This window comes from Colletotrichum spaethianum (assembly GCF_022836535.1).
Source record: "Colletotrichum spaethianum MAFF 239500 DNA, contig12, whole genome shotgun sequence".
NCBI classification, from domain to species: domain Eukaryota; kingdom Fungi; phylum Ascomycota; class Sordariomycetes; order Glomerellales; family Glomerellaceae; genus Colletotrichum; species Colletotrichum spaethianum.
Window position 1 is genome coordinate 570,339 of NW_026054782.1, and position 538,360 is coordinate 1,108,698.

Genomic DNA, 538,360 nt, shown 5'->3' on the forward strand with positions numbered 1-538,360 from the left:
ATGAGACGCTCCCAGTGACAAGATCCTGCAACCGGTCTCATTCTCCCTAAGATAAATCACTTCTGGATGCCTACAAGTCATAAGAGGATGCGAAGAGCCATTTGATGCGTACAACAGCATGATGAACTACCGGCTCTAGGCACGATTCGCCGAAGGAGGTTCGTCGCTCAATGCCTTTGGAGTAAGAAGCAGAAGACCTAGAAACCCCTCTCATTTCCCCCTAGGTGACCAAATATAGCTCAGTTCCATCTTGAGGCGAGAAGCAGACGTATATTCACACGTGGGAGGCGGTGGAAAGGGGCGGCGAGTGTGCTGCCCCTCTTCGTCTCTGCGGGGAACGTCGATGGTCGGCCTCGTCGTGGCAGGCTGAACAAGCACACGTGCGAGGCTTGAGGCCTCGAGACTAGCGTTTCCTCGAAACAAGCGACGTCATGAGAACAAGGTGCTCCAAAGATCGGCCATGAGCCAAGACATGTCCATGTTCAGCATCATCTATCGGGGGCGGGCGGGCGGGGGTTCGTTTCTTTACAGCCTTGGAGCGCCAACAAGCTGGCAGGAGGTGATGATGAGCAGGCAGGACACACGAAGTATACTCGCGGAGCATATCAAACGCTTTCTACTGGCATGTGTCACGGGTTTTGATACGGGGTGGCTTGGTCACCAGACCTGACCGTACCCGTTCTCGGCCGCTTCCACTAAGCTTGAGATACTGCAGCTGGCAACCCCCATTGAGCACGATACATTCTCTGCTGCCGACGACTTGCGCGTCCGTCAACATGAAAAGACCGCGAGGAACGCTGATCCTGGCTCTGTGGGCTGCATCATTTGGATAACGACGTACTCACGAACGCACGAATACGTCCTCAAGGATGGGATGGGACCCGGTTTGCAAGACGACAGTCTGTTTGAGAGCCAAGAGCACACGATGTCCAGCCACCACGGAAGCTCATGTCGAAAGTCTCGGGCTGGCCTTCTGATTGTATGTGGGATTTTTGACAGTGGGGGTCAAGGTAAACCACCTCGATCGAGATTGGTCTCTCTGCCCAGCTGACAATGAGATAAACAGCCAACGTGGGGATGTCACGTTGTTCGTTGCAACTTACAAGGAGCATCTACGACTTGGCCAGTTGTCCTGCATCTCTGCTCGACGGGAAGCATCAGGTTAGCTCGAATCACCGCAAGCCAAACACATCAACATCGATTCAAGTTATCAGCATCTCATTGTCTACCTAGCTTGCTCGACACAAGCATCTCTGTCGTCCTTCTTTCGCGGGAGGACACCATCTCCTCCATCTATGCATCTCTCATTCGCCTACCGCATCGTGTCACCTAGCATCTCGCACTATCCTGTCCCCTTCATGCCTAGCCATTCAAGGCATCAAAAAGGGACCCAACGCAGCCTGCATCGTCGTCCCACCCTACTTTGGTCGCCCCGGCTTTTCGCGGGAACGGCCAAGCCCAGCTAGCCACCAGAGCTGCAAGAAGAAACCATGAAACGAGAAGAAGGCGACTTAAAAAAAAGCAAACAACAAGAATGAGGAATATACATTAAGCACTAGGCGTGTTCCCTGTCCCGGTACTCAATCGAGGCAACTGCAGAGAAAAGGAGGCTGCTGGTTGGATGGATTGAGTCGAAACAGGTATATCGAATCGAAATCGAGAAAAAGAGGGGGTTGAGTGAGCGTCGAGAAAGATGGAAGAAATTCAGTTTTGCAGGCCTTGACGGGTATCAGGATGCAAAACAGGTGTATCAAAAGGTTCGTCATGAATGAGTGACTGGAATGGTATAATACGCGTCGTTGGATTCGCTCTTGATCGGATTCATCATCAGAGTCCAGTTGGGGAAACCCCCAGTCTTTTTGGTAGTTTGCAGAAAACGCCTTGCCCGTGCTGTCCAGAATGTATAGTAGACCCTAGTCTGTCGCCAGACGAAAGATGAATCCCCAGTCTTTGTGCCAAAAGACGTTATGTACGGAGGGAACCATTATACGTCGACGCTGTTTTTGTACAGTTTAAACGGCCTGTCCCGGGACGGGCTTGCGGCCGACGGGTCCCATGGGCGGGCCTGGACGACCCTGAGATGGGGACCCCTGAGGCCCGTTCTGAGGGCCATTAGGAGGGCCGTTGGGGTTCATTCTGCTGGGCTGAGGGATTCGGCTAGGTCCTGGGGGACTCGGCTTACGGCCTCCCATTCCGCTGGGGCTCTGAGGTCGTTGTCCCGGAGGTCCTTGGTAGCGAGGACCAGGGGACTGAGGGCGGCCGCCAGGCCCCATGGGGCCGTGTCCAGCGGGGGAAGCGGGTCGGCCACCCTGATTCATGGGGCGCTGACCAGGAGGGAAGTTGGGGCCGGGGCCGCGAGGAGCGCCGGGACCCATCGGTTGGCCACGAGGTCCTTGAGCCTGGGGAGGCCTGGGCTTGACGGGACGAGCGGACAAGCAGGTGCGCGGCACAACACCCTGCTGGGATCTATCCAAGCGGATGCAAAGGGCCTAGTGATATGTCAGCGTAAGAGCCATGGCTGTTGGTGTTCCCGTCACTTACCCAGCCGTCGTCGTACTCGTGCAGAAGGCGCACAAGCTGACCGGCTCTCAGTTCCATCTCATCCTCGAGAGTGGGCATGAATTCGAGCTGCACTCGGTGAACAGTCGTGTTGGCGGGCCCGCCCGCAGCGGCGATAGCAGCAGAGCCCGTGGAGGCCGAAGACTGGTGACCAGGGCCGGCAGAGTCCGTGCTGTAGGCGGTTCCGGCGGGTGAAGCGGGAACCGTAGACATGGGCGCAAGAGGAGGAGGTAGAGTAAGGTCCAGGGCTTTGGGGCCGTCCTTCCGAGTCGACGCCTTGCGAGTCAAGGCTCCAGCCGCAAGAGCACCGGCACCAGCAGCAGCGGCGGCGCCGGCAGCAACATCAGCACCGTTAACCGCGCCGGAAGCCGGGGCACCTGAATCAACGGCAGGGGGAGCTTCAGTAACGCTAACGATGGGCAGAGGCTTCTCATTGAGGTTCAAAGAGCGGACAGACTCCTCGGCAATGGGCCCATTGATTCGCTCGGCTTGAGCGCCGAACGGGTTGGCGGGGTTCGCGCTTTGGCTCGTTGTCGGTCTGTCCCAGGCGCTTTGGCCAGGGTTGCGGATACCGAGAGCAGCAGCAGCAGGAGCCAAGTTGGCGTTCATATTAACAGCCGGGTTCCGGCTGGCGCGTTTGTCGATGTTCAGGTTGGGCAAGAACTGAGTGACAGGACGGAGGCTGATACGGGGAGCGCGGGGGTCCTGACTGGTCACGGCGGCGGCGGTTCCGAAGCCGTTGCTCTTCTCATCCTCATCAGACAAGCGCTGCTGCTCCAGCTGCCTCTTGCGGCGGTTGAAAAGGTAGAAGACGAGCAGGAAGACAATAAGGACACCAGCCAGAACACCAATGGCAATACCAGCCTTTGCGGCACCGCTGGTCTCAGAGCTGGTCGACTTCTCCGTGGTCGAGGTGGCGCTCGGCGATGCGGAAGAAATGGCGCTGGCACCATCCGCGGTCGCGGCGGATTTTGTGGTTCGGATGAGAGTCGGAACGTCAGTTGCAATAGCGAGGGTGGTGGGGATGCTCTCAGTGAGGGGTTCCTCAATGACGGAAGGCAGCGAGGTAGATGAGTCGTCGTCGACGGAGGTGGACGAACTGGCGGGCGTCATGGCCACAGGCGCGCCAGCCTTCGCGATGGTGGTTTCGGTAGAGTCAGACGACGTCGCCCTCGTCCGGGTGGGAAGGGGGGATTCAGCGACCAGCAGTCTCGTGGAGGAGCTGGGGTGGCGCGAACGTCGCCGTCGGTGACGGTCTGGTAGATGGTTTTGATAACAGTCGACCGACCTTGTCTCGTATTAGCGCGCCGTGTGGTCGGGACTTCATCATCGTCGTCTTGTCGGATCTCAAGTTTACCTCCGTTAGTTGGGCTGTCATCCTCGTCATTGGACGCAAAGGGATTCAGATCCTTGAATGTCTTTCCAACATCGTCCCAGAAGTCGGGGTTGCGAGGCAGATGCCTGTGACCGTGGTGATGGTGAGCCATGTCTGAGGTTGGCGGTCTGGTCCAATCCAATCGAAATGGGTGTGAGTGCGACTAATCCAGCCAGCAATCGTCGTGATCTGTGAGGTTGGTAGTGAGGCGTTAGGGAGTTTGTATCGTCAATATCGTGGGTCTCGGCGGGGTATCTGCAAAAGGAGGGAGTATCTCGCGCGTGCGGGAGAGGCTGGCGATGAGAAAGTTGAAGGGATCGGACTCCAGAGGCGAGGTAGTATTCGTAAGGTGGTCGTCAAAAGAATGAACAGGCTGTATAGATGGGTCCAGCCAGGGGAGTCGAGTGGTGTTGCTCAGGAATCGTCGACGAGAGAGAACTGTCTTTGGTACTCGAGTATGAGTGTTGTTTATTTGAGAATGTCGAGTGATGTGTGTGCGTTGTATGTGTGCGGGTTTGGAACGAATGCAAAGCGGCGCTGGGCCCAGAAAAAGAGAGTAAAGTGAGAAGGTGGGTGAGGGTGAGAACGTCAAGACGATCGCTCTCACTACCAGCTCACAGTCGTTTGACAGTCGCAAAAAGTCTTAACGGATTGTCATGAAGACGAAGCAACGTCGTGTGTTGCAAGTGTATGTGGGTGGAAAGAACGGATGAATCTGCACACGGTGGGCTCTTGGGGGGGCTGCGGGAGAAGACGACCCGTTTCTCTGAGCAGCAGCGACAGCAAGACGCAGTGCAGTCAGTCCCAGTGAGTGAGCGAGTGCAGTTCGGACGGGATGGAGAGGAAGGGAAGGGATGGAAGAAGAGAGGGACGAAAGTGGGAGGAGACAGTGAGAAGAAGGGTAACGGGCATGTCGAGGTTGCATGCAGTCAACGGCAGATGCTGGATGATTGGGAAAGGGCCCCGAGCAAGGTCGGACGGATGACAAGGGTCTGGGCGACTGGAGGATGATTGCTGGGATGGAGATCCTTGCTGCACGGCACACTCGAAAGGGTTCCAAGCGGCACTCAGAGTACATAGAGACTAGGGACGACTCCCACTCTCACTCACTCGCCCACACTCGTAAGACTGGGAATAGCAGACAGCGACAGCGAGCGAGGTCCGTGAAGAAGGGCCAGGATAAAAGGGGAATGGCGCGCTTGTGTATGTTGGTGAGCCATGGAAGAAGAAGGAGGTCATGGCTCCTGCCCTTGCAGTCCTTGCCGTGGTGTTAGTCGCATCCGGGGATGGCCCTTGTGGTGTCTAGGCTTGCTGCAAGTGCAAGTGCAAGTGCAGGTGCGAGTGCTCGGATCCCACCTTGCACAAAAATCTAACAATGAGGGGACAAGCACGAGGCACAAGGAATGCGCAGTAGCGGCCCCCCAGACTTCGACGGTCATTCGACAATGCACTGGTCCAAAGCCGCCACCTCGCCGAGTCAGTGTTTCATCGTCCGTTCTGTTTCTGCCCGCCTGTCTGTCTCCCTGCCTGCGCCGTCAGGTAACACCGCCATTGTGAGCTGGTCGGCCAGTCTGAATGCGAACCGCCGTACACTACAAACATTCCACGATAGTGGCACGAATCCGCAAACCGGGGGGGGGGGGGGGGTTTTGTGTGGTTTTTTGGTTTTTTCTTTGTCTGCGATACCCTCACGGCCACAGCGCTGTACCACGGTAGGCACCCAGGTCATGATGGCTTGCGAGGTATCATGGCTTGTCTTTGCATAAAACAATGCGCTGTCATGTCCCCCGTTACAAATGCCTCACTCGATTCAATCGCGCGGAGGCCCGGCGCTTTTCCCATCCACACCGGCGCCCATCTTCATCAGTGCCATGCACGGGCTACGCTAAGGCAGGGGGGGGCGCCTCTCAGCACCCTGTCTGTCAGGTACCTGTCTCTTCTGGTTGGCTGAAAAGTATGCCTCTGCAGGCCCCACCGCGCATCTCACGAAATAAACGAGATTGTTTGCTCAGGGTTCCTCCCATGTTCGTCCAATCACTTCGTCCCAAGTGGGCACAGCAACGACGGCGTTTACCCTGGCCCGAGCTCCCAACCAGCGGCCCCCAACATCCAACGTCCCCTGCTCCTTCCGTCACTCGTCACCGTCACCCAGCACCCCGACCAACAGGGGCCGCCATCAAGTCCAAAGTGCGGGACAAGGGCGTTGATGGCCAGTCACTCCAGCATCACACACACACATACAAACACACACACCAAGGCCACAAGCGCCGTTTCCCCTTTCCCTTGCACAACCGCGAAGCACCATCTCGCCCCAGTAAGCCGCCTCTTTGTGCCTACTTTGGGCGCGACGCGTTTCTTCTCTTCGCGAAGCCCGCATCGATCCCTTCGAGAAGCGCGGGGCGGCTGCTCTCCTCATGCAGGTCACCACATTTAGACCGGCCCACCGACTCGAGAGGAAAGGCACGATTGCACCGAAATAGCTTTCGTCCTCGCTCCGTCTTGTTGGAACTTGCCAAAAGCCGTTGTGGCTGGCGCGTTCGGTGGTGAGGCTGGGCTGCCTATCGTCATCTCAATATTCGGACCGGAAACTCTAAAAAGCCTGATACAGACAGCGCTTTCTTTGCACAATGTCGCAGCTGGCACCGACAGCCAAAGTCTCATTCATCCGAAAGCTCCCCGGAATAAGCGATCATGTCCCTTGCTGCCTTCCTGGCACAACATCCTCGCTGCTCCTGTAAAGAAAGGTTTTCACTCGTAAAGGCCCAGGTCCCTTGGTCGACTCTCAAGAGCCTCAAGGCCCCTCTTGAGCTTCAGGTCAGTCGGGTGCCCTGCGTCTGCTGGCCTCCGATACGAGACATATCGTTTGATGCCCTATCGTATTCTCCCTCGAAAGGTCGGTGTGCTGCTCAACTGCTTGTCAGGCCAAGCACAACGTTTGATCTCGTTGCTTTTTCCGTTATGTTTAGACTTCCCGCTGTGCGGAAATTTTCAAAGGTCCTCAAGGAGAAACAAATCTTGAAGGACCCAATTCCAAGACATGCCTTGGACGACGCTGTCGGCCGGCAATAACCCAACGGCGCAGCCCAGTGAAATTGATAGTCTTTCTGAAACAGACCGGTTGGTCCGCCCCCGCCGCCATTCGCCCATTGTCTCTCCCCCCCATGATCTACCACCCTAGTCAAGTACATAGTATGTACCCAGCGGGTGCCGCTGCCAAGGGTTCTTGTGCCTGGCACTTCCACTCACTTCTGACGGCCATCTCCACACTCAAAATGACCGACGCTTCCTCGCCCACCAGCCTTATCCCGTCACCCATGCAAGAACACGCGGAGAGTTGATGGCAAATCTATGGCCTACGGGTAATTCCCAGGGGAAACCCCCGGATGCGACTTTGGAGGAAGACGCCGCAGGCAGCCAACGACGTCCGATGATTGCGAATGGAGCCCTTTCGGATCCTTGTGAGATTCTCTCCAACAACAAAGAAAACCGCGCAATCACTTCAGATTGTCGTTCCCAGGGTGTCGGGAGCGTCGCATCCATGACATAATCGAGCGGGTTTGGCTTTGTGCGGAACCTGGGCAACCGAGGCTTCAGCGTCGTAGATCTACGCATTCATCTCACTGTCTCCTATGCAAGGTCTTTTGCCAGCCAGCCAGTAGCCGGCATTGTTTCAAACGACGAGCCCAATCTGAGGGAGCCTTCGTTTCGCTCCGGTTATTTGGGAGAAACAGAGACAGGACCGGCGATCCGTACAGTACATACTTCGGCCCTACGTCATGCAGCTCTGCGACAAGAATGTCTCGTCTCCTTATTGAACTAGACAGGATCTGCCATACAGCCGAGTGACGGCATGCGACAAGTTTGGCTTTGGGAAGCCAAGGACACTGAAGAGCTGTCAAAAATAAACATGGCGGCTCAATCTGTTCAGGCGTAAGCCTCGGAGCCAGCATGTGCGCTGGTCCAAACAGAACACGCACAACCTTGAAACAAATCGTCTTATCTCTATTCCACAGACTAGGCCGTCCCTTCCCTTTGCATAGTCGCTTTTCATGGTCTAATGATTACAGCATACGGTAGAGGCTGCTGTTACTTCTTAAGGTGTCATCTGGGTAATTCGCTGCTCAACCTTCGGGTCTGGATTCCGGGCCGGTGTAGGAACTATGGCAGCTAGGGCAAGCCACCCAACACAGCTCGCGCCCCTGGTTCCGAGGCCTCATTTGCACAGGACGTCCGCGCGCGTTGCGGGCATGCGCGACTGTTTCTGATCCTTCAGGATACTGCTGTCCATGATCCAACCTGCGCCGTCGACCGCATCCGGGAACTGAAGAGCTCCCCTCAGCGCGTTGTGCCACGGTATCCTGGTCCCCGATGGAGCCTATTTCGCGTCCGCGCACTCCGTCCAAGCCTTCCCTTCCGCAAATTTACCGTGGAGGCGGCTGAGCGCCCCATTGATGCGGTGGCTGAGGAGGCTGCTGAGGCGGCTGTTGCCCTTGCTGCTGCTGCTGCTGCTGCTGCTGCTGTCCGCCTTGTTGTCCCTGATTCTGCTGCATCTGACCCAGCAAAGCCGCAAAGAAGGCCGGGTTGATGTAGGCCCCCTGCGGGTTCTGCGCCGTCTGTCCACCCTGCGCCGGCCAGCCAGGCGGCGGCGGCGGCACTGCGGGAAAGCCCTGCTGTCCCGGCTGCGCGGGCAGGCCAGGGAAAGGGAAGTTGAACGCCGGTGCCGTCGGCGCCGGTGCCGTCTGCTGGGGTTGTAGCTCTGCGGGGGGGAGGAGCCTGGTAGCCGCTGTTGCCGCCCCATTGTCCTTGAGGCTGCTGTTGGCTGCCCTCTTGTTGTGAAGAGTGATGCCTCTGGTGCGGCGGCGCCGAGTATCCGTCTCTGTGGTCCCCTCTGCCTCCGTGGCCGGCACGTCCGCGGCCGCGACCTCCTCTGCCTCTGTCGCCCCGTCCCCTGAAGTCGCCTCGTCCGCCTCTGCGGCCGCCGAACCGACCGGGCTCGGGCTCCGTGGTGAAGTTCTGCTGCGTCGGCGGGACCTGGCCGAAACCAGGGGGCCTCGCAAGCGGCTTGTACGGGCCATCGTCCTCGTCGTCGTAGTTGAGGCCGCCTTCCACCGGCGGCGCGCTGACCTCATTGCGCAGCGGGTGCGGCTCGCGACCGCCCCGTCCCCGGCCCTCGCCGCCGCCCTTGCCGAACCTCGCCTCCTTCTTCTTCTGCTTGATCTGTCTCTTGTGCTCCGCCTCCTTCTCGTCGTCCGAGAACTCCATCTCGTCCTCCGCAACCTCCTCGTCGTGGATGTTACTCGCATCGGAGCCCTTGAGGCTCTTGAGCGGCTGCGTGAATACAAAGTTTGCGTGCGCGGGCGGGTAGTACACCTTGGTCCCGACAGCCAGGCCGGCCTCCTTGATCTCCTCGGCGGTCGAGAGCATGACGGTGTACATGGGCTGCAGCACCTTGCCGATCGTCTCCCACACGACACCAAACACCTTGCGGTCCTCGGTGCAGAGCACGGACCCCGTGTCGAGGACCTGGTACTCGCCGGACGTGAAGGCCTTGACGACCATGATGTTCTCGACGATCTGGTCGACGAGGCCGAGCTCCTCAATCTTGTCGTCCGCGGTGAGCGTGACGTCGGGCTTGGGGATGGTCTCGACGGCCATCTCGTTCTTCGTCCGCAGGTGTCCCGAGGCCCCGGCCTTGCCCGCATCGTTGCCGCCCTCGTCGTCTGAGCCGCCCTCCATCTCCATCAGCATGCGCGCCGTCTCCTCCACGCCGAGCAGCTGGTAGCCGCCGGCCTCGGACTCCTCGTCTGACGAGGAGTCATCGCTGCTCGACTCGGACGAGGACTCGTAGGGCGAGGAGTCGATCTCCCACTCGGGGTGTTCGCCTTCGGCGGGGGTTGTTCTGCGGCGGCGGTGCCTTCGACTGCCTGGGGTGCTGAGGTGTCTTGGGCCGCAGCGGTGGCCTCCTGAGCCGCAGCGGGAATCTGAACTGGTGGTGTAGGGTCGAGTCCGCTGATCATGGCCTCGAGGGCATCGGTCAGGGAGGGGTGCTCGGTGACATCGTCGACGTTCATGGCCTCGGGCTCGTTGGACTTGGCCTGCTCCGGCGCAGCGGCCGACTGTGCTTCAGGCGCAGGGGCGGGCTGGGTTTCGGCGGCGGCATTCTCTCCCATTGTCGTGTCCTCATTCTGTTCCTGCTTTTGCTCCTGCTTCTGGTGCGGGGCGCCGTTGCTGGTGTCGATGCCCTCGAAGCTGGCCGCTGCCGCGAGCACGTCGGGGGCAGAGGCGGCAGGGTCTCGTTGGGTTTCGCGAACCCCAGGCCGGGGATCTGGAAGCCCGACATGTTCTGGGCTTTTAGGAGGGGTTTTGTGATCGCCTCTACTGCGCGTGTAGTTCTCTGTGTATTCTGAACCGAAATGTGAAAATCTTCTCGAGCTGCGGTCACAATTGGAAACAAGCAGACCTTGGACGAGGACCCGGGCGCAAAAGAAATCGAGAGAGTTGGGGGTCCGATAAGAAAATTTTAGTGGAGTCCTTCCAGCGATAAAAAATAAGGTGGAGACTTCTTGCATAGCGCTATTCGGTGAAGGTTTGTGCCCCCACCTTCACCGACTTCACCCGTTCCCAAAACGGGTCACCTTCCACTTGCAGCCAATGTTACAACTCTCGAAATACAACTTCTGTTGTGCCTTTGTGATTAGCAACACTTCCTGATTCTCCAGTCGTGTAAACTGACTATAAGTAAATTTGCTTCTGCATATATTTTCTGCTGAAGCTCTGCAGTCTTTTTTATCAGGCTCTGTTATCGGGATGTCTAGGCCTGGGCAGCGCGCCTGCAGTAGTGCTTCAACTCGCTAACGGCTCATTCTTGGACACTCAATGTCTGATTGTTTGCACAAGCGAACTCCAAAGCTACTTGTTCAGTATCCCCCAGCTCTTCAAACTTTTTCAGAGGTGGCACGTCAATATGGTTGCCTCTGACTCCAAGATTCACCCGCATCAAAACCAAACCTGCCGCGATAACTGGGCTCTGAATGAGTCACATGACAACAGTATGGGAAACCTTTATTCGATTTAAATCACCATATTCACTGGAATCTTTATTCGAAACTATTCGGACGTACTTATCGTTCAGGACTAGGTACATCCTATGATACCTGAACGCGTGTTCTCTACTTCCCTGTGTATATCTTTAGCCGGTATTATGGATGTTGCGCTCATACTTTTTACACCATGAACGCGATGAAATTTACTTTTAGAATGAATCAGAGCTCGGTCATTCTACACGAATGGCCCTATGAGGCGTCTTGGTTTCCATCGGTGATTGGTGCAGTCGAAGTTGAGGCCAATGACTGCCGCCCCTCAGCTCATCACTGTCGCTATGTAGCGCCTCCAATGTAGGTTGAAATATCGTCTCTTTGTGAAGTGTCTTTTCCCTTATATACATAGCTCTGTGGAAGGTGACGTTCTTGGGTTCTATCCCCTGGTTAGCATTCTTACTCTGCTCAACTAATATCAACCAGGCTCCGTCTAGGAAATGGCCTATCATAAAAAGACACTAGCACATTCCAATGGAATGTATAGTAGGTTTATAATCAAGATCGACTCTGGCCCCAGGGTAAAGTCAGGGATGACATCGCTCCAACGCAGGAGAAGGTGGCCGCGCCCCCATGGTCATTAGTCCACGTCTCATACCAAATGATCTAAATCTTGAGACGTTCTTAAGATTTCCGTCAGGGTTCTAAGAAAAATAAGGAACACGAAACTGCCTCTTCTAGCGCAATTACGCGTCAGACAGGGAACAGACACACATGTAAACAAGCTTGTTGTGATTCACATTACGCTGATAAAGGGCATCAAGCCAATGAGGACTGCGAATTGACTGAAAATAGCAAGTTCTCGACGACGTCAAGATATCTCGTATTTGAATCCATGAAGCCCGATCGTGGCTATGGCAAAGAGCTCGCCAGAGAACATCTGTAGTCTTGATTGGTTCGGGGTAGACATGGTATCTGCACAGAGACTTTGGCTGCTGCCTATTGCCCACGCTATCCACAACGGGAAGATCAAGACAAAACGGACGTCATCCGTCATGGTCTACAACACCGCATTCCAACCAGAGCTGAAGACTATAAATAGACATCCTTAAGCGACACGGATATCCATGCAGCACAGCCTCCTTCTAATCTCCTTTTCTAGCTATCGTCAGATTCCCCTTGTAAACTACCTAACGTTAGGCAAAGAATTGCAGTGTTGATACAATGGGGGGGTTTTTTTTTTTTGCTAAACTGTTGAAGCCAGACCAAGATGGTGGGATCAGAAGAAGGGACGGCGGAGAAGTCTGGATAGATGTGAATTTGTCTCGAAAGGGATGACCCTCACATTATTGGCTACGCATAATTGACCCTGCAGATTCGTCTCAATACGGAATACAGTCAAATCCAAGACTATTAAATATCACAGGATTTCCCGTGTAGAGAATTGGCAACAATTTCATAAGACAGAATCATCGAGCTGATTGCTCAACTCACTCAAATATCTGCTTGGGTCTGAATCTGCCTCACAACCGCTGCCTCAACCACACCGACGACAATGTTGTCATGGAAGCTTTTCGTGACGCTTACGCTTCTCAGCGCGGGAACATCAAGAGCGCAGAACTGTAGTTTCGACTCAATCACACCCTCTCGAGACCTCGTCTGGTGTGCGTGTGGAGGCAGTTTCCTCTGTGCTAAGCTCGATGTAGGACTACCCATCACATGCCCCTCATTTGTCACTAAAACCACAAAATTAGGTTCCCCTTGACTACCAGAGACCAAACCTGGGTAGAGCCGCCGTTCCTCTGATCAAGTTCCCAGCCGCCTCCAACTCCCCGGATGGTCCCTATCGCGGCATGATCCTCATAAACCCGGGAGGGCCAGGAGGCTCTGGCATCGAACTCGCCCGGAACAATGGCTCCACAATCCAAGCCGTGGCCGGCTCGAATTACGATATCGTAGGCTTCGACCCCAGAGGCGTTGGACTCAGTGAGCCGCGACCGAACTGCTCTGCAGGCATAGTACTGCCCCGCAGTCAGGTTCTTTCTCGGCGAGATGTCCCTAGGTTCGTCGATAGATATTACCAACAATTCATCGACTTTGGTAAGGAGCTCGGCGAGCGGTGCCAAGCGCAGGCTGGCGCCGATACCGAGGCCGGCCCGCACATGACCAGCGCAGTCACCGCTCGCGATATGTTGAGCATTGTAGACGCCTTTGCTGTTACCCCTGATGGCGAACGTACAGCACTAAACTCCACTCTGTTGAACTACTACGGCATCAGTTACGGTACATTCCTTGGCCAGACCTTTGCTTCCATGTTTCCAGGCAGGGTCGGTCACTTTGCGCTTGATGGAAATGTTAGTCCCGAGGGATTCCAGTCAAACTTCACTTCGAACAGTGTCAACCATCTCGACGGCGTACTGGGGGCCTTCTTCGTCTACTGCCACGCCGCAGGGCCAGCCTGCTCTTACTACACAGGGAACACAGCAATGGATATATTCAAGCGGTGGAATGCTTCGTTCGCTCAGCTTGATGCACGGCTGGCAGAGGCCGAGAACTGGTCAAACGCCACGGAGATTGCCTTGGCTTTGGAAACATTCAAATACACCTTACTCGACGCAGCAGTTGCGCCATTGAGCGTGTTCGGCAAGATCGCGGGTTCCTTTGTTGGCTTGGAAGAGGCTCTTTCATCGAATACCCTTGCTGCTTGGACAGAGCAGACCAACGTGGCTTTTGGCTTTGATGGCTTGGAGGGGTATGCAGGCTCGCATCCTGAACAGTCTCTCGGCGTTCTGTGCTCAGACCAGAGCAATGCTTTGTATGGGAAATCGTTAGAGGAAATCCAACCTCTCATCAGCGCTCTCCAAGATCAGAGCGTGGCTGGAGAAATCTGGACCTCGGCAATGCTAGGATGCCTCGGATGGCCCATCAGATCCAACGACGTATTCCGAGGGCCGTACGGTGGTAACACCTCTTACCCGGTGCTATTCATCGGCAACACCTTCGATCCCACCACACCTATTGAGAAGTAAGTTGCTAATTCATGTGTTTCGACGACCACTGACATGAAGAAATAGCGCTATCGCGAGTATTCCGAAGTATACCAACGCTCGGAGTCTCACCGTCGACAACATGGGTGTAAGTTGAAGGTCTGACTAAGCAGGTGCTTTCATGCTGACTTCTCCAAGCATAGCGTTGCAGCAGCTGGACCCAACTTTTGTGCATACGGTGTTATTCGGTCGTATTTCCAGGATACGATGTGTGGAAAGAAACATTACTGTCCGCTTGAGGCGGGACCATTCGGCATTCGGTTGAACGGCACCATTCAACAGAATTTAGAAGCGGCAGGCCTCTCGAATCTACGTCGTTTATACTAAATGAAACGACAGTATCTTGAGAGCATAGTTCTGCATCTAATAGTCTGTTGGATCTGAGGAACGAGAATACATCTGCAACACCAAAACAGTATTTGACACTGTTTCCGGGGTTTTCTATCGATGAGGTAATGAGCCCTTCTGATCGCCATAGTCTTCAATTTATTTAGAGTAACGAGACGGGACAACAATTCATGAGACTTTCTCATTAGACAAAATTTGACATGTATCACAAGACGCGAAGTTAAACTGACTCTCGTGCTTGTCTCCAGTGAGATTACTGAGCGTCTTGTTTGGTGTTGAATAATTCCAATGGATAATTCTAAAGGAAAGAAAAGATATGTACGTGTACTAATAGAGTTACCAAGGGTATCATTTGCCTTCAACCAGGTATCGGCGCCGGCCAGAGCCAGGGCTGGGGCTGCCTTGGGGCACTGGATCGTGCTTTCAGCGACAATAACCCCTTACTGTCTTCCTAAAAGTAGTCAATACAAACGAACAAACCAAGGCAACAGTGACGATGATCGCAGATACATGGAACTACAGAATTTGTTTGCTAGCATTTGGCCCATTGAGTCGGTGGGCTTTGGACAGTCGTTGCTGCGGTTCATTTGTGAAGTAGCTTCCTCAAGATTCAAACGAGCGCCGATCGATTGACCAGTCGAGGTTTGTGCCGATAGGGGCTTTATAACACTGAGGTATAACAATATGTGTCAGGGTATCGGCATCTTGTGACGAAGACGCGGTACATTATTAAATATACGCTACAGTAACGACGGTCATTGTATTATATCTCAACCCGCTTGTTGTCCATTGTACTCTGCCACAATAATCGGAACCAAGCACGGACTGAGGCTTCTGGATGCTAGAAAATCTGAAAATACTCTAGCAACCAGAGACATAGTTGATGGTGGTCAGACACCCGTCGCCCCAATGCTTGGAGCCACAGACCCTGCAGCCGTTGCTCCGGATGTCTTGGTAGTCATACCACATCTGGTTACCGGTGCGAGCACAGCCGGATTTGCCCTGGATGAAGACGCCGCAGCCATAGCCCCCAAAGACGCTGGAGCATGCTCCCGTGTTTGGTCTCCCGCTTCTACTCGAGATCAACGGCGGAAATCATTAGTGTTCGAAGGTTCTATCAAGGCCCTTCATGCCAGAAGGAAACGTACCCGGGAGCGCCGTAGTTGACGTCGTTGTTGCGGATGAGCTTGTTGTTCACCGCGTCGTCACATGCGGCAACTTTCAAAGAAGAGCAGAGGGAGCTTCCCTTGCAGTCGAATGAGTCACGCTTGTCCAGCACACTTCGGGGAACGGGAGACATGTCCATGGCGAGGTCATGGTCGTGGGAGTGCTCTCCGGGGATCGCCACGGCGGAGCAGCTGGCCAAAAGAGCTGAGAGGAAGAAGAGGCTGACACGCATTTTTGGGGCTTTGAAGGTTTTGTTTACACTTTGTATTGGAGAAGTACGATGATGAGCAAGATTACACAGCGTCTTTGCAAGATTCATGAGGCTTTTATAGATTTCTTTTCCACCATCAACGTTCTAACCCACGGAATGTTGGTCAACTCAAGACTGTGATTACCCCGCTTCGAAGACAGAGCGACTTGCCCAGCTACCGAGCGAAAAGCATCGCCCGAAACATCTGACGAGGGGAAGCACATCCACCAGAATGACGGACTTCTGATCCAACGCCGGCAAGACTTCAGAGACTCAGTCCATCAGCGCTTGAGTCCTTTTTGGCCACCAATGACACCTCGGTTAGCTCGGCTGCAGGCTGCAGGCGATCTGTTGCCCATGTTCGGCATGTTCTTTTTGTCGCAGACACGGCAAAAACAATAGTACCTCGAGATCCTGCTGCCAATTCCTTTTGCCGTTAGGTAAAGAGGAGTGAGCGATAAGCATTATGTAGTATGTATGCAACCTGCAGGGCAAAAGAACGTAAGAAGCTTGCATCTAGTCGATCGGGCGGTTATGCAGACAGAATGGACAGTCATCATGCAGCCCTGCTGCAACGGATTGGATCGGCTCAGCTTGTGAATACTTTACTAAAACCGGACTCGGCCCGTCCCCGCGGTGGATGAGGATAGGCTTGTCGTCTGCACTCCAAGTAGGTACGAGTTCTACCTCAAGCTGCTTAGTTCAAAGCCTCACCAGCAGCCTGCGGGACCGGCCCGCTGCTGCCTAAGCCCCTCAGTTAGTAACCATGTCAATATAATGTGGAGAGCGTACATGTACATACAACAGAGAATTTTTAGAGGACTTCAGTCCTAGAAAGTGAAAACTCCATGGCCCCAAGTCTCACTTACCAATCTAGTCTTTGCTAAGAACCAATTCAGTGGTCAGAGGTCCGGAATCTCCGAGAGATGTATATTGTTCTATACCGAGAAACAGCAATGGTTCAGTTATCATCAATAAACAAACCTTGACAAATCTATCAAGGGCGACAACCTTTGACACCTCCATAGTCAGAATTACAATGCTTGCATGAGAAGATGCTGTACCGTTATGGGGGAAGACTCTCTAAACAGGAAATGTTGCTCGACGTTGTTGATCGAATTGTTGGAATCATTGGGAGACTGACAACCCACTAAAAAGTTTAGGTAGCCTGCTGTTTGCGGTATTTGCTACCACCAACCCCTCTTTCGTCAGACTAATTGCCGACTAAGCGGCTGACGACAGGTTATGCTTACTAGTTTAGGCCCACTAACTCCTACAATGAGCGGCCTCATGTACTGAGGCGTGGCGTGGTTGAACCGACTTACAGAAGCGGGCGATGAGAGCCGCCTTGCCTGAGGGAGCAATACGAGGTCATAGTAATGCTACCTTCCTAACATTTCCTAGTACACGAGAGGCGAATTATGTAGGCCGCATATTCCATTCGCCCACCAAGTTGAATCATGTTGAATGCATAGTAGGTATGTTGTCATCCTTGCCCATCGATGGTTACATGGCTAAGGCCAGCCAATGACCAAAACACATGTTTGTCTATAACCCTTTGAACGTAGTTCTACGCGAGGAACTTATGCAGCACAGCAAACTCTTTCGACCGTGCTGGTACCCGCAGGCGTGCCATCACTGTTGCCTTGAGGATTTTTGGACAGAACGGTGACGTCTCGAGCGTTGATGTAAGCTGGTGGGTCGAAATACTCGTTGCAATATAAAAGAAATGTCATACTCACATAGTAGGTGTGAGTGCCATTTACTTCGCAGTCTCCATCACCCGTAGTTCTACCGTCGTAGTTTAAGATAAATGTGTTCGCAGTCGCGAGAAAAAGAAACCAATGAGTCTCATTATCGATTAATCATGGGAAGAGCTAAGATTTGCCTGATAATGAGGCTTCGTCGTTCAGTAAAACCAGTTTGAAGTCGAATCAGTAATCCACTCAACACGAGAGCGACACTGTATTCAGCACCTTGCAGGGCTGTATTTGTAGAGATGTGTTTCGCATTATCAAAGTACACAGGTCAGGATCTTTATTATCTATTCATGTTTTTAAGACAGACCAGAAACCATGCTAAGCGAAAGGTGCTATACGGAAGAATCATTTCTTAGGTTAAGGATATGACCTCCTAGTTAGCTACTTAGCTATTGCCACGAGAGCTTTGCCTCTTCTGAGCTCCTGGGATCAGCCTCGTCATGTGCCTTTCTACGTGGTCAGCATCCGAGGTACCTACCTATAAGCGCCTATATTCCCCACTTGCTTCCTGACTCATATAAGCCACTTTATCTCATGATCTCTTATGCCTGCTGTGCGCCCTAACTCTTGACAGCTGTTATGAAAGGCAGAAGGAAGTCGACTGATTGATTCGAGGACCTCACATGTATACTTCCAGTTATCCTGAGTGAATTCCGTGTCTATCTTAAGAGCATGCGGTCTTTTGGAGGATGTTGTACCTGAATTGTGCTTAGGGAAAGCACCCATCCCATGTCAGGGTAGCAAAGACTTAGCGTGAGGGAACATAGGCCTTTTGTAATTCTTTTCATATTATCCACTGATTGGGCTCCATAGGAGCCGACAACGAGGTTAACTTGGCGTCAATAAGCGCGGATTCGCAACCGCTTCTACGATCATAGACGCCCGTATCGTCGAGACTTCAAGCGGCGTCGAATTGTGTCCTTCGATAATCAGGAATGGGGACGTTGTACAGCCGCATATGCGCTAGACTTGAGAATTGTGCCATTCACATAACAGTGATCTGCACTCTTAATGCTGTGTGTCTCTGGAGTCGAAATTAACCTCTGTACGTGGTTGAGTACCGCAACGATAGGATTCCGTAGCTAGTGGGTAACAAAAAATAAGTTGATTTCATACATTATAACGCCCATCTACTTCAATGCCTAACCATAAACTTCGTATTTCTAAGTAACCTCTATACATCTTAATCAAAGAAATCCATTAAATTAAGTATTGACTTAGGTATTGATATCTGATTGTCCTTCGTGAGCCACTTCTTTAAGTGTTAAATCGCCGGTGAGTGGTGATACACTTTGACTTAGTGCGTATCACTTCTTTTGTCACCCGCTGACGCAGTTGTACCTGGAATCCTAGAACTGTTGTCAATTAGGGCCTCCATCAGCACTCACTGGCCCATTTCGATACAAACAGGTTTATGGATTGATGGATTCTGTTTAACTATCCTACTATTGAACGTTGCTATCCCATCGAGTGCGGCAAGACGTCAAAAACTCGCTGGTGCGGGGTACAGCCAATTACATGTTTTGTTTATCTTTGCAGAGAACTACTTGCCCAATAAAATGTATAGAAATAAGCATGTTTGGAGAAAAGTTGGATACTGAAATCGACATGAATTTTTGACGTCTTGCCGCACTCGATGGTATAGAGGCATCCTTCTCACCATGCCCAGTCACACCAGCCACCCAGAGCAGGCGGATTATTCTGTTGTTGACGCTTACGATTGAGTGGGACAAACACTCGTCGATTTCGAATGAATGGCCTGTTTGCAAAAGGGCGATCTGCATAGAAGGATGCACTAATCACTTGGTTGGCGAGGCTGAGCCGTCCGCCTTTAGTTGTCGGTCTCCCAACACAGCCGAAAATCGCTGTCTTCTGACTATTGCTTATAGTCATTAGCTATTATTTGAATCCCGATTAGGCAGTACCGAGTAGACCTAATTCTGCCTTGAGAATCGCCACATTCTGACTCTCGGGCAGTACGGCTGACTGGGGCGATATTATTAGAGGCTGACTCCCTCCCATGTAGAGTGCATTATTGAATCTTTGCTTTAAATTCGACTTTTCTATCTTTTACAAACGGAACATGAAGCTGCATATTCTAGTAAACCTTTAATTCGATTCAAAATGCTTGACGGCACGAAAGGGTGTTCTTCCATCGATTATGTGGGCTCGCTCGCGACGCTCTGCAACACTGACAGCTATCAATCCATCTGCATTAACGACAACAATGGAAAAGTCAGCTGCAACGTAACCACGGGTAGCACGTTTTCCATCGATGGAGACCTTCCTCACTTCTACTTGTCCTATGGTACCATTGCATGGCTCAGTAACCTTATCAGTTTTTACACCTGGTTCTGCATCATGTCAGGCAATGCCCCCCTCAATCCGAACCGAAAACTCAAACACAGGACGCTCGTCTGTCTTGGAGGCTTCTTATATGCCATCTTTCTGGTTGTAGTTGCGACCGTAAAAGTCCCCAAAATGAAGAACGGAAACCTCAGAACCATCGCCATCGGACACGTCGTTGCTACAGTCATTGTACAGGGAGCCATTTTCTATCTGATGAAAAGTAACGCTGTGGATGACACGGACAAGAAGGAGGACCAGAACAAAAGTCAAATCGAAAAAGACAAGCTCAGCACAACTGTAGCAACAGATATCCAGGAAAATGCTCCCCCTTGTCCCTCGATAGAGTCCGCAAGGTCAACTAGCTCAACAAGCACCAAACTTTCAATAACTGAAAGTGCCGACACAGAAACTCCAAAGAAGGAGGAGACCGCAGAGGAGGGACTTGCGAGCAAGGTGACAGGCCTGCTAGTCTTGTCCCCCGGCCAACAGATTATGTTGGTCGGTGCCGCATCCCTTGCAAAGTACATCATCGTGGACCGAGCAAACAACGGCACCGGATGGCAGCGCGAAACCAGGGATAGTTTCGGTCTTTTCGGTTTTTTATACGGCTTGCTCCTGATCATCAACGTTGTCGTAATCCTTATGTATCTGTCTCAAGGTGCCACACGAGTTCAAGACAAAGAGAGCGTCAACATCAAAGAAAGAGAGAAGAGGCGCGCCGCAGAAGCAACGAAAGCCAGGACAGCATTTCTTTTTGCTGTGGGAGTGTTGGCTGGGCTTGTCAGCGATTGGTGTCGATATTTTGTGCTTGCTGCAGCGGCCAAGGACACTCACGGCCTCGCGCATCTTGGGCAAATCTCGAATCTCAGTCTCATAGTCTTGACTCTGTCGAAGTTGTTCGTGTTTGCCTGCTAGTATTAGCACGGGAATTAGCTTTGGAATAGAAATACTAGAAGAACAAGAAGTAACAAGGGCTTACAAATAAATGGGCCGATAATACTATGGAGGCTAGATTACGTATACCTGGGGATGATATTTATGAGTCTCGAACGGCGTTTTATTCGGAGGTCAGCGGTTGTACTATGGTGAGGACAACAACTTACAGATTTTAGATACTTTCAATTAATAATGGTACTAAACAACTAGGAAAGTTTGAAACAGTCTATTTCATAATTGCTCAAATAAACTATTCAGGTGGCCGATCTTGCTTTGTTGATTCGAACTGAATGTTTTAATTTTGTGGCAGACACCGGATAACTCATTTGGAGACAGCATATCATATCTAGATCATACATTCTCATAGGAAAGCAAGAAACTGTCTAAGACAGAGTACGAACGTATAGCCACAAGTTCAACATGTCACTGCGATGACAACACGTAACCTGATTAATTACGCTTCGCTCATACTCGGTAAGCGTTCTTTCAAACAGAATGCACTAGGCCCATGCAACTCCGACCAGCTGAGATGTAGAGAAAATAGTTTAGGTGTTTTAAGCAATGAACCGAGAGTAATGTACACGACCGTATGATATATACACTGCAAAGAACACAATTTCAAAACTCTGAGAAAGATGAATGAGTTGTTACCATAGCGGTACAGTTTCCAGTAGCTCGTGTAACCCCAGAAGGTTCGGAGGATATTTATCGTTCATGCGTAGCCCTGGCCTGACGATCCTTCCTGATGTATCGACCATTCAGTAGAATCAGAAAACAACGGACATCTCTGATCTACATAACCTGTCATGTAATATCGTGGTTATTCTCTGTACATAAGAATACTAATGAGCACGAGGTTGGTATCGGTGGTGATAGACGGCAGAATTTGGTGACTTACAACAGAGCAATATAAAGCGGCTGGGCTTGTCTCATATCCCCAACAAAAACCTCAATCATGTTGGTTTAAAATCTTGAAGGCCAGCCTCACTAAGAACGTTCAACGGGTGCTAATTTCTGATATGTCTTTGTAAGTTATCCACGCGTCCACCTCGAATGCGAGCCGAGCAGATGTGGCATGTCATCTTGGCTTTCTGATGAGCCGATCTGCGGTGACGCTCAAGGTCTCGCATTGTACTGAAGCGTCGGATACATCCTGTTGCATTACAACGGTGCGGACGCTCGTGGCATCGCATGTGTTCCCTATAAACCGTTAGCAGACGTCAAACATTGCCGTGCGATATATAGCGTACCTCACAGTTTTCACATCACCGCGGAAGCGTTGGCAAACTGGACAACTGAACAGCTCAGGACTGGATGCTATGCCAAGACTGGAAGTGGTGTCGCACAGATGAGATGTCGTGGCTGAAACCTTTTCGGAAGACAATACTTCTTCAACGAGAGCATACTCATCTGCAAAGTTTACGTTTTCAGTGGAAGGAAACACGTCCTGGCTTTCGGCAGCAATACGAAATTTGAGAGTATGCGGATCGGTAAATCGGCGAGTAATGCCGAACCCTTCATCTAGATTTTGCGACGTCGAGAAGTTGGTTTCAGACTCGAAGAATTCCGAATCCTGGATGTTGCCCTCTAGTAACCAGGAGTTCGTACATGGAGGTCTTTGCACAACCTCGGAAGCATTGACAGAGTCCAACTCGGAAAATAGTTGGTTATGGCATAGTGAATCTTGCCATGTATGGCGGAAAGGTCCAAGGAAGCTGTTGAAATCTCGCTGGACGTAAAGCGAGTTTCCTGCACCAATGTTGCGGTTGTTAAAATAAGCCAGCTGACCTGTTCTATCTCTCGGCAGATCGCGACCAAGGCTTGAAACAGGGAACTCAGTGTTTGGATTCAAAACACCCATACAAAGAATATCATGAGCATTGTTGCATGTGAGAGGGTGGATACCATTACAATAATGATCATAATTTGTTATGACTTGACCCAGCCCTTGAATATTATTTGGAGGTGGTGTTCTGATATGAGAGCTTGAGGAAAATGCAGGCTGTCCCGTTGTCTTGAGGGAAGTCTCATCAAAGGGACCAACATCTTGGCTACGCTCAGTTCGATAGCTGTCCCGAAGCGTTAGGTCTCGGGTACTGTTGGTGATACTGTGAGTCTCTGGTCTTTGTGGTTGTGAGGTGACTAAGTCTAGAAAACTATGAAAGAATGCAGACCAAAATCAGATGATAATTAAAGAAACATTGATGAGATCACATGTAGGAAAAAGAGACAAGCTTACCAAGGTACTGTTTTGGAAATCGAAGAAGGGTAAAGAGCCGGTTCAAAGTAGCCAACCTGAATTGGAAGGGTTGAACTGTCAGTCATGGTTGTTGCCATGTAAAGGGAACATATAAGCATGGAGAGACAAGATGAGAGAGATCATACCGGTATGGGGAGCAACCCTTTTATATACTGAAAGACAAACTTCAGACATTCTTGGCACCACACATACAAACAAAAGAATTTAAGAGACAGAAATGGGATTGTGGTTATGACTCTGAGTACGAGTATATACGTGAGGAGAAACCATAAGTTAAGGAGTTTTACCAAAGCACCGCAGCATGGGCCTCTATATATAATATGTTGTTCGGGATGAGTTGAAGCTCGTGCCCAAGGCTAGATCACAAGTTATAGGCTTGTATATATAATGTGAAAGTAAAGACAAGAATGAGTTTTTGCTGTGTTGCTTTGTGAACGGGAAGCATGACGGTTTATATACCGCTTGGTGCAAGCCGAATCCACTCTGATAAAAGCACAGTCTACTTTCAGTATGCCATAAAACCAACCTCATGCGGCTTACGCAATTAGGTGCAAGGAGTGGGCAGGATCCTTGATTGGCAGCCAATGATAGCCCATACTCCTTACTGAGGCCACACCGAGTTCGCCTACAGCTGCAGGCGTGGCCCCAAATCATTAGTTGTCTTCAGATCGTTCAGCCGTCCATGCAGCATTGAGGCCCCGTAGCCAAGTTTCGTTGTGGCCTTGCGAAATGCCTTATCGGAGTCGTCATTGCCAATACGTTGCATGTCAGGACGGATCAAGATTTCATGGCGACCTAGAAGATAAGGGGTCAGATTTGTGCTACCCTATCATTTCCCGTTCGATCTGCGTGCCGCTCCGAATGATGACACGCATACTGTGACACGTGTCTACTGTTTTTTCGGCCTGTCATGGCCTCAATACAGTTCACTCCGACTGATGTAGCTTTAAAAGTAAAAGCCTCACGTTCTCAGACGATCCAAGACCACCTATTGAGGCCATGTGTAAAAACAATGGCAGAAGCAAGGCGGACTCATGCAGGCTATACTCGGCGGACTACAATTGGCGAATCTAGCCAAGAATGCCTCGTTGCCTAGCAGCGGGGCAGGGCATACATTGCTGTATATGGATTGAGGCTCTGTTGGCGGCAGCCGCGATGAACCTAACGGGCGAAATGTACCTTGTTTTCCACGTCATCAGGCCAGCTTTGGCCAAAATGGTGCGAAGATTTGTAACGAAGATGGCCTCAAACCAAAAGCAGACGAGAACGAGGCGGAGCTTGCCCAGCTCGTACAATTCGACAAGACACTTGCGTCGTGTGTGTCAACCTTATTGAAGGGGCTTTGAAAGTCGTTGAGACTCAACTCATAGCAGACCGAGTCACAGTCCGGTAGCCTGATCCTGAAAACCGTAGTCTGCTTGTTGTTTCTATCCACTCACACAAACATTGTGGCATTGCTTTTTGTAATCCAGACAAGTGTACATGATGCGTGTGGGTGAGTTACCGCCAGACCACGCGAAGCAAAGAAAGGTTCTTCATCCCGAAAAAACATTCCAGTTTTCCCATGGGGTATCTACCGTCAACGCCAGACCAACTCAGACAAAATCCCTTCTTTCCAGATCCTTGGTTAACGTATCGTAAAGGGTACCAACAAAGCGATAGACCAGCAAGGGGTACAAACAGAGAGCGATAGTAGCTCAGTGCATGCGAATCAGTAGTAGCCGCGGCCCTTGCCACGGTTGCGTCGGTGGTGGTTTGAGCCGCCCCAGCCGCCGCCGCCGCCGTCATGCCGCTTGTCACGGTGGTTGTTGTGGTTGTTGTGGTTCTGGCGCTCTGGCTCCATGGGAACCTCGACTTCGACTTCGTACTCCTCGTACTCGTCACGGTAGTACGCCTCGACCTCCTTGCGCTCCTGACGGGCCTGCTCCGGGTCGAAGACGAAGCGCATCGTACCATCCTGGTTGCGTCCATTGCGTTTAGCGCTGTTGCTACCAAAGAACGAGATGTTCTTGAGGACCGAGACACCGTTGGAAAGGTTTTCGTCCTCGCCTCCGTCGCAATTGTTGCACCAGTGGGCGTACCGCACGAGAGTCGGAGAGTTGTCGACCTCATTGTTAATAATAATCTTGACCTCGATAAACTTGTTCAGATCGAATCGGTTGCCGAGCTTGGTGGACTTGCCATGCTGTGTGTAGAGGTCGAGTAGGTCGAGTACGGTTTCGACTACGTTCTGACGAGTCGTGTGGAAGTCGGCGTAGTTGATCTTTTCAATCTTGTCCACGCCTTCACCGAGGATTCGGGCGGTCAGCTCGAGCAAGCCCAAAGCCATGGCGTAGCTCGTTTGCTTGATCGGGGCGAAGGTCTTGTATAAATCCACACTCATGTCCATCGCGGTGGAGAATATCTTTTTTGAGTGGGCGCCCATGATCTTTTTCGTGGCCTTGAGGAGGGCGGATTGGGGGTAACGACAACGGAAGTCGAAGCCAACAGTCTCGAGGACTAGGCGCTCCAAGCCTATGATAATCTTGGAGGGCTGCTCGAACATCTGTTGTCGGGTCAGTCATGCTCTTAACAAGCAAAAACAGTCGGTCCACGTACCTTGTCGTCCTGGGTTGTGGTGTGGTCGGGATTCTTAATGTTGTACGCAGCGCACAAAATTTCCTTGGACTTCTTGATTGTGTCTTCAACCTTGCAAGCAAGAAAGAGCGCGGCCACGGCAGCATCCTGGTAGTTGTACTCGGCATCGCGGAATGAGAGTCTGAACCAGTGGTAGTAGACACAAGCGGTGTCGAAAGTCTTGATAGGGCTGAACAGGAGAGAGTCAGTATTACTGCCAGAGAAACATCTAGGAGCAAAGGCTCGACATACACATGCAGCATGGTCCGGACATTATCGATGAGCTGCACTCCTTGGAGACGGTAGTTATCCTCCCTAGCTGGATCACTCTTGTTGTCCCGCAGCATGCGTCTCAATCTTTGCTCGCTGGTGTACTGGCACGCCACCTGGATGTGGCCGGGATGCGGACCTTTCAAGGCGGCAGGCTCGGCGGCAGGCGTCGGGGTCGAGTTGTTCGTAGCGGCAGCATTCTGCTGCGCCTTGGGGCCGGAAGGAGCCATCGTGATGTCGCCTTCGCAATCGAAGGTCTGCTCAGAATTGCTATACAGGGTCTTGTCGTCGTCGTTTTTGTCGTCGTCGTTTTTGTCGTCGTCCCAAAACAAACCGGTAGGGTAGCTGTATGCCTCGTCGTCCTGGGCGTCGTTGCCGTCGTCGATGTTGGTATCGTCTTCGTCGCCCTCGTCCTTGATCACGTACCGAGCTAGACGCACGGGAATTTTGAACCAGCTGTAATCCTCGAAGAAAACGTCGTCACCGTCGAGGGGCAAGTCGAGGATGTGGTTGGGCGCAAGGAGTTCAATCTGCCTGCGCGTCGCCTCTGAGACTTCGCGTCCCCAGTGCTCTAAAACGCCCAAGTAGATTTCCGTCAAAGTCGCGGTGGGGTGAGTGAAAGGTGCAGTAGCTACATCAGAGGTGTACCACTCAACCTGTCCGGTAATGTGCACGGACCAAGTTAACCATCCAGGGTGGGCCACCACAAGAAGCCGGAGCCGGGGCGGAACGGCGGAACGGTCTTGCTGGTACAAGACCTGGACCAGCTTGGGATGACCATCAGCGCAGAGGTCTAGCGCTTTGGTTCCCGAACTCCCAGTGGCCGAGGTTTCAATGGGCACTGAATAGCCATTGAGGGTTGTCATTCCTTGCGGGACAGGTCCTGTCGCCAGCTATACTGGTCCATGGTGTATCAGTAAACGAACCAGACGGAGACCAGTAGGGGCGGCAAGAAAGTGAGTTTGGTGAAACGTAGGTTCTTATTTTCATTTTTCTGCTGAAAATAATGAAGACGAACTAGGAGTGTTAAAACCTGGAAACATCCATCCTATGGGGAGCGCTGTACCACGAAGATAACAGCCGGAGTTGGTAATGCGAAGGGGAGTAGTGCAGCAGTAATACAGTCGTTGTTTATGGACAAGTCTTGTTTCGTTTTGAAGAGTACATGGTGATGCAGAGAAACATTGCTACCAGTAATAATATGCAGAGGGGCAGAATCGACACAGTGATGGCCAGCGGAAAGCATCATGGCCAACCCCAGTTGGGCCATCGACCAGTTGTCGGGCACCAAACACCAATTGAGGGAGGAGAAACAGAAACTGCGATCTGGGAAAGGACAAGAATGGATGCCACAAGAATTAGCTCGAAAAATGAGAAAAAAATAACTCCGTCATTTGCAAGCGCCGCCTCGACAAAAAGGTAGGAAGCAGAAGGGGAAGACGAGTTTCGCAAGAACGAAATATTATCGAGAAACAACTCACCGTGCTGAAGTCAAGGGGGAAGATATCTCAAAGCTGGCCAACAGAGAGACAAAATGAGATCGTCTTCGGCACTAGAGCTTCCTACGCCGGGCCAAGGATATTGCGATGTTGTAGTCGAGGAGCCAACGTCCTTGAGATCGGTCATGAAGGGCGTCAAGACCCTATCCGCAGAACTTCGGGGAGAAACTGAGCGAGATCGGGATGCTGAAGTCGTAGAGATGGAGGTAAGCCCAACAATTGAACTTCAGAAGGAAATGAACGGTGCAAAACCGCCGCAGCCGCGAAGACGAGTCGCTCAAGGAGAACTCAAGAGGCCGAAGACATATCAAGGGTGGGAGGAAGAGAGGGCAAGGTAGAAGTGATTTTGCGTCTATTTCCCAGGCAGGTTTGGCTGGCTACCTTCAAAGGTAGGTACAATAAGATCGATCTTTCCCAAATGTTGTTCCATTTCCCGTTCCTTCCGCTAACGATGACCACGGACCCGAGTCTTCGTCCTCTTCAACGCGACGAGCAAAGCGTGTGCGGTAGTGAATCCAGAGCCCGAGCTGCATCTTCCGTGGACACCGGGGACCCACACCCGAAGGTCATCCGTCTAAAACGGGCGTGCAAACCTGTGAAATGGGACATCTGTCAGAGTGGTTAGCAGTGTGTCAGACGTCATGTCCTAAAGACAACAAAGTGTTGAAAGAAGAACATCAGAGTGTTGCGTGGTTTCATTGTAATTACTCAATCCCGTCTTGAAACATTGCTGAGTGGATGCAAGTCATCAGGCAAGAGGTGAGGTGGATGGAAGAGAGAGTAGCGGTTGAGATCAAACCAACGTACCTTTTTTCCACGTCACAGGCCAGAATAGCAACACTGAGTAGCAATCCGCAGCTGATCAACATTTATTGCCCCTCTCACTGGCGGTACGTTGGGCAGATGTTATTGGACCGCCCCGCTCACTCAGTGCCGCTCCATCATAACCTCTTTACTCGTCGCAAGTGTCCTGCGTCTGAGGAACTCGTCGATTGATGGCCGGGACCTCTGGCGCTACGGTGTTGGGGTCCATAGTCGGGATCTTGAAGGTCTGGAACGGCGCAGCCAGGACGGCAACCGGAAAGAGGACGGAGAGAATCTTGGAAAACTGCATTTTGATCTGTTGGGTTTTGTAGGAGACTAGTGTGTAGCAATCGGGGGCGAAGATGAAAATAGAAACGAATGCAAAGAACAAACGTCTAGAAGGTCGAAGAGAGATGGATGCTCGGATTAGATAACTTGACAGCTCAGCAGTGATATCCTTACGACTGGTAACTTGACGTGTTTCATATGTCATACGGGAAGTGGTGGCCGTCCATACTTATGGGCGAACCAGCCCACTCTCATCATCCCTTACCTATCCAGCAACAACGGTCGATTAAACACGGCGTCAGAGCCTGAGCCCCCAAAAGATCGGCCGATCAACGTCGTCCAGCCACAAGGCTATTCATGCACCCTTCGGTCCTCAGCGTCGTCAGCCGTGGGATACGAGGTAATGCTTGATACGTCTTGAGTGCAAGGCTTGGGAGGCTAGCGAGGGATGCTTGAAACAGGGGATCGTCTGGTTGTATATCGGTCCGCCAACTTGCGTTTCAGACGGCAGCGAATGCCGCCAACCTGGCATTTACCCGCCACCACACGCCTGCGCGTGTATGGCCGGACGGGCCGCTGTTGTGGTGTGGGTTCCTCGAGTCATCTACGTCGTTCCAGTGGTCTACCCAACTGTCTGAGAGCCCACTAGGTCTGCAGAGGTTGACCAACACTTGAAGGTCTGCCGGGCATCGCCACCGCTCTAGGCGCCGGCCTAAGAGGAGGAGTCGGACTTCCAAGACTTTGGCGGACGTTGACAAGAAAGCTAAGGCATCTGATCAGAGAGAACACCTCCAAGCTAGAAAGATATCGAGGTTGGAGCTCTATGACGCTAACGTTTCTTAGCCACAGAATCTCGTGACTTTGATGGCACGGACCAAGACTGTTGTTCCTGCTGAAGATGCCGGCCTCCCCTCGGAACATCCCCCCCAAGCCCACGTCGTTGTCCGTGGCCAATGGGAAGCTCGAGTGATCAGAAGATAGAGAGCCAAAGAGCTCACCCAACCGCGCACCTCTAGCGCTCGTGCCTTGTGTCGTCAGCTCCCCTCGCCACAACCGCTTCCCTTTGACAACCAAGATCAAAGAGCCCCGGACCTGGTTCGCTTTTCCACCTCTCCATTAGTTCCAGCATCGATATAGTCTAGGCAAGAAGAAATCAAATACGAACGCAATGAAGTCCCTCTCCGTTTCCAAGCTGCTCACAGTCGGCTCCCTGGCCGCCGTCGCATACTCCGCCGCAACCCCCCAGAGATCCCTCTCCGACGATGCCTCCGACGACCACCCCATCCCTCTGGTCATCTGGCACGGCCTCGGCGACTCGTACGATGGCGATGGCATCAAGCAGATTGGCGAGCTGGCCGAGGAGATCAACCCGGGCACCTTTGTCTACACCGTCAAGATCGGCACCGACCCCAACAGCGACCGGACCGCTACCTTCTTCGGCAACGTGACGACGCAGCTTGACCAGGTCTGCGAGGCCCTCGCCGCGCACCCGATCCTCTCCACGGCACCCGCCATCGACGCCATCGGCTTCTCCCAGGGAGGACAGTTCCTCCGCGGCTACGTCGAGCGCTGCAACAACCCGCCCGTGCGGTCCCTTGTCACCTACGGCAGCCAGCACAACGGCATCGTCGAGTTCAAGGCCTGTGGCGACGGCGACCTGCTGTGCAAGGGAGCCATGGCCCTGCTCCGTTTCAACACCTGGTCTGGCTTTGTCCAGAACCGTCTCGTGCCCGCGCAGTACTACCGTGACCCCAAGCCCGACCAGTACGAGAAGTACCTGGAGTCGTCCAACTTCCTGGCCGACATCAACAACGAGCGCGAGCTCAAGAACGTCCAGTACAAGAAGAACCTCGCCAGCCTGACCAACTTTGTCATGGTCATGTTCGAGGACGACACCACCGTCATTCCCAAGGAGACGGCCTGGTTCGAGGAGGTCAACGGCACCGAGAGCCTGCCGCTGCGCGCCAGATCCATCTACAAGGAGGACTGGATCGGCCTGAGGGAGCTGGACCGCAAGGGCGGCCTCCGATTCCGCCAGATCCCCGGCGACCACATGGAGCTGTCCCAGAAGAACCTGAACAAGACCATCCAGGAGTTCTTTGGCCCCTACAAGAAGCACTTCGAGGCCGAGGCGAAGCCCAAATTCCTCAGCGAGGAGTTGTAAACCGGGATCACGAGGTAAGATAAGTTGAGGGACAAACAGGACACGCGGAGTAAATGGGCAAAAATTGTACACTACTAGTTTCTATTGATCAAATCCTAGCCACTTGAGTTGCCATGGTTAATTTTTGTTTGAACCAACGCCGTACGCCGCAAACCATGCATGGTATAATCCCGCACGTAAAACCGTCCATCTTTTCTGTCAGTGAGTCTTTGGAAGCATGGCGCACAGAGTCTAGTTGTCCAGAGCAGCCTTGGCCTTGGCCTTCTGCTTCTTCAGCTTGTCCTTGCGCTCGGCAATCTGCTTGTTGAGAGCGTCGTCGTTGCTCTCGGGCAGCGCCTTCTGCGCCTCCTTGGCGGCCTTCTTGGCCTTCTTGGGCGTGGGCTTGCTGGTCTCCTCCTCGTCTCCCTCGGCGGCGCCGATCGACTTGCGCTTCTTGCCGACGTTGGCCTTCTCCTTGATGGCCTTGGCCTGCTCGCTGTCGTCGGCGACAATGTCCTTCTGCTCCAGCCAGAGCTCGTCCGTCAGCCACACGGGCAGGGCGGCCGTCTCCTGGCCCTTGATGTAGATGCTCTTGACGTTCTGCCACTTCTGCGGCACCCACTTCTCAATGAGCGTCTTGACGACGGCCGTGACGTTGTCGGCGATTTGGTCGGCCGAGAAGCCGGCGTAGCCTATCCGGATGGCGGTGTTGGTGGAGGGCGTCAGGCTGACGAGGGCGGCGCCGATGGCCTTCTCGATCTCGGCGGCGATCTCCTGCGGCGTGCCGGCGTTAACGGTGCCGGGGTCTTCTCCTGGGGCTTCGCGCGCTTGCCGTCGGCACCGCGGGGGGCCTTGGCGGAGAGGATGACGGGGATGGGCCTCTTGGCGGTGGTCTTGTAAAAGGTCTTGCCGAGGGCCTTGGGCAGGCGGCTGACGATGCGGTCGTCGGCGAGGAAGATGTCGTGCTCGGCGAAGAGCTTGCGCTGGGCCTCGTACTGCTTGAACTTGGACTTGAGCTTGCCGAGGTCGACGACGCGGGTGATGCGCTTGCGCAGGGCCTCGGGGAACTCGTCCGAGGCGACAATGTTCTTGTAGGCGCGCTGGGGGTCGGCGGTGATGAGGCATATCGTCGACTCCTCGTCCGTGTTGAGCGGGTGAGGAAGGGTGATCTTGCCGGGCTTGAGGCGGGCGCTGTCGGCGATGTGGCGCTTCGTCGTGAGGGTCAGCCAGATGGGCTGCTGGGCGACGTTGCCCTCCTCATCGTCGGGGTCGGCGAGCAGGTTCTTCTTGCCGGATTCTTCGGACTTTTCCTTGGCGGCCTTCTTGATGTGAGCCAGGAGGGCCTTGGAGGCCTTCAGGGTCTGCGGATTTCGCATGTTAGCGGGCGGTCTTGGACGGTTTGCGCGAAGCGGCAAACTGCGACAGAAGCGGGTTGGGAATTTACCTGTTCGGGATCAATTGAGGGGCCGACATCCTTGGATGCGACGGCGACGGTCTTTGAGGGGCCATGACTACGGTTGACGGGTGGAAGGCTCGTCTGGTGTTCTGGCTGTAAATTTCGGAATATACAATCTCTGCCGGTACAGAGATATGGTGGGGGGGACCAGAATCTTTAGACCGTCGTCCAGAAATTTTTTGGTGCAGGGATCACGTCCTGTCGGCGGATCCAGAGCGCCGGTGCCGATGGGCCCGTGCATCCCGCTCACCGAGGTGAAGGCTTCGGTGAGGGCCGGTCTTTAACCGCAGCCCTCGCGCCGGTGGGCTTCGCGTAGATTTCGGTAAACCGTCACAGCTGCCCACTACAGTGGTTGGCGAGCGTCTTCGGGCCAGGGGACTTTTCAGAGTACTGAGAACTCTGCCGACATCAAATCCATTCCGAGCTGCACGCGTGAAATTTGCTCGTCTTGACGCGTTTAGTGGTTTTGATACCGCGTCTTGAAGCGCAGAAGCCAGTACGCCAATCAGCCAGCTCCAACGTTCCAAAACCAAGAGGCGCATTCAGACTGCATCTTTGTGACTCTTCCCATTGCAAACGCAACTTGTCTGAAAAAGCCTTTGCATATCAAGCAAGGCTGGTCACAGACGGATGTTGAATCAATTGGTCTTGACACACGGGTAGTTGTGTAGTAGCAGTGTCTCAGTCTGAAAACGGGGCCTCAGCACATCTGCGAGACTCTGAAAGTGTGGGCAACATGGGCTGTGGGCCAGACTGCCTCTGCGCCTAATGCACATGCCAGCGAGATTTTTCAGTCCAATTGGGAACGCCGGGACCATCGTCTGCCAAAAGCCTCAGCGGGTCTCGTGTATGTGAGAGAGACTGGAGAGCGCGACCTGCGTTAGTGATGCGGGGTGGACGCGGTGATGGACGGTTCGGAGGACGGGGCTCAGCACGGATCGGGTGTGTCTGGACGACTCATTTCCCCCATGGCTAGTCAGCTTCGCACAGGACGCGTTGGAACCTGCTTGTACAATAAGGCAAGGAAGTGCGTGAGCAAGAAATGAGGGACCACTGTAACGAAGTCTTGATGGGGGAAGAGTAGGGCGCTGTATGCAGGTGGTTATATCATCAGTCAAGGGATCCCAGGTATTGGCACTTTACGCGAGCAAACACGGTTCGAGGTGGCTCGTTTCAACCCCCTTCAGTCTGCATTACATGTCAGCCTGGAACGAGGGGCGCCTGTTTTTTTCCCGTTTTGAACATTGGGTCGGCTTTTGCGTGGGGCGGGCTCGGTCTCACAAGACAGTAGAATAGGTGGAAGCAGACATGCTCGTGGCAGGAAAGGGAAGGCAGATAGGCCAGTGGAAGGGCAAGGCCGCGCTCGGAACCAATGAGTTCGGGGTCGGGTTGGACGAGAACCGGTCCAATATCGCGATCTGGGGTGTCAGTCACAGGGATGGGCAAAAATATCAGGGAACAGGCAGTTATGGAATGCACGGGTCGAATGCGCAGTACTCAGCTACCTAGGTAGGTATGCAACGTGCCAGTAACTTAAATTGCAAAGTTCTGTTCTCTTGACAGTTGACACGCTCTTGCAGCAAGTGACTTTCACCTTCCGGCCAGGCTTTGGCTTGCCGGGGGTTGAATGGGTGGATGGTTGGGCGGGTGGGCTCTCTTAGTGCGTGTCTGGTTGTCCGTCCGCGGCGGCGGTTAATTGCGTTCTTCAGCGCTCTTCGCCGTTGGACGGATGGGTCCCCCCCTTACGTATCGGTAAAAGTACCCAAGGAAGAAGGATTGAATGCTGACCATCGGCTCATTGGGCAAAGAGCGTGTAGTGTACGTGCGTGCGTGCGTGCGTGCGTGTGGTGTATGTAAGAGAGACGCGCACCGGAAGTGGGACTGGCGAGTCTTGGTTTTTCTCTCTCTCTCTCTCTCTCTCTCTCTCGCTCGTGTGTATTCGTAGTTGGTGGAGACCGAGACGTGATTTCGGGGAGGCTGGATCGGGGAGACTCGACGTCGATGAGGGGCACAATGACCATTGTGCGGCCAGAAGACTGCAGGTTTTGCACGAGATGGCTGGAGGTGTCAAAAGGCGGTCTACGGAGGACGGCCAGAAGCAACAGATTTGGTTGCATCACTTGGAGAAAACGACAAGAAGACGGGAAATGCAGAGATAGAGGGTTGCAAGTGAAGGGAGAGCTATCCACGTCATGATGGCTCTTTTCTTTTTAGGGAGACAACGGGCAATTTAAACTCAACGATTAGCGGTTGACGTGCCCGTGGTAGCCCAGACAATGGCCCGCGTCCAGCGGCCAAGGCCTGGAAACACGGTCGGCTCTAGCGCGGCTACCCGCTGTGGTCGGCCACAAGCCCGCTGTAGGCCGTCTAGCGTCAGCGGGCACGCGACCGCCAACCCCACCCAAGCACAAGGTCCCAGGTGCCGGGTCGATGCACAGCACAATTCCTCGACACCAATCACCAGACTGGGCGCGCGCCAACTACGCGGAGGGACGTGGACGCGCGAGAGACACGCTTCGCTTTTTTGGCAGGGCCCCTCAAAAAGGTCCAGGGCCGCACCTCCGGGCCTCCTCCCATCAGACCTGCAACCACTTTGGCTCTTTTTTCCTCTCGCCCTTCCCTTTGGTAGCCTTGGATCTTGCAGACCCTTCTTCAACAGATTGATCCTTTGTTGAAAGCCTCTCTCTCCTTCTTATATCCTCTCCTCCTCTACCATTGTATATCCCATCACCATTCGTGGCCCCCCTTGCCAGAAAGAGCCACTTACACGCTTACCCGCACGACGCCAACGTCCCACGTCCGACAGTACAAGCAACACCCGCGCCGAGAAAAGAAAAAAAACGCGCCAAGTTCGCAACGCGGTGGAAAGGAACCAAGAAAAAAAGAATAAGAAAAAGATTAAAGAAGGACATCACCAGGAGCAACTCTTTGTTCAACGGCTGGTATCACTTTGGGGGTTTCCTTCAACATCCTGCTGTCTGGGCATGCCGCCGTCGCTGCAATGATGGACTCGTCTCCCCAATCCAAGATGCAAGAACCCACGCTTCCTCTGGCTGGCACCAAACGTTCGGCCCCGAGTCTCCTGCCGCCATTCGAACCGCTCTCTTCCTCGCCGGGCTTCCCTCGACCCTCCAAACGACAAGCCCGACCCGGTTCCGTGGGAGGAAGCAATGCGTACCTGAAGTATCCCACGCCAATCCCGACCTCGAGCACCGGCATCCTCTCGTCTTCTCCACCCCGCGTCCACACAAGACCCGGCGGTCCCTCACGAGCCGTCTCCTCCGCCTCCGAACGCACTCCCCTCAGCGCCGTCGCCTCCATCGAATTGAACAACAATGGCGAGACTCTACTCATGGGCCGTTCCAGCAACTCATCCCACTACCAGCTGTCCGCCAACCGTCTTGTGTCCCGTGTCCACGTCAAGGCGCGATACGTGCCCGCGCCCTCGGCATTGGAGCCGAACAAGATTGAGATCATCTGCAATGGCTGGAACGGACTGAAGCTTCACTGCCAGGGTCGGACGTGGGAGCTCCTCAAGGGTGATTCGTTCACGTCGGAGACGGAAGGGACCGAAATCATGCTTGACGTCCAGGATGCACGTGTCATGATCCAATGGCCCAAGAGGGACCGCCGTGATCGTCTCGCAAGCCCCGATGACTCGGCCTGGGGTGACTCGCCGCCCCGGTCCGCCGCCCGTGCTGCTGCCGACCTCCTCCAGTCAAGCCCCCTGCGCCGCCCCTCGCGTATCGAGTCCCCGGAATCACCGACGCTGGCGCACTTGTCCAGCTCGCAAAGGCTCCAGGCCCTTCTTCCCACTGACGATGGAGAGGTCCACATCTATGAGGACTCCAACGCAGATGAACCCGAGCTGCCCAAGCTGGCCGACTCTGGCACCATTGTCGGCCAGAGCTTCGCCACAGATGCCACCAACTCGTTCTCGTCCGAGCTCAGTGAGCCCGAGGACGAGAACAATCCGGACGAGGAGAACGACCCCATCGTCCACTCTTTTGGGCCCTTCGGCGCAGACATCTCCAACCGCCTGGCCTCAATCACCACCGCCTCTCCCAAGTTCCCGTCGTTCAAGCGCTCAGGTCTGTCCACGATCCACGACGAGGCCAATGCCTCCAACCCTTCCAGTCCCATCTCTGCCCCGCCCAAGTCGCCCAAGCGTGAAGACGAGGATGAGGAGGAGGAACTGAAGAAGGCGGCGCCCCCTTACGAGAACCCCGCCGTGCGCAACCACGTTGTCAACCAGCTCGCCTTCTCCCGCCTGTCGTCCAACCCGCTGTCGACCATCATGAACAACTTGCCGTACGAGGAAAAGAAAGGCTTGACCAAGGACCAGCTCCGAAGCTTGATTGAGGCCACGGCGTGCATTGGCATCATCCACCGCCAAGGCAAGGACGCCGCCGGCAAAGCCCTCGAGAGCGAGTACTACTACGTCCCCGAGGCCGATGATGACGACCAACGCCGTCTCGCCGTGACCGACGGACTGCGCAAGCCCAGTTTGAGGGCGTGTCGAAAGCAGCACAAGGTGAGCTACGCTGGGCTGAGGGGTTGTTTTGAGGAAGTTGGAACTAACATTTGCTGCTTAGCAATACTACTGGAAACGCCCGCGCACGCCTTGAACCAAATTGCTCTGGCTCTCATGCCATGTTTCTGCTTCTACGCCCTTGCCTTGCTCGCGCTGAGCTGAGCTGATGCCATGCACATGCAAAATGCAGAGCGTGGCCTCCAAGCTTATCTCACAACCCAACCCCTCCTACTGTCTATACCTTGGCTCCTAAAACAACCATTGGGCAAAAAGCACTTGTGTCTTACCGGCTGCATAGCGCAAGGCGTTTTTCCCCCCTGTTTTTGATTTTTCTTTTCTTTTTTACTCTCGTATCACTATTGTACGATTACACCTTTTTATACCTCTGGGGGGCCCTCTTAGTTTTTATCCCAACGATTCCCACAACGCACCTACGCCTACAACCCCACTGCTGGATGAGATACATGTCATTCCCCGAACAATCCAGGTAACGATTTGGAGCGAGGAGTGTGCTTGCTTTTGTTGATTTTCTCGTCTTGTTCGTCTTTGATTTGATGCGTTGGAAGGGAAATGAAAGATGGAACATGAAACGAATGAGGCGGGGCGGTGGTCGATCGGTTGGTCAACACAGGAATGCAATGATGACGTTGGATGGTATGGAGGGGTGAGGGTTTAGAAAAGTCGACGGCCGCGCTAGCATCAGAGGGACTGGTGAATAAGATGAATGTTCTTTCATGTGACACGGACAGATTCCGGTGTTCGTGCTGTGTTATGCGAGATTGCATGTGTGTCAACTACCGATCTCCTAAAAGTTTGCAGTGCTGTCGGTCTGGAGATCCTTCGGGATGAGGTTCACGTAACGGCCCTGCAGCTGTCGCGCTCATCCCTGCGCGTCTAAGTCGTGCCGACCAAGCGACGAACCTGGCTCCAGTTCCGCCTCGGGTGTTTTATTCTTTTCTTTTCGCATATTGGTTACTCTACCCGGTTCAAAACATCGAGTTCCTTGTCTTTACTGTATAATTAAGCAGACTCAAACGTTGTAGAACAAACGACAAAGGCAGATGTCACGATCACGAGGGTGCCAACCTCGCAAGCCAGAGGTCATCGCGCCCCGGAGCTCCTGTGGGTCCATACCCACCATCCGCACGGACCACGCCATGCCGATAACGTCCGATAAGCTAAAAACCTCCCCGGTGGTCGGACGGCCGGGGGGGGACCTCGACCTTCTATCTCACGTGTCAGCAGTTGTGGCCTATGGAGCTCACAATGGCGGGTGACAGAAAGTGCGAAGGAGAGATGGTTGCGGTCGGGTGGGCCACTTGCTTGTTTGGACCGCTCATTTATCAACCACGTTGTATATAAAAACTTGAGCTTTTTGTATAACTAGCTGCCTTTATACATTCAGACATTGTCTAAAATAACCAGTCCCAGCCACGCGCTACACAGGGTACCTCTACCTGCTCGTAGTGTCTTTTATTTATTCCGGTAGCTAGGAAAGTCTTGTATTTGCTTTTGCTTCCAAGTCGCTTGTAGATACATCAGCAGTAACCTATCTCCATTATCATGACGAAACAAAATTCTAACTGAAAGTCGGCTAATACTACCTAGCAGTATTACATAGAGAGTCTAAGGTTGATATTGACCCGTGACGTAGGCATTACAATCATCTAACAGCCCACTACGGAAGTTAAATGTCTGGCATCTCCCATCATTAAAGAAATTCCAGACACCACAGTAATTATTTGCATCACAAATGGCAACACAAGCATCCAAAGACGCGACAACATCATTGAAGTAGAACGGAACATCCGGACCCGGAATGCTACTTTTACCGCAGTCGATGTCGTAATTGTACTCTTGCGTATATGGATCAGACAGCGTTGCACAGGCCGCGAATGATATGAGAGGGGGCGTGCAGCTGGGCGCTGCAGAGGTACTGGTGGTTGTTGTTGTTGTGGTTGTTGTGGTTGTAGACTCAGTCGAAGTCGTGGACTCGGTTGAGGTCGTGGGCTCACTCGTAGTCGTATACTCGGTCGAAGTCGTAGACTCACTCGTAGTCGTATACTCGGTCGAAGTCGTAGACTCACTCGTAGTCGTAGACTGAGTCGAAGCTGTGGACTCAGTCGAAGTCGTGGACTCAGCCGAAGTCGTAGACTCAGTGGAAGTTGCAGACTGAGTCGAAGTCGTAGACCGAGTCGAAGATGTGGACTCGGTTGAAGTCGTAGACTTAGTCGAGGTCGTAGACTCGGCCGAAGTTGAAGACTCAGCCGAAGTCGTGGACTCGGCCAAAGTCATAGACTGAGTCGAAGCTGTGGACTCAGTCGAAGCTGTGGACTTGGTTGAAGTCGTGGACTGAGTTGAAGCTGTGGACTCAGTCGAAGTCGTGGACTCGCTCAAAGCCGTAGACTCAATCGTGGGTTCGGTTGTGATCTCGGTTGTGGACTTAATCGCAGTTTCCAGTGTGGTTGTACTCGTGTTTGTGACCTCAGTTGTGGCCTTAGTCGTGGACCCAGTCGTGGACGTCGTTGTAGACATCCTTGTAAACGTAGTTGTAGACTCAGTCGTGGTTTTAGTTGTGGTTGTAGTCGGAGTTGAGGCAGAGCTTGTGGAGGTTGAGTTGGTAAAATAGGTCAAAGGTGTTGAGCCAGCTGGAAGTTGTATGTTGGGTGCTTCAGGTGACTGTGCTGTCTGTACGCTGACAGGATTACTGGTCTGACTGGACCGAGACCCGAGGCTGAACGAGGGTTGGCTTGTTTGCGCGACTGGCAATGTAGGCACAGTAGCACCAACGATTTTTCCGTTCACGCATTGCTCGGCTGACCAAAAGTATTACACGTCAACACATGGCAAGCAGACGATTATAAGGACAGGTGTATCTTACCTCCATAGGCTAGAATTTGGACAAGTTCACAATCCACTGGCGTAGATGTGAAAGTAATGTAGACTTGCCCTCGAGGGTCTTGGCAGAAGTTGGCTCGTCCACCTGGCAGGGACGAGTTTAAAAACTGAAGTGTGCCTCCTACAATTTCAAACGTAGTAGTGACAGCGTCGACTGAAGGTAAAGTTGTCGTGCGAAGGGCTTTGTAGTTGTCGCCAGGTGTGTAGTGGACAGGATTCCCTGCGTCAAGAAGCCGATTTGAGGACAGGCTAAAGACAGTAGCAGCATCGCAGCTTTGGCGGTCTGCAGCTACGTCCTGGTTGAGAAATCCTCCAATATCCCTCTTCTCTAAATCCCGCTTGGTGACTCTACCAGGGAATATAAAGAATATGATCTGCCGATCCACTGGGACGCTGGGAGTGGGCGTTGAGGCCGATTCTGTCGTGAGTGATGATCTCAGAATGGGAGGCAAAGCTAACGACGAAGAGGTGCTGGGTCCCAAAGGTGTAGCAGACCCCGAAGATGCAGTAGAACCCAAAGTGGAAGTGGACCCCAAGATTGTAGTTGACTCAGAAGCCGTCGTGGACCCAAAAGCTGTTGTTGACCCCGAAGGTGTTGCTCTTGAGCCACCTATTGAAGAAAGTGATGTAACAAGGGTGCGAAGGGTTGAAGGTGCCAAAGTAGATCCGTTGGCGGAAGAAATTGAGTTGACAGACAAGTCGGTTGGAGATGGACTGGCAGGGCCAATTGTCATGGGCTCCAGATAGGTCGAAAGATATGTGTAGCACCAAGTTGATGCCAGCCCATTGATATCGTCAGGCGGCTGAACAACAACAGTTCCGCCGAATCCTACCAGGAGCGTCAAAAAAGAGATTCTCCTTTTCATGTTCGCAGTTGGAAAGATTGGGAATTAACCTGCTCCAGCTCAATCGGCGAGAAACTGGCGGCTAGGCAGAATAGATATATAAGTACAAGAAAGCCCCTAGACAGAATTTGCAATTAATCTACAATGGTTATGTGTGGGCCGTTGTTACCATATGAGGCCTGCCAGCAGAGGTAACACGATACCATACCCTCCACACCATGTAAAATTACTTACCCCATGCCAAATGCTTCACATCATGTAGAATTCTTCACATCGTAACAAGGGCTGCTCTAATGCTATTGCAAGGGATATAAGGAGCTCAAGCACATCTTCACCAATCAAAATCAGGATATCTAACGTGGTAGATATGTGCACACAGCCCAAAGGTTCTTGGTTCAACCCGCCCCTATCCCATCAAGTGCCATAAGCCCCCTGGGGCAGCCTCTGTTACGATGTGAAACATTTCACATAGTGTAAGCGACCTCACATGATCCCCTATGTTTCCCTACTTATGTTGTTAGAGGCCGATGTAAAAAAACTACCATGATAACTACAGTACTTCTAATAGCGGCAATGTAGATAAGAGCCATTGTTATCTAGGGGGAGTACGGAAGCTATAGGGGTATTAAGATTAACAAGAATTCCTGTGAAAACCTGCTGTCATTCCTGTAGAACTTGCTGTAAAGTTGTTCAGGTTCTGATTCAAGCTTATAGCCACGTTAAAAGCCACGTCTCAGGAGATCTAAAACCATGCATATTGAGGCAACGCGATGAAACTAAAGATTTAGGTGGAATGGGATGGATCAGGGAATCGGGTCGGAACGGCACGGACGGTTACATACCCCCTTCAGTCAGTGCCAGTGATATAAGACACAACCGATGGCACTCTAATCTCCACCGATTCCCCTCGTAGCTACCCTTACATACTGTTGGAGAAGGGGAATCGAAGGCATCATATATATAGGAGCACAGCCCGGTTAGCCACACCCTGCAAGGAGGGGCCAACCCCTCTTGGCCACAACAAGGGGCATATCCCACTTCACCTTGCTGCTGACCGCGCAGTTAGATCTCCCATCTTCATACCTAATGCAATAACCAGCAACATCACCACTTTGACGTGATCGTTCCTATGACTCGTACGAGTATCACCGACCCTTGAGACAATGTGTTATTAATCCACATCCCTTCTCCCTTGCGACGTTACCCACCCAATCATCTATCCCATCAGCTGCGGACTCGCACCGAGGGCATAATGGAGTTAATCATGTCCATTGCTGGAAAATGCCTCAAGATATTCTACCCAGAGCCAATGAGAACGTGGTTGCATCCTCCAAATACATACGCTTGCATTTATGGTGTCCACGGTTCGACTATTCATATTCAACTCGACCCCTGGGCGGGCAAAGGTCCCAATATCCTTTAAGTGATAACAGAGCCTTGTTCTCGGTGTTCGGCTCCATGCATCCAATATGCTCGAGTTTGGCCTAGTCGTACACAACAGCTCCGTGGCAAAACCATGAGACCTAGCGCCTCTATCGAAAGCGATGACTAGACAACTGACGAGTTCTGTTATATTTCCTTTTCAGTAAACACTGAGCTCGTCTATGACACAATAGGACATAAACCTATGCGCCTTAGTGTGAGCACTTAGCTGATGGCGAAAAAGGGGGCGGATAGGGGTAGTAGTCGTGGAAAGGGAATTGAGGGCTGTATAAGGGTGAGTGAGGATAGAAAGAGGTACCACGTACTAAACAGTATCTTCTGGATATCCTTGTGCATGTCATCCTAACTCGACTTTCAAGCTGCGGCTACGAGGGTCTAAAAGGAGACCTGGTGTGCAGGTAGCGACCTTATGCCCAGGGCGTCCAGCTATCCCATCGGGTGCTGACTGATCCCATTTTTGCCAAGTCTTAGAATACTCACTACTTAAACCCACTTTTACTCCGCATTCAAAGGGGTACTTGACGACACGACATTTATCCCTATCATCTTTCAACTGTTACCGCCACTATCACTGCGATTTTGATTGATGCTGCGATGTTTTCTAGCGATTCTGATGCTTCTGATGCCTCTGTACGCAGCTTTATAGTAGTTGGGATCCTTCCAGAAGACCTTACTGCTGCCTGCAATGCAGACTGTACGCTAGAGCACTGTGACGCGGCAACAGTATGGCCCCACGAACCTCTGGCTACCGAGCGTGGACCTCCAGGCACCTTCCAAGCCTTTGACGAGCCGGCCCGGGCCCAAGAGATACGGGGGATGCCGGCAAGCCCGCTTGATCTACTGTATTGGTCTAATACGTTCCGCAGGGCCTCGTGGAGCAGTGGACCCAGTGGACGAATGCGGCGCCGTTATTCAGGGAGGGCCCCAGGCTAGAACGTCTACAGTATATAAGTGGAGGAAGACTTCAACAGCCGAAGTCTTCCTCTTCTTAGGGATCCTATCATATATAGGGATCCATAGGGAATCTAGACCATCAACCTACTGGTCAACCCAGCAGCCAAAGGAGGATCCTACCCACCTATTGCGTGGTTTATATCCCGGGGCCGTTTCCAACTACTACTCCAGCGACTGCGATTATTCAACACTGCCGAATTCCAGCCCAGACAGCCTAAGCGGGGCCGGGGCCAAGATCAAATGTCGGATGTATACCGAAAGGCTAACCAGTGGTCAGCCCACATCCAGGTCTACACAAGTGGTTCTGATCTTACAGTTGATGAGGCTATGGTACGATTTACAGGTCGATCTCTAAAGACAACAACGATTCCAACGACACCTATCCCAACTAGCTATAAGATCTGGATTCTTGCCCGGTCTGACTACTGTATACGGTGGCTCTGGCACGTACATGAAAAGGGTCCACACGCGTTAGTCCCCAGGCCCAGCCAGCCCGTTCAATACGTTTAAACCCAGATAGACTCAAGTGAATTCTCTTGTAGTGTTGTGTTCACCACAGGCTTCTTAGCTAAGCGACGAACCTAGCTTCAGTTCTGCCTCGGGTGTTATATTCTTTTGTTTTCGCGACCTGATAATCTTGCGGTTTAAGAAACCCCCGATGGAAGATGAAGGTCTTGACAGTATCATCAAGCCGACTCAAAGTCGTGGACCAAACAACAAAGGCAGCTGTCACGATCACGAGGGTGCCAGCCTCGCATGGAAGGCAGAGGTCGTCGCGCCTCCTGAGCTCCTGTGGGTCCATGCACCTACCCACCACCAGCACGGACCACGCCATGCCGATAACGTCCGATAAGCTAAAAACCTCCCTCCCCGGTGGTCGGCGGGCCTCGACCATTTACCCCGCAATGACGGTGGTGGCCTGCAGTATCGGCATGCGGGAGGCTTTACTCAATGTTTTTGTTTCGCCTCCCCGTTCGTTCCTCTCACCTTTCCCAGAACAAACGGACAAGGTGATACGCGCCGCATAGTGTAACACTGCATGACGGCGCCCCTCCTCTTCCTACCTAGATGACGGAGCTGTCAAGGCCGGCCTCTGGAACGAGCGGCCGGAGCCTGTATCTCTGCTCGCTCATCTTTCGACGAGACCTGCGAAATGATATCGGGGAGAGCATATGCTTGAAACTTTCTCCCCTTCATGACCGGGGGTGGTGGTGGTAGTGGTGTGTAAGTTGGCGCGCAGGCGTAGCACCGAACCCGATGCCTTGATGGAGGTGGCGACACCCGCCCCCTCCATCCATCGCGCAGCGGAGGCAAACGAGCTATGATGCTATACCGCTGAGGTGATCGTCGTCCGATGCGTTTGTACGGTACCACGCTGCTGCGTCAATCGCGTCCAAGAGAAAGGGCCTCGTCGAATCTTTGCCCAGCGCAGGTGGCTCGGGGTGTGCCCTCTTGCAGGAGTTTAGGGTAAGAAAAGGCTACCAAGAACGGGACGATACGGGTAGGGATGGCGTGGCTGGCTTGCTTTCACTTTTCTAGCATCTCGTTAGTGTGCTGGTGCCGGGTGTTGCTGCACCAAAAAAGACGAGACCGATCGTCGTGGGGGAGTGGTGTCGGGTCCGGAAGGAGTAGGTGGTGGTGTGAACGAATTTGCTTGGTAGGCCTCGCAGGTGCATTGGACCCTGAAAATACACAAGACCTCAGAGGAATGGACGCCTTCATATCGGGTGTGCTGCGGAAAGTTTAAAAAGGTTGGAAGATCCCCCCTCATCCTGCATTCCCTCGTCTGGTCACTCTACACCAAATCACCTGTCCATCGTGTGGTAATAAAACCTACATTCCAATCTCTTGGGTATAAACACATCAACTCCTCCCACCATCCTCGACGTCCTTGCCCAAAACAAACAGCAAACAAACGCATCCAAACCAGGGAAGCCATTGACAGAAGCCAAACCCAACCAGCCACAAGCACCATATCATCACCAACAGACCAACATGGCATCCGAACAGACTCCCCGCACCGCGCAGCCCCAGGCCACCCCCGACACATCAAACTATACCACGAGCCCGCACGCCACCTCGGCACCGCCCCAGATCGTTGAGCGCACAAACAGCTGGAAGCCTTCGTTCGAGCGCCGCCAGAGCTGGAACAAGGAGGACCAGAAGCGCGAGCTGCAGATGAGCCACATTGACGACGTCAAGACCGGGCCTGGCTTCACCGAGCGTGCCTAGAGGACGACCCCTTGAGGGAGCCGCAATTTGTCGTGTGCTCGGCTACAGTCATCGCGAGTAGTGAATTATACGGGTAATTTTTAAGTTCTGGAACCAAAGGAAGGATGGGCCAGTGCGGACGGAACTGCTTGACGCGGCCTGTGCCTTGGCTGGACGAGTGGATGGCGGATTCGCAAGTTTGATGGAGGAAAGGCATGGCGTTCAAAATTTGCTTTCTAACGACAAGCACACTTGTACTCTCGTAGTCAACAGCATCAATTCATATCAAACTCGTTCCTACGTTGCTGGTTTCTAATCATCATACGGGTCTTCACCTTATAGTGTACAAACGCACCGCGCTTGAAATGTTGACTGGAGAAGAGAACCAATGCATCATTGAGACTACTATTGGTACAGGTAAAAAGAAGTCTGGCATGCTCGTGACATTGCCGAATCTTACAACCGATAAGGTATATATCCCATCCTGACCCGACGAACCCCCATAAACAAACCCGAAAAAAACAATCATGGCATCTCCTCACAAGCCTTTAGGGCCTTTGCCGTCGCTGCCCCCGGTCGTGAAGTACTCTCCAACTACACCAATCGCATAAGAAATCCCGCCCACCCAGGCAGCACCAAGAACAATTTTCTTGGCCCTGCTGCGTTTCGGCGGTCGACGAGGCTCGAAATCCTGACTATCGCAGGAAATCGTGTTCCGTCTCCTTAACGGGCTGAATGGGGGCGGGGGCTTTTCTGTTGTCTCCGCTCCGGGGTAATCATAGTTGAGGTAGCCTGTAGGACTGGAAGAGTAAGCGCTTGGTACTACGGGGTCGCTCCCCATCATGTCGATGGGGTTCACCTTTGGCGCCTGGTAGGTCGTGGGCTTTTCGATTGCAGGGGCGAAGGGAGCAGTCGTCTTCCCTTTGGTTGCCGTCTCTGCCTCGCGGACCTTGCGGAAAACCAGGACATCTCCACTTCCGGATACGATCTCGTATCCTTCTCTCTGTAGGGTGCTAAAGTAAGGGAAGAACTTGGTCGGGTTTGACAAGCGGAGAAGAACCTCGGCCGGAGTCAGTGGCGTGGCGCTGTCGGGAACAACAGACGTTGTCTCTGCCGTGTTGATGGCTTGCATGGTAGGGTCGTACGCGAGGATTTTGTAGATGGTTGGCTCGCGAACCACTTCGGCCGTGGTCGAAGACACCACGCCCTCGTTCTTGGCGGCGGAAATGGCATCATGCGCCGAGGATCCGGCATTGGCCGAAGCATCGGTCACTGTACCGTATGATCGCACGTAAGCGGGCCAGGTTTGCTTGCCGCCGCACTCCTCAGAGTAGCTTAGTTCGAGGCCTTGCGGTTCTTTCGAGTAAGAGTCGGATTGGCCCTTCTTTCCCAGAAGCTGGGTGGATCTAAAAGCAGACGACCGGTCCAGAGCTGGCTCCAACCTCGGAAAACTTTCATCGAAAGAGGCGACTTCAACCTCGTCCTGGTTGACAGTTTGGCTTTTGCTGTTCTCTTCCTGGCTCTCCGCAGCTGCCACAATGTTGTTCCAGGACCGGGAAAAGTCCTCGGGAAAGTCTCTGACATAATTGCCAGTGAACCCCGCCTTCTCTGCCTCGGCTGGAACGTGATCCCAGACCTTGCTTCTCGACTTCTGTAAAGTAACGCGAGCAGCTTTGCTTGAGATATCCCAATTCGCTTCATATCGGGGAAGGTCGGCCTCGAGCATCTGTCTGTTCGTTGTGCTATACTCCCTTCGAGACTGGCCAGAAGACGTCGGGATCTTAGCTCGAACGTCGGTAGCGCGAAGTAAATCCAAATCGTCAGCCCTCTCCTGCTCTGTTGCCCGAGTGTACGCAACACGTCTGTTCGCCTTGGCGGCGATTTCCTCATCAAAGTCACTCAGACCTCTGGACACAGGGTCGACGACCTCGGTAGGCTGGCCATCAGGCTCGTTGTAGCGGTAAGATTGGTACTTCTTGGCCTCGTCGAAGGTTGTTTGGTCCCAGTCCGGCTTCGGTCGTTGGTTCTCGGGCTCGTCGTACTGGACAGGCTGATGCTTTGCCGCATCTGCAGGCTCAACCGCGGCAACCACTCCCTCTGGGGGCGGCGCACCAGCTCTGTTGAATTCCTTGGAGTATGTTCCAAGGTCCTTGTACTGCTTTGAGGCCTCCTCTGGGTGCATCGGCGGCTTCCCATGCGGCTCATTCCAACCAATGGGATTGTATTCATCAAGGTCTGTGTATGCCTTGGATGCCAGTTCAGGGTGAATGGGACCCTGGCCATGAGGCTCATTCCATGCCATAGGGCCATATTTGTCCAGGTCCGTGTATATCTTAGAGGCCTCTTCAGGATGTGTCGGGCGCAATCCAAAAGGCTCGTTGTAAGACTGCGGGCCGTATTTGTGGAGGTCGTCGTAATCCTTTGACTTCTCCTCAGCAGTACGAGGGGGCAGGCCTTCAGGTTCGTTGAAGCCGCTCGGTCCGTACCTATGGAGGTCATCATAGGACTGCGTCTCTTCTAGGACGTCCTTCTCATTGTGCATGATTGGACCATATTTGTCCAGGTCTGAGTACTGTTCGTGCGCCTCCGGGATTTCTGCATTTTCATTGTGCATAACCGGGCGGTACTGGTCGAGGTCCCCATACGCTGGATGAGAGAGCTCTGCCGGCGCGCGCCCGCTGAGCAGCGGGTTGGCATACTTGCCGAGATCCTCATATCTGGGTACGGGGCCCGACTCTGCCAGAATGTCGTTGAGACCCACCGGCTTGTACTTCCCCAGGTCGTCGTATTTCGGTTCCTCGGAAAGCTGGTGAGCATCGAGCTTGTCGTCCATGACTGGCTTGTATTTGTCGAGATCCGCATATTGCGGGGTCTCCGCAACTCCACTGGTGGCCCCGGCGTCGGCCCATGGGGCTTTGTCAATCGTGACATTGCCATATTCCTTGAGCTCGTCGGCGGGTGGAACCCCGTCTGGGAAGAAGGGCTCTTGACTGTCCTTCTCTGATGAATTGTCAAAAACGGACTGGGGTGCATGCGATGAATGAATCCTTCGGTTTGTTATGGGGTCGATCTCAGAGGGGACATCCCGGCCGATGGAGGCCGTCGACTTGCTTCTGGTCTGGCTACCGAGATAGTTGCGGATATTTTGCAGAGGAGACTGCCACAAATCATACTCGTATGGCCCAGCACGCTTGCCTGTGAAGAGAGAATTGATGGCGCTGCGCTCAACGTCCTCAATGTTCTGGCCAGGCCGGGATCCCGGGGTATCGTTCGATCCACTCTTCTTCACATCGTCCTCTCGCACGTATCTTCCATTCGAGCGGGTATGGCCGTGTCTGGCCCAGCACTGTGCCATCATCTTTTTCATCACGATTTTTGAATCTTCGGCACGCGAGTTTGGATCCCAGGACAGCTTGCGATTGATCGACTCCATGTACTTGTATTTGATAATGCGCTGACGGCTTCGCAGCTGACGTTGGAACTCGGGGTCCAAGTATGACGACCACGCGCCGAAGCGGAAGCTTCGAGTCTGGCCATAGTGACTCGCTTTCGTGGGTGCTGGGATCGATGGGACCAGAGCTTTGATTGCAGAGGCCCTACCGGCATGCAGACCGCCCGCGCGAGGCGAGGCGCGAGAAAGGGTCGTGAGCATGATGATGGCGTCGGGCTTATGTCTTTACCATGCTCCTGTGTCTGTGTTTCTGGAGGTTAGCAAGATGAAGATCGAAGTACTCGAGAAGCAGCCACGGGTGTAGCACAGGTCCTTGAAAGCAAAAGGCAGCCGACCGACTGCGGCAGCCAGCATTGGCCACCAAGCGCACGTGAACGAGTCGGAAGACTTACACAAGGAAGAAGTAACGGGGGAGACTGCGCGATGTACTGCCCGCATGTAAGCTGTAGGTTGACGAGCTGTTGCGAGCGAAAAGTTGAAAAGTGAAATTGGAACGAATCTGCAACCTCGGCGATGCAGAGAGGAAGTGAGGAAGTTTGGCAAGGAGGAGCGGCGAGAGTTCGTAGAATGGCTCGATGTGACAAGACGGGCCAGAGGGAGCAGCAAGCGGCAATCAGCTGCTACTGGCGGGGTTTGGTCGATCCAGGTAGCAATGGGTGCAATGGGGGAAGGTGGGCCCACAGTTACCGCTCCCTAGCGCCGTTCTCACTCAGTGAGCACCCGGACAATGTGGGCGCCATGGGTTGATGGTGTGTTGAACGTCTCTGTCTACTGGCTCGCTGCCTGACTTTAGTGGACACTCATGGGGGGCCTTCAGAGGTTCAGTTTGCGGGGTAACCTTTGCGGACAGTGGCCCTCTTGCCCGAGAACACGCGCTTGAAACCGCCGAACGACCCCGAATTGGTGAAATGGTGGTGACGCAGGGAGCCCTTGCAGTGTGCCCAAAGTTGCTGCTCTCAGTCCTGCCCAGGGGCTGGGAAGTGGAGCCGTGTGGAGATGTGATAAAGGCGGCCCAATCGAGGACGATTGATAGGACAGGGGCGAGAAGGCGCGAGTACCCGAGTGCACGGGTCGTTTAGCGGCCAGAAGACGTGAAGTCACGTGCGAGGGGCTTACCTATGACAGCATCATCAGCAAGGGGGGTTCTTGAGAGCGGGAGCTTTGGCGGGGCAGCTTGGCTGTTTTCATTCGCCGGCGGTCTTCCCGGCGTCTTTGCACATCGGCCAAAATTATCGGCCTGAGTCAACATTACACCTTGGAATTATTTGACGGCGCAACAAGAACTTGTCGAGGCTGCGATGCGACTTGAGTCCTATTCATAGATCCGACTTGCCCATTGCTCTTTTCTTTGCATACTTGAAACGACAGCCGTGTCTACAGACGGCCTTGTTCATTTCCACTCATCTCGCGCATTCCGTCTGCTGTTTCTCCTTTTCCCTAGTGTTCTCCCAGGGTGGAAAAAAAAGGTGCCCGCCGCATTTGTACACTGTACCCCGCCAACGTCATCTTCGACTTTTGGTTCCTTGCGACGCGCCAGGTCCTGCACCGAGCTACATCGACATCTAGGCCATCGAACACCTTACACAAGACATAGCCTACATTAACCACCAGATCATGTCGCGTGCCTTTGGAAAAGGCGGCCGATCGTCCGGCGCAAGAAGCTTCGCCAGCCCTGCCAGCGGGTTCGGCGGCTTCTCCTCCTCAGCCGGCAGCGGCCTCTCCTACCTCGCCGAGCCCCCCGACTTGTCATCCATCTCCGATGCGAACGTTGTCGTTTCCTTCAAGAACACACTCAAGAAAGATGCCACGACAAAGGCAAAGGCGCTGGAAGACCTCCTGGCTTACGTACAGGCCCACCCATTCGAGAAGGACGGAGGTGCAGAAGAGGCAGTCTTGGAAGCATGGGTGCGTTGTTCCCGGGAGATGCGTTTTGATGATCATGTGGTAATGTATGTAACAGGTACAAATATATCCTCGTATTTCCGTAGACAATTCTCGCCGAGTGCGCGAACTCTCCCATACACTGCAATTCGAGCTGATGAAGTCGGCCCGGAAGCGCATGGAGAAGCATGTTCCCAAGATCGTGGGTACCTGGCTCGCCGGTCTGTACGACAAGGACAGAGTTGTGTCGAGGGCTGCAAATGACGGCCTCTCGTCATTTCTCAACAGCCCGGAGAAGGTTGTCCTGTTCTGGAAGAAGTGCCAGTCGCAGATCCTGACCTATGCGACGGACGCCATCCAAGAAACGAAGGACACCCTGAGCGACGAGAGATCGACGACAGCCGACGATGCCGAGGCCAAATATCTCCGTGTCGTGGGAGCTAGTATTTCCCTTGTTCTCGGGCTCCTGCAGAAACTCGATCCGGCCGACATTCAAAAGGAAGAAGAGGCATATGACAATTTCTTCACGGAAGAGAAGGTCTGGAAGAGCGTGGTCATGGGCGACGCCTCAGTCAGACGATCAGCCTGCCAGTTGCTGTGGGCATGCCTTGACAAAAGGCAAGAGTCGGTCACTTCCCAGATCTCTCGCATTAAAAAGGCCTTTCTCGCAGAGGGACTCAAGAGCAGCCAAACTGGGTCGGCTGTCGAATACGTCAGAGTTCTTACAAAACTGACAAGCAAGTTCCCCGAGATCTGGGCGAGCTCCAGTGAGAAGAAGACCCCTATAACCAGGTTGAATGGCTTCTTGGAGAAGGGATCCCACAGCAGCTCCGCCAAGTACTGGGAACATCTGGAAGAGCTCATCAAGGCTATTCCGGGTGAGCACTTCACTGTCGAAGCCTCGGCGGATGCTCTGAAGTCAATGAGGGTCGGCATTGCGAGCAGGGAAGAACCAAGAATGAACGCCACGCTTGCTTGGACATGCTATGTTCACACAACCAAACACTTCTTGCAAAACTTCCCTTCGGACGGCCCGCGAGCTACGTTGGTCCAGGAGTATCTCTTTCCTCTAATTGAGCACTTCCTCTTCCCAACCCCCGAGAACTCCTCATGGGAAATTGGCGGAAATGGACGACTTGCTGTGCTTGGCGAAGTCTACGAAGTTGCTGCCGACCCGTCATCTCCCGACTTGGTTCAGGCAACAACTGAGAAGCTGGACGCCCTTTCGTCTGCCTTTTGTACAAGGATATCCAACTCACTACCCGAAGTTTCCAAGGACTATGAAAAATCCCAAGAGGCTGTTTCTGCCGAAGGCAACCGCTGGTTCACTCTAGTTGGCCAAGTCCACAAGACAGGCCAATCGTCCATCGGCCTCCTCATGGGCCCTTCAAAGGCCATCATCACAAGCAGCTTGAACTTGCTTGCAAACAGGAACCTCAAACCGTACGGAGCTGCCGGTGTTGTCTATAGCGTTGGAAAGAATGCTCCGCAAGTGTGGGAAGATGCAGACGCTGCCCAGGCTCTGGAACAATTCCTTGCACCACAGGGCCGAGACCGCATGGAAATTTTGATGGCTTCCCGGTCCGCTGCTGACCTGCTGAACTGCGTAAACGTCCTGGGAACTCTCAAGGGACAGGAGACGGCTTACGTGACTATCTGGAAGACCTGGGTCGATGCTTTACTGAAACTTTCTGATGAGAAGTTGGCAACCAGAGGTATTGAACGTCTGATCGCTAGCCAGGAAGCATCAAGACTTGCCAAGTCACATGAAGAACTCCAAGATTTCCTTGAGGCAAAATGCTCCAGCACAGCCCGCGGAGAGGCTGACTCTTGGAGCCTCTTTGAAGCGGCTCTTGGAAACGACGCCGTCACCGAATCTACGGCCAAAGAGTTGGTGAACAACAGCATATCCGCCCTGTCGCAAGACAAACAACACTCGATCCAAGCGCTTCGGGCGTTGGAGACACTGGCGAACAACAAGCCTGGGCTCTTGTCACAGGATGAATCGACGCACATGGCAGTTGTTACTGAGTTGTTGGGACTCGCCGAGCTCAACGATAGAGCAATTTCGTCTCGTGCCATCTCGTTGAGAGCACTCTTGGAACAGCCCACCGATGGCACCTCGCCGGTAGTCACCATCATCCAGAGGAATCTGGAGGAAGCTGGGCCGCAATCACTTGGGTGAGTAGCTTGGTCTTATTACACGTTTCATTGCTAACTTTGCCAGGATCGAAACTTTGGTCCAGCAGGCCCTCCAAGCTGCCAAGGCAGGCTCTATCAGCACAGAAGATCTCTTCCCGAGCACGAACGTCTGGATGCAACAGCTATCAAACTTCCTCCAAGGCTCGCTCAACCCATCACTCTCCATTACCAGCGGATTGGGAGGCGCGCACTTCTTGATCCAGCCTACCGAGCAAGAACAACGCATTCGCGTGCGCAGAGATCGTGACGGTTACTCCATTCCTGCGAGAATGGCCTCATACACCTCCAAGCTCTTGTCCTCTGACATCTCCGTCTCAACCTTGCCGGAGAGCTTCCAGGTTGAACTTCTCTACCTCCTTTGCGTCTCAATTCAGATGGTGTCGGATCAGATCACCCTGACGGATGAAAATAAGCTATATATTAACCTTGACGTGGGCGACGCCCTTGCGTCGGCCGAGTCGTTTGTTTCGTCCACCAGAGCAACTATCAACGCCATAGCTGATGACGCCAAGGGATGGAGGGACAGCTCGGAAGTCGGCTCGACGAAGCTGGTCAACGGCCTCATCACTATCATGACACAGGAGGCGAAGGAACTCACGCCGCTTGGGGTCTACAGCTCTAGGGCCCTGAGTGAGCTCATTCAGACTCTGACCGAGAAGCACGGCTTCCCGGCTACTGGCGACGAGAGAATTAACCAGCTGGCAACTTTCAAGGCCACTCCACCCACGGTCCTGGCAGCAACTGCGGTGCTCGCCGGCTTTGGCGAGAGCCTGGAGTCGTCCAAGACCATCAACACGCTCTGCAACCGTCTGATTAGTGACATTGCAGGAGCATCTGTGGAACCTGGAAAGGCCGACAAGACGCTTCAGGTTCTGGTGCTTCTCAACGCTTGCCTGCAGGTCTACGAGGTTGGCGAGATCCCTGTGGCCAACAACCGCATTGTCTTTGCCGTTCGCCAGATCACGTCGTGGATGGACGATACACTCAACCTCACGCCCGCCCTGTCGGCAGAGATTTGCAGGGCGTTGCAGAGGCTGCTTCCGAGCATGAAGGACGTATACGGCTCATACTGGGAGAAGACGATCGAGTTCTCAACTGCCCTGTGGGCCAAGGCGTCAGATGACCGCCTTGACGACTCGCTTCCCTACATTCACGCATCGTTGAAGCTCATGACCGCCTTGGAGACCCTGTCGGAACCGAATGATGACCTGGTGGAGGCCCTCAAGGAGTTCGCCGAGACCAAGTCCCTGTCACTAATCGAGCTCCTCAAACTAGACCGAGAGAAGAGCACCCAGCCCCTGGAGATCGTCGACGCCATCATCTGCAGGCAGGTCAATAAGATCCCCCTGAAGCACATCAACGACCTCTCGGACCTATACGGCCTCATCGCCGCCGACTCCCGCTCTATCCAGACCGCCGCCTTCAACCTCCTCCACTACGCCCTGCCGGCTCGGCAAGAGGAGCTCTCGGTCAACGTCCTCCTCGACAAGACCGACGCCCGACTCCCCGACGAGCTTCTCTCTCTCCTCCTCGACGCGCCCACCCTCGAACGCTACCCGGACGAGGTCCTCGCCCAGTTCCCTCTCGCTATCCGCTCCTACCTCCTCTCCTGGCACCTCGTCTTCGACGCCTTCAGCACCGCCTCGCTCAAGGTCCGCAACGACTATACCGAGCACCTCAAGACGGAGAACTACATCGCGCCGCTCCTAGACTTTACCTTTGACGTGCTGGGCCACTCGGCCGCGCACCCGCTCAACCTCGAACGCGAGGGCCTGACGACGCAGCACATTACCTCCTACAACGTCTCCCTCGCCGACGCCGAGTCCGACGAGCGCAACCTGCATTGGCTGCTCGTGCACCTGTACTACCTGACGCTCAAGTACACGCCCGGCCTCTTCAAGACGTGGTACCTCGACTGCCGCTCCAAGCAGACGCGGATCGCCGTGGAGGGGTGGATGACGCGCTACTTCTCGCCCATCATCGTCTCGGACGCGCTCGACGAGGTGTCGGCGTGGGCCGCGAGCCAGGAGCCGCCCGCCGACGACGACGAGAAGGAGCTCGTCGTCAAGGTCAGCAAGGCGGGCAAGGAGATCACGGCGGGCTACGAGGTGGACGAGAGCATGGCGTCCATCGCCGTCAAGGTCCCTGCGAGCTACCCGATCGAGGGCGTCAGCGTCGTGGGCATTAACCGTGTCGCGGTGAGCGAGCGCAAATGGCAGAGCTGGCTGCTCACGACGCAGGGCGTCATCACATTCTCGGTAAGATCTTTTTCTCTGACCCCCTAACCCGGCCAAACGTCGGAGCGAATGGGGAAAGCTTGCTGACACAGACCACAGAACGGAAGCATCATCGACGGCCTCTCGGCCTTCCGGCGCAACATTGTCGGCGCCCTCAAGGGCCAGACTGAATGCGCCATCTGCTACTCCATCATCTCGACCGACAAGAAGATGCCCGACAAGCGGTGCCAGACGTGCAAGAACCTCTTCCACCGCACCTGCCTGTACAAGTGGTTCCAGAGCAGCAACCAGAACACGTGCCCGCTGTGCCGTAACCCCATCGACTATTTGGGCTCGGACACCAAGGTGCGCAGGGGTGCTTAAGGGGTTGTTTGACTAGGACTACGGAGCCTGGTTGAGAATCGGAAGGGAATCCCGCGGGCTTGCCCCCGATTCTCTGGGACACGACAATTCACGAAGAAAGCGAATGAGAGATGAGACACTACGCGGTTTATTCATGGTGATCGGACTAGAAGGCACGGAGAAAGGGGGGGAAAGCAACGGGTGTAGGTAGTGGATAGATGCACTCAATACCAGACATTGGAAACAGCGCAAACAGGAGATGTACACCAGCGTAACCGGAGCCCCTACGACAGAAGCTTCAGGAGACACTCACGAATCTTGTCCTGCAAGGCTGCATCCTCTTCCATGCGTCGCTGATACTGAGCCTCGTCTGCTGTCACGTAGTCCTGGTGATCGACGTCCTCCGTAATACCCTCCCATTCGTCCTCATCCGTGGCCGTCTCGTCATGACCAGCAGACTCCTCGTCAGAAAGCTGAGACGGGCTCGGAGATCGACGACCAGAGTCCAGCGAACCTCGGGAGAAGCGGCCGGGCGCACGCTCGCCGACGCGGCCGACTCGCTTGCGGATGCCGCAAGGTTGGGGGGCAAGGAGCATCTTGGCCATGACGCCACTCTTGGAAGCTGTCGGTTTTCCCTTCTTAGCGAGCTTTGCATCGGCCTTCTCCTGTTCAATCCTGTCGTCCTTCTCGTCCCTCATCCTCCTCGTCTCTCGCGCCCTGCAGGGAATGCACCTTGATCCATTAAGACTCGATGTCCAGGTCCCGCAGTCGGGGCATTTTTTCATGCAGCCCTTTTTCACGCAGCGAAAATCGCTCGTGTGCCCCTTCCTGGAACAGTGATGGCGGTCCTTGCCGCCAGGGGTCTTTCCCGGCATGTCGCGCGGGAGGCCGTGTCTGTTCTCGGGTCGTCGCTCTATTTCCGGCGATTTCTTCCCGCCGTAAAGGATGGACGTGTCGATGCCGGGCTGATCCGGTATCTGGGGGCCGTTGCGTTTGACGGACCTGTCTTTTGCCATGTTGTCAAGGTTTCGCAGCAGCGACTTCAACTTTGGTAGATGGGTTTTGATTCGTTGTTGAGTAAAGGCAGAGTGTGTAAGTTGTTGATGTCAATAGCGCTCATGGTCGAAGATGGAGTTACCAGGCATTAATACCAAATGCGAGGAGACTTTATCCCTTTGTCTTTGAACGTTGAAACGGCTTGCGATGGTACAATAACCCTAGAGCCAACCCAAAGATGGCCGTGGACACAAAGCAACGGCTTTCATCACCTGCATCAGAATGCGGGCGCTGGCTGTGGGCCATCGCTCCAGACATTGTCCATCCTTTGCTGTTTTGTCTCCTCGCATTTCCAGAGGTTTTAGGCCTGGGCTTCCTCATTCTGCTGTAGGAATGTGTGCTGCAAGGCCTATCGAGAAGTTAGAGAAATGAGGCTGCATCATAAAATTTGCAATTTCATCACCTGTTCGGCACTCGCCCTCTTTGAGTCGAAACGAACCAAGATTGATATTAGGTCTCGAACTTGAGCATCGACATCGGGCAGAATTTCTTCCCATGGATGGCCTTCAAACATGCGATACATCTCAAAGGGTGGAGTTTTGAAGCTCGCGGCTTCGGGCCAGGTCTCCCGCGTTGGAGTGCCTAAAGTTTTGAAGATGCTCAAAATGAGGCCTAGCTGGTTGCCGTCCTCGTGTGTCGGCCTTGATTCAAACAGCGACTTCGGGGGGCTGCGGCAACACTCGGCTAACATAGAACCGACAGCCCACATATCAACAGCAGGGCCGTAGGCTTTGTCACCGAAAAGGGCCTCAGGAGCGCGATAGGGGCCGGTCCCAATGTCAAGAATCTTGCTGTTGGCCGGCTCGGAAACAACCGACATGGTCGGGTGCCAGGCGGTTCCGAAGTCGGACAGATAGGCTGGTCCATCTGGGCCGTCGAGGAGGATGGCCTCTGGTTTGACGTCCCTATGAATAATGCCCTCACTGTGAATATCCCTAAGAGCGGTGAAGACGTCTTTGAAGATACGCCTTACTCTGGGTAGTGGGAGTGTCCCTTTGTCAATGATGTCGGCCAGGGTAAGAGGCTTGTAAGGGAACACCAGGACGAGTCTTTGCTCCTGGTCCCTAAATGTTTCCAACAGGGAGATGCATGGCCGCTTCAGGGTTGCTAGGATCTTGGCCTCGCGGTGAGGGTTATGAGGCGCAATGTTGTGCGTTTCCACAATAACTTTGAGGGCCCGGTCTTTGCACCTGTAAACCTCCGATGTGAGACCGCTTGCGAACGGGAGGCAGTTCTTGTAAGAGCCAATGGTGACTCCAATGTCGTCGGATTCGTCTGCATCACGGGCTGTCGCTTCTTGAGGAGCCAAATTTGCGGAGCCAACTAGCTGACATATCTCGTCATATTGAGCCTAAGATTAAGATTAGCCTTAGAGGCTTAGACCCTTAGAGAAAGGATAGATGGGGGATGGGGGATAGACGATGGGTAAAGGGGGGACTCACCCTAGACGTTGAATCTTTGTAAGCCTGGTTCTCGACCGAAAATGCATCGGACTGTGAAGTGGCTTTGGCTTCTGAGCCTGCGGCTTCTAGCACAGCCTTTCTGAGGAATTTATGTAAGTAGATGGTCGCGATCAATGCCTGTGGTAAATCGGTAACTTACATTTTCTGTATGTTCTCATACCGGTCTGATGCTGACAACTGCGTCCTCCAGTCATTGTCGGCCATGGTAGAGGATAGGATTGGGATGGTCAAGGGGGATGGGCAGGGATGGCTGGGGTCTGAGGATGCGCTCTTGTGGCTTCACAATGGACTGTTGTTAGTGAGCACCCAGCAGAAACAAGGGACACGAGGCGAGTATGAATGTAGTAAGCACCTGGCGTCGTTGCACCTTCCATTGGTGATCCCTGATGCAGCCACGGAAGGAGAGCTGAGTATTTACCGTGTGAGAATGTCCGCTTCCCAACTGTCCGGGCCGGGCCCGCCGCCGTAGAATCCCGCAGAAGGATCCGAATCATCACAGTGCAGAGCGCGACTGCTTTTCTCCACATAAGCTTACATAATCCAGGACTGCTCGCTGCAATTTCGGGTACCTGACGGGGCGTTCCTATCGCGTCGATTTGTAGCCCCCAAACCATTTCTTCAATCTAATCTTAGTTTTCTATAGCCTTGGGAGGTTTGAGATATTCACGACCGAGTCGCGCTAACGCGCACACCAATTTCGGGTCTGGCATCGCGCACTTATGGGAGAGGGAAGTTGGGCAAGCCACGACGGCAGTAGGTATCTCCCGGCGGTGATCATCGGCGATGGTCTGGCTTCAGTATCCTTGCGATGGAAATAAGGGACAAAGTAAAAGTTCATGCGCCCGGGGCAGAAAGCAAGGATGGTGCGGCTCAGTCACTCCAAGTTTTTCTTTTTACCGACCCGAATGCCATGTGCAAATTGAATTTCGGCCAGAGATTTTACGCCGACGCGACAGGTCAGGGCACTTCCCGTCGTCTCATACAGGTACAGTTCCTCTGAACCTTAGCAAAGGGGCGTGGGATGTTATGTATAAACAGGTGGAGTGGCCAAGGCAGAGGATCCAGGCGTCTCGAAGTCGGGGGAACGCAGCCTGTCTCCGGTACGAGGCCAGCGAGCGGCGCGTTCTGCATGCCCTCTGTACGGTGTCTGTACGGTGTCGTGCTTCAGGAAGCCTGAGAAACGCATGGCCGATTGTGAAGCAACAGAGCCGAGTCGAGTCCACTCGGATTCTTTCTCGGCGCTCTGAGGTGATGAGACAAGAGACGTGCTAACCTGGTCCGTAAGGTGCTGCGTGACGTATTCGTAGAATCCCCCCCGGGCTAGGCCGTTTCGAGTACATCAGCCCCCTGCCAGAGCAGCAGCTGAAAGCACGAGTGATGGCAGAAAGTGGTTGGTCGGTGTGGAACTCGAGTTGGAGTCACTGATGCGAGCGAGTGTGACTGCGCTCGCCGGGAAGGGGAGTGAGACTGAGTGAGGGTGATTGATGCATCGATGGTGAGTCCTTGTCCGCTGCTCCCGGGCCAGTGTTCCCATCCGAAGCCAATGAATTCAGATCAATCCACCATTGGATATCCGCCGAACCTTTTGGCACGGGGAGACTGCACTCGGACCAATTGACAACACACAACACCAGGAGGGCAAAAAAAAAAAAAAGGTACATGAGACATTCATGGATGGGGGCATATGCAGCAGACTCGAGAGTCGCCGCCGCGGCCCCCAGCTGCTATGGACACTTGCCGGAAGTGAACCCAAAAAGCAAAGTCAACACCAGCGAACGCAGACGCAGACGAGCACGCAGTACCGGCACGGCCTTGCGTCGGCCATGGTCCCCAAACCTTGCTTACACGTACACGTAAATGAGCCTATGTAAGTTGTATGTAGTGCGTGTGTATATGCTGCTCGATCGATCATCGATGGAGGTGAAGGTGCACCGCACCGCACCGCAAGTCCACGCCCAAGGCTGCAGAGAGTACTTACGTCTTCTTCCAGCCCAGCCAGGCCACCCCCCCTGTCGGGTCTACTCCACACTCCATCATCAGCCCAAGACCAACCCTGGAAAGTCACTGTCCAGCATCCAATGTCCAGCACCCAGACTTTTTTCCCGCTCCAGCAGCAGACATGCACGCACTCCACTTGCCTTTTGGCTGGTGACTGACTGCCTGACCTGGCTTCGTCCGTCCTCATCCTCGTTCGGCAGCAACTGCGCCATTCCCGTCCAGTAGTGTACAGCGTACTCGTAGGCTCCTTCCTTGCCTGCCTCACCACAGGCCAGGCAATTTACCTACCGAGGACCTTGGTGTGTGTTCCAAGTCCAACCATCCATCCATCCATCCACTCAGCTCAATTCCCTCCGTCTCGCAGCCAACCCGCTAACCAACCCACCTTCTTACCCTCACGACTTTCCCACGATGCGAATGCTCCTCACCTTGGCGACACCTCCTCCAGCATTATAGACAGCATCGCTATGCGCGCCGTTTCTCTCGTTGCTTGCATTCATCGTATATGATTTTGCGCGCCCGCTAATTAGACACAATGGACGATCTCGCAAGGGCCGAATACCCTGCCATGCTGGTACTGTTGCCGTCCTTTCCCCGTTTCCCCCGTTTCCTCCATCGTCACTGTTTCCTTTACCCCCCGAGAGGGAAAAAAAGGCCCAGCCACCGAGTGGAAGCCGAGGTCGGGAGCTGGCCTTCCACAACCCCTCCGACTCCTGTGCCTCCGTCCGCCATGCCAGGAGCGCATTGTTTGCGACTCGATTGCTGACTGTCCATGTTTCCTTTGTCCAGGCACACCTCCAGCCGATGCAGGCCGTGAACGTCCTCACCGACCGTGTGAAGAGAATAAACAAGATCAACACTGAGATCGCAGACTGGCTGCAGGTAAAGCGACACCCGAAACCACTAGAACACCGCCCACGCGACAGCAGGACAACCCCAAGCTGAACAATCCCATCCAGGAACGCCGCCGAGTCGAGGACCAATACGTCCAGAGCCTGAAGAAGCTGCTCACCTTCAAAGTCCCCAACAGCCAATCTGAGCTTGGGTAGGTCGCCCGCGACGTCCCTGACGAGCACCCGACGGCCATACCGTGTACTGATCGACTACGCAGCGTCTTTTCCGGCCCCTGGGACAAGATTCTCCAATCCGTCGATTCGACCGCCCACTCCCACCACGTTTTCTCAAGCCAACTCGAAAAAGATGTCGAGGGTCCCCTGCGTAACTTCCAGTCTCGCAAGGAGATGCAGAACATGCAGACCATCTCCGCTAATCTGACCGCCATGGCCCGAGATCTCGAAGATGCCCAGAAGAAGGCGGATGCCCTGAGCCGCAAGGGCCCCAAGACGAACGCCCAGAAGATGGCGGATGCTACGGCAAGACTCGAGTCTGCCACCCAACAGTGGGACTCCCAGGCCCCCTTCATCTTCGAGACCCTGCAAGCCATCGACGAGCAGCGTGTCAACCAGCTGCGCGACCTGCTGACCCAATACGAAACCCACGAGAGCGACCAGGCGCAACGAAACCAAGCCCGCGCTGCCGACACGTTGGCCTCCATGTTGGAGATCAGCACCGAGCAGGAGATTGGGAGCTTCAAGGAGAGGGTTCTTTCGGGAAAGCCGCGCCTGGAGAAGAGGGCCACGGCATCTAGGCAATCTTCCAATGTCCCGACCAGTCAGACACTGGTCCCGCCTCCGCCTGCGCCCAGCAGCATCGGACCCCGCGACGACGACGCAAGTGACCACTCCGGTCTTGCCGACGGAAAGGGCGGTATGATGACCTACTAAAAGTTCAACAAGTCTCTTTGCAGTGACTAACGACTGATGCAGAATCGAAGCTGCGAAGCCGAATTGGCACGATGCTCGGCCGGCGCCGGCAGAGCATCCACGGCGGATTCGGCCAGATATCCCCCGGAAAGGGCGGCGCTCCATCTTTCGGCCGAGGCCTCAGCAGCAGTCATAGTAGCACTCACGTTCGCCCCGGCCTGTCTCCTAGAGCTTCGTCGAACAACCTGGCCGAGGCCCACAACCGATTGTCTGCTCTTGCAGAGACGCCCGATTCACCGAGACCGCCCCAGTCCTCTGGCAACGACAGACCTTTCCACGAAGGTACCAACGGCTTTGGTGAAAGCCTTTCGGATGCGAATCGCTTGGGTTCGCCAAATGGACCTGTAAATGGAACCCACGACACCGATGCGCTGGATGTTGCCCCTCCTCCAGGCCCGCCCCCTTCCCAGGGCAAGGATGCCGAAAGCAAGGACGCCGAGGGCTTCACAATCCGCCCACCCGATAACGACCCGATCTCTCAGGCCCAGCGTGAGGCCGCGGAAGAAAACGAGCAGATGTTCAAACTCAACATTGCGAGCTCGCCCATCGCAGAGGAAGATGCCGACGCGAAGAAGGCTGCCATGTCGAATGTCGCCAATACACTGACGCAGATGGCCGCTCCCTCACGAAAGCTCGGAACTGTGCGAGGTCGTAGAGACGTCAGAAACACCATCTATGTGCCACCCCCCAGTATGCCTGAGTCTGAGCTCACCACTGAAAACCCCTTCCCGACTTCGCCATCACTCCCCAGCCAATCGTCTAAGCCCACCACCGTGGCTGCCCTTACTTCTGAAGCAAGCATCGCTGCCACGTCAGATACTCAGTCCATCCGCTCAGCCAACTCACTTGTGAGCCTGGCCCACCTAAAGCATCCTGAGATGCACGAGCCTGGTCTCAATGCGTCCGTCATCGAGACCGTATCGGCAACTTTTGAGGATGGAACGGTCACAAATGCCAAGGTGCATGGTGAAATTGCCTTTGCCTACCAGGCAACTGGTGATTCTCGGCCGGGTGAGTTCCGTTATTACCTACCCATCACAGGAGTCGGGACAGTGAAAAAGAAGAAGAAGAAGAAGAGTTGCTAACAGAAAGCAGATTATGAGACCATCAGAATTAACAACTTCCCGAGCCTGGAAGTCATTGGGCCGAACCGTATCTTTGTCCAGAACTCTGGTAAATCCGACGAGTTCAACTTGGACCTATCGCATCTTAACAAGACGGCTACGGCCTTCACATATAGAGTACATGCCGGCGACGCTGATGGCGCTGGTTTGGCGGCACACGTTCCGCTCTTGCTCCGCCCGGCTTGGAAACCTCAGGGTGACAAGCTCGGACTTCTCCTGCAGTACTCTCTCAACCCCGCAAGCAACCTGACGGCACCCGTGACGCTGCACAATGTTGTTTTCGTTGCCACATACGAGGGCGCCAAGGCCTCCGGTGCGCAGACGAAGCCCACAGGAACACATCTCAAAGACAAGCACTTGGTGTACTGGCGCCTGGGCGACCTGACCCTCACTGCTGAGACGCAGAAGATTGTCTGTCGCATCATCGGCGCTGAAAACGCGGAGCCCAAGCCAGGACACATCGAGGCTCGATGGGAGATGACGCCAGAGGATCTCAGCAGTGGCATCTCCATTTCTAGGTTGGAAGAGACCAAAGGTAAGGGCAAGGACGAGGATGCCGACCCCTTTGCGGATGACAACCCAACCTCGCCGGCACTGCCGGCTGACCAGCAATGGGTGGACGTGCAATTGGTGAAAAAGGTTACTAGTGGCAAGTATGAGGCCAAATAATCGACATCCAGCCGCGATGAATCTTTGTTGGGGAAAGACGTGTAGCGAGATTTGTACATACCCCATCGAAGTGGTAGATTTTGTCATTGATGGAGAGGGAAACCATTTTACATAGCAAGCGCATGACACGAGAGGTTGATAGACACCCGCCCCAGACAGTTCATGTCTGGCGAAACGAGGGCGTCGTTTAGTTTCTTCTCAGAGGTTGGATTTTCGAGGAGTATGGTCACGCGGTGGATCATCAACTCGGACGACGGAGACGGACTTTTGGCAGGTTGTAGGTAGCTTTTGTACCGATATGATGGAAGAGGAAAAAAGAGAGAGATTCCCATGTACGTTTGCGCGTTTGCAACAAAGACACAAGCCTGGCATGAGCATGAGCATAAGTGGCGACTATCGCGAAGACAAGCAAAGCGGCTCAACAGTTGTGACAAGAGAAAGAAACCCATGAGTCATCAGGAGAGGAAGCTATTCGTCCGTCCAGCATCTGAACCTCATACCATTTCTTTCAGGCTGTGAGGCGAGGTATCATCGTGATCTACAAGAGAGAAAAAGGAAAAGAAAACCCCCATTTGTACAATTCCGCCTCCCCATCCGGGCCGTTCGTCATCTCCCCTGACAGCCGAGTTTCTGTTTTCCCCTTTCCGCCTGACAAATGGACCATGTGGACGACTTCTCCGCCATCCTTGTATGTGTACATATAGAGACCCAAACCCGCCTGCCATGATCGTCGACGTTTTACTCGGTCTGCATCTGGTTCCGCGAGTACTCTTCATAAAACTCGAGCGTCAGCGCAGCGAGGAAGCCGGGAATGCACCCCTTCTCGCGCACCCAGAAGCCGATCTGGTCGGATATGCGGCGCGCAAACGCGCTCTTGGGCCCGCCGCCGACCTTCATCGTGCCCTTTTCGCCGTCAAACACAATCGAGTTCTCGTACTCGTCCGTCTGGGACGGGTAAAACGTCGACTCGACGCGCATCTTGCCGTTGGGCATGAACATGACGGTCCACCCGAGGGTGCTAAAGATGGCCTCCTTGAACTCGAGCGACTTCTTGGACCACACCTCCTTGAGTCGCTTGGCTGATTTCTGGGCGGACGCGGTCTCGGCGCGAGCTTCCTCCACCAGGCGGTTTGCGGCGTCGAGCTGCGTGCGCGGGACAAGGTCCACAGTGGGGTTGCCCTCGATCTGGGCGAGGAGGTCGGCGTTCTCCTGCTCCAGGGCCTTGAGCTTGGACATCTTGATAGCCTCGAAGTCGGACGTCGGGTTGGAGCGCAGGGAGAGGATGCGCGTCTTGGATTGCGTCTTCAGCGCCTTGAGCTGCTCCTGCACGACGGAGAGTTCCTTCTGGGTGATGGCGTGCTGTGTCTGGACCGCCGAGAGCTGGTCCTGGAGTTTGCGGTTCTTGCGGTTGAGGAGGCCGAGCTGCTCCTGCAGGGCATCGTCGTTCTCGTCGCGCGGGCGTTTGGTGCCAGCGACGGCCGGTGCGGGTTGGGCGGGCTTGCCGGCCTCGATGGAGGACATCTCGGCGTGCAGGGCCTGTACCTCTGATCTGTACTTGTCCACCAGGTCCTCGAGCTCCTGGATGCGGCGCGCTCGGGTTTCGTCGACGGCTTCAGGCTGGAAGGCTTCGTCTTCTGCATCGAACGTCTTGAGCTGGGCACGGAGATATTCGACCTCCTTCACCGCGAGCACGCGCTGACGCTCAGTCCTGAGTCGCGTCTTGTCGACATTCTGGGTCGTCGCAACGGATCGCGCCTCGTTGAGCTGTGACTTTAGTGTGGCGTTTTCCTCCTGAAGTGACTTCACAGCAGACTCTTGCGCAGCCAGCTCAGCCTGCAGCGAGCCAACTTTGTCGAGTTGAGAAGCGGTCTCGTAGCGTTGCTCGACGAGAGCGCGGGCGACAGCTTCGGGTGAGTCGAACTCAAGATCGGTGCCGGTACTGGCAAGGTAGCCCGTCCATGCGAGACGCTCGTCCTCAAGACGCTGGCGTTGGATGTGCGCCTCTGCCAATTCGGTCTCGAGGAACTGGGCGGCTTCGAGCTTACGCTGAAGGGATCGCTTCTCCTCTTCAACGACCTCGACGGCCCGATGAATTTGGCGCAGGTGCTTCAGCTCTGAGAGCTGCTCGCGGTTGGTCGCTTCCAGGTTGCGGATATGCGCCACCTGCTCTGACAGCTCACGCTTGATGATGGCCATGGTATCGGCATCTCCTGTTTGGGCTTTGAGGCGCAACACTTCCGCCTCAAGGTTGCCCACCTGGTTGTCTTTCTCGGCTAGTTGAGCCTGGACCTGTTGAAGGGCAGCCTCGCGGGCCTGTGACTCTTGTTCTAGTTCTTGTGTCGACTTTTGCGCGGCCTGCAACTGCATCTCGAGGTCGATCGTCTTTTTCTCATTGATACGGGCCGCCTCGTCCTTGGCGCTCGACAAATCTTCCAATTGTTCCTGTAGCAAACGGGCCTCCTCTTCGGCGTCGCGCGCGCGCTTCTCGAGACTTGTCTTTTCTTGCGCGATGTTGTCTCGCAGGTCGCTCAGTTCCTTTTGTGTGTTCTCCAGTTGTCGCATGGCTTGCGATTTCTCGCTCTCGACGGCCTGTTTCGCCGTGAAGTCGGCCTGGGCACGTCGGCGTTGATCCTCAAGCTCGGCATTGTGTCGGGCTTCAGCCATCTGCTTTTCCTGCTCAAACGTGCTGATTGTGTAGCGAAGGGTGCCCAGCTCCGCTTTCAGCTCCTCGATCACCTGTCGCTGTGATTCATACTCGGCCGCGTCTGGGGGCGCCATGTTTTCTTTAGAGCTCTCGTGAGAGGATGCGCGAACGGATTCGGGGACCAGGCTTGCACGGGACCCGGGTCTGCTATTGGCATCGCCACCGGTGAAGAGGTTGTAGGTCGGTTGTGTTGCGCGGAAGGTCTATGGTGGTATTTGGGTCAGCGGCAGTTGCGATTTACCTAGCGCCGTTGCTTTGTTTACAACATACTCTGGACTCTCTGAGGGAGGTGTGAGGTCTAGGGAGTGCGCTCCCGCCGACGCTGGAGCGAAAACGGTTGGTTACTGAGCCGCGCCTGCCTGGAGGATCGCCAGATGGGGTGTGCGACCTCATGGCGCCGGATCTGTGACGATAATGCTTCTGGACGCGTTCTCCAGATGATCGGCCGATGTTGTTTTGGCGGTTGTTGGACGCTGGAGTTGCCGGGGACGAGGTCACGTGATGTTCCCGGGGAGACCCTGCGACGCTGAATTCTGGCATCTGCTGAGGGTTCAGCTCTCTCAGCTGTCGCCCAGCCCTGTCACTTCCCCGCGGTGTGGCTTTCTTGGGGGCAGCAGCTGGAGCTCGAGCTGGAGGTTGCTGCATCGCCATCAGCAGACATCCGATTTCCGCAGTCTGTCTCGAATCCTCATCTTCATCCATTGGCGGTTGCGCGGTTGACGGTAGTGCCAAGTTGTTGCTGGCCATGGCAGATTTGTTCGTTTGAATGGCAGAGATTGATCTTGCTCTTGCGGTTGCTAGAAGAGGAAAGGCAACCGTCATCTGCTTCGATTTCTGCCTCTTTGAAGAAGGAAGATTGCAGGCAGAATCCGGTTGCTCCTTCCTCTGTTGCGTTTCAACTGCAGCTTCCCGAAGGCAGGAGTTCCTTCGTCCTTCCTTCTTGCCTATTCAAGTCATCTTTGGTACTTCATCAACCACCCCACCCACACATTTTCTCAATGATCATAAACATATCACAATCTTGCAACTTTGCCTTGTTTTTGCTTCTCAGAGGCGGCGCCTGAAAAGATTTCAGATATCCCCCACCTGTTCATCACATCATGAAAGTACCATTAGGCTCCTCTCAACAGTTACAATGTCAGTTGCTGCGGGAGGGCATCCCGACATTTCTATCCCATGTTCAGACCAAAGCAAAATCTGGGAATCCACAAAAAGGCATCAACTCCCCTTTGAAGAACGGCCACTGCACCCACATCATCATCACTGACACCAATGCCAAAGGTGTGAGACAAATGACAACGGCCCTACACCCCTGTGACCCTGTGGCTTAAGAGAAAAGGGCGGAGAGCCGAGCAGGGACTAGCTGCACCATGACGTGATCCCCACATCCCACATGTGTGGAAGCTTGTTCCTGACTTGGGCTGTTGCACAGATCAAAGTCCGCTCCGTGCACTAATTGCTCTAGCGTTTCCGTGCTCACCCAACTTGGGAGCTCTTGTCTCCGGGGGCAGCAGATTTCAACGATAGCTTCAATCCTCCGGATTACCCCCTCGACAACCCCTCGACAACCGCACCGAGCCCTCTCTTCCTGAGCCGTACATTTAGCGACACAATACCTCGATCGAATTCGCTTACAAAGGAGAAGCTCGCTTGACTGAGGCATACGAATGGGGCGCCCTATTCACAAAATCAGCAGCACGTCAACATAGTCCGGAACCACCGAGCCGCAGTCCTACGGGCAACCCCTTTGGCGCGATCGAATCTGTACCGAGCCTCCTTCTCTCGAGACGAGTCTATATCTGCGCTGTACAAACATTGGATACCATAGCTTCATCGCCAGGCCGGCTTAGATATTGAGAACAAGGCTGAGCCCAGCTGCAACAACCAAGCTTGCGCTGACCTGGGTCGGGACCAGTGGCTCTCGCCTTGAGGACAGTATTGTGCCCGCCTCTTTTTTTTTGTGAACACTCTGCCGACAATTCTTGTACTGGCCCAATAATCATCTCACATCCTTCTTTCCTCTCTTTTGAAATCTTTGTTCCTTCGACTTTACTTCAACGATCCACACCAAAACCCGCTAGCAAAATACCTTCGTCAACTTGCCATCATGACAATCTCTCGCCTCATGGTAAGATTCCTCTAGTCTCATGCGTTGTACCTTCGAAACTACTGTGGGAGATGGTGGCTGATACTAGAAAAAGCTCCGAGTCACCCCCAGCCAGGCACTTCGCCCTGCGTCTGCCACCACCCTGGGCTTCTCACGTGCGTCCCGGTACTACTCAGCGGATGCCGGCAAGAAAGATGAGAGTAAAGCTGAGGAGGGCAGTCCTCCTGCGTACACTCACCGGGGCTCTGCCATCAACTTCAACTGGGCCCGCGAGGCCGAGAAGAAGGAGAGAACCGGTCCGACCTTGTCGGCTGATAATTGGGAAGAGCACCCCGATGCCAAGATTGAGGACTTCGAGGAGCTCCCGTACAAGGAGTTTGGCATTAACCAGCATATGGAGGTCAACGCTGAGTTCAAGAAGGTGCTCACTGAAGTCGTCCGGGAGTTCCGCGCCCCCATCATGTACGCCATGGCCTACGGTTCCGGTGTTTTCCCCCAGTCCAAGGCCAGCAGATCCGTCTCAGATGAAGAATTCCGTGCTGTTCACCCCAAACCCTCGCCCGCGTTGATGGAGGTTCAGAAGGGCGGTCCTAAAATGATCGACTTCATTTTTGGAGTCACTCACACCCAGCACTGGCACTCGCTGAACATGCGCCAGCATCGCGACCACTATTCTGGTCTGGCAAGCTTTGGCTCCGGCCTCGTCTCGACCTTTCAGGACCGCTGGGGCGCCGGCGTCTACTTTAACCCATACGTCACTAAGAAGGGCATGCTGATCAAGTACGGCGTTACATCGATCGACAACCTCTGCACTGACCTCTCCACCTGGAACAACCTGTACCTCGCTGGAAGACTTCACAAGCCGGTTAAGATCCTGCGTGATCATCCTAGAGTCCGCCTTGCGAATCAGGTCAACCTTATCTCGGCCGTTCGCACTGCTCTCCTGCTTCTGCCCCCCAAGTTCACTGAGAAAGAGCTTTTCTCGACCATTGCCGGCATCTCATACCTCGGCGATCCGCGCATGTCCCTGCCGACCGAGAACAAGAGCAAGATCAACAATATTGTGGACAACAACATGGTCTCTTTCCGCAAGCTCTACGGTCCGCTTCTGAACACAATGCCCAACGTCGATTTCGCCGACGGAGCCGACCAACAGAGCAAGCACGCCTCCGATGCCGAGTATGATGGCGCCATGTACCAGGACATGGACCCGGTCAAGCGTGGCAACATGGTTCGTCGCCTGCCCAAGGCCTTCCGCTCGCGTCTTTACTTCCAGTACCAGAAGAAGTTGATGGTCCCATCTTCCGAATTCAAGGCCATGATGGACGCCTCCAAGGAGGAGGACGCCGTGAGCTTTAAGCGCCGCGAAGGTGGAGGCTTTGAGCAGCGCATCGTCCAGGATGACCCCGAGGAGTTGCAGAAGTCGATTCGCAAGGTCATTAGCCAAACGGTCAACTGGCCCGCAACCGCGCAGTCGATCAAGAGCTTCTTCACTGCTGGCGTCGGCCGCTCCATCCGCTACCTGTCTGAGAAGATGACCAAATACAATGAAGGCAAAGCCAAGGCCAAAGCCAAGGCTGAAGAGCTCAAGAAGCAGGCGGGCGAGGCTGCGGACAAGACCAAGAAGGAGGAGTAAACGCCCTCTACGATTGTTGAACAGTTTTGAACACCGGGCAATTGATTGTTCGGACCCCTGGACATGAGCGTCACTTAACGCCTTACGACAGCCCTGATTTTCGACGCTTCGACATTTGGTACATACGGACCTTTCTGCTCTCGACGCCTTCATGGCGTCGATCTGTACATTTTCGGCCAGGGAGAATCAGCGCGGCCCTTGTGCCTTTTCTTTTCGGTTGCTACACGTCGGCAGACATTACGCGGTGGAAACGATACGATTGAGAATACCCGACAAGAATCCACTTTCGGATGAGAACATCTCACTCTGGCTGTCTACGCGAGCATGATTGCGTCTTTTTCTTTGATAAGTCGTTCAGTCAGTCCTTCTTACCCTTCCGAACCGACGTTCATTTTTCTTTTGTTCACCTCGTCTCTGCAGAATCTTGCATTAGCATTGGGGGGCGGTCCCTGCTAGAACTGGAAAAAAGGGATTTGATTTTGATTTTGATGGGTTGACCATTGGGTTTCGCTGTCTCGCTTCCGCGTTCCTCTACACGCGAGGGAAGAGGGGCCGAAAATGTCTCTGGTCACTATGGGGTTTCGGCAGCATCTTGAGGATACTGGCAGAACTTAAGGATCGGGTTCCGGGGGAAGGACATTTCTGGGAAGAACGCGAGAGGTGAGAGAGAGTAAAAGACCAGGCGTTTTACGGCATGTAACAAGAGTAGTACCGGGAAATCAAAGTTCCTGAAGGCCAGATTCGGCAGATTTCAATGGTTTGGGGATGAGGTTGCTAATTTGCACATGAACCTTCAAGGCCTACCCATGTTTCGACCTTTCAGCCCCATTGCGATACTTTTGATATGATTGTCGGACCGCGACCGTGAGTTCGGACGACCCAAGACTCGACTGGCTAGTTCTGGGCAAACTTGCCATACCTTCTGATTACTCTTGATAGCACAGGTCACGCGATGACAGGAACGAGGCCAAAGAGAGTATTTTGAAATCGCGGAATTATTTATGTGGCGTCATGATATCGCCCAGCTAAAAGTACAGGGTATTCGTTACGTCGTCAATAGCCGGCTCCCTCGCTTCTAGAACTTCTTCTTGGCCATCGAAGCGGCACCGTCGATGAGCTTGTCGGTGAAGCCTCCGCCGCCGTGCTTCTCCTCCTTCTTGTCCTTGCCTCCGCCCATAATGCCGCTGAGGAGACCGCCGCCGCCGCTGCTGCTGGTGTTGTTGTTGTGGTTGCCGCCGGAATGGCCGCCGTGGCCGTAGTCGTCGCGGCCTCCGCCGTAGCCGCCGTTCATGCCGCCGCCGCTGGAGTAGTTGTCGCGGCCTCCGCCGTATCCACCTCCCATGCCGCTGCCGGAGTAGTTGTCACGGCCACCTCCGTAGCCGCCTCCCATGCCACCACCGCTCATGCCGCCGCCGCCGTGGTGACCGCCCATACCGCCGCCCATACCACCACCTCCGTGGTGACCACCCATGCCGCCGCTACCTCCGTAGCCGCCGCCCATACCACCACCGTTCATGCCTCCACCCATGCCGCCGCCGTTCATACCGCCGCCATTCATACCACCACCGTTCATACCACCACCGTTCATACCACCACCGTTCATTCCACCATCGTTCATGCCGCCGCCCATGCCGCCTGAGGGGCCGTAGTTCTCATGTCTTCCGCCGTGCATGGTGAAGGATATGCTTTGGGTTGTTTTGGAGAGGTGGTGTTATTTGTAGTTGGCAGAGGTTGTGGCTCGAGTTGTGTGTTTGTGTGACAGGTTGTAGATGAGGGTATTACTCTTTGATAATGGTTATGATTGATGATGAGAAAATCGACCCATCAAGGCCTTAGCATTCCACACCCTTTATACTCGAACAATCACCACACGCCAGGCCGTCATCGTGGCCAAGGACGCGACGACTCCCCGTCATCAAGCCTGTTTGGCGCATCACTCGCATCAATCCCATCTTTGCGTTGCACCTACCGACGTCAAATCCCACCACGGTTCCCCATCAGAAGACATCACCCAACATCCTCTCGAACCCCAGAAAACGAAGCAAACACCGGGGAAGACGACGTCAGAGGGGTCGTGAACAGGCCAGGTTCCAGCCATGGCATGGCGGGACCCAAGCATTCGGAGCGTGTCAGAGCCGTCCTGGCCGTGGGGATCAACTGAGCCAAGTGCGGCGCGGGTGCCGTGCAAGCCGACTTGGTATTTGCTTGATATCCCGGCATCGGGGGCGTTGGGTGGGCTCGCGAGGAGTCTTACGAAGTGGACAGAGGGGGACGTGCCGTGAGCCGCATCGTGGGCTTCCCTCCTCATCTGATCTCATAACGCGGTGGCCATTTCCTGAAAGGAGAAAAAGGGGAGCGGGCCCGCTTCGCTCCCGGGAGAGGCGTAACCTACTGGAGCTGTCGTAACACTGCGAAGTTTGGTCGTGGTGGCGATGTGGGGACAGAGCCACGGTGGAAACTGGAAACTTGGACGGCATGAGGGGGGCCAATGGTTCTATACTGGTTTATTTATGGAAGGACCCTGCTTCTCATGCTGAGTAGCACTAAAAACTTCCGCGTTTTGCCCCCGCCGATGTGATGTGCGTTGGCTTGTTTGCTTAACAGAGGGCAATAAGACGTGTCGTCAATTCAAGGTGAGGACAGGAAAAGAAAAAGCCGTCTGGAGTTGGCATGTTTCTGGAGGCGGTCCGGTACGACACTGGCCAGTGATGGCGGATGGCTGAAGGATGGGATGACGCAATGGCTTTGGGAGGCCGTTCACCGTTGCCAAGAGAGTTTGTCTCCTCCATTGAAGAGAAGTTGTCTAAGCTGCCTGGGTCTCTCTCTCGTGGCCCTTTGCAAACAACTGACTGTCGACGAGCATGAGCACCGGCCCAAGGTGTAATTTCCAGTCAGCAATGCCTCGGGGGCGTGCAAGTGCCGTTAACAAAGTCGACAGCGAACTGAAGCTTCCGAGGCTCGAGCGGGAGGAGGAGCGCCGGGATCTCCCCGCGACCTCGGCCAGGGAACACCGACGGTCCCCGTTGCTGGGAGTGGAGAGATTGGAGAAGGATGGCGTTCCAGACGGTTTTGAACCACTGTCTTCTTTGGCAACGAACGAGGTACATGGACTGGACATGTCGACATGAGGCAGACGCGCAAACATGGGAGAGGCTAGATTATCAACCGGATTGGGCTTGGGAAACAGGTCCCCCCCCCCCCCCCCCAAACCGATTTTCTTTCTGATGAGAGGCAATATTCCAAACGTCGCCGAAGCCCTTCTGATTCAAGCCCCAAACCTCAATGAGCGTTGGAACCGATCACCGACCACTGCCCTCCTCGTCCAGTCAGTCAGTCGTCCCATCTCGTCCAAGGTCCGCCCCGACCACGCCGTCGCATGCATATTGGCCGCCGTCGCCGCCCACCCATCCGGCGTTTGCCTTTTTTTTCGCCTCATGCAGCGCCGCGCCGCACAGCCTATCTGACGACCAGGACGCAGGACGCAGAATGCAGGATGCAGGACAAGGAGAGAGGGACTCTGGACGAAAGAGCATGCAGTGGCGGCCTACGGACTTTGGGAAACGGGACATGCATGGTTTTTGCCGGCACGCATGAGCGGCGGTGGTTCTGTAATAGTAGTACTGTAGTCCAAGAGGCAGAGAGAGACAAGAGAGGGCAACATCCATTGACAATAATTATCAACTAGGTAAGGTGCATAGTGGTTCGCCCGTCATCTCTGAGCTCAGTTCTCCTCCCGATACCTCCCTCCCTCCCTCCCGTGCCCCTCCGTCACCAATGGCCGGGTCCTCCTCCATCTCCATCGCCATCTGACCTCCCTCGTCGCAACTCCCCTCTGGCGCCGTCTGGCACACCCTCTTTCTACATCGTAGATACACCGCACCGCACCCACCCTTGCCCGGGCACGCTTGGCAAATCCGGACATGCATTTCCATCTCTTGACCAAATAACTGAGGCACCCCGGTCTGCCCTGAGATTCCATGCCGCCCAGTGTCTCTTTTTTTTTTCTCTTTTCTGTTCCTCTCCCCCCCCCCCGGGAACATTTCATACCTTGCCCAGCTGGTTGCCGCGTGGGCTTCCCATTCCTTGGACTCGTACCTCGTCTCCCACCCACCACCCGTCAACCCGTCAACCCGTCCGTCGTTGGGTCCATTGGTCCCATTCTCCCATTCTCCATTGTTCTGCAGAGGCACAGTAACGGCTCGCCCACTCACACCCGTGCTGCAGACTGCTGGCAGCCAGTCCCGTCAGTCTCACTGCACTCTTTCGGTGTCTCCCCGCCGCTTTCTGGCAGGGATTCTATCCTGTAAAGTGGTTGGTTGGTTCGAGTCGGGAAGACAACGAGAGATCCCCGGGGCACCTCGACAACCTACACCGTTCCCCAACCTCCCCATCCTTCTCCTCCTGCGCCCAACATCGCCCAGCGTTCGTTTCCCATCTTTGGCACTTTCACAACTCTCCATTGCCATTTCCCGCCGAGCCCGGCCGTCTTAATTGACCGCAGCCGAAAGTTCACGCACCGCCAGAAGGCGAAGCTACACGCCGCGCAATACACGACTTGAACACGGGCTGGAAAGCAAACACTGGCTGACCATCGTCACCCCCACTACCGACGCCCGACGTTGCAATTAATCACCTACCAGCCACCGACCGCACTGATCGACCGGCTGTTCCCACCACTAGACCACCCCGACATAAAAGACACAAAAACGACCACCGCGAATTCTTTCCGCTGGCGGATGATTCCACGATAGCATCCGCAACCCACCGAGCGACCGAGGCGACTCCCGCCGTGCCAGCATGGCGCGCCCGCGCATCCCCGCCCTCTATGGCATCCTCCAGTTCTGCCTCCGCCTCACCCTCGTCGTCTTTGAGGTGTGCGCCCTCGCCTCCCTCATCATGCTGTCGAAATACGGCTTCCACTTCCCCCTAGGCTATGTCACCGTAGGTCTCCTCCACGTCTGGCTTCACACTCTGCCACCGTATGCTAATTTCCCCCACCAGTCCGCCTCGGGCATCATCTTCTCCATGACGGAAATGGTGACTCTCGCCAACTCGACGGGCCAGATCCCGCGCATGCGCACCGGCGCCATCGTCGTCGCCGATTTTGTCCTCTTCGTCCTCGGCCTCGTTGCCTTCTTCTACTTCATTATCCTCAACGGCTGGAGCACCGGCAGCCCCAACCGCGAGTACCGCGCCTGGCGCGACGACCCCCTGCGCGCCGAGAAGGCCACCTGGGCCCCTTGGTACATGTGGCTCCAGCTCATCGCTGCCATTCTTCATTTCTTATACATGATCATGCACTGCGTCGACGCATGCAAGGAGGCCGGGCCCGAACAGCAGCGCCGGCGGCGGCAGAGGAGGATGATCAGGGAGGCCGAGAGGCGGGAACGAAGAGCCGCGAGGAACCGCGCGACCACGGTGCAAGAGGACCCCGAGACGATGCAGGTGTCAACGGTCTGAACGAAGATGAGGGGGTCTCTACGAGAAGAACCGAATATTTGGTAATGCGGGGCGATTCATTCGGTTTGGGAATATCTTGGCCTTGGTGTTCTTGGCGTTTGGAGAGAGGGGAATCGGCGGGGTTCACTTGTTCTTGCATGACTGGAGACGACGCGGCCTTGAGCAAGTGCTGGTCTTGGCTGGGACATGAGTTATTTCGCGCCCATGGCAGCGACTATTTTGGGGGATGAAGTCGTCCCTCTTGCTTTGGAAAAGTTCTTTTGGATTGGGATTGGGGTCGGAACATAGAGACGTCACCGCCAAGCGGCTGTGTCTTATTGTCTAGATGAGGATCTAGCCGCTTTCACAGAAAGCGTTGCACATGGCATACAGTCTACGAGCATATCTACACTGTCATCTGTCAACGAGAAACGATACCCAGATAATCGAGATTGGAATCTGTTTTGCAGTCTTCATCATGCTTACGTCTTTGACTTCCACCTTTTTGCCGCCGACGAACTCTGACCGGGTTCAGTCTCCTAGGCTCGAGTCAGCCGTTGGAGGCCACCACCGCCCGACGGCGACTTTTGAGAGTTCGGGGCTGCTGCGAGGCTCAGACCATCCGAGACATAGGCCACATTCTGGTGGCGGCGTCGCTTTGGCGCATGTCAAAGGCGAACTAAGCAAGTAGAGGTCGGCCCCCGTTTGTTTCCAGAACAAACTCAGTTCAAAAGGTTTAGACGTTGAGCCGGTAGTTTGAGTTGCGAAGAACATGCTTACTTTGCTGCCGCGGACTTTGTCAATCATTGAGCTAGCGTTCCAGCCATATATGAATGACTACAGCGACTCTTGTCCCCAATCCGAGCATCTCGGGCCTCATCGACAGACCCTCAACGACTCGTCATCTCCAGCAGGTCCATCGGGGTCTGGTCCAGCCCGCTTAGGCAGCCAGCCCCGTTGGCGGACGTCCAAATCGACCGGACTCTTGACGTGCTACACAGACGCGGCCCAGGGACTGGCGACGGCTTGTCTCCCTGGCTAGCAAGGCAAGTTTCGGCGTACGGATGGGAGACGACGCGCCCCGGAGTCCCGGAGCGAATCAACGTCGGGGATCCGTAAACGGCAATGCGCAAACCCCGAGGGCTTTGCCGCCAGATATCGACCCCCGCGAGTCCCCCCCAGAGTAGATCCTCAACACGCCTTATCAGCTGTACTGACGCGGCCGGATCGCTCGGGACCTCGTGCTCGGGGTGCCTCGTATCCAGCCCCTGGTGGTAGCCGGGGTTAAGCGCTTCACCATGAATCAGAGAAACGGTTCTTCCTTCTACTCAGCTATCATCACATCGCCTGAATAAAGTCTCCCGCGTCTTGGGCCGTGAATTACACGTCCCCTTCACCTTGACGCTCGCCGTCCCCTTCCCGCCGTCAACCCACCTCCCCTCCTCGCCGCCAAGCTCTACCCACCCCCTCGTGCCCTCAGGCACGTCCCACTCCACCGCCGCCACGCCCCCTTCGACCGTCCACTTGGCGCTGAACCGCCCCAGCACCGTCGTGAAGCCGGCCTGCGCCTCCGGCACCTCCCCGAACACGGGCTTCAGGCTCCACCCCGCCCCCGCCGGCCGCGTCACGCGCAGGCCGACGAGGTACTCGGTCAGCGTGCTCGTCGGCCCGCTGCTCCACCCGTGCGCGTGGCTCACGTAGCTCGGGTCGTTGGTGTACCCGCGCGTGCTGCGGTACCCGAACGTGCCGTCCACGAGGTACCCCTCGATGACGGTCGACCCCGTGCCGTTGGGGTGGTGGAGGTACCACCCCCAGCTGTCGCGGATCAGCCGCAGGGCCCTGTCGGCGCGGCCGGCGACGAAGTGCGCCTCGAGCTCGATGCTGGAGATGAAGGGGGAGACGTTGCCCGGCAGCTCGGGGGACGCCGGGCCGATGGGCGTCCAGTTCTCGGTCAGCACGCGGGAGATGGAGGCCGCCTCGGGGCCGGCGGGGTCGACGACGCCAAAGGCGACGGCGTAGCTGTTGCTGTCTTGGGGGTAGAGCGTGCGGTTCCTGTAGCCGTCGATGAAGGCGCCCTTGGCGGCGTCCCAGAGGTGGGTTTTGATGGCGGCCTTTAGGGTTTCCGCGCGCGCGAGCCAGGTCTCTGTGAGGTTCGCCTCCGCCGTCGAGTTTGCAGCGCCGACCGGGGCGAGGTCGGCGAGGAAGGCGCCCGTGGTGAGGGTGCGGTAGAGGAGCATGTTGGGCGCGCTGCCGTTCATCGAGTTGATGTACCGTGCCCAGTCGCCCGTGGCCGTGGCGTTGAGGATGCCCGTGTCGGGGAGGACCTTGGCGTAGATGTAGTCCATTGCGCGGAGGTACGTCGCCCAGTTGCGCGCGAGCCAGGCGAGGTCCCCGGAGAAGAGCACGTAGTTGTACGCGCCGATCATGGTCCACATGTGGTAGGTGTCGCTGGTCGCGTCGAGGTACGGCGGCCCCGCGCGGGGGAATATTCCCGAGGGCCGCTGGAAGTCCAACATTGTCTGGATGGCGTTCCTGGCGGACTCGAGGTCGCCAGTGCTGACAAAGGCCGAGGGCACGGCGACGCCCATGTCGCCTGGCCAGATCCAGCGGTCGCGCTTCGCGCCGTCCAGGAGGAGGGAGGCGCCGACGCCGAGCCAGGCGTTGTTGAACCAGCCGCCGTCCCGGACGTCCTCGGTCAGCACACGTCCCGTCTCCGGCGGCGCGGCGTTGGTCTGGAGGGTGTAGGCGCCGCTGTACCAGATTTTGTTGAGGAGGTCGTCGGAGGAGTGGAAGTAGCCCTGGTAAGCGCGGAGGTTGGACCAGGTCGGCTGGAAGCCGATTTCCAGGGAGACATCATCGATCGCGAGGGTTGTGTTGGCCGTGGTGGAGTTGGTCATGAGATACAACGTGAGGTATCGGAAGCCGCCGCGGAGCTGGGCGGAGGGGACGGTGTACGACCCCTCGGCCGGGGCGGTGATATCGTGGAAGAGCGCGCCGTCGTCCGAAATGAGGGTCTGGCCCGGACCGCGGTAGTTGCCGTTGGAGTTGTCCGAGTACTCCCCGATCCAGTTCTTTGCTTCCGTCCACGCAAGACCGAGGGTTGCGGGCCCGCCGGCGAGGGTGTAGTTGACCGTCGTGATGCCGCCGACGAGGACGCCAAAGTCAAAGACCAGCGCCGAGCCATTGCCCTTTAAGATTTGGGTTGTGGAAGAGGGGGAGGATGAAAACTGAGCGAGGGGTTCGCCGGTGGTTAGGGAGAGGACGGACTTGGGACGCGCGGTGCGCGAGTCGGGCGCGTAGATGTTGTCGTCCCAGGGGCCGGGGAACGAGGCTTCTGTTGGGTGGGTGCAGGTTGCGTTGCGCCAGCAAGATTGCGCTAGGGTGCTGGCGGCGAAACCGAAGGTCACGAAAAGTGACTTGGAGGAGACCATGTTGGGCGTTGGGTCTGGTCCAGAAGCGAGACCTGAGTGAGAGACATTTCACGACCCCAACGGGTTGAGGCGCAGAAGTCTTTTTAAACAGTGAAGCGCCGCGATGTGTTGAGCCGAACAGCTTCGCCAGGACCCAGGAGACTAGAATTCGATTGACGGAACTCAAAGGATTAGCCTAAGCAGAGATCCCCGCAGGCTCCTTGGTCTCGGTGTCATCGTCATTTCTGGCGCAGTAGGGTCTTTTGTGGGAATACTGCCACGCGGTGAAGTGGTATCTCTCGGCAGATGGGGACCTCCCCTCGGTCAATTCGGGTCAAAGATGAGTGGTGAGTTTTGGTCTACTTCTGCAGCTCTGCAGCTCATCATGTCTGGCCGTCATCTGGGAGTCTCAACGTGATTCGGGCGGGCTCCTCGAGGCCCTGGCACTGCACCAATTCTTTGACGATCAGTCAGACCCGTTTCCTCTGGGCTGGAGGGCCGCCAACGAAGCCAATTGCATGGGAAAGCCCTGGTAGAAGTAGGTCGAAGAGGCGCATCGTCATGTTAGAGACGTCGGCAAAGATGGGGCACATGAGGCGAAGAATAAGAAGAGTGCGGGGTAAGGAGATGGTCTGGAGGTTGGCGTGTGGGGTAACCTGGAGAAGTGGGACACAATGCCTTGGCCCCTGCTCGTGTTCATCTGAGCTCGTTCATTATTCATCATCCCGTGGTGGAACATTCTCGTTATATACCATGTGAGTACGACTTGGTTCAGAGTTCGCCCTTCGCCTTGGCCTTCTCCTCCTCCGTCGGAAACTTGGCAAATATGTCCCTCAGCTTATCCAACGGCGCCGCCATCAACCCGACCACCGTCTCAAACGGCGGCTTGTCCGGGGCGGACGGGTGGCTCCGCGTCGGCGTGAACCGCTTGGTAAGCTCGAAGCTCGACGCCATGGCCTTCGACCTGTCGCTGCCCAGGGCCTCCTCGAGCCGCACCAGGTCATCCTCCTCTTCCTCCTTGATGTGACGTCGGAGATCCTTCATGAGAGACTCGAGCGTGGGCTCGAAGGCTGCGTCTTGGGAATCGAGGTTTTGGAACTCATATAGCTTCTCCTTGACCTTTTGATGAGAGTTAGCAACAATCCTACGATTCTTCTAAACCTAACCCAAAATACGTACAGCCTGGTGTTCTGTGCGGTCTCTGTCGGCGAGGGCCTTGCCGTCAAACACCTCCTTCTCTAGGGCTGGATAGATGACGAGCTCCTCGCTGATGGCGTGACGGGCGAGCTCCCAAACGAAGAGGTTCTGAAAGCGTGCTTGCTCGTCTATATCGGTGGACGTGACGATGTGTTTGTGGTAGGCCTCGAGCTCACGATGGTCTTCCTTGATGGCGTCCGACAGGAGACCCATGGTGGTCGGCGTGGAATGAAACTGTTGGCGGAAGAATGAACTGCAAGCCGCTGGTTTGCCGGGGGGACGTAGGACCCTCTTGCTAGCGATTGGGAACACTGAAGACAGGCGGAACATGGTAGACATCTCGACGCTCCGGATAATGCTCTTCACTGAGATTGCTTTGTTCACAAAACTTTAGGACCCGAGAACACTCTTGTTTTCACAGTGGATAAGACGCATTTTGTACTGAATCGGACGGAGTAAAAGACCCCCATATTAACTTCTCCAAATCGAAGTTGAGGTCATCGCATCGTAATGCCAGTGATGTGCTATCACTCGAATTCTAAACCGTAGCTTACTCCAACTTACCGTCCCAAGAGTGGGAAGCCATAGCGTTCTATTGCCTTCTAAGACAAGCAGCTGAGTTGGACTTCCAATTACATGGGCCGGGGAAACGTCACAAACCAATCACTGTGTTGTCACCAGCAAACGGCTCATTTGAAGAACAGAAGCATAACCATGGAAAGAGAAAGTGAGATGCACGTAAAGTGATATTGTCTGTAGGGTTATCAGAAACACTATGGATCTTGCCCATTTGCCTATAGATGGGTCCGTGATAATCCCTTCAAACACCCATAAAAAGCTATCCAAAACTCTTTTTGCTGTCTCCATATATTCAATCCCTTTCATTGTTCTCTCGTAGACTCAATGTCTCCCTAATATCTGTTGTGCTATTTAATGTTTCCGCAGTTCACGGAGACTGTGAAAATATTTACAAGCCAGTTGGTCTCTTGAAGACCCTGGGAGCTTTAGAGGTAAGGTCGTGGTCACAAGGGGGCGTGGTTCAGAATGATTCCTTCGAGTGCGCTTTGCGCCTAATTCTGACTTTAGACATAGTATCCTTTGAGATAACCATTCATAGGTGTTAAGTACCCATAGCCTGCAGTGGGTTTGGGAAGGGTCGACTAGTGTCACTCGGCATCGGCAAGACATCTTGCACGTCAATGATAGACGCTAGGAGCAGCACCTCATCGTCTTTTATGACTAAAACCGTCAGGAGATACACATCGAACTCCCAACAAAAATCTTTCGGTAGTCCTGACCAAGTGGTAAACATTATTCCTGTAGGCGAGACCCAAATTACTAAAATACCGAGTCGACGACCATCATGACGGCATACGGCGTGTTTCGCTTTAGTCTAGTCTCAATGCGATGAAGACTACTTAGTGGATATAGCAGGTAGAGACATGAAGACAGGGAGTTGTCAGTCGTTATACCACACTCGCTGCACGATCTGTTATTGCTTAATGGGAGTGAAGTTTAAGATGTTAACCGCCGACTTCCTTGAGGTTTCGATTCTTTAACACAATATCAGGGCGAAGCAAGAGAACTCGTAAGGGCTCATCTAAGTTCAAGAGATTTGCTAAAAAGTCGTGATTGGAAAACAACTTATTGAGCCGTATTAATTTGCGCAATTTGAGAAGCGATGCTTAGTCCAACTCAGCGCCTCGAGCTACTGCGACTTGGAGATCAAAACGTGTGCTTGTCCAGCGGATAGGTCCACCATATATCCGCCTCTGGACACGGCTGCCTCTTGCACAGCGAATTTTGCGTCTGTCAAAGTTGTATATGTAAGCCAGATAACAGTCGAGTTAGCCTGCAGTGCAGCCTCTGACGCAGCAGGGCTCACGGCGAGCTTCAACGTCTGTTCCTCACGGTCATATGTGACAGTCTGGATAGCTCCAGCACTGAGCGAGACTTTGAGACCCAAGTCTGCAATAAAAACCCGGCGCCGAACAGCATCTCGTGGCTCTGCGACAACAGCAGTACTGTTTGAAGCGACAACGTTACCGCCAAAGACCACCTCGCCATAAGTCTCGTGGTTGACGACATACAACGTCTGACCAAGGCCAAGAGCCAAGAACCCAAGACCATAGTCGCCAGTGTACGGGTCCCAAAAGAGATTCTCTGGGAACGAGTGAAACGCCGCTGAGGGGAAGCCCTCGGCGTCGATATTGGTCAGAGGCGCGGTGTTGCCCGCGAACGCGACACGGATGGCATTAAAGTCTGTCGGGTTCCGCTCGAAGTAGTGTAGCATGGGAAGCGAGTTAAGACCGGAGCCATAGTGGTGGATCTGGCGCTCGGTGTCGGCGTACTTGGCGCCGTAGTTGAAGTCCCAGTACCTTCGGGCGTTTCCGTTCCAGCCCCAGTGTGCAACGGTTGGCATGTATGCTGTAACACTATCAATAGCCTTGGTTGCTGTGTTGTTGAGACCGAAGTAGCTGTTCAAAATTAGCCAACAGGATCACAAGGCAAGTGCTGACTGCTGAGAGGGGCTTACTTGGTCCAATAGTAGACACCTTCCTGTCCCGTGCTGTCCCAGGCCATCTCACTTCCAAAGGGTACTGCAAGAGTGTCCCAGAATTCTGCGCGGAAACGCATTGAGTCTTCAAAGGCGGCAGCCTCTTGCGTCATGTTCTCTCTCTTGAGATCCTCAAGAAGCTCGGCAAATACAGTCTCGCCCATTAAGCCGGTCAAACCATAGTCGCAATCAGGGGCGCCGTCAGCAAGACAGTACTGGACAGTATTATAGGCCTGGTTCAAGTACCAGCTCCATTGGGCCCGAGTCTTGACTTGAGGGTAATCTCTTGCTACACGGTACATGGACCAATACGCAACCACGGGATGGACGTAATTGTAGGCACGGACGGTGGTGTAGGCTCTCTCCTTGTTCCAGGAGGCCCAAGTCGTCCAGTCGAACTCGGGGTTGTAGGTATAATTGACTGCACCGGGTTCATAGTAAAAACCACTTGCTCGTACAGCAAACGAGTCAGGCGGCTGGATGGTTCCGAGAATGGTCTCGTGGATGAATTCGTCCAGAACTGCAACTTCTCTTTCAACGGGTTGAACAAAAAGCTTTGTGGCTGCAGCGACGTATGCTCCAGTACCGCCTTCATCGCTGAGACCTGCAATCCAAACTCGCTCATCCTGTTCGACAATGGCGTTGACTTCTCGGTCATAGCCCATGATAGAAGGGGCTCTTCCGAAAGCGTCAGCTTCATTCGTGTAGTGGGCAGCAGTAGTGAGGAAGTGTCCCAAATCAGAAAGTGTCTCTGGCGCTGGCTTGGTAATGAAGTAGTGGACAGTTTGAGTCTTGCCATCCTCGTAGACGACGGTAATCTTAGTTCTTCCCCAGGTGCCCGTGGTAGGGGTAAGGAGGTATGGCGCCCCCTTCGCGTCGGCATCTTGGTCAATGGTGAAAGAACCATGGCTCTCGATATACCTGACCGAAGAAGAATGTGTCAGGTATAGACGTGCGGTGAGATCAGTAGGTACGACATATCCAGGAATACCGACAGCGAGAGGAAGGCCGGAGTTGACCACAGCATCCTCGATAGTCTGAATGCTATCGGCGACGCCGAACTTGAGTCCGACGGAGTAAGTCTCACCCGGCTTTAGTGTCTTTGCCGTGGGAATATTCCAAGGTTCGGTACCCTTCCAATCGTTCTCAGCCCATGCTTGCGAGTGTATCATCCACTCGTAGTTTCCTTCGTACGTTTGCGTCTGGTACCAGTAGTCTCCCTGAGGTTCGCTGAGGAGTCTCCAAGCTTCGAATGGGCTTTTTCCGAGAGGCGCTACCACAAGTGCGTTGCCTAGTCCCTTAACGGGGGACAAGCGGACATATCCAGCATCAAGTCCGATGTATGGGTCTGCCAGTGAGCACTTCGCCTGTATATCCTCGGCTGAGCGTGTCTCGAAGATGTTGTTGATGACAACTGGAAGGCCCAGTGATCCGAGTTCGACGGTCGTGTTAGCCTTGTTTGTCAAATTCACACGGAGAGCAAGACCTCCGCCCTCGGTCAGCCACTCGCGGGTGACCATCAACGGTATACCGCGTGGCAATGTTGAGGCCAGATCCGCGCCAGCAATGACACCTGGTGCAAGATTGTCCAGACCCTGGACGGCACTCCTGTTTGCAGCGGAGTCGACTTCGGTCCAATTACTGGCGCCAGCGACCTTGAAGCGGAATGTTACATCGCCTAGATGATGGGCGCCGTTGATCGTCAAGTTTGAGAGAAAGTCGTAGGGAAGGAAATCAAAGCCTGAACTGGTTTTGAGGGAAGCTAGCGTCTGGGAGTCGTGGACGATTTGGCCGCTGATTTGGCCAGCTTCGTAGTCGATAAAGCCATTGCCAACGCTCAGGCTGTCCTTACTCTGGCCATTGGCTAATGAACCCAAGGCCAGCGTGAGAGCAGGCACAAGGACCGCTGGCGAGAACATCGTGGGTACTATGCAAGTCAACCCTTTTTTGGGATACACGACGCGCGAGATTGACCTCGTTGGAACACTGGACAGAAGCGCATCATTCATTAAATACCAAGCGTTTTTACGTTTTCATTAGCTGACAATGTATCTGATCTGCGTCATCGACCGCTCATTTCCCTACCGTTTCACGCGCACTGGGGCCATCACCTATTCTAGAAGCTCGAAAACTTCTGATACGAGACTGGCACCCTAGCATTTGGGGGCCGCACGTCTTGTCGGCTATTACACAAAGATTGAGGGGTACATTCCCCTCACCCTCTGTTAAAGCGGATTGCTGGAGATAAATGTCCCATGTACGCGAGCGGGACGCTAGTCTCACCACGCAGGTTACCCCCCAAATCGCAAGAAGCAAGTTGAGATCGGAACCGAGCCCGAGTGGCACCCTTGTTGGTTTTCTCTACCTCGACTGCACTGATTGTAACGTTACCAACTCACTACAAGTCCAGAACAGGAAGTTGATATTCTGTATCCCGGCATTGAGAAACACCAGACATCGAAGCTTTAAAACGAGCGTATTGAACACTTCGTGTTGTATGGATAACTAAGAATCACGCGACATAGTAACCGAATATGCCGGGCGTATAGCACTACAATGAATTTAACTTTCCTTGGCAAATTGAGAATACATTAATTGTACCAAATTTTCCATTTGGACCCGCACCATTAGGTTTCGTCGTGAACCATAGTGAAAGACATCCACTCATTGTCTTCCCACTCCATGGAATTGACGACATCGATAATCTGCTGGGTAGTCAAATCCTCCGCCTGACTGCTGCTCTCTTTGGTAAATTCCCTGTAGACTGGTAAAGCATCCTGGCTGATAGACTCCAGCGCATCCGCCCGTACTGATGCCTGAAGACTTGTATCTGTATGTTGCCAAGACGCCCCTGTAGGAGCAGTGACTGGACCGCTCAATGCACGAGGCTGAGTGGCTTGGAACTCGACTAGCATCTCCTCCAGCTTTTGCATCTCGTTTTTCCGGAATTCGGCGATGAGATTGCCGCTAGCAATCATTTCCTCGAGAATGGCGGTTGACTTTTCAAGCCATGGTGACTGGCTCTCTGTTAACCGCGAGTCGACCCCGCGAGCAACGAGGAGGGCAACCGTCGATACAAAGAGAGAATCAAGATCCAGTGGGAGGAATGTTTCTTTAGATCGAAGTCAGTTTCTGGGACCTCAACATGCCAGTCGGAACAAGCATACCAAGTAAACCTTGAGCTCTCAGTCTGTCGAGAATATTGAGAATTTGGATGGCAGATTCCGCACACATTTGCAACGGATTTCGGACTTTTGGGGACGCCATTAGTGAATCCGCCTCGAGTGGCGAGTCGAATCTTTTGATCAAGCAACAGAGAAGTAGAGGTCTTGTTGCAAGGATGATGCACTTGTGTTAAACATGAGTAAAGTATCGAGACGACAAGGGTTGAGAATTACGGCTCACCTGGTAGTACAAAAGATGTAGATGGGCAGAAAGCCGTGAGATACCGTCAAACCGCTCATCCGCATACAGTGGAAATGAGGTTCGTAGCTCATCGGCCACGGAAACGATGCTCTGCAGGACTGCCTTGGTGCTGAGAACGAACCTCTTGCTCAGTCGGCCGTGTGCACCGTAGACAGCTAAGTAAAAGGGTATGAGTCTTTGGTAGTACGGATTTTCCATTGTAACAAGACGGAAACTTACTGCTGCTAATCTCAGCGATGATTCGAGCGAATTTAATCTGCATACTCAACGCAGTGGTGCGGTGAACCGAGCCCGGGTACGAAGGCAGCTGGCAATTAACGCCTTCATCTAATGTGGACTGAGGAAGACCCATCAGCGAAGTCATTTGTCGATCTAAAACGTAGACGGTCCACCAGATTTTGCGACATCTCTGGACAAGACCCGGTCCTAGGTCTATCACAGGCATGTCCGTATGCATGCCATGGTTCATTGCTACGCTTTTGGCCTGTCCGATCTACCCAAGTTGTTAGCAAAACCCACTCTGTAACATAGGTTCAAAGAAGTCATGGTTACAAAGTTGTGAGCTGCGTGTCGGAAATCCAAGGCTTGGTAATACCAAGCCATGGAGCAAAGTATTTCTGTTGACAGAATCGGTTCTTTGCAAAGGGCGGTAACATCGGGAAGAAGTTGGAGTGCCCTCACGAAGAATTCAGCTCCAGCAGGTCTCTTCCCTTGGTTCTTTCGTTGGATGAGACTCTTCCCAAAAGCCAAGACCACAAGAAAGTGTATGTACCAAAGGCTATCCTCTTCTGCTCTGTCGGTAGACGATTTTAAGTAAAAGGTCTGCATGTGGCGCATGAACTCGTCCTCTTCGAAGAGATGAAACATTTGACCACAATGGAATTTGACCGCGTTGATGAGAAAAATGGCGTAATCGTAGCTTGGTATTAGTCGGTTGTCCAAGGTTTGTGTGGTCCTAGAACCGTTCCATCCGAGGTCATATGCACAGCCATCGAACAAGAGACTGTTCGTTGGGAGTGGAGATTGGCAAACATGCTCATGTGTAACGCTCAGAACTTGCCGAGAGAACGACCAGTTTGAAGAAGAGCCAAGGAAATCTGAAGAGAGTTAAGTTTTCGTTCTGCATCAGTTATTCTCAGCGCTCAAAAGTAGCACTTACAAGGTTGGCCGTTTGAAGCGGACGTGCAAAAGCGAGACGGTGTTGTCGTGAGAGGGTTAGTCAAATCTGGCCCTTCTGTATCCCTAAGTGGTGAGTCTCGGGATGTTTCTTTTGGGATATGAGAGCTGGGCCTCCGGTTCTCGTCGTAGCGGGAACCATCTTCGTCTCCTTCTGGCTTAGGGATTAGTCCAGAGTCAAAAAGGTCGAATGATGGGGTGGAAACCTTCACGACGAGTGACCTTATCAGCATCACTGACATCGTCATGTTTCAAGCTCTGTTCGGCAAAAGCTCTTGCTTGGGCGCGTTCCAACCGCGCTATTTTTTGCTGTAGCTCGGACAAGTATCTAGACAAATTGATTAGATCGGTAATCTCATGAACCACGCTTTCTGTGGTCAGGGCAAATTTGCGCACCCTTGTGTCACCATCACCTTGTTATCTCGTTCATCGAATATGCATGTGAGCCGCCGTTGAGTGCAGTTGTTGCATGGGTGAAGCCCCGAGCACTTGATTTTCTGTCTTCGACATCGCGAGCAGCTTTCGAAGACTGTCAGTTAGTCTCATGTAGTTGGGAAAATGATGTGTTCACACACGCATAAGATGATCGTTTTGTTATCCGTCGTTGGGTGTTGGAGGACTCCATTGGAAGACTGGTCTCGGATCAAACAGAACTTTAGCGAGACAACAACCATCGAACGTTGCATGAGGTGCCCGAAGAGCGGCCGCCCCAGCTTCTCGAGATATCGGAACACCTGGCAATCGTGCGGGGTCAGTGCCTTCTCCTCTCCGGCATTTCTGCACCGAAGCCAGCAGATAAGAGATAAGTCATGATAGGACCGCTTAGCAAGGGAATCCTGGAGACGCATATCTCTAAATGCCTATTTCGGCATGTTGTCAATTTATCTCGATGCTGGTTCCGTGCGGGGTGCATATCAGCTGGTACAAACCGTAGATAGGAGTTACAATTACTGCGCCTTTTGTCTATTTAGCTTTCTGCTACGACTTATGGGTTTCTAAACTATTGTATGTTTAGGTCCCCTCAGACGTTGTTGCTAGATGTCTTTGCAACTTGTCTCTGTGTTTCACGTTTGGCGACTGAGTAGCTTCAGCTTTTATGACTTCGAGGACTCGTAAGCTGACATTCCCAATCATGCATTACTTATGAGACATTGAGAAGTGCACGTGGCGGACAGGAAACTTTATGTGCGCTAAGCAAGGTCTTCGTTAGTGAGTACCCGCTTTGTTGACTAAGTCTGATTTGACACATTGGGAAGGGAAATGAAATCCCAATGTGTAAAATGTTCAAGCCCACCGCCTGCGGAATCTCGTCGCTTGAACAGCATGGATCGTTATATGTGAAGTTACTTCCTACCCCTTGAACTAAGTGAGAGAACCGAATTTCGTTGCTTTATTCCTACTTTCACAGCTTAGCGTCTACATCTAAAACGTGGCTACGCGCACAGCAGCATTTGCCCTACGACTTCGCAAGATAGTCTTGACTAACACAAAGTGATATAAGAATATCTTGAGTCATCTGACTTGACGTGACTAACCCTTGGCTGCTTGATACTCTGTCCCATTTTCCCATCTTCGGCTTTTGATCAGCTTAGACGGGAAAATATCTGTAGATCGTCGGATTCTAGTTGAATGACCTCCTTTGAAGTTTTCATTTGATCCTTCTTCCTTTTCCTTGTTAGGCTGGACGACAGAGAGTATCCAAATTTTCTTCACATGTTCTAGTAGTCACCACTCTAGGTCTTGCTTAACCATTTCTTTATGTTTGTTATCAAGATAATAGAAACGATCACACCCGTGTCTGACAGTCTTAGTTCATCAATTCACCACTAAAGCTTCCATTCGCGCTCCCATTATAACTACTGTGACCAAAACAGTGAGATTACTGGCGTCGTCTGACCTAAATCACTAAAGGTGAATTCCATTTAATGTTTACTCTACCAAAGATAGGACGAAATCAGACGGCAAGAGCACCTTGCTCCATCTGGACTCACATATCAATCATCCCTTAAGATTCTGTCCGTATCTCCCGTTCTAGTACTAGTGAGCAGAGAAGACGGAAGCCCACAACTTGCCTGTAAGCCGCACCCCGACTAAGCAGTGTCTCCGCCTACATGTCTTTCTAGAATTCGCCGTGAGCGCTTTCCATTTTAGTTTGTCTATGACAGAGAACAGAGAAATATTTTGTTCCACCTGAAAACCTTGACTTCTCCTCGCCATCTGCAACTCTCAGTTCGCTGTCCTCTACTACAACCCAAGGTGTATTTCGACAATCTCCAACCGGAGCACTAAGCTGAGTCTTCAGCCTAGGACCCCATACGAGTTCTGAGGCAGGTCAGATTATTCTTTACCATTTTGAAAAACCTAGCTAAATGCCTCGCAGCTTTCTTTGCCAACTGGTCCGCCGACTTCAGTCATCATCGTCCATTGGCAACACACAGAGTAGGCCATACATATAGGTAAGTGTAAATACGGGGCACTGATGAGCGACGAGTGTGTTCACTGGTACATAGAAATCATCGTGTTCATAACTAGTTTTCTTACTTTAATCAGTAGGCAAGACGCGATTCATTACTACAGCAAAGCATATAAGATGTCTGAGGAAATTGATTGCTTCACGGAGAAACATCCGAAGAGATGCGCCGAAGATGAGATCGATCTTCCTGCCAAGCGACCGTATCAGAGTCATCCTATCGAAGCCGCCACCGAACCCAATACCCAGGACAATGTCCAGACTCACGACAAGGTTGTGGCAGAACCTTGCGTTTTGACCGCTCAGTTATCTGATTCTAGTGGCCAGAAGACCAAGGATGGATTCGCTAACTACAACCCCAAAACCATCAAGGTCCCTGTGGTTACCGATGTTCGCGCGTATGTGGAGCACGTTCGTCACAAGGTCGCTGGCACCATCGGAATCCTCGCCAAACGGAACAGGCCAGGATCGGTTTCGCCGACTGAGCTTCTAGATCGCCTCGACCAGTTTTTGAACTGGCTCGAAACCCGATCTTGGGGCCCAGAGACTCTCCCATCCACAACTCGAAAGCCTCTGGAGAGCTGTCTCCGATTTATTTGGGAACCGACTCAAGCTGGCTTGCAGATTTACTTTAGTGAAAGCCAGAAGACTCGAGCCAAGGCCCTCAGCAGTACGTGGGCTGATAGCGAGGCATCCCTTTTCGTTAATGATGATGAGGACGACGGCATGTTACTTGCCGACGCAACCGAAGACGCTGAGTCGACCAAGAAACCCAAGTCGATCAAGAAGTCGGCCAAAGACCCTGGCGCCAAGACCGAAGAATTCCGCCTCCCTCCGTTAGACCATCCCATCTTTGGAGTCGAAGGACCGATGCGCGGCATTGCTTATATACAAGGGAAGGTCAAGAGCTACGCATACAACCCAGAGATGGCGAACCTGAAGAAGAGCTCCCGTGCTTTCGGACATAACGGAATTGAAGCTGGTACATGGTGGCCTATGCAGGTTGCCGCCGTTTTCAACGGTGCTCATGGATCCTGGCAGGGTGGAATATCCGGCCACGCAAGCCAAGGTGCCTACTCAGTCGTGATCTCCGGCGCATACGAGAGTTGTGACGCCGATTATGGAACCACTCTTCACTACTCTGGCTCTGGAGCGCATGCCCACACTGGCCAGGCACCTCAGAACAAGGATGGCACCAAGCTTCTTCACCTGTCTCTGACGAATGGTAACCCTGTCCGCGTGCTGCGATCCGCTTCCGGAAAAGGAGGTGCCTACCGTCCTTCGCACGGCATCCGGTATGATGGACTCTATCGAGTTACGAAGGTCCACATCCTCACGAACAAGAAGGGAGGAGCATACTTCCAGTTCGAGTTACAGCGTCTTCCTGATCAGCGAGACCTGAATGAATTGCTCGGAATCCCCATCGCCATCCAACAAGCTCAGTGGTGGGCTGCAAAGGAGGGATACTAGTTCTCTTACTTTTCGACACGGATGTGGAAACTCACGATGTGCCAGCCTACCAAGGAAAAAAGCACTTTTGAGTTGGCCGATGAGAAATGAAGCCCAATGGTATTGGAGGCTTGGACGAGTTCGTTTTGCAATGGGTAATTGGCTTCTACGAGGACGTAAATAGAAACGCGGAGACACGGTTGCTCAACGATACGGATAGGCTAGTACTATGTACCATGGCCAAAAGTTTGTATTGTCGATGACACCGCCGCAGATAAAAGACAAAAGGCATTCTCACACATTTTCCACACGTCATGATAAAAACAATACGGTGTCTCGAAGAATGTGAAGAAATACCAGCGCTGGAGGTCAACTGGATGGCGCACGCTGCCCGCTGTGTATGTCAAAGTCCTACCGGGTTGACTTATGCGTTGACTAGGATTTTCCCCGCTACATACGCAACATGGACTACTCTTACAGTTCGAAAAGCTGGCTCAGAAGTGGAGTGAATGGTTGATCGGAGGTAGCTGAATGCATCTGCCATCTCTACGTTCTGGAACTTATCCGAGGCGGACGATCATGCTGTGCCGTGAGGCATAGTGAGATGTAGGAACCCACATTTTGATGGGCTTATCGGGTACCAGTGGGTTGGATGCAATCCCGGGAGAGTCCCCGAGCGCTACGGATTACCAAGCCGGGCCAGCATACCATACCCCGCACTCCTCCAGAAGCCGGAACAAGGGCTTCCCAAGCAATTCGTGGACTTGATAGAAACAATCCATTGTTTTATTAGAAACACGAAATCTAGCGATGTTATCTTGTGAGAGATAAGCATTGCTTGTTGAGTAAACACCATCTTGAATTTACTTGAAGAAAGTCATTGTAACCTTTCCCGATAATTTCTTCACCCACTCTCTGACTCAGTAGCTGCACTGCTTTTATTTCATTGCTTGATGTTTCCATCGTTGCACGAGCAATCCAAAGTTTGTATTTCTATAACAGCTCGATAGGCCGCTAAAAAAGTAGTGGGATGTTCTGATTGCCGAGAGCGTGATTGGTGACAATGAAACCCAGGCTGGACGGCGGACCGTATCAGAGGGTTGTACTCGATGAAATTCCTGATGCCTTTGAGACCGTCATCTACAACATGGGACCTAAGTAGTTACTTGCCAGGATATTTTAAATATGTAATTCATTGAATCAAAGTTTTTTGACGCAGCGCCGACTTTCGATAAAGCAAGGTTCAGGGAGCTATCGGAGGTCTTGTGCACGCGAACCCTTAGTCATAGATAAAAGATGAATGGCAACCAATTTTCAAAACGAACGATATGCAGTGATTTGCAGCACATTAGACTTTTGGACGTATTATATCAATAATGTTTTTGTGCTATGGGCCGTACTTCCCTTCTGCCTAGTTCCAATGCGCACCACTATCGAACCCTCAGACTAAACCGAGAACACCGATCTCATCCGCCTCCAACACTCGCTCTTCACGGCATGATGTTCATCCGTCGTCCTCAACACTGCATCCCGGTTCTCTACCGCCCTCCTCAGCAAGTACGCCAAGCACTCGCCCATCGTGCCCCACGTCGAACACTTGAACACGTTCGGCCCCTCCAGGCCTTCACTCTTGGCCTGCAGGAGGGAGAAGCTGACCTGGTCCGACATGCCGTGCAGTTGGCCAAAAGAGATCGGCACCGTGGGGAGGTTGCCCTTCATACGCTCCTGATGAAGCTTCAGTGCGGCGAAGAGACTCTCCTTGTTGTGGCTCGCTAGAAGGAGATCTACTGACGGAAAGGGCTTGGATTCAGACCCTTCACCGCCGAATTCGCCAATGCACCTCTTCACGGCGCCTTGTGAGATGTAGTTGTACGCATTGTCGGTATCCTCCTTCGTGTCGTGGATCAGAGACCTGTTGTCGGAGAGGATATACGCACCCCTGACGAGCTTGAGGCCAAGGGTAAACCCATCCTTGGCAGCCTCGGACAGGTGGTTGGTGATGTTGTCAGGCGTATGCTTCAGATAGGCTTGATAGGTGTTGTAGATGGCAGCGGTTCCATCCCTGTTGAAACGACGCATGAGCTCCAGCGTCACGTGGTCGATGGTTTTTTGAAAGTGCGTTGACTCGGCGTCGACGATGATTTTGATGCCGCGCTGTTTGCAAACCGTGGCGATCTCATCCAAGGCGTCTTGCATCTGCTGCGGCGGTAGCTCGTTAGCCGCAAACGCGGTCGTAACAGCACGGCCAGCCCCAGTCAACCTGTTGTTTTATGTTAGTTATAAACAGCCGACTTTGTAAATGAAGGATGGTCATACTTGATGGCAAGGTAATCGCCTTCCTCAATCTGCGCAGCAGTCTCCAGTGTCCCTCTCTTCCAATCCTCAATATCAGCATCAAACCCACCAACCGACTCTCCGGAAACCTTGCCGTGCTCAACCGCCGACTGCGTCAAATGATCAAACACAGTCTCCTTTGCATATGTCAGAATCACACCCCTGAATCCCAGCCCCTTGAGACGTTGCACGCATGCCCGCGTCTCCGCGGCCGTCTCCCCCGTGCAAAACTGATCGTAAAACGTCTTGCGCAGGATCGCGTGCAGCACTGGGTTGCGATCGACGTCGAAGAGCACCGTCCGTCCTGGCTTGGCCAAAAAAGACAAGGTTTTGAGCGCGGGAATGAGAAGGGCGCGGTGGGAGGAGATTGTGGTGATGAGGAGCGATCTGAGCAGTGTGCCTGTCGATAAACCCGATAAGGGGTACCCTTCGACCGGTTTCCGTGCCGGAGTTGGGTTGTGAACTAAAGGAGCGGTGTCGCTCACGCCTGATATCGCCGCTTGTGGTGAGTTAGCAGCCCCGAGACCTAGTCTTGGCTTCGTCGGCTTCCCGTAGGTGCGCTTCTCCGATCTGATGACCGGCGCGGCACCCAACGGGCGTTTGGCGGCAAAAAGTCCCAGGGGGCCTTCATCTTGCGCGGTGGCGCTTGTGACTTTGTGTCGTGATGGGGAGTGTGTGTTGGAGGTAAAGCTGAGGAGAGGTACTTTGGTTCCAGTATGGGATGTGCTCACACATGTGATAACGAGGGGCATGGCTGGTGGCTGCTCTAAATGTCCAGCCGTCAACCATCTCGGCTCTCGCCGCTTCGGAGCCGCACCCTCCTCCATCTCCAACCGCTCACGCAGGACACGTCCGATGGGCGGAAGCCAATGCATGGTGATCCTGGTGTACAACTGGTCACGCTTCTGTCTTGGAGGTCCATGGCGGCAGAGTTGATTCGTGGGCAATGGACAAACTCTATGCTGCTGTATCTTGGGACGGCTCTGCGGAATCACTGCCAACTGGCTGCTGAGAGATGATAGGAAGGGACTATCAAGCTGTCGTAGATAAGATACCCGCGTCGTTCGTGAGGGGAAATGCACGTGGCTCAGTCTCCCGCTTCCCCATTCAGGAAGTCAATAAGAGGACCGGACAGGACTCCGTCTCGGACCCACTTACCGGGCACGCCTCCGATACAACCCTGCCAATCGCCCGTGATCCAGTCGATAACGGTACGATCCTGACATGGAGCATAACGATCCCAGAGACTGCTCTCGAAGGACTTGTCAACATCACGGCATACGTAGGTATCGTGTGACTCATTTGAGACAAGTAACAGCTCACACAGGATTTGATTGTATGATGATTCTTTTCGAAATGCGGTATTGGACTAAGCTGTCTGCTGCTGAAACCAAACGCCCCAATCCGGCTCGGCTTAGCTTTAGGGTACATGTGCACCATAGAGCCAGTGGAGGGCTTAATGAGGCCTTTATCTCAAGCTGTCTTCATCTTGACGCCCTGCTTATTTTGCGTCATTGGGGGTGTCGACAACATTAGGTCGTCCGATTCAGCCTTTTGCTTCAGGCTCAGCTGCTCGTAGTGAACAATGCGTTTCCTTTAAGGGAGAGGATGCTTCCAAAACGCGCTTTTGAGTCGATACAGGTGAAGTATTGAGGATTCTTAACGCTTGCCCCAATTCCAATGTATTGTTAGGATGCCATGCAACTGCAACTGCTGAACGGGGTCACCTCAGTTGCTCTGCTGGCTTTATTTCTTGCGTTGCAAGAGACAGTGACGTCCCCACTTCCTTTGGAACTTCTCGGGGATGAAGGGCAGGTCAGGCACCCACAAAGCCCGGGCCAGAAAATGCGTCTTTTCTCCATCCAAGAAGGGAACGCACTTGACAATCTTCCAGTGCTCCTCGTCTGCGATGTAGTCCGGCTCATTCGGAGGGAGCGGGTCAGTTCGCTCCGGGTACTGTGTATCCACCAGGAACCCGCAAGTTCGCTGGTCAGCGTACTTGCCCATATCCTCCTCGTTCCTGTCGTTCATACCAGTGGTAGGAAGCCATGTGCCGCTCCAGAAACCAAAACCGGTCCGGGCTTCAGAGAATTCTCCTGGCAGCAACCCGCGGAACTCTGAGCGGACAAACTTTGCGTGCATGTCCCGAGGCAGGAAGTAGGATGACGGAAAGCGGTACCATTCCTTTCCGAAGCACACGTTGTCGCCACGAACACCAAGCCCTTGTTGACCGCTGACCCCAGCTCCCAGCGGTTTGTAAAGTGTCATTGGGGCATGATAGGCAGACCAAATGCCGTAAACTCGCGATAAGCTGATATCGAACGACAGAAGAAGGACAATAGTGACCAGAGACAGCTTGAGTTTAGCAGGTATCTTTCCAACCAGAGTCCTGGGGTCAGAATTGCCAAATGCTGTGAGGACAATGTGTAGAGACATGGCCGCGTTCAGTGCCAGGAAAGGATACGCGGGGTACATGAAGCGCTCTTCCTTGTGCGGCTGCAGAGTAAAGATGCCGAGCCAGAGATAGAAGGGCGAGATGAAGACCAGTGCGCGAAGGCCAGTCTGGAAACCCTGACCAGAGGGAGATACGATTTTCTGCAGTAGGAATAGGGGCAGACACAGGAGGGCCAGCACGAACCAGATGTTGAAGTTCAGAGCTAGGTTTCGGAAGTAGAAGGACCAAGGCTCGGTGCCGTAGAGTTCGGGGCCGCCAGTCTCCGAAAAGATGTTGTATTTGACGATGTTCCAGGCTGCAACCTCGATCTTCTTGTAGAAGAAGGTGTTTATGCATCCATCGAAGAACTGGTCAAGGTCAGATGCGAAGTTGAGGAGAAAGGGTTTGCGAATTTACTCACGAGAACTATCAGCCCGGCAGTCACACCCCTGGAGACACGCAGAATTGCTTCGATGAAGCGGTCCTTGTCACTCAAGACAGCAAAGAGGGCCTCTTCGACGAGGAATGGCGCGGAAAGAGCTACTGCAAAGGGCCATCCCACAACGCCTCCCATGGCGAACCAGAAGATGCCTTGGGCGGTCTTGAGACCACCGCGCCAGTTCATGAAAGATGCAGCACCAAGCATGGCCATGTACATGGCAAAGCTAGAGGGCAGGAAGGCAGTGCTCGCATGGAAGTTACCGGGGCTGAAGACGGTGGCTATTATGAAGAAGAGACCGATGCGCGCATTGAGGGTGAGGCTGATGACACGGAAAAGAAGGGTCTGGCACAAGGCGCAACCGAGGGCAAGGACATAGCGGATGAAGTAGAACTCGCCGACCTAGTCATCGTCAGTAGTGGTTCCAGTAGAGAGTACTTGGGTAGTCCGGAGCACTTGCCTTGGTAGATTGTGGCATCAAGCGACGGATATTTCCAACAATGGCATGTAGACTAACGTAGAGCCAGCTACGGATGGCATAGGTGGGGGAATATTCCCAGGTCTGCAGGCCGTAGCCATGGGACAAGTAGTGCGTCGGCTCATAGTAGTTGAATGTTTCATCGCAGTCTTGGATCGGGGCGAATAGGGCAGAGACGATGTTGGCAGCCAGAAAGCAGTAGAAGGCCGTAATGGGCTGTATCGCGAAAGCGCTGGGGACCCTGGTGAGTGTCGCTGTTAGTGGAAGGGTTCTGAGCAGACGGTTCGATGGGTCGAGGGATCGTGGAGCTCACTTCTTTCGCGCATGGCCAGCTTCGGGATGGATGAATTCCCTCTGAGGAGGGGCTGCTTTTGGAGGCATCGTGGCTGTTTGTCGTGGTCGGCGGTGCGCAATACAACACGGACCGTCAAGACAATTGACTGTGGTGGTGAAGCCACGGAGACGGAGCTGCAATCCTCAACATTTCAAAAAGCTCGGGAGCTTGTGACGCCACAGCTTCCCCAATTGAGCAGGGGTAGGAGACAGTTGAGGTTGAGGTGCACACACTGTAAGAAACATGCAGCCTGTCGAAGAAAACACAGTGTCGCTGAAGGAGTGACAGCGGAGAATTTCCATTGGTCAAAGCTTAGTAGACTTGATAGAGCTACGCCAACCCGCAGCCAGCTGGAGCACAGACCAGACGAAATGATGACGAAAAGAAACGGGCAAAAGATTAAGGCTTGACACCAACAGGCAAGTCCGGAGCTAGCGCCAGTGGTGATGAAAGTGTGAGCCCTTAATGTGTGTCTCCAGGCCAAGGCAGAGGCAGCGCTGCATCACCATCACTTAGTGTACGACACGTATGTAGCGAAGTGTCCCGCGCGAGCATTGCACTCCTTTGGCCAACAATTACATAACCTCGAGGGACATTGACGAGCTTTGCATCGCTGGATTGGTGTATGGGGAAACATTGCGTCGAGACTGCGGCAAGAAGCGCCATCTTCTCGTTTCTCCCCCACGCATATGCTTTTCCCTCACTAGTGCGGTCTGGTGTTAGCTAATGGCTGTGCTTGAGCACGGATTTCGCCCCGTCGTCTCATCTTTGCGAATGACCTGAAGGCTGGGTCGGGCACAGATATTTGTCCATAAAGAGGGGACGCTGCTGGTAATAGGAAAAGGAGCGAAGCATGATGATTTAATTAGAACAAACCGTTGAGGCTCTTGGGGAAAATGACATGTGAATCGCATTGATCATCAGGATGTGACGTTTGGATGAGCCCTGTCTCTGTCAGTGATGAAATACTGGAGAAAATCCCACTCGCACTCCCTCGTCCGTAGCAGAATTGCAGATCTGCCGCGGCTCGCCCTGCCTGGACCCTGGACTGAATTCCTATTGTGGCTGGCACCACTCATCTCTCGACGTAAACTAGGTAGAGGACCAGTCAGTGGGAATTCAAATAAAAAAAGATACCCGACGACGGGAAACCAGGAAAAGAACCGACCAAAGGGAAGCGCGCAGAAAGAAGCAGTGACGCACTGACGCACCGACCACCGCTTGCCCGGTCCAGGCTCCATTTTCCTTCCACCACCCCCTCCGCCTCTGGACACTGGTCCAGCCACTCCGCTACATCACCTTAACTTCTTGCGCATTCTGGCCAGCTTTCCCCAAAGTCAACCCGGCATCTCCAAGAAATCCTCACACGACACAAGTTCTCCCAGCTTTGCATCGCAGCCTTTCCTCGCCTACGCTTGTTGATCGCCAAACCCGACTGCTGCATCCAATACTCGGCATCTATCGCGCCCTTAAGAGCCTCAGCATCTTTCGTCATGGCTCCCCCTCCGCCCGCCAATATCCCTCTGACCCAGAGGCTCCTGCTTCTCGCCCAGACCCTGCAATGTACGTCGAGTCCCGATTCCCACCTGCATGTCTGCTTCTCTGCGACAATTGCTAATCGCTTCCTCCATCAACAGTTGCTTGGTTTGCCGGGTATGTACAGACAGCCTGCTCCTGAAATCCGGTCGACTCTATGCCGTCTCCCTGTTACCCGACGGGTCGAGGTGCACAGGAGTGGAGAAGCCCGACGGCCTTACCTCTGGCGACATAAACACACTCCTGACTGGACGGCGGCTAACGTTTGGCTCTGTAGACATTTGTCCCTGATCTTTGCCGTCATCCGATATGGCCTTTCCTACGTTTCCTTCAACTACTACAGCCGAGTTGCCCGCTTCAGCTACCGGCTCACCTTCCTCTCTGCTGCCCTGACTTACGGCATCGTCGTCTACAAGACTCTCAGGGCCCGCAGCAAGGCCGGAGCCAAGGCTCCCACGAGCCCCCTGGCTCTGGTTGCCGATGAGAACGTTCAGTACCTCGGTGAGTTGCTCCTCCCTAATTTGCGTTCGGGGAGAGAGTCGCATCTAACCCGATTGATCCAGGAATGTCCCTCGTCTGGCTTCTGTCTCCTCAGTACCCCCTGGCGATGCTCCCTTACGCCATCTACTCAATTTTCCACGTTGCGACCTACACGCGCGCCAACGTGATTCCCACAATCACTCCTCCCAAGCCTATCACGCCTGCGTCTGGTGCTTCTCCTAGCGCCAAGCCCCAGTATGCACACAACCCGATCGCCGACAAGATTGGCGCTTTCGTCAAGGAGTACTACGATGCCTCCATGTCTGTGGTGTCTTCGCTTGAGATCCTGCTTTGGGTCCGCCTCCTTCTTTCTGCCATTACCTTCCAGCGCCGCTCCTGGATCCTGATTGCCATTTACACCGCTTTCCTTCGTGCGCGCTTCGCGCAGAGCACCCACGTCCAGAACTCGCTTGCTCTCTTTGAGTCTCGCGTTGACTCCGCTGTCGGCAACCAGGGAACCCCGCCCGCTGCTCGCCAGGCTTGGGAGACTGTCAAGGGAGGCGCGCGCCAGTTTTACGCCTACACTGACCCCAACCGGTACCTCAGCGGTGCTTCTGTCCCCAAGAAGACCTCTTAATGGTTTTCTGGGACAGGCAACATGCTTCAGAACCACTCGGATCTCTGGACGCGCGTTGACAAAGGTTTTATGGTACGACAGTGCGTGCAACATGGCTCCGCCGATGCGACGGGTCAGTCTGCAACCCCGGCTACGATAAGATGTCTTTCGGCGGGAGGTGGCTATACGGAACTGTTTATGACGAGAATACACGGTCGTAACGGAAAAGAAATGAGGGGAGCGGTTCACGGCCGGACACGGTGTACACGGCTTTTTTGCAATCCATTCAGGTTATTGGAGTGTAGGCGAGTTTGGGACCTGGGCATTTCCAGGTTGCTCTCTGCATCACACGATGATTTCAGGTTTCCCGTTTTACTTTGGCTCCGGCCTCTGTCTGTTAGTTTTGTTTGAGCAGTAAATCCAAATTCGCATGACCACACAACCATGAGCTGCAGTTTTCCGTGACTTGGGCGCGCGTTGGTTCCTCATGACGGTAACGAAGCAGCACGAGGGCCGAGGACATATTGCCAAGCAGCCGGAGGAGAGACGGGCACTAGCCACACCCGAAAGTGGCGTAGCTCGGCCGCTATGCCCTCGGTGCACCCCACCATAAATGACGTCGCCCTCCCTGTCTGTCGGCCGGCATCAAGGCTGGCTGCTGCACGCGATCAAGGCGCAGCTACGACACGATGGACCGTCATGAGGGAGGCAACCTTGACTAGAATTTCCTGACACCCATTTATACCACCGCACTGCAACGATCCCTTATTTTCTTGGCGCGCGTCCCTGCTCTGAATCTTGCTCCGCTTTCACGTCGCATTTTCGGATTATTCGCAGTATGGCTTCTTTGTTGCGACACATTGTCGCCGGGCCACGAGCACGACACGCCGAGTCAGACCTAGATCTTTGCTATGTCACATCCAACATCATCGCGACGTATGTTTCTTTCCGAGATATTTGATACCCATGCTTGAAACTAATCCATCCAGCTCCGGTCCGTCTGGCACATACCCCCAAAGAGCCTACCGAAACCCCCTCGACCGGTTAGTGACCTTCCTCGACTCGAAGCACCAAGACAACTGGGCGATATGGGAGTTTCGCGCCGAAGGAACAGGGTACCCAGATGAGGAGGTGTACGGCCGCGTACGGCATTACCCATGGCCCGACCACCACCCACCGCCATTTCGCCTGATACCCATGATCATGGCCAGCATGCGGAACTGGTTGCACGGAGGGGATCTTGAACGGGGAGATGTCGCTGTCGGCGCTGTAGATAAGACTGCCAAGACAAACAAGGAGAGAGTTGTGGTTGTCCACTGCAAGGCTGGCAAGGGCAGAAGCGGCACTGTGTCGTGCAGCTACCTCATCTCCGAGTGCGGGTGGAAGCCCGACGAGGCTCTTACAAGGTTCACGGAAAGAAGAATGCGCCCCAAGTTCGGTGCCGGCGTTTCCATCCCCAGTCAGTTACGGACGATCACCTACGTGGACCGGTGGACGAAGGGCGGAAAGAAGTACATCGACAGGGCCATCGAGATTGTTGAGATACACGTCTGGGGTCTCCGCAGTGGCGTCAAGTTTGATGTCGAGGGTTTCGCCGAGGAAGGAAAAAAGATCAAGGTCTTTCATACTTTCAAGAAGAGCGAGAGGATCGTTGTCCAGGGCGATGCTCCGAGTGGAGGCGGCGTCGGCCGCATGATGACTGACATGGCGAGCGTCGGTATCAAGCCTACTGAGAAGGCCCCCGAGGCGGCGCCACTTTCAGAACCCACCAACACGAACAACGGCCGCAAAAGCAGCTCCGAGAAGAAGGCAGCCGGAGACAAGACGACTGAGAACGATGATTCCGTACACTCACAGAGCGAGGCAAAGAAGCTGCGCACTGCAAAGACGGCTTCTCTTATCCGGGACCCTGGTTTGGAACATGGTGCGAACCAGAAGAGAAGCGAGACTGAAGCCCCGATGGCGGCTCACTCAAACACGCAGCCCGCCGGAAAGTCTAGTGAAGGCGAAGACAACGAACCTGGCGGCATGGCTGTCATCCTCAAGCCGAAGGAGGCGATCAGAATCCCCAACAGCGACGTCAACATTTCCGTGGAGCGCCGGAACCGCACTTCCTCGTCCATGGGATTAACGATGGTAACCGCTGTCGCCCACGTCTGGTTCAACGTCTTCTTCGAGGGCAACGGCCCAGAGCAAGACGGCAAAGCCGACGCCAGCGGTGTATTCGAGATCGACTGGGAAGCCATGGACGGCATCAAGGGCTCCAGCAGAAAAGGATCTCGCGCGTTCGACAAGATCGCCGTGGTCTGGCGCGTCGCCGACTCCCAACGAGCCGAGGACGGCGGCGACGAGGTCGTACCGACGGACGGTGAGATTATCAACGAACCCTCGACCAACTCGCCTGTACCGCAGATGAGGCCTGCCGACTGGAAGGGAGACAACAAGGAGGACCCGATTGCTGAGAAACATTTAGGTCTGAGAACTGAGAACCCCGAGAGTGCGGACGTGAGCCGGGCGAGCAGCGTCAAGGACGCGGACATCAAGGACGAGAATGATACGGACTCCCTGGAAGGTGTGAAGACTAGCGGGCCTTTTGGCGAGGAGAGGTTGGATGCTGACGAAATTAATGCGAAGAAGGTCGAGAAAGAGGCAGGCGAGGGGAGTCTGAATAGACAGGATCCCGGGCCGGAGCTACTGAGTACCCCTGATACGGCAAGTGGGACGACGGCGCAGGGGAGCACGGAGGTGAAGAAGTAATGACAGTTGCATGGTGTGGCTGTAGAGGTTATATGTTTGCATGCAGATATACTTGGTTGCTGTGATACCACAAGGATGCAATAGCTGCTGCATGCATTTACTTCCATTTATATATTGATTCAAAAACCACCAGTGGCAACCATCGTTGCTGTAACTCGAGCTTCCCACGCATGAAACCCGCGGGACCAAACCATGCCAGCAACCTTGTCTATACTCCTGAATTCACCTCAGACAATGTCTTCATAGTGCCACAGCTGCTTGCATCCTGAACAGACCATCGAGTGTTAGACATTCTACTCCTATTAAATCGCCGGAATTTTATACTACCACCACAGAACAGAACTCATAGCTCGTAAGTTTGAAGCTGACAACAAGCTCCAGCCTTCGGGTTCGTGAAAGACACCGCTGGGATGGTAGTTCTTGCCCCCGGAGTAGGCGTCGCACCAACTCTGCGGCACGTTGGCACAGTTGACCGAGAGCTCGCCGTCGATTTCGGAGGAGCTGGAGATCTGTCTCTGGATGTCGGATTGGCATATCGTCTCGGCCCATGTCCTGAACTGGTCGCACGACGATGACCCGCTGCCCGAGATTGTGACCCAATCCGCGGCCATCGCCGGGGTGATTAGGGCTAGGAGGGTGACGCTCTTGGCCATTTTCTGGAGGATGGTTAGGGTTGACTTCTTGGATGACTGGTGGAGCATGAGAAGACTGCGTGCGGAAATGGTTGCAACTGAAGGACTTACTTGTTACTTACTTGCTTGCTTGTTAGTGGGCGGAGAGGTGAGTTCTTGATGATAGTGACACGGGACAGGTCGACGGTAAAAGAGCAGGCCTCTTTATAATATTTGAGTATATGTTCCATTCTCTACTAACATCAACATTTTTTTTCATATCTTGGGAATCAACTGTAAGGAATAAATAATGTGATAAATTGGTTTACCGTTTCGTTGACTTGATGATCTGATCGACAAAAGTGTGCCAACCGAATTCCTTGTCAACCTCATGTGCATACTACAAATGATTGACTAGTGCCGATACACTGGGAATGACATATATCATGAGTCGTCGTCTTGAAAAATACCCTGTTGGTACTGTTTGTTCGACGCCTGCACCGCCGTTGTGTTCTGAACCATTCGTGATCAGACTAGTGCATCATGACTCGAACGCTGTGGTATATTTCAGGGTACTATAATAGGCCACTTGAAAGTCAAATATAAAAGAACTCCAGAAAATACGATAATTCAACAATATGCGTTTAGGGAACTCATCCCTAGACTCCCTTCGTCAGACCCAAGTCTGCTTCGCAAAGTAGTCATCAATGACATCCTGGAAATCGGCATAATCTTCATATCCCAGGGCACGCAGAGCGTCTGTTTCTCGTCGTGTCCTCGCGTCCCTCGCAGCAGCAGCCAAGTGCTCAAACTCTTCCCTAGTGAATTCGTTCCTAACCTGGTAAGCATGGGAAAATCTTCGGTCTTCTAAATGATGAATACAAGCTTCGTCGGTAGAAGAGGGGGCAGAATCTTGTCCACGACTTCCCACCAAACGGCTTGGAAAGCCACGGGCGTGCTCCCCACCTTCATTCTGGCGAGATCATATTGAGACATTAGGTTATCCAACTGGCTGACCAGAATATTATCTTCCTCGTGTATCTGGGCAATTTCAACACCAGACTGGGGACGGGCCTTGGAAAATGGATCATAGCGCATATACTCCTCTTCCGTTCGAGGAAATACCATGCTGTACACACCGTGCTTACAGCAGGTGTGAGCCATACCCAGGCGGCTGAAGATCTCCGATCGACAGTTCTCTCTGCAGACGAGTTCCTGGTCTTTTTCGGAAGGCCCTCATGAATAGAGCCACGAGTTAAGGCGATCGATATGACTTTCTTTCCAGACGCAATCGGTTTTTGCCCTTCCCTGGAAGCACCGGGAAAGTAGATGTGTCGGAAGACAGCCAACGGACGAACAAAAGCAGTCGCAATTATCAGTGGCTGTATGAAGATGAGTGAAGTTGGGTTCCAAGTCAGAATTTTCTGCGGATTCCAATATGTCGACTGGGGTGAAAGATGCAATAATCGAAAGATAGAACACAATATTTGGGAAACCTTTGGGTTTCTTGTTGATAGGACTGGCACCGCGATGAATAAACCAGTTAACGAAGGTAAGGCTCTTCGCATAGTAGAAGGCGAACTTGTGGTCGGTAATATGTTGAAACAATGGTGTATAGCCCATTGTGCCTTCATCATCGACAGCTACAAAGCCAGCATTGTAAACGACATTAAGAAGTCGGATGGATGATGCATTGAGAGGCGTACCCCAACGATCATATAGCGAGGCACGACAACAGTCCAGTTCGAGTGGGATTGCAGTCCTTTTCTCAAGCATAAGGTATATCGTGCGTGCATTGCCATCCAGTAGATGGGAGATGTGCAGCCCGTTTGCCTTGAGCTCATCCTCTTTGAGTACGGAGAGAGCCAAGAGACGAAGCTTTTATCTCCGTTTCTTCAGTTCTGAGATGACTAGTGTAGCCATTTCCAAAATAAGATGCCCTTGTCTCCATATCAGCTCTCTGAAAATCCAAAAGTGGTTTCCTGGGTATCGACGATTCTTAGTACATGGATCGAGCTCGTCGGTAAATATCGGCTGTTGTGCATTTATAAGCAGACGGAACGAAGTGATGTCAGATGATCTGATAGCTATCAGGATGGCGGGCGCTACGTTATGCTCGAGGCGCATGAAATGTTGAATGCCTTGTGGCCACCCTACGGCCAGTTCCAGTGGGCTAAGATGATATGGATGTCTACCACTTCGTCCTGATACCATGGGTAGGCGTTGAGTTGATTTCGACAAGCGTACGATCTCTTTGAACGAACGTCTAATGGTAGCCAAGGCCAAGTCATCGTACTGTAACGCTACATTTATTAGCTGAATTGACCTTGGCAGCCATCTCCAGGCCATTCTCCAGCATACCTTCGGCTATTTGAGGTTGACGAACTAAAATTTACACTGTGTTTCCATGAGTTTCTAGGATGTGAACAGTGGATTCGCCGAATTGTGGATTGATCGAAGTGTTCACAATCACTGTGTCTTCCACGGACTTGTAAAGAGGGATGTCGGGTCTTCCGTGTTCAAAGCTTGCAAGTCCCATATCCAAGAAATACTCGGTTGCGGTCACATATGACGACTGCCGTCTTGATCTAAAGGCTGTTAGTATATTCTAGAATGATGTTGTTGGATATGCCTTTCCTTCGTCCGTCCACTTTGTATTCTCGTGAGAGTTGTGTGTTGTTCGCTTTTGCTTCTATGTCGACACCGGCGCGAATAATAGTATCTAGCAGTCTTCCCAGCCCAGTCTTAAACCTAGTTCAGAAAGGCCCAAGCATCAAAAGAAGATGATTCAGCTCCTGGATAAAATATCAGCTTCTTGCAAACAATGTCTGACAAAAAAAAACGGTGCTGTGAACTTACAAATAGCAAGGTAAATCTATTTTCATCAGAATAAAGACCCGAAAATGCACCAGTGGAGACGTTTTCACGAATCAGGCGGCTCAAGGCCTCCAGCTGTTCAGCTGTCGAAGGGGCCCATTCCAAAGGAAACAACCCTTTGAACACAGAGCCAGTCATTTTATACACGGGATCAACTGCAGCGTCAGTGAAACGACCAGGAAATTTGTTCAATGCTACTTCGGAAGCGCAAAGTATTGGGGGCGTGTCGGGAGCTTGGAATATCAGAGAATCGGCACGTTTAACGGTATTCCGGAAACGCAGCGGTGACGCCAAACACCACCCACCTGGGCTAGTTGTGGCACCAATAGCCAGATCCATTTTTCTTCGTAAAAAGGGATATAAGCTTGCGCAGATTGAGTATGACCAGCTCTCTGAGCCCGTATGGCGGTATTGACACTCTTGGTGGTGATCCGACTTTCGGACAACCTCGAACCGTATGGTTCCCCGACCCTTGGTTTCGACTTTAGTCTTAGACCGGCAGCGAAAAAACCGCATACACCGCCTGCTGCGATTTGATATCTCAAAAACGGGTTTCAAATCGTGTGGGTGCTGTAATAGTGCAATCCAGGTGCCATTCTCCAGCAAAAGTTGGTCTTTGGCACCAAGCCTGTCGAAATTTGAAGAACCCGGCCCCAGATTGCAGGATTTAGGGTTTGTCAGGTTACTCAACAACTCATCGCGTAGAGATTTTCTCTCTAAGTTCATTCTCATGTTATGCTGGCGAATCATTTGTTGTATGGTATCATGGGTAAGTCGAAAGTCGCTTTTGAGACGAGAAGGATGGTGATCGACCGAAATGGCGACGGGTTCGTTCTGGGCCATGATGAATGAAAGAAACGCAAATCGGAGCCGATTTTGTCAAAAGCGGAGCCCATTGCTCAGTGTAGACTTGTTGTAGAAGTTTGTACTTGATTAAATCGGCTCAAGGTCTCCCCGTGATGGACTCGTGCCATCTTCGAAGTCTCAGGCAGTTCGGAGCTAAAATCGTAATCGTGAGTTTGAGAGTCTATAAAACATACTAGTAAGAAATACTAACAGTGTTTCTGCTCCAATTTCGGTGTTTGCGATTTGGAGCTCTCGCAGGAAATCGTTGTTGACCCTTTTTATCCGCTCCAAGGTTTCCGTGACGTCCCCTTCTCGCATGATCATGACGGCTTCTCTCCAAAGTTTCTTGGCTAGATTGCCGTTGGCTCTTGCGTGCTTCTGAAGAAGCGGCCCTAGCATATCGTATGCGTTGTCCAAAGCTTCGACCAGAGAACCAGCACAAATTGACAGGCTTGATAGGCAACCAGCATTCACCTGCTGAAACATGACCGACCCAGGAACCGGAGCGTTGTTACACACATCCAACACTCTTCCTGTGGACCCTTCGACATCTTCGAGTTGTGCAGCTGTCTTGCGTGGGATGTCGCGGAGCTGCCTAATGAGTTTGATGTTACCGATCAAGGCTCCCTCCCGCGACTTTCGCCAGCTGCAGCGAAGCGGCAACGCTGCCGAGGACTGTAAGAGGGTCTGCCATGCTAAGACTGAGATTTGGCTGTTGTTTCTCAATTACTGGGCTTCGAAGGACTCTAATAAATCAGATTTGAAGAGCATCGTAGGCACTTTCAGGAGAGGGTTTGAGATTGAGGGGATATTTGTGCTGTCGTAGGCAGACCAGGGATCTGCCAGTAAGCAGGCTGAGTATGCCTGCATATCTTCCAGCCACACATGTGCAGTCTCGGCCTGCATAATAAGCATTTGTTATTGGCGTATTGAAATCAGTTCTTACTTCTAACCGCTAAACACGTAACAACAGCAAGTACATACTTTTATGACCAGGTTTGATTTATTGCTCAAGTGGGTGATGCTCACCTAGGGCTACTAAGCGATCCAAATTGAGCTCTTGCAGCGTTCAATGTTTCGATTTCCTTCTCTTTGACATTGGATGAGGATATTTCAGATATTTCAGGACTTTTCGTTCTCTCGCGTTTGATCACACAGCCTGATTCGACAAAACATTCAATTCACAACATGCAATTGGGCAGCTGGTTAATTAATAGGCCCCTCGCCTACGTAAGTGCCCTGGCGTAGTTAACGTTCCCCTAAACCCAGGGCGTTCGTAAGAGGCTTGTCTATCATTATAAAACTGATGTATTCGAACAAATTGTGTGTAGAAAAAGGATGTGAGTACGAAAAAGCACAAAGCCATACAAGAAAGACGACATTGGAAAAAAAAAAGCAGGATGCAGGAACTTAGCGTGACATCTCATAGAGTTTTTCGACATTTTCTTCCTCTTGACCACAACCTTTCTAAAATATATTTTCATCCCTGTAGCTTTCTAACGCTTGAAAGGGCGGCTGCACACTCTGATACCATGGTTCGCCCCTCACGGGTATCAATATAAGCTTTGGCCAATTTTCTAATCTTCTCTTTCATCATGGGGTCGTCCATGGCGATATACTCCTTCTCCTTCACCTCCGGACTTGTAATCCGCCATTTTTGTATCCCATCTACCGTAACCCAGTCGCTTAGGCCATCACCTACGCTGAAGCGCCAGTATTTCTTGATACCTCTGTTTGGCGCGAAGGCAGTTATGAGTGATCGGAATAGTATATTTACAACGTCAGTGTTGCATGCAATTCCGGCCAATCCACTGACCATGCGGAATTGTTTCAGTGGTTGAAGAGCATCAGCTTGGAGAGACGGGAGTTCTTCGCTTGGAGGAACACCAGTACCAAGACTTAGAAAGCAAGCCGTCGTACGCTCAGCTCCATAGGTGGTGAGAACTTCGTTCCAAAGCCTGGGTAATTGGTCAATCGCAATTCCAGTCAGATGGTCATTCATGATACAGTCGCAGAATGATTGAAAAATGAACACTCACCATCCCAGAGGATTGTTGGCTTGTAAACCACCATCGACAAACTCGTACTTTCCAACTTTCAAAGATTTGAAGTACACTGGAGCCGCGGATGTAGCGCGAGCTGCCTCCCAAATCTTTATATTCGGGAGCTCGGACATTTCATGGGTGTTGGTATATGAGCGAAGGAGGACTGGCGGTTGGTTGTTGCCCTCCCCCTTGTTGACTGCAGTGACGAACCTATAGACATTGTCAAACATGGTAACCTTGAAGTTCCGAATGCAACTAACACCTTGCAGCTAGAAAGCTGTTTCTTTGGGTCTTCAAGAAGGATATTGTCGGCACCACCTGGTCGTCCTGGTAGCCTTCTATCAATGAGGTCTTTAATGACTCTCTCCAACTCGCTCGCCTTCCACTTGCCTCCGGTTCTCAGAACATGGAGCCCCGTTACAAATCCAGCCGCTGCTTTATTAAATGGCGAGATAATCGTTCTAATTCCCGACTTCACAAAGTTGGGTGCCGGAAGACTACCAACAAGGCTGTCCACGTGATTCGCGACTGAATCGACTAAGCGTTGGGGAAATATTTTACCCATCAAACTTTCGTACTCATCGATACAATCTTGCACGCGCATTTCAAGGCGTCCAAGCATGATTGCAATCAGTCTTTCGCGAGAAAACGTAAGCTTTGCACTTCGAATCGCAAAGTAGTGGGTCTCACATACCCTCCTGTGCTGGTACCTCCAATCATATCGAACACTTCGCAAGGCCTGATGTCCTGATCAGGAAAGGCACTCTTCATGATCTCGTCCAGGATGATGAGTGTCTCTAGGCCACGGACTCCGCCGCCGTCTTGTGTAATTGTCATCAGCAATCACTGAACCCATTTTCTGTGCACATGCAAACTCAACGAAAACAGTTGTACAGATAACTTACCGAGAGCCAGTACACGAAGCGGATGCTCTTTTCCATCGCCTTCTCTTACCACGCCGGCATGGAACACAGTGTCTGGAAGAGAGGGAAGATACTTGTCGCTAGCTTTGGGGAAAAGGGACTTGTTGATATCATGAATGGCCTCTTGTGCGATCTTGACCCCAGAAATGGCTTGGCCCAGATGAATTGGCGGTTGTTGCTCTGCAGGACTGCAATTAGCCATTGTCAACCCATTCTCTACCTGCAATGTTACCTTCACTACCCAACTCTACCACGAGAAATCCTCTCTGTGCGTATAGAGTCCACCCGTCGAAACGTGCACATAAGCGAACCGCGATAACGTTACCATCCTGTTTGAGAATGAGTTTGTATAACGGTGCCATTTAAATACTGCTTAATTACCTTGAGGAGTCTAAATATGTCATGCTTGTTTTCAAACTTCCTACCAGTTTCCTACTCGAGATGTAAGCGACTTCCTGGTCCTAGACGGATGAATTAAGTGAACTGGAGCCTTTGCGTACCCATTTCGCATCCTTCTCATAACTGCTTTCGTGGCTCTTCCATGTGAGCTCAATGTCGTTCTCAACTCGAGGCGTATTCGACTGTTCGTCCGCCATGATTGCTATCTCAAACCAGGTCCACAAACCGGCTGATGGGTTGTCACACCAGCCTTGACCATGGGCTTCTGTAGAAAGTTGAATGCTCTTCATCCTGTTGATGGTTTGCCGATCAAGTGTCTGTCAAGGTAGCTATTTTAGTCTAGGAAGGTAGCAACCAGCACGGGGGGCTTACCTCTGTTCGGAACCAGACATTGTAATCAATGTTCGACGAAGAACCTTCCAAATACGTCGTTTGAAGCGAGGAAGCCACGTATTCCCCATTTGACGCGCCGGCAGCATCTTTAGGCCAAGAAGGCAACAGTTCAAGACTGCGAGGGCTTGACATGCTGTAAAGTGATATAGGACGTAGCTTATCGTGGTCATAGGGTTGCAGGAATGAGAGAAGCCCATGGAGGTAAGCTTTATGAGTATAGGTGTATACGTGAGTTTAATAAGAGCTTCGGGGAAAGACATCTGCCCGCGCTCGTAAATGGCAAGACATAAACCTTTCGACTCATTTCCGGAAATGACACCAATTCCGAGATCAAGACCAAGAAATGTGCGTAGATAGGTTCTAGATTCATCCAACCCAAGCCATAGTCCCCGTGGCTGGCTGGGCGAGCAGTTTCGAAAGACAAGTTTTACTCTTGGAACGTAAGCTTTATCGTGGATAAGTAGGTTAAGCTGCAAAAGTCAACCATACAGATGAGTCCCGAGGTTCACGGCTGAATTATTGTACTGATTCAGAAATTTTACATTCTCACGAAAGTGAAAGCTGAGTCAAATCATGTGAATGCGGGAGGGCGGCAAACTGTCTCATATAATAGCTCGGGAGACAAGGAGACTACTTCCAGCCCCTGTAATAGCTTTTGTGCTCGTAATGGATCTCTCTCAAACGCCTAAAGTCCCGATGTTGTCGTCAGGACTTAGTAGCTTGAGGAATTCCAGTTTAAAATGACGAAAATTTCTCGATTTCAGCCGCTCAACTTTGGGTTTAACAACAGGAATGATGTGGATGCCCCCCAAACATGCTAATTTACTGATTAACGTCGCAGTGAGTTTGAATTCTTGGGCTCTATTACAGCTGAGCGACATCTCATCGAGACACTATCCCATTAGATGAAGGCTTTGTCATACCAAATCAACTGGCACAAGCCTACTGGAACCGCAATGTTCCATCTAGTTGATTATATATGCCGCAATCACAACTGAATCTTTAAGAAACAGCGAGAACTTGGAAGAGCGAAGGTAATTACTCGGGTGAATGGATGGTCTGGGGTAAATTCCTTGGGCGGCTGCAGTTTTCAGCAGTGCTATGTTATTGAAACTGAAAGACTTTTTATGTTGATAGCCAAACGGATCTAGATTGACTGAAAACAAAGCTGTTGTTTCTAGAAGATTTCATTGGAAGTTTATGACATACTACATGCCTCTAGTTCTGTCCAGCTAACGTATAAGAAGAGGTTATCACCATACGTAAGACTTCGTGTTGCGCACATTACCCAAGTTGAGATGTGAACATACCCGAAACCATGTGCGCCTAGTTATCCAAAAAGAAACGAGCTTCAAGTTGAGGTAGATCACGAGCATGCCGTGGCAAACAGATCATATATCCAAGGCTGGCCTATCCCTGGCTTGAGCACATTATCTTACCAACGTGGCATGCTTCTCGCGGCAAGCGCTGGTATGATCATCCCTGTTCTGTTCAATCCGCACCATCTAAAAATGAACATGCGCATGATCCATCTCACAATATGCAGCCCTGCTTACGGCTGTGGAACCTAATTTAACACCAGCAAGACATGTGTTGTCTCTTCGAGTCTAGATGTTCAGCTGTGGCAAGGTACTTGATATCACAGGACTGCCAGGCGCTAGATCAACATCTAAAACCATCTTTTCTTGCAGGCGGAAGCCAGCTATCGACACCGTGATTTTTTACCGACTGTAATATTTCCAATTGACGATGGACTTGGACAGATCCTTCTGCGGCCGCTATGGAATTTCAAGGTGTCTGATGAAGGCGTTGAGGCTGCGCTCTAGATATTCATTCCCACATTATTCCGACAAAGCCGTTCGATGCTCAGAATCTAGAGGGGTGTATCTAGACTCTATTTGACAACCCAATAATGCATCAAAGTCGACCAAGGATCAAATCCTGTGAATCTAGTAACTCGGAGTGCAAAACACCTTGGGTGCTAATCGCCCCCGCGCCGTGACTGCGACTTGAAGACTATTTTCAGCCTAGTGGCTGAGGTGCTCATAATGAACAGCATATTAGTTGTTGTTACACGCAGCTAAGGCTTACAGCGACGTCTTATCGGCTCTTCTACGTTCACGGAGGCAGGCTGTGCCATTTATCTCTGTGGTGGTGTCACCAATCTTGCGTCTACTCCAAAGCTGCAACTACAGAGGTACAGATAACTTCGGAAAAGAATACCATTCTTGTTAAGGCAATACAAGTGCTGGTACCATCTAGCTACTGGTATGCATTCGTATTTGGCATAAAACTGTTTGTCCTGCATGTTGCTTGCTCCGCAACAACGCGACTCGGTCACCCTTTTTTCTGAAATGTGATAGCCTGGCTCATCCTAATACACCAAGCTGGTATTTAAGCTTCCCCTCCTTGATTCTTTACAACATGTCTCTGTTCTCTCTTTACTTTCCTAGCAGTTTCTCAGTGTTCGCACGCCTAGGTCCATTCCACTGGATACGGTTATCGGGAAGTCAGTCTGCGTTAGCAGAAGTCGAAGAGATGTCCAATTACCCAACCTTTCTATCAGGCCCCCAGCCTAATGCCATTCCCGATGGCATAGAGGTGAACAGCGTACCGGATTACAACATGTGACTACAGCAGGTTTACCCTACGCAAGCGAAACCGAATCATTACCAACATCAAACAACGCAAGAAGAACCCAGCAAAAGATATGGTATGATTTGTGGTTTACGCAAAGCAACGTATTGGCTAGTGGTCCTTTCTGGCCTCCTGCTCTGTGCTCTTATCGGTGTCAGTGGGGGGTTGGGAGCATTAGTTGCAAGCAAGAACTCGCAAATTGCTAGGTAAGCATCCTGAAGATGATCTCCATGTTTCCTAAATCAACTAATTAACTAAGAATAGCCTCTCGTCAAACACCTCATCCAGTGCGACGGCCGCTGTTGCAATCGACATCACTAAACCCGCTCCAACGAACACGCCCATTTCACCAGACAAATGCCCAGACACACCTTCCCAGACGCTATCTTACGAGATGCCTGGTACAAATCTTACTACCAAGAAAAATTGTGGGACAAATTATGCCTTCAACGACCTTTACGCGCTCAAAGCAGAAAATTTTGATGAGTGCTTGCGTCTTTGTTTGTTTGCTTACTTTAAGCCACAAGCTACCGCTAATCCATGCACGAGGATTGTTTACAATTATCAACACGAGCAAGGAACTAACAACAGCCAGTCTCTAGCTTGACCTTTGACTAGAGAGAGGTCAGCCATGAATACCTACTAACAGCTTGACCTACGTTTCCTTGTATCAATGATTGTTGCTTGTCTTGCTAGATTCCATACTGTTCCTATTGTCTTGTTTCATTATCCCTCAGCGTCACTTCGCGATGCTGCCGTGCCATCCGTCCGGCACACCAACGCAGTCCACCCTACCTGTATTACCCGGAACGGCTGACAGGAGGACTGTGGGAAAAAATAAACTTGCTTTGGAATGTTACATCAACTGCGCCACAAAGAAAATGCTTCAGTAATGAGAACCTTGTCTCGTTATATCCTTTTGCACTATGTAATTTAGCCAGGCAGCACCCCAACAGGCTAGGCCTTGACATCATTCTTGCTGAAAGCCAGTTGTTTTAGTAAATTGTATATTGCCAATACGTAGTAGAACACCCATCTGACGCAAGGCTCAACAGATGGTGAACAGTGACTCACGCCAATGCAAAAGTCTGGCTGCTCTCTCCATAACCCGCAGATTGGAAGTCCGCAATGCGAGGAGATTTGACAGAAATATCGAGACTTGATGCGGTAGCCAAAGATATAAAGCATTGTTTTCAAGACGTCAACCGATTGCTGTTCATTGACAGTGAGTCGTCTTATTGATGATTGAAGTCAATTATAGGACACGACAACTGTCAGAGTGTGCCCTGTCTGACGGCTTTCCGTTTCATGTCCAAACACTCCATCCCGATTTGACGTGTTTATTTCCGTAACTAGTCCTAAGGGGAAATCTCGCTTTGAAATGGATTTTTAAAGTTTACTGGCAGCGTCTGATCCCGAGTTGTTGCCGGCACTACGAGGCACAGGGCAATTCAGATAAATGTAGATGAACGATGAAGGTTGGCAGCAACTTTTGTCGCGATGGTTGATGACAGTCAGTCTCTGGGTACATTTGTTGATTTAATCTTCAATACGTGTTCTCTCTTCTCGTCTATATCCGTGAGAAGGGGGGCTTAATGTGAGATGCAAAGAGTATGCGTAAATAATCCAAGTCAGCTCGACAGAACAAGACTTGGTCATAGTCTGTAAGAAGACTAAAGAACCCATTTTTGCATTGAGAACGCTGGTTCAACACCAACGAACCCTATCTTTGCACAGCTTTGGTGTGCTGAGCCAGGTAACTTATGGATTTTGAATATGGTGCATCTCGCCTAGCCCACTTCGTGGGCCGTGTCTCTGCCGTCAAACTCTCATCCATAGTTCGTAGGCATAAATGGATACAATCACTGGATTGGCTGAGAGAATCAAGCTTCGTGTAACACCTACCATCCCTCATATCAGCGAGGAACTGGCTGGTCTGGAAATGGCTCAGAAACTTTATTCAGGCCACATTCTTACCGTTTCACCATATTTGCAGAAACTGTAAAGGCTGATTATTGGACGAGAAAAACGGACGAAACACTCTCGCACCCGAGGAGAAAAGCCAAAATCAGATGCCTTCGAGTCGGATAAGAAATGCCTCAACAATCGGTCTGACTCAAGCATGTTGGCCAGGGATACTGGATGGTAGAATTGCCCAATGAACCCAATCGACTGGGTCAGATGCGCTTGTTATTTATGGGACTCAAAAGGCGATCGAAGCCTGCCGCCCACCTGTCATGTTGTCTTGGTCTCCTCAATCCCTTCCGACGGCGCGGTGGCAGTTTTGACACTCTAGCATGTTATTCTTCGTCTGTTGACCGAATCAATATGAGAGAATCATCAGCCCTCCGCCTGATCGCAGGTATCGCCGCTCTCATCATCACCACGACAGCCGTCAAGATCCCTCAACCTGTCGGGCCGGGTCACGAGAACATTCAAGAACCGATCATATGGGCTGCTTGCCCTGGGGATATTCGACCCTTCAAAGGCAACAACAACTCCTTGGCCCTTCAGTGCACCAATTTCTCGGTTCCATTAGACCATAATGATCCCGGGGGCTCCCAGGTTCAACTGGGAATCGTCAAGTTACCTGCGCAAGGTAAGCGCATCGGCAACCTTTTTGTAAACCCTGGTGGACCAGGAGGGGCAGCATCGAGCATGGTTATTAGAATGGTTTCTAAGCAAATTTACATTGGTGACTCGGTGCGTCAGAGTTTTGATATAATCGGAATGGATCCTAGGGGTGTTGGTCTGAGTACACCGCAGAAATGTGACGCCAATCTGGTCAACCAAAACCAGCCGAATGAGTTCAATGCGACTACACCGGAAGGATTCCAGAGGCTTGTCGATTATAACAAAGCTTTCGGGGAGTCTTGTAGAGCCATGACCGGTCCAGTATTTGGCAACATGGACACTGTCTCGGTAGCTAAAGATATGGAAGCTGTGCGCGTCGGTAAGTGTGATCTCGTCCAAGGGTTGCGGTCGTTTTTTTTCTATCCTTTCCAAGACAGCTAATGCTTCTTCAGCAATTGGTAACGAGCCAATGAACTACTTCGGGGTATCTTATGGAACCCAACTAGGTGCTCAGTACGCTGCACTTTTCCCTGGTACAGTGCGTGCCATGGCGCTTGACGGGATTTTGCAACACACCGGCTCATATGCGTCAAACATCATAACGCAGGCAACGTCGTTGGACGCAACCATCCAGGAATTTTTTAGATTTTGCGAAGCCAACGCCGATAATTGTGGAGATGGTGGCCAAAACATCAGGCAGACATGGAATAAGGCTCTCGAAGTTGCCGCCGCGGGGAACCTCAAGGCTGCTGAGTGTGACGGAACGACCAAGACCCGATGTCATCCTGTAGCCACACCAAACAACATTGTTGGTGCCGCTCGATCTACACTGGAGTTTTCAGCAGACCAACAGACCTTCGCTGAAGCCCTTAAACTTGCAACTTCTGGCAACGGGTCTTTCTTCACGCAGGGTCTCCTTTCTGGGGATGTCTACAGAGACTCTCAGTTGACGTCCATAACGACCGTGCAGTGCCAAGATGGACATTTCTTCGCGGCGAAAGATCACATTGAGGTACAGCAAGTAGCAGATATGACTCGGACATTCACAACTACGCCAGGGATGGGAGAGTTTTGGCGTAGAGTCATCGACTGCACCGGGTATCCCGTTAATATTACGAATCCGCGGACAGCTTTGAAGATCAATGACACACAGAACCCGGTGCTGCTGGTTCATTCCAGATTTGACCCTGCAACTAGCCTCGTATACGCGGTTGGTATGACAGAGGAGTTTAAAAACGCAACTTTGGTTCTCAGAGAGGGGTCGGGTCATACAAGTTACTTAATGAAAGGCGATGCATCGCGAGTGGTAGACGACTACTTGGTCGACTTGAAGATCCCACCGCGAGGAACTGTAGTACAGAGCTAATATTTGAGCATATAATTGTAAACAGCTCTTATCCAACGTTCAATTAGTTCAAGTTGCAACAGCATAAGGGTATGAGTCAGCGAAAAAGAAGAAAAAAAAACCCGCCCTAGACTCTAGATACAATGGAGTGTTTCCCACAAGCAACCGGTATAAATACTCATCAAAGTCAGGAGCTAATTGGTCTTCGCTTTTTGTTGGATACGATCAAAACTCAAGAACATGCCAATTAATCAAACCCTTTGGAACTGGGTTGGCATTAATGACCTTGCACATTTGATAGTCAGAAAGCTCTTTAGATGGCTGGTTTTGCTGAGTCAGCAGCCGCTGATTTAAACAACCAGCAGCAGTAGTCGGTTATCGAAGTAGACGAGCTCTTTGCCTGCTCAAGTATGTTGCTCCTCATTATTGAGTGACCGTCTCCAATGGCATGCATTAAAGAACGCATAGATGGGCTGGATGTTCGTCAACGTTCACGTTTCTGAGAAGTATGTATGCCATTTTGCAAAGGGTCATTACTGTGGAAGAGTCGTTATTCAAGAGAACACTACATGACCATCATGTCGAGTGATTTTAAGATTCCCAGGGTATAATCCCAAACTTTCTGGTTGCCGTGCTGGCACCCTCATATGCGCTTGTAAGAATGCTTCGGATTCACTATTATCCTTCAATAACATGGTAGTTGGAGCAAATCCTGAATACAGCGTTCTTAATTTTCTTACCAAAGAAACACAAAACATTTATTGGTCAAGGATGGTATACAATCGGAATTGGATCTTCGTCTCCCTATAAGTGTTTTCTTGAAAGCTTAGGGTGCAATGGCCACACTGCCATCTCGTGAGTCCTACTCAATCCATCACACATACAAACTCTGACTAAGCTGCGCTGGTTGGGGGCGCCTGCAGCACCCATTCGCCAATTATCTTGATAGTCTTTTGCGTCTTGATCTGGGCATCTTCAATAAGCACAGGGTCGCGAACAAGTCCTTCGAGGTGTTGGTCGAATCCGTGGACGGTATCAGGTACCAAAAGCCACCTGTAAACGCTTCCGTCGGCATTCGAAACCTCGAAGTGGAACCTCTCGTCGTCTAAAATGAGCTCCCCCTTCCCCACAGTCTCCTGTTTTCCGACGGTTGCTGGCGGTGGAGGACGGTCTGCGAGTCGATGAATGAGTCTCTGGCCCTCATGAGCGAGCATGTCAAGCTCGCAGGCAATGATGAATACGCGCTTTGGCAATGCGTCTTTTGGAGCAAAGCAAGGGCTCAGGAGAGGATTGCGACTGCTCTCTCCCGGAATCTTGTAGGCCCAATCAAACGTCGGAGCCATGCCAAGCAGGAAGTCTCTGTCTTTTGCACGGAAGCCACCCAGGTCAGGCTTATACCGCCGCGATTCAGCCTTGTCCTCTCCCTTAATCGAGAGATCGGCCGCAGGATACAACGGGACGATGCAAGTTAGGTGTTTTCTGACGCTCTCCAGCTGTGCGACTGCAATGGTCAAATTGCCGCCTGCGGACCAACCGAGGAGAGAAACCCTGGTCCGGTCCAGGGGAAGCGATTCATCGTTCAACGCGGCGAGAAAAAGAGCTTCGCAGTCATAGATTGGCTTGGGAAAGGGGTTGGCCGGAGCTTTGCCGTAGTTGAGGGCAACGACAATAGAGTGGTGCAGCGAGGCATACGTCTGATTCCAATCATCATTGTCGTTGGGCGTCCCGAGCACAAACCCACCTCCATGGATCGTGAAAAGAGCTGGCAGCTGGTCTTTGGACGTTTTGTCAAAGCATTTGGGGAAGAAGATTCTTGCCATTTGTTAGTATCAGCGCCAAAACATGCAAATAATCCGATGAGACTTACCTGACTGGCAGATGCGGTCTGCACTCGTACGTCTTCACGAGCTCGGGTCGATTCTCAGGCGGGATGATGTGTGCTTTGACATCGCGGACGAAGAGCGCTGGCTTGACAAAAATATTTTGGATCGCAAAAGCTGTAGCCCCGTGCCTGACCTTTGACAAGAGCGGCAGCTCTTGAATGCGGTAGGCATCGTCTGTGTTGTTCTGATTTTCGGCCATTGTTGAGCGCGACACTGAGTTGAGCTGAGTTGCTTGGATGCAGGATGCAGGGCTCGTGTGTTGCAGCAGTAGAAGTCGCAGTGTAAAAGCGGGCGGGGTTGAGACGGGGCGCGGGAGTCGCTCGGTAGTTGTACAAATATGCACCTCGGTTTCGCGGTCGGCAGGCTATGGCAGGTTTTGAAGCCGAGTACGAAATAAATACGAAACGGCCCTCCGCGGGTTCGATTGCGTGGTACATGCTCAAGACGTCATGCTCGGTTCTCCTGGAATAAACCGATTTCGCACGTTAGGAATCGAAAACATCGAATTCGAATTCCGAGACTGCTGTTGCAGCCGAATTGTTAGCCGGAACTGCCGGCCACCTAGGACAGACCTCGGCTTTTTTTTTATGAGGCACTGAATCATTAGAACCCCGTTACCATTTCCCTGGCTACGTCACATTGTGACAGTCTATGGGAAGTGCAGGCGAAATTGCACAGCCGGAGCGAAGCTCATACGCACGCATTGGCTTATGCGCTAACATTGGATGGAAGATGAATCGTCGTCAATGAGAAGTTGCAAGTCAATTACAGCGATCGAGTCACTTCAGGGAGTTCGATCTAGATTCAATCCTGGTTCAGAGATTTATCCTTATCCAGTAAGCGATCTACTAACCGGAATGCGCCGTCCTTTTCACTCCTGATACTGAGAATGTGGCAGCACTAAACGGGCTGTCTGCTGTTAAAGAAGTTTTTGACTGTTTTAAGTACATCCCCTCCAGAGATTACAGAATCTGTTCGCAACATAGAGAGCGTAAGCCATGCTATTCTGGACCAAAGCTCCTAGTAAATGGTTGAAAAAGGAAAAATGAAGAAGGAAAAAGAAAGAAAAAAGATTTACGCCGGCCAGCTAGCATGGTCCAAGATTTTGAGGGACTTATCTACAGATAGCTTCGACCGATGAAGCCGAACCTGGTCTCATTTCCTCTGACATAGGCCAACTTAACATGTGCAATTTATCAAACTGGCACATCAGCTATCACCGCTGAAAGGCTTTCTCGGACCGTCATAACGCCAACATCTATCTGAACGGCAGCTGAGCATCGGTAATAGAGGAAAGCACCGGGAAGGACGGTTGGCGGAGAAAGAAACATATTGAAGCAGCTTTGGGAGTCGGAGAATTACGAGAGGACCTGCTGTTCGTGTAAGAATCATCAGAATATTATCCAGGAGATCAGATGAACAACAGATAAAAAACTTGCAATAGGCCCATACTCTCATTAGCAGATCTCTCAATTCACACAGGTCGAGGCGGCGAATCTTCGGCGGACCGAGTATGTCAAGCACCCCGTCACGCTAAGTTACGTGAAACCATTGCCTGGGCAGCTTAAGACTGAATGGGACGAATAAAGTCTCGAAGTCCAGCAAGCCCGGAAGGCGCCACAGGCTTGGGACTAAGGGCAAGACAAATAATCCGGTTCTCTATCGTCCAACATGTATAAGAATAAGGGTTCAAAGCATGTCGGGTTCAGAACAATGTTTCCGAAGGATTTGCTAGTGACTAGACTTCGCCGACACCGGCATTTTAAGCCATATCTTCCACGGGCCCTCCCCGGAGTCCAGTCTCGCCTCAAGCTGATATCGGGCAGTCACCGCAAGGCTAGAGAAGATAAGCAAGGGCGCTAACGCGTTGCAGGCTCCGCCATAGTGGGCCTTTGCGGGGATGCTCATGGTGATGGCTTCAATCTTCGGCGCGATGTAGTCCAACGTCCCGAGTGATCGGAACCAGGAACTCGTGGCTCCCCGCTTTTCCCCCGACCACCCTTATCTTTTGAGGCATTTCGTCGATCTCAACACGGGTTGGTACCATGCGACAAGTATATAAATGAGTCTTCAGCGAAATGGTTTTTCTCCCATTGTTAGTTCTGGGTGATGAGCTTCTATCATACACAGTCAAGTTTTAAAAACAGAAGTATGCTTCGATCAACCATTTTGTTGACGCTGGGTGCGCTCAGCACTTGCTGGGCACACTTTGTGGTCCCCAACGATGACCAAGACATGTCAGGCCTCACGGTTAACTCGATTCCCGCTACGAAGAGAATAGAATATATGCGAAAGGTCAGTAGAGTTGTTCCAAATTTACCATCCTCAGTTCACTAACAATTCCCCAGGCAAACGAGGCGCTATACCGACAAAGCGGACCGTACGTCCCTTCGCGAATTTCGTTTGCACTCGCCTACGTGTGCTAACATCTCTTATCAGCTGCCCTTTCGCCGCGTTTGGCACTATTATCGTGAACCATACTAGTGATGAAGTCGTCTGCGAGGGGGCAAACTTCAGGACCGGAGATCCGACAAGTATGTTTAGCGGAACGATCTGACAGCCCAGTCTAACAAACGCCAGTTCATGGAGAGATATCAGCTATCAACGCATGCGCGGCCAAGTTCGCTGCCCAAGGAATGACGCCTACGTAAGACGTACCGAGCATCCTTCCATCGTTTGTTTTAGGCCTGACTTGTTGGTAGTGAGATCTACGCCGCCTGGGGAGACCTTTCTATCTACACGAACGCGGAGTCATGTCCGATGGTACTATAACCGCTTCAGAAAACATATGAGACTTGATAGCTGACATTTCCCAGTGCGCGAGTGCCATTCGTTGGGCAGGTTTCAAGGGTGAGTTGAGATGGTATAAGGCTATTCGACGAAACTAACTTCGTTCCTTTAGAATACGTCTACGGAACCACGATCCAGCATAACTACAACGTCGGCTGGGGCGTGATGACTCTCAGCAGCGTAGGAACACCTGTCGCCGGCCTGCATTCCCAGACACTTGCTGACTTTAGCCTCGCAGTACGACGTCTTCCAGCAGTCTCGCCAGCTCCCCGGCTATCAGACCGTCATGCTTGGACAGATCCTGACCAACGAGACGGACCCTCTGTTTTCATGGCAGTACAACGGAAGCGCACCTTGCCCTAACGGATGCTTCCGAGTTCCCAGCGCCGCGAGGGGTGGAACCACGTGCTCAAACGTGACTGTATCTCTGAGGGATTACGAGGCCTTGTGAACTTTCGTGGGCTGATAGTGGAATGACGATTGCTGCAGCTTGATGAGGCTACGTGGTCATTCACTTTATTCCAAGGTAGAACCGCAGTTCAATGATTAACTCAAATTTAGATCTAGTTCCTTGTATGCTCTCTTATATATCCGTGTCTTTCTGTCTCCTCATTAGATAGAACGCCCTTGCAACTCTCTATCAACTTGCATCGCAACGCTCCCTCCCAATTATGGTATCCTCAATTGGTAACAATGCATGCGCTATATCTGAAGGTCACACTCGCAGTCACTCAGCTGCGAACTTTGAAGCGACATCAATGAGGGCGTTTCTGTGGGTGTCCCAGTACTTAGGAAGCTCCATCATGATCTCGTACACCACCTCCGGCGCTTGGCAGCACAGATCCTTGTATCCAGGCATAACGCGGACCAGGCTAAAGTCTGCGACGCACGTCTGGACGAACAGCTTCCGGATCTTGTCGCCGGGGAGTGTGTTTTCGAATGCAAATGCAGCCGCATCGAAGAGGAGCTGGTACCCAGCGTCGCTCAACTTCGCACGCACTAGGGAGCAGTGTAGTCGGTGGAGGCAGAGCTGCTTGAGCTCACGGACATCGTACTTGTCGGCGAAGATGTACACCTTGACGTGATGGGCGCAAATCTCCCCAAACTGTCGATTGGCTACCATCAGGTCGAAATTTGCTTCCAAGTCTGGCTTCTCGTTGGCCGGAAGCGCAGATGGCTTGCCATACAGCTTGCCTGTGCATCCCTGATGCACGAGTGACTCCATGTACTGGACGTAAGGGGCCGACTTGCGATTGCTGATTAACAAGGTAACCTGCTTAGAGACGTGATCTGAGATGGAATCGTAGTCGCCCTCGGGAACAACCGCAATTTCTTTATCTTTTGCACCCGCCGCGGACTCATGGCTTTTTCGTGCCATGGGTACTTCGTAGTTTCCATATATGGTATACTTGATGAAGCTTGTAAAGACCCGCGGCTCGAGTTCGTCTAACTCGACGACCGCTTCTTGTGACTCGCGCATGCCATTCGTGAGCATCTTCTTGAATACTCCTGAGCATGAAACCACAAGCTTCTCGTTAACGTGAAACGCCTTTCTTTCGGGTCCAACAAGAAACCTAATGACGCGGGAGGTCAGGACGCTTGAGTGAAAAGAGTGATTAGCTGATAATCGAGTCAAGTTTGGAACGCTGTCTTACCTCTCGATGTCATCGATGCTTCTAGTCGCCATTTCCATTACAAAGGTTTCTGGGTATATTGCCACTTTGAAGTGGTTGATTCACTGGGGTATGTTTTCTGGGAGGGGGGCAAATTAGACAGGGTGAAGAAATAGTGAAGAACTCCCGCGTGAAGGGTACTTTAGAGGGGTTATGATGTAGAGGAGGAAGTTGCAAACGAGTTCGTGTGCGCTTATTGTAGGGCACTAAGGTCTGCAGTGACTTGGAGAGTCGAATAGTAGGCACGATGTGGTGTGTGGTTTGCTGGCGGGTCTATGGCTCTTGCTGTTCTTATGAGGCAGTCGAAGATGTTGGAAGGGAAAGGTTGAATGTTTCTTGTTTTGTCAACTCAGTCAGCAAACAAGAGAGCCAGGGCAGCCTGAAGTGGATGGTGGGTGACTATTGTCGGTTGGTGAGCTTGATTGGTGATATGTGAAGGTTCTTCTGTCTTGACCGAGGCTCACTTGCAAACGAGTTGAAGGAAGCCAAGTGACGAGGCAAGAGGAAAACGGTATCGTAGCTTCCTGTGTATAGCCGCTATGCATTGAACCTTGACAAACTGCAATAAGGAGTTGAGTTTACTGAGAAGAATGCGTCGAGCTGGCTTCAATTGATGCTAGAGTTAATGAAGGAGCGTGTTATATGGATTGATATTGACGAAAGCTGGCTTGTCTTTAAGGATCATGAATTCACTCAAGGAAGGCGGAGTCTAGTTACCTGCCCCAATAAATGAGGTCTTGGGAGTAGGCGTGGGGCAGGCAGTTAGTAGAAGTACCAAAGTTTTAAATCCTCTCAAACGATTTTAGCCTCCATAGATTCCTTCTTGATACTTGTAAGCAGAGCATCGGATGGCTATCAAAGCCAGAAGATAGATGTCTCATGCACCTTGGACTCGGCTTTGCAGGACTCGACGATGAATCTTTGGATGCAGGACTGTGGAATCCTGCGTTAGGTCAGTATACTACATCTGTTTAGACCGTCTCCGTAAGAGGTGACATACTTCTCAACTTACTGTGTTGCCGTTGAGAGGCGTGGTGGCATATAGACGCTGAGTTTTAGCCCGACTGAACATTGTTCCGCTTATGATGCAGAATTTGGAATGTTGTAATATGATTTGTAGGGAAAAAGTTTGTTGCCCAGATTGAAGATATACAGGTTTAGATAATAGTTGGTCCTCAGTCGCTTCCCACGAGCACCCGCAATGTCCTTCACAGATTTCTACACATCCCTTACCCATTTATTTCCAGCGACACATGTGTCAATCGTCCAAGTCTACAGTCTCAAGCTCAAGCGCACCAATACAGCTACTTTGTACTTTGTAACTCCTACCTACGCTGTTGCATCTTGCACAAGGGATTGAAACGTCAACATCTTCATCCTTGGTACGCGTCTTGTGCGTTTGGTCTCTGCCCAGCCTCCTCCTGGACTCCGCTAGAGCGCAGCCTCCCACATCATCTGAGGAACTTCGAGTAGCAGCTCGGTCGCGAAATCCGGCAGCTCCTTGACAAACCGATCGAGGTATCCATGCCGCTTCAAGTGGTTCATCTGGAAAATGCAGTATCGAATGAGCATCATTCGGAGTTCGTCGTTCGGTGCCGTGTTTGCGTACGCAAAGCGAAGCATCTCGCTCAATGCCTCGCAGAACTCCGCCCTAAGTACCACGTTGATCAAGCTCTCGCGAAGCCTTTGTAGACAGAGATTCCTGAGGGACTTGAACTGGTACCGATCTGCGAGGGCGTAGAGTTTGACGTGCAGCATGAAGACGGTGGAAATGCCGGTGCAATCGTTCCTCTGAAGTTCATCGTGCCAGTACGGTTGGGGTCCAGGAAACATCTCCGTCTCAAAGTATAATCTGCCGTAGCACCACTTGCCGAACCTGGTGCAATCGCCGTATCGGTCGTCGTTATCCATCATCCAGGTCATGATGGAACAAATGGACCACCAGTCGTCCTCGTCACTGAGATCGGCCGGGTCAGGCTGGTCTGGCGGTACTTCAATCACAGGCTTTTTCCTGGGAAGGCGAGGGATCGAATAGTCTCCGTTGTACGCAAACTCCAGCAGGCTAGTGAAGATTGCGGGCTCGATGTCATCCCAGATCACCTTCGCCTCCAGAGACTCCTTCATACCTCCAGTAAGCATGGCACGAAGGGGCTCCGACAGACGTGTGAAGGCATGCTGATGGACGCTGAACTCGACCTGGTTTGGCCCGACGAGAAAAGTAACTTGTCTCGATTTGAAGATGCTGGTCATGGTTAGATCGAGTGCAAAAAGCGCAGGGTTTAAACCGTCTTACTCCTGGATGGTTCTCTTCCTCTTGCGAGGATTATCATCTAGCGTGGACACCATCTCGGCTCGCCGGCAATGGCGGCTTGAACGGGATGTGGGAGAATGAGCAGAAGCAGAGGCTTCGATAGTCGAGAATTCAAAGTAGAGCCTGAGGTAAGTGGCAGCCCGGATGAGGAAGAATAATAAAGGTTGAAATAGAAAAGTAGATTCGTAGCGGGGTGCAAGTCTAGGTCAGCGCACTGCCGGTGTGTCAGAGGAGGGGCCGACGGAATGCTGGGTGTCTCCAGAGAGCAAGAACGCAGAATAGCGCCGATCTGGTGCATCTCTACGTGTATTGTGCCTTCGTTGCCTGAACACGAACATTCCACAAAGCAACCACGGTGACGGTGTAATACTGGATGGTCCAAGTGGGGCTTTCGCATCATACTTGTTGAAAAGAGTTGACGGACTTTTTGTCCAGTCATACAGGTCATTTCTTCGCGTTTCTAGCTGTTCGGGCGCGCAGTGGAGGGTCATTTGACATCTGAGAGAGTTTTATGAGCAGCATGGCTTCGTCCGCTCAACCCGTTCAAACTCCAAGTAAAGGATTTTGACTCGTTGGCCTAGGACGTGGCGACACCAATCGAGAAAAGGCTGTTTTCTTTGGAAACGTTTGTGCTATGACGACGTATATGGTTCTCTGTCTCATTTTCTAGAAGACGAGTAGGTGTCTTCGCCGGGAAGCATCACAGTCCGGATTCTGAGGCTGGTCTCCGTAGCCATAGTTGTTCCCGCATCAAGCTTCAAACGGAAGTTCCTTCCGTTGAGTGTGTATAGCTAAGCGTCGTTTGTTTATAAAATCCAAGTAAACTTCTTGGTGGACGTTCCCTCCTCCAAAGCATGCCCATCTTTGAACATTCTCCAATATTCTATTTGTGCTCTCCAGAAATTGAGACCCCTAGCGCTTTCTATTTGATCCTAGCACTCTCATCATGTGAAATCGGCGCTGCAATGTCTGGTACCTATTCGCCAATGATTCCCGTCCAGTACTTCGGTGGGACCATAAGCATAAGGGCAGCGGATATCTGAGGGGTACTTTTGAAGACCTCGAATACTTGCGGTGAATCCATTGAGCCAGAAGAAAGGGAACGAGGAGGCCGCGCAGCATCGCGCTCAGATTGGGAAACGATCTTCGCGTCCGATGCCTATTTTCTGGCCTCACCAAATGCCGCCGAACCTGCCCGGTTTAAGCAAGTGGACTAGATAGGACACGATATGAGCAATAGTTGGTTTCTATGTGCGCCAAGACTTTACACAAAGTTCAATAGCTTATGTCCAAGGACAACAAAATAAAGGCCTGGGTCGACATGAATCCAGATCTAGGTGTTGATGAGGCTTCTCGCGGAATATGCAATCCACAGAATACGCAGCCTCCGTCTCTCACATACTCTCAAATCACTAATGTTGCGCATGGGAAGTTTAACAGCGTCTGTTTGAGGGCAAACCCCTTTGGGTTGATCACAGTCGTGATCTGGTACTATTAGATACAATTCAGACACCGTCCTGCTTCCATGCTGCCGATCGGTCGGGGCCCTTACTGAGGGATGCCCAACTCCTTGTAAAAGGATTCGGTGCTGGGCTTGCGGCCGAGGAACTGCTCCAGGGTCAACATCTCTTCCTGGCTGCCGCCCTTCTCCAGGACGGTGTGTCTGTAGCGGCGGCCCTCCTTGCCGTTCATGGGGTCGGCCTTGAAGACGGAGTAGAACATGTCGGTCGAGTAGACCTCGGACGAGAGGTAACCGTAGTAGCCGGCATCGTAGCCTCCGATCAAGTGACCGAAGCAGGCTTGTCCGTTACCCCAGGTGCTGCAGCTGTTAGCGCATTGGTCATCAGATGAATCAGGTTGAGCATCAGCATACCTCTTTTCGCCCTGAGCCTCGGGACCCTTGATGCCGGCAATCTGGCCGCGAAGCTCGTTGTAGACGGCCGACAAGTCCATGTTCTTGATCTCATCATGGCTCTTGGGAGTGTGGACGGTCATGTCAAAGGTGCCAAAGTGGAGCTGGCGCAGGTTAAAGAGCGCAGCGTTGACGTGCTTGGTGGAGATTTGCTTCTCGATGAGGTCGTCGGGGATCTTCTCACCGGTCTCATAGTGCTGAGAAAGCGCCTTGATGACGCTGGGGGTCCAGCACCAGTTTTCCAACATCTGCGAGGGCGCCTCGACGAAGTCCCTGACGGTGCTGGTACCATGGAAGCGGCTGTAGGTGCAACGGCCAGCAAGGTCGTGGATTCCGTGACCCAGCTCGTGGAAGAGCGTGACAACCTCGTCGTGCTTGAGGAGTGAGGGCTTCTTGGGCGTGGGCTTGCTGAAGTTGCAAACCAGAGCCGTGGCGGGGTATCTCCGCGAGCCGTTCGCTTGCAGGTAGCCAGGCTGCAGGTTGAAGTTGGCGGCGTGGCCGTACTTGCCCTGGCGGGGGTGCAGGTCGAGATACAGGTAGCCGACGAAGCCTTCTCCCTCGGAGGCATCGTCCCAGACGCTAAAGATGATGACGTCCTCGTGCCAGGCGATGTCCTCGCCCTTGCCCGTGGGGCTCAGGGCCTTGCGGTCCTCAGGCTTGAGCTCAACAAAGACGAAGCCCAGCAGCTCCTCAAAGATCTTGAGCATGCCGGCAATCGTCGATGTGATGGGGAAGTACTCGGCAATCTTGTTCTCGTCGATGCTGTATTCCTTCTCAATCATCAAGCGGTCGTAGAACTTGTGGTCCCAGAGGTAGTAGTTGCCGTCGTTGGCAACCCCCCGGGCCTCGGTATCGGCCTTCTTGAGCTCCAGGAGGTGCTCGACCTCCTTGGCGCCACCGGCCGTCAAGCGGGAGCGGAGGTCGCCCAAGAAGTCGGTGACGGTTTTGGTGGTCTTGGCCATCTTGTCCTCGATTCGGAGGGAGGCGTGGTCAGGGTACCCGAGCATGCGGGCAGCCTCATCACGGAGGATGATGGCCTCCTTGAACAGAGGGACGTTCTGGTTGCACTTGTTCTCGTTCTGGATGAAGACCTTGCGCCTCGTATCGGGGTTCTTTGCGAACTTGAGGGTGGGGAAGAGGTCGGGGTACTTGAAAGAAAGCTTGAGCTTGCCCTCGTTCTCGCCGGTGCCCTTCTCCAACCCATCAAGGACATCCTGGTGCACACCGTCCAGCTCCTCGGGCGTGAACCAGATGCCGCCATTCTCCTCGTTGAGGTTCTTCTGGAACTCGATCTGGATCTGACTAAGGCGCTTCTTGATCTCCTTGAAGCGATCGCGCTGGGGTCCGGCAGGCAGACCCAGGCCCATCTTGACATAGTTCTTGTAGTCCTTCTCGAGCAAACGCAGGCTCTCCGGGTCCAGGCCCTCCGAGTCCTTCTTCTTGTAGATGGCCTCAATCAGCTTGTACACATCCTCCCTCATGTTCACTTCGATGGAGAACTCGTCCATGATGGTGTCGGCCTGGGTCGAAGCCTCGCGCAGGGCGGCGTCGCTCGAGACGTACTGGTAGAAGCCCAGGATGCGTGTCGACAGTCCGCTCTCGTTCTCGTCCTTGGCAATGGGTCGCATGACATTGTCGAAGCTGGCCTTGTCGACGGGGACCTCGGCGACGAGCTTGTCGAGCAGGGCCCGGGTCTGGTCGCAGATCTTCTTGGAGTCGCCGACGATGGACTCCTTGGTGCCCGTGAAGACGGGGGGCGCCTGGGGCGGGGACTTGTACTTGTCGGGGACCATGGTGCTAGTCATCAAGGGGCGGTATGTCGAGGTGGCAGGTGTGGCGAAGAGGGGGACCTGCACTGGTTTGAAGCGCAGCTGGGCGAAGAGAGAAGTGATTCTCGGGACTGCTCTGGGGGCCGCCAGGATGAGGGCTGTGACGAGGAATATGAGGAGAAAGGCGAAGGAGAGGAGGGGTAGGCGCTTGGAGGATGCGGTCGACGCCACGGCGACTGGACGAAACGCGGTTCGATCAGTCGGTCGGTTGGGTGTCGGGGCGGGGGAGGGGGAGGAGGGGGAGCGAGCTGCAGGGCCAAGGTCGATGCAGATGGATGCGGTGGAGGTTGGATGCCGTAGTAGCGTGCGTGGTCAGTGTAATTGCACAAGTACAATGAAACAACAGCAAGGGAAAGGTAGGAAGATAAGGTAGTTAGGCAATGAGTGGACTGAGGGCGGTGACTTGCAGGAGCTTTGGACGGGGGGGCGATGTTAAACGGTGGACAGTTTGGGTGTGTAAGTGGACGAAGACGAAGGTTCACGGGTTGGAGGATCCATTCCAGGTCAGCAGCTGCGAGCTTCGAGCTCCCGCGCTACGACGTCCCAGGCTGCGACGCCCCACGCTGGAGCAGGCGTGGGTCTCACCGTCTTAGAGTGAGCGGTGATGAAGTACTCTGTACCCCAGGGCGATTGGGCACGCTATGCACCCCACCAATGGGCCTGCACTACCGTTTATTATTATTTTCATTGCAATCTACCAAGTTGGAAGAAAACCAACACGCCATGGCGACAAGAATTGTCGGGGTTTGAGCATGTTCGACGGGGCTGAATTCTGGCGCCAGTATTTCGTCTTCGTTGCATTGAAAGGACCCTCTGGCGGCCTGCAGGTCCGGACGCAGGCCACATCGCCTGACGGGAGCGAGCTTACATAAGACATGCGCACCAGCCCATTTCGTGCGGGGTCCTTTGTTGCCGGGCAGACGAGCCAGGGCCTGGTGCAACATCATGGCTAATCAACATGGGCGGGTCGCGATGACTGCGTGGGATGGTGGGAAATGGATTCACGACGGTTGGCATCCAGAGGATCCGTCCGGCTCTGCAGATGACGCTGGGAAAGGCATATTCGCGGACATCCGGAGAGACCTCTAGATTCATCCCAAGATGCGCAGGTGGACAAGCACAATCCCGGTCAACCCAGGCACTTCATGCACGCCTCCGCGGAAACAGTCAGTTTTGGTATCATGGTATTTGTATCTTTTGGTGTCGGCTCCTTTTCAGGCCCGACACGTGTCTGTGTGTGTATGTGTGATCCAGAGAAAAGCCTCTGCTGAAGAGCTCAACTCCAGGATACCCAGATTCCCTACAATAGCGGAATAACGCAATCGCAAACGCAAAGCAAACGCCATTCCCGTCGTGCCAGCCATGCAAAATGTCCTCTTCTTCTTTTGTCCGTCAGCTGCCGGCCCGTCCCGTCACTGGTCTCGTCGTCTTGTGTGGTCGTACATCGCTCGCTCAAATCCCCCGAATCGTGTCTCGTCTCAAGGTTGTCGGACGCGGGCGATCTAGTTGGCGAGGATGGTGCGGACAAGCTCTGCGGTGGCGCCCAGTCAGTGGTCGGTCTCTTTGGCCGCGTGCGACAGACGGGAGATGCTTACCGGTGTAGTTGACCTGGCCGGAGCTCGTGTCGACGGCCTTGAGCAGCTCGTCGACCTCGTCGTCGGTCATCTTCTCACCGAGGTTGGTGAGGATGTACTTGAGCTGGCCGACGCCGATGAAGCCCGTCATGTCCTTGTCGAAGACCTGGAAGCCGCGGCAGTACTCCTCGGGCTCGCCGGGGTCGCGGAAGCCGCCGGGGCGGTTGAGGATGCGCTGGAAGGTCTCAAAGTCGACTGGCGATGGCCCGTTAGTGGTGCGTCCCGCGTGTCTGCCCAGCTCTGTCGGATATCCGAGAGAAAAGCTGGTTCTGGCGGATGGGAAACTCACAGTCGCCTCCAATGTTCTTCTCGAGGTCGCGGATCTCGGTGAGAGTGGGGTTCTGGCCGCAGGCGCGGAGCAGGTCGCCCAAGCTGTCGATGGCGACACGGCCGTTGCCGCGCTTGTCGAACAGGGAGAAGGCCTCCTTGTAGTTGGTCGAAGCCTGAGCGTCGTACTGGTTAGAAGCCATTGTGAAATTATGTGTCTATGTGTTTTTGTGCTGTTCTGCGCAAGAGTTTCGCAAAGTCCCGGTCCTCTGATGCGATCAGTTTCGGTTGACGAAAGGGGAGTGGAAATTCTCGGATGCGACAGTTTGTAAGAGTGGGAAAATGTTGCAGGTTAAGGAATGTCGTGATGGTGAGGTCCGAGTCGGAAAAAGGATGCGAATAGATTGGCGCTGGCTGCTGACCGGAAAGCGTCGTCCCCCCCCCCCCCCCCCCCCCCCCCACGTTTGGCTTTGCTGTTTCCGTTGTTTGGGTTGATCCTGTTGGCTGGTGAATGGGGGCCACTGGCGCCGACACTTGGGCTGACGGTGCTGTATCTGTTGCTTCCGCAGGTGTCGTAGCCGGGCTCTCTGCAAGGTTCGCCGCTGAACCAACCAGGCGCTAAGGCAGGTTTTTTCCCGTCGTCGACAAAAGGGGGCAGCCGCTGAATGGCTGGAATCGTTGGCCCCCTTTGTTTACATTCCGGAGGTGGGAAGGGAAGGGAAAAGGGGGGTCGGATCGGGTTCTCTCCTCGCACGCGGGGAAAACAAAACAAAAAAGCAACGCAATTTGGGGGTGGGAGGAAGCTCCTAGGAGGACGGGACGGGATGGAACTCACCATTGTGTGTCGGTCTGTGTGATGTGGTACGGGAAGCCGAGGAGAAAAGGTAAACAAAGGGCAATGGATGCTCTGTTTCTCACAGGAAAACTAATTGGACAGGAGAACGGCGGCGGTTCGTGATGTTGTTTCTTGGAGGTTGCTCTCTGGCGGTCGAAACACTTTATGCCCGCCGTCTCCCTCTCCTCCCTCGCTCCCGTTATCCGTATTCTGTATTTTATTTTTATTTTTTTATCCAATGCATCCAGCGTACTTATTCAAGTCAAGGGGCCATGGGCATTCCCAGTCACCGTTATTCATGCGGCGGTGTGCGCACACACACACACACTCTCTCCCAGGCGGTTATCGAAAGGCCCCTGGGCACTACACTGAGACTGGGGGAGGAAAGGGAAGGGAACGGGGCAGAGGCGGTCAGGCTTGCAAACACAGTGCATCCTTTTTCCAACACGCAGCCCAAACTCCTGAAACCTGACGGGGCAACCACACAATGGAAACCTACCATAAGCTGGCGGCGATGGGGGCCGAGTGGGGTCTCTGTTGCTGGCGCGGTGGACCCCGTGGAACAAGCCGACAATCTCTGGCTCATGGTTCCCGTGGCCAATCACGGCTCTTGAATGAGTTGCTAACCCTTGGCTTGGCCGTCATCAATGTCCACCAAACCAGTGCCAATATAATGTTCTGTCATGGCTCGCTCGACTTGCACAGCACTATCGGACATTGGTTGTCATGATATGCTGGACAATCAATGCACCCACAATGTGCAAACGTACGTATGGCATTTCATAAACGAGACCGTCCAAAGTCAGCGCCTGGCTACAAACTAGCACGTTGCGGTTCGTCCCGACTCTCCCAGAGCCCCCATTCTGGGCCTCGCCTGCGAGTCATCCCTCGCCACGTCGCCTGTCGAGAGAGCTTTTGCTACTCCACGCGTTACATACAGTGGTGTACAATACAATCCATTCACTTCCTCTTGGCCAGGATGATCGTGGTGCCCCAAACCGCCTCGACCTCGACATCCCGCCACTTGTCCCCCTTGGCCTTCCACTCCTGCACCGTCTCGAGCAACCGATCAAAGAGCAGATCCGCAATGTCCCCCGTCCCTCCCTCCGCTCGGCTCTTGACCTCGGGGTGTGCGTCCCTCCACCCGCGGTACGCGCTAAAGGTGCGCACGTAGCCCTCAAACTCCCCCAGCTTGAGCGTCTTGCGCTGCCACGCCGCCTCCGGGTCCACCTCGGCCCCGATCTGCGACGTCCGCCGGTCCGGGTCGTACACGATGCGCTTGACCCCCTCCCACTCCGACTCGGGCGGCACCACCGCCTCCAAGTTGTCCCTCAGGATCAGCCGCCCAGGCTTCTCCCAGTACGGCCCCATCGTCTCCCACCCGCTGCCCGGCGACGCCTCGCCCTCGCCGTAGCAAAAGTGGTCAAAGATGTCGTTGACCTCGGGGAACCCGACGAGGATGTTATCCTTGTACCCCCAGAACGCCAGCGTGCCGCCGCTGCGCACCACGCGCGCGAGCTCCGGCCACACCTTGGCGTAGTTGAACCAGTGCGCCGCCTGTCCCGCGACGACGAGGTCCACCGACTTGTCCTCGACGAACGACAGGTCCTCGGAGCTCGCCTGCCGGAACGTGATTTTGGGATCCTGCGTCGAGTCGGCCGCCTGCTTGACCATGCCCGCACTCGGGTCGATGGCGATCACTCGACCAAAGTGCGGCGCAAGCTCGCGCGCGATGAGGCCGTGGCCGCAGCCCAGGTCCAGCGCCGTGCCGTTCTTGGACGACGGGTTATGGTAGGCCAGCACCATCCGGAAGAGCGAGGCCGGGTAGGACGGGCGGAAGGCCGCGTACCCGGCTGCTGAAAACGTCGATCGCCTATTGTACGCAGGTCAACATGCAAGCTCTGTGTGACGGGCATTTTATCATTGTGAACCTACGCAAACACAGACATCGTCCTCGTTGTGTGAGTGTAAGCTGCAGGGTTGGTCCGATGCCGAGCCTGATAGCAACTGTCCAATAATGTATCGATGATGTGTAATGTGTCACGTCACGTTTCTCCCAGGAAACGCAGGCGATTGCTCCCGTTTTATCCCCAACTCTCGGGCCCTTCCGATGTCCACGGATCACGGCAACTCAGCCCAGACCAGGACCTTATTGCCATCCACGGTTCAGACGATGCCTCACGAATCCCTTCAACCGCTACCGGACCCGGAATCTGACTAAGACGACAGCATAGTAACCGCGGGCCACGGGTACAAGTACCAGATCGCGCCATCGGCGACCGACGCCATTTCCGCGCCCTGTGCCGTAACCCCACCGAGGCTCTCGGCGACCTCGGCCCATTCACCCGGCTGACGTGCTCGGAGCTCCTCCAAGACCATTTGAAGCTCCGAGTCGCTGCGCCCCCCCCCCTCCTCATCGCCGTCTCCCTCGCTCTTCATCCCCTTCCGTGCCCGCCGCCCAGAAAATATCCTGAAGCCTCGCCCCGTGCCGAAACTAGTGCCCGACATGACGACCGAAGCCACGGCCCGTGTCTTCTTCTCCTCAAAGTTCTTTGCCGTAGTGGGCGCCAGCTCCAACCCCTCCAAGTTCGGCCATAAGAGTGCGTTCCCCTGCTATCGCCGTCTCTCATACATCTACCACACACATCACTCGCTCACTTCATTTGCCTTTCACCTATGCTCACCAACCCACCAAACCCCCTCGCATCTCCTCCCCACTAACCCACCCGCAGTCTTTGCCTGGTACCTCGCCCATTCCATCCCCGCAACCCCCGTCAACCCGACCGCCAGCACCGTCCACGCCCTCGGCAAGGACCACCCGACCATCCCCAACCTCTCTGCCCTCCCCCACCCAAAGGAGACGGCCGTCTCCATCATCACCCCGCCGCCCGCGACCCTCCAGGTCCTGCGCGAGGCCAAAAGCCTGGGCGTCCCCGCCGTCTGGCTGCAGCCCGGCACGTTCGACGACGACGTGCTCGAGTTCGCGCGCGGCGAGGGCGGCTTCGAGGCCGTCGTCGCGGGCTTCGGCGGCGGGACGCGTGGCGGCGAGGGCTGGTGCGTGCTCGTGGACGGTGAGCGGGCGCTCAAGGCCGCGGGGAAGCTGTGATGCCAATGTGATGCGCAGGATGGAGATGAGGGAGCTTCACGAGCGAGCGTTGTCCATAGAATGAGGCCCCGAGAATGCTGGAGACGCTGTTACGAGATGAATGGCTACTAGTTTCCCCCCGCGCAGGTCACCGGTGATCGACCCCGTGCAGGCTAAGGCCCCCCTCTCCCCCTCGTGGTCTTGCTTTCGCCTCCATGGGTTCCCCATCGTGAGAGACGCCGCGTTGGCGACCCTGCACCGAGATAGCTCCGTTTGGGCTTGCCGTTAAGGTTGTGACGGGCGCCCACTCGTTTCGCTGGGCAAATCAGGTCACACCACCACTCGACCCCTCCCCCGGGTCGTTTGATGCATTAAAAGGCCGATCTCTTTGGGGATCTTGCCATTGTTGCCATTGTTCCCCGGCGTGGTCGAGTCAAGATGGCCTGCCAAGTCCGGGGTAAAAGTCCTAGTGTGCCTAATCCGCCCTCGCGTCTCCCCGGCGGCTCACGATTGAGCCTCAAGCGATCCCGTCATGACCAACTCATCACATCTCTCGCTCGGGACATAGCTGCTTCCAACGCAACACGAACCTGGGTACCGTGCAAAATACCCACTTATCCCTTCTAACCAGCTCAACCGATCTTCCGACATCTCGTCTCGCGATCCCAACCCCTTGTTCATCCTCACTGGTTCCCAAACCTGTCCAGAAACTCAGAGCATGGACTAGATGCATACGCCTCATCCGCTACCCCGATCCCCCCCATCCCCTTCTCCCGTCACCCACCTTAGCTTTCCCCGCATTACACTGCGCTTGTGTCCCCACACAAGCTGAAGCTTCATGCCCCAAACATGCAGCAACCTAACCAACCAACTCCTAGCCGAGCCCCAGCTTCCCCCTTTCCGAACTACCAGACGCGCATCCCACGACTAACACCCACCACGCGCACGAAGAGACCGCCGCATGGAGTCTTGCACTACTGCGAAGCCAGTCGAGCGTCTTGTCGCTCTCGTCGAGTCCAGGCTTTCCCCTCTGCTTATTCCCTTGCTACCTCCATGTGCCGTCGAATGCCGGCAGTCCATTTGCCAGCGGCAACGTCGAGGTCTGTGTCAGAAAACCTCTAGTGCTCCATGTCTTGTCCCCCCTTGCCTCCATGCGAGATTTGTCGAGTAAGCCTAAACTGGAACAACCCGTCCTGTTGACTCGCCCAAGTTCCACCACACCCGCAAACCATTGGAACACTGGCCGTGCCTGGATGGATGAATGAATGGATGGCAGCTCTCCTCCCCCGGGACAACTGAACTGTGTACGTGCCGGGAAACTTCCCCAGACGCATCCCTCACACCATCAGCCAGAGACGTTCGCTTCTCCTACGCAGTCCTCCGCCTCTATCTCCGCTTGTATCATCCTTCCACCCATCCATCCATCTCCAACCTTGCCAGGACCCCCAGCGTGCTTGCCTGCCTCCTCCATCCACAATACACTTTTCCTAGTCATCGACGAATCACTACTGTAAATCCTGCATCATGCCACTCCCACATTGCAGGAGCATCCCTTGTACCGAGCCCTGCACATCGTGTGCCGGTTGTCCTATTGTGGTAAGTGAGGGGACTGGGCCAGGTAGCTTCTCCGCCTCAAGCGTGCTTGTCGTTGGCTGAGCATTTCTTGGGATTGCGGTCTCGTCTCAACGCCACGGGGCCCTGGAAGCATTCGACTGAACCGGCCCGCCAGCAGGACCTTGCCAAGAGGGCCCGGTCGTTTACCCCAGTCTGCCCGTTTACGTCCTGGAGCCACCTCGAGGGGTGTGTAAGATGTTGTGGATGCCGTGTGCAGGAGGGCTAGGCTCGTTACAGCCCACCTGGGCCTTCATATCAACGGGCTCCCGTCACGAACCCAACTCATCTTATATGACCGGTCGTGCCATCTACTGCCCTCCTTCATCAAACGCAATCGTATCATGATCATATCGCCTATATCACTGTACGTATATTGTATATCGCCAAACTAGCATATAATCCGGGCCACATAACACCTCGACAATGGATCGCAAGGAACAGATCCACGAGATGCGCTCCCACTCGTATCACAGTGAACACCGCCGCCCCGAATACCGCCCCGAATACCGCCCCGAGCAGCGGCCCCGTATGCCCAGCGGCTACGAATACCCCGATGAAGAGGCCCTCGCCCCGCACGTGAGCCGTGAGGATGCACTCAAGAGGATGAAGACGGCGGGATCCATCTCCATGTCACCGGAGCTGTTCGAGAAGCTGTACCTGTCGCCCCAGAACAAAGTCAAGGGGGATCTACGAAAGACCTTTGGTAACCCGACGCCAATGTGAGATCCAAACCCAACTCTTCATCGTGAACCCCGTTGGCTGATGTAGAAAAGTGCCATCGTCGGCTTCCTCCTTTCGCTGACGCCTCTATCTTGTGACTTGATGGGATGGCGTGGAGCAGGCGGTAGCGGTGCGGCCGGCATGTAAGTCTGAAGCTCAGCCTATCCATATTTTCCCCTCGTGAGACTGACTATGCCCTTCTCCAGCGGCGCGTATTTCTTCTTCGGTGGTCTTCTCATGTTCGTCGGTGGCCTCCTCGAATGGGTCCTCGGCAACACCTTCCCCTCCGTCGTCTTCCTCACCTTCTCCGCCTTTTGGTTCACCTTTGGCGCGACGCTCAATCCCTCCTTTGCAGCCTTCTCCTCGTATGCACCTGCGGGTTCGACGTCCGGGGCTGCAGGCCTGACGACTCAGGGGTTCAATGCGAGTTTCGGTAAGTCACGATGCAGACAGGCTGCCGTGAAACCAAGCTGATATATACATCACGACAGGCTTCATTACCCTCGCCATGGCCATGATCTGCGTCGTCTTTCTTGTCTGTTCACTGCGCACCAATATTGTTTTTTTTATTATCTTCCTGACACTTGTCGCTGCCTTTGTCCTCATCACGGCCGCGTATTGGTTCTTGGCCATGGACTATACCAGTAACGCTGCTTCTGCCGCGAAGCTTCTCCAGGTGAGTGTCCTCTTGGTGCATGATGCTTGGCATCGAACCAGAGCTGACATTTGACTCGCAGGCCGCTGGTGCGTCTGCGTTTGTAACTTGTATGGCTGGCTGGTGGCTTATCTTCGCCATTCTTTTGGCGTCTTTGGATTTCCCGTTGGAGCTTCCTGTAGGAGACTTGAGCAGAGTGATCCGGGGTAAGAGCGAGAACAGCCACGTTTAGGGCAGGAAAGATCCGATAATTACCCCTTGTATCTGTGACGCGGTTCATGGATGGAAACATACGAGTTGAGTGTTCCAAAGGATCAACTTAGTTTGAACATACCGTGTAATTATACCAAGTTTGAATTCGTGTAATCTCAAATTTGGTGTGGCATTCAATTACAGCTCTGTGAGTATGGGTGTTGCATCGGACTCCTCGGATGATTCAAATTCGTTTACGTCAACAACCATTCTCATAGGCTTCAATGGCTGCTGTTCACTGTTTATTACCTTCGCATCAACGTTAGAAACATGGGAGACATATCATCGTCATCGCGTTCTATCCATCCATAGTCAAGACTTGGCCCCATGTGCTCACGCCTCCTATCGGATTTGACACTACTTCATTCAGACGGGCACCGGACCTCAGCGACAATGAAACGGGAAAAGCATACTATACTGCTTTGAGACGAGACATTGATAGTCAGTACTTTTCGTAACGTACTCTTGCGGATCCCAAAACCAACATACAATCCTGAAACCATTCCTTGGGATGTTGAGAACGAACCTGACCTTCCTAACGAGGGATCTATGTTTATTTTCAACATACTGTATTAAACATATTTTCCATCTAAGGCCGCTAATTTGGCACGCGCGGTGCGTATGATAGCTTCGCGAGCTGCTACAGCAGTCTGTAGGAATTCTTCCTTGCGCAAACTGTCCGGCCAGTCGTATTTACGTTACCAGCCTTTGACAACCTGCAGTAAATTAGCAAGAGAAGTACAATTGCACGATTGTGCCATGACGTAAGAACCTAGGGAACAAGCTTACCTTGTATTCTCGGTCTCCGCTCCCTTGAATGTCTCGGCAGCGACGTGCAGCTAGGGTTACTGGGACGAGCCTTAGAGACGAAATTTCCTCGTGTATCATATCAACAAACTCTCCTAACGCCATGGCCATTACCTTGAGCCACCGCATGCCTTCATCCTCGGCTTCGGAGGCTCGTCGTCGAATAAGTAACATATATCCCCGTGTGGGTAAATTTTTCCTAATAGCAGCAGCACTTCAGCACTTGGGAGCAATTCAGATATAAATGATGCCCTCACCTCGGTCTGTATCGATGACCATGTCAAGTCTACTTCCGACCCTCATGTGTTAACGTAATGAGATGCGGCGGTATAGCCCCATCAAATGGCGCCAGGCCAAGTGCGCAGAATGCCTTCTGGTACCACTTGGAATCAGAGGCCTTCTCGGGTTGCCAATGCTCGCGCAGGTAGGATATTGCCATAGTCGAGAGGTAGACCTCAGTGGTGGAGTCTCCTGTATACGGGATATGTCGTAGCAGGTCGATGATGGTCTCGTTGCGATCTAACTTCCGTAGTGCATCCACGTTGAGCTCCGAATCGGATCATCCTGCTGGGTCTAGCGGCCGGCGGACAGATTCTGAGTTCAAATATGCCATATTTATTGAGAGCTGATCGTGTTTTTTAATGCATGAGATAAGGGTATTGTGATTGTAGCTGAAATCTGGCTCTTTGGGAGCCTTTTTGCGACGGGGCATGGCTTGGAGCTGCGTGTGTATGAGGGGACGGAAGAGGTGATGATAATGAAGTTGAGACAGAAGGCTGGTCATGTAGACAGGGGAAAAGAGGAGAGGGTTCTTAAGTAGTATCCGTGCCGGTTGGAGGAAGAAAGTCCCGGCATGGCTCGTATGTTATATGCAGAGGTGCTATACGCTGGTGAGTGAGACCATGGCAATGGCAGGGGTACTCCCGTGTCGCAATAAAGTGGTACTGCTAATGTAGCTTAGTTGGGGCTTAGCCATACGTTAGGATGGAATTTATTAGGTAGAATCTGTCAGATGGAAATAGGGACCCAAATTCTGTGGGCAATATATTGATTTTGTAAGCGTGGATTGTTGTTGAATGGTAGGACCCCTGAGTCGGTCAAGCACTCGGCCTATATTTAGTATCCGGTAGTAGTAGTGAATATGGCCTCATGCCGTCTCTTACTAGTAACGTCCTACTTCTCAACAAAAGCTGCTTTGATACAGTCGTGACAGAAGCGCACTCATTTGATCCCGTGTTTTCGAACGCAATGGCTTTAATTTACATCTTGATCGGGCAGTTTGTAGTACCACGCGACTCTCTGGAGCCCAGCCCCAACTTCCTGATGAAGGTTCCAAGCTGAGCAGTCGTTGTAAAACTTGAAGGTGAACCCATAAGGACCAAGACGAGCCGGGAGCGTAGATGTCAGGAACTCTCCGGTTTGCACGCCTTCTGGGCCCTCTGGTCCCTTCTCGCCCGTCACATTGGAAAGGTGAAACGGTCCGGCGCCGGCGACGCTGTACTTGCCGATCTTGGCCCACTCTGAATCAGGCGATGAGCTTGGGTTGCTTTGGTCCAGCCCCTGAGGTCGCAGGTCAGGTCGAGTTGTGTCGTTTGCGGTGACTAGCAAGGCAGTGTAGCCGTTGGGCGTGAATAGAGACATGCCGGACGGGACAGGGTAGGCCCAGTCCTGTGTTATGATATCGCCGGAAGTGGTGTTACTGTAAGATACGTGAGCAATTCCGTCGACAATCGGAATTTGGGGTCAACGAATGAGACTTACACCAACGTTGAGTTGATAAAACCCCATGTACCGACAAAACATTTCATCGCCGTCCTGATCGGCGACTTTTTGCAATCTTTACCCATGATGGCAGATGGAGTGCACAAATGAAGGTGAAGTAAGGCCAAGATACAATAGGTTGGCCGATACGATGTGGACAACGAAGTTCAACGAAGGGGACTTTTGGCTTTTATATGCCTCCTCATCCTCTCATGAGGTATGGAAGATATAGCAAGTGGAATCCTGTGGCAACTGGCATGATCACACCAGATTCCTAGCTCATCAGTTCTCGATTGGTTCAACGTCCATGCCCTCTTAGTGCAATGGGCTGAGCATCGATGCAGCCGCCCTGGACACACTAGAGCCACGCAACTTTCAGAACCACGCCCACTCAACCAAGCCACCGTTGCCATGGGCTGTAAAAATAAAAGCGTCGATTAGGTGTTTAAAGAGACGAAATCTGAGATGGATTTCAGGCTATCATCTGATTGGGAGAATTCCGAAAACAGAGCGCGGCGTGCATGGATCCAAGACCCTTTGACAGGTACCAGTTGGTTAGCCAGCAACTATTTAAGTTCACCTAGCCCAGAGCTTGAACCTCATTGATCAGCTTAATTTAATGGCCGAGTGGCTTGTTCCCAACCCCTTTAATTAATATGGACGCAACTGGGCGACATTCGGGATACCGATGGTGAAGTTTGAATACTTCTCACACTTCACTCCAGCCGTGAGGCCGACCACCCGCCGAAACTCGTTCCCAAGCCCCAGCTATGAAACGACACAACGGCGACCAGCCACTGGCAGACAGAAGAATCCTTCGACACTCTGAGATCATCCGAGCATCACTCTTAGCACTCTTCAGAACCCCCACGCCCGTAATGTGAACACTTGAGCTCCCACTCTCCAGCCACGCCTCAATGTCCTTCTTATCTTGCAGGAGATCAACTCTGGTTGGTCTATCTGTCCCAACACAAGCGCTCGCATCATCAGGCGACATGCCCTCTTTGAGTTGCGCAAACTGGTCAAAGACCCAGATGTAGAGAGTGACCACCAAAAGGCAAAAAGGGCTGTCGCATGCAAAGTGTGTCTTGTTTCTAAGGATCCTGAAGACCACTGCCGCATGCCAGAAACATCTTCGAGCATCCGAGGGTTTGCTCCGCATCCATTCCCGTAGATACTCTCGCGCCCCTTCGATTTGGGGCTCTGTGACCTGCCATCCGGAGAATTCAAGGAGCTTTCGAAGCGGCACGTACCGCAGGATAGACAGGACGTGGTAGTACGTGAGCAATTCACAGCTCTCTGGTAATTCCGGTTCTGAGCTAGCTTTCTCCCACAATGCTTGAAACGCATCATTCACAGATGTCGCGGCGTGTGAGAGCAGGGTGTTGATGTTTGGCTGGGTATGCACCGGATTGGACATCCCCGCCATCAGTGTCTTCCATATGGGAGATGACAGCTGGTATTGTAGAAACCTTTCCTCCAAGTAGAGGCTGAGCATATGCATTTGTCGGGCGAATGATCCCATTTTCGCGATCGCGTCATGCTTGTTTGAGAGGTCTAGTCCGATGTTGCATGCTGCTCTCACTGTGGCGTGGGCTTCTTAGCAAGGTTTGAGACGAGACTGGGGGGCGATAGCGCTACCTTCTGGAGATTGACTCCTTTCTTGCCAGGTTTTGGAGTCTCGGCATCTCCAAGCAGCTTCATGTGCAGGGAACCTATCAGTGAGTTCATGAAGCTTGTGGTTCGGTGGCAGGCTTAGGAAAGCAAGCTGAACGCATTGTAGTTCTGTCAAAGTTGTCAGACTTGGATTTTTGAATCCAGGCCGAGTACCGTCAACTCACTGTAAATACAATGAGCCAGCCGAACCCGCGACTCAACGGCGAGCCAGCCGCTCCAGTCTTGTTCCTGGTCTGGGTCGGGGTTCAGCTCGCTGGTTCCGCTGCGCTGAGAACTGACCACGAAGCGACATAAGGACATCATTTCGTTCATGTTCGATTGCGCTCTCATGCCCCCCCGTCGAGATCCCGAGAACTGCAGACACATTAAGCTGAGAAGCGTGCTCTGGACTAAGTGTAAAGTTGGGGTTCGGCGTGGCTCTGGTTTCTATGCCAGGTCAGCACAGTCGCCAGCAGTCCGTGATAAATCAACTTACGTAGGCCGCCACCGCTCGATGAAGAAGCTCTTGTAATCCTTTAGAGTACTGCTCAGAGTTCGAGATGGAGGAGTACTGTGAGCCGATCGTTGCAACGGCGAGCAGAGAGATCCATGAATCGTCCCCATTCGCGAGCATCGTTGGATGAATACATGGGAAATGGAGGTCAAAGTACTCGTAGTAGAGCTGAACGAATGTATGAATCACTCTTGCCTCGGGAAACACTTGGTCGCCTGGTGGCTTCTGTTTCCGAAAGAAATGTGCCAGCTTTTCGTTACCATCGATCTTACCAACATGGCAAAAATCCTCTGCGAGTAAAACATTCTCATCATTCGCTCCCAGTGACGGGAACGAAGGACTGTCCTCGCAAAAAGCACAAGACTGTGCGCCGTGGGTGGAAACGAAGCCTGCATCAATATGTCTGGCGACTGCGGATTGTTCTTCCTGCACGAATGCTCCGTTGTTATCTACTACAGACGATGGCACGGACCCCGTGGGCTCGCAACCCAAGAGGTCTTGACTGTAAGTCCATGGGAAAGGCTGGTTGAAGGAGACGAACGCTGAGTTCCAGGCATGCGTGTCATCGGCGGCGATGGGATTCATAGGGGCGGAGAAAGGTTCGAACTCGGACACCACGTTGATTGGCTGTCCAATTCGAGGCGCTCCCTTGCTATACCTTGGCATCGGAATGACGTCGGCGTCGAGGCTGGCCCCTGTCTCACTCGGCGTTACAAGGCTCTCTGCAGCATGTACAATGCGTCCGTATTCGGCGTCTGTCGGCATTGCAGCCGTTGCAGAGGACGACGAATTGGGCAAAGTGCGTTGTTCCCCGGTGTCAACTGCCGGTCTTTCGGAGCCATCAGACTGGCCGCCCGGGGTCGCTACCCCATCGGAGGTTCCCCCATCGGTCGGGTAACGGCAGCTGACGCCCTTTCTTGCGCATGAGCGACACGGATTGCCTTTGGAGCAACGCTGCTTTGCCCTTGAACACGAAAGGCATGCTTGCGGTTTCTTGCCGGGTCGCCTTGGCGTTGAAGGGTTGGAGGAATTCAACTCATGAGTTGTAAGATGTCGATTGAGGACGTCTCTGAGAGCCTAAGTCAGCTGTGAATCTAAAGAAACCGTGGCGAGACTTACTTCCGAGAGAAGGCTTTCAGGCAGACCGCGCACTGGAAAGGTTTCGAACCCAGATGACGTCGAAGATGGCGGTCAAGATGCTCTTTTCTCTTGAACGCCTCATCGCAGTATTTACAATGTAAGCTGTGAGATTCGCCGTTCATCTCGTCAATGGTTTCGGGAGATCATGTGGAGGTGTAAAAAGGACAAACAGTCTCCGACGCCAGACGTTGGAACTGGGCAAAGCACTAGTGTGTCAGATGACCCACTTAGTTCCCGTCATGCCGGGCGATCATTATATTTCGTTCTGGTGTAGTGGAGCTTAGCTTCCGCGATACTCGATTGTTATTGACGGCCGGCCAAGAACGGACGGACTCCGAGTTCAGCCATGCCGTTGCGTAGCAAGGTGGGAGCCGCTGCAACTTGTTTCATGCATCCTGATCGTCATCTGCCAGGATATCATCCGATCAAGCCAATCAAGACCAAGATGATTCTCAACCTGTTTGTCAATGAATCATGCTGATGCGGCTTTCGGGACATGCTGTGGGGGTGGAGAATCCGTATTGTGCGCTCACTGTTCCCCATCGGGATGTCGGCCAAAGGAAAAGCGCAAGTGCCGACGCCGAGATCTGCCCCACGATCTGTCCCCAGATTACGGGATAAAGCTTCCTGGGGACCATGGTCTCAAGTTTTGGATGGCAGATATAACAAGTTCTGTCAGCCGTTATCGTTGGGGTGGCAGTTCATGCAATCCCGTATTTGACTACTTCCAGACCATAACTTACGCCATGATTCTACCAATCCATGCCTTGGAGGGGAAAACATTGCCGCCACTCTGGTGGGCGATCCCTTTCGCGTTATGTGCAGTCATTCTTTATCGAATCATCTCTGCCGTTCTAGATCCTCTGAGACATATCCCGGGGCCCTTCCTCGCTAGATTTACTCGGCTTTGGATGTTTCGCCAATACTGCCGCGCCGACTTCGAGAAGACTAACAGCGAGCTACACAAGAAATACGGTATCTAGGCAGCTATTAATTTATTGTCCACACTAATTAAACAAACGCATAGCTGACGGCTACATATACACAACAGGTCCTGTTATCCGGATAGCCCCTGGTCAATACAGCATCGACAGTCTCGACGCAGCCAAAATTATCTACGGTCATGGCAGCCATTTCCAAAAGGTGACTTCAAGTAGCCTTCAAGATCAAACTCCAAATAGGCTGATTGACTTCTTCTTTAGAATGGTTGGTACATCCCATGGGGCAACCCCGCCCAGAACAACCTCTTCAACGAGTTGAATCCGAAAGTCCATGCCAGCATGCGCCGACAAGTCGCCAGCGTTTACTCCATGTCCAACATGGTCTCGTACGAACCATATGTCGACGAATGCACCGACATCTTTGCTCAACGATTTTCCGAATTTTCTGCCGAAGGTCGCGTGATTGATCTTGGGTATTGGTTCCAATGCTATGCACTCGACGTCATTGGCAAAATTACAGTGAGGCGAACTTGTTATGGTACAACAGAGCTTTGATTCCTGACCAAGCGCAGTTTTCCAAGCGATTCGGATGTCTTGACGCCGGCGACGATCCTCGAGGAGTCATAAAGGCGCTTGACGAAACCCTGTCGTTCAACACTATAGTGGGTGTTTACCCGCGACTGTTCCCCTACCTATTCAATATCCTGAAGCACATCGGCCCAGGCAATGAGCCAAAGGGAGGTGCATTCGTAGTCAAGTTCGCAAACGAGCAGGTGGCGGCCAGCCGGATGGAAGAGAAACCCAAGGAAGGACCTCAAGATTTCATTTCCAAGCTCGTCCAGGCCCAAAGAGAGCGCCCCGAAAGCATCGATGACGTGTCCATCGGAACTGCTGGCAGCACCAACGTTGCGGCTGGATCGGATACCACTGCCATCTCGCTCAGCGCCATCATTTACTACCTCTGCAAGAACCCGAGCGCATTGCAGAAATTGCGGAAGGAGTTAGACGATGCCGAGGCGGAGGGGTCAATCTCAAACCCAATCACTTTCAGGGAATCTCAAGCGTTGCCGTACCTTCAGGCTGTGATCAAGGAGAGTCTCAGATTACACCCTGCCACGGGGCTCACAATGCCACGTGTGGTCCCCGAGGGCGGTAGACAATTGGCAGGAAGCTTCTTTCCTGCAGGGGTGAGTGGTTGAATTTTCTTTTTTGGCAGTTAATGATACTGACGCGACTGCAGAATGTTGTTGGCATCAACGCCTGGATAGCGCATCACAACAAAGAGGTCTTCGGGCATGATGCGGATGAGTTCCGACCGGAGCGATGGATCGATTCAAGCAAGGAGCAAAAGAGCGCCATGGAATCATACTTCTTCGCCGTAAGTATATTCGCAAAGGACCATGGTTGAGCATGCAGCTGACAAAAGTCTCAAGTTTGGCCAGGGCTCGCGCACTTGCATCGGCAAGAACATCAGCTTACTGGAGGTGTCCAAAGCCATTCCCAGAGTCGTGCAGAACTTTGACGTCATACTAGAGAAGGAGGATGACTGGAGCTGCACCAATTACTGGTTTGTGAAGCCTCGTGACTTCTTCGTTAGAGTGAAGAAGAGGGGATCATGCTAAGCTCTGTGATCGGCTTATGCTAGACTCGATTGATAGCTCGTGGGGAGAGAGGACTAGTGGTTGGGGGTTGAGGGCGCTACGACTGGCATACTTGGCCATTGAGTTGAAGACTTTGTGCAGATAGGCATCTTTGCGGTAAGAATTAAATCGTCAGTAGTGGTAGTGGAATGCTGTATCATCAAGGTTTTCTGGACATTTCGAGAACACAATTCTTGGGTTGTGTGAGATGGACTATCAGACGATGCCCCTCCCAGCAATTGTGCCGTAGCGCAGGCTTCGACGGCCAAAAATGATGCCTCTGGATCAGCGCCCGCTCAAGAAGCGAGACAGGACCAACGAAAGTTTTGACAAGGTAACAAAGAAGTTATTATCGCGATGTGACCAAATTAGGCAGCGATATGGTGCAGACGTATACATTCAAGTCCGTCGGATGCAGAAACACTACGAGTACACTTCCTCGAATGAGCCATCGTGGCCCAAGACCAAGACGGAGATGGTGAGTACAACTGTGGAGCAACCACTCAAGGCAAATCATAATACCTCGAAGGAAAGATTGTACCCTGTTCCTGTGACGAGAACTCCCTCGGACTTTGTCACCGAAACCGTGCTCCGACCAGCCGCCCCTCTTGTACAACTCGCAGACGAAGAGGGATCGCCGCCAAGGAAAATGACGCCCAACACCGCGGTGACGATGGATTCTCAAAAGTAGACAGCCGCAAGGTCCCGGTCCAAACCCATCCTGTTGATGCATACTATTCCGGCCACCCAATGGAGTCAGAGGAGAGATCTCATGGAGGATACAGCAACCTGCAGGGAACTGGTTAAGAGTGGCACCTCGTGAAGGACATGTGTAGTAAATCGTGGATCTAATTCACCCCGGCATCCAAGCTAACATGACTGTTGTCCCATTGGTTCAGAACAAAAGGACTTCGCAGGCTTCAGGCTTCGCGAACTAATTATCGTAGCCAAGGGTACTGTGCGCTCAAAGTGCTATCGATATTTCTTTGTAGGTAGTACTGTAGTGGCGGTCAACGACAGAGGTTTGCAATTGCGAGGGCGCTGATCTGTAAACCTGATCTCTTGCTCTTTGACGAGGCCACCAGCGCGCTAGATACTGCCAATGAGGCGCTTGTACAAGCAGCCAGTGAGGCTGTTGCACGAGAGAAGCCAGGTCGTACTACGATTGCTGTTGCCCATCGCTTGTCGACTATCCAGCGATGTGACCGCATCTTCTTCCTTCATAAGGGACGGGTGGTGGAAGAGGGGACTCACGAAGAGCTGTCTCAAGAGAGAGGGGGGGGGGGGCAGTATCACGAAATGGTCTTGGCACAATCACTTGACCGTAAAATCGAGGGTGCCTAGGATGATTCGACGTAATTAGAGTTGAGCGGTACAGGGTAAAACTCAGCGAGTCTGGATAAATGATGTCTGTATTAAGAAAAAAACAATGAAAGTAGATACAAAACCGGCTTGGTTTATCTTCATGTGTAGGATCTTACTTCGAACTAATTTGCTCATGCGACTCTGTGCAGAAGCTGACGGTTGGTTCATCTCAACTTGGCTTCGATAGCTCGGCGTCCAAGTCTCTGAGACTCGGGAGCTATCTCATCAAACTCAAAAAAAAAATGCCCTGCTCCCAATGTGAAGGTCAGCCTAGACGCCAGCGGCCCACCCCGAAATTAGTAAATGCGACCACGGTTTTACGGTAAATCTCAACAACTCAGCTCTGCGGCCAGAATACAGCTCGACCCGGTGCTACACCATCACATAAAATTGGACACGTAGCCATGGTGCTTGCCCTCCTTCTAGCTTCCCAGCATATTCCAAAGACGGTATCTGGACAGAACTGTGCCTAGAGAGTTATCCCGTGCCGGTAGAAAGAGGCTTTTAACAGTAGAGGGAGTTCTCGTTTTCCTGAATACTAAAGACTCTAACATCTAAGTGTTGTATCAGACAAAGTGCCTTAAATTCTCCGGGCTAGGATATTTTATAAAACTTTGTCTTTGCGGTGGAGTGTGGGTAGATGGATTCATGAGGCTTCACTACCTCACCCCCAGCTAGGGCCAGCCGAGTGAGCAAACGGTTGCAAAGGAAAGAGAAGACGGGCTTATTCCACGGCTGACCTTCCAGTCTTTTTTTGCAACCTCTTCCTTGTTGCTCTTTTGCAATTAACCACAGCAACAAACTCCGCAGAGTCGGGACCCTTTTATTTCCTGCTTTTGATTGCTGCGCTTCCATCTTCAGTAATCATCAGGCATTAGGCTCAACTTCGCCCCCGAGCAAAGTGAAACTGCTTACACTTGAACCTTCCCTACTCGCGCTCCACCGCAGACTGTCGCCATGTCTCTCAAGCGCAAGAGAGATATGAGTGATTAAGTTGAAACCCAGTTCGCTATCGGAAGGGAAAGTATACTAATTGCGAATAGAATCCTCAAGTCGAGACACATCAAATTCGTCATTGGTCGCGACGAAGAAGAGTACACTGTACACCTTTCCAGTCTCGCTGTGCTCTCTCCACAGCTGAAGTCACTTCTCAATCGTTTGGAATGCAGCGAAGAGAAGATCGTCTGGAAGTTTGTCCAGCCGGCTACTTTTGTCAACATGATGGAGTACGCATACTCTCGCGACTACGTCGTTCCCACGGCCTCTAGAGCTACCAGCGAGGAATAACCCAGAAACAAGCGCACTAAAGCTGCCGACTCAGACCACGATAGCGCCGACGCATCTTCATCTTCAGAAAGTGATGGTGTGTGCGCACCCTCCAAAACAAGAAGCTCCTTTGTATCATCTGTGGATCGCACTCTCCAGCGAACAAAGATTGGTACCTCGAATCTCAACCAGGGCGGCGTTAAACCCGAAGAACACGAGTCCCTCGCCTCATGGATGGAGACGGTCTCGCAGAACCATGGATCGCAACAACACAACAGCGCTCAGTACAAATTCTGCTTGAAGCACTTTCCACTTGACACAGCGGATGGAAATGTCAGCGCCTCTGCAGCCTCGACTGAAGATTGGCTGGCAGACATAATGCAGCATAATCACATAGACATAAAAGCAGTCTTCTTAGCCCACGCCAACCTATGGCTTCTCGCAGACCAGTACGGCGTCGCCGAGCTCAAAGACCTCTGTCTTCACGGGCTCCAAAAATCTCTGCTTCATAGCCCTAGTAGCGAAGAGATGCTACGCGCCGTAGTTGAGACGATCCGTGTCGTGTACTCGGATGTGTGGGGACGGCCGGACAATGCTCTTCGAACACTGTTGCTTCACTTCTGCGTCACCGACATGGAGTGGATGATGAGGAACGATAACTTGGGAACTCTTCTCAGGACGGTCCCTAGACTGTCAACTGACATGTTCCTCCAAATAACCCATGACTATTGGAGGGAAATCAGACATGGAGTATCCGCCTGAAGGAAGCCGAAAACCCATCTCGAGACCGTACCACCTCGTGCTAGGTTTTGAGATCCAAGTTGAGTTCTTCGACAAAAGAAAAGGAAGAAAATGCATAACATTATTGAACTTTTGCTGTTCTCGACATCATTACTTGTTGTTGTCGTCTGGTGGAGAGATAGGCAGTGTATCTTGAAACCGAAATGGACTGGGGAGTACGGGAGAGTTTGGCAGCAGGCGAACGGCCTTGACACTTCAGCTGTTATCAGTAGGAGATGCTTAGCAATGTGACAACAATCAAGTTGGTTCCTGCAACCAAATAGATAAAAATGGACAGGGATCCTTCTTTGGAAATCAGGACGAAAGGTTGAGATGTGGTTGATTGCTGCTGCTCTGTCAGATCGCAGCCCAACTTGATGCTCTATCACAGAACACCCGTCAGCCATCGCGGCGGTAGCCGCCCTCCCAAAGTGCCATCCCCAATTCCCTCATCGAAGATATCCGCGCCTACAGCGTGCGAGTGCAAAGTCGACGCGGAAACGCCCAGGGGCTTGATATTACAGTGCTGGGTGATGGGTGGCTGAGCCAGGATCACGTGACTAATCGAGCTACCACAGCCACTGGAGAACAACCAACGAATGTGCTGGCATGGCAGCCAGGCCAGCTCTGCTACAGAATCTTTTCCTTCTTCACCTACAAGTCTTCGCAATAGGTCAGCACACCCACGATCTCATCACGCTGACTCCCTACCTTTCCATGGGCCCGTTGGATAAACTGTCTCACCAAAGTAAAATATTACATAAGCATCCCAGTGCAGGGTTTGATGTTATCCGCCACAATTACCGGCCAGTTCAGCCACAAACGAGATGCTAGCTAGAGACAGGGCCAGCTGCCACACCCCGCTGGACCCACAAGCTAGCAACGGGAACAGAAGTTTGATTGTAAACAAACGCGATCGGAATAGCCAATGCAATTGGGGCTCTGCCGACAACACATCCGCTCTCGCCTTTATCAACACCGACTGTCGCAGCACTCCCGCGTTCGACCATTCCGCACCATATCTCCCCTTCGACTCGACATTTTCTTCCGACAATTTTACCCTTCGAATCGAACGCGACTTTTGCTCGACCTCTTACGATCCGATGCATCTTACCCGCGACTAATATTTGCTCCCTGCGATCGACGCGTTCGTCCTGTACACATCTATTTGCGCCACCGCTTCGCGCTACGGATCGCGAACAGCTTTGTCTCGATTGATACTGAGTTTTATACCCATTGCAACGGCAGGATCGCCCAACATGACCGACAACCTGGCCTTCGAGGGCCTGGTCCCCAACGAATACTTCACCTACGAGGGCCGCCTGGGCTCTTTCCACCAAGTCTATCCAGCGCCGAAACGACGCCAGTCTGGCGCTACTAAGGGTGCTAAGAACCTGACTTGGCCTCACATGAAATACCTCGCCCCGGAGGAGGTGCGTCTTGCAACCAGAGCACCAATTCGAGGAGACCGCGTGTACTGACCATTGTCGCAGCTCGCGAAAGCAGGATTCGTTTGGCGCCCTTTCCCCGATAACCCCGACAACGTCGCATGCTTCCTCTGCAACAAATCCCTCGATGGCTGGGAAGAAGGCGACAAGCCCCTTGAAGAGCATCTCAAGCATTCCCCTGACTGCGGCTGGGCCATTGTTGCAGGCATCGAAGCCAACCTGAACGGTTTGGCGTCCGAGGACCCAGCCAGCACCCGGATGATTGCGGCCAGAAAAGCAACTTTTGATGGGCGGTGGCCCCACGAGGGAAAGAGAGGCTGGAAGAACAAGATTAAGCAGGTCAGTTGCCTCATGGCGACCTCGCTTTCCTCTGCTGACTCCGTCTTTAGCTCGCCGAGGCAGGCTGGAAGTACACACCTTCCCTCGAATTCAACGACATGGCGACATGCACCTACTGCGAGCTTGCCTTGGACGGCTGGGAACAAAATGACAAGCCCATGTGTGTGCCCAAGCTACACCCGTGTTGGGAAATATGACTGACTCGTGACAGGGATGAGCACTTCAACCGATCACCCGGCTGCCCGTACTTTGCCTTAGTCAACCAATACGCCGCCACGAAGAAGACCAAGGGCAAGGGAGCTAGAGGCTCCAAGGCAGCAGCGAGGCTCTCCGTGCAGTCCGTCGCGACAGCAAATTCTGACATCACGTCGATGACAGACTTTCCCGCCGAACAAGACGACAGCGTCCTGACAACATCGTCTACTATGGCCGGCAAGAAAGGTGCTCGAGCCAAGAAGGCCACATCAATTACCAAGGGCCGGAAGACCAAGGCCAAAAAGGATGAGCCCGTCGAAGTGGTTGAAGATGAAGCGATGCCGGAAGAGGTGCCACCTCCACATGCATCTAAGCCAACACGAGGACGCAAGCGGACAAGTGACGAGGTAGACGACTCTGCTCTTACCATCTCTGAGGCACCCGCTCCAAAGAAGCGCACAGCCCGCGGTCGTGGCAAGGCTACTGCCGACAGCTCGATGGCCGAGCATTCACAAGATATCAGCATTGCCGATGCACCACCGCCAGCGAAGGCGCCCAAAGGCCGGAAAACCGCCAGCGCTTCCGGCACCAAGGGAACACGTAAAGCCTCGACAACGTCGCAGAGATCAACAGCCTCGTTGGCGTCTTCGCGGGCCGCCCCAGGCGCCTTTCCCGACGACGATGATGACGAGATCACCCGACAGCTTGAGGCTGACCTCGAACGGCCATTGACTGACGACGAGGACATTATGCAAGACTCCGACTCTGAACGGCAAAGGGTCCCGCACCGAAGCCAAAGACAAAGAAAAGCCGCGCTGGCAAGGATACTGCCGCCAGCCCCGAGCCCTCGGGCAACCACGAAATGTTTGACGCCGAACCGTATGTCGCGAATGAGGATGACGTCGATGAAGAGTTGAAGCAACTAGAGGCCGAGATGACCATTGATGAGCCCGAAGTGCTTGAAGTGCCAAAGAAGGGGCGCAAGGCCGCGGGAGCCCGTAAGGTGTCTAAACAAACCAAGAACCAGAAGGCCAAGGTTGTGAAGGCTCCCGCTGAGGAGGACGAACTCGCGATGCCCACTGAGCCAGTCAAGGCGGAAGAGCCTACTGCCATGGAGGAGGACGAGATCAGCACTGCCACCGTTATAACAAAACCTGCTCGTGCAAGCACCGGTAAAAAGCGTGGTCGCCCCTCCAAGGCATCCCTGGCTTCGCGTGCTTCCATGGAAGATGTGAGCAGGGTCGATGAGGTAGAAGTAGTTGAACCTGATGCTACGGCTCAAGCTGAGCTGAATGCTGCGGTTGAGATGGAGTCTGCGGAAACCTCGGCGCGTGAATCATTTGCTTCTGCACGGCAAACCCCGGCACCTGCCGATCATCGAGACGAATTGGAAGATGAGCCAGAGGAGCATGAGGAGCCAGAGGAATCTGAGGAACCTGAGGAAGAGCCAGAAGAAGAACCTGAATCGGAACTGGAGCCAGAGATTGAATCTGAAGCTGAGGCAGAGGTTGTATCCGAAGCTGAGGGAGAGGTTGAATCCGAAGCTGAGGCAGAGCCGGAGGCACACGAGCCCACGCCGAGAAGCGCCGCAAAGGAGAGCTCACCGGCGTCTCCATCTTCACCAGTGATCACTTCATCGGCCCGTCGCAGTCTTCGGCACCAGTCGGGGACACCTCGCATTTCCCCTGCACAGTCTGCTCGGCAAGCAGCAGTATCACCATCACCATCTCCACAGTCATCGGATGCCGAGAACCAGCCTCCGTCGTCAAGGCCGTCCACCTCGCAGAAACGCGTGACGCACGTGCTCGCCTCATCCACACCAGCGCGGCCAAACTCGCCGTCTAAGCGAAAGGCTTTGGCTAGTCTCCAGAGCGCAACACCCTGGAACCCTGTCGACATTGACCTCATTTTTGGCTCCCCTGAAAAGTCCGACAAGAGAAATCCCGTCGACAGACTGCTGCACAAAGGCTCTGAGCTGACGAGCCCCGAGAAACGCATGACGGTTGAGGAGTGGATTCACCACAACGCGAACCAGGCAGAGGCGAAGCTGCGACAGGAGTGCGAGGCCATGGTCAGCAAGTTTGAGAGCGAGGGGAGTAAAGCCATGAATGTTTTGGAGGGTCTGATTGTTGAATGAAAATTTGCATAGCGTAGTGTTTGGGGAGCTTACTTCTAGGTCTTTTAATGATTGGTTTGATGATCATGACATAACACAACAGATGCATCAGTGTATGCGCTTTCTGCGCGGGGTTCGGCCGCAAGGAGTTTGGTCTAACAGGAGGTTGAACAACAAGAAGTCAACCAGGCCAGGGGCAGACGGAGCAGGATCACCGAGCTATTCCAAAGCATGCTTCAAAACAAAAAGATAGGAAACAGAGAGGAGGATATTGTTCTGACATGCAATGTCATTATTATTATTGACTTTTAAATAATGAGGGTGTTTGTTCTAAGTCTATGTTCATTAAGAAATCCCCTCCTGAAAAAAGCCGTGGAATGTTTGCTCATTCGTCTAGTCGTTGAATCCAGTGGTATCGTTCCGGCATGCAAAAATGCGTAAGTTTTTCTCATTCCTTCCTCACTTCTCCCACTACTTCACTTCTTCTTCCATGTTTTTCTGTCGTGTTTCATGCTGCTCGTGAAGAGACAAGGGACGATGCCACTTAGACGCAGTGCAGAGCACCGTCGGCGTGGGTGTGGCACTCCTGGGGCGCGCTGGAGGTTGCGGCGGCCGTGGTAGCGGCGGACCCGGTAGCGGTGGTCGTAGGGGTGGGCTCCTCCTCCTTCTCCTCACTCTCACCAGAGCATCCGACGCCGGGAGCGGCAATGTCGTAGGCCCAGACGTCGATGGCGAAGTACTGCAGGGCGTCGCTGTCGACGACGGAGAAGGTGGCGTTGTTCTTGGCGAGCTCGAGGGCCTCGGTGTAGTCCTCGGCGTAGTGCTCGACCACACCCTCGGAGATGAGAGGGACGTGGAAGGCGCGGTGGAGGAGGTCGGTGGCCCAGAAGGTGTTGAGCTTGGAGTTGGCAACGTTGTAGCCGAGGCCGCAGACGGAGGAGAGCGGGCGGCGGATCTCAAAGGACAGGGGGCAGATGACGGTCTCCTGGGTGGCGTTGGATCCGCGCCAGTGGCCGGCCCAGCCCTCCTGGGTGGCACAGTTCTTGTCGGGTCGTCGCAGCGGAAGGTCATGCCAGTCTTGTCGGCGTTGACGACGCGGTCGTACCAGCCGACGGGAGTGGCGGTGGACGCGTTGCCAAAGTACTTGCGGACGTGCTCGGAAGAGTTGCCGAAGCGGAGGATGTGGTCGCGGGCGTGGGCCGCGAGCTGCTGGGTCTCGGCGAGGGCGACCTCGAGCTGGGCGCGGAGGGTGACGTTGCATGACTGGTGGATGGGGAAGGTCTTTTGCCAGCCGGAGGCCCAGTCGTACGGGGCCTGGGGCGTGGAGGTGGCCACGGGGACGGAGACGGTCTCGGAGGCCTGGCGGCGGGCGAGGGGAGTAGCGTCCGTGAGGACGGAGAGCAGCAGAGCTGCGGTGGCGAAGCTGTACATCATCTTGACTAAGGTATCAGGGTATAGTAGAAGAAGTCTAGGGATGTGGACTGCTGCTGCTGCTGGGGAGGGCGGGTTGAGCTTGAGCTGGAGGACTTGGAGCTTGGAGCTTGAGCTTAAGGATCATTCAGCTGTGCGAGGCATGTAAAGGTCTTTTATAGCTGCGAGATGCTGCGTGGATGAGGTTTTTTCTTCTTGGTCCCATTTCCTTGGGTCTCCAATGAGACCCTTCACAACCTCGTCGAGTTGTCGAGCCAAGACTTTGCTAGCCATGCCTTGCAAAGCCTGCGTGGGTTCGTTCCTCGTTCGTCATGTCCGCAGGCAGGCGAATCCTGTCATCCCGGAGGCTGGTCGTGTGTGTTGATCGGTCATGGTCCATCCCGCGCTTCTGCTGATGTCTGAATTTTCCTCGTGTTTCTACGCTCGTCAGCCAGCCCTCTCAGCCGCTTCTCGCAGTCGTATAACGCCTCCATCCCTCCAAGTCCCCTCTTTGCGTGGGCGTACAAGCAGGCTTCTTGGATGAAAAGGTTCCAATATTGCCCCAGTGGAGTCCGCCGTGTCGGTCACGATTTCCTTCCTCGAACACTCTGAACCATGCGAGATGTGTGTGTCGGGTGACGCCAAGGCGCGGGCAGCTCAGTGCCAAGCTCACGATCACCTTGATGTTCGTCGAGTCAATTGGCCAATTGACAGTCCAACGAATGGCGAGGCTCGGCCGCAAAGACGCGACTCCACGGCCAAGAGGTGCTAAGTCTTGTTGGCTCTCGAGTTTGGTGATGTTGGAGGACTTTTAGAAGCTGGAGGCTGAGCCGGCGAGCCATCCGGGTACTCGGCCCCCGCTCGACACGGCGTGGAGCACCTTGATGGCCGGACCGGGGTCCGGCGTCGGCCCGCTTTTTGTTTTGTTCTTTTCGCTCCGTCTTCACTCGTTGGGTTCTGTTTCTTTAGCTCGTGGGGGTGGCTGGCAGACAACTCTGACTGGCAACTGACAAGCCCAATACCCCAGACTCTCCTTGTTCTGTTTCTCTTCCATATGCACACTACAGTGAAGCAACCATACCCGTACTCATGGGTCAGACACTCCATACACCGCGGAGACCCCGGGATGGTCCATTATGAGCTTCCCAACCGCTTGGTAATACTAATGTCTAAGTGGCTCCGTTCAGATATGCGCCGATAGGCTCCTTGGATGCAACTTTATTGCGTAAAATAAGCGTCGAATGCCTGCAGGGCCTTGCTTCCGCCGCGGGGGTCCCGTTATGCTGCAGGCGGTCGTAGTCCAGAAGTACAGATTTAACCATTCAGACTGCATGGCTCCGGCCTGTCCATGCTATGAGGGATTTATGAATCCCTTACGCAGGGTAGGAAAGAAGCCCGAAGAGAGCTAGGTGAACCACCGGAGCAACTTTGCCCGATATATTCACCGAAGAGATTTCTTTGCTTAAGCACCAAGTCAAGCGTTTGCTTTCCCGGTCCTGGCTTAAGAACAAAACCGACAGATCCCATGCCCATACCTTTGGAACTGGATTTTACGCTAGGTCAACAGAAACTTTCACTGTTCCCTACAAAAGAGCGAGGGAAGGAGGGGCTCTTGATTTGGTCAAAGGTCTAAGATCAGGTCAGGCAGGCTTATGGATGATCTCACCTGACAGCCAAACCGACCTTGGTAGCTATGATCCCGCCACTCTTCCGAACTCCCAGTTTGCCATGTGCCCTAGGTTTGTCACCGTACAACTGAGGTACGTTGTGCAAGCCGTCAGCTAAAGCCAAGGGCAGGTTGACAAAGCCACCTTTGGCGATCGCTCCGGTCATAGAAGCGAATCTCCTCTTAACGGCCATGGCGGCTGCGCCACTCCCGCGTCCAGCTTCCTGGCTAGAGGTCCTGGGATGCTTGTACTTTTTCCAAGGATCAACAAGCGTCCCTCCTGATGCAAACGTGATATTGATGACTGTAACCAAAAACGAGAAGGTAGTGCCCGTGATGGGGTCCCATCGCTTGATGTCGATATCATGCTCTTTTGTTCGTATCGGTTTCAGTTCGTTGATCTACAGCTTTTGCGACAACTCGGCCCCAAACTGGGTGGTCGCCGAAGAATGGTACAATCATAGTTGAACGGGCGTTGATGATACCATAGGCTATTGTTCCAGCTCCTTCATGGTGCACCACTGCTGACGCTCGCTTGAACAGCCACTCGTGGGGACACTCGCCCAGCTAAAACACATCATCTGTGTTTGGTCTTCTGTCGCCAAGCTTTCTCCATACATGAGAGATGAGAGACGAACACCGCAGATGCTGGCAGCTTAGATGATGCCAATCAAGCGCAGCAGGTAGCTGATCACGATGCTGCCGAAAACAACATACACCGAGAGAGGTCCCGCTGGAAGGAAAGCATCTAGATCGGCGTGTGGATCGTACGCTGGCTCATCTCGCCTGAAAACCCCGCACACGTCTGCTTCTGGCTTTCAGTCAGCAGGTTTGGGAACATACTGGCCTACGTCGCCTGCCTTCAAAGGCTATCGAAGAGATCAAAGCAGGATTGCGGACTATATATTACACGTCTGTTAGAGTATGCCTCCAGGTACTAGAGGCAACGGCGCAAGACAAACCAACATCAGATCTGCAGGGCCACCGTCAATGGAAGAGAAATACAAATTAGAGCCGATCACGAACTTGACGAAAGTGCCATGAGTGGCAAGCCTGACCCGATGGCCGTACCGACGTAGGGCTGTTCTGGGTGCGATGAAGGGTTGAACGTCTCCTATAAAACGCATGTAAGTAAAAATGCACACATTGGATGGGCAGCATCAACAGGCTGCGAACTACTTACCGCGGCTGCCCACCACTTCAGTGACATCATTCGGAGACGGGACCGTTTTCATATTAATGTTCGCCAACGTGTCGTTCTCGGCTGTCAGGAACCAGGGAAGCTGCTCGGTCAGTTGTTGTGGATGCCCTGACTGTAGGTTGATGGTGAGATGACCGTCCGCTGTTCGAGAATTGGTTCAAATCGCCCAATAACACCGTGAAACAGAATCCAAACTGATATCACCGCCTACGGAAAAGAAGTGCCCCTGAAAATTGCAACCTGATCAGAGTTGTCTTGCACAAAGACTTGAAATCTTCCACGTCACCCCGCGGGTTCGGCTTGGACTCGATCACAGGACTTCACGCAATTGACTCGTCTCGCCATCTCTCCAACTGTCTTGCTCGGCTGGCAAACAAAGGACTCCGCAAGATTTATCTATGTGCTACCGGCAAGCCTCCAAAGCTTAACTATTACCAACAAAATGGACTTTTGGTGGCGCTACTAGTGGGACGGCCTACACTGGGACCGTGACGACCGGTTGTTCCGCGGTGGCAGTCACTTGAAGCCAAAATCGTTGAGTACCTCGAGAGCCAACCACGTAGCTTGAAGGAATTGAAGCTACAGATATCAATTGATGACCAGGAGGAGAGGACTGAAGAACTGAAAGCTAGCTTGATGTCTAAGGGGAAAGCTGTTGGGGTAGAAGTAGATGTAAGGCTGATGCCGTAGAAAGAGCCGGTGGCATTTTCTAATAAATCATCTTGGGATGAGATCAAAGTTTATGCCGATCGGTCTTGTATGATGTGAAAAGAATCAAGTCACAGATTCTGAAACTTTGGTTATGATGACAATAAGTTTGGCACCGACATAACCGGCCAAAAATGGTCTATGAGATATGAACCTAAAGGTTAACAGATCAACCATTCTGTCGTCCAGGCACGTCGTTCACAAAGTTCCCCTGCCCAGTCTTGTTCGCCTTCATCTCCAATCTCGTCTGCAGCCTCCTCACAGCCTTCTCCGCCTTGTCCAACTGCTTCTTCTGCGTCAACAGCACGTTCCGCTGCTCCGCGGACGGGAGGTGAGCCAAAGCCGCGCGATCATTCAGACTCAAGCGTGAGAGCTGGGTTTCGAAAACGGCGTCGCGCTTCTCTGAGCGGGTAAGGGCCTTGGTGTCCACTTGCTGTTTCCCTGAGGCGGACGGCGCTGTCAGTCGGAAACTTGCGTCGGACTCGTCGAAGTTCGGGCCCGCTGTGAGAAGATTGTCCGAACCAGAGTCGGCGGCAGTTTTGGCTTTCGCCCGCTGTCGGGATGGAGCTGGCGTTGAGCGGTGGGAGAGTGTTTTGCCAGACGGGAGGCGGATGGAGCCGCCTTCTTCGACGGCATCGGATATGGCTTTCTTCATATCGTCCTCTTGTACTTGCGTTTCGCCGTCCCCATCCTCTGTCAAGTCCTCATAAAAGTCCTTGAATTCAGAGTCTTCGGCCGTGATGTCAAACTTGCAGTGGCCCTTCCCCAGCATGTGCTGCTGCACGGCAGAAGCGGTTCGTCGCTGCGTACCGCACTGAAGGCACTCTTGGTACCCAAAGACGACGAGGTGGAGATACCGAACCAGGGTCTCGAGGTCGACGATTAGCTTCTCCTGGCCGGGAATGAACATGCCGTGCGCCTTGCCCATGTGCGCAACGTTACCGTCAAACGACCCCGAAGTGGCATTGCAAAACAGACATTTTTCGGGAACGAAGTCGTCATCGGGGTCAGCATCGCTGATTTCGGCGTCAGAAACAGAGGATGAGGAATTCTCCGATTCGGACTCGGCTGTGGATCCATCGACCGGCGCGGTGGGGGGTTTGGAGAGAGCTGCGTGCTGGTCCGCGGTCAGAGGGTCCAGCTCAGCGATGCGGCGCTTGAGGTTCGTGACGTGCCATTGGCTTTTGGAGTGGGCGCGGCGAGTTTCGGCGTTGTCGAAGTGGACGGCGCAGGCGCCGCAGGATGTTGCTGAAAGCTTGAAGTGGGAGCTGTTTGAAAGCTCCATGATGGCGGTGGTGTTGGTGGGTGCGGTCGTGGAAATGCTCAGCATCAGAATGCGCGATGGCAATAGCAAACGAAAGGTGGTGATTAAGCCCAATTTCTCCCGAAAACGGAAACACGAGAGCTTTATACTTGTGTCATGGGACGGAAGTTGGCATGGTTACGACGTAGATTACAAGGAAGAAGACTAGAAGCCCATCGTGGCGATGGCCGAGGCCCCCTCGATCCACAGAGATATCTTGCACTCGGTTGGCGAATTAGCGACGCATTACCAAAGCAGAGCTGGAAGGATGTCGTTTCGACATCATCCATCAGCAGGCGCCGTTATAGGACGACAAATGCAGTGAGTCAGAATGTGGACCCCATTTGACAGCAGCAATCTCGGCTCCGGCACATAGGTGGAATGGCACTGGAGGGAGGATCAGAGGCCTGTAGTATTGCGAGATCTTCTCGGAGATCTTGTGATGCGGCATGACCGCCAGCCACTTGGGGGACGAGAATTTTGGAGAAACAAAAAACCGAGACGGGGGTGAGTCAGACCGGTAACTGGTACCCGTGAACGTGTGGCTCGGGGGGGCCAAGACCTTCCTCTTCGGGATATGTGGGCGTTGACAATTGAATGAGCCATCATCCCCACAGCGGTCCGAGTGGCAGGGGTCTGGACGCTGCCGATGCCGAACTCAATTGCGGCCACGACCTCCGGCTGAGCTGATGCGATGCTTGGGATGAAATGCAAGTGCAGGAAGAAAACCATTTCTCGGTGGTTGTCTGTTGACTCTTAAAGTTTATTAGATTCTGTAATTTTTGCCGGGATGATAGTTTATGGGCGAATGCCTCGCTCAGCTCGTTGAAATTTGCCTCTGACCTCTCGCCACCCTCTCATATGGTGCCATCTCTAATCTAGTTCATAACATTGGCTGTTTTCCATCACCATAGATCGCTTATAGTCAATGCACTCGGCGGTTCAACATTGATGACAAGCAAAGTATCATACGGCAGATTTAAATCCCAGCAATGTTTCCAGCACTGATGACGCAATGCTCACCATGTTATACCAGACGCGCGCTAACACCAGCCAAAGCTGATAAGCGACCAGATATCAGGGGAACCACAAAAACACGACATTCTGGACTTGGATAAATGGGTGGGTTTGAATCATAAGTTGGTATCGAGTCACTTTTAAGCCGTAGCTATCTACCACCTCCCCTCCTCGCCTAGAAAAATCCCAAATGGCTTTCTCCTCTACTCCCCTCTAACAACACACGACCTGAATCAAATCCGCCCTGGGCCTCATTATCCGACACCGTCCCAAAATGCTGAATCCGCAACTCCTCTCAATATCATCGCCCGTTCTCTAGTAGCTACGGCCGAACATGACCCACTTCTGGGCCTTGGCCTCGCACTCGGGGTTAAGGCACTTGGTCTCGCCAGGGACGATGCCCTCGGGCTGCTCGAAGGGGATGCAGAGAGACTTCATGCCCATGCTGGGCTGCTTCTTGCCCTCGGGGAGGCTGGCATTTTCGGGGGGCTCGCTGGTGGTGAGCTCCTTGATGCGGTCCTCGCACTTGCCGCCCAAGCAGAAGGGGATGAGAACAACGTTCTTGGTGTCGAGGGCGGGGATGACCTTCTCCCACTCGGTAAGGACGAGGCGGTGCTCGCGGAAGGACTGCTCGGCCTTGTTGTACATGTCGGACTGGATGGTCTCGAGCAGCTCGGGGACCTTGGTGGAGAGCTCGGCAAGGGGATCGAGCCCTTCTCGGCAGTGTCACGGCGGGCGAAGGCGACGACCTCCTTGGCCGCGTCCTTGGGGCCGAACTCGAGTCTGAGGGGAACACCGCGAAGCTCCCACTCGTTGAACTTCCAGGCGGGAGTGTAGCCGTCTCTCAAGTCGGACTCGGCACGGACGCCGGCCTTGCGAAGCTCGTTGCGGAGGTCGTCAACCTTGTCCTCCAGCTTCTTCCTGTCCTCAGGGGTGGTCTTGGCGGTGATACCGACAGCGATGAGGACAACCTGGATCTTGGCGATGCGAGGGGGAGAACCAGACCCTTGTCGTCACCGTGGATCATGACCATGACGCCAATGACACGGGTGGACAGACCCCAAGAGTTCTGCCAGACGTGGATCTTCTCACCCTTCTTGTCGGGGTCCTCAACGGTGATGTCGAACATCTTGGAGAAGTTCTGACCCAAGCAGTGAGAGGTGGCACCCTGGATACCACGACCATTGGAAGGAATGTAGCCCTCGACAGTGGTAGTGTAGTAACCACCAGCAAACTTCTCGTTCTCGGTCTTGGTGCCGCGGACGACGGGGACGGCGAGCAGCTGCTCGTAGACACCGGCATAGAGCTCGAGGATCTCGAGCACCTCCTTGCCGGCAAGCTCCTCGGTGAGATGAGCGGTGTGGCCCTCCTGCCACAGGAACTCTCTTGTACGGAGGAAAGGGGTGGTCTGCTTGGCCTCCCATCGGACGACCGAGTTCCACTGGTTCAGGCGGAAGGGCAGATCGCGATGGCTGCGAATCCACTTGGAGTAGTAGGGGTACATGACCGCCTCGGAGGTGGGACGAACCGCGACGGGGACCTCGAGGTCCTTGTCACCGCTGTAGAGGGGCTGTCAGTCCGCGTTCGGCGCGATTGTCAAGGGAGAGATGGACTTACGCCTTGGTGACCCAGGCAAGCTCAGGGGCGAAACCCTCGACGTGATCCTTCTCCTTCTCGAGCGACTTGGAAGACAGGAACATGGGGAAGCTCGTCTCGTCGACACCCATGGCCTCGATTCTCTCGGAAAACCACTTGCGGATCACGGTCCAGATGTACATGGAAGCCGGGCGAAGAATGAAGAAGCCGGAAATCTCGTTGTAGTACTCGACCATCTCGGCCTTGAGAACAATCTCCTGGTACCAGGCGGAAAAGTCCTCGCTCTTCTTGACGGTGATACCCATGATGTCCTCGGTCTTCTTGCCGCCGACAACGGGGAGAGAAGCTTGCTTGGCGGCCTTCGCAGCCTTTTCGGCAGCCATCTTGGCCTGCTTCTCGGCCTTCTTCAAGGCGCTCTTGGACTGCTCGGGGACGGGGGCGGGGGCGTCGGCCATGTTTGCGGTGTTGACTGCGCTTCGCAGGATCGTCTCGGAAAGAGTCTCGACTTATAGAGCTGGCGGCGTGGTGACCAGATCGGCCTGAGTCACTTTGGGAATTTGGGCAGAGAAGGCGGTGCGATCCAGCGGAAAAAGTGCCCCGCACTAAAATGTGAGTCGTGTGTCGAGCTGTTGGGTGGGAAGGAGTGAGGGGTCAATTGGGCTCCAGCCACGGGGTCCCGAGTGTGGGGTGGCACACAGACTGCTTATCTGCCGCTTCAGCCACACTTGTAATTGACGACTCGGGAGATTATAACGATAAGTGGTAGGAAGAGATATTACGAAGATCCAGTTTGATACGGAATAAAACCAAATGGGCCAAGTGACAAATTTCAAACATGCGAACTCTTTTGGAACCTTGACTAATTCTATAAATCCTGTGAGTGTTGACTTTCTGCTCTGTTGCAGGAGTTGCTGTTCTCGCCGATAAGATAACCAGCACCAGCCACACCCCGGTTCCTGGAACAACCCCGGCTCCGATAAAAAAGTTGCGTCGAGGGGGGACAAGGCAGGCACAGCACAGAAGCTTCTATTGCTGTCCAGGCACACACCGACGAAGCTCCCCAAACCACCCCAAACCCACCACCTCCCATCCCGCGATTATACCACAACCGCTGGCAGTGAGGCGCAAAAATGGCTTCCATGTTTGAGCAATCAGGGAGCGGCACGCTTTTCCTCGGCGGTCAGAAGATTTCCGGCGCCGATATCAGAGACCAGAACGGTATGCTTCTGCCACCATCAATGCGATCCATCCTAGCTTCGCCTTGCTAACAAACTCTCAGTTCTCGCGACTCAAGCTATCGCAAATGTCGTCAAGAGCTCCTTCGGTCCCAGCGGCCTCGACAAGATGATGGTGGATGATATTGGTGTACGTATAGCGACCCCCTCCCCCCTGGACCCCGCTTACCCCCGGCGCAGGATGTCACGGTCACGAACGACGGTGCCACTATCCTCAGCTTGTTGGACGTCGAGCACCCGGCAGGCAAGATTTTGGTCGATCTGGCACAACAACAAGACAAGGAGGTCGGTGACGGCACCACGTCCGTTGTCTTGATCGCCGCCGAGTTGCTGCGCAGAGGAAACGAGCTCATGAGAAACCGCATACACCCCACGACCATCATCACGGGATACAGACTTGCCCTCCGTGAGGCCGTCAAGTACATGAACGAGAACATCAGCATCAAGGTCGAGAACCTCGGACGCGAATCTCTCATCAACATCGCCAAGACCTCCATGTCCAGCAAGATCATTGGAGGCGACTCCGACTTCTTCGCCAACATGGTGGTGGATGCCATGCTGGCCGTCAAGTCAACGAACAACCGCAACGAGACAAAGTACCCTGTCAAGGCCGTCAACATCCTCAAGGCGCACGGCAAGGGCTCGCTGGAGTCTCTCCTCATCAAGGGCTATGCCCTCAACTGCACAGTCGCCTCGCAGGCCATGCCGACAAGAATACAGGATGCCAAGATCGCAGTGTTGGATATGAACCTGCAAAAGGAGCGCATGAAGTTGGGTGTGCAGATCACGGTCGACGATCCCCAGCAGTTGGAGCAGATTCGCCAGAGAGAGTCGGGCATGATTCTGGAGAGGGTAGAGATGATCCTTAAGGCCGGCGCCAACGTTATCCTTACCACCAAGGGTATCGACGACATGGTCCTGAAGACGTTTGTGGAGAAGGGTGCTATGGGTGTGCGCAGATGCAAGAGAGAGGACCTGCGAAGAATCGCCAAGGCGACGGGTGCCACCATGCTCAGCACACTGTCGGACCTCAACGGTGACGAGAAGTTCGACCCGGCCTACCTGGGACACGCCGAGGAGGTTGTTCAGGAGCGCATTTCCGACGACGAGTGTATCCTGGTCAAGGGCACCAAGTCTCACTCTTCGGCATCCATCATTCTCCGTGGACCCAACGACTTCACCCTGGACGAGATGGAACGGTCGATCCACGACTCCCTCAACGCCGTCAAGAGGACTCTCGAGAGTGGCAGCATCGTCCCCGGCGGTGGTTCCGTCGAGACGGCCCTGCACATCTACCTCGAGGAGTTTGCCGGCACCGTTGGCTCCCGCGAGCAGCTGGCCATCGGCGAGTTCGCGCAGGCGCTGCTCGTCATCCCCAAGACCCTGGCTGTCAACGCCGCCAAGGACGCATCAGAGCTTGTCGCCCAGCTGCGTTCCCGGCACGCGCTGTCGCAGCGTATCCAGGAGGGCGAGGGCAACGAGGACGAGAAGAGTGTGGCGCGCAAGAAGGCCTACAAGAACTACGGCCTGGACCTGACGCGCGGTAAGGTGATTGACGAGATCAAGGCCGGTGTTCTGGAGCCCACCATCAGCAAGATCCGGCAGCTGAAGAGTGCCGTGGAGGCCTGCATCAGCATCATGCGTATCGATACCCTGATCAAGCTGGACCCCGAGCAGAGAGAGGAGGATGATGGACACGGTCACTGAAGCGGCGGCGGGATTTGTGAAAATGAAACAAAAATGAGCCAACGGGGGAGTGTTCAAGGTTTAGACGGTTCATAGATCACTTGCTAATGATACCTCGTCATGCCGATCTGGACCTCAGTCCGTGGGCTTCCTAGTGGCCTTTCTTGAGGCCCTGTGTGAGCCTGCTGCTATGCAATCCCGTGTACCAACATGTTTAGCACCAGCCAAACTTCTCATTGAGAACCCATTCGACCTCTCCTTCGCCATACCACATCAAGCTCGCGATGCTGTCTCTCTCCCTTTCGATAAACTCGTGCGGGACGCCCGCCTTTTCGATGAGGGCCCTGACCCTGGCATCAGGATTCCACATCTCGACGTTATTCACCTTCCACTCGGCCGCCTCTGCCCTCGCCAGCTTCAGCAGCGCTACTATGGCCTCCTGGACAAACTGGTCGCTGCTCGTCTCGTCCTCAATGGCCAGCCTCAAAATATGCATCGTGTTCCCTTCGGGCTTCTTCAACCCGCCGTAGTACCCCCTGGTCCAAACCGCCCATACCCGCGAGCCCAGCTCCCCGACCACGCCGCCCCGTACCGTCGGCGTCTTGCCGAAGATGTGCTTCGTCATGTAATCCTCGCGCATGAGGTGCCACAACATGGCGTCGATGTCCGGCAGCAGCGACACCCGTGTCTTGTCGCTCTTCTGGGCCAACTTGGCGCGGAGCAACCGCTCGTCGACGGCGCACAGCTCCGCCAGCTCGTGGTATCCCAACGGCACCGCCTCACGCGGCAGCTCCCCCTCGGCCGCCTTCTGCGGCGGAAAGTCGAGGTGTGTGCTCTCGTACGGGTGCCAGCCGTGCTTGGCGTAGAACTTCTTGCCAATGTCCGAGTACAGCACCGAGCAGGCCACCTCGCCGTCGCGGATGTCGCCCCACTTCTCGCCCTTGGCCATCTCGGCGCCCTGCCACCGCGCGAGCGTCGACCCCATCATGTCCATCATGATGGAGGCATACCCGTTGCCGCGGTGGGCCGGGTCGGTGAAGACGGAGCCGACGGCATGGGTGATTGCCTCGACGACGGTGCCATCGGGTCGGGCGACAAGCACGGGCTTGCGGATGCTCTCGCACGAGGAGAGAATGGGGCGGGCGTCGGGCGGGAGGGACGGGTCGGTGAGGATCCATTGCGTGATGCCGCCGTTGCGGCTCACGGGGACGGTGGTCATGTACTCCTCGCGGCGGATGTACGCTTCCAGCTCGAGGGCAGTGCCCCAGTGGGTGTACGTCGAGGTGTACGTCTTGACCCGCTCGGCCGGCGTCGGCTGGGTGAGGATGAGGTCTGTTTCGTGCGTCGAGCCCATGATGGATGTCTTGCCCTGCTGCTCTGTTCCTCACTTGACGTTGTGTTACGGTTTCTTTGTTTCCGGCTTGTCTCGTTTGATAATCACATCACTTCCAGACATTGACCAAACAAGAGAAAGGAGAGTTGAAGGAAGACGAAAAGAAGAAACAAGGCCAGCCTCCCGAAGCGTGGGTTGGAAACAGGACAAAGCGCGGTCCTTATCATGTGTCCCCCAAACGGCTTCAGTAGGTGTTAAACGGGCGCGCGGCCCCACCAGGCGATGAAGGCGTTTGCGGGGAAGACCCAGTTAACCCAGGATTCCTCCCAGGATGAAGCGCCCCAAGCTGCCGTTTGGAGCCAAGACTACATGATACGAGTCGGTGGGAAGACTAGGTGCGATACACAAAAGAGCACAAAAGGGCCGTCGACCCCCTTCCACGTTCCTCTTCCCCCCTCCGTCTCACCTGCGAAGACAGAGGTCAGCAGGCCCACAAGCGGCGCATCGTGGGCAGGAGAAGCGGCCGAGCCGATGCTCGTCTTACGTCACGGGAAGCTTGTTAGTGCGATGCTGGACAGGTTCAACAAGGCAAAAGTACGGACGAAAGACGTCGAGTCTCGTTATCAAACAGCGCATTTTCGTCGCAAAAGAGTTGGGACTTTGAACTCTAGGGCCTCTTTTTTTAGGTAATTGTTTGCTACCCCAACCCCCAAAACTTCCCCGCTCTGCCGGTGCGCAACGGGCAAGTCTGGCCGGCGGGGGGCTCACGGAGGGCCGGTGGAAGCCGATGGTAGGCGGGGCCGGATTTGGGGGTGTTCCCCTCCGGTTGGACGCGGCCGTCTTCGTTGGAGGGGGGGGGGGCAGCGCCCGCCCATCATGGTTGGTGCGCCATGAGATTCCGCTAACGTCGTGACCGGGGCGGGACGAGGGATTCCCTGGTCTGGTGGTAGTCGGCTGACTTGGCCGATGTTGTGACAGATGGGAACCTTGGCTGGGTTTTGGGTGTGCTGGTCTGGATGGGATATGTTCCCTTTTCTCAGCTTGATCAGCGTTGGATATTCCTGAGAGATACTAATAGACGGTTTCGAGTCACTTGTTCCAACGAGTTGAGTTACCCTTACGTTTTCCAATAGCCACATGAACAAGATACCACCTACATTCTGTGTATCTTACTTGCAAGGTTCCCTTATCTACGAGTCACACCATATGTCGGTCCCAAACTCAATCAAATAGAAATGCCCCTCCTCCTTCCGTTCCCGTCGCGCCCCTCCTTCGAAGCAATGTCACCACCTCGCCATGCCCCTTGCAGCCGCAGACTGCAACGCCGTCTGCTGCCCGCCCCATCGAGCTCCAGCCCCAGCCTCGATCTCGGCCCCGGCACCCAACAACATCTCGCACACCCGCACGTGTCCCCCCTCCGCTGCGGCGTGCAGCGCCCTTGCGCCCTTAAACCTGCTCCCTTGGGCGTCGACATCCGCCCCAGCGTCAAGGAGCATCCTGACCAGCCCCTCGTGGCCGTGATAGCTCGCCGCCTGCAACGCGGTGAATCCTCTGGCCCGACACGCCGGCGCGTTGACGTCGCCCTCGTGGTCCATGACCATCTCGACAATGTCTTCGAAGCCGCCCCCAGCAGCCGCCTGCAACGCCGTCCTCCCGCCCGTCGCCGCCGGCTTCGCGTTCACATCCGCCCCTTTCTCCAACAGCAATCTCACAACGTCCCCCAACCCCGCAGCGCAAGCGCTCTGCAGCGCCGTCGCCCCAAAGTACCTCGCCGCAGGCACGTTGACGTCCGCTCCCCCGTCCAGCAGCACCCGCACGATCCCAATGTCTGGTTGCCCAGCCGCGATCTGCAGCGCGTTCTTCGCGTCGTTGTTCCCCGGACGATCGTCCACGTCCGCCCCGGCCGCCAGGAGCGCCGAGACCACCTCCGCGCGGGACGCCGAGCACGCGGCCTGGAGCGCGGTTCGGCCGTAGTATCCCTGTGGCGGGGCGTTGACGTCTGCTCCTGAGGCGAGGGCGGCGCAGACCGCCGAGAGGTCGCCAGCGAGAGAGGCTCGTTGGAGCGGAGTCCAGCAGTCGTCCTCGTCTTGTTCTTGTGAAACCTGCTCGGCAACGTCTCTATTGGTGAGATGCTGCATTTTTGGCAATAACCCTTTGCCGATTCTATCGTTTGCGCCGGCACGTGTTGACTTAAAAAGTGAGATGAGAGTCGGTATGGTTGAGTCTCAGCTTAATGTTTCCAGCATGGGTGACGGAAGTGCGGCACATTGCACACCTCGTGTTCCCCGCCCGCGTTATCTTTTTGCTGACGGACTTCCCACCAGGTGTCACTGGATCAACAGCAGTCGGCCAAAATAGCTTAAAAGAAAAAAATATCAATATCTCTTCGTGGTGTATTTCTGCGGCAGACTAACTATTCTGTAGTCTCGGCCTTCTTCTTGCTTTCGCTCTTCTTCTGAGGCGCGCCCTGCTTCGGCTCATTCTTCGATCCTGGTTCGTTCTCATATCCGCCGCCCTGCTTCTCGTACTCTTTCGCCAGCTTTGATGCCTGTATGACGGTCAGCATTGGCAAATCCACATCTGCCAGAGAATTGCAACAAAAAGAATGTCCGTTTGGAATATCGATATGGATCGTTTGACTGACCTTCCATGCTGCCCATTGTCCCTCTCCGCCGCCGGACTTGTTAGGTTCTTGCTTGATCTCTGGAGTACATCTTGAGCATCTTCACCATTAATGTGATCGAAAAGTATACCTTCTTTGATCTCTTCTCTCAGCTCAGGATCAGTAGGCTTTCCCTTGGACGAAGGCATAGTGGAGCTGGAGTGTGTCGAAAGATGCTGAGACGATGCGATGTGTAAAAGGGAACAGTTTTGTGTGATGGTATGTGAAGGTCGTTTTGATTCAGTGAAGTGAAGCCACGGTCATTACCAAGTCAACATTGCTAGATGCCTATAACATACCCCCCCGCCAAAGACAGGGTTCCTCCCGATGATGATACCAGTGATCATCTATGACGACTACAGTATCAGCCACACCTCCGTTCGGTCGGCACCGCTGGCGGGCCGGCGGACCCACACAACCCAGCCCGCGCCGTCCCGACCGTTTGTCCTCGTTCGGGGGGCCGGCGGTTGCTGGAGCCATCAGGGTACTTCAAGCGAAAGCATCTGTAAACTGATCGTGATCTTTGTTTATTTTTACTTCTTGATTGTACCATCTATAGCCGGAGGATCACCTACCCCTTTCCTAGCGATTTTCATCATAGCATCATAAGCCAAGAGTCCGTAACCAGAGCGGCGTCTTACTCAATCACCAGATCTCCTCAGTGAATCGACACTGGCTCAAACTCCGCACCCTCCTCAATAACCTCTCCGTTCATGATACCGTGCACGTACGCAGCGCCTACAATCCGTCGCATGCCCTCCCTCTCCGCGCTCTTCCGCAACACGAACGGCGCGTTGCACCCCTTCATGACCCAGATCTCGTCGCCAGCCTCGCACCCGTCCGGCACCATGCCCACGTACTTTTCCCCCTTGGCCAGCACCAGATCCAGCGCCGCGCGCATCGGGAAGACGCGGTTGATCAGCACCTGCGCTGCCGCCTCGAGCGCCTCGCCTGCCTCCTCGGCCGTGCACCCCGACAGCATGATCTCCTTGCGCAGCGCTTCTCTTTCGGGCCTCGTCGCGGAGAGGTCGTCCTCCTCGACGGCCGTGCAGAAGCGGTACGCCAGCTTCAGCGTCGTCATCGGGACTTCGTCCTCGTCCGCCTCGGTGCGGAAGAACGTGAGGGCCCTGAGGACCGCCTCGAGGCCAGATTCGCCGGTCGGGTACGTCGTCTTGTCAAAGTTGGGGATGTTGGCGAGGAGCTTGGAGAGCGTCACCATGTCGCGCTTCACCCAGAGCGAGGGCTGCTCGGCGTGCAGGTGCGCCGGGCGAGGAACGCCGGTCATGTGAGAGATGGTGTCCACCTTGACGCCCTTGAGGAGGAGCACGTCTTCGTCCTCGTTGGGGTCAAAGCCGAAGTCGAAGTCTGTCTCGCCAGCGGCCTCTGACTCGGCCGCGTCGGCGACCGTCATGCGCCGCCAGGGTCTGCGGAAGTCGGGAATCCAGGACGGGAAGTTCTTGCCGTTCAGGTTCTCGGCGATGCCGGCGTGGTCGAGCAACTCCTCGCTAAAGGGCTCATGGAGGAGGGTACGGCCGAAGCGGAGGGCCGTCTGCTCGAACGTGGCAGAGTAGTCGGGGCGGAACTCCTCTCTGTCGCCATCAGAGGCCAGGCCGAGGAGCGCAAAGTAAAGGTCCCGGGGGTCGGTGGCCTCGACTTCGCGGAACGACAGGAGCAGGCTGAGAAGATCTGTCGAGCGGTCCGAGTCATCTTCGTCCTCTGACTCCCACTCTCCATCCTCACCCTCGGCGTCCTCGGCCTCTTCATGCTCGTGGCCGCCGTGACCCCCACAGCACCCACCTCCGTGCTCATGACCGTGATCGTGCCCGTCTTCGTCTCCGTGACCGTGCCCATCCGAGTTGCCCCGCATGGAGCCAAGCTGGTAAAACCGCAGCCTCTGGGCCATGTTAGCCATCAAATCAGCCGCGCCCTCGATTTCCTCGCCGGCGGCGTTGATCAACGGCCAGGGCGGGCTCTCGGGCTCTTCCAGAGCGACCGTGGCCGGCCACAGCTGCGACCAGCTCACAGTCTTGTCGCCGCAAATCATCAACACGTCACGCGCCAGGATGAACTCTTGCACGACCCAGACCCGGCGGAACCACGACCGGTTCCAGAACCGCGAGACCGCCATCCACTTCTCATCGCCCTGCGGTGGCAACTCCGCCTCGCTGCCGGTGGGTGCATCAGGCACCGGCTCAGAGAGCAGGTTCTCGACAAAGGCACGGGCACCCGCGTTAAGGGGGTTCGGGATGTTGACGCGCCAGTACTTCTCAATCAGCTCGATGGCCTCCTTGCTGCCATCAGCCTCCTCGCCGAGGTAGGCGAGCACGCGGCGGGCGCTGACATAGATGTCGTGCATGAGCATAATTTGCGACTCCTTCTCTTTGTTGTCGGACTGGTTGATGCACAAGGCGTCTACCCAGACAAGGCGCGGGCGGTCCGCGAGGCGGATGCGCCTGAGGCAGTGGCAGAGGTTCTCGGTGATGGCAATGTCCGCGCCAGCAGGTGATGTGATGCGCTTAGGCTTGTCCTCGGAGCCCCAAACATACGAGATGGCCTCGTACGAGTCCGCGGATTCAGGGAGCTCGCCCTCATGTTTGCTGGCCTCGTCGATATAGGTATCGATGGGGCGAACGAGGAGCTCGCCGTAGAGGGGCTCGTCGAATTTTCCTGGCGAGAGGGAGAGGATTCGGAAATCCCGCTCGCCGATGGCGGCGTATTTGTACTCGGCCATGGTGAAAATGAGGCCTGCCTTGTGAGGAAACCGTCTTTTCGGGATATGGTGAGTGAAAGTGGTGAGGGATGAACTTTGAGGACGTGCGAGTGAGTGATTGGCGAGAAAATTCAGACGTTGGCAGGTGTTTTGGGGATGTGGAGTGAGATTGGACCTGCGATCCAGGAACGTGCTGCATGAAGATCCCACAGTTGAGTGAAATGATTTTTATTTACTGACTCTTATGATTCGCATCCGCCGAGCAAGGAAGTACCACACGCAAATTTTCTTCTCACTTCAACGGGCTATGAAAGTGCATCAAAGACCAGTACTAAGTCAACTTGGCTCAAGACGAGATTTTGGTTTTGTTTTTATTTTTTTACCTCAAACTTTACGGCAGCCAAACTTTCAGGCTAGAATCGAGCTCAGATCCCTGACAATTCACATTTTGCATCAAGTGACAAGTTAAAGACTTAAAGACAATAAAAGGATTTCATCAATCGTGTTATATATGTATAAGAACTGAGCACTTTCACTCGATCCTCCAGCCCATCCTGGCCTTATCCGACCCAGTCGAGATCCAACCAAAACGTACTGCACACACAAAAATAAAGCCATCGTACACTACAAGACAGCGCCACTCAGACAACTGTCACTCAGACGCCCAAGGCGGAGTTGAAGGCGTCGGCAGCAGCCTGGCCCGTGAGACTCTTCGCCGCAGCCTGGCCCTGCTGGCAGGCGGAGACTGCAGCGGCGTCGGCCTTGCACTTGGACTGCAGCTGGCCGCAGATGAAGCTGCTGATGACGTCGATCTTGAGCGCCGAGCCGTGCTCGAAGTCGCCGGCGGGGGCGAACGAGGCCTCCTTGCGCCCGTCGAGGCCCGTGGCGAACTCGATGCTGGGGTCCTGGCACGAGCCGAAGTCCAGAGCCTGACGCTCCTGGATCATCCGCGTCGCGATGCGCATGCGGTGGCCGGGCCCGGCCGAGCGGCGGAACTTCTTGAGGGACGCGGCGGCGAGGCACTCGTCCTCCTGCGCGCCGCAGTCGGCGACGCTAAAGTCGGCTCCCGAGTTGGCCTCGTCGGCGCAGGCGTTGTGCTGCACGGCGCACGAGCGCTGCAGGGCGGCGCCGGCGTTGAGAAAGGTAGAGCCGTTGACCTCGAAGGGCTTGTCGGCCGCGGCGTCCGAGTTCACGGGCGGGGCGGGGCCGCCGAGGTCGCCGGTGAAGGTCTGGACGTTGGTGGTTCCGGTGGCGGAGCCGGTGCCGTTGTTGGCGTCGTTGTTCTGGCGCTCAGACAGGACGGACTTGGGGAGGACAGTGGTGCGGGTGGCCTTGGCCTTAGCCTTGGCCTTGGACTTGGACTTTTTGCCCGCGGAGCACGTGGAGTTGGTTGCGGTCTCGGTGGAGTTACCGGCGGCAGCGCCGGTTCCGGCCACAGCAGCGTCAATCTCCTCGGGAGTGGCATCCTTAACGATCAGGTTCTGAGTGAAGATGCATCCTTCAGCATCGTTGGCATCGTCGCAAGTGTTTCCGGCTCCGGTGTTGTCGTTGACCTGTCATCTCGTCAGCCATTTCGCTCTACAACCCGCAAGGAGTCTAGTTTTGGACTTACATCTCCAGGGGCAAAGGTGCCGGAATCAAGCGCAAGCTGGGGGTCCGCGCCGACCGCCGCAAGCTGCTTGGCCAACTCCAATGTGATGGCCTTGTTCTCCGCGGCCGCGCCGTCCGAGGCGGGGTCCTGGTGCTGGCTGATGGCCGCGATCTCGGGGTTTGTGGCCTTGTCGGTGCACGTCACGCTCTTCAGGCCCACGGATCCCGTGTTTCTCTCCACAGCCGCGAAGACAAGTGCGCTGGCCATGCCGTCGACGTCACCGGCCGCCTTGGCGGTGCTGAAGGCCGAGTCCGCAGTCGCCTGGTGCAGGCAGTCGAGGTTCGTGACATCACCCGCGCCCTTGGCAGCGGCGGCGTTGCCGAGCAGACCAAAGACGGCGTCCTGGATGTTCATGGGATTGTCCTGCTTGAGGAGGGCGTTGACAGCGCGGAGGTACTTCTCGTGCGAGTGCTCCTGGGGCACCTCGGCGACGGCGAAGGCGACGAGGGCCGCGAGGGCAGTAGAGGTTTGGAACTTCATCGTGCGGGTTCTGGGTATGGAGGGATAGTTGTGTTTTCGTAACGAACCGTTGACGACCGGGTCGATGTTCAGATAGTACAGGAGTAAAGAGTGTTGTTCAAAAAGAAGGGCCGGCCTAGGAGGATCTGGTCTGGAAGACGAGGATCAAAAAGAATGAAAAAATATGGTATAAATTACACACAAAAGGGAGTTGCCAGAACTCAACGAAGGAGAGTACTGCTGATGAAAGGCTTGGTGAGGAAACAACTTCATCCCATAACTGAGCCGAAGAGAACGCTCACTTATATACAGCATGAACATAGCGGGACGTCGACACCAAGGGGCTAGCGTCGAAGCCGCCCGGATCTTGGGCCCGTCTCATAGCCGCGACGTCAACTACGGCCCCTGTCAACCCGCTTGGGAAGGGCAACCCGACGATCAACAGGATATTGCTGTTTCTACCAGCTCGTGATGCGCCTTGGCGGCTACGCAGGCCGGGGACGGACTCCCTGAGGTGGGTGAGGGATCCTCGGCTGGACTGTCCTCCGGAAGTGGGCCCCCACATGGACAGGAGAAGGAGGTATGCGTTGCGGTGCGTGCCAAGCGTTCATCCCGTCCCGTTGGTGATGGGCGCGTGGCCGAAAAGGTCTGGCTGGTCGCATACCCTGTTTCGGGAGCTGGTCCGATGAGAGAGTAACGGCACGGCTATGGGATGGCAGGGGAGGATCGAGAAGAGATAACTGGAGCTCCGTCACTTGAGACGGATCCGGTGGAGAGACGGTGGCCAACGTTTGTGATTGTCAGAGTTTTCGTGAATCCGTCGAGACGTGACCCTCGCGCTGCCAGGTGCTGCGGTGTCCGGGTCAAGGTTCAAGCCATCTCATCTCGACCAGCTCACGACTCGAGTATTTACAAAATGTTTCCTCGGCACTGTCAGTCGTCATAGAGCCAGTATCAGAACTCAAAAGCAGCCTCATCACTTAGTGTCATCAATCAAGATGTGGTCTCTCCGGCCCCTGTTCGTGGTGAAGAGCCGAAGTTGGGCAGAGTTTGAGGATCATGCATATCAGACGGCACCTGTCGCGGAACAGCGTCTCATGCAACCTCCGAGCCGCCCCTCTGGGTGATCTGATTGGTTCGCTTGCTTCCGTTTTGACGTGTGGGGTTCAGCAGGGGTCGTGGGGGTAGCGGACCCCGGCTCGTTGTCAACCGATTTGGACTCTGTGTTGTTGGTGTTGATGTCGGTGTTGGTTCGCCTCTGGGATGTCTCTGGGAGACGACGGATCTCTGAGATATTCGCCGTCCCATCTTTGCTTGTTTCCGTGTGCAGAATGCGTCGGGATATATATCGGCGAATGTGATATAGGGACGTTTGTATGTTTTGCCTGGTTCATGCCCAGAGTGTGTCATCTCATTATTCACCACGATGTGCGGATCTCCCTTGCTGGTTGACTACAAAATCATCCAATGCATGAAATGTATCCGACCAGCATCAATAACAACTCTACATAGTAAGCATCAGACTCAGAAGCTTGGGGATAAGCATCACGAGTCATCAAACGCTCGTGATGTCTGAGAGTCGGCGACTAGAAAGCGGCCCTCTTCTTGCACGCACTACACACTGAATCCAACATACTGAACGGGGTCTTCAAACAAAAGGCCCTCTCCATCACCGGGGTGCTGGACAACTCCTGCGACGCCCAGACCTCCTCCAAACACCTCGTCTGCTGCTCCAGTCCATCTCCAGTCACCCACCGCCATCCGAGATGTCGGACCGCATCACCATTACTTGACCTCCCCCATCGTGGTGACCCCATCCGTCCGCTGCCGTCGTCCGACCCGCAACTGACAGCAAACGGCTGCATGACATTCCTTCATGCCCCTTCCACCAAGATCTCCGTCCCAAACACCGACGCGTCACTAGCCAGACAGCGTGCATCGGAAATGCCACACGTCGTGTGGCGTCTGCCATGGAGGTTATTCGTGCTGTCACATGAGCGCGGGCCAGTATGATCGACCCCATCACATCGGTCAACTGCCGGACTGAGCCCCGACTGTGGCGGCGTCTTCGTAAAGCTCGGATCCAGTCTTTAGTATTTATACTTTGGTACCGAAGTCGTCACACAAGTTTGAGCACCTTCGTTAGTTCGGTTCCGTCCTCGCGGGATCTCGCAGCACACTCGTTCCGGTCCAGCGGCAGACGGTTGACAGGCCTTCTATCATTAGTCAATCGTTCGCCACACAAAAATCACCAACCCGGCCATCATCGGCTATTAGGAAGTTGCGAGGCTACTCATTGTTCCTGGACGCTCTTGTGACTTTTGTACATTGGCATCATTGCCCGGGGGGACACGTCTAAGAAAAAAAAGAAAATGACCTCTTCTCTCTCTGGGGACCCAAACCAGCACCAGCTCGACTCCGATGCAAGAAATATTGTTCTAGTAGTTTGTTGTTGTTGCCATCAGCGCCCACGTCCCCGCGAAGGGGGACCCGGGCTTTCCCTCCATACACCCCCATCTCCCCGCGTTCCGTCTTTTACTCTTACAGTGGTGCTGCTTAACCAATGACCAGCTTGCCCTCCTCGGGGAAGTCGTATTCGGGGATCTCGAGGTTGAGAGGAGCGGGTCCTTTTCTGATGCGGCCGGAAATGTCGTAGTGAGATCCGTGGCAAGGGCAGAACCAACCGCCAAAGTCGCCGGCCTCGCCGATGGGGACACAACCCAAGTGCGTGCAGACACCTAGGAGATGATAATGTTAGCAAGCTTGTTGTCGCATTGGGCTCTAAGTCCGGAACATTGATGCCGGAAGGCCGTGGCCGGTCGGCTCCAGCGCCACTCCACAAAGAACCATAAAACGCATCGCCGAGATTTAGCAAACGGTGGTGCTGGAAATAAAAACACGTACCCAGCATGATGAGCCACTCGGGGGTCTTGACACGGTCCTCGTCGGCCTGGGGGTCACGGAGGGAGGAAACGGAGACCTTGTTGGCCTCGTCGATCTCGGCCTGGGTGCGGTGGCGGATGAAGACGGGCTTGCCTCTCCACTTGATGATGACCTGTCGTCCCGGGATGTCAGTACAGCCGTCGCCTGGGACCGAAATCCGCTGATATCATGTTCTCGGGCCACTCACGTTCTTGCCCTCGGGGATGGTGGAGAGGTCGACCTCAACCTTGGCCATGGCCAAAACGTCGGCGGAGGCGGACATGTTGACAAGGAATTCTGCAATTGACACCGTCCGTCAGCCTACAATTCCAACAACAATTCATCCTCCCCTCTGACAGTCCGTCCTTCGCATCTCCGGGGTCGGTTCTCGGGGCAACGGAAGGGTTTCCCTACCCTGGACAGTAGACTTGGCGCCGGCGGCGGTGATGGCGCCCATGGTGCCGACCATGAAGTATCCGAAGAGCTGGTTGGTGCCGGGGCTGGTCTTGCTCATGTACTTGCTGAAGTCGGGGATCTTGTTGCCGGCCTGGGCGCCCTTGAAGGGGCTCGAGTAGCTCGTGGCCGTGGAGTCGTTCCGGGCGGCCGAGGTGCTGAGGGCACGCGCAGCCGTCGTCGCGGACGGGCTGCTTCGCGCCAGCTGCCGCAGGCAGGTGCGGGATGCGTGTGCGAGGGGCGCCATCTCGTGATATCCGGAGGAGGAGTGGAGAGGGTTTGCGGCGAAGGCGGGTTTGGGTTGCGAGATGCAATTGGGAGAGGGATGACGTTGGGGGTTTAGGAGAGCGTCTTTTTTCGTGATGCCGTGGTTTGAGGATTGGGATTGCCGGAAAGCTTTCTGGCTGACGGCCTCAGGCAGAACGTTTCTGAAATTGGCGGCTGATGATTGGCTGGTGGGGACAGCTGGGACCCGGCCCTTTCCGGAGTGGCACGAGTGATGACAGCGTTACTATGGGTATCTGCAAGACCCCCATTAACACAATGCGTCTGGAGGCAAAATTTGTTTTCCGGCGTGCGGCGATCCATTGTTATGTCCACAACAGTTGCAGGACGCAATTGACTTGTTCTTCGTCATCTTTAGCAAGTTTGATGCTAACTTGATTCCTGAATCTAAAATGTTCACTTTGTCGTAGTCGTCAACAAGCCTTGATTTGTTTCCGCCAAACTCCCCATTCCTGAATATCCCACATTTGTATATGCTGTTTTAATGCATGCGCTTCAGCTCCTCCACCAGGTTGCGCATGCTCTCGACTGTTGGACCAAGACCCTGGATGACCACCTGTTGCTTTGCCTCGTCCAAATCCAAGAAACGTTCAATCAACTCGCCGTCAACGAACCGGAAAGGCCCATCTGCGGTGCGTTTGGCATTTCTGAAGCCTCGCCACGCCATGAAGGATAGGCCAGAGCCAGGCGCAGTATCCGCTTGTCCTAGCGTTTTGACAATATCCGCCAGTCTCTCTTGGAACTGAAGTAGCAGACTTTGGTATTCGGCCTTGATATCAGCAAAGACATATAATGACCCCTCGACCTGTGACATGTTAGTACTCTTACTGTGAGGGTGCCTTGAGCTCGTCTTACCGTCGCGAGGAACGCCTTGGGAACAATGGGGTCGTTCTCGTTGGGTGTGATGTTGAGTGGCCGGATCTTGTTAACCTGTTCTCCGAGATGAAATTCACTCGTAACCTCCATCTGCTTTTGATCGTGTTCTGTCGGCGCGTCGGGGTTTCTTCTCAGCACCATCAGGTTGCCCTGCGCATCCGCCTCGAGCCACGAATGCCCCTCTAGGTGGCACACCGAAGTGGCCCAGATGTATTGGAAGTGGCGGGCTCGCTCCAAAAGCTTGGCTTTGTTTCCATCTTGAGCTGGGACGAACTCAACCAAGGTCATTGATTGCATCAAATCGGCAATGCCAATCATGTTTCCATTGACGTCAATGTCGACAGGAAACGTCGAAGGCCGGAAAGTGGCCAGCTTATGCAAGGCGCCTGCTGTGGTCGACTCCTCAGCGTAGTCGTACACCACCACCGTCTTGCTCAAACCAGCAACAATCTTCTCGCCCATGATGCCAAGACTTCGGCAGGCGCCTTTCAGCTCATGGCTAACGATCAAGTACGGGTTCTTGTCGGAATCCACACCGAGGACAAGAATACGGCCTTTGATGTCGCTATTCTCATCGATCTCGGGATCGGCCAGGAAACTCGTGCCGATGATGAACCTTTCTGCAGGCTGGCCCATGCTATCTGGCAGTTCCGCTCTGATGACGCTCTCTACCATTTCCGTCGACGTCGAGCCATCGAAGTGGAACGGTTTACCGACCACCCCAAGAACAATTTCGTCGACGAGCTGGAACGAGCTGGTCACCACTTCTTCGTTGTTGACGAGTTCCCGGCGAATAGTCCCGATCCCGAAAGCTCGCAGCGCTGGCGAGTATGCGACCCTGCGAACTGTCTCGCGCAGTGGCAACGGGTTGACATGGGTTCTTCTCTCGGCATCAATATGAGCGATCCGGATGTTTCGGTCTGTGGCAAGAAAAATGGCGTCGGGGAACGCTTCCGAGTCGAAAGGCGCAATGTACGTAACATCCTCTGCGGTAGCTGCCGAGTAGATGATGCGTCCCTCGGAGCTGTAAATGAGGCTGGAATGCTCCGTGGTAGCAAAGACATTGCTGATACCTTCGCCGCCTGGACGAGGCAGAATGTGCAGACCAGCCTGTTGGCTGCCTAGAGTGACGCTCTTCCGACTAGATAACGAGAAATCCTCCTTTGACACATTAAACGACACGACCTGCCCATCTTCCATGGCTACGAAGAGGGTAGGGCCAAGGAGGTGTGGTGGGTGAAGCTGTACTAGGACTAGATCTCTTGGAATAGATACGCTGTCGTCGGTCTGCTTGATGGTTTCTCCCTGGAGGGCATTGAGTGTGCGAAGGTCAATGATTGAAACCGAGCCAGTCGCCCAGAAACCGACGACGCCAATGTCATCAAGATCACTAGCAGCATGGATGCAGGAGATCTGATCCTCCTGGCCTCCAACGCCGAGGCCCAAGGCTTGCTCTTGAGCTGACAGATTATCTGACAGGTTCAGGGACACCAGAGTTGTGCCATTGATAGACAACAACACCCACTTGCTATTGGCTGACGCATTGACGATGGCCTTACCATCTGGCACTGCCCATGTGCTTAGCGTGACGCCCCTCTGAGAATCAAGAACTGCCACGGTGGTGGCCGTAATCTGCAACAAGCGGCCATCGGGCAGAGTTTTTGCGACCAGCGTTGGCCTATCCAAGGTAAGTCCTTGAAAGTCAAACACCTCCTCAATCCCTCCTTCTGCATCGAATCTAAAGACTCGGGTTTCCGTTATGAAGGAAACAACAAGCGTGTCGACCTTGGGTGAGCCATGCGATCGGAGACTGAACAGCCCGCGAACATCCTGCAAGTCCTCGAGTACACCAATATCTTCCAGACCAACACTGCTTCGAATGCTTCGTAGACTGCCGTTCTGGTGAACGCCGCAGCCCGCAACAATGCGGGCCTGGCCCGAGGAGAAGGCGTTGCCCACCTGGCTGTCCCCCGCATTTCCCAGGTCCATGATGGAGAAGTCGAGGATGGGGGCAATGTTGGGAATGGTCTGGACAAGCCTCGTCGTCATGCTTTCGACATCCACTGTGAGAAGCTGGGAGTCGCCGTAATGAGAGCCCAGGAAAAGCATGCCATCTCCCATGTATACCAAACACGACGCGCGGGAGGTGACGCCCAATGTTCTCAAAGAAAGACCCGTGACAACGACGCCTTCGGTCTCGATTGTCAAGAGATGAAGGTTGCCATAGTCGTCAGAGAGGAAGTAGTTTGTGCCGTCGCACGCGGCCCACGCCACGAAAATGGCTGGGCTGTCTAGTCCACTTTCTACGACGGTCTGTGTAAGGGTATCGACGTAGACCAGCAAAGTCTCCCCGACAACAATCAAGCCACCGAGCTGGGCTTTCGCCCCCGTGGTGTCTCTCTTGTGATAACGCTTGACCTCGTCTTCAACGATGGGCACGGGGATGATGATACGCGCGTATGGGTCCTTGATCTCGAGCTCGAACTCCCTGTGTTTACTGGGGTCGAACCTTGAAACGTTTGTGTTCTTATCGTCGCTCATGAGTCTGTAAATGGCGAGTTGTGCGTCTTCCTTGTCGATCATGGACTGGTACAAGAAGGCGACAGTTGGGTGGCCCGTTTCGGTGGGCACAAAAGTGCTGGCCTTGACGAAAAGCTCAGACAGGCGGACCTGCTCCCATGCATCGTCGAGGCGAGCGAAGCTTCCCTTGCGAGTTCCCAAACGCATAACATTCATGACTCCTTCCCATAGGTGCATGACCATGAATCTGCCAGTCGGGTCCACCAAGCACTTGTCCTGGCTCTGGGCTTCGCGCATGTGAGGTTCCGCAGCGTCTTCAATGACCTGCTCCGTGTGCAGCCTCTGTGTTCCCGAGTCCCATCTCGCAGTAAAGTATTGGAATCGGTCGGTACCGACGAACAGCAGGTCGGCCTTGCTATCCTTGGGTCGCAGCCGTTGCAGGAGGAGGATGGTGCCGTAGACTGCGGCAGAGCCGAGCATGTACATGTCGGTGGGCGTGACGCGCCATACTTCGAGTCTGTTGGATCTTCTTGGAGGAGGTCAGCAAGACGACGAATGCATCCGGGGGAGGGGGATCCATGAAGCGGCGTATGGCCAGGCATGGCATGGAGGGGCAACGAGGGCGGGCGAACTCACGCTACCACCAAGCTCTCGTTCTCGTCGTCCTCTGACAAGCGTATGCTCAAGGCCTGCCGTATGCTGCTTGGCCTGTGGATGGGCGCGACGTATGACATGGTGCCGGTCTGTGGGTGGGATCTATTCGGGGTAGGAGCTCTGATCCCACAAGATCGCGGCCATGAACAAGGAGGGAAGCAAGCAAGCAAGCAAAGGCGGACGTGAGGGACGGGACGGTTCGGTCGGTGCTCTGCGTCGGAGTTTAGCTGTCACTGGTCCGGGCCCCTCCCCGCTGTGTACAGTAGTTACAGTATGTAAAGTGGTGAGGTACGATTTCATCATCCATTCCAGCGCTGACAGTGGGGCCGTGAGCGGCGCTGTGCCTGGCCTGGAGGGGGACGGGGGACGTGCCGTTTAGCAGCTTGCTTCAACAGCGCAGCGGGAAAGAGCCTCAGGCGCAGGGGCCACACTAGCCAGGCTTGCGGTGTCTGTCATGCAGGTGCTTTGCGCCAGGGCCCTGTCCAAATACAGAGCTGTGATCGTTATCGCCCCACTAACTCTACGATCGCTCAATCGGGGAGCTCTTGCTTGTTGCGTCGGGTTGTATTGACACTGTAAACACCGCCCACGACTTCACCTTAATGTACAGTAGGATTCATCGCGGACACGGTACCAAGATCCCCGCTGGGTGAGAGGTGTAACCTAAGCTGACAGCAAGCAGTCGATGTCTGTTTCCTCTCGTCGACCCCGGGATGTGCAAATTCCGTCCAACGTCACCTATCAAACGTCCTCCTTCGCGACTCAACGTTCGCTCATGAGATCACCGTCGTCGACCCATCTCTTGAGTCGTTGGCACCGCTTCATGCGTACGATGCACAAAGGCAGACAGACGCCCGGCGTTCAACGCACCAACGACCGGTCAAGGGCATCGCCGGTTGGGCAGCTCCCACATCATGGCCCACGTCAAGTGAGGCTGCTGTGCGCCAAACTTGCCAAAGTCGACCCGATGCTCTTCGACATCCTTGAATCCAGCCTTGGTGTACAGAGGATGCCCAGCCTCGGAGGACTCCAGATACACCGGCACGCCCAGCCGGACAGCCTCTTGCATTGTCGGCGTCATCAGTTGCAATCCAGCTCCGCGCCGCTGGTGCTTAGGGTCCGTCACAAGAATGTGGAGGTCTGCGTCCAGTGTTAGCTCGTCAACCAATCTCCGGTCTGTTGTATCGGCCACTTACAAACGGCCGGCTTGCCTGTCATCAAACGCTCGCGCATCTTGTCCATGCCGCCAAACAGCTCGTTGCACGCCTCCTCGTTGCACCCCGGCCCCCAGACGCGGGGCTTTGGCACTGGCATGCCTTCGGCGTATATGTTGAACTTGCTCCAGGCGACGATGGCCTCGTCGCCCGAGAGCGCAGTGTCCACTGCCTTGAACATGCGCACGGTTGGGTCCTCTCGAAGCTGTTTGGCCAGGTCGTCCGCTCGAAACCCCAAAAAATCGCCCGGGAGGGGACCGGGGAAAAGCAGATTGTTGAACGGGCTTTCTGCGAACGCCAGGTGCTCAATCTCGGCACAGCGCCGACAGTCGGCCTCGACAATGGTCTGAACTTCGATTGGCATGATTCTGGCGTCGTACCTAACTGTTTGACAGCTTGCTTCGGAGAGTTATACTTTCCTTCGCTTTTCTTCTTCGATCTTGCTGCGGCACAGGCCCAAGTATACTTGCAGCATGCCAGCTTTTACAAGCTGCGATGCGGGCCCATTCGGAAGGCGGGTACTTCGTAGTGGGGGCCCGGTTGGCCGGCTCGGAAGGCATTCGGTCTGACTCATTACCGACCTAGTCTTGGCCTTCAGTGGAGTCCAGTGGCCTCCGGTGACTTCCGGCGGCCTATGTATTGGTAGGCTTGTCGCTGCCCGTCCAGGAAGGCCACTGACCACAGGATCGTAGGATCGTAGGATCGCAGCATTGCAGGGTTCATGCATCACCCGCGTCGTAGACCGCCGCCACCAGGATTTTGCTGTCTTTGCAATTTGTAATTCCTGCCGGCGGCAAACGGGATACGCCACGGTTATATGCAGCCGCAATTAGCCTCAAACCTTCCCATAAGCAACCTCAAATATTGATTATACCAGCCAGCTTCACATACAAGCCATGATCACGAGCCCGTCTGTTGGGGATGAAATCATGCCAGCCAAATTCTGCTCAACTTCCAAAAGGTACCACCGATGATCCGAAGGTTCTATGAGGGCTGTTGCTGATCGGACTAGCGACTATCGATGAAGCTATGGGTTCAGGAGACGAGAAGCTATGTCCTCCATCGGCCGAGTCCCAGACTCGATCCGACGTCCTAGCTCTCTCGGGCCCACAGGATGATTCATCTAAGTCCCCGGCCACTAGAGCCTCATCAAAATGGCCTGCAGGAGCGTTCTGTGGTATTCAAAACTTGGATGCCCGCAACGCACGGCACTCGGTCCACTAAGCTGGTTAAACAAGTGGAGACCATGCGCCGGCCCGCGGCCAGAGGGGCGCAGCACCGTCCACTGTAACCACCTGCGTCAACAGTATCTTCGAGCGTTGCCCTGCCAGATATCATACATTCCCAAAACATGTCTGAGCTTCCCGTCCTGCGTCCCCGTCCGCCTAAGCCAGGCTGCAGCTCATCCATCTGATCCTATCCGGCATACGTACGAGGCCTACGTCTGAGAGCACTTCACAGAAGCGTCCCCGACCCTCGCCTTTCCGGCGTTACGCCTGCGAACACAATCACGCCTCCGTCTGTTTCATAGTTCCTGTGACCGGATCTATCATCATGTTGTCGAGACTCCATCCCTGTTGTGTCAGAGCCTTACCTTTGCTTCCTGCATAGGATAGCTCGCACGGTTCAAGGGTTCCCCGAGTGCACAAGCTTATTTTCTTGCAGGAACTAGACCATGGTACCAGTTGACCTGCCCATTGCTGTCAAGCTGTCAAAAGTGGATAGACACCGCTTACCAGTTTGCCAGTTTCTCCCCGCCAGTGTTCACGGACTTGAACACTGGCCTAGTTCGCCTGTACCCCGAGGATCCTTGCGTCGGGGACGCAAGGAACAGACCTGCGAGGGCCCGATCTCCACCTAATACGGCCGCCGACAACGTGCCGCTGCGAGTTTAAGGACTGTCACCATATACACGTTGAAGATGCGTTTCATGGCAGGGCTACAGGCGGGAGCTAACGCCGCTGCCAACAACGCTGCATCTACTCTATCTTGGTCCTGCCTAGATCCCCGAACTTGGTGCCATCCCGGACAAGTCGACCAAAGCTTATAAACCTATTCGATCTCCCCGTCAAAGAGAATTATTTTTTGGAGCATCAGACAAGGAACTCAAGGACATCAGCTTGGTCACCTCCACAGCTACAACACCTCTTGACAAACTTTCAGACCCCTTCGTCTGGCATCTTCACATCAAAATGCATTCCCTGCACTTGGTCCTTGCTTTCTTCGGCCACGCGGCTATCACCGCGGCCGTACCCCTCCAACCTCTCAGGGATCTCGAACTCGACAAGAGGGCTGCCGGTGACCTCGACATCATCGAGAGAGCATTGGCTCCCGTTTCTGACTCCCTCTCCAATCTCGATTCCGCAATCCTAGCTCTGGATGGCACCCCTGGCACGGCAGCCAACCTTCTCGCCTTCTCTCAACAAGCCCAGGTGGCCACCGACCAGGCCACGGTCCAAATCCAGAGTGCCAACGACATTGGCGCTTTCAGGGCTGCCCGGCTCCGCCGAACCACAGACAGCCTCATCGATCAGACGACAACCACAGTCAGTGACTTGGTGTCCCGCAAGCCCATCCTTGACAACCTTGGGGTTAGCAATGTAGCCTTGGAGTCACTCCAGAGGCAGAAGATCTCTACCATGGCCCTGACTGCCGCACTGGAGGAGAAGGTACCCAGAGTCGGTCAGAGAATCGCAGCTGAAGGCAGAGCGCAGATCGAGTCTGTGCTGGACCAGGGCATCTCCGCCTACTCTACGCCTGCTGTTGCTGCTGCTCCTCCTCCCGCTGCCGCTCCGGTCCCCCCTGCTGCTGCTCCGGCTCCCCCTGCTGCTGCCCCGGCTCCCCCGGCAGCTGCCCCGGCTCCTCCAGCAGTTAACCCGGCCAACCCCAGTGGCATCCCGCTCGCCTCTCCTGCTCCTCCCGCTGTAGCACCGACACCTCAACCCCCTGCTGTGCCAGCAGTCGGCGTTCCCCCCGCTCCTGTCCCCGCTCCTGCCCCCAACGTGCCTGCGGCTCCCATGCCGGTACCAGTCCCGCCTCCTCAGGTCACTCCCCCTGCCGGCCGCAGGGACAAGAAGAAGAAGAAGAAGGCCAATGCCAACATCCTCGAGGTGGAGACGACGGATGACACTGCCGATCATTGAGCAGTAAGGGAATTTAGAAGGGATATTGGGCGTCGGAGTTATCAGATACCAAAGGTGTATCAAATGGAATGCGAGTTTTTACTTCAGACGATTGTTACGAATAAGAAAATAGAACCAATTTAATTTGAAATCCTGCAAAACATCCTCCCCGACGTGAGCCTGTGCGGCTTGGCACGGGCTGCCCATGACCGAGCGTGCTTGCAGTTTTACGTCCTGCATGCAGGTCAGGGCTAGACTGTTCAAGCTGTATAACACCTCTGCCTTGCTGCTGATAGTCTGCTGGTCAACCGGGGAGCGACAATCTTTGCGATGCAGGCGATGAATTGCCTCTAGGCCCCACCCTTTTTGAGTTCTAAACTAACTCAACCAGGTCAAGACTTCTGCATAGAAACCAACGTAAACATGCATGTGCTTCGAATGCTTGTGAATCTGCCAAACGGAATTCTCCGCGTCGACAACGTATGGCCTTTCTTCCTGGCTCAGCCTGACAAGGACGCGAGAAGTCAAAGTGTTGAACGTGTTCATACGGTTTCGGATGCCCAGCGCCTGGTCGTCGACCCATCCCCTTGGGCAGAAATACGCTGAGACAGGCGTCTTGTGAGCAGTACGATAGAAATCAGGAATCGGAAGGGCCCTAGATAGGTTTCGGAAGAGTCTCCTTGCTCCATATTCCTTAGGAAATAAGAGACCGCGTCACAGAGCCCCGGTTCCAACCTGGCCTTTAGCTCTGACGCACTGTCTAGAACAAACATATCGATGCCTCCTGTTCGCTGAATGCGTGACGCGTGCCTTGACGGTGGTCATGGTGGTACATGTGTTGCCTGTCTTGCATGAGGGCATGATTTACATGTGGTGATGTTTGCGCGGGAGTTGTCTTTGCAGTTTATCTGTCTGCACAGCAGGTCGCTGATGCTGATGTTTTCGAGGTCTAACATGCTCGAAAAGAGGCTACACTGCGTGCCTTTGCCGGCACCGGGTCACCCGAGCATACTGATGACTATGGGGACAGACTGAACCGGTTGTGTAACCAAGACTTGGGTATCAGCTTGCATCATCAACTGAGCGTTCGCTGAGAATTTCCAACAACTTTAGTTCGAGTGTTGGTCTCACAGGCGGCAATACTTGTACGAATGACAGCAACGATCACGTCAAAGTGGTGATTTTACTGGTTGTTATTCCGTATGAAGATGGGGGATCTAACTGTGCAGTTGGTAGCAAGGTGAAATGGGATATACCTCTCGTTGTCGCTGAGGGGCTCGCCCTACCTTGCAGGGTGTGGCTAACCGGGCTTTGCTTCTTATCTATCTGATGCCTTTGATTGCTTACTTCTAACATCAAGCTATATTCGATCACATCGCGTCTGCTTGCTTTTTGAACAAATGAATCAGATCGAAAGAAAATTTGTCACAATATAGTACATATGTATAGTATCACACAATAGGCACATTTCTTAAACCTCTATCTTGTTAAAGTCTTTAACTCCACACCATTTTGGGGTTGACATCAACGGGTAGATGCAATAAGACCCCGCTCGTGTATTGCGTTGGTTCTCTCTCAAGCCATTGGGCTTCTGCATTTCTTCGATGGTGAAAAATGGGAGAACGGCTTACTCTACAGCATTACCGCGAGGCTTTGACACTGTCAAGCCACTCTGGATGGGCACTATCAGGTGGGTTCAAGAAACCTCTTCTACCAGTCGTGTGACCCCACAACATTGCTTTTGTCAGTAGGACCATGTACCTAGAACTTGCAAAAGTGAATGGCAGCCATTTAGAATGAGTTACTTAGTAATTACTGAAAGCACTCCTACTGGACATCCAACCATTACGAGACTTGTGTTGATAGGAAAACGTCACTGAAACTGAAAAGTGCAGCTTCACCGAATATTTCCCTATTCGGCATCCCGGTGCATGCAAAGAGATGGAAACGGCGGACTGCCGCGTCAGAGTGCTGCCGTCATTGGACCCCATCTCACCGGTCAGAGTTACAAAAAAGTGAGTTGATAACGTAGTTTGATATCGACTGGCTGTGAGAATCCTTGGCTGCAGCCGACGCTTACCAAATTTTTTTGGATGGCGGCTTGACTGCCATAAGGGAGAGAGACATGTATTTGGGGGGTACTGGTGTAGAAAACATGTAAACATGTAACAATACCGCCGTACTTCAATTTGAAAAACAAGTAAGCGACCCAAGTGGATCTCCTCTTCTCGGACGTGTCATGGCCGTATAGGAGAGAAATCGCGCTAGGTGACAAGGTTCTGCCCCTTATTCATATATCACAAGGTCCGCGCGCGCGCGCGGACACGAGGCTGTCACCCTCCGTTTTCAAGCATCTCATCGCTGGCATAGTCAAACATGGGCCTCTTTTCTGAACCGTATAGCCTGTGGTGGCTTTTCGCTTCAATTGTGCTATTCTTATACGTAGGCCAGAAGGTGCGGACGTATAATCGTCTGAAGGCATTCAAAGGGCCGTTGCTAAGTGGTTGGACTGAAGCGTGGCATGCCTGGGCGATCCTCACCTTCAAGTCACATTTGCAGTACGATGCTGTTTGCCGAAAATATGGTGCGTCGCATCGGCTCGACATATTCGCTTGTGATGATCATATGAGACGGCGGCGGCTGACACAACAACTATACAGGGACCATTGCTCGGGTCGGTCCGAACGATCTCGTCACTTCGTCGCCCGAGCTACTCGTCCACATGAGCGGGATCCGGTCAAGGTACACAAAGACGGAATGGTACTACCGCGCCTGTCGGCACAGGCCGGACAAGGACCATGTCTTTAGTGAGATGGATGAGGAGAAGCACAGGCGGCTGAGGCAGCAGATGGGATCTGGAGTAAGTTCATTCGACTCGGACTCACACGAGACCGGGTGAAGTTGAATCACTAACATTGATAATCAAGTACTCGGGAAAAGAGAACCCTGGGCTGGAGGACTCCATCGACTCACACGTCTCAGAACTTATCCAACTTATAAGGTCAAAGTACATCTCGACAGAAGCCGCGTCGAAACCGATGGACTTTGCTCAGAAGATCCAGTACCTGACTCTCGACGTCATCAGCGACATCAGCTTCGGCAAGCCCTTTGGCGACCTACGCGCCGACGAGGACACATTTGGCATTGCCGAATCATCGGAGACTGGCATGGTGGCCTTCACGTACAGCATCGGTCTGGGCCTCTACAGGATCCTCCAGACACCCCTTTTCGCGCGCTTTCTCGGCTTCAAGGAGACCGACCCGACTGGCTGGGGCCGGATGTTCGCCAACGGCCGCGCCATCGTCAAGGCGAGGCTGGCGCTCGACACGCAGAAGCGATCCGACATGATTGCGTCGTTTATCCGCCACGGCCTTACCGAGGAGGAGATTCTATCCGAGACGACGTTGCAGATGATTGCGGGCTCGGACACGACTGCTGCGTCGCTGAGGGTCATCATGCTGTACCTTCTCACGCATTCTCGCGTTTACGCGAAGCTGCAGGCGGAGATTGATGCATTCGCCGAGAGCGAACGGACCAATCGGCCTTCGACGATCGTATCGGACGCCAACACTCGGAGGCTGTCGTATCTGCAGGCTGTCATCAAGGAAGGAATGCGGGTCCATCCGCCGGTAACCAACTCGGATCCCAAGCGGGTCCCCGACGGGGGCGATATAGTCGTCGTAGACGGCAAATCCGTCTTTCTACCGGGCGGGACCAACGTCAACTGCGCCGCGTGGCCGCTGCACATCAACAAGGGCATTTTCGGCGAGGACGCGGAGGAGTTTCGCCCAGAGAGGTGGTTGCTCGAGACGGACGAGAAGAAGCTGACGACCATGCACCGCGTCCACGAGCTCGTTTTTGGGTATGGCAAGTATCAGTGCCTGGGGCGGCCGATTGCCATGATGGAAATTGGAAAGACGGTCTTCGAGGTATGTGGACCCTGCCCTTCTCCTTGTTGGTTCCGCGCGGGCGAACTCTCCGAAGGTCCCCTGGACTTCCGCAACAGAGACAATCGTCTAACCTGTCACCAGCTAATGCGCAACTTCGACTGGTGTCTCGCCAAACCCGATATGCCGTGGAAAGAATCCAACCATGCCGGGGTCTTTACTCACAACGACATGTGGGTTCTTGCCTACGAGCGGCAGAGTCGCTGAGTAGGTTATCTGGTAGCATAACGTTGAACCCTGCGTCTCTCTGGGGCGGAGTGGCTTTGACAGGTTCTGTGGGGGAACTGGCGGGCTTTGTGATGAGAAATCATCGCTTGTGGTTGATGATAGGCGGGTTTGACGCCCCGAATCCCGCCTGGCGCTTATTGTGGCGTTTTATTAGTGGCACTTCGGGCCAATTCACCACCGGGTGGAGCTCGTTGTGAGCTGTGTGGCTGCGGCGCGGTTCGGGATTGAATTGGGTCTGTCCGCCCGATCTAGGGTTGGTGGCTGACAGATCGTCTTTTGGGCGGAGACGATCATGCAATCAGCAACACAGCATGAGTCGGGCTGTTAGATTCCACTGAAGGATTCATTAGCTAAATCCCAATGATAGGGGCAAGCATGTTGACTTGACTTGCTAGCCATCTCTTTAAGAAGCGTGAGATTCCCCTTGTGTCCATTTTGCATTTGTTGCTCTCACTCGATATTGTTTCCACTTTTGACACCCAACCCGGTTGACTATCAAGACACTAAAAGCAACACCACCCACTCTTCCCGATCCCCTTGGACCCATCTCAGAAACCATGGGGCTTAGCCAGAGTGTATCGGCCGAGATCGAAATTAAGGCGCCGCCGGCTGCCGTGAGATCAGTGGTATGTGCACTTATTCAGAAATTACTCCATTTGGAGCCAGCCGATGTCACTTTCTAACGGATTGCAGTTTCTGGATTTCCAGCGATACAAGCAGTGGAGTCAGGGATGGACCCTTGAGCTGAAGGAGCCGGGCAAGAGCCCTTCGGACCTGAAAGACGGAGACCAGATCGAGGTCACCATGAAGGGAATGAAGTTTAAGCCAGTTATCAAGGTGAGTGAAGCACCCCACCTCTAACCCCGCGCTTCTCGTCTCATTGACCCCCGCGAAGGAAAACACAAGTGAAGCCCTGCACTGGATAGGTTCTTTGCCGGGAATCTTCACTGGCAGACACCAGTTCTACTTCAAACCCAGCCAGGAGAACCCTGAGGGCACGCGGTTCATCCAGGTGGAGGAGTTTTCTGGGCTTCTGGCATTTCTCATGGGGCCGGGCTGGTCATTTAGAGAGAAGACGCTTGCTGGCTGGAATGAATTCAACGCTGATCTGAAGAAGGAGGTTGAAGGGCCTCCGTCTCAAAATTAAAGACGTGGTTCACGGGGATGTAGGATTTTTTAAATTTTGTTTGTTTGATACCATAGTTACAGGGCCTTTGCATGTTAGTTGAGAGGGATTTCAGAAGATTGTGCTTTTTTCTTCTTTAGATCGACTATGAAAACCCAGCCTGCATCAAGCGCTCTTTTCGCTCGTCATCCAACGCTTCCAATCATTCCAATTTCGCAAATGCAACCGAGCATGCGGAACTAGACTCTCTGCCGCCAACTGTAATGCGCTTTTGGATCCTGCAACAAGTCTCTCATGTCCTTGACCTGTTTCGACCACGGCCCCCTTTCAAGCAACAACTGCTCCTCGGCAAGCTTTGCATACCGCAGCGCCTCTTCTTCCATCCCCAGGGAGTTGTAGTTCAACGCGGCCAACCGGAAGGCGTCAGAGCCGTGAGACTGATCCAGCTGCTCCTGCCTATACAGCGTGATCAGCTGCTCAATCATCTCCTCGTCGACCTTCTCCCCGTTCCAGTGGCTAAGCTGCTGCTCAATCTCCCACATTCTCGTTAGACGTTGGTCAGACGAGCGAACAAACGGCGCGGGGAGGCTACATTGGGCGCATGTGCAGCCGAACCCCCAGTTGCGTTGCGCGCGGTCTTGGCGGACGACGCGGGCGCTGAGTGAATCGACGTAGGAGATGGTGAGCTCCTCGCCGGGCTGGATGTCTCTGACTGCATGGGTATAATGACGCAGGTCTAACTCGTCAATGTAGAATGCGACACTGTACTCGGTCAGTCGCGAGTCCAGCAAGAGGTTGGCTGTGTAGGTACATACTTTGGTCTGCAGTCATGGTTGAACCGCGACACTTCCGGATAGTTGCCAAAATGATGGCCGTCTTTGATCCGGAGGCCCAGCTCAAATGAGTTTGTGTGCATAATGTCGTGGACTTTTTGTCCCGTGGACTTGTGGGCTGCGGCCTGACCCATCTGCGCCATGAACGCCTTACGAGTTTCCTCGGGAAGTTGCGCGGCGGCGACGTCCAGCAGGCGGTACTGACCCTCCAGATCGATCTCATCGACAAATCTGCGATGTACGACCACCGCCGGCGGATGCGCCATGATCCGCTGCCCGCGCCGAATCGGCTGGTTCGCAACGAGACCGAGTCCCTTCCCGGGCATCTCGACCACGCGGAATAGTTCGCTGTCACCCTCGCCCTTGATCGAGTCCGTGGCAAAGGCAGAGAGATGAGATGCTTCCTCGGCGTTGTAAGCCGTGCTCACGAGGACGATGCCGCGGCCGCTGGCGAACGACGGCCGCGAATAGACGCAGTAGACTCCGGCGCACGCGTGAGGGCCATGCCAGCCTTCATCCGAACGCCAAATGTCCTTCTTCGGCCCTTTGGCGGTCCTGTTTGCGGCGAGTCTGTCAAGGGTCGGCGCCGTTGATGTCAGGACTGTACCTTTGCCGCAGGCGATTTGAGAGTCGGGGAGCAGTGGACTGGCGGCGCATGATTCGAATATCGGGTGTTGCGGCTTCAGGCCTCGTGCGTGGCCGAAGGCTACAGCCGCGAGAAGCACGCGCGTCCACATATTGATAATTCTTCGTATTTTTTATTACTCTGAATGTGAGATGAAGGAAAGATTCAGTCTGATGTCTTTTGTGAGTCGCGAGAGAGAAGTACTCGGGAGGGCCCCGGCGAGGCCATCCTCGATGTTTCAAGGGCGCGTTTCATGATCGCCGCACCCGAGGTCTGTGGGTGGCACGCAAGTCCTGAGCTTGTTGCACACTTTAAACACAAGGAACCCCTGGGGAGCCAGGGCGATGAGCATGTTGGAACTCTGCTCATAGTGGCATCTCTTCATCTCTTGTTGTCTGTCAGGAGGGGTGTTCAGACAATATCCGACATGGTCCTTCTCCCCTAATGCGGCGAACTTACATGCAGTCGGAGGTTAGTCGCAGACGTTGGAAAGACGAAGAATTCGGCAAATTGAAATGAAACAATCGGACACTAAGTCTTGATTTTGTATGCCTGGTTTATATGGTGAGTATTTCCGGATATCTAACTGTTTGCACTCGGCTCTGAAGGCTGCCGCAATAGGCTACGGTAATGCGCCGGGCGGGGCCGGGGCCGGAGTCGGACCTACGCACCGGCGTGTGATTGAAGGACTGCATCAACGCAAACTCAAACAACGACATCTTGATGTGATTGGTAACATTGTTGACATAAGTAGTGTCATGTTATTTACTCGTAAAGCGTTGCTAACTTCCATCTCAGAAACCATGTATCATGGGCAACCCAACTGAGAGGTTTAACTAGGTACTAAGAATTATTCAAGTTGCTTTGTGCATTATCATTTCCTCCATGATCGCTGTTCTTCTCGCCGCGCCCCTTGAATTCGTCTAAGGAGCAGGGGTGGCGGTGGGCAAGCAGGCGCAGGCGCTGCTGGCCTGGGCAACCTTGTCCTCCTTGGCGCAGTTCTTGACGGCGTGCTCGGGAAGGACGCTGGCGTCCTTGACAGGCGAGCTGAGGAAGGTCTTGCAGAAAGCCTGGGACTCCTCAAGGCGGCCCGGGACGGAGGTGGCGCGGAAAGAGCGGAGACAGTTGTCGGCGGAGCAGACCGGGGCCTTGGGGCACTCCTTGCCAGTCAGCTTGACGACGAAGGCGCCGCGCTCGATGGTGTTGATGAAGATGTAACCCGAGGGGAAGTAGGCGTACGAGGACCAGGTTCCGACGAAGCCGACGTAGCCGCCGCCCTCGAAGTCGTCGTCCTCGGGGTAGATGTCGAACCAGGCGGCCTCGCAGACGCCGGCACCGGTGGGGTCGGAAGGAATGGAGCGACCGTCAAGGACACGGAGACCGGCACCGTAGTGGGACTGGTAGATGTAGCTGTCGATGACGTACTGGTTGTGGTCGATGGCCTTGGTGGGGTGAGTGAAGACTGTGTTCTGTTAGCATCATGTTTTGTAGCCGATGCGAGGGACTGTCAAAACTTACTTCCGGTCTGCTTGGGGTTCTCGAGGTCACGAATGTCCCAGATAAAGGTGACGGGGTAGCCGTCGGATGCGGGACCATTGCCTCGCGATTCGTCAAGCTCGTCATCGAGGACGAGGTACTCCTGGTTGTTCACGTCGAGAACCCAACCCTGGTGGGTGTAAGAGGCACCCTCGTAGGAGATGCGAGAGATGATGTTGGTGACGTTGGCCTTGTCGGTGACGTCGTAGATGGTGAGGGTGTCCTCGTTGTAGGCGTAGCAGATGTCACGGCCCTGGTAGCGCTTGTCGGGGCCACGGTAGACGAGGCACTGGGCGTCGTGGACATAGCCGTCGCCCTTGGCGCAACCCAGGGAGACGGGGTTGGTGGGATCCGTCAGGTCGAAGAAGTTCAGACCCGCGGCGCAGAGGGGGTCGGTACGAGGCTGGGCACCGACAGCGACACCGTAGTTGAGCTCCTCGTTGATGACAACGTTGTGAGCGCGGCCCAGGGGAGGAGGGCGTTGAAGTGACTGGCCAGGTCAAGCTTGGCGTCGAAGACGACAGGGCTGGCGGGGTCGATGTCCAGGAGCTTCTTCATGTCGAAGATCTGGATGCCGTGGCCGACGGCCTCGGAGCCGATGACCATGTAGTGCTTGTAGGAGCGGATCTCGCGCCACTCGGAGGGGGCCGAGTACTGGGGCAGGCGACCGAGGTAGACAAGCTTGCCGTCCGAGAGGATCTCGGCGAAAGCAGTGCCCTCGTACTGGCCAATGGCGACGAATTCACGGCCATCGTCGTTGGTCCAACCCCAAGAAGACGAACCCTCAGCAAGAGGACCGCCAAGGGCGGCGTGGCTGAGGAAGGAGTACAGGTCGGCCTGGAATCGGTGTTACTCGAGTGTCGTGGGGAAGGGTTTGGCGAGCAAGCTTACATTGTGGCACCTGAAGGTGTTGTTCCTGTCTCCAACGACGGCCTCGGCCCAGCCGTTCACGCAAGGAGTGTAGCCCAGCTCGGGCCACACCTCACTGTTGTAGGCACCAGCGGCCTTCTGGCGAGCAAACTCGGCCTGGGTAGCGGGTTAGCAACACTGGTGGTCATGACGAACGTGTTTGCTCTCACCTTCTTGCTAGCAATGACCTGCTCGTGGATCTTGCCGGAGTCGTAGAGCTCAGCAGCGAGGGCCTCGTTGGGCTGAATCTCCTTGGCCACCGCGGAGGCGGCGAGGACGGCAAGGGAGCCGAGGTAAGAAGAAGCGCGAACCATGATGCAGGATATCCAATTCAAAGACAACAGATGTGTCTTTTCTTGACGGAGGGGAGGGATTGGACTGAGACTAGCGCAGGAGAGAACTGGAGGCTGAAGGTTCCTTGGAGAATCAGAGCAGATCTCCCAGGAAAGGTGGGCGTAACCGGTGGTTTATAACTTCGGGTTCACGGCGTAAACGCGGTTGACCATGACACCAGAAGTCCCAATACAAACCGTCCATACTACGCTACAGGCTAGTCATTACTACCTGTCGAGGGAAATTGGCATGCAGTGGACACGTTTGGATGCTCGTACCTACAGCCCGTCGATCTGGGCTTTTGCTGGGCGGAACCGGGGTTCAGCAAATGTCATCGTGAAATGCAACAGAGGAGGGCTCGGATGCAGCCAGGGCAAGACATGGCAGGACTGGCGGCGCAGTACGTGGTCGGTCATGTTGCCGCATGCGAGGAGGCGGGCGGCCCAACAACATCTGCAGGTCGGCCAGTCACAGCTTGTAGCAGAGTAGCATCGCACCGTGGAAAAAGCAGTTGTCAATGAGCGATAATCAACATGTAATTCCGGACGGTGACCGGTTCGATTGGCCATACGCTCGACCTTTCTTGGAGGCTCTTGGCGACGACCCCGAAGGGGAAGGTCCCGATGTTAGGTGAGCCTTGGCGGACAACGGTCCGGGGAAGCTTCTCAGCCACGCCGCATGAAAGCGGGACATGGAGATCCACTCCTCCGGCATGGCTCTCTTCTCTCTCCTTTTCCTAGGCTGCGTCTTGCTCCCAAAGCTCCATCATAGCGGGCGACGTACGCGGCATGCGCAATCACGTTGGGGTTCGAGCACCGTGAGCTGTTGCTGCTGCAAAGGGAGTCTCCCGTGGCAAATCAGCATATGGCGTATGCCTGGCGGGAGACAGTTCGACGCGTTTGACGCGTCTTAGCTTCGTATTGTAGGCAAACAGCTGCGACCAACAGACAACTTCGTATGCGTTGCCAGCCTGCGCGCGAGGCAGGAACAATGTTTTCGATGCCTCGGCGTCCGATTACGAGCTTCCTCTCCGGATCTACGGCGACTTGGGAGGCCGTCTGGAAGCCCGCTCGCCTGCATACAACCTCCCCAAGCCAATGACGACGGTTCCCGCGTGGCGCCCCTGGCCTCGCCAACCCGTCCGACTATCGTCTCCTCTCTCGAAAAGAGGATGACTTGGGAGAGGCTCGGCGAAGCGAGGTGGTGATGAGGCTCGCCGCTGCCAAAAGTCCTTTGTGCGCGGCATGCACGAGTGCCAAGGCTGTCGGGGTGGGACAGTCGCCCTGAATCAAGTGCGACGTTAGGCGATCATTGGTCCAATAGAGAGATGTTGATAGCCATCTGCCAAGCAAAACAAGCGGCCGGTCCGTCTTGAGTTGGGTTGAAGTGCCCACCATGTTTAGCCAACTGAGAACTTGGATACGGTTGAACTAGGCACCGGTCGACGGCTTTGCTTTTCCCCAATCTGGTCACGAGATGGTTATCTCGAAATTCAAATAACTCAGAACTTTTGATTGCCCGTCTCAGAGACATGGTGTTAGGACTACAGCATGCAAATCATGACTTTAGCAAGCCACTTACCGCTGGTCGCATCGGCAATCATTCACCGGCACCTTGTAGAGGACTCCAACAGGGAGACAGTGGGTTGTTTTTGGTTACATGTCGACCAGTTCCAGCAGTCAATTGGCTGTTCAGCACACAGTAGGTGGGAATAAGCGACTTCGACCGAACTCTATCTGAAAGTTAAAAGAGTTTATTTCCCCTTGAGGTACTGGACGCCGCAATGCGAAGGCAACAGGGGTCATATCAAGTTTGCAGTGGGTTGTGCCCACTAGAAAGGCTCGGCATTTCGCCCACTAGGAGAAATCACATTCCTATTCCACCCCCATTGGGTAGTCGTCGAAGCAACATTCGTCCGCTTACTCGCCACCAGACAAAAAGCCGCATCTTCCACTTTATTCGTAATGGGTTCTCCAAAGGTCCTATCTCCCCCGCTTGTCCACCTAAGCCTCGCTAAGCTGGATTCGGCAGGAGGCCAGAACCATTACTTTGGGCCAACATCGACTCGGCCTCAATATCTCCACATCCGCAACTTACACTAGCCTCGACGCCTGTCAAGCTTCCCCTCGACTCATCATTGCTCCCGAGCAGACGACGCCATCCGGGCTTAACAATCACACCCTGTCGGCCAAGAGTCTTGCACAGCCGCATTACCAACCGCTTCGGTACCCCATCCGGGTTCCTAACTCTCGGGTCTGATATCCGAATCCCCTTTCCCCCATGGGCAAGCAAACATTCGAGTGTCAGGCGGGTCCTGGCCTCAACCAGGGCCTTTTCACCTGCGTTCAATATTGAAGCCAAGACAGCCGTAAGCATCTGAAAGAGCAATTCATCCGCAGAAGTATCTCAGCCCGTGCGCCGGCCAGAATGACAAGTTTGAGGGATGACGATAGCCGAGGGAAGCAAGGCGTGATCATTCTGATAAAAAAACTTTTCGTTCCAAATTCCACCCGAGGCGCTTCTCCCTTTTCTACCTTGTCCAGTCCGTGAAGCCTGCGCCTGTGAAGCCTGGATTCTCTGGCCTCGGTCGATAGCATCCGACATAGTTGCCAACCAACAATCCCAAGCAATCCTGGCACAGCTTCCTTTTCTGATCGACGGCGCACGCGTCGCCACTAAGTGCCTGCCGCTTCTGTCGCATCCATGCACCTTTGTGTCTCGCGTCGCTGCATCCGATCATCCGGCTAATAGAGATGCGGGACGGAACACATAGCATGGTCTCGTTCCGCCCGGCTTCCTTCGCTTAAGTCTCAACCCAATCTCGTATCCGTCTTGATGTAACCGTAGCAGTGACAGGCTTCGATATATACACAGCCAGCAACCAGAAAAGTCCACACCAAAGTCTCTCTAGCTCATAGCCCAGCGGCCTCTTGTGCCCATCCCTTGTCGTGCTCTCCGATCAGGTTGTGATGTAGGCCAAGATTTCTGGGGCATATATCGACGACCCTCCGTGGATACTCTGCAACCGGGGAATTTGACATACGGAATACATCCGTCAATCGGAGACCCCGTTACCCGCGTGACCGGCTTTTCTAGAGCCACGGCCGTTGGATGGATCGCCGGGTTACGGGTCCTCCGTGCTGCTGCTACGGACTCAAGACTACCGAAGCGCATGCTGCGAAATGGCCATCTAATTCCAGCTCTAGTTCCGTTTTGGTTTCGTTTTTTGTCTACCATACCGCGCTGTGAAACACCCTCAATCCAGTCCGATAAATTTTGCTCTGCGTTTTGTGTAGCTTCAATTGCCAACTCACCTGACCAACATCTGACCAACACAGTCTTTCCCTTGCCTAAACAATGTGTTGACTGGCTCAAAAGCGTTCACACGGAGATCGAGGTGATGTCTGGTTCGACGTATAGAACACGATGTGGGACATTGTGTAACCAAGAGAGCCTAGGGAAAAGAGCCACATTCGTGAAGCTCGAACACAGGGTTACCTTGACTCTTTGTCTTCTACCTTTATGATGTGACCGGAAGCATCACTCACTCATTGGAAAGAAAGAAAGTGTAACTTCCCTTACAGATGTCAAGGGACGGATTGAGTACAGTCACAGTATCAAGGATCAAGCTTCACTTGTCCGGATTTGGCTCAAACGGAAAACCAATAAGTACTCGTGTACGGCCAAAACGAAGAAGGTCTCCGATATTCCCATGGCACAGCCGCTCGCTTTTCGCCCCTTAGTTTTATCGTCTTGCAACTTCTTCCGGCATGATGTTCCCCTCCTTTACCTACCTGGCCTCGGTTGCCCTGATAATCAATCTAGTTGGTGGCTTGCTCATCCCATCTTCCGCGACATCACCCTACAACCTCGGATCTCGCTTAGACGATCGTTCTCAGTCTTTAACACCCATGGAACGACAACCTGTTAGATGCCATAACGAGAGCGACTTCCCAGGTCATGCGGATGTTAATTGCGGACATCAATGGGAAGCCGTTGATGAGTTCTGCAATTCCAAGCCCCCAACGACGTTGTTGTCAACCTTGCACGACCCTGCCAGTGGCAGATTCCCTGTCCAATTCAAGTACCGCATGAGGTGGAAGGACTGGCCGCATCAGATCAACTACGACTTTTTCGTCGAATGGGTCTGGAGCTGTAGGACAACGTCCCACTTCCAGAGCGTGGCCAAGCCCTTGGGCAAGGGTGGTGTCGATTGTCATACCATCATGAGAGAGAATTACCTCAACTGTAAGAAATTCCTTTAGAGAAAACCATTCAAAATTTCCATGACCCAGCTGCTCTCCGTTGAAGGAACCACGTCGCAAAGACTTGAACTTTGACTGACTGAGCAAACCACAGGCAACAACGGAGGTGTTGGTGGAAGCACACAGGTGGGATGTCTGCTCTACACTTTCACTGGAGCCAAGGGGGGAAGATGCATCTTAACGGAAGAAGAAATGAAAATAAGAGAGGCATATGACAAAAAGCTCAACATTAAGAGGCCAGATACACCGTGTGGTATGTGAAGGACTTTTTACAAGACGAACATGCCTGGTCGGGCCGTAGCCTCTTGTACCGCAGGCTTTGACATCGCGTAGATCTGTCAATGACTTTGCGGAGTTGTCTGTTAACCGACGGACAGGGTGGAATTTTGCAAGCTGCCATGTGCAAGACTTAGGGCTGCGAGTCTCTTTTTGTGAGCCTGGCAGTAGCCATGTTTATCAGCATCTTGCTAGTTTCTACATGTTTCGTTCTACCTGTAATATAGTTACCAAATTTTCAACCCTCATTCGAGACGGCATTGAAGGAGTCAATTACTACCTCTAACTCAGAGGCGACAAGGGTATCTGCAGAAGCAGGATATCGCCTGGATCGAGTTCTTGATGCTCTAAGGACTGCCACTAGTTGTTGTATATGAGATAAATATCGGCATTGCATACTAGACATTGTAGTACTTCCACGTTGCGATATGAGTGAAAGCATAACAGAATCAATGGGTCCAATAGGATAAATGACCTCGGCCCTATGTTTGCGCATATTATGTTGTTCCTGCATACCGCCAAGATTCCAGGCGCCTCATCCATGTGTGCATCAGCATAGATAGCGCAGATCTTGTAGGCGGGGAAACGCCTCTTACGCAGATTACCAGCCGGGTTCGGATCCTCCCGATAACTAATCAGTAGAAATCCAAGCCATAGTAATAATAACCAGCTTCAATCGACAACTCAAGCCAGAACATTATTGGTTGTCTTCAGATGTGACTTTTGTTCAGCCATCTCGCTTTCGAAAGGCCTCCAGCTTGTGTGTTTACTGTCCCTCTGTCCGTATTTCGCTCTCAATACTACTCAGCAAGTCAAGCTGCCCATACACATATTGAAGGGAACGAGCACTACTACCAGAGGGCTAGGTGTATAAGCAATTTACCGGGCTTGCTTGTTACAATATGGCGGGAGATTTCAAGACCGATAAATGGTGACCCAGGCCGGAGATGTTGTGGCAGACACATAGGAAATCCCATAAGAACCGGATAAATCTACTAGAGGACAAAGATACTAGACGGCTTGTCTAGGCACATGAAAGAACAATTTCCGGTATGACATGTCCGCCATGAGGATGTGCGATGTTGTCCACGATGATGCTCAAAGCTCAGCCTTTTGGCTCACAATCTTTTGGCACGGCTTCGCGTTTTATCAGACAGATTTTACTCACCTCCCTAACTAGCAGAAAGAATTTCGAAACGGACAAGTTGTATAAGAAGCGAGTGTCTCTTTGATCCTTAATTACTTTGGAAACGAACTCAAGCGAATATATCCTCCCCCCGCAAACGACTTCCCTAACGCGACGGTCGCTATCTGTAAACAACTAATTGATACCGTTGTTCCACTTGACACACTTAATACGACGACCATCAGCGCCTCTACTATCCAGGTTCACACACGGGTGGCTTTCATCATTCGCCCAGCTTCCAAGCAAGTCGCCGGTGCAAGAGCCACCGTCACCAGTCTTTCCACCGTAAAAGAACCACGGCCCGGAGGCAAAGTAGACAGAATGGCTGGTGTCGTCCATAGTGACGTCCACGTTGAAGTTGCTTTCATGCTCATATGAGGCGGTTCCTTGGGCACTGTCGTGAAGGAAGGAGAGTCAGCAGGTGTTGCGATGGTATGTCTCACATAATGAGAAGCAAACTGAAGTCATGAGTTGGAATCGGGCGCAGAAGACATACCAGTCGCCGCTCGAGAACTCGTTGGCCTTACGATTGGCGCGAGGAGCAATTGCCGAGGCAGAGACTGCCGTGGCGGCGCCCAAAGCAAGCATGACGTTGAGAATGAAGCTGGTATGCATCTTGATGGTTGAAAGAGGACTTCTGGTGGTGTTCGTAAGTCTAGTTGATGTGGATTGAATGGTTTTTGAGGTTCTGCGGTGTGAAAGATAGTTGAGTGTTGAAGCTGTTCTGGATGATGAGGAATAAGAAGACTTGTTTCCTTCGTGATTAAGGACCTATATATACCTTTCCGTTCTTGTGGTTTAACAAAAGAAAAACATCAGACGTCAGTAGGCGGAGCAAGGCAGCAGGCCGAGCACGAGAATAGTACGCGCTGACGAGGATCTCGCATCCGCTGCGGCTGGACTACGACAGCAGAGATCTACAGAAAGGCCCAATTTTCTCCAAAGCCGTCAGCACGAAGATCTTGAAGGATCGCATTTCAAACTTAATTACTTTCGGCTTACGATGATATGTCGTTGTTCCGTTTGTTCGTCTAGGTTGCCCCTTTTCAATTGCCACTTCCTCGTTACCTAATAGCAACTCACCCGTGGAATGGTGAACAACTCTGATTCGCTGAGGTGTAGGTAATGTGCAGCTCAAGGCTAGAATACCACGCTTGCAGTCATTCGGAGTGAGTAGTGTCAACATTCTCAATTGCCTATAGAAACAAGCTATGTCTTTCCGGGTGATCGACATAGCTCATGGGTCTCGTGGCAGAGTGCAGCGGCAACTCATAGGATCCGATTCTCATCGTGTCCCATGGGATACGCCTACAGCGATTGGCCTAGTCGGAAAGTTGCTTCTGGGGGCTGGAGGAGGCATCAACAGGGGGGTGGGTTGCTAAAATAGAGATCATCCGCAGGGGTCCTCAACTAGGGGATTTTTTTTTTTGAAATCAAGAGACTTGACGGTTGGCGGCCACTGGTGCAACACTGACTCAGAATATGGGTGCCTGATGCGTAGCCTTTGAGTTTAGCCTTGTGGCCGGCCTGTGCACTAAATTTAGACTGCAACACCTGGAAGCAGGTTGATCGATGACGCGCGAAGTAGCACTGAGAAGGATGTCAAGGGCGGCTAGAAGGGACTTTATCCCTTTCATCGCTGGCGACACGGCTCTTCATCAGACTTATCCCGTTGGAATGTAAGATGCATCAAGTCGGGGCGAGGTCTAGGATTGATGAAGGGAGAGGATCGGCGCATGGAGGATTGATGACTTGGAGGCAGAAGGATCGTTGACAGAAACAAAACCAAAGGCCAACGATGTTCATGCGCCGATGATGACGACCCAATATCGTATGACATTTCACCTAAGGGTTTATGGTTTTTGTCTCGACTTATTGTACTACTTTCGCGGATCAACGTCAGACTACCTCCCACAATTCTGCCACGACTGAACGCCCTTGTTCTCCGCGACCGATCGTCCTCTGTGAAGCCGGCCCAGATAAATCAACTTCATGTTAGATATCTATTATGACACTACGCCGAAGTAAAATGCCTCTGGCCGGTACTGTTGCACACGCTAGCACTCTTCGATGCTCTTGACGGCTAGGTCTTTGACTTTGGTCAGCCTCTAGACGTTGCCTGTGGAAGAGTGGGTTACAGCAACCCACAATGGGGCATTTGGCTTGCTTTTCTTGGTACTTCGTTAACATGATTGCTCTTGTATCCCACTGCCATCCCCGCGCCCATGCTTGTGGCTGAAAGAGCGGTAATCAAATCAATTTGTCCGTCTCAACCAATTAGCAGCTGGAATTGCGCAACTCAAGCTTCCGCTGCAACTGATATAATGGATATCCATTGGTGGCCCGCCAGGGCTAGGACACTTTGTGGATGTATGTGCTCCCCTCGCTACAAGGGCCACAATCAGCATTACCATTACTAGGTTCAATATGGGCCGTTTCTCTGTTTATAAACCTAGTCAATGGCTTGCTCTACTAATACATATCTGAATTGACTCCAACACTAGTTAGTACCTCAGCTGGTGTGAGAGCCTCTTCATTCGCCTGAATGGGTTGACGGTTACTATTACCATCACGCACTCTCATCGTAATTGACACCAACTCCAGCCTAAATATCTGGTACTCAGACCTATGTTGAAATTTTTAATGCTTGATTTGTTACATGAGATATGATGAAGAGTAGTTTTCTGTTCCCACCACCATTTAGGTAAGCAGGTAAAATGTCGATGGGTGACTAATACGCGCCGAAGCCGGGTTTCGGTGCTTGACCTGTGATCTGCCTATAAAAACGTATCAGAAGCAAGGGGATTCTCGAATTGTTGTTCCTACAAAAGTGGAAATGAGAATGAGAAGCCTTTTACGTAATGTTAGAAGTTTAGTACTCGGATCATAGCAAAATTGCCATCTGTGAATGATGTAACTTGGAGATGGTGAAAGAGTCTCCGGGGGAGCCTGTTCACTTTTATGTTAGTCTGAAGCAAATGGTTAAACATCCAGTGATGCTTGGACTGGGTAATGACTGCGACGTGACTGTTGCCCTCAACCGAGGAAAGAGAGTGCGGGTAGCCTATGCGGGGAAACCTGGTAAGTGCCGCAACCTGGATCCTGGTACGTCTTTGGGCATACCGATATTTAACCCCCACTCTTCCCCCAGGTTTTCGGCACATCACGTCTGTAAACTCTAACAGTATCCAAACTCTTGACAACCAACCTCCTCATGCCAATCCTTTTCACAAATCATAACTCTGCGAAAAATGACAAGGGAAGACGACGATTTTGAACTGTCAGCTAACGAAGAAGCACTCTCCCCCAGCGCAACGTCTTCAACACGCAGAAGATCACTCGCCGGCTCGAATCAAGGACCGAGGTCAAAGCGCGCCAAGTATGCGGCTGCTGCGTGGTAAGAGGTCGACCATCTCAAATTGAATGGGTCGAAAGCTGACCCCAATGTAGTTCTGATTGTAAGAAACGAAAACTCAAATGTGTGAGATCAGAAAGTGAAGAAGAGTGTCAACGATGCATTTCAGGTGGTGTAAAATGTGTTTTTGGCCCAGTGTCCTCGCAAGACGACAGCACCGTTGTGGGGGAAAGGGCGAGAGGCAGGAGGAAATCTAGGCAAAACAGGTCTAAACTTCACCTAAACTGGGTCATCTGGTAAAGCTAATCCCCTTGATAGTCAACCGAGCGGTGACCTTCGAGGCGAACTCTCCATGCTTAGGGAGCAAGTAGCCAGCCTAGCCAACACTGTTGAAAAGCTAGTCTCGGATAAAAGTCGTCAATTGAACTCGGCATCTCCGGCATCACAACATCATTTGTCGCTTCATGACAACTCCTCTGCTCAAGCAGACAAAGAACCCAAGCAACCACAATTTGTCGGACCCACCAGATCAGCCTTCAGCCTGAAAGTTGCCAAGACCTCTTTAACGCGGATGGGCATCTCAGCACCAGATCCAGTCATAGCAGCGGTCAGCGAGTCTCTTGCGCCCACTCGGTATCCTTCGCCAGAACAGTCCGAGCCGTCTCAATGGGCACTTGGAACAGACGCTCTTCTCACCATTCCTCTCGACGAGTCGATCCGTCTTCTTGAAGTCTTTGAGGAAGAGGTCGAGATTGTTTACCCCTTTATCGATACACGAGAACTGATAGAAAAGGCGAGTGCAATACGCGCGTATGTTGAGGACAGCACGGATGTTACGGCAGCAACCACTGTCTTATCGACAAGCGTGGACATCAAGGACGTGATCCTTGCAAAGGTTGCCATGGCCATTAGCATGGTAGTTGAGTCACATGGAAAGAACCATACAAGTACCAAGCTTGTAGAGCCTGCCAAGCAAATCATTTATCAGTTATCGATCGATGCCGAGGCCGATCTCAAAGTCATTCAAATCATGGCTATGATAGTAAGCTGTGACCCATTTGCAAGACCAGATGACGAAAGACTGACGAGGGGGCAGAGTATTTACTATTTTTTCTCAGACGAGGAGCTCCTTGCGTGGAGGAATATTGGCATTGCAGCGCGAGCTGCTTTGGAAATGGGCCTGCATCAGAATTTGAGTCTTACTGACAATTTCCCTGACCCGAAAATACGCAACTTAGCGGTTCGCGTGTTTTGGTGTGTCTACGTCTTAGATCGTCGCTGGAGCTTTGGAACGAGCTTGTCTTTTGCTCTTTTTGACAGAGACATCGATCCCAACTTACCCGAACCAGTAAGCATTTGAGCAATCATCTTGATACACACAACTACCACTGCTTCAAGATTTTTGAATCTTCAACATAAATGTATCAAGTAGAACATTGATACGTAAGATACCTTAAGCTGACTCAAATGCAGTCCGAAGACTTCCAATATCTTCGTTGTTTGATCGGCTATGGACGGCTTTGCTCCAAGGCATGGGATGCACTACCACCATTCGGCGCCCCAACACAACCAATTCCAAAGGACACTGTCGCTTTTCTCGAATTTACTGCACAAAATTGGTTGAAATCAATACCACCAAATCTACAGCTGCATCACCCTCAGCATGGAAATATCCCGACGACGCAGTCTCGATCGATCCGGCGGCTACGCGCTTTGCTTTACTTGAGAGGCAACAATATTCGAACCATGATACATCGCCATCACGTCATCAGCTCTGCTAGCATCGAGGCCGATATTGAAAAGGCCCGGCTGGTTGTTGACATAGCCATTGATAGTATCTCCGTCTTGGTTCATCTTAGCAAAACAAGCGACATATACGAGCGCCAACAAAGCTCCTTCAACTACTTTTTGTTGAGCGCCTTGGCTGTCATATTTCTCGCTGTATGCCACGGCTCTAGGTTATTCGCAGAACCATGCAGGGATAGCTTCCTTGCCGCAGTGGAGCTGGTCAAGGGCTTTTCACGTCAGGGCACAGCGAGCCGTAGGCTGTGGAAAAGCATTCGAGGCCTTTTGCCGCTGGCACAACGCATAGGGCTGCGTGGGGATGATAATACTGTCCGAAGAGCCGATGCAACAGGAGAAATAACTCGAAACAAACCTTCCTATCCATCTTCTTCCTTGGAAACGATGGTCGAGGAACAACAGTCCGGGCACCTGGCGTCGATTGCATCGGATTTTGCCAATGTGCCTCCACCACAACCAATGAATATTGATGCGGATTCTGGTGCTGCAGCTCCAGATGCTTTTGAACTCAGTAACGACTTGATGTTCTTATTTGACGCATTTGGTCAAACGGATGACATTTGGACGAACGAGATGCAGGACTATATGGGAGATGGAAACGAGCAACAGCATCCTCTAACTGGAGAGGAAGAAATTTCGCGCCACTTTTGGGGCCTTATCTGACTTACCAAGGTAAATATTGGTGGTACTGAAAACCTCAAGTACTGGGAGTTGCTTGTCGAGATGATGACTTCCTTTTGTGACTTTAGACATTGTCAAATTGACAATACCGACAGAGTGTTGTTGAAACTGCCAGAACGTATCGTATATACTGTGCGCATTGCCGGCCAAAAAGCGAGACACCTTTATTCTTATTGTTGCGACGGTTGACTCGCTACCAAAGGGTTGTTACCGGGAGTACAATAGCTCGTTGTCTAGATGTAGGGGTTTGGATATGTGCCTGTCAACCGCATTGTCTGCTCCTAAGTACTTGAGATCTTCACGACACTATCCATACATGCTTAGACGCACACAGTTTATTCACTTTTAGTCAGTTATTGCTGCACAACTGACTGGTGATATCGATAGTTCTGCTGATAATTTCCCAAACTCTTCTTATGATTCATCTTCTATATGAACCAATTATCTCCTGCTTTGGATATACAAATGTTTTCAAACCAGATTGGCCGTCCTAGACTTTCTCCCCAGTAGGGTTCAAGGCGTCTCTCAGTGCATTGATGTTTCGAGGCACAAACCTCGCTCGGTACGGCCTGGGCATAGCCACAAGAGAAGTGGGATCGGCATTGCCAGAAATGGGGTGGTGGTCGACATCATCGTACTTCTCAATCTTGAAACTGTTGAGTAGTCTCATGTAAACAATGTAGAGTTCCCGGTTAGCTAGCAGCGAGCCGGCGCACATGCGGTAGCCAATACCATACGTGAATAGAGGTGCGTCCGGTTGCTCTAGCCAACGCTCGGGGCGGAAGACTTCAGGGTCAGACCAAACCTCAGCGTCTGGGATGAGTCAGTTATCTGCTATGCTGACGTGGAGTGTTATTGTGCTATGACTTACCCATATTGCAGGCCCATGCATTAAGGAAGATTACAGAGCCCTTAGGGATTATCATTTGCCCGTAAGGGACATCGCGCACAGAAGCTCGGGGGAGGGCAAGTCGCAGAACGGTATAGTATCTGAGAGACTCTCGAACCAAGGCGACTATGTACTTGCACTCTTGGTCGTCTTCGGCATCACACATGGGCTGCTTCTCGCTATAGAATTCTCGAATAGCTGAAGCAGCCCTTTCTTGAATATCCGGTCGCTGAGCCAACATGGCAACAAACCAAGCCACTTGCGTAGTGATAGTGTCAAGTCCCCCAGAGAGCATTGTTAGACTAATAGAGGTCAGCTCCGCCTGGTTGAGCTTCGCTTCCTTGTCCATTATAACGTTCGCCTGGATGCATGGCTTATGCGTGCCGTTGGCCATCCGCTCGTCGAGACCTTTGTTCAACGCCGTGAGGTAGGCGTCGCGTCTGTTGCGCACCTCCCGGGCCTTGGCCGATTGCATGTTTATGGGGTTAAGACGAAGCAACGGAATGTAGTCTTGAAGATTACCAGTGGTTGATCGGAAGCGACTAATTTCTTCCTCGACATGGGTAATCTCCTTGAAGAGTCCATCTTTCTGACTGCTCATGCGAACTCCCCAGTTTAGAGTTAGCGCTAGAGATAACGACAACCGTTGAATCATGGGCATAGGATCAACAGGAGTTTCTCCAGCCTTCCCGTACTCATATAGCTCTTTGATGAAGTCTCTGGATTCGACGTCGAGATGGGGCACATAAGTCGCTACCGAGGGCCGATTCAAAGCTGACGCAGCCCCTTTACGCCGACGTTTCAAGGAATCGCTGTATGGAGAAGTACCAATAGTTGTGCCGGCGGTGTCGGAAAGGATCTGATTGTTGTTTCTTAGCTTTAGGACTTGATGGTAGATTCCACCGGTATCTGTAACTAGGTTTTCTACTTACCTTGTGAAAAGTGTAGAATTCCGGACGCGAGCTAAGAGCCTGGGCATTTTGTCCGAACAGAGCCTTGGCTGCTGCAGAAGAGTTTACAACCACAACAGGGACATTTCCCAGTTGGATCTGGTAGACCGCTCCAAATTTCTTTGCCCATCTACGGTATTGCTCTGCCGCATTGACCCGGATATCCCACAAATTGCCAATGAGGGGTAAGCCTCGAGGACCATCGAGCTTTGCAATTCTGGCCTTTGAGCGGATGAACTCGTTCGCAATGACGTAGATGAGGGGTGCGAGGAGAAGCGAAATGATAGCTGACTGCAAAGCGTGTTCCAGAACCCTCTGCTTCAAAGCAAAGATGGCTGTTGCGATGGCCATGGCGACAGTGTACGCTCTTGAACTACAGGAATCGATGATAGTGTCAAATGGTTTACTGTGATACTGATTGACATGAATTTCCTCAGATCCTACTGCCGGTTTGATATATAAGAGGGGCAGAGTTTGCCGTCCTTGCCCAGCCTCGGTGCCGTGGCCCGAGCATTACTGGCAGTCCCGGCGGTTCTCATCGGTACAGTCCCATAACAGACATGTGCTGCTTCGTTACAAAACTTTCGGAACAGGTTATTACTAACACCAAGCATACGCTATGCCCCCACCCCCAGACTCTCCCAGTACCTAGATGCGGGTAGAAGAACGCCCCGCACAGAACGTCGGGATAAGTTGTGGAGAATGCGGGGTGCATTCCGATCGGAACCTAGTTATGTTCCGAGACGTAAGAAACCTTAAGCGTATCACCGAGATTACCTCTGCAAGATGTGCTAAGAAGATGGAATTGTGTATTGCTTGACACCAAAAGACATGGAGGCTCTTCCAAATGCCCTGATTTCCTAGATTTTACCTTCTAGTCTTCCGCAGTACTGAATTCTACACCATCAGGATGCCAGCAATATGACTCAAGAGTCAAGGATCAGATAGAGATTATCTAGTGAAGACAGAGAACTGGTATTCCTATTCTGTAGTTCCTCAAAAGATGGAAGTTAGGCAGCGGCATTGTCTGCAAGTCACAAGTATACTGTGCAGAGCCGATACTTGCTTGAATGTAACAGACCACCAGGTCACGATTACCTCTGTAGAATAACAGGTCGTTGGAACCTGGCTAAAGATTGTCCTTGTTGTACGTTTCATTCAATGCATGGTCTGCCAGCTGATCTGACTCGGAATGCGGAAACCGCCCACCCTCGGCTCCAAGACCAGAAGAGTCAAACGCCATGTCTGTGGGCACATAATGGTTTCTCAGCTTTGGGGCACTTTCTCTGTCACATCGTCCATTAGTTGAGGCTCTCGCAATTAGAGTATCGTTCATCGCAATCCATTTACGGCACTGCCATGTAACTTTTTAAACTAAGCAGATACACCCGATTCTTAAGCATATTTCCAAAAGTCGATACAGCCATATTCTGCGTCTACCTGCTCTTCTTTCGAAATATCTGTAATCTTCCTGCGTCGTCCTGGCTATAGGAATGTTTATCCTGGAATCAACGAAACTGACAAAGCCTATTCAATAGCGCATCGACGCCGATCCGAACCCCGTCAAATGGTCACCAAACTGTCATGGATCGCAACAAGATGAAGACTAGCGAACATCTGAAAACAGTTAATTCAGTCCCCGGCTATGTCGTAACTACCGATGACGAGCGTCTGGCACAACTTGGGCACCAGCAAGAGCTGAAACGACAATTCTCCTTGCCAACCTTAGGCGCCCTTTGTTTATGCCTAATGGCAACATGGGAAGCTACTTCTACCGTGATTGCCCAAGCACTCTTGAGCGGCGGTGCTTACCTGAAATCATGTTGGCGTGTGGAAGCAGCTTGGAACCCCATATGTGCAGAGCACCCGAATATAGTAAGATAGCCCAGTAGAAGAACATGCCCTGCCATCTCTGTGGAACGTATGAGTCGTCGTTGATGATAATCAGGGACTGTGTTTGCAGTCCGGCTGAGAAAGCAACAAGCTAAGAGATCCCATCGTTGCCCCAGCCGCTGCTATTGACAAACTCTGTGAACACAAACGACGCGGTATTCTTAGGGGCTATGACACCAAGAACAATCATTATTGTCACAAAGCCTAATAGGTGAAATACGCCTCCAATTCCAGATGAAGTTTAGCAAAGCTGCCTGATACAGAATTTTGCAAGGATTTTCGACAAGTAGGCCTTATCAGCGCTGTGTACCCTTTTCTTGGGTAAGTTCTCTGCAGATGCGGCATGACAGGATGTCCTGAAGCAGCTTTGATAACTGCTGATTACAAAGATACGATGCTGCTTCCCATATGGCAGAAGAAATTCCCAACGCGTCACGGAATGTCCCTATTGCTATGGTCGGCAGTGTGGTTGTGAACGGCCTGATGGGCCTTACCTACTGTACTGTTCTTCTCTTCTCAACGGGCTCCCTTGAGTCACTTCTGACTACTCCTACTGGCTTTCCTTCATGCAGATATACCTGGATGTCACAAGATCCCGGGCTGGAGCAACAGCATTATCCCTGCTGCTCATATTTGTAGCTATAGCTGCAACAGTCGGCGGCATCACCTCAGCCTCACGTACCCTCTGGGCTTTTGCCCGAGACAACGCCGTACCTTTCGCCGCATCTTTCGGCTACATCAATAAACGACATCAGGTTCCTGTAACGGCCATAGCCTCTGTTACAGCGGTTCATATGATGCTTGGATTTCTCTACCTGGGCAATACTACTGCCTTCAATGCTGTACTATCCATGGCGATCATTGGTATTTACCTTTCGTACAGTATTCCGATTGCTTATATGCTGCTAGTGGGTAGAAAGAAGCTCCCGCCGGATGAACATAGACCTTTCAGACTTGGAGGCGTTTTGGGTCCCCTGTTGAACGTCATCAGTCTTATTTGGATGGTCGTTGTCATTGTTTTCAGCACGTTTCCATCATCTCAGCCTGTCACTGCCCAAAACATGAACTATTCTACAGTTGTTATGGCGGGATGGCTTTTTCCGGGTCTTTTGTACTACTTTTTGAGAGGGAAAGCCAAGTTTGGGGTTCCTGTTGTTGTCTCAGACGTAGTCGAAGGGGTAAGAGATAGCTGAATCAGATCAGCAAGGGCATAGTTTCTTGAAGCTCTTGAACAAACATTCCACTGCTTTTCAGTTTTTATTTCCCCTATACACTGCGACCTTAAAGGTTGTAGGAGAACTGAAATCTTTTACATACATCTCTTTTCCTTACACCCTTTCCATCACCTCTTCCAAGCCAAACATATTCAGGCATCTTCCCTTGCCCCTCAAGCGGATGAAATGATACCCTATTGACTATACGACGTAACGGATGAAGAGTTTCCTTACTAAATTTTATTTTAGTATGACGTTTGGGAAAGTACAGTGATGAAAGTGATGGTTAGTGACTGCTGACATGATTGTTACCACCCATAAGATACATCAACTTGGATTGTCCATGGCCCAATTGATAGCGAACTACGCCATCGCTATGAAAAGCCTCACTCTCTCATAGCGGAAGGCTGAAAGAGGATATTACCTCTTCTTTCTATATAGAAGTTCACTTCTGTTCCGGCCTTTCGAAGTGAGACACAAGACCTTTCCAGCTATCCTCGCTGTAGCCTTTCTGGACCTTCTGACAAGTCTCCAAGCCCCAGTCTGTGACCCCGATCATCAGAGAGCTTTCAAACATGAAAGCCATACTTCCTTCGCCAATCTTCTGCGGCTTCAATTCGGCGTTTGACGCTCGCTCGAAAGTGCTCGCATCGGGTCCGTGAGCCGACATGACATTGTGCAGGCTAGCTCCAGCGGGACGGAAACCACCTCCGGTCTTGGCATCATAGTCACCGCAAATTAGGCCCATGAACTCGGACATTGTATTGCGGTGATACCATGGGGGCCGGAATGTGTCCTCCTGCACAAGCCATCGAGGTGGGAAGATAACAAAATCAGCAACGGCTGTTCCTGGGTGATCCGAAGGGCCTGTAAGAACAGTGTAGATGGAGGGGTCCGGGTGATCGAAGCAGATGCTACCAATGACAGAAAAGCGGCCCAGGTCATATTTGTAAGGATAGTACCTTCCATGCCAGGCCACAACGTCAAATGGGGTGTGGTTCTGTGTCGCAATGAAGAAATCCCCGTTAAATTTGTTAACGATGGACCACTCAATCGAATCCTCGTTGAATGCAGCAGTCGGAACCTGGAAGTCTCTTGGGTTCGCCAGACAATTTGATCCAATTGGCCCCAGCTCCGGTAGAACAAAGTGACCCTGGTACAGCTCTAGGATATACCCTCGGACGGGACTCAATGGAAGGTCTATTCGGTACTTGATCCCCCGAGGTATAACAGCAATCTCGTTGGGCCGTACAAGTAAGTTGCCTAATTCCGTCTGAATGTCGAGTATACCATGTTGGGGCACAATTAGCATGTCGCCGTCTGAGGAATACATAGCCACGTTGGGATCCATGTTCCGTCCGGCGGCGAAGATAAAGATGCCTAGTCCTGTTTTTAGGGCTGGGTCGCCAGCACCACCAACTTTCCGGAGGCCGCTGATCCAATCTGTCTCCTTGTTGATGTCAAATGGATCCCAGCGCAGTTGGTTCGGAATCTGATGAAGCTTTCCCCCTGACTCAGGTATGTTGTGCTTCAATGGCTCAAAGGAGGTGTGAGAAGCCGAAGGAATGATGCGATACAGCCATGTTTGAAGATTCTCATGCCGAGGTGCTGTAAATGCTGTGCCGGATAGCTTCTCAGCATACAAACCATACGGCGCCTTCTGGGGAGAGTTGGCGCCAATAGGCAAGGCACCCTTTATAGCTTCTGATCTGATATTTACATGTTTAGTGCCAGCGTGATCAGGTGGGCCTCTGTCTTGTGGACAGTGATGTAAAGCATTCAAGACTTACTCATGGAAGGATCCAAAACCATTGAGATACTGGTACTTTTCTTCAAAGGGGAATTTAGAAACGGGCATGATTGCTTCTGTTGAGTCAAATTATGGAACGATACCCTCAAAAATGGCGGAAAGTGTTGCAATCGTCCAGTTTACTCAAGGTTGTCAAGATACGACGCGAAAATAATCCGGAGCATTTATTGACTGGCCGCGAAGACTGGATATTAACTCTCGAGTTTGCCACGCATTTGCGATCGATAAATGTTATGTGAGCATGGTACGGCCGGCTCGGGTGGGCTGATCGAATAGCCTAGGCCAAGCCAGCCGCGGTCCCATTGACAAGCTCCGCGGTGACTACATCATCCCGAGTATCAATACCGGCAACCTTTGTCGCGTAATATCTCCATACGTGTAATTGTCCAGCCATTAGAGTTCTGGTGCATGTGGTGTAACAAGCGGCAGTTGTGAATTTCGGCCACTCGGAACGGCGGAACGCAAACGTTTCCGAGTCCGACATAACGCCTTCCTGTGTTTGTCTCCAGTGTAGCCTATCCGAAGAAAAAAAACTGGGTTTGGTCCTGGAATCCTCACCAATCTAAATCGGAGATAAACATGAGGTTAAAAGTAAAAGCGAAATCGGATTGCAGTCTATGGTGAAACTGCTTGTAAAAGGGAACATACATATCGCATTCGAGGAACGTCCGCTTGTTGCAGCCTATCCAAGGTTAGGTAAATTATGTGTATGTGGAGTTACACATTTCAATTAGTAAAGCGCAAGAGTCTGTCACCGATGCAACTAGTTTTTGAGGTTTCGATTGACAGGTCGCGAGGTTTTACTCAAGGAGGACAATTTGACTGGCCATGTTTCGCGAGAAATTTCAAGACGAGTTTTTGATTGTAGACACCTGAACTCAAGAGTAAGACTAATGGTTGTCTTTCATCGTAGCAGTTCTGTTTCCTGACCCTACTCTACTCCAATGAACCTGACGAACAATCATCGTAAGTGCCGAAGTACTGGGTTTCACTTTCACCAACTTCCGTCATTGTTGATATCGCTAAATAGTCGAAACTTTGAATCACAATGAAACAGGAGGTAGAATTTGTCCTATGCATTCACCAAACCCAACCAATTCACCATCATTTTCGCCAGCCCAGCCTCGAATTATCACAGTATCGCCATCCTGGATAAACTTTCGTTCTTGGCCACCGCTTAATTTGATTGGCGTCTTGCCACCCTGTGACTGTTCCAACAAGCTTCCCTGCGCACCTGATTCAGTGCCAGAAATAGTTCCCGACCCAAAAAGATCTCCAGGCTGAAGGTTGCAGCCGGAAATAGTATGATGGGCCACCATTTGTGGCCACGACCATAAGAGGTTTTTGGCAGATGTACGCGTGATGACTGTTTCCTCGTCTTCGTAAGCTGAATGAGACAAGAATAGTCAATATTATCCCAGTAACGAATTTGTCAAACTTAATATTTTGACCTTTAAACAAAAGTGTCAGAGAAGTATTGACTTACGAGACAAAGAGACCTCCAGCTTGATGTCTATAACGTTGTCGAAACGTTCCTCTCGAAGATAACTTTGCAGTTGGATATCGTTCTCAAGCCCTTTAGTCCTGAAAGGCTCCAGCGCATCTGCTAGTACCACCCAGGGGCTTATGGTTGTTCCAAAGTTCTTAGCATTGAACGGCCCAAGTGGCACGTATTCCCATTGCTGAATATCTCTTGCGCTCCAGTCGTTCATAAGGACATAGCCAAAAATGTGATCTTCAGCATCTTTGACAGATACGGGATTGCCGAGTCCGTTTGGCTTGCTTATGAACATGCCCATCTCAAGTTCGATGTCGAGGCGTGCACATGGTCGAAAGACAGGCTCGGCCGCACCAGGTGCCGGGAGTGCTTGGCCCCAAGGTCTTCGTAGCGGCGTCCCTGAGACAACAACTGAGCTTGCACGACCATGATAGGCGACTGGGAGATGGTTGTAGTTTGATTGAAGAGCATTGGCCGGTCCACGGAAAAGAACACCCACGTTGTGAGCGTGATTTCGTCCGGCAAAAAAGTCTGTGTAATCTCCAATGGCAAATGGAAGGTGCAAAAAGACTTCAGATATAGGTCTTAAGCAAGCCTTTTGCAAAGCCTCATTGTCTTTCAGAACGTCGGGATGTGGTGTGTTCTCCAGCAGTACCTCCTGCAAGTAGGAACGGACTGCGCGGTGTTTCGGTCGTCCAAGCTCAGCAAAAGCGTTAAGAGTGGGTTGTGAAAACACCTTCAAGCCCTCAGACGGCAGATTCGACGCTTTATCAAAGCCACCTCCGGTAGAAAAAGCATCGAGATCAAGAACATGACTACCAATGGCGATAGCAGGTCGGTGCAGTTGCTTGTCCCTGCTGGATATCACTCCAAAAGGAATATTCAGTAGCGAAAAGTGCGACTTTGGAGGGATCGGCAGCCAAGACTTCATGATGGGCAAGATTGATAAACACAATCCTCCTCAAAAAATTTTTAACAAAGGATTGATGCGCTACTCGTCATTATGTCGATGAATTTTGATTATATCGACTTTCACGTGTACCAATAAAATGGTAATGGGGTCGCTCAGGGTGGTTCCGAGGATCCAAGAAATGGTTCCGAAGTATCGGAACGTAAGAAACCCCCTTTTCCGCGATGAATCTCAAGTGCGGGGGTATCATGAAAGGTCGGAAGTACTCATGCAATACAACCTGAAGTGTAATCCTTCATATATGATGGCAAAATGAAGGGGAAAAGGCTTCTATTCTCAAGCAGCTTCATTATCAACTATACCTAGTGAGGTTTATCACCACGGCAGGTGGTTACCATCTTTCACTACATTTAGATTTTATTGTAGCAGTGGATTTTCAACCGTATATTCAATATGACTGGGCAGATTACAAGAATCACTCTTTTTAATCCCCGATGAGGACAATCAAGGAAAGATATTGTCACTTTACCGACAGATGCCTCAAAAAGCGCTGAAAGTACGTTGGCCAGCCATTTGCGTTTGGCTAACTACGCAACCTTCAGCTATTTCTATATGGCATGCCAGAATAGGAAGACTCATAGCTGACTTGATGCAGAACAGTAAGCCATACATAATTTCCGTGAAGGCTGGTCTCGCCGTAGCAGATCAAAGAGCTCAGGGTCTCACGGTGGCAGCGGTGTCTACATTTGCATCCAAAGAAGATATGAACTATTACGATAATGGTTGTTCTGCACACCAAGAACTGAAGGGTATGGCAAAAAGCGTCCACCAGGGCTTCGCTATGGTATTTTTCCAGGATCAAGTGCAGAAGCAGTAAGCAACCGACATAGATGGGAATCAGATATTCGATAATGATCTCAAATAGATCTTATTTATGTCTCAGATATCACGGTTATTCGAATCAATCAACCTGCTTCCTTGAATCTATGTTTCTCGGCAGTATAAATGTATATTCTTCGTGACTTGCCCCAACCAACACATTGGCGGCTTTAACCATAATGAGACATAGATCAATGTGAAGAGTGTCTATTCAGATATTTCTGTTAGACACGACAAATGATAAAATGATCGCATCAATTGTGCACGCTGCGACCCAGGAACAGCATTCACGCTCAATACCACTTCCATAAAGTTAGACCAATCATCTATTGAATGTGATCTTGTTATTTCAAAGAGAAAGATGATGTACCTGTTAATTAACAGCTGGATTTGTAGAAAAAGAGGGAAGCAACCCTAAAAAAATTAACAGAAACGAAAGCGGGAAAGTTACATAGCTGGGAAGATAAGCAGAAAACTCTGCAAAAACTGAAGTACAAGTCACTTCTAGGTCCGTAGACTACAAGCAAGTTGTTTTTGCTAGATCTCGATTGTCTGGCAACCGAGTCCCCATCATTCTATCCTTTCCCTCACTTCAATAGTTCATTGGAGACATAGACCCGCACGATTCCCTCCCGAAGGTTTCTCTGCATCATTAGGGTCCGGTTTACCTAAGGATATATCAGCTATTGTAGCGCCAGTAACAACAGCAGGTCTTTACTCACATATAAGAAGCGCTTGCAGTTGGGTTTGGCATTACTGCTGATCTTCTCTTAACCATCTGAGGGCAGATTCCAGGTTAGAACCCTTTCCCTCAGGCTCACACCAGTGGGTATGCGGCCTCCTTTTCTCATTGTCGAGCTTTCCATCTGCGTACTCTCTACTGGGTTTGAAGACTTGTATAAGGAAGCTATATGAAGATAACCTGTCGTCATTTTTGTTGCCGTAGACCGAAATTCCTTTGGTTTTGACCATCTTACCGTCATTCTTTGCGTTATAGCAGTTGTCGTCACTCCATTACTTCTTGCGTGCCTCTTTGCAGAAGTCTTCAGCCCATTTAGTGGCGACATCTTTGTCAAATCTGAGGCCCCCAACGCTGCATGTCTGGGTCCATCTGGCTATTAGTGCTGGAAATTTCGGGCTCATCTTTTGTGGAGTTGTCTCAGAAGAATGAGAAATCGAAGTGAAAGATGCCTTGGTTGTAGTGGGAAGATTGTTCGACGCTGAAGTTGCTTCGGTGATCCGTGCCTTTGGCAAACAGTTGCACACCTATTCCTCTGCCCACATACAGACCCAGGGGTACACATTTACCAACTTCTCCTTCAGTGCATGACTTGCAATTGTTGTCTGACAGGCAAGTTGGGTTGGTGGTATGTATCTTTGGCAAGCAATTACAAACCATTACTCTGCCCAACGATAGGCCGAGAAGCACACATTTACCAACTTCCCTGTTGGAGCATGACTTGCAATTGTCGTTTGTTAAGCACATTGGGTTGTTGGGGGCTGGTGTGGTATTGCAAGCTGATGAGTCGGGCGAGTTGCGACCTTTGCTCATATGGATCCCACGTCTTGAGCTGTTTTACTCGGATTATCCCGAGCGACCGGGTTCTCAAGTGTTCCGGAGACAAATCGGAGGAGAAGTAATCATGAAGCAAAAGTCCCGACCTCAATACTGGCAGTTGCGCGAGAACAAGCAAAAAAATAGCGAAGCTAATGCCGGTGACACAGAGCATGAGGATATTCGATCAGCATCTGTTGCGGAAATCTACATAGTCCTCAGACAGCTAGGATACCCAGTGTGAAGCACCATGGGATCAGCACAGTATATTCCCCCATTCATGACTTCTGGGAGTATTCTTTGAAGGAAAACGTTGGAACGGCAGTTGAAGCGGACCTCTTTAAAAGGAGTTTGTCCAACAACATGAGATAATTTCATTCAAAAGAATTCTAGCGCCTCAACTTTTGCACGTAATAGTTCTCTATCGGCAACTGAAGCCTTTAACGACATATCCAACCCTTTTCTTTCGGCTCATGTATTCTTGAAACCTGCGCAGAAGGCTTTCGAGGTTGCAGATGAACACTGCGTACATTGTAGTGTTTACTGCCCTTGAGGAACGGCATTTACTCTGCATTATCCCAACAGCTCGCTCTATATTTGTTGATTCGTCAACTCACATTAAGTTTCACGGGTTGTTCTTAATAGCTATGTAAGGGAACTTAACTTGGAATTTATAGTGGACGGTGTGTCAGGCCACTTCCCATGTTGTCTGCTCCTAGTTAATGACGATACCGAAGATTTCAATATGTGTCGTCAGACGGTATAAGTAACGCTTAGTATTACATATAGCCTAGACATCAGCGTTATTTAGTCTCGTGGCAATGCATCTTGCCATTTGAAGCTTTGAAACCCGGTAATTTGGCCCGTTTCGTTGGACCAGGTTCAGACGGAGCACAGAATTCTTGAGAGGGTCAACAGCTAAATCTATTGTTGATCTTTGTCTGCTTCGGTGAGTAACACGTTTAGGCTTGCTCTGTTTTAATCTAACGGCATCATATATCTTTTGCTATCACGTAGCCGGTGGTCTTATTGTTTCTATTTTCCTCGGTATTTCATTACTCTCTTTGAGTAGCCGTTTGTAACTAAGTTGTCTCCCTAATCTCTCAAGTAATTTGCTAACAGTTTATGTTTACATAGCCGTTGTAAATCAGAGCATCCGAGTAGCATTTCGATGTGTTAATGGGAGACGCTACAACTTGCGGATAATGCTCCCTGATGCTCAGCCTGATCGTTCATCTTACATCATAGGAGTCCTTTGCCACATGGATTTTCAAGTAGCCAATCAACATACGCCTAGTTTTCCGCCATGCATCCAGGCAACAGTTCTTCCACCGCCGCTCATCTTGTTTCCCAGACATTGTCATGCAGTCGAAGTATTACCCTTCCTCTAAGTGCAAACCGATCGGCACCATCGTCACAATCGAAATCCGAGCAAGAAACAGGTCTATCAATGTATACACACATGCCCCTCAGCCAAGACCGCCGTGAAATCAGGCTGGTCCGGCTCCGTCCCCTGCCCGGGTTGGAGCTCAAGACAGACAACAAAATCTCACTCGAAATCCGCCACGTTTCGCTCGACGATGACGACGTCACCTACTCGGCCCTATCGTATGTCTGGGGCGACGCCGGCGACACCTTAACAGTCGATATTGATGGCGTTTCCTTCGCTGTCACAAGGAATCTACACGCAGCGCTGCAGCAGCTCGCCCGAAACGGCGTGGACTCGTGGCTGTGGATTGATGCAGTTTGTATCGCGCAGGCCAATCTAGGAGAGAAGGGCTGGCAGATCAATGCTATGCGTAATATCTTCAGCGGCGCGGAGATGGTATACATGTGGCTAGGTCCTGGGTGCAGGGAGAGTGATGCTGCAATGGACTTCATTTTGCGGGTTGGGCCAGCGCTAAACGAGACCGACATTAGAAGCCGCGTCAGATCACAGCACTTGGGATTAAGAACGATCACATCATACATCAGTTCTCGTTTCTCTTCACAGGGCGAACCGTTTACGCCCACGCTAGAGTCAAGTTCGGATTCGGTGGATATTGGGAGTATCTCAACCGAGGTTGAGCAGAACACCTCTCCAGATGATGTCCAAGAAATAAATTCGGAGATGAAACTAGCCGTCTACGAACTTTTATGCGACTTTTTCTCCCAAAAGACACCTCCGCTACAAATTGGCATTAATAACATACTTCAGAGGGAATACTGGCACCGCATATGGATCATACAAGAGGTCACTCTGGCTTGGGAGGCAGTGGTGGTCGTTGGGACCAGGAGCGTCTCGCTTGACGTCTTCGATACCGCCTTTACCGCACTGTGGGAGTTTTTGCCTTGCATTAAACTGAAACGTACAGCATGGTCGTTCTTCGAGGGAGGCATGTCACGCGCTCTCTACCCTACTAAATCCCTTGCAGTCCGCAATAGTTGGAAGGCGGGCGTAGACGTCCGACTGGCTGACATCATCTGGAGAGTTGGCGCCGGCCCGGGTCGACCTCACTATTCCGCCTCAGATCCGCGGGATATCGCTTTCGGTCTACTTGGAGTATTGCGAGCAGATGAAATGGGGTACCTTCAGGCAGACTACTCGCTGTCGATAGAGGAGGTTTTTATTCAAGTCACCGCAGCTTTGCTGAACAACCCGGAACGATCCGGCTTCTTTCTTGATTGCGTACAACCCGGGGACCTGAGCGGGATCTTGCCAACTTGGGTTCCGGATTGGCGAGATATCGGTCAGTATGGCAGGGGTACCTATCCTATCAGTTATGTTATCAGCTTCGAGGCAGCTGTAAAGAAAACCCAACAGCGAGCATTTACGGACGCCGTGAGAAGAGACGGTACGTTTAGTGTATGTCTGAGCGGCTGCTGGATCGACGAGGTCACTGAGGTCATGGAGGCGCCGGTTTGGCTTCAATACTCCCATTACGAAGCATCGCAGTTGGAGGACCCAGATGCCTGGGCGCGATCAGTTATTGCTTTTACTGGGCTCAACCCCAAATACGGCGGCCCCGAAGATGATCATGTCTGGCGGACTCTCACATGCGGTGAATGCGATCTTCCACACGACAGTCGGTCTCGACCCTTCAAGGACGAACTCAACCGGTTACGACCTCGCATGATGCGTGTTCAACGTGTGGACGCTGCCACACTGACGACCGAAGAGGCAGCATTTGTGAGGCAATACTTTAACGGCGGGATTGAAAAGGGCTCAGCGGTGAGAGTGCCTGTGGATGATGAAGAATTGGATGTATTTGCGACTCGTTGGAGACGGAGCATCGGCTCAAGAACCAGAAACCGAGTCTTATTCAAGACTGCACAGGGAATGCTTGGGCTAGGACATGATGTGGTTAAAGTCGGCGATGTCGTCACATTGATATGGGGGACACGCTCTCCAATCGTCTTGCGAAAGCGATCAGAAGGGGGCTTCTTTTTCCGGGGAGACGCATACATCGATGGCCTCATGCGTGGAGAATACCTCAGCACCGAGCCGGAAGAGAAAGAGTTCGTGTTGTACTAGTGTCGACTTCCACAACAACAGCACGATGCCCCCATTGCAAATGCGGCAAGCTTTAAACATGAAATGTTGGCATCAACGTGCAACTCTCATCATTGACGTCAACCGTGTGTTGACATGCATCAGCATAGTCTTTCTTCCCCTAAATTCTAAACCCAGTGATGAACCGGGCTCTAGCAACGCAGCACGGAAAGCCCCTTCCGCGCAGTCTCTATCTAGCCTTGTGTATCGATCAAAACTTTTCAAAAGCCCCGACCTCGTATTATGACAAACGTGAAAAGCCCGTCCCCCACCCCCCAGTCGGCCCACCCGAGAAAGCAACAAAGGAGCCCCCCGGGCCGCCGTGGAAAGAAGGGGTCATTCATTCCATTCATGACCACATGTAGCCAGCCGTCTTCCGCAGATGAACGCGCATATGCGTGCGCGTTTATCGGGGGAAGGCCGCCTTGCCAGCAGCCTTGGCCGCGGCGAGGGCGCCGGACAGACCGTACTGGGAGGCGACGCCTTCGATGCGGTGGTTGGCGTTCAGGTTCTTGACGACGACCATCTGGTAGCAGGTGGCGCTGCCCTGGCGGGAGGCGATGACGGACCAGGCCAGGAAGAGCTCCCAGATACGGTACCACTTCTGGCCGTACTTGGCGTTGACGGTCTCGGAGTTGCCGAGCCAGTTACGGTACCAGCGCCAGAGGGTGCCGGAGTAGTGGACGCCGACGGTGTCGATGCTATTTGTGTGTCAGTCTCTTTGTCCCTACGCGGGTGGTGATTTTGTGTTGCCTACCTCTTAATCTCCCAGCCGGCGCTCTCGAGGCAGCTGACGTAGTTGGCAAGCGGGGTGGAAGCGTCGGCGCCGGGGAAGATGTGCTTGTTCAGGTACAGACCCCAGATGAAGTCCTCGTACTGCCAGGCCTTGCGCAGGCCAGAGAGCTGGACGTACATGGCGCCGTCGTCCTCGAGCATGTCGTAGCACTGGCGGAAGAAGGTGGTGAGTCTGCGGATACCAACGTGCTCGCCCATCTCAATCTGGGAGATCTTGTTGAACTTCTTGGTGGGGATGTCGCGGTAGTCCATGCAGAGGATTCTGCTCTGGGTCTCGGGGACGCCGGCGCGGCGGAGGGCGTCGTTGCCCCAGGCGGCCTGGTTGCTGGCGATGGTGGCTCCGGTGACCTGAGCGCCGTAGTTGACACTGGCGAACTTGGCGAGGGTGCCCCATCCGCAGCCAATGTCCAGCATGGTCTCGCCCTCCTTGAGAGCGAGCTTCTCGCAAACAATGGCCAGCTTGTTGTCCTGCATCTCCTCGAGGGTCTCCTCACGGTTGATGTCGGAGAAGATACCGCTGGTGTAGACCATGCGGGGGCCGAGGAAGTACGAGTAGTGGTCGTTGCCCTTGTCGTAGGTGGGACGGATCTGGTCCTCGTCCTGCTGGCGCGAGTGGAAGAGCACGTCGGGGGCGAACTCGAAGAAGATGAAGTAGAAGAGAGACCAGGTGAAGGCAAAGTTGGACCAGTCGTGGCGGTACTCGAGCGCGTCGAGGAGGTCGCCGTTGACGTCGACAAGACCCTCGGTGTACATCTCAGCAAACGTCTGGATGGGGATCTTGTTGCGGCCGCTCCATCGCTGGCGGTCCTCCTGGTTCTTGAAGGTGATGTAGTGCTCGACGGGGCGGCCGGGGAGCTTGGCCTTGTCGTTGATGCGCGGGGCGAGCCTCGTGGAGAGGAACCAGAAGCCGACGAGGAGGGGAACGACGAAGAGGACGAAGAAGAAGATGAAGGTCTTCAGACCGCCGCCGAAGACGCGGGTGATCCAGAGAGGGACGCCCAAGAGGACAGCTCCGAGGAAGTAGTTGGAGAAGGACTCATTGCCGGGGCCTTCGGCGGGGAGAGGAGGGTTGTTGATAGCAGGGTACTGCAAGAGAGGTGTTAGCTTGGGTTCATCCGGGTCACGGTGAGGCCAATTGACATCGAGCCGCAACAACTCGCCCGGCTGACGTCAAAAAAAAAGGGGGTTCGGTGCTCACGTTGGTGGTCTTGACACCGCAGTCCTCGTTCGTCTTGAACTTGGAGGGCTGGGCCGCAGGGGTCGCGATGAAAGTGATATCAGTCTCGAGCTCGGCGCCCTGCTGGCGCTTCTCGAAGGCCATGGTGGGCGGTTTGCCTTGTTGTGGTTGGTAGCAAGCTGCGGTGTCTATATCGCGCAGCTCCTTTTTTGTCCCACGGGTCGTGCAGTGTGGTGCGGGATGGAGATGTTTGGAGTTTTGGAGGTGTGGACAGATTTAAAGCTGAGCAGCTGCAATGCGACCAACGAGCGGGTCGGGGCTGGGGTCGGGTCCAGGTCTAGACAGATTGCAGCGCGTTTCTCGGACACCGCAAAACACCCCGCTTTTACGGACGGTTTCTGCAGGGGGGGGCACTGATAAAAAGGGGACCACGTTGCACGGGACTGGCTGAAGAGGTCCTGGATGGGTTGAGACACCCCTGCGGCGATGCAATGCCAAGGCAGTTGAGGCCACGAAGTAGGAGAGAAAAGTCTTCACCGCCCGCTGAATAGGGGTCCTGATCGTTGTCCAAAGTCTCTCCTTTCCCCAGATTGCCAATCTTGCCCGACCGGACACCATGGTCAGGATGCACAAGAGCCGTGCACCAATTGCTGTGCGGGCAACGACCGTCTAATCATACCTTATCGCTTCCTATGGTTGCTACCCAAAAACTTGTGTATATGTTGTCGTGAGAAGATTGCAGCCAATCAGGCCAATGCCTGCTGCCAATCTGGTCTCCAAGGCAGCGGGAGAGCATCAACCTTAACGATCCTCGTATACCAACAAAGTAAATCGCGTAGCGTGACGTCCAAATAGGCTGCGGTCGAATCGACCCTGGCCGGAATGTTCGTCACATGCTGCTGTCACCGAAAGCTTGACCCAAAGTGTAATGATGGTTCGGCTCCGGCTCGGAGGGACGGACGGCATCAGTGGGCCCTTCATCTGGCGGTGTGGGTATCAGCAGGTCCGCCCCTGCCGCCCCCAATGCCGGCTTTAGTGGCCCCGAACGATGGCAGTTTCGGCGCCGGGCTACAGCTTTTGGGAGCGGAGTTACGGTAATGCTGGGCGCACGCAGACGGCGTAGATGCAAATGCAGATGCGAACTCGTCCAGGCCAATCAGGCTTTTAGCCTTTTCGGTGGGGGGCCGACCCGCAGGTCATTGGTAGGGCGTACACCAGTTACAGATAACGCCAATGCCCATCAAGCATACAACTACTTGTACGTGAAGGAAGTATGTATAAAAGATACTTGCCACAACACCAACCAAAAGTATTTTCCCATTGAAGAAACCACTCCCCACGTCGCTCTCGTCCAATAAACGCATCGCCACAATGACCCTCTCCATCCACGAAGTAGCCGCCAGCGCCGTGCAAGCCCGCACCCGCATCCGCGCGCACGTCTACCAGACACCCCTCGTCCCCGCCCGCCAAACCGGCCGCGCCACCAACGCCAAAGTCCTCTTCAAGGCCGAAAATTTCCAGCTCACAGGCTCCTTCAAGCTCCGCGGCGCCACCTCCAAGGTCTCGGCCCAGCCGGCTGCAGACAAGAAGAAGCTGATCACGGCGTCCTCTGGCAACCACGGCATCGGCGCCGCCTGCGCGGCCCGAGCGCTCGGCCGGGACTTGACCGTCGTGTTGCCCGAGACGGTATTCCCTGCGAAGCTGGAGAATATCAAGTCCTACGGCGCCATCACGATCCTCCACGGCGCGGAGACGGGGCTGGCGGAGCAGCACGCCCAGCAGCTTGCGGCGTCGGGGGAGTACGTCTACATCTCGCCTTACAACGACCCGCTCATCGTCGCGGGGCAGGGCACGATTGGCCTGGAGATCCTTGAGCAGTGCGACGGCGTCGACAACGTCTTCATCTCCATGGGGGCGGCGGCCTCATCAGCGGTATCGGGGCCGTCCTCAAAGCCTTCAGTCCCAGAACAAAAATCTACGGCATCGCTGCGACCAACTCAAAGACCCTGGCCGAGTCAATGGCGGTAGGGAAGGTTATCGAGACGGAGCATCTGCCTACGTTGGCAGAGGCCGTGGCTGGTGGCATGGACGAAGACTCGATCACGCTGCCGTTGGCGTCTGCGGTGGTTGATCGTGTTGTAGAGTGCAGCGAGGACGAGATTGCCGCGGCCATGAGGAAGATGGCGTTCGAGGAGAACATGATTGTGGAAGGGTCTGCGGCACTGGCTACTGCGGGGTTTGAGAAGGTTGCAGAGGAGGTGGCGGGCCAGACGAGCGTTATTCTCCTATGCGGCGCCAATGTCGACCAGGGTGTCGTCAAGAAAATCATCTACGGCTTGTAAGAGTTTAGTATAAAAGAACACCGCTGGGCGGGCGAACAAAATATGCCAATCCCACAGCAAGTAGTACCAGGACTGGGGGCATAGCAAGGGGCTTCTTTCGAGCCCAAACGTACGAAGACATTACACAACAGCGAATGCTTCCAGCGTGCGTAAAAAGGGTATCAGACATAGAAATGTTATATGCTGAATACAGACTTTGTGCGTCATCAGGAGCAAACCAACTCCAAATCTACCGGAGGGCACCAATGGCCACCGTCGTTTGTGCCGATGTCAACAATCTACCAACTCCAAAACACCAAGCCTGGTCCGAAATTATCCGGAGCCTCAGCCCGCCCTGCCCATGCGTTGCTTCATCTCACATCCAACTCAGGTTCCGACTTTGCCTGCGGTTCTGCTGCCACAGCGGCCTTTCGTCCGCTACATCGGCCTGCTGCTCGGAATTCGCCCCGGCGCCGGCGCCATAGGGATTCCCGCCAGTGTTGCTTCCCGAACTTGTTGCGCGGTGCTCTTCATGCCCGGGGGTGACGGCGTCGTGGTAGCCCTGCGAGAACTCGTCGATTTCGTTCTGTTGGGTCAGCGGGGTGTCGGCACCGTTAGACCGGGATCCTGACGCGGAAGCACCGCTGGCAGGGTTATAGCCCCGGGAGCGGACGACGGCGGTGTGGTGGCGGCTTTGCCTCCCGAGATGGAGGTGGTCGTGCCGTGGGCGCCGGGCATCATGGATGGGTGCCCGTAGCCTGCCTGATCAAACATCATCTCGCCGCCAGGGACGGGAGCAAACTCCTTGGAGTTGGGCTCCGGACTAGATGGTCAGTTAGTATCTGGTCTCCACCAGGTTTGGCACAAGGTCAAGCTTACACATAGGTCGGGCCCTTGCCAACACCAGGTCCGTGACGCTGGTTACCGCGCTTGCGCTTGCGCATCCAGAGAGCCATCGAGACAATGGCGACGAAGACGGCAGCACCGCCAATGACACCGCCGATGATGCCACCGTGGCGTCTTAGCGCCGCGGCCGCGCCGGGCGGCGGGCCAGCGGCGGAAGAAGGCGGGGAGGAAGCTTCGGCGGTGGGCATCGCTGATTCCGTTGTCGACGACCTTGAGGTTGAGCTTGTCGAAGAGCTAGAGCTGGTTTGCGATGAACTCGAACTGGTAGTGGAGGTTGTCGACGAAGTGCTCGAGCTGCTGGAAGAGCTGGTCGACGATGACGTCGCCGCTCTTGTGACGAGGCCCGAGATCTCGGTGATCGAGACCGTTGTGCTGAGTCCCGAAGCGGTGGGGTACACAGTGTTACCCTGGGTTGTCGAACCACATCCATACTGGTAGGCGCCTCCCTCAAAGGAGTTGCGGTAGCACACGTTGGATCCCTGGCATGTAAATATGTACGGGTCCGATGCTGTTTGGGTCGGGCTGCTGTCGTCGACGCAGCTGGTATAGACGCCCGTCGTGCAGGCGGCGCCGTTCGGGCAGCAGCCGACGGCGGAGGCGGAGGCGTCCATGGCGCAATGAGATCCGGCGGAACATGTCGCGGGAAGGTTCGGGTCACCACCGACGTAGCCGCAGATGGTGTTCGTGCTGCTGTCTTCCTGCCTCCTCATCATGCCGAGCCATGGTGCTGGCGTGGCCAGTGGCCAGTCACGAACGTCTAGTGTCCGTAGGGCAATGTGTGCTTGTGTCTGGCGAGGAAGAGCGCCGGCCTCGGTGAGAGTGAAGACACTGCTGAGAAGCAGAACCGCCGTCGTGGGCGGCAAGCGCATGAAGCAGTCGCTAAACAACATTGTGAAGCTGGAGGGGCTGCTTGCCCAATTCGACTTCCTGCTCGGTCCCTATCTCCTTTCGACCCGTTCCAAGTCGCAACGTCGATGACACTGTAGTGAGTTGCGATGATGATGGTGCTCTGTTACTTCACAACATTAAGAATAGTACAGAGAACAAACGAGACAAGTAAAAAGAGATAGGAAATGCGTAGTCTAAGGGAACAGGACAGGCAGAAGGAAAAGAACAAAGAGAAGAAACCGATCCAGGCAGGGAATTGGGCGACGAGGTGCAATTTAGGTCGGCCAGGGACCATGTGGAGGGGGTGTCATCCTCCGGGCTCCGGGGGGAGGCGACACCAACAAGGCTGATGCTGATTGGGGAGCTGCGTTTCAAGCATCCTTCCGTCATAAGCATGCGCCTTTTACCAGAGTCCAGAAAAAGGTCCCCCCCTGGATTCAGGAACAAAAGCACTGCTCTACCATCGGAACACGGCTGCAGGCTCGCACCGCTCGGGGCGTGGCCGAGGGGTCTGAAGATCTCTTGGGATCGTTGGAGACATCCTGCCGTGTGCTGTGGCGATAAGGCACACCCGCCCGAGACCAGTCTGTGCGATCTGAGAACCTGGGAGTAGGGCATAGGCAGCAGACGATGGAGAAGGTTCGGTGCCGGTGAGCGTTGTGTTAGTGGATCCAGGCCACGTCAAGAAAGAGAAACAGACAGATGCGAGAAATGAGTATGGAAACTTTTCCAGTCCTCTCCGTCCACCTGCCGGCCGAGCGAGTTCACGCATCGACTGGCCTGGCCTAAAGCTGATCCTGGACGCACGATGTAAGACATGACGAGAGGCCAGCTAAGGGCAGGTTCGCGATCGAGTAATGGCCCCCCCCCGTTGCTCCGTTGGACGCAGGCTGCTGCGCGCATGGCTCCCGCGCGCTCTGCATGAGCTGATACAGGCACAAGGCAGCTTCTGCCCCAAAGCCACCCAAGCCGGGCTTCTCTCCTCTGCTGGAAGCCGAAGCCTTCTTTCGCCGCGGTTCCACGTATCTTTGGAGGCTTTATTTGTCTTGGGGGCGCCGTGACTTCTACTTCTCTGGACGCCCAATATGTCAAAACTGCCACTGACGCGTTGGTTCAGGTCCGAGGTCGACAAGGATGAGAGGACCTTGTAGAAGGAACTTGTTCGATGGCGATATTGGAGGAGCTGTGACCCAACGGAGGGAAGGACTTGGAGGGAAGAGAGTTTGCGCCAGAGACAGGGGCCGGCGAGGCGCGTCGTCCTCGCTTGTTTGCGCTGCCTCCACCGAGGCAGATCCTCCGGACATTACATGCTAGCATTCGCACTGTTTTACTGTTGTATTTCGACGCTTCCGCACAGTGTCACAGTGTGCCATGCCGTGTCCCGCTAGCGGCAGTCGGACTGCTTTTTTTAAACCCGCGCTAACAGTGGCTCTCGGTCCGGGTGGGTCCCCCGTGGCGATGCCATCGAATCAGGCAACCAGGGTCCGGTTCATCACGAGGAAAAGGCAATGTAGGATTCTCATCCCAACCTGCGATGAACATGCCTCCCCCCCGCTGTTCCAATTGCCCACTTTTCCAATTGACCTAACCTGCGAATGCCGGCGTCTGCATCCGCAATGTAGCTATCCAATGCACGCATTTCGCTGGAAAAGCAACGCCGTGGTGTTTCATGATGAACCGTCGAATGGCCCGACTTGGTTGACTGGGTCAATGCAGGTAAGACTAAGGTCTTACCCTCGGACGTAACACAGGCCGCCTTAAGTGACAAAACGTCTGAGCTGGGCTCTAACAATACACGATGATAGTACGGAGATCGCACGCAAACTCGAGGGGGTGATATGTCTAGCTTCTAAACATGGTCCCTCCTGGTGGCACCGGTCCTGTCATCGCTGTCATGCCGATCCATCGCCAGTGGCCTCTCATCCATGGTGACACATTCGTCACTGTCAACCGCCATCCCTTTCTTCCTCTTCATCTTCTCTGCCTTTTTAGCCAGCTTGGACTCTTTTTTGGCAGCCTTCCTCTCCAGCTTCATCTGTTTCTTTTCTTTCCTCGACAGCCTGGGGAACTCGCTGTTCTCCCCCCTCAGCACGATGCCCGGGTGCATGGCATTGAGCAGCACGAGCGCAAGCACCATGGGCAGTGCGTCGAGCCCAAACGCGTAGTTCTCGTTGGTGAGGATGGGGTTATCACTGTTCGCCCCGGGTCCGAACTCAACCAGCCGAAAGATGATCCGGATCTGCGCGAATGTCAGCTCGGTTCCGTTCATCCCCCTCTCTCTTTGACAAACTGGCTCCACGTCATGCAGGGATGCAAAAGGGAAAGGGAAAAGCCGCAAAACCTACAATGATGAGAACCAAGACCACGTACATCACCCACACCATGGCCTTGATCCGTTTCACGTCGAGGTCAAGCCTCTGCGCCCGCTGCATCTTTACATAGAAGCGACCCATCAGCCCGCAGAAGACGACGATGAAGGCGAGCTGCAGCCCACAGCCGGCCATGTACACCTGCTGACCAGTCCGCAATATGGGGTCGTCCGGAGAGACCTCCGTGTTGGACATGATCACGCCGCCAGCCGCCTGGACCAGGAAGCAGAGGACATCTATGGTGACAAAGATTTTGGTGAGCGCTAAGGCTTTGATGCCAACCACCTTTTGGTCAGGGAGGACAAAGTACACCAGCCTGGCCGATAGCATGTAGGCGAAGGCATTGATCCCTGGTAGGCAGGTGTCAGCTCGACTTAGCTCGGGGAACATATGACGAGGTGAAACCGACATAGCGGTGCGAGAAGAAACAAGAGCTGTCCTCCGATCTGGTACCCAATCTGCTGCTGGTTTCTGGAGCCAAGCGTTCGGAGAATGAAGGCCGTTATTTCCCACGATGCGCCCACGCAAACCACCCAGCAAAACCTCTGGCGGGGGGGTCAGCTGGGGCCAGTAAGCTCAGTGGCCGGCTTCGCTCACCTTCTTGTGGACGATAGCTTGAACGACGTGTGCGACCAGGGATAATCCAAAGATCACCGCAAAAGCCATGTTGCCTTCGAAGCTGGGATCGAAGAAATAGTAGGAGTTACATGCGTCAATTGGTACGCTCCCGTACTTGCCCGGCACCGCCGTCATGCATGACGGGCGTGATTCGGACGAAGTGGCACTGGCGATTGAACCAGTCGTCGGCGTTGGGTTTGACGATAGAGTAGCCATGGTTGCTTAAAGGTTTGGTGTTGGGCTTGTCTCATTTCGTCCGAACTCGCGTCTGAAGTTGGCGATGTTATATTCGCATTCCAACTGACGCGCTCCCGGAAACCACGGGTCAACATCGCGAACGTAAGGCGAGGAGGCTCAGCTCTGCAGCATTCGTATAGGTGCCTCGTCGTGGGCTGTCAAGACACCGCCGCGTCACTGAACCAAAGCCCCCGAATCCTTCGAGAACAAACGCTAGGCAGGCATTGGACCAGCGTTTAAAGTCCCAACCGAGCCGGGCGAAATACCATAGTTCTTTCTGAAAGCCCAGCCAGCCCTGTGGTTAGAAACATGTCACGAACTGCGACTTATCATTGCATCATGACGTGTCCCGTCCTGGGTTGCGGTGACTCTGGGGTTGACAGTGATTTATGATGAGCTCAAGATTTGACCGAGTTCTCACATGCCGGACCAAGAATGGTGCATCGCGAAAACGAGGTCGAGTCCTTTCAGTGGGTACCCGACGCCTCAACTTGCCTAATCGGTTTGTTTTGTGAGCTGCGACTGGATGATTGAATGCTAGGTTTGGCCTGGCGAGAAGACTCCATCACAAATGCCACAAAAACGTAATGTAAGAATGGACGGGCTTGGCGCAAAGCGCGAGATGCCCAGACCTGACAGAATCTGCGATCTGCTCAAAATGGGCCGAGGCCCACGTTTTCCAAAGACATCATCTCTCATTTGAGGTCGCATCCTCTTAAGATGATGAGGGTGGGCGCACCCGCCGAATGCCGTGTAAGCAGGATTTTTAACCACCACACGGCACAGCAGCCAGTGAGTGAGTGAGTGAGACTCGAAATCCGAATGAGCGAAGCTTTTTTTTTCCTCATGAGCTAAGCCAGGTCCAACCTCGAGGCGCTAAACCCAAACTGACAAAGATGGGAGCACGGGCCAATCGTAGTCAGTTGATCCGACCCCGCGGTGGCCCCATTTAGTTCCTCGTTTCCAGTAAAACGGTATCCACTTTACCCCTGTTCAGCGAGCCGCCGCAGCAGCAGCAGCAGCAGCAGCAAGAGCTATCTCGTCGTCGGGGTCCTGAGGCTCGGAATCCTTCTTTTCTGTTTACCGCTTCTTACTGCCCCTGGCTGACAAGAGCGTGTACCGTGTGCTGTCGCTTCGCTTCCGGCTGCAAGCAACGCAATTACGCGGCGCGCCCGTCGATTTGCTTACCATCGCCAATTTGCTGACCACCCGAAGGAGCAATTACGTTGCCCTTCTCTTCCAAACCATTGGCCAGTCCGAGCTGTCTGCTGCACGCTGCACGCGAAACAAGCATCCGCAAGAATGCCTATCCGCGTCAAGTCCAAGAAGCTGCCCAAGTCCCGGGACCTGAGCCCCGTGTCCATGCACTTCGACACCTTGGAGCTGCCCGACATCGACACGGACGACAACTTTCGAGATGTAGTCAAGAAGCTCTCCGTGTAAGTTTCGGGAACGGCCCGTCTCGTACCCAGAGCGAACCCGCGCGAAAGGTCCGGATGGAGCGTACGCTGAGGCCGATGTACTGATGATTCCCTACCAGATACTTCGTCGATGTCATTGTGCTGCCGAGCACCTTTGAGCAGCTGCGCACGACTGCGGCCGGTGAGCCGTTGCGAGTCTTGGTTGACCACCTCAACGCCACTTGCACCAATCCTGCCATTGTGAACGCGCTCCTGTAAGTTGTCCCTGCCTTGGACTCACGTCGCCCCCCCGCTGTCTCTCCTCTGTCTCAGACCATTTGGGAGATTACGTTATGGAAGAAGCCTCTGACACATTTGCAGCGCTCTCAAATGGCACTATGCCGTTGACGAGTCCGAATCCAACAAGGGTCTCTGCGAAGCCCGCGCCAATGCCTGCGAGATCGTCGCCTGGCGATTCCTCACTCGCCTGTCGGAGCGTGAGGCTGTCGACTTCTGCCTCTATGAGATTCCCGACCCCAAGCAGCCGCCCACGCCGCCGCCAAACGCCGATCTAGAGAGCAATGAAAACTCTCCTCTGCTGTCTGGTGGCAGCTGGTCCAACCAAGGCAGCCGCCGCGCCTCCATCCGCCCCGGAAGCAGCGCCAAGCGCTATCAGCTCTTGTCGTCTCTTTCCAGGCTCACAATGAGCATGCATGCTGACCAGGAAGAGGAGGACGACGACGACCCGACGTCGCCCTTCACCAACCTCAACGCCCTCGAGATCGCGGCCGTCGCCGACGCCAAGCGCTTCCTCAGCCAGCACGTCGTGCAGAAGATCGTCACGGGCATCTGGAACGGCGACATCATCTTCTGGGACAGCCTCTCCGTCCATGCCGAGAAGAAGCCTCGCTTCTACAATGCCCACACGACTGACGTCTTCTCGCGCCTGAGGGTCCCCAAGTACCTCAAAGCCTGGGAGGCCTTCTTCTTCTTCATCTTCCTGTGCCTATACTACTCCGTCCTTGTCGAGCAGAACACTGAACGCATCACCCACAACGAGATCATCCTGTACATCTGGCTGGCTGCTTTCCTGTACGATGAGCTCAGCGAATGGGCCGATGCCGGAACCATCTTCTATGCGACCGACGTCTGGAATCTTTTCGACATGATCATGATAGGCATCGGTATCGCCTTTGCCGTTCTCAGTAAGTGAGCCTGGTCCCCCTCGTTCGCCCCTAGACTAACACGCCACAGGGGTCATTGGCATCGCCAACCACGACATGAAGATAACCGACACCGCCTTCAATGTCTTCGCGCTCGAGGCCCTCTTCATGGTCCCGCGTGTGTTCTCCCTCCTCAGCTTGTCGCCCTACTGGGGCACCCTGATTCCGTGTCTCAAGGAGATGGGCAAGGACTTTGTCAAGTTCATGGTTCTCGTCGTCATCATCTATCTCGGCTTCCTCACGACCTTCTCCCTCATCGGCCAAGAGTCGTACAACTTTGGCCACATGACCATGATCCTCACAAAGATCTTCTTCGGCTCCTCGTACGTCGGCATCGAGATCATGGACGACATCGACAAGGTCTTTGGCCCCCCTCTCATGATCATCTTCATCATCCTCTCCTCCTTCCTGCTGATGGGTTCCCTGACGGGTATGCTGTCCAACTCCTTCTCCCGCGTCATCACCCACGCCCGCGAGGAGTATCTCTACGTGTACAGCGTCTACGTGCTCGAGGCCTCGACTAGCAACCGACTCACGCACTTCTACCCGCCCTTCAACCTCATCGCCCTCGTCATCTTTAGGCCTCTGCGCCTCTTCCTCCCCTCCGACGACAAGTTCCGTCACAGCCGCATCCTTCTCCTCAAGGCTACCCACCTCCCCATCGTCGGCATCATCCAGCTGTACGAGAATATCCGCCGCCGTGTGATGCCCGACGAGTACGCCGGCTTCAAGGGGCCGCGCGGCGCGACGGGCGCTACGAAGCAGCGCTTGCGGGGCGCCTTCCAGGCCAACCGCCCGTCTTCCGGGTACCGCCCCGGGAGGTCTCCTCGCCCCGAGGAGCGTCACAGCTCGCACCCCTCGTCGCGTCCTCAGACCCGTGCTGCAGAGGCCGACGAGATTGACGCGCCTTCCGCTGTCGAGGTGCGCATCTCGGAGCTCAACGACAAGATTGACAAGCTCACTGCGCTTGTCGAGGCTCTCCAACAGCAGCCGGGGTCGTCCCCGTCCCCGTCATCCTCCTCTTAAACCCTTATGAATGGTGGCTTAAAACGGTAGGTTGTCCTACACTTGGCACGATTCTTGGATCTGTGCCAGGATATTGTATGTGTGTGCGTGTGTTCGTGTATGTGTCGATATCGAGAACTGTTGTTGGTCCTACCTGCATTGCCCGGTGCATCTTGGGTGCGTTTGGCTTTGTCTTGGCGTGCATGTGCGTCTGTCTTTGGATGAGATCGAGGTGTGACCGAGTCTCAAGCCTGTTGATTCCTGTGTCTTTTGGCTTTGGCTCTATGTGTATGTCTGCGGTTGTTTAGACCGGGAGTGTGATAGTGGGTGTAGTCAGGTGCTTTCGTGATCATACTTGGAGGCTTGGTAGTTGATCGACCGTCTCTAGAGCGGACTTGACAATTTCGGTATAGGCTCGGGATAACTTCTTCAAATCCTACATAGTGAGACTCGATTCTGACCCGCAAAGCATTCCCCATTGTGCCTGTGCCATGAAATTTCGGACATACTGCGTAACAGTCTTTCTTTCCGACATCTCATGTTTCTTCGTTGACAATCAATGGGACTGACGTCAAGGAGACCGTCCCCATCGTTCTCCTCGGATCAAATCTGGCGAAGAATGCAGCCCCACCTCCGGCGCCATCGCCAAAACCTAACGGCTACCGTCGCAACCCCCCCCACATTACGCAAAAAAAACCCATCACGCTCTCACTCATCTCCAGTTCCATCAAAGCATCAACAACAAAAAAAATCAAAAGATTGGGATGCTCGCGCATCCGAGTTACTGTGACAAGAGTGGGATTCGAACCCACGCCAATTACTTGACTAGCACCTGAAGCTAGCGCCTTAGACCGCTCGGCCATCTTGCCTGATGGTTGATGAAGAAAACGTCCCGGCTGAGGCATTATGTTGCGTGGGGGACAGTGGGGGAGATGTCGGAGTATGACCAGAGTCGTGCGAGTGTCCCTGGCTGAACCCGCTCCGTTGGGCTCTCATTTCCGAAAGCCAGATTGAATGGGCTAAAGAATTTCAACGTTTGATCCATGAGTGGAACGGACCCTTGCCCGCGCTCTGCCTCTTTGTTGAAAGACGTGACTCGGGCTGGGTTCGCGAACTAGTTGGCTTCCGATCCGACCACGGAAATGTCTGACCCACAGCTGCCGGCCCAGACTCAATTCCGACCTCACCCGCGCACGCCGAGGGCCAATATAGCCAGTTTACAACCACACTCATGTCAGCACTATGCAAAACCTTCTTGAGACAGGTTTTTTCCCCACTACATGCTCAGGATCTAAGGTGATTTGGTCTCCTTCTATCACGTTAAACCGCAAAGATGTCAGGTTTCGGGATTCGGATCCAGTTTCGGCTACTGGCTACCCATATGTGAAATTGAGTTGTTGCTGCTTTAGTCTGAGCCGGCCTGTGTCCAAGTTGAGATGGCCGGGGTATTGTTTGTTCTATTGATATCACGGTTATGTGCTCTGAGCAAGCATAGGCTTGCTATCTAGTTGCTGGATATGGTGGGAACAAAATGTAGTAACATTGTCGGAGGAGGCTCTTGTTGAGGCACTGTCTTCTGCCAAAGTGGTGAAGCGACTATGGCGTGTTTCACATGCCAGCTGAACATATTTATGAGGAAGATGCCAGTCTGACATTCGATGCTTCTTAATAATGATTGATGGTACTCTTTCGGATAATTGGCTCGTGTCTACAAGAAAACGTGTGTCACCGGTGAATGGCCTGCTACGCTCATTGAGGCAGACAGTAAACCATTCCTAAAAAGTAGCCCTAACAAGAGTATCAATGACATTGAAGAAGGACGCAGAGCAGCGACTTACTTGAGTGTGCCGAATAGAGTATCGCTCAACGGGGGAGCGCCTCAGAAGCATACTGTAGATTGATCTGGAATGACAGCGTGCAATGGATTGTGAGGCACACAAAGCTGCTAACTGGTAAGCTTTTGGGAACACTCAGTCTTGGGGACCGTACTTTTAATTAAATGAATTAATTTGACGCACCAAAGCCAAACTCCCAACGTGCTAGAAAGACTGGCTAGTCTGAGTTCAGCCCCGTAAGATCAATCACTACTGTTTTCACCTCCACACCCGAGCTTTTCTGAACGTGTAGATCCACGGAAACCTGTCTGTCAGAGACTTTGTCCGGCGCAGAGGCCGCTTCAAGGCTTTTGGACGAGTGAGTATCGCTATCTGCGCCGTCCTCGTCGTCCGTCACCCCCCGACTATCAAAATCGCGCTCAGTGTCCATGGGCTCTCCCATGTCAACCGGATCCTGATCGTTCACAACAGCGCTCTGTTCCCGTTGCTCAGGGATAGCATCTCCTCCAAGCTGTTGATATGTCTCCTCCTCCGGTCCGACTTCCGGCGTCAGGCCCTTGGTTTCCGTCACTTCTTCGTCTTTCATGGACATGAGCCACAGCACCCAGGACTGCATGCCACCCTCCATGAGCCGAGATATGCACTTTGTTATATGCAAGTTCTCTATGCCCAATTTATCAACCAAAACTAGGAATATGACGACTAAACCCCATACGCCCGCCCAGAGCGAGAATGGCGCGAGGTAAACGACCGTAAGACACTCTACCATGGCAACGATCTGCCAACGATTCGGGAACCCAGACTTCCATGACCGGATTATATCGGACCAGAAGTTTTCGAAGGCACCCGGGACAGTAAAGATGGCCCATTGCAAAGCGAACTGGCGGTGATTAAAATCGCCCTCTGAGCCGCCGAAGGGGGGCCTGTTCTTTAACCTCTGGCGCCATTCGGGTAAGAGATTTCCGTTAGAGTCCCACGGCGTCTTTTTGCAAAAGTCCCGCCACCGTTCAAACACCTCGACGGCGATATCCTCGCTGACCTGGAAGTACTCCTTATGGTTTCTGCCACAGATACACTTCCATCGGTATCGGTAATTGTGCAGCTCCTTGTGGATCAACTTTTCGGCGAACGAAAACAATGGAAAGTCGTCAGATACCGCCTGGGGGTGCCCGACCATTTCGAGGTGCCTGCATTGTGCTTGGTGCTGCTTCATACGCCCCTCTCGATCCCGTGTGGTCTGACCGATCTTGACCAATTGCACCTCACGACCTCTTGGTTTGACTTTGTAAAAGTAGACGCATCCGTCCCTCTTCTTCTCGTCCTCCTGCTTTTCTTTCGGAGGACCGCGATTGATTAGATTTGCAATGTCGCAGTCAAGCTGTAACCCGGAAAGCTTCTTCTTGGAGGGGACGGCGTCGCTCGCGCTTCGCTCCGCTACAACCGGACGCTGCCCCTTCCTCTCCGTCTCATCCTGCGTCACTGGCGAGGTGTGGGATTGCCCGAGGGCCGGCCGCGCCGCTCCAGTCTCTTCGCGATTGTCGGCGACATCAGACCCAGCCAAGACCGTCCGTCGGAGGGGCGACGGCCCCGCAAGGCTGGCCGATGCCGAAGGCTTTGCCCGGGTCCGACGCACAGGCTTCTTGGTCGGCGTTTCTACCTCCTCCACGTCCGACTCTTCGAGTCCTTCGGGGCAGAACCGGTCCGCATCGGGCGGCGTCTCGCCAGCCCGAGGTGGGAGCTGGATCGACGAGCTCCTCGCCCGTGGTTGTTGTTCGGGAGTCAGGCCAGTTTGGGTTGGCATCAGCGGAGACGATTCGGGACCAAGCTGGGCCGCCTTTGCAGCTTTGCCTCTGCCTCTGGTGACCCTGCCCGAAGGGACCCGTCGTGAAGTCCGACTCCTGGGGCCGGGTAACTCGGGGTTTGGTCCATCGGGCGAGACGTTGAAGGGATCCCCCTTGGCAGTTTGCAATTGTTCAGTTGTCATTTTGCGTACACGTTGGAGCAGCACAGGGAATGGCGAGCTTGGAGAGACGCACCGAAGTACCGCGCTGTGGGGAGACGACTGCGCGTTAAGTACCAGCAAGCATCAGTCTCTTGTTCCGCCCAGCCTCGTGGTCGGCGAGTAATGAGGTGCATGCGAGAGACCGGGGTTGAGGGCGGATATGTTGACCCGAGGAACTGTGCCTCCCGTGTTGAGTGTGATAACGCGCCCTGCATGCATCTCTATATTGCATATGTTCCAACCAACGCGCCAACCGACGGCGCTGATTGGAGGCCGCCATGCGGCCCTGTCTCTCAGTTTGTAACATAGCCATGTCTCATTTACACAAGAGGGCTTATCCGAAGGGGCTGGTAGCGGTGTGGACCAAGACACCAGGGTAATAATGATGGCTGTGTCTTGGGGAAGCCGCGTGATCTTGGCCTAGATCGGCGGAAGCGATCCAGGACGCACCTGGGCACGGATGAGCCGGCATGGCGTTATTGCCATGAGCCCGGATGGACTCCCCCGACTTTGTATGGCACCTTAGTTCTGGCAAGTAGTACTTGAAAATACCTCAGGATATCCAGTTGGACGTTCAACTTCACCCGACTGCTATGGCATCAAGTGTGCATCAAGTAGCAAGCCAAGGGCATTCCCGAGTGGATAAAGTCAATGTCCTCTTCTCAAGTGGTTCCGCTCCCTGGGCTGGACACACGTGAGAACGCAAGCATCGATCCTCCAGCGTGCTTAGCAGTCATAGTCACGTAGGAGCATCTTCACTACAACAGACACAGAGCCAGAGCCGCCACCATCTGGCTTACAGAAACGTAGCCAGGATGGCTCAGCTAAGAAACGACGTATCGGGCCCGGCAGACACAGTGCCAACCTTCTCGTTAGTGTTCAATCTCGGGTTCAATCTCATGTTCAATCTCAAGCAGTCCAAAGGCCACTTACTCCCTCTTAAAGCTCAACATGGGCCAACTCCATTCACATCAACGACAGTCGGACTCCCAGTCGTGAGTGGAACAATGAGCTCAGGCCGAGCGTCCTCTCATTCGCAATCAATACATCATCTAGCATTATCCGACGCCCACGCGGTGGATGGACCTATACACACCACGTATCAAGCTTGCTCCCATTCCGCACGCCGCCCAGGCCATCGACCGTACTGCAAGGGCCGAGGGCCACCTGTTCGTCTTCCGTCCCGTTCGTCTTCTAAGAGATTCTATCTACAAGAGTTTCGTTCCAATCATTTGTCCGTTGCGACGTCTCTGCCCCCTTTTTGCGTTTGGTTTTTCTTTATCGCCAACCCGGAGGCTTCCCATTTAAACACCAGGACGCTGTATATACTCCGTGGAGAGGCTGACGAGAAGGGGGGTTTTGGTTTACACGCACGCGTGCGCGCGCATTAAAAGTAAAATTGCTTCCTCAAATTCCGCATTCGCGCGGAGTTTGGCGGCAATTGCGGCTGAACCATGCTCGTCGTCGACGCCGCCGTCGAAGATTCCTCACCGCTCGGCTCGGCCGCAGCGCCTTCCTACTGGCCCGCGGCGCTGGCGAGCTCATTGAGCTTGCCCCGCTCCTCCTCCGTGAGCATACCATACCACTCCTGGAAGTTGGCCACGTTCTCGCGCGCCGCACGCATGAAGAACTCTGTCAGGTAGGCCTGCGTCTCGTCGTCGCGCTGTCGGGCGCCGGAGCCCTCGATGAAGGACATCAGGTCCGCCTTGGTGCCGCCCAGGCTGAGGTCAAGCGTCTCAGGCTCATCTTCCCAGCCATCGTCCTCGTTCTCCTCGTCGGCGAACTCGGCTGCAGCCGCCACTGCTGCGGCGTTGGCGGCAGCGTTGGCACCTGAAGCGGAGAGGAGCTCTTCGATGAGGACCTTGAGAATCTTCAGGGAGGCGGGGATAACGGTGTATTGATCGGGGCCTGTTCGCCGGGTTAGTTATCTAAGAGACTATCGGTGCCGGGGAAAACTCACTGGCTTTGGCACGCGAGCGCGTCATGATTCTGCCATCGTTGCTGCTGTTCACAATCAGGTCGCCCTTGACCATAGTCTGGGCAAGACGGGGGTCGTTGAGAGAGTAAAGCTTGGACAAAGCAATGACGCTACGAGAGTCAGTTCCATGTGTCCTTCTCAGAAAGGCTGAAACACTCACTTTTGACGAATCTCGTCGTAACCGGCAAAGCTGACCGAGTTCTCGAGCCACTTGCTCATCACAACCTGCAGGCCCGTGTTGCCGTGGATCTGGATCTGGCTCAGGAACTCGACAACGTCGCTGGCGCCAACGAGCGACAGACGGGCAAAGACAAGTATCAGAGACTGGATGAAAGGGGCAGCCTCGGCGGACGCGAGCCTGGTAGCAACGGCCTGCAGCAGTTGGGGCAAAAAGGGACCGAGACGCTCTTGGCCGGCCTTCTCGACGAGCTCTGCGGCGAGACCACCGACTTCCGAAGCAGAGTTGTCCTCGACCGAAGGACCCAACAGACGGTCGATGATGTGAAGGCACACCTCGAGACCAGAGCGGTTGTTCTCGTCGTGCCATCCAAAGACCTGGTGGTGGTCGTGCATCAGGAGGTACTTGACAGACTCGGCACCGGGACGCAGAACCTCACCCTCGTTCGACTCCATCAGCAGGCGGTTCAGCTTAGGAAGCGTGGCGGCGACGAAACCAGCGGGCAGGGGCTCCGAACCGTGCTCGACAAGGGCGGTGAGTAGTTCGGTGGCCACGGTAACGAGCGGGTCGTCCTGGGTGACGTTGGCGGTGTTGAAGGCCGCAGTCAACGTGGGCAAGATCTTGGCGCAGAGAGCAGTGTAGGAAGCCGTGTCGGAAAGGGTGCGCACGATCTCTTCAAAGGCCTCGCAAATCAGCATAGTGGCCTGGAAGTTGGACGCGCCAAGCTTGGCAACCATGAAGAGAAGGTCGACCGAGGGAACATCCTGGGAAAGCACGATCCTGGTGTCCATGTTGATGGCGGCGCGCAGGGACTCGGCAAGGGTGACGAGGAGCTCATCGGCGTCCTCCATCTCCTCGGGGTCCTTGTTCTGCATGTACTGGGCGATGGCGTTGATGATGGGGATCTGGCGGTCGGCAGTCACTCTCCCAGAGCGGATGAAGCCCTCGACCGCCTTGATGCAGGCAACCTGGACAACCTCGGACTCCTCCGAGGTGATGCACTGGATGATGCGGTCGAGAAGAGCGGGCGGGGTCTGGAAGCCCCTAGCCAGAGTGCCGCCAACGAGGTAACCGCGGGCTCTCAACAAAGGCTGCTCGTTCTGGTTGACGGCGTAGTCGACGAGTCCTAGGTATGCCTCGGAGAGAGCCTCGGGGATGGGCTTCTCCATGTCCTGGAAGTCGCTCAGGAGCATGTTGAAGAGGTAAAGAGACGCCTCCTGGCTCCTCCAGTTAGAGCCGTCGCCGGGGAAGAGGGTCTTTGTGTAGCCAAAGAGCCCCTCGACGGCCTTCTCGCTGTACCACTCGCCGAGCTTAATGAGCAAGTCGCCGGAAGCGGTGCGGGCGGTGTAGTTGGCGGTAACGGAGGTCTCCTCGGCGAGGTACAGGGAGCAGTCAATGTCCCACAGCTCCTCCTCCTCGCGGCTGATGCGCGAGTAGCCGACAACCATCTTCATGACGTCGACCATCCAGGGGGTCTCCTGCGCCGAGGCATGGGCGGCCAGCTGGGCCTCGAGCTCCGCCTGGACGGGAGGTGCGCGGAAGCATTGGTTCAGGAAGTCGAGCTCCTCCAGGATCAGGAAATCCAGCGTGTAAGGCAGGCTGTCGGCGTCCTCGAGACGGCCCTGGGCCTCGTGTCCGATGTAGAGGTCCTCGTGCGGCTTCTGCAGCAGGGACAGCTCCTCCCAGACGGCGGTGAAGAGGCTGGTGCTGTGCGGCAGGAGGAGGTGGGGGAAGACGGACTTGACCTTGAGGAGGGTCTTGACCACCTGCAGCTTCATGGCAACGATGGAGTTCCAGCTGTCGGGCTGGCCGTTGGTGAGCTCGGCGGGCGCGTCGGGCAGGCGGGACTTGAGGACCTGGGCGAAGAAGGGGTACCAGTCCTTAAGGGCCTCCTCGGCGAAGCTCTTGACCTCCTTCATGTGGTCCTCCTTGACGATATCCATGAGGTCGAAGCAGGATCGGAAGACGGAGATGGCGAGGGCGCGCAGGTTGGGCTTGCGACCCTCGTTCAGGGCGACCTCGGTGACGGCCTTGACGATGTCACGGGCCATGGTGAAGAACTGGTCCTCGCTCAGGCTCTCATCGATAATGTCGCCCAGAACTCGGAGGGCACCGTGGAGTTGTACGTCGGTGCTTGTGGGGATGACGCCCAGGACGGTGGGCAGGAGGCTGGGCCATCGTTCGGGGAAGTCGGCGGACGCAATCTTGCCGATAACGTAGCTAGAGACGGGGGAGAAGGTCAAGTCAGCATGGCGGCTCTTTCTTCACGGGACTCCCGTGAGTCGCGGCACGCGTGTTGCTGCGGGGCGTCCAATTGGAGGATGCCGAAGGGAAAGAGAGACAAGCGCACCACCATACCTTGCCGCAATCTTCACAAGCCTCTTGTCCTCGTTGCTGAGGGCGATCTCGAGCAGGGTGTTGCGCAGCTGCTCTCGCGCCGCATCGGAGATCTCGACGGAGGGCTCGCTGGCGTCTCGGTCCTCGGGGCTCCAGTTCCTCTCGATGAAGAGGCGCAGGGTGCTCAGGGCGGCCTGGCGGATGGCCGTGTCGATGGAGTTGTGGTTGGCGATGTTGGCCAGCGAGGTAGGGAAGGCCGGATTCGAGCGGGCGTGCTTGAGCTCGATCTCGGCCTGCTGGCGGGGGCCCTGCTCGGAGCTCTGGGTGTTCGCCAGCAGCGAAACCAGCTGGTCCTCCATGTTGGGGCGGGTTCGACGATGGTGTGTCGTATTCCGTTATCCACACGCGCTTTCCGCCGGCGGGTTGTCGGTCGTCTTTGGCGTCTTTGTGCGGTGTCGGTCGAGTGCGTCGGCTTCTCACAGCAAGCCGTATGCGCCAGCAATCGTGACGTTGTGTCGGGAGGGGAGGGGGAGGGCGAGAGCAAAAAAGTAATTAGAGATCTGGTTCCACGCAAGGTTGACCAGTAAGGCCGAGGTATGGACAGCGATAGAGAGAGTAAGAGAAGCCACACAAAAAAAAAGGTGGAAAGAGGTCCGTCGCTGACTCAACCGACAGTCAAGGTAGACAGACAGAGGAAGGAAGGAAGGAAGGCGGTGGGTGCGACGGAACGGTGTGTGGTGTGGACTTTCCGCGGTGGGTTGTGTGCGTGTGTGTGTGTGTGTGTGCGGGCGTGTTTGTGAGTTGTGTGCGGTGTCTCTGGTGATGTTCCTCACTTTCTTTTTGGCGGGGTCGTTTTCCCTGACCGTTTAGGTAGACGCGCAAGTGGACCCTTTCAAGAGGTGCAAGGCAGCCACAGCCCACTTTCCAATGCCTTGGGGTGGCTCTCCTCTCTCTCTCTCTCTCTCACAGGCCAGAAAAATACCAGTTTGTTGTTCCCCCCCTTCCCCCCCGGCGCCACTCTTCTCGGTTGTTTACAGCGTACCTCCGTAGGCTGCCCACCATTGAAACAAAAGCCGCCCGCCAACGCCCGCTCAACCCGCCGCAACGCTACCTACCGCACCAACAACGGCTGAGAGGGAGGGGTCGACTCGGCGATTTTCAAGTGGCAGACCAGGTACCACACGCCGAGAAACAATGGGCACGGGCCGCCTGGTGCCTCCAGCAAACCCTCCCCTCCCACTTCCCACTCCCCTCGAGTTCCTGGCCTTGCTCGCACGCATCCCATTGTGCTTAGGTAATGGCCTGGTTCTTCATGGGGTAGCGCGGGGTCGAACCGTTGGGTCTGGGCGGTGTGTGTACATATATTAAATACATAGGAAATCCATACAGCATAGCATGCCTCCGAGCCCAATGACCCCCAGCCCAAGCCTAACGTCCTGCTTAAACCACCGTTCATGACCCAAGTGGCTTGTAAGAAAAAAAGGACGGAGGCGTCCGTGGACCGGAGCGGTGACGGGACGTGACAAGCACTTGCACGTGGCCCGGGTCCGTTCCCCGTCTTCACCGTCTTCTGTGCCCGCGGCCACGAGCGAGCTTGGACACACGATAAACGTCCCGTCAATTCCTTAGCCCATGGCACATCCCCAACTTGTATCGCCAAGATCGCTTCAGCGCATCACAGCCCCCAAAAGATGGATCCGTTATTATGCTTCTATTCATCCAGTCCGTACGGCGACATACACGTATTCCGACGACAACGCTGTCCAGACCGTACAGTTCATACCGTCAGTGCTCTCTACACACAAGACATGCCACATGCCACACATTCCATTCATCCATCCATCCGTTCAGTCGAAGCCCAATGATCCTCCCATCCCATATTCTACCTTGGCCGTCTGCCGGTCTGCCTGCTTACTGCCCACTGCCTGCTCAGACCCACCCAATCCTCCTCCGAGCCCGTTCCTAGGCCGGAGTTTTGTGCAAAAAAAAAAAAAAAAATTTCAGTCCGGTAAGCAGTAGTGGTACACCCGAAATTCGGACCCGCTCGCAACGCATAACCCCCAAAAAAACGCCACAAGCCCATCCCGCCGTCTTATACACGCTCGTCCTGTACCCTTTGCGCTCCACGTTCTCCCTCGCCGGTTTTGATCCGTTCGTGCTCACGCGTCGGCACCCTTCATCATCGTCCGGAGACTGACGAGCTCCCTCTTCAACCGCGCGTTTTCCTTCTTGACCCGCGCCGTCTCCTCGCTGTGTTCCCGCAGGCTTCGGATGAGCTCCTCCTTGTCCTCTCTGCCCTTGCCCTTGAGCGCCTTGACGATCTTGCCGAGCTCGCTGTTGAACTTTTCGTACATGAGCTCGTTCTCCGCGGTTGACTCTCTGTACAGCTGATCGATGCTCTTGACCTTGGTCTCCGACGCCTTGAGCGTGCTCTCCATGTCCCGCTGGATGATGGATTGACGGTCCGTTAGTTCCGCCATCATGCTCGGGATCCGCTCTTCGAGCGTCTTGACCGAGTCCGTAAGCTTGCGGAGGTCCACCGTGTTGGTGCGCGTGCCGAGTCCCGAATTGACCCTCGACATTTCCTCCGCAATCTTGGAGAGCTCCGACTTCAGCGATGCGTCGACATCCTCCACTGCCTTCTTCTCCGTCTGCAGCCGCTCCCGAAGCTTCTGGGGTGACTGGAGACGGAGCTTCCCACTGCCTGGGGCTTGCCGGGACTCGTGGACGGCCGCGGGACTGCGTCGGACGACTGGGTGCCAACCGGGCGAGCGGGCCTCAGGGTCGGGATGTTGGATGTAGACAGGCCTCTAGCATGTCCCTTGGGCGTACGGCTGGGGGTGTTTTCGCGGTCAGAAAGCGGGGGCGGGGGCGGCGAGAACATTTCTGGCAGACTCGGGTTCTCTTTTTGGCGAGGGGAGACCATGCGAGGGGACCGCAGGCTATGGGATGTCGGGCTTATCGGAATCCTAGATGGTGACGGTACTCGCGGTGTCGAGTTGAACTTTTCTGATGTCTGTTTGTTGATCCGCAGCGGCATCAAGGCTTCCTCAATCTTCTCCCGAGGGTCAGTGATGGTGGCTGCCTCCATAAGGCTTCTCAGATCAGAGAGCGAGCTTCGGCGCTTCTTCTTGGAAGACTTGACCGGCGCCGCCTCGACGTCGGGCTCGCCGATGGTCTCCAGGCGCATGTCGAGTCGATGGGAGCTGGTCGGTCTCGGGGCCTCGTCGAATGCGCCGGCGATGGGCGGCCTGTCTCGAGAACCAGGTCTCCTCAGCTTGTTGGGCCCGGGCTGTGTTCCCGAGTCGATAGACCTTGCCCGTGACGATGTCATCTTGGACAAACTGGAACTCGAGGCGGCAGCATCTGCAGAGGCGGGGTGACGACTGTGTTTGCTAAGCGTGCGCCAGACAGACGGACGTTCCGAGTCGTTCTTGCTGTTCTGTCGTAGCAGAGAGTCGAAGCCGAATTTGCGCCGGATAGACGACGTGTTTGATGTCAGCGAGCCACTGTGCGACTTGCCGCTGCGAGAGTTCATGGACTCGAACGCTTGTTGAACAGTGAGGTTGACACCAAAGCCAGCGTCATCGAAGATCCTGTCGCAATCGTCCACTAGGCGGTCCAGGAGGTTGATGTAATTTTGCGCCGTGCCATCCGAAACAAGGAGCTCCGCGAACGACACTGTCAGAATGCCCCTATCACCGTCGTTGCCGCAGCCGTCGAGCAAATCGGCGAGCAGTTTGATCAAAGCCGTAAACGCCCTCTGGTTCTGCGGCGCCATTTCTTTGAAGATGAAATTGACAAAGTCGGCAAAGTTTCCGGGGACTTGTCGGTTCATCCGTTCGAGCAGCGTGTCCAGGGTCTGCTTCGTCATGATCGGGCCCATCTGCTCGCCCCAAGCGATGCGGATAAACTTCTCGAATGCGACAAAGATGACATCAGCGCCCAGCTCGGAGGAAGCGTCGAGGTCAAAGGGACTCTCGATCAGCCGATTGTAGAGGTCATTGACCAGAAGCTCGTCGGCCGCAGACCGGTTCAACAGCATCCTCCCGACGATGCTGCCCTTGCGGGCCTGCAGGCTGGCAACATATCCAGTAAAAGTCTGCTCCAATCGCACAAGCGGGTTCTCGGGGCGGTCGTCACCACCCATCTTGATGCCGTCTCTGCCTTTGGCAGAGCCATAGACAGAGCCCGCCTCGCTGTTTGCTCGTGAAACCGGCGGTGGGAAGACGTTGGTCACGGGCGTTCGGGTGTGCCTAGGCGAACCGTGTGTTTCCGCGTTGGTGGAGCCACCCCAGATGCTGGAGAAGAGCCCCTTGACTGGCGATGAAGCAAGGAAAGATCTCGTCTTCTCCGCCCTGGTCATGAGAGGGAGGCCCTTGAGAACCTTGGTATAGTACGAAACCAGCGGGGGCGCCAGTCTCATGTTGGATACGCTGAATTGCATGCCGAGTAGTTGGATGACTGCTCATATGGTTAGCATCCTTTTCAATTTGCTGGGCAAGCGATCTTACTTCGTCGAGTGAGCGTGGGTAAAAAGTCATCCAACGCCACATCGTCCGAGAATTGTCTTCCGTTCAAGCCAGCGGTCACCATGTTGACCTTCTTCATGTCGCCACACTTGACGTTGACCGTAATCTCAACGCCGTAGTGGCCGATCGGGGCCCCCTTCGTGCCCTTGTCATGGTCAATGACGATGCGAATCGGCGCAGGCTCCCTTCGACCGTCAATGAGCTGATCGGCGCCCTCTTGGAAGACGGCAGCAAAGATCCCGAGGTTGTTTTCCGGCATCCTGATTGAACGCAGGGTCCAAGAGGGTTCTCGCGCTCCTTTTCCGAAAACCGCCCCTCGACGCGGGCCTTGACGATATCTTCGGACCACTTTGATGCTCGTGTAAAAGTCTCCTCAAGCAGAAAGCACCGCGACGTGACGGCGGTGCCTGTGACCCACTCTCCGGCATGCGCTCCCTTCATTTCTTGTGTCGAGGTCATCCAGATGAGCTTGCCATCTGTCGACTCGGTGAAGCGCACGTCGGCAAGGCCATGCCAGCCAGTGAAGGCGAGCTCGTAGGAGGGCTGGCCACTGGCGGCGTTCGTCATTGACAGGAGAAGCCCAGCCGCCGAGGGCTTGTCGATTTCGCGCAGGAGGTCCTTGCCGGACATCGGCTTGGGGCCCAGCTTCTTGACAATGACTACACAATCGGAGAACAGAAGGAAGATGCCTGCACGCTCCGCCATCTCTGGAGGCTCCAGCAAGCGGTAGGGAGCGGGAAGCTCGACAAAGTCAGCGGCGAGAATGAGTCGTCCCTGAGGCTCAAGATCGAGAGGCCAACTCTCGACCATGTTTCGCAGGCGGCTCGTCACTTGGGGCTTATCGGGGATGGGCTCGTCCATGGAGCAGATGTTGGTAATGATGTCGCGCGCTTTGAGCATCGGCTGCAGCGCCGGGTGTGTCATGGGAAGACAGCTGACAATCTGGTCGATGAGCAGGCTGTAGCGCGGAAGACGCTGAACTGGCTCAATGAGGACTGAGCGGACAGTCTGCTCGCCTGTCTGGAGGACCCGTTGGCGGAAGCTCGACTGCTGGTCCAGGAAGGAGTTGAGAAGCGTGGGGAAGTGCTGGCTCGCGCGGATGTAGTCCTGGTAGCAGTCGGTAAACTTGGGGAACCACTCGAGAAAGACCCTGGCGATTGCCAATGCGCCGCTGGGGTCCTTTGCCTTGGACGGCGATCCCATCCTCGAGCCCGTCAGCGCAACGGTCGTCACCTCCATGTCCTTGACGGCCTCCTCCTCGGTCTCGTCCATGATCTCACGCAGCTCTTCCATGAAGGCCGAATTGACCTGCAATATCCTGTCCGCTGACCTGGGGAACAGCTTCTCAAGCTCCTCCTCCGAAGGGCTCAGGCTGCTCGGGTCGCGTTGTCTCGCGGATTGTCTGAAGTCGTCGGCGATGTGCTTCACCAGCTCGTTCAGCTTCAGCACATATCTCTCTTCGGTATCGACCAGCTCTCCGAGCTTCATCCTCAGATCCACCTTCTGGTCCTTGGAGAAGGACTTGCCGCGATTCAACGAGGTGGGCTTGGACGGCGCTCTCCGTAGCCTCGACGTCGGCAGGAAGACGGGATCCCCCAGCAGCTTCACCAATGGCGTGTATCCCCCATACTGGCGCAGGGTCGGGTCCAGAAACTCGTCCTCGTCCTCGGGCACCTCCTCCAAGTCCTCGGTTTGCAGCGGCACAATGGAGCCGGGCGGCAGGACGAAGTCGACGTCCACATTGCTCAGGTGCTGGGTCTGAAGGGCCGTGTGCAGCGTCTCGAGGACCTCGGCGGTGTTCTCGCTCTTGATCATGTTCTTGGCGAGGTCGGCGGCATGCTGCTCGCCAAACAGGGCCGGGCCGCTCCCCGGGCGGCGGCCTCTCGTAGTCGGGTATGTGTTCTTCAGGTGGTTCTTGACAACCTCGGGCAGCTCCTGGAAGTACTTGAAGAGGCCGAAGGCGAGGCCGCGGTAGACCTCGTCGCCCTGCCATTCGCGCGGCAGGTGGTTGACGACGGTATAGAAGGGGGAGTTGGGCTGTATGGTGAGGCGCGGGAAGGACTGGAAGCCGGCGGGGCTGTAGACGTGAATCTGGACGCGGGAGCTGTTGAGGGTGTAGTTGGCGGTGGTGGAGGGTCCGTGGAAGAGGAGGACGGGCAGGTGTCCGAGGAGGGGGTCGGCGGCGTGGTAGAGGGTGAGGTGCTCGGCGGGCAGAGCCAGCTCTTCCGTGACACGAACCATTTTCGGGGCTGGCAGCGATGCGGTCGTTCGGTCGGTCGGTCGCGTGGTCTCGTTCAATGGGCCTGGGTCATTGCTGACTGGCTGCTGTATAAATCACACGAGGAACAAAAAGAAGCAAGGGGCTGCAAATTTTGGTAAACGAGTGTGATGTAGGCGCGATTGTATGTGTTTGTCGAGCGCGTCGGGCGCAAGTCGGTCTCCCCAAGTTGAGGTCGAATGGCGGTCGAGATGATTCGAGGCCGGCAGCGGCAGCGGCAGCGGCGATCGATCGCGATGCGACGAAACAAGACGGGAGAGCAGTTCCAAGGCCAAGAAAGAAGATGATTAGGGGCGAGAGAGAAAGAAAGAAAAGAGCGTGAGGAAAAAAGTAGGCAGATTGCCAGGCTAGCTAGCGCGACCACGGATGGGACAGATGAAGATTGCAAGCCAGCAACTATCGTGTATCTATGTCGGTGTCGGTGTGAGTTGGCTGGCGTTGAACTCGGCCGGGGTCGATTCGAGTGTCCGTGGGTTATGGCAGTAAGCAGGTAGAGAGCGGCAACAGCGACAGCAACAGCGCGACAGCAGAGCAGAGCAGCGCAGCGCAACGCAACAGCGGCAAGCAGTGAGTGACTGAGTGCGAGTACCCAGTGGGTGTGGTGGGTACAGTATGGAGGGGGCTGGCTAGCTGGGGTCTGGCTGGGCTGGGCTGGGCTGCAGTCGCAGTTGCAGTGTCTGTGGCCCGTGGGTCCGCTGTGTTATTGTTTGTTGTTTGTTGCAATTGAGAGGTGAGGCCCAATCTAGTGTAAGGTTGTTAAGGCAAAGGAGTCCTGGTAAGGTGCCTGTGCCTACCTTGGTAAGGTGCGACGGTCGGTCAGCCAGGCAGGGAGAGAGGGAGCAACCAAAAAAAAAAACCAGAAAAAAAAAGGGTACACCACAATTAACCGTATCCGTAGAGATCCCTGAGGTTTAATTTACCTTTGTTGTTGAACCCTTTGTTGATCTCGGTGCAGGCCCCGACGACGCAGTGGAACATGAATCGGTCTCTTTATTTCTCTCGCCTGCCTGATTGCTGCTCTTCACCGACACTCCCGTACAGGATTGGGTGAACAAAGAGAATGAAAAGATCGAGAGTGATGGGGAAGTGGCAGGAGAATGACGACAACCCATTGCCTTGCAAGACAAGGGGAGGGATTAAGCGACGAACGCCTCGAAACCGGGACGTGGACCTGGGCTAGACCTTTTTGACTCCTCGACGAAGAGATAACGCACAACAACACAGCAGGAGGAGCAGGGCAACGATGTAGAGAGGCGGGGGAAAAGTCGTGGGCTGGGGAAAAAAATTTACTTGGAATAAGAAACAAGCGAGTGGATGAGCATGTAATGCCCCCGTACCTACTCGAGCAACCATACCATCAACCGTGAATCATGTGCGATGCCGCCCGCCTTCGGGTCGTTGGTGAAACCGACGGTTGATCTTTCTCACACACACACACACTACTATCTCTCTCTCTCTCTGTTTATCTCTCCATCTGCCAGGAGAGAGTTTTCACCAGATGCCGCTCTGACTGGGTGATGCCGGCGTGGTGCAGATGCAGGGCGAAGTGTAGTGCAGATTGAATGGATGCGCCCGGGTTGCCGGTCTGCAGCATCTCGTCGTCCCTCCTAATCTACACGTGTACTCTGTCTGAGGGCTGGGTAAAACCTCGTCGTCCTCTGGTCTCACCTTGCGTGCTGCTGGCGTGCGGTGCGTCAGCGCTCCGTCGCGTTGCTACACAGTACAGTGGTGGCGTCCACCCTCACCGATACGATACCCGAAAGTTGCGAGTGAGGTCAACATAAACAGATGCAACCGCGACCCGCTTTATCGCCCCGGGACGCGTCCACTCCCAACTTCCTTCCCTACGGCCAGCAACCAGCCGCACTAAAACAAGATACACCAGAGCTCGGATCCTTTTTTTGTCCAATCATAGGCCCTCTGTCCCACCAGACCCCTGTCGCGCGAATGGAGAGCTCGGCTCGGCCAATAGAAACCCCCCAAAATTCGATCCGATTTTTTTTTTGGCCGAGCAAGGCAACGCAGCTAGGAACCCCTCCTTTCCCGCCCACGCCCGCTCCTGCATCCCAAATCTTCAAGGCCCGTGCCTCACACGGCGGCGCCCTTGTTCCCTCCCCCCCGCACCAATTCGACCGTGTCTGATTCGACTTCCATTATTTCCTTGTTCTCCAAAACCTAAAATCCGTTGACGTTTGCCCATCTCCAGTACACGTGCGCTTCTCGACTATCGAAAGCCACCATCAGCCGACCTTTTTTGGCTATCAAAAATCACGGCCAAACCCCAAACCATAGTGTCCAATAGCCTCGACATAGCCAACCCGCCCGGCCATGTCCGCCCAAGACGCCGGCATCCCCTTGACCCATGCCCCGGACTCGCGCGGGTACAAGCTCATGGAGCTTCCCCCCGAGCTCGAGGCCATGCTGGCTGCCGAAGATGCTCCGGTGTAAGTCACTCGCTCACTCACTTCCCTCCCTCCCGTCCTGTGCAAACCCCCCCGGTCTGTCAGTCCACATCGCCCCTCGCCCTTAATCACGATACCTGATCTTACTTGGCCGCGTCCTCTCTCCTTCCCCTTGTCGTTCATCGTCTTGGACCGCCAGAGGGTGCTCACATACTCACACATCACAGCGTCACACTTACCTCCACCCCCACAACAGCCCTTCTCAAGGCCGAAGACAGGACCTACAAGCTCCTCCAGAAGAACACCTCCAACTCGCTCATCCTCCTTGCCCCTCACGCCTCTACGCCACCCGGCTCAGACACCCCCGCCGTCGGTCTCGGCGCCATCGCCACAGTCCACGAGACCATTGAGCTCGTCGCCCAGACAGAGCCGCAGACCATATCCAACCTCAAGAACACGGGCAGCAAGGGCAAGTGGCACGAGAAGTTCGGCCGGGGACGCTAGACCGGACACGCTCGCTCATTGATGGATGGATGCCTGACGACCGTTTGTATTTTGTGCCATGATTACAATTACCCTACACCAAGGGGCCACAAGAGAGGCCCCCCTATCATGACAACCCAAATTAAGATACCCTGCCTTCCCCAAGACTAACCGCCCTTGCGGTACCTTGCCCCGCGTGCGTCAATGACAACCTGGTAGAGAAAAAGGACCCTGACGCCATGCCATGCTCGATGCTACGCTGTGAACGCTGCTAAGAAATGAATTCGAAACCCCCAAAAGCCACTTCCTTGTTGGAAAACTCGGTGCTTTTACCCATGTGCCGCCTCCCAAATCGAGGCAACCTTCGCTCGCAAATATGCTTGCTTGCTTCCAAGATATTGATTCAATGATGTGGGCCTCGCGGCAGTGCCTCTGCCGTGTACTGCCAGGCGTCTCGGGTATCGTGTCGATGAAAAGAACGCAAAATGAAGCAAAAGGGGAATGGAAAGGTGGTTACTCCAACTCCAGAGGCTCGTCCTTGGTTCTTCCGGCGGCTGCCGCTCTTTGTCGCGCTCTTCGTCGCAGAGCAGTCATCCGGACCAACGGTTCTTGAGGGGCCCTTTCCTGTTGGGCGGGTGGCATCAGCCAGTTTGGACGATCCGGAGCTGGCGGCTGCACCAGCAGGTTGGGGTTGACGTTGTTGATCTGGAGCGGGGCATGTTCCATAGGTACCATTCCTCGAATGCCTTGCTCTCTGACGCCCATAGCACCGACGTCTCCTCCGGCGAACTCGGCTTGTATAGCACGACGGTGTTCCTCGCGCTTAGGAACCACCATGCTCCGTCTCCATTGAGTGTACAAATCGTGGTCGCCAGGCAGTTCAACGCCGGCGGGTTGAAGTTGGGCTTGCTGGGCTTGGTCGTGTACTGGCTGAACTCCCAAGGCCAGCAGTATTCGCTCTCGCTCTTGCTGCTCTAGGTGTTCTAGCTCTGCTTCTCGCTCTGCTTCTTGCTGTGCCTGCTGCTGAGCTTGCTGAGTTTGCTCCTTTGCTACAGGATTACGAGCTCGCTGCGCGTCCTGCTTATCGGGATTCAGGGCGGCAGCGCTTAGAGATTGAGCCTCAAGCCTAGGCGCTTGTTGCTCTTCCATATTCCTACCATGTTGCTGCGCCTGTCGGACTGTTTGCATCTGCTCTGGCTGTCGATCATTTTGATGTATTGGCAGGGGTTTCGGAGGCTGCCGTGCGCTCTTGTTGCGACGCTTCTGCCTTTTCAGTCTCCTCGGCGCCGGTGCAGGCTCAGGTCCGGCCCCATGGCCTGGTCCAGCCGGTGCTCCCAGTCCCATTAGATAGGGCTGGTTCATGTTCGCCAGCCAGATGGGATCGGGCTCACCTTGCCAGTTCACAGCATCCCGCATAGGTTGAAGCCGTTGCGAGTGTCCAGGCGCTGGTGGTTGCGGCTGTTGAGGTTGGGGCTGGTATTGTGGAACAGGGAAATGATGCTGTACGTCTGCCATCACGGGAGGTGGTTGGAAACCTCCGTAGGCGTAATTAGGGTCTTCAGGTGGCCATGCCGGAAACCCATTCAGGTTCTCGACGTGCATGGGGACCGGATAATACTGCGGTAACAGAGGATGAATCTGAGCACCATCCTGTTGGCGTCCCGGGGGGATGTAGTATGGATGACCTTGAAACTCTCCAATATTTCCCTGTGGGATTTGATGACCAAAAGCATTGCGTGCAACGACTGGCTGGCTAGCAGCTCGTGGCTGAGCTGCTGGCACAAGAGGAGCTTGGACAAGCCTCGGTGGCATCTGTCGTCCGCGCTGGCGGCCTGCCGGTCTGGGGTCTGGGACTGGGTTGTTGGGTTGGCTAGGCTTGTTTCCTGGCATGTCGAACCTGAGTAGGTCTTTGTCCACCAGACGATTGCTCTCCAAGACCTTCTGGCGAGCCTTTTCTTCTGCAGCCTGCACTTCAGCGTTATGGCGTGCATCCACGTTGTCAAAGAGAGGACAGTTGCCCTGCTTTCCGCCTCTGTTCACATCGTTGAAGTGACTGTAGTCGCACGATTTGGAGCAGACATAGCACTGAATGTTCCTACAGTTGGCAGCGGTGCAGGTCATCTTGTTGCATCCCATTTCTTTGATGAAAGGCGTGTTGCCTAGTTAGGGTACGCCACGTTAGTAACACGTAGCAAGAACAGCTATAGTGATGAGGTGGGTTACAAATCACAACTTACATTTGTTGCACTTGCGAATCAGTGCTGCAGACATAGCTTCCTCGATTTCATGCCGAGCTCCAATACCATTGTCGCGTGCGACCTCCTCGCACGTCTTTGGGATATGCGTTTCTTCCTTGCAGAGGCGACAGCTGACCTTTTGGCAATCTGGGTTGTCACACCGGAACTCTCGGTTAGTCTCGACCGGCGGGTACTCAGCAGCGTAGGGGCAAAAGGGGCATCTCTCCAGGTTCTCGATGCCTGCCATTCGGAGGACAGCCTCGTTCTCGATGCGATCCAAGGCGGCTACAAGCTGATCGGTGAGGAATATCCGACGCTGGCTGTGGGAAAAGCTAGCCTTGCATTGATCCATTGACATGCAGACCAGCTCATACTTTGATTGACCAACGGCATTCTCAGCATTCTGACGTGCACAATTCATGCAAAAGAACTCGGTGACGTTAGCGGTACGCACTGTGGCATGTCAAGGAGCAAGGGTACTCACATGAAAAATCTCTGGGCCCTCGCAGCTGACCATGCGGTTCAGAGCGAACTCGTCGAAACAACACCCACATTCTACGACAGTACCATTCGCCTTAGCTGAATCAAAGTTGTGAAGTTCCCTGGCGGCCTGCATTGTTTCATTGATGCGCTTGAGCTGCAACTTCCGAGCAGCCCGCAGTTCCTGCAGAGCTCTTTTTTCGTTTGGGTTGTCCGTGATTTCGATGGTGCTGTCCAGTCGATTCTCCATATACTCGGGGTCCATTGGCGTTCGGGCCTTTTTGAGCGAGAAGCCGTCCGGAATGTTCTCATGCGAACCATTTTGCAGGTTCACAACAGCTATATCAATAGCAATGTGTGCTGTCAGCAACTGGTTGCTCTTGCTGGCAAAGACTTTGAGAATGCCACTCATAGTGGCACGTGGAAATTCTTGCTTCAGCACTTTTTTCCTGGTTTTGATGTTAGTCTTGCCTACCATTGCTTGTTGAGATATTTGACGCCACCGAGCTTCATACGGCCATGTATGTCCAAAGTCCGGGATGGCCGAGAATGAAGAATGGGGGACTTACGCCATGGCTATATACTGTGGGTTCGACTCCTTTACCCGGTTAGGGTGGTCGTAAGTACGACGAATGTTGGCCTCTTCATCTGGATCCTCTGACCCCTCCCGCTTTCGCTTGAGATTCTTGAAGTAAGATCTCTTCGGGTATGGTTGGCCTTTCTCGGTGAGGCTCAGGATGTCGTCGATTGCCTGGTCCGCATTGTACTGAAACTTTGCCGCCGTCTCTTCAAGGAAATCAGGGCAAATTTCCGGGAATACGCTGAGAACTGTGGCCGCACAAGCGCTCTTGGTCTCATCGGCGAACTCTGCCATTTCTGTGGCGGAGCTCATCGGTGGACAGCTGTTTTTCACAAAGCCATTGATTGCGGTCGCAATACGCTTTAGTAGCCTCGTTGGATGCTTATTACCTATCTGTGCCCTGTGATGCACTGGCAGAGGAGGCTGCGGCGGTGGCGGAGAAGCTAGACAATCTATGTGCTGTGCTCAGTTAGCTGGCTGTCCGTCTCGGCGCCATTTCTTCAACCAAGTCCACATGGCGAGTACACCGGAATAAAGGTGAACAGTAAAGCGATTGCAAACTTATTACCGTGAAGTGCATATGAAGAGAGTATGGAGCAGGATTGTGCGGTCATGGATGCATGACATCGAAAAGGAAGGCAACTCAAGTTACCCGTATGGGTCTTTGGTGCTGGCGAACCATGCACAGAGAGAGCCGCGTCCAACAGACTTCTGCTAAGGCGTCGTCTCACTTCAGCTCATGCTTTATGGCGCCTCAATGGGCACGCTCGCATATTAAACGCGGCGAGAGCATGTTCAGCCCGGCGAAGAGATATGAGCCACTTCATGGAGAGAAAGGTTCAATATGAATCGAGAAAAGAGTCAAGGTTAAACACGCCAAACAAAGTGGCGCAGAGTGATGGAGAGAATGAGAGATGGCCAAGACAAGAAAAGGGTATAGCATACCTGTTGAGCCTAGCTGCGAGAAACCGTCGTCTCTTGTCTCTTTGGGTAAGAGATACGTCTGCGGGCCGCAGTCAAGATTCGTCCCGATGCGTAACGAACGAAACGATGAGATGAGGTCGGATCGTGGCCTGTAGACAGGACGACAATAAAGAGGCGCAAGTCAGACGAACGAAGGGATCGCAGTCGAGGATCGAATGACTCGAAGTTGAAGAATAGTAGGAAATACTCCTGGGTGTTGAGAGGGGTTCGTGTTTGCACACGCAGATCGTGAAGGTGCTGTTTTGTGAAGGCGGCCAAACGGGAGGAGGTGAAGACAAGGCACCGGACGGAAGTGGGTCCTAAACCGACGGCAGGTATGACCGTGGAAGGTAGTGCCGTGCCTGGCTCCTTCCCAAAAGCCCTTAGGACTTAAGGCAGCCTTTTTCCTCTTCCCTTCGCCGCAGGTTCTCGAACAGCACCTTCGTCGTCCAACGTCCAATCTGAGCCAGCAAACGGAATACGCCGTGGACGTTGAATGCTAGGGCGGCCCCCAAACGGCCCTCCTCCCAACCGACCGTTCACTACCCTTCCTTCGAAGATCGCCGGAATGCCTGGGCCGGCTTGGTTTGTGGGTGGCTTGTCTACCCCTCGCTCATGTACCTCTGCGCCGTCTCGACTTTCCTGGACTTACCTTGTGGTTCCTCGAATAAAACAGCCTTTCGACGCATACTTGAGGGTCGCAACCAAGCGTAGCGACCCAAACTGCACGCTCCGTCTCTTGTCAGTCGAACAAGCCCTATATGAAGTGACGTTGGAAATGCGCGGCCCTGAGTCAAGGGGGGTGGATGGGAGAATGGATCGGTGGATCGTCAGACGGCCCGGGAACTTGGTTGCAAACCCCGGGCTCCTTAGCGCAAATCGGCCTACAAGGAAGGCCCCTGCGACGGGTTGAATGTGAGGTTTGCACGAGCGATCCAATCGGAATCATCACCTTGCACAGTCTTCACTAACATGGTTGTCACTCATTATGAGTCTACGAGCTTCGAACCATCACTATTATTTCACAACTGAGCCGTGCTCTTTTCAACATGACGGACTGGCCGGGAGTTGACTTCATCTCATTCAGGCTCTAAATCTTGAGCAGCCCTTGGTAGCAGCCGATGCTTATCTCATGGCATTGCACAGCACTTGGTATGACCACGACGCGGTCACTGCCGTTTTCATTGGATGGCATGTCCAATTCTGTTTATGGTCAGGTGCTCTAAAGCCAGTACACTAATTGTCGTAATATCAACCCCCCTCCACCTCGAGCCAACGCATCCAGACAGGTTGGTCGAAGAAAGGACGGTCGTCCATTGGTGGCAACGGCTGATACTACTTTGTTGCATGCATCTCTCGACAAATGAGGATGGTAGCACTTATAGGCCGCAGCCAAATAAATCGCTGCATCTCAATCCACAACTGCCTGTCTTTTTGAATATTCCTATTCCCGGCGTACAGTGTAGAAGATTGTACCGCCACCTGCCGCCTCGCATGTAATGCACCTGGCCACAGCTGCATTACTCGGCATTGTCGTCTGAGGCCACGAAATCGCCATCGTCCTCGTCCTCGTCCTCACTATCGGAGATGGGTCTTTGCCTGCGCCTCGTTGATCGTCTCATCGCCTTTTTCTTCGCATTCGGTTTGGCCTTCACCGGCGCAGGAAGAGGGTCCGGATCTGGCGAAAGTTCCTCAGCGCCAGCCGTGCCATCCGCATCTTCCGTCATGTCCGGCTTCTCGTCGCGGCCGTGGTCCACGACCAAAGCACCGTCCATGTCCTGGTCTTCGTCACCATCGTCAACCACTGGGAAGAAACCAGACGTGAACCGTTGAGGCTGCTCGACCTCTTCTTCCTCGTGACCTTCCGGAAAGAAACCGCCAGCCATCTCCTCGTCCCTCATGCGCATAGTTTCTACGTCTATCCGGCTCGGCTCTTCTTCTTCCTCTTCTCGGTAGGTGTCCTTGGCAGCTTTAGCTGCTCCTTTTTGGAAAACCGGCACGCTGTCATCGACATGTCCGTAATCCTGGCGAATTCGCTCGACGATTCTGAGGCCCTTTAAGAACTTGCTCCATACCCTCAGCGCCTCCTTGCGTCTCTTCTCGTCCTCCTTTCGTGCCCGTTCTACTTCGTCCTTACGAATTTCTTCCATCACCTGGTCATGGTATTCTTCGGCGATGACAACACCTTGAATGACGGGCACAGCCATCCGGTTTCCGAATTCGAAATCCACGACGGCTTCGGCGTAGTCGATCTTGAGCCTTTTGCAGACCTTGACAGCCCCTCGGAATGGGACATGAGCGGCACCTGTGACCATATCAGCAAAGCAGTCCAATTGGCAAAATTCATACAAGTCATTACCCTGAGGACACATGTGTTCGGCGAAGAGATCAATATTACTAGTCGTGTCAGTGAAGTGGCCAACGAGCGTGAAGGGGAAAGCGTACCCGTATTCGTTCTTGGGGATGACACCGTCCTTGATAGGAGGCGGGATGATCCACTCTGTTTGGTCAAAACTGTACAACCCCTGAAGAACCTTTTCGCCGCTGATGGCCTCGGCTTCTGCGATCTCGCGGCGTCGGTTGGTCGTTGCCGCGCGATAGGGCACCCGCTTGAGCGGCTGCTCGCCAGGCTTGGGTGCTCTTCCCTGTTTGTGCCATGTCTCCGCACTCTTGACATTGACGACGTGTTGTCTCGAATAGACTGGCTCCTCGGAGACCTCCCCGCCCTTCCCTTTATTTTTGAAAGTCTTGACAGGCACAGCCGACGGCAAAAGAGCCTCTTCTCGTTTGAGGTGACGCTCGAGACAGAACTCCTTTGACTGTTTGTAGTACGCCAGAGTCTCACTGCCCTCCTTCACCTCCTTCTTCTCTGGTTGAGCCGGGGTCAGATCAGTCGAATCCTCAATTTCGTCCTCTTCTGTAAGCGGATGTTTTTGACCGCCCCGCGCGAAGCCTTTCATGGCCAATTTGAACCAGTCGAACTGATCATAACGCTTCACCTTTCCGTGGCGGTTGTAGATCGGAATCTTCTCTGGTGGCATCCTTGAGCCTTTCGTTCGGCCCGGCCAAAGTTGCTTTTTGAGATAACGGACCGTTACGTCCTTGGCTGTACCATCCGGGGAAAAGCCAACAACATACGCCATGACCTGCTTTGCCTTGTCTGCCTTTCCTCCGCGCGGCTCTAACGATTCAATCAGGTCTCGGTTGGTGCCAATGACATTCTTGACAATCGGGTCAACCGGCAGGTACTTCTTCGTTATTGGTGACAGAACTTCCGTCCAATAATGAGGGAACTCCAAGCCCTTGTCGAACTTTTTGGACGCCGCTGCAGACTTCCGCGGTGTCACTTCTAATTCTATAATCGATTCGTCGTCGCTATCCGGGTGCTCCAAGCCGAGTTCATCATCCGAGTCATCTATCTCAATGACGGCATTCTTCTGGCTTGCGCGCCTCGTACTGGCGTTTCGTGATGATGTTGTGCTTTTGGGTGTTTGTTTAACGCTCTTCTTCGCCGGGGTATTCTTTGCCGCTTTCTTCGTCTTTCCGCTGGCCTTCCCATTCTCGCTCATTACGTCACTGCTGTTGGTAACGGAAAGCACACTCTTCTCCTTCTCAGGGTCTGCCTCCTCCAACTTCGTCCATCCGAAGCCTAAAGGCTGCAGATTGGCGACCATCCGGGCCTCAAGTCCCAGAGCTCTCATCAGGGCTGTGAAGAGCTGCGACCCTGTATCTCGGCTTCCTGTACACTCCTGGGCGCATTTCCGGAAACCCTCGAGTCCGTTGATTCGTTCTCCGAAGCGCTCCTGGTCATGATCCTCGGTCTCCCAGGCCTTTCGTAATCTGCCGAGTCGTTCAGGTGGCATGTAACCCCACTTCCGAATGCCTGGCGCTGTGACGCGAAAGCGTTGCCTCCACCACGCCACGAGAGACTTCATGAGTCTGAACAGTGGATCGCCGTGGCTCATATCGACAGCCCCTGCTTCCAACCTCTCGGCGGCAGGACCCCAATCCCGAGAGTTCTCTTCCTCCTCCTCGACTTTCTTCCCCTTACCCTTGCCTCTGGTCTTTTTGGGTGGCCTGGCTGGTTTCTTTGGAGGTTCCTTTGGCTTCGTGTCGAGTCCGCTGGCTCTCCTCCACCTCTCCACTTCTTCCCAAAGGCGTGGTGGAACATGAGACAACATGATGGCCTGGACTTCAAGATCGCTAACCCACGAGTTTCGAAGTGCGTTGTGCCAGAGAAGATACTGGACGTGAATACAATGCGTCACATTGCGGATCTTCTTTTCGCGCTTCGTCGGTCCCTTTTTGTCGCCATAGGGGTCGGTCATTGCAGTTCCAAGCCCGGCATCGAGGGTAAGCTGCAGTTCTTGAGAAGTTGTCGCCGCCTTTGCCAAGGTGGTTCGTGGGGCAGGAACATCCTCAAACTCGATGTCGTCGTTATCATCATCTTCGGATGGCTCCTCGGCCTTTTGTCCGTTTGCGACAGGGACATCCTCGAAATCGCCGTCGGATAAGTCGCTTAATGCACTGGTGTCATCGCTGTCGCTCAGAACATCAATAGCGGAGCGGCCGACCTTGGAGGAGTCGGGCGTGCTAGTAGCATCCAGATCATCGTACAGAGTCGGCTTCCTGCGAGCAGATGGCGCTGCGAGCTTTGGTTGACCCTTGGCTACCTGTTGGCGTTTGGGGCTGGATTTGACTGGCGACTCCTCGCGCAACCGCTTGCGCGGTACGTGTGGAGGCATTTTGTAGATTTGTGTCAAGATAGAAAACTGCCCATCGTCCGAGGATGAGAGCTTCCCAAGGTTTGCAGGGCAAATGCGACCAAACCGTTAATTAGCAACGTCATTGATTCGCGAGAAACGCGCAGGTACCTACGCGACCCACTCTAGGGGTCCGGGGGCCCGCTGGATCGGGTCCGATTGAATTCTGGGTCCCTTTTCGGGGTTCGCTTGGATCGCCCCTCCCTTAGCTGCGGTGCCGTTACATACTTGCATGTGTCTCTAAGAGCTGGCTCGGATGATGACCAATACCGATAACGAAGTTGGAGGAAACAGAATCGCAAACATCAAGTTGATGACTACTACTTGCATTTGCAACGTGGGAACCCGGACGCCAGAATCCTTGTTTTCCCACCGGCTCCAGGTCCCTGCGGTTGCCGCTGCTATGGATCAGGCGCCTTTCAGGCTGCCGGTGGCCACGCACGCGCTGTACTTGGCGCCTGGGCTCAGTGGCTGCCCCGCTGGTAGCGGGTGACCAACTCGCCGAAACCCGCCAACTGGTCTCTTCCAGACCTTTCTGCTGCCATTTCTCAGCAACATCGCCATTGCCATCGTCGCCTCCCTTTCAGCCTCGTGCCACTCGTTGCGCCCCGGCCGAGGTCTACGCAAGCACCCTCTGTACACCGGAAACCACCTCGAATCATCTCAAATAAATATACTGGAAAGCCAACCACGTCATCACAATGGCGTCCTCTTCCAACTCCGACGAGACGAGCTACGTCAAGATGGACGAAACCAAAGACGGCTTCGATGCGCAACTGGTCGGCAAGCACTGCGAGTACGACTACTGCAACCAACTCGACTTTCTACCATTCTTCTGCCAGAGCTGCAAAAAGACTTTCTGCCTTGATCACCGATCCGAGACTTCCCACAAGTGCACCGACGCCGGTGCCTGGGCCGAACGACGACGCCAGGCAGAGCTTGCGAAGCCCGCCTACGGCCAGGGCCGCCAACTGCGCGACCACGTCTCCCAAAAGCCCTGCGCCTCGCCAACCTGCAAGACCACCATTGGCACCTCGCTGGTTCCCGGCGTACATTGCCCAGGCTGCAATCGCGACTACTGTCTCAAACACCGGCTGAAAGAGGACCATAACTGCAAGAACCTCGTCCCGCTTGGTGCCCGTCCTGGGTCGCAGATCGACGTCGCGGCGCGGACCAGGAGCGCGTTCGATAAGCTGAAGGCCTGGGGAACGGCCAAGAAGGAGCAGGCCGGCAGGGCGCTCCCGAAACCGAAACCTACATCTGCGTCTGCGCGACTGATAGCGGTGAACAACCTCAAGAAGACGGCCAAGGGCGACAATAAACTGCCGCAGGAGAAGAGAGTCTACCTCTACGTCGAGGCCGAGGCGGAGACTGCAAAGGCCAAGTTTCCCAAGGGCGAATTCTTCTTCTCCAAGGATTGGGTGGTTGGGAGAGTGCTCGACGAGGCAGCAAAGCGGTTACAGGTGGAGAACCTCAACAACCGATCTTCGGATGAGCGGGACAAGCTGCGGGTGTTCCATGTGGAGGGAGGGAGGTTACTGGAATTCAACGAGAAGGTTGGAGCATCGCTGGTCAGCGGCAACACAGTTGTCCTCCTTCGCGGTGTTGGGCCCCCGCCGGATTTGATGGAGGTTTAACGAAGATGATGATGATTTGATGAATATGTTCATAGTGGCATTTTCCGTATATACCCTCAATTACGCTCCACGCGCCTACTTAGGCTGCCTCGTTTGCTTCCCTAGTATCCCCCTCCATGAGTTGGATATTTTGCCATGCGCCAAGTCCAATAGAGTTGTGATCCAAATCATACTACAAATGCCAAAAAACCTACAATTCCTTTTCCTTCGGCCTCTTTGCCAGGAGGTTCTCGCGACCAGTGACCGGGGCATCCCCGACAAACTCCTTGCCTCCGTAGGACTCGAACCCCTTGTGGAAAATCCATTCCACCGCATTCTCAACCGGCTCGTCGAAGAGAGTCGGTAAGAAGGGTACAACGGCTAGACCAAGGCCGATCGGTCCCCAGGTCCTGATCTTCGTGTTCTTGGCATTCTTCAGCGCTCTGCCCGAGTACCTCACCACGCTGTGGATTGTGAAGGCCGGAAGACCCATACTAGCAATGCTCTGGAAGATGCCTCGCTGGAGCATGACAACTCTGTAGTCATCCAGAGGCGCAACCTTGCCAGCGGGGACGACCTCGCTGGGTGTGGTTGCGTCCGACACGGCATCCGGCAGTCCCGTAATCTTCGCTTGACGCGCTGTAAGCTGAAGGTGCGGGTTGAGAATGCGCTGGTTCGACCAGTATGCCTTGTAGCCTTCGTAGCTGACATCGCCGAGGATGTACAGCCATGAGATTCCATACGCCGAACGGACGAGGGCCGGATGTGCGACGGGCCGGAAGGATTCACCAATGTCAGAGGTGTACGCTACATATCTATGAGCGCTCATCAAGATTGTGCGGATGCGTGTGGCGTAGGCGGCATAACGGAGGTTGGACTCGGTAGACTCGGGCGCGCTATATCCAGTCAACTCGGCACTCAAAGTCCTGTTACTACGGTCGGCACTCACTACCCGTCCACCAGCTCGTCGAAGAAGTTGTCGTCCCGGTCCGACTTGTCGACTATATTCTGCAGCGCCTTCGGCAGCTTCTCACGTGCCGGGAGCTTTTCCGGGTCGAAGGTCTTGGCGCCATCCTCCTTTGGCGACTCTTTCGGTTGTTCCGATGTTTTGTCTTGACTTCTCCCCCACATGTTGGATTGGTGTTGATATACTTCGTCTGAATGCGACACGGCTCAAGGTAGGAGGTGTTGACAGCTTTATGTGTGCATGGATGGCGGCGGTGCTGGAGGAGGGGAGCCTAGGGGAAGGCGCCCTGCGCGCCGGAAACGCCCGCGGCATGAATCTCCTGACTACCTTTGTGACGTCGGCTTTGCGTGGTTGAGAATGGTGCAGGGTAGCTTGAGCCACAGCTAGATGATTGGAAATCCCGATTGTGGCGCAGTCGCGGAGGATGTCGGTGGCCCAAATTCCCCGCTCTCCGACCCTGACAGAGGCCGTCCCGGTTTGCCTGACAAACCAGGCATTCGCATCCAGCTTCCGAACGAATTTCGAGCTCCGAGTATCGACACCCTCGACGAATCTCATCCAACTCCAATTGCCTCCACCCCATCGAACCAATTCACCTCCGAAGGCTCGCAAACCCCCTAATACCGCCAAAATGGTTCAGATGTACACTATCGCCGGCCGCCAGATCGGCTCTCACTACGTATGTCGCTCCCCCAAGCCCGCCTCTGCTCCCTGCAGCCCCCAACCCGGCACCCGAGCATCACAAGGCTAACCTCTTCCGCGCAGCTGGCCATGGGCGTCCTCGCGACCCTCTTCGGCGGCGCTTTCTACGGCACCAGCGGCAGCAAGCCCAAGGCCACCGCTACTCCCCCCATCAACGCTTCCAGCTCTGACGAGGCCGACTTCATCAAGTGCGTCATTTTGCCCGGCAACAGGAGACTACCCGTTGTCGTCGCGATACCTATTTTTGCTGACAACGAGACAACAGGAAGTTTTTGGACAGCGCGGACAAGGACGAGAAGGCGAAACACTAGACGGGCGATTATCGGGCGAGTCAATGGTCCATTGCGACCTAGTGTATTCATAGAGGGCTTGGTTGATGGAAATGAAGGCATTTTCTGACCAACGAAATACGACGACGAAACGTTCCGCGAGGGTGACTCGAAGTCGAAATCAAAAACGATATCTCCAAATCTGTTCCAGCCATCGCATGGTGTGGATGCAGCAGGGTGAACGAAGATGAAGGATGGATCAGGAAATCATTTCCAACTTGCCTTTCAATTCCCAAAACGCTTCCGCGTCCACGCCACCCCTGTTTGACTCCAGCAACCGCACGATCATCTCCGTTCTATCGACAAGTGGTTGATACCACAAACGTTGTTAAAGGCAGCCTTGCAGTGTCTGTGAGCTAGTGGCCCCAAAGACAGCTCTGTTTCCGTCCTGGCTCCGATCGTCTGCGTAATGGAGTTGCTAGGCCCTCAGGTTTAACATAAACATGGCCACGCAGTGTTTGTTGCGTGACGCTGATGGGTGCTGCACCTGTTCTCAACTCCAATTCCTCGAGGCGTCGGTATCGTGGTGATTTGCCTTACTAGATGATGTTCTCGTAAGCCCATCTTTTGCGCTTGATTTTGCGATGACCCGGTGATGCTTGATTTGACAGAAGAACATGGTGGTCAACGTTTTTTACATTAGGCACTTCTTGATTTCAAGGGCGGTGATAAACGTGAGCCTAGACTAGAAGACGCAAACTCTGGCTGCGTTGTTGATCTGGACCACCAGCCCTCGGCCGGTTACTCCTTAGACAAGACATTTATGGTCAGCCTTGCCATTCGACCTGCCAAACTTGTTGTCCAAGAGAGCAGCAGCATCAGTAACCTGCCGTCAAATACAGAGTCAAACGGAAGCCTACGCATGACTTCTGTGATGCAAATACGAATCGCTTCCTCACCGGACTCAGGGTCGGGCATCCAACGGTGGGGATAGAGTTCGACATGCGTCTTGAAATGGCCTGGGCAACACCAAATTTAATTCTCCATTCGCATCAGTGACAAGAACGACAGTCACCCTAATTCGAAATGAGAGGACTAAGTGAGTGTCAACCCTGCTGTTGGTGACTGCATGGCTTATAAGGGTTACAAGGGCTACGTTGATGCTATGAGTGATTGGTTATTGGTGAGCTGTTCACGACTCAAATCAGGGTCCAGGTGATCCTTCCTTCGTGAAACCATTGGAAGCCGGTATGGGGGCGGTGAGCCCGGCCGCATCGGCCCCAGTCAAGTCGGCGTTCATTCGGAGCGGAGTTAGCAAAGTGATCACAGCGCACCTTGACCTTCGGAGCACTAATAAATGTTCGGATGGCAATTCAATTTGGAAACCAAGGTGACAGAAATGAATCTCTCGAGAAGGAAAGGGGCTCGCTGGAAAATGAAGGAGTTTTGGCAGTCATCATCTTCCGATTCCATAAAAGGGTCTAAGTGCATTCATTATTCGCCTGTGCAGAGTAAAACCAAACATCCCCTGAACACCAACATTTTAGTAAACATGCGCAATAAGCCATCTTCATCAACGCAATGGCAACACTCAAGGAGACAGGTATCAAGTCTATCACGACACCAGTAGAGGTGAGTTAATGCCCGTTTGTTAGAATAAATGCTCACTGGCATCCACTCTGTCTCGATCTAGGCACTGACCAAACACAGATAAGAGATCGCCGTAGCCAAACACCTCCGCCTCAGCGCAACTTAGGGAAGGTGAGCACATGTTGTCTCCCCAACTTTGCTCTGGTACTCAGCAAGTAACTACTAGCCGAGTCTCTCGATCCTTCAATACGACCCCGCTCTCGAGTTCATCATTGGCCCAAGTCCGACTCATGCCCTCGTTCTCTCCTCCACAGAAGCTTCCGCCAACCCATTCTTCCATCGCGGATGCATCTATGTTCCCTCCCGCAACGAGTTATGGACCACTTCCGCACCCCTTGCAACGTCTGATCCAACAAGTCCGCCCGCAATTCTCATGTCAAAGGTCGTCGTCACACACAACTCCACCAATGACACCCTAACAGCTGAATGGGCCAAGTTACGCCCTCCACCAACAATGCCAATGCCCGCAAGCGGATGCGCTGTAGGTGAGGACAGGATGGTCTGGTGCTCGCAAGGGACCATGGCGCCCGGGACGGGAGGCGTCTTCTTCATGCCCGCCGGCAGACCGCCCCAGGTTGTGGCTTCTACGTACTACGGCCGGGACTTCAACTCGCCCCACAGCGCTGCAGTCTCGCCTCGAGACGACGGGATTTGGTTCACAGATCCATGTTGTGGACATGAGCAGGACTTCAGAAGCCCGCCGCAGCTTCCGCCGCAGATTTATCGATGTGATGCGAAGACTGGGGAGGTGAGGGCCATGGCGGATGGGTTCGTCCGCCCCACGGGAATTGCGATTGACGAAGACTCCTCGACGCTCTATGTTGCGGACGCTGGGGGTGTTCGAGTTGATGGCAATCTCGACCTGATCCAGTGAGTTTGAGCATGCCGCCTCGAAGTTGTTCGCCTAGCTAATTTCTCAAGACCGCGGAGTATTTACGCTTTTGACATTGTGAAGCGAGGTGATGCCCTTTTTCTAGTGAACAGGCGGATGTTCGCACTCGCTGGGCGAGGTGCTCCTATGCACCTCATGTGTGAGAACGGTAACGTATGGGCTGCCTGCGGCGATGGCATTGAGATATGGAACAGCGGTGGCTCATTGCTCGGTGTGATCCAGGTGCCAGGTAAGTATCTCGCCTCCGGCCCGGAAGCTAAGCCCAAGTACATTGTCCATTGAGCTAACTTTGGTTGGTTGTTAGGCGGCGTTCTAAGTTTCTGTCGCGGGCCTGAGGATACTGTCTATCTCTGCGCCGAACAGAGGTTATGGAGACTTCAGCTTTCAGGAAGTCGACCGGATCATTCGGTAGCCAGCCCAGAATTGTTTTGAGAATGCTCGTGGTTCCGTTACAAGTCTTTAAAGAATCAAGTTTTTAAATAAAAAAACTCATGTACAGCAAGATCGTGATCATCAAAGGGTACTTGATAGTAATATTCTGATTTGCAAAGCGTTGCTGAGTGCTATAATGTGGTTGATTGATAGCTGTGCCATTAGATTGTGTTTCTCCAACCCTGAGATTTGGTCAAAGGTACCGCCTTGCTAAACTCCGTTAATTATTTACTCAACAGGCTAAAAAGCTAGTAGAACATTCTAGGATTGCAGCTAGAAATTACGTTGGCAACGAATGATTGCATGATTCAGAGGAATATGATACTGCTTATTCAACAGCCAGAGTGTTTCAATCAACTGTTTGGCCGAACCTATCTGTCGAGACGTCTACACACACCAAACTCCTGCAACATATCTCCCACCACAACCATACCCCCGATTGCGGGCGTGAAACAGACTGCAGCACCAAGGACCACGTATACATAAAACGAGGTCTCGATGATGCGAAAGTATTTTGCTACCAGCCAGTCTATCGCACGCTGCATGAAACTTGCGTTTTCAAGGGCATACGCTATTGCGTCGTTGGCGCGGATTTTGTACACGCCGTGGATCTCAGAGGGAAACACCGTAAGCATCCTGATAAGGGGACCCATGAATATGCCGAAAACCAGCCACAAGAGGATCCAAACTCTCTGGTAGATAGTGCTGTGTCCCGGGTTGAATCCGGTCAGAGCGGCGACGAGGATTGCTGGAAACAACAAGAGGACTGTTGTGACGGCGAAATATGAGGTGTGGGCTGCTTGAGAGGGCCAGAATGTTCTAAGTGGCTCCTTGATGCTGTCAAGGTCGACAGTGGCGACCATGCCACAAAACCTGCCACCTTGCCTTCTTGCCTTGTCGAGGTCTGGCGTGTGGACAAGGTAGATACAGTTGTACTCTGGAGTCACAAGCAGAGCTATCAGGTTGACCAGAGACATGAAGGCATACGGTGCCACGGTCGCGCCGAAGGCGGCATATCCGTACCTGTCAAGCTGGTCGCCTTGGGTCCGATAGACCGTGGTAACACCCCATGCGGCCTGCCCTAGAGCAAACAGTGCCTTGGGAATATTGTAAGTGCTCCCAAGTTGGATGTTGGACCGGTCTAGGTAGCTGGCCCCTGAACCCGGCGGTGGCATCAACGGCGTGCCTACAGGCACCTCAACCAAGATGAATCCCTTTGGCAGTACACAAGTCCCATGGATAGTCCGGGACGAGTGAACCCAACGTCCGGCACCGCGAAACCGAGACCGATACCATGAGGGCGTGGGAGTATCGTACCTAGCATAACCAAAGTTAGACCAAAGAAGATTTGAAAACGTTTATGCTTTGCGCGTATCAATCCACACTGACCAGCTTCTCGGCCTCTGAAAGTTCATCCTCCTCAAGGACGCCTCGATCCAAGATACCTTGGACCTCTCAGTCTCGTCGACGACCATGCATAGCGCGCCGGCCCTCATGGCTCGGCTGAGTTCGTCGCGTCTGACGGTCCCGGCGTGGGCGAGAAGCCAGCGGGCGGCTCGCAGGGAGCCTGTGCTTGGAAGGAAAAGAGCTGTGATAACAGTGAAGCAGGTCTCGAGGACCGACTCGCCAGGCCGGCTGGGAAGAGTGAGGGCGTGGACAAAGTAGTTTGTTGCGTAGAACATGACAAAGTCGGTCCAGATCGGAGGTGTGCAGATGAGTCTTGGGTCACCGTGGTTAACGGTTCCCGGAGGGACGGAGATGGTGACGTTCATCTTTGATATGTGTTGTGTTACCGTGCAGTACCATCTCATCAAACGATAAATGGGGGTTTCTTGTTGAGAAGCCTCGGAAATAGTCCGTAGGATGTCGCCAGGACTTTGATGTAATTCATACAGAGGCAGTGAGGTTTAGGAACGTTCAACCTTCATAGAGGGAGCGTCTACAGTCCTAAAGTCGGTATCTCAGCTGTCCTGAACGGCACAATTTTTTCAAAATATCTTCAACTGAGTTGAGATCCCTAGCTCTGTGGATCTGAGCCGTAGAGATGTTCTGTGAGTCTGTACCTCCGGGCAAAAGCCGGTAAAGAGAGAGATGAAGAACGCATCATCGCGGAATAAATTTGATTGATGGGAATGAGGCATCCCATCGGTCTTAGCACATGCGATTTCAGGGGCGAAATTGAAAGATCCGACGAGTTGAGCCTCTCGACATGCCTTGAAACGAAGCTCAGCTCGAAGTGGTTGGCCTGTGTGGTCTTATTCGTTGGAAGTTCAGCAGAGATGGAACAAGCTCCGAGGCGCATAGAGTCGGCGTCCGGCCAGACCCTTGTCGAACCTTATCTTATCGGCAAATTCGGTCTTAGTCAGCAACGCACGCACTTTAATGGGACGCGTCTAGACGCGTCTTCCGCGGGGCATCCGCTTCGAGGAGACATTTCCGTCTTGAGAAGATATTCACAGAGACACAACAATGGCACCCGCAGCAGTCGAACCCGCCAACATGTCTACTCCTAAGAACCCCACGCAGCAGAACGGCTCTTACTCGGCAAGGCGCCATGAGGAGTACCAATACCTCGACCTCGTTCGTGAGATCCTTGACGAGGGCGAGCACCGGCCGGACAGGTATGCAAGAAAACATGGAGCATCTGAACCGGAGCCGTCGAACTGACAAGGAAACCAGAACCGGCACCGGAACATACTCCATCTTCGCTCCGACGCCTCTCAAATTCTCCCTTAACAAGGACGGCGAGCCACTGCTGCCCCTCCTTACCACGAAGCGCGTCTTCCTCCGTGCTGTCATCGCTGAGCTGCTGTGGTTCGTCGAGGGCAACACATCCTCCCTTGCACTGAGCGAGGCGGGCGTCAAGATATGGGACGGAAACGGCTCGCGGGAGTTTCTCGACAGCGTTGGCCTCTCCCACCGCGAAGTCGGCGACCTCGGCCCCGTGTACGGGTTTCAATGGCGACACTTTGGCGCCGAGTATGTCGACGCCAAGACGGATTACACGGGCCAGGGCGTTGATCAGCTCGCCGAGGTCATTCACAAGCTCAAGACGAATCCGTACGACCGCCGCATCCTCCTCAGCGCGTGGAACCCCGCGGACCTGAAGAAGATGGCCCTCCCGCCATGCCACATGTTTGCGCAGTTCTACGTCTCGTACCCTCGAGCCCGTGGCGCACCCGCTGACGGAGAGAAGCCCAAGGGCCACCTGCACTGCCAGCTGTACCAGCGGTCATGCGACATGGGCCTTGGCGTCCCCTTCAACATCGCGAGCTATGCGCTGTTGACGCATATGATTGCCCGCGCATGCGACCTCGTCCCTGGCAGCCTGACGCATGTCATGGGCGATGCGCACGTCTATGCCGACCACGTTGATGCGCTCAAGGTGCAGTTGGAGCGTGAGCCTAGGGATTTCCCGTTGTTGGAGATCAACAACAGGGAGGCAGGGTGCAGCATTGACGGATGGAAGGTGGAAGATTTTGTGGTCAAGGGATACGACCCGCATAAGACGATTGCCATGAAGATGTCTGTGTGAGAGAAAAAAAGGCCCATGCGCCTGGGGTGGAAACCGGATGGTCTTCTGGTCTGATTTTACTGTGTTGTTGCTAGGCATTGGGAGTTGGGATTCGGATTTGCATTAATGAAGCGCCATACATATTTGCTTGATGGCATGAATATGAAAAGAGGCAGCATTGGGATAGTGACGACTAGGCGTCGCTAGATAGATGTGCGAATGTCGACATTGACCCATTGACTCTTATTTCCCTGTTTTGCCCAGTTGTCCTATTATCACATGTTTGTAAAAGAGTGTTACCACAAGTCGAGATGCTGTACATGATTAGAAATGGCTTTGTTCGGGTCCCCCCAATGCCACCACGACTTACTTCGTTTACTGGCATTAAACAGAATACATGTTCCGATTCGATTACAAAACCGATATGAAACTTATCCGTATTTGCCAATCGTGACTTGATGCAACCCACGCCAATGGGGCGGACAGAAGCTTGGGCCAGACAGGAAAAGGGCTCGGGCGCGCACCCGGAAAGAAAGGTAAAGCATCCAATCGCAGCCCATTGGATGCATAAACAGGCAACATGCAACCCCCATTGAACCATGTGCTGCACAGTGTCCGCTGTTTTAATAGCACTGCCCTCGCTTCACCTTGCAGCTAAACACTTGCGCTTTCCCACATTTTCCCTCTTTCCCAGCCTGCCTCTTCCTCTTCTTCCTTAACCCAAACCCCCAAACTTCGGATACAACGATTCCTCTCAAAACCGAAAACCCGATTTGCATCACGCGCCAAAGCTCAATCTCCCACACCACCCCTCCATCCGATTAGATCGCCCCCCGCGTCTTGCACATATTCACAATACCTTAATACCCGGCTATTGGGAGTAAGGTCCCCCTTTCGCGCAAATCGTGGTCGGTCGCGCGCGACACCGGCCCCCCTTCCTTCGAATCGAAATGTCGGACCACGATCATACCCAGGACGCACACCACGACGCCGCCCACGAACTCCACCACCCGTCCCAGCCCGACGTCCTTCCCGGCGGCCCCGGCCCCGATGGTACCGAAAGCCCCGTCTCCACCCCGAAGGAGCGCTCTTCACTGTCGCTCGACCAGCGCCGCGCCCTTCGCCGTTGGGCCAACGCGCAGACCATTCGCCCGAGCCACAAGGCCTGCATCGACTGGTTCTACAACCAGTATGGCCAGCACATCTCCCAGTCTACCGTCTCCCACTCTCTGAGTCCAAAGTACTCCCGGCTCGATGGCGACAACCCCCAGCTGAGCGGCTCGCGCCTGCGCTTCGGCAACTGGCCCGACGTCGAGAAGCTCGTCCTGCGCTGGTACCAGCAGGTCCAGGCCACCGGCCGCCACCCAACCAATGAAGAGCTGGGCGAGAAGGCCAAGGCCATCTTCACTGCCCTGCCCCGCTACAAAGAAGAGACGCCCCCGGAGTTCTCCCCCGGTTGGATCCACCGCTTCAAGAAGCGTTACGGCCTACTTATCAGGCGTCAGCGCCGGCATGGTGACGGCGGCATCAACCCGGCCGAGGACATCGGTTACCTCGCCGACTGCGTCCCGCGCCTCATGGCCCTCTCCGCTGAGACTAGCCCCGCCGCCATCCGTGAGGCCATCCTCCGATCCATCGGCGTTGAGACGAGCTTACAGGTCTGCGCCCTCGTGCGCGACGAGGTCCTCCGCCGTCTTAGCGCCGGCCCCGGTGGTGGGGGCTCTGCGAACCCCATCTCCCCCTCTGCGGCGGTGCAGACACCCGACCCGCACAGCGCCGACACGAGCATGGTCCCGCCCCCGGGCAGCGACACCCCCATGTACGGCGACGAGGATCCGGATATCGTGCTACAGAACGCGCTACGCCAGCTGCAACAGGAGGAGGCCGAGGCCGAGGCCACGGCGGCGGCGGCAAGGGAGGAGCGGGAACAGCGCGAGCGCGCGCAGGGCACCGCGGCCGCCGCCCTCGCGACGCCAGCCATCCAGAGGGCCACGTCGACGGCCTCGCGGTTCGTGCCCTCGACGCCCGAGCTCAACCTCACGCCCATTAAGAACGACGACCCAGTGTCCGCTAACGAGCGCCCCTTGCGCTGTCCCTTCTGTGTAAACCAGAGAATGCTTCGGACCATCAAAGAGGCCGTCGAACACATGTCGACTCACGTCGTCGTCTGATTTCCCCGCAACCTTTCGCGACGAAAGATCCTAATGGCAGAGAAAGGAGGCGAAAAAAAAGAAAAAAAAAAACACCCCCAAGAAATTAATACCCAGGTACCACTATAGCAGGAGTTTATATGTCGGAGCGGAGACTGAGCTATACGGAAGACTACAGGATGACGGCAACTCTCCTCTAAGAAACGCCTCTTGTTATCGCACTTTTGGAAGGAGTTTGACAAGATCGACGGAAGGGGGGTTCATGAGTCGATGGGATGCATGTACGTTTCTGTGAGTGAGGGGAGTTGCGGTTTGATAGCTTGTAACGATCACACCGTCCAAACATCGGAGAAGCCCTTACACGCGACAAGTGACACTCGTGAATGATTGGGTTCCCTTCACTACTCTCAGTCCCATTCTGATTGCTGGCTGAGGCTGGGCATAATAAATCAGTCTACGAACACCTGGATGTTGATTTGGGCACTCGAAAGATAACTCGCCATCACGATTGCCATCATACATCAATCGTACATTGGGAGCATGCGACATTTTAAATAACTTGTCTTGATTCATCTCTCGCTCAAGTACGGGGTATTGATCCCGTCCCCTGACCATTTGTCCGACTTCATTCGCATCGTCCACACGTTCGTTTGGCTCATCATCAAATAGACCCTCGGACCTCGTCTCCCTTTCGTGCACACCGCACGACTGACAAAATCAGGAATAACGACCCAGTTGAGAAAAAGTCTCATGCTGAAATAGAAAAAGAAAGCGACAAGCCAAGCCTGTCGTCTGACCAAAAAACGCCCGCCAATGTATCCTCCGTGTCCTCATGGTGGAAACAAATCCGTCTTGCGTCTTTTTGAGAAACTCTTGGACAGATAGAAACCCCCGAGGGCTGTATCGATAGTTCTTTCCCCGTCGTCAATGTCAATAGCCATCAAGCAAATCGTTAAGTAGGGGCCAGCTATGGGCCAAAGAAGGGTGGGGAAAAAAAGAGATGAAGAAAAGGGAGCGTAGCCGCTTCTGCGAAGGAAAGTCGATCCACTGGCATCATGGTCGTATATCGAGTCCAGCTACTAGGAGAAAACAATATAGAAGTGAAATTTAGCCATCGCCTGTGCAATAGGACGGGGATGGTAATGCGTCGCGTGCGCTGGGAATCATGAAGTAAGAATGCAATGGCGGTTGGGTATGCTTTTATCTCTCGAAGTGGTCGGTAGAAACGATCTGGAAATGGTCGACGTCGGGCGTTGCCGTGGTATGCCGTGCCTTAGACTTGCTCCACATACAGCAGGAGCTTCTCGTTTCTTTGCAGGGCATAGTCGAGATCGTTATCGCTCATCAAGTTAGGCTTATCGCCGGTCGGCTCGTCCTTGTAGAAGAGCTGGATTTCTTCGCCAACTGGTATCTTGAGCCTGTCCACAATCTTGTCGTAGAGTTGCTGGAACTGGATGTCTGTCGGAACTCGGATAGCGATGAGATCACCGTTGAAGTAGAGTTTGATCTTCATGACTTGCCCTGGACCGAGGCCGGGTGTAGTGGGCGGTTGAGACTGGGATAGGGACGACGGTTGTCGGTTCATGCTTGGTTGACCCATGGCCCGTTGTTGAGGTGCAGCAGAGAGACCGCCGTATCCGTTGCCGTTCAGGTTGTTCTTGGATGACTGCCGCGATGCCGCATCCGCCGGCGAGTCGGTCGACGACGGCTGCGAACCGCCCGATAGTCTGTATTCGTCATTGGGCGCGTTGGGGTCGATCTCGTAGTCGCCCTCTCTAGGCGCGAAGAACTGCTTGACCAGGGTGCATCTAGCGATGTAGGCCGGTTGCGCAAGGAGGTTCTTAACGTAGGCGTCCAAGTTGTGCAGGCGACCCTCAGTGATGGCATCCGTAACGTAGTTAACGGGGCCAGGCATGTAAGGGAGAGTGCGTTTCTGCGTCCCGGTGTTGCCGGCCTCAGCAGGGAACTCGGTGAGCAGGGCAATTTGGAAGTCATAGAAGTCTTCGTAGTATCTGGACAGCTCCCAGTGACGGCCATCCTCAAGCACTGCTTCGATGACGAACCAGTACTTGTCCTCGGCAAAGCAATATCTCGGAATGCGGGCCGAAATCGGTGCGTACAACTGCGATGCTGGTTTGGCGTAGGGACTGGACTGACCCGCCTGCTGGGAGCTACGCTGGTAGGCAGCTTGTTGCTGCGGCTGCTGTTGTTGCTGTTGCTGCTGCTGCTTCAAATGCACGTTAGCCAAGAGTTGTTGGAATAGGAGACTCATATACAACTTACATAGTTGCTGCCGTTCTGTGAACTTGTGCGGCCACCTTGTTGGATGCTCATGCGCTCCATGCCTTGCTCAATAGATCCTTGTTGCGGCGCCGCACCGTTGTCGAACTTGCCCAGCGTAATACTGCTGTTCTTGTAATCGGCCGCCATTTTCTTCCATTCCTCAACCTTTGGAATGCCTGCTTTCTTAATGGCATTCGAGGCGTCTCCAACAGCAGTGTCTGTAGCCATGTCGCGAATCTCAACGAAGGACACGGGAATAAGACCAGGTCCGCCGAGTCTACCGATGGGCTTGGCGACAAACCATTCAGGGTTGGACTGGGCAATGACGATGATGGCTTCGCCGGCCTTGGCCTCCAACTCGTCGGCGCGTTCCGCAACAAAGTCGTACATGACGATACCATAGACCATGGCGCCGGACCTGCTGCCAGACCGGGACATGCGCTGAGTCGGGGGCGGCGACTGCACGGCACCGGTAGGCGGGGCCGCCGCCTCGGCGTAACCCGAGTCGTGGTCGGGGTTTTTAGAGATCGTGGGAGACATGGTCGGCGGCCGGGGCATGGCGCCGCCGTCGGACTGGCCGCTATCTCTTTCGGTTCGACCCAAAGCCTGGAAGAAGGCGACAGGCACAAGGCCACGGGCATCGGGCAATGCAGGGTTGCATGCTTCGTACCAGTCGGGATCGTTTTCTCGGCCGATGACGTGGAAGAAGTCGCCTCGGGAGAAGCTCAGTTCTTGGTTGGATTGCGCTTCATAATCGTAGAGGGCTCGAATGACCTGGATGATGGGTGGTCAGCAAGGGCGCGATCACGCTGCCGTCGGCTGCCCCATCATAGGAACCGTGGAGGCGCATGGGGCAGCACGGGGTTGGGGATCCAACATACCTTCTTGGGGGGGACGATAGCGACAGCGGACTTGGGGGCAATATTGATCTTGGCGTTGTCTTTTTCGCCCTTGATGGACCGACGGAGGGCCTGGAGAAGGTGAGGCATGGTCAGCAGGTGGTCGGAAAACCGATTTCTTGTGATCGAGTCTCGATTCATTGTGGGTACAGGCGCAGGCGCAGGCTCATGCGGGGTCATTCATGCGACTCAGGTGGGAGAAACGCAGGGCAAGATGCCGCAAATGCAGAGAACAAAGCGCGATGTGTATTGCAGCACTTCAAAGTGAAGTTGTGATGTTGTCAAAAAGAATCGCAAGTGCACGTGGTAGTAATGAAATGCACGCACACACCACTGTCCACCGCATGGGAAAGAGGCAGAGAGGGATGGAAAGGGGGAGGGGGAGGGGGAGGGGGAGGAGAAGGGAGTGAACGGGAAGCACAGCAGCAGGTACCAAAAAGGATGGTTGACGAACCTTCATCTTGTGTGACGGTCCCTCTCTCTGGGCGAGGGCAGCTGCAGACTCTGGCAAGAGAGTGAGATGCGATGCTTCGAAAAGAAAGTGGTGACGGAGCGACGGGGGACGCTGTGGCTACGCGGGAGAGTTGAGAGCGTCGATGGGGAGAACTGGTAGGTAGGTATGGTAATGCTCCTTCGGAAAGGTAAGGCAAGGTAAGGCAAGGCGTGATTGGGCGCGAGACAGGGATGGGGCGTGAACCGGCGCAACTACAACAGACTGGTAATGAGGTCTGTGTCTTGTCTTGCGTTGCTGCTTGCGGCGTATCGTATCGTTGTCGCAGCTGTCCTAGTGGTCGTCGCAATGGCGGTGCCAACTGACCAAGATGAAGGAAAGCGGGAGATGCTCAGATCGGAGCGGGAAGGCGTTGTGGGTGGTGTTGCTGCTTGTTTTTTTTCCCTTTCCCTTTTTTCCCTCTTCGATTGAGGAAGGAGGGGGGATGATTATGATTGGGACTGGGTCCGGGACCAGGCTGATGCCAGTGCGGACGGGAAGGAGGGGCGATATGATGACTAGGTCGCACTTTCCCTCTGATTGCGTTCCTTGCTGAGTCGTTGTGGCCGTTGGGCTTTCTGAAAAGGAAGCGACGGCTGGACGTCAGGTATGGGAGGAAGGTAGATCTGGTGATGAGGCCGTTCCTTCCTTACTCGATCTCGTGTGAGGTCGGTGGTCGTCGTCGTTGACGTACTTGGTGCTGATTTTCTTTCCTCGGTTCCCTTGTACAGCTCCCTGGTTCTTAATCGTGACCTCTTTTTTTTCTCTTTCGTTCCCTTTCCCTTTTCTCTTCTTCTGCAACACGCTTTTACCACGCGGAATATTTCCTAGTCGAAGAATTTTCTGATTTCCCGCTTCTTTCAAGGGCGCACGAAAAATCAGTCGTCCACAAATGTCGGCTGGCTAATGACTGGTTGTGTGGCCTGTCTCTCCCTGGCTTTCTTATTCGGACTCGGAAGATGGGCCTCTGTCTCTCGGCCTCCGAAACAAAGGTGGCCTGCGAATCAACTCGGGCTACACGGGCACTCACCGGAAGTCGCGAGGGTCGAACAGGGAGGTTGGCTAAGGCGCACAACTTATCGTCACTGTCGTCCAAAGTCCAGGTGTTGAATTCGACTTCTCGGCGAAGTGCAAAGATTGCGCTGGAATCCGGCGGGCAGGCTGTGAGTGACCTGGAGGGGTGAGGGGAGGTAAGGGAAACGACTCAAGACAGAACGACGCGGATGGGCGAGGGTAGAAAAGGCTCCTACGCTCCTTCGCTCAAGCCCAAAGCATCTGGCCAAGGTCCCTGGGTACCCCGTACTCACTGCTACCTGGTAGTATACTACTTTGTCTACAGGGGGACACGCGCCCACCACATACGCTCCAACGTCCGGGATGCAATCCCAATTCCCACCTAGCCAGGCGACAAATCGAGGGGGAGACGGTTGGAGAGGGCTTGACTGGTGGGACTGGCCGACGAGGGTCCTCGGCATCCCGGTCTGAACTTGCCTGTCCAGTCTGTCCACTGGGCGTGGGTGGGTAATTTACGCTAGGGTTACGGGTGGGTGTCCTGCTCTCCAACGAGGGTGTCAACGTGCAGATTGCCATGGGTGGTGGCATGCGTCTTGCGACGGGAGACTGGGTGAGTGGTACTTGGGTGCCTGCTCCCACCGCCAACGCCGGGCTGTGCGAGACTTGGTGCTAATTCCCATGTCTAGGGAATGTTTCTTTTTCAACATTGATCTTCCCAAATTCTCAAGCATGTTTCGACCTCATATCGGTTCATGTGTGCGCCTTTCCCACTCTCTTGCTGCTCTACGTAGCTGACACTCAGCACCTACACGACTACGGTTAGACCAGCCGCCTAACAGCCAGCGCTCGAGCCGGTAACACAGCAACAAGACGTTTTGGAGGCACTCATTGGCAGTTGATGGACCGGAACAACAGCCGGTCGGTCGGACAGGCGGCCCATAGGCACGGTGACTAAACCATTTCACGTACGGACCGGGCATTGCGTGAAACTACAGCGGGCGTGGTGACCAGCAGCGAGCAGCAGCAGCGCGTCCTCAGATGGAAAGCTTAATTACCAACAGGTGCCCCGAAACGCACTGTCCAAAGGGAGTCAGAGACCATCGAGGGAGGCACGGAGGACCCCATCTGCTCCATACCTGACGTACAACCACGGAGCACCGGCTTTTGGCCTCTGAGTGGACAAACCGGGCCAGTCGAACATCAATCCGTCCCTCGTCCACATCCAACGAATATCTCTGGTTGTATTTCTCGTGCAGCGCGGATACGCAAGAGTCCAGGGACCGCCCGCTTGCCTGCCAGTCAAAACTTGCAGCTGCATGTCTCGCCCTCATGCTCCTCTCAAGGCTCATGTCGGTGGCTGCACCAGCTCCGAGCCGAAGCAGCTGGCGCAGCCTACAGGAGCCATAGGATCAAGGAGCCCAAGGGTCTGGCAGCGACTGAAGGCCGCGACGGGGCAACAACAGCTCAATGAGATTTGGTCAACCACTGCCATATGACGACAACATCTGCGTGTTTGGTACGGTACCAGAGGGGTCAGCAATGAAAGCACGACGGCCTCGCGGAACCCATACGATGTCTAGTTAAGGCCACCAGTGAGCGTCTAAGTTTGCTCCTGGGCGACCTGACTCTTCGCTTTGGCTCAGCCCTTCTTTGCGAAACGAACGCCTCTTATTGGCGTGCAATGACTAGCTTCATCGATAGTCTTGTCCCTCTCTTCCACAAGAATGGCGTGAATGGCTAACAGTTGTCAAACAGACCACCATCAGCCGTCAATGTCAATCTAATATCATCAGTAGGTAGCAGGCCGTGCGGATGGGTAGCTGGCCATGAGAGCCAACAATACCCCCGTCCTCTGAGTGCCTCCTCCCCCACGGATGCACAGCCTTTGCCACTGTCTTCCTGGGGCGCGCACATGGCAATCCCTCCGCTAAAACACAGACCTGCTTCTTTCCATCAACACCCTCTTCACTGACATTGACCTTGCACGCCCCCATGCGAAACAACAGAGTGCAGCCAATAGCAAGAGCTTCGTGCTTTTGACACTTACTTTTGCATGAACTGACCTCTCTTCTGAACAGCCTATCCCTTCTATGGTGAGTTGATCTTGCCTATATGACAGTACTCCGGACTCAGAGCGGCATCTTATCGATTAACGCAAAGACTCATTCACTCCATGGTGATCCTGAGCAATGCGGGAAGAAGGGGTATCCTGTACTCCCCCATCTATCGGTCACAATCTAGCAGAGTTCTTCCTTCTTCGCAATCAGGTACAGCTCAGCAGGTTCCGAGAAATGCCTCTCCTCCGGGACCCCTGCAGCGGCGGACCCGGACGGTAATTTTCTTTGGATCCATTGAGTCCCAGCCTAACGATTGCAACGGTCTAGGTGTCACTTAGGCTTCGATCCAATGACGGCGGTCGAACCTCGCCACACGGAATCCTTCCCCGGTGGCCTGTGGTCTCCAGAATGCGCCGCGGGCGATTGTTCCAATCTCATGGCATCTTGCGCCCTTCACTTCTTTGCGACTCATGGAGGGCTCGATCATGGATGCAGTACAATAGTAATAGAGGCTTCTTTGATTACGGCACCGTCCCAGGAGACCTGGAACGAGGGGCGCGGGGTTGATGTCCTACCGAGACTCGAATCAGAGAGCAAAAGCATGGTCAAATTTCCGACCCACGGTATCTACAAGGGTCTCGCGGATCCAGTACGATCCACGCCAAGCTAGGCTCGCGAATCTTTTGTCGTCGTCTCCGAGTGGTTATGCGAATATCGTCAGACCAACAGGGTGTCCTTCAACTTCAATTTCTTATGCGCATTTCTCACGTCGGCCTCCACCGGCGCGACGGTTCGAAACCTAATCGGGTTTACTCTTTCGAGGACATGGTCTCGCCCTACCGTTGGTGACCCGAAGCTTTTGGACTGTATTGGCGTTCACACTAGCAGCACTAACTTGCGAAAGTTGCATAGTCTAGGCCAGGCTAGAATGTGCTCCTGGCCAATTGATCAGCGCAACTTGGCGGACCTGCTTACGCGCCAACGCGTCGGTTCAGCAACTTGGCGCGCGCATCCACAACATCGCCCCTCCACTGGCTTGACACAATCGAATCGTAATCGACGACTGAGCAGAAACCACTATGCTGTTGTTGATTCATTCCCGGGTCTTGCTGCGGACTGCCCCTCAGGGCCAACGGCGCAGTGCTTTGCATTGATTCTCCATGTGGCTTGTTAGTATGACCTCATGTACGGATTTCCTGGGTCCGGTGCATTTCCCATTCCGTCCCAACTTTCTGACGCTTCGAATAGATTGCTATTTTCTCCATCCCCCCACCCTTTCACTCGTGATATGGCGTCCCCAGCTTCGTCTAGCCTAGAGAGGTGCGCTAAGGCCGGTGCAGAGAACCCTGCCAGCGTCCCGTTTCAGCGGGACGGTTCAGGAACCGCATCCTTGCTTCTTCTTGGCCTTCACCCAGTGACGAATGTTACAGGGCTGGAAAGGCTGGAGGAGAGTTTGACGCATTGTGTCGCTCTGCCGTTCCTGCTGATCACCAGCCATACCTAGCTTGCCTGCCATCCGTGAGAAGTTGACGGCGACCAAGATAATAGCGGGCTGTCGTTAGTATCTTGCATGCGCACACACACACACACACACATATCAGCGAAAGTATGTTCCAGATCCCCAGATCACAGTATAGAGCATCTGGAGAGCACTTGACAGAAATGACACGCACAGACATGTTGTAGCAGAGCGTCTAGTTGTCCGCTCGACTGGTTGGCATACATCTTCAATAGCCTCAAGACACCAAAAGTCCCTGGGAGTCTACTGCAACGGCGCGTAATGCCAATGCTAACCATTCCATGCGAAACCCTTCCAGTCCATAGGAGACAATGCGTAAGGTGATGTCAGCCCCAATAGCGAATCTTGGATTTCAGATTCCCGGCGTGAAGCAAACCCGCCCTTTGGCTCTTTTCTAATTAGTCTGTGGGACGGGTTCAAGCTTTGCCTCGTGCCGCATCTGTGTTCGGATCCTGCCAGTCCCGTCCGCAGGCACGACGCAACTTGAAACTCGATGTCCCATGTCGCCTGAAACGGGGTAGAATTGGGGACCGTCGCCAATGAGAAACCGACAATGGGCACCCATTTCTTGAGGACGTCGACAGTTCACTGAAATCCAGGCACAACGACGAGGAACCCTGAGTCCGTGGTTGCTGATCTCCAGGTTGGGGTCACCTTAACTTGGGGTACCTTGGCCAGAGTGCGAGACCTGCCAGCCCCAATTCTGGATGAAGACTCGCGGTTGACTGGGGGAGGAAGTCTGCCGTAGGTTTCCTTGCCTGAGCTTGTGATCTGTAGCGCCGTCTTGAGGGGGACTTCAAGGATATGATAGCTCAAGCGTTTATGACTCTGTCGAGACGGCGGTTAATCCCTACACATCGAACCATCGTGAGTCCTACACCAGCGGTACATGATGTCATTGAACCGAGCAATTCCTGCAGACAGCTCTGCCTTGAGTCAAACAGCTAAGGAAATCCTGCAAGATACAGAGCCTCATGGGAGCAGCACCTGTAGAAAATCCGGCTTTGGCTGAGTTCGTCAAGCTTCAGGCCGAAACGACCACGGAGAAGCAACCGGCATATTGATTGCCGTCCACACCATTCCGTGGCGCCCATATGTGGTTGTCGATCCCCAGCCGGGCAAAGACGCTCAGTTGGATCAGCAGAGAAACTCAGTCGGAAAATCCCAACTCTCGGAATGTGGCCAACATTGCAGTAAACAGCTGTCTTGGCGCAAGGAAGGGGGTTATTCTACGTGCCGGCCCCCATCTACAAGACGGCCGCACCACTATAGTATGGTATTGCGTCTCTTCACAAGAGACATCCAGCTTTCAACCCTTACGGTTTTTTTTCTGGCTTGAGAGTGGCAAACGGCGGCGGCCCCTCCCGCTGGGCGTATCCTTCGCCACGTTGGAATAGATACGCATGGCTCGGATACGGCAGGTAGTCAGCCGACCAGCTAATGACTTGCAAGTACAAATGACCCTTTGTCCAGGAATAGGACACGAGGCTATGCGACAGCTAGGCATAGAGCTACCGAACCTGAAAGACTGCGGGCCGTCGCTCTTTCCACGCGGACTGTAGTCACGGGTTTTAACTTATAGACAAGCTTGGTATATTACAAAACCACGTTATATTGATTCGGGTATGGCATTGAAGCCGAAAAAGTGACAGCCTCTCATCACCCTCCCCCCTTGGAGAAAACCTCTTGGTTTCGGATGGCAAGTCCGTCAGTGGCTGTCTTTGGTGAAACGGACTCCCTAGACATGCAGCGTGCTTGCTGCCGTAGAACCGGATTGCCGTTCATGTGAGCTGGGGGTCCGTTCGGCATTGCGTTGCAGCAACCCGCTACCCACGACAACGCCATATTGCCAACTGCCTCAGCAGAATCAGGGTCTTACCTCTCGAGCTTGATCGAAGCTCAGCCCGAGTCTCCCTCCGCATCGCTGCAGGGGACCTGTTAGCAAAAAGCTGGCTCGGACGATGGCGGAGCTACAGCTTGACTGGAGCTCTTTTCTGCGTGTAGTCCTAGCGCAGTTGGCAAGGGCAAAGTGTCACGGGCAACCGTGCGTGCAGTCGCGCACGGCATGTCTTTGGAGCTACCCAACCACCTTTCGAGTTTCCTTATCTTATGGCCGCCTGGAAATTGATTCCCACGGGACTGAGTGTTCGTGGTTATGGCAAAAGTCCTCCTCACGTTCAGACGGTCAGGTACGTGACCGATGTGTACTATGGGATGAGATGTGGTCAAGTACACCACGTATGTTGCTCAGGCGTGCGCGCGCACACACGCTGGTATAGATAACCTCTGATCCAGCCTTCATTTTGGAGCCCGATTCCCGTATGCAGCTACATCACTGCAGGTTCACCATGCGGGACTGCGAACCGGATCACCGTAGGACATGGATCGAAATGAGCGGCTGTCCCGCTCGGTCCTTCTCGAGCAGCCTGGCTGCTCGGCCAAAGTATTCACTTTGAGCATCCCAACAATGGCCTGTCTTGGAGAATCCACATGCTACAACGAGGCTTCAGTGGCAGGCTGGCGTAAGCCGGAATCCTTACGACGTATAGTAGGGCGTTAACCATGTCGTCGCCTCTGGGTAGCGAGCCGCGGCCAGATGAGCCTGTGGAGACATGGCTCGAGGCTTGATGCAACATCGCTTCAGGGGCCCCGCCTGCTCTTAATGGCCGCTGTCGGATAACGACACCGAACGGGTGCCTTGAAGCGACTGCAGGCCACTCGGAACCAAGTCCTGCTTGGCTGTCGTGGCGCACTTATAATGGACCGGGTCTCTCTACACGTACGCGCATCCCGTGGTGTACGTGAGGATGGCACAGAGTGGTCCCGCGCGCCTTGACTATGCCATGCCGCGATGCTCCTCTGCATCGTGGGATGGGTGTGAAAAGTAGATGGGGGCCCCTCACCCTTCCCATATGAGGGCCACAGACGTAGCCTCTTTCATCTACTTTGATATGTAATTTTGCCCAGGATAAAGAGAGACACGTCACTGTCGATTTTGTACCTGTTCAAACGTCCCAGTGCAGGTGCCGTTGACGCAGCAACACGGAACGTCGCCTCGTTTCTTTTCAAGTTCATGCGTTCGGCCACGGCGTTCTTCACGCAACAGCGGATCATCCGAATAGAGTACACGTTGCAGCCGTTGGCACCATGATTAGTGCGCAGCATAACCGGCAAAGGTCCAGCCCAACGATATAGCAAATGTAAAGTTCAATTGGATCAATACAGACCCAAGACGGTTATGCTGCTTAAGGCAGACGCCATCAAATCCTTTTTAAGATAACGATGCATATGCAAACGCCCACAAGACCACAAGAGACCCGATGCCCAACTCCAGTCGCCTTCTATCCCTGAAAAAGGCAAGTAAGTCCACAAATTTTCCGCTCCAACGCCATGTTGCCTGCGCGCTGGCAGGGCGAGCGGGTATTAAGACGAAAAGCCCCCAGAGCCAAAGACCGGCATCAAGCCGACGACATCAGTCATTGCTGGCGGCATCGCCGCCGTTTTCTGCAATTCCCTCGTTCGATAGATTGTCTCTCACGAGCCCCCCGAAAAGTATCCCGCTGTTTGAAGCTGTGGGTAAGCGTCCAAAGCCGTCAGAAGAGGCAGAGAGGTGGAAACCGATAATTCGTAAGCTCGTAACCATATATGGTAATAAGCGTGTTCGAAAGGCGAGGGAAAATGCATGATGAACAGGCGCACGTGCTGTGACAACGTCGAGAAGGGGGGTAAAACAAGATAGAGAAACGGAGTCTACGAGGAAAAGGTCTACCAAAGCCTGCGGGCTTTGATATGAGACGTGAAGGGTTCGGGGAGGGGAGGCCACTCGCGAGGCCTGCCGTCGGCGGCGGGAAATGGTTAGAAGGTGTAGAGCAAGTTGTGATGAGAGAAGAGAGATGACGAGCAGCTCATATCTGGCCTTTGATGTCAACCTTGCGGAAAGCCTCGGATCTCGCAGAGTCGAACAGCGCTCCGGCTTTGCCGGTCAAGAGAGCAATATACTCTTGTCGTTCTTCGAGAAGGTGCTGACCGTTGTAATCGACAATGAACTGAGCCGCATCAACGTCGGACTCGAAGCCGAGTTCCTCCGTGATGAATCGTAACTTTACGTCTGGCTTGTACCTGTAAAAAGTTAGCGAGACTGTTGATCAACGGGCTTCGAGTCTAGACTTACGCTTTGCAGATGTTGCACAGGGCAGCGAGACGCTCACGAACGACGAACATGTCCATGAGGTATGCTCCCATGTTGGGAGTGTCGAGGTAAAGCTGGAAGAACTTATGGTAGTTTCCCAAGGCAAGAGCGGAACGCACCTCAAGCGCGTGCTTGATGGGCCGCTCCTCCTTCTCTGCTGCGGTTAGATCTGCCAAGGCATCATTGAGGCCGGTACGATTGGCGGTATGAATAAAATACAGAATGCGATAAGCCTTGAACTCGATGGGGTTCCCTTTCAGTCCCTTGGCGTACAGGGTACGCAGCTGGGTTTGGCACTGATTATACTCACCAAGGTCCCCCTTCTCCAAGGCGATGCGGGCGTGGAGCTCGTATACGGACACTGTGAATTCGTTCTTGATCCGTTGGACTGTCAGGTCTTGACGCATGGACTTCAGCTGATCGCAGATGTAAGAGTAATTGGCCTCCTTCTTCCACTTCTTCTTGAGGAGATCCATCGTCTTGTGGAGGACGCGCTCAGGCCGGACCTGAGAAGGAACGGGAGGAGCGGTCAGACGCAGGTAGCGCTTTTCCAGCGTTTCGCTGGTACCGACGACAGGACCATCAGAGGGCGGGGGGCTGGGCGAGCGGTAGGATGACTTGTAGCCGCCATCAAAGCGGCGTTGTCGCTTCTCCATCTGCTTCTGGAACTTACTTGACTTGGGCAGAGGCTCGTCGAGGCTAGCGCGTTTATCGGGGGAAGCGAAGGTGATGCGGTCTTCGAGGGCGTTGGATCGGTTGCTGTTAGTAGTACGCCAAGGCACGGTAGAAGACTTCTCATCCGGGGTAAAATCAGAGGACTTCCGCTTCTTCGGGTTGGCCGACAGGGTGTTGTCATATCGCGATTCAAAGGGAGACGCAACGTGCATAGAGGAGTTGAACTGGGACTGGCGCTCGTTCTTGATCAGGGCGGCGGGAAAGGGCATTTTCTCCCAATCGGTGGACTCAAGGGTGCCGTTTTCCATGTGTTGCGAAATGGTCTCCTTCAACTTGGCTTCAATGTCGGGGCGAGACACGGACGGATCCATATTGCTAGGCAAGAAGGACTTTTGGACATATTCTCGCACGGAAGGAGGCCATTCAACTTTGCGTGTGGGCGGGACAGGAGGCGCCGCAGCGTTCTGGTCGAAGGGAGCAACCATAGGCGACGGCGTCGCTGTGTAGGCAGGTGCGGGTGGGGGAGGATACTGGCCGAAACTTTGTCGAGCCTGGACTGCGGTGTATGCTGGATCTGGTGGAGATGCGTTAGCAACCCTCCTCAAGACATCGTGAGGTTGTCGAAAGAACTTACTGGGAGGGTAAGCATAGTTGGCAGGAGGAGCGCCGTAGGCAACGCCTGGAGGTGGCGCTGGAGGCCAGCTGGTGGGCATCATGGTGGCGGCTGGCGAAGCACTCGAGGGTATTTTCTGAATATGGGATTAGTTTGGAAATTTTGAGATAGTATATTTATTGATCGGTCGGGTGGTAGGTGGTTGCCTGTGGACGTCGGTTCGATGTCGAGGATGTGCGTGATGGGAGAAAAAAAACAAAAGGGATGAAGTGAGGTTGGGGAGGATGCGTGAAAGGCGGTGGAAAAGACGGTGGCCCGTGTGCGGCATTTCAAGTTCAAATAGCGGAGATAGGCCCAAAGAGTGCCCTCGTGGCCCGCAGCCTGTCACCACACGCAGCAGAAACACAGAACCATACTCTACGGGTAGGCGCTAACGCCAAAGCGGGGCTATCGCTGTAGTGGGTCGACGACATCCCACCTTCAAGTGTCGGGCGGGTGGCATTGGCTTCCCGTGGGGCAGGACGTGTTGGCTGCGAGATAAACTGGCGCCTGGTATGTACGCCATCCGTTAAACCAGCTGGCTCCGTTAACTCTCTTCGGGGCCTCAAGAACGCTCTCGGTTTTTTCAACCCTTTTTTTGTTTTTGCCTGTTGGAGGAATAACCTCTGTTTCCAAAACATGCGCGATTCTTGAACAAGTTGCGAACTCGGCTTCCAACCCTCAAATCCGCCCGAGACCGTCCCTGACGTATGCGACGACTCGCGGCCACCTCACTTCTTCCACCACTTCAGAAAACGCCAACCCACGTCCGTCCTGCGCGAGCGAACTCTGACACTCTGGGTACGCTTCCGAACAGATATGACGGATGTTTCTAAAACACATCGACCTCACGACCGCTCTCCGGCCTTCCTACTTACCGGATGAAGTATTGTTGTTCGTCCAAGACAATGTTGGGCTTTATGAGGGGTAAGCACAACGGCCCTCGATCTGTCTTGCGTCTTGTTCCAGCTGCTGACAAGAGACGTTGCTTTCCAGAAAGTTCAAGCTTCCCCAACAACAAAATGGTCAGGTCTACCTGACATCTCACCGAATTTGCTACGTCGATAAGGACGAGCCGCGAAAGCACTCGGTCGCCCTCGACCTCAAAGACATCGATCGATATGAGTTCTATGCCGGGTTTCTGAAGTCGTCCGCGAAGATCACCCTAATACCCAAGCCACTGAAGCGCTCGTCACTACAAACCAGAGCGTCTGCGATATCTACTCCTGGTAGACCTGGTGCTGGATCTCCCGCTCGATCGGACAGTCCCTATCGACCACCCCCCGAACCAGCGAGTGCTGCGACCTGGGTCTGCACCATTTGCAGCTTTTCGAATCCAGTCCCGTCCAACTTCGACCCAACAACGGCCAACATTCATACCCCGTTACCGCCATGCCTTGCTTGCGGAATCAAGCCAACGTTGGCGCACGTGCTGAAGGCCTCCATCTCCAACGCGACGAGTCGCACCCCAGCCGCCCCTTCGAGCCCCACAGTCAGCTCTCTGGCGATGCGACCGCGGTCTACGTTTAACAGACCGGACGACACAGGGTCCCTACCTCCATGGCCCGCCGCTTCGAACATCAACGGCAGTCCGCATAACCCAGCCGATCCGAGCGCGACCTTCCAGTGCCCACGATGCACGTTCCTGAACCACCCCTCCTTGCTATCGTGCGAGATGTGTGGGGCGCCACTGATATCGCAAGACCTCTCCCAGAAGAGGCCGCAAGAGCAGACGCAACGAACAGAGTCACCAGGGCCAGTCCTGAGCTCGCCTGCGCCGGGCCAGGACACTGCCGAAAACATCAAGATCTCCTTCCGCGGCGGGGGAGAAAAGATATTCTACGAGCGGCTGAAAGGGGCGTTGACGCAGAGGAAGTGGCTGTTGCAAGGGGCGCCGCCTGTTCCCAAGAGCAACCGGACGATTGACGATAATGGCGCCATAGTGCGGACACCCTCCGCCGCTTCCGAGCGCCCCAAGGGTGTTGGTATCGCCGGGCTGGAACAGCGCGGGCTTGACATGCGCAAGAACAACGAGGTGATGATTGGCAGTGCTTTCGAGGACCTCGATGCCCTCATGGCGTCGGCGAAGGAGATTGTGGCCCTCGCCGAGCGGTTCGCGAGACAGAACGGTGGAAGCGGTGCCGAGGCCAACGCCCTCCTGGCCGAGTCGGCAAGCCAGCTCGGACTTGTGACCACAAAGGATATCGTGGGCGGCAGCAGCTCCGAGACGCTGTACCTATCCGAACTGTCGAGGAATCTGGCAGAGTTCCTCACCGACGATGCTCGTGGCGTCTTGAAGAAGGCCGGGGGGATCATCAACCTGGTTGACCTGTGGGCCATGTTCAACCGCGCGCGGGGCGGTGTCGAGCTCGTCAGTCCCATGGACTTTGAAAAGGCCGCGCAGATGTGGGAGTCGCTCAAACTGCCCGTTCGGCTGCGCAAATTCAAGAGCGGCGTTCTGGTCGTCCAGAGCAGCGAGCGCACAGACGAGACCACGATCAAGGCCTTGGTGTCCTGGTTGGACGACCTGCACGAGTTCCCGCCGGAGAAAGAGCTGGCGTGGGACTGGCGGCAGTTTGGCCGCGGCGTCACGGCGCGGGATGCCGCCGAGCGGTTCGGCTGGAGCATCGGCGTGGCCGAGGAGGAGCTGGAGATGGCCGAGGAGAAAGGGGTGCTCTGTCGCGAGGACGGCATTGAGGGCCTCCGGTTCTGGAAGAACTATATCGACACGGGGGAGGCGAAGCACCGCAGGCGCAGGAAGCATCGCGAGGAGGACGAGGTGGTCAGGGCCCTGCGGGAGAGCGGGCTGATGTGAGGGTCAACACTGAAACTTGGATATCTGTCTTGTGCCCCTTGGGCGGCGCAACTGCAGACATTAAGCGCATTACTATTCTACATGTTTGTGCGTGTGTGTATGTGTGTTCTCATGCGTGATGTCCTGGGGATCCCCTGTATGTCGTCCATGGAGGATTGCCCAGTTCTTTAACCCGGCGGCTGAGTTGAGACCGCCCTCCCACGTTCCATCCATCTAAAAAGCCAAAGCCCAAAAAAACAAAAGCCCGGAAACGCCGCCCATATGAACCGATGCCTAAAAGGTTTGTACCAATGACAAGAAAACGCACAGTTCGTCGACCCTACCTACGGCATGGTCGACGCAACGCACCAGCACCACTTCATGGCGTCTTCTCGATCTTGTCCATGAAGCTCAGCCTCACCTTGCGGTTGACGACACCGCCCACGCCGTAGGCCGGGATGATGCGGCAGATGCGCGCCATGGTGCTGATGCCCCAGTTCTTGGCCACGGAGCGCCAGCGGTCGGCCCACGAGACGGGCGTCGCGGCGGCGTTGGGCCGGTTGTAGACGTCCAGGCCCAGCAGGTGCAGGGGCGTGCTGGCGAACTGCACCATGGCGGGCGCGGCGAACTGGACGACCGTCAGACCGCTGACCTTCTTGGACATCTCCTCGCCCATGCGGCCGTTCAGCCAGGGGCCCAGCCGCGGCGGGACGTTGAAGCTCGCAAAGATGGTCATGCAGTCGCGCAGGGTGAAGAGGGCGTAGGTGAAGGCGGGGACGGGCCTCGGGCTGACGCCAGGCGGGCCGAACATGCGCGCAAAGACCTGGTCCTTGTACATGCAGATGCCGATGTTGGCGGCGCTCGAGGCGGCGAACTTTGCGGTGCCCGCGGTGACCTCGGAGGCGGGCCGGTTGTGGACGGTCGAGGAGGCCGTGTCGAGGGTGTTCGCCGTCAGGTACGTGCCGCCGTAGAGGGCGAAGATGAGGGCGAAGGGCTTGCTGAAGATGACGTGGTGGGGGCGGAGGAAGAGTTCTTTGAGGCAGGAGCGGACGCAGTCGCCGAGGCCGCGGCGGCCCGAGGCGTTTTCCATGATGGAGCTGGAGGGCGTGTTAGCTGACATGTCCCCCTGGGTTGTTGAAGCTCGGGTTGTAGTGCTGCTTACCGATCAATGATGGACACGAGGGGCGCGACCAATGTGCCGGCGCAAGCTGCGCTGAACAGGTCGGCGCCCAGGCGCGGGCCCAGGTTTTTCGAGTTCCAGGTGGTCTTGGTCTCCATGTCGACTTTCTGGGCCAGGGCCAAGGGGCTCGGGGGGTTGATCTTGAGGTCGGGCGGCGCGACGGGTACGGGAGCGAGCCCCTCTGGTCTTGTGCCTCGTTCAGCCATGCGGCGCGTTCTGCTGTGTCGTGTTTGTATGGGAGTTTGTTCGAGCCTCAGGGTGAAGCTCTCGCGAGGTCGGGACGGGGGAAGCGCCCAGCGTCGTGGGTTTGGTCGTTGGTCCTAACCCGATGTCGGTTTGCGACGGGTGATGTCAACAACGGCTAGACCGAGGGTGACGTATTGGGGGTTGGGTGACGTCTTGGAGGCCGCGCCGGGAGCTAGGAGCTACCTAGGATGGACGGGACGGCGACACAGGCGAACGAGGGAGAAGACCAGACGACGGTTTCCCGGTTCTTGGGGTAAGAAAACGGAGGGAGTGAGGGGGAGAAGACGAAGACGAAGACGAAGACGAAGACAGCACTAAGGGGGGACGCGGACGGCAGGCAACGGCAACGGCAACGGGTGCGGATAGAAGAGGACAAGCTACGGAGAGGAGCTATGAATCCATACCGAGCAAAGAAGGAGAGACCAGACCAGACCAGAACGCAGCTTTCGAGGTTAGACCCGGGGGGGGAGGAAACGCGCCCAATTATGGGAGTTTCCCGAGTCCCCAAAAACACGACCCTGCAACTTGGAGACAGGTGCGAAAAAAGCATGAGGTGAGATAAAGTGGACATTGACGGGGTGCCGCATACGCGACGGGTCATGGCCTGACGAATCGTCGCTCGAAAATTTCAGCTTACTGGGGACCGAAGTCGGAGAGAGTCGGTACGACGGGGCCCGAGAGAGGAATGGAAAGCCAGTCAGTCGGCTTCGTGGTCGACACTTGACGGCGTGGGAAATGCGAGCAAGGCCCCCCAGAGACCGGGGGTGGGATTTTTTTGTTTGTTTCCTGGCGTGCTATCTAAACCCCGAAAGGCCCGGGAGAGCGTTCCTCGAGTTCCCGTAGGCTGGTCGGGGTCGTTTTTTGGAGGAGCCCCGAGCCACTGTTAAAAATGGGCGAGTTTATGGGGGGACGGCAGGGTGGTCTTGGGGCACTTTTGGAGCTTTGGGGGACGATGCGAGTCGGAGAGACCTCGACCGACCAGTGACAGCAAGGGAGACGCTCGTTTTGGTGAATAGTGGGGGTCACACGGGGGGTTCATAGTGGTGACCTACGGCATCCCGTATCAAGCGACAACAACACGAATCCCAGAAATCGCATGACTATTACATACCTAGTATATACTTAGTAGAGTGTTGTGACTGTCGACTTCTTCGGACATGCGCCCAAAGTGACCAAACAAGAGAGAAAGCCCGTCTGTCCAAAGGCACGGTGGGCCCCCCTTTCGTCGGCTACTCTCCCGTTGGCCGTCCGGTTTCCTTCCGGCGCGCGCATCCACACCACGACCGACCTACATAGGTAGGTACCCTGCCTAGTACCTTACTGTAGGTACGTAGCTCCTCCCTCCTTCCCCCAAGTCTTGGCTTAGCTAAGCCTTTTTTGCTTGCGAGGGACCGGGGGGCCGCGTGTCGAGGTACCTCTTAGCAAATGCTGCGTCGAGCACTTTCCCGTCGTCTCTGGACTGCAGTCCTTGGCAATTCACCACGGCACAGTCGGTACTATGTAGGTAGGTTGGGGGTTTCAATGCGGGGAACGGAGGGTTGAAGAAGCTCTGCCGTCAGCAACTCCAACATGATTGCTGCTGCCTGCGCGTACCCGACAAAATTGCACCGCGCGGAGCATTTTTGGACTCGTCCCAAGTCAATCGGTTACCCTTGCTGAGGAGGGACAGCTGCTCGCCGCATCCCAAGGGGGAAGGTCAGGAACCTAGCTTTATCGACTCCGAGGGCTGTCGCGTCCCTGGAGCCAGTCTGCGTCAGCGTCATTCGTACGCCTGCCAGAGAGCACTGCGCTATTCAAGCGCGCCTGCTCTTAAAATCCAATCACCGTGACACTCATCCCGTTTTCTTCTCATCTTTTCCCTCGTTTGCGGAGCCGATTCCGTCCCAGTTCGTGAACCGTCGTCCGCCCGTCACGCATCTCGTCACATCCTCTCCGGCAACATGCGCGTGGCTAAGGAATTCACCCCGGAGGTGCTCCTCAGCGCCCCCCGCCGCGGCGCCGCCATCCCGAGCCCCGCCGGCACCCTCATCCTCTACACCCAGTCGACCCACAGCTTCGAGGACAAGAAGACGCTCAAGGAGGTCCGCGTCATGGACGTCGAGACCGGCGCCTCCGAGCAGCTCACCGACGACGACAAGGTCCACGACCCACTGTGGGTGCCCGGCACCGCGAGCGATGTTATCTACTTGAAGTCGGGCGACAAGGGGACCACCCAGATCTGGATCGCCGACGGCGCCAACCCCGCCAAAGACCATTACGTTGCCGCCGAGTACGACGCGCCCATCAGCTCGCTCAAGGTCAAGGCCCTTGCGGATGGCAGCGTTGCTTTTGTCGTTGCCGGACTGGTCGGGCCTGACGGCTCACTGTTCAACGACGAGGCCGAAGAGAAGGCGACCACGGGCCGCGTCTTTGACGATCACCACGTGAGGTTTGTAAGTTGGACTCACCGTTTCTGAAAAGTGACAACGCCGTGACTAACACATGTCTAAGTGGAACACACTCTACAAGCCGTACAAGTACGCCCTCTGGTACTCGACCCTCATCAATGCACACGGCAAGTGGGGTGTCGCAGGGGAGCTGCAAAACGTCATCAAGAACACCCGTCTCGAGGCCCCTTTTGGTATGTACGGCGAGGCCGAACCGGGCGGCAGCTTCGACGTCAGCGAAAAGGGAATCACCTTCATCGCCGAGGACCTCGGCCTCTCGCCGGAAAACGCCGGCCTCTCGCACGTCTACTATGTGCCTCTCCAGTCCTTCACGGCTGCCGCGAACGTCAAGCCACGGCCGATCGTCATGGGCATCTCGGAGACCAAGGCCTTTTACACCAACGTGCGGTTCTCGCCAGACAGCTCCAAAATCGCCTTCCTGCAGTCCTTGACCAGCGACTTCTCGGACGCCAGGATGTACATCGGGCACACCACGTCCTTTGGCGCGTACAACGTGCACAAGATGGTCTTTGGCAAAGAGCCGAGTCTGCCTCCGCGAAGCTTCGAGTTTGCAGGAGACTCTGACGCCATCTTTTTGTTGACCGAGGACTGCGGGCGTGTTAAGCTATCACATCTCGAGCTTCGGCACCACGCAGAGGCGGCGCCGCTGGTGCAGAGCGGCGTGGTCACGGCCTTTTACCCCCTTAAGGAGGCCAACTACAACAAGATTCTTGTGACAAGCAACAGTATTGTTGATAGCAGCTTGTGGCAGGTCGTCGACGTCTCGCTGAACGAGGCGCCCAAGGTAGTGTCGTCGGCCACCCAGCACGGCGCCAAGTACGGCCTGTCCCATCGCATGCTCTCGGAGTTTTGGTACGAAGGCGAAAACGACACCGTCGTCCACTCATTCATCGTCAGACCAACCAACTTTGATGAGACGAAAAAGTACCCCTGGGTCCTTTTACCCCACGGCGGGCCGGTGTCGTCTTGGCTAGATTCCTGGTCGACGCGGGTGAGTCGAAGCGTCTTTCCTTTACGCATCTATGACTAATACATGAGCCTATAGTGGAACATGGCCCTCTGGGCTCAAAAGGGCTACGTCCTCATCGCTCCCAACATCGCCGGCAGCACGGGCTACGGCGCCGAATTTGCAGCCCGCGTTTACGGGTCCTGGGGCGGCGCGCCATACCAGGACCTCGTCGCCCTGATGGACCACCTCAAGCAGGTTCCCTACCTCGACCAAGACCGCGCCATCGTCGCCGGCGCCTCGTACGGCGGGTACATGATCTCGTGGATGATGGGCCACGACCTGATCCGGCGCTTTTCCTGCGCAATTTGGCACGACGGCATCTTCAACGTCCCCGTCTTCATGATACAGTCCGACTTCATCGACGCTGGGCCGAATTTTGTCGGTCCGCCATTGGTCTGGAAAAACGCCGAGGAGATGGAGCGGTGGAATCCGGCGCGGCCGGAGCTGCTGCGGAACTGGAAACACGCGCCGCCGACGCTGGTGATCCACAGCGAGAAGGATTACAGGTGTCCCATCACGGAGGGGATCGCTGCGTACAACACGCTGCAGTGCCAGGGTGTCAAGAGCCGGTTTTTGACGTTCAGCGACGAGTGCCACTGGGTGCTGAACCCAGAGAACTCAATCGTCTGGCACAAGACCGTGTTTGACTGGATGGCGAAGTACGCTGGGGAGACGCAGGTTGTGAGGAGAGAGTGAACATTGTCTCGAGGTATATTGGCGATTTGTCTTCCACGTGGAAGCACTGTCTTGAGCATACCGTATATTTAGAAACCCGGGAACTCGCCGCACGATGTCGTCTCCGAGAGGACAACATTACGACAAATCAGGCATTTGGGCTTATTCCGCCTGCCATCTCATCTGACCTCTATCCTCTTTGTCATAACTCGTGTGAATGACTTGCGACCCGGGGCCACATAACCCCGAACCCCCATTGCAGCACCTCGGATCTTTAAACCCCCGCGCCAACCCTCAAAAGTGGATGCTCCCATCACTGGAACTTCATACCCCCGCCTCGCCCCATTGCTCTTCATTTTGCCAATATCAGGATACCCAAGTGTCGCTGATTCGACATTTCTTGGCGTTCAACCCGGCGGTGTTTTACCCGCGAAGCTCATGCAACGCTGTGCCGTGCCAATCGGCTGTTTTGGGGTGTCGCTGCGGGAAGCTCCTCAAAATGCGGGGGTACGTGGAGGTAGATTAGAACGCGGTATCCACGAGCTTGGCTCCCGGGTGAGAGAAGAGGTAATATCTTGTATTTAGTGGTTGGTATGTGTATATATATAAGGTCGTCTAATCCCACCTCGTGAGAGAACGTCAACGTGCGTGAGGTAAAACGAACCCCCACGGAAGGGGTCCTTTGCGTATTCGGGACCTCATAAGCAGTTGTCAAGATGCCTCTCCTCCGGCATGAGCTCAGCAGCGGCTGGACTTTCAGACAGCAAGACGACGCCTCGGAGAATCCATGGCTCCCAGTGCCCAAGGTCCCTAGCCAAGTCCACGTAGACCTCCTGGCGAACAACAAGTGAGCCGAACTGCCTTCATCCAAAACATCGGGACCGAGGTGACTAACACCGCAAAGGATACCAGACCCGTTCCTGGACATGAACGAGCTCGCCGTCCAATGGGTTGCGGAAAAGACCTGGGTCTACCGCACGTCCTTCGCGACGCCGACAGACTCGCCAGACTCCACCGCCAATGTGACGGATCTCGTTTTTGAGGGCCTGGACACATTTGCGACGGTCATCCTGAACGGAGCCGAGATCTTTCAATCGGATAATATGTTCCTCTCACACCGCGTCGAGGTCTCACAGCTCTTGAAACGCGACGGGGCCGATAATGTCCTGGAGGTCGTCTTCGACTCGGCGCTGCTCCGCGGCAGACAGCTCGTCGAAGAGCACGCGCACGAGCACAGGTTCATCGCACGGCAAACGGAGCAGGGCCGGATCCCGGTGCGGAAGGCGCAGTATCACTGGGGCTGGGACTGGGGTCCGATTCTGGTCACGGCCGGGGTCTGGAAGCCGGTGTTTCTGGAGCGGTATATTGCTCGTTTGGACGATGTCTGGGTCAAGAGTGAGGTCAGCCCGGATCTGAAGTCGGTGTATGGACAAATCGTCGTCAAAACAGAGGGCTCCAACATCGGCAAGGTATCCGTAAAGCTCACCCTGGAAGACACAGCTGTCCTCGAAAAGGACCTCTCTGTCGCCGAGGACGGAGTAGCGCAAACAGACTTCCACTTAGACAACCCTCGACTTTGGTACCCCCTGAACACCGGCCCCCAGACCCTCTACACAATCACGGCCACGGTTCACCACACCTCCGGCACCCCACTCTGGACGCAAACCAGAAAGACGGGCTTCCGCCGCGCCGAGCTGATCCAAGTGCCCGATGCTCTCGGAAAGTCCTTTTACTTCCGCATCAACAACCTCGACGTCTTCGCCGGCGGCTCCTGCTGGATCCCCGCCGACAGCTTCCACGCCTCCATCAGCCCCCAACGATACCGCGCGTGGGCGGAGCTCCTGGCCGCCTCTAACCAGAACATGCTCCGCGTCTGGGGCGGCGGGGTGTACGAGGCCGACGCGCTGCTCGAGGCGTGCGACGAGCTGGGCGTGATGGTGTGGCACGACTTTTGCTTCGCGTGCGGGAGTTACCCGGCCTACCCTTCGTTCTTGAAGAGCGTCGAGGAGGAGGCGAGGCAGAATCTGAGACGGTTGAGAGGGCATCCGAGTATAGTCATCTGGGCGGGGAATAACGAGGACTACCAGGTGCAAGAGAGATACCAGCTGGAGTACCGGTTCGACGAGGACAAGGACCCAGAGTCCTGGCTCAGGTCGAGTTTCCCGGCGAGGTATCTGTATGAGTATCTCTTGCCCAAGATTGTGAAGGAGGAGAGCCCGCATACGGCTTATCACCCGAGCAGTCCTTGGGGGGATGGAAAACCTACTGCCGACCCGACGGTCGGCGATATCCATCAGTGGAACAGTAAGTGCCCTTTTTTACCCCAGCCCATCACCAGACTAACACCCTCAGTCTGGCACGGCGCCATGAACAAATACCAAGACGCCCACCTCCTAACCGGCCGCTTCGTCTCCGAGTTCGGCATGGAGGGCTACCCTCACCTCTCTACCACGACGGCCATGCTTACCGCGCCATCCCAGCGACGTCCCGGCTCCATGGCCCTCGACTTCCGCAACAAGGCCTACGACCACGAACGCCGCATGATGACCTACGTCGCCGAGAACTTCTCGTTATCATACGACCTGCCCCGCTTCACGCATCTCACCCAGCTGATGCAGGCCGAGGCCATGTCTTTCACCTACAAGGCCTGGCGCCGGAACTGGGGCACCGGCGGGGCGAGAGGTTGCGGCGGCGCGCTGGTGTGGCAGCTCAACGACTGCTGGCCGACAGTGAGTTGGGCCGTTGTGGACTACTGGCTCGTGCCGAAGCCTGCTTTCTACGCAATCGCGCGGGCCTTGAGGGTGTTGGACGTCGGTGTAAGAAGGCGGGTCGACGAATGGACCAAGTGCCATGCAGACCCGACGATGGGCGCGAGGGGCACCGAGTTCGAGGTTTGGGTAGCGAGCGGCCGGCAGGATGCCGTCGCGGGCGATCTGGTGGTGCGGTTCATCTCCATCAGGACTGGGAGGGAGGTGACGCAGCGGGTTGAGAAGAAGGTTGTGGCGAAGGAAAATGCGACGACGGATGTTCTGGAGAAGCAGATCATCAGCCCCGTGAAGCAGGAGTTCCGGGACGCGAGTGTGCCGTTTCACCCAGGGGAGGATGATCCGTTTGTTATCCACGCGACGCTTACTGTGGATGGAAAGGTTGTGGCAGAGGACACGGCGTGGCCGCAGCCGCTCAAGTACCTCGAATTTTCGGACCGGGGCGTAAGGACGTCGGTGGAGGAAGGGCAGTTGATTGTCTATACGGAGAAGCCAGTCAAGGGGTTCGTCATCCAGGAGGAGCGGGGGATGAAGCTGAGTGATAACGGGTTTGACATCGTGCCGGGCGAGGAGAAGGTGGTTCGGGTAGATGGCATCGAGGTTGAGAAATTGAGGTGGACATATCTAGGGGCACCGGAGGCGTCGCTGGGGTTGTCAAGCTAGAACCTGGTTGTGTGTAGCAGCTTATCGCGACTTGGCACTTATACACTGAAGACTCCGTTGATACAGAGAAGAGTTGTTGGTTCATACTGGGTTTTCATTCCTCATTACGGCGTAAGATTACAGCTATGGAGACAGTTTTCCTTCTTCGTCAATCTCTGTTGAAATGAGATTTATGGTGATTGCGATCTCACATGATCAAATGATATCACCACCGAAGCCACCACCGCCAAATCCGCCACCAAAGCCCCCTGGGCCTCCGAAGGGATTTCCTCGCCCACCGCCATGCCGGGGTAGGCCGCCTGGGCCAACAGGGTCCCACCTAGCTCCCGGTGGCGCTTGCGGATCATACCCACCACCCTGTCCGCCTTGGCCACCGAATAAGGGGTCATCGAATGTCGGGTGCATTCCACCTCCACCTCCAGGACGAGGCAGACCGCCGCCGCCAATAAAGTGAGGCCTCAGAGGGTCGTGAGGTCCCAGACCGGGCGGGTTCAGGTCATCGTGACCAATGTTGTAGGGAGAGCGGCCCGGGACGCCCAGAGGTCTAGGTGGCCTGTTGACCTCGTACTCGTCCTCAAAATCGGGCGGAGGGAAATCCCCAACAGGAACGGGCCGTCTGGGAGGTTGGGCCAGAGGGTCGTTGATGGGGTACGGTCGAGCTGGATCAGGGAGATCGCCAGGCATCGGCCGTCCGGGTCGGCCAGCTTGAGCACGACCTTCGCGCTGTGCGCCCTCTACAGCATCCCGGTCGTCGGGAGACTCTTCATAGCCTTCGATTTGCAGCTTCGGGATAAGCTTCTGTACAATGTTTGTCTTGAACTGGTCAATGAGATTGTTGATGGCGGACTCGGATACAAATGCATCTTTGAGCTTCTGGACGAGGTCGCTCCTGTCTTCGGTGCCGTCCTCGGCAAGTGTGATGCGCAGGGGCAGCTTAGCGTTATTGACAAAGTCCTTCGTTGTGATCTCGAATCTGTGGATGACGTCGTGGCCGACGGCGAGCCCACTGATCTCGATCTTGCCGCCGACTTTGCTAATCCGGATGATGGAGGTCATGGAGGACTGCTTGTGGGCGTAAACGAAGCGGAGAGTGCCATAGCCGGCATTCCACGATGCGGGTAGTCGCGGGGCGAGAGTCTGGATTTCTTCCTCTGCGGCAGGGGTTAGCTGGGGGCGACCAGGGGCGGGTTTGGTGGCGTTGGCAGACGTACCTATCCTCTTCTCTTCGTCGAAACCGAGCAGGCGGAACTTGAGAGATGCCATGCAGGCATGGGCAAGGAGGGCAGGCAGCTCATATCCACTGCTAATGTCGGAGGTGGTGTCGCCCTTGGGGTGCGTTGGCAAGGCATCTGCCATCAGCTGCAGTATGGACTGCGGGGTGAGTGGATTCGCCATTGTGTAGTTCGAGCGATGAGGGGCAGATATGCAGGCTCGTTGGATGTGTGGTTGCAAAGGTGAAGTTTGGAAAAATGTGCCAGTGAAGAAACGCAGGACTTAAGTAGACGGTGATTGAGGCTTAGAGGGTTTCAGGCTTCAACCTCTGTCGTTGGGCTTGAGGACGTGAAGGTGGTGGAATCAGAAATGGAAAAATCGGGGGAGGAAGCTAAGCTCTGGCTCGCAGCTGCGGGCAGCTCGCATGGTGGCGTCACAGACTGGCTGCCTTCAGCCTTAAATATGGAGTGGCCCCGCGCTCTGTATCCTATTGCAGGCTGCCTCTTTGAAGCTGCCCGAAAGTCGATCCCTACCTAGAATCACGTGTAAAATCATGTGATATGGCGTAAGAGTCGCATTCGCGTTCGTCGCGGTCACCGGTGCTTCTCCATTTCCTGTAGCCAACATCACTCCGAGACCCATTTCCTACGGCCTACTTCGCTTTGATGACCCCGGACTATTGAGATTTACTATCTATTTCCGTTCAATAAGTGTTTTCTCCTCGCCTCGGGTGGCACTTTGCGCGCCATGTCGTCTAGTTCAGATGTTGTCCCTGCTCCTCCGGTTTCCATTCCACGCCCGCAGGCAAACACAATCTTGACATCATTCACATCGTTCCTTACCCTTGCGATACACACAATATTGTACCACAGACGTTTATACCCGCAACAGACCTTTCTTATGACCAAAGCCCATAACCTTCCAGTTCCGCAATCCCGCCATCCAGCTCTCTGTGATTGGATCAACTCAGCGTTGGCTGCGATCCAGGACCAGCTTGCACTCGGCGCCGTCTCCAAAATCTGCGTCGTCATTCATGCCCCTGAGACAATGGCTGTCATTGAGAGATGGGTCTTCGATGTCGCCAGCTTTCCTGTCTGGGTTACGGGTAAGGGCAAGGACAAGATGGGTGTGGGGCAGAGGTTCCAGCGAAGAGAAGAAGATGACGATGACGGATCTGTCAATTGGGTCGACGTGAGCGAAGCGTATCGTGGTGCTCTCCGACGTCTTGCGTACGCTGCGGAGATGAAGGGACCTCTTCCGGAGGGATGCACCTTCACGATGGCCGTTGAGCTTAGAGACGAGGCACCAGCACCAATAGGGGTAGGCATTCCTCCCTTTTCAATTACAGATCGGACTGATTGCTGACATGCGATACAGCACCCGCAACCCTGGATTCCTTCCGAGCCATCGCTCCAACCCTCTTCGAGGACGAACCCAGTGCCAGGCTTGAGCATAGGTGGCGCCTCTACCACGCCGCTGCGCTCCGTCGAAGCGGGCCCTCTCTTCTTTGAATGCTGGATTGAGGAAGGGAAACCGCAGTCCACTCCTCCTTCTACGCAAGACTCCTACTTCTCATGAAGCAAACCCTCAGCTTGGAACCCACCATGTCCATGGACTCGTTACATGACCCTCGCGCCATACCGAGCTCATTTGCCTGGTCCACAAGCAATGAGAGAGACCATCTACTAAAGAGTCGTGATGGGCGCCAGTTACGGTCGTGGTTATTGACCCAGTCGGCGGCTATTATTGATCCCTTGGGATTATACAACACTAGTAAGCGACCCATATCGAAGCCTAACCTCTATCTCTTTCAACATCATAACCCTTATTCTTTATAGCACGACCCATCACCTAAGACATGGCAAAAGTCCATGTCTAGCAAGGGTCACACCCTTTGAAACCACGGACTATGAACACGAGCCCTACTACCTGGGTTCACGGATGTAGCTTGAAGTATATTCAATGTCGGCAGCTGGCATAGTGAAGATTGCGCCTAAGACGCAACAATACCACTTTTCATCGATCCCGCTCGGAAGATGATGAAGGGTTTGGATCCCTGTTTGGGATAGAACAGGCTGAAGAAGACTCTGCCGGCAAGCGGGTGTTAAGGATAATCAGCCAGTCATATGACATTGAGGAGCTGACTCTCGATCCAAAGAACTTGTTGATGGAACTATTTGGCGCACCAGACTCAACCTGGATGAGAATTGGCTTCCACAATTCATCTCGAATAAAGTTACATTGAATCAAACAAGTCCCTGGTTGTTTATATTCAAAGTAACGAGAGAAAAGTCGTCGGGGAGTGGGGGATCGAGGGTTTTGGATATTGGGGGATGACTGATGTATTTATGTCTTGTCCCTTCATTGTTACAGTCTGTCGACCGTCGGATCTTTGCCGACCAAGAATGCGACAGCGTCCAGATTGGGTATTGCTCCGCGGAGACTGCGCAAAACTCATATTCGCAATTCCAGCTTTTCAATATCTAAAGTCGGCTATGCGGCATTTGTGCAAACCGTCGGGATTGTATGGCTGCATCCCATGTTGGAGGGGTATCACGTCTTCTCCCTGGTCGATGTCGCAACAGCACCGCTCCGGCCCGGAAAGCTTAGCCCGGCATAAGGCGCAGCATCGGGCATATCCCGACCAACTTTGATCAAAATTCCGGCTTGGTTGCGGATCAAAATCTGAGGGGGGAGTCGAGAATCAAAGCATAGGATGGCTCGCGGTCAACATCCGTGCCCCTCACTCAGGCTGTCGATATGCTCCACCACCTCCCGCCACCACCCGAAGCACGTCTTCGTCTCCCGCGCTGATATCATTATATAGGACTCTTGAATCATTTTCGAAAATAATTTTGCCAGCGGGAGGTGACCAAATATAAGTACTCTTTTCATGGTCGACCCTGAGTTTCTCATATCTGGATGCCACGTGGAAATTGCAAGCATAGCATAGCCCCTTACTTGTGCTAAACATTGTGGTATTGAACCTTGCATAAAATTCCTTGCAGGATGGGTGCTCCGGCTACGAGTTCCATACAAGTCGCGACCGATGTCACAGCGACTCGAAAAGGGAGTTCCGACGATAAGCTGCCCGAGTCCGATGGCGGCATCTCCCCGGTGATTAGCAACCCGAAAGATGATATCGACCCAAAGGAAGAGAGAGCTTTTGTAGGTTATCGAGATACGCTCACTGTATGAACTGGATATCTGACGAATAGGACAGTTGTGGCGCCTCGACCTGTTCTTCTTGTCTATTGGGTTCTTAGGGTACATGTTCAAGTATGTGAGGCGCCCATGGAATAGTGGTCTAAGAATGAAAAACTGACAGCGCATCCTAGGTATATAGACCAGACAAACATTGTATGTGTTGTTTTAATCACCGGTATCCGACCGCAGCTGACACAGACGTTTCTCAGAGCAATGCGTATGTATCCGGAATGAAGGAGGACCTGGGCTTGTTCGGCAATGAACTCAACTACTTCACAACTTTCTTCAAGTAAGTAATCTCTTCCTTTTTTGTGACGGCTCAAGTCTCTAAACAGGTGCGTGTCACAAAAGCATTGGATACATGATCATGCTGTACCCTTCATGCATCATTATCTCTCACTTTGGTCCTTCCCGGTGGTTACCCGCCTGCGAGGTCAGTAATCCACCGGAAAACTTACCTCAAAATCTACTAACTAGCTTATGCAGCTTATCTGGGGTGTCCTTACATGCTGTCTCTCACTTGTAGGCAGCGCCAAGCAGGTATATCTCTCCCATAAAGAACCGGTCTAATGAGGCAGCGAAGTAGGGTGCAGTTGCTAACGGCTGACCAGGTCTATGGTCTTCGCTTCCTGATCGGATTCTTTGAGGGTACCGCTTGGCCTGGATACTTTACCCTCATTAGCCAGTGGTACATGCCTCACGAGGTCGCCTTACGCATGAGCCTCTACAACATTGCACAGCCAGCTGGCGCCATGCTTTCTGGTGCTATGCAGGGAGCCCTTTCAACCAACTTTGAGGGTCTCCATGGCCGGTCTGGTTGGCGTTGGGCTTTCATTATCAATGTGAGTCCAAGGAAGTAACCTTGAATCGATATCCATTGGTATTGACAATCCTGACTAGGGTGTCTGTACCATCGCTGTCGCCATTGCCGCCTTCTTCATCCTCCCTGGCTATGTAAGCTCCCACTTTCTTATGGACACACCTGAGATGTCTTTGAACTCAGTGCTGACACGGATTAAAAGCCTGAACGCCCAAACCCTCTTGCCAAGTTCTACATGAAGCCTAGACACATCGAAATCGCTCTGGCGCGTGCTCGTCGGGTTGGTCGTAAGCCACAGATCGGCATCACGCCAAAGTCGTTCTTGCGATGCTTCACTTTCTGGCAGTTATGGGCGTTTGCGAGTAAGTTTCCACCAAATGATAAGAGGGAGTTCGACAATGTTCTGACAAAACTCCGTAGTCGCGTGGTCCATCGGTGGCAACTTCACCCCAGCTAGCTACTTCAACCTATGGCTCAAGTCTCTAAAGAACGCTGATGGTTCAGTCAAATAGTGGGTTACAACTACACGATGCCAAGTCTAGAAAGCTCATAGCTAACGAGTTTGAAGCTCCGTTGCTATGATTAACTACCTGCCGATCATCGGACAGGCTGTCCAGCTCGTAGCAGAACTGTTGTTCAGCGGTTTAAGTGACTATTTTGGTGTTCGACTGCCATTTTTGCTTCTTCATTCTGTACGTCTACACATACGCAAATACTTCAAAGCGCCGGACGACTGACAGCTGACAATGTGCTGGACAGGCCATCAACATCACTTCTCAGATCATTCTCATTGTACGGCCTAGCAACCAGCAGGCTTACATGGCCGGCTGGTACATGAATTACATTGGAGCGTACGTTGACAAAACTCGAGAATCCTTAGGATCAAACGTCTAACTAGTCTTAGTGTTTCCACGATGCTTCTTTGCTCTTGGGCATCAGCACATCTCCAAGGCGAGCCCCAAGTACGTACGGTACTCTTCGCGAGCGGCACCATCCTGTCGTATCTCATGAGCGCCTTCATCCCTATCGCAGCTTTCCCAGCATCCGAGGCCCCTCACTGGCGCATCGGATCTAAGCTCTATCTTGGATTTGCCCTTGTGTCTAGTGTGATGTTCGTCGGAATTCACTTTGCGTTCAAGTGGGAAGAGAAAAGAAAGGCAAAGGACGCAGTCAAGGAAGGCTTGACAGGGGAGCCGGATAATGCAGATGCCGGTGTCAAGTCGGTGATCGAGGGGCCAAACAGCACATCCGCGGAAACGAAGACACTGGGAAAGTTTCATGATAGACCTCAGTAGCGATGTCTGAACGATAAGTTTGATACGAGTCGTAGGCCTGTCTTTAATTACGCCTCATCGTTATTGGAGGTCGGGATCTGTAGAGCGTGACTCGACTGTCAGACTTCTTGCCTTCTGGAAAAGCTCGAACGCGATGCTTAGAATCATAACAAAGGGTTTATGCTAATATTGACTTCATAATTTCGAGACTATCACAAATAGAAACGAGTTTGTGACATCCAAAATCCACAGGAAGTGCATGAATAGTATACAAAAAGGAGCCCAATTGCATGAGCCTTCTTTACAGCTGCTCCAAACTACACTGTATAATGAGGCACGGGTTGAACAGCCCCATTTGTTCTCTTTTCAAATTTTTTTTTTTTTGCACGTTAAATACATTGGAAGTGGTATCATTACACTGGCGTCACTGATGCCCTGCAAGTGCGAGAAACCGGGCAGACTAATCCGACGGCACGATATGGAGACATATACTGAAAATCAATTCTCTAGCCCTGGTTGTCTCATCATATTATGCTACAGATGCAGAAATTCTCGTTCATCAGAGACATTCATGTGCTCTGGTGAAGTACAAAGAAAGCTGTGGTTTATATGTGAAAGCTGTGCCACCAACAACTCCTATCGAAAAGACAAATTGAACATGCTCTCAAGCACCAACTCTCGCACTACTTCTCCTCGTCCTTATGTCGGGGCCGAGGAGGAAAGTAGTCAATCTCACTCCCAGGAATTACTTCGACAATCCTCGAATGGTCTCGACCCCGGCCCTCGAAATACTCTCTGATGTCGTACTGCCTCGCAGGTCTACTCCGGAACTGTTCCCATCTGGTTCTTGAATCCTGCTGCTGAGGTTGAGGACGACTCTGATGCCTGCCCACGGTAGCTGCATCGCTCCTCGGTTGGTTGTGCTGACTCTCACTGATCGCCGGACTGTCGTCTTTCTGTCTGGGTATATCCATGCCCCTCCGTGTCGTATGGCTTTCACTGCCGCTGCTCTGACTAGAAGAGGAGCTCTCGTCATATCTCGCGTACCGCTCACGAGGTGGTCTTCGCACAGGGGCAGGGCTTCTCCTTAACGGGGCCGGACTCCTTCTGATCTGGACTGGGCTCCTTCTAACAGGTCCTGGACCCCAACTCATCCGACTTTTGGTTGCTCCTCCTCCACTGCCACCTCCTGGAGGACGTCGGGGACGCACGTCGATAACTTGCGGAGGCACATTGCCCTGAAAGATCTGCTTCACCATCATCCGGGTATAAGTCACCTCTCTCTCCGTCCGCCGCGCCATGATCCGCCCAACCTCATCCGACAGCCTCCTCACATCGTCCTTGACCTGCCACCAGATGAATCGGTGCACAAAGTCACATTTATACAGCGCACTCCAGTCTGCAAAACTTCCCGCCTCGCCGTGCCTCTCCAAGTCGGGACGGACCTTCTCATCAAGGTCCTCTTCGACCCAGGCCGCGCCGTTGTGAATGGCCTCGGCGCGGTACCCGCTCGCGACGAGAAAGGGCCTCTCAATTTCTTTGAAGCTGCACCAGAGGTCCCGCAACGTTATGTAATGGAGAGGCAGAGTCTTCTCGGCGTAGGCAAACGCCTTAAGGGCCTCGTGACTGGCTAGCCTATCGCCGATGCTCGACACCCGCTGGCGGAATTTGCTCTTGGACCGTAGTTCCTTCGTCTGGTGTCGCAGTGCCTCTCGTTCCTCGCATAGTTGCTGTCGGAGGTTTCCTAAAGAGTCTCGGATATCGCTAGGAGCGGAGCGGATAGTAGCGACGAAGTTGGCGTATAAAGCGATCAAGTTGAGGATTGTCAGGGCGAAAGATAGGATCCCCGTAACGAAGGAGACCCAGTTCAGAGAGCTTGGAACGTCGGCGGTCATCTGGGGCTACACAGACTATTGCCAGCATTTTGGTAACTTCGGTTTGGCATTTTTGCAAACCACTGGAGGGAGTACACTGGTATTAAGCTCCATCAAAGAGGACGAAGCCGTGCTGTCGTGTAGGTATTCACGTGGTTGCTAGTGTCTCCCATCAGCACTATCGTTGTTAGCCTGAAGGAGCTTAGATGGTCGCATAGCGCTGCCAGTTGTCAACGGTCACGAATCACTCACAGCCAATAATGCTGTATAATATGAGTTTTGATGCGGTTTTAGGTTGATCTTTGAGAATTAGTTTGCAGGAGCTGCACGAGTGCTTTGTGGCTGGTAAGCTGTGCTCAGTCGCCGTGACATAACCTGTTCGCTACAGTAAGGTGGCCATAATGGCTCGAGACACCAGTCATGGATACGCTTGCAGCGGGCGAGCTCAATTAATGTGCCAGGCGATCCGGATACCTCCAGTCAATGCGACTATTAGGGGATTCCTGGTTTCCTCAGTCATCACTCAAGGACGAGGGGCTCGCTATATACCGTGCCACAAGCTAAGCTGATTCAATCCTTCGGACCGTTCATGTTACTACTGGTTGTCCCGTGTCAAATCACTGCGCCACTCTGTCGATCATTAGACACAATAGAGCAATGCCAAAGGGGACTTGGAAAGTAGGAGAAATTATTCTCTGGACCCTAGACGACAATACAAACATGAATAGGAAGAAGAACTGAGTGGACTTGGAACCCAACTGCATTCTGAATCTCTTAAACCATAGCCCAATTCATTTGTGAGTCAAGATTGAGTAAAGACAGGCATACTCACTGTGAAATCCCACAAATAACTAATATGAATGTGTTTGCTAAAGAACGGAGGTTGGGGAGGATGAAGTTGCAAGTCGGAAGCTTGCAGGGAGCTCGTCCCCCACCAGTCCCGACCAGGATTAGCTCCACCATTCTTCTTATCGATAAGCCACCCTGACGACCTTCCCACCGTGGGGTAGACTCACCGGGCGCATCCAAAAATTTACTGTACATCAAAGTCACTTCTCAACCTCGACGAGTCGCTACATTTTGTTACCAAGCACGCCCAACCAGCACAGAGATACTTCCCACTTCAACGATGCCCGCACCGACCGCAAAAATGGACCCCCCGACGAGTCCTTCGACCCGGACCCCGTCATCGCCTCCTACGACGTCTTCTTCAACCCGTCCCTCCCGCAGGGCCGTAAGCTCTGGGTCCTCCAGCAGCCCAACCGTACCGACCCGCGCCAGACCACCCCGACCGAGATGCGCCTCAAGGCCCGCTCCGGCATGGTCGAGGTCGATGTGCCCCTCGACTACACCCAGTCCTACGACCGTGAGAAGGGCATGAAGTGGGGCCGCCAGCTCAAGGCCAGTCTCGAGGCCAAGAACGGCGGCACCCACGGCCTGTCCGGCGGCTTCGGCGTCGGCGCTCCTCCCCCACGGCCCAAGAGGCGCGGCGAGATCGACTTGGAGGACGAGATGTACCTCGAGTGGCCAGAAGCCGTGCGCCAGGACAAAGTACTGCGGACGCAGACCCTCGGCGGCCAGTGTCCCGACCATAAGGAAGTCCAGTACATGATTGGCGTCTTCCAAGGCAGTAAGTTCCATTCGCCTCCTTTCCTTCTCTTTCCAGTCTGCTAACCACACCTCAGAGGACCTCCACCTCACACCCGTCACAAACCTCGTCCACCTCCGCCCCCAACTCCATCATGTCGACGCCGTAGCCCAACAAGAGCGCAACGCCTCCGCCGCAGCGGCCAAGGAATCTGCCGCGGCAGCAGGTGCTGGTCCGGGAGGCGCAGGCGGCGGGGCGGCGCAGGGCTCCTCCGCGGCGGCGCGCGCGATCCACATGACCATCAAGACGACGCCCGACGGCGCCACTGCAAAGAGCGAGACCATGGCCGACCGCCTCCGCGCGGTACAGATGGAGAACTGGCGCAAGCTCAAGTACACTGACGAAAACGACGAGGCCGCCTGGGAGATCTACCAGGAGAGTCTCATCATGCGCGCGCCCGGCGACGCGGGCAAATTGCAGCTGCCGCCGGCTGACGAGGAGGACGAGGAGAAGAAGAAGGCTGCTCTCGAGGGCGCCAAGGAGCTTGAGTCAAAGCCCGTGGTGGATTTGGCGGAGCAGGTTGCGAGGTTGGAGACAAAGTGGGGTGACGACGAGTTGTTGGAGGCCGTGAGTGGTATCAAGAAGCCGAAGCCGCTGTCCAAAGCAGAGTTGGAAGCCGAGGCGGCCGCTGCAGCGGCTGCTGAAGAGGAGGCGCGGAAGATGAAGCCAAAGGCTCGAGGCGCAGTGACATCGCGACGAGGAGGCAAGGCAAGGGCGGCGCCTGCGCAAGCTTCTTCCAGCATGGACCTGACATGATGAGTGGTCTCCCAATAGTAGGCTCTGATTTGCATAGCTTGGGCGTTGCGGCATGGTAAACAAAACGGATTCATTCAAGGATGGACTGCTTCTTATTTTTTGAACTTCAAATGCAGATTTTCTTTGCTCTAACTAGCAAGACTGGGTCGCAATGCACCGCCAATACCATCATGGCAGGGCCATCTCAAAAGAGTCGTGTGCTCCATGTACACGAGATATGTTTTGTGCATATTGCCTAGAGACAGACAACCTTTCCGCAAGTTGAAGCCTCATAAAAGCTGCAGCCCCAGTACTACAGCTTTGTAGCGGCTTCCGTGCCCTCAAAAAATCACGGGCCATGCGAAAATGATTAACTCGTCGTGTCCCAAGCGTCCAACGCATACTATCAATCAAATATAATGCGTCCTCAGCCACGACTGGCGCAACGAACGCTAAGATGGCAACTTCATCCCTCTTAAACCCCTTACTGAAGCAATTCAACATCCAAGCCAATGGAGTGCATGAAGAGGTTGACAGTAGCCAACCGAGTAGTTGCCATAGCGCCAGGAAGCGTCTTTGCGTGAGCGACTGTATCGAGCACACGGTCCTTGACAGCAAGAACCAGGCGCTGCTGCTGTTCGGGGTTGGCGCTGACACCAACAGCTGCGAGAAGCTGCCAAACAACGACGTCTTCTCCCGTATTGACGCTGCCAGGGAAGATGTGATGAAGAGTAGGCTCAAGCTTGTTGAAGAACAAGTTGAAGGTTTGCTCCCTACAATGATATTAGTGTATGTCAATGGAAAAAAGCAGGTTATGTAATGCTTACCATTCAGCCCACAGCTGCGGAGTACCGCCACCACCTTGCTTTAACAATTCGGCTCTGCTCAGAATCAGAGTCAACATCGAGCAACCCACACGTGTCTTGGCAATGAGGTCGATGTTCAGCTTGGTGCTAATAAGACCAAGAACACCCGTCACGATATCAAGCTCGGTCTCGTTGAAGTAAGCAAACAGGCTCGGCATCACAGCGGCAGAGAAGAGTTCAATGCTCTCGCGCATAGCAGCGTTGAGGCTGACCTCGCCGTCAGTAGTCTGAGCACCGTAGACCACATCGAGTTGGTCGAGGTGAATGATGATCATGGTCAAGATCGTGGTGCGCTGTTCGAAGCTGATGTGTCGGAAGACACGAGGAATGGCCTTCTTGCCCTTAGGGAACGATAGGAACGCGATGAAAGGGTGGATGGTAGTCGCACCGATGGGCTCGTGAACCTTGAGGTCGTTCCAGAGCTGGGCGTTGAGCGCTTGGGCTGTCTCCAACCACGCCTGGTGCTTGACGTGGAACTCTTCGTCATTGCCATTGGCAGGCGGGGGAGGGATGAAGCGGGCGTGGTCCTCCATCTTCATGATGGTATTGTAGACCTTTTCGATGTTTCGCAGAATAGCCTTGCGATCCAGACCATTCGAATCGCCATGACGCTTGCCATTGCCAGGACGGTTAGCGTCCCCGCTGCTGTCGGTTCGTTTGATGTTGAGAAGGGGCTTCGGTGTCTTGGCGTTGCTGAAGGAGATCTTTCCGAGACTGCCAGCAATGACCAACTGAGGGTTCTTGGGCTTGTTCTTGGCAGCCTCGACGGCACGCTGAACTTGTTGTTCCATCCGCTGAACATGGTTCTCGGCAGCCCGTCCCTGTCTTCTCATGTTGCCCTGGCGACTTCCAGTCTGGAATAGGTAGGTCTGGGCGAAGTTGTTCAGAGGTTGGTTCGGGTTCTGGCGCTGGCCACCGCGGATCTGGCTCAGTACCTGGTAGTAAAAGTCCTCAGTCAGGGAGTCGTCGTTGGTCTGATCGATAGGGTTGCCAGTGGCCGATACCAGTTGCTGCAGTTGGATACGAGTTACAAAGTTCTTGTCCTGAGGCGTCATGAGGCCGTTGTCCTTGGACAAGAGCCAAATCTTGTGGTTGCGTTTAGCACGTTTAGTTTCTTGGTCGAGGTACGCAGCCTTCTCATCTTCGGAGAGGTGAGCAAGATGCTGCTGCTGCTGCTGCTGCTGGGCGACCTGAGGGACACGGCCCATGGAACCTTGCGATCGATGGGCCTGGTGCTGACCGTGAGGCGGCTGGCCATGTGCCCCGATCCGAGCGGCATCGCCCGAAAGCCTATTGGGGTTCTGCAAGATCTGAGTCGGCTGCGTAGGCGGAGCTTGAGAGTGGGGGGGTTGAGCAAGAGGGCTGGGGGTGCTTTGAATAGGCGGCGTGGGCTTCGAGGTGATAGACTGGGGTCGCTGAAGGATGGTAACAGGGTGGCCATGGCCGGCGTGCTGGGGAGCCTGACCAGCACGTTGCTGATGATGCTCGACGCCCTGGAAGGATTGCTGTTGAGCAGGCTCCGGTCGGCCATAGCCGTAATCAGCCCGATCGGCCGGATAGCCCTGAGCGCCCGGCGCAGACTCTGAAAGAGCAGGATGGGCCGTTCGCTTGGTAGCCTGCTCTCGCATTGCCTTTTCCACCTCTTCCAGACTCATCACCTTGCGGCTAGCAGAGGCAGCTTGCGGCTGCGGCGAAGGCTCCGGGACGATGGGTTTCTTGGAAGGCATGCCCCAGAGTGATGCGTCGACATGGAGGTCGGGGATAGGCTCTGCCTCTTGGTACTTCTCATAGCCGGTGCGGACAGGTCTGGGAGCCTGCTGGCTTTGATAGTAGTAGTTCGGCGGAGGCTGAGCCTGCTGCTGGTAGTGCTGTTGCTGTTGGACCGACGCCGGGGCGGGGGCTGGCTTCGCCGTGGGGACCTGGCGGCTGTAGCGGACTTGCTCTTCTTCGATAGCATCCGACACTTTGGCTGTTTGGCCAAAGAAGTCAAAGTCCTTGCCGACGGGGGCAGAAGAGATGGTGTCGTTGCCACCGCCTCCGAAAGTGTCGTCGTTGAAAGCATCGCCGCTCTCTTCAAGCTGATCGCCTAGACCATCATACGTGTCGTCGAACTCGACAGCATCGTCGTCTTCGGTGTTACCGCGAGAGAGGCCAGCGAAAGGATCGTGGGCTTGAGAAAAGCCCGGCGCCGCCGTGTTGTGGCTCGGGCGCGTCGGGTCGAAACCGAAGAAGGACATGTTGGGAAGCTGATCCGTCTTCTAATCTGTTCAGGGGAAAGATAGCTGTATACTAGGTACTAGTCAGCATTTGAAGTCGAGCATCTGACGTACGATGAGGCAAATAGATGGTAAGTACGAGATCCAGACCAGCGAAGGCAGAATAGGTGAGACGAGAGGAAGAAGGATCAATGACAAGACTACGAGGGAATCCTGATTCAAGAAGAGGCAAGGGCCCGTCCCGGCACTTTCAGCGCGGTGAGAGTGATATGTGGCGAGGAAGCTACCCACCAGCTCCCACCTGCTCTCGCCTTTGCACGACGAGCGTTGATGGGAGACGGCCTTGTAGAAGTAGAATGCGGCAGGCTACTCTGAGGGTCCTCTCGAAGGCCCTGACGAGACTGGGAAGATGACGCGACTTACCACTAAGAGAATGAGATATCTGTGGCTTTAGGTAGAGGTGCTTCCAAAACTATCATCATGTCGTCAAAGACCAATTCCAAAAGTGGGAGGAAAGCGACAAGGCATAAACAGGGGATTATAGCCGGTCTGCTTGGTACATTGACATCCAGAGGAATCAGTTCCACGAAGGCACAAGGTCGAAAACAATGCGCCAGGTGCGGTGCAGTGCTGTGGAAGGAAACAAAAGAGTCGCGTCGCTTGGGGTTGGGATGCGATGACCAAAGTGGTGATGCACTATTCGCATCCGTGGGGAGGAATTGAGGCTCGAGAGCCTTGGGGACCCCACTACCTGGCTACATCCGGACCAATGGGGAGCTCGACTGGCTGAGCTGCCAGGACGAATGTCACGTGACTTATTAGTCACTCACCGACCACCCGGGGGGTAGCCCCTCCCGTCATCGTGGCCTGTATTTCGTCCACCGAATATGGATAGAGGGGTCCTGGCAGGGTTTCCACTGTTTTCGACACACATCAACCACTGCTTCCCAGTGATGTAATTGAAGGGTTCCAGCTTTCTGCCAACTGATGTACTTTCCGCCCTACTCAGCCGACTTATATGATGTTTTTTTTTGCAGCACATGGAGCCTGGCATGTTTTTTCTGGGAAGGCCAATGCTCAAGCACGGGTGGGAAATCTCCAAGACCGACAACCCTAGATTTTGAGGTTCGTGCTGTTAATACGATATATCGCCAGGTGAAGGTGATTCATATCCAAACAACTTGATTACCCTCACCAGTTGACGATACCACGTCTCTCTAATGCGGACAAATGCAGACCAACGCGCAGCAAGTCATGTACGCTGTCTGTTTCTAGCATGAGACGAAGTCCGAGAGGACCTGTATGTAGCCATCGCATTTGTAGGGCTCATGTCGCACTGTCGCTATTCGAGTTGCAATGAGTCTACCGATCCTTCAAATGTCGGTTGCACGGCGTGAATGAGGTAGGCAACTGGCTTGACGGATCACATCTCATGGTCGTTGAAGCATCACATTTTGGAACAATTCAATGATGCCTGACATATTGTCTTGCTTGTAGCCAGCCCCCTGCAGTTTTTGGGCTTGCTTGCGCTATCATGGTGTTAACTTGAATTACTCGACTGCAGGGAGCGCAGGTGATGTCCTCAGTGACCCAACATGAGGACTGTGGGTAACAGTGTTTTCAAAGCCTCCTGTCTTGACTTGGGTCTACCTCAATTCCAGTCTACATGGGTCTGATGGAAGCGGGAAATCGGGTCGAACGGTCCCAGGTATGACAAGCACCCTGGGCGCTCGCCATATCGGCCAGGAATTCATTCCTTGGCCGTGGCTATTCGCAGGCGGTAGGCATACCGCCCAGTGGCTAGTGGCACTCCGAGTTTGACGGGTTCATCCCGTTTCCTAGGGCCCAAAGGTACTACCAAAACAGTCTATAAAGAGCCGTGGGTGGCTGCTTCGGAGCGTTCCATGTACCGGATAAGGTACTTGGTTACAGGTTGGACGCCGCGAACATGAGAGCACGATCACCCCAACGCTCTGTGCTCTGCGAGATGGTGTTCTGATCTTTCGGACAGTCCGCTGTCAAGAATGCATTGTCAGATGGAACCCCCCGGACAACATGTTGGCTAAGTCTCGAAGAAAACAGTCGACAGCTTATCCAAGTGTTGCTGCGCATAGACTGCCGATAGCCACCATGGGCCAACGCAATCCCAGACTCCATACGTCTTCATCGGTTGCGGGCGACGAAGTCGGTTTCGGCGAGCTGAGGTTGACTTCCAGCACAGCCTTCGGGGACCAATGCCACGGCGATTGGCTGCATGGCTCTCGGGCGCGATACGAGCGGCGAGTAAAAGGCACGCGGGAGCCACAGGAACCCAACAATTGCCAAACTGACATTATCGAAAGGTGTCCCGTTCGTTCGGCGTAAGACAGACGCCAAGAGGCCAGTGAGGATGCTACGTGCGGTTCGACGCTATTGGGAGCTATTTTTCTCGTTGCCTGCCAAAAAGCACCGGCATTTCTTCTCGGCCTCCGTAGATTCTGCAGGTGGTAAAGTCAGAGAGTATCTGGCCAATTTAGACGAGGCCGCTAGATCTGTCAGGGGGCATCGACCGCGTGTACTTGTACATGTTAGAAGAAAACACAGGGGTTGGACTGCGCTGAAACGAAGGACAGAAGCAATGGCAGCGAGTATCTTGTCTTGGATGGGCTCAGGGCTGAAGCTGTTTGGGGATGCAATGCAAGCAGATTCTCACAGTTGCCACGCTCCCTGTCCCCTGATCATCAATGGAGAATTGGGGACTGCCTTAGCCCAAGAATTGGGAGCGGGTACGCGGCAGCCACATGCGGCGACAAGAGGTACGTGGAGGATACTTAGTTGTCAGACGACTGCCGCCCCCAAAATCCATGTCTCTTTTCGCTTGCGCTTGTGTACTGGCAGTCGTAAGCCAGTGTGCTGCATTACCTAGACAAGCTGCTCTCCCTTCTGACCATCAATTCGAGCCTGTATCTGTAATGAGGTTTGCTGCATATCTGTCTAGTTGATATGACTTGTGCCCAGCTCATGGTGTCTGGTGGAATGAAAAAGAACTCTGTTTAAGAGCCGTGGGTTCAACTTTACAACGTCTCTAAGTACCCGAGCAGTGAATTGCGGATATTATCACCAGCTTGCTGGCAGAAAGTATCCTTCCATAGAAGACACGCAGCCAGATACCTGGCGCCTTTTTGAGTTGCAAAGCTCCCGGGTTCAGGCCAGCTGCTGCCCCACCCCCTTTATTCCAAGTCGCGGTACTTTTCTGGCTAGCGTTCCCTCTTCTCGGGGGTGGGCGCACCGCGTACGCTGCATTCGTACCCCCTCAACCCTGTGAAAGTCCATCAGGTCCCCCGGAACCAGTCGTCGCTAGCGCGCCAGCTGCTCCTCCAGCTCCTCTGGACATTTATCCTTGAAGCCATCTTTCAGTATTTACTCCTGCGTCCCTCTCGCTTTTTTTTCTTCTCCCTCTATTCGCCCTTGTTCATCCTGGGGGAAGAGCGATATATTTCCCACCTCTTACTTCAACCTTTTTCTTCTTCTCCCGATTCGAGCTTCCATCGTCGACCTGGTAAAATTGGTCAAGATGGCGACGGGCTCTGCACGATATGTGCGATACATTCTTTTCGCCTTCTTCGTAAGTTGAAATCCTCAGCTACCAGTCTGCGCCACCGTAGCTAGCTCTGAGCCCTGGAAGATGTGGTTTCCCTTGCATCACCATCGTATCTTTCTTTGCATTGTCTAGTCGTGTCTTTCGAATAACATGCTTACACCTCTCTCTACGCGCAGGGCCTCGCCGTTTTCTACTTCATCTCCCACTCCAACTACGAGGGCGCAAGACTTCAGGATGGCACATTCAGCAAGCCAGGCGCTCCCGCCAACAGCCAACAGCAAGGCGATCGCAAGGATGCAGAGAAACCCAAGCAGCCCGCCCAACCCGATGCGAACCGGCCCAAGGTCGGCGAAGCCTATGACCCCAAGGACTGGCCCATGGCCATCACCCCGAACGAGCCTGGCTGGGACGAGCTGTCCGGCATCGCACCGGGCCCGCGCATGAATGCCACCTTCGTTACCCTTGCCCGCAACTCCGACATCTGGGACATTGCACGCTCCATCCGTCAGGTCGAAGATCGGTTCAACCGCCGCTATAACTACGACTGGGTCTTCCTGAACGACAAGCCCTTCGACGCCACCTTCAAGAAGGTTACGACCTCACTCGTCTCCGGCAAGACTCACTACGGCGAAATTCCCAAGGAGCATTGGTCCTTCCCCGAGTGGATTGACCAGGAAAAGGCCCGCAAGGTCCGCGAGGACATGGCCCAGCGCAAGATCATCTACGGCGACTCTGTGAGCTACCGTCACATGTGCCGCTTTGAGTCTGGCTTCTTCTTCCGCCAGCCCGCCATGATGAACTACGACTACTACTGGCGTGTCGAGCCCTCCATCGAGCTCTTCTGCGACATTCACTACGATCCCTTCCGCTTCATGAAGGAGAACAACAAGAAGTACAGCTTCGTCCTGAGCTTGTACGAGTACGTTGAAACCATCCCAACTCTTTGGGACAGCACCAAGAAGTTCATGAAGAACCACCCCGAGCACATTGCCGAGGGCAACTCCATGGGCTTCTTGAGTGACGACGGCGGTGACACCTACAACCACTGCCATTTCGTAAGTTGATTCGGACCATGCCATGTACGCTACATACTGACCTTTATCAGTGGTCCAACTTTGAAGTTGGTGACCTCAACTGGCTCCGATCCCAGCAGTACATCGACTACTTCGAGTCCCTCGACCAGGACGGCGGTTTCTTCTACGAGCGATGGGGTGACGCCCCTGTGCACTCGATCGCTGCTAGTCTCATGCTGCCCAAGGACCAAATCCACTTCTTCAACGACATCGCCTACTACCACGTTCCCTTCACTCACTGCCCCACCGGTGAGAAGGTCCGTCTTGACAGGCGCTGCCATTGCAACCCCAAGGACAATTTCGACTGGAAGGGTTACTCTTGTAAGTTGAGCCACTTGAAACCCGGCTCAAGACTGATTGCTGACATACATCAGGCACGAGTCGCTTCTTCGAGGTCAACGGAATGGAAAAGCCAGAGGGATACGAGAACCAGCAGGATTAAGTTCGTCAAGGGGTACAGTGAGCGTACAGTATGTATCAACAAGTTTCAAAAGGGGCCTTGGTTATGGCCGTCAATTAAGTTCACCTGCGTCAATGAGAGACATTGTGCAGGTCGGGGCACTAAACGTGGAGCGGCGTCAATGGTTCTGGACACTTTATGCTTTGTAAATATTATCAAATGGAAAGTGCCGTCTGGAGTTCATCCAGCTTTAAGTTGCTGTTGAATGTTATGGTATTTGGTACAATGTGGTAATAGTACACGCCTTGGCTTGTTATAAACGTATCCGTTGCAATTGGACACTGTAGGCACGCCATCTCAGTTGTATGCCCTTCGCCGCTCCTTCGGCGCCCCCCCCCCCCCCGGCCTTCTAGCTTGTATCTTCCTCTGCCTTGACCCGAAACCCACAGCTTTAGCCAACCGTGGCCTTCTTGGGCTTCATGGTACCGTACTTTGAGCGAGAAGTGGCACGGTTCGCCACACCGCCGAGGTCGAGGGCGCCACGGACGAGGTGGTATCGCACACCGGGACAATCCTGACTGCGACCGCCGCGGACGAGGACGACGCTGTGCTGCTGGATGTTGTGGCCCTCTCCAGGAATGTACGCGGTAACGTGGCGACCATTGGAGAGACGCACACGAGCGGTTTTGCGCTGGCCGGAGTTGGGCTTCTTCGGGCGGGTGATGCCGACCTTGAGGCAAACGCCCTTGAGGGCGGGAGCTTCGATCTCGGACAGGGCGGGGGAGACGGCGTGGCGGGCGCGCTTGCCCTTCTTGTGGCAGCCCTGTGGATGGAACAGTCAGTCAATTCTTCGCTTTGGACAGTTTGGGAGTCGAGGGAAGGGGAGACCAACTCTCAAGACCTGCATGATTGTGGCATTCTGGACGGGAGTAGAGGAGAAGGGGCGGATCAGGGGGGCGGCGGTCGGCGTGAGGAGAGATGCGGCGCGCGGGAAGGTTGCTGGCCTCATCACCGGAGCGAAGAGGGATCTGAAGAGTGTGCTGGCCATGTCGGGCAACAGGGGATCGTCGGCACGTCGTCCAATTGCTGTCGTCACGGCTGCTAGAGCTCTCGTCGCGATGCGCCTACCTTCACCCAGTGGATTATTTTTTGGACTGCTTAGCTAATATCAGTGCACGTGACCCTCCTGTCCATCGTTGTCGGGCCTGAGGCACCGGCCCTCCGTCCCCGGACCCACTCCCTCGGGCCACCTTGGCACCGCCCCCTGGGCCGACGGGACCGGCCTCTTGTCTGTCAGATGGTATCACATGCCCGCATTTCGAGGGAGATCCTGACGTAAGCGACTGAGACCCTGGTTCACTCCTTGGTGCTACGCCGTCGGCTTTCCCCCAGATGGCGAAGCTGGGGGACGGTTGCCCCCCGCTGCGGGATGGATATCCTCGGCTGAAGCGGGCGCTGTGTCTGTTCGCCAGCCGCCAGGTACCGTGGCTTCGAATGGGCTTTGAGGTTCACGGTCTAGGGCGCACCGCATCTCTGACTACTTTTCTGTTTTCTTCCTAGACCCTCATCGGAAACAATCTTGCCTCCCGTCTGCTATTACCCTTTCATTTCGGGAAACCGCTCAACGCCAATTGACCAAATCCGTCCGGGCGTCACCTTCTCGTTAGCATCGCACGGTCGAGAGGACAGACCGAGTCCATAAGTATCTGAGCAGCTCCGACGATCTACGATCACCCATCCCTTCGGCGTCTTTTGCTCTTTCTCTCCCTTGCTTTCTCTAAATTGTTCGGGCGACCTTGACGCTATCTACACTTTACATCTTGCATCATGTCGTCATTTGCACGGGCTATTCGCCCTGCCATGAGGGGCAGCCGTGGTGTTGCTGCTCTCGCTAGAGCGAGGACATGCACTCCGGGCAGAGCCCTCTCGCCACTCCAGCAGTAAGCTGCCAACCTGTCCAACGAACCGCCATCCATGCATCTTTGCAATGCTAACCCGCGCTGTGCAGAACCGCCAGACCTTTTTCCACCACCCAGCGCCGCCGCAATGCCGACCACCTTGACATTACCGACATCCCTCCTACGCCCATTACCCACCTCTCCGAGGTTGAGGCCGCGATGCAGGAGACGGTGAGCAAGTTCGCCAACGACGTGATCGCACCCAAGGTCCGTGAGATGGACGAGGCGGAGAACATGGACCCGGCGATCGTTGAGCAGCTCTTTGAGCAGGGACTTATGGGCGTCGAGATCCCCGAGGAGTACGGCGGCGCCGGCATGAACTTCACGAGCGCCATCATCGGCATTGAGGAGCTCGCACGCGTCGATCCCAGTGTCAGCGTCCTCGTCGACGTCCACAACACCCTCGTCAACACCGCCATCATCAAGTGGGGCAGCTCCCAGCTGAAGCAGCGCTTCCTGCCCAAGCTCGCAACCAACACCGTCGGCAGCTTCTGCCTGAGTGAGCCGGTCAGCGGCTCCGACGCCTTCGCGCTGGCGACCAAGGCAACCAGGACGGAGAGCGGGTACAAGATCAGCGGTTCCAAGATGTGGATCACCAACTCCAAGGAGGCCGACTTCTTCATCGTCTTTGCGAACCTCGACCCCGCCAAGGGGTACAAGGGCATCACTGCCTTCATTGTCGAGAAGAATGCCAAGGGTTTCTCGATCGCCAAGAAGGAGAAGAAGCTTGGCATCAAGGCCAGCAGCACGTGCGTCATCAACTTTGACGACGTCGAGATCCCCAAGGAGAACCTCCTCGGCGAGGAGGGCTCTGGCTACAAGTACGCCATCGGTCTACTGAACGAGGGCCGTATCGGTATCGCTGCTCAGATGACTGGTCTTGCCCTCGGCTCGTGGGAGAACGCCGTCAGGTAGGTTGCCTTCCTTTTCCACAAACACACTCGCTTTGGCCTCTGGGACTAACATCTACCAGGTACGTCTGGAACGACCGCAAGCAGTTCGGCCAGCTCGTCGGCGAGTTCCAGGGCATGCAGCACCAGATCGCGCAGTCGTACACCGAGATTGCCGCGGCGCGTGCGCTGGTCTACAACGCGGCGCGCAAGAAGGAGGCCGGCGACAACTTCGTCATGGACGCCGCCATGGCCAAGCTCTACGCCAGCCAGGTCGCCGGCCGCGTGAGTGGTCTCGCCATCGAGTGGATGGGCGGAATGGGCTTCGTCCGTGACGGCCCCGCCGAGAAATTCTGGCGCGACAGCAAGATCGGCGCCATCTACGAGGGTACCAGCAACATCCAGCTCAACACCATCGCCAAGTTGCTGCAGAAGGAGTACACCGTCTAAGCGCCGTGTTCATTCCTGGGAGGGCTTCTGAGTGAGAGAGTAATGGCGAGATTGACCGAGAGTTGTGTAGGTTATTAGACGGAGTTTAATAAAAAGCGACACAATTTGGTGTTGGGCGCCTTGCCTCCAAAAATGATGTCTTTGCTCATTCTTCCAGGCTGTCTGCATGAGAACCCACTGCAACCGTATACCTCTCGAAGCTTACAACGGAGACGAGATGGCATTGAGGCTTGCCGTTCGGCGAATGTCGACCTGCCACAAGTTGTCTTCTCCTTCCAGGCCCTCCGGTAGCCTGATCCTTGCTAGCCCGCCTGCGTTCGCCATGTTATCTTATATGGAATTGACTCGCTTATTCGAGATCAAAGACTCCGCGTTGACTAATTGTTGGCTCTCAGCAATCATCAGAAGATGCAGTGTATTCTCTGGCAGACCACTGGCTAACTGAATCGTCAGACTGGGATACGCATAGCTGTTGGAATAGCGAAAGAGACTGAGACCAATGCTGGTGGAACAGAAACTCTCTGCGATCCCGCAGATTCTCATTGTGACTATGGGAGTGCACGAACCTCGTCTGCCGTTCGGGTATGTGCTGACAATAAATTGCACTCAGATATATGGTCCAGTTGAAGTGGACATCGTATTTGTGAGAAGCTGTTATCTGGAACCACAGAATGCTCTCACTAAGGTAGATACATCTATTTCTTGATAGCAATATTTAATGCGAATGTAGTGGAAATGCAGTGCACAAGCCTAGTCTATCATACCAAGACTACGATGGCCGGCATATATAGATACATTGTCGTGTTGAAATGCTGCATCCGTCAATTATCACAATTGAGACAGTGCCTTTTCATATGAATGCGCGAATAAAACATGATACTCGTCAGCGTTCGATAGGAATTAGAAGGCGAAAAATAATGTAAATCTTTTGCTATGGTCCTAGGTCTGCGAGCCGCACGCAATAGAACAAACTGTATGGCCATAGTACGAGTCCATACGGAACAGAGCAGCCGCTAATTGGGTCACTGAGGTAAGAAAGCAATAGATAGTTTGATACTCCTCGGATGAAGTCTATTTTGTTTCACATTGCTCTGTCGTACGTATATCAAATTCGATGCGATCACATACCTTCAACATTACGAGATAGAGTATTGCCTGACAAGTTGGACATGAAGATCGATAGCAATTGGCAGTCATCGTTACTCTCGAGATTATAATAAATGTTTCATTAAGGGACTACACCTCAAAGTTCCAATAATACCGAGAGACGTGGGACAGTGATCAGAACCATGACAGGAGCTTGTGACTGACGTCCTCTATGTGATTGTAAAGACGGGGTCTCACATGTACTCATCTGGGAAGGAGTAGTGCAATCTATGAGAACAGTTTGTTTGCTATCTCCATATCCCAGAGATACGCGCAGAATCCTTGCCCAAGGCCCTTTCTCGAAAATCACCGAACTGAAATAGAGAGGAAAGTGGTGGAGCGTGTTAGCCTCGCCACTTGCTTATACTCACCGCGTTATGTATGACGGCTTGTCCGTCCGAAGAGCGACATTTCAAGCGCAAGTGCCGCGTCGGCGGCATAGCCTCGACGACGTACGCATGCCTTGTTGCGGTAAGGTGCTCTGTCGGCTCACATCAGATCAGACTTGCAGACGTCGATCCAGACACACGGACTGTCCTCTAAATCTCGAAGACACAAATTTAGGACTTTATGCGACGGTAGTCCGAGCGGCTCGCGATTGGCTTCGTCGCAACTTTACAACACCAAGGGACGAAAAGCATAAAATATGTCCATAGGTATTTGACAAAACGTCACGGACGGTCAGTCTGATTTCCACAAGAAGGGTCAGGGCATCGGCATGGGCCGCAACTTTCTGTCAGCATTGGCGGAAGCAAATTTTGGTCCATGTCGAGTCTTGATTGTGAAATAGAGAGGCCATCCCGCCGGGATGGTTTCCGCATGGCGCGGGCCGAGGGGTGGAGGGGACCGCCCTGGACGGTGGCCGCGGAGCGAGGGTGGGTCAAAACGGTTCCGCGACGTCGATGTCTTTTGGCTGATGGATGGATAATACGCGGCTCTTGGGCAGGCATTGACGAATCCCAAGCAGACATTGAGGGCCAAGAATTACTAGCTTCTTTGCAATATGGACCGAATGACAAATACGGGCTTTCCTGCGGTGGGAAAGATTAGGTTCGTTTCAAGTGAATGTTACAGTTGGCATTTTGATCGCCCTTGTGTTGGGACGGGACGGACGAGTTGGGCATAGTCGATGACGGGTTTCGAACGGCAGCATCCACCTGCTCCCGTCCCGACGAGGTAAAGAGCGGATTTCGTATTCCAAACCCGTGCTTTCGCGGCGGGGATCCTACCCAGGACCTATCTGAAGACCAATGTGGAATTTGGGAAATCTAAGGTTTGTGGTATGAGTGATCGCTGGAGAGTAGCTGCCGTCCGTGTGGCGCTGTGTAAGTTGAGTAGCGAGAAGGCTGGCCGACAGGTGGTGGCGGGAGGATCTATGGTGAGACCAGTCGGCAAAGGCGTCAGCGGGGAGTCATTCAGCCGGCGAGACTCGGATCACGAGGTGACGGTAGCTCAGAGCCGTGGCGCTGGGGCGGCCTCCTTGACGGCAGGGCCTGGAGCTCTGGCGTATTTGCAGAGCTGGGTTGGATGTTGTTGGGAATCCGACGGTGACACGTGCCGGTGTGTGGAGGCATCACAAGCCTTTAGATACGGTCGGCAGTCGGGCGGCCGTTGAGAGTCGGTTGGTCATTGTGATGGGAATTCTCCGTATTTGCAATAGCAAAATGACACTAGAACAGGGCTAGGCGGGAGACGGGAAACCCAGGGCTGCATCATCAGATCATGGATAGTTGCGAGTGTGGGTGGTTGAAGGGAACGGGCGATGATGCAGCCGTGAGCCAGTGAAAGCGAGGGTTGGCCGTGTGGGAAACTGGGTCGGCAAAACTTCCCGAGGCGTGGGAGGGAGGCCTTGGAGACGGCCTGGCGGCTGGGCTGCATCCGTCGCCGTCCGGGATGGGAGGTGTTGGTGTAAGGTTGTGTGTAAGGTTGTGTGTGGGTGTGTGTGGGTGGATGGGTGACTGGGTGATGAGGGTGAGTGAGGACCAGAGACTGGCGGGAGTAATGAGAGAGAGGTGAGCTATGATGAGAGCGCCACTGTGTGGGTGGACAGAGTGGAATTCGGAAAGCCTTTTGCCCAGTCATGTTGGTAGATGAAGCAGTCTTGGTCGCCAAAGTACCAAGTACGATTAGCTTTGGGCGGAGATGGGGAGTAACGCTGCCAGTGACAAGAAAGATGAGTGAGTTCTTGCGAACTGAAAAGTGATTGGCGCAGAGCAGAAATGAATCTTCACCGCGGTGAAACATCCGAAAGTCCTAGGAGCCCCACGTCCGGTCCAGGACTTTTCTCTCTCTCTCTCCCGCTCCCTCTATCTCTGTCGTTCTTTTCCTCCCATGAGTCTTCATGGGCGCCACCACAGGTGTTTGGTTTGCTTCATTTGTCGGCCAACCACTGCCTAACAGCCTAAGACTTCAGGTCGGGCAGGCAACCGTGAACGCTCAACGACGAGAAGACGGGGAGACTTGAGCTGAGATTTGCTGCCCTATGTGCCTACCTGCCTTGCCAATACGTCCTGTACCCGCCCAGGGTACGACATCAAACATGAGCCATCCTGGAGCAGCTGGTGCAAGTGAGGTAAGGACGTACGTACAGTACACTGCGCACCAACTAGGTTGCTAAGGTACCAAGGGATGAGAGAGGAGAGCTCGTCGCTCAGTCGCTGGCTGGCCCTGCCGGGCATAAATACCCGCAGAGAAGAGGGACTAACCCAGCACGCGCATCCGCAGTGAGTTAGTTGTTGGGCATCAGAGGAGACGGAGGTGATGGAAAGCGAACGGGGCCCCATGAACTGCAAACTGGTGCAAAGCCGAGTCGGGGATTGTGATTTCGGGCTCTTGGTTAGCAGTAGCGAGAGAAGGTGAAGACGACACGGGAATTAGAAATTGGCATAAACCGTCTGAATCATCCATTTTAGCTCGCCTGCCATCTTCACATCGAGTTACAGAGTTGCTTCGTCCGTCCCGGCGCTTTCGTAACACCCCTCCATCTCAGGTCGTCCCCCTCCAAAAGACAGGTACGTACTCTTTCCGGTGGTCCTGTCTTCCAGGACTGGAGGTGCAGGTGAGAGAGGTGGACTAAGGATACCTCTTTCGTGGGTACCCCAAAGGGCATAGCTGCCGCCAACGATACATTGCAACAAGTACCATCTCTCACCTTTTCCTCACTGCCCACCATCTAGGTAGCGTCCTCTTGCCCGCCCACCTCCACTCGAGCGCACAGGCACTGGGAACTGCGCGAAGAGAAAGAGAGAAGCGACCCCTCCCGAGAAACCCCCCCCGTCTTGTGTCCTGCTCCAAAACCCACTGACGACATCTTTTACCAACCAGCCCAACCCGCGAAAAAACAACACCACTTCCTCGAGGGCTGGCCGCACCCACCGATCTTCTGTCGTGACAGTCCCCGACAGACCGATCCTCCCGTTGTGCCAACCTACCCCGAGCCCCTCCGACTCCGAACCTCCGGTATCCATAACAAACCATACCCATCACAGACATCCATCCTCTCTCTGCTTGCGTTGTATTGTGTCCCATACTTCGCACCAGCAACTTGCTCGTCGTCCGCGCCATCTTGAGGTGATCGCAGCAGAGCGAGGCATCACGCACACATTCACATCCACACCCCTCTCCACAGCTTCAGAGCATATTCATTTATCAGCCAGAAAAAACACACCACCACCACATAACCCCCGCGCGTGGAGTCGCGCACCCCCACCGTCACCATGAACGACGAGGACGCCATTCAGAACATTCTTAAGAAAATTGAGCGCGAAAAGGCTCTTCTCAATGCTGCCAATGCTATGAGAGCGCAGACCAACAATGAGGCCGTCCGATCACGACTCGACTCTCAGATGCGCGATGGTCGCAGGAACCTGCAGTTCTTCGAGGAGAAGCTTCGCGAGGCGCAGATGCGTCGTGGTATGGACAACATGTCCCTCGGTTCCCCCTCCGGCGACGGCAGGCCCCTCAGCGGCGATATGGATGATGTGCCCCCCCCCCCTCCCAAGGATTCCGGCTGGGAACAGCGCGGCGGATACGGTGCTGGGAGCGCAACCTCTGGCGGCAACGTTCAGTATAGCCAGATCGGCGGCCATGCCGACCTGATGCCTCCTCGTCACCCTTACGCCAACCCTGGCCCTTCTTCGTCCGTCCCCAAGCCGCGCCCCAACTTTACCAAGCTCGGTGCGCACTACCCCTAGGACCCTCATGTCCCTGCTCAATTTGCTGACCACGTCCTTCTAGACTTGATCAAATATGATACCCCATACCTCGGCCCTCGTATTCAGCTCATGCTGTCGCAAATCCAGTTCAAGCTCAACGTGGAGGAACAGTACCTCAAGGGAATCGAGAAGATGGTTCAGCTATACGGTATGGAAGGAGATCGCAAGAGCAGGGCCGATGCCGCCGCTAGGAGGGTCGAGTCTAAACAGAAGATTCTGCTGCTGAAGCAGGCTATGAAGCGCTACGAGGAGCTGCACATCGACATGGATACGTCAGATGCTCAAGATGGTAAGTTTGCGTCCCTGGCACGTCACCAATAGTCTTGTTGCTGCTAACTGAGCCCATAGATGATTCGATCAACATGCCGAACCTGCGCAAGCCTTTGACTGGCCAGCTCTCCATCCGTGTTGGCCAAATCAAGGACGTCGACCATGCCTCCATGAGTCGCTTCAGCCGAGGCCCCGAGACCTTCATCGCTGTCAAGGTCGAAGACAATGTGGTCGCCCGTACGCGAGTTACCAGAACAGACAAGTGGGAAGCAGAGTACCACACTATCGACGTCGACAAGGCGAACGAGATCGAGCTTACCGTTTACGACAAACCCGGCGAGCATGCCATCCCTATTGCTATGTTGTGGGTGCGTATTTCCGACATTGCTGAGGAAATGAGAAGAAAGAGGATCGAGGCGGAGATCAACAGCTCTGGATGGGTTTCGGCTGATAGAATGGGTGCTCCGCCCGCTCAATTCCCCATGAACCCCCCGCAGCAACAGCAGTCCTTCGGCGGTCCTCCCGCCTCACCTGGCCTTGCTCAGCAGGGTGCGCAGGGCCAGCAGGCGCCGGGTGGCATGCAGAATCCCCCAATGGCTCAGCAGCCCATCGACGGCTGGTTCAACCTCGAGCCTGCCGGCCAGATTCAGCTTTCCTTGGGTTTCTTGAAGCAGAACAATGCCAGGCGCCCTGTCAACCTCCAAGGTCTTGGTCGTGTAGGTGCCGTTCGTCAGCGCAAGGAGGAAGTGCACGAGATGTACGGCCACAAGTTTGTCCAGCACCAGTTCTACAACATCATGCGCTGCGCTCTTTGCGGAGACTTCCTCAAGTACTCGACCGGCATGCAGTGCGAGGACTGCAAGTACACTTGCCATACCAAATGTTACTCGAGCGTTGTCACCAAATGCATTAGCAAGAGCAACGCTGAGACGGATCCGGACGAGGAGAAGATCAACCACCGTATTCCACACAGATTCCAGGCCTTCTCCAATATGACCGCCAACTGGTGCTGCCATTGTGGTTACATTTTGCCCTTTGGCAAGAAGAACTGCAGGAAATGCGCGGGTAAGTGGTGTTCCACAGTATCGGGTGTTAAGACAAGTCTAATTTCGTGTAGAATGTGGTCTCACGGCGCACGCGGCCTGTGTTCACCTCGTTCCTGACTTCTGCGGCATGTCTATGGCAGTGGCGAATCAGATCTTGGAAGGTATCAAGACTACCAGGATGATCACCAAGAATAAGACCTCGTCCTCTCTGAGCGACCGCACGCTGCGGAAGCCAACCAGCCCTACTAGCACTCTCGGCTCTCCTCCCCACAGCGGTGGGCAGGCACCCTATGCTGGAGGCTCGCCGGAAGCGACTGAGGCCGCCAAGCTTATGTACCAGCAGCAGTCGCCGCCTGGCCAGCGGCCGTCTCACCCTGATCGTACATCTAGCACGGCTGCAGCGGCGGCAGCAACAGCTGCGATGAGCGGAACGATGGCTTCGCAGCCAAAGCCTCAGCTACAGGATTATAGCTCGTATGGTGGTCGTCCCGGTTACCCTCCTCAGGCAGACCAAGAGGATCCCTACGGCGGGCGCAAGTACAACCCTGCGGATTACGCGGCAGTCAATCAGCAAGCTGCTCCATATGCTCAGCAACCTCCCGTACAGCAGCAACGGCCTGTTCAGCAGCAGCAGCAGCAGCCCCCGCCTCAACAATACCAGCAGCCGCCTCAGCAGCAAATGTATCAGCAGCAGCCCGTCTCTTCGCCCAAGCTGCAGGAGCCTCCTCAAATTTCACCCATCGCAACGTCTGGAGGTGTTCCCAGTGCTGGGCGGAAGCCCCTACCGTCTGCCACGGATCCAGGTACTGGTCAGCGTATCGGTCTGGATCACTTCAATTTTCTGGCTGTGCTGGGTAAGGGTAACTTCGGAAAGGTTATGCTTGCGGAAACGAAGCGATCCAAGAGGCTGTATGCCATCAAGGTGTTGAAGAAGGAGTTTATCATTGAAAACGACGAAGTGGAGAGCATCCGGTCCGAGAAGAGAGTGTTCCTCATTGCTAACCGGGAGAGACATCCGTTCTTGACCAACCTCCACGCCTGTTTCCAGACTGAGACCCGTGTCTACTTTGTTATGGAGTACATCAGCGGTGGTGATCTCATGCTTCACATTCAGCGGGGCCAGTTCGGCACCAAGAGGGCTCAGTACGTCCACCTCCTTGCCACTCACGAAGTAAACTATGCTAATACGTCACAGGTTCTACGCTGCCGAGGTCTGTTTGGCACTCAAGTACTTCCACGAGAACGGCGTCATCTACCGTGATTTGAAGCTCGACAACATTTTGTTGACCCTCGACGGACACATCAAGATTGCTGATTACGGTCTTTGCAAGGAGGACATGTGGTTCGGCTCCACTACCAGCACTTTCTGTGGTACACCCGAATTCATGGCACCAGAGGTATGTCTGTCTGCGTTACTTTGTGGGATCTTGCTAACAATTACGCAGATTCTTCTTGACAAGAAATATGGCCGCGCTGTCGACTGGTGGGCATTTGGTGTCCTGATTTACCAGATGCTCCTCCAGCAGTCTCCATTCCGTGGTGAGGATGAGGACGAAATCTACGACGCCATTCTGGCCGACGAGCCTTTGTACCCCATCCACATGCCCAGAGACTCTGTGTCGATTCTGCAGAAGCTCCTTACTAGAGAGCCTGATCAGCGTCTCGGCAGTGGCCCCACGGATGCGCAAGAAATCATGAACCAGCCGTTCTTTAGGAACATCAACTGGGACGATATTTACCATAAGCGTGTCGCACCGCCCTTCTTGCCGCAGATCAAGAGCGCCACCGATACCAGCAACTTCGACTCCGAGTTCACGAGTGTCACGCCCGTCTTGACCCCTGTCCAATCAGGTATGTGGATATCCATCATGATGTTGAAGGCCACCTTTGCTAATCAAGCACAGTCCTCTCACAAGCTATGCAAGAAGAGTTCCGTGGCTTCTCTTACACTGCCGACTTTGACTAGAGGAAGGGCGACGAAGAAGAAAATGTTCCAGGAAATCCTGCGAGTAGTTGAAGCGGGTTGTTAACGAGGCTAACACCGCCAACGTGGAGAGAAGGGGGTTACCAATGTGGTGGAACAGCGGAACAAGCGCCGGCAAAGTGCAAATCGTGCGCGCGCCAGGCCCCAGCGACGTCAGCCTCTGTTGCATGGAGACGCTGCGCGTTGCCAGGTTGTGACGACGAACCGCAGGCGGACAACGAAGTGACGGGCGAACACGATATACGAAGTAAAAGCAGTGTGGCCCCCGGCCGTTCATTAGTGGACGTTGGAAAAGCGGGCAAGTCAGCGGATTTCGACTAGAGTTATACTGGCGGGGTCTCATGGGCCCTGCCGCAGCTTCTTTAATAGACGGAACCTTCAGTGGTTTGTATCTTTGCCGACACGTGCTGTGACTGAAGTTGGACCTCGACAGTATTGAAGAGGTTGTCCTCATGCTCTATATGGTATCATATTGTACAGTTTTATATACAATCGCGACGGAGTGGTGTGATTATGTTCTTCGCAAGAGCAGGAGTGCAATGCCTCCTGCCAAGGTTGCTCCGGCCGCGGCACCCTCGAGAGCAAGGATCGAGGCGTCTCGCATGCGCAGGTCGATATGGCGCTCGCTGTAAAGATCGACCAATCTCGCCTTCAACAGCGCTGGAAGCGCAGGATCGGTGAGGAACTCGCGCCACGACTTGGGCGTAGGGACCTCTTGCTCTAGGGCTTCAAGGGCACTGGCGACCTCCCGCTCCATCTCGTGCTGGACAGCCGGCTCCTTGAGCTTGGCACCCAGAGATTCCTCTCCTGCTGCTGTCGCTTCCGCTGCCGCCGCCGGCACACCCGTGGGCTCTGTGACGAGCGTCTCTTCCTCAATCACCACTGGCGCCACGGCCGCGGCCTTGGTCGCAGCATCGGCGGCGGCGTCTGTCGCTTCCCGCTGCGCCAACGCCGCCTTCAATCCCGCCAACTCAGCCGTCACTCCCTCGAGAACAGCCTTCTCCTCCTCGACAACGCCGAGCACGAGCCTCCTCCGCTTCCACGGCTCGGCGACGAACTGCAGCACGATGAACAGCAGGACGTTGACGCCCATCAGACCCCAGGTACCCCACGTCGACGCGCGCCGGATGCGGTCCGACCAGATCTGCTCCTCGTGGTAGCGCTTCAGAATCCCCGCGTTAAGCTGCTGGCCCAGAGCCTGCTCGGCGTGCTCGGCGTCGGTGAGGGCCTCGGCGGCGGCGGAAACCTCCTGCTCGAGGGAGTGGTCTTGGCGGTAGAGCTGGGTGAAGCGCTCGAGGTCGGTGGGGGACCACATCTCTTTCCGGGCGAGGAGGGTGGTGACCTCGCGCTGGGTGGTGGCGCGTTTCGCGTTCGTGGTCTTGTAGGTCACGCGGGCGGTGCGGACGAGGGACTGGGCCTCGGCGAGGCGGTTCTCGAGGAGGGTGTTTTGGTGCTTTATGGCCTCGATCGGGGCGTAGCCCGTGAGAGTGTTGAGGGTCGTCGAGGCGGTCAGGAGGCGGGTTTGGAGAGTGTCCATGAGGTGAGAGAGCTTCTCTGAAAGAGCGGGCGGCAAGGCGGTGTAGATCTTGGTGGCCATCTCGGGGAGGGGATCTTCGGGGTTTGGTTTCGACGAGTTGGGATCGGAGGATGTGCTGGTGGTGTCATTGTTCGTGGTTGAGGACGAGGACGACGACGATGTCGAGTTCGAGTTGGGAGCTGAGGTGGAGCTCGAAGTCGTGGCATCTGAGCTTGGCATGGAGGGATCGCTTGTCGGAGAAGCTTGTTTAATCTCTTCTTTCGAGGCGGAGGAGCTTGGCAGCGGAGGGGGAGGGGAGGAAGGAGGGAGGCCCGAGGAGTAGAGCCGTCGTTGCGGGGCGAACGCCGACGGGAGGTTATGGCGAAGGGCGAGGGCGGCGACGGGCTGCCATCTCCGGAGGTTAGCGGTGGTGTGCAGGCCAATGCGGGCGTGGGCTAGGCGCGACGCCGGCCTGGCGATGGGGAGCATATTTCTTCCCGGCGTCGAGGATTTGACGATTGACGAGCAGGGACAGCTCTTTGCCAATGGGGAAGAAAAAGGTTGGACCAATTGGGGGGTTTGCTGGTGGGCCGAGGTGTTCAAACGCACGGGAAGCCGGGTCGGCGGACGAGGCTTGGGGAGGGAAGAAACGAAAGTTTGGACGAGGGAAAAGAGCCCCAGAGCTTGGGGTTAGAGTCGGGTCGGCGCTAGGTTCGGATCGAGTTGAGTGTACGGAGCGGGTCCCTCGTCGGTTTCTGCCGAAAAGGCCAATTGGGATATCTGTTTCACCGCCTACCTTGGTTGGGGGTAAGAGCGGGCCGGTGCCGGTGGGTTGGTTTTGGCGGGGCGAGGCAGGGCCGGAACGCTGAATGATTTCCTTCACTCTTCCAACCTGTCAAGTTCAAGGTTGGGTTCGAGAACAAGTTGACCTATGCTAGTCAGCAAACTCTCATTAGTCAGGTACGCCGAGTAAGATTTAAAAATGCGCTTGAACAAGTACTGTCGGCACCTTAAGCATGTAAGTCTGCCTAAATCGGATGGGACAGACAACCGGTACGCCACATGGTAAGGTTAATCAGATCAGATGCATACATTCTATTCAGACACACAAAACGTCTAATCTAAAGTACCACACGAATGTATAGAGCTACGACACCACCTTTGCATGGGTTGAGAACACAATCGTGTTATTCCAAACCACTTCTAACCTATGCAATGCAATATCGCAAACTCTCATCCAGAACCACCCTTGAACTTCTTCCCGAAAACAAGGAGCTGGACCTGATCGTATATAGATAACACGCCTGCTCCAGCAATGCCACGAAGGACGTTTGCACCAGAACCCTTGAAGAAGGAACGGTAACCCTCCGCGGCAGCAATTTGGCGGGCAGCGTCGAGGGAAGATTTGTACTTCACAGCCTAGAAAACAAGATACAATTTAGTAAAATTTATCAGTAAGATTCAAAATGAATTCATGCTTACTTCTCCGGAAGTCATCATCATCCGGCGACGAACAGTATCGATGGGGTACGACGCAATGCCGGCGCCGACGGTGACGCCCCAGCCAAGCAGAAAAGACGCCACAAAGCTGTTATCCAAGGACCCGACGAGCAGTACTGGCTTGAGTGAATCGTACATCCCAAAGTAAAGGCCACGGTAGGCCACGATACCGAAGACGGACGGGCCGAAGCCACGATAGAGCCCAGCAATACCATCCGTGGCAAGGGTCTTTTTGTAGACGTCAACGAGACCCGTAAACTGGCGTTCACCGTGGCCCTTGGCAGCCTTGGAGTCATTGGCTAAGCGGGTACGGGCATAGTCGAGAGAGTAGACGAAAAGCAGGGAAGTTGCGCCAGCGAGCTGGAATGAAGGAGGTTTTTGTTAACTGCTCGATAGTGATTAATGAGATTAGCCGCACTTGTAACTTACCCCGCCAGATGCCAAATTGCCAATCATCCACTTCAAATATCCGTCTCGGTCCTTCTTGAATGCGAACATATTCTTGTACGTGTCCCGGAATGCAAAGTTGAGTGCCTGGGTGGGGAAGTAGCGGATGACGTTGACGCCATTGCTCCTCCAGAGCGCCAGGACTCCTTCGGCCTTGACAGTGCGACTGAAGCAGTCGAAAATGCCGTCGTATTTGCGATTAAGTCGGCCGGCCTTAATCATTTCATCCTGAAGTTTTGCTAGAAGTTAGTCTTCGAAATAGATTTCACTCTAAGAGAAGGGAGTAAGGAGACATGATTGCCCGCACCTGGTTCTGGAGGAGAAGCTTGATCCGTTCGATGGGAGCCGCAGCGGTTTTGGAAACGGCGGCGGATACGCCGCCCACTATAGATATAAGTTGTCAGTTCATGATGAATTGGGTAGTTTGCTCTCAATCCTTAATCTACTCTATCGCCGTTTTCTGGCCCAAGGATGGGAAACAACAGGCCACAACAAGTAGAATGGGTAGCTAACTTAGGAAGTCAATCACAAAATTCTATTAGAGTCAGCGATACGAGTACAAGAAAAGAGTCAATTATTCTGGTAGTAGAGTTGCGTCTACTAGAGAACCGAGCACAGCTGGACTTACTGGTAGGCCCATGACGGGCTGGGTGACACCGTCGTTGCCCATCTCTGGCTTTGAGGCTTTCGTTTTTGTCTCGTCTTGAAAATTGAGAACGCGGTTCGATACTTCTAAAAGGACATGAAGATTATCAAAAAAGAAGGGTATTTCAAGAATTTACAACTATTGAGGAAATAAATCGGTTGCATCATGGTTCCGAAGGTATCGAGACCGCGCCCGGACCTCCCTCGCTCGGAGGCCTAGGCCCCCGGCTAACAGAAAGTCGCCCCTAGTCTGCCGAGACGGCGGTTTTCTCCCGAAACATCACGCAGAATTTGTCCTCGGACTGCCTTCCAATTCGGCAGCTTACTCAAATGCCCCCGAGTAATGGAGCCAGAGACGGAAACCGGGCCCCGTGGGCGCGGAATCTCGGTGAGTCTGAAGACATGGGTATCAGAACCACTTGACTAATCATCGAGTGAAGTGCGACACCTGTCGAGCTAGAAAGGTTGGACCTATCGCTTTTTCTCAGCTACCCATGAAGCGTCGAGCTAATTGCCTTGCCAGATCAAATGTGACCGAGGTTCGCCTTGTTCCAGCTGCAAGGTATCGGATACCATCTGCCGGACGACGAGAGGCCCTCTGCAGAAACGGCAGCGAGTTCTCATCTCCCCTCGTTAGTAGGTACATCTTTGGTAAACTCGTCAGCATGTGAGATGGTTGGCTAAACATGGCTGAATGAAAACAGCGAAGAGGAGATTGCTGCTTTCAACAGTCGTCTTGCTAGGCTCGAGACGCTAATACAAAACGTACTCGCCAAATCGAACTCACCGTCAGATACAGGCGAAACTTCTACCACTCCCGAAAAAATTCCTCGGATCCCAGGCGGGCCCTCTTTCGAAGGTGGTTCGTCCTTTGCCACGCATTCGAAACACACAGCACAACAATTTGAGAAGCTTGTGGGCAAGTTGCCCTACTCGAAAGATGGAGAGAACGCTGTTGCATCTCTTCGGGCAGCCGTAGATCCTCTAGTGAACGATGTGCAAGACCCAAAAGCCGCAATCTTGGGTTTTGACTTTACTGGTCTGCCTCTTCCTCCGCGGCAGTTGGTTATCAAGATCCTCGGCCATTGCAAGAGTAAGCAAACATTCTGATGCAAAACGATAACAGTGTTTAAACCATACAATTACACAGAGAAAACCACACGATTCTTTAGGGATTACCCTTTTGTGTCAGTTACCGCTTTTACCGAAATGTGTCAACAAGTCTATTTCCCAACTGAGGAGTGTTCATTGAGCGCTTTCATCATTGTCAACTCAGGCCTTTGCAACGTTTTCCGAGATCTTGACGACGATGCAATAAGAGATATGGATATCGAGCCAACGGTTGTCGTCAACAGTATATCCATTTGTGCAGCCAATGTCAGGAGAGCTGTTGTTTGCCTGAGACTGACCCTTGACCCAACCTTCGAGAACATTTTGGCATTGCTACTCTCGGTAAAATTTCCTGCACATCCGCCGAAGTTACCTTGCTGACTAGTAACCAGGCTTCAACGCGAATGGATTGGTCTAGCCCGTCGTTCGATTGGAGGCTGATATCTCAAGCGGCTATTCTTTGCCAAGAAGCAGGCTATCATCGACTACCGGCTGCTTCGACAAGCGATGAAGTCCGCAATCGGTGCTTGGTATTCTGGTACGTGTGGGGATTTGATGTCATGTTTGCATTCAACCTCGGTCGCAGCCCGACTTTGCCGGATCATGATATCACGACAACTCGGCCTCTCTGTCCAGGGGACATTGACATTTCTTGGGGGCATGGATTCATATCGTGGCTGGATTCTGTCAGCCTCCAGCACGAGATCTATCAGCAACTTTACTCTGGTCGAGCCCAACTTCAATCTTCTGAAGTCAAAACCCAGCAGGCACATGTATTGGTGGAAAAGCTCCTGGCTATGAGGCAAGCCTTCGTAGCGGTGAGAACTTTTTTCGTCCTTCGGCAACATAGACGAACTGACGACGCACAGGGGAAAGATAAAGATACACCAGAGTCAGCTGAAGCAGGTGCTACAGCGGCTGAAGAGTCCTTTGAACTCATGTTTTATTCCTTGTTGACTCTAGTGTATCGCGTAGTGCCAGTATCCGAACAAGGCCACCCGCTTCAGTTCTGTGACGACTGCACAACGGCGGCGAGGACTGCCCTCAGAATCCAAAATAGAGCGTGGGAAAGGATTGGCGCGCTCAACGACGAGACGTGGAAGTTGTTCCTTCATTGGTTAGTACCCTTCTTACTGAATCCCTTTTACTTACTGACGTGACAGGACTCTTATTTGCTCCCCTTTCGTGCCATTCATTGTCATTTTCAGCAATACCATCGCGACTGGGGATGAAGCAGATTTGCAACTCCTAGATCGGGTAGTATCTTCTCTCCAATCTGCAGCCCAACAGTCTCCTAGCATTGCGAAGTTGCACCATATTTGCAGCGCTTATCATCGGGTTGGAAGGTTGTATTTCGAAGATGGACTTCGTGCTAGGAAAAGACGAGCAGTTGGGGGGAACAATGGTGCTGTACAGAGTATCAGTGATGATACTACTGACACAACATTCGCCTTGGAGAACAACGCTGCGCTCCCAGCGATCACCTGGGATGGGCTGTTTGACGAATGGAACCCGGGGCTTGGAGAAGATAATGCGTTGGAGGTATCGTCGTTTCTGGGTAATTACTTTTCGGAACCGCTTGAGTATTAAGTTGGAGAAACATAACACAAGCATGCACATAATCAACACATGCTTTGAACTACTTGGGGTACCGGACTTCAACTGGCAATAACTAAGTGTCCAAAGCAAGGGACCCATTAATCATTGAGATATCGAAGAAACGCAACATCGGGATATCCACACCACCAACTATTGAGAGCGGTTTCAACGAACTTCAACACAAGAGAAGTTGTATTCACTCGTTGTCTAGTAGGTCAGCAAGACCTCTTCAGCATATGACGAGACAGTTTTTGAGGTTTTAACTTATCTAAGTCTATAGCTGATGGAAAAAAAACTGTTGTTTGCATTTGTGTGGAAGTATTATTCCCTCACCCTGCCCTGGACTTTATGAAAGCAAGCAAACTGTTCATTCCCAACTCGGCACTTGGCATCTGATCTGGAGGAAACGCGATGAACCCGTGTGGGGCTCCAGGAAAGATCTTGACTATGGCCTGACCGCCCGCCATCTGCCACTTTGCCGACATGAAAATGGTGTCATCCAGAAGAAAATCTTTAGTACCGACAATGAAGAGAGCCGGTGGCAGGCGAGTGCTCCACCTATCTGCGTTTCGGTACGCCTCCAGGTCAGCATACAAGGGGGATATCCGGGGATCCTTCCAGGCATCGCCGTGCACATCCGGTCGATAAAGATGGGAAAGCTCGAGTTCCTTTGCAGCATCATTGCCGCTGGCCATGGCAAGTCGATGGTGGATCTGCGAAGGTGTAGAGCCGAGATCGTAGCACCCAAACAACAAGAGCAGACCCCCCGTGAGTTGGAAGTTCTTGATCTTTTCTTTCTCGTGAGAGAGAAGGTATAGAGCAGTCTGCATGCTGAGATGTCCCCCAGCGCTCTCGCCGCCGATGAAAGCTAAATCAGCATTGAATCTGTCTCGCGCGTTGAGTATAAGCCACTCCGCAACGTCGAAGCAATCCTCATCCCCCGCGGGCCCGGGATGCTCTGGGGCAAGACGGTATCCCACGCTGACGATAATCAGCCCGGTAGCATCAGCGATGCTCTGAAGCCACGAATCCTGGTCCTCGGCGTTTCCCATACACCAGCCTCCGCCGTGTATGTGCATGAAGACTCCCTTCACCGTGTTTTCGGGCTGTGGTTTCAATAATCGGCAGGTGATATCTCGTTCCGACTGACGCGAAGGGATAGATATATTGCTGGCGCAGTCGAGACGAACAGGTTTGACCGGGAACTCGCCATTTTTCCACATCTCTCTGTATTTGCTTACGCCAACCTCATGCCATTTGGGAATGTTGGCCATGGCGGTTCCAATAGCGTCATCGAAGTCGGAGCTGGAAGGGGGGACATTTGCCGGTGCAAATAGTTCGCCTGGTATTATAAAGTCTGAGTTGATAGAGGATTGATGCATGATGGCGGAAAATATTATAGAATCGCGATCGATAGCTGTTCGTGGATGTCGTTGTTAAGTCATCAAGGATCGGCGAAGAGAGTTAAAAGTTTCTATGAAAGAGTGCGTATGGATAACGTACTTTAAATATTCGAAGCCCAAAACTTTGACTATCATCCAGTTTTCAACTATGGAAGCCGAGGCCGCCGACATTTGACGAGGTAGCGCATTCCCAGGCCCAGGTTGGTTTGGATGATTGCTTTAGCCCGTGCAACATCCGAAGCGGACTTGCACACTTATTCCGGAGGCCTCGGCCACCGGCTGCAGATACAATGGGCGTCTTAGCTTTTAACTGACTACTTATTGAAGAGATGTTACAAACCTGAGTCATTTTTATCTATTTTCTGTAAACTGGTTTAACCCCTTTTTAAATACATAAATATTTGAGTGCAAAGACGCAACTCGTTCGTGCATTTACGCTGATTCAACCAGCGAGCCAACTGCTTGATAATGACGCCTGTTTGGCGGGTTCTCCCTAGTCGCAATATAACAGTGAAATGGTTGCTTGATTGTTTTCCGCCAGTTCAAGCTTGTCGACTGTTTCGTTGGTTATAACTAGAGACTTGCCGCACATCTTTTGGCGAATGCCGTAATCTCCTGTGGACCAATACTGCCCCAAAACGAAGGTTTACTTCCTTAAGGCTAAGTAAGACTATCGAATATCTGTCAGGCGTAGGACTAAATTCCGGCATGGTAGTCAACTTGCGACCAAAACGTTAGGTGTCTAAGAATGAAATCGCGGCTCTTGGTTACTGCTCTGCACAATAAGTGACGTTATTACTTGAGGCCAGTAAAGCCGACCTATCATAGTCATGTTCACGTAACCTTGGCAAGTCCTGCAGAGGACTCGTTATGATTGTGTCAGAGATCTTTTCCACCTCTAAGAAACGCCAGTAAGGAGAGTAATCAATAGCAAATTATAACCTTCTTCTATGAGTATGCTGTAGCCGAGGGTATTACGGCATAGATGACGAACTAAGTGATGATAGACTCGGTACCGCGCTTTTGATGGGATCTGAAGACTTCGTAATGCTGAATTGCATGCGACCCTGAGTCCTACTTCTTCAGAGCAAAGCATCTCTCGATGTTATCTGCGTTATTCCCCCACCATTTTACCATGACAACACCCGTCGTGCCAAGAAAGATGAAGATGAACAACAAGTTGGCATTGAACCCAGTGTCCAGGGCTGCACCACTAATGTATGCCCATTTGTTCCAGAACGCGCGCCTATAACGGTAAAGGTAGAAGTTAAAGAATGTTCCAACAAGGAAAGTGGTAAAAGGCCCGGTACTAAGATTTCCATGGAAAGTGGCGGCGCTGGCAAAGAAGATTGTCGAGTTCCAAAGGTCGAACCGGGCTTTAGGGAACTTCTTGTGCAGCAGCCAAATGATGATGGGTGCAATAGCACCGGCAGGAAAGCCGTATAGTACAGGTTTGAAAAACGATGATGCGAATAGCTTCTTAGGACCCACGAGAGCATATTGGATGCCGGCAGTATTATAGCTTTTGAATTCTTGACCCGTCCACTGTCCCTGGGGATCCGGGATTCGACCGCTTACGTAGTCAAACTTGGAAGCAATAACCCAGCGCATGACGCCGTAGTTGATGGGCAGAGCGAGCATATTTGCGATGATTTGAATACCGATGACCTGTCGGGGAGGCAAATGAAGATAGTGTCCAATCTGCGTTGTCAGCAATTGGTGAGAGATTCAGTAGGTGTGACTTACTTTCTGGTCCTCCAGAACCGTGCGAGCATCGTACCAAACGTTGCCGGAAATGATGCGATATGCAAGTTGACCAAGAGGGTGTCGAGATGATCCTGGAGCATCGATCATATCTGCATACACGTATTAAACACTGTCCACCTTGACGGGTTTCATGACAGTCACTCACACCCATAGATGAGTTCATTGAAGAAGCCAACTTTGATCGAATAGCCCGACATGGCGTACACCAGACTCATGGGAAGCATAGCTGCACCACCGAAACCGAGAGCGACGAAATAAGTCCAGGTGGGCATCCAAACAGACTTAGTCGCAACGATAACCAGCAGGATACCAATGGGTACTATAGTCAAAACAGCCCATTCCCTATGGAAATATTAAATTAAATGCTCACGTATCATAGAATGGCTGAAAAGAACTTACCACAAAGTAAGACTAGGATATTGCTGAATGATACGGCTATTCAGATCAGCCAACCGTACAGAATTGCAGTACAAGCGTGACTCACCTCAAGCGGTCCTGGTGGGATTCGCCCTCGGCCTTCCTCGCTTTCCATATCTTCGCAACCTTTGGGCCTAGAAACAGGGCACACCAGACGAAAGATGAGATGTACGACGCATACCACTATAAAAGGATTTAGCACCAAGCCCAGGGATAGTTGAAAACAGAAAGTTACCATGAAGATCTCCCAGGTATACTGTGCACCAGAGTAAGCAAGGCCAACCTCATGATATGCTGTCTCGTTAACGTGCTGAATACCACTTGAGTCCGTGTAAACTTCAGCCTTGTCAATAACATATTCTCATTTTACTCCTTGGAACAGCTACTTACTCAGAGACTCAAAAGGATATGAGGAGCCGTTCTTCTGGAATACACCATTTGACATGATATCATATGTTGGTGAGCCCCAAAGGTTACCGAAATACGCTACCGGGATTAAGATCCATGTCTAAGTGACTATAAGCGCGGCTCTGTTGGCAAATGAATATGCAACGTACCGTAATAACGAATCCCACAAAGATGGTGACCTGGACGCTGTACGGGTAGGTAATAACTGTCGATGTGATGTTCGACCAGTTGAGCGTAATATTGAGAAGCCCAATGCCTCCCCGACCAGCGCCCAAGAAATTGACAGTATGGTTCCGGCTCGCAAACCAGCAAAGTGGTGCAAGGGCGGCAACAAAGGGGAAGAGATATTCTGGCAGGAATTGCCAGACAAATGTACCCAGCAAAATCCACCAAAACACCTGATATTGATCGTCGGCATGTGTCAATGAGACGTTGTGCATAATCGGGTTGTCTCACCTTCATCTGTCTTTTAGACGCACTCTTGTGGAGCTCAGTCTTGCCCTGCATACTCCTATACAGCGTCACTTGCTGTAGAGAGAGTGGGAAAATGAACTCGGGATCATCAATCAAGATCTTGCGGACTTGAATGAGTTAGAAGAGCGCAAGTTAGAACGGCATATGCATATGTGTGTTTACTTACCCATTGCTGCAAATGAGAAGCCGAGAAGAGAAGCGCCCTAGTCTAACAGTCAGTTGTTCGAGAACCCCCTTTTTGAAGAAACGGGAAAGTTTACCCATCCAAAGAAGAGTGCTACTGCTGGGTTCATTGTAATACCGTAGTAAAGCGCCGCATTGGTTGGCAAGAAAGCTAGCTACGATCAGTTCGAGGAACAAAGCAGCAATACTTGTCCGACTTACTTGCCCATTGGCCTTGGCTGCCAGCATTGGCAGCAATACCGATGATAGCATGCTCTTTGATCGAAAATGGCCCAGGGTTAAGAGAAAAGGAGAATCTGCCCAGCGGCACTGTGTATTTAGGCAGTACCCGTGCGAGGAGTCGACCGAGAGGTGCTGAAGCCAAGATGACGAAAAAAACAGGAAATGGAGCTGTGGTTGTTCGGAAGCTGACCTTTCATCAGTACTTGAGGCCTCAGATCATTTGAGAGTTGAACGCTTACTATGAGAGTTGAGAGACAACACTGCCGATGGCGCAAAAAAGAGTTGATAGAAGCAGTGAACGAAAGGTTATTACTGGTAACGAAGGATCGTCTTCGAAGCCGACGACCGTTCGAACAAGCTCTGGGATGTTGGCGAACTCTGGGGATTTGAAGTCATATTCAGGCTCCGAGTCCTCAGTCGAGCTCCTGTTTGTCCCATCCGGACTCTCTGGATCAAGGCCGCCTAAAAAGAGCTTCTCTGATGTTTCAAAGACTGGGTCAACAGCCACTTTGGGCGCTGCTGATGTCTTCAGGTCACCCAGTACACCCTTTTCGTTATGGAGGTCAGGCATGGTGGGACAGTGCAACCTATAATCGCAAGTGAGGCAACAGACATGGTTTGCTGGATTAAGTCGGCCACAGACAGTATATGTATAACAATGAATTGCCACGGAAGTAGCGTACGAAGGAAGTAGCATGCCATTGCGGATCTTCGTGATGTGCTAAAGAAGGAAGCTGCGTTGCCACCTCGATAATGCAGAATCTTCTTGAGTTGGGAATAGCGTATCGCCTCATGGCAGGGGAAGTGAAAGGATGGTCATTGGTCAATAGTTTGGAGCATTTGAGGTTCTCCGACAGAGCTTGCTGGACACACAGACTGGGAAGGTTTGGTTAACCAATAGTGCCGTTGGAGATGCTGCTTGTCCCGGCTGCATGACTTGATTTGAATCTTGACACGAGTTGGGTGTGTGCGATAAAGATGGCCTAGTGCCGGCTAAATGGTCCTAACGAATCTACCGAGCGGCATCGGGAATAACGTGAACGGTTGAAGGATGTTGATGGTGCATGCGAAGCCTGCATTATCTGATGGCGTTATCAAGGCGCAATGTTAGTGGAGAATGTCGTGAACCAGCAGCATCGGGAGACCTCCGACCATGCGTTTCACAACCATTCTTGATAACAACTGCAGGAGACGTATGGAAATGCAGCTCCGTATGGATTTGGTCGGAAGTGTTAGGCTTTTGTAGAAGTTTCTCCGCCCTTGGTGCTCGAAACTCCGTTGGTGCAGTCGTTTTCTGGCCTCTAACCCAATGGATCGTCCCATCCATGACCCTCCACCCATGTTTGAAGATGTCGGCCAAATCCCGATTTCAAGTAGAAGGTTGGTATGGGACGATACGACTTCACTAGCTAGCCAAGTGCTCACATGCCTCAGGACGACCACATTATCACCTGTAGCTTCCAACCTGTGCGTGATGTGTACAGCGTATCGTAAGTGAATATATCCCAGGTAGCGGGCCGCATAAAAAAAGCTTAAGATTATGGTAGATTGATATTGTTTATGTTTTCTCAAATCCCAAAGATTGAGTACATGTAACGCTGTTAAGGTACCATTTGATGGTGGGTCAATCATACATAGAAAGAAGTTGGACTAAGATGGAAAAGCAAGCCGCCGGGCTGAATTTAACCTCGCCAGCCCGGCCTTTGAATGTAATTCATCAACTGAACAGTATCGATTAATAATCAATCGTTTCTCAGAACATAAGTAACAAGGCAAACGTTGTCTGATGCCAAGTAGTCATCGGCAAACAAACTTCATGAGGCAAGCCAACGTCTCCCAGTTTCAACAGCCCTAACACATTTTCGTGTATAGAAACAGCACGAAGACGTTAAAACTTGTAACAAAATAGATCCATCTTTTAGTCGTGGTTGTTTATTGGATATACACGAATCGTTCAACGTAGACACATTGATCTCTCAATAGCTCATGGCAACCACCTAAGCATCGACAAGATGTGCCCCTCACAGTAACAGAGAATGGTATCAAATACTGGACTGTAACCCCCAAATATTTATCCAAGTTGACAGAGTGATCACTAAATTCTTCGCTGAATTTTGTTGACAAGCAACATTGTTCTTAAACAACTTTCAGTACACTGAGTTTGCAGGTGCCGGCCTCCACCCGCCCTTTCGTCTCTCCACGCATCAGGCCATCAACAAAGCATTGCGTAATGACTTGCCACTTGCCAGCTTCCTGTCGCATTATTATTGGCGCCGAGCAGCCTGGTATCACAAAGATTGAATCCCCTTTCTGCAATGCTTGGAGTACTGCTGTTCCGAAAAGCCCTCCCATAGTGGCGAAAACGGGGTACACGATGCCGACATGCTTGTCTAGTGAATCCAAAAACGGTTTCGGATCTTTGCATTCGCCGGCATCTTCCACTCTGGGGAAAAAAGACTTAAACTCTCGACCCCACGGCTTAAAGTGGGCGTTGACCTGTTTCCGAAATTGGGTCAGATCGTTCAGGTTGGCGTGTCTGAGAACTTTGTCCCAACCACGCTTTTTCAAAGTCATGACATCCGGGTTGTCAGGTTTGAGGCTCTCGAGCCAGGGTATATCGAGAATAGTGCTTCCCGTAGAGCAGTCATAGATTGCTGCTCGATGCAAAGTCCGTAATATCGCCGCTTTCGGGTCATCCGGCATTGTCGTAGAAGTCGGCTGAATAGCGTCTTGCCAGACCCCAAGTTCTCCGTGTTTCCATCCTAGGAAGGGTGCTATTCCATCGACCACATCAACAAGGTAGCCGTTGGTGACTAGGATCTTTTCATCCTTCTCCAATTTGAACTCAGCCTTTTGACCCCAGCTGGCGTCACAGTCTGAACCCCAGAGATAAGGATCCCATGGCGAAGTCAAGTCTGGTACCCAAGATGGGAGCGTAAGCGTCGATTCCGATGTTCCAGTGAGAACGATATCAAAAGAACTGAAACCCGTTATAAGAGCCTTGGCAAAATCGCAGAACACGTCATCCACCTCTTTATTGTAGTCAGGCTCGATATGTTTGGCAACATATTCCGGAATCATACCCATTAATCCGTAGAGGCGATCTCTTAAGTCAAGAGATCCTGCCATTCTGCCAATCATTAAAAGCAGTCCAAGCTCATCTTGATCTTTCCTGCGCTCTGAGTCCGTTTGTGAGTGTGAGCGGCGAACACGCTCTTGGTTGGCAGTGACCAGCTCGACCAATTTCAACACGCGCCAGACCTTTTCGCGAGCTCTCACAGCACCATGGATATTTGTGGCTGCCTGAAGGAAGTTATGAAGTGGCATTAAACCCATGCGGAATGTCCCAAACAAAATGGATGGATTGACCGGACCGAGACATTTCTCCTGGATCACCCAAACTCGAGTCCAATACGTTTTCTTGACGACCACATCAATGGCGCGCCTGATGGTTTCCATCTTTTCTGGATCGGCCAATGCTACTTCTAGTACATCGGATGAAGCCTCCTTATCTGTTGACTTGACAATCAATTCATGGAGTTGAGCCATATCAGGTATGGCCTTGTCTGGAACCTCGCCCAGCCAAATGGAAACAATAAGCGCCTTGCCGTAGATCATCCGCATCCGCTTGACCTGAAGGTTACGCTCATTCATGTCTTTTTGATTGATGCAGATTGCATCAGCCCAAATCTTGAGACCTTCGATATAGTCCGGGTCTGAAGACAAGGCTCGAAGCGCTGCCTCCAAGCTCTGGCCGACAAGAACAACTTGTCCGTTCATGATGATCGGCATTCTGATAGTCTGATCTCCCCAAGTGTAGCTCAGTGCGCCATAATCGCCCCATGCAAAGCGATGGTAACGAGGGTGCGTACGTGGCCGTTCAAAGGGTGAGCTCACTCTTGTCGGGCTAAGAGAGCGGTATCGTTCGTTAGAGAATAGACGCCAACGCTCATCGCTGTTGCGCCGAGACAGTGGCTGCGCCTTGGCTACCCATTGCTGATAATCCGACAGGTGTGCATCGAGTGAAACATGTTCTATGGTACAGTGGACGAGGCCATGCCATTCCGGTGGCTCGTCGCGGAGGTTCGTGAGTGGCGGGCGCTCGATTGTCTGCAAACTGAGCACTCGAATCTCATTACGCTTCTCATCAAGTGGAGAGTAGGGAAAATCGCTGGTTTGCGTGAGTCGTTGAGGTGCCATTATGATAGACTGTCGTTCATAACCACTTGTGTGATCAAGTTTTCAAGTATGAGACGTTGCAAGGTTGATATTGAGCCCACTATGCGACCTTTACGGTATTTACCCTTGGCGCACCTGGGCTGCTTTTGTGGTTAGATGGAATTTATTGATTTGCTGGCCGGATCATGTACCTCAGCTTACGCTGTTGCCTATCATGAGCAGGGATTGCAGCATAGCCACGATGCCGAAAATGAGGGGTTTTCGACCGGCATCATTGGCTCGAACGCGAGATTTCGTGCTAGATCGGTTCGACCCAGCGAAGTTTTTCTATTTGACATGCGGAGAACAAATAGCTTGCTAGCCAATGGATAGCCCTTGCATGCAGCGTTGGCTCCTCTCGTGACTCGCAGTTTTTAATGAGAAGGTTCTGTGATCGAACGACCATTGCGAACTAATATATCTCGAAGCCTCAGATTTCTCGTCTGGAAAGAATCGGTGGTACCTGCCTTAGCACTTTAAGGTCCGAAATGTGGATAAGAAAGGTGTGACTGTATCGAGCGGTGGCTAAGAACTTTGGGGACTCAGAAGGTCGGAAAGGCTGTCCATTGATTTGGGTGGTTACCACCTCTGATGCTGACTTCCACCATTCATGCTTCTTCCCTCGGTGGTGGAAGCCGGAGTCATACCGGAACATCCGTGCATAGCCGGCCCTAAGAACAAGAGGAGGTGGGGCCGATCCGTCCTACCGCTCCCGTGCTATGGGTCCTGAACCGCATATATATTCCTTCTGTGTCGACTCTCGTTGAATCTTTCCCAAGCAGAGAGAGATCGACATCGCATGCATTGAGATCATTAGCTCTGGGTGTAAGCCACGCCAGTTCTTTGAGAATCGGCACTCGGCTACTCGGCAATGGCAGAGCAAAGATATCCCCAACGTTAAGCGCCGGGATGTCCAGCGCTTAGCCACTTGCTACGCCGCCGGTAACCCCTGCAGTGCAACAGTATTTTTCCAGACCTACGATTGATGAAACATACCCTGAGCTCCACTCCAGCGTTGGAACAGAAAGATGCAGGCCTCCGCCGGTTGCCTTTCGATTCGTCGAACAGCCCGCGTCCAGTGTAACTGCATGATGTACCTCGCCGCAACTATTGCGTCTGCGTGGCATAGCCGCAAATGTCGCCCATGATTGGATGTGTGAATGGAACGCATGGTTGATCTGTTGGCTGTTGGTGCGGTCTATTCTTGGCTTAGGCGCAGTCTCTAGCTATGTATGACAGCGTGGTCCCCGTGTTTTGTAGCTTCGAATTCGTTTTGAACTTCCTATCTCAAAGGTTCATTGCAAGTCAGGTTTTTATCGACCGATAATGTTTTTGAATGCATCGAAAGATAGTATGGCCGACCAAAGGCCTGTCCGGCTTCTTTCACTTGGCAAGTGACCCTTGTATGAAAGCCGCAACCAGAAAACTAACCAGCTATGTTTTATAGATGGCGGAGGCATCAGAGGTCTTTCCTCAATCCTTATCCTAAAAGATTTGATGCGCCATGTGAACCGGAACCGACTACCCAAAGATCATCTCCAGCCGTGGCAATTTTTCGACCTCATCGGAGGAACAAGTACGGGCGGGTGTGTATCGTTGAGCTCTCCGTGGACTAGATCATCATCCTAACTGGTTCTGTATGAAAGAATAATCGCCATTATGCTAGGCTGTCTACGGATGACAATCGAAGAATGCGAAGAAGCATATATCCGCCTCGCGAAGACAATATTCAAGCCTAAGCGATGGAAATACAACTGCTTTAGTCGCGGTCTCGACTTCTTCTCCGCGAGCGAGCGATATGACTCGTCCAAGCTTGAGGATGTTGTCAAGGCAATAATCAAGACGCGCACTGGTAGCGAGAGAGCCCCTCTACTGAATCTCAGCGAAGACGGCAAATGCAAAGTGTAAAGAAATCCAGTCAGAGGCCGAGTAAGCTGGGCTAATGCTTCGCAGATTTGTTACTACTGTGCAAACGGACGACCACCAGCTGCTGCTGCTACGCTCATATGAGAACAAACAAGAAGTCGACAAGCACTCAAAGCAATTCCAGTTATGGGAAGCTCTTCGCGCCACGTCAGCCGCTACGACTTACTTCAAAGAATATCGCCGAGGCAATGCCGGCTATCTGGACGGAGCATTGAAGAGCAACAACCCAATATTCCAAGTCCATCACGAAGCTCGAGACCTCTGGCCGAATAGAGAAGCTTTCTTGGTCAGCATCGGAACGGGAACCAAGCCTTCGGTCCCCCTGAGAGGAAACCTAATTCATATCGCGAGGACCCTCACCAAGCTTGTCACCGAAACAGAAGAGACGTGGAGTCGGTTCAAGGGAACGCACAAAGACATGTTGGAAGATAGTCTCCTCTTTCGTTACAGCGTTCCTGAGCTTGGAGGTGTGGATTTGGGTGACTACAAGCTGATGGGGATGGTTCGACGTAATACAGAGCGCCATCTGAGAGAGGCTTCGACGGAGAAATATGTTATGGCATGTGCAGAAACAATGCTGGAAATTGAAACGAAGGCCTACCCGAAGCTCAGACCGAGGAAGATTGCGTCAATTAGAGTGGAGGATCTTTCAGATGTCGAGAAAGGTGAGACCAAATTTATCAAACACTACCTTAGTGGTTGAAAGCTGACCCAGACAAAGACTGTCTGCGGACACTCCACGCAACAACCCGAGATTATGAGAGCCAAAGACTAGGAATCGAGAAGCCCGTACCTGGTACCTGTCAGTGGTTCCTCCGGCATCCTAAGTTCATCGACTGGGTGCACGGAGCTTCTACTTCTTTGCTCTGGGTGACGGCGAATCCAGGATGTGGCAAGTCTGTCCTGTCGAGCTTCCTCGTGGAGACACTGAGCCAAGAGCCGACCGACTCAATTGTGTGTTCCTTCTTCTTCAAAGCCGGAATTGACAGCCGCCGTGACGCGCACCAGGCTCTCTGCTCTTTGGTTCACCAACTTTTTGTTGCTGCGCCAGAGTTGGTCCAGACAGCAATGGAAAGTTATTCAAGCAAAGATACAAGCTCTTTTACTGGGGATGTCGAGTCACTCTGGATTATCCTGCGTGAAGCCGCAGGGCGACTCGCCAAACGTACGGTCGTCTGCGTAGTCGATGCCCTCGACGAGTGCTCAGAAGGGTCCAGGAACCGGTTTATCGACCGGCTTGTAGCAACATTTCCCTCGCAATGCGCACTAGGAACGAGCGTCAGATTGAAATTCCTAGTCACAAGTCGACCATGGCCGAGCATTGAAAGTCGGTTTCGGAACTTGCTCGCCATCCGGCTTCGTGGGGAGAACGAGGCATCAGCGCTCTCGAAGGACGTGGAGAAAGTTGTCAAATATCGAGTCAGAGAGCTCAAGGAATCATCGGCTCTTTCCACAGAAGCAAGCTTCATGGTCACAAAGGTATTGTCTGAAGGGGCAGATCGTACGTTTCTCTGGGTTTCATTGGTATTTGACTCCATTGAACGGCTTCAATCAAGGAAGCTCAGCTCTATCGAAAAGTCTCTTGGGTCCTTGCCGAGGGATCTTGACCAGCTCTACGAAAATGCCTTGATGACCTTCGTTGACCGCGCCGCATCGACTCGACTCCTAGGTACTGTATTAGCTGCAAAGCGCCCATTGAAGCTGAAGGAGCTCAACATTGCCCTCAGCCTTGGAGAAAACACCACATCCATGAAGACCCTAGAGAGAGAACTTGAACCTGACGCGGAATATACTGTCAAGGAGCTCGGAGGCTTTTTTCTTCGGATCATCGACTCTACCGTCTTTCTTGTGCACCAAACAGCGCGAGACTTCCTACTAGGCTTCAGTCCAGACTGCTCTGGGACGGCCCCAGACCCCAGAATCGACCTGGAATTGGCAAGGTTTACTCTTGCAAAGACTTGCGTAAACTACCTCTCGCTAGAAGGACTACCAAGAAGGCCAACTCTGCCAACAAATGAAGAGGAAAGACTAGCCTCGAACAAGAAGCTTTTGGCCGAGCTTCCGTCCTGGGCTAGAAGCTTCTACATCTATGCTTCGATCAGTTGGGCGTCGCATCTGGGGGAGATGAGGTGTTCGAGTCCAACTCCAGTATATACCAAAACGTCAGCCGAATATGTGATTCTTCCCGTCCATACTTCGGCGGTTGGTGGTTCTTCTACGTCGAGCAAAAGTTTTTCGTCGGCAAGCACGTCAACTACGCGCATTTCACGGGTTGCTCTGGTCGCCACTATGCACATTATTCCACCATGAGGCGCGACCCTGCTGCTACGCGGGGTTTGTTAGAGTCGGGGTCGTGTAAGGCAGAGCAAACCAATGCATACGGCCATGACCTGTTACTCGAAGCATGTCACAGAGAGGGGAATGGGCAGGTCCGTTGGATTCTTGATACTTGCGATCATTCAGCTCTCAATCTCCACAAGGCTCTGTACTCAGCGACTTCTGGTGGTAGCATGGCGATCGTCAAGTTGCTTCTTGCTACACGGATGCAGGTAACTCCGTCCGAGCATGGAACACCGTCGACGGAACTATCTCTTATCAATGCCTCTCTCGCATACCGCCCTATTCTTCAGCTTCTTCTAGATAGGGGTTTGCCGATTAAGGGGGAGGATATTGTGAATGCAGCCAACAAGGGTTACGATGAAACTTTGGGACTCCTCATCGATCAGGGGCCCAGATATGTTGAAGATATGGCGCCATCTCTTAGGGAGGCATTGGTTCGAGCGACAGAAAGCGGTTATCCACGTTGCCGAGTTCTAATTCTGAACCACCTTCCCCAAGACGCTGCCTATACGCTCGATCCGTCGATAGGCTTGCTTCCTGCCGCAAAGCGTTTTGATCATTGCAGCCTCCGCGAGCTGTTCGCTATGGGAGCCGTTGCAGCGGACGACGGCGAGGCTCTAATTTACAGTTGCTCTTTCGGACATGCAGACACTGCAAGAGCACTTACAGATGGCCACTCTTACCCCGAAGAAGTTCTTGCCAAAGCATTATTGTCATACTATCACACCAACATAGGGCTTGAGCTGAAGCCATTCTGCCTCAAAACTGTGTCAAGAGTCATCGAGTCCCGAGGAAGTCTTAACGAAGGATTCAATTTCGTACCCAAATTTGGGCTCAGCTTTGAAGCCAGCACAGCGCTCCTGGAGTTGTTTGCCGAGAAAGACGTTCGTCTACCTCGTCGTAAGTTTGTCGAAGTGACGGCATTGGTTATCGCCATGGACGAGCGTTTCGGTCTTTGGCTGGTAGAGGCTACCGATAGACTCCAACATGACTCGACCTTTGCGGCGGAGGATTTCTTTCCGTTGGCATGCTTCTGGGGTAGAAGCTCGCTCGCTCGGCTGTTAATTTCTCGTGGGGTTGATGTCAATAGCCCTGACGGTTGCGGCATGACTCCTCTTGTGGCTGCCACGGTATCTGGAAGCTCGGAAGTGGTGAAGTTGCTTCTTCAGCAAGGGGCCAAAGCAGATCAATATTGCCAGTCGATCATATCCCCACCAGACTGCATGTCAGATGTTGGCTGTGAGATGGCCAATCTTTATGGTCACGTTGCGAAAGCACTCGGTTGTGGGACCCTGGAAGGCACCCCTCGCTCACTCGCCCAGAACATGGAACACTCGGATATCATCGAGCTATTTGATGGATGCTGATGAATATGTTGTTGAAATGAGGTATTGCGAAATAAGCTGGATTTGGAATGCACAGACTCATGAACGGAATTCGTTTATGATGACAGAGGATTCGCTAGTTGTAACAGCTTTACCGTGAGGTATATCGTAAATAGTGCAGGGCTAGGAATTAGCATTGATGTACCGACTTCGTTACTCACTATGACAGTTCATAAGACACGTGTAGTTGATGAGAAATCAAAACCCAGTGTTTGTGGTGGCGGCCGGGTGTCGGTGGTGTGACAACGGGTACGACCGAGCAAAGACGTCCAGATTGGGTTCTGTACCTGCACAATGATGCGAAAGATCCGTAGGGCTGGTAAGTAATCAATGTCGGATTAGCCGAGGACAAGAGCAAACAGGGGGTTATTTGAGTTGTTAAGTCCTATTGATAGAATGTTGGTTGACGACCGAACAATGCTCTTGTAAGCAGTCAAGATTTGGCAGTTCCCGTTGGCCGGGTATCGGAGCTAATTCCTCGGGATTGCGAGCTCCATTTAAGGTGGAATCGAAGGAACCTTGAGGAATTTACTCAGCCGAAGGGTCTTCTCGGTGACTGACAGAATCCTTGACAAATGCACAAATCCGGAGTCCTTGCGCAATTATGCAGTGAGATATGCAGGCTACGGTGGCGTCATCGAGGGGTCTGACAAATCAAGTGGCTTCTGCCCTCTATGATGCGCCCCGTCCGCGCCAGTTTCTGCTGCTACAGATTCGCAGTTCCCGTTTTCCCGCATAGAAAATACCTCTAAAACACTGTATTTGTATAGCGAAATCGAGGTACCCTCTTTGCCCACCCGCGACGAGACCATTACCACTTCTATCCTCTCTTATAAAGTCCATTGCCGTCCGCCCCATCCAGGTGACGGTCCTTCTTTTCTAGATCCAATGTCCACACGAATCTTCCGTCCTATTCAACGCATCGCGAGATCTTCAGTCCCATTTACTTACAGAAACTTCCACGCGACTTCGCCCAACATGGTTGTCCACAACGTCAAGAGGTAAGTTGTACCTTTTTTTTTAGTCCGTCCCGCGGGGTCTTCAGCTACCCCGCGACCCGCATCGTGATGATGTGGTGTTTTGCCCCGCCATTCTCATGTTTTGATGCTGACCCGAGTTCAACTGCAGCAAGGCCGAGTTCGACACCACCCTGAAGGAGCACGACTTCGTCCTCGTCGACGCTTTTGCCACCTGGTGCGGTCCTTGCAAGGCCATCGCCCCCATTCTCGTCAAGTTAGTCGATCCTCTCTCCTTTCCCCGATTGTACTCTTTCCTTTTGGCATATCTGTTCGGCAGTTGCAGTCGCTGACACGTCACGAATCATAGCCTCTCCAACGAGGAGAAGAACAGCAAGATCCACTTCGTGAAGATCGATGTGGACGAGGTCCCCGATGTGAGCCAGGAGCTCGGTATCCGCGCCATGCCCACCTTCCTTATCTTCCAGAAGGGCGAGAAGGCCCAGGAGATCGTCGGTGCCAACCCTACCGCTCTTAAGCAGGCTATCGAGAAGTTTGCCGAGCTCGCCAGCACCGATGCATAAATCATCTACTACGAGACGAACAAAGAGAGTCGTGATGGAGTGACGGATTGAGGATGGAAAGAGTCTGAGGGGATACCGGCTTGCGAATGAGGTTTTACCGACGCTAGATACCACACTACAATATTAAAAAGTTTCCAAGATATTTCGCTCCTGCTGGAGTAATCTGCAGGTCTTCAGGGCTGCCTTTGGCCTTCAGTAAACTATCCAAGGTTACTGCGGCAATGTATCAGACCGCTCCGTGTGGTGTGAGTTACAATGCATCCTTATTTGGTGTCGGTTGCAGGGACAGTCTCGTTCTGTTGAAGCGCGTCAAGGTGCTTAATCTCCACGTCCGATGTCTTTGGTCAATCTTCGCATTACATCGCAAAAACACGACACGTATCATACGTTGCTCGTCAAGATTACTGGGTGGATGATGCAGGGTGAATAATCACATTGAGCATGGGCGCCTTAAGCTGACGTATTCAAGCACATTCAAGGTTTAGGTGCTCTCGACATAGCTCTTCCAGTGACGTTGTTCGCCTTGTCAATTATCGATGTTGATAACTTGCGCAGATTATTACCAACACGCAGTTTGTTGCAGATCCGACCAAACATGTGATAGGCTGTCTGCTCTTCTTTCCCCCTGGAAGATCTTACCAGACCTCGGAGAAATGACAAGCTCCACAAACCTTGCCTCACCTTACCCAGTGATATCATCTGACTGCATACCCTTAGTCAGAATCAGACGCCCTAAAATAACCATTCTCGCAAAGCTTTGTCGTAGCCCGCATGTGGTGTTGAACAAAGGCGCGCCGAGAAAGAAGGCCTCTAGTGGTTCAGAAGGCTGATCCCCGCCCCATGTGGCCATTTGGTTGGAGGGGTGACTCAAGGACTAAGACAGGCCGGGGGCCGTTGGGCCCCACGCCGGTTTTCGGCTCGGCGTGGCAGGGACAAGTTGCCCGCGGAGAGGGGGGGGGAACGCCCTGAATTGACAATCTGCCGCCAAGTGGTTGATAAACATGGCACGATACCGTGCACAAGGGCACGAATCATTAAAAGGAGTTGAGTGACAATTGTCGATACTGACACGTTCGAATCGGCTTATCCGCAACTCTCAAGTCGATGAGGTTGATTGCTGTTACTTTTGGAAGATAAGCTCGTCCAAAACGCAAGACATATTTAAACCTCCGACCTTCGCCTTCAGTCAATTCAACCCAGAACTCGGTTTGATAGAGCATTAATCGTGACAAACTCGAGTCAATATGACGAACAACATTGTTGTGCTCGGGTAAGTAACTCACGTGTAGCCTCTCACAAATCCACTCACTTACCATCTCCAGTGCTGGCGTGTCGGGCCTCACCGCGGCGCTGCTCCTGTCCAAGAGCAAAGCCAATTCTGTTACCGTAATCTCGAAGCACATGCCCGGTGACTATGACATCGAGTACACGTCGCCTTGGGCCGGTGCAAACGTCTTGCCGTAATGCTCCCCTTGTCCCATTAGACAAAGTCACAACTAACGGATTTTGTCAGCATGGCGCCGGAGTTTGATAGCAGATGGGAGCGGAGGACATGGCCTGAACTCAAGCGGTTAGCTGCCGAGGTGCCAGAAGCAGGCATTCACTTTCAGAGTGCGTCAACCTTCCTTTTCGAATGCCCTCTGCGACTTCAAACTGACACAATCCCCAGAGAGCTTAGTCTTCAGGCGCAAGAAGGATATTGAGGCCGGCGGCAATCCCTACGACGCCCTCTACGCAGTAGATCCGTGGTACCGTGACCTCCTTCCCGACTTCCGCGACTTGCGCGCGGACGAGCTCCCCGCCAACGCCCACTCGGGCTCCGAATTCACCTCGGTCTGCATCAACACAGCGCTCTATCTACCCTGGCTCGTTGGCCAGTGCCGGAAAAACGGCGTCGTTTTCAAGCGCGGTGTTATCGCACACATCCACGAGCTTAAGGCGCTCCACCACTCTGGCAAGCCCGCCGACATCATCGTCAACAGCTCGGGGCTGCTGGCATGCAAGTTGGGCGGCGTGGAGGACAAGAAGGTGCAGGCGGCCAGGGGCCAGGTCGTGGTAGTCAGGAACGAGATCGAGCCGATGGCGACCATCTCCGGCACCGACGACGGGCCGACGGAGGTGTGTTACATGATGACGCGGGCGGCCGGCGGCGGAACGGTCCTCGGTGGGACGTACGACAAGGGCAACTGGGACCCGAACCCGGACCCGAACATTGCGAACCGCATCATGAAGCGGTGCGTGGATTTGTGCCCGGCCTTGACGGGCGGCAAGGGCGTCGAGGCGCTGGATGTCATCCGTCACGGCGTTGGGCTGCGGCCGTACCGCGAGGGCGGCGTCAGGCTCGAGACCGACAAGGCAACATTCGAGGACGGAACGCCAATCGTGCACAACTATGGCCACGCCGGCTGGGGATACCAGGGATCGTATGGTTGTGCCGAAAGGGTTGTTGAGTTGGTAAACGAGATCCGTGCTGAGAAGGGGGAGAAGTTGGTGAATGAGCCTAGGATTTTCTCCTGGGACCGGGCTAGCAAGTTGTAAATGTTTGCTAACATAGACGAGTTTTCTTTGCATATAATGAAACAAGGCACAGAATTAAATCGGACAGCAGAAACAAAAGGATGTAATCAAGTCCGATGTCTTGGAATATTTCCAAGATGTCTCATCCGTCACAGTACGATTTTGCCTGGCAACAAAGGCGCACAGTGTAATTTGGACCCTGCACGTCCTGTTCGCGACAGCTTTCACAAGCTCCCCTGTCCATCACCAAGCTTCACAGCCCACGCAACACAGCTTGCGAAGCCGCACCATGGCCGACCAATCGCCCCCCATCTACGTGCAGGCGACGCGCCTCATTCTAGACGTCGCCAAAGGCCGACATGCGCTCTCCAAGACCATCCCCCCTCTCCTCCTTGCGCTGGATGCGGTCCTCTGCGGGCTGATCATCTGGAAGGTCCCTTGTGCGTTTTGATCTCGGTTCTGGAAAGGGGCGGCCACTCGCTGACATGGCTTTCAGACACGGAGATCGACTGGGTCGCCTACATGGAGCAAGTCTCTCAATTCGTCTCGGGCGAGCGCGACTACACCAAGATCAAGGGCGGCACCGGCCCCCTCGTCTACCCTGCCGCCCACGTCTACACCTACACCGGCCTGTACTACCTCACCGACGAGGGCAAGAACATTTTTCTGGCACAGCAGCTATTTGCGATCCTCTACCTTGCGACTCTTGCCGTCGTAATGGCGTGCTACTGGCAGGCAAAGGTGCGCCGTCCGCTTCTACCCGAAAACCGAAACAAGCTAACTAATCTCCTTCTCCAGGTCCCGCCCTATATCTTCCCCCTCCTGATCCTCTCCAAGCGCCTTCACAGCGTCTTCGTCCTGCGCTGCTTCAACGACTGCTTCGCGACCTTCTTCCTCTGGCTCGCCATCTTCTTCTTCCAGAAACGACTATGGACTCCCGGCGCCGTCCTGTACAGCTGGGGCCTGGGCATCAAGATGTCACTGCTGCTGGTCCTGCCTGCCGTCGGCGTCATACTCTTCCTTGGGCGCGGCTTCGGCGGCAGCCTGCGCGCGGCGTGGCTCATGGCGCAGGTACAAATCGTCATCGGCGTGCCCTTCTTCTCCAGCAACGCCAAGGGATACCTCGGTCGCGCGTTTGAGTTGTCGCGGCAGTTCTTCTTCAAGTGGACGGTCAACTGGCGGTTCGTGGGCGAGGAGACGTTCCTCAGCAAGCCGTTTTCTATTGCGCTACTAGGACTGCATATATTCACATTGCTGGTGTTCGTCTTCACCCGGTGGCTCAACCCCGCCCAGCGACCCCTGTCGTCGCTGGTGCCGGCCATGCTCCAGGGCAAGTCCCCGTTCTCTCCGCGCGAAGAGGCTCAGGTGGCCAGCCGAGTAACGCCGCGCTACGTTCTCACGACGATTCTCTCAGCCAACGTCATGGGGCTCCTCTTTGCCAGGTCACTGCATTACCAGTTCTACGCCTATCTAGCCTGGTCGACGCCGTACCTCCTCTGGCGCAGCGGGCTCCCCGTCTACATCGTCTATATCCTCTGGGCGGTGCAGGAGTGGGCCTGGAACGTGTACCCCAGCACGGACATGAGCTCGGAATTCGTGGTGGGTGTGATGGCGGTCACGGTGGCGGCGACGTGGTTCGGTACAGCGGACGAAGGGGCGCCGGCCGAGAAGCCCGAGTCGAAGAAGAGGTGATGTCGGGGAAGTCGTAAGTCGTCAAGTGGCTCTCGCATCAGTAGTCGTCCTCGGAATCTGAAGGTGGCATTTTGCCGACGTTGGAATCGGATTCTTCGCTGTCTTCGTACGTGTTGGTCTTTGCAAACTCCTTGGGCCTGGAGGGCTGTCAGCATGGGAGGGAATATTGAAACGCAGCACGGTGGCTTGAGGAGTCGCACCAGTAAGACTGCTTGCGCCAGGCCTTCTCGTCGCGAACGACGTTGATGATCTCGCCCATCACGCGGCCGTCGGGCTCGTCGTATCTCTCGGCCAAGACATATCCGCCGCGCTTGATCCAAATTGTGTTGCGGAAGCGCTGGGCCAGCTCGAGGACGAGGTCCTTCTTGTTGGGCAGCTCGCACGAGTACAGGTTGTTGCCCTCGGCCTTGACGACGCGCACAATGGCCTGGTTCTTCTCGAGGGTACCGGGGGGCGTCAGTGTGTCTTCGGCCGCCTGGAGGGCGGTGCGTTTTGGTCGTCCCATCTTTGGCAGGCAAGAAGGTAGTCGTCGGGGTCGCGAGCACAAATGCAATCGATCGTCAAGGAACTTTTTCTGGTGGTGAGTGACAATGGTGGGGTAATTTTTTTGTCAGTGGTTTTTCTGGAGGGTGGATGCGGGGCAGACCCGGCCCCGTCTACACTAGTGCAGTACAGCATGTACCGAGTCGGTTCTGTCCGTCTGGACACCTTGGTGATTGGCATGATACCGGGGTTGATTGGCGGTCTGGATCAAGACGAAGAAATGAACATGTAGATACCAGACCATGGATCCCGGCATGCAGCCATCGGGGACATCCTTCCTACCGTGCGCCCATTCACAGACTCGGCCGGTAAAGGCGGAAAGGAACTGTGGTGTAGCGTTATGACCTCCAAGTCCCTGGCAGGGCCAATTTACAGTAATGATTGGCCAAGAACATCACTCCAGTCCCCGTTATTATTCGAGGAGCAGAATCAGGCCGCCTTGAGTACTCACAGTGACAGCTTCAGAATTCTTGCGTGCAGATATCGGAGCTAAGAACGTCGCGAACCAGATTTAGTAAAGAGTTGACAAGAACAAGCTGCAACCGACCGAGTCTCGCTACCGGTACTTCTCTCCAAGTAGCGGCTATTGTCACCTTGGGGTTGAGTCGTCGGTATCATTGCTGGCAGCTAGGCTGGCGCACGTAGCGCTACCCCTCACCTAGGCTCTGATAGCTTCTGAAATACATAGGCGTGACCCATGCTGGTCCAATGCAGTGAGAAATTAGTCTGTAAGGGAATAGCAACGGGCACAAATCTCGCATAAATTGATTGGTTCTGCCAGACTGCTCATAGCACCAACCTGCCATTGCTTCTGACAGTGTACTGTCTGATTGGTCGCCTCTAGAGAGATCCTAGGTGCAATGTACCTTCAAATCCACTTGATCCCGAGATGTATTGCTGGAGGATGGTGAAACCAATACTGCAGAAGAACATGAGGTACTTTATCACGCTTGCCTGGAAACCAGAACTTATTCCCTCACCAACTCAACAGGTCAGGCCCGGCCCAAATACTATCTATCTTGCTATTTCTCAAAGACTGCTCAAAATGGCAACTGGGAAAGAAAATTGGGACAGGTCTGTTGCTATGTTGAAGACAGACTTCAAGAAATACGCAACAAAACAATGGCGCGACATCCGGGCACCATTATCAAGGCATGCGCAAGAGGAAGCCCCAAAAGAGCAGGAGCAAACACATCTTGCACTTGGCCAGCAGTTCGGCCCTTTTCAGTATTCAGCCATCCCAAACAAAGGTTACATCAGACTTCTTGAACTTATGCCGGGCCAAGAGAACGAGCCGATTCAGATTCAATTGTCCACCGTCGGTCTAGACGACAGTATTCAGACGTACGACGCACTCAGTTATGTGTGGGGAGACCCAGATCAGCCGAGAAGGGCCATCTCTGTGAATGGTGGCTATATGGAAATTTACGAATCACTGCACGCCATCTTGCTTAGCCTTCGAACCAACCCCGAGTCTGTAGCCACCTCTCAGGTTGACGAGAGATGCGTCCTATGGGTTGATGCAATCTGTATCAACCAGACAGATATGGCGGAACGGGGCGCCCAAGTACCCATCATGGACAACATTTACAGAAACGCACGTCGCACCGTGATATGGCTCGGACCCGAAACGAAAGAAACCGATCATATTTTTGAGATACTGGACCATCTCGCACGGGATGCAAATACAACCACCTTCGATGCAAGCCTTAGCGACTTCATCGATGAACAGGCGACCCTGCCAATCACTCTTATACAGCTTAACAAGACCCCGCTTGTACAAAGCCCTGCCCGAGAACTGTACGCCGGCGACTCAAAGATCTGGGGTATCCTAACGTGCACGTGGTGGTACCGCTCCTGGACCCTGCAGGAGATCCTACTTTCCACCAATATCACTCTAGTCATGGGACGTCACAATATCGACTGGCAGAATCTCTGCGCCGCTGTTGACCACGGCCTCAGGATGCGCCTCTGGAACATGTTAGCATCAGGGACTTTTATTAACCCCAACATACTACCTTACTTCACAATCAGAGCTTTGCAGGGACGCTTGGGCCTGTATGAGTCCACACATCATGGTTCTCGAGCTGAACATGGACCAGGAATTCTCCTTACGTTACTAGAAGGTTGTCGACAAAGAGAATCCAAAGACCCTCGGGACAAGATTTACGCAGTTTCAGGCATCCTGAAAACTATTCAGAGACTAAGTTCAGCTGCCGATGCCGTGAATTGGGTAAGAATCGATGCGGATTACGCCAGCCCCGTCGTATTTGTGTATAGGATGATGTCGCAACAGCTTATCCTGACGACAGGAACCTTGGATGTTCTCGGGATATGCCCCAGGTCGTCCAGGAGGGGCTTGCCTTCATGGGTGACGGACTGGAGTAACTCATCCTCCATGGCTGTACCTTTGTCCCGCGACTCGCTGGACCGGCCGCGGCGGACGCACGCGGCACGCGGCACTCCTGCCAACGCGCGCTTTCCCGAAGACGCTGTGACCCTTGTACTCCGTGGCCACGAAGTGGCAACGGTTTCAGAGATTTCCAAAAGTATCCCTCGATGGGATCACACCAAGTTGGACACGACTGAGGAGGAGCCGAAGGACCAACGATGGGCAAGGCTCCGTGCTGAGGCTGCAGCGAATGGAGAAGAGGAGCCATCCCGCTTCGCTCTCAGAATGACCTACCTCAAAAACTCGAAGGAGGACTTCAAGAGCATCTTTACCGAGCTTGCTCAGCACTGGCACGCCATCATCCAATGGGAGCGATTTGCCGCCCGGAGAAAGCCGACCAACCCGTGTGGCCTAGACGCCGAAGCAGCAGCGGTCTACTGGAAGACGCTGTGTGCCGGCACGTACGACCACGAGAACCCGGCCGCGACGGAGGAGCTGTATCACAAGTGGTCGCGCAGCCTGGACGTGTTGCGGAAGAACGAGAGCCGGTACGGGTCTCTGGGTTACGGCCTTCACCCGCTCGCGTATTTCTTGCAGTCCTGGGACGAAGGGTTCCCTGAATTCGCGCTCTATTGTGAATGCGCTATCGAGCGGCGGTTAGGATGGTGCGAAAACGGGTGGCTGGCGCTGCTGCCCGAGGCGACGTGCAAGGGCGACAAGATCGTGCTGGCCGAGGGCGGCAGGGTTCCCTTGGTGCTCAGGCCCAACGGCGATGGGTATAATACCTTTGTTGGCGAGGCTTACGTCCATGGTATCATGAACGGGGAGGCCTTTGACCAATCGCAATGTCATGACATCAAGATCTGCTAGACAAGAATGGATCCGACGAACAAGCCTAGATTCGGCCGGTTGTGGCCTGCTCCAACCTATCGAAGAAAGCACGATGAGGCTCTTTCTTAATCAACAAGGTGAGGAAGTGAAGGTTGCAGAAGAAGTCGTGGAGGCGGCTGTAGGGATAGAGAGGTCTGGCGAGGAAGAAACCAGGGGGGGAGGGGGTTTCGCTGGTTATTTTTGGTTTTTTTGCTTGATCGACGACTCTTGTCTAAACAAGACAATAAAGAGTAAGCTGATTCCTGAGCAGCTGTAGGAGACGAATAGTAACAATCCTAATGCTAGACTTGATCCTCTACTAGGGAACCGCCCGATGCTGTTCCATCTTTTACTTAACACTGAAACTGCGTAGGAAAAAAGAAGCCGGCAAGCAGGGTGGTGAGCTCACAACCCATACTATATACCAGAATCCAGTATCGTTCCCAGCGCATCTGAAATGACCAATCACTTAAAGGTAGCCAATTTCCACAGGACTGCCCATTGGAGACCCCAATTCGACAGATACATATGGTTGCATCATGCTACGGCAGTGCTGGCCGTCTTGGTGATAACCGAGACTACTCCATTTCTGGAAGTAGTGCCAACTTCTACCGCATCTTCGAGAAGACACATGGTGCGAGCAACGCCGGAACCACACCATCATGGGTTACCCGAGCTTCAGCCGGCGGAGCTTCTCCGCGTCCTGCAGCTGCTCATTTGCTGGGACACCGACCGCTTGGCTGCACTACCGTCGCCCGCCTCCCGCGCGGGGCCACGGGTCCGGCATCGGGAAATCATAGGTATGACACAAGAGACGTTAGTTCGCAGTGTTCCCAATCGGAAGGAAATGCGCGTCGGGATAGAGTGCTCTTGTTTCCACACACTGTTTAGAAGCGGTCCTTTTCCCCGCCCATTCGAAAGCCCACTTACTACACTACACTGTCAAGCACACCCGTTCACTTATCACAGCATGCAAGACTAAGCCAAGACAAGCTCGCCGACAATACCACGTGCCCCCAAGGGTCTTTTCTTAAAAACTTTTTTTTTTCACTTGGTCAAGTGGAGAGCATGCATGTTGTAAACCTTACATCCCGCCGCCCATTCATGGATGATAGTCCTCCAGAGGGGAGCCATGGAGAGCTTTTGCAGGACCTCCGATTGCCTGTCCCAGCCATCTACATAGTATATGACGCTCGTGGGACGTTGGCCACGAACCAAAGCGGTCAGGATCCACGGTGGCTGCGACTGCATTCGTGACTCCCTAGTTAGATTTAGTCCAGGTCTGACTACCTAACCACTAGACACCGCCAACGTCGCTTACCCTGCCTACCTTGCCTGCGTAGATGCTCGTGTATATCTCAAGCACAGCGTCCTAAATCTCTCATCGTGTTCTCGACTCTTCCTCCCTCAACCTTCCTCCCACCCGTGTTCCCGCTCTCGAGTCGGCCCGCCCTCCAGCTCGTGCATCTGCCATCGCAATGGATGCAACAATGTTCAAGAGCCTTGTCGCGGTCGAATCCCGCGACCGCGACAGCGATCCCCCTCTCCTCCCCGCCGCCCCCGCCAGAGCCGTTCCGCGAACCTACCCTGGCGCACCTCAGCGCGACGAGTCCTCGATTGAACTCTCGCGCATAACCACCAACCCCAACAATGACGGAGGCACAACCAACAAGACCGGCGCCGGCACCGCCCACTCCCCGCGGTCCAGCGCTACCCCGTCGCGGGCCCAGTCTCCATCCCGCCCGCTCGCCTCGGGGACCGACGTCGAGATGAGCCGGCCCTCGAGCCCGGCCGCCTTCGAGGTCCTGCAGAGCATCTCGGACCCCCACATGAACCGCTACCGTCTCGCGGCGGCGTGCCTCATGAACCTCGGCAACGGCCTCAACGACAGCGCCCCGGGTGCCCTGATCCCTTACATTGAAAAGTATGCCGCCTGCTCCGTCTCGTCTCGCTGCCGGACCCGACCAGTGACAAGACTAACACCGCCAGGCACTACAACATCGGCTACGCCATCGTCTCCCTCATCTTCATAGGCAACGCCTTCGGCTTCATCTTTGGCGCCGTCTTCCTCGAGTCCCTGCGCGTGCGCCTAGGCCGCGCCCGTCTCCTCGCCCTGGCCCAGACCGTCATCACCCTCGCCTACGCGCCCATCCTCGCGCAGGCGCCCTTCCCGCTGGTTGTCGTCTCCTTCTTCATGATCGGCTTCGGCATGTCCCTCACCCTCGCCGTCAACAACGTCTTCTGCGGCTCCCTGCGCGAGGCCACCACCGCCCTCGGCTTCCTCCACGGCGCCTATGGCGTCGGCGGCACCGTCGGGCCCCTCATCGCCACCGCGCTCGTGACCGCCGCCGGCGCCCGCTGGAGCATGTACTACGTCATCCCCCTGGCGCTGGCAGTCCTCAACGGCGCCTTTTCCACCTGGTCGTTCTGGAACTACGATGCCGACCTTGTCGCGGGGTCTCCGGCCCAGGAACCCGCCGCCGGCGCCGCCGACTCGCGCACGCAGCTACTCAGCATGTTCTCCGCGCTCAAGATCCGCGTCGTGCTGCTCGGCGCGCTCTTCATCTTCGCCTACCAGGGCGCCGAGGTGTCCATCTCGGGCTGGGTCATCTCCTTCCTCATCGCCGTGCGCGGCGGCGACCCGGACTCGGTGGGCTACGTGACGGCCGGGTTCTGGGCGGGCATCACCATCGGCCGGCTGTGCCTGTCGCACCCGGCGCACCGCGTCGGCGAGAAGCTGTTCGTGGCCCTCGCGACCGTCGGCGCCGCCGTCTTCCAGCTGCTCGTGTGGTGGGTCCCCAACGTCGTCGGGCCCGCCGTCTCGGTCGCCATCGTCGGCCTGCTGCTGGGGCCCATCTACCCGTGCGCCGCGGCCGTGTTCATGAGGGGGATGACGCGGCATAAGCGGTCCAGTGGGATGGGCGTCATCAGCGCGTTCGGCAGCTCCGGCGGCGCCGTGGCGCCGTTCGCGACGGGTATCCTCGCGCAGGCGGCTGGCACGTGGGTGCTGCACCCGATTGCCATTGGGCTGTTTGCCGTCATGATGGCGTCGTGGTACGGAGTGCCTCACAGCAGGAAGAGGTCCGAGTAAGGCGAGGCTGCGGTGAGAGATGAACGTGACGATTGAGAAAGCTTATGAAGGCGGCAAAGGCCAAGAGTTGGTATCTTGGACACGACGTGGAAATTCGCCACCCCCCTTCTCCCCCGAGGTGTCTTCGAAAGGTTAGTATGGCATGATCAAGAGGCTGCTTTGCAAACTGATCAGCGCGTTGGCGCTTGGGATACGACATGCAGTATAGGGTTTGCGATTTGCGCGGGTAGCCTTTCCGTTTGGAAAAAGTGAATGGTTTCGCTGGATATTTGGAAGGAAAACCTAGGAGCGTCAACTGTTGTCGATTTTGCCGTCGAAAGCGTGATATTGTCCGTGATATATCCCCGTAGACCCCAGTCTATGTTCATATCTATCATGAAAAGAAAAAGAAAAAAAAACAGTATGAAGAAACCCCGAAGTTCATGCCTCGCTGTATAGGTATCAATCCCGTCTCCTGACCCGTCTAGATGTATTAAAGTCTAGATGCTATCGTCTCGCGTATCGTTCACTGTCTAGTGGATGCGTCCCCGCGCGGCGTCCTTGACGCTGATCTTGCCCTCGACAATCTGCTTGACTGTTTCATGGATGTCGGAGAAGTCGTTGAAGGTGACGAAGGAGATCCCCTCCTTCTCGCAGTACGCGACCAGATCTGCGCAGATGTTAGCTCCACATGCTTCCAAGATAGTCAATGCGAAGTCGCAGCGCCGGCACCGGACGAAAAGCCAGTGATGGCGGGGGCGGGGCAACAACCCGAAATAATCCGGGGAGAGGGAGAACAAAAGCCCTTACCTTTGTCGCGCTTGGCAAACAGCAGATCCGTCTCGCGCGCGGCCGAAAGATCAGAAACACCGTCGCCGGCGTAGAACATGACGGGGCGCTCGGGCAGCGACGAGTACTTGCGCAGCTCAATTGACTTGTCGTGGCCGTGGATGCTGTCGTCGTGGTAGACGATGCGCCAGCCGCCCTCCTCGTTGATGCTGGCCTTGCCCTCGCGGGCGGCGACCTGGTTGCTGACAATCTGGATGTGCTCGTCGACCTCGGCCTCGCCGAGCCACTGCACGAGCAGGGCGCGGATGATGGGGCGCATGCCGCCGCTGATGATGACGACGGGCACGTTGTTCTCGCGGCACCAGTGGTAGAACTCCTTGAAGGCCGGGTCGAGCTTGACGTTGGCCTTGAGGTACTCGATGCACTGGTCAAAGGGCATCTTGACCGAATCCATCATCTCCTGGAAGCTGTCGCGGAAGTGCTTCTTGCCCTCGAGCACGAGCAGGTTGCCGGCGCGGCGGTTCTCGTAGCCGTAGCCGACATTGTCGGTGAGGAAGTCGTTGGAGTCCTCGAGCGTGATTGTGCCGTCAAAGTCGGTGAAGAAGATGAACTTGGGGTTCGTGGCAAGCGCCGGGGTTTCGCTGACCTGGGAGCCCATCTTGCCGATGCTGAAGGTGAATTTGTTGGAAAGAAAAGACATGAATCTGAGGGGGTAGAAACAAGCGAATGTTTCCGGGTATGAGGTAGTATGGGTGAGGGAGAGGTCGGGTTTACCAGTCTGACGTCTGGTAGCAGCGGGATGTGAGGTTTTAAGAATCAAGGAGGGGGAGGGGTAAAAGCAAAATGCTCTCGATGCGAGGTCAACAGGTGAGAAAAGGGAGTGGGGACTTGCGGGAGGACCCTGGTGAAGAAACCACGCGAAAGATGATGAACAACTAGAAAAAAAAGGGCCTTGGCTACATGATTCGGTATGCGGATTGGGAAAACCTCCATCAATTCTCGACGCAGACGGGCCAGGCCCATCCCTACGTATCAGCCCGGAACCCCTCCAATCCAGGCATTCCGTCCTCACACATCCAGCCAGTCAGTAATTGGTTGGTTCCTGAGTTCCGGCGCAAACCTTGACTCGGAAATTCCAACATTTCGCAAAGATTTTTTTTATGACAGACGTAATTACATGGTATTGGAAAGCTCAACCCGTTCGGGCACTTCTCCTTCTCAACGTTCAACGCGCGCGAGCAACTCCGGTCAAGTAAGATCGAAAATCCCACCTCTAGCGCGCCCCTCAGTGACGACATCCGCCCCTCCCCAACTGCCCGCCGCTTTGTCGTCCGCGCAGTTCAACGGGGCCTCTTATCTAAGCAGTCATATATTCATTCAGAGAACAATTGTGTGGACCGTTTGGGTAAGTAGTTAACGAACACCAAAGCGAACTCAGGGATTCCAACAGTTGGCTACAGCCTCATTGATGAAGTGCTGCCCAGTTGCTGTAGTCATAAGGGGGCTGTGTTTTCCAAGCTGGAAGATTCACAGGGGTCCGCCTTCAACGAACCGCATCTACCAACTTCACCAATTGCATTGTGAACATATATGACCAGTTGTTGAAGGTAGCTGCTCATGGTCCGGCTGTTTCAATGTCCGAAAGACGCGCAAGTCGCGTGATCTGATACAAAAGAGAATGTATCTTCGTACGGCACATCAAGCAGAGTCGACTTCATGAAAACATGAGATCTCAAGTGTGGGAACCAGGTATAGAAAGTTGAGATTCGACTGTTTCGTAAAATGTCCAAATTCTGAGGCCATCCACGATATACGCGAACTAATCTTGGAGCCGCCGGAGAGACCTACAATCCAGCCTTAGATCGGCAGATATGGATTTTGGAAGAGGTCGTTGTAGACGAAGAAAGCGCTGAATGTTTGCCGCTAAGTCACCTCTTGAGAGATAACTCGATTCATGATGAGGCGTTGCTAAACTGCGCCAGGTTCCGTATGAACCTTAGTGCGAGCCACTCTGTTTCGATCTTACCAAAGAATCTAACGCTATGGCAGTTGTACATAAGTAGCATTTATCGCTCGCTTTTTGACGCTTTCAGAAGAACCAATTTGACCACAAGACCGCCAACACTATGCGTGACCAAAGATATTGGTCGCCCTCTTTGCTGTAGCCATCTTTAGTCAGAGAACATAGGCAACTTCATGAGGTATTACCTATAGTGTCATACTACACTTTCCCAACCTATTCGATGATGTCGTTCCCAAATTCTTCTAAAGTAAGGCCTTTTACCAACTCCCGATGGCGATGAAAGTACTCTAGTTTCTCTTACCATACAGCGGATCCCTTGTATTACCCTAAATTTTGCTGCCCTTGGAAGACGTCGATGATTTGTTGATGCCGGGTTGCTGGCGCCTGCAAGCTCTCGTTCTGCCGTCTTAGACCAACCGCTATGTGGCCTCAATAAGTAGTCTCCGTATAGAGGTGCCTCATAGGTCCAAGTGTCGAAAGGGTCGGTACCGGGGCACGGGGCGCAAACAACGTCGAAGAAAGTCTCGTTGTATCCATGTCCTGCATTGTAATCGCCGTCAATGAGGGGAAACCCAGTAAGAGGGTACGAGTTTGACGATGGAGTGGTTCGAGTAGCCGACTCTGGTCCATAGCCTTGGTCTGGTCTGAGGGCTGGTTAAGCAAGTTTCTCGCGGTTCAGCAAACCCAAGGTTGTCATGGTTCGCGGGAGCGAGCTCACTAAATAGTGTACCATCGATTTCGCGCGTCCGATCCTTGTACTGCGACATTTTGCCTCATGATACTTGGACCCAAGCAATATCTGACTCTTTGTAAAATGTAGAGACTCGCGTCATTCGTGATTTAAAGAGTCAGTTGTTTGATCAAACACGCCTTCCCTATTTGGTTGGTTAGGAACAAGATGCTTATCAACCAGCCGCCTAATGGCTTACGTATTCATACAGCGTTGAGACACAGCGATCTGTCCAGCCTCCTGCCAGCCATCCTGTTATGCTCCACAGGCGTTGCTTCCGGCGAGAGCATGAACATCTTCTCAAGCCAGAGGCTAACAGCTTGACCAGTGACATAACTTGGTCCATCAAAAACTAAAGCATTTTATATGATATCTCATCCAGTTATCCGTTCGTCGCCTCCTCTAGTCTAACATCGAACACAACCCTCTCAGCCATGAACCCGACAGCTAGTCCAATCTTGGATTTAAACAAATTCCAGTCATTCTTTAAGCAATACTATTGTCTCTGATCAACAAATATTCTCAACATCCTGAGCTTAACAAGTTCTAACAGTGTAGCTAACAGCGACTACATCAGCTTGTGTCATCCTCTGCAGACAACATGACATCACCAAAAATTATGGGTTTCGCCTTCAAGCGCAGTGAATCTTCTTTAGACAGAGATATAGGACTTGATAGTTCTCCAACTACTCAAAATACAAGTTGCGAAATTTCGCTAGCATTCCCTTGATTCTAGTGGCCTTCTGTTGTGGCATCATGCCCTGATGTGGATGAGAAGTCTGGCATGAATTCCTCAGACATATTGTTAGGGCCAAACATCCCGAGTGTCTCGTCAACCGTAGACACATCTATCTGAGACCAAAAGCCGTAGCCATCGTCAAGATTTTCTGAAGAACCCTGATTGATGTGGATGTGTTCATCGGACTCGTTCACAGCTCCTATTATGGTTGCTTGTCTATACAGTGGACTCTCAATGATTGTCTGCCGGATTATATCTTCTGAACTGTTGGGTGCCGTAGATGGCGAGGGCCACCTGGGGTTTTCCTCAAGCTGGTTTCGCATTTCAGCCCCATCAGACGCGAACAATGCATCGGAGTTTTCGTCGTATGTTGGATTGTCGCTTTCCTTCTCTCTACTCGGCCACGTACTTCGGGATGTTTCTTGATCAGGCGGTCGGTTTGAGCTCAGTTGGTCTGTAACAACCTCAGCCCATTCTGAGATTGATTTTTGGAGGAGTTGAACCTTTCTTCCTGTCGTGATTCCAGGCTGCTCCCATAGTTCTGGAATGGCCTGAAGGCGCGATACAAGAAGGCTTACACCGTGTTGCAGAAGGTACTCCCGAGCTTCAGTATACACCTGCTTCGCAACGTATTCATGAATTTTGTCGACTTGCTCAGCAATAACGTTATCCATGTAAGCCGAGTCAGGCTGTGGATGTCCGGCAAACAAGATCCTCCAGATTGCGAACCACTGTTGCTCCGGCAAGAGTTTACGGCTTGACTTTGTTCTAAGCTGTACTTCTTTGTCGCGCGTAATACCCTCGGGCTCTGCTCCTGGAGGCGCGAGTTCGCAAACAAATTTCCCGTTCGGCGTATGGTCTTCGAGTTCCGGCCTGCTGCGGAAAATAGCCACACAGTTTCTACAGTAGTAAACAGGAGTATGTATTCTTTTCAGATGCTGTTTAACGTCCCGAATCCTGTTGAGCTTGTATTTTAGACATCTGAAGTGTTTCGTTGGGTTCAACTTCCAAAATGGGCAGGCAAAGTATCTGGGTAGGTCTACCCTAGATCTCTTGGAAGGCGGCGGTTGAGGTGTGCCATTGTTGGGTTCTTCATCTTCGAATTCTTCACCTCTTCGTTTCAAAATTTGTTTCCCCAGACTTAGGGAGGTTTTGTGCCTAGAATATGGCGCCGATGTTTCTGTGCTGAGGTTGTTGTTACTGTTGCTGTGTGAGGCATCTCCTCCAGCTGCAATTCGATATGCTGCCGCCAGACTGGAAGCTAGAGCATAAAGAACGCTCTGTAAAGACTCTTTTTCATCAAAGGTCTCAGCGTCTTCCGAAAATTCTGATGTTGATTGCGAATCCGAGTCCATTGAACAGGTCAAATACTCTTGGTCATTAGGGAATGTAATGGTCCCTGATGACGCAATAGTGGGTGATGGAGTATCCGACACAGTAAGTTCAGGAGACGTTGTCGTATCCATTTCAATCTTGCCCATCGCTTTGTAATCCGTCGAGCTAATGAGGCCACTTATGTCTCTAGTTGCGCATGATGTGGGTACATGGCCAAGATCAGCACAAGCTTTACCAACAGTGCCTAAATAATTGTGTTATCTATGTTGAAAATAGTTATGAATAGCGCATATGGCTTACTGTAGGATGTTTCTTCCTTCGATTCACAGCGATAGATGATATGACGGACTTCCCGAATTATGGCAAGATTGTCAAGCCGACCATCATCGAAATTGATGCCGCTATGAGAGTTTCGGTATTCTTCGACGCTCGAGATTTCATACCAGAGGAAAATATCGTTCGTTCGTTTGCCCAATCTCAGAGTCGTGTGAGACCCGTGAATAAGGATTCCAGGGCCATCTGTGGTAGCTCCACTTGCTCCTACCAGCTTCAAAAGGACATCTAAGGGAACCTCAAGCCCAGAGAACCCTGGTGGTCGTCGTAGTATCGGATAACCTCGCACTGCAGCAACATCAGATCCGAGAAGGTCAGTCCAGAAGTCCTCCCGAGCCGCGTGCAGTCCAATTTCAGTCTTCTGGGCTGTGATATCAAAACAGACTGTTTTCGGCGAACCCGGTACTGTATTTGCGTTTTTGCTGACAGATGGTGTAGTCATGTTGCCTTTTTCAGAGAAAATGGCAGATTGAATCCAAGAAAGCTGTTCGCCACATTCGGTAATGGTGTTTGCTGGCCCAATAATTTTAAACAACAGTACATCGTCGCAAACAGTCGCCACAACTTGGGTTTTGTCTGGCAGCCTGACTCCATAGGGTATTGTTGATATGTGGAGGCGGGAACTAATTCCGGCGGCGTGAATTTTGTCCTCGGCTTTTTTGATGACTGTCTGTAGCAAGCTCAGAACAAGTAATCCTGTTGAGGGCCATGTTTGATACATATACTGGCTGACGAATGTTACCTGAGCCTCTCCAGAATAGCATGTGATGACAAGAGAATCCAAAAGTTCCCGGCCATGATAACCGTCATCAGACCACCCATGAAGCCTAAACTCGGCTGTATGAGATAAAATTTCTCCTCTTCTGCTGATTATCTCGACTGGAAAACTCTGGAGCATAGCGTATCGGTTACTGAAGATTGCGTTCTGGCCGTTCTGGTTGTCAACGCTCCCGTGGAGCAGGGTAGATTTTCGTAAATCCGAAATCATCCAGTCAAATGACTTGCTTTGGAAGATAAGGTCATAATGTTGATCCGTTCCAGGTCGAGTTGTTTTGTAGACCTCGTCACCTACTGCAGCTCTGTTACTCCGCATGGCCACCCTCTGGGGAAGAGATATTCCTTGGTTTTCTGCCGAATCATTTTCGCCAACCTTAGCCTGTGTCCGAATGGCGGCACAGGAAGCCCCAATGTGGCCCACAATCTGTCTCATCATTCCATCAGCTTGATATCGAAGCTATTGGTCCAGGTCTGAACCTAGTAGCAACCTACTGATGATGTTCGTAGATGAAATACATCACGCCCGTATTTGCTGGGTTGTCCGATTCGAGTGCTATCCGAATCGCGAAAATCTTAAGAAGGCCAGGAAGTGGCAAAAGGAATCTCGACTCATTTTCTGGATCTAGGAAGGGCCCAACTTGACTCAAGATGCGACTTGAAAGTTCTTGGACGAATCTTTGAGAATGTATCTGAGCATTCGTCTCTGTTTCCGGAAACAAAGCTTCGATATCCTTCTCGTCTTTGTCATCCTCTGCAATCGTAGTAAAATTGCCAGTTTGGGGGACTCCTAGAAAATTTGCTGATCGACGTCCTGACCTGAAAGCTGGATGGGTGAACTGCTTTCCTTTCTCATCCATAAGCTGCAATAATGCCGGGTCAATACTGATTGTGACATCTCCATGCTCGATAAACTTAGGAGTACTCGGATCCATGGTCCCTTGTGGCCCAGCTTCGAATTTCATTTCAAGCTCTTCATTGGCAGATGATATACCATGAACAGGATTTGTTATCTCGGAACTGCAGAGGTATGAAGTGTCGTCTCTGACGTCAACGTAGGCTGAGGACGGTCTTGTGCATCCTGGAAATAGAATATCCCAGAATCTAAACCATTGCTCTTCTTCAGACAAATGTTGAGGTGGTGTGAGGAAGAGCTGTTTGCGTTGTTTGAATGTTATGCCCTCAAAAGTGGAAAAGGGCATGCGACTCATGCAAGAAGAGCAGAACATGAGCTCTGATTGCACTTTCTCGGACGAGATGGTCTCTAAACATAAAGAGCAATAGTGATCGAAGATGTGTTTTCGCACTAAGTGGTCTTTCATATCTCTTCCAAGTCGGAAACCTCTGAACAAGCAGCTGGTATACTTGGTGGGATTGTGTTTCATGAAAGGACAAGCGTATGTTGGCCTTTTTTTATCTTCAATCGGTCCCAAAGGTCTGTTGGTCGAGCTTTTCTCATCGTTGTCGCCGCTGTCGTCGTCGTTGTCATCGTTGCCGTCGGGGTCGTCATAACTGTCATAATTGCCAGTCCTCACATGGGCGTTTTCTGAATGACGACAGAGACTCGGCTGTACTTTTGAATCCTCGGTCTGAGCAGAGGTGGGAGAAGTAGTCATTTCAGTTCAAACTAAGAAACAGACCTAGTTGAGAGTTGATTAAAATGAAAGTATGAGACCTGAAATCATAAAACACAGCGCTGTGTCCTGCACTTTTAAATAACCTAAAGATTGTTGCGGCATCTCACAATTCCAGATCAGCGGTTTTTGACTTGAGTTAGTAGAACGAATGGGGGCAACTCCAGTCACTGAGCTTGACCGAAGGAAATTGCGCGTTTGCCAAGCTAAGCGACGGCGCCAAAGCACATGTGCTTTTGCATCTCATTCGTCCATACCATATACCCGGCCGCCAACGGACAGGGATCCCACCAATCACCCCAGATATTATAGGCTGCTATTAATGTGCTTATCTCGGTTTGTGCTTTGGCGCATCTTGATGTGAAGCGTTGGGGAACAAGTGCTATGTTGATCAGCTCGTGCTGTAGCAATTCTATTACTTTCGATGAAGACACAAATAATTGATAGTGCTCCAAGACGCAGGACGATTGATGAGGCAGGGAGCTTCTAATGTATCCATGTTTCAATGAAGACCTCAAGCCTTAGATCAGATCTGTAAAGCTCGAAACAGCCTTTTGGGCTGCTGTTAAAATATCTGTAGTGAGACTTAGACTTAATGTCATTCATACCATTCTGTTTTGCATCTATATCGGCATGTTCAATGTATGTGTTATCACCACATACATGACGTCCAACGCAATCTCTGTAGGTGACGTGGGGGCGTGCATAAAGTCAGAATTGTCTCTCACTCATGCTTGATAAATTTTTGACTAGACCTCCAGCTATCGGAGAAGAGCTCGAATGATTTGGGTTAGCCGAAGGCTCATTTACGTATATGGCGACTAAGAAAGTGAAAAGAGATATTTCTGATCTTTGTCGAAGGGTGAATTTCCTTCGAAAGAACAAGCTCTGATTGACTCAAATCAAGCTGTCATGCGGCTTGGCCATCTGTTGGCTTCGGTCCTCAGGCAGTCACCGGACCCAATTAGTGGCTCAAAACAACACATAATACTCGTCAAAGTCACCTAGGAAGCGAGGAATTGTAATTAGAGTTGAGGCTCTTAAATGCCAACTAACCGTCTTTGTACCCATCGCGAATGGCGGGTACGTGGTTGATGACCATGCCCTTCTTTGTCTCTCCACGAAAAAACACCGGTGGCGATTTCAGTATTGATTTTGTCCTTATCTATTTTAGACCTCAAATTCACGGCTCAGACTGTTGGTTCTCGAAGATAGGACCAAATATTCTGGATCTCAATCGTGTATGGTTGGGATCTTTCCCCCCTCCACTCTATGTAAACCTGCCTTATCATGTTAGAAAACGTTGTGGCCAAATACATAGAGATACCAATAAGGGAGGGAATAGAATTATGTGCTTAGGAGTAATCGGTTGTGCAGTGCCTGTATCGAAGTAAGGATACTGGGGGTTGAACCCCGCTCCTTTCTAGTGAGAAACTGAGACTCAAAAAAAGTCAGAGGGGCGCCTCGCGCGCTTCGAAGTTAGCTTCTCGAAACACACAGAGGCTGATTTATGCCTGCAAGCTTACCGTACTGTGCTCAAAGACATCAATAATCTACAAAAACTCGCGAGCTGATCTTGCGAACAACGGCAGAAACAATTTCCGAGGCGTGATTATATGACCGTTTAGGCCCTAGCCAGATGGCAGAGAAAACCGCATTACAAATCTTTTAACCTTGACATAAACACGCATAAGAGTCTTTGCGAATCCAGTCAGAGAGTGGGGGCGGCATGGCCCTCGGAGTACTGATAGAACGGCAGGTGGCTACTGTGCTTGACTTGAAAGTTGAAAATCTCGGGCATGCTGAGCGATGATAGCGGTGCAGTGAAGTCCAAAGCTGGACGGCGAGCCGTTATCGTAAAATAGAAGGCGTAGCAATCGTTGATTTCCCATTCGATCAAAACTTGATCAAGAAGCTTGTCAAACTCTTCTGCGCTGTTGATGATTCCGTAACCGCCGTCAAGTAAGACGCTATCGCGCATGCCGCGGAATGCACCGCTTCGGCAAGCAGCCACTTCTATGCCTTTCAGGCCGCCAGCGCTGCCAAGTCGGATCTTAACGGTCCTTTTCTTGATATCAACAAAGCCGGCCTCTGAAAGGAGAGCCGGTAGAAGCTCGCCACAATCCAGAAGAAGCTGACGCTTGTGACCAATACTGCAAAAGAGAGTAAATGGCTGGTGAGTAAGAAGTGCTATAATGGACTACAACGAAAGAGACTTACGAAGATAGCAAAGCCTGAAACTTTTCTTGGGCGGCACCAGGATTATTGGCAGGGGTGAAAACCTCAGTGAGCTGGACAACGCCCTGACCAGGGATAAGAGTATTTTTAATAGAACTAATGGCACGGCTCCATTCATGGCGGCGAAGTGCGTAAATGAGAAGACGCTGATGTGCGAGCGTGACTCTCGAACGAAGGTTGTCTGGCAGCTCGAGTACGTTGCCGACGGCAAAAGTTACGTTGGGTGCGTTGGGTGGGAAGAGGCGGTTGCTAATGTCGAAGCCTCGAATTTCAACGCCGTCAGGCAGAAATTGTGCCAAGTCAGACGCCCAAGCGCCGGAACCTGTACCAAGATCAAGAACAACTGAGCCATTTTCAAGCTTAAGAGCTTCGTCCAACACCAAGCGGCCGTTGCAGATGTGGTCTCGGATAAAGTTATGCTGCTTGTCAAGCCGGAGCTTTTCATCGTTATCGGCAGGAAGACAGTAAGGACTATCAGGATTGCTGTGGGACTCGCGAAGTACGGTTAAGCTGGCAACTAACTTGCAGGCGGTGCTGACGGGTAGCATCTCATCGGGACAGCTGCTGCTCTCACTGTCTGCGTCTTCGGAGGCGCCATCGGAGGTGTACGAAGATGAAGCAGACGACCATGGTGAAGGATCGAGACCAAACTTCATTTGAGTAGGAGGAGCTGATGCCGATGCTGACTCTTTGAACGGATCTGTGATATAAGCGGTAAGGGGAGTGGCGGACATTTTGAAGTTCATGAGAACACTCTATCAGGATCAGTAGGTTCAAGTAGTTAAAAGATAACGGTGCCGATGGAAATGAAGACAGAGATGATGTTTTCGACATGATATTTAACTAATATTTGTCGAACGTTGTTCTACTGTTTTTTGCTTAATTCAGTTTGACTGCAGGGTTAAACCTCCTCTCCGGGTTTTAACCTCAACTTCAACTTTTAACCTTCACCTCAGCTTTTTGACTTTCACTTCAGCTTTCAACCTTTACTTCAGCTTTGACCTTCTCGAATTGTTGCCTACAAGGATTCTTCTAGTTTCCTACCTGACAGGAGCGGAAGATAACGCACTTTGCTATCAGGCGGTCACTGTTGAGCTCTTCTTCTCGAGGCATCGTGTCTAGCCAGGACGCATATGATCGTTCGACTTGGGTTTTGAACATCAAATGTGCCGGGATATCTCAATTCCAGCTATAAGAGTATCAAAACCAGGCGGATGCAAGCAAGAAGAATCCTACCCTAAGGATGAAATCTTCCGGGGAGATAAGAAAATTCAACTCAGCATGCAAGGGGCGTCGGTAGCCGGAAGCCACGATCTGATATTATATGGCGCATGTACAATTGAGGCAAAGAGCCAAAAAGGTTGAAATGTAGCATATTATCCTCTTTCGGCTTTAGGCTTCAGTCTCATCTCGTTTCACTGAATCATGTTTTGAGCTCTAGTCACATCTTATAGGATGACACAGTACCTGGTCCTGTAGTCAAGTGTGAGTTGAATGTTCGGTTGTTTCCTTGATCAGTGAACCTCATCATCATCATCATCAGATTGGCTGCAAATCTGAGATGACAAGTTCAGATGGCTATCTTCGCTAATTCCTGACCGACTTCCCTCCATTCCCTTTTCTGTTAACCGTTGCCCCTTCATTCTCCAACACTTACCATGATATTTTATTGCACTGACCCTCTACTCTTAGAGTTACTCTCTAAACAATGCCCTTGAAGTATCTTCTTAGTGCTAGCAAGCTTCTCCGGTTGCGCAGTACCTAGAAGAGCCATCGAAAAAAGCTTGCATCTTCAATCATGGTGCCTGTGCTCGTGAATTACTCGGTCCCTAAAACAACCGAAAGCATAATCCGCAACACAAAAGGAGAGCTGAGAGCTGCTTGGCTGTAGTTGAAGTTCGAGTGATTCAACTGTCTGCGGTAGAAGATGTCTCAGTATTTGGTAGCGTTTAAATCTTCCTCGAACGCAACTGGCGATGAGATCGTCTGGACTCAAATGCGACCTTTTTCAAACCTTTTATTATGATCCTGCACGCAGAAAACATGTTAACTTTCCGACTGTTTAAGCACTTTCACACCGCTATTGCCAGGAGTGGCATATTGGTTAGTCTGGTTCTTGATGCTGGCTGTTATTTTATCATCGTTAATATTTTCCCTACCCTCTTCGCCATGACCTTGTTCAAGCCCAAGCTCCACAAGCCTGACCTATTTACGCCTATCATGCCGCCTTAAGAGTTACTCAGAATCACGTTCATTCTGAGTAAGCTTCAGGACTAGCTTTCACCACACATGCGGACCGCAATAGAGCGGCATGGGCGCCGCTTCAGGCCGTGCCTTACTTCCCGTAACGGAGATAGTGTTGAACAACTTTAACGACTTATCGCTCGCATGTGATGAGGGCTATCATCACTGGGGGCTTTTTTGGTGGCTTCTACTTCTCCCGCTAGCCAGCAAGCTAGTGAACACTATGACTCTGGGCTTATTCTACCTGCCATGTCGCTCGTAATATAGCCCAACAGAGCCCAGTAACACCAATTTCGGTCTTCATATTAATTAATCTGCCAAAGTCAAACGAGTACAAGGATGATGAAAAGATTGGGAGGATGCTGATTATTACTATCGTTTGTCTCAGTCTTGGTTTTCCGATGCGAGTATACAACAACATGAAGGCAGCTTTTGAATCTGGGACGAATTTGACCCTAACAATTCAGTTTCCATAGGGTTTCTATTCAGAGCATACGCCCTGCATGGCATCCCGCTTAGGCTTGCAGCATGACTTCTCACTTTAACCAACCCCTTCAGAGCCTGTTGGCTGGATGATATTGAATTAGCTGGTCGATAGTTGTGAATATTCTCAGTTAGAACTATAGAACAAAATTTCTAGGTGGCGTTTCATAATCGAGTTGTTTATCGCCAGGATATCTGCACCCTTCTGCGTGCCTTCGCAACATTAGCGTGCCCTAGGCCTTCCCATTCAGCTCTAATCAAAGCCGAGCGAATTTTGTGAGAAACAGCTTGGCAATCGCTTCACCAGTGGTGAGACCTCCAATTAAGAGAAATCATTGCTCGAGGTAGGTCTTCACTACATGCTGTAATATTTTTAAAGGCACGAGGGCGAAGCTGTTGTTGTTGTTGCTGCTGCGGGAAGGGGGTGGTTATCAGGATCCAGCGAATTCGAGTGATTTGTAACTCTTCCAGCCAACCCAAACCCACAGAATACGCAAGACTTTCTAACCTACACCCGATTTGTAAGTACAGAAGCTGGCTGAATTTTTAAGAGGGCGAATTCTTGTGTCAAGCTGGAGGCTAATGTAGGCGTTCAGGCAATCTCTCTATCACACCGATGCGGTTGCCAAACTTATTACTGGATTAAATTATTTGCCGATCTCCGATAGCACCTGAGTATAGGAACCATCCAACATGCGATTGGTCATGGATGTTGAGGACTGGCCCAGATATGACATTTGACACCTAAACGGAGGCTTGCCGAGAACTGGTCTTTGCATCAAATATACGAAAACCTAGGAAATAAAGGAGTTGCATTTATTACGGAAACCGTATTGTGAAAGATAACCGTGACGTAAAAAATTGATTCAGCTACTCGTATCGCCTATGTCTTTCTTCATCGCGGATCGAACTCCTCGCACTCACGACGGATTCACGTGCTTTTTTTTCTTCTTCTTACTTCTTTTTGCTCATGATTGATACACGCAGACATCGAAGTATGAATGTGTCCATAATGATGACTTGACTCCAAAAAAGCTCAATTATCTGATTTGAACACCAGATGGAATGGAATCGCCTACTAATCTTTGTCGACAAGAACATGCTTCCAGAATAGCTGGATATGGCAGAATCTCCACTCGGATTGAACATACACTTGTTTCAAAGCAAACTCTCAGCATGTTTCTCTTCAATCAGTAAAAATCCAAAGAGACTCGAATATTTCTCGAGGCAAGTTGTTCAAAAATCATCTGATTTAATGGCACACTACCAATGAGTCTAGCGATTAGCACCCCATCTTGTTGTGCGTTACCTGAAGGTCTCTTGTATGGACTTTGGATTCAGATCAACATAACGAGTGTGACCTTATCATAACAAAGGCCTAAACCTTGCCCTTCTTTTGTGCCATGGGGAGTTGCAGCGTGACAACGTCACTTGAGATCATGGAGGTTGTCGGCTGTCACCGAAGGATGGATGGTGATTTTCTCCTGCGTCACAACACACCCATAACTTCTCGATTGAGGAAAGACACAAAACACCATCAGCAGCCAAGAATCCTGATTACGTGACAAGAGAGGGTCAGTTCCCCCAAAAGCAGTTGTTTCTAAATAGGGAATGAAGCGTTGCTCCTTGTTCACTAATCATGGAACGAACTCGGAGAAAACCGCGGATACCAAAGCGGGGCCGATTCCCGGATTAGCCCTCTTCGGGATTTTGGCAACTCTGGTCTATCCCTTATTGGACCTCGAGTTACAAACGGTGTTTGAGTATACGTTGGATTGATAAGTCCTTGGCAGGTTTTCAAACTATACTGGTGACCCCAGAAGGCCAATGCCCGGAACGATTTAGTCAGCTTTTCTTCCGGAGTCTGTCTAGCTCGATAGGCTATTGCATCTTAGTGTAGCATGCCACGATGCACCACGAAAACCTTCATGCAGCGCACACTGCGAGGCTGAATAATCAGGTCTTCCCAACAAACGACCAAATTCCCAGCTTGCAAATCATAGAAGCAGAGATGCGAGGCATTATCTATATAAGAAGCCGACGTTCCGAGCTCTTTCCAGGTCATTGAGCATAGCTAATCCTCACATTATATCTAACACCCCTTTTTCGAAAATACTCAGCCGTTGTCTATCCAGTAGTCAAATCATTTAGAACACAACATAATCATGTCCGGTTTCAAGAATATCCTCCTCATCGGCGCCACCGGCTCCATTGGGAGCTTTGTCCTTGCCGGCCTTGAGGCTGAGTCGAGCTTCAACGTCACCCTTCTGCAGCGATCCTCGTCCAAATCCAAGCTGCCGTCCCACCTCAAGGTTATCACCATCGCGGATACATATCCCACCCACGAACTAGTATCGGCGTTCACCGGCCAGGATGTGATCGTGAACTGCATGACGTCTCTCTCAGTCGGCGACCAGTTCCGCATGATCGACGCCGCCATCACGGCGGGAGTCAAACGCTACGTCCCCAGCGAGTACGGGCTGAACAACATGCGGCCTGACGCGCAGGCTCTCAATGCCGTCTTCCACGACAAGGGAAAAGTACAGGAGTACCTGCGGTCCAAGGCTGACCAGGGCGTCTTGGAGTGGATGTCGGTCTCGTGTGGAATGTGGATGAAATGGAGCATGGCGCACGACTTCTTGGGCATGCACGTCAAGGAGAAGAAGTTCGTGTTCTGGGACGACGGAGAAGGGTTGATGTCCTTCACCACGGAGGAGAACACCGCTTCTGGGTTAGTGAGAGCGCTGCAAATGCCATTGGAGACGAAGAACACCAACGTGCTTCTGAGCGATTTCGCCGCTTCACAGAAGCAGATGTTGGAAGCCATCGAGAGGATTCACGGGGTCAAATATTCCACGGAAACCATCGACAGCCGTGCTTTGATCGAGGAGAAGCAGGCGGCCGTGAGAAACGGAGATGCCTTCGCGACGTTCTCATTGATCGAAACAGGATTCGTGACAGGGAAGTATGGTGGGCACCTGGAGAAGGAGGGTGTCATTATGAACGAGAAGCTTGGCTTGCCGAAACGATCGCTGGATGAGGTTGTACAGGCTGCGCTCAAATTTGTTGGCGCGATCTAGTATTTATGAGAAATATGTGGTTTGGGATGTAGATATAAGTTTAATGAGAAGACGCAAAGTATAGATTGCTCTTATAATACGGTTAGGAAAGGTGTCATTTCTCAATCCAGGAGTACATCATCAAGGAATTCAGAGCTTCGTCAATTCAGTGAAATGAAAGACTCGTCTAGGTATTGCTTCAACTTCCTGGACAACGATATTATTGTCTGCGTTTAACGGTCAGGACTATAACTGAAGTCAGCGGTGTTGATACTCATGTACTAGTCCATACCTAGTTCAAGGCGCTCACAATATGAGCATCGCCGCGAGAGAGTTGTGGTTATGTGTAGGAGTCTGCCCAACTGGTATTTCACCTGATGGTGTATGATCTCTAGCTGCGGTCGACGTAGATGACGGTATAGATTCGCCAAGGCCACTCCGGAGCAATTACAATGGGTCTCGGCGGGAATAGCAGAGATTGCTTCTGTGGTGATGCGCCGAGCGTCCGGGGCGGCAGCGGGAGTAGCTTCTGCAGCACGGCGTGCGCGGAGGATAACTAAGGGCGGGTTCGGCGACGGCGGTGGTTATGGTTCCATGAGACAGTACAACGTTGGAATTGTCACAGGTCAGACTATCAGGAACTGAAACGCCTTGGTTAAGCTCCCGGTCGTCCCGATTGCTGTGATTTTGTTTCCCGAGCCTGGCGAGTTTCTCGCTTGGTCGTCTGATGGTAGGTATGTGATCTCCGTTTCTGCCGTGGCTCCCGAAGTTTGATTTGTTGGTTTGGCGCAAACTAACGCCCCTACCACTAGATATCAATACATGTTGTCCAGCAACGGAAAAATGTAGACGTTAGTCTACAGCCATTCAGCAAGGAAATCACTGAAGCACTGGTAGAAATCAGAACACAGCATACTTCGCCCGGGCACATCTTTGTCAGAGGCGGCCCCGACCGCGGCGCTGTGGAAGCCGAGAGGCTTGAGAGCACCTATTACAACCGCGGCTTCACTAAGGGTGTCGTTGTCCCCACCACCAGGTCTTCATCAATGGCGGCTAATACCGGACCGTCCTCTCCTTGAATGCCAGCCCGCACCAACTCGGTGGGATGTGAGATTATGTCACCAAAGATCCTCAAAACAATAGGTAAGTCCCTTAATAGAGTCTTCAAAAACCTCAATGACTCTTTACGTCGCAGCTCAACCATTGCATTGGTTCTCTCAATCACCATTGGGTAGCCTTCAAGCAAGATCCAACCGTCTTACACAGCCCAGTAGCGGCCTTTCCAACAAATACAGCATCAGCCCCTTAGACTGCCAGATCTTCATCCCATTTAACTCCGTGAATCTGTAAGACTTCAGAAGTTCCCAGTTGATCATGAGAATTGCATGTTGGTTCATGAAAGGAACAAACTCTGAACAAGTGTTCATCACCTCCGAGCTGTTGCTATCGGTCTTGGACCACATGCTCGGTGACAATTCTCGCGTCACCATAGAGGAGACAACAAACGACACTTATCGATGACCAGAATGGGTACCTTGGCCCAACCCCTCCAGGCCGGCCGGAATCATTACTCCACGAAGCCAAGGCAGGGGACAACTGGCACACTGTCATTGTTCCCGATGGTGGCGGTTTTGCCCGGCCTGGCCACTAGATGATGTTTGTCGTAGAGGGCACAAGTGTTCTCAGCGTTGGCAAAAACTTTAATTTACTGCCTGATCGCTTGAATAGTCGCTGGATAGTCATGAGGAACATCTCAGTGTATGATAGTTGACCTCAGAGTGGTCTATGCATATGAAAGAACATGGCCTACCTAAAGTCTTCCAAAAATGATCGAAGATTTTTCTTTCAGCTGTTTGAAGCGACCGCTGGGCATCGAGCGAAAAGTGCTCGATACTGTTAAGGTCGGGCGAAAGGCCGAGAAACGTCGGGGGCGGAGAGAACACCCCGCCACGGGCGAAGACTTTGGAGGGCCGGTCCCGGGCCCCGCACGAGCCTTCGTCGGGTTGCAGCGTTCCCGCAGATCCATTCTATGCGCGAAACAAGATCCGGCGACCATCAAACCCTTGCCCGAAGGACGATGCCCCGACGGGAGGCGTTGAGAGCCGCACCGCGGTCTGGGCAAGATTTGGACTGTCGAGCTCGAGCTCGCACAAGGGCATATGGCTACGCTGAGACTCTCCGGCATGGGATTGGCCCGACTTTGCTGGCCTACGGGAAGACAAGGTATTTGGATGTCTTGGCCAAGAATGCGAATGCGGCTCAACATGGGTATCATCGACAAGAAGCCAAGCATGTGTAGGGCGGCGCAAAGAGGAATGTAGCGAACCCGCAATCCTTCAGTGAAGCATGGTTGCATGGCAAGCACCCCACCTCAATGCTGACAACGAGCCGGAGCTATACGCTAAGAAGGCTAGACGTCCCGCGGCATCACGGCATGGAGGCAGTGTTCGTCAGGTTGACAGAGGGACCCTGAAGCAGCGCTGGCGTTGGCATGTGCCGCCGCTGCGATAAAAGCTTCATGTGGCTTACGGTGGTCCGCAGGGGAGAGACAAGCTGACCTATTTCATTTGAAGGAGCGGATGGATTCCTGTATGCCGCAGCTGGTGGCCCCGTAGTCTCATCTCCGGGCAGTGAAGCGGCCGCCAGCATCAATCTCATGAGGGTCGAACGAAACATCGCTGGGCAGAGCTGGTGAAGATACGTTGGACAGGCGCCTTAGTCCGCATTCGCCCTTGGAACTGGCCTGGCGACAGGTAAGGGCCCCTAGGGCGTTGGTTGTTGGACCCTGGAGATGCGAAGAGACTTGGGACCGGTCGGTAAACGATCAGTTTACAGACATGAGTGGCAGAGGCAAGCGGAAGAAATTGTGATACACTCAACGCAGGTGAAAGGGTCTCCTGAATCGGTCGTGGCCAGCGCATGGCGCGTGCGGCTGGAGTTGACTCGCGTACGGGATCTTGGGAGGTGTGACTGTGAGGTTTCCGGACATTGCCATGTATTCTGTAGACACACATAGTAAAGTACATTGTAGTATCCAGCACTACCTAGACCGATGGGGAGGAGAGGCGCGGGGCGACGCCGCCGGCCAATCACGTGCAGCTGGCGGGGGATTGTCAGCTTGGATTGCCAGGTGGAGGCGATGACGATTGATGGAATGAAGATGCTACGTACCTCGTCCGTATTGGAGATGGAATGCGGCGGGGATCAATGGTGGTGGGGTCGGTTGGGCAGAGCAGCGCAGTGCAGCTGAAGCAATCCAGCCAAAATGGATGCATCATCCCAGGATCACTACCTAGCCAGACGCCGCCGAAATGCGCAAGGTACGGAGTACCTAGGTTGGTTATCCGGGATCAGCTCACTCGCGTGTTTCGTCGTCTCTGCTGTTCTCGAACCGTTGAGCTTTGTGCTGTGATGGCCACAACCGAGGCTGGAGAGGGGGACCGACAGCAGGACACCGAGGCCTACTCGCTTGGTGCTGGATTTGTTGACTGATGAGCCCCGGGTATTGTTTTCGTTGCCACGGCGAGAGCGACTCAGCCAGGATCTAGATTGGTGACGGCTGTCGCACGTTGGGGCGACACGGGCCTATCAGGCCGTTGTAGCAAGCCATATTCCTGGCCGGCCTTGACATCACCGGCCGGGGTGCTGGGTGCTGCGATGCGACCTTGTCTTGTCAAGGAGCATGCAGGGACTGGCAGTGGCCGTGACAATGGCATTTGCAGCTGGGAACAGACAAGGCCCTAAAGATTGAATACGGACCCGGGCTCGATTGGCGTGTGTCGCATCGTGTCCAAACCATTTGCCTTGCAGCGGGAGCCAAAGAGATGACAGCGCTTGGTGGCTTGCGCAAAACATGTGTCGCAGAGAGAAACGGGGCGACGTTGGGGAGAGGCTACCGTTGGCGCCTTCGTCTGGTAGTTATTTGGGTGCCGATTTTTATTTTTTGGTCCTTACGAAAAGAAAAAATTTCGAAACCACGGTTAAAAAAAACATCGGATGGATTGCGAACACGGTCAGTATCAAGTCATTTCGAGCACGAGTACGACCGTCGAGAAGCTAACCGGACGCCAGCAAACAGGCACTATGGTCGGCTAAAAACCGTCCAGATTGCCCCTCCCTCCTCCCGGCAGTCGCTCATGCTCCAATTCTTCCCTCTCAGCTTGCAGTGTTCGGGTGCGGCTGGGATGAAGCTTAGCGTAGGTGGTGTGGTGTCGGTGGTGTTGGAGGTGTTGGTGCGGTATAAGGTGTGTGTTCGCATGCCGCCGAGGGAGGTAATCAAAGTTGATGGGACGGTCTGAAGGTGTGATGTGCATGGCATTGCCTTATGCGCCGGCCGGATGTCGTCAATGTGCACTCATTACGTTCAATGCATTTGGATGCAGACATGAGTGTTTGGTTCGCTGCTGAAGTCCGCTGCCTACGTTGCATGCCCAGGCACATAGCTGCTGGGAGAAGCACGCCGGACCACGAGAGGGGAACCAAAAATCCATCATTTTCCCGATGTCGCCGTATTGAAGTGACGACCGGCTAACGGTCGCTCTCGGAGCCCCGACGGCTCCTCAGGGTTGCAGCCGATGACTGTGGAGGACGAATACCACTCCATCTGTGACCTCATCAGCCTCATCTATTTTTTGCATGTACAGAGTAATGTTACTTAACTCTCAAGAGCAGACCATCGACTGCAAATCGACGAAATAAGCACCCAATGCATCCGACTCTCTCAAACACTGGGATAACAATGCGCGGGAAACGAAAGGAAACCAACGAGTGTCAAGCCAGGCTGCACATACTCTGTACACACGGACACACCGCATGTACATAGTGACCTGCGATGGAAGCCTTTCAGAGGTGGCAGGCAGAGCCCCTAGGCCCCACTGGTCCTCTTTCCAAGAACAGGGTGTGTCCCGCGCAACGGGAAGGCGCTAAGCAAGCCCGCCCCACCATTACCCACCCACACCGGGCTATCTGCCCAATCAAATGGCGCAGACGACGGGGATTCTAGACCAGCAGCTCCTGGTCTGTCGTGTTCCTTTCTCCCCATATCCCAGTCGCTTCCCAGTGTTCCTAGTCCAGTCCAGCCTGGCCCTTTTTTGCTCTTTCCCATTCGAAAATTGGTTCCTCCTGCTCCAGGCTGAGTCCAGAGTCCGGTGTCGACCTGGTAGTATCTAGTGTGCGTCCCATCCTGTGCGGGCTTGTTTCTGCTTCTCCCCATGTTCATGCTTATGCTGGTTACGGATCCTGCTACTGTTTCTGTTGCTGCTCATTTCGTGTCTTGGCCAAGCACCTTCTTATTTTATTTTTTAAACATTTGCCTCTCTCTCTTATCAGCCAAGCTCCCGCCATCCGTCGGCTTCTCGCACACCTGATCTTCTGGTCTGTTCACCAGACGAACAACGACTGACGCCTGTCTGCTGTTCGTCCCGCACATAGCGTCTTCACCCTCATCCTCCTCCCGAGCGTATCTTACCGAGCCTGCTTCCTGTTGACGACCTTACGACGTATACGAACAAACGTTCCGCAGTCTTGTTTATACTCAGCTCTTCGTGCAAGCGCGCTGACGCAAGCTGTTGTGGCGAAGACAAGCTTCCGCAGTCAACACGACGCTACCCAATACACCCCGACCCAATCTACTTGGACCGACCTCAACACAGCCTCCTTCCGAGCACAGTTCTCACTGCCCTTCCGAAAAAAACACCGCTGGTGTCGCCTTCAAACCCCTACTCTCCAGTCGCACTCCTCGTGCAGTTTATTCTTTGTCCAGCCCCGCTGCGCGCAATCTCGGCTGCCCCAACTTTCGGTAGATTCCCGCGACCACCGTCCGACCTGTCGAAGCTTTGCCAAGATTGTTGACATTCGCATCTTGCCGACACTGACATCACGCAAAACCGCAACCGACACAATCCCGATTTTCCCACCGAGTACCAATTTCCATGCTGTAGGACCTGCAAGTTCTCACCGAAGCACCGAACCCCATTTCCGCGTGCACTGTAACCACATTGAGCGAATAATTACGAGTCTCGAGTAACGACAGAACCCCTCCGTCCTCATATCACCCCGGCGACAGAGTCGCCGGCGCCCCCGACCGCCGCAATGGATCAATCCGCAAAGATGCTCACGGAAGCCCACGAGATATATGCACGAATGGGAGGCTCTACGGGCGATACGGCCACGCGACCGCCTGCATACAAGGCTATCGGTATTTCTTTAGCTGTTGCCTCGGGCGCATTCATCGGCACCTCGTTCGTCGTCAAGAAAGTTGGCCTGCTGAAAGCCAACGAGAAGTATAACGAAGCTCCTGGCGAGGGCTATGGCTACCTCAAGAACGCCTGGTGGTGGGCTGGCATGACTCTTATGATCATCGGCGAAATCTGCAACTTTGTCGCATACGCCTTCACCGACGCCATCCTCGTCACTCCACTGGGCGCACTATCCGTTGTTCTGACTGCTATTCTCTCCGCCATCTTCCTCAAGGAACGTCTGAGCATGGTCGGCAAAGTCTCCTGCTTCCTTTGCATCGTTGGGTCCGTCGTCATTGTAATGAATGCCCCAGAGAATTCGGCCGTCGCCAACATTCAACAAATGCAGAGCTATGTCATTCATCCAGCCTTCTTATCGTATGCCGGTGTTATCCTCATTGGCTCCGCCATCACTGCATGGTATGCTGGCCCGAGGTGGGGTAAGAAGAACATGTTGGTCTACATCTCCATCTGCAGTTGGGTCGGCGGCCTGAGCGTCGTGGCCACGCAGGGTCTAGGAGCCGCTATCGTGGCTCAGGCCGGAGGTCAAGCTCAGTTCAACCAGTGGTTCACCTACGTGCTGTTGGTGTTTGTCGTTGGTACACTGCTGACGGAGATCATTTTCTTGAACGTGAGTCCCCATTGGTTCATACCTCTTTACACTCATGAAACTGCAGCTGACAAACTTTACAGAAAGCTCTTAACCTCTTCAATGCCGCTCTCGTCACGCCTACTTACTACGTCTACTTCACCAGTACTACCATCATCACTTCGGCGGTTCTTTTCAGAGGATTCAAGGGCACGCCGACCGCCATCATCACCGTCGTCAACGGTTTTTTTGACCATCTGCGCCGGTGTCGTGCTATTGCAACTCTCGAAGTCCGCCAAGGATGTGCCCGACACGGCTGTCTTCTCCGGAGATCTTAACCAGATTCACACAATCGCCGAACAAGAGCAGCCCGAAACCGAGCCCAAGGCCGATGCCATCCGTGGAGCCGCCGCAATCGTACGCCGTTTGTCCTCGGCCAGACAGAAGATGGAAGAGGAGGAGTTCAGACGGCTGCACGAAGAGAAGCTGCGAGAGTCTTTGGAGCCTGTCAGTGAGGATGGTCAGCCAATGTACGAATGGGACGGGTTGAGGAGGCGCAGGACCATGACTGTAGGAAGCCGGAGCACCCGCGGAACAATCCTCTCGCCTTATCCTCAGTCTCAAATTGGCATCCCTCCCACGCCGACAGTTATTCTCCCGGCCACTCCCCAGGCTCATCCACCGCTGGGCATGTCTCACTTCCCAACCGAAGAGGAATTGGCGGAGCACGACCGCCCCCAGTCCCCAGGCATGCTCTCGAGCATTGCTGGCACGATTCGCGAACGAGCACGGAGCGTGTTGGCGCCCAATCAACCCCACTTCCAGGACCCAAGGGTACAAAGCCCCATGCATCCCGTTCCTTTGACAGAGATTTCTGTGGCCGCGCTCAAGTCGGATGGCGATCAATCTCCGTATCACGGCAAGAGCAGAGAGCACGTGTACGGCCTTCCAGCTGGCGGTCACGGAGATTTGGAGTATGCCGGCGCTGGCGGTGTCTACGACCAACGGGCTGTATCACGGGGTAGCGCCTTTAGCGGTGCCAGCTCGCATTTGGCACCCACTCCGCCTCCCCACTCGGCAAGGAGACAGTTCTCCTTCTCGAACGTCTTCAAGAGGCATCATGCTGATGCGCAGCAGCATCAAGAGGAAGAGCCGCCACAGCTCCGACCGACCAGCCGATATGGTCTCGGATCGCGCGGTTACTCCAGCCCACAGGTCAAGAACGCTACTGAAGAGGAGCGGCTTGGCCTTGTGAAGGGAGACTCTCACTCAATGCCTGTTCTGCAACGCTACGATGACGATGAGGACGAGGAAGATGCCTATATTGACGACAAGATAAGACCCGTGGATTCCACCCCGAGTCCACCGCAACCCTCGCGATATGGACGAGGCATCACTACTCCGCCAAGGAGGGGCAGCGACGGCCGTGACACAGACTTCGAGTCTGAAGCGCCAACGCCACCTCCCCACAGGCCGCAGCCAGGTGGTGGCCGGCCTGGAGCATTCTTATAAGCATATGATTAGCATGATTTTGGATTGATTCGATGCCGACTACGACATGACGGGACACGCTTTCTTACTTATGCCCCGGTGTTCATGATGAATGTAAAAATAATGGACGAGTAGGTACATAGCAGCAGTGTGAGGGACCGCGTCCTCATGAGGTGGAGGGATGGTTGCAGGTGTATAGTAGATGGGGTAGAGCAGGCCCATGACCTGCAACATGGGCGTTTCCGTCGGCTTGCCGACTCTTAGGCACATACAGTACGAATACAATTACGTGACACAAACTTACAAGAGTTCAATCACAAACTTGCCTTAATAGGCAGGGTTTCTTTCAATGGCAATTTCTAAGCTTGACATTTGAGCCCGCCGCCCTTTGACGTATGGTCGTTCACCGTGGTCCTGTGTAACTTTTCGCGACATATACCCCCGATCTCTGTGCTCTTGCAATCATGGAAATCAGGGTATGCCCAAGTTTGGAGGTGGCCAAGTACTTAAATTCTGGGATAATAGCCTCAGTAGTCCAGCGCTCTGTTGGAGGAATGAAACGTTGCCCCTGTGGTCTGGAAGTGAGCGCGCCTTCGCGCGTTCTCATGCCGGCATAGGTTGTGTGTCACTGAGGATATCGTACGGGATTCGACTCTGGGTATATCCGGTGTATGGGAGGTAAGTATCCATCTTCTTTGTGAGTTTGTGAGGGTGCTATTTGCTGGGCAGTCAACAGGACAGATGACGAAGCTGTTTTTGTCATTGAAAATTGGTTCGTGGTGTGAACACTAAAAGAGCATCTCCATGTGAGGTAACCTAGAGTAGGTGCTTTGCGATTGGGAGACTGGATGAAGCACAGGTGTAGTAGGTTCGGATCAACATCCCAGCTTATCTTCGTGATACGAAGGGGGTAAGAAATTAGGTCTTCTCCAGATGATTAGCGGACGTCAAAGGCTTCTATGCCCTGGGCATTTGAGTGAAGAATATTTAGTCCATCTTCGGGTTGCTACGGCTGGGGCATATAATCTGTCAGACGAGTTCAATATTCAAAGATTCAATACCAAGTGAGATGCTACCGACAAGAGAGAGATGACCCCGACCAAAAGGTTGCGTTTGATTCTTTGAAGACGTGACGTGTTCCTTATCTGACATGTGCAAAAGTAAATATCGAAGAGGGCCAAACTTCCATCTTTGTGTAACCCTAAAAGTCAGACTTTACGGCGACCATCATTATTATGTCGAGTTGTTATCTCAGTTGAAACAAAGAACTTTGTTGATGTGAACGATCATCCTCGGGTCTCACAACAGCGCATCAGATGGAGAGCAAGCAGAATGGCAAAAGGAGGTCAGCAACTTCTCCTGTCACCTCCTGGCAGTTCTAGTATCATGGGACCAGGTCTTCTGCAGCCACACTAAGGTACAAAGAAGGCGTTTCTAGCTTTTTCGAAGTTTGGTACTGTGTAGTATCTGCAGTAGTCTTTGATCAACGACTGTAGGGGGACTTGTTTGTGTTTAAGAACAGTATTCTGGTGTCACCCCAACCATGAGAGAATCTTGACATCTTGATTTGGCAAAGTGTGAAAGTATGATCTCTTTGGTTCGTTAATTAACCAACTGCTATTACCATCTGAGAACCTTCCATCTTGGTTCAGAAATGTAACAGGCTGTAAGGTAGCTCATCTCGCAACCTTTGACCTCAAGGGCTATGCTCTCAGTTCTAGTATATACAGCCCTTGCCTCAGTATTCACCAGACAAACAGACGCGTGTTCAATTTTGGGGGAAGGCACGACTGACCCTTCTCTTGAGGTGTCTTCCTTCTTCATCATTCCTTTCCTCCTCCTCATCATTCTTTTCCTCCTCCTCATCGTTCCTTCCTCTTCAAACCCCTTAGCTCGACTAACCATCTTGCTTGGCTTCGCTTGGTGTTTTTCTTCCCTTTCCACAAACGGCCCCGATCACTACAAAATCCGTCCGTCCATCCATTTTTCTTGCTTTGGTTACTTCTGAACAAAATCGTACGTGACGATCTTCTTCCTCAGAGCTCTTTTCTTAGAGGAGTGCTTCTTACTTCTCACCGTCTACCCCGGTCTTCACACGCAATATCTCAGCCGCCGTTTTGCGCATCACCTTCCTACGACTCTGCCACCATTGTTTGTTGACCATAATGATAGCCACTGCCATTTCCGCTGCCTCCTCCAAGGGCAAAGGAGTCATGATGGGCATCCTTCTACTTGTAATGGCCTTCCTCCTTGGTGTCGCTGGCGCCCCTCTCAGCGCAACGGCATAGTCGTTCCCATTGAGTACAACTGGGACCCTGCAAACCCTCCCCTCTGGTCCCTTCGTCCCAAGGACCGCGATTCTATTGCCACTGACAAGTCTTCATCTCTCCAAATTCGTGGTACTGGCGCCAAAACTTCTGGAATTACTCCGCTGATCTACAACTGGGACCCTCAGGACCCTCCTCTCTGGACCATCCGTCCTAAGGATCGCAACGACTTCCTCGCTAGCACCATGAGCAGTGATCAGATCGAAACTCTGAACAGCGACGGTGGTTCCGTTCCCTGTGCGAACAAGAACAAGCCCGCAACGCTCTACCATGTCTACGGACCTGACGATTGCCCTCCCAAATACCAGTTCCTGCCTTTCGCCGAGGGAAATGGCCAGCTTGACACCTGCGAGGGGTGGAACAAAGGCTGGTACACCGACAACGGCTGCACCACGTTCTGCGAGACTAGTGAGTCCATCCATTCGGAGCCTCCAGCATCTCCGGGCCCAATATATGCCGAGCAGGCTAACCCATGCTTGATCTACAGGCACTAGATTCGAGTGGGCTCAGGAGGTACCTTTTTCTCATTCCGAGTGCCACTACCCGATCAAGTGCGGAATGACTAAAACCGAATCGGTCTCCTCAGGCTGGAATGTTGGCGTGAGCGCGAAGATACAGTTTTGGAAGGCACTGAAGATTGGTGTAACTGGTGGTTGGCATCACAGTTGGGGTACCGCCAGAGCCAAGAAGTGGGATGTCGATCTGAAAGAGGGCCAGTGCGGCTACTTCACCTTTGTTCCTGTCAAGAAGGTTGTCTGGTAGGTTGTCTGCAAGCTTGCACCCGTCAAGGACTCAATCATGCTAACAAGTTTTTGTCTAAGTGGTGGCATTACCGAGCCGTCCTGGCAGCCGAACTTCGATTGGGACGGCTGCAATTATTCGCCACCAAAAAACTCCGAGTACTGCGACAACCAGCTTTGGACAATCAAGGATAGCAAAAATTCTAAAGAAGAGGTTCCAGACGGTACCATTATCTTCGTCTATACCGACTGCCTCACCCGATTACCTCTGCCCATGAGCGAGCAAGACCCCGTCTACCGAGCCCCGGGCGTTGCCCTAAGCCATGACGTCCTCGACAGTATCCAACAGGGCTGGGTCTGGAACACTTGCTATATGTGGAGAATGGGTGTCGAAGGCTACCTGGGGCTCTACATCCACGGCTCTGGCTTCAAGGACTCCATGATCGGTCCGGAGGGAACCCACCTCAGAGAGAGAATCAATCATTGTGTCAGAGCCGCCGAGGGGGTAATTAGGGACGTTAAATTCGAGTGGTACGAGAACGGCTATCCTGGCGATGACGCCAAGGTAATGGGTGCCGCGTGGCTCTTCATGGCGGACGTTCCTGAAAATATCAGACCCGGCTGCATCGGCGATGCTATCATGGAACTCGGCGGAACTACCATGCATAACTGTGTCGGGGACAAGTTTTGGCATTAGCCTCTCAACGTGGTCTGGCTTTTGGTGGACACGAATCTACTATGTAGATGGACGGATAATGGAGATGCCGTTTTTGATGGGCCTGGAAACGGGACAACTAGTTAGCTGGACAGACTCGGGCTCCCACATACGGAATGTTAAGCCTGCAATACTCAAAAGCCCCGAGACCAAATGCCATGGGTATCGATGAACATACGGGACGATGATCCCATTGCGCTGGTGGTAGGAAAGACTTAGATAGAGGGTTGATTTCACTGCCACGGTTTCCATTACCTGACGATAACTGACAGCGTATGTCACCAGCCCGGTCTGAGGACCGCCGTTAGATGTCGATGAACACGACGATTAGTCGATGAATATACAATGGCCAATCATTCCCAACTGCCAATGACAAGCATCCCCAGGTCGGCCCAGAACCTCAATGCCGTTCCCCCGGGATGAGACCCGATGGCGGAGTCATCCGTCTGTCATCTTAATCGGGTGTCCGGCTCTGGTTGGAGCGTGCTAGGAGATCAGGGCCAGCCCCTTCCCGCAGGAGCTCGATGATCGACTCGGCACGAAGACGAAACCTTGTTCTCCACGGAAGCCTGTTAAGATGACCGTCCCAACTGAAGTAGACACGGCCCTCCGATTACCGCAAGACATAGAACCGACACGGGAAGTCCTTATGTGTCGAGCGAGAACACAACCGGAGAGGCGTGTAGAGATGGTTTTTCATGCGCCAAAAGCCCAGATCCGAATTCAAACTTGGAAATGGCTCCCTTCCGCGTTACTGGCTGGAGGGTGGCCGTCACCTCGTTAAAGTTGGGGAGTTGTATGTGCCGCTCAGAAACTCAGCCGAATCCTCTCACACGGAAGCTTCAGAAGACTCCCAGTCGTTGGGGATTATCTGACTCCACACGGACGCGGGCAGGAGTCTAGCTCCGTACCGGCTACATAAAGAGCCATAGCTTCTCGTGCTCAGCCGGGTGCGAGGCAAGTGCCATGAAAGGGAAGCACGTGCGAGGGTTAGGTAAGGCTTGATTGACATTTTTGGGCTTGGTCGCGGAAATGGTGACGAGACGGAATATTGAGCCGGCTAACTTCCCCAGATCTCAGCTAGACTAGTGCGATGACCTACCAGCAGAATGTCGAAATACGTGAGACACCAAGCAGTGACTGGTTTTTGAACTTCATAGAAAATTGACAGGCTGTGGAACTACATTGAAGGCATGAATGACTTGTGGTGAACATCGTCATGCAAACGCTACGATTTACTTCGATTTTAAGGTCAAAAGCTTGTTCTTGCCAACGAAGATCGGTCAGGGCTGGGGCGAAGCGATGTGACGCAGAGAGGCGGGAACCCCGTGAGCCTCACCGGAAGTGAGGAGATTCTCGTACCCATCGTGAGATCTAGGTCAAAAGACGATGTGACGATGCAGCGATGTACCGCAATAAGGTGGCTCAGCTAGGTCGTTGGTCGGGCGAAGGCAACCGACGATGAACCTTGCCAAATAGCCCAGAGATGATGGGATGATGTTGTAAATTGCCGACAGTCTGGGGAGAAAGGTCGAGTGTGAGTAGTACTCAGGTAGGTAGTTGGGTAGGTGTTAGAAGGTGGTGGGATGGAGCGGTGGAAATCCGCGCGAAATTACCTCATGAGCGTCCATCGTCATCTCGCCTCGCCAAAGAACCTGTCCAATGAGGATGTCGAGTGAGCAAAAATTAAGAGGTCGAGTAGCAACCCTCAGGGCAAGATGATGCGGCATGAGGGGAAAAACGAGCTAGCAGGCGGCGAGCTGCAAGAAAGAGAAGACGGAAAAGGGTGGGCGAGTAAGGCGCGGGGTGCAGCAACGTGCATTAGGTGCGGCCAGGGTGCCAAAAAGCCTCAAGCTTGATTTCTTTTCTTAGACCATGGCGGTAAGTCGGTAATTTAGTCAGTTGGGTGGGAAAGAGAGTCGTGAGCATGTTCGTGAGGCCAAAGTGGAAAGTTGAGAGAGCGCCTTTGTCGTGTCCTGATTGGGGTTAGCGGTGGAGGAAACGGCCGGTGGCTACCTTAATTGCTGGCAGAGTTGTCAAGTGAACGAGGGCCGGGTAAGCTGAAAGCTGGTGAATATTGTCCCATCGTAGTAAGAATGACTCTCATTAAGCTTGAATATCATGGTAGGTACGGATATTCATAGTCGAGTTCATGGAAACGGAGTTGGGTTGCGAGGAGTGCGGGCGGGAGAAAGAGAAGCCCCGGGGAAGTAAAAAGATGGAACCTAGGTACCTTAGTCGCCTGGGATGCGCATTTGCATAAATTTAAGATACGTACTAAGTTTGCCCAAGTTTTCAGGATAGGGGTAGACTCCTAAGACCACGAACAATTCTGGTTGAAAAATGAGGCAAGGCAAGAACATATCAGTTGGCGAATTCCGTGTTAGCCGAGCTGTGCCCTCCCGTCCTGCGCGAGGAAGGCGCGATGTTTTCTGGAGTTGGCAGTTGCCCAGCAAGGCAGCGAGGCCCCGCCGGATAGAGCTGGCGATGCCCCACTCGTCTGTCCAAAGCGGGACAAGCCTGTTACTGATTGGCTTTGATCGGTCGTCTCCGTCATTCGACAGGCCAGGCTACCCCTGGCTGGAGCAAGCTAAGCGAAAGCCACTAGGTAGGCAGGTGGCAGGGGGAAGGAAGAAGATGGGACCTTTTGGATTTTCCGCTTCTCTTCTTCCCACGCGAGTTGTCATTCCAACCTCGAGTCCACCCGTCTAATGCGTACGCCATCCACGCCGTCGAATCACACCGTGGGAGGCGGGCGGCGGGAGACAAGAAACAGAATTTGCAGGCAGAAACTCCATCGATCAACCCCACTTTCAACTGCCTCTTGTGGACCTCGCCGATGCGCCGTCGACAAACGTCGAAACAACCGCCCAATGACCGGAGCAACGCAAGGGTTATCAACTTGAAAACCTTCCTCTATCGACTCCGCTTCTCCTCATGATCGATGATCCTCCATATTTTTCCAGCGGGTTATCCACCGTGTTCCTGGTGCCATCTCCACCGTCTGAGATCATCACTGGAACACCTGGCCCTTCATTCCTCGAGTATTCCGCCCCATTCAGAATCACTCCCGTCTCTGACAGACCCGCTGCCCTCCGTGTGGCTTCCTTTACCATGGCGACCACATCTCGCCATCAAATTTGCCCGTCATCTACCCAGTGCCGTATCCATGGGACCTCGAAGTCATGACAGAAAATCACACTAGCCATTGGTACGAGCTGACGGACGCCGCCATCGCCCACCCGCCATGTACCTCAATTCGCGAAACCCTCGATGGGTGACCGGTGACTGGTCGACTCCCGACTCGCCCTACGTGGTGTGAGTGGCCTCGGGCTCGCTAGCAGACCACCGGCGCAACCTTCTGCTGACTGGCAGCCATGCCATGATGTAGCCCGGCCTGACAGCAAGGGCACTACTGTTACCTTGCATATCGACATGGTGCCTCATCTCGTGCGATGGCTGGGTGGGAACATGGGTAAAAGGCAAAGCTCGTATTCTGCTAGCCAGCCCGCTCTGTTGGGATGGATGGATGGATGATGGATGCATCACTCCCCGCCGTGGCCCGACGTAGCCTCCAGCAACCGGCAACCATCCGCACCCTCGTCGTCTTTTTGATAAAGTCCTCGTCGCTGCGCCAAGAGTATTATTCATGTCCCTTCCTTCTCTCCTTACCCACGGTCGCTACGAATAGATAGTCCTCTCACTCCAATCAACTAGTAGACTTTCAAAGTCACTGTCATTCGCTTCCAAAGAACAAGAACCAACATGCGCGGCCTCTACACGGGACTGGGCGCCATTGCCCTGGCGTCCGTCAATGCTTGGGAATATCCCTTTTGTGTAAGTCTGCTCATACCCCTGTCTACTTTGACTGTGCCATATCATCCTCCCCATTTCGTTTCATTCATCCCTCTTTTCACTTCGTGATGGAATGAACTATACTCCAACAGCTGAGTGCAATAATGAGAACTCTCAGCTCACACATCACAGGAACATGATGGGTGCTACCGCAACCTCATCGACGAGCGTTTCGCAGAGGAGGCCAAGGGTTTCTGTGTTGAGTTCCTTCACAGAACCACCACTGCTGCCGCTGCTATCCCGACGGACTTTAACAACTGCGCTGGAGATGTCAAGGCTGTCTCCTCTGCCTGTTCCTGCATCACCTACAGCTTGAGCACAACGGTTCCTCCTACCACCAGCACCTCGGCCCCGTGGACTACCAGCACTCCCGCTCCCCCGACCACCGTCAGTACTACTGAGGCCACCAAGACTACTTGGTCTTCCAGTGAGGTCGTCTCTACGAGCACATCGTCCACCTGGGTCAGCAGCACCAAGGCTCACAGCACATCCACCTCGTCTGAGGACTGCACGACTTCGTCCACGGCTGTCAGCTCGACCAAGGAGCATAGCACCTCCACCTCCTCCGAAGACTGCACTACCTCTTCTACCGCTGTCAGCAGCACCAAAGTCCACAGCACGACTACGGAGGACTGCACCACCGAGACGACCGTGAGCACCAAGAGCCACCACTCACACTCCAGCAAGCCTACGACTCACGTCCCTCCTCCCCCTTCTACCACCACTGAGGATTGCACCACCGAGACTGCCGTCAGTAGCACCAAGGGAGAGAGCACGACTAAGACCTGGGCCCCTCCTCCTCCTCCCACTACCACCCCCTATGCCAACACGACGAGTGAGAAGCCTCCTCACACCAAGACGAGCACCACCAAGCTGACTACGTCCACCGTCTACACCACGACCGTTGAGACCGTGACGAGATGCCCTCCTAGCGTCACAAATTGCCCTCACACTCCTGTCACCACCACCAAGACCATCGCTGTCTCAACGACTATTTGTCCCGTCACAGAGGAGTCCACCCACCCTGCTCCTCCCCCAACGACCTGGACGACTTCCACAGTTTACACCACCAAGGTTCACACCATCACCAGGTGCCCTCCCGACACCCCTAACTGTCCCGAAGGTCCTCACACCACCACCGAGACCGTTCCTGTGTCCACCACCATCTGCCCTGTTACCGAGAGCGTGCCTCACACTTTCACCACTGTGCACCCCGTGCCCAGCAGCCCACCTCCTCCGCCGCCTGCTGGCACTCCCCCTGCCGGAACTCCTCCTGCTCCTCCAGCCAGCACCCACCCAGCGCCTCCTGCCGGAACTCCTCCTGCTCCCCCGGCCAGCACCCACCCAGCGCCTCCTGCCGGTACTCCCCCGGCTGGTACTCCTCCCGCTCCGCCGGCTAGCACCTACCCTGCTCCGCCCGCCGGTACCCCTCCCGCCGGTACCCCCGTGCCCCCTCCGGCTGGTACTCCTTCTGCTCCTCCTGCCGGCACTCCTCCCGCTGCCACCACGCCCGTCGCCTCGCCTAGCAAGACCACTACTGGTCCAGTCCAGGTCACCAATGCTGCTGATCGTCTTGGCTCCGGCATCCTGGCCGCAGCCGCCGGTGTCGTGGTTGCTGCTCTGCTCTGAACCAAGCCATGCGCGTGATTTGGATTTTCAAGCGAGCTTTTTGTTTAATGTGTAATTCATGAAAATTAACGTTCACACAACACAATGTGGATATGGGATATGTAATGCGTGTTCATAGCGATAGTCGTACCTTACAAAAATTGAGTAATGCTGCTTTCATGCATCCTTTTCGAGTGCCGCTTGTGACTTGCTACTGATAGCTTTGGGTATTTATTCATTATGAGAGACACGGCATAAAGCACAATTGTATGACGGACGAACAAAAACATAAATGAAGGCCGTTCAACTCGACGCATGGAATTTCTGAGACATGTGGCTTTCAGCCGTACGAATGTCTTGGGTGCGGGAATGGTTCTAGACGAATAACAGCTAGGTTGTTGCGGACGGCACCTTCCGCTGAATGTGGTTACTAGGGTACGGCATGCCGCATGCCAGTAATCTGGTTCGGGTTCAGTGAGGTCTGGTTAGTTTCGCTTCAGCATAATCAATGCAGATATCAGTTTCTAATCATACAGAAGTTTTCCCCATTGAATGTAATTCCAGAGCGCGGATCTACATGTAGACTTGCTAAATTCTCTTTCGCATTTTAGACTTCCCTTCCGCCTTTCCTAATCTGGTCCCAACGGGGGTTTCCATCGCTGCCCTTCGTAACCCTCCACTCATCATCGTAGTGATGGAACTCCGAAGGCTTCTCCGGATCTTCGGGATGAGTGCCCTTGCCCGCTAGGAAGGAGACATTAAGGTCTGGCATTCTTTGCGGCTCGATAACCTCGCCGGGCAGCTGTTATGCGAATCAGCCCCTATCTTCAGAACCACGGTCTCACTGAACTGCGATGTGGGGGAAATGCAAACTTACAGCCACGACTCTCCAATGCAGGTTCTTCTTCACGTACTCGAGAACGTGCTCCGCACCAAGATGCTTAATGTCGTTCCACTTTTCCTCGTTAATAGCCCTCTTCAAAAGCTGCAGCGTCAGAGGCACTTGTCCTTTTGAAAGCTGTTGGATGCTCTGCTGCTTGTTGCAGTTGGCGCACGCCACGCCGCTCTTCCTCCAGTTCCTGGAAAAGCTGTGGATGCTGCCAATGTAATCCTCGCTCCAGAGATTATCCTCAGGGCGGCCGGAGGCCTTGCCGTTGTTAGTACCGAGGAAGAAGTAGATGATGAAGCTTCGGCCTCCGAGAGCATAACGGTTGTACAAGACGTTGATGATGAAGTCGTTGTCCAACCCCGCAATGTTCTTGTGAGACACGTCCTTCAGAAGGTTCCTCAGGACGCCGTACTTGGCTGTCAGGCGGCCGATGAGTTTCTCGGGGGAGACTGCGGGAGCATTAGACCCCTTTGTCGGCGAAAGGTCGTCGTAGGTGTACCCCAGATTCGTCCAAACCCGCAGCTCGTCCGAGGTCCAGTGTCCAAAGTTGGTGTCGGAATGGAACGGATACAATGGGGAGTCAGAGGCGGGGTCAATCGTCACGCTCCGGCCGGACCACCACGGCACGGAGTTGAGTGACTGGAATATCGCGAGCTGGCGGTCCACGTTGCAATGATGCAGCCAGAAGATTGGGTCAAAAGCTGCAAGGCCGAGATCGGTCATGTGGCCGTAGGCGTACTTCGGCGGGGGATCCGCAGAATCAGCACCCGGCGGCGGCGGGTTGTCGGTACCAAGGGCAGGCACGTCAGGAGTCCAGCCCACGCCTCCCGTAAAGTCGTGAATACAGTTGTGCAACATCTCGATAGAGAGATATCCAGCAGGACCCTGATCACCATGGGCGGTTGTGGCAAATTCTGCGAAATTGCCAAAGTTGGTCGGGACGAATAGTCTCGAAACCTGTTCAGCAAAGGTGCCCCAGAGACCTTCGGCATTAGTGACATTTGCCCAAAGGGGTTTCTGCAATGCGGCGTTCACGGCCTGGTTGTTGACGATTCCGGAGACCTGCTGCGTCGTGATAGGGTTATCAAGGCCCCATCGGCTTGTGGCATACGTCTGGTTGGTCTGGAACGGAGGTAATAATCATCCCGTTGTTAGCTGTCTGAGACTCTGTATAGGCTCGTTTTACAAAACATCGCACTCACAGGCGGTTCATCAAAGATCGCAAACTCCCCAAAGGCCTTCTGATCGGAAAAGAGTGGCTTCATGGAAGCAGTCTTGAATTGCGTCATGTTGGCCGTGCTGAACTGGTACAGCGGGTTTCAATCCTCCTGCGATGTCCCGTCTGGCATCTTGATAGTAATTGTCGGAGTGCTTGCAACGTCAGGAACACTGGGTATGTTGGCCCAGTCCCAGTACGGCAGACGCCAGGCGTTTGCTTCGGTCATCCACTGCTGCTGAGCGCTGGAAGGGGCTGCGGGAACGATCTCTTTCGTCATAATCTCCCAAAGACGCTGCTCGAAGAGAAGCAAGTAGGCACGGTGCCAGGTTGGGAAAATCAACGTATTGTGTGGGCAATAGAAGTCAGGAGTATGGTCAGGGTAGTTTTCTCCATAGGAGTTGGTCACCTCGATTGGGATAGGGTCATTGTCCCAAGAGGTGGCCGGAAGGCCGTGGATGCCTGCGATGCGGTAATAGGATAACTGATCCCTGAAGTCCATGCTCTGGAAGGCGCGAAGGGCCTGGATGAAGAGAGAAAGCTGAATTGGGTTCTGTTTGGCCCACGCGTTGATCTCACTTCGGGACGGCGGGGGTCCCGTGCCCTCAGTCGGGATGCCGGTGATGGCGTATGTTTGAAAGGGTGCAGACATGTTGCTTGGAATTATTTAGGGGCTATCAGGATCTTGAGAGACGATGTGGGTTGCTTGGTCTGTCAAGAGCTATCCTGTGGTTCCGACGGATGGTACTTATACCCTTCACAAAGCAATCAACTTACCAGAAAGCCCTCATTATACCGCGTGAATTGACGAATCTCAAATTCGGCTCTTTAGCTTTGCCCTGAGGAATTCCCGAGGTGAGTCTTACAAAGTGGCGAAGACGCCTCTCCATACCGCACTTTAGCCACGTCTAAGTATGATCTGCAGGAAGGATAGGCGAGCTGAAATCAAGCTCATGTGAGAGGAGAATTTAGGTAGTTTGAGAAATGAGGGAAACGCTTTCCACGGCTTGGCTTGTTTCTGGCAACGTGGTCGCGAATGTCTTACCAGCGGCCTAGCCCCCCCTTAAATGCTTCCGCAGGCGTCCATCAGGACATTGAGGTGACATGATGTTGAAAATACAGAGTACACTCATGGGATGATGGAGATAGCCACGTGCTGGCATATGAATTTTGACGCCTTCTTCTTGCATGCCAGAGCAATCGCCACCAGTCCTCTTGTCTTACCAGTGGCTCGTTGCCCGGGCCGTCAATCTTATCCGGCACGTTGCGAGGTGAGACATGAAGTGCGGCTGAACGACACGGGGTTCAAAACATATGATTCTTGTCGTGAACTTAGGTTCCAAGACGAGATAGTGGCAGCATTGCTTCAGCCTCGCTGTAGATTTTGTTCTATCTATCATCGGCTCCTGTCTTCAACTTCTGCTTCTGAGCATGCTGAGATCCTAAAACAATGCAAGGCCGTATTTACGTATCGTGGAATAATTCCAACACTTAAACGCTTAGGTTGTCTCTCGGCAATTGAGCCATTGTAAAAGTCTGGCCCCGGCATGGTGACAGACTGGCCGGGAACGACGGTACATCTCATAACCCCAACTGTACATCTACCCAGGACACAATTGTGGTTCAGCTACTAATCCCAGTGAGATGTTTATTCAGTTGCTAATCTTAGTTCGTAATAACATGAAGAGTGCTAAAAGTACGGTTGCGTGAAGGGAAGGAACTCATTCAGATATATCGACTACCCTAACATGATCTTTGGTGGAACATGATGACTCTTCTTTGCCGGCTTACTGATCGTGAGCTTGCCATCCTCATCATAAAATATCGGTTCAAACTTGACAGATCTCAGGTAATCGGTTCCGTTGCTCAACGAGGCGTCGTGGGAAAACAGCCACCACTGTTCCATATACTCAAGAATGGAATGGTGTGTCGTCCATCCAAGAACAGGCTCCAGGATGCGTCCAGCGTACGTGAAAGGACCCAACGGGGTTTTGCTGGTCGCATAGACGAGATAGTGAGTATCGCCGGTTGAGTAGGAGAAATAGTAGATGTCGTCCTTCTTATGCATCCAGGGGGCCTCAAAGAAGCGGCGGTCATAGTCGTCGGCCAAGAGGGGCTTGTTGGTCTCTGGGTCGAGGATCTGGATCTCTTGGACTTTTCCATCAAAACTGTGCATATCGCTGCTAAGCTTGGCAACTCGCGGGCCTAGAGCATAAATTCCTGTGGCGTTTGGCTCCTGGGAGCCCAGCCAAGCGGGATCGAAAGTGTTGTCCTTTTGGTAGCACTGCAACTGACCGCCCCATAGACCTCCAAAATAGATATATCCCTGGCCGTCGATGTCTACGAAGCTCGCTGGGTCGATGCTGAAGCTACCAGCGATAGGTTCGGAGTCCGGAGTAAAGGGGCCTTCTGGCTTGTCCGAGACGGCAACGCCTATTTGGAAGCGCTCTTCCTTGTTGCGGGCTGGGAAGTAGAGGTAATATTTTTCATTATTGTACGCGGCATCAGGGGCCCAGAGTTGCCTTGAGATCCACGGGACATCCGCGACCGTTAGGAAAACGCCATGGTCGATGACGGGGTCATACGGGTTGAGTGATGGATTACTGAAGACATGGTAATCAGCCATATCATACTGGTCGCCATTGTCGTTAGCCGTGATATTTGTCTTGCGGTCGTGAGACGGGTAGACGAAGATCCTGTTGTCAAAGACGTGGGCCGAAGGATCCGCCGTGAAAAGAGCGCTGGCGAGGAGTACAGCCATTGCGAATAAGAGAACACGAGTTGGAACGAAGTTAGGCGATGAAAAGAATGCTGCCTTTCAAAAACCAGTGGCCTTGGAATGAACAGTGAATGGGGTTATAGAGATAGATGATAGGTCCGGACGACGGCTAGAGAAGTAACTTATATATCATTCCAACTCCAACATCCGAGGTGTCTAGCCGTAGACGAAGAGTCATGATTTGTGGTATTGCTGGATTCGATATTAAGGGAACTAAAGGATTAATCACGATTTTATCCAGTGCATTTTCCCGGCTGAGTCATTTTGTAATACCCCTTCTGGCCCTTGCAAGCTATGCATACGATATGTCCCTGGCGATAACGTTGTCGTTCCGGTGAGCATATTCACGTTGTTCTTCTTGTGTCCACGAGAGCATTTCTTAAGCACGCCATCATGATTTCGTCAGTGCGCTAGCCAAAAGAACGGCCTATTGTGTGTTTAGGTAAAACAACCATGGTTCGACTATTGAAGGATAAGCGGCTCGACGGTTAGTAAATACTTTGGTTATTTACGCTCCTATTTTTGTTTGGCATCAACCTCCAAGTACTCAGACACTAACCTAACTTTGAAATTCCGCGCTTTCCGTCGGGAAGGTTTATCTTAAAGTATGAAAGAACCTCATAATCTCTGAATGGCCACGGTGAAGGCGAAGGTAACAACAGCCTCTCCTGTATCGAGCCCGACTTTTTTCCCCGCCCCTAGGGAACGCTGGACTGAATTCTTTGACACATGCAACGAGCAGGGGACAGAAATAGGAGCCGCAGAAGAGAATTTGTCGTAGACGATTCCCAGCAGAAGGAAGGAGTCCCTTCAACCACCCTTTATTTCATCATTCTTTCACAAGAAGAAGAGATCTTTGTCGTTAAGGGGCATCGTCACCCATTCATTACTGTTTTACCAGACCCCTAGCCTGTCAGAACCCCAGACGGCCCGACAACAAGAGGTGCACCAGTTTACATGGTTTTTAAGGTGCCGGCGATGTCTACCAAGAGTGGCGTCTGGTTTATAGTCGTCGCTTAATCCTTGCGACGAGCTTGATTTACAGACAAGGTGACAGGGTGAAGGACAGACGAGGCTGTGATGGCCAAAATTCGAAGCAATTACGTTAAAAAAAACCCTTGTTTTTTGCCCAAGGTCCGAATGCTGAACTCCACAGTTTCCTTCGCTAGAAATACACTATGTCCCAGGTCATCTTCCCGCTCTTCATTATAAGCGGCTCTTGTTGATTAAGTGGGCGTTGACAGGCGTGACGGCCTTGCCTGTTTTGGCAAAAGAGATGATGTTTTCCATGCCCAGTCTTTCGAAGCCCATGTGCGCATCCAGCGAAGCACCAGCGTTGTGTGAGAGTACCTCGACGTTCTTCATCTTAATCAATTCCTTGTTGACATGAGGCTCGTTGTAGTGAACATCCAGTCCCGCAGCAGAGAGGTGGCCACTCTTTAATGCCGCGACGAGGGGCTCCTCCTCAATAAGCTTTCCACGCGCAATATTGATGAGCTTAGCGCCCTTCTTCATCTTGCTGATCGCAGCCGCATCCAAGAGGGTCTTGCCCGCAAAAGGCGTCGCCACAAGGACACAGTCAGCGGTAGCCAGCAGGTCGCTCATGTCCTTGTAAAACGTCGCGCTTGAGGGCTTCTCGAGCTCGGCGGGCATGCGCACGACATCGTTGTAGAGAATCTTCATATCGAAGGACTTGTGGGCCTTTTCGGCTATGCGACGGCCAATCCTGCCGAAGCCAATGATGCCTAGACTGAAACCATTGGGGTTCCGGGAGACGGCGCCGAGGTTCTTGTTGGCGTCGACGAATTGGTCGGGGTCGCCAGAGCGGGCGGCGGCGGCGGACCAAGAGAAGAGGCGGAAAGTGGAGAGGAGGAGCCAGATGGCGCCGTCGGCGACGGATTCTGTGCATGCTGCGGCGGCATTGCAGTACACGATTCCTGGATGTTTGTATAAGCACACGCTCCCGATCTGTCAAGGCGCGACAAGCCAATCGACTTTATCGGCCCTGGAGCGACTCACCCCGGCTTGCGAGTGTCTCTGTGTCGACCCAGTCGAAACCAGCTCCGGCGCTGGCGTAAACTTTGCACGACGAAGGCAGAAGCGAGATCAGCTCCTTGTCCCAGTTGCCCATCTCACCGCCCGTGTTCCAGAACGGGCGGTAAATGGCAAAGAAGTCGCCAAACTTCTTATCTTTCAGTGCTTGAATGAAATCAGCGCGCGGTATGCTGTATGACCGGCGGATCTCGAACTTGGAGGTGAAGTCCTTGTAGAGGTCATGGTTCCATTTGATATCGTCGCCAAGCTGGAGAACAATTGGTTTTCCCATGGTGACTCGACTGCCTTTGGGTTGTTGGTCTGAACGCGAAATTGGCTGAGAATGGGATCGTAGGCTGAGTCAAGGAGCTTCGTGGAGGAAGGATGGTTGCAAACAAACAGTCAACCGAAGCCCCCTCCTAAAGATTCGGTGAACGTCCCGCTGTGACATTTATATCGGACGATAAGCGCGTTCTGGGTGTCTCGGTCTATCCTGCCAGCGGCTCCTTATTGGTCTTGTTGGGCTCTGAGCGGCGAGATTTACCCCATTAGGGTAGCTTCCCCAAAGCTATCCTGGCATGAGTGGATCGATGCAACGGCTTGCGTCGAGCTACTGGAGCTTCCGCCTCCCCCGCCCCCGCAGATGTCCCGCAACAGCTCCATAACCCGCGGGGAATTCAGGCTCAACCGCCCATCTGCCGGATTGTCCAAAGACGGCCAACAGTCCCGAATGCCACCAAGGCCGAGGATCCCCGTCAAACACTGATTTGCCTCGATTCACCACCATAGCCTGGATTCTAAGCCCCTGTGATGTTAGTTCGGACCATCTTAAATATGTCGTGCTAAACCGATTTGGACTCTTCGCAGTGTCAATTCGTGACTGAGACCACTAGGATGGAATTATCTACTCTAGGCAAGGTAACAGGTTTACTCAAAGTTATCAGACAGCCAAAGACCTTCAAACAAAACGCTTGATGCATAACGAGTTGTATTGAGACACGATGACTGCTGCTGAAAGTTACCTCAGGTGGAGCAGTTGACCTTGAACGTAGGAAACTTGTTTAAGACCGACTTGTTGGCTTGTTTCCACCGCAAGCTGAGCCATAGCGGTAAATATTTCAACACACTGAAAGAAGCCAAATTTCCAGAAAACATAGATCCGTTGCCGATTGGAACAGTCATCACGCATACTCAAGAGCTCTGAAATTTCTCCATTGTTAAATTGATTACGTGCATGGATATATTTGATTCATTACAAGCGAAGCGGCTTAGTATCGCTATGTAACATGTCATTTCTGCGTGTACCTCTTTTCAACCTCAATTTTCGTACAAGTTCGGAGGGAGATAGAATGGGGTAGAAAGGGGTGAGGTAAAACGATGTTGGAGCTGGGACGGCTGTGATACATGAGGTGTTGCTTTCATCCGGGTTGCGCGGCGGCATGGTGCCAATCAGAAGATCCAATACTTGGATCCAATCCTTGGGGGGAATACAATGAGTATATTCATCCTCAAGTATCTAAACTCACTAAAGTCTACCGTAATGATGCATCAAGACTCTGGATTTGGCGTTCTCATAACGTACTCCAATGGGGCAGGTATAACTTAATAAAAACTGCAGTTTTGACGTTTTTTTGAGGGCCTGCGACGCCTCGTTTCTGAGGTCTGGGCGTCAAGGCGTCTTTCGCAACTAAGCTTCTTTGTCAAAGAGCCCGTGATGTAACTGGCTGATGTTGGCTTTGAAACCCCCTAGATGCGTTTAAGCAGATTTTCCTCATTGATGACGGGTTGCATATTTGTTCTCAGTGATTGTTAAATATTTAGCAGACTTTTTTTTCTGGAAAGCAAATATTACTCAAGTGCAGGGGTTGAGTAGGAAAAACGGAGTTCCGCTGGATTTGTGCGGTCCGTGACGCAACAGGATGCGACCAACTAATTACCCACCGACTGATGGTTAGCATTGCCTCGTTCTGTCCCCCAGTGAAAGTATAAGTAAGCCCGAATCTCCCTTCATTCTCCAGTCATGTTCTCATCTCGGGCTCACTCTATCACCCTTCTTTATTCATTTAACCTTTCACAGTTTCTAAACTGATCTTCATCATCGAAGTGTTTATCTCTTTATGAAGACTTGAGGGGAATCGACAATTGCTTCTAGGCTAGACACATATCGTCAAAAAAGTAACATGAACGTCATACAACATAAAGAGTATCATGTGAGGAATTTGACCACTCAATCGGTCACTCTCTCCCCCACCAAGGCTTAAGTTGTGAGGAATCTCAAGAACCTGCCACTCATTGTGAAATTTCTACTGTCATCATCTATAAAGAAAAGCGCTAATGGGACTGACAGCCCGGGACTAATGAGATTACCATCTTCGGTTTGACTCCCACTGTCGATGAATCTACAATCAGAGTTGAAGGCACTGGTTATGCCGTCATCACCGACATTGCTGTGGAGTTGCTTCCCAATCGCGATATATGGCAAGACATCTACCCAGATTCTGAGGACGATGACGATGATGACATACCGGATACCGTTTCTGATCATGGAGACAACGAAGGGAACTCGATGACTCCTCCTTCACTTACTACTCTGCGGTCTCGGATACGACAGCTGCGGGATGAAGAGCGATATGCGAGAGAAGTCGTCGAAAGCGCAACAAGTCGTCTAAAGATCCTTGACGCTTACGGAAAGTCACTAGACCGCAAAAAGAGCATCGACATCACCGAAAGTATTGAATTTTATCGGGCTGAGCGAGAAAAGATCTTTCGGGGCCATACAATTGGGATCGTTCGCGGCCAAGGCAATGCTGAGCTTCTAAGTGCAGCGCTTGCAGAAGAGAGTCGCCTTATCAAACAACATGAGAAGGCAACCGCTGAAGCATCTCGCAAGAAATCGAAAGCTCTGAATGATATGCAAAAGGAGAAGTACAAACATGCGTGAATAAGAGAAGACCGCCGGAAGGAGAAAGACCGCATCCGAAAGGAGCGTGAGCTCTTTTGGCCTAGACGTTGCTACTCCGTTCGAGTGACCCTAGAGACGACAAACTTCACACCTTTATCATCTCGACGGGCATCAATGTCGAGTGACACAGCTCAGGCTGTCACTCCGACCCTTGATGAGGTGGATGGAGATCTCACCTGCAACCTTTCCCTGACATACGTCACCTCTTCTGCATTTTGGGCTCCGAGCTACGACCTCCAATTGTCAACCACAAACAATAGCGCTACGTTATTTTACGATACCCAAATCACCAACAAGACCTCTGAGACGTGGAACAACTGTAAAGTCACACTCTCGACATCTCAGGCTATATTTGGCGGACTGGAAAACAATACCCCAGCCCCAAGGCCTTGGAACATAAAGTTAGCAGACAAGGATGGCAACTGCAAAGGACATGATATTCTATACAGTTCAGAAGAGCGCAATCAACGAAAGCAGTGGCAGAGCTTTCAGGAGGAAAAGGTTAACAGCTCAAACCTACGTGAAGACCTCTTCGGTGTAGGCAGTGTAGCCCCAGCTTTGTCCTCGCAGCAGCAACATTCAATGCAGCTTATGCTTCTTGAGCAGCAGTCAAAGAAGAGACGCCAATCTCAGGTTGTGCAGCAGCAAACCATGCAACAACGGGCTCCGGGCAATCAGACGCAGCCGGCACAGGCGGACATGGTGGATTTCACAAGCATGGCATTTGCAGATCCACTGGCGTCCAACGCACTACTAGAAGAATTCGATTTCGACGCTTTCCTCGCGGAAAATTCAGGGACACCCAATCAGAATGAGAACATCGATTTCCAAGAGTCCATTGTGGAAGACACAGGTCTCACGACGATGTATGACCTCCCAGGCACGAAGTCACTAGCCCCTCACCCTACCAAGTCCAAGCAACGGGTTGCTCGTCTGAACTTTCACAACATTGCCTTCAGTCACACCATCATTGCCAAGTACAAACCAGTGGCCTACCTGAAGGCCAAGATCTGCAATAGCAGCAAGCTCACACTTCTCAAGGCCGAGACTAGCCTCACTCTTGATGGCGCCTTCATGGGGCGCACGCAACTACCTCGCTGCAGCGATGGCGACAGCTTCTCGCTGAGTTTAGGCGTTGATCCTGCGATCAAGGTCAATTACCCCAAAGCCATTGTCCGCCGGACTACGACAGGCGTCTTTGCCAAAGAAAACAGCTCAATGTTTACACGCACCGTCACTATTACTAATACTCGAAACTCGGCAGGCCGGCCTGTGTCTTTGATTGTGCTTGATCAAGTGCCTGTATCCGAAGACGAGCAACTTAAAGTAGATGTTCTTGCACCTAAGGTGCTTTTCCTTGATGGGCCTGGAGTGTCCACCGGGAGCCCTGGTCGCGAAGGCAAGGAAGACATTGATTGGGGCAATGCAGCCTCCGCACTGGAAAGAGTGGGCCAAGTGAACTGGCAGGTCACGCTCAATGCTGGAAAAGCTGTTCAACTTGGCTTGGAGTATGTCGTTGTTCTTCCGTCTGGACACTCTGCCATTGGTACTTGTTAATTGTTGTGACAAGAAACAACGTCGCTCGCGATGCAGCATGCGAGTGGAAGTTTAACCGAACGGCACGTTCCGTCTTTAGCGTTAAACTTTGTCACTCAAAAAGAATGGAGACTAGGTTCGCGCGGTCCAAGCAGTGTAGTGAGCAGGTGAGTGTGTGCGACGTCGTATTTCGGGTTGATGGGCACAGAGAAGGCCAGTATCATCATAATCAGATTGACGCCAGTCATCCTGCAAATCGTTTCTTACGGGGTGGCTGTCCTCCAGATTTGGAGGGTTGTAAGACGGACTACATCGACTCGGATATCTGGATCCCGAGTCGGTTCCCGTAACTCATGCTGGGGCACGTTTCGAAAGGGGAAGGTTATTATCGACGGCCGTCGGATAAAGAATGAATTTTAATTTTGCGTCTCTTGGCTTTTTATGTTATCAGCAATGCACACGGTGGCTATGATAACATGCATGTAAGTGACAGTGAAGCCAAAAGTCTTGGAGCTACTCAAAGAACCAGGCTTACTTTTGTAGACCTACTATAACTTCGCCCCAATTACCTAATGGCTGCCTGATTTTTGGTTTAGAGGCTTCAGATGAACGGATTTGACAAGCATTGTTGTGTTATGCATGACCGGCTATAGAGTTTGTGAAGTAAACCGTCCACAACGCTGCTATGACCAGTGACCCAGCATCAAGCCTGCAGATTGGCGAACAAACCTAGCCTACACAGGCAACTAAAGGATTGAACTGAGTTGCTTTACTTGACTTTTGACTGCGACAAGTCTATATGCGGTATCGTGGGGGTTTGAGGTAAATATAAATTAGCTCTCAGGTAGTGAGGAACACGCGCCACCGTTTCAAGGGAAAGTGTGACTCTCATTGGTCAAAATGTTCGCAATGTTCACCAGGATCGTAGAGTACTCCTATTGAGATGATGGTGGCAACTAAGCCGCTGGTACCTGACGAGGCTTTGTTCTCACCTGATTACACGGTAAGCTATGAAGGTTAGTCCACTCCTTCACAACCCACTTCTCACAATGTGGAGACTAAAGTATGAGAGATGTCTAAGTGTATGCCATAACAAGCTGGTTGAATAAAGTAATATCACTGGTGCCTTTGCTTCAAAGACGATAATGATCCCAGTACATGCGATAGGTTGCACATGCTTGAAATTGTCACTATTAATGAGCGCTGGCAGGAAACCTGGTCCAGTTAAGTCAAATAAGTGTTGAAATACATAATCATCGGAAGCACGCTATGCCATGATTACAAAGTTCATATCTTCAGAATGCAAGGTGGAGCCCGACTGGAGAAATATTCGCGATCGTTTGTTAGTAGGCAAACCTCTTTTGACGCGGCACGCCAGGTGCGGAGACTCCAGTCCAACATCCTAAGTCATTGGCTCAGAACGTAGGGCGGTAAGCTAAGGTCAATAATGTGACGCCTACCCACAATAGGCGGGGTTTAATAGGAGAGTAATATGCAGCAAGAATTATGATGAGAAGATTATAAGACCCAAGGTGTATCGCTGGAGTGCTTAAATCTCACCCATCGTCGCATTCTGGACTGCACGAGGCCAAGAGTTGGTGTTGAGAATTAAAGAAGCTCATTAGTTGTCAATCAAAAAATAGTTCGGAAAATTGCCGATTGGTTTAGTCCGCGAGCTGCTATTATGTACTCTTGCTGTATGTCCTCTTCACGGATCGTTTAGAAGAGTGTTTTTCAGCGTCTTTACGTTTCCAGTACGTCAGATACTTATGATTTGTTCATTTGAGTGTTCTTGGAGTCTAGACATGCGTCATTGTGAGTCTAGAAACAAGTAAAGAAGCAGGAAAAGGAATGGGAGACCCCCGTTCGGGCTGCCTGATAACTATCGCCAAGTGAGTATTGCTGACCGCGAGTCCAATATCAGGTAGATGGACGTCCCCAGTCTAGGTATTAAACACAGCTCAATGGCAAAACTGTGCCGACAGCTCCTACAGCTCCAATTGTGTTCTTTTAAACTGTCCTTCCTGGGCACATTTGTCAACCGGACTGAATTGCTCCCGCGTGCAACTCGTCGCGTGAATCGACTTACTATAAACAACAGGGCTCAACGAGAATACGACAGTACCGTACCCCAAACAGGCAGGCTGAAAAGGCGCAATAATATCCATCCGTCCCCGTCGGCAGTGTGCCGACTCTGGGGACGACATCAAAGGGGACGGAAGTGAGGGGCGTTGCTGGGATTACTAGTCAAGGGTTCCTTGTATCTGAATCGCAAAGCCGGGGTAGCCAATTTGGGTTCCCACATAAGTTCTTGGATACTATTTGGCGACGGGATGAATCTGGGTTTTGGCGATCATTCCCGATCGCCATGTGCTACTGCAGTGTTCATCATGCTATGGGAGATGCGATGCAATAGCCGAGGATCATTTTGTGCATCTTGGCTCAATCAACTCAAAAAAAGGTTGTGTCATCGACATTGGGCCCTGCAGGGCCGTTCTGCGGATTTATCAGTCGATTTGTCGTGGGGCGAAGCTGACCATTCGACCGCGCTCTTCATCCATTGTGAACCTAAATGATTCACAATCCATGCTTCGGTAAGTCTGTTGCAACCGTTTCCCAGCTGCAATCTCCGGGTGACCTAATCCGGAACTCCATGTTGCTCCACATGGTCTGTCGCCTACGTATGGCAGTAACAGCTATCATTGCTGACCGATCAATCGCTAACAGGCTTCGGATATTGCGTCACTCAGAGACCTACCATAAACGCATCTCTCCGGCGAACTTGCCCGACCTTCCTTGGTTGCCCCTGTGGCTGCCATACTTATTCTCTTGTCCTTCCTTGACTGTTCTTTGATTATGTTGCTCAGTACTACATGGTTGTGTTGTTCTGCCCTTGCCAATATGTCGCCATTTGACGCCAGCGGCGTTTGTTGGCCGTTTATCCCCTGACTCTGGTGGAGAAGAAAGTTCACAGTCGGCAGGCAAGTTCGGCAATACCAATGGTAGGTAAGACCGAGTTAACCAACTATCAGATGAATAAGTCCCATCTTCAGGGGCTGGCCAGATCATATATCGAGTCGTCTCTAGTCGAGGCAATTCTGCAACCCGTTCGTCCCTACCCATTCGTTACTACCTTACCTTTGTACATACGCACAAACACTCGTTATTTAACCATTATAGTCCCACTTTGACACCAGTTACCATGACGTACGTCGTGAAGATGGCTGTGGCCATGGCAGCAGTGCCGCTCTTTGGAGCGCTTGCTCGCCCGTCCTCTTCGTCAATTTGTCTCAAAAGACAGAACGATAGCCAGCTGCTGCCTAGCTACGATTACGTCGTTGTTGGCGCCGGTGCCAGTGGCCTCACTGTTGCTAACCGCCTATCAGAGAACCCGAGTATGCCTCAACTCGTATACTTCTTGAGTTGACTATCGTGAATTGAAGCTAATTTGTGGCAGGTGTAACTGTTCTTGTCATTGAGGCTGGTGAACTGTAAGATGCTATGGGTTGAAACATCCGAACCTGTTCTAATATGGCTTCTCTAGTGACGCGGGCGAGGATTTTGTCAAAATTCCTGGGTTGGCTGGAGGCGCTGTTGGAACGAAGTATGATTGGAATACGACTTACGTCGCCAATGACGCACTGGGTGGCCGAGTTGTTCCTATTCCTCAGGGAAAGGTTGTCGGTGGTTCAACTAAACTCAACCGAATGGTTTTCGACCGTGGTTCAAAATCCGATTACAATCGCTGGGAAGCGCTTGGAGCCTCGGGGTGGAGCTGGGATACTTTGCTTCCCTACTTCAAGAAGGTGAGGACAACCCTCGATCGTCCAGCTCGACTCAGCGCTGATATCACGTTAGAACGAAAAGTTTACACCTCCGACCCCTGAGATCGCAGCCGAATGGGGCGTCCAGGTCGACGAATCTGCACATGGCAGCGATGGATTAATGCAGGTTACTTATTCGCCTTTCTTTTGGCCCACTACCAGTTGAGTATTCTCGCCGTCGCTTGTTTCCGACCAAAGCCGATCTAATAACCTTTAAATAGAGTTTATGATCGGCGCTGTCAAAGAACTCGGCATAAACGTCGCAAAGGACCAGGCAAACGGAAGCCCTATTGGTGGTTACTTCTGCCCCCACAACCAGGACCCCAAGACTGCAACCCGTTCTTCCGCCAGGGAGGCCTACTACGACAACTTCACTGGACGTCAGAACCTCCACCTTCTTACTAAACGTCAGGTTACGAAAGTTGCCACTACTGGCTCAGGAGATTCTATCAAGGCAACTGGAGTAGAAGTGAGTTGCGCCGAGATCGTTTAGAAGAAGCTACTAACATAACCTCCTTCGTCTAGTTCGCTGCCAGCAAGAACGCGCAGCCCCAGATTGTCAATGTGAACAAAGAAGTCATCCTTGCCGCTGGAACGCTTCATACCCCTCAGATCCTCCAGGTTTCTGGTATTGGCGACCCCGCCCTCCACGCCAGCATCAACGTACCGACCGTTGTCGATCTCCCAGCCGTCGGCCAGAATCTTCACGACCATGTCCTCTTGTCTGTGGTTAACACAAGTAAGTTTATCTGTCATCGAAGAAGAAACTTATGGACGAGACTTACAAGACGATACAGTCAACACCACTCTTCCCGTGAATTCCCTCTTGACAAGTAATGCTACCTTCGCTGCCGAGGCCCGAGCCCAGTACGATAGTCAGCACAACGGCCCCCTTAGCTCCCCAACTGGTGACTTTATTGCTTTCCTCCCGCTGTCTACCTACTCCAAGGCGGGCCAAACTCTCAGCTCCCAAGCTATGGCTCAAGATGGCACTACATTCCTGCCCTCAGGGACCCCGGCCGAAGTTGTGAAGGGATATCAGGCACAGCATGAGGTTCTCACCGACCGTCTTCTGGCCAACGACTCCGCCCTTCTCGAAGTTCTCTGGGCCGACGGCGTCATGGTTCTTGGTCTTCAGCACCCTTACTCTCGCGGAAACCTCAAGGCTGCCTCCTCCAGCACTTTTGATGCCCCGATTGCGGACGCCGGTTTCCTCCAAAATCCTCTTGATGTTTCTTTTTTGGTTGAGGCGGTCAAGTTCACCCGGACTCTCACTAGTACCAAATCCATCGGGAGCCTACAGCCTTTCGAGGTTGTTCCAGGCGCCAATGTTACCACTGACGATGCGATTGCCGACTTTGTCCGGCAGCAAAGCTCCACTCTTTACCATCCTGTCGGTACCTGCAAGTTAGGCGCAAGAGAAGAGGGGGGTGTTGTGGATGCCAAACTGAAAGTCTACGGCATTAGTGGTCTACGCGTTGTTGACGCAAGTATCATGCCTTTAGTGCCTGCGACACACATTATGACTACGGTCTATGCTGTCGCTGAGAAAGTAAGTATTATTCAACGTTGAACTTCTGCCGTAGGCTCGAAATCTCGATGCTAACAGTCATCTCCTTTAGGCTGCAGACATCATCCGCGGCAACACGGCTTAGAATAGTGGGAAGTGTATTCAAGTAGCATTCTGAGCAATAAACTTTGGTAAAACTTCATGATCCTTCGACCAGGAAACACATTAATTAGGCGCCTGCTCGTCCATATTTCTTTTGAACGTTTGAATATTAGGATAACCAAGAGGTACCATTTTGATCCACTATTCGCATTTACTAGCTCCAGACGATGATAAATGAAGGCTTGGAGTGAAACAAATCGCGCTCTAGTTGTCGATATCGAACATTGGAAACAAGAAATCCCACCGATGAGAAGGCAAAGCTCTTACATATAGTAGAATTATGCAGGCCATGTCGTTGCCAAATAAGACTTTTACCGCTTGGGTTATCTTCGATTTGCAGTTGGTAACTAAGCATAAAGTGACCAGGCTATTAAATTCAGATTCAAGAACGGTGACTATGATCAGTCTTTCGACTTGATAAGAGCTTAGGTACGTCCTAGTAGCTCGACTATGCCATCATAGACTAATCCTAGGTATCCTCAGGTAGCTACCAGTATCGCAGTCTAGTTAAGTAGACGAATACCTGAAAAGCTGTCCTCGGAGACAGTGCTGCTTTTAAAGCTCTGTAACAAGAATATCCTGTCAGCTCTTCTGTTCTCTCCCCTGGTCCCCGTTGCCTTGTGCTTTATGCAGTCTTACTCTCTTCTTCCTTATCTTCTCGTCCCACTCACTCTTATGGTGGTCACTACTTTGATTCTTCTGGCCTCCCTGTCCTTCTTTTCTATTTCTGTTTGAAACTCCACTCATTATCATATATTATCATTCTTCAAGAACTATCAATGTCTGATCCTTATAGCTTTGCACCAAGGAGGAGCTTTTATCAGGCCAGTAGTTATGTATACATATCAGTAAAGGAGTGTAGACACTATATGTAACAAGTTCGAATGCCTCAAGTCTCTCTTAGTTTACGCAATTAAAATTACAATATCAGTGTACTTTTTCCTCGCCAATCTTTCCAGGCCACCTATCGGTGAAAGTAATCTTCGACTTCCAACGTATAACTTCAATTCAAATGGCATTATATTAAATTCATCTCATTGGATAGTACAGAATACCTGGGCAACTAAATAAGCTGCGTATGGTTTTCATAAGGAAGTGCCATATCCTTCGGAGTAGCCCCGGCCATGTTTGACTGGTGAATCATGGTAGTTCGCAGTGTGGGATGGTTCAATGAGCATCACAGGGAACAAATACAGTATGAGTATAGAACGTTTATCTAAATCGTCATTTCTAAGTGTACAATAACCCTGGTCGATACGAAGACCAGCTATGTCACTGAGCCCAAGAACGCAAAGTGGTTGATTGTAAGCTTGCAACCGCTGATTTATGGTTTCGATCCAAACAATACTAGTACGGGCATCCAGAATCCGGGTCGCAGCGGTTCTTTCCCTTCGGGCAAGGCTTTCCCCATCCAGTCCTGGTATCGCAGCAGTCGGCATCCTATTGAAGCAAGAGAGTTGAGTAAATGGTTCACAGCAGTCTTGTCCTTGGGAGGATATACTCACGCATTTGGAGTTGGGAATGCCCATGTTCATGCAGAAATTGCCGGATTCGGCTCCATTGATACATCCAATGTAACCATTTTGGCGAGCGCAGGCATCAGAGCCCTGGTCACCTCCCCAGCAACAGTTGGGATCGGTTCCATCAATTGTGCACTATTGGTGGTCTGATGTCAGGTTTTTTTTTCATGTTGAGATACATTAGGATGCGGAGGGAATGAGACTTACAGCGGCGTAAGCCGTTGCGGTAAGGGCAAGGATGGCGATGGACTGGAAGAACTTCATTTCGAATACGTGAATGTAGGAAGACGGTGTGAAAAAGAGTGATTACTTTGTTGAAGCGAACGATGTAGAGTGAACTGACACGATTGCTGATGATAGAGTAGGATATACAGAGAGATTCGGGGTCGATACTTATACTCTTTCCACAACAGCTCTTGACGGACTCAGGACTTCCCACAGTCTGCAGGATTTGACATCTCCCGACTCTGTTTTTTGCCAGGAAGAATCAGCTCGTCTCACGAATCATTGTCTCTAATTCCATCTTCGAGTGTTAGTCGCCTGTGCTCCAGTGATTCATCCTCTCTAGACTCAGCCTACTCGGTCTCGGCATGATGATAGAAATTACGGAGCAAAAGCGCCAAGTGTGTGGCTGAGATTGCAACTAGAGTCATCTTGGCGCGCTCCAGGGTTTTCAAAGCTACCAATAACCTGATAGGACTCGTAGGCAACAGTCTGGAGCGCCAAAATCGTCAAGTTGAGACGAGATTGTGGGGTCTTGGTCCCGGCTGCCACGTCCTAACAGAAACGGTGAGAGTCCAAGCGCGCTCGGCATCGGAAGCCTTCCAGGCGTCAGATGAACAGCTCGTATGGCCACTAACCTCAAGAGCCCTGTAAAAAGTACCCAGGCTGAGTCCAGATAGACTTTCATTCCAAGCCCACTAATTGGGGACGGAGTTTTGTCAGACAGCTTGCAATAGATTGAGCTGCTGCGCCCAGCCCTACCTACCACGGACCTCAATTCTGGGGCTAGCCAAAAGTCTTTACCATTCATATGCTTTAGAAGTCGGGCAAAAAGGGATAAAGTCGACAGTAAGGCCGGGAGGTTCCGTAACTGACAGCCATACCCCAGGTAAATCGTCTGAATTGGGCAACATGTTGCACTACACGTCCTGCATTTCGGTCCAAGCTTGTGTTAGAGTTGGATTAAATTCCTGCCGAAGGGTTTTACACTTTCGGCTCAATATAAACCAACGGACTTATGCAAGATCCTAAAGGCGTCTGCTAAGTACACGTTGCGACGGAAAATGGTCAAGATATCGTCAGATCGACTACGATATGGGCTAGGCAATACAGGTCAGGTGCCAAGAGAAGCTGACTCGTTTGGTTATCCAATGTCGACGAATAATCAAAGTGTGTGAATCTAGCCAGCACTATACTCAAAATGTCATCTAATCATCGGTCATTGTTAGTTAGCAAAAGTCCGTCGGAGCATACTCACCTCATGAATTACTAACGACCGAAAGCGAGGTCTTGTGGAGTGCAGAACAAGCAATAGAGAGTAACAGAGCAGAGCTTAGCCACTTCTCTCTTGAGAAGATTCTTGCGATGTCACAGCGTTGCCTCTTGGTAGCAATAGATAAATAGCTCATGATTCCTCTACACAATTCTGGTTGCCTTCTTTTTCTCATCACAATCTTTCCTCTTCAATCATCACTCGCAACTGTCACTCATTCTCACTTTGACTTCTCCTTCACTTGAATCAACCATCCACATCCTTCTTCAAAATGCAGTTCTCCTTCGTCATCAGTGCGGTTGTTTCCGCCCTTATCAGTACTTCTGCTGCTGCCACGTTGGACTTAAGGGCTGCTGCGCCCAAGGCGCTTGCAGCTCGCACTGTTATTGACGAGGTAAGAGCCTAAGACTGACCCATATTCAAATGATCACAACCAATTTATTTGCATAGTGCACTGAGGCGAACGACTGCTGCATTTCCACCCGCGGTGCCTGCACCCGCCAGGCAATCAACTGGGCCGAGAACTATCTCACTTGCCCCTTCATCAAGCTCTGCCCTGACCTCGGTGTTCCTTGGTCTTCTTGCGTAAGGAATCCCTCATCGACGAGTTTTGCCAGAGAGATCTTTACTAACATGTAATCTAGGGCGCCGACTGCTGTTCTATTTCTACCAAGTGGGGCCGTGGCTGCCCAGGCAAATAAGCTCTAATTACGTTGATTGTAACGAATGTGGGCATACAGACTGTATTAGACGACAACTGCTGCTTGTCGGAAACTTGACTGAGCCGTAAACTTTTGATACTGCGAATAGATCCTTGCGTTGATCCTGAAACACCCTAAAAAGGCCACCAAAAATGCCGATCTAGTTTTTCATTGTTTTCGATGTTCTGGATTTTCCCTTAAATTCTTCTCGAGTCAGGCGAGTCCGCATAAAGCTCAAGCCAAACAAAAGGCCTTAAATCGACAAACCCCCTATGCATCTGCTTTCCTACATACCAGTTATGAGCGTCCATGGTCAAAAACGTTCTGATTTTCATTCTGAAACTCCAGGGATTGCCTAGTCCAGGTCTATTTGCAACTACGTAAAGACACTAGTGATTTATTGATATGCCTACGTGTTGCCTTGCAGTATTTAAGTGAGCTGGTGTGGTGGTTGAACTATTTAGTCCTGGAGTTGTGCCGACCGCAACATCTTTGCGTGTATTGCTTACCAAACACTCAACACACCTAGTTGAGGATTGTTGAACCCCGAGTCTTTGGTAAACAAATCGTCAACGAGTTCTCGATTTTGAAACTGCTTCTTGCCAGTTATTAGTAAAGATTTCGTTATGAATCATCTCATCCTGGATAGAATCAGAGACCAGTAGAGGGCATATGATGCGCGACCAAACATTCCCTTGCTGGGGGGAATTACAAAAGTCCAGGGTTATGGGCGCGTTATACGCATGACATGCAATCTTTGTGGGCAACAATGCCTGAATTCATAGAACCAAGGACCGTTTAGTATTTCTTTCAAGTTGATTTAGCGCAAATGTTATTGTCAAGTAACGACTGGACGAGCAACGCCAATTAATTCGTGTTCAGTAGACTGCTAAACTGATGGACAAATTTCCCTGTGATAACTCTAGGATCGTTGAGTCGTGTTTCCATAGTCGTATCCAACTCTGTATACCATTCGCAATTAATCCCTGAACGCCGTGCTATGCATTTTCGAGAGAACAATCGTGCCGCCAATATGAACAATGAAATGGAAGGCTTCCGATCAGATTACCAGTCCACCGCCCAGCCATTTTGTTCGAGGAACTCTTCGCAGGCCTGCCTAAGTCCAAGGTTGGGTCTCAGCTCCGACGGTAGGAGGGGCTCACGGGTGAGGGGATCGCTGGGGTGACGACGCAGGTGCTCCATGATGGATGCCCTCTCGTAGGACTTTCCAGTTTTTGTCTGCAAGTGTGTTAGTTGAAGCCATGTGCTGAAGTACGAATGTCGGTCAGCTTACAATGACTGGGTCAACCATGACGCCGAAACTAATATCGTCGATAGCCCACTCCGGAACCTCACGCCTCTTCTCCTCCGAAGATCGGCTCTTCTCAAAAGTGCTCCTCAACATCTCAATCTTCTGTTCCCACTCGGCCTCAATCTCCCTCTTATCCCCGCCATCCATTGCATTGGTGACAGCCTGTTCGCGCTCTTTTTCCATTAACTCAATGACCTCGTTTTCTAAGTGGCGCGCTTCTCTGGTGCGTATCTTTTCCATCCAGTCCCAACGCTCCTTCTTGGCCCGTAGAACCTGCGCCGTGATGGCAGCAAGCGATTTATCACCAATCTGCACACAAAGCTGATGGGCCTTCTGAGCGTTTGTAAGGGCGGAGTCGTAGTCCTTTAGGGCGAGCTGGGCTTGGGAGAGGTAGTAGTGGGCTTTGAGATTGTCAGGGGTAAGGCCGAGGCACGATTCGCAGTCAGAGACGACCGCGTCCCAAATTTCGAGCTTGAGACGTGCCATTGCGCGGTTCGTATACAGGGCCGGGTTCTTTGGGTCAGCGATGATGCTATTACGTATAACCAGTTAGCCTCACGGTTGATCTCAGTACATCTGCTGCAGGATAGCTACGCAATAAGTGCATCAAGCCGGGGATTTGGCCGTGTGTGTTGTGTTATCAGAAGGAAGAGCCTACGCTTTCGAGTACAACGCCTCTGCACCGGCGTAATCGCCTTGTTGGAAGTGGCGGTTGCCCTCTTCCTTGAGCTGAATTGATCTCGACATTGCGCTTTTTTCTTGTTGGTTGCGATGGTAGAATGGAAATTAAGGCAGCGGTTCGGTTGATTAGTACATATGTAGGTGAACTGGATATATAAATCGGGTCGACAACAAGATCGAAGCGTTCAGAACGCAAGAAAGCTTGCCGGACTAGATGATGCAAGCTTGATAGTCGTTGTCGGTGAAGCACGAGTCTGCCCTGGGGGCTGTTGAGGAAGAGAGTGGCCAGGAGGACGATTGTGAGTGCTGCGGAAGCCAGGAGATTGTTCTACTTGCGCAGCGGGTGTGTATGGATCGATCAGGGTTCGGGTCGAGGCCAGGGGTGAGAGGACGATTACTCTATGTGGGCGGAAACTGAAAAGGACAGTTTAGGCAAACCGGCAGCTGCAACTCAGCCTTGTGGCGTCAAGAACAATGTGCAACTTGGGAAGAAACACTGCCCGCTATCGTTGCCGATGCTGGTGTGCTGCGTGAGATGTCCAAAGCACACGTTCAAGGCAGCGGTACCCCGCCAGCGAACCCGCGCCGATGGATTGCACGTCGATTCTAGGGGTCTCTGTCGACCGACCCCACTTTCGCTCGGGACGAGCGGTTGTCGTTGCGTTCTCGAATCTTCCGCTTAGAAATAAGTGGCTGGTATCTCGGCCAATCACGTGATGTGGCGTTTCCCTCCGTACCCCGGCCGCAGTTCAACGGTTGAAAGTGGATCACAGTCGGAGCCGATGCCGAGAGCTACCCGCCGAGTGCAGCCATAACACATGAAGATATCCAAAGAGTGAATAATACATCCCAATATAAGCTCTGGCATTAGATCCGAAATGCAGCACTTTGAAGCCGAGTTCACGCGTACTTCCCAATCTATTTGTGTAGTCACCAAGGCAATCTCCATGCTTGTGACTGACTCAATGGCACCTTTAAGTCTTTGCGCGCAAATTTCCTAATGGGTTTTTGAAGCCTCCTCGGCCCTCCTCACCCTTGTTTGAGACCTGGTACAATAGCCAGATTCCTCGCAAGATGGTCGCTGCTGCAACAACGATAGCAACCGCCTGGCCAAATGATATCTTTTTCCTATCCTTGGTTTCAAGCTTTGCCATTGCATTTTCGGCCGCGGCCATCGACGCTATGGAAAACATTGCATAAACGAGAAATGATAAAGAAACGGTAGTTGCGTATGATCCGTACTCTGTGTCCTTTGATCTGCCTCTAAAGATCCAGTTCTTGAACCTTGAGCTACGAGTGACCAATTGAGGAAATGTAAGATTGTCCAGTTTCCAAGGGTTCTTTTTGGTACTCTTTTCGGCTTTGTGGAAAGAATTCATATTCATAAGCGAGTGAAAGCTGCTTTGGACAAATGACACCCATCGACAAGCGTAGTAGACCCAGAAAGCTTTCATCTCTTGGCGGATGGTCGGCGACAAGTCTTCGAGTGACAGTGGGCTAGAACCTGGAGTGGTCGACGCCTTGAGACAGGCACCAACATTACCCCACCAAGCCGCTGAGACGCATTGACAAGTTCTAGTGATGAACTTGCCATCACCTAAGTCGTGGACAATGACACCCAGGAGAACGAGGCCGAGCCCTTGGCACACTACAGTGATCACCACCTGCCAGCGGGCCGCTAGAGTTTCCTTGGTGACGAGTGGGATAGAGAGGGCGCTATTTTGGGCGTCGAGCATCATCGAACCCAGTATTATGTCGGCCAAGGTCAATTCGCCGTCCTCTTTGTGAATGAGAAGAGCAATGGCGAGAGACAGATGGGTAACCGCAAGACCGGCCCCTATCTCTTTGGCCATTGTGGCATGGACATGGAAAGTGCCGAGCAGAGCAATGAAAAGCAGGACCAAGATTTGTGCCCATGCTGCGAATCGAATGCCGCGACCAGCAATGTGCCTCAACTTGGAAGTCGCATATTGTCTTGTACTCGCGCTCGCCGAGAAGAAGGATGGGAATGAGGATGACCCCAAGTAAAACGATGAATAATGGTATAATGAGATATCGAGTGAGTATTATCCGATCACGCAGCTGATCACTCTTCAGGCAACGCCATACGGCGCATTCATAGATGAAATATAGTGTGTTACAGATCAGAAAGACAGCGGCAACCGCGAGCCCTGTTTGCGGATGATAGACGAGTGCCATGGTGAGTAATTCTTGTTAATGAGAGATTGGTCTTGAGGAGCATGGTGCCCATAAACCATGTATGACATTCCAACCGTCAGCATATATCCTCCAGCAAAATATATTGGACAACTCTATCGGAGACTTGTGCTCGTCTACCAAAGGGCTGAAGCCTGCATTCCGCCCCAAGAGGGTCTTCTTGGCTGCTTATGGTGTTCAAGACATTGGACAAGGCAGGCCAATAAGCTTTGGAAGAGTTGCTGATAGCCACAGCAGGGAGGCAGCTTGTGTCAGCCAGCATGACTTTCATTTTTATTCAAAGCCAGTCTTACGTGGCTTGTAACCAGCTACGAATGCCGTATAGCGCAACTTATGGCCCGTAGGACAAAGTGGCGCTGGGACATAACATGTGGGCTTGGGATTCTACGCAGTCAGGCAATGTGCAATCAGATCATTTTGCATCAGAGATCCCAGCCGTCATTGCACTAAACTCGGAAAGCAAAGCAGACTACGTTTCTTGGGCGCTGAGTCGCACGCATAGAATGGCATATAAGCAGTGTCGTGGATATTGACCATAGTTGTCAAGCAGAATAGTCACTGGGCTAAGATGGTATTTTATCATAAAGTAATGGGACTCTTAAGGACGTATGGTATGAGAGTGCTCCGGTATTCTATGGGCGACGACTAGTTGATCCTAGCCATTCTGATTCATATGATGGAAGTAATGAAAACAACTGAAGAACCCTAGGAAGTGCTTCCTGAAGCGTCTAGCCTTGGGTAGCATCATAAACTTCAGCTCTCCTACTGAGAGAAATAAGATGATCTGAACTTCAACTACCGTCCTCGCCTCGCAGGCCATTACCACCCTGCATCAAATCCAACGATACTATTGCCTTTGAGATCAGAATGGTATTAGACGAGGCTGTTTTGACATTAACATGCCTTCCACGACCAGTACAAACATAACGATGCAGTGTTTGGATACTTTTCATCCCAGGAACTGACCTTGTTACTCATACGACTTCCGTTGTTGTACCCGGCTCCAGCATTTGTTAGCAAAGCCAGCTAGGGTTCTGCCCAGATAAGAATTGAAATCGCACAGCACTTGCCGCGAGTGGTGACTTGAGCCATGAAGACAACTTCTCCTTAGATAGAAAAAGCGAAACGCCAAGACACTGGTGGAGCGGAGAGTTATCAGGCGCAGTGAACGGTGGCCGGGCGGCTTGCTCTAGACCAAGCAACCCCGCAAAACCCCGCAAGTTTCCAAACCATCATGAAAATGAGATGGGATCAACGCGCAAATTGTGGGTCTCCCGGTAGCCCGGGACTTGCTCGGTAAGGAAAGAATAGGGAACCATCCGTCTGGGGGGTTCGGGAAAGTAGGTTTGGAGAAGTCTTGGTAGGCAAACAGTCATACGATGATAACTTGATGGGCGACAGGTTGCGGGCATCGGGACAAACCGCGATGCTGGATCGAAAGAGTGCCTGAGTGTGGAGAACCGACGGCTGCGGGTCGTTGGCAAGTTGGGAGCACTGGGTAACATCGGTCTACCCATAGGTATGTGCGTTGCAAGCGGGCTGCTTGCTGGTGACTTCAGACGAATGAACCAATGAACCCAGCATCCCATAGTAAGGGGCCCTCTACTGAAGTCAGTAGTATAATACTGTACATTGTACCTAGTGCAGTTGCTCTGCCGTCTGTGAACGTCGGAGTTTGGATTTGACATTGCTTCGATACTGTGCTGCTTAAACTCCTAGTCAAGTCAGGCTCGTTTGAAGGCAGGCCGCAACGCTCGAGAAGTTCGTGAACGGAGCCGAGATAGGAATACACACAGTGTCCGTGGCTGCTGCATAGGTAGTGATAGAAGGATGAGGTTGCCTGTCGTGCCAAGCTGTGATCAATGATCACCTTGCAGGACGGGAGGAGGTAGCGTCAATACTTTGACATGTAGACGTTCACCGAACCATACGTAACAGAAATCCATGCTGAGAATGACATTGACAAACTGAACCAACGGGGACCTGAACGGCGCCCGACTAACCGAGCCAGAGTTGGCACCAGTACTATGTAGTTGCGAATTGCAAGGTATTGTACAGGAACGTGGCTATACCTCCAACTCGTAAACCTGCAATCCTGTGCAGCTGTGCCGCTGCTTACCCGCATCCCCCCGGCGTTTCGGTTCTCCATCTGCATGTTGCCAATGAGCCTTAGTCAGGTCAACCAATGGGGACGGTGATGAATCAGAGGAGTTGGGAATTATCAGATCATGCTCGAACAGCAGGGAGCAGGCATCTTAGATGAAAGGGGTGGAACCGATACAACAGAACTGTAAGAGACATGAGATTACGCAGTAGAGAAAGGAAGTCAAGATGGGGAGGAGTCAGACTTTCGAAGTTGTTAGCCACAGACGCGAGGCCCCAAAAGGCAAATCCCAAGAATCTGGGGAAGTGCTGCTACCGGTACCTAGGTAGGTACATACACTACCTACTGTGCAGTAGATAGCGCAACGGGGCCGAGTGTCGTCACAGGGACGTTCGGATACAAGGAGATTTGTGAAAAGCGGGTTGGCTGACTGTCGGGTCACACTTCTGGTTCCAGCGACTAGGTAGAATGCCAGAATCAACAGATTCGACCTCGGATAAGATAAGCAACACTCGTGACTGGAGGAAGGAAACGCCGGTCGCTTCTTGAGTGACATTCCATTTCCTGGAAGCCGAATCCCCACACGCGGCAAGGATAGCCGGTACGTACCCCACCATCAGTGGAGACCTTGACCAATCGTGGTCCGATCATTACGCACAGTGGAACCTGCCCTTGCACGCCTGGGCGGTCGTCACGTCCAGAGTCCCCTTTCCGGGATTGGCCGAACGAGGGGAAGAGCGATGGTTGCGCGAGCCTGGCGATGCGGCAGTCATTGCCTTTTGCCCACAAGCACGCAGGTGCCCCGGCTTTCCCCCCCTTCCCACCCCTTCCCACGGTGCCACGGTGCCATCACCATTCCCCTTCCAGCCGACTCACACACTCTCCCCCTTGTTCCCACCCCTCTCCCACATCCAGTTTGGCGGGCCACAAGTGAGTCGACGTCAGGATTTATCTCACACAACCTGCATCCGAAGACTCAACTGGCCTGGCCCTCCGCATTTGCGACCGATTTGACTTGACTCGACGTCGACTCGACCCGACCAGAGCACACGAAGCACTCCGACGCACGCCGCACTCTTCCAGACATACACTACAGGATTCGGCGGAGACGACCGTACACACACATATAACCAAACGCTTTCCATCCATCCCGCGCTCCCAGAACCACCACTTATCTGTCCACCCGCGTCTGCGCTGCACCTAACGCCGATCAGTCACCTCCAGCGTCTCCGCGATCGAAATCCCGCGCGCAGGATCGAGACCGTCTCTGCGCTTCCTAACCACCAGCCGCAGCGGCACACTTCTGTCCCTTGGCCATCCAACGATATTTCAGTCGAAACCACCGGAATCCCGAGCCTGAACTGGCCCCTCGCTGCGACGGCTTCTTATTCCTCTTCCCCGTGCGAAACTGTCTTGCAGCGCAAGCTTGGACGTCCTGTCCCAGGACCGACCCGGCTCGGGCACGGATGACAGCATAATCCCCAGTAACCCGGTAGAAAATTACATACCACGAGCATAGGGGTCCCCGACCAAAGTGTCTGAGTTTACCCTTTCTCCTGCAGAACCTACCTGCTACGCCCTTACGTCAAAATACAATAATCTCCCCTCATCTCTTTGAAAAGAAGCGAACGCACGAGCAAGAATCACTTCCACTCACGCAGCATCCATCACACGGTGAAGGAGACCGGCGCCATCACGGTCAGATACAACCACGATGCCCTCTCAACGACCCTTCTTCCTTTCCACCTTCTTCGCCTCGTTCCGACAACAGTCTCCGTCTGCGACAACGCTTTCATCACAACAGCCCAATAAGCATTCTACTCAGGCGTCGTCATCGTCGTCATATGCAACGCAGTCGGCCGCATCAGCACCCCGAGCCATCTCGTCAAATGGGCCGTCAAGTACTGGGGGAAACAGCGGCAGCGTTAACTCGGCAACGCGCTCGTCAGCAGGGGTTGTGAACCAATATCCACTACATTCCCCGCGCGGTGGAATTCCCATCCCCAGCGGCTCAAATCGACGACGTGGGAGCGATAGCAGCAGCGAAGGATTCCGCGACGTGCTGGGTGCCGACAAGTGGTACATTGGTGGACGGACCGCTGCCGGCGAGGAGAAGTTCTTCAAACTGGGTGTTGTCCGAAGGGTGCGCAGTAACGACGGCCTCAGTTTGGATCGACTGAGTTTATAGAAAAGGACGGTTGCCACAACGGAGGTGCAAGTGGTTGCAAGAATGAACAAACATTGATGAGGACACTGGGAAACGACTTTGGTACATAGGCGGGGCAAGGGAAACGGCATTATCAACAAATAAACCCGAATGATACATCTGGGAGGGGAGACATCGAATCCACAAGGATTTAGGGGTCATCGGCGTTTGGGAATCACGATTTTATTTGGTCGAGACAACTAGGAAGCAACTAGCAACCCGACAGGGTGATAGAGCACATGAAAGTGCAAAGAAAAGCATCAAGTTGAGCAAAACAGCTAGGGGCCCTAGCCTAGGATGATTTCTCTATCTTATATTTGCCTACATGCCACCCATACATGTTTTGACTCTCTTCAACCGGGGTTCTGGTAATTGCACAGCACGGTGAAGGCTTCACCACATGAATCGCTGCATCCTACCATTGTCCAGGACCCTGCCGTCATCGGCTCTCCACAGGTACGGCTTGGCAAGGAAAATGTACATGGTGACCAGATTGACCAACACAAACCACAGCGTCTCCAAGACGAGCCGGATGTCAAACCTTTTCCCGAAGCGGACCAAGGGTCCCAGCCCCGGGAGGCGCTCGATTTTGGTCAAGGCCGGGTGCGTGGCGGCGTGCTCGTGAAGTTTCCATGCCGGGACCAGAATGCGCCAGAAGACCCAGGGGAGGATGAAGTAGCGCGGCTCGACGAGCGGCGCCGTCATCAAAGACAGGGTCGTCGCGAGAAGGAGAAGGATCGCGGTCGACGAGGCGGGGGGTTCTGTGCTCTGCGAAGTGGGGTCAGCGAGTGTGATGATGGCGAAGGGGTCGTAGCGTCTCTTTTCTGCCTCGTCGTCGTCGTTATGCGCGGTGGTCTCAGAATTCTCCAGTGGCTCCGTGATAGGTGGCTTCCCTGCGCGCGCCTGCAGACTTGAACTGCTGAACGGGTTGTTCTCGAAGGGGCCTGGACGGAAGGGGGTGTACCGCCCGAGCAGTCCTCCGTGTGGTCTGACAACAACCCGCCCTGGCCGCAGCCACTAAGGACGTCCCAGCAAAGCCAGCGGGCGATGGTATAGGGGACGACGAGGTAGTAGCGGAACAGACCGGGGCGGCGGATCGTGTACCGGAAGACGTAGAACATGTAGTGTCTGTTGTCGGCGAGAGTGAAGGGGTGGATGATGGTGTTGAAGCGGACAACGACGAGGGTTAGGAGGATGAGGAAGGGCGTGAGGACGAGATGGTAGACCTTGGATTGGACGAGGGTTTGGAGGGCGTTGAGGATGGGTGAGCTCATAGGAGTATTTGGGGATGAGGAAGTTTGTAGGTCAGTTTCTCCTTGGGTCCGGATCTTTTGCTTCTTAGACGAGCCGGTCTGGGTGGTCTCGGCCAGCGTGTGCTTGCGGTCTGGCGCCGATGGACTGGTTTCCGAAGGCTTCGAGGCGGGTTTCCCAGAGAGGGCGGTAAAGATACCGCGGACAAAACGAAGGACGCCAATGGCGAAGGGAAGGAAGAGCGGGAAGGAAAAGAAGGCGAAGAAGGGCCAGATGTAGAGCATCTGGGCGAGATGGAGCGTCGCGACGTGGTTGGATTTGTCACCTCGCAAGGGTCAGAGGTGAAGAGACCAAGGGGCACAGGCAGAACTCACCTAATACTACGCCACCATTCCAGGCTACGAAGCCAGCGAAGAGACCCATGATGGTAATGTGCGGGTAGACCTTCCTTAAGACGCAGAGAGGGTTTGCTAGGGCTGCGATGCCGATGCTCAGGGCAGAGAAGAACAAGTCTGAAGACAGTCAGCGACAAGGTTCGGGAAGATGAGAAAGAGACGAACCGTCTGGCCATGCAGTGTTCAGAGGAGGGTCATGGACATCCCCGACAGAGTATCTCCAGGTGTAAAATCTGACATATTCTCCCAGGGTCGTCATTGTAGCCTTCGGCACGGGCTTAGGACGCAGAGCCTTGACGGCCGCAACAGCCTCCAAACCGCCCATGTACACGACAACCCAGAACACGTTCGTCTGTCTCATAATGAGGGTGAAAACGCCAACGACGATGGTCGTCCAGTCACTCAGGAACGAGCTCCTCTCCTCCTGCACTCGACAAAGGTGGTGATAATAAGCCGCCAGTACGGACAGCGTCGAGACGACATCTGTATAATACAGACCCGAGAAGAAGAAGAGGACCGGAAAGAGGGTAAAATTCCAGCCGAGATGGATCGAGTGGAAGGACAGCACGGCGGGTGGTGCTGGAGACTCGGCATCGGGACGACGGGTCTCCAGGAGATGGCGACAGTGGGTTGCGAGGATGCCGACGCCAAGGACGGCAACGATGTTGACGCCGCGAAGGTCAAGAACAGAGCACTCTGGCCGCATCATCACTTGCAGGTAGTATTTGGAGAGAACATACCTGCGGTAGCTTGTCAGTTTTGGGGTTCAAGGGGTGGGACGGGGATGGGATGACTTACAGCCCGGGAGGGGTGGTGATCTTGTCGTCCCACTCGTCCCATCGACCCTGGCAGAATTTCTGAGCTTGGGGTATGTGAAAAACCTCATCCTACACATAGTCAGCATTCTTAATTCTGCATAATCGAAGGGCGGGATGAGCCGACCAAGTAAGGCTTGTCGACATGGGCCATAACGTTACTACACCAGATCCAGCCAAGGATGAAGATGATGATGTACGAGAGCCGCATGAGTACATCGTATACCTTGTTCGTCTTTGGACCCGACGGGTCCGAATTTGGCATCTTCGGGGTAATGAGCCATAGTAGTGAGTAGAGGATGACGACAGACAAGATGTTGAGTCCATCGACAAAGGCTTCGACTGCCTTCATGTTGACTAAGATGCCCAAGAAGGCAGAGCAGTGAAGGAAGGACTAGGTACGGAACTCGAGAGTGGCGGTTTGGCAGAGACTGAAAAAGACTTGGTCCTAGAAAAGAAAACCAACTGAAAAAGTGAAGTGAAAGATAGTTAGTGTACCCAAGCCCTGCGAACAAAGCAGGTTGGCTCCGGCAGCGTTTGCTCTCACACTTGCAAGTGAGGTGAGAGAAAGTGAACAGTTCGCCAAATGTCCCGGAGAGGGCAATTACGCGTCTTCGCACTGTCCACGCACGGTACAACTTTTCTGACAGCACTGTTTGAGGTCGTGGTGTATGTACATGGTGCAATTCATCTCTGGTTCCCTTTTCACTATGTACGGATAGAAATTCCATTTTCTAACCCAAGGAGGCAGAGAGACTATGCAATGCCGAGGTCACGTGCTCAAACAAACACCGGCTGAAGTTCAAGAGTCTATTGTATCTTTTATACAAGCCCCGAAGGGAGAACACTCCTCAATCTCACAACACCATCCTGCCATGCTGCTTGCCCAGTGTCTACTCTGGTAAAGCAAATCCAAGCCAAATTGGGGATTTAGAAAGGCTGTTACCGCCAAATTAGCATAGTGGCCCGGCGGCTCTTCTGTCCAAGGAACACATACGTTGTCAGAGGGGGGGATGTCCTTAACGTAGGTCTGGCCGATGACGGGAATCTTCTGCGCAAGGGGTCAGCAACCAGTATAGCCGGCCGTCAGAGGATGTTGTCTGTCGCACCATGAGGATGTCACGCTGGATTCTGGGAATGCCAGAGGTGTAGAAGAGGGCGGCAATGCCGGCAGCGGCGCCGAAACCAGCAGCACGGGTTCCGCTGTCGTCAAACGTCAGCATGCAATCCTGGTAGTCGCAATTGTCCGCGACTCGATCGTTCGGCAGTCCGGGTTTCCTCCATTCCGAAGCTTCTATACCGAACCGCATGCCGCCACGCAACAGCGTGAAGCCGAATGACGGTACTGCATGGAACTCTGGATCCGCAGTCGCCGGCTCGACTCCGGAGGGATACTCACAACTTGAAGACCTGGGAAACGGTCCAGCCGCCAAAGTTGGGCACCGTGTTGTACCTAGAACCGTCCAGTCAGCCCACTATCCCATCGCATACTCGCTTGCAGTTCGAGCATCTTTTCGCCGTATTGAAGTCTCGGCGTCTCGTTCGGTGGCCGAATTGTACGTAGGAGGATCGTGGAAAGGGTCGAGAACATACTTGGGGCCGAACTTGCTGCGGTAGGTAGGGTACATAGTACCGACGCGGGCCTGTTCAATGAGTCTTGTCAAAATCGTGCCTCGCAGAGAACGCTTTTGTGGCCGGAGTAGAGATAAACTCTGCCCGGTGTTGGGCCGTGACGTACGGGAGAAGGCATCTTGAATGTGGTGGTCGTGCGAACGAACTGGGGAATTCAATTGCAGATGCAAAAGAGGGAGCGTCGTGAAAGAATGGTGATGCTGCGCGAGTTTCTTAGCGGGAAAAGCCGGCCGGATTTCCAATGCGCCTCAGGCTACAGGCTGGGAGCGAACATTGAAGCCTGCAGCCAATCGGCGCAGGGTGTGGAGTGGGTCTCACCCGCGGTTCAGCGGAACTACGAACGAACCAAGCTCAGCCTTGCACACGAATCCTTTCCTCCGCACCATCAGCTCGATCAGCGACGTTGGCTAATTCAGGAATCTTCTGAGGCAACCATGGACAAGGTCATTGATGCGCGCTTTGAGCGTGTCGAGAAAGCTCTTGCCAGTCTCATTGAGTCGGTTTCCAAATATCATCCCCACGCGAAGCAGGCATTGGACCTACACGAGGCCGACAATGATCTCGCAAAGGGCCTTGACGAGGGTAAAACACGACGTCTCTGGAAGCCTTCCCACAACCAAGCTGACGCTCTTCATCCCATAGTCCAAATCCACCAGAACAACCACCTCCGCTTACAGCAGCTTCGAACGACGACTTCTTCCCTCGATACCCAGATCCGAGAAACTCTTCAGAGCCTGGCGACCACCCGCAAGGACATTACCACCACCCAGATCACAGTCTACCCCGATGGACCCAAGTACCCTGTCAAGTATGACGAGCTACTGAACTATGCCCGTCGAATCAGCAAGACCACGCTTCCGCCCGCGGCTCTCACCAACGGCGGCGGGGTCACAACCAGCGGAGGCACTCCAGCCCCTGACCCGAACGCAAGCATGACCACCAACCCCAACACTCCGGGCGCAAACGGTCTCCAGAGCCAACCCGTCAGCGCGGCGCCAACGCCGAGCCAGAGCCAGACTCCCGGCCCTTCGGGTGCACCCAACAGCAGCCCTTTGCAGGATGCCCTTCAGGGGGCCCAGCAGACCACTACGACAAGCGGCGCAACCTCGTTGCCCGACGGCCTACGGAACCACCTCGACCCGCACTTCAATGCGAGCTTCATTCCCTGGCCCAACGAGTTCCAGATCCGCAGCGGCGCCATGGCCGTTTACCAGGACCTGGCCGACAAGGGCATCGACCCGCGCGGCTATGATCCGCAGCGAATCGCCGAGGCAAAGCGCAAGGAGGAAGAAGAACGCAAGGCCCGCGAGGAGCAGGAGAAGCTCGAGATCGAGCGAAAGAACAGGGAGTACCAGGAGAAGATGGAGAAGATCCGCCGCGAGCAGCAGGAGGCGTACCGTCGCGATAGCGTGGCGGCTGGTGCTGGTGCTTCGTCGGCCGGGAAGAGCAAGCAGTTCCAGTTCACCAGTCTTATGGACGATGACGATGACGATGAGTAGCCGGCGAGCACCTGCGGGAGGCAGATGTTACATCACATGCTTCACTAGAGAACCGTATCAGTCGGGTGCAGCATGGGCTGTTGTCCTTGCCCCGAAAGCAGCTTATTTTCGTCTACCAATCCATGCCGTCTACCATCTAACGAGAATACCCATTTTGCAAATGTCATAATCGATCACGCTGTGCTCCCCGGGACGAGCATCTCACCGGTACTACAATGTAACGCTCATGGGCCAAAAGCCAGTATTGATACAACAATGTTCATACAAGTGCATGATCCAGACGCCACATGCCAAAGCCCCAATGCAATGCCATTTAATCAATCTTAATCGAGGCGTAGATCTTCCTGACGAACCACCAACTGGCGAAGTAGCCAATCGATCCTGTAAAGGGTGATTAGCGGAATCCGAATTCGAGTTACCAGAGGAAAGCTTACCCGTGAGAATGAAAAATAAGAAGGAAATGAGCGCGCTGTAACCGACGTAAAGCACAGTGCCAGACAGGTTGCTCAGGCTCAGCTTGGTGAAGAGGTACAAGAGGCAGTTGAGGAAGATGTAGCCGCCGCTCATGCCTGCGGCGAGGAATGAGCGCCATTGCCAGTTGTAGTTTTCAGAGCACAGGAGAAAGTACACCAGCAGGATGGTCACTGCGGCCGTGGTGACGATCATGAGGCCGTACGAGAGGAAGAGGAAACCGAACATATAGTAGATACGGCTGAACCAGACGGAGCTCATGATGAAGTAGAGCTCAACGAAGATGGCGCCAAAAGGCAGGAGGCCGACGATGAGCATGCTGGGGATCGGCCTGAGGTACGTCGTGGAGGGCGGGATCTGGCGGGGGATCTGGTTCGTCTTGACGGGCGGCTCGACGACGGAGGCACGGAAACCCATCCAAGATCCGGCGAACGATAGTGGCACCGAGAGGATGAACCAAATGGCAATGATCACCAGCATGGTGGTGAAGGGCACAGCGCCGGAAGACTGCTTCGCCCAGAGCACGAGATCCAGCAAGAAGAAGGCCCCAAAAACAATACTCGGCACCAAGGTCGGGGTCAGCGCAATGTTCATCTTCCACTTCTCGCCCTGAAGCGACTTGTACGATCTCGCAGAGACGTAACCGCCCACGAAGCCCAACAGAGTGTAGAGGAGGAGGATGATTGTTCCGAGCGATCCGCGGTTGGAGGGCGACAAGAAACCAAGAAGAGCAAAGCAGATTGTGAAGCCGGTCATAACGAAAAGCTGAACGCCGTTTCCGAGGAGAACCGACAAGAGGAGCGGGTTCGACGGGTTGCGGAAAACGTCACCGTGGACCAACTTCCATCCAGAATCCTCCTGAACGCCGTCTTCCAGAGCGGAGGTTCCCGAGAGATCATCCAAGTTGATTTGGTCCAGGCGGTTGTACCTGGCGATATCCTTCTTCAAGGTCTTGACCAGGATGGACATGACGGTGAGGATCAGAATGACGACAATGATGGCGGTGTCGATGAGCCAGAACCAGTGGATCTTGGGGTCAAATACGTGCAGGTACTTGTCCCAACGCGTGGCCCAGGCCGTCTTGGACTCAACCCAGAATACGGAGTACGAGAACTTGACTTCCTTCTCGGTACCATCCTCCTCGAAAACGATGGGAGCCATCGGGTTGTTGCAGTCAATCAAGCCTGGGTAGGCGCGTGAGCTCGGCTCGACCACAACACCGACAACGCGCAACTGCGACTCGTCACCGTTAACCGGGTGGTACTCGATGTTGATGTCGTAGTGGTTGTTGAAGATGACGTTGCCGTTCTCGTCCTCGCCGCCCATGAGGAATCCGGGGTTGTAGAAGGTCGTATTCGTGAAGTCATCGTAAATTTGCTGTCCGGCGGGCAAGCCGTCCACGAGCCAGTTCAAGCTGTAGCCTTGCTCGATGCGACGCTTTACGAATCCGACAGCGGCCGGGGGATATTTCTGGGTGCAAAGCGGCTTGCACTTCTCATCATTCTTCATCCTCAGTTCGAACGGAGATGTCATGATGCGGTCTCCGAACAGGATGCTGCCCAAGCTCTCCGACACATATTCGGGACGGGGCTGAGGCTCGCAGAACTTGAAGCCGGGGTGGTAATAATCGTAGGAATCGATCGAATGTAATCGGGAGTCGGATGGAGCGGCGACCGGCTTGATGCTGTTGACGTAGAGGGGAACAAGGTCTCCTTTCTTGTACGATGTCGGCGCAACACCAGGGAGGTAAAAAGCCGACACCAGCTGCGGGATGGCCAGCAGCGAGGTCAGCAGCGCCGAGGAAGGCGCCATGTCTCGTAATTGCATCATGTTGATTTGCTACACCTCTGTCAAGAACCTGCGATCAGCTTTGGAACGATGCGGAAGAGAAATGGTGGCCAGACGAAAACTAGCACGAAACATGAAACCGATGGGAATAGCTCCATGGATCGCGATTACGTACCCGTGGATCTATAAGGTAGGTAGCGCGAAGCGACTTATAGCCGGTGGCGCATCCGGATTCCTTCTGCACCTGGCAAGGCGTGGTAGGAACGGTTCAAGAAGAAGGCAAAAAGCTCGCGATCGTGTTGGGCCGAAGCAGAGTTGCTTCTAGATGGACAGATTGCCAATTACCTTTGTTTGTCTCAGAATCGTGAGCTTCGTATCTCGTCCTCTAGGAGCTCCGACACCCTGAACAACTGTCCCAAACCCCCGGCTTAGTCACCCAGCTGCGTCACCCAAGGACCAGGACCCGGACCGAGCTCGGTGCCCGGAATATCGTTCGGCCGGAAGACTTGCCTACGCAGGGGTCCAGCATTCTCGGATACATCGAAAGTGGATCCAAGACAGCGGGGGGTCCACTCCACTGACGCCGCCGCAGCATCTGGTCCCGCATTTCGCAGATCGGTTTTTGCGGTTGCAAAGAAAAATTTCCTGGATCGCGCCTTTGGTCTGCCCGCGACGTTGAACTTTCAACCCGCACTAACAAACATCGTCAAGTTCAACATGGCGGCACCAAGCACTTTGCCAGCTCTGCTGGATTCTTTGACGCAGTCATTGACCACATCACTGGACGCAGCGCCCAAAACTTCGATTGCGCCTCCCGAGAACGGCATTTCTCTACTCGACACCAAGAACGAACTTTTACTCTCTTACCTGCAAAACCTCGTCTTCTTGATTCTTCTGAAGTTGCGCAACGCCAAGAAGCAGTCCAACGACGATGAAGGCGCCAGCGAAACCACAGAGGCTGTCGTCAAGAAGCTCGTAGAGCTGAGACTCTACCTCGAGAAGGGTGTCCGCCCTCTCGAGGACAAGTTGCGGTACCAGATTGAGAAGATTCTTCGTGCCGCCGACGATGCCGAACGCAACGCCCAGGCAGTCAAGGCAGCCAAGGGTGCAGGCTCTGACGAATCTGGATCCGACGACGAGTCCGGCAGCGACGAGGACGAAGACGAGGAGGAAGAGCTCAAGGCAGCCCACCTTCAAGCCCGACCAGATGCCTTTGTACGACCAGCTGCCGCATCTGCCGCAGTTGCCGCAGCTCAAAAGGACGGCGTTTACAAACCGCCGAGAATCGCACCTACAGTTATGCCCTCCGAGCGCCGCGAGAAGACCGACCGCCGGCCACTCAAGTCTGCCACCATGGACGAGTTCATCGAGCACGAGATGTCGACTGCACCCATCGCGGAGCCCAGTATCGGTACAACCATTGTCAACGGTGGTCGCAGGATGAAGACTGCCGCAGACCGCAAGACGGAAGACGAGCGGCGCGAATACGAAGAAACCAACTTTGTCCGTCTCCCCACACAGAGCAAGAAGGCCAAGGCACAGGAGGCCGCCAAGACTGGCCGCAGCAGCCGCATGCAATTTGGCGGAGAGGAGTGGAGAGATTTGGGCGAAGGCGTCGACCGCATCAACAGACTCACCTCGCGCAAGAGTGGCGGAGGCACCCGCGATCTGCTCGACAAGAGCCGGAAGCGTGGCAGAGAGACAACCGACGGACCCCGGGGCAGTGGCCAGATGGAGATGGGCGAGAGATTCCAGAAGAAGGCCAAGATGTTGGAGGCGGGCAGACGCGACAGAGGCAAGCGATAGACGGTGATGCAGATACCCCCAAAATAGACGGAAGCGCCAGCCCTAAGAGCGCAACGATGTGCCGAGGTTTTCAAGAGCCAGGTCCGGTTCAATTAACTATAGATCTACACCGCATTGCCATGATTTGTTTACTGTGACAACGTTGTGCGGGATGGTTGGGATGGATGGTGCGTGCCTATGGTTGGGTCTCCCAACTACACTCACTACCTAGGTAGTGACAAGAATCCAGCATGAGCATGATGCGCGCGCTAGGTAGCAAAGGCGGGAGCGGCATGCACGGCATCCAATCCGATCGGCCGGGAACCGCCCCACGAATTGCCGGTGGAAAATTCCCTCTTTGACTCTAGACCGCTCAAGCAGCTGAAGCAGCGGGCCATTAGCTTCCTGGACTAGGTATGCATCAAAGCCCTGCCACAACTGCCACTTCGGCCTTGGTTTTTGATCGAATGGCCTTTCCAGAATGACCTAGCGATGACACCAATTGGGCATTAGGCACCTTTCTGTTTACTACATAGTACCTATGCTGCTGTACGCAGCTTCGCGACGGCTGGATCAGATAACGGCCCAAGCCACAAAGCAAAGGTATCCAATTCGCGCCCATGTTGGGCTGACGAGACGTGGCTCAACCCTCGTCTTCACATGCTTCAATGCGGTTGTTTCAACGGGTTCCCTAGCGTTCCTGGTGACGTCAACCGTATACAATCGGGTGGGCCTGTTCGCCGGGCGTCTCAAGTCTCACCTCACCTTGCCAGCAAGCAGCGCCAGGGGTGAAGCACGAAGCTCACATGCCAGTCGAGCTGCCCAGAGCTCCTCGAGCTCCCTAGGCTCGCGCGCTGACAGGAGTGTTTCCCGTTGTGCATTTTTCATGCGATGTTCGGTAGGGTTTAATACAGCTTCGTGTCCTCTCCCTTTCTTCGCGTCGTAAGCTTTCCTTCTTCTCCAAACCCCATCGCAAAGCCGCCCGACTGCTGTGCATTTCCCAACCCTTCTCCAATCCAACTTAGGCCTGCGCGGCCTGCTCGCCACAATGCCGTCCGAATCTCGCATCGAGAATCCCTTCTTCCACCCCTTCCTCTTCATCTTCCAGATCTGGCAATGGTTCGCTGATAAGATCTTTTCGCCCACGCCTCCGGAGCCGAGCACTCGCTTGAGCCGACCCAAAATCGCCGTCATCGGCGCTGGTATCACTGGTGTTACTTCTGCTGCCCACTGCATCGGTCATGGCTTCGACGTCGTCATCTTCGAGGCCGGCAGCCGCGAGAACCTGGGCGGCATCTGGAGCGTAAGAACCCCTTGGAAGGATCCTGCATGAGGTGTTGTTGACAACAGTGAGTGCAGAAAGTCAACAACTCGTCAAGTCTGCAAATCCATTCAATGATGTTCCGATTCCATCCCTCAGTCAAGTGGGAGCGCGGATACCCGGACAGACAACAGATTCTTAGCCAAGTGAAGCAGCTGTGGCACAAGTACGGCTTGGAAACCCGGACCAAGTTCAACACCCCGGTCGAAAAGGTCTACCAGGATGAAAAGGGCAGATGGGTCATCAACAACACCGCCAATGGTCACTTTGAAGGTATCATCGCCGCTGTTGGGACCTGCGGTGAACCCAAGATGCCCCAACTCCCGGGTATCGAGAACTTCAAGGGCCATGTGTACCACTCCAGCCAGCTTACCGGGTAGGGCCTCATTGGGAGTGCTGACGCAACGCAATGACGCTAACGGCTCTATAGAAAGAACGCCAAAGGCAAGAAGATGGTCGTCATCGGCGGCGGCGCCAGTGCGGTCGAGGCCTTGGAGTTCGCCGTGGATGAGGAGGCCGAGAAGACGTACATCCTATCTCGCAGCGACAAGTGGATCATTCCCCGCAACCCGATCGTGAACATGCTCCTCGCCATGAACATTCTGGGCCAGGAAACCCGCCTTTCGTGGATTCCCGAGACTCTGCTGCGAAAGCTCTTCTACCGAGATCTGCAGGAGATTGCGCCCCATAACAAGGGCATCTATATGGACACTCCGATGGTCAACAGCCAAGTCATGGACACTATTCGATCTGGTCATGCCGAGTGGATTCGCTGCGACATTGAAGGCTTCACTGCAGAGGGTGTCATTGTCAACAGACGCGCTCAAGGTGTTCCCAAGGGTGGCCCCGGCAGAAGACAGGTCGTCCCTGCAGATATCGTCGTCATGGCCACTGGCTACAAGCGCCCCTCGCTGGACTTCCTTCCTGACGACTGCTTCGACGAGCCGTATGCGCCCCCCAACTGGTACATCCAGACTTTCCCACCGACCCATCCCTCCATCTCCGCTATCAACTGGTAAGCCTCTCTCTGTTTCACAGGAAGAATCATCAACACTAACATAACACAGCACGTACGTTGCTGCCATCGGCACCGTCGGTAACTGGCATATCGGTATCTACACCAGGATTCTCCTCATGTTCCTCATTGATCCGATGACAAGACCGCACCCGTTCTGGATGAAGGCCTGGATTGAGATGACCAAGCTCCTCAAGTCCGCCTCTCCTACCGGTGCCTTTGACTTCTTCACTTACCTCGAGCTTCTCTGGTGGTTCGCCTTCAGCGTCACCTTCAACCCGTTCCGATGGAAGTGGGCCTTCTTTGTCTTCTTCGGCCTCGGCTTCATGCTGCCCAAGCGAGTCGTCGAGGTCGAGAGCCGTATCCGCAACGGAATGGGCTTCCAGGACGAGGTCGGCCGCGATGTGGGACACAGTATTTGAGAGCTTTCAGTGTTTGTTGGATGTTTTCACGCAAAGCTTAACGACTGGCACGAGAAATGTTTCGATGGGCCGAGGTGAAATTTGTTGTATTTCAGCCGTCGTATAATGGACGCCCACGAATGCGATGTCTTGAGGCGCCTGTTACTCAAGCCGTATGTACAATAGCCACCATGACTTACCGAGACTTTGAACATGAGACATATCATGATCGATGTGGATTTCTCCTCTTGTACCTGACCGAATCCGGCCGAAAGCTACCTCAACTGCCATCCACGCCAAGCACATAAAACATCATGATCGTCAAGATCATCCCCCCTTTCTGGTCAGGCCTAGTGTGCGGCACGGCTCGGAGAAACTTAGCACTAATCAGCTGCTGACATTTCCGTCCGCTGACAGGCTAGTTGTTGATTGATGCTTTTGTTTCCAGACTTTCCCTCCCCTTGTCACGGCTCAGTCGCTAACTGCGAGGGGAGACCAACCATCCTGTCCTGTCAGAAGAACTGGTCTCACTTTATTGAAAAGATGTGCCGCCGTGCGCCTGGATGTCGGTAGAGACACGCGCCCCGAGTTCCCAAGTCGGTCTAGTGGACCACTCGGCAACGCCGGTTCAGTCGGCTCCGTGCAAGCCACAAGTCCATTTCGGGCAGCGGCACATATCAAACCTCTTTCAGCTTGCATCTAGGGATCTGCGCCCCTCGCGTCCCAACGTCGATAGTCACGGTAAATTGCTTTTCTATCATTGAGGGGGCCGTGACGACATTCCACAGACTAATATCGAACTCTCGCCGTTCCCAGGAGTCCGACATGGATCTAACCGCCAAAACAGTCGTAGCATCTACGATCTATCTGACGGCTTGAACGGTCCCGTCAACGCCTGACGCTCACTGCTACATGCGGGCACTACCAGTCAGAAAACGCATCATCGACATCAGCCAGCCACGAACGTATTGCTTTGAGATGTAGCACGTTTCGCGGCTCAAGCCCCTCATTACCACGCATTTTTGAGATTCTTCAGCTCAGAGTGCCCTCAGCCTGGTAGCGGGGTTGCCCGAATGTCGAGACATGATTAGGACTATCAGACATTCCGTTCCCCTCCTCATTACAGGCTTGTCTCTGTTGGGAACCATCTTTATGGGCGTATTCCATCCGGAACAGCTTCGTATTGGTCTGCTAGACGAAGAGTTGCTGCAGCCAAGCCGAACGTATCCATATTCACAATGCCTTGCTCGACGCGAGCATCTTCGTCAAAGTGCGAACACTTGGAGCCCGCCCAATCAGTGATAACATGCAGAAGCCTCTGTCTCAATGAGGAATCAAAGATCGTCAGCTGTGGTGAGACTCCGGGATCGCCGTCAATTCCTGAAATACGGAAAGGCTCCTTTCGAAGGTCATGATGTTTGTTTAGTTGCAGTGCAGTTTTATAAGACGGACCCTGAACCCCGAAATTCTGGGGGAAAACATCATCATCAAACTTTTGATCATGCTTGGATTTCGCAGAAACCCATTGAGTGTGTTGCCAAACCCCCCTTTCCGTTGACTTAGTTCTCTTTTGAAGAACCACAACTGAAGTTTATTCAACTCAAAACAGGCCGACGGAAGCGTACTTCGACTTCATCGTCGCTTCAGTCTTTTAGCTCAGACACTGCCGAGTCCATCGACAACGTACCTCCAGTCCCAGACACCAAGATGTCTGTCTACACACCATCCAGCCAGCCCTCACTGGCCAAGCACTCCATCAAAGAGGAGTCTGGTGCTTCCCACGTTGAGGACATCGCCAACAGCGATACCTCCAGGTCGTCCTCTATCAGCTTGGACGCCTTGACTATGGTCGCATCCAACGAAGCACACACGTCTTACAAGGTCGTGCGGGTCATTGAAACAGCCAGGCGTATCCAGAAGAAGCTTGTCCGCGAGGTCGAGGAAGTCTCCCATCAACACTTCCAGAGCATTGACCTCGAGGCCTACCTTGCCTACATCGCCGATGAGCGTCTTGTCCACATGCCCCCCAAGGGAAGCCAGTGGGATCGCGTGCTGAAATCTGCCGAGTTCTTTGGCCTTCAGCTTGACGGATACTCTCGTCATATCCAGTCTTTTATTGAAGGTTGTACCCTTGTCCGCGACACGGCGTTGGCTACCTGCTACCTGTTGCTTGAAGTACGTCCCAACTCAACTCCGTTTCTTGTTGTACTGCCCTAACGTCTCTTTAACAGCTTGGCCATGACCAAGCTCAAGCATTGGAGCCAACCTTCAATGCCCTGTACGAGCTTGGCCTCTTGCTTGGCCATGCAATCAGACTCAACGGAATGTTCACTGCGAGTGACGCCATCCGTTATGAGCTGAGCCGTATTTTTGACAGCGTAATCCGTCTCGTCGGAGACGTTGCTATTTATTACCGAACCCGTATCAACAGCATCTACAGCGGATCTGTGACGATTGACTTCGATGCCGAGTTCGGATCGCAGATCACTAGGATCTGGGCCCAGAGGGAGCACCTCTTCAACCATATGTGGCAACACAAACTTGGCAGCAAAAGCCGTCGTATGGACATTACCACCCTCCGTCGACACCTGCTTCCCACCAGGGAGTCGGCAAAGTCGTTTGTCTATGGCCGTGTCGCGGATCGCAAGTTGCGGGTCGATGGCACATGCGAATGGCTCTCCCATGACCTACACGACTTCCTGAGCAGTGACAACGATATATTCACTGTCACCGGAAGCGAGGGTTGTGGTAAGAGCATGCTTGCTGCGTGGGTGAGAGAGAGGCTGGAACGCCCTATCAACCGGACTCAGTATGAGACTATTTCGTATACGTTCTGTGAGTACAAAGACGAGAGGTCATTAGGATGACCAACCTGGCTAATGTTCCACTCTTAGCAACCGATGTACCTTCGGAGTCTACGCCAATTACTTTTCTCAAGAGTCTTCTGTCTCAACTTCTTGAGATAAACGTCGGAGATATCGCTCTATTTGAGAAACTCGAATTCATCTTTGAGCACGTTTCTCCGCATCATAACAGCGCAAAGCTGGAGTCAGAGCTCTGGGAGGCTCTTGATTCGAGCTTAACCTCCATCAGCAACAAGAACGTCCACATGGCTCTTGTCATTGACGGCCTAGATGAGGTCATGGGCGGTGCATCCAAGGCAGAAGAGCTCCACAAGCGCCTCCACACCAGCATCGGCAAGCTCCCAAGAATCCAGGCCGTTACTCTCTCGCGCCCAATTTCCCACCTGGGTGGCAGCCGCTGCAAGCACTTGGTCATCACGCCCGAACACGTCCGTAATGACATTGAGCTATACCTCGCCAACAAGCTCAGCCAGAATTGCTGCTTCAAGGCACAAAATGCGGATGCCCAACGAGCTCTGGTGAACCAGATCGCTGACCAAGCCAAGGGCTCGTTTCTGTTCGCCTACCTTTCTAGACGGCTTTTCGTATCAGTCTCAGACTTTGGTGCTTTCAGGAGCATAATCTCAAACTGCAAATCCGACATCAAGGCCGTCATCGGGGAGCTCATGAAAAAGGTCAACCTCAAGGAGGAGTACGGGGAAAGCAAGACCTATAACCTCCTCACCTTCATGGTCACTGCCGAACGCCCACTCACAATTGGTGAGATGACTGATCTCCTCGGTGTATCCTTATCGACTCGCACCGTCTCCTCTGGCGCTGATGTGATGGGCCCTGTTCGCAACACCCAGGGCCTTGTTGTCGTCCGCCGTGGAACGCTCCGCTTCAAGCACTCTGCCATCAGGAAGTACATTCAGAATCTCTGTGGCTCAACACTTATGTCTATCCACGACTCCCACCGCCACCTTACCATGGCCCTCCTCCTCTTTGCCAAGAAAAGGTTCACTTACACTTGTGAACCATCGCTGGAACTGATCGCCGATGATGTCTTCCAAGAATGCTTCCAGGCCAACCACATCGTCAGCTACATGATGCTCCACTGGATTTCCCACTTCCGCTCATCATCTCTGTGCGGTCAAAGCGGCACGATTACCCTGACCTCCGAATTCAAGGAGGTTTTCCCTGACTCAACCTTTTTCGCCATGCTGGAGTGGCACTACTGGCAAACTCAGTATGACATCAAGGAGACTATCGAGATGCACAATCTGAGTCTCCGCATTCGGTGCACAACCTTTGGCGAGAAGAATCGGTCTTACCTCCAGAGCCTTATCACTTTGGGAAGCCTCCACCGACGTGAATCTGAGTTGTCGATCGCTTCCGAGTTTTTCTACAAGGCCTCACACCTCGGTCAGACTATCCTTTACAAGTTTAGCCCGCTCGTGGTTTCTTGTACCAAATTGTTCCTTACGTGCACTGAGACTCTTACATTCACCAAGCGGACAACGACGGTCACCCATCGCGAAGAGATGATCAGGTTTATGATTGATATCTCCAAGAATAAGCAGGGTGGTAGCAGCGATGCTGTTATCAAATGGTACGAGGCTCTCGCCAAACTCTACGTCGAGATCAAGGAAGAAGAAACTGCGATGACCATCTACAAGGAACTTCACATTATTGTCACTGGTCGATTCGGTAAGGGTTCCAAGAATGAGGGCAGAATTGCCGAAGCACTCTCAGGCATGACGGTTGTCCTGAAGGCGGGCGACAAGAAGGGCGCTGAGATCGATCATTGGCGATACCTTCTTTTTGAGACTGCTGAGGAGCTGTCGTTCACCGACACCCGTCGCATCAAGATCATAATCAGCCTTGCCCGTGACTACGAGGCCAAGGGGCATTTTATCCAGGCCGAGCGACTTTACGTCAGTCTCTGGCGGGGCGTCCTCGAGGCTTGCCGTACAAAGGCTACGACTGAGCTTCACATTGAGAAGATCAACATCGCCATTGAGTACATCCATTTCCTCAAGCGCATCAAGCGCAATGAAGAGGCGTGTAACATCATGATCTGTGTTTGGGCCGAGTACGAGAACCAGAGTTTCGAGTCCGAAACGATCATGATCCGTCTCAAGGAGCTCGGTGTTCTCGCCAAGTCCTTCGGAATCCTCAGCGTGTCCATGAACATCCTCAAGAAGGTTTGGGGCTGGTTCAAGGAGAGAAAGACGACTGAGAGCGAGGAGGCCATATCTACCACTACCATCATTACAGAGGTCGTCGAAGAAATAACCGAGACCGTGATCGAGACCAAAACATCCGTCACTATGGTCGAGACTGTCACCCGCGAGATTTGGGAGACCAACTACCAGCGCTGTCGCAAGGGCAAGGCTGACAGGCAGTTCTTCAAGTCCTGCTTGAACATGGTCAATCTCTACCTCAAAATCGAGAACTGGGCCGAGGCTGAGGTTGTGATCCGCAAAACCCTCGAGATAACCTGGAAGAATGTATTGTCAGTCGACTCCAAGCTGACACTTGAGGGCGAATTCATCTCTGAGCGCATCTTGGTCGCGCAGCGACTTGCCTTGTGCTACCACCGCCAGAGGCAGTTTGAAAGGGCAGACGAGATGTATATCCGCATCTACAACGCCTGCTTCTCAACCTTCAAAGCCGAGAATGTCTTAGTTCTCGAGTCTGCCGAGGCTCTCGTTCAGTTTTACGAGGACTTTCATCGCCACGAGAAGGTCATAGACATCTACACGAAGCTTCTGCAGCACTACCGTAAGCACCTAAGCGCCGGTCACAGCATGACCGTCCAGGTCCTATATAAGCTTGCCGCTGTCTACCATAAGCTCGGCCGCAAGGAGGCTTACGACTACTACGCGGAGATTGTCACCATCTTCTCAAAAGACGGCTGCTGCCACGGCAGTGCGCTCGATGCGGCCATTATTATTCTCAACCATTACCATTCTGAGAAGCGCTGGGCTGAGCTGCAGAAGATCTGCGTGACTCTGTGGACGACCTTCGTCCATCACAACCACGAGATCAAGTTCACTCAAGAGATTGTGGAGCTCATCTACGAGAGATACCGCTACGTCCTGGAAATCCACGCCAAGGCCGAGTTTTCCGTCCGCTACAAGCTCACGATTGAGTATCGCGAGACCGCGACCAAGATCTTTGGTGCCTCTGCTGCCATTGTGATCAAGGCTCTGATCGCCCAGGCTGAACTGTGCGAAGCCTCCACTGAGCACTACCATGAGTCCATCACCATTTACGAGGAGATCATCAAGAAATCGACGACTGCAAACATAGTGACAGAAACCACTGTCAAATCGATTAAGAAGCGCTTGTCCAAGCTGTACGTGACAGTCATCACCAACAATAAGTCAACAACCACCACCACCATCGAGCGCGCAATTGGCGTCAGTCTGGAGATCTACGGGCAGCTCAAGATCGAGTTTGGCTGGTGGCACGAGAAGACACTTTCCAAGCTGAAGGAAGTCGTCTTGATGTATAAGAAGATTGGCAGCAAAGAGGCACACTCTTCCATTACCCAGCTACTCCAAGTCTCCATCATTGAGATCATCACCACCGTCAAGATCTCTGTGAACCTACACTCTGCCGCCAAGACTTTGGCCTCCATCTACATCTCTGCTGGCATGGTGCACCATGGTCAAGATCTCCTCCGTCAGCTTCGATACTTGCTTCTCTTCCCTGGCTTCGAAGGTGGAGAGAAAGACATCAACATCAAGATCTCTGGCCAGTCCAGCAAGATTTACCTGGTGTTCCTGATTTCCTTCGAGCAGGCTTTGAACGGCGAATCGAAGACAACGTACAGCTTTTCCGAGCTCATGGCGGATGTGCTCCTAGAGACGGTCCTCTACGAGCAGTACATGTCTGTCATGTCCAAATTCACGGACTCTACCAGTATCGAGACCGTCATCGAGCCTGCTGCCCGCCTTCGCTTCGTCTGGGAGTCGCGTAGCCGTAAGGGTTTCGTGTCTGTGCTAGACAAGAAGCTGTTCTCCCTGTTTACCTCGCGGTATGGCAAGTTCCTGGGTAGCCAGGACACCAATGTCACCTTCAGCTTCTATGAAGCGTTGCTTACCGAGATTGGCGGCGGGATCGCGGCCGACAGAGGTACCATCGACCTTGGTCTCATGTCTTGCAAGGCTGCCTACACGTCCGTCAGAACCCTTATGGTCAAGGAGAATAACTTTCCGAAGGCCAACAACGTAGCGAGGTGCGCATTCGACTTTGCGAACTCCCAACGATTTTACCATCAGCGCAACTGCCACGCTTGGGGTTTCCGCTTGGCGGAAGCTCTGGCAGGCATCAACGTGGACAACTGGAGAACTGCCGACGTGAAACAAAAGGAATCTTTGCTCGCAACCAGCCGGCATGTCATGCAACACGTGTTGGCTTGCCTCAAGGAAGATAAGATTGAGTTAACAAGTCTTCGGTTCGAGGATATTTCTAGCTTGGTGCACCTTCTTGGCGAGCAAAAGAACTGGAACGACCTCGAGGTAAGTTCCCACCAAAACTTTGAGTTTATGATTAACTTTTACTAAAACCGGTTATAACAGACTGTTCTCACCTCTTTATGGCGATCCAGAGAAGTCCAGCGCAACTGTGGCGTCTGGACACCCGACGTCGTTCTTACGATCGGTTCCCTCTTGGTCAACGCCCATGAGCATGCCGATCACCTGGACCAAGCCATCAATCTGTGCGAGACTATTTACTATAACGTTCGACAATCCCGCGGTGGTCTGGACCACTCTGCCCTCTACTTCTCCAACCGCCTTACTTACCTTCTTCGCCACGCCAACCGCCTCCGAGACGCGGGACGTGTCCACCTAGATGTTGCGTGCGACCTCGACGAGCATCTCACAGCTACACGCGGTGCAGACAAGGATGATCGTCTCCGTGCAGCGGCTGATATCCACCTTGACGGCATGCGACGGTGTGGCTGGGCCACTCGTGGTGATGGCATGAAGAACACAAGGGAGATCCTTGACCGACTAAGAGGGTACGGCAAGCTGAATGTGCCCCCTGTCGAGGAGTGGTCCGCAGCGGATGAGAAGAAGGAGATCAGCCGTGTGTGGCCGGAAGAGATCAAATGGGATCTTGGAAAGCCAGAGGTGCAGGTGGCGGCGCCGAAGAAGAGGGACTTGCTCTCTCCTGCCAAGGAGAGATGGAGTCGCTTGGGCTTCAAGCAGCTCGGGTTTGAAGCCGTCTACTAATCATCAAATCAGCAGGCGAATCAATGACTGAGGTCAATCAAGTATGAGAAAGAGTCTGAAAATGGTCGTCCGTGATGGCGCTTAAGTCAGGATTGTGAATGGAACTATTGGGACGGTGATAAGTTCTACATTTGGACTATCACTGGGTCAGATTGCATTTCATTGAGTCTTGTTTCATTTGTCAAGTTCATATAGTTATAGTAAAGAAACAAGCCCGCTGAGGGCATTAACTTGGTGTTTAAATGTAGAGTCACAGCCTGCCTATGGAAAATCCGTCTGTGTGCACAAAACTGTACTCTTCTGCTTGTTCCTAAGTTGAACCGGTTTCTTAGTCTCTATACCTAATCCAGTATCCATATTGAGGTCAGGGGTCATTCGCATCAGGAGAACCTGGACCGTGCCAGTGTCCTGGAGGATTACCATGCTCGTATGCCTTGCGGACACACCTTGCCCAGCCGCAGTCCATCATCCCTGAACCCAGGCCGCAGGGGTATCTGCTCAGTCTTTCTTTTCTGATATCGCTCTCCGCCCACAAGTTCGCATGAATAGGCAGTTCGTACATCTTCGCTGCTTGCTTTGGTGCTGCACAGCTGCAACGCAGATGAGCTCCGGGGGCCCCGCCCTGGGATCCATTTACCACCTTGCAATCCTTGCAAGATTCGGCGAGCCTGTAGCTGTTGGCAGCTTCGTATTAGCATATCCTGGCGTATGTATAGGTTTGTTGTATGATGTCAAAAGCCTTACCTTATGGACTTCTGCCAGGTTAGTGTGCCTCCTCTCGCGTCGTTGAAAGAAAGACAATTCTGTAACGGTAAGAACCTCGCCTGCCCGAAGTCTCCATCTCGTTTTTGACAACAGCTATACAGAAGCCACTCTTCACGGGCAGATGTGCTCGTGAACTTCTCTTTGACGATCCGAGTACCTTTGCAAGCTCCGCCAAAGGTATCGAGCCCAGGCTGGTCCGCCACCCCTTTTGTGGCGAACAAGCCCTTCAGATTGTTGAGGCATTCTTCACTGCCTCCGGCAAGGGCGATGCCTGAAAATAAAAGCGTAACGAGACTGCTGACATACATATTTGAGCGAGATATCGATATCCGATTCGTGTGAAATCGTTTGTGAAGATGAGAGTAGGTTGGTAGGGCGGACTGAAGCAGAGGAGCAACATATATCAGGGATCGATAGCGGACGGAAGATCTTATAGTTTGAGTTTTCACTGGTGCATATGGATTGTGGAACGATATGTTCTGGCCACTAAAGCGTCTAATCGTCCGTGGCTATTTGAAGAAGCCACCCTACTTTATACACCATGTTTACTAAACTTTCGGCCATCTCTTGGTCAATTTGTTCATTTATGGTGTCTAGAGTAGGCGATCAGATATCTACCCCATTCACATGAGCTGTCGGTCTTAGGTCAATCTGCCCCGAGGAGTTGGTAAAATTGAAGGTGATCAATACTAGTGAAAAGACAGGTGATTTAGTCACTTTTTAGCAGCCCTGCGGTTCTTAAATGGCAATGACACTAATGTATCTCATATCCTTAATCCCACGTCGAAATTACCGGCTAATTAGTTCGAAAAGCTTAATTACGATGTACACGTAACAGAAATTATGCTCCCTATCAAGCAGCGTAGACTAAGGGACAGGAGTGGCACCGTGTGGGGTGTGTCTTTGAGGTCATGCTGCTGAAATTATGTTTCCGCGGTACATGACCCTGCCGGGGATCATATACCACAATCCAGTCAGGTCTGGAGCGACATAGCTAAGAGGAATATTTGCATAGGCTCAAATGCTTGCTTCTTTTCACGTCATATTTATAATGGTATGTTTGTCTATATTTTAAAGCGGTCACAGAAACAGTCTATGTCCTTGGTGACTACTAAAGCTGCTCTGGGACGTCTTACAGATCTCATCCATGCGGGATCCTCCGTTAAGTCTAGCCATGACTAGATACACAATCCGGATGGCCCGACCTGCTTCATCCCAAATCTCTCGGTCCAAGGCAACGAAGATCTGTGAGTTCCCCTTAGAGCCCATAGCTGTATGAAAGCTACAGTCCGGTCCCACTCTTTTGCCGTCCATGTGACTATAAAACTCTTGACGCCACGCTTCAACATCGTGCCCCGCGTACCTTTCATTCAGCGCTTCACAGTTCCACTTGGGTACACTTTCAGTTTGACTGACAGAGAGCAAAACCAAAAATCTCTCATCTAGATAGTTGATTCTCAGTATGAGTCCCCCGAAACTATGTTTTAGTGCAGATCGAAAACCGACGGCACAGTAGACAGGCCGTGAGATATGCGAAGACGGTGTCTGCATATATTGGGGCACCAAACAGTCCACTGAAGTGACTATCTGGCGGTTGATGTTTGTTGAAAACGAGTCATCAATTAGGTTTATATAAAACCCGTACTGGAAGCGGTGATGATAGGGCAAGGGCATGAGACCAGCCGCATTTCGAGTAACCTTGGAAAGAAAATAAATTTCCTTGACCTCACAAACCATCAGACTATGAACGGGAAACGGACGACCGGGGAACGGGCATCGTCGATGAATGTAGTCCTCTTCCATAAGCGGCAGACACATCATCCGCCTCTGTTCTGGGTCCGCATCCTCTGTGCTGATGACCGAAAGCATAGCGCAGAGGCATTTAATCGCGGCAATGACTGGGAGTTTGATGCGCATGCCAACATTGGTAACTTCGTAAGCTGTGCTTGCCAAGCTCCTGTGAGTAGCCACAAAAGCACTTGATTCTGAAAAGACGGAGGGTGACGGAGCTAGGACGCTCTGCCACTGGTCGGGAATCTTGTCGGAGTCCCAGGTCCAGCAGAATATCGTTTGGTCGTCGATTGCTTTGACAATCTCTTCTTGGAGTCGCAAGAAGGCCTTTGAGCCCTCGCCGTATATCAATGGCATGTTGATATCAAATATACCTAGGAGACAGTAGGCTATGTCCTCATGCCGTGTTGTCTGGCGTTTCGAGGCCCAGCTTATCCCAGCAGCAGTACTTGCGGACCATATTTCTTGGTTGTCGGCTAGGTAAGTCACCTCGATGCCAGTGATGTTAGATATGGGGAATCTCAGCTCAGTCTTGGTGCCGATTTCGATCCATTCTTTGGAACAGAAGAAGACTTTCCGAGGTGCAAGAAGTTATTGTAGCGTCCATCCCCGAGTGAACCAGCGACTGTTCCGGAACTGGAAGCTCTTATGTGCGTGGATCTGATCAGTCAAGTTACCCTCCCATTCGACGTCAGCGAGGTAGGTGATGCAAACGGCCGCGCGCTCATACCATGCGAACATGGACTTGATGGCTTCCGAGAGCTCTGCACTGCTAGTCTTATCGATGCAGTTGGTATCGACCCAGAGGTACTCCAATCCGTCATCTCGCGCCTTACTGCAGGCATTGATGATCTTCAGGTAGCCGGATTTCTCCCGCACCCCAGGACAAGTGTCGCTGGCGATCCACTCCTGGAGGCTGACTTCATTGTTTTCCTCCCAAGCATGAGAGAGAACTGCATACTGCGGTGTTTTTTCGGCACTGAAGGTCTCAATGACAAGACTGTTTGTGTTGATGAGGCGCATTTCGACATTGTGCGACCAGGAAGAGGTGAACCTACGCTGACACTGGCTTGAAATTACTCCACACTGTGATACCGTGTGAGAAGCAGTAGGCAAGAATAAGGCTTAGCCATTAAAAATACGGTCCAAAAAGAATACTCGTCCGGCTGACACTGTATGGGTCCAACTTGATTGCTCTAACTTCACCGACTCATCTTTATTAATCAGCCAATGACCAGAAGTTATCCCTTAGAAACATCATTCTTCGTCTTGTTAGATCACATAAAGATATCAATTTCGCAATTTCTATCAACTGTACACAACAATGGTATCATCAAATTCAAACACACAATCCCCCATGAACCCTAACGCCTTTTTAAATGTGCTTCCTACCATCATCAATGCCCTTCGAAGAACCAGTTACAGCCTCCTCATCAAAGTCCTGACTGTCCGCGTTGTATGCAACACGAATATCATCGATCTCCTCTCCAACCTCCATCCACCTATCGCTGCAGGCAGGAATCGGCGATACTTTGCACAGACCCCAGTACACACTACTCGAAACAATGAAGCCTGCGAAGAAATTGAGGTTGTAAATGTAAGTGGCACCCACGGGCACATCTCGACCAATTGCACCGGCGAATCCAACGACATTGATTAAGATTCCAGCGATGTATGCAGCATAACCGCGCCAGTGGAATCCGTAGGTGAAGTAGTACGGTCCGGCCTTGCGCGCGTCGTATAGCTCCTTGATCTCCAGGTATCCCTTGCGGACAAGGTAATAATCGGAGCACATGACGCCGGCAATCGAGCTGAGGAAGACACTATACGACGACAAGTACGTAGTGAACTGGTTGGAGGAGGTAAGCAGCGTGTACGGGCACATAGCCAGACCGACAGCAGCACAGATGTATCCACCACGGCGAATGCTGAGCCATCGGGGAAGCAGAGCCGTCATATCGGTACCGGCAGAGACCGAGTTGGCGGCAATATTGGTACCGAGTTGAGCCAAGGCGAAGGACGCAGCAATCACGAAAACTCCGAACCGCTGGGCTGAGCCGCCGTCGTCGATGAACCTTTCAAGAAGGTCGAGCGGATCCCAAATTTCTTCGCCGTAGATGACCGTGGAGGATGACGAGACCATGATGCCGATGAACGAGGTGAAGGCGAAGCCGATGGGAATTGTGAAAAGCTGGGACCACAGCGCGTCGCGAGGCTTTGTGGCGAAACGGGAGAAATCGGGATCGTTGACGATGAGCGTCGCAAAGTTGGCGATGGAGGACATAACACCCTTGATAAACTCCCAGGCAAGCTCGCTACCCTGCGCCTTTGCGGGTTGGCGGACAATTGGGCCGACACCGCCGGCGCGAACAACGGCCCAGATCAAAAAGGCAATTCCGGCGCAAGGAACGACATAGGACTTGACCGTGAACAGGTGACGAATCTTATGGACGGGGAACCAGATGGCGGGCAGAGAGCAGAGCCAGAAAATGAAGAAAGAGACCCAGTCCGCTGTGGTCGTGCCCGATGATTCAGGGAAAGTATTGGGGATCTCGTTGCGGTCCTAGGGAATGGTTAGGATACGACTCCAGGCTTAAGTATGGGATCGGCTGTTGCTACTCACCCATGACTTCCAGATCGAACGGATCATAAGATAGACGCAGTGACCTCCAATGTAAGCCTGCACACCATACCAGATACAAGCTGGATGAAGTCAGTAAGCGCTCTGAAAGGTAGAGATATCGTGAAGCTTACCCATGGCCGCACGGTTGAAAACAGGCCACAGACTGCCCCAGATTCCGAAGGAGGATCTGTTGACGACGGGGAAACCGATGTGGTACTGAGCGCCAATACGACCGGTCAAGCAAATGAAGCAACCGGCAATAGCATAGCCTATCCAGACGCAGAGCCACGACTGCCACCATGAAAGACCGTTTACGATCATGGAAGATGAAATCATCCACGTGTTGACGTTGAAAGAATCGGCGACCCAGAAGGCTGCAAAGTTCCAGGGACCCCATTGGCGTCTCTCGGGCTCAACACTGTTCAATTGTCAGCAACGAATCTATCACAAGCTACACAAGCGGAGGCTACACAAGCGGCGCTTCATGTCGGACTTACGGTTTCAGGTCATAGTTCGTCAGCTACAAAACGCAACTGTCAGCCTCGGTTCGGATGCCCGCATGTTCCCAGAGCTGGCAGGTCATACCATTAATTGCGCGCTAGTCAGCCCGGGTTCCGACGTGACGGCGAGCTTGTCAGCCCAATATCTCCATTTCGAGCTGTGGACCTTCTCCGGCCGGGCGGTCGTTGTCGCAGTATCCATGTCTATCGCAGCGATCGAGGCAAGACGCAAGAAGACGGAGGAGATGCGTGCAGGTGTCTTGTTTCAGTCGGGGAATATCGATTTAAGGCGCAAGTCTAAAAGGATGAAACCGTTTAAAGATCAAAAAAGAGATGGTCAGACATTACAATGACGCTATGCACGTGAAGGGATGGCCGAGGACTGGGAAAATGGGTTGCAGGGTGACACGGGTCGTGATCTGCACGGATTGCAGCCCAAACAGTGGCGATTCCAAGGCAGTCAGTTGAGGGGAAAGCTCCAGCTGGTCTCACAACGGGGAAATGGAATCAAAACGCCGGAGGGCATCGTCTGATATTTATCACTGACTGGGCCGATGTCGCGCCTGATATGTAGAGGCTGATAGAGAAGCATTGAACCTCATGAGCTACGAAAACTAGTCGGCCGTGGCGCGTGTCAATCGGCATCGACTGATGGACCCGGAAATCTCAGTGACGCTACCCCCACATTGACAAGCTGTTCAGTCTCGTCTGCATCTTTTTCCCGCCATTAAAGAGGAGACCGGGAAAGGCAATGGACGTGGGGACACCCAAGAGATGCGGACAAGACAAGCCACGAACCGCTTTCAGGCAAGGGTAGTGCGGTCTCGCCGCGATTGCAGCAAATCGAAAGGCCTCGAGGTCGACAACGACGTCAAATCTGATCGAGTAAGAGGACAAGCACTGTAAATCTCTGTTCTCTAGGGACGTTTCCTGCGTTCGTTATTGGTCCGTCCCGAGGAAATGTTCTTATCAGGGGCGTTGGAGGTGGCACTAGCACCCTCAAGCATGGCGATGAGGAACGGCTCCCACTTACCTAGTAGAAGATGCGCCCATAATGCCTGTCCGGCATGGGACGGTGCGGCTGCGTATGATAAGTTAGTCTTATTTGGCAGGGGGTAGCTTATCGTTGGCTCCAAAACCCCGCATGCTTGAAAAATCCATTACTCGATCTCATCGAGTCAACTACCTACAAAATGGGGGCGAGAACACCACGACAAAAATCTGGAGGACTTCGCAAAATCTGAGCTCCGTTTGTCCATTCACCTATCTGTTCCCTTCTTTGTTATGGATCCTACACAACCTCGCGATATGGTTTCAGGACCCGACCAGCATGTCGTCAGGCTGGAGAAGAGAGACCCTCTATGGAGCTCTGTTTTGACGTCAAGATAGTTGCGTGCTTAAATCTAGAATCCCATATGACGAACATGCAAGTCTTGTCGCCTTGCAGACAGAGTCGCGAGTGTCTGGTGCAGCCTTGCTAGCTCGCGTGCTGCTATCATCCGTATCTTCGGTAACCGACATTCGGTCCCATCTACCGCCCAAAGTTTGACCCTGCAGCCACCGGTACCTCCTTGTGCGACTCGTCGCTGATAAGACGATGCCTAGAACGTCACATTAGATAAGGACCCTTGGTTCCACTTCATTTTGTGTGGCTGGGGAATCTCCCCCCATGTGATCGGCACACCAACACGTTCCACTTATCTGCAGACCACCCTCATCCCTAGCAAACGCGACTCATAACCGCCTGGGCAACGTCAAATAAGATGCCGGCCGCCCAGGGCTTTTGGTCTTGGTTAATCCAAAGGCCCGTATAGTGTTTCCCGCCCAGGTTAATGAAGCTTGATAAGAGCATGGCCGCCGGCTCATCCTCAGCCTGACAGCCTCAGAGACTGTTCTTGCTGGAAACAGCAGGAATCCACTCGATACGCAGTCTGGCTGAGTGCCTGAGAAATGTAAATTCCTTATTGAATTCAAGGTAAGATGTATCTTGAATGGCGGACAAATAAATTGTCCACCTTGAACAAGAAAAGCGCGATGGCGCATGGAAAGCTGCTCCAATTTAACAGGAATATGGATGATTCGCTTTGATATGCCTCGTAGAGAATTATGCGCCGGCGGCCAGGTGCCACCATTCAGTAAGTATTCAGGCTTGGGAATGGCCTTGTCAACTAGCATTACTCATCACCTTGTGGCTGATAAGCTGGTATTGGGGCTGATGTACGACGTGGCCGGAAATTCTTGGCTCATATTCCATGGCAGCTGAGTTGGACTGGCTGCTGAGTGGACCCACCTCAGTCCATCAACACTTCACTTTAGAGAGCACACCTAAATGTGAAGACCCAAGGCATGCATTGTCAAGCCGTACCATCATATCATATTGCCAAAAGAGACGCCTCTGGCGCCTTGAGCACTTAGTGGCTCTTACATATGCAGAGTGGGCCGTATCTTGACACTTATAGTGTTGTACTAACACAGGTATCACAGAGTTGAGCTTTTGGCAGCCGTACTGTTAGTCTTCCCAAGTGCTCTAAAACGCATGGATAGAGTAGTCAACGGAAATTCATCCAGTGCGCGCACGGAATGCCACTTATTTGGAGCGTGAGTCGTATACCAGCACATGTTTCTCCCTTGAATCCCTAAAGTCATGCTCCACTCGGCATATTCTGCCATTTGCAAGAGCCATCTGTGTGGAATCGTCCGTTGCTCTGATTTTTCCAACGTCGAATCAACCCGATTTTGAGTATATGAGACAGATTCGCAGTTGAAAGTAAGCCATCAACTATCAAACATAGACATAGGGCAGCTTGGGCAAGCGACTGCCGCCAATCCACCGTGCAGTATTTGACAAGGCAGCCAAAGGGTGGTTTGTTGAACAACGTATTTTCTCTCACTGAACGATACAATGGGTGAATCTGAAGTAAGGCTTTGCATCAGGCGTTCCAACAGAATGAATCTGCAAGTAACAAAAATCGCGTTCCCTCGTGTGGCGGCTCCCTAAAAAGCCACAACCCCAAAGGTTTCTAGCGCCTGTTGCCTACGCTAAATGCTGACCGAATGTTTCGCTATCGCTGTTGCTGCCGCACGCTCATGGGCTGCACTCCTGCGTGGCTTGCATCTGTCCACTTACAAGACGTTGTGATAAATGCACAACATAGCGGTGTCCCTTTAGAGTACTCGGTGGGACGAAAGAAGAAACCCTTTCGCATCTATAAAGGCAAGCTGAGGTCTAGATTCTTGTGCGGCCAATGAAGGCCAGCTTCGTTCTGCGTACCATTTCCTGCAGGGCTGGCGACCGAGAGGAGTGCCTGCCTCATATTGTTGGTATTCCTCCCTGCCGCCGGGCATTTCTACGCAATTGTCTCGCGTTCGCTTTTCCATGTAGCATCATCTCATCTCTTTACTGTAGTTTATATGCCCATGGCACCGATAGCGGCTCTTTAGCTGCGAATAAAACGTCAAGATGCCTTCAAATTCATATCGATGTCGACCGACCCTTTGGACAATTCTAATTACAGTATTCATTGCCGTGCAACTCGCTCTGGCGCAAGACTGCAACTACGTGGGCGGCTGGTCTCTACGATTCCCTACTTCCTCCTGTCCCCAGGATGCCCCTTTCGACTGTGGCAAGGCAGGTGGTCTACAGATGCGATGCTGTCCAACGGGATTGTCGTGTGCAGGCAATGGAAGCTATGAGGGGAACTACTGCTGCCCAGGTAAGTGGATTGTTCCACATTGTAGTTGGTTTCTGCTTTCCTTTACGAAACGAACCTGATATACGTCAAGTCGCTTACTTATTGACTGCAACAGATTCTGCAGACTCTGAAGAATGTCAAAATTTAGCGTATCAGTATCCTAAGGTAATCTGCATATCCCCCATCTGATTGACCAGCAACGAATACCGAGTTGACAACTCAGTGTCCTGACTCAACATGGAGTCTCTGGGCTGCGAATGACACCGTCGAAAACAAACCAAAAACTGGTGCTTGGTGTTGTGAACCTGGCACTAAGGGTGTCTATCGCGATAACGGAACCGCCAATTATTTTTGTACAACCACTACCATAACCACGCTCCAGCCAAGCTTCTACTGGGCTCAGGCTTTGAGCACCGCCTCGTGTTCCGCAGCAGCAACACCCATCATAGTCCCTTCAATAACAGTGTCCGCAAATTCTGCACCGCCCAGCGCGACTAGTCTTGGTATCTCGAAAGGCGGTGAATCTGCGGGTATATCGGCCGGAACTATAACTGGAGCAGTTATCGGCGGCGTAGCTGCCATTGCCCTGATATCTATGGGAGTTTTCTATCTGGTGAGAAAGAAAGGGTCAAAACTCGAGGTGACCGGGGCAGTAAGTGTGAGTGAGGGACACGGTCGAAGGATAAAGTGGGATAGGAGCGAAAGGAGGCGCGTGAGCGAACTGGAGACGGTGGAACCTCGACTAGAGCTGGACGGAACCAAGCAAACCTATGAGCTTGACGCTACGGCCGAGAATACTCAAGAAGAAAGCGTATCACCTTTGAGTACGCGGATAAGATGAAGAATAGAAGAAAGTGGCGAAAGTTCGTAAAGCCGGGCCTAGTTTAATACTATAGACGGCTATATAAGAAATATAGTAAAGGTCATGATACAGCCTTTTTGAAAATATAGCAATGTCATATGGAACCTAAGTTCGGATCATTATACACTGCCAATCTTGTTTTTTCGTGTTTTCCCGTTGTCGACTGTGTTGGTGCCCCTGTTGCATCTCTAAAGATAGTGAAGATAACTAGAATATCACTAGAGGGCTGTGGAATTGGACAAGAAGCGAGACTCGTGCTGTATAGAGGCGGTCAGGATGACGAGCTTGCTGTGAACGGTATAGCAACGAAGGTGACTGATAGACAGGTAGATGAAGCCAGATTAGACAAGAGACAGAGGCGATATCAGGGAACGGCGGATAATCCGCCTCTTAATCGAGCCTACTTTTAGGAAAGTATTTCTGATTGATACTGTTTAAGAGGGATTATGTTGATGCGCTGAAATTGGTGTTGTTAATTGTTTGGTCGATTATTAATGTTGTTCTTTGCTTAGCAGCATCCCGAATTCCAGGATAGTCTTCCTGTGAGACCAAGATGCACGAGATATCGATACTAACCTTCTGAACAGTTAGTTCTGCCTCAACTAGTAATCCACTCCGTATTCTAAAAGGCAGACTGTACGTATTCTGACCAGCAGACTTGTACGTATATTGGAGCCGTCTTCATTGAAATGTATGAGGAAAACGGGTAGTCCATAAATGAGGTAGTGCTTCGCAGTGAGTCGGTGAGTTATCTTATTAATTACCTGTCAAAAATCCAGATAATGATATTGTGACCAGAATTTTTGCATTGCAAGGGCAAGGTTAGCAATCAACCAGAAACTTAGCCTGTGTGACCTCTTGCTGACGATCCACGAGACTTTCTTATAGTTATTCAGTTCTTTGTATATCACTGCGATACTTCAAGGTCGACTTCAAATCTCATCGACAAGATCATCGGACGCGAGATGTCACTATAGAATAATTTCGACGATAGAAGTGGTTTTTTCCACAGAGGGCATGAAATAAAAGGGGCAAATGTCAATTAGGCACAACATATGTTTGTAACATAGCCAATCTTACGTAAAGAACTGCTATCATGACTACCAGATTCCAGTCAAACTTGACGGAACTAAACAATATAGCTTTCAGTGCACTTAAACCTACTGGAGGGTGACAGTGCCATCGGTGGAGTCTTCCATAAAAATGCCAGCAAAAACAAGCGCCTCTTGGATGCCTGTGGGCTGGGGAGCGTCTCCAACAGCATTCTTTTGCAGGGCGAAGTGGTATTCACCAAGGCCGGCAAGATCTTTGACTAGTTAGATTTTGCCTAGTAATGGGAGATTACGAAACCTTACCGTTCGCAACAGGCTCGGTGACCTGCTGGAGTGGCTTTTGCCCAGTGCTGTGGAACACTTGGATAGTACTGTCAATCAAGTTAGGCAAGGTCTGTCATTGAGAACACAGATAGAAACATACTTGGCATTGAAGTCCATCTTCAGCGCAAAATTCTCAAACTGTCCCTCGCCGAAGGGTGTGGAGAATATCTTCGCAGGAGCGGGTGTGGTTTTAGAGTTGCCAAAGACTGCGACCTCGTTGCCGTTGTCGGCACCAGTGCGGACGTCAAACTGATGGAAGCTGAAGTCCTTTGACTCAAGATTCACGATCTGGTAGTCGTGGGTCGCGTTGAGAGGCTTCGCGGTGTCACGCTGAACAGAGAAGTGCATGGTACGGACGCCCGTTACGGCGACGTCATTGAGCTGAGAGCGGATACTGGGCAGAAGGTCGGCGCGTCGAATGTTAGATTGGGCCTCGCCACCCTGAGGAATAAACACAGACTTGTCGTTAATGTTGATGGCGAAGGCCTTCGTGTTGGTAGTCTTGTCGAACTGGTCGGGGTTAGCATGTTTCGGATTAATGAACAGAGAAGCAATGACTTACAAGTGATGCCTCCACTTCAGGGAATGTAATAACATCGCTAAACTTGAGGCCTGGCTTCCTGTCAGAATAGCTTATCACTAAAAAGAAAAAACCCTTTTGGATGAGTATTACTTGCCATCTCCCTTGACGACGGCGCTCTTGAACACGCTAGCAAGGACATTGAAGTCCTCAGGAACAGCGCCAGCCTTGATACGGCCGTCGGGCAGAACAAGAGCCCCAGCAGTGGCATTACCAGCAGCAGCTCCACCAGCGTTGGCGGTGCCGTTGTTTCTGGTGGCACCTCCAGCCCCAGCACCGGCACCTTTGTTGTTGTTCAGCTTATTCTTGCCGGCCTTCTGACCGCCTTGGTCGCTGGCGTTGTCGGCACCTTGGGCGTTCCCAGCGTCACAACCAGCAACGTTGGCATCATTAGCATTCTCCCGACCGCCTCTGGCAATACTAACGGCGCCGTTACTGGCTGGAAGCGGGTTAGCGGCCACGGAGGCTGCCAGCAAACCAACAAGAGTGAGGAAATAGGGCTTCATTGCGGATTATGTCTAAGGGGGTCTTGTGGGGATAAAGGATATGGTGACCACAAAATTTTTGATGTTAGACAAACGAATGGATGCAGAGAATAGCAATGGCCGGCACTGCGCGAAAAGAAGGAAAGGCGCAAAGAAGAAGCGAAAAAGAGAGTCAAGACTGGGTTGTCAAGCGAGAAAGCGAGAAGCTACTTCCTCCTACCGAAAGGCTTCGATGATGATATATACTAATCAGCGTACATAGTTGCGTGCCGACTTTCGCCATCGTTCCGATGCCATCTGAAAATAGAGTTCAGAACTTCAGACCAGATGTGTCCCGTAGGCTTGAGACGACGTTTCTCTCCGTTCCTGACTCGCATAGTTTGGTCCGGTTAGCATGAATTCGCCGTACAAGCCGGTGTTTTGGGCGCGAATGCCAAATTTGGGGCCTGCATTGAGAAAACACTGACACCTGCCGGAGGTGGTAAGCGGTGTGGTTTGAGGACGAGAGTTCGGCCCAAGGAGGTCTGGGAAAAGTTTAATCATGATGTCGATGTGTCCTTGGGTGTACACTACCCTGCGTCTAACCAGCCAGTAGTTGGAACCAACGAGTGTTGAACAGGGGTATTGCTTGTCAGGGGTTGAGGGACAACAACTCGAGGCACCCAAGGGAGTTTTGGCCAAGAAGTTCGAGTTTCGTTACATGATGGCCTTCGTCTGGCAAATGTATGGGGACATGGTTCTATCAGTTCGGGTTCGGGACCTTCGGTCGATTAGTCCAGAGCTATTGTCCGCCCTACGCATATTGCTCATTTCAGACCAATGTTTGCGCATGCGATGCATCTAATCCAGTTTGCCGGGCATCCCGAGCCTCCTGCGGCGTCGTTCTTGGAACGTCGCGCAGCTTTGGACGAGCCTACTACGGTTTCGCCTAATGCATATTTCTACTGGGCTTGCGCTATGAACGAACCCTTGCTTTAGGGACAGGTATCAGATTCTGTACAGAAAATGGCGGTCGCGTGTATGGGAGGGGGGTTACAAAGTTCGGATTTTCCATGACGCAAGCCGGGCTTTTTATTTACTCTATTTGGAGGAAGAGACTTTGTTTTTCTTAAAGTTCCATCTATTTTGAGTCAAGCAGAATCTGTTGCTAATATACATAATCAAAGTGAAAGGTATTCAATTGATCCTAAAGCTACGAATTTGCCATAAGGGTGTGCCCTTAGTGTGTTTGCATGCAAGCAGATGTCCAAATTGACACGATACCATGCCATTGATGAACCAGCGCCAAGCTCGAAAAAACATTATACTACCTCAGCAGGCTTAGTTAAGTGTTTTTATATTGGCCGAGCCCTTGGGTTAAGGGAATTTCATAAGCCTGGGTTGCCTGTCGGCAGCCCCAAGCCAGCCTGTCTTGCACCGGGAAAAGGAATTGATCATGATGTCAAATACCCATAGTCGCCTTCTTGCTTGATAACGGAGCTACGCTCAACATGGTGGCCTAAAAAAATGCCATTTCTCGGTGCAGCATACCGACTTATCAAGAGATTTTAAGCGGGGCTTTGACATCAACTCCACTGAATTTGAACTGCCTCCCGTAAAGTTAGCGCCACTACATTATGCTGTGACAAGACGAGACTGCTTACTTCCTTATTAGGCTCGCTGTTAAAGACATCGAACTATCAAAATGGCTTCTCGAGCAAGGCGCGGATCATGATGTCAAATGTTACCGAGGGTCGACAGCACTGCATATAGCCGCCGCAAAAAAATTTTTTCCAGCTCTCGAGGTTCTGCTGAAGCATGGAGCTGTAATGCCGTCAGATATCCTGCACTCTGCCATACGCCAAGGTTAAGCTACAGACCACGGTGCAGCTGAAATCGACATGGTTCGATTCCTCATCGAAAATGGCGCAGACATCAACTAGCTCAAGAAGGTAAATTCACGCTACAAAATTTTGCAAGGTACACCCCTCCATATTGCGGTCTGTACGAACCGGAAACACTTTGTACAGCTCCTCTTGAACGCAGGGGCTGACCCAAACCTCGAGTACGACGACGAGACCCCACCGATATGGCTAACGAGCTGGAATATATGGAAATATACGAACCACTTCAAAATGCGTCGAGACCTTCTCGAATTTGAGGCCGTCCTAATTTTAAGACTGGGGGCGAAAGCAAGGGGCACCAATCTCCGCCCAATTCAATGCATGTTCATTGTTGATTCAGAAAATCAAAGGCCATCAGACTTGGCTTATTACGAGAAAAGGCAGCCTCCCACAGGTGGCCAGCTAGGCACAGATGTTCTCCCCTTTTGGCGGCTCCGTATCCACCTCTTTCTTTACCGAGACACACCGAGGCCGGTGTACCCCGCACAGAGCTTAATCCCGATAATGACAAGCCGAGGCAAATCGCCCAAGTCCCCTGGACACACCGTCATCTTAATCCCCGGATCTCCCCAACTTCGGTCCTCTCATCCAACTTTGACCAATGCATTCTGAAGCCCATCCAGTTCGATCATCGCATACCCGATTGATACATGGGTCCAAGAACCCGGTCACAAGGCGTAGAGGCTCTTACGTACAATCACTCAAGACACTGCACTTCACCCACGAACTCCGGGGAAGCTTGCATCTTGTCCTCCTGTATCTTCAACTCGGCCTCCGCTTCCGCCTGAACCACTACCATCCCCGAGCTTCACATTACATCTCTCGCCCCTGACAGACGCCGAGCATATAGCCCATCGAATATATCACCATGACTCAAAAACCAACTTTTACAACCCCTCCCCCGGCCGTCTCGGACGTTGACATCTCCTTCCCCCGCCCCCACGTCCTCCTTATCACCCTTAACCGGCCTCGCCACCTCAACTCCATCCCCTCGGAGCTCCACTACGCCCTTGCCAATCTCTACGACTGGTACGATGCCGAACCATCCCTCCGCTGCGCCGTCCTGACCGGCACCGGCCGCGCTTTCTGCGCCGGCGCCGACCTGAAAGAGTGGAATGTCCGTAACACCTCCGGGAAACCCCCCACTCCGTCCTCCGTCGGCGCCGACCCGACACCTGCCGTGGTCACTTCCTCTGACGCATTGGGTAAACCCGGTGATAAATGGCGTCCGTCGGCCGGCTTCGGAGGCTTGTCGAACCGCGGCGGGAAGAAGCCCGTCATCGCGGCCGTGAATGGGCTCTGCTTAGGTGGCGGAATGGAGATGATCATCAACGCGGACCTGGTGTACGCCTCCACCAAGGCCAAGTTTGGACTCCCGGAGGTGACAATCGGCGTCATCGCCGTTGCAGGCGCTTTGCCGAGACTCATCAAGTCCGTAGGCCGACAGCGGGCCTCGGAGATGGCTCTCATCGGGAGGTCCGACTACACGCCTGAACAGATGCTCTCGTGGGGTCTGGTGAACGAGGTCGTACAGCCGGACTCGCTGATGGAAACCGCTCTCGGTGCCGCTGAGGCAATTGCAAGAAACTCCCCTGATTCGATCATCGTCTCAAGGGAAGGACTGAAGAGCGGATGGGAGCCAATGGGCCCTGGGGAGGCTACGGCGATCGTTGACCAGGGCATCTACCGCCAGATGGAGGCTGGAGAAAACATGACGGAGGGCGTCAAGAGCTTTGTTGAGAAGAGGAAGCCTGTGTACAGGGATAGCAAGCTATGAGCAGTGGCGCAAGCATATTGGAGAATAATGTAGGATGGGCATTTCGCTGCCCGTGTTAAGACTCAATGAAGTGCCATTTTCCTAATATGCGGTACGTGTACCATTGGATATCATGAACTATCTCCGAATTCAACTTGATCACGTTGGAGACCTGGGAGAAAAAGGCTCCACCGGTAATTACACTCATCTCCAAACAGTTGTAGCGTCCACTCTAGTTAGGAGCGTACTCCTTGTTCTCCACACGGAGAACCTCTCCCGAGCCAGACTCCGAGTCCTTCTCTTCGATGACTCTCGTTCCCTCGCCGGGGGTACCCATGCTCGCCTTCCAGTGCAGCTGCACCTTTCCGCCCGTGAACAGCCTGTCGATCTGCTCGAGGCTGAGGTTCTGTGTTTCGGGGTAGAAGAAGTAGATGAGCGGCACGAAGAAGGCGTTGAAGATGCAGAAGTACACGTAGGTCTTCCAGCCAATGCTCTTGATGCTGACCGGTGTGATCTCGACGACCAAGAACGTAAATATCCAGTTGGACGCCGTCGCTAGTGCCGCGGCACGCGTGCGGATCGCCAAGGGGGCATATTCGGCAGGCAGCAGCCAAGGGATGGCAAGCAGGCCGACGGCGAAGAAGAAATTGAAGAGGAAGAGCATCACAATGGCGACGATTCCGGCAGGGACGCTGCCGTTGGAGACCGTGCCTGCGAGGATGGCCATGCAGGCACACTGGCCCGCCGCGGCAAAGAGCATGAGCTTCCTGCGACCAAGACGGTCAATGATCCAGATTGGGATCAGGGAAGAGAAGAAGTAAGCGATGCCGTTGAAGCCCGCAAGGAGCAGCGACAGGCTGTGCGTCATGCCAACGGACTCTTGGAAGATTACGGGGGCATACTGGTACTTGTTAGCTTCTGAAGAAATACGGTGTAGCGTGTAAGGGCTGCTCACGTAGGTAATTAGGTTAATACCGCTGAGCTGTTGCATGAACTGGCCTCCAATTCCGAGCATTGTGCGGTAAAAGAACTTTTGATCGCCGTTCTTGAACATCATCCTGAAGCTGCCGGCGTTGGCGGCCTCGCGCTCTTCGCGGATCGCGGCTTGAATCTCGGCCAGGTTCCGCTGCAGCTTAGGCTCAGTCTCGCTAATTGACCTGGCGTCCTTTTCAACGGCCCAGAGGATGTGACGGGCCTCGTCGTGGCGGTCGTGGGCGATGAGCCATCTGGGCGACTCGGGGAGGACCAAGACGCCGAAGAATGTCACGACAGCGAAGAGAATCTGCAGAGCCAAGGGGAAACGGAACTGAGAGTCGTTGGCCACGAAACTCATACCATAATCAACCCAGTACGCGGTCATGACACCAAAGATGTTGATGGCGAGCTCGATAGCGAGACCACGCCCGCGGTTATCCGCCTTCATTAGCTCCGAGTGCCACACAGCTGCCTCAAGTTAGCATCCACAAACTGCGATGCCCTGACCATAGAAGGCAACTCACGAATGGTACTGGTGTTCATGCCGTTGCCAAGACCGGCGACGATACGACCCACAATCAATTGCGGGATGCCGAACGCCGCGGCCTGCAGCGCGGCGCCGATACTGAGCACGACGCAGCCGAGCATGATGCACTTGCGCCGGCCGAGCTTCTCGCCGACTAGCAGGCAAAAGATGGCGCCAAAGAAACATCCAATCTCGTAGATGGCGACGACCGTGCCCTGCAGCGAAGAGCTGCCGCCGCCGCCGTTACTCGTGTCGATCTCGGGGAAAGTCCGGGTGAAGGCGTAGCCCGTCAGGAGACCGGACATGACGCCCTGGTCATACCCGAAGAGGAGGAAGCCGGAACCGGCCGTGGCCGTGATGGCCCAGTTGAGCGGTCGACCGACGAGGATGGTCATGATGAAGCAAAGAAAGGAGGGTGTAGAGTGTCGTTGCTTGTTCACGCTCGGTTAGGGAAGGGGAGTCTCTCTCGCGATGGACTTTATCGCGGATGACCAGAGTCGAGAAGTTGAGATGACTGAGTCAGGGGGACAGAGAACAGACCCTCCTTTTCACGATGGATGGGGATGCGGTTCTATATGTACAGTTCCAGAGCATGCCGTGCAACGTTGGTGTTGAGGAAGGATTGAGAAGGCAGACTGTAGCCGCTAGCGACCACTCCTTTTTCGTCTCGTCAAGGAATCAGTTGGCTCGGTACGAAACAACGTCACTTGATTGCTGCAAAACCCCGGACAGAGTGTGTCAAAAACTGCATCTCGCACCTTGAGAGTCCCCACACAAACTCGAGCGCAGTGCGGGGACCCCAGCGCGGAGAGATGCTCTCTCCAGATCAAAACAACATGGGAACCACCCGCGGTGGGGTGGTAGCTGTGGGCAGTTGGACGCGCATCAATGGGCGCAATTGGTCCTCGACTGACTCGTGGGGTTGTTACGGCACGCGGGGGTTGCTCGTCAGATGCTGGGATGCGGGCGCGACAGAATTTTCTCTCAGAGCCTCGATATGTACTACGGCTAAGGGCAACGTTGTAGTGCATTTCTGATGCCGTCTAGACAGAGTGCCCGTTTCCACTCCTTTCATTCCCGCCCAGTCTAAGCAAGCTTCGCAAGACTCTTGGACGAGCCAAGGCCCGGCTGCGAATCCGGTCCAGTGCCGAGGAGCTAAACAATCAAGGGCTGGGGTGAAAATCGCCGAGTTTTGGCCACTGCGTTGGATGAGGCGTAGAGTTGCCCTCTCGAGAAAACAAGGAAGTTGAAAGCGCCGCGCAGTCGGCGCAGAGTCTCTCGTTCAACCAGTGCTCGGTGCACCAGCTCTCTCCGAGGCGTCGAGGGGCAGCTTATAGCCGATCAACATCGCGTATTTTAACCGTCACTAACAGCTCCTTTTTGCCGCGAGGTCCCAAAGAGCTATCGGAAGCGCTCTTTCCAAAAGCAAACATCTTGCCGTTCAACCGCACGAACCAGACTTGCGGCTCAACCTGCCACTGCTCATGCTGTACCACCCAAGTTAACCTCAACCATCAACCCTGACGGGTATTTTCCCGACATTGTTTGCCTATGCACATCTTTCCAAATAAAGACCAAGTCGTCTCCAAGCCGTTACATCCCCGCAGTCACCTCTTGGGGGCGTCGACAAGTGCCGAAGGCGTTAAACCGCTGAACAACAGCCGCCTCGGGTGAGGGGGTTGCTGATCCGGCATCTAACTTACAAAATGTGTGGAATGAGCATCTGATTAGCCATCGAGTGTTTTCATGGCATATGCGGCTCGGGTTGCCTTTGGATCAGGCTCTGCTCCAATATATCCTATCCTTAGCGGGCTGGACGGCGCAATGTCAAAAATGGCACTTATCCCCGTCAGACCACCCTAGCGAAAGACGGGGAGATGAGGTCATCCTCGACTTCTTACCCCGGCCAGTACCTGGTCTCCCCTCCGCAATCCCGCATGAACAGCCGCATCATGGGGCTTCCGCCTGCCGTCAGTAAGCCACTCCTCGCCAATGTCGTGCTCGCGGGGTCATTCCTGGAGTCCATGCGGAAAGTGTGGAGATGGCGACCCACGCCTTTGGCCTTGGAACTTGTCATGGCCCAACATTTGGGGCTGCCAATCTTGTCCCATGGGGCTGGCCTCCGACCAGATTGGATCGTGACGTGAGCTATTGAATCGCGGACCCTGATGTGATGCTAATTTCGGGTTCCAAAAGGTCGGAGGCTGCGTGCAGGCTGAACCATCGTGGCGGGTCCATTGTCGAGCCGCGCTTAACTAGTGCCATACACTGTGGTAGCATCTTCATAGACCTGTCGACGTCGTTTCGATACTAGACCCGATACTGAATATTGATGCATGGCGCTGAGGTCGCTTTGCGCCAACGCCTTCCCCGGCGGCTGGAGCTGCTCACATTCTCAGTGTCAGAGCACTTGTGTCCATCTTTAAAGCAAGAAGAGTTCGAATGTTTGTCTTGTCACCGGGATACTAACCGTCTCCCAAGTCACCCCAAAAGTCCTTCAGGTCATCTGCCCTCCACTTAGTGCCCCATCCGCTTTCCCTTTCGATTTTTTCTAGTAACTGTAGTATTGATCGGTGCTCCGCGGGGTGGCTCATGCAACGTCCCGCAATCCAAAGGGGCTGGACGCTGTTGGTCCAGGCCCCGTGATGGTGGTTAGTCATGGATATCCCGCATATTTGTCTGGCATGCCAAAGCGCTGAACGAGGCCTCGGAGATAGGCGCAGAGAGGCCGGCCTGTTCTGTAACATCAAGAGAGATGCCGTGTGGTATAATTGGTTCCCTGATATCGCGGCAGGGTTGCTGTACAAAATCTTGGGAAATGGCTCCGCGTCGGATGAGGGTATGGACATGATGTGCTGCATCTCGGAGGGCCGACGGCTATGCCAGTCCTCAACATATCTCCAGAGTTTCATCCAGCGGACCCGATACACCATGTCGTTTCTTGGACCGTCGAAAAACAGCCCACCAGGGTTTGCCTTGGCGAGCGGAGCCAGGAGGTCGAGAACCTGGGCACAAAGGTACACTGCATAGTTTGCCCACATGTCGTGGCCAGGGTTTGTGAGGAATAAGCCTACGTCTGATTCAAGATCGGTCTGCGACGCCCAGTGGTTGACGGGGATCAAAGTTTTGACCGAAGAGATGAGACCGCCACACACGTCCATTCGGACGAAGCACCAGAAAAGAGCCTGCTCGACGCCGCCAACGAAGCCGTTCATACCCACTGCCTCCATCAAGCTGGCGCATCCATCCAAATGCCTTCGCCACGCTTTTGGCGAGCAACTGGCCATTTCCAGCACGCACAGCACCACGCACGACGCGATTACGGCCGTCGTCCGCGTCGGTAGTTGTGGTAGGAGCAAGTGTATTGCTTCTTGGTAGAGCGCTAAGCTCTGATCTGTAGGGCGGTTTCTGTCTTTCAATTCGAGCTGGCGGGCTGAAAGAGCGAGCATAGAGTAGCGCAGGTGATCATGTGACCGAGCCATCGTGGGGAGAGAGTGTTGGAAGTGTCGCTGGTTGTCGAACTTGTCCAGCCAAGGAGAGATTTCGTCCACCCAGTTCTTCCATAGCGCGCATTCCTCTTCCAATGGCAAGAAGGGGGGTTCGTGATCCGAAGATATGTCGCCGGCCGTTTCGGCTACTTCTGCTGATGATGACGGCCCTGAAGTGGCATCGATAGATCTCCGCCTCGAGTTCTGACCAGAAGCCGGTGACGCCGGCCTCGTTGGCCCATTTGACCGTACCTCTTGAATCAGGTGGTTCCTTAGTGTAGAGTGCAATTCATGGTATGCCGAACCTGGCAGGAAGATTCCGTCTTCGTAGGAGCCCTCGGGAGTAAAGATTTGATCCATGAAATCGAATGGCGCGTCCATCAAGGGATCTATGGGCAACGCCGTGACTGGGATGCCATTGACTGTGGGTGTAGGGTCGTGAGGACTTTGCCCTCCACCGCCTTGACTGAGGTAGATGAGGTTCGCTACGGCACTGTCGGTGATCAGTTGTGATGCAGAGGCTGGCGAAGCTTGGTAATCCATGTGGTCGCGCGTTGGCGGGTGCACCTTGTCGCCAAAATCATCCTCTCGACGCGCCGACGGACTCAGAAGAGCACCAAAGCCTGGGATCGGCACCCGGTCCGGCGGTGCGGAACTTGGCCCAGATGACGATAATGTCCGTCTTGCGGTACTCGACTCGGCAACGGACGCTGTGTGTCCACCAGCCGTGGATGTCGAGTACGACACAGGGCTGTCGAGGAACCTGGTTTCGTCGTTGTCAAACTGAGCACCATGAGCTTCGCCTTCGGTAGGAGACAGCTCGGGTTCCGGTTCGCGGTCAGAGTCGTATTCGTTGAAGCCTAGAGGTAGGTGGTAATCGCGGATAACCTCCTTGGTCACGTTGAGAATCTCAAAGTGGCGGCGGGGAGGCGGCCGTCGGGCTTTCTTCATCGACGGGTGATCTTGCAGTATCGTCTGGGCATTCTCGGCGCGGAAGGTTACCTTGATACCCCATTCGCACGTCTCTTTCCGCCTCGAGCACCCACCGCAGGCCGGGCGACCCTCGTCGCATTTGCGTTTCTTGCGGCGACAGTTGAGACATCCCGTCCGGGTGCGGGTCCTCTTCTTCTTGACGGGCGCGGACTGTTCCGTGTCGGCCGGGCGTTGGCCGTCGTCACCGTCGGCGGGGGAGGGCAAGAGCTGTTGGTCGTCGGCGGCCATGATGGGTCGGGCTCATCCGCACAAGCTTTGAGCTGTGGTCTAGACCGATTGGACTCGGCATCCGAATGCGTATCCGGAAGCGCAAGCAAGACGGGGACCCAGAAATTGACGCAGTGGCAACAGGCGAATGTTACCAGGGTAGGCACCCCTTACCAATTGGTAAACGAAGAAACCAAAAATAAAAAGCAAAAAGGTTTGTATGAAGCGTTCGTGGAGCCAGAGGCGCTTCGACATGCGCTTCTCCGGAGAAGCCAGGGCGGCGGGAGAAGATGGGATGTGTAAAAGGTAATGAGAAGCAGGATATGATGGGGTATCTCGGCGGCTCTCAGCCCCCCCATGCAGTAGCAAGGTAAGAAGGCAGAAAGGGATAGCCACGTGGATTCGGGCAGACTGTTGGGCCAAGACGCGATATCAAAACAGAGTTCATTCTAGCCGTCTGCCGAGCTCAACTCCAAACCCCTTTACTGTCACCCCTTTTCGGGGTTGCCCAAATCGACAACTATTGCTGCCCAACAGCGTTGGCCTTGGGGCACCTGATGGCAGCTGAGGTTTCCTCTTGCTGGCGGGATTTGCGTATATGCAGTGGTTCGGGAGCTATGGTGGTAAGTGTCGAGTTGAGGGAGATGAACAAGGCGAGACTTTGTGGAGAGATGCTGGGGGAAGTTGTAAGCGGCGCCGGGTGGACTGCGAGGACTGGTTACTACCTATGCAGGACAGAGTGTGCTACCTACTACAAAACATGCGCACCTGTCCATCCGGACCCCGAGTTTTGGGCTGGAGATGCCAAGGGAGAGCCCTGTCAGACAGCACCTGGGACACCTGGGACAAACTCTACACACTGCAGAGGGTTGGTCTCGGCCTGAACCCTCGTCACGCGGGAGCTCTGAGGCCGGGAGGACCCCCGTTAACCCCGCCGTTCTCGGTCTCGTACCAATACATAGCGACAAAGTTGGAGAAGTTCTCCACTACCCCCACACTTGTTTGCCAGAGCAACCCTCAAGGTTTTTTCACTGCCGTCGGTTCCAGGTTCCATTTGGTGTTGACCAAGACGTTTTAGAGCACCAGTAGCTATCTTAGAAGTTGTCGTGGAGTTGGAGGGGTGCATCGGTCAACTTCAGACGAGTCTGGTCTGGTCCGAGTTCCGTAGGGTGAGCAGGTAACCTCCCCCCTGAGAAGCTAAGCGGCAAACGCAAGCTGTTCAAAGAGACGATCATCGGCATATCTGTGCAACGAAATGAGCCCAATCAAAGCCGCGTCTACAAAGCACTGATCGATGCGAAAGGAGTTCGTTTAATGACTCGGGGTGCACCCAGCTGATGCAGCCTTTCCACCCGTTGGGCACACCGCAATTGGTCAAGTTGAAATTTGGGTTCATTCATTATCAATATCCAAGGGTGCTCCGTGTCTATGCGATCCATTTGCCTGCCGCATCCCAAAATGCCCTGAACGCCGCCCACCGCACGTCTTTACCGGAACATCGTCCGATCTCCCGTTTGATTATTCCTCATCCAAAGATCGACCTCGTACTGAAAGGCGACTCGCAATTCAATGGTGGATAGGGTTGAGGTCGCGGAATTCCCCTCTTAGGCTGTCGATACCGTTCGCCCTGACCTCCTCAACGAGCTTAGCGACCTCGGGCGCGATGACGGCCTCGTCAAAGCCAAAGTACTTGTACGCGTCGCGGCCGGGCAACGAGTGGCCGAAGGTGCTCATCGAGAAGCCGGCATCGGCGTAGCGCTCCCACCCGTTAACTGCATAGGCCTCGATGACCACGCGGGGCGCCTTGGAGCGGTACTGCAAGACCTCCCTCTTGTACTCTATCGGCTGCTGGTCAAAGATACGCTGGCACGGGAAGCTGATGATGCGCGCCTTGACACCGTGCTTATCAGCGAGCAGCTTAGCCGTCTTGACGGCGAATACCATCTCGGCGCCGACGCCAATGAGCGTGACGTCGGCGTCCGCGGCCTCCTGGAACACATAGGCGCCCCTCTGCACGCCGTCGCGCGAGGTATGTTGAGGGTATTGTTCGAGGTTCTGGCGGGAAAGAGAGATGATCGTCGGCGTGTCCTTGGCCTCCATGGCCAGGATGAAGGCGCCGGCCGTCTCCTCGCTATCGCACGGTCGGATGTAGAGCAGATTCGGCATCGCGCGGTAGAGGGCGGGTAGGGCGATGGGCTGGTGGGTGGGGCCGTCTTCACCGGTTCCGATCGAGTCGTGCGTCGCAATGTGAATCTGCTGGAGGCGCTGAAGAGCACCCATGCGCACACCAGGGGCGGCGTACTGCTTGTGTTAGCATGCTCTTAACTGGCGAGGAAGCCCAGTGAGTGAGGTCACTTACGATATAGAACATGAAGAAGCTGGAAGTGACGGGCAAAATAGTTCCCTTGCTGAAGGCAGCCAGGCCGTTGGAGATGGAAGCCATGGCGTGCTCGCGGATACCGTAGTGGATGTAACGACCGGTGTAGTCACCGTTGATTCCGCAGGCGGTTTTCAGGCCAGGCTGGGGTCTGTCAGCAACATTCGCGTGGCCAGAGCAGATGTCGACTTACGTTCTGAAAGTCAACCTTGCCTTTCCAGATCATGTTAACGGAAGGCGACAAGTCCGCAGTGCCGACCATCAGGTTGTTCAGCCCAGCAGCAATGGGGTTACAGACCAAACCAGCCGACTTGCGCGAAGGTGTAGGAGTAGTAGGGAAGTCCTCTTTGGCAGGAATGAACTTGCGCCAGTCATCCACCCATTCTCCGGCAATGCGCTTCTTGAACTCGGCAGCCAGCTTGGGATGTTCGCGGGAGTACCCCTCAACCAGCTGGTTCCACTCTGCTTCGATCTTCTCGCCGCGGGACACGGCCTCACGGAAGTAGTTGTAGACCTGATCACCAATCACAAAGTGCTGTTCGGGGTCCATGCCAAAGTTCCTCTTGATGTTAGCGACATCAGCGGCACCGTATGCGGCACCGTGGGCCTTGGCGTCACCCGCGACGGCACTGCCGATACCGATGACAGTATGAATGTTGATGAAGGTGGGCTTCTCCTTGCTGTTGCGAGCCTCGTCCATGGCGCTGACGATGGCCTCAACGTCCCAGTTGCCGTCCTCGATCTCAATGACGTTCCAGCCGCAGGCGCGCATCTTGGCGTTGACGTCCTCGGTGTTGCAGAGGTCAACGCTGCCGTCGCAGGTGATTTGGTTGTTGTCGTACATGACGACGAGGTTGTTGAGCCTCCAGTGACCGGCAAGCTGGATGGCCTCCATAGCCACGCCCTCCTGCAGACAGGCGTCTCCGATCATGCACCATGTCATGTTGTTGACTACTGGAAAATTGGGGCGGTTGTAAGTAGCAGCCAAGTGCTTGGTGGCTACGGCGAGGCCGACGGCATTAGCGATTCCCTGGCCCAAAGGACCAGTCGTCACTTCGATACCCTCATGCTCGATCTCGGGGTGGCCGGGGCAGATGGAGTCGGTGCGGCTCGAGTGATATGATTTGAGCTGGTCAAGTGTCATATTCTTGTAGCCGGTCAAGTGCAAAAACGTGTACTGAAACAGACATGTGTGGCCGTTGGACAAGACGAAGCGGTCTCTGTTGAAGTAATTGGGGTTTTTGGGAGAGTACTTCATAACGTATTTCCAGAGGGAAGTTCCAATGGCGGCCATGCCCATGGCACCACCCGGGTGACCACCCTTGTACTGCTCACACAAGTCGGCAATGAGACAGCGGAATGTGCGGAGAACGAAGTCAACCTCCTTCTTTTCAGCTTCTGTGAGCTGAAAGTGGCTGGTGTTGCTTGTGCCATTAAGAGACTTGGCGGGCACGACGTCTTGGGGGACGGGCTCAGCAAGGACTGCACTAGGCGCCATTGCGATGGTGCTTCAGTATTATTTGAGAGACCAACGGGAAACCAGAACGTGAGGATATCTCGGACTCGGCGAGTTGCGTGGGGTAATTCTTGGATGGTTCGTCGTACACTCCGGTCGACCGTGCTGTGAGTGACCAATGGCAGAAGTAGACGCTGTCAAAAGCAAATGGTATCAATGGTGTCTCTTGCAAGAAAAGGAGAAGAAGGACGATGAGAGACAGCGGCAAAACGATCGAGAATAGCCATTGCGGTTCGTTTCAATAGATATAACCGTGGCGACGCTACGACTTGGAACCCCTCCGAGTGCTTGAGATGGCCGTATTGGGATGAAGAGTGGGATGGCCAGCAATGCGAAGCAGTGCAGTATCAGGAAAGAGCGCTTAGGTTTTCCCGTTTGGGGATGGCCATAGCAGAAGCGGGCTGTGTCACTTGACAGAAAATAAATTTAGTCGGTAAAGGAACGACTAAGTTGGGTATCAGTAGATGCACTGCGTACATAGACAGACTGAGTTGAGGGCAACGACAAGCGCAAAAGCTACATCTAGTCGTCATGTGAATTATGAGAATTGATGAACTGGCTGGCGCATCCGCAGAACAAAAGAGGGACAAATGCATCTTGTCGGCAAACTGGACTTGTGGAAGTGAGAGGGACACTTGGGATCGGCTTTGGTGATCTTGAATGCAAATGATTGGACGAGACCTACGAAACTTTGGATAACTAAGCCCGTCCCGTCCCACTTGTCCCCTAGTCCGTGCTCGATGTTCTGAGGAGATCCGAAGCGCTCTTGTTTTGGGTCGCAGTTGTGTCTCCGACTCGAAGACTTACGTAACTCTTCCTCTGCCCTATTCTGTCCATTCACCGTCTCAGTCTCTTCCCCGCTAAAGTTACCCGGTGTCCGCGTGTGAACTCGTGCAGTTATCGGTTTCAACTTTGAACATTGATCGAAATAATCGAAATATCCAGAGGACCTTTTTACCAGACAGACACTGACAAACCCCAACATCCTGCCTCTCCATCATTCTTCGCCTTCTCTTTAGTGTCTTGTCAGTCTCTTAATTGTTTTTCCCGCGGCCAGAAAGCTCCTTTTGGAATCGTTGAGGCGTCCAAAAGACGAATCATGGTCACCGGCTCCCATGCAACCATAGCCGCCGTAACTTTAATCATGGATACATCATCTCCCCCCACCGCGTGTTTTCGAGCCCACAGATTGCGGTCGAGACCCTTAGCATTCCCATTCCCGATTACTTTGCCTTCTGCCCCTCCATCCGGACACCTGCCGAGTTGCCCCCCTAGTTCTGCCTTTCCCCCGCCATCTGTCAATTTGGGTATCCGAGGTCCGCCAAGGGCGCTTACACTTACCTTCCACCCCTTCCCCCGCCACGAAGAAAGCTACCACGGGCTCGTTGCCGAACGCCGTCTCAAGACACAACACCAGTCCAAAGCTTGGACCCTGGCGCATTGGGATCCTCCATGGTCGAGAAGAGGCCGGTCATCTCAGCTTCAGACGCTTCACACAACTCCAAGCGACGTTTGTCGTGTCCTCTCCCGTCCTCCCCGACGCTCATCCATCGCACATATAGATGTCCCGTGACCGCAATGTTTCCATGTTTTGAGGCTCCTACTACCAGTTCTCTTTAATTACCCATGAGCCGTAGTCCCTTCGTAACAGTCTCCCGTTATAATATTTTATCTCTTCATCGTCCCACTTCTCCCAAGATACCCCCCAAACCACTACAATCAAAATGCCTCCCGTAGCAGTAAGCGACATGGACCTCCCCGCTGAGCCCGTCCACCCTCTCCCCGAAGCCAAAGACCCTCTCGCTTCCTCCGTTACAACACCCCAATTATTTTCCCTTGCCAACAAGACCATTGCAATCACCGGCGGCGGCCGCGGCCTTGGTATCACCTTTGCCCTCGCCATCCTCGAAGCCGGAGGCCACGCCGCCTGCCTCGACATCCTCCCTGAGCCCTCACCCGTCGAGTGGGCTCACCTCAACAAGCTCGCCAAGGCTAACAGCCTATCCGTCACATACCACAAGTGCGACATTACCGACGAGGTCGCTACCCAGCAGGTGTTTGAAGAGATCGCCGACGACGCCGACAAGCGCGGTGCTCCCTTCTGGGGCGCTGTCGCCTGCGCCGGCATCCAGCAGAAGATTCCTGCGCTCGATTACCCCGTCGCCGACTTTGAGCGGATACAAAAGGTCAACGTCGTCGGCGTCTTCGTGACAGCCAAGCACGCCGCCCGCATTCTTGTCAACCGCAAGAGCAAGGGCAGCATCCTGCTCATCTCGAGCATGTCCGGAGAGATCGCCAATCGGGTAAGTTTGAGTTTCTTCCCCCCTCCTCCCCATCGGGTGGATCTTTGGAGTCTGGTTCTGACCGAGTGTGGCAGGGATTGACGTGCAGCGCCTACAACACGAGCAAAGCAGCTGTCCAGCAGATGTGCCGATCTGTCGCCCAGGAATGGGGTCAATACGGCATCCGTGTCAACACCCTGTCCCCTGGTGTAAGTGACATTTTCTTCTGAGTTCCTTTTTTGTAACTAACATGAACACAGTACATCCGGACCGCCATGACCGACCAACTCCTGCAAGCCGAGCCCGATGTTGAGAAGACGTGGATGAGAGGTGCCTTGCTGCAGCGGTTGGGTACACCCGAGGATTTCAAGGCACCGGCCGTTTTCCTCCTGTCCGAAGGAAGCTCCTTCATGACCGGTGCCGACCTCCGTGTTGACGGTGGACACTGCGCTTCCGCTTAATGACATAAATTGACGATTGAATATTTTTGAAGGCGTTTGCTGTCATGATATTAGAGGGATTAACAACCCAAGAAGAGGGCCTCTGAAAGGGATTGGTGGCGCCGCATAGTTAGACCTGTAGAATTATCATGACTAAGCGAGCATTGATAGCGGAACAATTAAGCTTATAACACTTGGTATCTCCTATTCTCAAATACTTTGTGTGCAATCGGTGTAGTGTCATTGCATTACTTGCCTCCACTTTCACGTGAGCCAACATTCTTCCCGCACTGCTGGCCGACATGATAGATACCTTGGCTTTGTGGATTACTGAGACTTTTTCGATTAGATGTTTGCCCTTGTTTATGAAATGGGAAAGAAAAACCAAGCGTGCTTGGAGAATATACTATCAAAACTATGAGTTTTTCAAGAGAGAGACTATAAGGGTTCAGTTCCTTGGCTTCTTCATTAAGAAGTTCCTCGTGTGGATTTGCAATAAATCTTGGTTAGGAATTCATTCCTTTGTATTCAAACTACACGAAACTAACCAGTCGTGTGACTCCTGGCCTCATAGTCCTGAAGTTTGACGTTGACATTTTCAAATCATATCAAATCCGTGTGAGCCCTTAGTCATAAGGACGATGAGATGGTGTTCATAAATCAGGGTCGTTACATTTCTCATTGATGCAACATCTCATTCATATCCGAGCTTTTCTACAATGTTCATCAACAAAGATCAGAAAATCTAATGAATAATCTGTATTGAGAATGAGTGAGCCGCATCTCAGATCGCGGGCACGATCCACATAATCTCCATCTAACTAAGGTGCTCGTCTCCAGTGGGTCTCCACAATCTCACGATCTCATGATCTTTCCTTCTCGTGGGGGTTAGGGCTTCCACAGAAGCACACAACCAGATGGTCGGTTAGCTCAGTTGGTTAGAGCGTGGTACTAATATATCATCTGATATATCAAGTAATGCCAAGGCCGTGAGTTCAAGCCTCACACTGATCATTCTTTTGTTTGAGTCGACGATAGGTTGTAGACAAATTTTTGCTTTGATGACCCTCCATAATAACACTTGTGCGACATAGATGGCTATGCGCCCTATATGAGTGAGAGTTGGAGCGGAGACGAAATCAGGTAGCTCTTTCTAGAGTAATCCGTTTATTGGAAACCGACGAGAGAGAATTACTATTTATCCGCCCAGCTACCGTTCAGCTATATACCGCCTGCATGATCTTCCTCATGTTTCTGAATTAAATTATGCTACAAGCGGGTGTTTGCGTTTTGATGAATATGTTCCAACCCATTGAACTCTTGGCTATCGGCGCAGAATAATCAGCAATATCGAATATCTTAGCGTCTGCATCTTGGCTTGCTGTTCAAATCAGAAAACGCATTTGTGCTTCTACTCTCTCCGAATCACGTTTTTTTCTGTTCATCTCAACCGAATACCTTCTCCCTCCGCATAAGAACACTGCAAATAAGGCAGATGGAGCCAGCGGCAATTATGGGAACATACGCCAGTTGAATCGCCCGGGTGATGCCGTGGATAGCAGCGGCTCTGTCCCCAGCCGTCGCAGAGTCAATTAATCCGCTCCCCACTCCGGCGAGAGCGTCGGATATCTCGCTCGCCGAGACGTGAGGGAACACCTTTGTCAGAGCGCGCTGGCCGTAGTTGACAAAGAGGGCCCCTGACATACCGGTGCCGAGGACAATCCCTATCATCTGGCCAACGGTCATGAAGCCAACACTGTACGGGATCTCGGTCGGCGGGACTTTCATCTGGGCGACCGCAAACCCGGCTTGGCAAAAGCAACCGACACCTGTACCCAGAATGATTGTGTATCCATAAATCTTGGCGTTTGACGTAAACTCATCGACGGTATCTAGTTGCCGAGTTAGCATGGCTATGACCTTTACTTTGACCGGTTGACTTACACAAAAGAACACCGCCAATGAGCTCCAGAGCTGAGCCCGCGATGTACCAAGGGTAGTAATATCCTGTACGTCCCATGAACTGCCCATTCAGCAGGTTGAAAGCAACCAGGAACAAGATGAATGGGAGGAGATGCACGGAAGTCTCGACTGCAGACGTCCCACGGGTGAATTGGTAGTACAACGGAAGATAGAAAATGCCGATGAAGCTTCCAAATGTTGCAAGCACTAAAAAAAATGTCAGCGCGGGTTTTATCTTAGGGATTCAATAAGAAATTCAACATACTCATGGTGAAGAATAGGCAGATCATGGTGCGGCTTCTCCAGAAATGCATCGGGAACAGACGGTTTGTCCTCGATGTCCCAACGTAGTAGACCTGTTGCAATGCAAAAAGAATGACCAATACACCAGCCGTGACGAACAGGCCGATACTTTCGCCTTCGTCCCACCCCCAGAGGACACCACCAAAGTTCATGGCCATGATGACGCAAAGCATGGCACCAATGGAAAGCACTGAGCCCAAGTAGTCGATCTGGGCCAGGCGCTGGGTAAGAGGAACACCAGCTTGAGGCTTGAAGTCAGGGAGCAAAATGATGTAGATGGGACCCACGACGGCTCCAACCAGTAGGTTTAGGTAGAAGGCCCATCGCCACGTGGCTTTGCTCTCAGCGAGACTTGCGCCAACCACGGGACCTACAGCTCGTGTTAGATATTCTGTTACCGGCGACAATCAGAACCACCTACCTAGAACTGTTCCAATACCCCAGATAAGACCTGTAAGACTGAGATATTTCGGGCGCTCTACGTTGGTGGTGGTCACGGATAAGAGGGTCAGGAGGCCCATGTACATTCCGCAACCACCTGCACCCGCAATTGCGCGGCCGACGATGAAGGAGTTGATATCAGGCGCGGCACCGCAGAGTGCCGAAGCGGCCATGAAGACAGTGGTCGAGCCGAGGTACAACTTCTTGGCGGAAAACGTGCCGTAGGCCTTGGACCATGGAAGAGTTGTGGCGGCTGAGGCAAGTGCAAAGGAGACCCCGAGCCATGGGACAAGGTCAACCCGATGGAAGGTCTGGACGACTTTGGCTTGGACATTGGCGACGACGGTGTTGTCCAGAGCGTAGAGGAACAGAGCAGACAGGAGAGCGCAGATGACTAGAACCCACTGTATGCAAAGACTGTGTTAGTGCTGGTTTCTCAATCTCATGTCATGGTAAGATAAATCGCGTCAGGTTGTACGAGCTGGAAGGGGGTTTCGTAAGATACCTTGACCCCGTGAACTTTTCGTGGTGAATCAACGTCTTCTGTGGCACTGGGGCCTAGAGGTTCGTCCCCGGTTTCCTTAGCCGGGGGTGGTGTAAGCGCCCCCTCATCACTGGGACTGTCGTCTCTCTTTTCCCAAGCAGCCATAGCAAGTTGCAGGGCGGGTTTCAAGCGTTGTCAGAAATAACACAATGTTTACGTCGCGGTAAGTGGTTTGCAAAGACGGAAGATGTTTTGACCTGTGGAGTTTGAATTCTCGAAGGTGGACGGGCTCCCATGGGGCCTTTTAGCTTCCAAAGATCTGTCTCTTCCTTGCAGCATCGCCCGTGTACGGTAGGGCGGACCAACTGAGGTGGCCATGCTCCCCCTGCTGACGTACGTGAAGCAAAAATTTGACACGAGTAGGACCCTGATGACGATTAGAAATCAAGTTGCCAAAAACAGTAGGGAATGTTATTGCGAATCACGAATGTAACGTATTACGAATTTCTTGCAACAGGGAGTGGGACTAACTCCCGGTCCGGGCCGCCGTCCATACGACCCGCGGTGCAGTGGTGCCATGTACTAGCCCCGGGAGCGCTGCCAGGCTAAACCTTAACATAGTTGCACTGTGTAACAACGTGTGGCTACAAGCAGGCCCTATGCCATGGTTTGTCGATGAGGTCTAGATCCGGGGTGGTTTGCATCATTGCGCCCTGGACACCGTTGCGCGACGAGGGAGAAACCCCCCACGTCGATGAGGTTATATTAATTGTCATGAGTTTTCAGTTACTTGCGCCTCTTCTGAAATGAAGTTTGCGATCAAAGGATCAGCTACCTGACCAAACACGTAGTTGTGATGAGGCTGGTTCTATAAGATTCCAAAGATTTCCCTCGTATTCTCTCTGTTCTTTTCACTGCATTCAGACACCAGTAACATCTTGCACCGCCGTCTTTTGCCTCGCTAGCTTCGTCTTAACCAATCATCATGATCATCACCCAGTCTAAGTCGCCGAATGGCGCCCTGACCCCCATCAATTTTCATTACCCGCAAATTGAGCCCACAACACAAGCTCTGGACCCCGGCAAGATCCTTGTGTCTTTCCTCTTCTCCCCAATCAACCCACAGGACTTATTGGTTATTGCGGGTCGATATCCCGTAAAACCATCTTACAACCATGAGGGCGAGCCTGTGCTTGGCTATGATGGGGTCGCCCGCGTCGAAGCCGTCGGCAGCAATCCCGTTCCCTCATCAGCACCAGCCTCGGAGGTACGACCCGGGGACCTTGTTGTCCCGCGGCGTCATGGGCTGGGGACTTGGCGCAGCCAGGCCGTTCTTGAAGCTGCCGATGTTATCCGTCTTACGCCAACAAACGACCTGATTGGTGCATCCCTCCTTCGCATGGCCTTCTTGCCTGCCTATCTCCTGGTGGAAGACGTTCGAGCGCTCAAGCCCGGTGACTGGATTGTGCAGAACGTGGGATCCGGTACCATTGCGCGCTTGGTCGCTCAATTCGCTCGACTGAAAGGGGTTCACACCGTTAGTATTGTGCGCGATCGTGACGCCGAGGCGCTCGAATCCCTGAAGGCCGAATTGCTAGCGGAGGGGGCTTCAGTCGTCATTAGCGAGTCCGACCTCAGGGAACGAGGCATTGAGGCACACCCTAAACTTGCCGATGCAGCGGGCCGCAAGCGTGTGGTCCTAGCCATCGATGGCGTTTTTGGGGAGCCTGGCGAGCGTCTTGCATTTTTGCTGTCGCATGGGGGGACTTTTGTCAACTACGGGTCTCTTGGTGGCGCTGAAGGCGTCGTACGGCTGTCGCAACGACTCTTGTTTTGGTCCGAGATCAAATTCCAGAACTTTCGTCTTTCGGAGCGGCTCGGCCATCGTACGCCAGAGCAGCAAGAGTCGCTCTTGCTTTGGTTCCAAGACCTTCTGGCAAGAGGGGCTCTAGTGACGCCGAAGGTACGAAGGATTCAAGCCCCTGCCTCGGCAGGGAACCAAAACGAATTTGAGCACAATGTCAACGAGGCAGTCTCTTCAGGAAGTGGGGCGGGTATTGGCCACGTGAAGCCTGTATTGGAGTTCAAGCGTACTTTGGTTACAGCTTAATGTATCTGGATAGCTGCTAGGCAATAGATTCAACGATTCTGTCGATCTCTCGGTCAAACAGTGGCCTGTTTCCAAGCTTACCAGCGTGACTATTAAGACCGAACTTTGTACATACATCACTGCACCTTTGGGCTGTCAAGATTCGCAAGTAAAGTTCCTACATGATCATCTTGGGGAAAGAGTAGGGGTAGAAGAATATTACGTGATTCCCACAAAATTCATGTCATTTCTCACATGAATCGTAAACAGTACACGCAAAAAGCACAAGAATGCGGCAAAATTTTAGGGCGGACCAGATGAACAAGGTTTGTATTACGTCAACGTTTAAGCTACCCTTAATCTACGTATTGCTTCTCTTTCTCAATAGCCTTAGCATTGTATTTGCGAAGCTGCTCCTCCAAGCCTGGAATCGGCTCATCGAAGTCGATACGGACACTGTTCATAAACTTTGCCAAGAAACCATAGATACCCTGGACAAAGAATATCTCCGTGATCTCCTCATCGCTAAAAGTAGCCTTAGCCTCAACAATGGTGTCCTTGTCCACCTTGCCTTCTCGGCCAAGTGTCGTGACGATCCGTCCCAGGAGGCGCTGGCGCGGCGTGAACAGATTTTCGGGCAGAGGATCCTCTACCTTGCGAATGGCCGCAAATTGCTCATCGGAGAAGCCGAAGACTCGGGCAACGGGCTCGTTGACATCCCATTCGTACGGTGCATCCAAAGTGGCAGCCGTGCGCAGGACGGCGAGCTGCCACTCAGTGGAGCGAATTTTTCGATCTTCGCTCCATGCAGAGGATAGCAAAGTCATGAATGGTTTGAAGAAAACCTTGCTGTTAGCAAGTAGCTACATGGGTCTCGTGTTAGCAGACCAAGAGCCTTGGTGTTTCTCTGGCACGTATAACTTGTAAGGCATGGGATCAACACACCTTGAAAATGTTTCTCTCGAAAGGCAAAGTCTGGAGAGCAGCCTTGATATCGGGAGGAGCCGTGCTGGAATCGACATAGGGGAGCAGGTGCTCGTTTGTGATAGCTCGGTTATCCCAAGAAGCCATCTTTGCAGGCTCAATGATTGAGGCTGAGTAAAATTTGTAATACTGGTAAAGCTCGTAGACTCAGAATACTTGTTGAGAACTCAGTCAACATCCGTGACATTAGGTGAGATTACACAAGTATTTGAACCCTTTCCCTCATGGTACGTGTCGTGTCAGCTTCGATTTGCATCAATCACAATCGCGCCATATTCTATAACAATGATGATCAGCCTCATGATCCTTGGCGTCGGACAAGGTAGTTTCTTAGAGTTTACACGTGTAGCTCAAGGCCGTTTATGCTGCAGCTGAAAAGTCCATTTCCAATGATGTGGAGAGACCAGGATTGGCGTAGTAGGGCGAGAACACAGTTTCCGTACACTGTGTGCTTGGAGGGTTGCATGCTACGCCGAAAGAGGCTTCATGTAAGGCAGTTCAGGAACCATAACCCTGATTTACCACCATTGTGACCACTTGATGAGTGGCAAATCGGCCCTACGAGGCTGATACGAAGACTGAGTATCCAATAATAACGGTTTTTTTTCCCCTTGTGATCTTTAGCACATCTCGTCACATCTTCAGTGGGGCCGAATCCTATCTATCACATGTAGCATGCAGGAGTGTCAGGTTGTTTTCTTTCATGTTCCACCTTTTTCTCCTCCTGGATTGCGTCCCGAGTCTAGTTCATACCCTTGCCTTCATGTTTACCTCACTGAAAACGAGGCCCTAATTGCAAAGATCAACATCGTGTGTTTTGATCATGGAATCTGACTCGTCTAGCTAGCCATTGGACACTGAAGCACGGCACTTCTTATGTCGTCATCGGGCGAAGGATGCGCTAAGCGGCGGTAAATGGCTCGGATCGGGACGTTTTTCACTTGCGAAGGAATAGATTGGCGAGATGATGTCCAATCGTAATCAAATCCGTCTTAGAATCTTCAATGAGCCGAACTACAGTTGCCAAGTTGCAATATTCAAGCTGCCTCCTTGTAACACATCCCTCACCATCTAAACTAATTTTTGACACCTCCTGAGTTACAAAAGTTCCATTTCCGCATGGCATAAGCCTTGCAGCCAAGTGGCAAGATCAGTTCGAGCACCACTTTTCCCAGACTCCTAAATTTTGTACGCTGCAGGATGAGAAGGAACAATTCAAGTTAGAGCGAGAAGCGTTGTTGACAGCCATCAACAGGGACATCATGTTAGCCAGACACCTTTAGATCTCTTTGTGCAACAGTTCTAGAACGTTCCTCGTGTGTTCTTCGGGCTTTCCAGGTTTTTTGCTGATGTTCAGAAAGCTGTGACGAGTATTCTTGGCGCCCAAGACAAGTATCTCATGGTATGGCATCAAATGTAATGGCACTTGAGTAAGGGTAATGCAGTCTCCCCTGAGCGAAGTAACGCCATCTCGGACTTGACGAAGCACGCCATGTTGCTTCGTGGATAGAGGCATGCGAAATTGGTTTCGTGTAAGTGAAAGGAAACTTTAATGGGTTTTCTGTTCCTTCAAACGCCATCAACGGTGGTGTTGATGCCATTACCTTTCCGATCCAACACGTAGCCACCTGATGTGTAGAGACCCTCCATGGGACCTTGTCAACGTGCCGTGCATGCTGTGGCAAGGGATACGAGTATTGCCTCAACCGGAATAGGACTCCAGCCGTAGGATTCCGCAACCTCTTCAAAGCGCCACTGATCCTGCTCGTGTTTACATGGGGTCTTGTGGGCAATCCTCTGACGTTTACAGGATCTCTTTGAGCTGTATACTCGCTTTATATACCATTTACCGAGCTAGAAATTCTTATATTTAACGAAATGACATTTCCATCTTCATGTCTCCTATCACTCATCGTTAGAGCAACAGCAAAGTCCTTCTGGAGCTTCATAAGAATATCTACTCATTCATCTGTTTCTACAATACCTTGTATCACATCAAGCAGTCTTTGAGGTTCAAACTTTTAGTCATGCAGTTAATCCGTCACGTTGAAAAGCATGAGGACTTCTTCCTTCCTAGCCCAGACAATATTGCCTGGGATTTGCCGGGAAAACTTTACGGCAAGGAGAAGAACGCCCTGGCCTTTTCGGAGGTTGAGACTGTTTTCCCTGCTACTGAAGTTCAGAGAGATATTCTCAATGAGGATGTTCAATGGGCTGAAGTTGAGCTTTTTTCCGGCAAACCATCATCGTTTGGTTTGGAAAACATCTTCAATGCTTGGACTTCTCTGGCATCGCACCGTAAGTACATAATAACCATCACCAACGGTTCTTTCTTCCCAGTGTGATGACTAACAACTATATTAATTAGATGCTTGCCTTCGGTCTTACATCACGATTCTTCCTGAAACGGGACAACCGCAGGTTGTTGTCCTTCGCCGTATCGAAGGCATCAGATGGAACCACACAAGCAAGAGTTCGAAGGCCTCTGGCGAGACTCCGGCGTATGTAACTGTTGAGGGTACACACCGTCTTGATGAAATAAGCCTGGTGCTTCATTTTCATCGAGCTTTGATTGATACCACCTCCTTGCACATGATCAAGCTTGACTATGCCCTTCAAATCCATGGTCTTCCGAGCATCGAGAGCACTGGTTTTGCTACGTATGTCCGTTATTTAGAGCAACAAAGACCACACGTCGAGATATCCAGGCTTTTCTGGGCGGAGACGCTCACTGAAGTTGTTCCTCAGCCTATTTTTGGTCTTTCTCCGGTCTTCTTCGACAAGACTCACAACGCTACTCAAGACAGGCACGGAGTTAGTGCTGTCATTCGTGGGTCCGAATTAGCCAAGCTCAACGATCTCAATGCATCTCATGGACTGGCGTCCTGGCGTCAGACTTTCTTCGAACTCGTTTGGGCACATGTCTTGAGCGCTCACACTGGCTCAGACGAAGTTGTCTTCGGTACTGTGCGCCGAGATGAGAACTTCATCGGTTCAGACACCTGCATTGGTTGTGTTGATCAAACATATCCTGTCCGGTTTCGTGTTGCTGGCGACCAAAAGCTGACCGTCCTAGACGCCTCTAGAGCTCTTGACGTCTACCACAGCCAGGCTGGTCGCCATGCATTCGTTGGACTTGAGGAAATCCAACGTCAATTCCGATATAGCCATGTCGTAGAGACGGCCGTCAGCTACAGTCAGACGACAAACGCCCCTTGCATCGCCCCAGGGCTGAGATCGTTTCCAGTTGTGCTATGCATTAGCGACGCTGGAGTGCTGAGGGTGACGCTCAAATGTAAGGCTTACATCCCATTGGAAGAAATTGAGATTGTCTTGCAGCATTTCGTGGCTGGCATCCTCAATGTCTCGTCGAAGATGAGCCTCGAGAAAGACTACCGTTTATCAAACGTCGATCTTATCTCGGAAGACGAAAAGCACGCGCTTATCCCACGATCGCTTGCCACCCCCACGGTTCAGCTCACAACGATTTCAGCTCTTTTTGAGAAGACTGCGGCCTTGCATCCCTCAAAAATCGCTGTTGATTTTGAGGGGAGCCTCTCGCTAACCTTTTCTGAGCTTAACAGCAAAGCCAATGTTCTCGCTAGAAGGCTCAAACTTGAAAAAGGGTCACTGGTGCCGATTCTTTCGGAGCGATCTATCTACCTTGTGGTAGCAATCCTTGCTGTACTCAAGTCTGGTGCTGCTTACACAGTTCTTGACCCGGAAATACCCACCAGCCGTCTGGAGCAAATAGTTGACGATTGTAAGCCTGCCACAATTTTGGCCAGTCGCCAGTACATCAACGTTTTCCTCAATGCCACCGATATACAGCAAGTTCTTTATTCAGGATATGGTACATCTCCTTCGTCTCCAGCAGAGCTCGACAATCTCAACATTGAGGTTGACCCTGAAGATCGCTGCTATATCATCTACACTTCCGGTAGCACGGGCAAGCCCAAGGGCGCAGTACTCACACACCGTGCTGCCACCAGTGGCATGGTGTATCATTCTCTCAACGGCCTTGACCGTTGGCTGCTTTTCTACAATCCCAGCTTCAGTGCTGCTCAGAGGACTATTCTGGGAACTCTGGTACACGGAGGAACCCTGGTGCTGGCAAGCAAAGAATCTCTTACCAATGACCTTGCTGGTGTTGTCAATAGGCTCTCAGTGGATTCACTTGGCATCACCCCCTCGGCTTTGGCACTTCTGAAGCCTGACCAAGTCCCAGGTCTCAAGCAGATCACGCTTGTCGGTGAGCAGATTCCTCAAGATCTAGTCGAAATCTGGTCAAAACGAGATAGCCTTCGCCTAAGAAATACATACGGGCTAAGCGAGTGCACTCAGCTCAATTTTGGGCGTGAGCTTCGTGCGCAGCCGGGAGGCGTGGCCAATCCTCGCATAGTTGGTTCTCCTGCCGACACTACACATGCATTCATTCTCCAGCAAGGTACCACAGAACCTTCACCGTTACTCGTTTCTGGTGAACTCTGCCTGTCCGGCCCACAGCTTGCTGAGGGCTACATCAACGAGCCTGCGCTGACAGCGCGCGTCTTCATCGACAACCCCTTCGGTCCTGGCAAGCTCTACCGCACAGGCGACAAAGCTCGCCGTCTTGCCGATGGCCAGATTGAGATTCAGGGTCGCATTGATATGCAAGCCAAGATCAACGGTCAAAAAGTTGAGCCCGTAGAGATCGATCGATTGCTTCGCGCGGTTAGTGTTTTCGAAGCATCCATCACTCTTGCGGTCCATCTGGAAGATCGCACCGTACTGGCTACAGGGGTTGTTCTTCCTCGAAGCAGTGTCTTCAGGAATGCAGTTCTCGCTGCTCGGGAATACTTGCGCAAAAGACTACCTGCCTACATGGTGCCTGGTATCTGGTTTCCCGTACAAGAAATTCCTAAAAACGCGAACGGCAAGGTCAACTATGCTCGACTACGTGACTTGGTCAAGGAATTGGGAACCTTCGGATTTGCCAAGCTCATGGAAACTGAAGGTTCCATGTCCAGCATCAACAGTATCACGGATGATGTTGAGATTAATATCGCATCGTCTTGGTCAGCCATTCTTGGAGTTAACCAGTCTATCATTCGCCGATCGCACTCGTTTTCTGATCTCGGGGGAACCTCTATCCACGCGATCCAAGTCATTTCTGAGCTTCGCAAGTCTGGAATTTCCGTGGATTTGGGCGACCTCCTAGGCGAGAGCTCTCTCGAAGCGGTTGCAGCTCGTTCTCAAGCCTTCAACGCCGATGCTCAGCACGAACCAGAACCTTTCTCTCTTCTTGCTGATCTTGATCTTGCGTCAAAGTTGCAAAATGACGGAGGCATCATTGATGCGTACCCTGCCACTCCATTCCAGGAGGCTATGCTGGCATCGATGAACACACCATCCGATCCGTACACCTACTCCAGGACTTGGGATGTCAGCAATCTTGATCTCGCGCTACTAAGGCAGAGTTTCGAGCAGGTGTTTCGTCATCGGGATATTCTGCGAACTGTTTTCGTCCCACACAAACGATCCTTTATGCAAACAATTCGCGACGATCTAGCTCTTCCTTGGATCGAGTGCAAGGATTCGCTTGAATCCTCCATGTCACAAGAGACCGTTCACCAGTGGGAGTTGAATGGTCCCTTGTGGAAAGTCACAGTTTTTTCCAACCAAATTTTGGTTGTGACGATGCACCACTCTCTCTTCGACTTCTGGTCTCATCGATTCCTTTATGACGATGTCGCGGCGGTTTACTTGGGCAACCCCATTCCTCAAAGGCCGAAATTCAACAATTTTGTAAGGCATTTACTGAGCCAAGAGGATAATGCTCATCAGACTTTTTGGTCAAGCTATCTTGAAGGGGCGGATCTAGCAAAGTTGAACTACAGCCCGCTCGACCAGACTAACAAGATCGAGGTGAGCCTGGACATCAGTCTCGGCAAGCGTGCTGGCAGTGTCGGTCTTACTCTCGGTTCCGTTGTTTACAGCGCTTGGGCGATCCTTCTTTCACGTCACTTGGGAATTGACGACGTTACGTTCGCCACAACTGTTTCTGGTAGAGAGACTCCTGTGGCCGGTATTCACGACATCGACGGCCCTACCATGACCACCGTACCTCAGCGCGTTAAACTGGAGCCCAATGCTACCCTTAGAGACGTTTGTAAGAGTACCCTTTCTGGTTTTACTCGGCTGTTGAAGCACTCGCAACTCGGGATGCTCGGGGCGCTACGTGCCGGAAACCTCCCCTCCCACGCCATTGACACACTTGTCAACATCCTGGTCAAAAACGGCGATGCAGAAACTGGAACCAAGGATAGCCAAGGTGTGTTCAGGATGTACGGTCGCCGGACACAATGGGCTTCTGGCTCCGACACAACTGTTCTTGAAGTTGAGGAAGACAGAGATATCACCATCGTTCGTCTAGTCAGCACTATGGAGTCTCGCCGATTGGAGTTTGTCAAGAACTCCTTCCTGAGGCTTGTTACTCTTCTAGTGGAACAGCCTGATGCAAAACTTGCGTCGACAGCAATCATTGACGACACCGAGTACGACTTCATCTACAACACACTTTCCAACCGTAAAACTTTGCATATCCCTGAGGCAGAGTTTCTCCACAGTTCGTTTGAGAGAATCGCCCGTGACGCGCCAGATACCGTCGCTATTGACTTCAATGGCGAGGAAGTGATTTCGTATGGCACGCTGGACAATCTGGCAAATCGCCTCGCGCACACTCTGCTCGACCACGACGTTCAACCGGGAGACTTAATTCCACTCATGCTTGACAAGTCAGTCGACATGATGGTTGCTATCCTGGGTGTCATGAAAGCAGGAGGAGCGTATGTTCCACTCAGCCCGGATAATCCCAGCGAGAGAAATGCGTACGTTGTTTCCGATACCAAGGCGAAGCTTCTGGTGATTCATCCCCAACATGCTGCTTTCGGCTCATACGTCGGTGAACTCCATGGAGTCAAAATGTTGGTTTTGCAGAATCACCACGAGCTGCCCGCCTTGACTAGAAATGGCCGCGATGCGAACGTCGCACCTGTTATTAATTCGACACCGGACGCTCTCGCCTACCTGATTTATACATCTGGTAGCACTGGCATGCCCAAAGGCGTCAAAGTTCCGCACAGAGCAGCGGCAGCGGCAGTCAAGAGCATGGCGCAAGTTGAAGGCCGGTTTCAAGGCACTTGGCGGACGTTGCAGTTTGCCAATTACGTCTTCGATGCGTCTGTGCAAGACTTCTTCAACACGCTCAGCACAGGTGGCACGCTTTGCATGGCCCCAATGGAGACACTGCTTTCTGACATTGTTGGCTGCATCAACCGGATGAACGCCCGGCAATCCATTATCACACCAACGGTCGCCAAGCTATTTGGTCCCAAAGACGTTCCAGGGTTTGAGACTCTCATTGTTGGCGGCGAGCCTTTGACTTCAGATGTTGTCGACGTCTGGGGACCACACTGCAAAATTCTGAACGTCTACGGTCCAACCGAGACCTCCATGGTTGTGACAACGAAGGACGTCGAAGGGTCGTCGGGCGCTAAAGGTCACCGCATTGGTAACATTGGTGCGCCATTTCCGACCGTCATGGCTTTCATCGTCAACCCAGATGGCGAGGAACTAGTGCCGTATGGTGCAGTCGGCGAACTATGCATCGCAGGACCACAAGTCACTGATGGATATATGAACCGGCCTGATTTGACAGAAGCGGCCTACATAGAAAGCAAACAACTTGGGACACGCATCTACCGGACAGGAGACTTGGCTCGGTGGCTGCCCGCGGGCGAGATCGAGTGTTTGGGTCGCAAAGACAACCAAGTCAAGATCCACGGCCACCGCATCGAACTTGGCGAAGTTGAGAACGTCATCCGTCGTTCCGGTCTTGTCAAGGACACGGTAGCCATAGTTGCAAATGTCCAAGACAAGACTCATCTAGTTACTTTTTGCATCTTTGACGAAACCATTGTCGCCATCGACAAGTCTGGCACTCAGGATCCATCACCCTTCCAAAGTGTCGTCACCGAGCTACGCCAAAGCTTGGGCTCACTTGCCACATACATGATTCCCAAGTTCGTCATTCCTATGACAACATTCCCAAAGCTTCCGTCGCGCAAGGTCGACCGTAAATCCCTGAAGAAGACAGTCGATGAGCTCAGCCGAGAATATTTGGCGCAATGTATGTTTGAGAATCCGGGAGAGAAACATGAAGTTATCCCCGTACAAACTCTAACAGAAGAGACGCTGGAACTGGTTTGGGCGGACATCTTTGGGGTCTCCACGAGTCAAATTGGACGCGAGGCTAATTTCTTCACCCTTGGCGGTGACTCCATCTCCGCCATCAGCCTCACTGGTCAGTTACGTCGAGTCGGATACTCACTGACCGTGCTGGACATTCTTAAGTCCCCCAAGTTGAAGGAAATGGCGACTACTTTGAAGAAACTGAATAAGGAGAAATCTTCGGTCAAGAAAGTGTTCGAGGTTCCAGAAGTTGTCAAAGTGGCTGCCAAAAAAAGCGGTTTGATATGGGACGAGCATGTTGATTATGGTGAGTATTATTCTGGCTACCTTTAGCCAACGCTTTTCTGTGTACAGAATCGCAGCTAATGAGTATTATTTCAGCTTATCCATGCCCGCCCGGTCAAACAGAGTTCTTGAAGCAGGGCAATCGAGACTCTCAAATGTGGGCTCTGCAAACTGTCCGGCGGATGACGCCGGACATTAGCCCAGAAACCTGGGTCGAGGCAACTGTTCGTCTCACAGAAGTCAACGAAATCCTAAGAACGACTTGGATCAAAGTGTTTGAAGACGACTGGGTTGGAGTTATTCTTCGCAGCCCTGAACTGAACCTTACAAAGGTGGCTCTAGAGTCAGAGGAAGAGATCTCAGGCTTCATCGAAGACTTCTGGCAGACGCGTTTCGAATTTGGGCGTCCTTTCATCAAATACGCAATCATCACGCATGGGGATTCATCCTGGGACCTTGTAATCAAGATGGACCACGCTGTGTATGATGGCACCTTACTGCGCGTGTTCGATGACCACTTTGGCGCTATCCTTCGAGGGGAAGCCATAACACCACGCGTCGAATTTCGTGATTTCGTCCAGCACGTCTTTCAGGAAGACAAGTCGTCTTCCTTAGACTTTTGGAGATCGAAGATGGCCGGTTTGAGTCCGGTTCATCAGTACTTGCATGGCCGTGATCTTGCAGCAATGTCTTCGCCAAAGGTCACGAGCAGTTTGCGGAGAGAAATCGACACAACAAACATTGAACAGGCAGCCACCCAACTCGGTGTAACTCCCAGCATCATCTTCCAGGGTGCTTTCTCTCTCTGGATGGCGGCAGCGACTGGGACCACTGACGTCAGGTTCGATTACCTCTTGAGCGGTCGCAATGTGGCGCTGCCTGATCCTCAATCCATCAATGGCACGCTAGCAAACTTTTTGCCGTTCCGTACACACATCCACCGAAATCAGCCGGTGCATCGTTTCCTCTTGGACCTGCAAGACGACTTCTGGGCGGTGACCGAGAATGGTCTCGTCGGTCTCGATGATATATACCGCGTCACGGGACTGTCTCGTGAGGCGTATGGCAATCGGGTCTTGTTCCTGTCTCAGCCATTTGAACCTGCAGCTAAAGACGATCCCAACGGCCGCTATCGATGGCTGGTCATGGCGAAGTCCAAGGTGCGCATGTACCAGCCCTATGCGTTGGTTATCGAAGTTTCCAAGTCGCTTGGCGAACGTCACATTCTCAAGATCATGTATGACAACACTGTATTCGACTTGGCTGTGGCAGAAAGGATTGCAGACGACATAACTGAGCTTGTTGGGGTTCTTGCAGACATGAGCAAAAAAGACCTGGCGCTAGAAGTATTGTAGACATGCCTGTAATTTCGCTGAGACTGAATGCAAGGTTCCAAAACTACCGACAAAGGGATGAACTCAAATACAACGTTAATTTTTTTTATTGAGCTGTATTTCTTTAAAGGTTTGTCGCTACGATCTCGTCGGAAAGATACGAAAGCGGTGCGGTCATTTATTTGAGGCTTTGTTTCCGACCACCTCGGCAACTATCTCCATAATTCTGAACGTTCCACCCTTGGCACGGAACGCCCAGAGAGACCAAGCAGCCAAGAAGATGGCAAGCTGACTGAAGCTTTGCGGCGCCGGCACAACGGCCAGATCCCATTTCTTGGCCAACCCTCCACCATCTGCTCCCCCGCAACTCACTCTCCACGTTACGACGCGGAGGCGGACAGGGGCTTTCACTGAAAAGATGGATCACTGGGGGAAATGGGGTTTGCGAGCGGGGACTTAAGGCTAACGACGCAGGTCGAATCCGTTCGGCTGTTAGCTAGGTTTTCTCCGGCGACCACCGTAGAGAAATTCCATCAATCAATTGCTTGCATAGACTGTACGGCGCAGTTGACCACTGGGGTCTAATGCAGGCCACCTGCACAATCTCCGAATCCTCCTCAGCTTGAGTCCTTCTTGTTCCCATCTTCCCCAGCTTCTACCCTCGTCGTGGTAGGTCTAAGGCTGGTCTTCCAGAGCAAGGCCTGAAGAGCACCGGTGTGGCGGTCTACTTTTTACGCGAGTGGAGTAATGTAGAGGCTGAACGAGAGGAGAAACGAGTGCGTGATAGGTGGAATGGCTTGCGTTTGTTTCTCCTTCGTGCAGTGCGTCCTGGTTCTTTCCAGTTGGCTGGGCGAAGCGAGGTTAACTCATTATCGCTCCAGCTAATTTCTTATTCCCCTGCCACATTACCCCGACTTTTCAGCGGTATCCAGAAATTTCGAGCACAAACGTTGTTGGATGTTGACGATCGCCTAAATTCGAGAGAGACAGGGTGGCATACGTCTGTCTTGGCGATGCAGGTCCATTGCCAAGCGACGCGAGTATATGAAGAGGCTCGCTCTCCAAGAGTAAGATGGAAGGCTGATCACCTCTCCTGAGCAGCCTCTTCTCTTGGCAACTCACTTGGCAACCCTAACAAACGTGTGTTTCCTCGTCGCCCAAACCCGCACGCAGCCATGAGAGTCTCATCCCTTCTCGCCACCTTGGTAGCCGTTGGCAGCGCTCTCGCCTTCTCGGCCGAGATTCCTGCTGGCGTCCCGCGCAATGTCGAAGAGTTTCGTGAGAAGCACCCATTCCAGAAGCGCGGCCGGGACTGCCACCGAAAGACATTCACCCTCCGTGCCTCGGAGGATGATCTGGACGATGTGTCTGATGAATTTCTCGAGGGTCTGAAGCAGGCTAACAACGGCGGTACTCTGTACCTGCCTGCCAACCAGACCTTCATCATTGGCAAGCCGCTTGACCTTACTTGGCTCAACGATGTCCATGTCCACTGGGAAGGCGAGATCAAGTTCACCAACGACACACCGTACTGGCAGGCCAATGCCTTCCGTCACCCCTTCCAGAACTCAATCATGTTCTGGAAATGGGGGGGCAAGGATGTCAAGTTGTATGGCGAGGGTGTGCTCAATGGCAACGGCCAGCGATGGTGGAACGAATTCGCCGGTCTAGAGTAAGTCATGGATTGGTTTTCAGCTACTGAGTTCAACTAAAAAGATCAAGAATTCTGGATCCGACAAACGCTTATCTCCGTCCGATTTTGTTCTACGCTGAGAACGCAACTGGTCTGGCAATTGAGGGTATTCACTTCAAGGATTCTCCATGCTGGACTACTTTCATCGTTACATGTGAGTTACCCAATGGTTACGAGCATCATCGTAACATTACTAATACCATTCTCAGCCAAGGACATCTCGTTCACTGATGTCATTGTCACCGCCGAGACCAACAACCATACTGCTGAGCCCAAGAACACCGATTTTTTCGATTCCTTGAACGTCGAAGATGTTCGTGTCAAGCGCGCATGGGTGAACATTGGTGACGACTGTTTCTCACCCAAGTCCAACGCGTCCAACATTCACGTTGACACCATGTACTGCAACGGTACCCACGGCCAGTCCATCGGTTCCCTGGGCCAGTACGCCGGCGAGAAGAGCTTCGTCCAAGACGTCGTCATTGAAAATGTCTGGATGCTCAACGGCCAGCATGGCGCACGTCTCAAGACCTGGGCCGGCCCTAACATCGGCTACGGATTCATCGATAACGTCACCTTCCGCAACTTCTGGCAGGCTAACAATGAGTACACGGCCTTCATCGACTCGTGCTACTTCAACATCAACTCGTCTACCTGCGCAGCATATCCCTCGCGGATGAATATCAGCAACATTCTCTTTGAGAACTTTTCGGGATACACCAGCGGCAAGTACGGTCGCGCCGTCGCCAAGTTGACGTGCTCAACCAACCCTAATGCCGTCTGCGACAACATCAAGTTTAAGAACTTCAACATTACCACGCCTTGCGGTGGCGAGCCTGTCATTCTCTGCGACGGCATCAAGGGTGACATCGGCACGCCTTGCATTTCTTCCAACAGCACGGAGGCCAAGGCTGCGCTAGCGGCTAAGTGCACGGCGCCTTTGGCAGTAGCAACGCCTTGGAAGGTCAGACCTTTTGACAAGTAGGTGCAAGATTTCATGGTGTGAGATTTCTTCAGAAGGCAATGGCTGCGATTGAATTACCATTGATGATGAGTACGGAAAAACAAACGGAAGACGAAAGACAATGAGTAGCTTCATGTAAATACTACAGCCTACAGGCACAAATGTAATTTTGATATCCATCAGCTAGACCAACAGCCACCATGTTGCATGATTCCATACTTCAATCTGTTTACAAGAGAGCAGCGACACCAATGAAACCGGCCGCAACAACCGCCGCAGCGACCATGCCGGTCTCACGGGGTCCGGCATTAGGAGTGACCTGCGAAGGGCTGTTGCGAGTACCAGTGGGGTTGCTGCCACCGGCACCGGTCGCGGATCCGGTTGCCTTCCCAGTCGCGCTGGGCGAGTCGCCATCATCCGTGGCCGTGGGAGACGAAGAACCGGAGGCGGCAGCACCTCCGGTGGCCGTGCAGACAGGGATCTCGGCCGTAAGGTCAGTGAGTGTGGAGCACACAGACATTGCAGACGCAATGGAAGCCGAGTTGGCATCGACCCAGCTGAGGACCGCCGAGGTGTAACTGGAGTAGTCGGCGCTGAGCTCCGCGGGGACGGTGACGCTGCATGGGTTGGTCTGGGGAGGAGCGGTCATCTCGTAGGAGACGATCTTGGGGGGAGGAGTAGGCGCATTGGCGTAGACTGTGCCGAGGGCGTTGATGCACGGGTCGGCGGTGGGATTAGAAGTTTGACGAGGGAGCACATCCCGGCGGATACGCTCCGGTCTGATGTCGATGATGGCAGCGGCTGAGCCGGCAAGAGCGGCAATGAGGGCGGTTTTGGCGTACATTACGATGAAGTATTTGGGACAGAGGGGTAAAGACTGTATATTCAGGAGCAAAAGAGTGTGATGATTTGATGTTGTCTCGAGGGTGAAGAGGCATGGGGCATCCGGAAGCACGGCATTCCTGCCTTTAAGTACTACTTAGACTAGAGAATAACTACCCCTGATTCCCATCGTGAAGCTTAATCTCAAGCATAAGAATAAGGATTCCTGGCTGGAGTTCGACGCCACCGCCCAAGGCCGTGCTTTGCTTAGGGTCAAGCTAAGCTTGGCATGATCGGTTAGGAGGATTGGCGAGATCGATGAGACTCGCAGATGACACTGGCAGAGCGGTGGGTGACTGCGTACACTCGGACGTTGAAGGATTATCAGCCACAACGTTAGGGTCTTTGATGATCTCCAGCCCAGGCAGAAACCTCTCTAATTTCTGCTTCGTGAACTTACCATACTAAGCCCAATACAAGGGCTTGATAGATGAAACTGTTTATGTCTCTTTTCCTTCTACATACCCCTCACCATCCAGGTGTTACAGTATCTAACAACCCTGCAAGGATGATGAATAGACTACAGATGATAATTAGTTAGGATGGAAAATATCATATAGAGGATTAACTACAAGAGACGGTGAAAATGTGGGAATTTTAGGTTGTCTGTGTTACTGCATCACCCATGAGCAACCTGCCTTGTTGTTGGTTCGGGGGATCACTCCAAGTTGACAGTGCTTGGTTTGAAAATGCATAGTGCACTTTGTGTCCGCAACGCTAATCCAGGGGGAGCGGTGCTGCTAGGCGCTGGACTAGCCGTTATCGTGTCTAGAATTGAATTAGATCGTCACACCTGTCCCAAAATGGAAATATAGGAAATAACGTAAAGCAGCGAACGTCGGTGTTTCTTCCGCCACCTTGATTTGTTTCGTCAGGTAATTAACAGGGCTGTCAAGCGTTTGCTTCAGATGCTGAAAAAGCCATACGTTCTTCTCTAGCTTCAAGACAATTCAGCTACTTTTGGGCAGAAAGGAACAAGCATAAGCCAATCCAATATCCTTACCGTGTCCGAAACTCAGATAAGCGGCATAGACGTCATGATTGCTCACAGCTCAACTAGAAGGCTGAACGGTTAATTAATAGAGATGGTGATTGAACGGAAAGTCCAGGATTCACGATCGAAGTTATTTCCTCCACGGCCTCCTATTAAACTACTGTTACAGCCCTAAGCCACTTTATCTTGGCAAGCTAAGCTTTCCTACAACTTGGCAGTGCTTGGAGCCGTCTAATAAGCTTCATTGACCGTCGAAATTTCAAGCATCTTTTCCAGGACTAAAGCGCACTAAAACATCTCAGCAACAGACTTATGGGCCAGCCCTACCTAGGTTGCGAACAAACTCCTGGCATTCTTTTTCTCCTCCTAACGTCGGTCGCTCGAGGTACATAGATGATCTGTGCGATCATTGGATTTGCCGGGACAACGCTACGCACTCACACCAGGTAATCTGACATCCCGATCCGTACATCGCTCCCCTCCTTATTGTGCAAACTCAGCAGAGCCATAGGGGCCATGCCACCAATCCATGTTCCAGACCAACGACAGACACGCTGGATTTAAACTTATCTCATGAGGACAGGCAATCAATGAGCCATCACAAAGGTACTATTCTTCCTCATAAAGCTGGGTACACGTACACTGAGACGATGTAGACAGCGTTCGAGTACGATTCTTTACTGCGTACGCAATCAGTTTATTCACAAGCTTTTGCATCCCCTGGATACTTTTCTGTACTATCCATCGACGTAACGTGTCTTCGAGTTTAGAATAACACCTTGCTATGTGAATCAATTGTGCCTTTACACGTGTCATATGGGGTCGTGACATCGTTCCCTGCACGGGATGATGAGGTTATAGCGGTTAGAATTATGGCCCAGTGAATAAGACATCTAGGTTTGTTTATCGTTCACTATTATCTGTCGGATTTGACCAATCTATCCAATAGAAGCTTCACATGTGACAAGAATGCCTCCAATGGCTCTCAAGGTAGCTCATTTCGATACTGAATATCGAGGACTCATGCAAGTTTCGAACCCTAGCATTATGTAATTGCGTCCAAGCTCTTACCATCTCCCACAACGGCACATGCACCGAACATATACGATCCATCTCGTTACGTTTTGTGATCCTAAGACGTAGGATTTCTTACTCTTGAAGCCCGACAACGCCAACCTTGAGGTAATGATCATTCTTCCGGATCTTGTCTCCTATCTCGCCCGTCTTCAATTCCTCAACGTCCCACTTCGCCCAGACGAAGCGACCATGCAAGAAGCGCGCCTCCTCGGACGCAGCCCAGACGGCATAGTTGCCGGCCAGAGTCACTGGAAGTAAGGTTTGTCAGTCTGAGGGACATTAGACCGTACTAGTTTCGAGAAAAGCTCACCATCGTCAAAAGGGTAAAAGTCCTCGGGGACTCCAGCACTGATGAAGACGCTGGTTCGAACCACCCCTGGATGGAAGTTGATGACCTGCATTTCCTCGGGCTGCGTGTCTTTGGCGATCATCTGGATTAGGATCGTTCCTGCGTTCTTGCTGACGCTGTAAGCGGGCCACGGGCCTGACTTGAGGAAGTTGTGAATAGCCTCAGTGGAAACGTTGACAAGGAACTGCGAGTTCATATTAGTCAATTATTTGTTTTCCTCCTTATTCTCCTGACAAAATGGTGGAACACACCTTTTGACGGCCCTCGCCATTCTTCTGCTTGTAGAATCTCTCCGAGACATCCAACAGCGAGCGGACATTCATGGTGAAGGAGCTCCAAACTTCCTCTCTTCCGAGCGTCAGAATGGGACCGTCAGCAGATATTTTGGCGGCGTTGAGCACCAGGACGTCGATGACAGTGCCGTCCTCTTCGAAGCCCTTCCACAGCTTCTCGGTGTCTGCGAGATCAGCCACATCGCTGGGGTATCCGTCAAACTGAACTTTCGGATATCCATTCTGGAGCTTCGAGACGGCCTCATCGACGAGGTTCTGACGGCGTCCAAGGATAATGACGCGCTTCGCCCCAGCCTGAGCAAAGCTCTCGGCAATGGCGAAGCCGATACCCGCAGAACCGCCAGTGATGAGAATCGTGCGCCCGGCCTGGGAGAGCTCCGGACGAGAAGGGAAAATTGTCGCGTAAGGCTTTTTGTGGATTGTCTTGGTAAACGTCATTCCGTCTTGGAATGGGGACGTCGCTTTGAGGGCCGCTCCGAATGCATCCATTGTGAACGTGTAGACCTGAAGGACGACTCAAGATTGAATGACTTGTGGTAATTGTGCTTGGGATGACGAGTCGAAAATGTGTCTTTGGTATCGAGAGAGAAGAAGATGCTGGTGCTGGACTAGAATCTCAACACATCGAAAGCGACAAGAGTCTCTTATACCTATTTCTCGCACCATCGACATTGACGACATCTTTGACATAGTCTTGACCCAGCATTCGTGATGCAATCCTGAAATCCGACAAAGCTGCAGTGTTTGTCATCACCCAAGACGATGAGTTAGTTCAACGTTAAACCCGTGGGGCATTACATTGCGGGCGTGTCTCCTCGGTAGGATCCCACCCGATCGAGTCCCCGCTAGTTTGCCGCAAATCTCCCGCAAGTCTTCCACCCGCAACCCGCAGGCCCTGCAAAAACCCGCACCGGCACTGTGGGGCCGGCTGCTTACACCGCACCCGAAAGCGTGCGCTCGCGTGTGTGGCGGCTGACAAATGCCCGTCACCACGCAGCGCTTCACTCTGGAATCCTTCGCATCATTATTGACTTTCCAGCTCCTTGCGTAACTAACGTTGACGATACTTGATGACAAACGTTTGGTCCATAGCCTGAGCTTCATTAAACCAAGTCTCAGCGGTAAATGTCCCATCCATGCTACTCTAACCAGGCAACCTCGGGGAAATGACTCGAATCATCAAGCAGAAGGCTTGTATAGCCTGCACAGAATCAAAACGACGATGCGATAAGGGAATCCCATCGTGTGGCCGCTGCGATGACAGGGACGTGGACTGCCAATACCCTGTTATGAAGAGGCGCCGGCATCCTCAGCCTCAACGGCCGTACCCTGATGCTCCCATACAACAGGCTGACCTTGCCGCGTTGACGGACACCATGACGTTTGATGCCGCAAGTCTCGCAGCCGGCATCTGGAGCATGCCCTGGGCGAGCCTGGACTTCTCGCCGGGCCTCCAACCCGCCTCGGGCTTCACGGCGTCACAGCTCACACCCGCAAGAAACCCGCCGCAACCCTCCACCCAAACCCAGGACCCGCAACACACCGCAAACCCAGCCGCAACGTCTCTCACCGAGAGCAAGTGGTTCCTAGCCCCCTCGACATGGCGTATCGATCACTGGCCCGCACCGGCCCAGGACAGCTACCCGATCGCCGTGATGGCCAACTTCAACCGCGGCCTGCAGGCCTGGGTTAAACGGTGGGTGATGGAGGGCCATAACCCCTTCATTCACCGCAGCCTATACGCCGAGGGTGGTCACTTCCCCCCCTGCATCCAGGACGCCTTCACCACCGCGTCGGCGTACTACCACAAGACGACCCAGAACGAGGGATTCATCTACCGAGTCCTCGACGAGCGCGTGGCGGCTCTCGTGGCCAGCCAGCCCGAGAACGCCGGCAGCTCGCTCTCAGCCCCAATTCTCGAGACGAGGGACCACCTGGCTCGCGTCCACGCGCTGTACGTATACACCATCATCCGCCTATACGACGGCTCCATAAGCCAACGTGCCGCGGCCGAGGACCTCTTTCCCACCCTGGACCTCTGGAGCAGACAACTCTGGGAGTCCGCCCTCCTGGACATCAACACCCTCTCGCGGAGCTGGCTGCCCGGCCCCTCCAAGTACTGTCCGAGCAACTCTAGTCTTTCAGCCTCCCGAGAAGTGACATGTTCGACTGCCGCCGCGACAGAGACCAGCGGTGCTCAGGACACGCACCAGAATGCTTTCGAAAGAGACCACTTGACCTGGACCCTCTGGGTCCTCTCCGAATCCATCCGCCGCACCTGGATCATCGTCTCCTGCACCATCGGCGTCTACAATGCCCTCAAAGGCCGCTGGGGCGAATGCGCCGGCGGTGCCCAGTTCACCGCCCGCGCCGGTCTGTGGGACGCGAAATCGGCCCCCCGGTGGGCGGCCATACGCCGAGAGGACGTCGCCCGGCGGGGCGGCGATGCTGGTCCCGACGGCGACGGGGAGCAGGACTTTTTCATACCGTCGATGCACAGCGAAGGGCTGTTTCGGAGTGCGGCGGCGGCGGAGGTGGACGAGTTTGCGAGGCATCTGTTCACGTGTATCTGGGGGCTTGACCGGGTTGAGGACTGGGCTCTGAAGACATCTTCAAAGGGCAAGGTTGACCTGGAATATTGACGAGACGAGGTCGCCCATGCGAATGGAGGTCAGGGGAGGCGGAGCCTTGTGCTTTGTGGGTTGTATACAACCTCGGTGGCTTTCTCGTTACAATGCATTGAACGTAGTCTTGTCCCTCTCAACTACGACCACATGCATCGGCCTCTATCCTTGGCCGCAGGTTTTCCATGTGAGAACTATGTCGAGGCAGTTCTGTTTGGCTAGGACTGGGCTTCGAAGCACTTGTGGCGCTAGAGACATAGGGGCCTTGGACGGAATATCGCTAAATACTATATTAACAACGTAAATACCGGTACCCTGTAGACGTGGAGGCGAGGCAGCAGCGCATGACGCACGAAAAAACAGCTTCCATTTATTTGCAAGGCATGATCATTACCGTCAACGCCCGTCGAGGCAGGACCAAAACTTTCGACATCTAGGCCTTTTACGATCCCCGCACTATCCCTAATCAAATTGCGTTTTGAGACACCGAGCACACGGCTTCCTACTCCTCATCCTCTTCAGCCTCGGCCTCCTCCTCGTCGGCTTCCTCGGCCTCCTCCTCGGCCTCTTCTGCTTCTTCCTCGGCGACCTCGGGCGATTCTGTGCCGTTGACCTTCTTGACCTCTGCCACCTCGGGCGCTGTGCCGCCCTGCTTCTCGAGCTGCAGCCACTCGTCCCACTCGGGGAAAAGCTCCTCGTCTTCTACTGGGGCACCGACCATCTTGGCAACGCGGCCCTTCTTGTTCTTCTCAAGGTTCTCCTTCCATTCCTTGACGACGTCTGCCGTCAGACTAGGCTTGTATGTTTGCGAGAACAAAACGGCCTCGGCTAAACGACCGGTCTTGGTAAGGCTCTCGACACAGCCTGCGACGTCACCCAACAGCCACTTGCAGCTGAATGCAACGTTGTGGGCGCCGGCTTCCTGCGCTTGCTCGGCGAGTTTTGAGAGGCCGCTGCGATCCGACGTGGAAGAGTAAAGAAGGAGCAGAGAGCCAAGATCCTTTGCGTTTGTGAAGCACTCTTGTGCCACGGCCACTTGCCATCCGGCAAGGGCAGCGTCACCAACAGTCTTCCACTTGTGCTCGACGTCTGCCTCTCTGGCCAGGCTAAGGGCGGTGTCCAACTGGCCTAGGCTAAGAGCCAACTCGAACTTGTGCTCAGGGTCAGTGGCGACCTCCAGCGCCAACTCCTTGTGGCCTTGGCCCTCCAAGAAGCGCGCGATCTTGTTGAGCTGGTCTGCGGGAATCGTGGGCAGAAGCTCTTGCGCAGTCTCCATATCATCGCGGAGGACTAGGGTCTGGTACTCGAGGACGGGCAGGGACAGAGCAAAAGAGGTAACACCAACATCCTTGTCAGCCAGGTAGATCCTTGAGTCGCGCTGGATGTAGCCCAGGATGTACATGGACTGGTCAAAGTGAGACACGGTGTATGTCTGGTCGCCAACAAGGTAGTTCAACCGGTTTGTGCTGTTAGTGTAGAGGAAGCAGTCGCCAACCCACTCTCCCGTTCGCACGCTGTATTGGTATCAGTGTCGGCCTTTTTGCGGATATTCAAGGGACGTCAAGTACCTCTCGTTGATATCCGTGATGACCTCGAAAGCCGACTCGACACCGTCTTCGTCAACCTGGCCAGTTTGGAGAGCCTCGACGTAGGCATCGCGGGAGAAACGCAGAACGTAGAAGGTATCCTCGCAAGCGAGAGCCACCAACTCGCCGCTGTCAGACCAGTACACCTACGTCATGTTAGCTTCTGAACAGTAGTAAGCACACCAGTGAACATACCTCTCTAGGCTCGACCTCGATACGTCTGACAAGGCCACCGGTCTGCCAGTCAAAGAAGGAAATGCCACCCTGACCCTTGACACCAAGAAGAACGCCGCCAGTCAAGCCCTCGGCTTGGAAACCGACATCAAGACCGCCCGTCTTCTCGACAAAGTTCTTGTAGACCTTGACACTGGTCGCCGACTCCCGAATAGCGAAGTCGTTGGTGTTTTCCTTGGACGCCCAAACAAAGTCAAGAGCAGAACCAAAAGCCTTGTTACGCCACGCCAGGGCTGTGTAGATAATGTACTCGCCATCTCCGCAGACTGCGACAAATCGTCCGTTCGGGTTGTGGACCAAGGTCGAGGGGTACACTTCGCAGGTGCCAAGCTCCTTAACTGGCAAAGAGATGGGCTCGTTGTCCTTGATGGAAGCATCTACGTTGGTTAGTGACAACACGGCAAATCAAAAAAGCCCCGACGTACCTCCACCCTTGATGATGGCGGAAACGACCTCGTTGTGGCGGGCCCAAACGAGCTTTCCTGACGCGTCCATGGACACAGCGGGCTCCTCGCGACCCAGCTTTACGACGACGGCACCGTCGTCGAAACCGACAGCCACGCCCTGCTTGCCCTTTTGGTAAGAGACACACCATGCGCGCTCCAGGCCATAGTTCAAAGACTGCTCGAACCGGTAGGTGTTGGCGTGCCATATCCTGATCGTGCCGTCTTCGGAACCGGAGATGATGACTGGCAGCTCGGGGTGGTAGCACGCGAATGAGACGTTATTTGTGTGACCCTCAAGAGTGGCAATTAGCGACTTGGTGGTGTAGTCCCAGACCTTGACAGTGCGGTCATCGGATGTCGTCAGGAGGTAGGGCTTGTCGGAATGCGGGTAGTAGTCGACGTGGTTGACACCCTTGGCCTCGTGGGCCTCGAGGGTGAAGTTGGGCGTCGCGGAACCGAGGCTCCAAATCTTGACGGTGCGGTCCAGGGAGGCCGAGGCGAAGGTGTTGGTGTCCTTGGGGTTGATGGCGAGGCCCATAACGTAGTGTCCGTGGCCCTCAAAGACCTGCACGCACTTCCAGCCCTTCTCCCAATCCCACAGCTTAATCGTCATGTCATCGGAGGCGGTCAGCACGAAAGGTTGTGTCGGGTGAATGGCGATGGCGCGGATATAGTCGGGGTGAGCCTCGAACGAGGTGATCTTCTCCGACGTGTTGTAGTTGTAGACGCGGATCTGGAAGTCATCGGAACCGCAAACGATCCAGTTCTTTCTTGCGACGAATCGACCGGCTCGGACAGGGACATCGGTGAGCTCGAAGGTCTTGACGATCTGCTGCGTCTCGTACGACCAGATGTAGACGTGACCGCTGTACAATGTAGTGAGGATCCATGGCTCCTGAGGATGGAAGTCGATACCCTTCACCCGCTCGCTGCGGGCGAACAATTGTCGCTGAATGAACAGGTCAGCTACTGGAGCTATTCAGGAGATGACAGACTGGCAGAAGCTGCGGAGCTGCAGCTTGCAAGGACGCCCAGATAGCTCCCATTCATGCGAATGCGCGAGATATGGGGATTGGAATCGAGATGATGCCTACCTTCACGTCGACCTTCATTGTGACCAGCTATGCGTTATGCCAGCAAGGGAGAAAGTGGAAGGAAAGGCGATGCTGTCCTCGAGAAGCGAAGTGGGGTGTGTTCTTGCGCTGAGTGAAGACGCTTGAGGGGGAAATCATGCGCTTCGGTCCAGTTATTTCGGAGGATGAAGAAAGATTAGAAAGGGCCGCTGGAAGCCGGTCGCGGAGGGAGAGTCGGGGGGCCTCAAGAGGGTGTGTCGTAGGAATTGATGGCTTCCAGAGCTGTTGGCAGTCGCAATTTTGGCCAAGTCGGTATTTCGAGCTTCAACAGATGTGTCCCTACCGCGCGAGGTTCAGGAGCTGATTGGTGCCTGAGTGAGGTGGCTTTTGCCTAAGGCACGGACATATTAGCCACGTTGACTTGCCAGTTACTGTATCTTATCTTATCGAAGCCACATCCACTTTATCAGCCACATTTAGGACGTCTTTCTGCCTTTGTTGTTCGCCAAAATTATCGAGAAGCTGTCATACCTCTCACAATGATCACAGTTTTCAATTAGTAGGGTGGTGAGGCAGAGTAACGGCAATAATCGTGTCATATTGTGTGACAAAACACAACAATTATACCACAGTTGACATTAGATGAAGACGCCCTTTGGCTTGCCTAGCAATGCGGAGCGTCATTTAACATATTGGATTCACTTCCAACATTAACAGACAGTAACAGGTGACGTTTGGTTGTATTAACAAGTAGAAACTTCACATATTCACACTGCACTGATTGTCCAACGAGACAAGGTTTTGATGAAGTATTTGATTTCAAAATTGTTGAAATGCTAAGAACTAATGCCTGTAGCTACTCGCAACTACCCAGTTGGAGTCGAAAATCCCATAGCGCTGAGTAGGCGCCAACCTATGTTCCTAAACGCCATGCCTGTAATCCGTGATATATGCTAACTCCAAAATAACCCCAATGCCGTTAATCGTTACACTCGTCAAAGCTTCGCAGGTAGTCATTCCTCGCTGTCGGCCTGGACTCGGCGAACAACCTCGACAAGCATGGGGTGGATCTTCTCTGAGGGCTGGACACCGCAGATCTTGGTAACAGCATCCTCAGGGCCGTTCTCGGACATTAGCTTGGAAAGCTCCTTGCTCTCATCATCACCCTCGACGTCCTGGAAACGGAAAGCCATCTCAGCGGCGCGGAGCAGGGCAGAGCAGTCCTGGCCCTTCTCAGCGAGCTCAGCGGCAGGACCGATGAAACGCTCCTTGCGGCTCAGCTTGCGGAGTGGGGCACGGCCGACACGCTCGACGGCATCCTCCAAATGGGGGTTGCCGATACGGCGAATGATCTTGGCGGCGTATTCACGCTGGGCCTTCTCGTCAATGCCGTGCTTGGCGATAATCAGGTTGCTAGTCTCCTCTAGGGCCTTGCGGACCTCAGCCATGATAGCCTTATCCTGCAGAGCATCGTAGACGGTGCGCTTGCTGCGGTTGTATCCGTGGTAGGCGGCAGTAGCGTGTCCAGTGTTAACGGTGTACAGCTTACGCTCGATGAAGGGAGCGAGCTCATCAACCCAGTTAATGCCCTCGATGCTGGGGATCTCCTCAAAGGGCGTACGCTCGACAACCCACTCATAGAACTTCTCGAGTGTCACATCCAGGCCGGCGTTGGGGTCCTGGGCAGGAACGATGCGGTCAATGGCAGAGTTGGCATAGCAAGCGCGGTTGTGGTGGTCCTCCAGGCGGTGGGGAGCAGTGTTGCGAGGATCCTTGATGTGCTCAGCAAGGGTGTCGGTGGCGCCAATGGCGTTTTCGCAAGCAATGACAGCAATAGGAGCCAGGTTGTCGGGTCGCTTATCAATACCCTTGGCAATGACGGGGGCGATGAACTTAAGGATGTTCGGACCGACGGAACACGTGACAACGTCAGCGGTGGCAATCTCATCGACCAGCTCAGCCTCTTGGGTTCTTGAGTTGATGGCACGGTAGTTTGTGATGGTGTTCTCGTTGGTGCCCTCAGCGCCGACCTCAATGACACGGTACGAAGGGGTCGCGTTGAGCTTGTCAATCAGAGCGTCGGCGACGTCGGCGAAGACGACTTCGTAGCCGGAGTTGTGGAGGAAGCAAGCGACGAAACCACGACCGATGTTACCGGCGCCGAAGTGGACGGCCTTCTTGTTTTGTTGTTGTGTCGACATATTGGGTGTATATGTATGGTGTGGAGGTGTTTGATGAGGGGTGTTTGAATGTCTGAAAGAGTTGGAGTATAGGGTGGTTTCTTGAAGCCTCGAGAGGATGAGAGTGGTTCAAGTCGATCAAGATCGAATGATGTGAAAAAGTGTTGATTGTGTGAAATGATGACTGGAATCTGATTTGGGAGACGGGGGAAGGGTTAACTTATATTTGCAAGAGTGTCGCCTTCACGAGAAGGGCTACCACGATGTAATAGAGTGCGAGTGTCTCCAGGACGGCACCATGGGATGGCCTTGACGTGTGGAAGGCTCATTTACAGTGGAGCCGTCGGCTGAAAAGGAAGCAAGAGGCCAGTAGAGGGGGGACCCATGCGATACGTCGTCTGTGATGCCAGCGGTACGTACCTCGGTCCACGACCTACGTCAGGGTACGTACCCCTGAAAGTATCCTAATCCCACCCTGAAATCATCGAGTACCCTGAGTACAGGGTACTTCTGGTCAGCCCTCGCACTATGAGGTGTGTCAAGGACTGCCCTGGAGCCATGACATAACGCCGCATCCCCCAAAGCCCTCCCCCCTTTCCCCATCCAGCCATGCCATCATCTCCATTATTTCCAGGCAATGCTGCGAATAGACAAGCCGCTTTTTTGCAGTCCATCCCGTCACCTTGTCCGCAAGGCTCCGCTTCATTGAAACAGCTTCGGCGCTGACTTAGCCTCTCGACCTACGGTCCCTTCGGGCCAACGAGCATGCGGCATTTCGTCAAAGAGGTGTACAGTCCACCTTTCTCCACTGAGGAAGGGGGGTGACATCAGGAAAACACTTGCAAGTTGGTCACAATGGGCGGGGGCATGCAACTCGCGCGAGGGAGGGGTGCAGTTCCTCCATTGCGTTGGGTTGGGATGCCGACTGTGGATGGATGGGGGGATGGGGATTGTGGCACAAGGGAGCCAAGGGGAAGGGCGCAAGACGACAATGGTCAAACAGCTCGCAAGGCTTTACGGATGCTTTGATGGTTCCCTTTATCTATCAGTCTCAATGTCACGAGTCTGTTGGTGGTGTTTGCATTTGACTGCTGCAAAACGGTTGGTGGAGAGTGGTCGAGGAACCATTACCCCATCGCACCGGACATGTCGATAACATGTGAGGGGCAGCCATATCTGCTTTTGCGTCCTCTGACTTTATTATGCTGGCCTCGGTTCTCGTGTGAGACCGATTTGGGTGGTAGGATTTTGTCGATTCTCATATCCGTCAGACATACCTGGCTCCACTAGACCAAAGCAACAGATTACTATGTATGGCCATTCAAAGAGACAGAGAGGTAAGCCCAGAATGGTCACCCGTGGGCTATCATGAGCATGGCATGTGCTGGGGAGGCTTTAGCGATAGGTGTGCCAGAGAAGCTACCACGTAGCGAGCCCTTTGGGTGTCCTAGTGCCTCCCCGCCTTAGCATAACTGTTCTATTGCTTCGAAATAGACCAGCCGAGACAACGATGCCCCACGGCCCATCGCTGCTGTTGCTGCCTGTCCACGGGGTGGCGCTGCCTTTTGTCCAAGGGCATACCGTACGCCCGCTCCGTCTAAGCCCCCCCTCCATTATGGCACTTGGAAGGTGGTGGATGGAGCAGCAGATGGAGAAATGAATGATAGCCATAATGGCGGTTCCGTACAGCCTGAAACCTCGGAGACCTGGACAAATAGCAAACTTGGAGCATGTGATGGTCTCGTTTGGCTGTGGCGAAGTTCTGATGCTCTGTAGCAGAGTGCAATTAAAGGAAAAGAGGAAAATAAAGTCATTCCGCCTGCTGTGCCATAGCACTTTGCCGACGCATCAGTCCAGTGGGCAAATCAGCATCGCTCAGAAGGGCTCCAAGGGGATACCGTGGCTGGCTGGCGAAAGGCATTCCTTTCCTTATCGTGGCATCTGGGATCGCGAATCGCAATCGGGGATCAGCGACCTGTTGCCGATAAAGTCACACTACGACGTGCCAGGGACTGGTGGCTCCGTGGCCTGTTCCTGAATGTCGCTGCGCCGCCTCACGATGAATGGTCGGACAGCCCGCCAGGGGGGGCCGAGGGGGCCGTGGAACGTTGACAATGGCGCCGTGACACATATCGGTGCTGTATTGTTGTACATACAGTACCCAGTACTATGTAAGTGAGTGTTTTGGTGAGTGCCTGAGCAATCGATAAACGGGCCGGCCTGCAACTCGGCGCAGGTAATTTGTACTCAGGAAGTATGCGATGCTACGTCCGACCGACAACCAACCGCAGATTCGGCAGAACAAGTAGACGATGGCCGCAGTCCATCGATCGTTAGGACTAGATATGGAACCGTAGTCGAATCAGAAGAATGCATTCCGTGGCCCCTCCTCGGTGGATTTGACGGCGTGCGCCTCCAGTCTTCCATTCTGCTCGGCCATGCCTTGCCTGCCCCCTGCCCTCGCAGGCTCAGATTCAGCCATGAAACGGGACGGATTACCGTGGATCTTGGTACATAGTAGATAAATTACGGCGGCGGCTATTGTTAGGCTTTGTCTGCTTCGTCTCGACGCCTGGCAGGGGTTCCAGCCACAAACGCAGGGCTACGATTCGTTGAAGTGTCGAGATGGCGCCACCTCGGTATCTGTGGTCGCCGCGCCCAGCCGACGGGGGTGCGCAGTTGCTCGCTTTGTTGACGCCGACGGTGACCAAGGGGGCCAAGTGCGGCGGAGGATCAGAGCGATGCTGACTGGACGCCGCCGGCGATACTCTGGCGTTTCTGCGCTGGTGACTCCAGTCTGACCTGACTGACGGACGGAGCCTGGGAATGGGAACCGCAGTGAGTGGGTTGCGGTTCAGCAGCCACCAGTCACCGATCAGGAGTGCTGCACGGGTGATAAGACGACATGTCGAATGTCACTGTGATTGACTCCAGACTGAAGAATTGGGGGCCTTGCTGGCCAATGCCGAGGCGGGCTGCCTCTCGAGGAAAGAAAAAACCCGCGGCCTCGATTGGTTGGTTCGTTTAGGCCAAGGTTGATTATGCAGAACCAAGGAGCAATGAAGGATGGGCATGGACAAACAGAATGCGGGACAGCAAAGGACGACACGACCAGGCTCCCTATTTTGCGTCTTCTGTTTGGGGCCCTGTTCGCCGATGAACGCCTGCAGGAAGGGTGCAACCTTCCCCCAGTCCCCTTCCCCTCCGCCGACAAGTCAAGGCAGGGAGGGACAAAGACACAGCCAAGTGAGATTCTGCCCTCGTTCCCGAACGCGAGGCTCGATTTGGCCAGAGGTTGGTACTGATTTGCGGATGAGTGGCTGGGCTGCATATGCCTCAGCTGTGGTCTCGCGGAATGGGGGTTTCTGTTGCCGCCTCGCCCTTCCATCTGTGCAATGTGCGTGTCCCCTCGTCTTGGCTTCATCTTCTCACCTCCCAGTGTGTTTTCTTCTTCTTTCCTCATTCTTTTTGCCCCGCGCGGCGAATGGGTGATTCACCGATGATTCCAGTGGAAACTGCTATGAGTTCATAGAATGTGCCACCAAACTGGATCCGATTGCGTGGGAAACGGCCCTACCGCGTGGAATGACAGTTCACGATGATGTCTTACGGTTGTGGCTGGTTTACACGAGACCGGCGGAAACTAGGACTCTAGGAAATGACATCTGGAAGATGCTGGAACTTGTACTTCTCCACGCTCTGCAGGGCGGGCAGTACCTCCACCTAACCTAACGCTGTGTTTCTTCAGTGGGGAAGAACATGCCCCAAAGAAAACGGCACCATTGTCCGTTTCTTCCCAATTCCATCCATGGCGCAATTACACGTGTACTATGTACTATGATGAAGTTCAATGTGGGAAAGGCAGACGGACGACATTGGGCCCGTATGGAGTGCCTTCCCATAAAGTGGAGGTACAATCGACGAGTAATCGACGACTGTTGGGGGCAGCGACGCCTCGAACGGTCTCTCGCCTTGTGCCTTCCGAATCGCGAGTTGCCCCTCCTTTCTTCCGTCGTACCTTCCCCATCCCTGCCATCCTTTGTCATCCGTTTGCCCGCTCCTTCCATCGTCGCCCTCCCACTATGTACGATACCCCCCTTTGCGAGCCGTCACAGCCCCCCCCTTTGTCTTCCAGCTCCTGCCCTTTTCGCCCTTCCACCGTGCATTCAAACGGTGGGTACACCCTTCTTTCCATCCACGGGACGGCTTCTCCGTCTCTTCTCAAGGAAACCATGGCACATTCGTAGCTTCCGTTTACAGTTCCTATCATTGTTGCGGCAGGTCTGGCCCGAATTGCCCCGCTTGTGCGCGGTCCCTTCCTCCGTCCAGTACCGCCGTCCATTGACATTTTCCACCCATCCACGGCATGTTTCGGCCACAACCATCGTCTACTTGGCAGCATCTCACAGTCTTCGCCATACCCTGGAAGTATCACCTAAGATTCGATACTAGCTTGATGATATCCCTACCTGTTGTAAGCCCGATAACGCCGTCTCACCTCTCACTGCATCGATTCTTTCCGGCTGGGTGTCCCCATCCGCTGCTGTGTATCGTGTCAGCGGGAAGCCGATATTGGCACCAACGCCTGCAACTTTTTCCTCGCTTGTACTTCGATGCCGTACCCGCGACTTGACGTACACTTGGCTGTCATCGTTACAGACTTTTGACTTCCCGATGGGATCAGCCACCGAGTAGCACTACACCTTACTGGCCCTTCGGTGATTCACGTACCTAGTACGCAGTACAGTTTACCAACGGAGCCATCGGGACCAGGCTGGGGGGTTCATTACTATCCTTACCGATTTGAGACTCGAAGCATATTTGATGGTTCTGGCTTGTACAAGCGGGTAAGGAGCCACGGCTTGGTGTCCCTTACCAGCAACGGCACCATTAGCAACATCATCACCACCGCTACTCTCGATACCGACCCATCCCCATCATGTGTAAGATTTCCAGCTTGGGCTTGAAGACTGCCCTGGCTTGACCTCCGCAAATGAAGGACGCTGTGGCTGCTGGTATTACATGCCTTGCTTCATTCCCGTGCGGCTGTTGTTGCGCTTGGGCTTGGGCTATTGGATGCAACACTAAAGCCAATGCCGAAGCACGCCTGCACGAAGACTGCCACTTCAACATGGCGGCTCTAGTCGCCCGTCAGACCAGCCATTGAAATGAGGGCACCAGAGCCTGGAAACCCAATAGCACGGACGCCTAGGCACATGGCTACACACCGTCGTCATCGCAACCCGACGGCTGATGTTGTGTCGGGTGCAGTCTACCAACAAACTACACACGAATCGCCAACCCCCAACACGCACCACGACGAGAGGTCATAGAGCTCGGAGTCTTGTCACAGAGTGTGTCGGCCCCTGGCTCTTCCCGCCCGATGGCCTCCAATGTCATCGGTCATCGATCGTTACCGTCATTGCCATGATGGGCAGTCCCCGCGCCGATCAGAGTTGGGGTTTACCGCCTCAGACAAATACCCTCATCGGCCACGGAGCACTGCAGCTCGGACACCCGTCTGAAGACGCTCCCTACAACGTACCTTTGTTGGACTGCATTCTGCATTGTCCTGCACTGCAGGCGCGCCTGCCAACGACCGAGTCAAGGGATGGCAGTGTAACGATGCAAAATGCGCAGGCATTTGAACGGACAAAATGACGTCGCGATACTAGGAGCAAGTCTCCTAGCCCGTCAACACGAGGTGCTACCATACGACGATACTTTAACGCGTCCAAAGCTCGGCTAGCCTTCAAGATGACACGTCCAAGCCCTTACGTTACAGCTTACAAGAGACGTGATCCCGTCATCGCGTACCACGCCAGCCGTGAGTCGGGCCACAACAGTCTGGGCTAGTGCTTTCCTATGGGATAAGCCGCTCGTCCGTCACAATGGGAATCAGCATAGCCATCCGAGAGCAACTCGGAAAACTGTCTTGCAGTGCTTGACATTGTCCGGCCGGACGCCTGGTGCCAAAACCCTTGCTCTTATGAACGACGCAAGCAGTAAACACCGCAATAAATCCAGTGGCTTATCGGGCGGCGACGGGGCGGCATCCCAGCAATTTTGCATTCACACGTAAAGAGGCATCTTGGAAACCGCCACCCAATGGACGACTGTCCCTGACTCCGCCGCAACGGAGTTCCCAAAAAATGGTCTCCACGAGAAACCGACTCCTGCAGACACTTTTCTGCGATCTGATTGCACCAAAGAGTCAGGACCAGGCAGAGGACTCGAGCACACTCAGCACAGCGCAGATTCAGTCAACCCCCGTCCTTCGACCCTTTGTCTTGGCATGCGTCATCGCTGCTCCTTTTTCATGCACGCACACCCACCCAGCCCTGTCGAGCCCCGCGAACCCTTCTTCCTGATGGATGTGATCGTGCGACGTGAGTGGCCAACGCCTTCGCCCGCTGTTCTGCACCAGGAAATCCTAGGCACCAAGGGTCCTCTTAGCTTCCTCCGTGTCGCAGGTACTTACGATAACAAGCCCTCAGGGTGTGGTTTTAGATCACTGGCCCTGGTCCTTGCTCGTCTGTTGCAGCTTGCATTTTCACGCTCACGATCCGCCAACTTGAGGTTTGGCCAGAAACTTAATGGAGCCCGTCATTTCACGACGTCGTTTGCTTGCGGCAGATGGGGCCTCGAGCTTTAGTCAAATCAACTTCTACCATATAGCACGTCATTGCATGCTCTTAGCAAGCAAGGTGATGGGCCATCGTGAGTCCCAAGTTTCGGAGTGCCGGGAACACCTTCAGGGTTAACAGCCGAAATCTGACGACATTTCGCAGACGCCGACCACAAGCATGCAACCAAGTTGCAAAGGTATCTCACTCGGAATTTTCCCACGGCTGCTAATCCCTCCGAGAGATGGATATTAGGATCGATCATCGAGCCGCAACCAAGATGTTCAGGAGAGACTGCCTCTCTCGACCCAGTTCCCGTCGTTGCATGTGCCACATCTCTCGGCTACAGCGTCTATCCCACAACATAAACGTTGGTCATAGCAATGCTTGAGTCGTTGCCTGATAGTGGGTAACCCCAGATGATCCCAAAGATGGAGATAGATCAGCAGAGCGTCGTGCTCGACGTCTACGTTGGGCTCCATGTGAGATTCTGGCAGCCGTCGAGGTCAAGCGATCCGCGGGTTGGGACTGGTGTGGGCTACGCGCCTGCCGCGGTCATGGTGGGTAGTTCCAAAGGTTGGACACATGCCTCTCAATCGCTGTCGTCCACCCGCATCACCATCATCATTGGCTAGAGACCAGGTCGGCCATGGATGGATGCTGGGTGATGAGGTCTCATGTTCGTCTGCATGGCCATGGAGTCCGTATCCTCTTGATACTTGGTATACTGTCCATGGAGTTCTTGCCACTTCTCATCAGGCTTCCATTCCGTTCGTTCGTCTCATTTACCGCCGTCGTGCCGTTTGAGCTGCCGAAGGTTGCGGGCATCGACGTTTATCCGACATTCTCACCTGGGACCAGGTTTTTGAAAGCAACCGTACACTGCAAGGTTCGCAAGGACGGGCCGATGCCAGAAATGCCTCTTTTCGGGCAGCAGGAAACCCTGCGCTAAAGGAATCATCGGCGTACAAATCGCTCATAGCCCTCTCGATTGCTATCGTCGGCGGCCTCGCTCGCCTTTCCGCCGACGGAAGGTCATACCGTACTTTGCTTACCACCCAGATGGACAAAACTGACTCGATGGCCCCTCTCATTCCTACCCCATGGGCGGCAGCTGTTTGGCAGATATTTGGGACGTTGGTTCTCCATGGGGTCGGCCATGCACCCGAACTAAATTGGACAGGAATGGTCGCCCGGGCTGCGCCGCGTCACTATCCACGAGTGGGGCCGACTTTCTCCGATCGATACAAAGGAGGTCGGCTCTTGTTCCTCACTTGACCCATTTAGCTGCCTCCCACAGTACCGCATTCAGCTGCTTATCGACGTGAATTTAATTGTCCTCGGTCGGCGTAGTGGCATTTGAAAGTGGTGGCATTTGAAACATGGACCTTCCGAGGTCACAAATACAGCATCAACTCTGGCAAGCTCGTGGTCTCGACCGATGACTCCACGATCAAGGTGCATGTCACTCCTCCTGTGAGCTCTCAACTTGGGAGATTCTTCCTCTAGGCGACTGCCTTTCCCCACCGGCTACTCACGCAAGGATTTGGCCGCGTCGTGCGCGCTTTTCTCCTGTCCCCAGCAAAACAGAGGAACCCCTCGGCGCCAACTTGGCCTTTGTAACCCCGCATAACGGACAAACGACCGCCGGCCATCGGCGGGCGGCTAGGCGGCACAGTATGACCCCCTTGGCGGCACGGCATTCGCGGGTCCCACGGTGGTTAACCAGGAGGCGGGGACGAAGACAAACAGTCCGGGGTTTGGCACAGTACGGCTTACGTCCTCTGCAACCTCGTCAATCCAAGCCACTGGCTGCAGGTGCAGTTTGCTTGTTGTTTGCCTGGACACCTTTTCGCTTGAGGTTTTGTCATTATCGATTCGGGACTCGGGCCATGGTCAGTGGCTAGTTGCCAACTGGCGCATGTTCTTGTCGATCACTTCAGTCAAAGGATCACCAGACGAGTGAGCAGATTGGACTTGCCGTGGCCGAAACGCAAACGCGGCCCATTCCTCCGGCTGAGCGCGGTCGCTAGTGAGAGCAATGCACCGGGATACGTCTACGGCCCGCCGTTTTGGCAAATACGAGGGCACGTATGAAGTCGAGTGAAGCATACCTAGGCTCCATCTCCACCGCGGCGCCTGTGGGAGCGCCAATGGTGCTCCCCCAGACCACCCAGCGGAGCACGGTCTTGGGGGAAATACTACGTATCTGCAAGGACGTGAACGATTGTTATGAAGTGAACGATAAAATACGTGCGATGGACAGCGCATTTTTGGGGGGAGATTTTTTTCTTCTTTCGAGAGACGCCCTTTCGTGGAGAAGCAAGCGTGGACCTAGGTGGCCCTACTGCAGCAAATATGGATCCTCAGATTGTAGCAACTAGAGAAACCCCAGCGTCCGAGCATCACACACGCCCATCGGGTGTAGATGCTTTTGACTGCGGAAGCTTTGGCAGCGACGTGAGAACGAGGCTTCATGCGCTCCGTGCCATCTTGTGTACAGCATACAAACCGCCGATCGGCTTAGATGGGGCAAGATGGGTCTTCACACCTCCGTACATCCCCTTGGAGACGGAGGCGTACGAGGGGCACCTCGTTGGAGGAGGACAAGAAGAGGCGCGAGGCCCTGGCGATCGATCAATCTGCTTCATCGTGATTCTTATCGCCACTCAGCGGCGGTGGCCTCCGGCCATCCGTGCTGAGGATGTTCCCTGACGATCCCGTGGGACCGCCGGGGGGTTCGGCGGGCTCGTCCGGCTGCGGACGAGTCCTGACGAACTGGTTGCGACATGCCACGTCTCGCGGTCTCCCGAGCCGGCCACCATCCCATGCCCATCCCTTCTCATCTCCATGCTACGGCATTATCGTTCCAAGTAACACCCTTTAAGTCGCAAGGTTGCGGGCGATTTAAGTAAGATCCCTCGCGCTACGAACACGTTGGAACTCGAAAGGTCCAGTATTCTGGTGACAAGCGGCTCTCTGGGTCAAGTGTTAGGCTCCACCTCGGCCCTCGAAGGGTTTCTTGGCCTCCCAGCGTGATCGTCTGTCATTGTGCCACTTAAGTAGGTATCCCTAGTCTTCTTGGAGTCCCAGCAAGTCGAGATCGTCTTCGCCTACCTCCAGAAAAGTCGCCTTGTGTGTCAAGCGATCATTCTACTAACAGCACACCTAGACCTGTTTTCTGTCAGCCCACTTGTTCCGAGGTTCATAGGGCTGTCCTTTCCGGCCGTGTACCTTTGTCGGCCGTGGTTCTTTGAAGTTGCCCTATAGGGGTATATCCCCTTCGATCCAGATCATAACGCTTCACTCAAGGCGGCCAACCTAACTTTGCCTTGTACTTGGTCGATTCGTTCACCAGGAAGCATATAAATGGTAAGATGGTTGGGCTGATGGTTGATGGGGAAAATCCGAAAAGTTGGTTGTATCCGTTGGTTGTTCTGAGTGAAGTGCTACCTGATAACCTCATCACGATGCCACATTAGATGTAGGAACTTGTTGACTTGCTGGATAAACAGTACACCAAGCGACCTTTTGTAGCGAAGAGCCCTGTGTATGTGTACTTTGTGAGTGGCTGCCACAATGGGATCGATTTTTGCGCTATCATGGGCTTCTTCCATCACCATGGAGCTCACCTGAACCCGCCCGAATGGCTTTGTGGTTTTAGGGGATAGGTACGTCGGAATAACTATCATAGACTCTTTTTGTCGGGAAGTCTGACAGGTTTTCAACCAAAGGAGCTTCACTATTAGCGTATACTGGAAAGCATAGCTTTCCAGTAATGCTAATGTGTTGTCAAATCTTAGTCTTTTCCCGCGAAAATTGCGCATTGTCAATGCTTGTACGCTCTAGATCGTTCCTTGACGTTAACAAGGCCTATCCGGCCTGCTAAGAGATATCATACAAGTAATACCGGGACTCTAAAGTCCAGGCTCTATGGCATGGAGTTGTCATCATCCTACTCGAGCCCTCTTTGCGTTACTGAATGACCGATCTCGTGCTTCAAGGGTAGCAGTGTTAAACAACATGGTTGAGGTCTCTGGAGCAAGGTGAACGAGGTAGGAGTGTTCAGTAGTTAATCAAGATCCTCTTGATTGAAAGGAAGCGATTTCATCATTAGAGGTGCCCTGGCAAACGTTAAAAGAGGCATTGACGAGTTTATCAATAGAGGAGTAAATAAACCCATACGTCTCAGGAAAAAGTACCAGGCACCCATTTCGACGAAAACCGAGTGCTTGATGACTCCTCTGTTTTCAACAAACGAGCAGTTACCCCAGATTCTCTAGGCAGGAACTGACTCTGACCATGCCGTGTCAGGGTGAAAAGGGGAGGAAGCCTTGATGAGGTCTGTCCGCGGGATTTTCTGGCTCGACTTGCCTTCCAATGTCCGGATCCTTCGCATATAATAGTCCACTCATCCTTTGATATACATGGAGCCTATCTTGTAACCATTAGCTGTATGGACTTAGGTTGAATTCCTACTCCGTCCAGCAAGTCAAGAGGCCATGTTCTTTGTGGAACCAGGCTGCTCGTACTCTGATCTCGCCCACCCGCAAGATGGAGTAATTGTCTTCTCGTTCTGGATATCCTTGTCCAGCTCATATTGCATCAACAGCAGTAGCCAATAGATGAAGGACTTGGGTACTTGACTAGAGATTGAAATTTTCAATTTGATCAGATGACGGGGCAACGCAGCTCTAGTGGTTTCGTGCTGTATTCACGCAAATTAGCCTAGTCAGAGTTATGGGTAGGGGTGAGTTGGCTTATGAAGGTCAAAGGTAACTGCTCGCCTCATTAGTGTTGAAATGAAGCAGACTATCCCGCGATAGGCCATGGTAAGTAACCGCCTAATGGCTGCCAAGAGGTCATTGCAAGCTGTAGAATATATGGCGTTTTCATCACAGTCTGTGAGGTAACCGGGAACGTGGTCAGAGAATGTAACGAGTTGAAGCACATACAGAGTCGGTTGAGTCGTAGAATACATGAAGTGCTTCACAACTAGAGCCATGCAAGAGGTAGTAGATATCGAAATGATTACTATCCATCTCCGGTCGGCGTGCTGGGCTGCACATCAACTACCCATCTTAGATTAATACCGACGACAATAGCATACGAGTTTGTTGGTTACGTACGGCCACCCGGCCAGGGCAGGTAACGGCGACCTCTCGACTCCGAGTCCTTGCAGGTGCGAACCACTGCACTGTGCCGGACTACAATGGATCTTAAGAGTGAAGCCGCTTGCAAGGTGCATGGGATGTGTTTGATGCATCCATGGGTCCTGTGGCTGGGAGTCAAGCAGACTCGATTAGTATAATCGACGATAGACTACGGACATGAAACGAATTCATCATTTGGTAGCCAAGCCAGAAGCCGCGCCTGGATTCAGGATCGGAACGCATTGTCTCACGCATAGATGCCACAGCCGGGCAACGGCCTCACAACCAGTCATCGCACCCAAAGATGGATAAAAGTCTTTATTTAATTCTGACTGCTGGCTTCATTTGTAACGTGGATGTGTGTCTCTGCACCCTCTCTTTCCAATTTTCGAAACTACCAAACAACAACGCAGCGCACATTAGTCATTACAAGTTGGAGTACTTCTTGAAGGCGCCAATCAGGCCACCGGTGGAGACGTCGTGTCCCTCGCCGTTGCCGGCCTCGTCGAGCTCCCTAGAGAATTGGTTAGCATGCGGCCTCGTGTCAACAGAAACGACATCAACACGTACTTGAGAATCTTCTTGGCAAGGACCTTGCCGAGCTCAACACCCCACTGGTCAAAGGCATTGATGTCCCAGATGGCGGCCTCGGTGAAGGTGAGGTGCTCGTAGTAGACAATCAGGGCACCCAGCTCGGCGGGGCCAATGTGGCCGCCGACCAGGATGCTGGTGGTAGGGCGGTTGCCCAGGAAGATCTTGTGGGGGACGAGCTCCTCGGGGGCGCCCTCGGCGCGGACCTCGTCGGCGGTCTTGCCGACCATCAGAGCCTCGGCCTGAGCAAAGTAGTTGGAGGCCAGCATCTTCTGGTGGACGCCGTCGCCAATGGGGTTGTGGCTCTTGGCGGCCAGGATGAAGTCGGCGGGGATGAGCTTGGTGCCCTGGTGGACGAGCTGGAAGAAGGAGTGCTGGGCGTTCGTGCAGGGCTCGCCAAAGAGGATGGGGCCTGTGCTGCCGCGTTAGTATCTCTTCCACACGTTGTATCCGCTTGGTCCGCTTACCGGTGGTGTACTTTGCGGGGGTTCCGTCAGAGGTGATGCTCTTGCCGTTGGACTCCATGGACAGCTGCTGGAGGTAGGCAGGGAAGCGGTGGAGGTACTGGTCGAAGCTGTTTGACAGGTCAGCACACGCCGCCGACGTCTGGGACGAAAGGCCACTTACGGAGCAACCAGGTGAGTCTGGGCCTGGAAGAAGTCAGAGTACCACACGCTGAGGAGACCACCGAGGACGGGAATGTTCTCCTTCAGGGGGGTCTCGCGGAAGTGTTTGTCCATCTCGTGAGCGCCGGCGAGGAACTTGTGGAAGTTGTCGAAGCCAACGTAGATGGCGACGCTGAGGCCGATGGCGCTCCAGACGGAGTAGCGGCCGCCGACCCAGCTCTCGAAGCCGAACATGTTCTTGGCGTCGATGCCGAACTTGGTGACCTCTTCCTCGTTGGTGGACAGGGCGACAAAGTGCTTGGCGATCTCGCCCTTGCCGTCCGTCTTCTCGAGGAACCACGACTTGGCCGTGTTGGCGTTGGTGGTGGTCTCAGCGGTGGTGAAGGTCTTGGAGGCGATGAGGAAGAGGGTGGTCTCGGGATCCGAGTTGGCGAGGGCCTCGGCCATGTGGGTGCCGTCAATGTTGGAGACGAAGTGCAGGGTCTGGTCCTTGGCACCGTAGTGCTTGAGGGCCTCGGTGACCATGACGGGGCCGCTGCGCGGTGTTAGGACGGGCAACGGGGGGTCGGGGTGGATTACGGGAGCGGGGGAGGGGGTACTCACAGGTCGGAACCTCCGATGCCGACGTTGATGATGGTGGTGAGCTTCTTGCCGGTGAAGCCCTTCCACTCGCCAGAGCGGACCTGCTCGGAGAACTCCTTCATGTGGTTGAGGACGTCGCGGACGCCGCCCTTGTTGGACATGACGTCGACGCCGTCGACCTTCATCTCCCAGTCGCCGACGTTGCGGAGAGCAGCGTGGTAGACGGCGCGCTTCTCGGTGAAGTTGATCTTCTCGCCGGCGAACATGGCGTCGCGCTTCTTCTCGACGCCGGCCTGCTCGGCGAGCTTGACGAGGAGGTTGAGGGTCTCATCGGTCAAAAAGTTCTTGGAGAAGTCGAAGAGGATGTCGGTGCCCGAGGCCGCGTTCTTGAAGGTGCGGGAGAACTTGGCGAAGCGGTCCGTGTCGTTGGCGAAAGCCTCCTTGAGGACAAAGTTCTTGCCGACATTGTCACGGTGAGCCTGGAGCTCGGCCCACGCGGGAAGGCTGGAGGCTTGAGGCATTTTGGGCGGTCGGAAGGGGTTCGGTTGTTGTTGGGGAGGGTCGCGGTCTTTGGAGGACGGATCGAGGTCAGCTCAACGGTTCTCTCGGAGTGATTGTAGGTGGTAAAGATGGGCTAATATCGACGTCGATGATGCTCTCGGAGCTGAATTGGCCAACAACAGACCAGAGGGGATGGAAAAGAGGTGGGTGGGGAAATAAAAGATGTATGCAGCGTGTGTTGTCGTCGTGGACAGACTATGACGGCGGGAGCAGGTGCGAGAACAAGAGGTCGTGGTGGTTCTGACGGGAACAAGTGGGATGGATGAGAGCGGCGTCCAGAGCTCCAAGGCAGCCAATCACGGCGCTCGGCCGGAGGTGGCATGTCTGGCGTGGAGGGGTAATTGCGTCCAAAAAACACACCTCGCCGCAGCTGGAACGCGGGGCACGCACCCGGTAGCGGCAGCCACGCAGAGGTGACGGGGGGACGACACGGACGGGACGGGAGGGGGAGGAAGAAAAAAAAAAAGCACTGACCTGGGATGACACTGAGCTCTACTAGACTTAGTGTCGGGAGGGTGCTCAGTAAGGACAGCTGCAGAGCAGAGTCAGATGTGACAAGGTGGGAGGTGAGGTGAGAGTGTAAGGTGAAATTGAGGTGACGGGAGAGAGATGGGGGTATCAATGTGAGTTGATTGGAGGAAGCAAGAAGAAGAAGAAGAAGAAGAAGAAGAGGAGGAGGACTCGGAGAGAAGCGCCGGAATGACGTGGGAGGGCGGTGCTTTAGAAGAAAAAAGAGAGTACCCGACGATACTTTACCTTTTGGCTGACTGAGTGAGGTGACGGGTGACTGAGGTGGGCTGGAATTGGGCCCGCCTCTCTGTGTTGAGTGGTTGACCGACCGAATGATTGAGTGATGTTCGAGTCCGACGCCATGGAGCTCGTCCAAGTTTCTCCGTCATCGTCCCCTCCACGCCCGCCCGTCCGCCCGCCCGCCCCCGTTCCTGTGCCTGGAACAGCCCCGAAGCAGAAGAGCTTACCTAATGACACACGATGCGATGGGAGTTACCATCTTCAGTCTCACCACCAGGTTTCTCTCTCATAATCCCTCATGGCCTCGCGTCTCGTAAGGGCGAAAAAAAACAAAGGCGAATTGCGACCGACCATCGTGACATTTCCGTCCTGCCTCCGCGGCCCCGCCTTGTTTTCTCATCACAAATTGCTGCTACCATCTTCTCCCGTCATCCACAAACTCAAAGTGCCCCGTGCTACACCACATCGTACAAGCTATTCCAAGCTGTGTTTACCCGGCCGTCCCACTTCCCACCTCTTGCCAAACGAATGCCCCGCCCCGGCTTGTCCCAAATCGCCGTAACGACGCCCACTTCGCTCCATTTCCCTCCCAGCGCTTCCACGTCTCGGACATGGATGCGCTGGCCGCGCGCGGGAGGGAAGCTCTTCCCATTATCCCCTATCGCCCTGTCCCCCCAAGCCACAGCCGTGCCAATTGCCTGCGTCTTCTCCTTATCTGCTATATCCGACGGCTGGTTCAACCAAAGCTCCTCTACGTGGTGCGGCTTACATGCGCCCCCCATCCCCCCACCCACATTGCGATCTGTCCGTCCTCGAGGACGGCTCGATTTTTTATTTTTTATTTGGCCCCTCTTCGCGCTGCATCGTGAGTTTGGGTCGGGGTAATTCGACGCGGAGCGGTCGTCGGCTTTGCGTAATTGCCGGCGTTGATGCAAATCGGTCTTGCACGTTCGAGCCATGCCGTGCTCTTCAGTTCTGCTGCAAGCGTTGCCGATAGCAACAGTTCTCCCGGCCGTTGCTCGCTCGCAGACATCAGCATGACGTACTGTGCTCTTCCGTAGCATCGTGCATCGACGCCGGCAACTCAATAGAGGGGGCACGAAGCGGTCACTCCGACCCGGTGGACCCCCGCGCTTAGTCAATCCCGCCCCAGCCTGCCCCGGCAGATCCGATGTCCGATGTCACACACGTCCCGGTCCGAATCCGTCACCATGCCAGACACCACGGCCCACCCGAGGGTCTCGTGTAACTGTAGTGTATACTGATTGCACCCGTCACCATCACCGCCTGTTGAAAGTACGAGTCACACCACGTCTCGACCGAATGCCCCATAAATGATGCTTGGCTGGTTCGTCTGCCTGTCTGCTCAATGATCTGTGCCTATCTACATTTCCTTTTCCCCAAAGGCGTCATCATGCCCGTCCCAGAACGCCGTACAAAGACGAAGACGCAAAGCTGTTTGTTTGCGCGCGTGTGTGCGCGCCAAGAGCGAGTCCAAGATCCGTGTCGAGTCGCTTTGCTGTAACCTCAAGGTAAACCCTGATGTACCAAGTCCACCGCCCACCCCTTTACGCAATGCCATGCCTCGCTCTCCAAGAGGGGTCAGCCTACCACGCCGACTCAGCTGCACTACTCGACCCACTTCATCGGTCCTGGATGCTGCCCACAAAGGAAGGGTCCTTGACACTGCCGCCGGCGTCGCCCAGTCCCGCAATCGGGCGGTTGTAAGAGAAGCCCTGGAACTGGTTCTGCATCGTCTGCGACAGCATCGGGCCCTCCACGTACGAGTCCTGGGGCGCTTCTGACGTAAACTCGGGGTCGAAGTTGGCCGTGTCGAGGGCGTCCACCTGAAAGAACAAGCACGTTAACAAAAATCCTTCCACCAGCATGGGTCCATGGGTATTTCTATATAAAAAAAGACCAAAAAAAAAAAAGACAGTTGTTTTTTACTCACCACATTGGGCTTGAACGCAGGCTCGTACTTGCGCTGCAAGAGTTTGCGCCAGTCGATGGCATGGAAGAAGGGATGCGCCTTGATCTCGGCTGATCCGTTGGCACCGAGACGCTCCTTAGGGTCGCGGTTGAGCAATTTTGTCAGGAGGTCCTTGGCCGCCGGCGGAACGACGTCGTGGCCGGGGAAGTGGAGGGGCTCCGAGAGAATCTTGCGGTACATTTCGTTCGTGTTCTCGTCGTAGAAGGGCGGCAGACCCGTCAGCATCTCGTACAAAAGGACACCCAGTGTCCACCAGTCCACCGTCTTGTTGTATCCCTGGCCCATGAGCAGCTCGGGCGCAAGATACTCGGGAGTGCCGCAGAACGTGTTAGTTCTGTCCTCGTCCTTCATGTCAAGCTTGCAGAGACCGAAATCGCACAAGGCAATATGGCCCTGGTAGTCGAGGAGGATGTTCTCGGGCTTGAGATCTCGGTAAATGACATTGAAGCCGTGGAGGCACTCGAGGGCGCACAGAAGCTCAGCTGTGTAGAATCGAGAGCGGTTAACGTCGAATCTTTGCTCCTTCTGCAGGTGGTGGAACAGCTCGCCTCCGTTGACGAAGGCCAATACAAAGTAAAGCTTCTCAGGGGACTGGAAGGTGAATTTGAGGGGCACGATGAAGGGATTGTTAATTTGCGCCAATACTGAGCGCTCGGCGAGGGTGTGGGCGACTTCGGAACGGGAGATGATGTGCGCCTTGCGGATCGTCTTGAGCGCATAGATTCGGTTCGTGTCCTTCTTGCGCACCTGCATGACCTTGCCGAAGCTGCCCTTGCCGACGACCTTGAGCAGCTCAAAGTCCTCGATCTTGAGCTTGCCCGCACGGTTCTCAACGTACTCGACGCCGATCTTGACCTTTCCGGTGCCGTACTGCACATCCACCCACTCGACTCCGCTGTGGCCGAGGGAACGCTCGCGACTGGCAAATTCCGCGGCGGCCTTCTCACGATCCTTCTTGTTCGCCTTGGGATCCTCGACAAACTGGTGCTTCTCCTCGAAACGGGGGTTGATACGGGCCACACCGAGGAAGATGTCCTGGCTGCGGCCAGATCCAGGAGGAGCCATGGGGTTGCGCATGTACAGGTGAATGACGAGCTCCGTCACGCGAGACACATCGAACTTGTATTGGGTGTTTCCTCCGGCCCAGAGGGGGTTCTCGGGCGTTCCTTCGACCGAGTTGACAAAGACCTGCATCTTGTCGAAGTCCAGCAGGGCGTAGGGCATATACTTGCCGGAAATACGGCCATGGTTGGTGGGAATGCCGGTGAAGCCACCACCAGAAGTCTGTGGGCGGGCGGCGCCGTTGATGAAGGAGCCGACAGCTCCTCGTTGTGAGGAAGAGGGGCGGACGGAGCCGGCGACGTTAAGGGCGCTGCCAGAGGACAGCGAACCTTGGTGTGATGATGCAAAGGCTTGTCTGTGTTGTTCGGGGAGGGAGAAGCCCTGGCCCTCGTGGAGGGTGACGACGAGGATGCCGGGCTTCGGGGGGTTGACGACTGGTGCTTGCGCCATGGCCTCCGAAGCAGCTGCAACTGTCAGTATGGAATGCATCGCGCCTTCTCGACGCAGGACAGGGGGGCAGGAGGTTCGGGATCCAATTCAGGGACGGGCTCTCGTACCGATAGTGCCCTCGTTTGTGGGCGTTGCCGAGCCTGAGATGTTGGGCTGGGCCTTGTCGCTGCTGTCGGTGATGGTCGACGTGGACGGCGAGCGGGAGAAGGTGTTGGCCAAGGGACCCAGATGGGTCTCCTTGAGCTTCTTCGTCAGCTTCCACGACATGTTGGAAGGCGTTGGGCCGAATGCGCGGGCGGAGCGAATCAGCGGTGGGAGGGAATATGTGGTCGGGCTAAAAGACGAAGAGTCGGGGGGTGAGATGACGACGGTACGGTGTCGACGACGACCAGGCGAGGTGAGTCGGTCGGGACGTACGAGACAGAGGTTGGTGCTAGCTAGGCGTGATGTGCGGTAGAGCGAGGTAGAAATGTAAGGGTCAGTCAGGTAAGGTAGAGGAGAGACGAGACGATCGAGGTGTCTGTCGGTCGCTCTAGGGTCGTGATTTGTTGGTGGAGGTTCGAGGTTGCGTACAAAGACGCTCGTTCGCTCGCTCGTTGGAGGAACCCCGCAAAAGACGCCCCCTCTCTTAGGCCTTGAGGCTTGGTGTGGACGGACGTGGACGGGGGTGGGACGTGAGTGGTGAGACAACCTGGTGCCGACCGGCTGGGTATTTTGGTTGGTTGGTCAGTGTCGCTGCGGCTGTTGCTGCGGATAACGGGCACCAGAAATTCCCAGCTGGTGTATTTTGGTAATTTAACGGCGGGGAGAGGGGAGAGGCTCTTTGGACTTCTTGTTTTTGTTTTTGGGACGGAGGGAAAAGGATATTTGGGGGAACTAGTTGGAGGAGGAAGGAAAGAAGCGGCAGAAAGCACAGCAAGAATGATGGAGGATGCCAGGAGAGAAGTGGCTTGGGCCCCTGGTGAAGGGATTCCGAATTGGAGAGTCTTCTTCAACCGACGACTAACAATCTGGCTGGGGGCTGCACCTCGAAGACAGACAGCGGACGAAGGGGGGGGACAAAGGCAACTTGCTGATGGGGTTCAGGGGGTGAGGATCTTGCAGTTGGCACCAAAACAGCACCTCAGCCAAGCCCGGGACAGGAGACTCAAGACTCGGAGGGGCGGGCATAGGAGTGGAGGGATGGAATAGGAGGCACAGGAGGCACAGGCAGAGGCGGTGCACTTTCACTCTTTCGGCACAGCAGACACAGACAGAGTAGGCACAGGAGAGGCTGGCTGGCTGACTGACTGACTGATGGGCGGGAATGGGGATCGGGAAGGGGAAGGGGGGTTAAAGGAGAGGGGAGGGATGATGAAATCGCTCGAGTCCACGCCTGGGGCCGCCCAGGTCCTGACACTCGCACGGTACGGGGAGGGCGACACAAGTACCAGGCCGGCGCGAGACACACACCCAGCCTGCCAGCGGCGGAGCCTGGCGACCCAGGGCAGGTGCAGTGCGAGGTTGAATGGTGTTACCACAAATTGCACAGTGTCGAAAGGGGGCAAATGGCAGGGAGGGGCGGTGGACACCGAACTGGCGCAGGTACGAGACACAGACAGTGCGAATCGTCCCCCTTTTCGCCGGCCGGCCACAGAGAGAGAGTTGCTTACCAAAGCAGCCTGTTACCCCCCAATTTCGACCTCAAAATTGCCTCTCTTCACCGAGCACCAACCAGAGCCTCTCCATCGCCTCCTGGTCAACTGGGCTGAAATCCGTCCCTGACCCTCGATGAGAGCTATCAACCATTAAGTGAAACTCAAACCCAGGTCAATGTCGGGCCTGCGGCTGGAAATTGCAATGGGTGAAGCCCGGGATGCTCGAGGGGCTGCCTCAATGAATTCTGCAACTCCTTTCCTTTCTTTTTGCCCCCCCAAATGGGTCTTGGGCTTTGTCAAGCTCTGACGTTGATGACCTACCTTACCTAGGTACATATTAGCAATGTCTTACTGATCTCGTGTGCTCTGGCTCTACGCCTCTGCAACTGGGTCCCATGCTTACTGTTGTGCCTTTCGTTGTCTCTCTGCTTGTTCAATATCACGGTTCAGCAGACACCTCGTCACACTCCCTCCGTGCGCAGACGATGTTGCAGCCCGTATGGAATTCGTATTGCTGACACCTCGGCCGATCGCCATTCGGCGCGGACAGAAACGCCCACAATTACTCTGTACATATCTACCACTGCTCCTCCTCCCGCCCCTCCTCCTCCTCCTCCGCCGGTCAGTGGGCTGTCTCGAGTCCCAAGCGGATCGATAGTTCTTCGGCAGCCCCGTTGCCCCGTATCTGGCTGCCCAGCACCACCCAGCAAGACGTTAGCAAGCCGCCATCGATCACCGCCCAAAGACAAGCTGGAAGGTACCAAGGCCGCCGTAGAGGCGGGAGCCCTGCGTCGATCCGTTACAGCGTGGGCACGTGAGCAAGGGGACTCCATCCGACCAGACGGTCCTGCACTGTGTTTGCCCAACACAGCAAATTAAAAATGAAAAGGGGATCTCCCTTGAATAGAAAGGACTCCTTGGGCGGCTGGGACGATCTGGCGCGACCTGACGAGCGATGCTACTGTAGGTGAGCGCTAGGTTACAGACGCTCGGTCAACGTTGCACCGCCGTGGCATTTCAATGACAACTGTCTCTAACGCTAAAATCGGGAAAAAAATCCCACTACACGAACTCATGTGGTTGCGCATGCTGTTGCATGCATGAGGCCCAGCGCTACAAACCACCGGTGCAGTGTCTAGCATGAATTCCCCAGCCCCTATCCATCCGCTGCATATTACATGGTACTATTATCTGCCCTATGCTGGATCGGCTTTTTGCGAGTCCCTTTCTAGAAGGCCGTGGGGAACGAGCCGCCAGCGGGATGCTGGGCTACTGGACCCATTCACGTCACGTGTATTACTGACTAGACGGCACGTGACTGGCCAAGGACCTTTTCTTGTCTACCTTAGGTAATCATCCCAGGAAGGTCTCTGGTATCCTTCCGAATTGGGGCCATCACCCATGTAAACTTTCTCCATTGAACCCGCCTACCCATTGTAACTGCTCTTGAGCATCAAACGAGGACTTATAGAGAAACCTCATGTTCATGAGTGTTGTTGCTTCGACCGTGATGACCGTGACTGCGAGGCTGAAAGGGGTGGGATTTAACCGGCCAGCCTGCTGTGCCTCACGGAAAGCACCATCTGACTGGTCTGGCTTAGCTCCTTCCAGGCCGCCGCCCGTCAGGCTATCATGCAATGTGTCCCTATCCAGTGCCTTGTAGATATCCAAGGCAACACCGCCATTAACAATAGATCTTGGGTTGCATTAGACGTCACGAGCGTCTGCCAACTCTTGCGATGTCACAGGCAACACAGCGCGCTCCGGACACCTGCAATTCCGCCGTCATGCCAACGTCAAACGGCACCTCTGCTCTCTCCGAGGGCGCACTGGCAGATGTCTCGGCTTCGATTAGTGCATCCCAACAAGGGAAACCAAAGCCCGACACAGAGGCCGTCGCAGAGCCCGATGAATACATATCTCGACCGGTTCTCCAACCCCTCCAACTTCAGCATGATGAGCATCTAGAAGTTGGTCGTCCTACATCCACGGACCCTACCCCCCACGTCTACATCACAGGATGGCGACTCTATGCCATCGTCTTTGGGTACGCTGCGTCAAGTCAACCAGCCGTCTCAACCCACTAACACCATCTATTCAGCATGTGCATGTCTCTATTTCTCTCCACGCTAGAGACCACCATCGTCAGCACATCCCTGATATCCATCACCAATGCGTTGCATGGCTTCGAACAGCGAGACTGGGTCGTCACATCGTACCTGCTCACCTATACGGGTAACGTGTGCACAACACCGAAACGGTGCCGTATTCCAAACGTACACGTTCTCTAACGGCAGCCCAGGGTTTCTCGTTATATTCGCCAAGTTCAGCGACATTCTGGGCAGAAAGTTCATGATTCTGTTGGCATTGGCTATTTTCACCATATTTTCCATCGTGTGCGGCGTGGTATCGTCAATGGTACAGCTGTAAGGCGCCTTGCATCACCGTCTACTCTCAGGCTAACACCGAGGCCAGGATCGTATTTCGCGCCATCCAAGGCGTCGGTGCCTCTGGAATATATGCTATGGTCAACGTTATTAATCCTGAATTGGTTCCATCTGAAAAATGGGGCAGTATTGTCGCTGTTACTTCTCTAGTCATCGTTGTCAGCTCCGTCCTTGGTCCAGTTCTGGGAGGTATCATTAACGACCATTCGAGTTGGCGATGGGTTTTCTTACTAAAGTTTGTTGTCCTTCCCCTCCCTCACCTCACGCTGCCTTGAAATTGCGCTTATGTTTTGCCAAAAGTGCACCGACGGGCGTTTTTGCTACAGCTCTCCTCGCTTTTCTCCTGCCGACCAGTTTTCCGAACCACGGCCGCGGGGTAAATCAGCCAAGGATGCAAGACAAGTTGACCAGAGCTGCAGCCGCCCGGCTGGACTTTGTGGGAGCTGCTGTGCTCCTCTCCTCTTCGATCCTTATCGTCTTCGGATTTGAGGAGGCCGGCTCAAGATATCCGTGGAGCAGCCCCGTCGTCATCTCTACCATTGCCATCGGCGGCAGTCTGTTTTTGGCCTTCTTTGCATGCGAGTACTTGGTTGGCAAGCCGCAGTACCCACAAGAGCCCGTTTTCCCTCTCCGTCTAATGAAGGATCGACATTTTGTTGGCCTCATACTGTACGCGTTTCCCCAATTTTAGCTGCAGCCCAAAGGCGTAGTCCTAATTCACCAGTGCTCATGCAGGATCGCCTTCTTCACTGGCCCCGCGTTCATGACAGCCTTGATAAACCTACCACAGCGCTTTCAGGCAGTCAATGGACTGAGCCCCTTCAATGCGGGCGTCCACTTACTCCCTCTCCTCTTGAGTTCCCCACTTGCCACCGCGGTATCTGGTCATCTGGCTACCAAGTGGGACGTCCCGCCTTTCTATCTGTTGCTGTTCGGAGCAACCATGCAGATGCTGGGCATTGGCCTCGCCAGCTCTGCTGCACCCAACGAGTTGAGACATCTATTGGGCTTCGAAGTCATCATGGGCTTTGGGTTCGGTATGACACTCGTGACTCTACTCATCTACGTCCCTTTCCTGGTTGACCGGGCGGACCTAGGTAAGCATCAACTTGCAGCTGCCATGCATTCTCCTGACGTATGAACACAGCCGTCTCGATGGGCGCTGTGACACAGGTCCGAACATTGGGGGGCACCATTGGCTTGGCCGTGGGGTATGTGTTGTTAAAACGTCTCAAGTATGTCGTCTCACGTTGGTATCCGGTGCTGATTCGTTCTGGAGTTTGCAGTGCCACCAGTCTCAACAGTCACATCGCATCCCGCCTCCCAGAGTATCTTGACCCCTCAGAGATGCAGGCTATATTGAACTCGGTCCAGTTCATCGAAACTCTCCCTTCCTCCACACAGACTACTGTCCGGTCCGTGTTTAACGAAGGCTACAACTTGCAGCTTCGCACAATGCTCTACTTCAGCGCTGTCGTGCTTGTCTCTATGACGCTCATATGGGATCGAAACCTTAAACGCGCTCGTGACATGACAGGGTATTAGTCTAATCCTACATTGGATTGTCTCGATCTTGTGCGCCAATACGATGTGAGCAATGAACCTCGGACAAGCTTTGAGACGGACTAACCTTTGAGGAGGTTCAGATGTCGTGAACACCTTGTGAGAATGGAAACCTTTTGGGCAAGCAGCACCGGGAGGGTGGGGAGCTGATGCTTGGTAGCGGCAAAGCTTGGGGGCGCCAAACATATCGCGGATGCCCGGGGACCGATGCAACGTGGGCCGGATCTTCGAAACGACCAGCAGTTACAATAGCCTCCGGAAATGTGATCCGAGTGACATTCTTTCCCAAGTCCCCACGACGCGGATAACTTTGAAGGGGTGGCAACAAAAACACTCTACCTACTCGAGCATGCACCTAGTCTCCTGCACTCATTGCATGGAGGATGGGCCACAAGGAAGCTAGCGACTTACTGCAAAGGCGATTCGTTGTCCTGCAACACTTCGTCGCCGGCAGCTATTTTGATTGCTTCAAACTGTCTGGAATTCGAGAATGTGTCCGGGATCGTAGGGGAGGGGTGGAGCAACATCGTTTTGGCCAAGCTGTAAAGCCTCCAATCGTGTGCCTCGATCTAGCCAAGTGAAGGCACAGCAAGCTTAGACTTCGACTCTGCGACGATATCTCGGCGATAGCTCGGTGAGTGAGCTCTACGTCAGGATCTCCTGACACAATTCTACTATTCCCAAAGCTGCCTTCTCCTCATCTGCACAGTTGGAACGTAGGGACTTGGCCTGCAGCAAGATGTTGGAGGATAATTTGACCAACGGGCTAGACTCCCCCATGCTACCCCAGACTTTGAATTGCGGGGTGCAGAAACGCGGGGGGGGGGCGGTAGTCGACCTATCCCCGGACGATGACAAGTCCAAATCAGGACCACTTCAACCGGGAATACCGGGTCAGACAACCTGCCGAATGCGTTGACGTGGGACGTAGGAGTTAGTTCCTCCCAGAGCTAAGGTGCCTCATACTTGGAGCTGTCCCAGCATGAGACCAAAGCTGGAGCTCCCAAATTGGGACACAGGACGTCTCTTCTGGGCCCCAAGGTTTGGGGTGCGGCTCAATTTGTTAGGGGACCACACATTCGGTCTCTATCAAATAGTCTTGGCGGTTTCTCGGTCGCATTTGGACCAAGATCTCCGCACGTCCCGCCAATTGCCAACTTTCATTGTTGGGATGTGATGGCAGAAAAGCATCATCGGGCATGCGGAGGTGTTGCACACCGGCAGTGAGCTTTTGTCCATTGTCTGGCCAATGTGCGCGGAGGCGTACCAATGCCACCGCATGAAGCCAGTCTATTCTTGCGCGGTCTCCTTCGGTGGGTGCGGGGAAGCTGAGAAGCATGTTGATCGAGGGGGGAGAGCATAGCCATGCTGCCATGCATTCGCTTTGGGGGTGATACATTTCCACCGACGCGCGTCGATGATAGGTCACTGCCCAGCATTACCGGATGACACGGACTCTGCATGCACTGGATCAAATCACATCTCGAGGTCAACGGTATCCTGGAGGGATAGTCCATGGCTTCCCCTCATCCTCTTCCTCTCTGCCGGGTCTTGGGTTTGAGATTCTGGAGGGTCTGGAGTAAAGTCGGGGTCGAGTACGATGCGACCGGTTAACGAGGGGTAGCAGCAGGCGGCACAGATGACTTCTGTGTAGGCTTCCTCCCATCTATTTAACGACCGCCCTGGCGGGTTGGAATTCATCCAGAATATTGCTCTAGTCACTCGAGCGCGTCTTAGCAGTGTTACAGTTGACCTGAACACGGTGTTCGCGGCACGATTTGAAAACAGTTTACTCTTGACTTCTCTTGCTCATCGAGCTACCCTCATCGTCTTGCTCTCATCTGTCTTTGACAACCGCCACCATGAGCGGAGCCATTCCTGACGAGTTTGACATTATTGTCTGTGGCGGTGGCAGCTGCGGCTGCGTCGTTGCTGGACGGTTTGTCTCATCTATTTAGATTCTTCGTCGTTCTGGAAAAACACTAATGTCCCACAGACTTGCCAACTTGGACCACAACCTCAAGGTCCTGCTCATCGAAAATGGCGAGAGCAACCTCAACAACCCGTGGGTCTTCCGGCCCGGTATCTACCCCCGGAATATGAAGCTCGACTCGAAAACGGCCACGTTCTACGAGTCCAGGCCCTCGGCACATCTGGCTGGTCGATCCGCCATTGTACCCTGCGCCAACATTCTGGGTGGAGGATCCTCGATTAACTTTATGGTCGGTCATTGCTCCCCAGAATAGAAGGAATTCAGCTGATGCGGTCTACAGATGTACACCCGTGCTTCAGCCTCGGACTACGACGATTTCCAGGCCAAGGGATGGTCCACAAAGGAGCTTCTGCCTCTCATGAAGAAACACGAAACGTATCAGAGAGCCTCTCACAATCGGTAGGAAGCCCAAGACTTTGCTCAATAGCTGTGATTCCCGTTGACTAATTATGTGACGAAAAGGGACACTCACGGGTTTGACGGGCCTATTAAGGTTTCGTTCGGCAACTAGTAAGTTTTACAGCTATGCGCAGACGATAACCGCAACGGAAGACTCCGGGACTAACCGTCTGTTCCTTTAGCACTTACCCGATCAAGGATGACTTCCTCCGCGCGGCCTCATCCCAGGGTATCCCTGTGGTAGATGACCTTCAGGATCTGACCACTGGTCATGGAGCTGAGCATTGGCTCAAGTGGATTAACCGCGACGTGAGTTCCCTACCCTACCTATACCCCGATCCGGGCGCTGACTATAACCATCCCAGACTGGCCGCCGCAGCGACAGTGCCCACGCGTACATCCACGCAACTCGCGCCAAGCACTCCAACCTCTACCTTGCCTGCAACACAAAGGTCGACAAGGTCATCATTGAGAATGGCCGAGCCGTCGCCGTTCACACGGTGTAAGTGATTTCTGAGGAAGCGACATGCTGCAGGGCGGAGCTCTAACTTACAAAACAGACCGAGCAAGCCGCTTGACGCCAACGAGCTCAAGGGACGCACATTTAGAGCCCGCAAGCAGATCGTTGTCTCCGGCGGAACTCTATCGTCTCCTCTCATCCTCCAGCGCTCCGGTATTGGTAACCCCGAGAAGCTTCGCCGCGCTGGTGTCGAGCCTATTGTCGACCTCCCCGGTGTTGGTCTCAATTTCCAGGACCATTACCTGACCTTCTCGACCTACCGCGCGAAGCCTGGCACTGAGAGCTTCGATGACTTTGTTCGTGGTGACCCCGAGGTCCAGAAGCGTAAGCATCCGGTTACAATGCCCTTGAAGGTTACTAGACTGACTCAGTTTCAGGCGTATTTGACGAGTGGAACATCAAGGGCACTGGTCCGCTGGCCACCAATGGCATTGAGGCCGGTGTCAAGATCCGCCCTACCCCCGAGGAGCTCAAGGAATTTGAGCGATGGCCGACCCCTCACTTCAAGGACGGCTGGAAATCGTACTTTCAGAACAAGCCCGACAAGCCCGTGATGCACTACTCAGTCATCGCTGGCTGGTTCGGCGACCACATGGTCATGCCTCCCGGCAACTTCTTCACCATGTTCCACTTCCTCGAGTACCCCTTCTCCCGCGGGTCTACGCACATCGTCTCGCCCGACCCTTACGACGCGCCCGACTTCGACGCCGGCTTTATGAACGATGAGCGCGACATGGTCCCCATGGTATGGGGCTACATCAAGTCACGCGAGACGGCCCGCCGCATGGATGCCTACGCCGGTGAGGTCGCCAACATGCACCCCTTCTTCTCGTTCGACTCGGACGCGCGCGCCAGAGACCTCAACCTTGTCGACACCAACAAGTACGCCCTGCCCGGAAACCTCACCGCGGGTATCCAGCATGGCAGCTGGACCCAGCCGCTTAACGAGGCCGAGAGGAAGGCCGACCTCAAGAAGACCCTGTCGGCTCACCGCGTCGACGTCCGTGAGCCGCTCAAGTACACCGACGAGGACATCAAGGCCGTTGAGGAATGGGTCAAGCGCCACGTCGAGACCACTTGGCACAGTCTCGGAGTAAGTCACTACACAGCAGCGAGGAAAGCATGAGCTAACAAAGACTAGACCTGCTCCATGGCTCCTAAGGAGGGCAACAGCATCGTCAAGCATGGCGTTCTGGACGAGCGCCTGAACGTGCACGGCGTCAAGGGCCTCAAGGTCGCCGACCTTTCCATCTGCCCTGACAACGTCGGCTGCAACACGTACGTCACAGTGTCCCTCACCACTCATATATGCGCAGCTAGCTAACCAGACCTAGATACTCGACCGCCTTGCTTATCGGCGAGAAGGCCGCTATGCTCGTCGCCGAGGACCTCGGGTACTCCGGCGAGGCCCTCGAAATGAAGGTGCCCACGTACCACGCCCCGGGAGAGTTCGTGCTTCACTCTCGCCTCTAATCGGCGGGCGACGCTGCTTTTCTCTGTTCTTATCTCCATTAATGTGGATGTATGTACGAGACCAGATTGCTCTCGCGCGGTTCGCAGTGTGTAGTTGCTCCGAGTTTGTCGATAACCAATCCGCGGTTCTGTCAAATACGATTGATGATGCAATCCTGAGCTTTATGACCCCTGTCAGGTTTCAGCGCAGTTTGTTATTGAGAAGCCTTCTCACTGCGTTGCTTGTCCTTTTGTCCATAATCAAGTATTGTGTTTGAATGTCAGTATGCCAAGTCTGTATTGTAAGTAAGCAGTACAAGCGTTGTAAGCTGGCTACTTAATATGCTGTGTATTTGACCCAAGCGTATTGAATCATGTGATACTTGCCTCTATCTTTGTCTTGCTATCTACACACATCCATGGACTAATCTTCCGGTTCATTCAAACAGCATAAAAAGCGTAGTCGGCTGTGGAACCTCGGGGTTTTTTATGTGCTAGTGACTAGATGGTCGACCCAACGCCCGTCCCGGCAGCCGAAAGTAACGGTACAGAACACTAAAATCATGGAAATATCGTGGGAATGTGGTTCAGGAAACGATCAGTGTAAATGGTGACCGTTAGACCGGCACGGACGGCCGGATCAGTGGAAACCATTGCGTAGTTCGGCTGATGAGCCATGCGTTACGTCATGACCGTGCTGATCCCGACTTGTTGCTTAGACTACTC

The 538,360-nt window shown here is 53.3% G+C and overlaps 159 protein-coding genes and 2 non-coding genes across 161 annotated transcripts; 70 read left to right on the forward strand and 91 right to left on the reverse strand.

The window, feature by feature from the left end:
- Positions 1-2,012: 2,012 nt before the first annotated feature.
- Positions 2,013-4,046, reverse strand: ColSpa_05481 (uncharacterized protein; the record flags this gene model as incomplete). Its single annotated transcript, XM_049271693.1, has 3 exons — positions 2,013-2,489; positions 2,542-3,690; positions 3,798-4,046. The coding sequence occupies 3 exons, from the start codon at positions 4,044-4,046 to the stop codon at positions 2,013-2,015; spliced, it is 1,875 nt and encodes a 624-aa protein (XP_049127650.1).
- Positions 4,047-8,355: 4,309 nt separating this feature from the next.
- ColSpa_05482 (H/ACA ribonucleoprotein complex non-core subunit NAF1) lies at positions 8,356-10,274 on the reverse strand (the record flags this gene model as incomplete). The annotated part of the gene is given in 4 exon segments (XM_049271694.1): positions 8,356-8,903; positions 8,923-9,738; positions 9,804-10,183; positions 10,204-10,274. 4 exon segments carry the CDS (start codon positions 10,272-10,274, stop codon positions 8,356-8,358), a joined length of 1,815 nt encoding a protein of 604 aa, XP_049127651.1.
- A 2,547-nt stretch (positions 10,275-12,821) lies between these two features.
- ColSpa_05483 (tripeptidyl aminopeptidase) lies at positions 12,822-14,112 on the forward strand (the record flags this gene model as incomplete). Its single annotated transcript, XM_049271695.1, has 2 exons — positions 12,822-13,993; positions 14,043-14,112. 2 exons carry the CDS (start codon positions 12,822-12,824, stop codon positions 14,110-14,112), a joined length of 1,242 nt encoding a protein of 413 aa, XP_049127652.1.
- A 1,112-nt stretch (positions 14,113-15,224) lies between these two features.
- Positions 15,225-15,762, reverse strand: ColSpa_05484 (uncharacterized protein; the record flags this gene model as incomplete). The annotated part of the gene is made up of 2 exons (XM_049271696.1): positions 15,225-15,402; positions 15,512-15,762. 2 exons carry the CDS (start codon positions 15,760-15,762, stop codon positions 15,225-15,227), a joined length of 429 nt encoding a protein of 142 aa, XP_049127653.1.
- Positions 15,763-20,021: 4,259 nt separating this feature from the next.
- ColSpa_05485 (uncharacterized protein) lies at positions 20,022-20,804 on the forward strand (the record flags this gene model as incomplete). Its single annotated transcript, XM_049271697.1, has 1 exon — positions 20,022-20,804. The coding sequence occupies one exon, from the start codon at positions 20,022-20,024 to the stop codon at positions 20,802-20,804; it is 783 nt and encodes a 260-aa protein (XP_049127654.1).
- A 3,992-nt stretch (positions 20,805-24,796) lies between these two features.
- ColSpa_05486 (CTD kinase subunit beta) lies at positions 24,797-26,837 on the reverse strand (the record flags this gene model as incomplete). Its single annotated transcript, XM_049271698.1, has 3 exons — positions 24,797-25,630; positions 25,684-25,891; positions 25,954-26,837. 3 exons carry the CDS (start codon positions 26,835-26,837, stop codon positions 24,797-24,799), a joined length of 1,926 nt encoding a protein of 641 aa, XP_049127655.1.
- A 2,893-nt stretch (positions 26,838-29,730) lies between these two features.
- On the forward strand, positions 29,731-30,726 carry ColSpa_05487 (palmitoyl-protein thioesterase 1; the record flags this gene model as incomplete). The annotated part of the gene is made up of 1 exon (XM_049271699.1): positions 29,731-30,726. The coding sequence occupies one exon, from the start codon at positions 29,731-29,733 to the stop codon at positions 30,724-30,726; it is 996 nt and encodes a 331-aa protein (XP_049127656.1).
- Positions 30,727-30,957: 231 nt separating this feature from the next.
- On the reverse strand, positions 30,958-32,081 carry ColSpa_05488 (putative ribosylation factor GTPase-activating protein cnt6; the record flags this gene model as incomplete). Its single annotated transcript, XM_049271700.1, has 2 exons — positions 30,958-31,517; positions 31,547-32,081. The coding sequence occupies 2 exons, from the start codon at positions 32,079-32,081 to the stop codon at positions 30,958-30,960; spliced, it is 1,095 nt and encodes a 364-aa protein (XP_049127657.1).
- Positions 32,082-35,165: 3,084 nt separating this feature from the next.
- ColSpa_05489 (protein PLM2) lies at positions 35,166-36,857 on the forward strand (the record flags this gene model as incomplete). Its single annotated transcript, XM_049271701.1, has 1 exon — positions 35,166-36,857. One exon carries the CDS (start codon positions 35,166-35,168, stop codon positions 36,855-36,857), a length of 1,692 nt encoding a protein of 563 aa, XP_049127658.1.
- A 3,105-nt stretch (positions 36,858-39,962) lies between these two features.
- On the forward strand, positions 39,963-40,340 carry ColSpa_05490 (uncharacterized protein; the record flags this gene model as incomplete). The annotated part of the gene is made up of 1 exon (XM_049271702.1): positions 39,963-40,340. The coding sequence occupies one exon, from the start codon at positions 39,963-39,965 to the stop codon at positions 40,338-40,340; it is 378 nt and encodes a 125-aa protein (XP_049127659.1).
- Positions 40,341-44,830: 4,490 nt separating this feature from the next.
- On the forward strand, positions 44,831-45,067 carry ColSpa_05491 (uncharacterized protein; the record flags this gene model as incomplete). The annotated part of the gene is made up of 1 exon (XM_049271703.1): positions 44,831-45,067. The coding sequence occupies one exon, from the start codon at positions 44,831-44,833 to the stop codon at positions 45,065-45,067; it is 237 nt and encodes a 78-aa protein (XP_049127660.1).
- Positions 45,068-45,584: 517 nt separating this feature from the next.
- On the reverse strand, positions 45,585-48,698 carry ColSpa_05492 (uncharacterized protein; the record flags this gene model as incomplete). The annotated part of the gene is made up of 1 exon (XM_049271704.1): positions 45,585-48,698. The coding sequence occupies one exon, from the start codon at positions 48,696-48,698 to the stop codon at positions 45,585-45,587; it is 3,114 nt and encodes a 1,037-aa protein (XP_049127661.1).
- Positions 48,699-50,111: 1,413 nt separating this feature from the next.
- On the forward strand, positions 50,112-55,180 carry ColSpa_05493 (E3 ubiquitin-protein ligase listerin; the record flags this gene model as incomplete). The annotated part of the gene is made up of 4 exons (XM_049271705.1): positions 50,112-50,402; positions 50,458-52,559; positions 52,606-54,838; positions 54,917-55,180. The coding sequence occupies 4 exons, from the start codon at positions 50,112-50,114 to the stop codon at positions 55,178-55,180; spliced, it is 4,890 nt and encodes a 1,629-aa protein (XP_049127662.1).
- Positions 55,181-55,443: 263 nt separating this feature from the next.
- Positions 55,444-56,175, reverse strand: ColSpa_05494 (uncharacterized protein; the record flags this gene model as incomplete). The annotated part of the gene is made up of 1 exon (XM_049271706.1): positions 55,444-56,175. The coding sequence occupies one exon, from the start codon at positions 56,173-56,175 to the stop codon at positions 55,444-55,446; it is 732 nt and encodes a 243-aa protein (XP_049127663.1).
- A 419-nt stretch (positions 56,176-56,594) lies between these two features.
- Positions 56,595-57,882, reverse strand: ColSpa_05495 (serine/threonine-protein kinase; the record flags this gene model as incomplete). The annotated part of the gene is made up of 3 exons (XM_049271707.1): positions 56,595-57,566; positions 57,658-57,757; positions 57,818-57,882. The coding sequence occupies 3 exons, from the start codon at positions 57,880-57,882 to the stop codon at positions 56,595-56,597; spliced, it is 1,137 nt and encodes a 378-aa protein (XP_049127664.1).
- A 2,598-nt stretch (positions 57,883-60,480) lies between these two features.
- Positions 60,481-61,460, forward strand: ColSpa_05496 (cytoskeletal protein syp1; the record flags this gene model as incomplete). The annotated part of the gene is made up of 3 exons (XM_049271708.1): positions 60,481-60,558; positions 60,606-60,721; positions 60,788-61,460. The coding sequence occupies 3 exons, from the start codon at positions 60,481-60,483 to the stop codon at positions 61,458-61,460; spliced, it is 867 nt and encodes a 288-aa protein (XP_049127665.1).
- A 71-nt stretch (positions 61,461-61,531) lies between these two features.
- On the forward strand, positions 61,532-63,292 carry ColSpa_05497 (SUR7 family protein pun1; the record flags this gene model as incomplete). The annotated part of the gene is made up of 2 exons (XM_049271709.1): positions 61,532-62,510; positions 62,595-63,292. 2 exons carry the CDS (start codon positions 61,532-61,534, stop codon positions 63,290-63,292), a joined length of 1,677 nt encoding a protein of 558 aa, XP_049127666.1.
- A 738-nt stretch (positions 63,293-64,030) lies between these two features.
- ColSpa_05498 (spindle pole body component alp14) lies at positions 64,031-66,743 on the reverse strand (the record flags this gene model as incomplete). Its single annotated transcript, XM_049271710.1, has 2 exons — positions 64,031-66,199; positions 66,267-66,743. The coding sequence occupies 2 exons, from the start codon at positions 66,741-66,743 to the stop codon at positions 64,031-64,033; spliced, it is 2,646 nt and encodes an 881-aa protein (XP_049127667.1).
- Positions 66,744-68,103: 1,360 nt separating this feature from the next.
- Positions 68,104-69,739, forward strand: ColSpa_05499 (phosphatidate cytidylyltransferase, mitochondrial; the record flags this gene model as incomplete). The annotated part of the gene is made up of 2 exons (XM_049271711.1): positions 68,104-68,124; positions 68,219-69,739. The coding sequence occupies 2 exons, from the start codon at positions 68,104-68,106 to the stop codon at positions 69,737-69,739; spliced, it is 1,542 nt and encodes a 513-aa protein (XP_049127668.1).
- A 4,797-nt stretch (positions 69,740-74,536) lies between these two features.
- Positions 74,537-75,199, forward strand: ColSpa_05500 (uncharacterized protein; the record flags this gene model as incomplete). The annotated part of the gene is made up of 1 exon (XM_049271712.1): positions 74,537-75,199. The coding sequence occupies one exon, from the start codon at positions 74,537-74,539 to the stop codon at positions 75,197-75,199; it is 663 nt and encodes a 220-aa protein (XP_049127669.1).
- A 1,307-nt stretch (positions 75,200-76,506) lies between these two features.
- ColSpa_05501 (uncharacterized protein) lies at positions 76,507-78,609 on the reverse strand (the record flags this gene model as incomplete). The annotated part of the gene is made up of 1 exon (XM_049271713.1): positions 76,507-78,609. One exon carries the CDS (start codon positions 78,607-78,609, stop codon positions 76,507-76,509), a length of 2,103 nt encoding a protein of 700 aa, XP_049127670.1.
- A 750-nt stretch (positions 78,610-79,359) lies between these two features.
- Positions 79,360-79,998, reverse strand: ColSpa_05502 (putative hexaprenyl pyrophosphate synthase, mitochondrial; the record flags this gene model as incomplete). Its single annotated transcript, XM_049271714.1, has 2 exons — positions 79,360-79,707; positions 79,768-79,998. The coding sequence occupies 2 exons, from the start codon at positions 79,996-79,998 to the stop codon at positions 79,360-79,362; spliced, it is 579 nt and encodes a 192-aa protein (XP_049127671.1).
- Positions 79,999-81,493: 1,495 nt separating this feature from the next.
- On the reverse strand, positions 81,494-84,261 carry ColSpa_05503 (uncharacterized protein; the record flags this gene model as incomplete). The annotated part of the gene is made up of 2 exons (XM_049271715.1): positions 81,494-82,262; positions 82,322-84,261. The coding sequence occupies 2 exons, from the start codon at positions 84,259-84,261 to the stop codon at positions 81,494-81,496; spliced, it is 2,709 nt and encodes a 902-aa protein (XP_049127672.1).
- A 708-nt stretch (positions 84,262-84,969) lies between these two features.
- On the reverse strand, positions 84,970-85,320 carry ColSpa_05504 (uncharacterized protein; the record flags this gene model as incomplete). The annotated part of the gene is made up of 1 exon (XM_049271716.1): positions 84,970-85,320. The coding sequence occupies one exon, from the start codon at positions 85,318-85,320 to the stop codon at positions 84,970-84,972; it is 351 nt and encodes a 116-aa protein (XP_049127673.1).
- Positions 85,321-89,534: 4,214 nt separating this feature from the next.
- On the forward strand, positions 89,535-90,884 carry ColSpa_05505 (E3 ubiquitin-protein ligase ORTHRUS 2; the record flags this gene model as incomplete). The annotated part of the gene is made up of 1 exon (XM_049271717.1): positions 89,535-90,884. The coding sequence occupies one exon, from the start codon at positions 89,535-89,537 to the stop codon at positions 90,882-90,884; it is 1,350 nt and encodes a 449-aa protein (XP_049127674.1).
- Positions 90,885-92,309: 1,425 nt separating this feature from the next.
- Positions 92,310-94,072, reverse strand: ColSpa_05506 (proline dehydrogenase 1, mitochondrial; the record flags this gene model as incomplete). Its single annotated transcript, XM_049271718.1, has 2 exons — positions 92,310-93,123; positions 93,180-94,072. 2 exons carry the CDS (start codon positions 94,070-94,072, stop codon positions 92,310-92,312), a joined length of 1,707 nt encoding a protein of 568 aa, XP_049127675.1.
- Positions 94,073-94,943: 871 nt separating this feature from the next.
- On the reverse strand, positions 94,944-96,929 carry ColSpa_05507 (alpha-1,2-mannosyltransferase alg9; the record flags this gene model as incomplete). Its single annotated transcript, XM_049271719.1, has 4 exons — positions 94,944-95,999; positions 96,053-96,472; positions 96,588-96,789; positions 96,862-96,929. 4 exons carry the CDS (start codon positions 96,927-96,929, stop codon positions 94,944-94,946), a joined length of 1,746 nt encoding a protein of 581 aa, XP_049127676.1.
- A 1,446-nt stretch (positions 96,930-98,375) lies between these two features.
- Positions 98,376-99,535, forward strand: ColSpa_05508 (nucleoporin POM33; the record flags this gene model as incomplete). Its single annotated transcript, XM_049271720.1, is given in 4 exon segments — positions 98,376-98,445; positions 98,546-98,681; positions 98,696-98,919; positions 98,982-99,535. 4 exon segments carry the CDS (start codon positions 98,376-98,378, stop codon positions 99,533-99,535), a joined length of 984 nt encoding a protein of 327 aa, XP_049127677.1.
- An 817-nt stretch (positions 99,536-100,352) lies between these two features.
- Positions 100,353-102,271, forward strand: ColSpa_05509 (phosphatidylinositol 3,4,5-trisphosphate 3-phosphatase and dual-specificity protein phosphatase PTEN; the record flags this gene model as incomplete). Its single annotated transcript, XM_049271721.1, has 2 exons — positions 100,353-100,450; positions 100,504-102,271. The coding sequence occupies 2 exons, from the start codon at positions 100,353-100,355 to the stop codon at positions 102,269-102,271; spliced, it is 1,866 nt and encodes a 621-aa protein (XP_049127678.1).
- Positions 102,272-102,594: 323 nt separating this feature from the next.
- ColSpa_05510 (uncharacterized protein) lies at positions 102,595-103,133 on the reverse strand (the record flags this gene model as incomplete). Its single annotated transcript, XM_049271722.1, has 2 exons — positions 102,595-102,927; positions 103,026-103,133. The coding sequence occupies 2 exons, from the start codon at positions 103,131-103,133 to the stop codon at positions 102,595-102,597; spliced, it is 441 nt and encodes a 146-aa protein (XP_049127679.1).
- Positions 103,134-117,814: 14,681 nt separating this feature from the next.
- On the reverse strand, positions 117,815-119,003 carry ColSpa_05511 (arylesterase; the record flags this gene model as incomplete). The annotated part of the gene is made up of 2 exons (XM_049271723.1): positions 117,815-118,733; positions 118,789-119,003. The coding sequence occupies 2 exons, from the start codon at positions 119,001-119,003 to the stop codon at positions 117,815-117,817; spliced, it is 1,134 nt and encodes a 377-aa protein (XP_049127680.1).
- Positions 119,004-121,039: 2,036 nt separating this feature from the next.
- On the forward strand, positions 121,040-122,045 carry ColSpa_05512 (uncharacterized protein; the record flags this gene model as incomplete). The annotated part of the gene is made up of 5 exons (XM_049271724.1): positions 121,040-121,099; positions 121,153-121,184; positions 121,244-121,338; positions 121,707-121,774; positions 121,833-122,045. The coding sequence occupies 5 exons, from the start codon at positions 121,040-121,042 to the stop codon at positions 122,043-122,045; spliced, it is 468 nt and encodes a 155-aa protein (XP_049127681.1).
- Positions 122,046-122,321: 276 nt separating this feature from the next.
- Positions 122,322-123,281, reverse strand: ColSpa_05513 (uncharacterized protein; the record flags this gene model as incomplete). Its single annotated transcript, XM_049271725.1, has 2 exons — positions 122,322-123,168; positions 123,250-123,281. 2 exons carry the CDS (start codon positions 123,279-123,281, stop codon positions 122,322-122,324), a joined length of 879 nt encoding a protein of 292 aa, XP_049127682.1.
- Positions 123,282-124,698: 1,417 nt separating this feature from the next.
- Positions 124,699-125,517, reverse strand: ColSpa_05514 (uncharacterized protein; the record flags this gene model as incomplete). The annotated part of the gene is made up of 1 exon (XM_049271726.1): positions 124,699-125,517. The coding sequence occupies one exon, from the start codon at positions 125,515-125,517 to the stop codon at positions 124,699-124,701; it is 819 nt and encodes a 272-aa protein (XP_049127683.1).
- Positions 125,518-127,126: 1,609 nt separating this feature from the next.
- Positions 127,127-129,283, reverse strand: ColSpa_05516 (saccharopine dehydrogenase [NAD(+), L-lysine-forming]; the record flags this gene model as incomplete). The annotated part of the gene is made up of 3 exons (XM_049271727.1): positions 127,127-127,403; positions 127,452-127,594; positions 127,856-129,283. The coding sequence occupies 3 exons, from the start codon at positions 129,281-129,283 to the stop codon at positions 127,127-127,129; spliced, it is 1,848 nt and encodes a 615-aa protein (XP_049127684.1).
- On the forward strand, positions 127,547-129,463 carry ColSpa_05515 (uncharacterized protein; the record flags this gene model as incomplete). Its single annotated transcript, XM_049271728.1, has 2 exons — positions 127,547-127,624; positions 127,955-129,463. The coding sequence occupies 2 exons, from the start codon at positions 127,547-127,549 to the stop codon at positions 129,461-129,463; spliced, it is 1,587 nt and encodes a 528-aa protein (XP_049127685.1).
- A 1,358-nt stretch (positions 129,464-130,821) lies between these two features.
- ColSpa_05517 (myosin regulatory light chain cdc4) lies at positions 130,822-131,423 on the reverse strand (the record flags this gene model as incomplete). Its single annotated transcript, XM_049271729.1, has 3 exons — positions 130,822-130,850; positions 130,915-131,148; positions 131,243-131,423. The coding sequence occupies 3 exons, from the start codon at positions 131,421-131,423 to the stop codon at positions 130,822-130,824; spliced, it is 444 nt and encodes a 147-aa protein (XP_049127686.1).
- A 1,592-nt stretch (positions 131,424-133,015) lies between these two features.
- On the reverse strand, positions 133,016-133,861 carry ColSpa_05518 (trans-aconitate decarboxylase 1; the record flags this gene model as incomplete). Its single annotated transcript, XM_049271730.1, has 1 exon — positions 133,016-133,861. One exon carries the CDS (start codon positions 133,859-133,861, stop codon positions 133,016-133,018), a length of 846 nt encoding a protein of 281 aa, XP_049127687.1.
- A 700-nt stretch (positions 133,862-134,561) lies between these two features.
- ColSpa_05519 (uncharacterized protein) lies at positions 134,562-135,161 on the forward strand (the record flags this gene model as incomplete). The annotated part of the gene is made up of 2 exons (XM_049271731.1): positions 134,562-134,655; positions 134,788-135,161. The coding sequence occupies 2 exons, from the start codon at positions 134,562-134,564 to the stop codon at positions 135,159-135,161; spliced, it is 468 nt and encodes a 155-aa protein (XP_049127688.1).
- A 2,016-nt stretch (positions 135,162-137,177) lies between these two features.
- ColSpa_05520 (protein alcS) lies at positions 137,178-138,361 on the forward strand (the record flags this gene model as incomplete). Its single annotated transcript, XM_049271732.1, has 5 exons — positions 137,178-137,473; positions 137,528-137,617; positions 137,681-137,907; positions 137,966-138,150; positions 138,212-138,361. The coding sequence occupies 5 exons, from the start codon at positions 137,178-137,180 to the stop codon at positions 138,359-138,361; spliced, it is 948 nt and encodes a 315-aa protein (XP_049127689.1).
- Positions 138,362-140,442: 2,081 nt separating this feature from the next.
- ColSpa_05521 (uncharacterized protein) lies at positions 140,443-141,035 on the reverse strand (the record flags this gene model as incomplete). The annotated part of the gene is made up of 2 exons (XM_049271733.1): positions 140,443-140,887; positions 140,950-141,035. 2 exons carry the CDS (start codon positions 141,033-141,035, stop codon positions 140,443-140,445), a joined length of 531 nt encoding a protein of 176 aa, XP_049127690.1.
- Positions 141,036-142,530: 1,495 nt separating this feature from the next.
- ColSpa_05522 (uncharacterized protein) lies at positions 142,531-143,239 on the reverse strand (the record flags this gene model as incomplete). Its single annotated transcript, XM_049271734.1, has 3 exons — positions 142,531-142,664; positions 142,791-143,010; positions 143,102-143,239. The coding sequence occupies 3 exons, from the start codon at positions 143,237-143,239 to the stop codon at positions 142,531-142,533; spliced, it is 492 nt and encodes a 163-aa protein (XP_049127691.1).
- An 8,271-nt stretch (positions 143,240-151,510) lies between these two features.
- On the forward strand, positions 151,511-154,370 carry ColSpa_05523 (protein bir1; the record flags this gene model as incomplete). The annotated part of the gene is made up of 5 exons (XM_049271735.1): positions 151,511-151,684; positions 151,745-152,038; positions 152,089-152,198; positions 152,250-153,012; positions 153,033-154,370. 5 exons carry the CDS (start codon positions 151,511-151,513, stop codon positions 154,368-154,370), a joined length of 2,679 nt encoding a protein of 892 aa, XP_049127692.1.
- Positions 154,371-154,893: 523 nt separating this feature from the next.
- On the reverse strand, positions 154,894-155,783 carry ColSpa_05524 (major allergen Asp f 2; the record flags this gene model as incomplete). Its single annotated transcript, XM_049271736.1, is given in 2 exon segments — positions 154,894-155,376; positions 155,388-155,783. The coding sequence occupies 2 exon segments, from the start codon at positions 155,781-155,783 to the stop codon at positions 154,894-154,896; spliced, it is 879 nt and encodes a 292-aa protein (XP_049127693.1).
- Positions 155,784-157,421: 1,638 nt separating this feature from the next.
- ColSpa_05525 (uncharacterized protein) lies at positions 157,422-157,619 on the reverse strand (the record flags this gene model as incomplete). The annotated part of the gene is made up of 1 exon (XM_049271737.1): positions 157,422-157,619. The coding sequence occupies one exon, from the start codon at positions 157,617-157,619 to the stop codon at positions 157,422-157,424; it is 198 nt and encodes a 65-aa protein (XP_049127694.1).
- A 1,884-nt stretch (positions 157,620-159,503) lies between these two features.
- ColSpa_05526 (core trichothecene cluster (CTC) protein 15) lies at positions 159,504-160,619 on the reverse strand (the record flags this gene model as incomplete). Its single annotated transcript, XM_049271738.1, has 1 exon — positions 159,504-160,619. One exon carries the CDS (start codon positions 160,617-160,619, stop codon positions 159,504-159,506), a length of 1,116 nt encoding a protein of 371 aa, XP_049127695.1.
- Positions 160,620-161,969: 1,350 nt separating this feature from the next.
- Positions 161,970-163,705, reverse strand: ColSpa_05527 (putative proline--tRNA ligase, mitochondrial; the record flags this gene model as incomplete). Its single annotated transcript, XM_049271739.1, is given in 4 exon segments — positions 161,970-162,367; positions 162,385-162,625; positions 162,655-163,213; positions 163,272-163,705. 4 exon segments carry the CDS (start codon positions 163,703-163,705, stop codon positions 161,970-161,972), a joined length of 1,632 nt encoding a protein of 543 aa, XP_049127696.1.
- A 675-nt stretch (positions 163,706-164,380) lies between these two features.
- ColSpa_05528 (T-complex protein 1 subunit delta) lies at positions 164,381-166,192 on the forward strand (the record flags this gene model as incomplete). The annotated part of the gene is made up of 3 exons (XM_049271740.1): positions 164,381-164,468; positions 164,530-164,615; positions 164,666-166,192. 3 exons carry the CDS (start codon positions 164,381-164,383, stop codon positions 166,190-166,192), a joined length of 1,701 nt encoding a protein of 566 aa, XP_049127697.1.
- Positions 166,193-166,385: 193 nt separating this feature from the next.
- On the reverse strand, positions 166,386-167,525 carry ColSpa_05529 (lysine acetyltransferase; the record flags this gene model as incomplete). Its single annotated transcript, XM_049271741.1, has 1 exon — positions 166,386-167,525. The coding sequence occupies one exon, from the start codon at positions 167,523-167,525 to the stop codon at positions 166,386-166,388; it is 1,140 nt and encodes a 379-aa protein (XP_049127698.1).
- Positions 167,526-168,787: 1,262 nt separating this feature from the next.
- ColSpa_05530 (ankyrin repeat domain-containing protein 17) lies at positions 168,788-169,642 on the reverse strand (the record flags this gene model as incomplete). Its single annotated transcript, XM_049271742.1, has 1 exon — positions 168,788-169,642. The coding sequence occupies one exon, from the start codon at positions 169,640-169,642 to the stop codon at positions 168,788-168,790; it is 855 nt and encodes a 284-aa protein (XP_049127699.1).
- Positions 169,643-169,917: 275 nt separating this feature from the next.
- ColSpa_05531 (uncharacterized protein) lies at positions 169,918-170,315 on the reverse strand (the record flags this gene model as incomplete). The annotated part of the gene is made up of 3 exons (XM_049271743.1): positions 169,918-170,052; positions 170,149-170,207; positions 170,258-170,315. The coding sequence occupies 3 exons, from the start codon at positions 170,313-170,315 to the stop codon at positions 169,918-169,920; spliced, it is 252 nt and encodes an 83-aa protein (XP_049127700.1).
- Positions 170,316-170,824: 509 nt separating this feature from the next.
- On the reverse strand, positions 170,825-172,897 carry ColSpa_05532 (heterokaryon incompatibility protein 6, OR allele; the record flags this gene model as incomplete). The annotated part of the gene is made up of 1 exon (XM_049271744.1): positions 170,825-172,897. The coding sequence occupies one exon, from the start codon at positions 172,895-172,897 to the stop codon at positions 170,825-170,827; it is 2,073 nt and encodes a 690-aa protein (XP_049127701.1).
- A 635-nt stretch (positions 172,898-173,532) lies between these two features.
- Positions 173,533-175,007, reverse strand: ColSpa_05533 (uncharacterized protein; the record flags this gene model as incomplete). Its single annotated transcript, XM_049271745.1, has 2 exons — positions 173,533-174,429; positions 174,489-175,007. The coding sequence occupies 2 exons, from the start codon at positions 175,005-175,007 to the stop codon at positions 173,533-173,535; spliced, it is 1,416 nt and encodes a 471-aa protein (XP_049127702.1).
- Positions 175,008-177,542: 2,535 nt separating this feature from the next.
- ColSpa_05534 (cytochrome b-c1 complex subunit Rieske, mitochondrial) lies at positions 177,543-178,191 on the reverse strand (the record flags this gene model as incomplete). The annotated part of the gene is made up of 3 exons (XM_049271746.1): positions 177,543-177,724; positions 177,891-178,041; positions 178,117-178,191. 3 exons carry the CDS (start codon positions 178,189-178,191, stop codon positions 177,543-177,545), a joined length of 408 nt encoding a protein of 135 aa, XP_049127703.1.
- A 57-nt stretch (positions 178,192-178,248) lies between these two features.
- On the reverse strand, positions 178,249-178,608 carry ColSpa_05535 (cytochrome b-c1 complex subunit Rieske, mitochondrial; the record flags this gene model as incomplete). Its single annotated transcript, XM_049271747.1, has 1 exon — positions 178,249-178,608. The coding sequence occupies one exon, from the start codon at positions 178,606-178,608 to the stop codon at positions 178,249-178,251; it is 360 nt and encodes a 119-aa protein (XP_049127704.1).
- Positions 178,609-179,127: 519 nt separating this feature from the next.
- Positions 179,128-182,776, reverse strand: ColSpa_05536 (DNA damage-binding protein 1; the record flags this gene model as incomplete). The annotated part of the gene is made up of 3 exons (XM_049271748.1): positions 179,128-179,451; positions 179,502-182,559; positions 182,679-182,776. The coding sequence occupies 3 exons, from the start codon at positions 182,774-182,776 to the stop codon at positions 179,128-179,130; spliced, it is 3,480 nt and encodes a 1,159-aa protein (XP_049127705.1).
- Positions 182,777-183,576: 800 nt separating this feature from the next.
- ColSpa_05537 (uncharacterized protein) lies at positions 183,577-184,274 on the reverse strand (the record flags this gene model as incomplete). Its single annotated transcript, XM_049271749.1, has 2 exons — positions 183,577-183,836; positions 183,893-184,274. The coding sequence occupies 2 exons, from the start codon at positions 184,272-184,274 to the stop codon at positions 183,577-183,579; spliced, it is 642 nt and encodes a 213-aa protein (XP_049127706.1).
- Positions 184,275-186,102: 1,828 nt separating this feature from the next.
- Positions 186,103-187,053, forward strand: ColSpa_05538 (uncharacterized protein; the record flags this gene model as incomplete). Its single annotated transcript, XM_049271750.1, has 1 exon — positions 186,103-187,053. One exon carries the CDS (start codon positions 186,103-186,105, stop codon positions 187,051-187,053), a length of 951 nt encoding a protein of 316 aa, XP_049127707.1.
- Positions 187,054-189,754: 2,701 nt separating this feature from the next.
- ColSpa_05539 (cytochrome P450 monooxygenase lolP1) lies at positions 189,755-191,186 on the forward strand (the record flags this gene model as incomplete). Its single annotated transcript, XM_049271751.1, has 3 exons — positions 189,755-189,892; positions 189,960-190,961; positions 191,064-191,186. 3 exons carry the CDS (start codon positions 189,755-189,757, stop codon positions 191,184-191,186), a joined length of 1,263 nt encoding a protein of 420 aa, XP_049127708.1.
- Positions 191,187-191,764: 578 nt separating this feature from the next.
- Positions 191,765-192,354, forward strand: ColSpa_05540 (uncharacterized protein; the record flags this gene model as incomplete). The annotated part of the gene is made up of 3 exons (XM_049271752.1): positions 191,765-191,833; positions 191,901-192,044; positions 192,103-192,354. 3 exons carry the CDS (start codon positions 191,765-191,767, stop codon positions 192,352-192,354), a joined length of 465 nt encoding a protein of 154 aa, XP_049127709.1.
- A 218-nt stretch (positions 192,355-192,572) lies between these two features.
- ColSpa_05541 (uncharacterized protein) lies at positions 192,573-193,903 on the reverse strand (the record flags this gene model as incomplete). Its single annotated transcript, XM_049271753.1, has 2 exons — positions 192,573-192,876; positions 193,149-193,903. 2 exons carry the CDS (start codon positions 193,901-193,903, stop codon positions 192,573-192,575), a joined length of 1,059 nt encoding a protein of 352 aa, XP_049127710.1.
- Positions 193,904-202,431: 8,528 nt separating this feature from the next.
- Positions 202,432-202,911, reverse strand: ColSpa_05542 (uncharacterized protein; the record flags this gene model as incomplete). Its single annotated transcript, XM_049271754.1, has 2 exons — positions 202,432-202,690; positions 202,793-202,911. 2 exons carry the CDS (start codon positions 202,909-202,911, stop codon positions 202,432-202,434), a joined length of 378 nt encoding a protein of 125 aa, XP_049127711.1.
- A 3,311-nt stretch (positions 202,912-206,222) lies between these two features.
- ColSpa_05543 (uncharacterized protein) lies at positions 206,223-206,847 on the forward strand (the record flags this gene model as incomplete). The annotated part of the gene is made up of 2 exons (XM_049271755.1): positions 206,223-206,693; positions 206,770-206,847. 2 exons carry the CDS (start codon positions 206,223-206,225, stop codon positions 206,845-206,847), a joined length of 549 nt encoding a protein of 182 aa, XP_049127712.1.
- Positions 206,848-208,625: 1,778 nt separating this feature from the next.
- ColSpa_05544 (3-hydroxyphenylacetate 6-hydroxylase) lies at positions 208,626-210,325 on the reverse strand (the record flags this gene model as incomplete). Its single annotated transcript, XM_049271756.1, has 3 exons — positions 208,626-208,948; positions 209,007-209,901; positions 209,957-210,325. The coding sequence occupies 3 exons, from the start codon at positions 210,323-210,325 to the stop codon at positions 208,626-208,628; spliced, it is 1,587 nt and encodes a 528-aa protein (XP_049127713.1).
- Positions 210,326-213,526: 3,201 nt separating this feature from the next.
- Positions 213,527-214,939, reverse strand: ColSpa_05545 (homogentisate 1,2-dioxygenase; the record flags this gene model as incomplete). Its single annotated transcript, XM_049271757.1, has 2 exons — positions 213,527-214,790; positions 214,872-214,939. 2 exons carry the CDS (start codon positions 214,937-214,939, stop codon positions 213,527-213,529), a joined length of 1,332 nt encoding a protein of 443 aa, XP_049127714.1.
- A 6,256-nt stretch (positions 214,940-221,195) lies between these two features.
- ColSpa_05546 (heterokaryon incompatibility protein 6, OR allele) lies at positions 221,196-223,247 on the forward strand (the record flags this gene model as incomplete). Its single annotated transcript, XM_049271758.1, has 1 exon — positions 221,196-223,247. One exon carries the CDS (start codon positions 221,196-221,198, stop codon positions 223,245-223,247), a length of 2,052 nt encoding a protein of 683 aa, XP_049127715.1.
- Positions 223,248-223,671: 424 nt separating this feature from the next.
- ColSpa_05547 (sphingolipid delta(4)-desaturase) lies at positions 223,672-225,381 on the reverse strand (the record flags this gene model as incomplete). Its single annotated transcript, XM_049271759.1, has 3 exons — positions 223,672-223,966; positions 224,023-225,224; positions 225,259-225,381. The coding sequence occupies 3 exons, from the start codon at positions 225,379-225,381 to the stop codon at positions 223,672-223,674; spliced, it is 1,620 nt and encodes a 539-aa protein (XP_049127716.1).
- A 1,227-nt stretch (positions 225,382-226,608) lies between these two features.
- Positions 226,609-227,579, forward strand: ColSpa_05548 (putative threonine--tRNA ligase, mitochondrial; the record flags this gene model as incomplete). Its single annotated transcript, XM_049271760.1, has 2 exons — positions 226,609-227,180; positions 227,204-227,579. The coding sequence occupies 2 exons, from the start codon at positions 226,609-226,611 to the stop codon at positions 227,577-227,579; spliced, it is 948 nt and encodes a 315-aa protein (XP_049127717.1).
- A 355-nt stretch (positions 227,580-227,934) lies between these two features.
- Positions 227,935-229,354, reverse strand: ColSpa_05549 (uncharacterized protein; the record flags this gene model as incomplete). The annotated part of the gene is made up of 3 exons (XM_049271761.1): positions 227,935-228,144; positions 228,201-228,381; positions 228,438-229,354. 3 exons carry the CDS (start codon positions 229,352-229,354, stop codon positions 227,935-227,937), a joined length of 1,308 nt encoding a protein of 435 aa, XP_049127718.1.
- Positions 229,355-231,201: 1,847 nt separating this feature from the next.
- On the reverse strand, positions 231,202-232,555 carry ColSpa_05550 (putative lipoate-protein ligase A; the record flags this gene model as incomplete). The annotated part of the gene is made up of 4 exons (XM_049271762.1): positions 231,202-231,591; positions 231,698-232,071; positions 232,131-232,266; positions 232,319-232,555. The coding sequence occupies 4 exons, from the start codon at positions 232,553-232,555 to the stop codon at positions 231,202-231,204; spliced, it is 1,137 nt and encodes a 378-aa protein (XP_049127719.1).
- A 1,323-nt stretch (positions 232,556-233,878) lies between these two features.
- Positions 233,879-236,225, forward strand: ColSpa_05551 (calcium channel YVC1; the record flags this gene model as incomplete). The annotated part of the gene is made up of 4 exons (XM_049271763.1): positions 233,879-234,015; positions 234,117-234,251; positions 234,358-235,181; positions 235,231-236,225. 4 exons carry the CDS (start codon positions 233,879-233,881, stop codon positions 236,223-236,225), a joined length of 2,091 nt encoding a protein of 696 aa, XP_049127720.1.
- A 766-nt stretch (positions 236,226-236,991) lies between these two features.
- ColSpa_tRNA_148 lies at positions 236,992-237,073 on the reverse strand. The gene has a single exon. It is a non-coding gene; the product is annotated as a tRNA-Leu (tRNA).
- A 1,183-nt stretch (positions 237,074-238,256) lies between these two features.
- On the reverse strand, positions 238,257-240,023 carry ColSpa_05552 (uncharacterized protein; the record flags this gene model as incomplete). Its single annotated transcript, XM_049271764.1, has 1 exon — positions 238,257-240,023. One exon carries the CDS (start codon positions 240,021-240,023, stop codon positions 238,257-238,259), a length of 1,767 nt encoding a protein of 588 aa, XP_049127721.1.
- Positions 240,024-241,557: 1,534 nt separating this feature from the next.
- On the reverse strand, positions 241,558-244,893 carry ColSpa_05553 (importin subunit beta-5; the record flags this gene model as incomplete). Its single annotated transcript, XM_049271765.1, has 4 exons — positions 241,558-241,949; positions 242,002-242,129; positions 242,180-244,417; positions 244,556-244,893. 4 exons carry the CDS (start codon positions 244,891-244,893, stop codon positions 241,558-241,560), a joined length of 3,096 nt encoding a protein of 1,031 aa, XP_049127722.1.
- Positions 244,894-246,693: 1,800 nt separating this feature from the next.
- ColSpa_05554 (Rho-GTPase-activating protein 5) lies at positions 246,694-251,307 on the reverse strand (the record flags this gene model as incomplete). The annotated part of the gene is made up of 4 exons (XM_049271766.1): positions 246,694-247,215; positions 247,236-248,998; positions 249,049-249,326; positions 249,377-251,307. The coding sequence occupies 4 exons, from the start codon at positions 251,305-251,307 to the stop codon at positions 246,694-246,696; spliced, it is 4,494 nt and encodes a 1,497-aa protein (XP_049127723.1).
- A 2,365-nt stretch (positions 251,308-253,672) lies between these two features.
- Positions 253,673-254,250, forward strand: ColSpa_05555 (uncharacterized protein; the record flags this gene model as incomplete). Its single annotated transcript, XM_049271767.1, has 2 exons — positions 253,673-253,788; positions 253,974-254,250. The coding sequence occupies 2 exons, from the start codon at positions 253,673-253,675 to the stop codon at positions 254,248-254,250; spliced, it is 393 nt and encodes a 130-aa protein (XP_049127724.1).
- Positions 254,251-254,742: 492 nt separating this feature from the next.
- Positions 254,743-257,820, reverse strand: ColSpa_05556 (E3 ubiquitin-protein ligase RNF216; the record flags this gene model as incomplete). Its single annotated transcript, XM_049271768.1, has 4 exons — positions 254,743-256,388; positions 256,467-256,869; positions 256,951-257,395; positions 257,516-257,820. 4 exons carry the CDS (start codon positions 257,818-257,820, stop codon positions 254,743-254,745), a joined length of 2,799 nt encoding a protein of 932 aa, XP_049127725.1.
- Positions 257,821-260,009: 2,189 nt separating this feature from the next.
- On the reverse strand, positions 260,010-263,234 carry ColSpa_05557 (DNA repair protein rhp42; the record flags this gene model as incomplete). Its single annotated transcript, XM_049271769.1, has 1 exon — positions 260,010-263,234. One exon carries the CDS (start codon positions 263,232-263,234, stop codon positions 260,010-260,012), a length of 3,225 nt encoding a protein of 1,074 aa, XP_049127726.1.
- A 719-nt stretch (positions 263,235-263,953) lies between these two features.
- ColSpa_05558 (AN1-type zinc finger protein 1) lies at positions 263,954-264,889 on the forward strand (the record flags this gene model as incomplete). Its single annotated transcript, XM_049271770.1, has 1 exon — positions 263,954-264,889. One exon carries the CDS (start codon positions 263,954-263,956, stop codon positions 264,887-264,889), a length of 936 nt encoding a protein of 311 aa, XP_049127727.1.
- Positions 264,890-265,079: 190 nt separating this feature from the next.
- ColSpa_05559 (mitochondrial fission process protein 1) lies at positions 265,080-265,999 on the reverse strand (the record flags this gene model as incomplete). Its single annotated transcript, XM_049271771.1, has 2 exons — positions 265,080-265,764; positions 265,818-265,999. 2 exons carry the CDS (start codon positions 265,997-265,999, stop codon positions 265,080-265,082), a joined length of 867 nt encoding a protein of 288 aa, XP_049127728.1.
- Positions 266,000-266,466: 467 nt separating this feature from the next.
- Positions 266,467-266,848, forward strand: ColSpa_05560 (ATP synthase subunit K, mitochondrial; the record flags this gene model as incomplete). The annotated part of the gene is made up of 3 exons (XM_049271772.1): positions 266,467-266,514; positions 266,601-266,725; positions 266,803-266,848. 3 exons carry the CDS (start codon positions 266,467-266,469, stop codon positions 266,846-266,848), a joined length of 219 nt encoding a protein of 72 aa, XP_049127729.1.
- Positions 266,849-268,976: 2,128 nt separating this feature from the next.
- On the forward strand, positions 268,977-269,630 carry ColSpa_05561 (uncharacterized protein; the record flags this gene model as incomplete). Its single annotated transcript, XM_049271773.1, has 2 exons — positions 268,977-269,326; positions 269,441-269,630. 2 exons carry the CDS (start codon positions 268,977-268,979, stop codon positions 269,628-269,630), a joined length of 540 nt encoding a protein of 179 aa, XP_049127730.1.
- A 521-nt stretch (positions 269,631-270,151) lies between these two features.
- ColSpa_05562 (uncharacterized protein) lies at positions 270,152-270,955 on the reverse strand (the record flags this gene model as incomplete). Its single annotated transcript, XM_049271774.1, has 1 exon — positions 270,152-270,955. The coding sequence occupies one exon, from the start codon at positions 270,953-270,955 to the stop codon at positions 270,152-270,154; it is 804 nt and encodes a 267-aa protein (XP_049127731.1).
- Positions 270,956-271,138: 183 nt separating this feature from the next.
- On the reverse strand, positions 271,139-271,552 carry ColSpa_05563 (uncharacterized protein; the record flags this gene model as incomplete). Its single annotated transcript, XM_049271775.1, has 1 exon — positions 271,139-271,552. One exon carries the CDS (start codon positions 271,550-271,552, stop codon positions 271,139-271,141), a length of 414 nt encoding a protein of 137 aa, XP_049127732.1.
- A 727-nt stretch (positions 271,553-272,279) lies between these two features.
- Positions 272,280-273,315, forward strand: ColSpa_05564 (thymocyte nuclear protein 1; the record flags this gene model as incomplete). The annotated part of the gene is made up of 2 exons (XM_049271776.1): positions 272,280-272,401; positions 272,460-273,315. The coding sequence occupies 2 exons, from the start codon at positions 272,280-272,282 to the stop codon at positions 273,313-273,315; spliced, it is 978 nt and encodes a 325-aa protein (XP_049127733.1).
- A 929-nt stretch (positions 273,316-274,244) lies between these two features.
- On the forward strand, positions 274,245-275,465 carry ColSpa_05565 (CENP-B 1; the record flags this gene model as incomplete). The annotated part of the gene is made up of 1 exon (XM_049271777.1): positions 274,245-275,465. One exon carries the CDS (start codon positions 274,245-274,247, stop codon positions 275,463-275,465), a length of 1,221 nt encoding a protein of 406 aa, XP_049127734.1.
- A 1,252-nt stretch (positions 275,466-276,717) lies between these two features.
- On the reverse strand, positions 276,718-278,716 carry ColSpa_05566 (protein scd2/ral3; the record flags this gene model as incomplete). The annotated part of the gene is made up of 3 exons (XM_049271778.1): positions 276,718-277,490; positions 277,751-278,501; positions 278,609-278,716. The coding sequence occupies 3 exons, from the start codon at positions 278,714-278,716 to the stop codon at positions 276,718-276,720; spliced, it is 1,632 nt and encodes a 543-aa protein (XP_049127735.1).
- An 8,895-nt stretch (positions 278,717-287,611) lies between these two features.
- ColSpa_05567 (threonine aspartase 1) lies at positions 287,612-289,286 on the reverse strand (the record flags this gene model as incomplete). Its single annotated transcript, XM_049271779.1, has 3 exons — positions 287,612-287,825; positions 287,878-289,138; positions 289,205-289,286. 3 exons carry the CDS (start codon positions 289,284-289,286, stop codon positions 287,612-287,614), a joined length of 1,557 nt encoding a protein of 518 aa, XP_049127736.1.
- Positions 289,287-290,130: 844 nt separating this feature from the next.
- On the forward strand, positions 290,131-292,037 carry ColSpa_05568 (vacuolar protein-sorting-associated protein 46; the record flags this gene model as incomplete). Its single annotated transcript, XM_049271780.1, has 2 exons — positions 290,131-290,149; positions 290,203-292,037. 2 exons carry the CDS (start codon positions 290,131-290,133, stop codon positions 292,035-292,037), a joined length of 1,854 nt encoding a protein of 617 aa, XP_049127737.1.
- A 358-nt stretch (positions 292,038-292,395) lies between these two features.
- Positions 292,396-293,402, reverse strand: ColSpa_05569 (uncharacterized protein; the record flags this gene model as incomplete). The annotated part of the gene is made up of 2 exons (XM_049271781.1): positions 292,396-293,113; positions 293,179-293,402. 2 exons carry the CDS (start codon positions 293,400-293,402, stop codon positions 292,396-292,398), a joined length of 942 nt encoding a protein of 313 aa, XP_049127738.1.
- Positions 293,403-295,382: 1,980 nt separating this feature from the next.
- On the forward strand, positions 295,383-297,594 carry ColSpa_05570 (dipeptidyl-peptidase 5; the record flags this gene model as incomplete). Its single annotated transcript, XM_049271782.1, has 3 exons — positions 295,383-295,874; positions 295,933-296,880; positions 296,935-297,594. 3 exons carry the CDS (start codon positions 295,383-295,385, stop codon positions 297,592-297,594), a joined length of 2,100 nt encoding a protein of 699 aa, XP_049127739.1.
- A 695-nt stretch (positions 297,595-298,289) lies between these two features.
- ColSpa_05571 (beta-mannosidase B) lies at positions 298,290-301,001 on the forward strand (the record flags this gene model as incomplete). The annotated part of the gene is made up of 3 exons (XM_049271783.1): positions 298,290-298,420; positions 298,478-299,877; positions 299,926-301,001. 3 exons carry the CDS (start codon positions 298,290-298,292, stop codon positions 300,999-301,001), a joined length of 2,607 nt encoding a protein of 868 aa, XP_049127740.1.
- A 195-nt stretch (positions 301,002-301,196) lies between these two features.
- On the reverse strand, positions 301,197-302,396 carry ColSpa_05572 (uncharacterized protein; the record flags this gene model as incomplete). Its single annotated transcript, XM_049271784.1, has 2 exons — positions 301,197-302,152; positions 302,213-302,396. The coding sequence occupies 2 exons, from the start codon at positions 302,394-302,396 to the stop codon at positions 301,197-301,199; spliced, it is 1,140 nt and encodes a 379-aa protein (XP_049127741.1).
- An 864-nt stretch (positions 302,397-303,260) lies between these two features.
- Positions 303,261-303,791, forward strand: ColSpa_05573 (uncharacterized protein; the record flags this gene model as incomplete). The annotated part of the gene is made up of 2 exons (XM_049271785.1): positions 303,261-303,533; positions 303,591-303,791. The coding sequence occupies 2 exons, from the start codon at positions 303,261-303,263 to the stop codon at positions 303,789-303,791; spliced, it is 474 nt and encodes a 157-aa protein (XP_049127742.1).
- Positions 303,792-305,222: 1,431 nt separating this feature from the next.
- Positions 305,223-307,535, forward strand: ColSpa_05574 (pantothenate transporter FEN2; the record flags this gene model as incomplete). The annotated part of the gene is made up of 10 exons (XM_049271786.1): positions 305,223-305,381; positions 305,630-305,709; positions 305,772-305,853; positions 306,032-306,262; positions 306,321-306,374; positions 306,443-306,602; positions 306,661-306,751; positions 306,809-306,932; positions 307,000-307,091; positions 307,145-307,535. 10 exons carry the CDS (start codon positions 305,223-305,225, stop codon positions 307,533-307,535), a joined length of 1,464 nt encoding a protein of 487 aa, XP_049127743.1.
- A 1,129-nt stretch (positions 307,536-308,664) lies between these two features.
- On the reverse strand, positions 308,665-309,409 carry ColSpa_05575 (uncharacterized protein; the record flags this gene model as incomplete). The annotated part of the gene is made up of 2 exons (XM_049271787.1): positions 308,665-308,703; positions 308,726-309,409. 2 exons carry the CDS (start codon positions 309,407-309,409, stop codon positions 308,665-308,667), a joined length of 723 nt encoding a protein of 240 aa, XP_049127744.1.
- Positions 309,410-312,255: 2,846 nt separating this feature from the next.
- Positions 312,256-314,874, reverse strand: ColSpa_05576 (DNA topoisomerase 2-associated protein pat1; the record flags this gene model as incomplete). The annotated part of the gene is made up of 2 exons (XM_049271788.1): positions 312,256-312,544; positions 312,599-314,874. The coding sequence occupies 2 exons, from the start codon at positions 314,872-314,874 to the stop codon at positions 312,256-312,258; spliced, it is 2,565 nt and encodes an 854-aa protein (XP_049127745.1).
- Positions 314,875-318,406: 3,532 nt separating this feature from the next.
- On the forward strand, positions 318,407-319,948 carry ColSpa_05577 (glycolipid 2-alpha-mannosyltransferase 1; the record flags this gene model as incomplete). Its single annotated transcript, XM_049271789.1, has 4 exons — positions 318,407-318,457; positions 318,610-319,488; positions 319,539-319,827; positions 319,881-319,948. The coding sequence occupies 4 exons, from the start codon at positions 318,407-318,409 to the stop codon at positions 319,946-319,948; spliced, it is 1,287 nt and encodes a 428-aa protein (XP_049127746.1).
- A 409-nt stretch (positions 319,949-320,357) lies between these two features.
- On the reverse strand, positions 320,358-320,954 carry ColSpa_05578 (putative 37S ribosomal protein S12, mitochondrial; the record flags this gene model as incomplete). The annotated part of the gene is made up of 2 exons (XM_049271790.1): positions 320,358-320,729; positions 320,799-320,954. 2 exons carry the CDS (start codon positions 320,952-320,954, stop codon positions 320,358-320,360), a joined length of 528 nt encoding a protein of 175 aa, XP_049127747.1.
- Positions 320,955-321,810: 856 nt separating this feature from the next.
- Positions 321,811-323,204, forward strand: ColSpa_05579 (putative siderophore biosynthesis protein SbnA; the record flags this gene model as incomplete). Its single annotated transcript, XM_049271791.1, has 3 exons — positions 321,811-321,846; positions 321,943-322,775; positions 322,838-323,204. 3 exons carry the CDS (start codon positions 321,811-321,813, stop codon positions 323,202-323,204), a joined length of 1,236 nt encoding a protein of 411 aa, XP_049127748.1.
- Positions 323,205-328,066: 4,862 nt separating this feature from the next.
- On the forward strand, positions 328,067-331,141 carry ColSpa_05580 (protein kinase C-like; the record flags this gene model as incomplete). The annotated part of the gene is made up of 4 exons (XM_049271792.1): positions 328,067-328,526; positions 328,587-328,853; positions 328,913-329,899; positions 329,952-331,141. 4 exons carry the CDS (start codon positions 328,067-328,069, stop codon positions 331,139-331,141), a joined length of 2,904 nt encoding a protein of 967 aa, XP_049127749.1.
- Positions 331,142-332,375: 1,234 nt separating this feature from the next.
- On the reverse strand, positions 332,376-333,869 carry ColSpa_05581 (sensor protein EvgS; the record flags this gene model as incomplete). The annotated part of the gene is made up of 1 exon (XM_049271793.1): positions 332,376-333,869. The coding sequence occupies one exon, from the start codon at positions 333,867-333,869 to the stop codon at positions 332,376-332,378; it is 1,494 nt and encodes a 497-aa protein (XP_049127750.1).
- A 744-nt stretch (positions 333,870-334,613) lies between these two features.
- Positions 334,614-335,997, reverse strand: ColSpa_05582 (ADP,ATP carrier protein; the record flags this gene model as incomplete). The annotated part of the gene is made up of 6 exons (XM_049271794.1): positions 334,614-334,799; positions 334,863-335,240; positions 335,310-335,555; positions 335,635-335,711; positions 335,841-335,862; positions 335,956-335,997. 6 exons carry the CDS (start codon positions 335,995-335,997, stop codon positions 334,614-334,616), a joined length of 951 nt encoding a protein of 316 aa, XP_049127751.1.
- Positions 335,998-339,010: 3,013 nt separating this feature from the next.
- ColSpa_05583 (esterase) lies at positions 339,011-340,063 on the reverse strand (the record flags this gene model as incomplete). Its single annotated transcript, XM_049271795.1, has 1 exon — positions 339,011-340,063. The coding sequence occupies one exon, from the start codon at positions 340,061-340,063 to the stop codon at positions 339,011-339,013; it is 1,053 nt and encodes a 350-aa protein (XP_049127752.1).
- Positions 340,064-341,158: 1,095 nt separating this feature from the next.
- ColSpa_05584 (oligopeptide transporter 2) lies at positions 341,159-343,320 on the reverse strand (the record flags this gene model as incomplete). Its single annotated transcript, XM_049271796.1, has 9 exons — positions 341,159-341,752; positions 341,831-341,940; positions 341,997-342,193; positions 342,336-342,451; positions 342,504-342,604; positions 342,659-342,776; positions 342,826-343,074; positions 343,133-343,257; positions 343,317-343,320. The coding sequence occupies 9 exons, from the start codon at positions 343,318-343,320 to the stop codon at positions 341,159-341,161; spliced, it is 1,614 nt and encodes a 537-aa protein (XP_049127753.1).
- A 2,371-nt stretch (positions 343,321-345,691) lies between these two features.
- ColSpa_05585 (heterokaryon incompatibility protein 6, OR allele) lies at positions 345,692-347,347 on the reverse strand (the record flags this gene model as incomplete). The annotated part of the gene is made up of 1 exon (XM_049271797.1): positions 345,692-347,347. The coding sequence occupies one exon, from the start codon at positions 347,345-347,347 to the stop codon at positions 345,692-345,694; it is 1,656 nt and encodes a 551-aa protein (XP_049127754.1).
- A 2,085-nt stretch (positions 347,348-349,432) lies between these two features.
- Positions 349,433-349,681, forward strand: ColSpa_05586 (uncharacterized protein; the record flags this gene model as incomplete). Its single annotated transcript, XM_049271798.1, has 1 exon — positions 349,433-349,681. The coding sequence occupies one exon, from the start codon at positions 349,433-349,435 to the stop codon at positions 349,679-349,681; it is 249 nt and encodes an 82-aa protein (XP_049127755.1).
- A 4,721-nt stretch (positions 349,682-354,402) lies between these two features.
- ColSpa_05587 (thioredoxin) lies at positions 354,403-354,964 on the forward strand (the record flags this gene model as incomplete). The annotated part of the gene is made up of 3 exons (XM_049271799.1): positions 354,403-354,425; positions 354,553-354,657; positions 354,751-354,964. The coding sequence occupies 3 exons, from the start codon at positions 354,403-354,405 to the stop codon at positions 354,962-354,964; spliced, it is 342 nt and encodes a 113-aa protein (XP_049127756.1).
- A 1,514-nt stretch (positions 354,965-356,478) lies between these two features.
- ColSpa_05588 (D-amino-acid oxidase) lies at positions 356,479-357,502 on the forward strand (the record flags this gene model as incomplete). The annotated part of the gene is made up of 2 exons (XM_049271800.1): positions 356,479-356,575; positions 356,634-357,502. The coding sequence occupies 2 exons, from the start codon at positions 356,479-356,481 to the stop codon at positions 357,500-357,502; spliced, it is 966 nt and encodes a 321-aa protein (XP_049127757.1).
- Positions 357,503-357,770: 268 nt separating this feature from the next.
- ColSpa_05589 (dol-P-Man:Man(5)GlcNAc(2)-PP-Dol alpha-1,3-mannosyltransferase) lies at positions 357,771-359,173 on the forward strand (the record flags this gene model as incomplete). Its single annotated transcript, XM_049271801.1, has 3 exons — positions 357,771-357,921; positions 357,978-358,222; positions 358,280-359,173. 3 exons carry the CDS (start codon positions 357,771-357,773, stop codon positions 359,171-359,173), a joined length of 1,290 nt encoding a protein of 429 aa, XP_049127758.1.
- Positions 359,174-359,210: 37 nt separating this feature from the next.
- Positions 359,211-359,678, reverse strand: ColSpa_05590 (SAC3 family protein 1; the record flags this gene model as incomplete). Its single annotated transcript, XM_049271802.1, has 2 exons — positions 359,211-359,310; positions 359,374-359,678. The coding sequence occupies 2 exons, from the start codon at positions 359,676-359,678 to the stop codon at positions 359,211-359,213; spliced, it is 405 nt and encodes a 134-aa protein (XP_049127759.1).
- Positions 359,679-360,761: 1,083 nt separating this feature from the next.
- On the forward strand, positions 360,762-362,978 carry ColSpa_05591 (heterokaryon incompatibility protein 6, OR allele; the record flags this gene model as incomplete). Its single annotated transcript, XM_049271803.1, has 1 exon — positions 360,762-362,978. The coding sequence occupies one exon, from the start codon at positions 360,762-360,764 to the stop codon at positions 362,976-362,978; it is 2,217 nt and encodes a 738-aa protein (XP_049127760.1).
- A 1,478-nt stretch (positions 362,979-364,456) lies between these two features.
- Positions 364,457-366,069, forward strand: ColSpa_05592 (bypass of stop codon protein 6; the record flags this gene model as incomplete). Its single annotated transcript, XM_049271804.1, has 2 exons — positions 364,457-364,902; positions 364,968-366,069. The coding sequence occupies 2 exons, from the start codon at positions 364,457-364,459 to the stop codon at positions 366,067-366,069; spliced, it is 1,548 nt and encodes a 515-aa protein (XP_049127761.1).
- Positions 366,070-366,581: 512 nt separating this feature from the next.
- ColSpa_05593 (pdp3-interacting factor 1) lies at positions 366,582-367,495 on the reverse strand (the record flags this gene model as incomplete). Its single annotated transcript, XM_049271805.1, has 2 exons — positions 366,582-366,718; positions 366,859-367,495. 2 exons carry the CDS (start codon positions 367,493-367,495, stop codon positions 366,582-366,584), a joined length of 774 nt encoding a protein of 257 aa, XP_049127762.1.
- An 8,621-nt stretch (positions 367,496-376,116) lies between these two features.
- On the reverse strand, positions 376,117-377,377 carry ColSpa_05594 (N-methyltransferase gliN; the record flags this gene model as incomplete). The annotated part of the gene is made up of 2 exons (XM_049271806.1): positions 376,117-376,558; positions 376,626-377,377. 2 exons carry the CDS (start codon positions 377,375-377,377, stop codon positions 376,117-376,119), a joined length of 1,194 nt encoding a protein of 397 aa, XP_049127763.1.
- A 4,158-nt stretch (positions 377,378-381,535) lies between these two features.
- ColSpa_05595 (isoflavone reductase TP7) lies at positions 381,536-382,450 on the forward strand (the record flags this gene model as incomplete). Its single annotated transcript, XM_049271807.1, has 1 exon — positions 381,536-382,450. One exon carries the CDS (start codon positions 381,536-381,538, stop codon positions 382,448-382,450), a length of 915 nt encoding a protein of 304 aa, XP_049127764.1.
- A 6,069-nt stretch (positions 382,451-388,519) lies between these two features.
- ColSpa_05596 (magnesium transporter NIPA2) lies at positions 388,520-390,766 on the forward strand (the record flags this gene model as incomplete). Its single annotated transcript, XM_049271808.1, has 3 exons — positions 388,520-389,296; positions 389,359-389,490; positions 389,546-390,766. The coding sequence occupies 3 exons, from the start codon at positions 388,520-388,522 to the stop codon at positions 390,764-390,766; spliced, it is 2,130 nt and encodes a 709-aa protein (XP_049127765.1).
- Positions 390,767-392,910: 2,144 nt separating this feature from the next.
- On the forward strand, positions 392,911-394,509 carry ColSpa_05597 (uncharacterized protein; the record flags this gene model as incomplete). The annotated part of the gene is made up of 4 exons (XM_049271809.1): positions 392,911-392,979; positions 393,021-393,480; positions 393,560-393,830; positions 393,894-394,509. 4 exons carry the CDS (start codon positions 392,911-392,913, stop codon positions 394,507-394,509), a joined length of 1,416 nt encoding a protein of 471 aa, XP_049127766.1.
- A 3,783-nt stretch (positions 394,510-398,292) lies between these two features.
- Positions 398,293-400,011, forward strand: ColSpa_05598 (uncharacterized protein; the record flags this gene model as incomplete). The annotated part of the gene is made up of 2 exons (XM_049271810.1): positions 398,293-398,364; positions 398,515-400,011. The coding sequence occupies 2 exons, from the start codon at positions 398,293-398,295 to the stop codon at positions 400,009-400,011; spliced, it is 1,569 nt and encodes a 522-aa protein (XP_049127767.1).
- A 586-nt stretch (positions 400,012-400,597) lies between these two features.
- On the reverse strand, positions 400,598-402,168 carry ColSpa_05599 (tyrosinase; the record flags this gene model as incomplete). Its single annotated transcript, XM_049271811.1, has 3 exons — positions 400,598-400,792; positions 400,868-402,001; positions 402,082-402,168. 3 exons carry the CDS (start codon positions 402,166-402,168, stop codon positions 400,598-400,600), a joined length of 1,416 nt encoding a protein of 471 aa, XP_049127768.1.
- Positions 402,169-402,198: 30 nt separating this feature from the next.
- On the reverse strand, positions 402,199-402,747 carry ColSpa_05600 (tyrosinase; the record flags this gene model as incomplete). Its single annotated transcript, XM_049271812.1, has 1 exon — positions 402,199-402,747. The coding sequence occupies one exon, from the start codon at positions 402,745-402,747 to the stop codon at positions 402,199-402,201; it is 549 nt and encodes a 182-aa protein (XP_049127769.1).
- Positions 402,748-403,833: 1,086 nt separating this feature from the next.
- On the reverse strand, positions 403,834-404,856 carry ColSpa_05601 (xylosidase/arabinosidase; the record flags this gene model as incomplete). The annotated part of the gene is made up of 1 exon (XM_049271813.1): positions 403,834-404,856. The coding sequence occupies one exon, from the start codon at positions 404,854-404,856 to the stop codon at positions 403,834-403,836; it is 1,023 nt and encodes a 340-aa protein (XP_049127770.1).
- A 1,224-nt stretch (positions 404,857-406,080) lies between these two features.
- Positions 406,081-407,200, reverse strand: ColSpa_05602 (glyoxylate reductase 1; the record flags this gene model as incomplete). Its single annotated transcript, XM_049271814.1, has 2 exons — positions 406,081-406,811; positions 406,894-407,200. The coding sequence occupies 2 exons, from the start codon at positions 407,198-407,200 to the stop codon at positions 406,081-406,083; spliced, it is 1,038 nt and encodes a 345-aa protein (XP_049127771.1).
- Positions 407,201-414,608: 7,408 nt separating this feature from the next.
- ColSpa_05603 (dehydrogenase xptC) lies at positions 414,609-415,396 on the forward strand (the record flags this gene model as incomplete). The annotated part of the gene is made up of 4 exons (XM_049271815.1): positions 414,609-414,801; positions 414,864-414,897; positions 414,951-415,212; positions 415,265-415,396. The coding sequence occupies 4 exons, from the start codon at positions 414,609-414,611 to the stop codon at positions 415,394-415,396; spliced, it is 621 nt and encodes a 206-aa protein (XP_049127772.1).
- Positions 415,397-415,456: 60 nt separating this feature from the next.
- Positions 415,457-416,885, forward strand: ColSpa_05604 (dehydrogenase xptC; the record flags this gene model as incomplete). Its single annotated transcript, XM_049271816.1, has 4 exons — positions 415,457-415,699; positions 415,756-415,969; positions 416,028-416,782; positions 416,853-416,885. 4 exons carry the CDS (start codon positions 415,457-415,459, stop codon positions 416,883-416,885), a joined length of 1,245 nt encoding a protein of 414 aa, XP_049127773.1.
- A 1,364-nt stretch (positions 416,886-418,249) lies between these two features.
- Positions 418,250-418,686, reverse strand: ColSpa_05605 (uncharacterized protein; the record flags this gene model as incomplete). The annotated part of the gene is made up of 3 exons (XM_049271817.1): positions 418,250-418,342; positions 418,408-418,557; positions 418,630-418,686. 3 exons carry the CDS (start codon positions 418,684-418,686, stop codon positions 418,250-418,252), a joined length of 300 nt encoding a protein of 99 aa, XP_049127774.1.
- A 1,502-nt stretch (positions 418,687-420,188) lies between these two features.
- Positions 420,189-420,556, forward strand: ColSpa_05606 (uncharacterized protein; the record flags this gene model as incomplete). The annotated part of the gene is made up of 2 exons (XM_049271818.1): positions 420,189-420,311; positions 420,368-420,556. 2 exons carry the CDS (start codon positions 420,189-420,191, stop codon positions 420,554-420,556), a joined length of 312 nt encoding a protein of 103 aa, XP_049127775.1.
- A 1,127-nt stretch (positions 420,557-421,683) lies between these two features.
- ColSpa_05607 (store-operated calcium entry regulator STIMATE) lies at positions 421,684-422,677 on the reverse strand (the record flags this gene model as incomplete). Its single annotated transcript, XM_049271819.1, has 3 exons — positions 421,684-421,857; positions 421,913-422,462; positions 422,589-422,677. 3 exons carry the CDS (start codon positions 422,675-422,677, stop codon positions 421,684-421,686), a joined length of 813 nt encoding a protein of 270 aa, XP_049127776.1.
- Positions 422,678-428,646: 5,969 nt separating this feature from the next.
- Positions 428,647-429,120, forward strand: ColSpa_05608 (uncharacterized protein; the record flags this gene model as incomplete). Its single annotated transcript, XM_049271820.1, has 1 exon — positions 428,647-429,120. The coding sequence occupies one exon, from the start codon at positions 428,647-428,649 to the stop codon at positions 429,118-429,120; it is 474 nt and encodes a 157-aa protein (XP_049127777.1).
- A 411-nt stretch (positions 429,121-429,531) lies between these two features.
- Positions 429,532-431,951, reverse strand: ColSpa_05609 (dol-P-Glc:Glc(2)Man(9)GlcNAc(2)-PP-Dol alpha-1,2-glucosyltransferase; the record flags this gene model as incomplete). Its single annotated transcript, XM_049271821.1, has 6 exons — positions 429,532-430,082; positions 430,103-430,714; positions 430,764-430,901; positions 430,950-431,524; positions 431,583-431,671; positions 431,727-431,951. The coding sequence occupies 6 exons, from the start codon at positions 431,949-431,951 to the stop codon at positions 429,532-429,534; spliced, it is 2,190 nt and encodes a 729-aa protein (XP_049127778.1).
- A 505-nt stretch (positions 431,952-432,456) lies between these two features.
- ColSpa_05610 (uncharacterized protein) lies at positions 432,457-433,227 on the reverse strand (the record flags this gene model as incomplete). Its single annotated transcript, XM_049271822.1, has 4 exons — positions 432,457-432,492; positions 432,597-432,650; positions 432,709-433,009; positions 433,091-433,227. The coding sequence occupies 4 exons, from the start codon at positions 433,225-433,227 to the stop codon at positions 432,457-432,459; spliced, it is 528 nt and encodes a 175-aa protein (XP_049127779.1).
- Positions 433,228-433,665: 438 nt separating this feature from the next.
- On the forward strand, positions 433,666-434,730 carry ColSpa_05611 (mediator of RNA polymerase II transcription subunit 4; the record flags this gene model as incomplete). The annotated part of the gene is made up of 1 exon (XM_049271823.1): positions 433,666-434,730. The coding sequence occupies one exon, from the start codon at positions 433,666-433,668 to the stop codon at positions 434,728-434,730; it is 1,065 nt and encodes a 354-aa protein (XP_049127780.1).
- Positions 434,731-435,043: 313 nt separating this feature from the next.
- ColSpa_05612 (transmembrane 9 superfamily member 7) lies at positions 435,044-437,031 on the reverse strand (the record flags this gene model as incomplete). The annotated part of the gene is made up of 2 exons (XM_049271824.1): positions 435,044-435,111; positions 435,165-437,031. 2 exons carry the CDS (start codon positions 437,029-437,031, stop codon positions 435,044-435,046), a joined length of 1,935 nt encoding a protein of 644 aa, XP_049127781.1.
- Positions 437,032-437,706: 675 nt separating this feature from the next.
- Positions 437,707-438,795, forward strand: ColSpa_05613 (uncharacterized protein; the record flags this gene model as incomplete). The annotated part of the gene is made up of 1 exon (XM_049271825.1): positions 437,707-438,795. The coding sequence occupies one exon, from the start codon at positions 437,707-437,709 to the stop codon at positions 438,793-438,795; it is 1,089 nt and encodes a 362-aa protein (XP_049127782.1).
- A 1,027-nt stretch (positions 438,796-439,822) lies between these two features.
- Positions 439,823-441,532, forward strand: ColSpa_05614 (baeyer-Villiger monooxygenase; the record flags this gene model as incomplete). Its single annotated transcript, XM_049271826.1, has 4 exons — positions 439,823-440,077; positions 440,134-440,471; positions 440,526-441,110; positions 441,163-441,532. The coding sequence occupies 4 exons, from the start codon at positions 439,823-439,825 to the stop codon at positions 441,530-441,532; spliced, it is 1,548 nt and encodes a 515-aa protein (XP_049127783.1).
- A 1,686-nt stretch (positions 441,533-443,218) lies between these two features.
- On the forward strand, positions 443,219-449,603 carry ColSpa_05615 (uncharacterized protein; the record flags this gene model as incomplete). Its single annotated transcript, XM_049271827.1, has 4 exons — positions 443,219-443,686; positions 443,743-444,259; positions 444,406-448,886; positions 448,947-449,603. The coding sequence occupies 4 exons, from the start codon at positions 443,219-443,221 to the stop codon at positions 449,601-449,603; spliced, it is 6,123 nt and encodes a 2,040-aa protein (XP_049127784.1).
- A 3,147-nt stretch (positions 449,604-452,750) lies between these two features.
- On the reverse strand, positions 452,751-453,182 carry ColSpa_05616 (vegetative incompatibility protein HET-E-1; the record flags this gene model as incomplete). Its single annotated transcript, XM_049271828.1, has 1 exon — positions 452,751-453,182. The coding sequence occupies one exon, from the start codon at positions 453,180-453,182 to the stop codon at positions 452,751-452,753; it is 432 nt and encodes a 143-aa protein (XP_049127785.1).
- Positions 453,183-453,534: 352 nt separating this feature from the next.
- On the reverse strand, positions 453,535-455,484 carry ColSpa_05617 (uracil permease; the record flags this gene model as incomplete). The annotated part of the gene is made up of 5 exons (XM_049271829.1): positions 453,535-454,722; positions 454,783-454,862; positions 454,914-455,200; positions 455,280-455,302; positions 455,368-455,484. The coding sequence occupies 5 exons, from the start codon at positions 455,482-455,484 to the stop codon at positions 453,535-453,537; spliced, it is 1,695 nt and encodes a 564-aa protein (XP_049127786.1).
- Positions 455,485-460,996: 5,512 nt separating this feature from the next.
- On the reverse strand, positions 460,997-462,298 carry ColSpa_05618 (uncharacterized protein; the record flags this gene model as incomplete). Its single annotated transcript, XM_049271830.1, has 5 exons — positions 460,997-461,142; positions 461,192-461,238; positions 461,313-461,722; positions 461,775-461,832; positions 461,886-462,298. 5 exons carry the CDS (start codon positions 462,296-462,298, stop codon positions 460,997-460,999), a joined length of 1,074 nt encoding a protein of 357 aa, XP_049127787.1.
- Positions 462,299-465,028: 2,730 nt separating this feature from the next.
- On the forward strand, positions 465,029-465,937 carry ColSpa_05619 (mevalonyl-coenzyme A hydratase sidH; the record flags this gene model as incomplete). The annotated part of the gene is made up of 1 exon (XM_049271831.1): positions 465,029-465,937. One exon carries the CDS (start codon positions 465,029-465,031, stop codon positions 465,935-465,937), a length of 909 nt encoding a protein of 302 aa, XP_049127788.1.
- A 211-nt stretch (positions 465,938-466,148) lies between these two features.
- Positions 466,149-467,812, reverse strand: ColSpa_05620 (sugar transporter STL1; the record flags this gene model as incomplete). The annotated part of the gene is made up of 2 exons (XM_049271832.1): positions 466,149-467,359; positions 467,416-467,812. 2 exons carry the CDS (start codon positions 467,810-467,812, stop codon positions 466,149-466,151), a joined length of 1,608 nt encoding a protein of 535 aa, XP_049127789.1.
- A 2,070-nt stretch (positions 467,813-469,882) lies between these two features.
- Positions 469,883-472,126, reverse strand: ColSpa_05621 (adhesion and hyphal regulator 1; the record flags this gene model as incomplete). The annotated part of the gene is made up of 1 exon (XM_049271833.1): positions 469,883-472,126. The coding sequence occupies one exon, from the start codon at positions 472,124-472,126 to the stop codon at positions 469,883-469,885; it is 2,244 nt and encodes a 747-aa protein (XP_049127790.1).
- A 1,545-nt stretch (positions 472,127-473,671) lies between these two features.
- On the reverse strand, positions 473,672-475,980 carry ColSpa_05622 (dihydroxyacetone synthase; the record flags this gene model as incomplete). Its single annotated transcript, XM_049271834.1, has 3 exons — positions 473,672-474,406; positions 474,465-474,626; positions 474,676-475,980. 3 exons carry the CDS (start codon positions 475,978-475,980, stop codon positions 473,672-473,674), a joined length of 2,202 nt encoding a protein of 733 aa, XP_049127791.1.
- Positions 475,981-477,722: 1,742 nt separating this feature from the next.
- Positions 477,723-478,741, forward strand: ColSpa_05623 (D-arabinitol 2-dehydrogenase [ribulose-forming]; the record flags this gene model as incomplete). Its single annotated transcript, XM_049271835.1, has 3 exons — positions 477,723-478,301; positions 478,376-478,489; positions 478,541-478,741. The coding sequence occupies 3 exons, from the start codon at positions 477,723-477,725 to the stop codon at positions 478,739-478,741; spliced, it is 894 nt and encodes a 297-aa protein (XP_049127792.1).
- Positions 478,742-479,639: 898 nt separating this feature from the next.
- ColSpa_tRNA_147 lies at positions 479,640-479,734 on the forward strand. Its single transcript has 2 exons — positions 479,640-479,677; positions 479,699-479,734. It is a non-coding gene; the product is annotated as a tRNA-Ile (tRNA).
- Positions 479,735-480,166: 432 nt separating this feature from the next.
- On the reverse strand, positions 480,167-482,075 carry ColSpa_05624 (efflux pump DEP3; the record flags this gene model as incomplete). Its single annotated transcript, XM_049271836.1, has 5 exons — positions 480,167-480,612; positions 480,665-480,889; positions 480,948-481,355; positions 481,407-481,830; positions 481,932-482,075. 5 exons carry the CDS (start codon positions 482,073-482,075, stop codon positions 480,167-480,169), a joined length of 1,647 nt encoding a protein of 548 aa, XP_049127793.1.
- An 820-nt stretch (positions 482,076-482,895) lies between these two features.
- Positions 482,896-484,020, forward strand: ColSpa_05625 (enoyl-[acyl-carrier-protein] reductase, mitochondrial; the record flags this gene model as incomplete). The annotated part of the gene is made up of 1 exon (XM_049271837.1): positions 482,896-484,020. The coding sequence occupies one exon, from the start codon at positions 482,896-482,898 to the stop codon at positions 484,018-484,020; it is 1,125 nt and encodes a 374-aa protein (XP_049127794.1).
- A 335-nt stretch (positions 484,021-484,355) lies between these two features.
- Positions 484,356-485,070, reverse strand: ColSpa_05626 (uncharacterized protein; the record flags this gene model as incomplete). The annotated part of the gene is made up of 2 exons (XM_049271838.1): positions 484,356-484,766; positions 484,945-485,070. 2 exons carry the CDS (start codon positions 485,068-485,070, stop codon positions 484,356-484,358), a joined length of 537 nt encoding a protein of 178 aa, XP_049127795.1.
- A 1,940-nt stretch (positions 485,071-487,010) lies between these two features.
- On the forward strand, positions 487,011-494,855 carry ColSpa_05627 (nonribosomal peptide synthase sidE; the record flags this gene model as incomplete). The annotated part of the gene is made up of 4 exons (XM_049271839.1): positions 487,011-487,281; positions 487,352-487,643; positions 487,692-493,522; positions 493,597-494,855. 4 exons carry the CDS (start codon positions 487,011-487,013, stop codon positions 494,853-494,855), a joined length of 7,653 nt encoding a protein of 2,550 aa, XP_049127796.1.
- Positions 494,856-496,009: 1,154 nt separating this feature from the next.
- ColSpa_05628 (putative exopolygalacturonase C) lies at positions 496,010-497,512 on the forward strand (the record flags this gene model as incomplete). The annotated part of the gene is made up of 3 exons (XM_049271840.1): positions 496,010-496,506; positions 496,557-496,681; positions 496,737-497,512. 3 exons carry the CDS (start codon positions 496,010-496,012, stop codon positions 497,510-497,512), a joined length of 1,398 nt encoding a protein of 465 aa, XP_049127797.1.
- Positions 497,513-497,720: 208 nt separating this feature from the next.
- On the reverse strand, positions 497,721-498,335 carry ColSpa_05629 (uncharacterized protein; the record flags this gene model as incomplete). Its single annotated transcript, XM_049271841.1, has 1 exon — positions 497,721-498,335. One exon carries the CDS (start codon positions 498,333-498,335, stop codon positions 497,721-497,723), a length of 615 nt encoding a protein of 204 aa, XP_049127798.1.
- Positions 498,336-500,516: 2,181 nt separating this feature from the next.
- ColSpa_05630 (short chain dehydrogenase citE) lies at positions 500,517-501,575 on the reverse strand (the record flags this gene model as incomplete). The annotated part of the gene is made up of 3 exons (XM_049271842.1): positions 500,517-500,692; positions 500,755-500,977; positions 501,045-501,575. The coding sequence occupies 3 exons, from the start codon at positions 501,573-501,575 to the stop codon at positions 500,517-500,519; spliced, it is 930 nt and encodes a 309-aa protein (XP_049127799.1).
- An 887-nt stretch (positions 501,576-502,462) lies between these two features.
- On the forward strand, positions 502,463-503,728 carry ColSpa_05631 (transcription factor gsfR2; the record flags this gene model as incomplete). The annotated part of the gene is made up of 1 exon (XM_049271843.1): positions 502,463-503,728. The coding sequence occupies one exon, from the start codon at positions 502,463-502,465 to the stop codon at positions 503,726-503,728; it is 1,266 nt and encodes a 421-aa protein (XP_049127800.1).
- A 484-nt stretch (positions 503,729-504,212) lies between these two features.
- Positions 504,213-507,088, reverse strand: ColSpa_05632 (coatomer subunit beta'; the record flags this gene model as incomplete). The annotated part of the gene is made up of 5 exons (XM_049271844.1): positions 504,213-505,224; positions 505,279-505,442; positions 505,492-505,907; positions 505,956-506,925; positions 507,071-507,088. The coding sequence occupies 5 exons, from the start codon at positions 507,086-507,088 to the stop codon at positions 504,213-504,215; spliced, it is 2,580 nt and encodes an 859-aa protein (XP_049127801.1).
- Positions 507,089-508,062: 974 nt separating this feature from the next.
- On the reverse strand, positions 508,063-509,250 carry ColSpa_05633 (mannitol-1-phosphate 5-dehydrogenase; the record flags this gene model as incomplete). The annotated part of the gene is made up of 1 exon (XM_049271845.1): positions 508,063-509,250. One exon carries the CDS (start codon positions 509,248-509,250, stop codon positions 508,063-508,065), a length of 1,188 nt encoding a protein of 395 aa, XP_049127802.1.
- Positions 509,251-516,286: 7,036 nt separating this feature from the next.
- ColSpa_05634 (uncharacterized protein) lies at positions 516,287-516,490 on the forward strand (the record flags this gene model as incomplete). The annotated part of the gene is made up of 1 exon (XM_049271846.1): positions 516,287-516,490. One exon carries the CDS (start codon positions 516,287-516,289, stop codon positions 516,488-516,490), a length of 204 nt encoding a protein of 67 aa, XP_049127803.1.
- Positions 516,491-521,434: 4,944 nt separating this feature from the next.
- Positions 521,435-523,328, reverse strand: ColSpa_05635 (glucose-6-phosphate isomerase; the record flags this gene model as incomplete). The annotated part of the gene is made up of 5 exons (XM_049271847.1): positions 521,435-521,522; positions 521,579-522,011; positions 522,067-522,173; positions 522,227-522,760; positions 522,829-523,328. The coding sequence occupies 5 exons, from the start codon at positions 523,326-523,328 to the stop codon at positions 521,435-521,437; spliced, it is 1,662 nt and encodes a 553-aa protein (XP_049127804.1).
- A 2,433-nt stretch (positions 523,329-525,761) lies between these two features.
- ColSpa_05636 (serine/threonine-protein kinase hal4) lies at positions 525,762-527,890 on the reverse strand (the record flags this gene model as incomplete). The annotated part of the gene is made up of 3 exons (XM_049271848.1): positions 525,762-525,965; positions 527,132-527,643; positions 527,731-527,890. The coding sequence occupies 3 exons, from the start codon at positions 527,888-527,890 to the stop codon at positions 525,762-525,764; spliced, it is 876 nt and encodes a 291-aa protein (XP_049127805.1).
- Positions 527,891-531,612: 3,722 nt separating this feature from the next.
- ColSpa_05637 (multidrug resistance protein 3) lies at positions 531,613-531,982 on the forward strand (the record flags this gene model as incomplete). The annotated part of the gene is made up of 2 exons (XM_049271849.1): positions 531,613-531,654; positions 531,719-531,982. The coding sequence occupies 2 exons, from the start codon at positions 531,613-531,615 to the stop codon at positions 531,980-531,982; spliced, it is 306 nt and encodes a 101-aa protein (XP_049127806.1).
- A 116-nt stretch (positions 531,983-532,098) lies between these two features.
- On the forward strand, positions 532,099-533,252 carry ColSpa_05638 (efflux pump dotC; the record flags this gene model as incomplete). Its single annotated transcript, XM_049271850.1, has 3 exons — positions 532,099-532,376; positions 532,443-532,804; positions 533,035-533,252. 3 exons carry the CDS (start codon positions 532,099-532,101, stop codon positions 533,250-533,252), a joined length of 858 nt encoding a protein of 285 aa, XP_049127807.1.
- A 1,880-nt stretch (positions 533,253-535,132) lies between these two features.
- ColSpa_05639 (alcohol oxidase 1) lies at positions 535,133-537,655 on the forward strand (the record flags this gene model as incomplete). The annotated part of the gene is made up of 10 exons (XM_049271851.1): positions 535,133-535,209; positions 535,267-535,492; positions 535,544-535,662; positions 535,726-535,773; positions 535,845-535,971; positions 536,028-536,164; positions 536,223-536,506; positions 536,560-537,275; positions 537,324-537,460; positions 537,517-537,655. 10 exons carry the CDS (start codon positions 535,133-535,135, stop codon positions 537,653-537,655), a joined length of 2,010 nt encoding a protein of 669 aa, XP_049127808.1.
- Between the last annotated feature and the right edge of the window lie 705 nt (positions 537,656-538,360).